The sequence below is a fragment of the Ceratotherium simum genome, chromosome 16, assembly GCF_057802395.1.
Source record: "Ceratotherium simum simum isolate JZ-2026a chromosome 16, ASM5780239v1, whole genome shotgun sequence".
Classification (NCBI taxonomy): Eukaryota; Metazoa; Chordata; class Mammalia; order Perissodactyla; family Rhinocerotidae; genus Ceratotherium; species Ceratotherium simum.
Genome location: NC_141915.1, coordinates 49132893 through 49709608, shown reverse-complemented (window position 1 = coordinate 49709608; position 576716 = coordinate 49132893). Strand labels below are relative to the sequence as shown.

General features: G+C 39.2%; 3 protein-coding genes across 11 annotated transcripts; all 3 read right to left on the bottom strand.

Annotated features, from left to right (window-relative positions):
• Positions 1-19384: 19384 nt before the first annotated feature.
• Positions 19385-51069, bottom strand: AXIN2 (axin 2). Of its 6 annotated transcripts, none has more exons than XM_004432683.2 (11): positions 50954-51069; positions 47298-48228; positions 38744-38884; positions 30725-30827; positions 28224-28364; positions 27582-28093; positions 27140-27334; positions 26597-26830; positions 25920-26015; positions 24464-24631; positions 19385-20876 (listed from the first exon to the last, which is right to left on the bottom strand). In XM_004432683.2, exons 2-11 carry the CDS (start codon positions 48110-48112, stop codon positions 20750-20752), a joined length of 2532 nt encoding a protein of 843 aa, XP_004432740.1. In that variant the 5' UTR covers positions 48113-48228; positions 50954-51069; the 3' UTR covers positions 19385-20749. The 6 variants fall into 6 exon arrangements, with proteins under 6 accessions (XP_004432740.1, XP_014644674.1, XP_014644675.1 ...); XM_014789188.2 differs by lacking the exon at positions 50954-51069 and adding an exon at positions 50295-50549; XM_014789189.2 differs by lacking the exon at positions 50954-51069 and adding an exon at positions 49438-49795.
• A 49282-nt stretch (positions 51070-100351) lies between these two features.
• On the bottom strand, positions 100352-550040 carry CEP112 (centrosomal protein 112). 4 transcript variants are annotated; one of them, XM_087441468.1, is made up of 27 exons: positions 549973-550040; positions 543001-543114; positions 539149-539339; positions 537223-537395; positions 511415-511508; positions 509517-509591; positions 497742-497789; positions 497402-497479; positions 473854-473940; positions 471291-471390; positions 467756-467874; positions 461897-462040; positions 434887-435041; positions 434439-434568; positions 433266-433358; positions 432476-432535; positions 423843-423922; positions 371011-371146; positions 352809-352916; positions 318697-318879; positions 265241-265471; positions 192740-192802; positions 186109-186258; positions 141390-141479; positions 104605-104706; positions 101636-101700; positions 100352-100808 (listed from the first exon to the last, which is right to left on the bottom strand). In XM_087441468.1, exons 2-27 carry the CDS (start codon positions 543104-543106, stop codon positions 100805-100807), a joined length of 2865 nt encoding a protein of 954 aa, XP_087297594.1. In that variant the 5' UTR covers positions 543107-543114; positions 549973-550040; the 3' UTR covers positions 100352-100804. The 4 variants fall into 4 exon arrangements, with proteins under 4 accessions (XP_087297594.1, XP_087297595.1, XP_087297596.1 ...); XM_087441469.1 differs by lacking the exon at positions 549973-550040 and adding an exon at positions 549617-549775; XM_087441470.1 differs by lacking the exon at positions 549973-550040 and having other exon boundaries at positions 543044-543114.
• Positions 550041-564818: 14778 nt separating this feature from the next.
• APOH (apolipoprotein H) lies at positions 564819-576589 on the bottom strand. Its single transcript, XM_087440228.1, has 8 exons — positions 576526-576589; positions 575947-576123; positions 574590-574686; positions 573424-573500; positions 571420-571608; positions 568142-568321; positions 566246-566443; positions 564819-564874 (listed from the first exon to the last, which is right to left on the bottom strand). The coding sequence occupies exons 1-8, from the start codon at positions 576587-576589 to the stop codon at positions 564819-564821; spliced, it is 1038 nt and encodes a 345-aa protein (XP_087296354.1).
• Positions 576590-576716: the final 127 nt, after the last annotated feature.

Below are 576716 nucleotides of genomic sequence, written 5' to 3'. Positions count from 1 at the left end.
TGACAAAATAAGAGACATGCTTGGCGTCTGGCATGTTGTCACTGTGACCTGGACAGACTGACATCCCTTCTCATATCTGTCAGTTCCCAAGGGCTGTTGTCATAAAGTACCATAAACTTGGTGGCTTAAAACAATGGAATTTTGTTTTCTCCCAGTTCTAGAGGCCAGAAGTCCAAAATCAAGGTGTCAGAGGACCATGATCCTCCCTCCAAAGGTTCTAGGGGAAGATCTGTCCTCACCTCTTCCAGCCTGTGGTGGCTCCTGGCATTCCCTGGCTCGTGGCAGCATCACTCCAGTCTCTGCCCCTGTCATCACATGGTGTTTTTCTGTGTATCTCAGTGTATCCAAATCTCTCTCCCTTTTCTCTTTTGAAGGCACCAGTCATTGGATTTAGGGCCCACCATAAATCCAGGATGATTTCGTCTTGAGATCCTTCACTGATTACACCTGTAAAGACCCTATTTCCAAATTAGAACACATACTGAGATTCTGGGTGGTTATAAATTTTGGGGGGACATGATGCAACCAACCATACCATGGTTGTTGATGTTGGCTTCAGTCCCTTTAAAAATGGTGATCAGGGGGCCGGCCCAGTGGTGCAAGCGGTTGGGTGCACGCGCTCCACTGTGGCAGCCCAGGGTTCGCCAGTTTGGATCCCAGGCGCACACCGACGCACCGTTTGTCAAGCCATGCTGTGGTGGCGTCCCATATAAAGTGGACGAAGACGGGCACGGATGTTAGCCCAGGGCCAGTCTTCCTCAACAAAAAAAGAGGAGGATTGGCAGATGTTAGCTCAGGGCTGATCTTCCTCACACACACACACAAAAAAAATTGTGGTCAGAACGATGCACTTGATCAGCTGGGGATAAAAAACCCACTAGTCCATTTGGATAATCCTTGTCCCTGCTCCCCGGGATGAAGGGTTTTCTGGGTTATCCCTATCTTCCTTAGAGCAATGCCTTCCTCTAGCAAGATTCTCTCTGCCCAGAATGAATCCTGTGGCCAAACATTTCAGCCCAAACCTCTCCAGCCAGAATCTCCATCACCTCAGACTTTCCAGCAGGTTCTCCCTGCAACCCCAGCTCTCATGTTGGCATTGCCCTCACTGCCATCTAGCCTTGCCCATTTCTGGAGAAAGGGGCACATCCAGGGTCTCTGTGGACCACTTTCCATGATGCTGAGCTGCACTGGGCCTCAGCAAAGCATTTTCCCCTCGCTGCTCTCTCATGGCATCTGCTAAGGCTCTCCAAGTCCTGTCGTTTCTTTTTCAATCCCCCTTCTCCTCTTCTTTCCAGCTTGAAGTGTCTGCAGTAACAATTGTTAATGTCTATTGGGCCCTTTCGGAGTGTGGGGAACTTTATTATCTCATTTACTAGCCCCATTACCAGAGGAGGCAGGTTCTATTATGATCCTTTTTTTTGGCAGCTGAGCAAACTGAGACATAAAGGAGTTAATAGCTTGCTGGAGGTCACACAGTAAAGGGCGGAGATAGAGTTTGAATCCGGAGTTAGATGCCAGACTCTAAAAGCTTAAGCACTACCCTCTACAGTCTGGGCTTCTGCTACCCAAAGTGTGGCCCGGGGACCAGAAGCATCAGCATCACAAATTCCCACACATCACAGGTTCATATGTACATTCAAGAAGCACTGGGGATCTTGTTAAACTGCAGACCCTGATTTAGTAGGTCTGGGGCGGGGCCTGAGATTCTGCATTTCTAAGCAGATCCCAGATGATGCTGATGCTGCTGGTCCATGGAGCACAATTGCGGAAAGAAGGGTCTACCGCGTATGCTCTACCTCCCCTGACTCTGATGCAGGAGCGTGATGCAGTATGCCACCTTCCCTTTCACCTTGGGGAGCAGGGCTCAGTCTCTCTCTCCTGTGCTCCACAGCCTCCCACCTGCTCCACTAGCTGGCTCCATCAATGAGCCCCTTGCCTCTCTCCAAGCTTGGATCCTCTCCACTGGACCCCCAGCATCCACCTTCCCTGACAGATTCTCATGACAGTTGCTACTTCTTTTTCCTCACCATTTCCCCCACAAACAAGCCTAGCAATTAGGTTTGCCTCAGAGCTCTCTTTCTCTGCTGACCAGATTTTCAAAAGTTACCAATAACCTCCTAACAATTCTGTTTATTGATTTTTTCTTAGTCTTCTCTCTCCTTGACCTGCCCCATTAAATGCTGTTGACCAAACCCCACACAGCTTAGCGTGAAATTTTTTCTCTGGCTCATCCTGATTGCTTCCCACCTCTCAGGCCTATCTCCTTCACTCCCGTTCTTCATTCTGCTCCCCACATTGTATGTCTACTTCCAAGTTCAGATGACATGCAAAACTAAGTCTTCAGCCCTGACTTCTTTCTAAATTTTCAGCCATGCATTTCTGATTCTTGAAACCCAAAGTCTCAAAAGAAACTCATTATTTTTCCACTTAATTCAGTGAAACTCAACAAACAAGTGTTGCCAGGCATTGTGCTGTGAAAACAAAATGACAGAGCCCTATTCATGAGGGGTTCCCAGGAGCAAGCCCTCTTGATCCCATTGGTGTGCTGGTGAACCAGCTTTCTAAAAAGAAAGCCCTGATTTGTAGCATTTGCCCATCTCCATGGTGTGACTATTCTACCACGGCTGATTTCATGCTTCTCACATGACGTTACTGAAGATGGAGTTGGGAAGAGATGCATAGAATCAGCTCTCCTGAACCACTACAAGCCAAGTCCAACACACCACTGCATGACCTCCACATATCTGTCAGCTATTCTATCAGTCTGTCAGCATATCTATCAGTCGCCTACTCTCAAATCTCAGAAGCATCCTTGACACTCTCCTCTCCCATTCACCCTCATATCTAGTAAATCAGCAAACGTGGTGATTTTAAAATAAGACCCTAAGATTCTTTGAAGGTAGATGTGATAAGTTAAAGAGGAAAAAGAATAAATAGCACGGAGAAAAAAATAGCAAGATGGTATAGACTTAAACCCAATTATGTTGATAATTATGTGAAACACAAATGATCTAAACACTCCAATTAAAAGGCAGAGATTATCATCAAAATGGATAAAAAAAGAAAAACCCAACTATTTTTTGTCTATAAGAAACACACTTTAAATATAAAGACATAGGTAGATTAAAGGTAAAAGGATGGAAAAAGATACACATGCATAAGAATGCTGGCTCTATTAGTATCAGACAAAATTAAGTTCAGGACAAGGGATATTATCAGGGATAAAGAGGGACATTTCTTAATGATTTATGGGTCAATTTATCCAAAAGATATATCAATCAAAATGTATATGTACCTAATAATAGAACTTCAAAATACATAAAGCATAAACTGACAGAATTAAAGGAGAAATAAAAGAAATCCACAATTATACTGAGATATTTTAAACCTCTTTTCTCAGAATTGATAGAGCAAATAGATTAAAATCAGTAAAGATATAGAAGGCTTGAATAATACTGTCAACCAAATTGACCTAATTGACACTAATAGAACACTCTATCCAGCATCAGTAAATACTTGTTTTCAAATACACATGGAGCATTCATCAAGACAGACCATTTGCTATACCATAAGACAACTTTCAATACATGTAAAAGGGTTGAAACCATAGATTCTATTTGCTGACAACAACAGAATTAAAAAATAATAACAAGAAAATGTATCTGGAAAATCCTGAAATATTGGGAAACTAAACAACATACTTCTAAATAGCACATGAATCAAAAAAGAAGTCAAAAGATAAATTAGAAAATATTTTGAACTAAATGATAATGAAAACATGACATACCAAAATTTGGAAGATGCACCTAAAGCAGTGCTTAAATGCAAACTTATACAGCTTTAAATACTTATAACAAGAGAGAAGAAAAATCTAAAACAATTATTTAAGCTTTCAGCTTAAGAAACTAGTAAAAGAAGAGCAAATTAAGCCAAAGGAAGGAAATAGTGAAAATAAGAGCAGAAATCAAAGAAATAGAAAATAAAATTATAGTCGAAAAACTCAATGAAGCCAAAAACTAATTCTCAGAAAATATCAATACAACTATAAACCTCCAACTAGACGAATCAAGGGACAAAAAGAGAGAACACACAAATTATCATTGTCAGGAATGAAAGAGGGACATCATTACAAATCCTATAGATAATGAAAAGATAATAAGGAAATATCATGAACAACTTTTTGTTGACAAATTCAACAATTTAGATAAAATGAACAAATTACTTGAAGGACAAACATTACCAAAACTGACCCAAGAAGACATAGGAAATCAGAAACATCCCTAATCTATTAACAAAATTGAATTTATAATTAAAAATCTTCTCCAAAGGAAAACTCCAGGCCAAATGGCTGCACTGGTAAATTCAATCAAACACTGAAGGAAGATATATGCCAATCTTACATGAATTCTTCCAGAAAACAGAGAAGGGACTACTCAACTTATTCTATGAGGCCAGCCATAACCTGATACCAAAACCAGGCAAAGAGATTACAAGAAAAGAAATCTATAGACCAATATTTCTCATGGATATGGATGTAAAATTCTTAACAAAACATTAGCAATTCAAGGTCAGTAATAATTAAAGTGGATAATACATCATGACTGAGTGGGGTTCATCCCAGGAATACTCGGATGGCTTAACATTTAAAAACCAACCAATGTAAATCATTATATTAACACAATAAAGGGGGAAAAAATCATACGATAAATCTATGGATGTAGAAAAAGTATTTGACAAAGTAAAACTTGCATTCATGATAAAAACTCTAAGGAAATAGAAATAGAATGGAACATCTTCAACCTGATATAGAGTATTACAACAAACCTACCACTAGCATCAAACTTAATGATGAACAACTGAACTCTTTCCACTAGGACTGGAAATGAGCAAGGATATCCAAACTCATAACCTTTATATTTAACACTTTACAGCAGGTCCTAGTCAGTGCATAAAATGATTGTGTACATAGAAAATCTTTATGAAACTATTTTTAAAAAACTTATAGAAATAAATGAATTCAGCAAGGGCACATGATACAGGGTCAAAATTTAAAAATCAATTATATATCTATATACTACCAAAGAATAATTAGAAAATGACATTTAAAAATGCCATTTATAATAGCATAAAAAAAAACATGAAATACTTAAGAATAAATTTAACAAAATATATCCAAAATATGTACACTGAAAATGACAAAACATTACTGGGAGAAATTAAAGAAGACCCAAATAAATGGTAAGATATGCTGTGTTCATGGGCTGGAAGACTCAGTGTTGTTAAGATGTTAGTTTTACTCAAACTGATCTATGGATTCGACTGAGTCCCAATCAAAATCCCAGAGTTCTTTTGATAGAAATTGACAAGCTGATTATAAAATTTGTATAGAAATGCAAACAACCTAAACTAGCCAAAAACATTTTTTTAAAGAATTGGGAAGACTTATACTATCTGATTCCAAACTTATTATAAATCTACAGTAATCAAGACAGTATGGTACTGGCATAAAGATAAGTTTATCAATGGAACAGACTAGAGAGTCCAGAAATAGACCCACACATACGTGGCTGATTGATTTTTAATGAGGGTGCTGAAATAATTCAGCAAGGAAAGGATAGCCCTCTCAAAAACGGGGCTGCAAAAACTGGATATCCATATGAGAAAAAGATGAACCTTAAATCTTACCTTACACCATAGACAAAATTTAACCCAACATCAATCATGGAACTAAACTTTACAGAACCTAAAACTATCAAAAATTTTGGAGGAAAAATAAAAAAAAATCATTCTGACCTTGGCGTAGGCAATGATTTTTTTAGAAAAAACACAAAACACACTCCCAAAAAAGAAAAAATGGATAAATTGGATTTCATCAAAATTAAAAATATCTTCAAAGACACCATTAAAGAATTGAAAAAGAAAGCCACAGGCTGATAGAAAACATTTGAAATACAAACATCTGACAAAAAATTTGTATCCAGAATATATGAAGAACTCTTATAACTCAATAATAAGAAAACAAAAGACCTAATTTTAAAAATAGTAAAAGATGTGATCAGATGTTTCCCAAAAGAAGATAATAAAAAGACTTAATGATCAATAAGTACACAAAAAGACAATCAATGTCACTAGTCGTCAGAGAAATGCGATAAGCTATACTACACAGGCACTAGCAGGTTTAGAATTAAAAATACTAATCATTCCAAATGTTAGAGAGGATGTGGAGCAACTGGAACTCTCATACATTTTCATACATTGTTAGAGGAAATATAAAATGATAAAACCACTTTGATAGACAGTTTGGCAGTTTCTTATAAAATTAAAAATATACTTACATACAACCCAATGATTTCACTCCTTACTTAAGAAAAGTGAAAATATATGTTCACACAGACTTGTAAATGGATGTTCATAGTAGACTTATTTATAATGTCCCCCCGTTGAAAACAATCCAAATGTCCATCAACAGGCGAATGGATAAACAATTATGGTACGTCCATACAATGGACTTAATACTCAGCGATGAAAAGGAACACATTATTTAGACACACAACAACAGGGATGAATCCCCAAAGCTATACTGAGCAAAAGAAGCCAGACACGAAAGAGTATGTGCTGTGTGATTCATTTATATAAAATTCTGGAATTCTCAACTGTGGATGATTTTGCCCTCCACAGGACATTTGGAAATATCTGGAAACGTTTTTGGTTTGTCACAAGTCGATGTATGCCACTGGCATCTAGTGAGCAGAGGCTGGGGATGCTGCTAAACATCCTACAATTCTCAGGTCATCCCCCACAGCAAAGAATTATCTGACCCAAAATGTCCATAGTGCCAAGGTTGAGAAGCCCGAGCTAAACTAACCTATAGTGACAGAAAGGGGATTGGTGATTGCTACTGGCTGGGAGAAGGAAAGTGAGGGTCGACTGCAAAGAAGCATAAGAGTGAAAAAAAATGTTTCGTATCTTGATTGTGGTAAAAGGAAGCATTTTATTTTATGCTTCAATCAATCAAATTAAATCAAATTGATTTTTAAAAAAATGACTCTGAACACTACCTTGAATTTTTGCTGTTCCCATGCATCAGGTAACTAAAAGTGCACGGTTCTAACTGTGAATTACCCTGAGCAAATCTCTCAGGACTGAAGATATTTTTTTACTGGACGGGACCTGAGATAACAGCAGTTGGGAAATCTCTCACATCCTACAAAATTGAATCCATGTTTACTGATTAGAATCTGTGGAGGGTAGAATCAGGAGGGGAGCAAGAACAAAGAAGTCTCCTGGTCAATCAATAGTATTATAGTACTATGCAACTACATACGTACATATATGTGGACATGGACGCATACACACAGCTATGTGCACAGATGCCATTTGCATGGTGCCTGACCCAAAGGAAGTATTATAAGTGTGTTCATAGCCTTTGCCCTAACCCCGTGTTATTATGCTTTTATCTCTCCATCCATTGATGTTTATTTAATAAAGTCAGAAGACTCTAACCTTGTAGCTAGGGTGCAGTCTTCTGGAAGGAGGCATTGTGGAGAAGAAGGCAGCTCCTATGGGGATCATCTCAGAAACTCTACAATTTTGGAGCCCTTTTCAGTGGTGCCCTGGAGTTAGCTCACACCGGCTTATGAGAGCTGACCTCAGGTTTCAGTGAAATCGACCATGGTGGGAGCATTTACACCATGGAAATTGGCAAACACCACAAATCAGGGCTTGTTCCCTAGAGTGCTGGTTGTTAAACATTTGCCAGCACACCACTGCCTCTGACTCAGAAAGAAATGAAATTCATACCAAAAGAGAACGCGGATGGGTGTGAACGTGGACCTTGTGGTTTGGAATTCATGAATTTTCCTCTTATGTCATAAAGACAATTGCAACTGCCCTGAGGATCCGTCTTCTCATGAAACGAGTCGGGGAGGGCAGAGCTTGGATACATTCCGTATAGTGATTTAAGAGAAAATCGTAACTGGTAGCATAGGGGGCTTCTGGTTAAGCAAAACAAAATGTTTATTTAAAAATCCGTCCTTTGTATTGGATTAAAACTGAAGGAGAGTATAGGGTTGCTTGAGATCTTAGCCGTGTCCTCAAAGGAAGGGCAGAGAAGCCCTAATTTAGGGAGGGTCCAGCCACAGCCACTGTTCGACATGCTTTCTGATGGTTCATGATCCTGCAATGAGCCTGAGCAGACAGAAACGGTCGAGGGCCCCAGAGTGAGCTCCAGGCAGAGCTGAAGCATCCTGCAGGGCTTCTGGCTCCTTACTCACTGGCTGCTTTTCCAAGTGAGTACGGCCAGGGCAGAAGGAAGGAAAGAAACCCCAGACCAGAGACCAGAGTTCCTGGTGAGTTCTAGTTCTGCCCTGAGCTGTCTCTAGCTTTCTGGGTGCCAGCCTGGCCCAGGAGGTAAAGTTCATTTCCTCCTGGCGTGGGGAACAATGAGACAGACTAGGTCCCCCAAGTGCAGCTCAGTCAATATCAGCAAAACTGAGGCCCTGGAGGTGGGAGCCGTAGAGAGTCCTACGGCTTAAGGGATCTCCTAGAATTTATTTAAATCATCTTTAAAATGTGATATTTTTTTTCCTTATCAAGGAAGTGTGGGGTCACTAGTAGACACTGGCCCATGTCCCTGGGCTCGGAGATCAGACCCGGAAAGCTGAAAGCCTTCTCTGAGCCCCTTCTGAGGGCAGCTGCTGGCAACAGTCCCCCTCCATTACCCTGGGAAACAAGACAGAGCAGAGAGAGATGGAGAACTCCACTTCCAGAGCCAGCCAGGGCCAGAGTTGGGCCCAGAATCTAGGCTGCCTCCCTCACCTCCGAAAGAGCCCTCAGCTCCTAGGGCTTCCATGGGAACCTTGAGGGTGTGGGGTCAGGGGCCCCCCAGCCTCCCAGCAGAACAGGAGGCAGGGCAACCTGCTCTCCTGGGTGGAACGCGGGGAGGAGACCTCTCTCTCCCTCTGCTGCCATTTCCCTCTGATGGTGGGATTTTAAAAACTTGATCAAAAAAATAAAGGAAAAAAAGAAAGCCAGCACAAAAGAGCGGGACCCTAGGTAGAAATCAATGAAGCCTTTAAATCTTCCGCACTGAAAAAGTCTGCCTTTCTCTGTTGTCTTTGGGAACCCGCTGAATGGCTGGGAAACTGTTTTTAATAAACAAGAGTTCAAACGCTGAGGCTCCATAGCCAACAGTCACGCCTTAAACTCTCAACTTTACATGAAAACTCTCCGAGTCCCTTTGAACTTGCCTTCCCTCTCCGGCGGAGCATTCCAGTGTTTATGCATTTTTCGAGATTGCTGGCAGGACCGAGGCGCTTTGAATACTTTCCCTCTCTTTAGCAATCTCCTGCCTTCAGAACCCATTAATGCCCCACTCAGCAACATCAAGGTATTGCTTTGAAGTCCCTTCTGGCTACAGGCCTCTCACACTCTTTGGTTACTGTGCAATCAAATAATTAAATGGATTCTCAGGGAAAAAAAAATCATTCTTTTCCTTGGTAATTAAACACTCCAGGTTGGACAGGAGGGCTGGGTTGCCAAGGGAGTGAGGATCTATAAAGACTCCAAGCCCAGAAGTCTTTGCACATGGCCCCCAGGGGAGAAAAATAATAACAAGAGTCAGCTTAGCCCTCATTTCCCTTATGTACCGGCAGCTTCCCTGGGCCCCGGGCTCTCCAGTCTCAGGACCTCCCTTCTGAAGGGTGGGGGCTAGGGCAACCCGCCATGAAGGCCCCTTTCTGGGGTGGGGGATGGCCGGAGTTGTGGGAGGGCCATATATTGGCCAAAATAAGCTTGTGAGAGATGGCTGCTGGAGGGCGGGGACCAGGGCTCCCCCCAGTTTCAGTGTGATTAAGACCATAATTCAGTTGGGAGGGGGAGACAGGAAGAGGAGGGCAAGCAGGTGTGGGGGGCCTGGAGAAAGGGGAGGGAGAGGAGTAGGAGGAAGGAGAAAGAAGGGGAAAAGAGGGGCAAGGAAGAGGAGGAAGAGATTGAAAGAGGCAAGGGGAGATGGACAAAGGGGGAGGGGAGAGAAAGGGGGAGGAAATGGGGTAGGAGGGGCAGAGGATTGCTTAGGGTTCCGTCTTCCATGTGCATCTTCCTTCTTCCATGCCTGCACCAGGGTTAGCTTCTCCCAGGACAACTGACTCCCACCCACAGTTGGGGCACAGCCCCAATCTGGAAGAGGCCAAGGCACCCTTCACCACGTGCCCCATCATTTCAGCCTCCACTCTCCCCTCTTTCCTATCTTCTTGCCTTGGCCAAAGCAGTTCCCTTTCCCAAGATTGCCGTTCCCCTATTCTCCTGATCAATTCCTGGCACCCCTTACGTCTCAGCCCAGAAGTGACGTTCCTCTGGGGAGCCCAAGCAGAGGGGTCCCTCCTCTGGGTCTCCAAACAAGCTTTATTCGGGCAACTTCTGACACTGAATTATTATCTCTCAACTGTTGCACTTCTAGGGTGGGGACCACGTCTCCATGGTCTGTGTCTCCCACCCCCACCCCCCAGTACATGGTAGCACACTAGTAGCTCTTAGTAGGTGTTGCTGATGCTGGTGATGAGGATGTTCAGCAGAGAAGAACGAAGGTGGGCTTAGGTCCCAAGAGTCACTTTAAATAAAGGCTATTATATACCCTAGGCCTTTGGTTTCAAGCATCTAAACATGGCATCCTCCATAACTTGAACTTGCAGTATCCCTTCATCACTCCATCCTGTTTTTCAAGCAGCCAGTTCCCCTTCTTGAACCTCCCTCTCCCCATTTTGGACCATGTGATGTGTGTACCTGAACCTCCTGGAACTTAGGCTTTCTGACGTCCAAACTGGTCTTGAGAACAGATCCCCTCACCCCCAGGACAGGAGCTGTATTTTCAGTCAGAATTCTCTTGGTCGAGTATGAAAAAACCCAAGTCAAATTGGCTGAAGGAAAAAAGAGAGGATTTATTGACTCACAAGGCTGGACTTTGGGGCAGTTGAATCTAAGTATCCAAGTGATGGCATCAGAACTTGGTCGATCTTTCTCTCTGCCCCCACCCCTCCATCTTGTGGCTCTGAATCCCTCCTTGTTGGCTGAAACCCCAGGTGGGCACGCTCCACACCATGGCCCCCAAAAGCGCCAGGATTTTGTCCTATTATTTTAGAAGCTCCAATAGAAAGAGAGCACCTCATTCTCTAAATTCCTGGCACAAGTCCCACACCTGACTCTCATTGGACCAGCTTAAGTCACATGTCCATCCCTGAACCAATCATCGTAGCCAAAGTGATAGAGTACATTAGTTGGCCAGAGCATGTGCAATTTTTGTAGCTGAGAGGTGTTCCCCAAAGGAAAACCAAACTCCTGTTATCAGGAGATGAAGACACGGATGGCATGGTGGGCCAGCTAAAATTACAGATGCCCACTGTAAGAACAAACCTCACTAGTGTCATTTATGGAGATTCTTAGAGGGATGTGGCTGGGAAGACACTGTGTGTTGGGGACGAAAGAGTGGAGAGAAACCAAGACAAGAAACAAGACCTCATCAGATGTTGTTGAGACCTCCACCCTCATCAGGGTGGGAGGCGGGGAGCAAAGGAACTAGGCAAGCAGCAGACAAATCAAGCAGATGTGATTAAGGAGCAGGACCTCCCAATGGGTAGGGGGCGGGGGGGTGGGGGGGAAGGAACTCCAAACTATTCCTTCGTAGTCCAGAAGTACATTCCTAGGGAGTCAGGAGCCTACCCTGGGCCTAGCCTGCCTCCTGACTCCAAGTAGGAGAGGCTGTGCTATGCTGCCTGTTGGAAAAGGAGGTACAGGTTGGGGAATCAAGGCAGTTCTGCACAATGACCAGGGTAGTTTGCAGAAATGGCCACAAAGTCTGCTTGAAACAATGGAAGTCTTCACACACGTAGGGATTTATCCTAAAAAATTATGAGATGCTCAGGACACTTCACTGATCAAAAGAGAATGCCGTATATTAGAAGAAAATATGCCAAAATACTACCCATTGGTATCTCTGTGTAGTGGGATTATAGGTGGGTTTCTTTGTCTTTTGCATAATTCTGTGTATTTTTCAATTTTTTTTACTGTGGTTATTTATTTGTGTGGTCAGGGAAAAAATCCAAATTAAAGAGAAAAGTCTCTAAGCTGCTCATGTCAAACACTCTACAAGCCAACCTTTTACTATCATAATCCACTCTTCTATTTAATTCATTTTCTCACCACTGCTCTGTCCCTCACCCTGGGGACCTGGCTATCCCTCAGTCTGGATAATTGGCCTCTGGCCGACTGCGGAGCAGGTGGCCCAAGCAGCCCTGCCCCCTAAAGCGAGGTTGGGAGGGGTCTCTGCTTTTTCAGGCGGGGGCTGGGTCTGGAGCCCCACGGAGCCTGGCGCTGCTGAGGGAAGAGGGCTCAGATGGACAGCAGCTGTGACCCTCCTCCAGCCCCCCCCCCACCCCCCTCCCCACCCTCGGGCTTTTTCGGGCAGGATGAATGAACAACAAAGGCCTGTGGCCATCCCAGGCATGCCAAGAAGTGGGTGTCATCTGGAGGACGCTTCAGCCCAAACCTTTTATGTTGACAAACCATGCTGATCAGAAGACTAATTGCTTCTTGCTGTCTTCAGCCCGCCAAGTGCTCGACAAGGATTCACAAATCATTTATACAATTGATGATCACAAAAGGCTTTACCCTCGTGGAAATAGACACCCAGGCACCCACTGCCTGGTTGGGGATGAGAGCCGAGGCTCAGTTTACCAATGAAGGTCCCTGCCAAGACAGAACTCCTCCCCTAAAAGTCAGTAAGACCCCCCAGCGACCAGGTAGCTGACCTCTTCCCTTGGAAAAATATGGCAGAATTACCCTCCCAGGCCCATGCGAAACTCAGAATGGCAGAGAGGAAGAGCTTTGGACAGCTCGTCTAGCCTAGAATGCAGCCTCCAGGCCAGAGGAGGTCTAAAAGCTACAGGAGGTCATGTTGCCTTTACATTCTCGACCTGGAGATCTTTGGAGACAGAAATCCCACAGTTTCTCTCAATGACCTGTTTCAGGGTTTTATATCCTGGTAGCCAAGATAGTTTTGGGAGAGACAATTGCATCTCCAGCTTTTCATCCTGTTTTGCCATGAGCGTAGAGGGAAAAGTCTCCGATCTTGCCTTCAGCTTCAGCTGGGCAAAGACTTGGGCAACCTGGATTTTCAGTTTGACCCAGGCTGGGTAGAAATGAAAACCAGAGGTGCGTGTAATAGTCAGGATAGAGTGTGCCCAAGAAAAGCTGGCTTAGTTCGCTCGGGTCTATGAAGGGAGGCCAGCAGGGAGGATGTAGTTACTGAAGTGATTGGCGGGCCAGGGGAGTATGGAGGTTTTGCACGTGGTCAGAGTAAGTTTCTCCTTGAGATGATGCTCAAAGTTTTTCTGTTTGAAAGATTTGTGCTTTTTGTTTTTTGTTAGGACGACAAAATGATAGGTGTCCCAATTTTTTCAGTCAGGAGACAGACAACACTTTAAGTATTTGTCATGGGTTGAATTGTGTGCCCCTCAAAAGTTATGGTAAAGTCCTAACACCCAGTACCTCAGAATGTGACCTTATTTGGAAACAGAGTCTTTGCAGCTGTAATCAAGTTAAGACAAGGTCATTAGAGTGGGCCCTAATCCAGTATGACTGGTGTCCTTATAAAAAGGGGAAATTTGGGCAGTCACAGACATGAACAGAGGAAGGACTGTGTGAAAAGACACAGTGAAAAGAACATCCTGTGAAGATTAGAGCGATGCAGCCACAAGCCAAGGAACCCCTGGGGCTACCAGAAGCCAGAAGAGACAAGGAAGTCTCCTTCCCCTACAGGTTTCAGAGGGAGCACCGCCCTGCTGACATCTTGATTTCGGACTTCCAGCCTCCAGAACTGTGACACAATAAATTTCTGTTGTTCTAAGCTACCCAGTTTGTGGTGCTTAGTTACAATAGCCCCAAACCAATACACCATTGTAACAGAAAGTAAATTAATATGGGATATGAGGTGCTTAGCAATTTGTTTAAGGATTTAACAAACAGACTAGATTGAGCCTCTGGTCATGACTTTCAAAACCCTGTAGAGCTCACCTGCCCAGGGAGTGTTGATGGATCTGCTGCCATAGGCACAACCCTGTTGTCAGAAAGCAGCCCCAGCCACTGCATCTCCAGGAGCTAGTGGCTTGACATCGAAGTGGGGAGTCTGGCCATCTCTCCTAGCTCCACGCCCCTCGGCACCCAGGGACCTGGGAGCAGATGCCCATATGGCTGCAATAAAGCCCTAGGTCTCCATGACTTTGCTTGTTGTTAGACAAGGACCAAAGGAAGACACCTCTGCCTCCCAATGAGCAAACCTAAATGGTGGAACCCACTTTGTATCTAGACACAAAGCAGTCTGGAAAATGTAGTGTTTGGCTTTCCAATCTCTGCAGAATAAGAAAGCACTTTAGATGGTAAAGAGGAAGGAAGGTTGAGCAGGCAATTCACAGCATCCACTAGAACTAGAGTTGCCAGATTAAATGCCAGATGCCCAGGTAAGTTTGAATTCCAGATAAACAACAGATATGTTTCTAGTTTAAGTATGCCACTACTATTGCATGGGACATACTTATACTAAAAAATTATTCATTGTTTATATGAAATACAAATTTCACTTGGGCATCCTGTATTTTAATTTGCTAAATCTGGCAACCCTAACCACAACACTGTACATTGCTTATTTCCAGTTTTTTCTTGTTGAGATCACTGGGAGAGGGAAGGAGAGGAGCCAATCCCCAACCCTCGTGACCCTTGGATCATCCCCCGATCCTCTCCATGTACCATGTCTGATACAAATGGCATGAAAGGCTCAGTAGCAGGGACTCCCAACAACATTTGGGAAAATGGAGCGAAGCCAGATGTTGGGTTAAGGAGGATAGTGTGGTCACAGGATGTCTGGATGGATTTTACCTGGCAGTCTCTTTATCACTCAGGGTGACGTTCTACCTGTAAAGCTCTTGTACATCAAGGTCTGAGCCACAGGCCTTGCTCTCAAAGTGGCTCACAATGCAGGGGAGGAAAAAAAAATAGCAGAAATGAGCAAAGGCTGAGCACCTGAGAAATGCCAGAGTCTCAGTGAGTTCTGGGGTTCTGAGCAGGAAGCCTGGGGGAGGACAAGTAGGAGAATGGGGGGCAGTGAGTGGGGCCTGGTATAACACAGGTAAGAGAAAGGAAGGAGGGAGAGGGGCTAGCAAAGTCAGACAAGTCAGATGGTGAGGATCGGCCGGGGGTGATAGCAGCTGACATGTACAAGGTCCTTATCATGGGCCCGACTCTTCTAAGAAGTGTGCGCACCTTGGCAACTTGCATCAGCACTGGGAAGGACGTTTATGACTCTCCTCATTTTACGAAGAGGCAAACCCAGGTAGAGCGAAGTTCTACACAGCTCGCAAGTGGAGATCATACCAGAAAGGCAGAGTTGGCTCAGATTCAGGAGAGCCTTGAATATCCAGATCTGAGATTTAAATTGATGGCGCAGACATGGCTTGAGCATCAACCAGGTGCGAGGTGCTGAGGATTCAAAGACAAGTAAGCTGTTGCCTCAGACAGTCTGACGGGATGTGGCCAAAGTCTTAGAACGGACCTTCGATGCAGAAATTCTACGTGAAAAACCTCCATCCTGATGTTAAGGACTCTTTAGCTATGAATACCAAGGGAGTGTTTAGCTATAAAGATTTCATTCCAATGTGACTTAGAATTGAAGAATTTGAAACTATATAAATGTCCAACCATATGTGATTAAATAAATAATTCATCCATACATTTAAATCATGTTGTAGAAGAATATAGAAAAATATTTATTGATATGGAAATATGCCAATGACATGTTACTGAGTGAAAAATGCAGATTACACAATAGTGTATATTATATGGTCCTATGCAAATATGTGTGTGTATATGTGTATTTTAACCTGGAAAGATACTGTAAAGTGGTACTGGTTATCTTAATCTTAGGTGATACTACTGTAAATAAGTTATATTTTCTTTTTTCCTTCGATTCTATAAATATTAATTGAGTGCCTACTAAGTGCTAAGCACTCTGCCAAGTGCAACATACACAATGGTGAATAAAAGCATATTTACTCCTTACCTCATGGATGAATAAATGGGCAATTAAATAACTATAGTATAGTTACAAATTGGAACGTGCAGTGAAAGAATGAACGAAGTTCTGAGATGGAGAGGATTAGGTGAGGACATATGTGGATCCAATGGTCAGGGAAGACCTCTGACTTATAAGTCAAGACCTGAAGGCTGAAAAGGAGGCAACCTCAGGAAGGGCTGAGGGAGGGGCTGTGCCCAGCAGCGGGAACAGCATATGCAAAGGCCCTGAGTAGCAGAGCACACGAGGGAACCAAAAGTTCAGTGTGGATGGAGCACAGGGAATTTATGTTCTCAGAACTGGGCCTTGTGGAGGTGGAGGAGCCCCAGATCAGGGGACAGTTGTTCTTTCTGTGGCAGATCCCTTCTAAAGCATTGCCCCCCCCACACACACACTCACACACACACTCACACACCTCCTAAGCTGCCAGACCTAAGGTTCTGTGCAAATTCTACCTGTTTGGGCCCAGAGCAGGCTAGGTACTCCCTGGGATAATTCTGGTAACAGCCAATATTTACGAAAATGCCTTAAAATTTTTGTGTGTGTGGTGGTGGTGTTTTTGTGTGTGTGTGGTTTTTTTGTTTGTTTAAACCAACTCACTACTACCCACTTCCTGGGAAAAGTCATAGAATACAGTACTCACTCTCATATCAGATTTTTAGAAAATTGGTTGATAAAGTGAGATGATAATTGCTAAGAAAGACGTAAATCACTCTTTTGAACCGTGTGTGTAATTTGGGAAGTTTCTGTATAACCAAATGATTTACTAAAGGTAAAAAAACAGGAACACTTTTCCTCACCAAAAACAAGAAAAACAACCAATCTTATTTGAATAATCTAATATTCAAATACACTGGAATATTTTCTTTGGGGTAATTGCCAATATCCTTCTTTCTGACAGCATGATTATGGCCCCAACACATTCTAGGGTGGGGCGTGAGTAAAACAGGATGCTTTCTCCATAACCCCATGTTTCAAGCCCCTCTGCACGAACCATCATCCTTGATGAGAGTCCACACGGAATTTCCAAGTATTGTGTAAGATCATAGACTTAATAAAGAAAAATTTAAAGATGCTTTGGGGCCAAAGCTTGGCTCTAGCTGAAAGTCTCTGTTTCCAAATTGAGCAGCCTGCCAGCCCATTTGCCCACCATCTTCTTGGTTCTGTGCCAGCGCAAGAGAAGCAGGATGCCAGGGCCCAGACGTTGCAGCAGGAAGAGGAGAGGATGGAGTGTCCACATGAGGAGCTAATAACAATACAGGTACTGAGGGTGAAGCTGTAAGTACTCCTGAGACCCTGGGAGAGACCCTAAGCCATGTCACCTCCATCACAGCAACCCTGGAAGGTGAGCACGTGTATTATCCCCACTTAACAGGTGAGGAAACCGTGGCTCCCCAGTGTGACAGCCTGCAGTGGACTCAGACCACAGGCTGTGCTTCATCTCCGATTAGCTGGTTAACAATTAATCAGAGAAATGAGGCCAGAGCACGTGGAAGCGCCTCTGAAATGAGGACCAAGTAGGTGAATCCGGTTTGAAGGTGGGGTCTGGAAAGGGGAAGGTCTAAGCGGATTAGGGCAGTGCTACTCCACTGTGCACAGGGACCACCAGGGGAGGTCCAAACAAACACGCAGGGCCCGCCCAGGCAGGGGGTCCAGGGTGGGCGCTGCGTCTCACCAGCTCCCAGGTGAGACTCAAGGGCTGGAGGAGGGAAGGGGGTTTCTGGAAGAGCTGGGTCTTCAATGATTTGGAGAAAGGGAACAAAGCGGCTGACAGCCCAAGCCATGAGTTTTAGCTCTTTCCTTTGAGGCATTGATCCCTTTAAGAATCTAATAAAACTACAGCCCCTCTGCTCAGAGGAAGGCACAGGTGATTCCACAAACAGTGGCAAGGGTTCACAGACCCCAGAAGCCCATCCATGCCAGGTGAAGAGCACCTGATTGTTAAAATAAGAGCAGCAGAGAAACGGGACCCCTTTGAAGACGTGCAAACATGGGTGGTTGCCTAGTCCGGCTTTCTCTCGCACAGATGCCCATGGTCCCCAAGAAGGTGGTGGCACTGGGACTTGAGCCCAGGTTTGTCTGAGCCCCAAGCCTGTGTTATATCTCATTATTCTCACTCAACGAATCAAAAGGCCTTAAGATTAAAAGCCATAACCCCCCACCCCACCATGCACAACAGGTTACATTGTTTCATCCTTTTAGATTGGAAAGAACCTGACAATTCTGGAAGTGGGTTCGGGATACCCCTGCTGTGAGCCCCCATTCCAGCCAGGAGGGGAAGGGTGCAGCAAGCTGCAGCATTAGGACCAAGATTAAAGAGTCCTGCAGCCCAGTGTCGGACTCCCTCGTACCCTTGCCTCCTCCCCCCAGCAGCCGCCCCAGACGCCTCATGACACCGCCACCAGATCGGGGCAGCTCAGCCCAAGCCAGCCCCTAGCCCCACAGCCAGGACCCTGGCCTTACTCTACCCTGTCAGCCTCACGCCAGTATGCAGCCGACAAAAAGCCAGACAGACCCACTGCAGACCCCACTCATGAAAACTCAGCACACGCAAGTCCAACTGCCATCGCAGACTATTTCTAAAAAGGGTTCATCATCGATCTCCTTTAAATAGACCTGCTCTCCCAGATCTGAAATACAGCCCAGCACCCCGAGTGTTCCAGCACACAGAGAGAACATGTTTATTGAGCGAACCGCCCACTGACTTCCACAGCCACACGAGCAAACCGTCCAATTTTCTTACTGAACCACCTGCTGTTTTTTCCCGCCACCTTTCTAGCCCAGCCCCTCAATGAAGTCATCAGTTGGGGTCATTGGGAGGGTGGCTGGTGAGCACTGAGCGCAGGGTTCATCGGCCCCACTGGACATTCCAGATCCACACACCGTCTGAGAGGTTTTTCACCTCTGAGACGCCTACTGAAATGCAAGTACTCTTGGGAGAGCCATCTCAGCCCCTCATCACCTGCACCTACCTGGCCAGGTTGGAAATACCTGCCTGGGAGGAAGAGGCTTAATATAGATGGTAGAGGGAGGCGGACATCAGAGGAAATGTTGTCCATAGCCCACTCCATGCCAAGAAAATCCTCAGCCAGTAACCAGGTGATTTTGAAGAAAGAGCTTTTCAAAACCCCAGGCAGGCCCAAACAGGGTGAGAAGAGCTCACGGTCGGTTAGAGGTGGGCTGAGCAAGCTGGGAAATCAAGTAGAGACGTTCACACACAAACATGCCTCTGCCCTGCTCCCACCCGGGATTCAAAAGACGAGGCCAACGTTTTGAAAAATATAAAATTTTAATAAAGGCTACATCTCTTAATTACAATAATTATTGTACCAAGTAATTTTCCTTAAATGAACTCTTTATAATGCATAATTTACAGTATAAGTAGAACAAAATGCCATGGCAAAAGTCATTGAGTACAAGACTTGTAATAAAAAGGCATAAAATATATTTATACATAAACCCCTTTCAAAAAACAAGGGAAAGCTTGAGCCCTCAATATAGGGCGACACACGGTGTGGGACACCGTGCAGGTACAGGTACTGTACTGATTTAAAGTCAAGCACTAGAGATAGTGGATTAATACTCTTTTGCCGTACAATATATACAGACGTATAGTACAAGGAACAATGGCAAACAGAAGGTACAGATTAACTTAACACAAAAACCCGAACGTCAAAATGAAGGTGTCTAGAGGAAAGGGTGCTGCTAGGTCTCCCCACAAGTGTTCACTCCATTGCAGGGCGGGAGTGGGGGGTAGTTTCCAGAATGGCTGTGGTCCAAACACTAATTTAAACAAACTCCAAGGAGTTGTTATCGCAATAAAAGCACAGGTTGAACGGTAAAGTTCTAGCAGGCCCCAGCCATTGGGCGCTGGCCTTGCTGGGGAGCTACAAGAGGTTACCGGGTGAATCTGGGACCCGAGCGAGGCTCCTCCCTCCTCCACAATGGATCGCCCCAACCAACGTGAGGACCCCAAAATGGCGGTGATCTTGCAACGTAAGTCAAACCTCAAGACCTTTATGACAAAATAGAGCAGCATAAAAAATGCACCAATTTCTGTGTGTCAATGGTAGGGCACCATTTAAAAAGTCTATCTTCACTTGGAGAAACGCAGGGCAGAGCTTAATTCCTCTTTTAATGAAGAAATCATTAATGTGCTCCTAGCTCAACTCCTAAGTTTAGATAGAACAATTAAAACTTCCTCTCTCCCCCTTCCGTGTTTAAAGCAGCATATCCATAAACTGGGGATGGGGGAATTAATTGTTCAATAAATATCAGTAAGGATTCCTGTTCAGGTAAGCTATACACAGTTTCTTACTTTATGGATTTCAGATCCCTAGGAAGTCATATATTATGTATGGCAGTCTCTCAAATACAGTCAGCATCTTCAATAGCCAAGAGTGGTCATGTTTTTAATAAATAGTTCAGGTTTTTCTTATCTCAGTACCCAGCTCGTGAATAATGAAAACCGACCTCCCCCCACCCTCCCGAAGGCCCAGTGGCCAATTCTTCCCTTGACTTTGTCTTCTTCATTGGTTTAATTTTCCTTCAAAATGTTTCCTCGTGGTCGCTCACGTCCAGGACCAGTCGCGCGGGCCTAGGCCCCACAGTTTTCCAAAGCCAGACCCGAAAGGCTCAGTCGATCCTCTCGACCTTCCCCAGAATCCTGCCTTCATACATGGGGAGCACCGTCTCATCGTCCCAGATTTCCTCAAACACTGCTCCACAGGCAAACTCATCGCTTGCTTTTTTGAAGTAATACCTTGAAAGGAAAACCCAAAAAGCGTCTTGGTAAAATTGCATTTTCTCCTTTGTTTAAAAGAAAAGTATATCAACAGTGAGGACTGAGGTGTCTTGAGAATTCTGTGACAGCAGGTGTGCATATAAACGTCTGCCCACATTGGATTTAGACGGCAACCGGGACTGGCCAAGTGCACAAACGGGCAGGTCTTATGTCGCTGGGGAGGAAAGCTAGGCAGGCACCCTGTGAGCAGCAGCCTGGGCGGCCTCCCTCTGCCAACAGCTCTGAGGCTGCAGTCTTCAGCCCAGAACGGCTGCTGTCACCCAACACACACACGGGGAAGAGTACACTCTGCAGAGTAGGGCTGCTGCTTTCTCCCTTTTTTTATTGGCGGGGGGATTGGAAGGCCAAAGAACGCCTAGAGTTCATTTGCAGCATCAGCCAAGGGGGGTCCCTCAAACAGACTCAAGACTCAGCCACCCTGAACCTGTAGAAGTCTGTGCAAGGCGGCCACCTCTTGTCCTTCCCACCCTCCAGCGCCCATGTGCCAACTCTGCCGGCCAGTCTCGGGCACAGCCATGGGACAGGCTGCTTCCTCTGTGACCACTGCAGGAGGCAGGCCGGCAGGATCTTGCTTCCCAGGGTTGCAGACAGCTCAGCCCACGCTACAGCTACCCTCCCCTCTTCTCCCTCCCTCTACCCCACCCCACCCCTCCAGGGTCAAACAGGAAAGGCCCTTCTATTATGCCCCTTGATTAAAGGTTGCTTTTATCCCACCCAGCCTTCTTTCTTCTAAGGCTATTTAATTGTATGTGCAAATGACTGGCCTCTCGCAGCAGTCACATTCGGAAACAACTGCTGTCCGTCCTCCGTCCTCCGGGCCAGGCCCACTCCCAGGCTCCTTCTGAGGAACTTAAGTGAAAGCCTCTTCCTTCCCCTTCCCCAGCAAGGGAGACCCCTCAGACAGATTAAACTCACCCCTGCAAGCATCATCTTTGGCCAATCAAGGCCACTCACAGGAGGGAGTCACAGTCCCCTGGGGGGTGGGGGATAGCCTCTCTGAAAAATTTAATTGTGTCTCAGGGTTACGGTTGTTTTTTTGTTTTTGTCTTTTCTCTTAAAAAAATTAATTCCCCTTGGTTAGAGCTAAATTTCTTTCCTCTTTAATGAAGGCAAGCCAAATACTTTCATAGGAGATAAGGCGAAGTAAAGTGAAACAGCTGGGTTTGGTCAAGGCTCTTTGTTTTTCGCATTCCCAGCTGAGCTAGAGTGGAGCATCGGGGTGAACAGCTTGCCCAGCTCTAACGGGTGAGAACGCTTCATGGCGCGGGGGTCAGAATCTTGGGGGGGCCTGAGGAGAGGGTGAGAAAACGGGGAGGGGAACTGTGCACGGGAGACCCCGACAGCGGGGGAGAAAGTCACTTTTCCAAACAAGAGGCTCACATTCCGACGCCCCCTCAGTCATGCCCCTCAGCCCCCAGCTCCAGGCCCACTTGGGTTTACCAAGCTGGGCTTTCATGGCATCTCTGAGCAAACACTCGATGACCTTTTACATAATTGCAACCTCTTCCAGGGAGGAGAGAGGCAACATTCCCTCAGCCCCACCCCCAAGACTTCAAACGTGCTGCGCTGCCCTCATTTTCTCCAAGAAACGGGCTTTTCCACTGCAACATGCTTTATGTGGCAAACTTTGCTTTCTTCTGACATCTGGCACCAATAGCGTCTGGCACGTCTGGAGGGACTGTTCCCCTTCTGAACCCCTGCCATGGTGAGATTACTCAACACAGCCCAGGTCCCGCACTCCACAGCCCCATCCTCACTGGGATTTTTATTGGGGGGCAAGGGGGTGCGAAGTGAACGCTGGAGCACCACCCCCCACCATGCCTGCTGGGAGGGCGAGGCATGGCACCCTGCGCCCCCAGGACCCAGGAGCGCCCGGAGAGCAAGTGGAGAGAGATAAGGCGGCTGGGAAGGGCCTGGCCACAGCCTGATCCAATCAGTAAAGAATTTGAGAGTGGACTATTTGTGCACGTCTTTGTGCATTAAAGGGGAGGCCGGGGCTTCAAAGCCAGGCTTATTAAGTGTGCCTTAGGAAAAAAATCAGAGCCAGATGTGGCCAGAGCGGCTGAGTGCGGAGCCTCCCCTGCAGCCCCTCTGCTCAGCGCTCCGTGGCCCTTCTCCCCCAAAGGTCACCTGCAGTTCCACTCCAGCCGAGTCAAAGCTGAGATCAAAATAAATCCCTGGAGGCGCACACTTGTGTAATTAGTTTCACCTTGTGTCTGTTCAAGATTGCAAAAAAAAAGAAGCCAGGCCTGTCCCCCAATCCCTTTGTTACATTTTCAGAATCGTCTCTGCCCAGGTGTAAAAGGGAAAGCTCTAAACCCAGCTCCATACCCTGCTCGTCAGTCACCTACAGGGTCCCAGCCCCTGAGCCCCAGCCCTTTCCCCAAGAAGGAATCACTTTGGACCCCTTCCCTAATCAGCTCCCAGGTAGAGGTGGCTGGTAGAGCTACACAGGGCCTGTTCTGGAAGGGACGGGGTCCCAGGGCCCTGGAGGTGGACTTGCCTGGGTCCAGGAGCCAGTGCCCAGCTGGCAGGTTGCTAAGTGCTATTAGAGTTCTCTGCTCCCATCCCAGCTGGAGGTAGGACTGCATTGGCACCTTCTGTGCTCCTCCTTAAACTATGTGCTGGGGGCCTTGCTTGCCTCTCCCTTGTGCCGGCCCTGCACCTGAGATAAGTGGAGAACTCACATATTCCCTTGGGATGAAGGCCATCGAGAAGGGACAGGTAGGACTCTGGATGAACTAAAGTACAGTCATCACCTGCCTGGCATTAAGGGGAAAGTGACTGAGCAATGGCCCAGGACTGGCTCCTTAATCCTCTCCAGGGCTCTGGAAGGCCAGGGTGGGCGTCTCCACTGTGCAGATGGAGAAAGGAAGCCCAGGGTGGAGGCAGTTCCCTTCCCAAGGCCCCAGCAGGGAGGGGACGCAGTGAAGCCCCAGCCTTGTCCACCTGGTGCCCACCCATAGGTCCTACCCTTCTTGGTTATGGACGAAAGAGCATTCCTGCTTCACATGACCCGTAAAACAGTGAAGTGGTCCTTCAGGCAGAAAAACTGAGTAAGGAGAATGCTACCTACATTTCCAGGCCTGCAGTGTGGACAGTCTCTCCCAGACCCAAGCCAGGAGACCAGTCTTTCGGTCTCCTAATCCGCCTGTCCGTCTGTCTGTCTCTTTCTCCCCTTCACACACCTCTTTCCCTGTCAGGAAGAGTCTCCACATGACAGCCCAAGCCCAGCTCTCCTGACAAAGCAAACTGCCCCCTTTCTCCTCAGAGTCTTATTCACCTGCTAGGAAAAGCCCATCCAGGTCCCAAGAGAGCCGTCCCAGCAGCCTCCCTGCTACTGTGTTATTTCTGTTAGTGGTGAGGGGAGAGAGGAAATGAGGAAGAACTGAAGCGCCAGGCAGCCCACTCCAATGGCCTCCCGGAGTGCTTCCTAAACCCGGCCCTCCCACCCCTCCCAGGTCTGGCCAGGCCAGGGAAGCGACTCTGGCTCTTGGTTCTGAGCAAACAAACTCTGGAGCAGAAAGAAGCCACAGGACTCTTACCTATAATTTCCCTTTTTGCTGAGCTGCTCTTTAAAGTGGCCCAGGGTCAGGCTCTGAGCCTTCAGCATCCTCCTGTATGGAATTTCTTCTCCACAGAAAAAGTAAGTGACGACCAACTCGCTGGCCTGGAGCGCATGGACCCCTGCCACTTTCTTTGGCTCTTTGTGACTGAAAATAAGACGGAACGCAACAAGTTCAGCCTTTGAAGGCAGTGAGCAAACACGCAAACGCAAACACACAGACACAGACACACACACACATACACACACACGCACGCACGCACGCAGGCTCTCCAAACACTGTCTCCAGAGATGAAGTGAGGCTGCGGCTGTAAGCTCGAAGGGGGCCTGAGTGTGGGGCCCCCACATCACAGAGGCAGCCACCTCTGGTGGACACAGTCAACTCTGGGTCATCTGTGCGGGGCACACAGGAAGGGACAATTTCCTTTGGGTTGTACAAGTTGCTATTATTTCCCTCACTGCCACCAAATGGGGGGACAGAGCAGTCTCAGGCTGGCACAAACGGGGTGCTTGCCAATGAAGACAAGAGAGGAGCAACTATCACGGGAACACACAGTCCAACCAGTGTATGCTGAGGAGACGAACCCAGAGCACCTATGGGATGGCGCGGACCCAATGCCAGAGCCCACCGGGGCGTTAGCCCACAGTCATTTCAACTTCCCCATTTATTCCAAGTTTTTGTAGAGTGGCTTAAAAAAAAAAAAAAGCTACAGGCCCGGTCTACAGCTGGTAGACTTAAGGTCAACCAATTAAAACAAAAGGGTCCAGGGCGGTGGCTTATTCAGGAATTTAAACATTGCTCATTGCTGAAGATGAAGAACTAAGAAAGAAAACTTTAATTATTTAGACCATTTCAGATCTCTGCAGCAGATTTCTGCTTAAACACACCAGCCTGTAATTAAACGAAGCCAGACTTCTCTGTCCACTTTCCAAGAGTGTAAATTTATGAAAAGAATCATGGCACAAGTGAGGAAGATGTTCTCTTTTCCCCAAGCAAAACAACAAAGACCATCCTCTCTCCATCTCTACAACGATGGAGAATCATCTTCCTGATCAGCGTAAAGATGTTTCCAACTTGCTAACTTGCAAGCTGAATGGGGGTAACTTTTCCATCCTGGTTTGGGGTCCCTTTTATCCATCTGCTAATGGCTTCATGTCTCAGCTTTGATTAGTGTGTGCCAGGAACCCTGGGCCATCCATCGCTTCAGGAAGGAACACCTGTGCACAGGTCACAATGCATTTCTCAGTACAGCTAGGGTTTTCAAGATCCTAATTTATGGCAACATCTTTGTTTACTGTTCTTTGTTGCTAACATGAAAAATCAAGGTGATTTTATATACTAAAAAAAGGTTTCAAAAATCACAACTCCTGATAGTGAATACCCTGAGAGTAAATTGCCGGGCGGATCTCAGCAATGCCAGGTAAAGAAAACTCACTCTTCGGAAGCCAGGCTTGGGTTGGAGAAGGGCGTGGCTCCTGTCTGACCAGTGGCCAAGTGGTTCCTGTCCCTCTGCTGACTGGCCGTGCAGCACCTGAGGACACAGCCAGAGTGGAGGACTCAGAGGTAAGCCTGATGTCCCCAGGGCAAATGGGGTGACCTCCTAAAGACACACAGACGTGACTTCCATCTATGGGGAGACCTAGCAAGGCCTTGTGTTAACAGTGGCTCTAGAGGCCTGGAAGATGTCTTGGGAACAGCCATCCCAAGCCCCCCGGGAGCCCAGAACTGAACACTGCCAGCCCAGCCAAGGGCTGAAGACTCTACATTCCCCATCAGTCACGGCTTCTTATATGCTCACCTAACCAGCCTTCAATGATGGGGACATTTGTCAGGAATGGGATTTGTAAGGAATGACTGAAATTCATCCTCCTCCTTCTAGACATGACTTGCCTAACACACAGATCCTGGCTAGCTCTTCAGAACCAATGGAACTAAAGGGAACAATTTCTAGAGGTTGGAAAGGAGACTCTTAAGCGGTCAGAAGCAATTCCTCCTCCCTGAGAAAGGATCGAGACCCGGGCAGAAAAGAAGGCTGTTCCCTTCAGCGACAGGCCAGGTTCTCACCTCCAAACCCCACCCCTGCCCTTCACCTCCGAGGCCTCTTCCACTCACCGCTGCTTTGGGGGCTTTGACACCTCAGCCAGCCTACGGCAGGCCTCCTCCAGCTGCGCCAGGGTGTTGGGTGGGGTCAGGGGAGGCATCGCAGGGTCCTGGGTGAATGGATGGGCTCGGGGGGTGGCGCGGGGGTGCCCGCTGCTGCCCCCCCACAGGTGGTGCCGGCCGGCTCGCTCGGCTGGGGACGGGCGGGCAGACTCCAAAGGGTAGGCCTTTTTTGTGCTTTGGGCACTGAACAAGAAGGAATGAGGAGCGAGAACGCAGGAGGAAAGAAATTGGGTTAGAAAAACTGGAAAATGTGACTTCAATAGAAACTTCTCTATTCTGCCTTCAGAGAGAGAGAAAAAAATAACTCTACCATAACACGAACAGGGGGCGTTGCCAAAACATGGCATTTTTGTGGTCTGCTCAGTCCAACATTTAATATTAAGATGGCAAGAGCAAACAGTCCCATTTGTTTTCAGCAGACTGCAAAAACAGCCATCCCCACAATACCTCCGTGTGCCTGCCGGTGACCCTCGCGGCGGCGGCGGTGTTTACCTATGGGGCTTGGCCTTGCTCTGCCGCTCGCTCTCCAGCATCCACTGCCAGACATCCTGCGACCTGTCTCCTTCCTCCCCGGGAAGCTGCGGCGCCCCAGCTCCGCCTGGGGGCCCTCCTTCCCTGGCGGGCAGGGCCGGGCCCGGCTCCGTGCCTCTCCCACTCCGTTTGGGCAGGGTACTGCCTCTGCTGCCGCTGTGGGGAACCAAGAACCACACCCGTCCCAGAGACCCCGTCACATCTCCGGGACTCCTCCCATAGGACAGTTGGGCGAGTGGTGGGGCGACACGGAAGACCCAGGCACCTGCTCCCCTGCCCCGCCCCACCCTGTGCCTCCCGCCTGGAAGCTGAACGCCCGTGACTGCCAACGCCCCTCACAGCTGCCCAGGGCTCCAGTTGGGAGAGAAGCCCCCCAGGACACTCCAGTCTGCATGACACTCACCCAAACTGCTCCAGCGGCACGGGCTCCAGAGCCTTGGGGTGGCTCTTGCACTTGGAGTAGCAGTAATACTCGGGGCCCCCCGGGCAGAAGCAGCGCACCCTCTGCGCGGCCTCCGCCTCAATCTCCTCCTTGGTCTTAGGGGCGGCGTGGTGGTGGATGTAGTGGTGGTGGACGTGCTTCGTGGTCTGCTTGGTCACGAAGCCCTTGGCCCCGAGGAGGGGGCAGCCGGCTGGCGAGGCTGCCGCGGGGGGCAGCTTGCCCCCGGGCGGGAGGAGGGGGTGGTACTGCTGGTGGTGGTGGTGGTGGTGGTCGGGGGAGCGGGAGCGGGGGCTGTAGCGGCCCACGCCCGGGGACTGGCAGCCAGGGGTCTTGAGGACCCTGGACAGGTGGTCGTCCAGAATCGTCTGCGGGTCCTCCTCATAGCTGCCAGAGGGCAGGAGGGAGAGGGGGTGCTGGGTGGGCCCCCCCTCCCGCGAGCTCAGCGCTAGCTCGGAGCCCTCCTTCTCTTCATCCTGGAAGGGATGCAGAAGAGAGGGGCGACGGGGTAAGCAGGAGGGACCCCTCGCAGGTCGGTGGGTCAAGGGAAGGGGAGATGGTGCCTCCCCAGACACAGCCCAGGGAGCGGGCAGAGGCCAGCACTACCTCTCGGATCTGCTGCAGTCGCTCCTCCAGGCTGTGGCGGCTCTCCAGCTCCAGTTTCAGCCTCTCCAGCCTGGAGATGAGCTCGGCGGCAAAGGTGGCGGGCTCCACGGGGGTCATCTCCTTGGGCAGGCGGTGGGTTCTCTACAGGACACGGAGAGGAAAGGGACGAAGCACGTTTAGCAGGCCAGCAAGAGGGGACAGCGAAGGCCCGGCCGGAGCTTCCCGGGCCCAGCGATGGGCACGGTGGCTCCGCGTTGGCGCAGAGAGCGGACGGCGCAGAGGCCCGGGCTGCTCGAGAGCTTTATGTGCCAGCGCCGCGGCCTCATGGAGAGCCATGGTCCCCACCAGCGTTTGCCTTGGGCAGGAGCAGTTGGTCGCACTCCGAGAGGCCCCGCTTGTTCTCTCTGTACTACAACCAGCCCATCAGTAGCTACTCTGAAGTAGAAAATCTTCAAAGACTGTTGTCAAACATCAAAAAAAAAAAAAAAAAAAGGCAGCCCTCTGAGGTGGGGAGGGGAGAGAGACCAACTCAAGGAATAGAAAGTAGAGTCTAAACAGAAAGGGAGTTGGAAATTTAAAAAAATAAGATTGGAAGGGAGGTGGGGGGAGGAAAAGGGAAAAAAAAAAAAAAGAGTCACACGGCCGGATCAGAAGAAGTGGTAATTTATTTCCTGGCCGCACACTGTGCACCTTTGAGGTGGTGTTGTCTCCACACTGTCCTAGATCTCCCTCGCTTTCCTCCTCCCCGCCTCCCCATCTCTTTGTACAGAAAATGAAGAAAGCTGCTGCAGGCTAGTAGCAGAACACTGCTGAGTTTGGCTGCCTGAAGCTGATCTGTCAAGGGAAAAGGGAACATCTCCAAACCAAGTACAGAATATAAAAGGCACCGGGCGCGCCTGCCGAAAGCAGCAGACAGAGAGAACCCCCACCGCCGGCTTTCTATCCTCCTCCTGTCATCTCGCCCCCCGCCTCCTCGGTTGTTCTGCCTCCTTCTTCCTCATGCCCCTCTTGCTTTGCCCTTTTCTTTGGGGCGGGGGCAGCCGAAAGACGACCTGTGAAGGCCAGCATCCCCCCAGCGCAAGAGCCAGGCCTCGCCACGGCAATCACTTAGCTGCAGAAGCAAGGGGAGAGAAAGGCCCCTCACACAGGCCGGCTCCACACAGCCCCCATCAAAGTGCTGCCTCATGGAGCAAGTCAATCTGCACACTCCAGGACAAAATCATGTAAGTTACAAGCTTGGGTGGTAGGACTTTTCTTTATTAACACACATACCGCCCCTGCCCCGCCAAAAAAAATGTGTATCATCAATACCGTTGTATTTGGGGGGATCGTTATTGAGGAGGGGGAGGCTGGAGGCTCCCAGGAAAGCAATCTTAATGTGCTAATTTTAGGACAAGGTTAAGCCTGTCCTGGACTGTGTGGGGAGCCTGCAGAGAGGAGGGGCTCCAGCAAAAATCTGTGCACTAAGGCAACACGGGATTAGCAATTCTATGTGTTAATTTTCTAAACGCAACATAAGCGATGGACCAATCGGATTCTCTGAAGCTGGCAGGAAGGATTCATAAACAGAGACGGCGCTCTAAGCTGGGCACTCTCTTCCTCTCCCTAAGGAACAGCTTCCTTGCAACCTGGATCTCAGGAATTTGCAAGAAGCAGAGCTCCTGAAATGTAAAGGGGAGGCTCTCTGGAGCCCAGGGGCCACGTGCTGGCTGCCCTCCAGTACTTGGAAATAGAAGGGGAGGTTCCAGAAAAGTCCCTCACACCATGCTGGCCTCTCATCTCAATCACAGGAAGAAGTTGCTCATGGGATCCTCACTTCCAAACACTTCATTCATTCAGCATTTTACTAGGTGCAAATTCAATAGCAGGTACTAAGCCAAGTTCTGGGGTTTGAAACAGATGAGATGGAACAGCTGCCCTCCAGGGCTTCAGAAGTCAGCAGGAAAAAGGGCCAAGTGAATAGATAAATGGACGACGGAAATGGCCAAGCTGTGCAGTCAACACAAGGAGATGTCCCAGGGATGAAATTTTCCTTCCACAGGATGCAGAGGTTCCTCTAGCCTCCTCATGCATTCATTCAATGAACAAGTGCTTATTAGGCACCTATTATGTGCCAGGCACTGTTCTAGTCTCTGTGGATATGGAAGTTAACAGAATAGACAAAATTTCCTGCCCTCAGTGGGCTTCCATTCTAGTGGGAACCCAATGAGAAGCTTGGATTATCTCCTACCATTTCTTGCTTCCCGGGAAAGAACTGCTTTGGTTTCTTTCTCATTGAGAATTTTCTTTTTTTGAATTGAGAGAATGTAAAGGTTCAGGTAGGTCACCCTGAGCTTCACTCCCCAACGAACCATGTGATACCTCTTGCCCGTTCTTTCCTTCCCTCCCCCCTAGTAGTCCCCAGGCACCACTTCTCCTAACTTCACTACACCTCCCGTCGCTTTTCTTCAGGGCTCAACAATGCTGAAGACAGCCGCCTCCTCCCTTCAGACTATACTCACCGGGAAATGAGGTAGAGACACTTGGCCATTGGCCTTCACACTGCGATGCATTTCTCTCTGGAGCTGTTTCTTACTCCCCACACGATAAGGAGGGATTCCATCTCTAAGGGAAGGGAAAAGACAGAACCCAGAGGCTCGTGAGGATGCTTTCAGCACGTGGGCTGACTCACAAGTCATCCTGAGATCCCGCTAATGGACAGGGCCCGTCACCTCCATGGGAGTGCACCACCCATCCCGGGCACCATGGCTGTTTCCACGGGGAAAGATTAATCCAAGATCAAACTGCCAAACTTCCTGCCCATCAGTCATCTCTGGAAACTTGGCTCCTCTCGGATTCAGGATCATCGACTTGGAAAGAGCTTGGTAAGCTCATCTCTCGGGCTACTGTCTGAGAACTGGGTTACACTCCAGCTGGCCCAGTCAGAGGGAAGGCACCCCTATTTTACAGGTGCCCCAGAAGGAGATTTAAGCCCCTTTGGTCCTCCCAACAGTCTGTTACCACGGCAACGTACTACCCCAAATCAGGAAACTAGGACCTGACGGAGCGCACCAGCACGAGGTCCTGCAGGGATAGGGACCCAACCACAGAGGGCTCAGCCAGGCATTAGCGAAGGTCTGTCATTCTCCAGCAATCAACCTCCCAGTTATTTTCAGATTCTTTCCTTTTATAAATCACCCCAAGGGTATCTTTAGGCTCATTCCCTCAGCTCCAAACCCTACTACCCCAACCAACGAATTCTCAAAGGCACATGACCAATGTGGGCATACAGAGAAAGCCCCTACTACGTGGCATTCTGTGCAATTCATTCAAGTATCTGAGTACCTACTATATGTCAGACTTTGTTGTAGGCACTGGGCAAGAGGGCAAGGAAGGAGGGGGATAAAAATGCAGATGACTGCCCTGATGAAGCATATATTTAATGGGGTGGCACAGGCAATAAGCAAAAATAAAAAAGTAAAATCTATGGTACGTTAGAAGGTGGTAAATACTATGATGAAATACACGGCAGGAGGTGGGGAGAGAGGACTGCCAGGTGGGGGGGCACAAGGGAGCTGCAATTTTAAACAGAGAAGGGTGGGTCAATGCAGTCCTTGCTGCAAAGGTGACTTTTGAGCAAAGACCTGAAGGCAATAGGGGCCCCTATATCCTTCATCATTATATTAAAAAAAAAAAAAAAAAAGCAAGAGGAAGAGGTAAGAAAAGCCTCCACTCCAGCCTGTCTTCACTAGAAACATGACGAAGTTGCTATAATTTTTTTAAAAAGAATTTTGTTCTTGAAAGCAGTCGAATGGTCAAGGTGTGAGTATTTTCCATCGCTGTCCCTTCTGGAGGCCACTTACTTACAAAAGCCCCAGGATTCAGACATTTCCATACTGAATCATACTTGAAGGCTGTAAATATTGAAATTAGGCATTTGGTTATTTTCCTTTCCCTGGTGTTTTGTTCCTCATAGGATGGAAGGAAGAAAAACATCTTTGGCTCATCAGCAGTGGGGGAAATGGGGTTGACCTCGAGCTCCTTATCTGGAATGCTCTAGAATTCTAAGGCATTTTCCGGAAGTCTGCTGACCTACGCCAGAGAACAGGGCCACTGTGGAATGATGCATATCATGGTAGATCAATAGTCCAATGATCTGTTAGCTAAACCTTGGCTAAGAAGCATAAAGGATAATCGTATTGAGGGTGCAGGGGGAGGAGAGAGATCAATATAAGGCAAAGACCTACACGCAACGCAAGTCCTGTCCCAGAGAAAGGCCGAGAAGGCGCAGAGACAGTGAGCACTGTGGGGAGGGTTAGCCAGACGACCAGTGCAAGTCAAGTCTCCCAGACAGCCTCCAACTCACTGAGGCCTAGGACTCAACTCAGCCCTCGAAGGCCAAGTAGGATAAAAAGTTCTAAGTCTAGAAACTTACTGAACCACCTGGAACTTATTTACCAAAACTCAACGTTTTCACCCTGGGATTGTTTACAAGACATGGGAGAAAACTGCATTCTCATGAGCATGCCTGGCTTGACCAGTAACCAAATTCCATACCAGGTGATTGATTCCAACCCAAGGCTGCCAGGCCCCATGTTCTACTGTGGGTCAGACATGTCTGACATATAATCCAACTTCATTCTCATAAAAACCCTAGTTCACCACATCTTACAGAGGTCCAGAGATGCTCCATAACTCGCCTAGAGTTGCAGTCAGTAGCGATTAGATGTAGAATCCAAAATCCATGCCGCTGTTGGACTCCAGAACAGACATCCTCAACTCAACAACCTACACTCCCAGCCCCGACTGGAGGAGCCAAGCTTCCTGATTGTCTGAGCATGGGGGGGGCGCCATTTCCTAACCCCATGAAGTCATCTGATGTTCTGAAGGGGTGAATGGGAGATTTGGGGAACATTCTGGAAAGTCCTCCCCTACTACTTAGTACTCACTGGCTATGGGGCGTGCCAGGTGGTTCCCAAAGCATGATGAATATCCACCTAAAATCCCTTGTGGGGTGGGGATGACAGTGGGGGTTCCACAGATTGGGTCTCATGGTGGTCCAACCAACTTCTGCTACCCCAGGGTTGCAAGACAATCTCTCTGCCCTTCTCCTGACAAGCAGCTCTTCCAGGGGCTTCCTAAGAGTGGATGGCTCTGCTCCAGGCCTCTTCCTGACAGCCTTGGGGGGGTAGGAGCCAAGCACCCCATGGTCCCCACTGTGACACACGCAGGCTTTAGGTGTCCCAGAGGAGGCCCCCTTCCATCCCCTCCAAGACTCTGTCCTTGAGTCTTGCAATCTTTTCTCCTTTCCTCCCAGACGGAAATCAGTGATGAGGCTTTCATACCTCTTTTTCTTTTTCCACGTAAGGTAAAAGAAAAAAAGATAAATGGGGGAAGTAGGTATGGAAGGGGTGCAGGGTAAGCACGTCACTTGCCGATTGAAGGCAAGAGGAACAAATGATTTTTAAGCACCCCCCACCCAACACACACCCCCTATTCACCCAGGGCAGGTGAAGGATCCAACCACAGGCAAGGAAACTTGTGACCAGGGCACAAAAAGGGAGATTTCAACTTGCCCAGGCTCAAAGAGGCTTAACAAGCACCTTCAAGGACATGTGGCTTGAACTCCCCCCCCAGGCCAAGAATCTTCTTCCAAAACAGCCCCTCATTCCAGAAGGGGCCTCTCTTTTTTTGATTCGGGCTCTAAAAGTCTATGATCAGCTTCCTGGATGCTCAGAACTGTGAGCTGAAGAGCACCAAGTTTTGGTCCCTATACAGTCTACTTGAATCATAAACATTTTAGCTAATGAGCCTGCTGCCAGGCCCAGCTGTTTCTGGGGAGCACTGGTTTTGAAGTGTGGACTCCACTTAGCTGCCATTTAAGCTGAGCCAATTAGCTTAGCCTTTTGACTCCCCCGTGCCTGGCCTAACCTGAAGGTCAGTTTTCCGGCGGCTTTGAAAGAGCAGACTCGGGCGCACATGCGTCCACTGCATTTTCATTTGGCAACCACTCGGAAGGCAGCCTCTGATCACAGCCAACATCAAAAGCCTGGTTTGTAAGATAAGGTAATATTTGAAGTTCACTCAGATGCCTTCCCTGGCATCCAAAGTAAACCCATAAATAAGATATAAGGGAATGAAAATAAATAAATAAAACGACCTGTGTCACCCTCTGCGTGACACGCGAGGAGAGCATCTTGCGCTGATATTGTGACACTCAGCAGCAGCAACCTACAGATCAGGCTGATCCTGATTATAAGAGCAGCTCTGGACAAAAATAAAAGCTGGAGACGCCTCCACGCCATTGACGTAGCTCTCACAATTCCTGGCAACTCCTAACAGCAGCCACACTTGGGGGCATAGAACCTGCTGCTTCTGATGTTTTCAGCCCCTGGGCTCCATCCTCCTAGGCCTGATGCCCTGGAACGGCCCTGCAATCCTTCCGCCCCCAGTGTTCCAAGGATTGGGGTTTAGAACTTTGCTGGGAGTCTGGCACCTAACTTTCAAAAAAAAAAAAAAAAACTAAAAAGCCATTTCTTCTGAGAATGCAGGTTTCAGAGTAACAGGCTGGTAAAACAGCCTTCTCAGAGGCCTATTCTGAAGACCCAAATCCCCAGCCATCTTTAACAGGGCTTTTTACTTTGCGGGAAAACAAGGCAGCAGTGGGCTTTGGGAGAAGGCAATGTTTTCTTTAAAGCCCCTGCCCGCTCTGTACCTCCAGGCCCCGGTGCAGGGCTCCCTGGAACAACCAAGGGGGGCCGGCCCTGCCCAACTTCTACCCAGGCCTTTTGCAAAGGCCCCCGGGACATAATTGGTTCTGTCGCAAATGAGCCGATTGCCTCCCCGGGCTTGTGTCTAATGAACTCCAACCTTCTGGAGTCTATTGAAGGCCGCCTGTGACCCCCTCTCCCCTCTCCCCAGCCGCATCCCCTCCCCAACTCCCAGCAGGGCAGGCAGCCCCGCACCCCAGCCCCTCGCAGCCTGGCCGGCCATTGTGACCAGGAGAAACAGCCAGGGCCCTTTTCATGCTTTATGGGGCGCTCCTATTCACTTGTTCAAGGAAATTTCAAAGGGGCTGCTACCCTCTTATCCCCTCTAAGCTTCCCCGGATGAACAATGGGCTGAAAGCGATTCAGTTCAGCTTTTCATCCCCCACACACTTTATTTCTCGCTCGGCACTCTCATCTGCGCGAGGCCCACAATTGGCAGAGCTCTGAAGAGGGGTCTAATCCCAGCCCTGGGAATCCCGGGCGACCCGCCCGACACTGGGCAGATCACACACACCAGGGCCAGCCAGCCAGAAAGTGCCTCGCACAGCCCGGCTTTCAGTGTACGCCAAGTCTGTCGGGCAGGAGAGCGGGGAGGCCCCGGGGACCCCCAGGGCCTGGCAGCTCGAGACCCACAGGAACCTCTAAGCCCGATGGGCTTTGTCCCCCACCATGCAGCATGAGGCAAACCGCCCTGGACAAACGACTCCCGAGAGATGGGAAATGCACTCTGGTTGGTATAAACACGCCCAAGTGGGTACAGCTGCAAGGGCCACATCTGATAACCTCCCACTTGGTGGGGAGAAGGCTCAGAGCACCCAACGCTGACATCAGAAGATCAGATCCAATGCAGCGAGGCCCCAGGTCTCCGAGCCTCCAGGTACTTCTCTTGGCGTTGGCGTCCTGGTTTACTTACCACCAATCCAAGGGAGATACGCTGCAGGAGGGGCTTACAACACGCTGAGGTCCTGCCATTGGGACCCAAGGGTATCAACTGTACCCCAAAGAGAAAGCTGCTAAGTGAGGGATGTGCTCTCTCATCTCTGTACCAAACCCCTGTGCTACCTAGAACAGAGGATTCCCAAAGGTAACTTCTCTGATCCCTGAAAGTGGCTTCAAGTCCACAAGTGCTTTAGCTGAAGGGGGGAAGGGGAGAGCTTTAAAGTCACATGTAAATAAAAGTGAGGAAGTTTTTCTTCTGGAAAGGAAACCAAAGAAGAGTGAAGAGGGAGGGTGTAGGGGAGAAGCCAGAACTTGCTCCCTCCTACCCTCCCCCAACCCATTAAAAAAGCAAGCAGTGTGGTCACTAATAAATAAAAAAGAAACTCAAAGTGGCTCAAAAGTCTCCTTATCAACTGGTCCTAATAACACAGCTTATGTGGGAGATTTTCAAGCTTGGGGGAGGGGAGTAACAGGCAAAGGCCAGGGGCTGGGGCTGCCCTGGACTGAGTTCTGTCTCTGACATGAGTGGCTATATGGCACCATTGGGCCTTTCTTCCTCATCTGTAGTCACACAGGTGACTTTCTGATTGGGTCTTGTGAGGCTTAGACAGCTTTGGGGACGACAGCCAATTATCTCCTCGTGAAGCCAGAATAACACCTCAATGATGGGGACTGAAATGCAGGCAAGGACCAGGAAGCAAGCCAAAATAGTCTCGACAGAACTCAACCAAAGCCTTATAGTCTTAAGGAAACTACATCTGACTTAGGAGATTCACTCAATGCCCTCATTCAAATCCAGCTTACTCTTACCTTACACATAACACTAAGATGCCCACACAATCCACAAATTAATAAAAGCTGAAGGAGGAATGCTGCTGGAAGCAAGTACACAGACAGTGGCAAAAAATGACAGCAGGCAGAATGACAGAAAAAAAGAAAAACCATTTTTAAAAGGGGGGGGTGCTAATATTTATAGAGGCAGATAGCTTTATACAACCTTGTATTCTATGAGAAAATACTACAACATACTATGAAAACAGATCTCGATATTAATTATTTGGATCAAGTAATAAACTATGCCTTGTATAATACTATTCAATAAAGACAGAGCAAAAACTATTATTTTAAGAACTATGTCCATCAAAGGATAATTTTTTTCAAGTATAGATACTTAAAGAGTTCAGTCAATATGGAAAACTTACTTCTGTGCAATCTTTCCTTTCTCCACGTTGGATGAAAGATGTGTATCCTTACTCTATTTGTACTCATGCCAAAATGCTGTTCTTTTACTAACAGGGAAGCTTTCACCTTAAGGATCTCTCTCCCTTTACTAACAGGGGAATCTGAGGTGACACAATAAAAGTGACCAGGAAAATCAATAGTAGAGTCCCAAACCAGCCTCATCGACTTTCCTTCCAACTGGTTCCATGACACAGGCCAACCAACAAGACGCTGGCCAACAGAAATCAGATAATTCCAAACAAACTAGAAGAATAGATGGTACAGTTTTAGGAAGCTAAAAGGAACAAACTCTAAGTAAGTATGCCAGAACTTACAACAGCTCAGTGGGTTTGCCTTTCAAAACTGTTTCCTTAGTAGGAGAAATTCCTACTCCAAAACTTTGTGGAAAAGCCTTCAAAGACCATTTCTAGAACAGTGGTTCTCAACTGCGTGTTGGGTGACAAGCTCTTGGGGAGTTTCGCCCAGGCCCAGGCTCCATCTCCCTCAGGTCTCCGGAATAAGAATCTCAAAGGATGACAGGAGATGGGGATACCCAGTCCACCACACTCACATACACAAATACCTCTATGAGACTCACAGAGAACTGCTGTCCTCCAGCCACAGAGATCACCATTGCATGACCTCAAACGACCTAAAACTCAAAGCGTGACCCTGCCTGATGGCCTGCTGACCTCATCAGACCACCCTGATGACTTGGGTTGCTTTCAGAAATCAAAGCCATCCATCTGCAAAAGATCCAAGATCAGGGGCTGGCCTGGCGGCGTAGCAGTTAAGTTTGCGTGCTCCACTTCCGGGGCCCGGGGTTCACAGGTTCAGATCCCGGGCGCAGACCAACACACCGCTTGTCAAGCCATGCTGCGGCCATGTCCCCGATAAAGTAGAGGAAGATGGGCATGGATGTTAGCTCCGGGGCAATCTTCCTCAGCACAAAGAGGAGGACTGGCAATGGATGTTAGCTCAGGGCTAGTCTTCCTTACAAAAAAGAAGATCCAAGATCAGACACGACTTTGGGTAGAACTCCTACAGGACAGAGTAGGTATGCCACCAACACTTACTGAATTGAACGATGTCCATGTGAACACATCCATGATAGAACATTACACACAGTGGCCCTTTAGAGAGCTCTGGCTTTCTGACTCCCTCCTTCAAAAACAGTGAACACCTAAACACAAACACTTCTAATGCCACCCTGTCTCCCACCTGTTGGTTCTGCAAATGGGATACACCTGGGTTTCCAGACCAGCCAAGCACTTCTGCCCACAGGGAAGGCAGGCAAATGACAACCAGAAGATGGGTTTTTAAACTCAAGGAATTTATAGATATTCATCTTAATCTTCTATCTTACTTTAGTTTTCTTCTGTTAAAGTCCCATCCAACTTTCCTTTCAAGGCTCTAAGCTTAACACTCCCCAGACTACCATGTCACCCTCCTAAACCAGCACTGCACCACCGGTACACTCCCCTCCCACCAAACAAAAGTCCACACACACAGATGGGATTTGCAAAACCAGGTGAGAATGGCTGAGAACTCCGCCCAGCTGGTGGGTCACACTGCCCACCATGTACATGATGGGGATACCAGAATACTTACACACTACTGTCCGTCATGGACATGGAATCATCAGTCAGTGCGTCACTGGATATCTCACTATCATTGGCGCTGGTGGCTGGCGCAAAGACATAGCCAGAACCTACATGGTATGGATTCACAGGCTCACTCCTCTTGAAGGACCTGCAGAAAAGTACAATAGCAGTGCATCACTGATTCTCTCCAGAAACCCAGGTAACCAGGTGACAACAGAGCGCACAATCCCGCAATGTGTTCGATGCCGACTTGCTGCTCAGGGCCAGTCGCTCATCTGGGCTGAAAACAGGCTGGGTTCCTCTGCCCCCAAAGGCACGTCTGCCAGGGGACAGGGGACCCCAGAGGCAGCCCAGGGGATCCTACAAAGTTCTAAATACACACTTACAAAGACAGAGGAACAGGACTCTGCTCTAGGAGGGGAGGCTATGGTGTGAAAGAGGGGAATAAGTCAGTGGAGATGGAGTGCCTTCCCCTCCCCACCCCCATATCCAAGCCTGCACCAGAAGAATATAATCTGGGGGCCCCAAGACATCTTAAGCTTCCAAACTCCCCACCTGGGGTCTGTCAGCATAGTTCAGAGATGCAGACACCTAGATGTCTGTCATAGCCTTCTCATTTCAACCCTGGGCCCAGTGAGCTAGACAGATGGGACAGAAAAGTTCAAGCCAATGTTGAGGGCTTCCACCCCACCCTGAGCTAGGCCTCTGCCGTGCCCTTCCCCCACGCAGGCCTTCCTTCTCTCAGGGCTGCCTAAGGCCAGCAGGATTAAAATGAGCAGCACAGCTGTTTCAAAGGCAGGTCCAGGCCCCTCCTCCGGTGTCTCCCACTCTTTTGTTTCAGTGGCCTCTGCCTCCTCATTTTGCCCTCTTGATCTCCTCCCAGAACAACCAGTGTGCCTGGCCCCTGCTGGGCCGCATTCCTCTTGTGTCACCAGTGAGGAACTGAAGCAGGGGGAGCGGGGAGAAGGAGGAAGGGGCCACTCTGGTTGGCGGGCTGCAGGAAGGGGCCTGTAAAGCCTGAAGTGGCAAGACAGCTCGTACACAAAGACCCTGGCATACTCCACTGGGCCCACCAAGTCTAAGCCAACAGCAGAGAAATCGATTGGAGGAGCAGGGAAAGGCTAGAAAAGAGAACATATTCTTTCAGGCCACTGCAGCCGGTCTACACAGACAGCCGTGGAGTTGGCAGATGAAAGGGACCCATGAGAGGTCAAAGCAGCCTTCTGCATGTGTTCACCGAGCTCCTAGTCTCTTACTACGTGTCCAGCACTGCACTGGACTCTGGGTGTACCCAGCCCCGGTCTCTGGTCTCCTGACACCCATGGCCTGGAAGGGGTGTGTCACCATAACATGAAGGGGCACCAAGAGGGAGGCAGACACAGTGTTATCACAGGCCCACGAAGAGGGGCTAGCCTTCATACACATCATCTCATTTAATCCTCGCCTCCACCTAGGGGAGAAGCAGCACTGTGCCCGTTTCACAGATGTGCCCTTGATGGTTCCACAAGAACAGCAGCGTGCCCCAGATCACAGAGCTGGAACTGCTGGGTGGGGGACTGATTTGTTGGGTTCTCTCTCAACCTCTCTTTCTGCCTCCTAATACAAAGACTAGCCTCAACATTTTGAAAAGTTCTAGAATAAGAGGCAGGATGAGTGACCTGGGAGAGGTAATCCTGGTGTAACTAACGATGGAGATGATGTTTCTAGCTGGGATGGCCGGGGATGGCTCCCTAGGACGGCTCCCTGGGACAGGTGGGAGCAAGGTGAACCTTTATGGGCGAGCAGGAATTCCAGATGACACCCAGGACGGGGGAAGGCAAAAGCTGTTAAAAGCCCTCCAGACTGGGGAGGAAGGGGGTGGGGCTAGTTGGGGCAGGAAGGGGCAGGGAGGGGAGGGGGCCTGAGGTTTTCCCAGCAGCACCTGTGATCCCGAGGGTGTGCCACCAGGTTGGACTGGAAGGCGGGGTGGGGGTGGACAGAGAGTTGTTGCCCCAGTTTGGTGTGAGGGCCTCAACAGGGGGCAGTGGGGAGGGAAAAGGTAGAAGAGACCATCTCTGTCTTTAAGGAGTCTGCACTCTAGTGGCTGGAGTGACAAGAAATGTTACTTACAGAGTCATAACATTTTAGAGACAGAATGAACCTTAGAAAGGATCTAACCCAACCCTCTCAGTTTAGAAATGTTAATAAAACCCAAGAGCTACCATTGATTGAGCCCTTTGTATGGGCGGGGTCTTTGTTTCTGTCACTGCTGTACCCCAAGCACACAGGTGCTCAATGAACGTCTGCCCAATCATCTTTCATCCTCACTACCAGCCAAGGAGGTAATAGAACCCAAGGGGGTGGGGGGGAGCAGTCAAAAGTCTTGTTGGAGGGCCACCTGGCTAGAGACTCAGCCACATGGAACCCATATCCAGACTTCCAGAGGAGCTCGACATTAGCAGGGACCTTGATTCTGTTCCACTGAGCTAGGCTGGAACATAAACGTTACGTAGGTGTGGAATTAACTAGAAAGTGCAAATGAGGAATGTTGCACCTGAACCCATCAAATATCTTGGATTAAGTGACCTTGAACTGTCACTTGGACACTCTAGCCCTGTTCTTTTATCTGTATAGGGCAAGAAGTCTCACTACCTCCCAGGATATTTGATGGTGACTAAATAAGGATAGAAGGATCTTCCACGCCTTAGAACTGGTCCCCATGTCCTCAATCTGGGATTTCCAGATTCCAAATCTAGAGAAAGGAGGAAAGGCATTTGGTTTTTCTGGAGAAGAGATGGGATGAGGGATGATTCAGTAAAAATAGACTCCTAGTTGATAAGGAAACTCAAGAGGAAGAAGAGGACGGTTCTATTTGGCTTCGAAAGAGGAAATGGACTTTCTTATAGGTCAGAAAGAAGAAAGCACTTCTTTTATTTATTTATTTATTTTATTGTTTTTGTCAGGAAGATCAGCCCTGAGCTAACATCCATGCTAATCCTCCTCTTTTTGCTGAGGAAGACCAGCTCTGAGCTAACATCTATTGCCAATCCTCCTCTTTTTTTTTTTTTTCTCCTTTTTCCCCCAAAGCCCCAGTAGATAGTTGTATGTCATAGCTGCACATCCTTCTAGTTGCTGTATATGGGACGCGGCCTCAGCATGGCCGGAGAAGTGGTGCGTCGGTGCGCGCCCGGGATCCGAACCCGGGCCGCCAGTAGCGGAGCGCGCGCACTTAACCGCTAAGCCACGGGGCCAGCCCGAAAGCACTTCTTAATGGCCAGAGTGGACCCATGGAGTGGATGGGGGCAGGTTATGGAATCACCGAAGTCTTTAATATAGCCCAAAACTCCCAGGTATCTGGGGTGCTTGGATGGGGCTACTGCCTCAAAGCAGGATGGACCAGATAACTCCTCAGGGTCCCATCCTGTCTTCAGGACCCCATGATAAATAAGTTCCGTAAGCCCTTGATTGGGTCCAGAAATCAAGAGGCCGAGAGCTAGTGCTGGCTTAGCTCCCAGCCAGCTGGGTGACCAAAGGTGACTCACAGCCTCCATGGAGGACGTGGGGCCTCTACCTAAAAACCAGGCAGTTCAAACATGGCCATCTGCATGAAGTTCTTGCATCCTCTGAAAGGCCCAACAAGGGCACGGTAATTTGGGAGGACCACAGTTTAATTCTCCAAAAAACCAACTGCCTGGGGCCAGCCTGGTGGCGTAGTGGTTAAGTTCACGAGCTCCACTTCGGTGGCGCAGGGTTTGCAGGTTCGGATCCCAGGCATGGACCCACACACTGCTCATCAGGCCGTGCTGTGGCAGCATCCCACATACAAAGTAGAGGAAGACTGGAACAGATGTCAGCTCAGGGCCAATCTTCCTCACCAAAAAAAAACACAACCGCCAACAGAAACAGTGCTCCAGTAGCTCTTCTTTCTTCCGGGGTATTCATCGTGACTTAGGATTACAGAGCGCAGGTGTGTTTACACGCTGAATGCCTGTCCTGAGCAACTTGACTAGAAGCCCTATGAGGAGAGGGACCAGATCTGTCTTCTTCACATGTGTTTCCCCAAAACTGCCAGCAGTTTGTGGCACGTGGCAGAAGCTCGAAACCTTGTTGAACCTCCTTAAAAGACTCAGGACCATCAAATGGGTTGCTGAAAAGTTTTTTAGTCTAAGAGACATAGTAGAAGATCAAAAAAGCCAAAATAGCCTTAAATAGCATTCAAACTCTCTTTCCACTCCTCCAGTGTTGCTATCTTGGTGGTATTAACACATTGACAATGTCCCAAATGTAAGGGTTATAATTCAGCCTCTACAGGGAGAAAATGACTCAATAGACATTCCTCCCTCCCCAACAAAGGCACCTAACTCAAACCCATGTGTGCTCACAGCTTTGCGCTCCTTGTTGAACACATGGATCCCAAAATAAACTCGTCTCCCTTCACTTCCAAAATAGAGGGCTACTGTGTGACCCATAATTAAAAATGGAATATACTGCTCTGAGCTCAGTTGACTGCAATAAAGTATTTGGGTTTTCCTACAATCATAACAAGACGAGGAGGAGGAAGGAGGCAGGGTCGTGGGGAGAGACAGAAACTCAATTTTTCAGAACCCCGAACTTTGTCAAAATCGCCACATAATGTGAAGAAAAGGGACTAGAGCTGTTTTCTTGTGATTACTTAAAAAAAAAAAACGGAAAGAAACTCAACCATGCTACAGTAATTGTACCCAGATGCTTTGATTATTTCTTCAAGACTGTTGTGTTCCCAGTTGCTGCAAAGATTTTAAATTCCTACAGAGAGTGGAGGCCTATGGTACAGATTTTGCACCGGGCTGTGGCCACAGACCTAGTTTGCAACTTCAACATGCAAAGGGCTTTCAGCTGTCAGGTAGCTGAGCCTCCTGGGACCTGAAGGAAAGAAATGTTTGCTGCTTTCCTTTTCTCTTAGCCTATTCTTATCTCTTATCTTGATGAGATGCTGTGGTCCCTGCCCCCTCCCCATACACCAGGGCAGAGCCTCCCTACAGAGAGCACAATAGAACTGAACTTCGGGGCCTCTTTCTGGGTCCCCTCTCAAAACAAGGCAACTTAAAAAGTATTTGCTTATAAGGCTGTAAGTTTAGGGCTTTCCAAAAGCCCTCTGACAATTTACTCACAAAGTCACTGCCCAAAAGGCAACCCTCTCCTCCCCAAGCATTTTCTAAGGCAAGAATGGGCCTTTTGAAAACAGGCAAACTTTTACAAGTGTATCTTAGCAAACTGCCTTCATCAGAGCTTCCATCCTCTAATTGTGGACTACTGCTTCCAGAATATCTTTCCTATGGCATCATTTTCTTTCATAATTGAAGCCAAGCTTGATTCCAACGGCTTTGCACAAAAACGGGCCTCATCAGTGAGTCCTTTCAGAGAATAGGAAGCACTTGGAGCCAGCAGAGGGCCATCTGCTAGGCCCGGCTTATTTTAAGTGAGGCCAGAGGACAGGGTCCAATGAGACAGATGAGTCCTGCCTTGGGTAGGAACACTCAAGAGCCAGTGCAGAAAGGGAAGGACACAGGGAGCACTCTGTGCACCCAGCACTGTCTTCTCCTTCCCAAAATAAATGCTGGGGTGAGCTCCTAATCCCACAGCCCCCTTCACACACACCTCGACACTGTGCGTGTGTTTGTGTGCCCGGCTTTTTACACGTTCTTCTACTAACAGGTCACTCCTGCCCTCGGTTATTTATAGCCCATCAAAAGCCCAGGCATCCCACTCAACCACTCGCAAACCAGAGTCCTTCCCTCCGAGGATAATTCCTGCTCTTCCGTTCCAACTATTTATATTAAACCTGACACCAAATCAGTAAGGACACAAACAAGTCATTAAAAACGAGGCTCCTTTGAGTGCCCAAGGTAAACACAGGGCCTGGAAGACTAGCCAGTGCTCTGGGCAGCCAGCTGCCAAGACTGCTCCTCAACAGCTGATGAAGAGAGACCCCCAGCAGGACTCGTGTTCTCCATTTCATTCATTTTACTAAGTTATGAAGCCCATCCCCTATGCCCGGTATCTGGCTTGATGAGTGAGTGTACTGGGAGGAGGAGGTGAACTTAAAGAGTTAGATAGGATCCCTACATCCCAAGAACTAGCTGGAAAGACAGACAAGTTCAACAAGTAGAGAAAGTTGAGGCATGGGGAGGGGGAACCCTCTCAAACTTTTCAATGAATATGGACTAGAACCCAAGAGTCACTCTTTGAAAGTGGTATCCTAACCTGGCTGCCCTTTTCATATACCCAATTATTATCATTATTAAATTATACTAATCATAACGCTTTACATCTGTTCAAAACATTTCCCTTTACAAAGGGCTTTCATGTTTATTATTTTGATCCTAATAGCAGCCTATGACATAAGCAGAAGGAATGGTGCCCACTCATTTTACAGATGGGCACATGGAGTTCAGAAAGGCTTCAATGCAGGGAGCAGGCGGTGGACAGGGCTGGAACCCAGGCCTCTGACACCATTCAGGACACCTCCCAATACACCATACGTACACTTGAATATCTTGCATGTTACAATGAAATTAGATGTCTTAAATTCTCTTTGACAATGCCCAGTTAAGACATATGGGCTTCATGTAGCCCAAGTAAAATACTTCATTTCAACCCAACAGTGGAAGAAAGCACACACAATTAGTATGCAAACTCAAGAGGCTGAGGAAAAGCTGTCATCTATATATTAATGATGCCCACAGTTCACAACCAAGAAGGCAAGCACTGGAAACACAAAAGGATCTTTGGCCCCTGGCCCAGAATCTCAAAAGCTTCATCTCCAAAATGTTTAATCCTGGTAATAACCCAGCTGAGGCCTTTGGAAGTAGGAGGGGCGCACCAAGGCTGGGTCTCTATTGCACACCCACAAAGGGGAGGGGTCACAGCAGGGTCCTGCCTGGGAATGCTTTCTCACTAATAACATCCAAAACCACACACGGTGCTACTGTGTTTACAAAGGGGATACTCTGGGTCTCCACACAGGGAGGCACAGAAGCCCCACTGTCAGCAGGCCCCTGGAGAAGCAGCCTTCCCACAGGCCTTAAGTAGTCTGAGCTATGGCTGCCAAACTGGAGAGCAAGGAGGCCAGTAGGTTTACCCAACTGTTCACATAATGGAACAGAGCAGCAATGGCAGGTGCCCAGTGACCTCCCAGCCACAGAAGCCAGACCCACTATCTTCCTCCAAAACAACCTAAAACCATAAGCTTAAAGATGCTGAACCAACTCGTTTCACGTGATCCTTTGCTGCCTTGCAAAAGCCAATCCATTTCCACTTAGGTGTAGACCAGATGTCTGAATGTGGGTAAACTGGCTCCCAAGAGCGCCCCCTGGTGGTGGGAGAACAAGCCCTTCCCTCCCTGTGAAGTATCAACTCTCTTCGCCACCCCTAAATTACGGCTCCTAGGCTTAACCCTGGCTATCCTGCCCCTCCTCCTGCTGCCAGACGCTGGAGGCCCCACCCTACAGAAACAGAGCAATCTCCACAGAGGCAGCCACCAGGTCGCATCCCGGGTCCCTAACACATGGAGAAATACACAATGGATAGCAAGATAAGCCATTCAGACAGCCCACCACTCTCCCTTCCCCTGCATGCCATAAACAGCAACCTAGAATTAAGAGGCTCCTTCTCTTTTTGGATATTTGGAAGGAGACGGAGAGAGAGAGAGAAAAAACTCGTTCTAACAGAAGGTCTGAAGTTGCCTCCAAAGGTCAAGAATCTTAAGACTTGGCCATTCTGTAAAGGACTGTTTGTCTTTGAGCCTCAAAAAGAGAAAGTACTCCAGGGCCCCAGTCCTTTCTGGCCAAGACATCTTCTCCATTAGCGCTAAGCCACAAAATAATCAACCAAGATCTGACCCTCAGACTGCAAGCATTTCAAACCTAGATTAATATACCAGCAGACTAAAGCTAGAGGTCCTTCCTTAGGGAAAGTCACCAAGCCTTCCCTAGTTAGGTGAGTTTCTTGCTGGGTAAATACCTAATTCTACAAAAAGACCCACAAGTTCAGTTGTTAAGCCAATTGCTGGCTCTTATCTTAACATAAGTTCAAAAGATCCCACTTACCCCCACGTCCAATGGGTGCACACGTTATTTCCTGTGCCTCCACCACAACCCAGCTGCCTCCCCAGCCACATTAATTCCACTCTCTACTGATGAGTGGTGAATGATCCCTTCCAAAACTGGTGCTTAGTGTATTTGGTGACTCAGAGGCATCAAAAGCTGCTGTCCCCTCTCTCTCTCTCTCTACCCCTTCTAAGACTGGCCTAGGATAATAAGTAACCCGCACTAATGAATACTGCTTGCCACTGTTTGAAGTGAGCACTGGAAGACTGCAGGTATTTAGCTGCGTGTGCATCACTTCCCCCCCCCTTTAAAGAACAAAAAGCAAGATCAAAGAGCTCATGGCCAGTGGTCCTAGCTCTCAAGAGTCCTTTGTCAGCCTCAGCAGCACATCCATCCAACCATCCACCCTCCTTAACTCAAAACATCTGCAAAGTCCGTATCATCCTCCAACACCCCCACCCCACCCCCAGGCCCCCCCGCCCGGGCAAGTCTTACCTGTATCCATTTTCAACAGTTTCTGTGGACCTCACATTCGCTGTAGCCCTCAGAGTTTTGCTGGACAAGCCAACAACAGTGGGTGCGAGTTTGCACTTGAAGTCGGCACAAGTCCACTCCTCTTCTTCATTCAAGGTGGGGAGATAGCCACACACGACCTTTAGGCTCCCCAGTCCCCCGTTACTCATGTAAGCTGTGTTTTCTCCCCCACTCCTCACATATTCGAGGTATATATCAGAAGTCAAAAACATCTGGTAGGCGTTTTCCTCCATCACCGACTGGATCTCGGTCTGTGCCTGGTCAAACATGATGGAATCGATCTGCTGCTTCTTGATGCCATCTCTTATGTAGGTCTTGGTGGCAGGTTTCAGCTGCTTGGAGACAATGCTGTTGTTCTCGATGTACCTTTTGTAGATTGCTTTGGCTACTCGTAAAGTTTTGGTATCCTTCAGGTTCATCTGCCTGAATCCATTGCAGGCAAACCAAAAGTCTAGGGTATCCACACATTTCTCCCTCTCCAGGAAAGTCCGGAAGAGATAAGCACCATCTTGATCACCCAACAAGGAGTGCAGCGACTTGGTCCACCTGGTCAGAGGGGAATCTGGAGATGCCCGTCCCTCCGGCTCCCCCAACCCATCCTCGTTCCGCCTGGCGTTGGAGGAGACAGGCATGGGTTTGGGGACCTGGCCCTTTCCCACCCCGGCCTGGCACGGTGGGGTCTCCCCTTCTTCCCCGGGAACCGGGGGTCGGGGCGCATCCTCGCGGAAGCTGCTGCTGGGGTCTGGGAGGCGAGTCACCAACACAGCGCTACTCATGGTGAGGGAGTTCTCACTGAGTTTGGGAATTTTTTTTCTTCTTCCAGTTCCTCTCAGCAATCAGCGTGGTCTCTCTTTCTCTCTCAAGTCAGCAGGGGCTCATCTGAGCCTCCTTTCTGCAAAGAAAAGGAAGGGGGAGGTAGGAAGAGAGAAAAGGGTATTGATCTAATCAAAACCAGATCTACCCAACATCAAAGCAAGAAAGTAAACAGGCTTTTCAACTCCTCAAATTCAAATCAAGCAACCCAGCTATCTGCGAGGTGCTCATCTAAAGTATCAGACGCCGCGTTTTCAAAGGCGAAATCTGAGCTCCCTACACACACGGGGGTGGGGGCGGGAAAGGTGAGAGGGGAGCCCCGAGGGTGGGAGGCGGGAACGGATGGGCATGGGAGATGTAAGACATAACCTCCCCAAAACCCACTCGGCCCCGGCGCACGCAGGGTAGTCCCGCCCGCCCCTCCCCGCTCCGCACCCCTCCTCTCCCTTCCCCCGACAGCATCAACTCCAAAGACGCGCACTCCAGCCGCTGGGCTGTGTGCAGGTGAAACCAATTTCGGTACATTTCCCTACTCGGCTCTCCGCACAGATAACTCGAGCTCCAAACGTGCCCTTCCTCGGCATCTGGTTCCCATTCCCCCCACCCCACCCCTTCCCTTTGCACTCCCCCTTCCCACTCCTTCAAAATTCGGAAGATCCTCGACCGAGAAAGAAGCCCGCCCAGCACAGGGCTGAACGAGCTCGCGGACTCCCAGCTGGAAAACGCCCCCCTCCCCAACCCAGATGTACACGTTCGCTGCGCCCCCGCCTCCCACCAAGAATCCGACTCAGTCTACACTTGTCTTCCCCGCTCCCTCAAGCCAGAAACCAACTTACTAAGACGAGACTTTGATCTTCCAACTTTGCAAGAGAGCAGAGAAGCCTCAGGACCCGCCGCCTCCGTCCCCCCGCCCGCCACCTCCCGGAGCCGCGAACCCTACAAAACCGGATCAGAAACCGTCTCACGCTACCACTGCCTGTGCCAAGAATCCCAGACTCTACTGATCTCAAGCCTGTCTCTTTTTTCCAAAAGCAAAAAGTCTTATCTAACCAATAAACAAGCCGCTTTCCCCAGAACGGGAAGGATCAAACTAAGGAGGGCAGGGGCGGGCCGGGCGGATGGGGCGCGACCCCGAACGAGGGACCGGGACGCCGGGCCTGGGGTGGGTGCGCGCGGTCCCCGCCTGGGGCCTCAGGGCGCTAGGCTGGGCAACTCAGCAGGCGGAGTGGCGGGGCCGCCGGTAGCGCCGCGTTACCCAGGCGGAGGGGAGGTGGGGCGGCCCCGTTACCTGGAAGACGAAGGCGGCGCGAGGCCGGGCTCTCATCTCCGCCGCGCCCCCCCGGCCCGCCCCACCCCCCGGCCCAAATCCAACCGAACGCGTCCAGAGCCCCGGCGAGCGGGCCGCCAGGCGCGGGGCCGGAGCTCCGGGAGGCGCTCGCGGCACCCCGAGCCCGGGCGCGGCTCGGTCCCCGGCGCCTCCGCTCGCAGAGGCGCCCACAGAAAAGCACGGAAAGCAGCAGCCTAGTCCAGAAATGGCGACGCGCGGAGTCTGTGCCTCTCCGCAAAAGGGGCCGGGGGCGCGAGGCCCGGGCGGGGAGGAGGGACGCGGGGGACGCGGGCGCCCCGGGCTCGGGCCGCTCCTGCGCTCAGACTGAGCCTCGGCCAGCGCTCGGGGCCCCTAAGCGCGGACCAGTAGCTGGGAGGGGAGGGGGGGTGAGAGAGGCAGGAGGGGAGGAGGGGGCGGAGGGGAGGGGGCGGAGGGGAGGGCCAGCGGGGGGCGCCGCCACCCTTTCATCCCACCTTCCAAAAGCACTCCCGCGCACACTCACACCCCGACTCTCATCCATAACAACGACAGCGATGCGCGCCCCGGGGGGAATCTGGCCCCTCTCGGCCCCCGCCGCAGCCGCCACTTGCAGAAGTCTCTCCGCCGGGGCCCCCCGCCACCCCGCAGAGGAGGGGGCTCGAGCGCCGGACGCGCAGGGCTGCCCGGCCAAGCACCCCGGAGCGCTGGGCGCCGGGCCCGCCGCTCCCCTCCGCGCCCTCCCGGAGCGCGCCCCGAAATAGCCGGCCTGCCAACTTCAAAGGGCTGCCCGGCACATCAAAGCGCGCGGGCCGCCCGGCCGCCGCGGCCTCGGCACTCACCATTGATCAGCGCGCGCGCTCCGCAGCGAGACCTCGCAGGCGCCCCGGGCAGGGCCCTGGCCCCGGCCCCCGGATAGGCTCGCAGCGGCAGCCCCGGGCCCCCCCGGGCCGGTCCCGGCGTCGGGGAACATGGGGAGTCGCGCGGCAGGGGAGGGGGTGCGGGGAAACAACAATCCCGGGATTAGAGCGAGATCCACCGGCCAGGGAGGGGGAAACGGCGCTCCCCGCCGCCCCTTTTATGCAAAAGATCCGAGTGGGCCTCCACCCCCGCCGCGGCCGCCCCCGGCCCCTCCGGCCCCCGCCCGGCCGGGCTTTCAACACAGGTCCTGTTTCCAGCAGTCACTCCGCGCACCAAATGTCCTCCGGGCGCTTCCAACAAAAACTGCGCTGTGGATTTAACTGTGCACTTCAAAGGCGCGAGCCGAGCGCACGGTCCTGAAAGGGAGGTACGCACCAGCCGCGCCCCGGGCCGCCCCCCGTGCCCCCGCGGCCCCTCCTCGGGGCCCTCCGGCTCGCACCGCCCCTCCTGGCCCAGTCTTGGCCGGGCCGGACCCCCTCTCGCCCCCGGCGCCCGCGACGCGACTCGGCGCGACCTCGCCCCGGGTCCAAGGGGGGCTCTCTTTGAAGCAGCTCTGCTGAGGCCGCGCCTCCACCCCCACCTTTTACAGCAGGGCTTTCGGCGGGGGAGACGGGCGCCTCGGACGCCGGGCGGCCCCGAGATCCATTGCTACGAGTGGTTATTTTTATTCCCCGGCTCTCGGGTTGTTACTGAGTTGCCAGGACCTTATCAAAGCGCAGCCGGCTCCAGCCGACTCCCCCGGGCCGGGCTTGGGGAGCCAGTGATCCCGCCGCGCCAATCACAGCCGCGCTCGGCCGGCCCGCGCCGCCCGCCTTAAAGGGACAGCGCCCCGCGCCCTCCCGGGCCCGCCCGGCCCGCCCCCGCCGCACGCTCGGCTCCCGCGTTAACCCTTCCCCGGCCCTCCTCCGCCCCCTGCCTGGCCCCCGCGGCCCCAGAGGCTCTCTCAGCCTGAGTTCTGATTCCGTGTTTCAGGTTCTCCGGTCTCTGCTCTGACTTCCTCCCGCTGCCTGCCCTCGCCCTCCCCAGCTCTGGAAAGCAACAGTTTATTGTAGCATTCTGGCCATCGCAAGAACTGCAAGCAAGCAGAATTTTTTTTTTTTTTCTGTCATCAAACACTTTTCTACCTCTCTTCAAGTTTCCCTGGGAATTTGGGCTTGGAGGATCTTTTAAACGGGGTTCTGGTCCTGAGATCGACTGACCAAGTGTCATAGGGTGAACGGGGGCCTGGATGCAGAAGGCATGTGCGTGCGTGTCTCTGAGTGTGGGTTAGAACCACTGTATGTGGTTGAAGTGTGAAGATGGGGGTGTGAATCTGCCAGCACAGGCCTGAGTGCTGGAGATGGGCTCTGACACCTCGTTAAGAAGCATCCCTCAGGCGGGCCCCTGGCTTAGCGGTTAAGTGCGCAGCTCTGCTTCTGGCGGCCTGGGTTCGGATCCTGGGCGGGCACCTATGCACTGCTTCTCCGGCCATGCTGAGGCCGTGTCCCACATACAGCAGCTAGAAGGATGTGCAGCTATGACCTACAACTATCTACTGGGGCTTTGGGGGAATAAAATAAATAAATAAATAATATAAAAAAAATAAGAAGCATCCCTCAATTCCCTGAAGATTTAACCCCAACTTCCCAACCTGGCGGTCAGAACCCTCCTTGCACACATGGACCATCTTTCTCTAACAACTGCATACCCAACACTCTCTCGCAAGCATCCCCCATCCTCCGATATGCTACATATTAAACAGACACGGAATGTCTTTTTTCCCCTCACCCTCATTTTTAATGTATTGAAAACTCCTCCCCACATTCCCCCAATAATATTATGAGGCATAACCTCACTTAACGAGAAAATATGCCATAAACCTAGAACATTATTTATTTACTCATCTATTGCTATAAAATGATGCCTCATATGATAAGCTAATAATTAACTTTTCCTCCTCTTAAAAAACATAAAGGTATAAGCCAGATTCGTTCAAGAAGGGAACGGGAGAGCCCAGCATTATTGGAGCTGTGCGAGGCCCTCCAACTCAACTCCCTTTTCCTTTGTTTACTTTCTTGTTGAGCTTAAAGGATGACAAACCCTCTTCAAGGCAGAGGTGCCTCTAACCTGTCATGAGGGCGTCAGAACTTTGAAACATGCAAGAAACATATCTGTCTGTTTGGGATTCCATAGGAAAAAAAGGAGGAAGATACACCACCCATGATCTGCCGGAAAAGGGCAGGCAGCAAGGACCCTGCACTATGGCCCCCAGCCTATGGGGCTGTGACAAGTGACTAGAGTCCTTGCAGCCCAGGCTGCCAGACTTTTCAGCTCCTGGGTGCCAAGGCGGGTGGCATTGCCCTCCCCAATACCTGCCTCTTTGTGTCCATGGTCTGCCCCTCTGGGCTCACCTCCCCAGGCAGCCAGGCTGGCATAAAGCCAGCAGTCCAGGCTATGAAATACAGCCACCTCAGGGCATGCTAGGAAGGCCAGTGAAAGAGTGTGGCTGGATGACTCATCTTTGCCTTGGGACAACTGCTGGGTGTGAGGAAACTGGAAGCCAGTCCACTTCAGGTCGGCTCCTCTAACAGCCTTGCCTTCCGGAATGCTGGTATGTGGGATCCATGGCCAAGGGCACGCCCACCCCCTCCGGCGACCCCAGGAGAGCCAGGAGCAAAGCTGTCCCTGTGGTTCCGGGGAGTCTTTAGGCCACAGAGGGTGTTATTACAGGAACAAAAGTGTATACAGAGGGGAATGAATTGCCATAGAAGCGTCTACAATATAAACAACAGCAGCGCGCGTGTGTATGTGCGTGCGCGAGCACACACATACACACACACACACACACACACACACACACAATGTGGGGGAGGGGAGATAGAAAAATCAAAACATCCCAAATCAAAATAAACAATGATCAGAAAGAGGAGCCCTTAAAAAAGGAAGTGGAAACTTGGTCTTCATGGGTGGTTTTCCCCCCATCCCAGCTGTCCCCCCTGACCCTTCACTGCCCCCCAGCCGGCCCTAATCATCATGGGCTCCGCTTTAAGCAAAGGACTCTCCTGCTCCCTCATTATCCCAGGGCCACAGCAGCAGGAAGGAGGGACTGGGGATGGGGATGTAGGAGCACAGCCTAGCTGGGTTTGGATCCTCTCAGTAACAACCCCTCTGAGAGCCTGGTTTCCAGAACAGGTGCTAGTTCACCTTGGGCCAATGACTTCCCCTTCATCTCACCCCTACTCCCCTCCCCCCCCTTCATAGCTGGTGGTACATTTCCCATCCCACAGAAAGCTGGGCCAAGTGCTGAGAAGCCAGGGGCCCTAGAGCCTCTAGGTCTTGGACTACTTGTTGATAATATTTCTGGAGGAGAATCCAAAGTCCTTTGCTTATACCCTTTCTCAAGATAGCACAGTTTTCCATTTTCCCCTTCTCCCTGGCAGCAGTGATATCATGTGACTGGTTGTAATCCCGCACGGTTGCCTGGAAACTGGAAAGCAAGGTGATGGATTTCTGCACATGCTCACTCTCCCCGCTCCTTTAAAGAAAAACCCTACAGAGGATAAACAGCCCACTTGGCCTAAGTGCAGACAAGTTTAATAAAGCAGAGAGTAATTCTTTTCTGGAATTATGTACGAGGCTGAAATCCTAGAATCCCAGAAAATGAGGATTCAGGGCTCCCTGAGAGGCATCTGGCCAGATCTCCGACCTTTAGTCAGCCCCACAAAATCCCTCTGGAGGGGAAGTCACACCACCTGTGACTGCAGAGGAGCTCAGACTCAGGACATTGCTCTCTAAGATTCAGTGACTTTGTCTTTTATTTCTTTGAAAAAGTACCACCTTGGACAGTGTACCTTTGTTTAGGGAGGGAGGTAGAGACAGACACAGGTAACTTTTCGTAAGACTGCAGGTCACTTAACCACTCTGAGTCCCCGTGTGTTCACCTGCAGAGTGGAGGAAACACCCCTCGAAAGGCTGTTGTGAGGATAAGCAATAAGGTAAATGCTCAGCACGATGCTTGACACACAGTAGGTGCTCAAAACATGGTGGCTATTTCTGCAGAGTCACCCTGTTCCCTCAACATCTGTTCCCTGTTCTGGGAAGAAACTCCCCAACTCCAAAGCAAAGATGCCCCTTCAATTAGGAGCCTGGGGGTGGGGACCTGGAAGTGGACCAAGGAGGTCCTGCAGAGGTGAGCCAGTCCGTCCGTTCCTCGCCCCGCCAACCTCGGCTGGCTTCCCTGCAGCGAGGAGCAAGGATTGGAAAGCAAAGTGGCCCGTGCCTTTCTGCCATCTCTCAAAGGCAGTCCTATCCAGTCCCCCAAAAGAAATATCAGAATTTTCTAGCCAGGGCACCCTTCAAGTATCATCTAATCCAACCCATCATTTAAGAAATGAAGAAAATTAAGGAAAGAGGAGGTGAAGAGATTTTCCCAAGACCACTTTGCCCATGTCAGAGCTGAGCTAGAACCTCCTAGGGGTCCTGACTCCCGGCTCACCCTCTTGTCTTCCATACCGTGGTAAGGAGACCCAAGGTAGGGCCGGCTTCCCCACAGGGCTGATAAATGTGATTTCGGATGCTTTCCTAAAAGAATCACCACAGGGCTTCAGCCTGAAATTCCCCTGAAGCTCAACTTCATTCAGCCCCTACTTATGTACAGACTTGACCCCCAGAACAGAGCTACTCTCCGCCGGATTCTGGGTGGTTCTACCAAATCTTTTATGGTGGTAGACGTTTCCATGGGCACCTCAGTGGGGTTGGTCCACCTGAGGGAGAATTGACTTGAACAGAGCCTGAGAGGAGGAGAGAAGGAAAAGGCGGACTTAACTTCCTGCCACTCACTCTCCCTACTTCTGCCCTCTGCAGAGGGGGGCCTGAGACTGTGAAGGTGGAGATTTCAAAGCCACAAGCAAAAAAGTAAGGTTTTCCTGAGAAATCCTATTCATAGGAGTGTTAGGGAAACATATTTGTTAATAAAATTATCATCTTTGGTATGTTAAATTTAAAACACAGTTAAGTGAAACAATAATTTAAAACTTCCTAATCTGATTTACTTTCAAGTGCTTTTAATATTTATTTTAAATGGAGCTACAAACTGCTGGGTGTTCAGCATCTCACCATTCATCATTGTCCTGGAGTTTGGCTTTTAGGAGCTGGACTGAGCTTGTAACCAGAAGAGACCATCAATATTAAAGCACATCCAGAAAGAGGTTCTGATTTTTAAAGTTATCTTCTCCATAGTGTCAAACGGACATACACATAAAAGGTTGTTTTCAGAAAAGGATGTGAAAAATAGATAGAAAAAAGAATCCCTAAAGTCAGTCATCCAACTGGCAACATGTGAAACTTTCCTAATAAATAGGCTCTCTCCACAGACATTTTTTCTGCCCCTGATGTTTCATCCTGCTCATTTAAAACAACTTCTGGAAACTAAAGTTTCACCAAGTTTGAAATCAGTTCCTTTACTCTCTCACGTCAGTGTTTCTTGATTTGCCCTGGGCGTTTCCAGAAGCTGACTGAGTAGTTTCCTGGGCTCTAAAAGACTTGCACCGTGGGCCAGGATACTTGGCAGGGTCACAGCCTGCCCCAGAGCACCTGGAGAGATTCTGGCTTTTGCTCCCCGTTGAAGAACCTTCCCTACATCAAGTCCTCAACGTGCGTTATCATGTAACCTGCCAATGCTGCAGCTATGTCCTCCTCCCTTGCCTCATTGGCTTCAGGGCACTCAGGTAGTAGAAGATAGCTGGCAAACTTCTTTCAAGAGGAGTCTACACTTGCTGTCTACACTTTCCTCCCCTCTCATTGTCTCCTCAACCCATGATAACTGCTCCTCCTCAAACACCATCTTCAGCCAGGTAAAAGACACCCTAATTGTTAAGTCATGAGGGCCCATTTTGACCTGTTAGTGGCCTGGCTTATCTGCAGCCCTCTCTCCTTCTCAAGCCCCTCTCACTTATCTGACAGGACTTGCTAACAATGACCACCTCCCTCTCCTGCTGCTCTTCAGGACACCTTTTCCTCCTCCCGACTCCCCCACAGGTTGCTCTTTCTCTGGGGTCCTTCCCTCTAAAATGTTTTCTGGACAATCTCCTGTTCCCACCCATTGTTATAAGCTCCACTCTGTAGAAATCAGGGCCTCTCAGACCTACAGCCCTGGCCTATTTCAGTACCTTCCTTCATCACTCCCTCTTTGGATAGGCCAGCCACAAGCCTCTCAAATTTAACACTCTTAAAATGGAGCCTACTTTGTCCCTCATTGAAACCAGCCATCCTCCTGTTAGGCAGTGACCTCACCACCTCCAGCTGCCTCAGTGAGAAACCTGGGCCATGTCTAGACTCCTTCCTCTCCCTCATACTTCCCCATTCAGTCCCCCAACCCTGTCGATTCTGCCTCCTAAAAATCTAAAATCACTGCCTTCTCCCCATATCCACGCCACCACTACGGCTCTGGCTCTTCTCATCTCTTGCCAGGAACAGCAAAATGTTCTGTTCTCCCTGCCTGTAGTTTACAGCCCCCTGCTCCTGGGCCCCCTGATGTGTTGCTACCATAGAGAGCGGTCTGCAATCCAAAATCACCATTTCATTATCAGCTTCAAATCCTCTCCTGGCTGCACAGAACCTTCAGGATAAGGCCCCAAGCCCTTAGCATGGCACACAAAGTGGTTGGTGCAGGCTGATCTCTAGCTCTATCTCCTGCTGTTACCCCCATGCCCCTGCCAAGGGCAGTCCCACATGGTGGCTCCCGTCTTCCATTCTTCTGTGCATTTATACTCGAGATTCCCCTGGCTGGTTGGCCACCGTCTTTGGCTGCTTCACTCCTACCCTGCCTCATCCCCCTGCACTGGGAGAGGCACCCCTCCTCTGTACTCTCCCGGCACCTGGGCCTCACCTCTAGCAGAACACTATGGTTGATCTACTTCTCAGTCCCACCCACTCAACCATGAACTCTCTGAGGAAGGGGCCATGTTTTATGATCCTTGCATCCCTCAGCCCGGTCCCTGGCATGAGGTGAGAACTCACTAAATGGTTGACCTGCTTTGTGGACAGGGGTGATATGTGAAATATTTAACAACTGCTGAAACAGGAGCATGGGCCAATCAGCACAGATGCCAGCCTGGATCCTGGAGCTGGGTCTCAGAAGCCCCCCCACCGCTCGCCAGAGTCAAGCCTTTAGTCGCTGTGTCATGGGGAGATGTGGTTGGCATCCTCTAAGTTGGCCCCCAATGATCCCTGCATCTTGGCATTTGTACCCTGTGTAACTCCCTCCCCTTGAGTGTGGGTGGGACTTACTGACTCGCTTCTAACAACTAGAAAATGGCGGACATGAAAGGATGTCCCTTCTGAGATTAAGTTATAAAAGGACTATGACTTCTATCTTAGGTGCCTTTTTAGGATCATGAGGCAGCCCTGTGGAGCCGAGAGGCCCGTGTGGCAAGGGACGAGGCCTACCAGCAACCAAGTGAGTGATCTTAGAAGCTGATTCCTACCCAGCCAAGCCGTGAGATGCCCACAGGCCCAGCTGATAGCTTGCCTGCAACTTTATGGGGGACCTTGGGCCAGAGGCACCCAGCTAAGCCATGCCCAGATTCTGAACCCCCAGATTAAGATGCATCCTTTGGGAAGGGGAATGGCAAAAACATACCTGTTGATAAGACTTTTGCCCTGTCAACTAATATTGCTAATGCTAAGAATCAAGTTGCAATACGTGCGGATTACATGAATCTTTTCTGCACTTTATTAGATAACAGCACATTGATGGGGAATGGCAACAAGCATAAACTGGCAATAATTATAACATGTTTGAAGTTCTTCAAAGGTTACTGGAAGTTTCTACAAAAATATATCAAATTTCTCCAAATTGGTTATGAAACGAAAACCAAAATCATTTCGAGATTTTACTGAGTTACAGGATAGAGACATTAGATCACACTCAAAACATTTACTTTGCTGTCACCTTTTCCCAAAATTTTTTCTTCCCTAAATGGAGAGATAGAACTTGTTTGTCTAGAAGGTAAATATGAATACTATTTGTTAGTTATTACATTCAACTTTAGAAGAGGGAGATGAATCTTCCCTTTGGTGTGATAGGGATCCTGGAGGAAAGATGCTAATGAGAGTATCTTTGGGATTAAAATGTGGTGCCAAAAGTAGCAGGGGCTTGGGGCTAATTCCTTGAATGATGATGATGTTTGTAAAGCAATTCCTCAGGATTTCCTGTCAATGAATTTAGATGGGTGGGTGGGGGGATAGGGATGGAGGTGGGGGGGGGGTGGACGGGGTGGGGGGGGGTGATTCCTGAATGGGATGGTCCAGAAAGACTTTGGAGAAGTCTTTTTTTCCCTTGATGACTATTTTAATGATGGGTACAGTGAGAGTGCGTCCCCTGAACAGACAAGGAGAAATTGTCTGCACGTGAGATATGGCTGAACATACTTAATGGTTTTCTTAGCAAAAATATTAATATCCCAAATGTGAATTAAAACGTGTGGATTGAGCCTGCCTCCTGGTACTAACGTTCTCTTGATAAATACTTTCCCCAATAACTTTTGAGCATAGAAAAATTATTGAAACTGCAAAATCTGTCTTGATAATCTCAATGAATCACCCCAGCACTTAAATGGAATAAACAAGTCTTGAACTAGCCCAGCTCTTCAGATAAAGAAGCCTGGAGCAAGACGCCACCAACTTCAACAGATGAGGGGGCAAAATAGCCAATCTTTTAGCTGATAATATCATTTCCCCTCCCCCTGAACTATTTCTTGTTTGCAGAATTGAATTTTTTTTAATAAGATCAATTTGTTCAATGCGTTTAGTCTGTCAACCTTTGTAAAACTTTTCACATGAATCCATTAGTTCACAAATCAGAAAGTGATCAAGACCTGGTGGCCTGACTTTGGGGTCAAAAAATACGGTCACAAAAAGTGAGTGAGTAAAGGGCTTCCTCCCCTTCCCTTTCTCCATTCCCAGGTCGGAGAAGCCCGGAGAACAGTGGGCAAGGTGTGACGGGCAGGTGTGAGACGGCTGCCTGCTGAGTAGAGAGGGGGTCAGTGTCTTCCTGGTGGATGCTCGGGGGTGGGGCGGCCTGGTGAAGCCCCCAGCTGCAAGACGGCTTCCAGAGGCCGAGATCAAGAAACATGCCAGAGCAAGCTCTGCCACCCAGGCAGGGGGCGCTGGGCGTGGGATGGCCCTGAGAGCTGTCTCCCATTTCGGCTTTCTCAGGCGGCCACCCACTTCGTGTTTGTCGAGCAGCTGCTTCACCCGAGCTTGGCTCTTCTGCAACTGACATGACCCTCCCCAGCCCCCACCTGGAGCTTTGACCTTTTCTACCCCTACAAAGGCCGCCTTCCTTTCCCCTCTCCAGCCATCCCCAGGGCGTCCCTGCTCTGAATTTCCCAGTGAAAAGGTGTCAACCTTAAACTCTACAAGACAATGGAGGGTCCTGCGTGCCTTGAGGACAGCAGCTTGACCAAGAAGAAGGCGCCTTTTCCCAGGGAGCTGGGATGGGAAGAGGAAGGCGGTCACCCAGTGCAGTGGGCACTGGGCCCCCGAAGTAGAACAGAAGGCCAGAGCGCCTGCCCTCAGCAGCCTGCGTCTAGTGGGGGCTGGGGAGGAAGGCATCAATAACCTGCTGGCTATCTTGACATTTTTTTGTGCCAGGCGCTGGGCAGGTGAAGTCAGACAAACAGACTAGGAGGGCATAAGATGGGGGCTCTAATCACCTGGGGCAGGGAAGCCTGGCAGTTGCTGTGGGCAGCTGGGAACAGGACCTGCACGGGCCCCAGGCAGGAGGAAGCAGTGCCTTTTCCAGAAACTCACAGAAACTGAGAGCCAGGGAGAAAGGCAAGGAGGGGCAGACTGGCCTAGGCGGGCTTGGCAGGGCCTTGTGGGCCAGGGAAGAAGGTGTTTTCTTTATCCTCAAGTATAATTATGAGCCAGGGGAGTGTAGCTCAGTGGTTAAACATGGAGGCTCCAAAAACAGACAGTCCCCTATGGAGAGTCTGTCACTTCTCTGCACCTCAGTTTCCCCAAGGGTAAAACGAGGGGAACGAAAGTACCACAGGGGTTGTTGTGAGTATCAAATGAGGTGATCAAGTGGCTAGAACTCTGCCTGGTGACAGGTGAGCACTTGGTAAGGAGTAGCCATTTTGGGGAAAAAACTAAGGAGAACAGCCTGGGCTGGGGCCCGGCTCCCTGCTAAGGGCAGGTCTTTTGGGCTGTTTGAGACCCTCTTCCCTTAACTATAACATGGGGATAAAATAGTGGCATATTTAAGGTGGAGTTTGAGTGGAAACGTTCTAGCCAGTAAATTTAGTTTCTGAGGGATGTAAGCGCTCAGCTTTCTGGCACCAACAGTCTCCCGAGACGAGCAGAGGCCTTGGCACGCATCTCATCTTCTCGATGCTCACTACCAGACTTCAGCTACGGGCACCGGCTGCAGCCAGCTGACTCCATTGTGTGTCTCCCTCAGAATGCACCCCCACCCCCAAGCCTTACTTCGATGGCAGTGAGACTTCTAGGTGCTTGCAAATGGCCAACTGTTCAGGACCATGAACACTTGTATAGCATCGGTCCCCCCAGCCTGCTGGCTCCCCATCACTACCACCTCCCACCCTCCAGGCCTTTCCCCGGGCTCCGAAGTGAACAGCATTGATATGTCTTATAATTCTTGCTGCTCCTCCCAAGAGCTGTAACATGGGTCCCAGGGGGTGAGGTCAAGAGAGCCAGGTGCCTATCCCCGGCCCCACTTATCCTCAAACCTGCCAGCAGGGCCCTCTTTCTCAGAGCATTCCACAGAGCTTTGCATAATTGGCAACAGGTAGACACCACAGCGTGCTGGTTCTCTTTCTGTTTTAACAATTTTTTAATGATCAAGGTGTGACGACTGAGTTTATGATGTCTTCCTCCTGCACATTTGTGCCTTTCTTTGTAAACCCTGCAAGATGCTGTGTTTCATCGATTCTTTGTGGTATAGATTCCATTTCTTATTCATATTCTGAGGCGGAAAAAGGCTTGTACAAAGAGAATCCTCGGGGCAAGTGTTATGATGGCCACAGACATGGCAAGCCTTCCTGCCAGGGTGCATTTTCGGTGGCTGGCCAGGGGTTCCTAAAGAAGAGACACCGTGTGAGATATGGGCGGGTCTCACCCACCAACGAGGCTTCTGTGCGTCTTTGAGATCTGGCTGGCTGTAATGTCTTGGTGTTGCAGTGATGTTGGGGTGAGCCCCAGCGGGGGATGTTTGGAGGATGACAACAGAGTCCAGGATGGAGCCTCTCCCCCCATCTCTGGCCCTCCGGCACTCTGCACACTGGACTCAACGCTCCTTCAACATGCTATGCTTTGCCCTCTGCCCAGGCGTGGGCTGTCCTCTTGCTGTGCGTGCCTGGCGTGGGTCTGCATATCCTGGAGGCTACTTGCCCTGGGTTCTCACAGCCCTCTTGGCAGAGCTTCATCAAAAGACACTAAAGGGGCATGCAAGCCCACCTGTGTCTTCCAGGGACTTTGAAGCCAGCACAGCTCCCTGCATAGTGGGCATGTAGTGCTGAAAGGCAGGAGGAAGGGAGGCAGAGAGGGAGAAGTGAGTTTGGTCATTCTGGAAGTACTTGACACTGCCGTTGGCTGTATTGCATTGTATCAGTTTTCAGATGTCATTTCCCCCCTGATGGGGGCTGGTGGCAGGTGAGGTAGGCTGGATGACCTCACTAGGTGCACTGGACCCAGCACAGGGATTCTGGGCCCTGTTTTCCTGACACTGGATGAATGTGCAGAGGCAAAAGAGAGCAAGGGGAACTCTGGGACTTCCCAGCTGGACCTTCTGTGCTTGGCCTTGCCCACTTCCGTAAAGTGAACAGAGCCTCCCAGGGCTTTGGGGATGGAGGGCACTGGACATGTCTCTTCATTGACCGTATCTGCTGACCACCCTTCCTGGACATAGACCTGTTCCATCCTTTGCTGGTCATCCTTTGCAGGGCCAGCAGCTAAGGGCTGTGTCCTTACCCACTGGCCCTGCATGGGAGCATGCTTGCTCTCCACTCCTTTAGCTTCCGTGTTGGGGAGGGACCCCTGGCCCCAGAAGAGGAGGGGATGAACCAAGTGTACATAACTCTGCCCATCCCTCTTAGGGGTTGGCCTGCAGAGTCTCCCCCTTTCCCTCTGCCCCTCTAAGCCGTAAGTCTCATAGGGCAGGCCCCACAGGAAGATCCGAGGTTGTCCCTCCAAACCAGTGTCAAGCAGTAAGCATGCCTCATTTGGGATCCAGCTCTAGGAAGCCATTTATTGCTGATTATTGCCATGTGCTTAGTTGACCAGCAACAAACTAGATGTTTCATCTCCATCTGCCTGACTCCTGTGTCTGCTCTCAATTCACTCTGCACCTGCGCAGGGAAAAGGGGTGCTATTTATTAGCCCCCCTGGAACCCCAACACCCAGTTTAGAAGTTGTTTCCTCTATAAATGAACTCTCTGAGGTGGGCCTTACTCGGGGCACCCAAGGCTGGGAGGAGAAGAGACAAAGGAGGGACACACAGAGGCAGGAAGTCACAGTCACCCCCATCCCAGAAGCATTTTTTCCCCACCCCTCTGCATGCAGCCTGGGCTGGGCTGTTAGTCTTACATATAGAAAGTGCTGGATTCATCCAGTGATGCTTGTCCAGACAACTTGAACCCACAGAGCTGTCAAAGTTGTCGGGACCAAGCCTTCCACTTCTTCTATATACAGCACAGTGCAATGAAGAAAGGAGCAGAGGAATTAATGAATGAGAAGACACACCGTGCTTTGGACTTTGGAGTCAGAGAGATAAATTCACTAGCTATGACCTTCACTAAGTCATGCATCCTTTTTAAGCCTTAATTTCCCCATCCACACAGTGGAGCTAAGGATAAATAACCACCTTTCAGGGTTGTTTATGACTGAAATGATTTTCAAGCCCTCCGTTTTACATGTTCCCCACATACCAGTCCTGGGTACCTAACAGGCCCAGGATGCTGTGAGTATCAAGATAATGTCTGGGAAGTGCCTCCTGGAGTCACTGGCATGGAGAAAGCAGAATGGCTGCTATTGCTATTAGGACTATTTTCCTATTCAGGGATACACCAGGTCCCGGAAGCCGACTAGGTGACTGGGTAGGGTGAACACACGCAGTCCTATAAGTGTGGCCAAGGCGGGCATTCCCATAGACCCCCTCCAGGGTGACCCTGCCCTGCCACAGGGAATCCAAGGCCTGTCTCCAGAGGCAAGGTGGGTCTGTGGCTCAACGGCCACAACCACCAGCGATGGCTCCCTCCCTGGCGCCATCTTCCCTCACAAAGAGCGGCCCTGTCTGAACCCCCAGGGCCAGAGGCAGTTAAAGAGCCATAAAGAGAGTGGAGCTGCCATAAACCAGAGACAGTCGTTAGCAGTTTCCTTTCTGATAAGGGCTTCAAGGGTTCCGAGGAGACTGCTGTGATTTCCATGTCTGGGTCCTTGTGCCTTAGATATTTGAATCCTTGGTTCAGAGTCCATGGAGAGAAAGAAGATGGAGGAGGAGAAACCCTCCAGGGGACAGGAAGGAACAGGAGGGTGCATCTGGCCAAGGGCAAGAGGCAGGCTGCAAAGGGTTTCAGGTAATAAAGAGACACTTCCTGTGGGCCAGGCCCTCTGCAAAGGAGATGGCCTCATTTACTTCCCTGCCCAATCACTCCTTGAGGTAGACACCAGTGTTATCAACCCACTTTACAGGAAATGCAGGCCTGGAGGCAGGACCTGCCATATAATTTGCAGGGCACACTGCAAAACGGGAATGCAGGCCCCGTTGCTCAACAATTATTAGGAATTTGAAGATGGAAACAGCAGAACACTAAACCCAGCATGAGGCCCTCTGAACTCGAGTGACTGTGTGACTGTACTGACACATGTCCATGAAGCCAGCCCATCCAAAGAGCTCAAGACCCTTGATGAAAGTGACACGGTAGTAAGGGGTGGTGGGGCACAGGGTAGTAGGAAAGAACAAGGCTTTGGCTTCATCTCTTGAGTCCTCTCAGCCCTTCTACAACATGCAGAGTGCTGCCACCAGCCATAGGCGAAGGCTCAGAGAGGGTAAGCAAACAGTTCAAGGTCATCCAGCTCTCTGAGAGGTGGGTTCTCCTGATAAGGCAGGGAATTCAAGGTGGGCCATTGCCTTGGAAGATGTCAACCTCCACTTGCTTAGACATGCTGCTGGGGCAGTGGAAGCAGCCCAGCTAGAAGGAACTGCTGAGTAAACATCCCCCTGGGATGGATACGTGGGCTCTGCCACCAGGAACTTGCCTCCCTCAGAGCCCAGGGCTCAGGCCTGGCTCTTTAGCAGACGAGAGTTTTCGTAAAAACCTTGGTCCAGTGGTAGCTTCCCATTCGCTGAACAATACGAGTCAGTCTCCCTAGGCCTAAATACCTGAAGGCAACTAGTCTGAACTGCTAGTTTTAAGGATGAGAGCCATCAAACTGAAGAGGTGTTTTATTAATTTTCCATTGGCTACGTGTTCTTACCAACTGAATGCATAATGAGGGAGGGTTAGTGGCGAGTGCCCAGGCCTACATCCGAGTCCAGGCTCTGGCTCCAACTCACTCTGTGACCCAGGCCACTCTGGGCTGCCCAGGGTCCTCACCTGCACAAGGAGGTGCCTGGACACCAGCGTCTCTGACTCTTACATTCATGGCTCTTCTAGTCCATTCTCTTTCCTCATCCACGGGAGGCAGCTCGGCCTCACCATGGATGTGGCCAGACTCTTCAGGTAAGAGGAATGAAGATTCAAGAGACAGCAGGCTGTCACCCACTCGCTCCTCTCCCCTTTGCACAGCCTGGGCTGGAGCACATACTTCTGAGCCCTCGTGGAAGGAGCAGAGAGGTGCCAGTCTCTGGCCTTTGTTCTAGACCACAGGTCCAGCATTCAACAACAATAACATGGATACAGGCAGATGCTGAGAGGTTAGGACCCACTTCTTCCTTCTGTCCCTGGGGCCTCCTCCAAAGAGCCATCATACCTCTGCCTCATGAGAAAGGGCCAGGTTTCCCAAATACTCCTAGAATTAACAATGAGTTTAGGGCGTCATCTTGTGCATTCTTAATACTATTCCCAGCATTCAGGATTATGTATAATCTTAGGAATTTGGAAATAACATTCATGCCTGTGGAGGGTTAAGTAAATTATATACAGTACAGGGGCAGAACTCAGGAACATTATATAATGATTTAAAAGGTAACAGAGTTGTAATGATATTGGAAATGCTTATGATATGAAGTTAACTCCCAAAAGCAAGATGCAAAAATTGTATAGAATATGTATTCAATCAGGTAAAACGTATAGAAAAAAGATTTGATTAGTAGATGGTGGGATTATGGATCATTTTTCTCTTGCTTTTTATGCTTGTGTCAGCAGGCTTGGCTTGCTGGCCACCTCCAGCCCCTTCCTAAGGGGCAGGACTGGATGGTGACATTTTGTACCATGTGACCCCATCCCCTTCCCGGGTACAGTGGATTGGACTGTGTTTGGCCATGTCACTCATGCCAGCCAATCACAGGCTGGCTGGCGCCACATGATTTGAGTAGCTGGGCCTGGAAAGCTGAGCTGGGTTGTTCAGCTTTTCTCTTAAGCTCAGAAATTTGAACTGAGAAACAAAGAAAAAGTTGTGCTCCATGGGAGCCAAAGCTGTAGAAGGCAGCCAGAGGGAGGCTGGGGAATGGCTGCCGTGGGCCAGGGACTTATGGAAGTTATGAGGAAGCAAGGACCAGAGGGAGGGGCCGTGCCCTAGGGAGAGAGAAGCCCCCAAGCCCCTTGTATTCTTGCAACAACACCCTCATTTTCCCTTGGGGTCAACTGAGTAGGTCTCTGGTCCTTGCAAGTGAACAATATTATCTTGCATTTTCCAAAATTTCTACAATGACTTGATATTACTTTTAATAAAATAATTAGCCGCTAAAAGGGGGTTTCATAGCATCCTTGGGTGACCCTGTCATTTTGGAATGCCTTTTTATATGGGGACAAATATTTTATGTAAGCTTGGTCCTGCATCATTTCACCAGGGTTACAGAAGAGCTGCAGGTCAAAGCCGTTTGGATGGCGTGCAATCCAGGAGCTCCATTTGGGGGCTTTGGCATCAGACATTTCCAGGCAGGGCCTGTTGGGGACAACGTGTCAGGCCAAAAAGCCTTGTCCCTCTCAGAAGTGTCATCTTTGAAAGGCTGTTTGGCATGGTTTGTTTCACGCTGACCACATTCTTAGATTGCGTATGGGTCTCTATGCTGTCTTCCACACATTCACAGACACTCAAGCCAGAAAACGCATAGCCTGGAAATACCAGGCAAGAAAATATGTTATTAGTCCTACAGAATTTGAAGTCTGTCTCCTCAGCGGGGGACTTCTGTTTGTGAGTCTGAACAGGTAAGGGTGCTGCAGTTCCTGGCCTCTAACCCCGGGAGAATTTCCTTTCCCCTCACAGGCTTCTCCCCTCAAAGGTTTTGCTCCCCACACTTCCAGACTCTTGGCCAGACCTGCGGACTTGAAAGGGGCAGCAGAGCGGCCTCAAACATTCTCTGCTCCTGGATAGAATGTACACAACCACACTGGCCTATCTATTAGCTTTGTGAACTTTCTTCCTTCCTACCTGCTTGAAATGCGGATTACTGGGCAGAAAAGCCCCAGGGTTTTCAGAGAAGGGGAGGAGAGGGAGGTGTATGGACTCTTCTAAAAGCAGCCAGGCAGGCGGTAGGGTATCGCACCCCCACCCCTACCTGGGCTGCCAGGAAGAGGACAGGTATGATGGAGCCGTGAGAAAACTGCTTGGGAGACCTCAGCCTGGGCTTGTATCTCAATTCACCTCTTAAAAGCTAGGTGGCTTGGGCACATTTTTTTGCCCTTCCTGAGCCTCAATTTTCTCAACTGGGAAATGGGAATAAACCACTCTGTTACAGAGTGAAATGAGAAAATGGACATAAAGGTCCATGTATACAGTAAGTGCCCTGTGAATATTCGCCTCCTTTCATCTTAGGGAGCCAGGCTGTGGCTGCCCTCTCTCTCCCTCCCCCCGGCCTCCCCATAGGAAAATGTCCAAGATCCTCTGGAGAGCCTGGTGGGGGCTGGCATGCTGAGCACAGGGCAGTCACCCCAGGCCAGGCAGGCGGCCACCCTTCAGATTCTTCCCTGAGCAGACCAATTGCTCGCACTGCAGACTGTGTCAACAGGCGGTGCTGTCCCAGCCCAGGGAAGGGTGAGCGGCTGCAACCAGGTTTAGAAACACGTGTCAAGCCCGATTCCAATCTGATGAGGCTGGCCTGTTTCCAATGGCCGCTTTCCATCTGAGTCCTGGCCAGAGGGAGACCTGTCCAGATCCCACCCCCGGGCAGCCAAGTCTGTTTGTTCCCCAGAGCACTTGGATCCAGGCTGACCTCTGTTCTGGAGTCTCCATTTAGAAGGTCCGAGCCATGAGTCCTGGAGCAGAAGGACGCAGGAACCTCCAGGAGAGCCCATCTGCCCATCCTGTAGTTAAGCAGACCTTCCTCTCCCTGATGGGCAGAGGAGGCAGCTGTGCAAAGGAAGAGGCTAGGAGATGCTGTTCAACCACCACCACAAGGGGTTGATGAGCCATTGCCCCCCTGCCCCGCACCCAAGTGAAATAGCCCATAGGTTGCATTTGGGCCTGAGGCACTTGGCAAGGAAGCCACCCGCCTCTCTCTGCTGGGTTAAAAATGGTGGCTGAAAAAAATACGCCAGCACCACTAAAACACCAGCCCACCAGAGAATGCAGCATACCAGCAAAGAGTCAAGAAGGAAAGGAAATCCAAATGTTTTGAGTTTAGCTATTAAGCATAGTTTCCAGTGAGTGTACTCATGTCTTGAAATGAAACAGATGAAAGCAACATGTGTCAATGGTTGTAGGAAGGCAATAATGTCATCAACAGGAAATAAAGAAATTGAACACTGAAGCCTCAGCCCAGAACTTAACTCTTCTCCTGCCCTCGTCCCAAAGGCTTTCCGCATGGAAGGCTGAGGAAGTTTCCTGCTCGACTGGGTCTCTGCCCCTGGGGGCCCTACAGGAACCTTCTGCAAGGATAGTGAGCAGCAGAGGACTTGCTGTGTTTCTTAAGGGCTGATGGCCTTGGAAGGGAGGAGGCCCAGGGGCCCGGATCAGCTGAAGAGGACGCTGCACAGCCTCTCTCTCCACAAGGAGCTATAAAGCTTTGGCTGTGGGACCACAGTTAAGAGTTGCTGGCAAGGGCAATGCTGGCTGCTGGCAAAGGCGGCAAAGCCAAGGCCAGTGTGCTGGCACCGAAAGGGCAGGCGGCACCACCCAGGAGTCCCGCAGGCCCCAGGAGGCGCTGAGTGCTGCTCAGGGGCCAGGGGTGCAGATGGAGCAGGCTGGGATCTAGGAGATCCCTTCTCACCCAGTCCCTGCACCCAAGACAGAATACAGGAAGTGCACACCCACCCCTCTGGCCAACCCTCAGAGAACAGGAAGAACGGTGACTTTGGGCCTAGGAAGGTGAAGCTAATGTCCACATGCCTTGAGAGTAGTCAGACAGCTCCTCCAGGCCAGTCTCCCTGCCTTCATCTCTGACGGATCAACACAACTCGGCTTTAGGGATACCTGCTTCGCTGTTGACCCTGTATATCACATGCAAACAATACATAAAATTTAAAAATAAAACAGAAAAAGTGGGATAAAATAGACAAAGTGGGATCATGGAATGAGAGCATCTATCAGTTCGGGTTGAGACCTGGCCTTAGCTCGTGGCCCAGGGGGCCAGATAGCACTGCACCTGTCACCTCCATCGGAATCCCTGGGGAGGTCCAGGGCTTGGCTTTGGAGAACCTGGAGGCCAGATCTAGGGGTCAGTGAGCTAGTCCACTGATTTTCAGACTAGCCTGGGCCAAGATGGTCTAAAACAAACGGATGGTAACATTGTCGTTACATGCAGATAACGGACAGAAATGCCTTAATTCCTTCTCCCATCATTAAAAAAAACTTGTAGCAGGCCTTGACACTGGATTCCAGCATAGGTGCTCTGGTATTCACTCAGAAATGTACATATTTGGGTTTACTGTGCCTGTGTGTATTAGCTCTGGCCCCCATAACGAAAATCCAAAGACTGGTTGGCTTAAACAAGAGAAATCTGTTTCTTTGGAGGCTGGAAGCCCAAGATTAAAGTGCCAGCCAATTCAGTTCCTAGTAAGAACTCTCTTCCTGGTTTGTGGAGGGCCACCTTCTCACTACGGCCTCACATAGCAGAGAGAGAGCTCTGGTCTCTCTTCTTCTTATAAGGGCACTAATCCCATTATGGAGACCCCACCCTCATGACTCCATCTAACCCTAATTACCTCCTGAAGGCCCCATCTCCAAATACCATCACCGTGGAAGTTAGGACTTCAACATATGAACTTGAGGGGAACACAATTCAGTCCACAGCACCATGTTTCGAGGAGTGTCACCAGGTCAATCTGAACCACATCTGTAGGTGCCTGCCATATGCCAGGCACTGTCCTAGGCTCAGGGCAGCATCAGCGACGGTCAGACAGCGGCTTTGTCCTCTCAGAGCCCTCACTGTGTGAGAGAGAACCACAGAAGCAGAAGACATAACACTGACAGGGTAAAGGTCCAAGCAGAGATGCACACAGGGTGCTGGGGGGTGAGGGGGGTACTGAGCCCCCCAAGATGAGATGACAAAGGGCAGAGTCAGTCCAAGGAAGCTGAGAAAGGCAGCCCAGGAAGGTGGAACAGCATGAGCAAAGGCTCAGAAGCTAGACACAGCCTTGGGAGTGGGGACAGCTCCCACAGGATCCTACCATACTAGCACGTAACAAGCGAGGCAGGTGGCTGTCCAGAGAGGTGCTGCCGTGGCCAGATGAAGGAGAAATCTAATGCTCTGCTACAGAGTGTGGCCTCAAATTTGTAGAAAAACTGCTTCAAACCAGCTAGTGGGGGAGCTATGTAATCGAGCCATGTTTTAGGAAGCTCCTTCTTATGGGAGTGTTGAGGGGCTGGATTTAATGAGGGGTGGGACTCAGGAAGCAGTGACCCCAATGGGAGTCCACTATAATCTAAGAGATCGTATTTGATTAGATATTTACATTTTATTTCAGCAACTGTTCTGGGTTGGGCTCCTTGATATGGGAATTCACGTGAATTCTTAGGAAACAGTCTCAGGGAACCCTGTAAGGGAGTGAGGAAGTGCCCGGGAAGGGAAGGAAGCCAGCAAAGGCGTGATGTCCACAGTGTCCCACAGACGGCAACTTTGGTTCATCCCACAGGCAATCCCATGGCAGTGTAGGCCACCCCTCACCATCGCCCTGGCGTGGGGACAAGGGAGCTGGAGTATTTATACCCCAGCATCTGTCAGTCACTGGTTAAGGGCTAGGGAGAGGTGACAGAGGATGCAGACACTTCCTGCTCTCCAAGCTTGCGGGCAAAGTGGGTTCTAGCAGCTTCCACCAGAGATGCAGGAGAGAAAGCAGGAAGAAGCTGGTGCCCGAGGGAGTGAGGGGGTCAGAGAGCAGAGCACTGAGTTCGTTATCTGCCAGTTATCAGACTGCCCAAGGACTCCCAGTGTATCCCAGAGCATCCGTCTCAGCCAGGCTTGGCAGGGAATTAGTGCTTGGGAAGAACTTATGTGGTTCAAATCCAGAAGGTCAAGAAAAGTCCAAAACAGGATTGCAGCATCAGCTCCGTTTCCAGGATTATGTGGACCTTGTGGCTCTAAAAGATTCCTCCCAGCTGTGAAAGGGGCAAGGAGCATGTCAGAGACAGGAATGCTGACCCTACACTGAGCTCAGAGCCACTGAGGCCACAACAGGGCTTCACAGCAAGAATCGGGGCTGGGCTTCTGGAGCCTGGAGCCTGTCCACAGGCTGCCACTGACTGGTCATCTGAATGTGGGGCAAGAGTGAGTCCCCATCCATTGGTGACTCAGTGCCCTTTATCCCCACAACCAGGATGGCTCTACCTGCCCTATCCCTCTCTAAGATTGTTACAGGGATAAAAACGGGATTCCAGCCTGGGAAGTTCTCCAAGAAAGTTCAAGTATACTCCACTTGAGTAATGGTGAGTAATGTCAGACATGAGCAGACAGAGGACAGTGCCATTTACTGAACATCCCCTACAGGCCAACGGCTGCCCTTACAGGCTTCATGCAAATGATGAGAAGGCACATAGGGTAGAACTTCGACCCTCAGGCGGGATACTGACAGAGATCTTGATCTGTCCCTACAAGCCACAGATACCACTAAGGCATGTGATCTCCACCCAAACACAATTAATCACTGAGCATCTGAGTTACCTCTTCAGACTCTAGGATCAAGATCAAAGCCAGCCAGTCAATGAGACTTTGATAAGCCTTGAACCAGGCCCAGAGCCAGCACCCCGCCCTCCCTCCAGGTCCAGCCAGACACAATCAGCCAGCTGCATGTCAACCCTGAGTCCTGTCCCCAGGGCCAGGCCAGCCTTCCACGGTGCTCCAGAGCCATTTAACCCCCAAGTTAACCTCTTACCCCTATAATGAGGCGAGGAAGCCATTGCTGTTCCTCTGGAAAATCAGCATCGTGGACGAAGTGGCTAAAAGGACCGCATCCTCTCCCCTTGCCCTGTCCCCTTGGCAGCCCCTCCGCATCCTCTCCCTGGTAGACCCACAAGCCTCTAACATTAAAATCTGTGCTCCAGGCCCATTTTCAAAGCCTACTTGTCTTGGATCCTCCAGGTTGCAAGAAAAAAATCAAAACTATGACGGTAACATCTGAACTGTCAGGGCACACCTGTATAACTGGAGAGCTCCTTCCTCAGGGTTTGTGCCCCGTCTCACTGTGGGAACGCTGGTGCTCCAGAGATGGGCATGAGCGTGAGGGGCAGAGAGTCTATGGTTTGCTCCAGGGTGGCCAGGGTCTCCTAGGACCCCTGTGTCTACGTCCAAGTCCCCATTCCACTGGACGGCACGGGAGCCTCTACCCAGAGCTCTGGACCCTAAGCTCTTTAAGGGCGAGGACGAGATTCATTCACTTTTACATTCCCAGAACCACACACAAGGCAGGTGCCCAGCTTGGGTAGGTGGCCTTGATGCCCGACTAACAAGTGACCATACTTCATCACATGCCACCAGAGAAACCAAGGACTGAGAGGCTATGGGGCTGTTCCCAGCTAAGCTGGTCGGTAAACGGCAGAATCTGAACTTGAACACGTGTCTGTCTGACTTCAAAGTCTGGGCTCATTCCAATACAGCACACGTGTGTCTAAACTAAGACATCTGGGTTACAGCATCATAAAAATCAAAGGTTGGTGGTACTCACATTCCCAGCATCCAGCTTCACACATGGACTCATTCTGTCCCAGAGCCCAGGACTTGTGACCCTGACCTCGGGCACGTCTTTGCTGACAAGGGGTTCTGGGTAAGAGAATGCAGAAGGTGTCCGTGCAGCTCCCAGGGCAGGAAGGACCGGCCATGCTAGGGATGTTTCCAGTTACCTGCAAGTTCTCTCTTCTACAGGAGTTTGTGGGCTGCAGTGTATAATATCTAAATTAGCAGATGAGTTTTAAAAAATTTTGGATTGGATTTTGGAACAAATCATAGATATCATATTCCCCTATCAGGCTACACTGAAAATTCATCATAATTTTCCAAGAACAAATCAAATGCAAAGAACTGACTGAGCAATCCTCATTGGCATAATTCGGAGGGTGCACAAACTGTATGTGATCAAGGAGAGTCTATCGTGGACCACGTGATTAGATCACAGGTGTTAAAAGATGCTGAAACCAAGGCGCTGGCTATCTCCCTTCCCTGGTCCCATTCGCTGACCCATCTCCCCAAGGCAGTCATTCTGCAAGTGGCAAGTAGACCGCTGCACAAGAGGTGTGACTAGAGAGGTGCCTGGAGGGCTCCCCAGCTCCTTCTGCCCTCCCCTGTGCCTTCCACCTGATGCCCAAGTATGCAATTCCATCCAGGACTTTGGTTGCAGCTTGAGATGTTGCAAACCCTTTCGCTAGGGTAGCAGTCATGTATACCTTTCGAGAGGTTTTTGCATGGACTGGAGTGAGTGTTGCAGATGGATGGGACCGCATCAGGTGGTGTTCTCAGGCCAGCTGGTGATCCATGCCCCCAGGAGCCGGGCAGAGCCCTTCGTGCTCTGCACACACTCAGAGAACATCTACGGAGTACGCTCGGTGGCCCAGGGTGCATTTTCTGGCCCTTTGGGGACACAGGTGGCTCTCTGTAGAAGCCTGGGTGGAGAGGGGTTTGCAGGCTGAGGCGTGCTAGCAGGGTGAAGGTATTCTAGTAACCTCCCCAACTCCCAGCCCCCAACAGGATGGCCCAGGAATGCGGTCGCTCGGAGACCTGCCCCACAGTCTGCAGAGAGGCTATAGCTGCCCTGGCAGCTGTTCAAGTGTTGATCCATTTCAAAGGCCTTTTGTTAAACTTCTAACGGCCAAAAGGACAGCCTGAAGCCATGCACAGGGAAGGGCCTCGCAACTTCAGTGACCTGGAAGGCTATCAAGCTCCCCTCCAACCCAGGAGAATGGAGACGGGAGCTGGACAATCAGTGCAATAAATCAGGGGCTGGGGCTGAAGGGGTCAGAGCCACCAAGAGGAGGCCCCCTCTCGCCTTTGGGATTTACTGAAAGGCACATGCAGGTGTGCAGAGCAGGACGGCGACCTGGAGGTTTTGGAGAGATGCTGCAGAGGGATGTTGCAAGTGTCTATACTAGATGTTGAGCCTCCCTTGAGCGATTTCCTAGTTTATTTTCTCCAGGTCTTGTCTGCTCGCCCATCGTTTAGCTGTGGGAGCCAGACCTCTGCCTCTGGTCTTGGTTCTGCTACCACCAATTAGCTGGTGATTTCTGGGCAACTCACCTCACCTTCTGAGACGCTATTTTCTCATTCATAAAATAGATGTTGGCCTGCTTGCCAGGCCTGAGTCTCTCCACAACTGCTGGGGGCATCTCAGAGAATGCAAGGAAGGTCAAGAGAGGCTGAGGCTGGGAGGGGAGGTTGGGAGCTCAGAGGGGTCCCCACCCCACCCCTAGAGGCCCCTGAGGGTCAAGCCCTCCTCCCACCTACTGCTTGCCCCCCAGAGTGGCACAGAGCAGATTTGGGCTCCAAGGAAACTGGGCTCCCCAGCCTCTGTAAAGCCTGCCCCAGAAAGACCAGGAGGGCTTTCCTTCCCAACAATAACCCTGCGCTTTTCCCGTGTCTTTATTTGATTTGAATTCTTGATTGCCATCATGAAGAGGTGGGGGCCAAGGGGGACCTTTGATCTTCTTGTACCACCCCCCACCTCGAGTTTCTGGGGTGTGTGGTTTGCCAGAGAAGTTTGGGGTTAGCAGCAATGGCTGCCATCCTGTGAGGAGAGCGTTCAGGCCCAAATTGATGTCAGGTTCCCGGCCGGGTGGAGTGTTACCTGGAGCTTTGAAGCTCGTAATGACTCCAGACCGTCTTCTCAAGTCAGCGGCTACAAATGTTAATAAAATTAAAGCCACCTGAGAGTTCAGCCTGGCAATCCTTTGAAAGCAAGTCTGTGATGGGTTATTACCCTCAATTATCTAGTTGTCCACTCTCTTAGCTTGGGGTTAAACTCTTAACTCTTCCCTTTGAAGTCATTATCCTTTTATCTATGACTGGACCAAGGAATTTCAAGACAATAATCAATGGAAACTTCATAAGAATAGAGGAGCCAGGAGGAGAAAAGGTGTGAATATCCCTTTAACTGTCGGGGAGGATGGGGGATGGGGGGGAAGGGACTGGGTCCCCAACTTGAAGAAGAAGAAAAAAGGAAAGGGGGAAAACACCCCGATAACAACAACCCAGTGAGCAATTTTCAGATCCTCTGGAAAATAAAGAGAAAGGGATGGTTTGGGGGCGACCAGAGAGGTACAGCCCTCATCAAAGGGGAGAGAAAGTAATGAAGCAAAAAGACACAATTAAAGAATGGGTTTAATTAGGGCTTTGATGTCTGACATGGTGCACGACACTGTTCAAGGGGGAAGGGGACCAACTATTCATGCGCCAGGAAATGGCTTGTTAAAAAGATCTGTCCCCCAAAGAGGCTGTCACAGAGAGGGGACCTTTCATCCTGGCTCTCCCACCAAAGAGGAGAGTCAGGCTCACACAGGTCCTCACCATCAGGAGGAGAAAACATCACAACTCGCTTTTTTTTTTTTTGCAGAAGTCTTTCCAGGCTCCCGGAGGCAGCAGCTCTTTCAGCATCATTACGCTGCCTGTCTCTCCCTGTCTAAAAAGAGAGAGAGAGAGAGGAAAAAAGAAAGAAACAAAAATAGGAGGAGGGTTGCTAACTGACGTTGGAAATGTGTGTTTCATTTCTCCTTTTCATTTAATCCCATTTGGAATGCTTGTCTACACAGAAAAGATGAAAACACACAGGGGAAGAGCCTGTTTCTGCAGTTTCCCAGTCTTGCTGAGCGGGGAGAGGGCCCTGGTAACGAGGAGCAGCCCTGCCCCGGTTTTGAATGTGACATTTCCCGTGTCTGCCTTTCCACCGCGCAGCGCACACCTCTCCTTCTGCCTGACACACAGGCACACACACCACCAACTGAGCATTTGAAAGCTCACGTTTTGCCCTCGTTACAACTCCCCCTCTCCTCATTAAAAAAAGAAATAATAAAATAAAAACTCGCTTTATTGTGTGCAACATCTGGAAAGCTCCCTTCTCCATCTGCTAGGCCCTGACAGTGTTTTCAACCACAGAGCCAACCTCACCTCCTGCCATGTGTCATGGAGCTGGGGGGTGGGAAGCCTGGACTGAGGAAGGCCTGGCAGGGGGAGGGTCAGAGAAACAGGTCTGCCCTTTGCCTTCGAGATGTCAGGGCCCTCTGAACCCAGGGCCAGCTCTGGCCCCCCTGGCCTGGGTTCTGGGGCCTGGGCTTCATGGTGCTCCGAGTTTAAGGGAGGCAGCTGGTGGCCCCCTGGGTCTGTTCAGACAGGAAGCAATGGCTGCACATTGTCACGTTCCTGGGAATAACTTGAGTCAGGCCCTCCCGCCAGAGCTGGGAAGAAAGACGAACTGCTCTGAGACCCTGACGTTTGTGCTTATGATTCGATCTGAAATGAGCCTGTCTTGGGTTTTGATTTCAAAACACCTCTGTCTTGGGTTTTTAGTTCTTCTATCTTATTTATACACACACTTCAGCTAGCACTCTGGAAAAAAAAAGCAGCAGGTTTTGAAAAGTAGAGTGGTTTATGTGAAAAGATCAAAATGTTTCTCATGCTTGCTCTGAAGGCCTAGGGCTCTTCTCTCCCAGGGGCTGAACTTTTTCTCTGAACGAGTAATCCTTTAAAGTCTCAGCCCTCATTTCTTTTAGGTCACTCTTCCATTTCTTGGATTTAAAGGTACCAGCGGGGTCACCAATGTGGGCATGTCACTGAAAAAGAGCCACTGGGCTTGGGCTATTCTGCTTTTGGAGATGAGGGTGTAGACTGTGAGCCTGGGTAGTGACTTCCCGGTTGAGAAGGGCAGGTGACCCCGGCCCAGCCAATGAGAAGACCCTGAAATTTGGGGTCACTTGAGCAATTGTAAGGGGGTGGTGGTGGATGTCCTAGGCTGTGATTATCTCTGACGTGTTACCTGAATGTAAACACATATTTACACGTGAGCACAAGGCGCTGCCTGGTCTGGGATGCTCCAAGCCATCTGCTCCCGATTAGAATCGATGCTCAAGTTAGCCTAACAAAAAACAAACTTCTTCAAATCAACTGTAATTATTCTAGATCCATAAAAGCTGCTTTATAATATGATTTGTGCAGACCCTGGAAGAACTTCTGCTTGAATCAGAGGGTTTCATTGGCATTTTTGCCAGAACTACAACTGCTCAAACATTTCTACTGTGAAGAAATAAAGTATCTGAAAAGCACTGTAAGCCTAAATTGGCCCACATTAGGAATAATCGTAATCTCTCCTCCCTACTGTGGGATTTTCCATTTTATAGTGGTTTTCTGATCTTTGCACATTGGAAAGTAAGATGCTTGGGGATGTTCATAATAGGAGAGGAAAAAAAACTTACGGAGGGCCTGAATCTTTTTTAAGGGCTTTAAAATGCTCTGGGTTATTCTAACATACTTTTTTTTTTTTTTAATAACTTTATTTATTTATTTTTTCCCCCAAAGCCCCAGTAGATAGTTGTATGTCATAGCTGCACATCCTTCTGGTTGCTGTATGTGGGACGTGGCTTCAGCATGGCCGGAGAAGCAGTGCATCCGTGCACGCCTGGGATCCGAACCCGGGCCGCCAGCAGCGGAGTGCGCGCACCCAACCGCTAAGCCACGGGGCCGGCCCTCTAACATACTTTTGAAAAGGTTTCTTTTAGTGTTCTTTCCCCACAAAAGGAAGATACGGTATGAAGTGTATTTTTAATAATTGGTTTTGGGAAAGTCTATTCCTGGCTTCTGACATGTAATTCTGCTGGATGGGGCTGGGCAGTAAGGAGTGTGGGGAGAGGCTCTGGGCTGGCACAGAGGCCCTGGGAGTCCAGCATGGTGACCCCAAATGCTTTGGGGGAAGTGGGGTCAGAGGTTGGCTTGATTCTTCAGCACCCCGATCCCTATTTCACTTTGGGGTATGCCAATATTTCCCCTTTACACCTTGCAAATTTTTTTTAATGTGACAAACATTTCTGCAGCAAGAGAAAATGGATGTTCATTACCAAGTGCAGCTAAACCCGAATTCACCAAGAGGCCTCTCCAAAACAGGCTGCAGGCCACAGACAGAAGTCTTACTTAGGAACTGAGTAAAAGGCCTTCCTTTCATGTTGCTTTCAGAGAGGAAGGCTTTGTGTGTGATGAGAGTAGGTGTCAGGAACAGGCTCTATTAAAGGTGGCTTTGCTGGAGGCTTGAGAGGGCCCAAAGGCAGGGACATTCTTTTTAATAAGCTTCTACCAGGCTCTGGCCTCAAAGCAGAAACAGGCCCCAGGTCAGCACTCAAAGGATGAATGGCTTCTCCTCCTCGGCTCCCAGTCACCCACTGGAGAGGAGGTAGTGTGTGTGTGTGTGTGTGTGTGTGTGAGCGCGCGCGTGCGCGCGCACATGGCAGGGGGACACACTCCAGAAGCTTTTCACTCTTTGGAAGTAAAGTATGAACTTAAGACCCACAGACCCCACAGTAAGGTACCCCCAACACCCCAGTAACCTGGCTTTGCAGAGTCTTATCTACCATTTAGCCTGAGTCTACACCTTGCTCTGCCATGTATTGGCTGAGGACAAGTTTTTGGGACAAGTTACCCAACCTCTCTATGCCTCAGTTTCCTAGCCTGTAAGATGGGGGGAGAATCCCAGTCTCATAGAACTGCTGTGATCATCAGAGGCCGCGTAGTGTCTTTGGCACATTGTAGCGGAAGCCCAGTACACTCATCATTATTTTTCCAGTAATTGTTCTGCGTGCACAAAACCATACAAGAATGAATGGATTTCATTTAGCCCCCAAGACCATAAGCACCCTGAGAATAGGAACTGCATCTCCCTTTGTATCCTCAGGTCCTAGCACACTGCCAGGAACATGATGGGCACCAATACACGGTCATGGTTGCTGTCTCAGACTTGCTGTTGGTCAGGAGAAGGCGGGAGAACAAGGAGAACTACAGGAGGCTTTGCTTTACAAACACATAATCTTATAGGGTTGTCAAAACCAGACATTGATTAGTTTTATCGACCGGAAGTGGCAAACTTCAGGTACAAGTTGAAGTCCATCATGTATTAAACAGGGGCACCTACTGGTAAAGCATGAAAATGCACCCCTATTCTATTAGACATTGTCAGCAATTAGCCGAAAGGAAGAGGAAGAGGAGAATGAAGTTCAGGGTTGGGGGACCCTTGGCTCTAGAAGCAACAGAAGAGATGAAGGTGAAGGAGACATTCTTAAGGTAGGAAGAGTCAAAACGCTACCAAGTTCTCAAATTGCTGGCAATACGGCACACCTGGAGACTAGCACATCCAATACACCACAGACCTTCCTTCCCAGTGGAATCTGATCCTACGGAGTAGCTCTGCTCGTCCAGCGGGTGTGACGAATCTGCCTCCATCCACCCTAGTTATCTTGTCTGGGCTCCACGGCCCATCACAAACACATGAAATGACTGACTAGGGCATAATCTCCAACGCTGGCACAAGGAAAATGGGATGGGCCAAGAGGGGTCAAAACCATGGGCTTGATGTATGCTCTAATAGATTGAACTCATTGGAGAGGTTCCCCTGCCCCACCAGGAGACAGTAACTCTGGTCTTGCAATAGAAGTCAACAGGAAAATAGGATTCACTTTATAGTGATCTTTGCTGGAACCCATTCATTTCATGCACTTGCCTTAGCCTTTGCTCTTGGGAGGATGTGTGGATAATCTGATGAGGTTGTCCACTCACTTGTTTCCACTAACATTCATTGAGCACCCACTGTGTGTTGGGCACTGTGCTAAGACTGAAGCCCTACTAGGGCAGAGTGAAGGGAATATTCCAGGTGACGCTCCATTATGGTGCCCACCTTGTATCACGGCCGTTTGAGCAGTTCAGTCACACTTATCACTGGCTAGCCATGTGGCCTTGGCCAAGTCATTTAAATTCTCTTTCTCTTAGTTTCTTCTGTAAAGTGAGGGGGTTGGATTTGATCATCTCCAAAGTCTCTTTCAGCAAAAATATTCTAAGCATCATGACCCATGTGGAAAAGAACAGGTAATTGCCATCATTCTGTATAAATGCAGCGTTGCTAAAGAGTAGTAATCAATTTTCTCACTGTCTGTCACAATCATGCTCTACCACATCACCTCCCTTCACACAGAGATGTTTTTTCCCCTATCAAAAGCTTGCTCCCTCCCTTCAGAGTGCCTCACCGCTGTTGGTGCCATCCACTTCTGGCAGGCTCCTTATTAGAACTGCCAGAGCACAAGGCCTTGATGCCAGGCCTGTCCCTCGACATGAAGGGAAACAAGTCAGATACATGACAGCCCATCCACTCTGCTCTGAGCACCTCCTGAAGAGAAGAGGAGGAGGAAGTCAGGCCAGTTGAGGTGAAGAAGAAAGAGAAGCAGCGTTCTTTTTCTAGAACAGCTGTGTTGATGGCACAGTGGCAACTCTTCCCTGAAGAGTTCCAACAGTGAAGTTCCAACAGTCACTCAATTGCTTGCCTCACATCTGGGGAGTTTTCTGGGGCTCGCTGAATGACAGACGTTTCCATATCTTCTGAGAAGATTATCAGGCATGGGCCTTAGTGTCTTACTATTTTTGTAATTATTATTTCTCCATTGAAATGGAAATGTCTTCCCTCCTACCCTGTTTTACTGGAACGTCGTGTAGGGTAGGTCTTCTGTTGTTCAAAAATAAAAGAGACTGTTTGGAACAGTTTGAAATATCTTTAAAGGAACAGTCAAATCATCCATTCAACTAAATAGGAGTCAACTCCCCTAGAAATAACTCACAGAAACTTCTTTGCAGTATGACATTTTCAAAGTAAAATTCTTTTCTTTTTTCAAAATACCACAAGCAATGCATTGAGTTCAGGGAATACTGCCTGCCAAACTTCAATTTTTACATTTAACCTTTCTTCTTCTTTTTTAACGTCTTGCAAAAACATGCTTGAAACTCTTCAAAAATCTTTTCAAGCTTGAAAGTTTGGGAAAGAGTCTTAACTGACGAAATCCTCAGTTCTTAGCTTCCTTGTATCGTCCCTTCCCCCTTCCCCAGTTAAGGAGAAAACTTATTACTGCCTGTTCAGCAAACAAGGTTATCTCTCATCAGGCTGGAAAGGGCCAGACACAGTGCTGGCTGCTGACCTCAAATGCCCACACCACCTAAATGACTCCGAATTAACTCATCGGTTCTTGGGTTAAAAGTGAGAACCCCCCAAATTGTGGTTATGGTAGAGACACGACATCAAACATGTCCCACTATCCCCGTGTCAGGGCAAATGAGCATTGTATATTGAAGTTCTGCCAAAGAAATGGAAAATACATCTATAGATTGGAACTAGTGGCTAGTCAGTATGAGAACTGAACTTTTAAAAAGGTGTTGATAAAATACCTGTTGGAACAGGAAAATTGGATTAGTGGTGGTGTTCTGGGCATGACGTCCTTTGGGCTGAAAAAAAAAATAATCATCTTGTTCTATTTTTCCCGGAGCCCAGAAAAGCACTCTCAGCCCAAACATCAGTCCCCTAATCTTATTTTCTTTTTCTCTAGCATGTATTTTATTAACCCATTTTCTCGTTTACCCACTCTGAATAGCTCAGTGGGTAGCATCCTTCTTAGAACGTGAAAGCCTCCTTGGAGATGCTATGTTGTAGCAGAAATGCACACAAACTCCCAGGCATAGTGCAGCAAAGAAAAGCCCCTTCTGTAATCCTGTCTGGTGAATCCACACATTGTATTCCAGCCTGCCAGGAGTGCTCAGGCCTTATTAAAACATGGGCCGTCAAGGAATGCAGCTGGCAACAGGCTGGCAGTGTGCAAAGTGATATCTAGGTGGGGATGAAAAGCAGTTGCTCCAACCCAGGGCCCAAGGCAAAGGCAGCTGCTTTCCACGTATCTGCCACCTGGCAACAGGCTACTGTCCTAGAACACGACAGTCCTCGAGTGACGGTCTCTTGGAGCCATCAGGTGCAGCTTGCCTTGCACCTGTATCTCAGGAGATCAGCCATGAGTGTAGATTCAGGCAGGTGACCTGCATTCTCACCTTAGCTGTGCAACCATCTTGATATAATGACCTTGGACACCACTTTCCTTCTCATAGCCAATTCATAGGGGGAGTCCCAAGCGATCACATTATACAGGGAAGTTGTGAAGAGTTCTAGGACAACGCCCTAGTCTACATCCCTTGGAAGAGACATAGGGATATATTGTTCCTATTTCAAAAGCAGAGCCTTCAGGAAGGGGATAGTTATGTTCCCCCCCCCCCCAATTTTCCATTCTGACTCCCTGAAAAGTCTGTCCCATGGTATCTCTGCAAAGTTGAGATAGGGTGGAGGTGGGTGAAGAGCTGCACAGGAAATGAGCTGGCTCAAGTTAATCCAACAAACACTGAGCACCTACTCTATGGCCCAGTCCATGCTAGGTGCTGGGATGACACAACATGTACAACAACATCACTCATCGGGGAAATGCAAATTAAAACCACAACGAGCTAACATTACACAGCCGCCAGAATGACATGAATTAAAAAGACTGACAATACCATGTGTTGGTGAGCATGTGAAGCAATGGGAACTCTCATACATTGTTGGTAGGAGTGTAAATTGGTTCAACCACTTTGGAAAATTGTTAGCAATATCTACTAAAGCTAAATATATGTTTGTCCTATGGCCCAGTAATTCTACTTCTGGTACATATCTAGGAGAAATGATTGCATATGTCCACCAAAAGACATGTACAATAATATTCATAGCAGTTATATCCATAATAGCCCCAAACTGGAAGAAAACCAAATATCTATCAATAGGTGAAGTGATAAATAAATTAAGGGATATTTATACAATGGAATACCACACAGCAATAAAAAGAAATTAACTACAAATACAAACAATAACATAGCTAAAACTCACAGATGTTTTGTTGAAGAAAAGAAACCAGGCACAAGAGGACATAGTATATGATTCCATTTATATGAAGTATGAAGCAGGCAAAATTAACTTTAGGGATAGAAGTCAGACTAGTGGTTACCTCTGGTGGGGGGCACTGACTGGGAAGGGGCAAGAGAGAACCTTCTGGGGTGATGGAAATGTTTTACATCTTAATCCAGGTGATGGTTATCTAGGTGATGATTACATCATCTAGGTGATGATCTATGTGTACACTGATGTACACATATATAAAAATCAATCAAGTGGTACACTAAAAATTTGTGTCCTTTACGGCATGTAAATTATACCTCAATAAAAAAGCTAAATTAAATGAAACAAAAACATTCCCTAAACATATATTTTAATTTTTCTTTATGTTTCCTTGGTCTTCTTAACCAGACTATCAATTCTTCAGCACAAAACCATGTCTTATACTAACTATCTATTAGGGAAAAAAACCCAAAATGAAATGAAATAGACACATGTATGATAAAATTGCATAGAACTAAACACACACACACACATATCAGTGTTCTTCACGCCAAGCTGCAGAAGCAATCAGGCAGATACCGAGGGAGTAGGGATTAAAAGATAGTTTCTGAAACAATCTGAAAGAATGTGACATTTTTTCTTTTCAGGACTTTATAGATGATCCATTGTCTTCTGCCCTTCCCCCCCCGCCATGTTTCTGATGAGAAGCATTCATTTTTAACACTGTTCCCTGGTTAAAATGTCTTTTTTCTCTAGTGGCTCTCAAGATTTTCTCTTTATATCTGGTTTTCAACAGTCTATGATATACCTAGGTGTGGTTTCTTTGTAGCATTTATTCTGCTTGGGATTTGCTGAACTTCTTTGATCTGTAAATTGATGCTTTTCACCAAACTGACTAAATTTTCAGCCATTACTTCTTGAAATATTTTTCCTTCCTCATTCTCTCTCCTGTGCTTCTAATTATACATATGTTAGACCTCATGTTATTGCTCCAAAAATCACAGAGCCTTGTTCATTTTTTGCAATATACTTTCTCTTTCCTTCAAATTGGATGCTTTCTATACATCTATTTTTAAGTTTATTAACCTTTCTTCACTATCTCCAGTCTGCTGTCAAGCCCATCTAGTAAAATTTTCATTTCAGATACAATTTTCAGTTCTAGAATTTCTGATTTTTTAAAAAAATTTTTATTTCTCATCTCAGATTCTCCATTTCTTAATTGATTATGACTGTCTTTTCCTTTAAGTCCTTGAACATATTTATAAATTTGCCTTAAAGTCATTGTCAGCTAATTCCAACATCTGAGTCATATTGGAGTCAGTTTCTTTTGATTGCTTTTTCTTCTGACCAAGATAATATTTTCTGTTTTCTTTCATGTCCAGTGAGTTTTTACTATATATTAGACATTGTGCTTTAAATGCTAAAGGGATTGGATTTCACCTTCCTTTGAAGATTATAGTGATTTTTTTTGTTTAAAGAAGGCAGCTAACTTGATGAGACTCAAACTCTAAACCGTATTTCTTCTGTGGTGGCAGTGCTGAAATACTTGCTCTGCTCTTTCCTCCTTCCAGCTACTGCTTTCTGTGGCTACCTGGGGTGTGTCTCCACACTGACAGTTCAGAGGTCAGCCAAGAATTTGAGAGAAATGCATATGTGGATTTTGAGGCTCCCCATCTTTGGATCCTTCTTTTCCTGGATTTCTCCTCAATTTCTAGCCATTCTGGCAGCCCCCAGTGTGTCTTCTGATACCTCAAAGAAATAAGACTGACTTTTGCTTGACGTCTAGTCTCCGCACGTCATGAAGACTGGAGATTGTCCTCAGGGGAAAAACTACGTAAATGTGGCTTTCAGTATTATTCCCTTATTTCAAAGGTTGAATACCCTCCAGTTTATGCCTGATTTTGGCCACTCTCCAGTGCCCCCAAATAGGCTTCTTAAAATTTTTTTTAATGATGTTTTTCAAGAGTTTATCATTGTTTTCTTCCAGAGAGTTAGTTCAATACAAGCCGCTCCACCATTACTGAAACTGGAAGTTGACACAATCTTTATGTCTTTTTCTCCAAAAGAATAGGAAAAACTGTGACGTAAAGGTGGTTCTTATGCCTTGGATCATCTGGGGTATATGTATGTTTCTGTGTGTGTATGGGGAGGTGGTGGTGGCAAGGAGAATGGCATCTAACAAGATGGCTGGGTGTACTCTCATCTGAGATTTTCCTAAGCGTCTGTAGGGGCAGAGTGTCGAGGTAAACACTGGGGATCCTTCAGGACAGAGACCACATCACCTATACTTCTGAGGCACCGTGCCAAGAAAACACTTACACAAAATCAAAGGTCAGCAAATATTGACCTGAACTGAATTCCTGCTCTCCAAGAACTTATAACATGCTTTTAAAACAGCAACAACAAAAAAGCCCATTTCACCCAGAAACATAGCAACCTATGGAAAATGATTCAGCCCCATTTGAAAATAGCTATATGGTGGACTGAGATTAAAAACTTTACATCTAATCTTATGTGCACCACGAACTGGCTATGCAATATTGGGTAAGTCCCTTCCCGTAATTTGGTCTTAGCTTCCTTATCTTCAAATGGATGAGAGCCCTGCCCTACAACCCAGATCCCTTTCTGCGGCCATAAGCTCCTGCTCTGTGAAGAACAAGAATGTGTTTTGGTTCACAGAGAGTAAAGCAGTCCTTGCTGACACTTCGGCCTGGTGCCCTAGATTGCAGCTCAAAGCTGCAGTGTGACCTTGGCCTGAGTCAGCTCCCTCTCACTCAAGGCCCTGACATAAGGAAACTGCTGCTCAGCCCGGGCTTGAGATCCCCTCAGAAGGGAGCCTAGTGCCTTCTCTGGTGCATATGCATGAGGAGAAATAGCCAATCACCCTGGCAAGAATGATGAGGGGGTCAGTGCAATCTGACCTTTTCTCAGGTTCTAATCACGGCAGGATTCGAGGTGGAGAAGCAGCGGTAGTGGTTAACAGTGACAATGAAAACAGCAGCAATTACTCACTGAGTTCCTTCTGTGCTGTGCTGGGCACTTTACAAATGTGACAGGTTTGGTAAAAGCTGAACAGACATCGCAGAATTATCTTGATCAAAATTGAGCTCCTGAATGTTCCCTTCAACCTGCACCACCTGCAGTCTCCCCATCTCATTTAACGGCAACTACACGCTGTGGTTGCTCAGGCCAAACATTTTAGAGCCATCCTGCATTTTCTTCCTTACACCCCACATCTACTCCATCCAGAAATCCCATCCCATCTGAGTTGATCTCCAGGGCCTGTGCTTGCTCTGCACTTCCAGTGCCTAAGTCAGCCCCTCATAATAATAGTGGTATATTAATTTCCTTTTATTTTTATTTTTTATTTATTTATTTTTTTGTGAGGAAGACAGGTCCTGAGCTAACATCCACTGCCAATCCTCCTCTTTTTGCTGAGGAAGACTGGCCCTGGGCTAATATCCGTGCCCATCTTCCTCTACTTTATATTGGACGCTGTCAACAGCATGGCTTGACAAGTGGTGCGTCGGTCCGTGCCTGTGATCTGAACCTGTGAACCCCAGGCCGCCAAAGCAGAGCGTGCGAACTTAACTGCTATGCCACCGGGCTGGCCTCTAATTTTTAACAAAAGAAAAGGCATTGTAATTGTCCACTAATTCAATTGACCCAATGAATCCCCAAGATCATGGCTTGGGATTCTGGAGATGTAAGTATTTTGTCTGAGTTGGGGCAACGTGTCACCTTGGTGGGGTAATATATCAGGGGGATGGGGTGGGGCTAAGGCTTGGGACAACCCTGTGCAAGGTAGGTGTTTCATCCCCATTATGCAAGAGAAGGGGCTAAATTCAGGGGGACCAACTCTTCTCTCAAGGTCACAGAGCTAGCAAATGCTGGGACCAGGATCCGAAGCCAACTCAGGCATCAGAGTAAGGCTACTATCCCTTCATCATGCTCTGCCCTAGCCAGGTGCGCTGTTGAGAGGAGCAGATTCCTCAGTATCCACTGTCCCCTGGCCAGGAATGGGCCAGTCCTAAGATGAGCTTTGAGTAGAAGGGAGTGATCAGGAAAAGTCAGGGCTGCAGGATGCTGTCAATAGGTAGTGGATACTTCCTTTCCCATAGTGGGAAGGGCCCTGGACTCGGTGTATTCCTAAGAACATGGCACTGGGGTTGGCAGGAAGGGTAGGGAACCAAAGCAGAGAAGAAAACCAGGGAAGTAAATGGCTTCCTCCTCCTCCTTGTCACCATCACTTCCATCACCATTTATGAGTGCTTTGCCAGGGCCAGGCCCCAGCTCAGCATAGTACTTGCATTACTGTCTATAATCCTACAGCTACCCTATGAGGCAGGTTTTCTGTCTCTGTAAGTGAGACTATTGGAGGAGGGATGGGGAATCTGAGGACAGTGCCTTTGTTTCTTTCCTGGTACCAAGGGCTGGCAGATGCAACCACACAGGTTCTTGTGAGAGGGGGACATAAGGGGAAGCCTCAGCTCAGGCTGGGAGAGGTGGATGGGTGGGCATGTTCGATTCATTCCCAATGCAAGGGGTGATGAGAGCAATAAAAGTGTCTGCAGGAAAGACGACACCTGGCAGCTCCAGGTTCACACTGGTTGGCATCTGGACTTTGAAGCAGTCCAGGCTCCCCTACTCATCCCTCACCCACAGGCAGCCAAATGGCCAAGCTGCGCAGAGGGGGCCTCCTACCTTCACAGATTTATTTCCCCAATATCAACAGCTGAGACAGAGACACACCTCTTCCACAGTTCATAGGAAACCTCATTCCTCGGTGCAGTGGGTCTGCCTCATCCAACAGAGAATGCTTCAAAGCACCAATGAAGCCTCTGTCCAGTGGCCTGATTGGGCACATGTAGGGTGGAATCCCTGCTCCCAGGGGAGGAAGTCCCAGGGGAATTCCTTCTCCCTTCTTTATAGGGGATTCTTGTAAATCTCTATGTCTGGGATTGGAAGGTCTTCTAGCAGTGGTTCTTGCCCCAGCTGCAGGTTAGAATAATCCAGGAGCTTTTAAAACATTCGCAGGCCCCAGCTGTAAGCTTTTTCTTTAATTGGCCTGGGGTGGGTAATGGGCCTGGGTACATCTTAAAATCTTCTCAAATGATTCTAATGTGGAGCCTGGGTGAGGACCGCTGTCCACTCTAGCCGGGTTAGTGGAAAGTTCTTCATCAGGCAGACCTGGGTTCCAGTTCCCGTTCCACCACCAGGACTGTTTCTCCTTGGCAATAAGCCCTCAACCACCAGGACTGTTTCTCCTTGGCAATAAGCCCTCAGCCTCATTTCTTCATCCGTAAAGAAGAGCCGAAATAGCCCATCACCACGGTAATACCTACTTCTCAGAGTGGTTGTGAAGATTCAGGGAGAAAAGCCTGTAAAAGTGGCTTGCCCTCAGAAAATAGATTATTTCCAATTAGAATTGATCAACATGTGAATGTTTTTAGTTCAAAGTTGGCATGTTTTAAGTTGTCCAAGAGTAAATGCAGCCAGCGATGAAGGTCGGGCTCTCTTAAGAAATTATTTGCACCCCTTTTTTCAACCTATGTGCAAACTACAGAACAGATGGGAACTCTAGGCTTATTCTAAAGTAATCCTGCCTCCTGATGACTTGTGAGGGGTCCAGAAGCTGCCAGCCCCTGAGATGTGATTCACATATTATGCTATCTTGGAGCATTTTATTTCAAGCAAAAAATGAGATGTAACATTTTGAATCTGTCTTCAGCAACAGGGAGACTCAGCTTGGAAAACAGGAGGCTCTGCCTCTTTCCTTCTCGAGTGACATCTTGGACTGCCCCAGGAACCAGTGACATTCCATTCATGTCCCTCAGCTGTGTTTCCATCATCTCCAAACGGAAAATCAGAGACGTCAGCAATGGAAAAGCCAAAACCTTATGTATTTTGAGTCTTTTTGAAGGCATTCGGTTTTAATAATGTCCCCATGTGAGGATATCTGGCTGGATATCAAGGATCTCTCAGGTTGCTTCACATTTTTCTCTCCCATTGCCCAAAAATAGCTACTTATCTGCATCCTAAGATTTTGTCATAGAATCTTGGAGTTACAAAGGACCCGTGAGATACAGATCAAGGGCTTGCACAATGCAATCTCTCATTCACCCTACTGCTTCCCTGACACCACTGCTTGAAGACTTGCAGGATTGAGGACCAACTAGCTCCAAAGGGAAGGGAAGGTCTACCTTGATTGGTTACTGTAATCTTGCAAATAATGGAAAAGAAATGAAATTCCAAAGAGAAAGAATTTCCTTATTTGGTTCCAGCAATGGCTGACATTGGAAGGAAGCAGCTTCCTAACAGACCCTTTTCCCACTGCCCAGAAGAGTATCTCTCTAGAGAATAGAGAGGAAACCGAGGGCCCAGGCACGGAAGGGGAATTGCTGAGACCAGAGAGCATTGCCAGGACTCCTCTTGCAATTCTCACTCCATTTCTCACACTCTTGCCCAAGAGCAGACTCTTGCACATACCACTCGTTGGGACTCTGGCAAGTGTTGTCCTCTTATAAAATGTCTTATCAGATGGTTTATGAAATTAAGCTTTGATGCCTTATAGCACATTTCCAAACAGACACTGTTCCCAGGGCCACCAAGGGCTAGACCTTTTGGCCTCCCTAGATCACAAGACTCACAAAGTACTGAAAAAACTAGTAAATGGACATTGGCCAAGCATGACCATTGTGGAAAAAAGGGCTTGGCTCATATTACCACAAAGTTAAATTAATGTGTCTAATATATTACAGCACAGGGGGTGGGGAGAACAAGCAACAGGGGAAGAGTATGGACTTTGAAACCAAAAACTTGGGTTCTAGACCTAGTGTGGCCACTTGGTAGTTGATCTTTGATCTCAGAAAAATCGCTTTACCTTTGATCTCAGAAAAATTAAACAGAAGATCACAAATATTCCTTTTCGAAGGCTTTTCTTCATGGGCTGGGTTGGATGAGTTGTCTTAAAATATGAGTTCGATATTGGACAGAAGATGGTATCTTTGTATCAGCCTTTTCCATTGCTCCAAGGGCCTTGGAACTATGTTCAAAATTAGGGTCATCTCTAGAAAATAGTTACTGTGGACACCATGTGCATGAATGCTCTAGAAATCCATTGAGTGGTAACCGCCAGGGCAGAGAAGATTCCATTGTTCCCTTCGTTAACTCTTCTGTGGAATTCTTTGATGCTTCTAAATAGGTTCTTAAAGTTTTCTCCTGTATTTTGATATCAAACCAACAAGTTCATTTCCAGAAGTGATGAAGCACTGCTTTGGTGGTGTTGAAAATGCTTTCCTGTTCTTCTGTGTTTAGAAGAGAAGAGGTTCTTTTGCCCAAACTACTGCTTGATTCTGAGGCACGAGGATTCATTGCATCTGATTAGGTTGCTACTACATCACCACATTTTTTATACCTTATAAATGAACCTATCACATTCTCTTATAATCAAGGAATTGGCTCTATACAGGATTCAAATATTTTTCGTGTTCTTTGAAATTGTGCTCACAACCAAATAAGATTTTTCCTTTTGATTAAATGCTTTATTTCCAAAACTATGGCCTTTATCCTTTTGTTGATTGAAGAATCCACACATCACATTTGCTTTTCTTAGATATAGTGAAGCGTGAAAACATTTTAATATTTGATGAATTTTTTTAAATGAAGTGTTGCAAGAAAGATCTATTTTTTTTTTCTTAGCTGCAGATGGAGTTAGATGCATCAGTACCAACCTTGACCTTGAATGGGCAGACTGTATATCCAACTCATTTAGGCCATATGTGTAAATATATAGTAAATATGTGTTTTGGTGATTAGCAGTGGTCTTAATCAGGTTAAGAGAAGACCTTAAAGCAGGGATGGGTACCAAGACAAGGTGCTGAATGTGAAGAGTTGTCTATAGCAGCTGCAGGTGGCTTTCCCTCTCAAGATGGCTTAAGTGATTTCTTTTACATTGTTACTTCTATGTCTTAAACACATCACTAATTTGATAATCCTATACTCATTTTTTCTTATCTATTTATCTGGACGGTGAACCTAAGGCATACAGAGTTTAAGTAGCTAGCCCAAAGGCCAATTTAACCAGTGTTAGAAATTGAACTTGTCTATCAATACAAGCTCTTGCCTTAAAGTATCGTGAACTATACTTGCACAATAAAATATTTAATAACTTGCCTGAAGACACAGTAGAATTATACTTTCTCTTCTCTATGGTCAGAAGGCATAATGTAAAATTCAACTATGCTTAAGGGCATAATCATAGGCTAAACCATTATGGCCAAGTAGGAATTATAGTATAAAATCCAAGTATATAAAATGGAATTATTTAGATGCTATTACAGTGAAGCTAATCTGAAATAAGACTCTACTTATTTTTGGCCCAAAGATGCCTTTCAGATGAAGATAAACGCTACTCTCAGTTTTACATCCATTTCTAGGAACAAAATCAAGACTTCTCCACAACACTGTTGGGATCCTCTCCACTTGTTCCTGAAGTGCCTGGGTGAAAAGCACATTCTGGCCAGCAGTAGAGTGGCAAGTATTTGAAAATCAAGCTCATAATTACCTACGGCACTTCTCAGTTTGCTTTTAGCTGATGCCATCTGGCAGAAGAGCAGCAACACCTTAGGATACCAGCAGCAGAAAAACTCCAAGTCAACGTCTACAAACCTCCCTCTCACTGTCTACACTGCTGACCTCTGCAAAGGACAAGCTAAATACTGACGTGCTTTCAAGTTGCGACTAGGATCCAACTTCTCTTCTTTGTAGCTGGGAGGGCCATATTCTATTACTGAAAAAGCAATCCAGGGCTGGATTAGTGGTGGCGCTTTTAGGCACCATAGTCATCTCCAGACTTTCCCAGTGGGGGACCCTACCCTGAGACACTGGGGAAGCCATGGTCGGGCCAGCTTGAGTTGACTGGATTCTCCCAACAGCTCAAGGGCACCGGGCAAAGTTGGGTTCCCTTTGTTACTTCTTTGGAGGACAGGCAGAAAATCTAAAGCATTTATACCCTCCCACCTCCCACTGGGGATTACATGGTGACCAAATGTCCCTATTCTCAATTTTTCTTAGTAGAAAAAAGCCATTTTTTTCCTCCTTCCCTTAGATTATGAGACCATAATCTAAGCTATTTTGACAGAATTATAATGTCTTGCTTTATTTTCTTTACAAGTCCCTATTAGTAACTTTTGGTGTTGGCATGAAGGAAACTTTGGTGCCAAACTATAAAAAAAAAAAGAAAGAAACATAGACATTTATGGCTTCTAGACACTGTGGTAAACATTTACAAAACTTCCTAAAAAAATTTAGGGTATCAAAATGCTTTTATGTAGTATGAAAGTTTGACCTACATTTCCAGAATTTTAATAAGTTTAATTTCCTTTTTTAAAAAGTTGTTTCATCTCTTGGTGTGCAATACTAAAGCCTGTATAGTACTGTCCTTACACTGCTCTGTTTTCAATGCAATCTTTTTTACCTCCAAAATATATTCACAATCATTCACCTGGTTTTCTTAACTAGTGTTTGTTTTTTTTTGCGGGAGGAGGGTGGGCTAGGAATTAAAAAGTATAATTTTGTGATCAAGTATACTAATTAAAGGTTAAGTTCTACCTAAATATCAAGTTCAAGCTGACTTTTGTTGTAAAAATAAAAATGCCTGAAAACCAACAATAATTCCATATCAGTAAGGATCAGAAACAAAAATATTTGAATGTAGAGGAAAGTCCCTTGAGGATGATCAATTTTATTATCATGATTTATCCCAAGGGCTAGTTTGCAAAATGGCTAACTTCATTTAACGACTCCATAAATTTTACAAATTGGTGCAAATTGTATGATGAGACAAGAGTTGAACTTTCAAAAAAATTTCCCTAAACTTTCATAAATAACCCCGAATACCCATTCACATGGCCGGGCCTGCACAAGCTCCAGTGTTTTTGTGGGGTTAGTGCCATTGCCAACTGCAAACTGTTATCTAGAATCCAAGGAGGAAACCCTGCCTCCAATCCCAAAGGAGCTCTCAGAACTCTGTACCCTGCTGCCACCACTTAGCTCAGGACTGTAGGTGTCTGGGAGCCACCATGCCCTTCAGTTTGGACCCTCAAGGAATTCAGACCGTCTCCTCTGATCCATTGCACCTCCTGACTTCTTCCTCAAGGGCAAATTCAATGGATTTTCTTAGTCCTCCTAGAGGCACGGTAGGTCTGACCCTGCAACCAGCCCTCTCCTTAGCTCTACTTCTCTTTTATAAACTCTTATCTTCAGCTTCCCGAATGGTGCACTCCCTCCTGGTCCCCTCCCATCCCTCTCCTCTCCTCTTCTGTCTCCTCCAAACCTTTCCCCTTCTTGGTGAAACCATCAGCTCTCTCAGCATCAACTCTCACCCAGATGTTCCTGATTGACAAATCTCTGGGCCTTGACCCAGGTTTCTAGTTACCTGATGAAGCTCAGAATGTCTAAACCCAAACTCATCATTCTTCCTCCCACTCAAATCTGTGCCCCGCATCTTTTTAGGCTAGAAACTTTGGCCCACATTTGTTTCTTTCTCTTTCACAATCACCTCATTCATTCAGGTGCCACTGTAGCTACTGATTCTTTGACCTACTTTCCATTCACAGAGAGATGCTTCTCTCACTGGGGATTTGGTCCAACATATGGGACTCCTGCACACATTTCCTAACTTTTTCTCTGCCTGCAGCCTCTTGCCTTTTCTAACGCAATATAGTGGAAGGAGCAAAAATGAGTGAATTATAGAGACATGAGTTCCAATTTCTGCTTTCATCACATATTAGAAATGTGACCCTGGGCATATTTCCAAACTTCTTTCTTCAGTTTCCTGAAGTATAAACAATACTTATCTCATGAATTTATTGAAGGTTGTCAGAAAATAAAAATAGCCTTCATATATTGAATGTTTATTGTATGTTAGACTTTTTAATGCATTATCTCATTTAATCTTCATAACCATGTTCTACTATTTATTCCATTTTCTAACACAAAGAAACTGAGACAGAGAAGCTAAGCAACTTGCCCAGTTCCAGGTCCCTCTGACTCCAAAGCTCTCAACCACACGTGCTGAGGCCAGCCCAGGACTGGAGGTGGTCACTAAATGCAGTTCTCTTTGTCTCCCGTAATCTGACTCCAACACACCTTTGAAAGCTTCTCTCATACTGCTTTCTCCCAGCACATTATGATCTAGATCATCTGAACAACTTCACTGGCTATCACTCCATCTGGAACGCCCCTCCCCACATTTCTACCTATGGAAATCCTACTCTTGTTCCAATGTCCAGCTTAAATGTCACCTCCTCCTGTAAAACTTCATTTCAAAATGTTACTACTGCCTTGGAATTCCCATAATATTTAGCATTTCTCTTATACAAAGATCATGTTGTCTCCTGCATTATCGGGCTGCTTTTCTTTTCTATATGTGTGTATCTTCCCTCATGGATCACAAGCCCTTCACAGGCCAGGAGCAGGTCTGGAAGCATCTTGGTATGTCTCACAGGCCCAGGCTCAGTGCTCGGGAGAGACGAGGTGCTCAGCAAAGGTCTGCAGGATATTTAATTTTGGCGCAAATTTATTCAAGGTTGGAAGAGCTGAGCTCAATTCACAGTTTGCATGAGGTGAAAATGCTCCTCATATGTTAGATGTAATATCACAGAGAGAACAATAATTACCATGTGAGACAGAGATGAGGCCAATTAATCTTTCTCTTCTACCAATAAAAAGGCAGAGAGAATGAACATTACATGGTTCTAAGTGAAGTCCCTAATAGCAGGGGCCAGCAGTAGGAGGTCTACTTAGATTTGCTATCTTAATTAGCCTATTTTAAATAAATTCGGTACTACAAGAAAAAATGTATAGATGTGGCTTTGAAAGTGAATGGATTTACTATTACACACACACACACGCTTCAAATAAGGCTGTAGGTTGTAAATAAGGATTTAAAAGAAAAAATAATTCTCTTAATCCACCAATTTGTATTCTAGCAGCTTCCAAATTCACATGCCCAAATGCATAAATAAAAATACTGAAGAAAATCAGATAACACAAGTGGGAACTCAATCAGAGAAAGGTTCCCTAACGTTGTAAGAAATATCACTCTAGGCAGAAAACTGCTACCAGATCCTTAACTCTGAGAAGGAGCAGGTGGAGACACGATGAGGCAATCCTGCCTTGGCTTCACGCAGTAACCACTATGCCCAGCTTGGATAAATATTTTTATTACAAACACAATGATATGTAATGGGCCAAATTATCAGTTTTAAAAAGGATTTCACACAGGATTGTGACTCAGTGGTAGCTAGGGAACACGAAAGTGTTCAAGGGAGGTTACATATGACTTGAAGAGCAACATCAGGGTTGATATCAGGTAAATGACAGCTGCAGTCAACTCGCATGAAGCAAAACTGGGAAATGCAAACTCGCTTTCGAGGCGTCGCAGTCGATGTCAAGATAATTCTGCAAAAAGTGCAAGATTCTCAGGACTCTCCACCACCCTGTTAGGAAAATATTTCCTCTTCCTCAGGAAACGATGTCTTTTCTATTTTCCTTTTACCCTTAAACCATCAGGCTTTGCTTGCTGAACAGAGCCGAACTCCAGTCAAACCAACCGTTTTAATGTTTTCATGACGCACATTGATCACCAGGCTGGATCAATTGTCCAGCAAGACTCAGAGAGTTAGATGGCGGAATGGTAGCCTAGCTCTTGTACTTACATACTTGGCACCATTTACATACTGACATCCCCCCACTCAGGTTCAGGCTAAGAATAGTGAGATATAGTGGAACAAGTGCCGTAAACACAGATAACTCAGGAGTGGTGAGAAAGCTAACGGAGCAATTAGGATTCATTTGTTTATCTGGATGATTGTGCTCTACTTAGTTGAGTAGTTTTTAAGTGTTCTGTGGTTCAGGAAATTTTCCCTTGCAGGCTCATGAAGTCCACATCCTTCCATGTGCCTGATATTTCCACGAAAGAAAGAAAAACCATGCTAAGCACATGGTATGTGTTTTGGTGGACTGTTATAATAATACACTTGCTAAGATAATTACGATAAACAATGCATACCAAGCCCCAAACAGAGAAGAGTTGAAAGAAACATTCAACTGTGGTTGCTACCATCTTTCAAAAGAATCAGACAGGAAGACATGGCCTAACTGAATACTCCTGACTCAGGGCTTCCCAGGCAGTGTTTCCAACTCCCTCATTTAACCTGTGATTGTAGAAATATAACATAGATTAACAGAATTTTTGAAGAGGCAGGAACTTTTTAGCAATTACCTAGATTTGGGTTTCTCTAATCAAGATTTCGCTGAACTCTGTACAATAAAATATGTGGACCAAAGAAAAACCTAAAAAATGATTTCATAGATCAAGTTATTTTAGGAGATTCCAGATTAAAGAAAGTTGGATAAGTTTCTTTACCAAAGGGTGTGGCAGATTAGAGATGGCAACAGATTCTTTGACATTGCTGGAGTCTGTGTCCTCTACCCTGGACTCCGGGTGGGCTCTGTCTTTGCCAGAATTCAGTAGAAGTGACGCTGTGCCATTTCTCTGCCCAGGCCTTATGTGGCTGGTGGCTTCTGTGTCTAGTTTCTTTCTGGGCTTGCTCTTGAGGGCTCCTCACAGCCCTTTGTGGGCTTAAAGTCATTGAGCCTCCCATGACTGCAGCCCAGACAACATCTGACTGCCCCTGCATGAAACCCAAGTGACAACAACCCAGCTGAGCCTGGTCAACCCTCAGCACCAAGAGAGATGATAATAAATTATTGTTTTAAGCCACTGGGTTTGAGAGTGGTTAATATGCTGCCTAGCACATGGTAGGCAATCAATAACTGTTTATTAAATGAATCAATGACTAAGCAAGTGATGTAAATGTGAATCTTCAAGACGGGGATATAGCATGACACACTTCCTAAATGTGACATCTGAATACCTCAAGACAAATCATACAGAACAGGCTTGATGGAATACTAGTTTGAAAAACACTGAATTAGAGGATTGAAATGGTACAGTTTGGGAAATATTGGCCTAGTATAGACAGATTAGAAAAGTGAGGCCCAGACAGGTGACAAGAATTGCCTAAGGAAACAAAGCTAATTGGTAGACTCCACCCGTGAGCTAACTCCCCTTTCTCGCTGAAGCAAAGGAGTATGGACACGTTGGTTTCACTCATGTGACCACATTTTAGCTAATTAAATGGATCAGCCTTCTCACTAGGCAGCCCTCTCCTTCTGCTCCATGATCAATTTGTGTCCAACTAGCTGTTTTCCATAAGACCTCTCTTAAAGGGGAGACTCCCAAAGAGGATATAAGAGTATTTATTAGCCTGATGTCTAGACTAAGCTCAGTTCTAAAAACAGCAGAATCTACAGCAACATCTTGGGCCTTTGGTTTTAAAGCATTTGCCTGATGGAAATCCTTGCTTAAAACTGAAACTTCTAGAAGAACTAATTTTCAATGAACTAAATATTGGTGAGGGATCCAGATTTTAAAATTCCTTCAGTCTTATGTTACAAATTCCATTTCTCTTCCTCCACATGAGAGGTAAATAATACAATCTGAAGTTTGATTCAGTTCTTAAAACAATATAGTGAGGGATGTTAATACGGGTTAAAATATGGGATATTCAATTTTACTTTTCAAATACATTATAGCCTATGCCACAGCTTCCTAATCAAGTCTCCAAATCCAAGAACCACTTCAATAGTTGAAAAAAGTTTTATCTAATTATCTTCTTTTCCTACTTTGAATTGACCAACCCTGCATCTTTTTCTGGTGTTATCAAAGGGGCTGCCAGGACAAAAGCACATCCAATTTTAAGTAAGCTTTAGTTAGCAGACTTAAAATTGATCATGCATTTTAGTTTCAGTAACTTGCAATTTCTATACCCTTTGATAATTCACTTTAAAGAGCAAACCGTCTTTAATGACAAGGCTTAAAAGAGACAACCTTTCTGAACAAAATATGAAAGCTGAGAAGAGAGAGTTCTTTTAAGGAAACTATGAATTAAAATGACCTTGTGTTCTGAAACTTTTCTCCCACCATTTTTGATGTTTTACCTTTCCTTTTTACTCTTAGAAGGAAAGCTAAACCACTGCCTTCTGTGGATGGTGATGCACTTTAATAAGAGAGCTGTTAATTGTTAATTCAAACTCACAGTTTCTTCTTTCTCCACTTTCTCTGCAGATTCCTTTAGTGAGGTTGCTCACCACCATAAGCATATGCCCATTTCTGAGGAAATCACTATTGATATGTGACATTACAGGATAACGTTTGAATCTGAACTACTTCCCTTGAGCCAGTCAATTCTTTTGTACAAACTATGAAGCAGGTCCATCCATTCTGTTCCCTCTCGCTTAGTCCTTTTTCCTCCATTGTGCCCCTGGATGGCTGCCCTCTGAGGAGTTGATTGTTGAGTGGGGAGGTTGCAAAATCAGGGATCAGACCCCTAAAATGGCTCACTGCTTGGTGATGCAGAAATAGTGGAGTCAAACAAAACGAGGACGTGTGCCTGTGACTGACAGCTGACTTCCATGTTAACCCTTCTCCTGCCCGATCCCATAACTGGATAAGAACACACCCCGAGAACACTGTGATCCCACAGCTTTCTTTCTGCTCAGCTTGTTCCAAATGCTTTACCAACCACTACCTGTTGACAGTTACGAGCTGAACTGAAAAAAGCACAGGTGTTTGACTCAGGTGCAGCAGCCAGGAATAATAACTTGAAATGTGACTAAATTAGGTACTTGTGATGAACAATTGATCTTCCACCAGATAAAAGAAAGGATGAAATCTTAGATGATTTTATAATAAGGCACAGTGTTTATAATTTATTTCCTGAGCACTTGCTTTTTCTCCCAGTAGCCATTTATATACTCAGTGCTCAATTCAGTAAGGAATTTTAAACATGCCAAGTGCAATCTTTCTTTCTCTTCCTTTATCAGAGAACGTTCACAAAAACATTAGTGTCAGCCACCTATTCCTATCACACACAATCAAACTGACCTAAAGCTTCAGTACGTTTACTCCCAGACGTATATGACATGCTTCAGAAGGGAAACAGGATCTGGGTAATGTCAAAGGTTCACCAGTGTTTGTAATTTCATAACCCTTGAAATAAGGAAAAGAAAGAATAGCAGGCAGCTTTATAAAACACCTACTGATATTTACTCATGGAGAACAAATACTCTTGAGTGGGAGTTCCAATTCCAGCACACAATACAATTCACAAAGTATTTTCACTTCAAGCAACTAATAACCTTACTAATGAAATCTGCTGAGCTTCAACCTGTTTTTCACGGCCTGTACAGAAGTACTTAAAATTAATCATGTAGTCTTAATCTTTCCCTTCCGAGTACTAAATCATAGTCTGAGTACCAATTGTCCTCATTTGTTAGGTGGTTTTAACAGCATCTGCTACAATTTTGCTTTTTCCTGAATCCTCTTTAAGCTAGTTCTATAATTTATTGTATGTGCAAGAAAAATCTGATCTTTCAAAGTACAGAGACTTATATTCCTGGAGGAGGTGTCAAGTCAGGGGGAATATTACCAGGCAGAGTGGTGACCAGACAGCGACGATTTAGTGCAAGAATTCGAGGCCTCCTACTGCTGCCAGCACAAGGCAGTGTTTGTGCTGATCCTGGCCCTGGCTTTGGAAGTGGCTGTAAAACCTGTTACTTCCTTATCATCTCCATGTCTCAGTTATAGTACAAAAAAGGGTAATTAATCCTTGGGCAGCAAACAACAGAGATGGGCGTGGGAAACAGAAAAGAATTTTGGAAAAGTGTAAATAAACGTTCTGCCCTGTCCTTTTACAGTAAACCAGATGATTACAGCCCCGCCCACGGTCCAGATTTTTAGTGTCTCAAAGGGCCTATGGCACGTACCACAACACAGTCAAAAGAATATGGAGCATCCAACCACTGCAATTCAAAATTTCCTTGGCAAATCATAGAACTGCTTATTGGCATTCAGGTGGGGACTTAAACACCCATTCACAGGAGCAACACCATATTCTCTCAACGAGGAAACGGGACCACTCAAAGCTCATTCTGCCATCACTTGCCAGTGTGCTGAGTGTCCTCCCAACACTTCCCTACATTTTAGGCATTTTAAGGAGTGTCAAATGATATAATTAAAACAACAACCATAAAAAGAGAGATCAAGAAAGCAACAACAAAACCATAGCTGCTACATAAAATTCTTATGCTCTTCTGCCTCTGGAGTCCCAGGATGAGACCGGAGTGACGACATGACAAGTACTTGGACTGATGTCAGATGACCTGGCGATTTTTATTCTAAATAAGCGTGCTGCTTATGGACTTGATCTTTGACATGACATAAGGTATTTTTCCCCAAAGTACAATTTGAGACTGCTAGTGTTTTCTAGGGAAAAATACCATGTATATGTCATACTTATTTTAGCAAATGAGGTGCAATAAAAAGTAGAAATAAAACTGATAAGTACAAAATAATATTTTAATAATATATGAACATGAACATGAAAACAACATAAACGTGAAAATTTTGATATGATACTACAAACGTGATTTTGATCATACGTGACCGGTAAAATTCTATGCAAGAGTATTAACAAGGCATATCATGAGAAATCATTTCTTTTCCCAATATAAGCCATTCTCCGTACACACTCAAATGCACACAAATATGGAAATCAGAAATAAAGGAATGTTAAAAAAATAACTTAGGCAGACACAAATAAAACCACCCCATTAGTGTATGAGTCATGTATGTTTTTATGATCTTAATTACATTTATGTATTAAAAGATGCCACTGATCTCACAGTTTACTTTACAATATCCAAATCTGCAAACCTGCTGGAAGAGGTCCACAGAGCAGGCCAGACAGTCGAATCCATTGCACTCTCTTGTGTTACTTAGCTAAGTCTTCAGGCAGTTACCTGAAAATCAAAAATCAAAAAGTTATGACTTCCTCTAGGTTTAATGGGCAGATCAATTATAAAATATGTTCCAATTCAGGAGGAGTTGGATAAAGGTTAAAAGGATATTTGATATCAAAATTTCATCATTTACACCTATAAGTTGTCAAATTCTATCTATACCAAGCAACAGAATCTTTGGAAAAGTGAATGATTCACAAGGTTTTTACTTGAACTGAACGCCAAATAAGTGGTTCAGTCTTTCACTACACTAAAGGGAAGGCTGTTTGACTGAATTAGAGCAGGTGAATGTAACCTCTGTCAGTGAGTCACTGGGAACCTTTGCTAAAAAGGTCTCGTGCATCCCTGAGAAGTACACACCCGGAGCAGTGAAGTCGCGGTTAGCGTTGTGACGTCACTGAGCCGGTTATCTATTTTGGTCTGGAGAATGTCTGCAACAGCGCCAAACCTCCAGGGGCCTGGGGGCTCTGAGGATGTGGACTACCATATTAAGAACTGCATCATCTCACTATCTTAAAAGGAAGACAGTGTCTCCTTAATCCTGCAACCGGGCTTCAGGACAATGTCTTGTCGTGACTCTGCAGGTGAAACCTGGACTTGACAGGCACCTGCGGATTCTCTCATCTCGTCCTGATAGTACTGACTAAGCACTGTGATTACTAGAAGTGGGTGCCTTCTCAAAGACACGCTGTTCACTAAAAAAAGTCTTTTTTTCAAAATTGATATTACGTTTAAGCATTTCAATAAAGACTTTAACATCAAACCATAAGACTATCAGGTGCAAACAATGCAAACAAATCAGCAAACATTCTGATCATGGGCTGTACCTTCTGCCTTGGTATGCAGTCAGTTCTTCCTGAAGGATGGATGCTCTCTTTTGCAGAAAGTTAACCTAGAAAAGACACCTTGTATGAGAAGAGGTGAATGTGGCTTAAACAGCAATATTGTGCAAATACTACAGTAGGATTTTATGTAAATTCAGACAATTCCCTAGATAAAACTCAGAGGATTTGTCGAAAGTCAATGTTGTACTTTTTACATTCGATTACATTGCATCCCTACTGAAAATCCATCAGAGACCACAGAATCAAGTTCAAATTCCTTATTGCAGAGCCATTTTGATCCGGCCCCAGCCTGTATTCGAGGCTGTACCTCTCCTCACGGCCCTCCCACCATCACCACCTTATATACCGAGTCCCTCATACGCTGCCATCAGGCACAGGCCATTTCCTCTCTTTGGAACGCTTGGCTATCACCTATACATCCTCCACTGTTGGTTCAGGTGTCTCCTCTCCTACTGAATTCTTGGACTCCTCCCGCACTGCTCACCGCCTCCTGCCCCAGGCAGACTCCGTGCACTTCTCGCATTGCCTGCTGGTTGTTTTCATATCTCCCCAAACCTGAGAGCTCTTCTGGGGCAGGGATGACGTTCACTCATCCCTCTGTCCCCAGTTTCTTTTACAGAACTGGGCATGTAGCTGGTATTCTCTAGCTGTTTAACGAATGAATGAGTGAGTGGAAAGAAAATTACTGCCTTCTGCTAACCTCAAGCCATCCTGGGGATTCCCTGAGGTTAGAGAGACAATATTTTGTCATGGAAAGACCCTGAGCTTTGTCTGGAGTTAGGCCAACTTGGGTTCAATTCCTGGCTTGGCCTCTACGGCTCTAGGAAAGTTACTTAAGCTCTTGATGCCTCATCTGTAAAATGGGGTTAATGACAGCTACTTCCCACGGTTATGAGGATGACATGAAATGACTAACAGAAACTGCCCAGTGCAGAGCTCATGGCAGGTTCCACCCCATGACCCCACTCTTGAGGGGCTGGGGGATGGAGGAAACTGAGTTGCTTAGCATATTCTCTTAAATGAGACCTTTACAACATGATTTGGTTATTTTGAAGAATAAATTTCTATACTATTAAAGATACCTATATCAGGTATAAATTCAAAAACACCTTACACAACCAAATAAAAATGGTTTTGGGATAACGTACTATGGCTTAACGTAATCAAGAGTCAATGGTATTTGATCACTTCAGAATTGTTTACTCTTGCCTCTTTGGTCTGAACTGAAACCATGGCAACGGTTGATTCTGAAACATAGTTATGCAAGAGAGTACAGCTGGCAGAATAGAAAACACGCTTGTAAGAGAGGAAAGCAGTCTTTCTAAATGGGTACATATCAAAGTGGTCCCCTCGGTTTTGCTTATTTGTAATATCACCCTGGTCTTAATGTTATCCAATTGCTCCAATGACCCATAGGACAATAGATAATTTTGACAGATGCAAGGATCACACTGATTCAACTTCCCTTCCTCCACTGAGCTTTGCAATCGGAATTCCAACAATTTTCAAAAAACACAGGCACCTGTGCTTTCAAACTAAATTTGCTCACTATATGGCCTGTGACTCCTCCATGCAGCTGCCAGTTCTGAGGCCCCAATGCAGCTGGCAGCACTCTCTTTCTGGGTCAACATCCAGTCTTAGGAGGCTGAAGTGGCTTTTATTACAGGGAAATGATACGAATGATAACAGAAACCCCGCAGGTGGATATCAGATTTCTTTCTTTCTTTCTTTTTTCCTAGGAAAAAACTCCTCTGAAGGTGGCAGGTCCTCCACAGCTGACCCTATGGAAGCTCTCCTACAAAGTTAATGGGTAAACCACACCCCGAGGAGAGCTTTTCATGTAAATAAAGATTACTTAACCCTTTCTATGTTAACATTCTCCTGTAGTACTTATTTTTATATATAGGAGAGAGCACAGCAAAACTTCTTAGCCTCCAGAAGCCATAGCCAATAGCAGCATAAGGATTGAAATAATGAACATTTCATTTTCAGATGAGAGACTTTTTACTGAGGGAATATGAAAGGAACGGCTAAAATTCGCTCCACATTTCATCCTACACATTATAAATAGCTAACGTGAATATCATCAAACTACATCATTTGTTTTATTTGCAAATAAACTTATTGAGCATCTACTATGTGACAGGCAGCGTTTTTGGCAGAGAGAGCAAAGAAATCTTTCCCTCATGGAGATTTTCCAGAAAAAAGTACGTTTTAAATTTCTAGTGTATTAAAAACAGGAATATGGGACCTCTTTCTCATGTTAGAGTTAAAACACTCATTAGTTTTTTAAAAAACTAGCAATATATAAAACTAAACAATATATAAAATATATACAGCAATATATAAAACGTGTTTACAGAAATATATAGCGAAAACTTATGTTGGAAGTTTTTAATAAGTATCTCAATTTTAATCAATTTTATCTCTCATATTATATTTTATGAACTATACCAAGAACTACACATTTCAGCAAGAAATATTTAACCTAATTGAATACCTTGTCATTATTCTGCCTTGAACTTAAAATGAATCTTGTTATCTCTAATAAACATATAAAATCCTTCTAACTTGACCATGTTTTTGATTTCTCTGCACATTCACACAGTGAGGAATCAGCAATGTGCTAAGGATGGCATTTTGGGCTTTGTACCAGGAAGAAAAGGGTGAGGCTGTATTGGAATGTGGGCTGTAAATGAATCAAAGTAACCGTAACTGAACTTCTCAATTTCAAAGGTGCTTTTAAGAAAATCTTATTGATACAATGAGTTCTTCAACGAGTAAGAAAAAAATTCTTAAAAAAACCTCCAAAACAAAAAACAATTCATCCTGGGTATTAGGTTATGCTATGATATCACATTGATTTCTGGCATTAATTCAGAATCAAAATTATTGATTAAGATATGCATATCACCTAAACCCTTGGAAAATACCTTGATTCTAGTAATTACCTGTGACTTTAGGGAGGAAATGGTGTCTTCAAGTTCTTGTCTTAGAGATGCTGGCATCAACCCTTTGAATTTTGTTTCATATTCCTGTCGTATGTAAGTTATCTAAAGTGGAAAAAAAAATGAAAGCTTATCTTTCTTATCACAGAAATGATTGTTTTGAATTTAAGAAATCTCAGAATAACATCTATCCATCACAAAGGTAAGTTTGTTACACGTGGTCAGAAACCAGACAATAGAGATGAAGTACGAGGAAACACAGTTACAAACTGAAAAAGGTACTCAGTCTGTCCTTGTGAGTCTGGGAAAGACAGCCCCTGTAACAACACTTTAAAATCCTTGTTAACACAATTTTTAGCATCGGATAAGTAAAATACCTGCTTTCTCCTTTTCACTCATGCTGTACACACTATGCTAACCCTGTATTCTTTTCTTGATTGGGATGTGGACTATGATCATACTAAACTGTGATTTGAGGACAATTCATGGCATGTCGTTGGTTTGATTAAGACACTCCCCCAAACTGGCTAGGTACCGGGGTGCTTGATATAATCCATATGATTCTGAAGATATGAATGAAGGAAAATCTACACAGCTGTGTCTCCAAGTCTCCCCAGCACAGGTAGACCAGAGTAAGAGAGCCCTTGTCATTGTGAGCTTCTCTGATTTATGGGTTTCCCTCTGCCTCCAGAACACAATCAGGTCTGTGTTCTAGTAACCGATGGTCACTGGCCTGGTAAAAGAAAGGTTGGTGGCTCATCTCATTCATCTCTCTGAACGCTAAAGACAGAAACAAGTGAGGAAAGTGGAAGAGAAGTCTTTGGAAGAATATGCCTGAGCAGTATGAAGAGGTGCATGAGTGTGAGCATGAATGTGAGTGTGTATGTCTTGGTGTCTTTCTCCAGCTATGTTTCTTGATTTCTCTCTCCCTCCTAATCTGAGATGGGATGGAATTAAAAAATCTGTTGCACATGCTGTGTGTGACAACTGATTACTAAAGATGAATTGCAGTGTATCCCACAAATACTTCATCGGACACAAAGTAAACTATGAAAATATGTGCAACTGAGTTCAGTTAGACAAGTCTATAAATTTACTGAGGATAATTTAAAATTACTAGCCTTTAACTCCCAACTTTTCTTATACTAAGCTGAATTAAGGAAGAAATGTGTTCTAATAGTCCACTTTGTTACCTGCTAAAATCCCATGGCAAATGTTCTAAAATATAATTTTTCAATTTTTGGCAAAGTGTTTTTTTGAGATATACTATAATCTTGTGATTTATACCTAAAGGAAAAACAGAAATAATGAAGAATGATCTCTCCCACTGATGCAATATTTGATTTTTCCCACCTTCTTTTCTTGGACTTAAGTCCAAGAGTTACACCTGTCAACTGACTCAAATGAAAGGCAAATGCAAAGCAAAATACATGCTTTATAACTCAGATTTCAAGGGCAACATTTATCGAGGGTTCACAGGATACTATATTGACTATTTTTTCCTATCACTCAACATTGCCTCTGAAATTTTGAGCTACTATTCTTTTAAAAAGGACTCATGTTTGCTTTATTTTTTGTTTGTTTAGAATGTCTTCTGCCCACTGCCTGTACATTTGAGAGACAACTTGGCTAGGTATAAAAATGCTTCAATCCCACTTTGTCCCAGAACTTTGCAGACATTCCCTCAACATCTTCTGGCATTACACACAGCTATGGTGAAATGTGAAACCAGGTTAGTTTTTTTTCCATATTGAATGTGACTTTCTCTCTCTGCTGGGATGCCCATATGATTTTCTTTTTCCTTGATTTAGTAACTTCACAGGGCTATGTTTTGGTATTAATAACTCTATATCAATTTTTCTGAGACATTGTGTGTGCCCTTTCTATCTTTAAATTCAATTCTTGGAAGAAAAGTTTCTTCTTTTAGAAGAATTATTTCTATTCTATTATTGTTACATATGTTCATATTATATATGAATTTTTTTCTATCTGTTCTCTTCTTTAGGAACATAGACTATGCATGTGTTGGCTCTTCTTTGACTATCTTCCATAATTACAATTTTCTCTATTATTTTACTTTCTTGTCATTTTATATCTATTTTATATTTTCATTTCATTTTTGTGTGATTTCCTCTAGTATGATCACCATATTTCCTTAGATGTTTTCAGTTATGATTTTTCTATTTTTGTTTCTTCTAATATAGTTTCAATCTCTGTAATCTTTTGATTTTGTCACCACTTTTCCTAAGCTCTGAGAGATCACTTACATCTCTGTCTGTTGACTTATATCATCTTTAAACACATATCTCTTCTTTTATCTTCTTCTCTATCTCCCTCCACCTCTTTCCTCGACAGAGAGATATATCAATGTGTTTTGTAAATGCTGTGACATTGTGAACAACTGTTTGTTATAAAAACTGTAATTTGTCTGAACCTTTCCCCTGTTTCTTGGGAAATTTCCCATTTGATCTCTGTTCTTTATTTGCTTTTTGCTTACATTGCTTCTTTCCCTCTCTCAATCTAGCGAGGATCTTATGCTAGTTCTTTTTATTTAAAAAAATTAAACCTCAGAGTTGAATGGAACCAACTATTTCCTGAGTGTTGAGGGAGGGGGAGTAAGCTGGGGGGGGTAGCCCACAGCTATAATTTGGTTTTGTTGTTTTCAACACCCTTTGACCAAATCTATTATTTCATTTGCTCTTGGTGCCTATCTCCTCTCAGTTTTCAAGTATTTTCGAGGTCATGGCCAAGCACTTAAGCCCTTTGGTTAATGCTCCTAGTTTCTCTTGACTCTTTTGCCCCCACTTCACTTTTCACATCTGATAGTCTCCCTCTATGGGAGGCTAGGCCATAGACAGCAGAAAACTGTGTGTTAGCAATGGTGCTCTTTGAGCACCACTATCCCTTTGAGTACCACTATCCCATACTTTTTAAATTCAGTATGCTATATTTTCCAACTTTTATTGAGGATCCAGGCATTTCTACTTCCTGTCTACTCCTTTCTTCTTCGTTTTTATGATTTCAGCGAATCAGAGTGAACTTAAAATGAGCCCTTGGAAAATCTGAAATTATCTCACCTATGAGTGAGACTATCAATCAGGAAAATATAACTACCCCTGAATTCTTAAACCCAAATCCTGAATTTGAAAATCATTATACCAAGCAGAATCCTGTTACTTTAATAAAGTCATGGAAAACTTTAACCAGTGTGTTTTACTTTATTTATGAGGTTAATAATGTTACTTCTAGCAAACATTTATTAAGTACTTTCCACGTGCCAGATACAATTCTAAGTGTTTTAATAAGTGTTTAATCCTTCTGACAACCCAATGAGGTAAGCACAGAAAAGTAAGCCATGATTTGAATTCAAATAGTCTGACTCTTAAGCACATATTCTTAGCCACTATGCTCTGCAGTTTCTCAAATAATCTTTCCAAATGTCGAAATGCGCCCCCCTCCCCCCAAAGGAAAAGAATCTTAGAGACCAACCAGTTAGAGCAGTTTCATCCACTACACACTGATGCTCTCCTAGCATAACAGGGGCTGGGGGAAGGGGGTGGGATGTACTGTCCTTCCAGACATCCATCTAGTCTTTGCTCTATTTTTCTTTTAATGACAACAATAACAACAATTGGTTCCAACATGGTATGGTTCCCCACACCTTACCATTGATTTAAAATGTTAATGTATTAAATATTTAGCTGTTTGATTAATTTAAAAAATCTGTACAAATACAAAGAATATATAAACCTAAAATAAAAGTTCCACAAATCTCCCACATAAGCACATATTTTAAAGTCCAACCAGTGAAGGATATATCTAAGTCTGTCACATGGCAAAATGAGAAAGAGGAATGAAAGAATTAGCTTATATTCCTTCACACCACTTTTGACTTCTGCTACTATTTTTTATATCCCCACCTCTGACACAGGACATGTTTGAGGGGAAATAATGAGGGAGTAATGACATTTATCTACAGACTAATCATAAACTATTAACTGCTAAATATACCAGTCTCTTCTCTTCCTGTCTTCCCATATTTCCTCATGGTATTTATCTGGCCTTACAACAGATCAAGAAAGAAGAGGAAGCTGAATTGATTTAAGCAAAGGGTTTGGTGGACATACAATTCCTTTTACTAAGGGAGATCAAAATTTTTACATACAAATCTATTTTATTATTAGATTTGAATATTAAATTCATTAGCATATAGTGCCTGGTTATACTAGTGAATGATGTTTATTAAATGCAGAAAAATTCAAAGACTGTTCTTGCTTGAGTACTTCTGGAAAGGAATTTCCAGGACTGTTGTGGCTCATTTCCATCCCACCTCACCACTCCCACTGCCCTCAAAAAGTACTGTGTATAATTATCCGCTTTTCCACATTCCTCAACCACATCACACCAAACAGACATAAGCTTCTCTCTCTCCACAATGGTTACTTCTCTCTCCAATCTCCTTTGTCTTCTTTCCTTTAGCAAAGGAAAATTAGGAAACCCAGGACATCATGACAAACGATGACATTCCTGTAATGTAATAAGACCCCTGTAAGCTGAGTGGAAAGGGTGTATGCATAACATGGCACCCATGTGACCAAAGATAGCTGTGCTCTGCTGCAGTGCAACAGACTGTTCACCTTTCCCTCGAAGGCATAGCACTGACAACATTTCCTTTAATTTTTAAAATGAACTATGAAGACCGAGAACATCTACAACTGGAGTTTAGCATTACAATTAAGTAAAACTTATATTCTCTTTAATCAGACAAATACTCATTTGTATAAATGAGAATCTATGAAGTATATAGAATATGTAGTTGACTTGAGCCAAGAGGGTCTCTGGAGATAAAAATTCAAAGTGATGTTGAAAAAAGCAAACCTTGGAAATCTATAATTTCATTAAAAATAGAGAAGGGAGAAATAAAACATATTTAGTGGTGTTTTTATTTGAAAAACACTATATCAATTAGTCATGTCAATACGTCAAAACTATGTTAAATATGTCAACCTTCTGTTGCACAATAAAACAGGTAAGATGCAAGTATGCAGCTTTGTACAAACAACCTAGGGGTGGTGCCTCAAACAAAAGTTATTTTATTGTAAGCTTCAATGCATCCAGTACTGAATTCACTTTTGAAGAGGTGAGAAAAGGGGAGGCCCCTTATTGAGTTGTCACTGGTAAATATTGTCGTCGTTTTTTTACATGTCTCCGCATAGTCACTTGTATTTTAAGGTAAAAGAGAAGCAGTCCTGGAAAGTGACTGTGCCTAATATTACTTTACAAAGTCCAACCAAGCATTTTTGGGGTTGATTCAGCAGAGAAAAAAGGGAACTAAGTAAGAATTCCATTGATGTTATCTCCTAAATATCTCTCCACTTCTCTACATTGCCACCAGGACCACCCCAGTCCAGGCTACTTTCATCCTGTACCCGAACTCCTGCAATATTAGTATGTTGGTTTTGTTTTTCAAATCAAATTTGCTTAACCTTTAAAATCAAAATCAAAATCAAAATCCTTTGTGTGGCCACAAGGTCCTGCACAGGTCTGGCCCCTATCCGCCTCTCACGCTCCTGTCACCCCAGAGAGTTCCCCTCACTTTCGGAACACCAGATATGTTAGCTTTCTTTCAGTTCATTCACCAAATGCCCAAATGCTTTTTCTCACACAAGTCTTTTCTCTGATTATTCTTTCTTGTCCTGTGGAGTTTTGGCACTGCCTCCATCTGGACCTCTGGGTATTGAAGAGTCCTGCTCTGTGGTGGTACCAGGGATGTTGTAGATCCAGGCACCCAGCTGGGGGGAGCTTGTCAAGACCAGTGATGAGGCTGTGTCTGGGGCAACCACCTTCCAACTTCAGATAAGCCACAGCCCCTAGTTATGGCAGGCAACAGCTTTCATCAGTTAAGAATGGGGGCCCACACCAGCCCTTGCTTTCAGGCTGCAACCCACTCTCTTGTCATTTACCTGGCAAGGAGCCCTTTCAGCAATTTTAGTCCCTGTTACCCCCAGGTCTTTCCGTCCAGCTGCCTCTGCCTGCTGTGGGACTCAGGATCCTGTACCTGTGGCTTCAGCCTCACTCACCACACTGGGGTTTTGTTCTGTTTCTAGGCCACACAGATGTTCATCTTGCTTTTGATACCAAATACATCCTTTTACTTTTCCCTTTTTATGTTTTATCAATCATTGTTGAGTGTTTGGAGCAGAGGGGGTGCCTCATAATGTGACGTGACAGAGCCATCTTGTACAAAAGGACAGAATGTTTTATAACCTGCCTTTCAACTTAATAATGTGGAGGGTTTAAGAGCCCAGGCTCTGGAGCAGGAATGTCTGAAGCTGAATCTGGGTTGTGCCCCTAAACTGTGTGTCCTAGGAAGGCTAGCTTCTCTATGCCTCAGTTTCCTTACCAGGAAAATGGGAATTATAACTTCTCAAGGCTGTTGTAAGGATTAGATAATTTAATACACGTAGAATTTTTACAAGAGTGGCATTTAGTAATGTTCAATAAATGTTAGTTATCATTGCATCATACAATGGGGATTATACATATATTATATATTTCATTATATTATTATGTATATATATTATGAATTATATGTATATTTCATTTAACCAATCTTCTTTCATTAGACTCTTTGCTTTCTAATTATTTGCAATACTCTAAATATTTATAGCAAATTATTTGTATATATTCATAATTAATTTGAGGACCCCATTTAAACCTCTTTTTGTATTTTTTAGTATCCAGTGATTGAGAGAGTACATAATGACAAAAAGCTTCTCTGAATTCAGAATCAACTTTAAATGAATTTGTACTTCATAATTAAAATAATCTACATACATTTGAAAAGCAGCAGTACCTGTTTTTGAGCCATATGATGTATCCGGGCCACGAATAACGACTCGTGTACATATGGATTTTCACAGACCCTTGCCAATAGCTCTGGCCCACAGGTGGAGAAGCAACGCTCCATGCTGAATGATTTAAGGGAAGGATCTCAGCTCAAAACTCTTTCCATCCAGCCTGGATTTCTACCAATTAGGAATATATAGGAGGGTAAAGGGAATTATCAGATGCTCCTATTCATTGTGGATTAGTTTATTCAGAACCTGTCCTTCTAACACCTAGCTTAGCTGAATCCCATAAAGCAAACTGAGTTTGATTGGTGGGTAGATTGTAGGGGCTAGGAAATGGGAGGAAAGAAGAAGAGGTAACTTTGGAGCATAATATATACTCTGAGAGAGGGTGAACATGGGTGGGCACTGCAGTAGGGGGTTTGGGGTAAGTAGAGAGCATCAAAAAGACCTTGGGCTTGTGAAGGGCAGTGAAAGATGGGTAAGAAGTGGGCAGGAGAGGGGCACAGGGAGGAAGGGTACTGGGAGGGATGGGACATAATGCAAACGGAAACGTGGAGGACATTTCTGAGTGATGGGCCTTTATGCAGCAAAAAGGTTTTGCAAGGCCTTTTTAGGGCAGTAAGTCTATAGAACCTGTAAGTTTGATACTGTATTCCAACGTGGTTTGAAGAATAAGAATGAAAGAAATAGTAGCAAAAGATGATGCAAAAGAAATGCTCTAGTGCAGCTGAGAAAAAATGCACTGCCTTCTAAGAAATTTCATTTTTATTGGGGTTAGGGTATTATGCGTTGCCACAGCAACTGCCAAGAGAGATCCATTTTAAGAAAGGTGCTCTGTAGCATAGCTTGTGTACTTTTGAGTCTAAAATATAAAGAGAAAACGTAAAAGGAACGGTAATTCTCTTAACAACCTTCAAAACATTCATTTTCCCCTCTTTCTTCAATGTGGTTTTATCTTATGCTTCTTTATTCCAACTGGTGTTCCTCAGACTGAGGCTAGGGCTCATAGGAGTCCTTCGTTCCCTGTTCAGAGGGACCAGTTTCCACCCCAAGGGAGTGAAGCCTGCTGCTTAATGGGCCTGGGCCTCCCGGGAGAGCAGGTGGCTGATGAATGAAGCAGCTGCCGACCCCCAGAGTGGAAGGGTAGCATGAACTGGTTTCTGGGAAGGGTTATGGTTTTAGGAGGAAGGAACAGTTTTCTGGAACTGTGGAGAAAGTGGTGTCCTGAGAATGAAGAGGATGGTTTGAACCTAGCACTGTAATTAGGGTTAGATGCTCTAAACCCAGGTCTGGGTAGTTGAAAAGATTCCTGACACCAAAAAGCAATGTGGGTCTGGTAAATCTACTCAGAAGGATTAATGCACACAGAAAAGGTGGAAATGGGTTAAGACAGTCAAAGGATAGAAAATTACCAATAAACTGCCCAAATCTGTCATGAATAAAGGACTTAAATATCTAATAAGAAGATTGAGGTTGTGACATGAAATAAACATCTGTGAATAATAACATTTTGGATATTTTGTATATAAGTTTTATGCTTTAATTCTTGATGGAGATGAGAAAGCTGAAACCATATTATAGAGCTCCTATAAACAAATGTGGCCTTCAGAGGAACTCATTTAGAATTTCATAAGGTATATGTCGCAATTAATTGTGAGTTTTGCCCACTAGCATTCACTCAGGAGTCTTCTGGTAAGTTGAGTCTACTCCTCCCCCAAACCATCCCACCCAAGGTCACAGGGGTGGTGTATGTGACGGGGCATAGCCAATCATCACATCACATTTCCTCTGTGCCGTGACTGACTGGGGCTTGGGTACATGACCCAAGTCCAGGTAGCCAGAGTCACCAACAGTCATGGGACACAGACTCTCTCTCATCCACTGGACTTTACCTGGGAGATGTCATTCTGGGGTTGTGACAGCTATCTTGCTACACAGAATGAGAGCTGGACTGAGAGTGGAGCCAATCCTGAGGAAGGAGAGCTGAGAACTGGAAAGAGAGAAACTGGGCCCTTTATAAAGCTCCATCTGACGTCAGCCCTGTCCTTAGATTTTTTACTTTGGGTTGGATTTTCTGTCATTTGGAACCAAAATAGTACTAACTGAAACAATGCAGAATATGTAAAATACTAACTTGCATTTATGTGTTGCATCTCTTAGACCAGGGGTCAGCAAATCTTAGCCTGCAGACCAAATCTGGCCCACTGCCTGTTTTCGTAAATAAAGTTTTATTGGAACACAGCCATGCTCATTTTATTTCCATATTATCTATGGCTCCTTTCACATGATGATGGCAGAGCTGAGGGGTCTTGACAGAGACCCTATGGCCCGCAAAGCCTAAAACATTTGCTATGTAGCCCTTTACAGAAAGCTGGCTGATGCCTGCACTAGACTATGAGCTTCACAAGGTAGGCACAGTGTTCGTTTTGCTGATGCTGCAGCCCCAGCATTTAGCTCACTGCCTGGCATTTGGTTAGCAACTCAATAAATATTTGCTGAGTGAATGAATGAATCAAAACCTTAGAGCACACAACTGCTAGTGTTAAGTCAGTCTTTGTCTTAAGATGACAGGATCTTCAGAACGTCTAGAGTAAACGAATCACAAAACCTTTCCCTAAATACAAAGAGCAGATTCTGTCATCACGGCATTGCAGTTCTTAATCAGCACAGTGGCTATTAATAAGCAGGCCAGCTTCAAAGCTGAGAAAATTGGAGGCAAACACCAGAGCCTACAGGGCTGCTGAGATCAAAAGTGATCTTAGAGATTCACCTTGAAGGTGGGAGCTTGTGTCATCCCCGCTCTGCCCCCTCCTCTGCATTTCTTCCCCTTTACTCACTGGCAGCCTTTTCATAGGGTTGTGACATTAAATGACTCATGCTTCTCCTTCTTTCTGAAATTAAATCCCGGCTCCTTTCTCACTAGAATATATACTTTTAGTTTCTATTTCTAATCTTTTTCTTCCTAATAATAGCATTCCTAATATTTTCTTTATATATACTATGAATACTCCCTTCTTTCAAAGAAAGGCTAGGATAAGTCTTAAAGGATTATGGTCTGTGCAGCAAGTCTAGAGGCAGGGAATGAGACAGGCTGAACAGAGAGTCTGGGGAGGTACATGTTGAAGAACATGGGCATGAGGTGGGCCAAGCTTGAATTAGAGGAGAGCAAACTGTCCACTTTGCTTTGTAAGGGGCATCTCTGAGATGGTTTGAGAAAACACCTGGGCGAGGAACAGAGTGATTTTCACCTTTGTTTACAGCGCCTGGCCTTCCTTTCAGATAGAGAGTGGATCAGCCCTTTTGGGTTGGGGCTAGACTTCCTGCAAAGCTAGTTTCCCTTAACAGAGGACCAAAATCAAAACCAAGGGGGAAAAAAAGGACTCCTGAGACTTTTAACTAACTGTTAATAAAGACCCAAGAAGACTTATGGAGTGAGACTGATATTCAGTAAGGCCAACAGTGGGTTTTGGAGTCCATTTGTCATTTACTCTTTGTACACTGACGTAAGATTGGAACACTTGCCACAGAGTAAATGCTCAGTGAATATTGCCTGAATGAGTTAATGATTGAATAAATCTATGGTTGAGTAGGTAGGTGGGACCTTGAAATGATAGAGGGCTGACAAGTTTAGATTGAATGTAGTAGAAAATAGAGAAAGTAAAGAGAAAGTAACACATATGATCATCTGATACATGCCAGGCACTGTATTAAGTAATTGATATATAATCTTCCACATACTGGGAGGATTCTGTTTAATCCTTAGATAAAACTTGGGAGATGGCATCATACCCATTTCATAGATGAGGATACAGGCTCACAGTGAGTAACTGCTAGAGCCGGGACTGAAACCTGACACCTAAACCCGCACTGTGCCCACTTATGACGGGGAGGGGAAGCAGAGGAGGATTAACGTGGAAACACTGAAAAGCAGTCTCAGGAGAGGAGACAGCCTGGGATTCAGGGGACAGCGGGAGTGGCTGGACCGATCTAGGAGAGTGAGGAGCTCTTGCTCTAAGGCAACGGCTATGGGAAGGTCATATAATGGAAGCTGCCAACTAACTGGCTTGTAAAAAACTGAAAGCGAGAGATGAGTTAAAGGAGAATGTATGCCTTCAGCGATGTGCCTAGAAGAAAAGTGATGTTACTGTAGAGACGGCAGTAGGTACAGGGAGCTGGTCTGTGTGTCGATGGGAGAAAAGACATGATTTTGGTTTGCATTTACTTAGCTTGAGGTGTCAGGAAGACACTCATGTGGAAATGTAGGAGTGGAGCTCATGAGAAAAGCCAGGATCGAGTACCTGCAAATCATGTGCCAGAGGAAGAAGCTGAAGCCTTGGGAATGGAAGGGCTCGCTGAGGGGGCAGGAGGGCCTAGGAATTTCCCAGGAGCAGAGACTCACCCACAAGTGGCTCCAACATTTAGGATGCAGGAGAAGAAGTAGAACCAGAGAAAGATCAGGAACGGCCAGAGAAGTGGGATGAAAGTCAAGAGAGTGGGGGAGCACAGCTTTGGGTTTCACAGAGAAGGGGAGCAGTTAGGTGTCAGATGCCGCAGAGAAGCCAAGGACGATGAGACCACCTCTATTGTTTGCCTGGCACGGCGTCACCACATATGAAATAGAGCCATCTACATAGCTATCGGTCATGAGATTTTGGTGAGCAGCAATGCTACAAATGAAGAGAGTTTAAGACGGAACTAGTTCGTTGATAAATATGTTGTTTCCTATTTTAAAGCAAAAATTACATAGGAGTGTCCATGTCTAACCTTCAGTTAAATATCATTCAAATACCTGATTTAGTCAAAGATTTTTTTACCTTGTTTGAAGGCATTTTTCAAAAGAGGCAAGCGATGACTGCTCTTTCTTTTCTGCATATTTAAGCTCTTGACAATTATAAATAAGTTAAATCTCTCCCTCAAAGTACCAATTATCTCCTTATGTTTGAGAAGGCATTTCTTGCCAGATATGGCATTCTATACAAAACACAAAATAGGAATACAAAGGCGGTCATTGTCCTCCTGCTGCACCCGGGGTTTACTTAGGCAGTTCCAATTAACACTAATGAGGATTTTGTGCATGAATCTCCTTACCTCCCAACTAATGGGAACAGAGACCCCACAACCTCATAGCAGAACATTTCAAAACACTATTGTAAACAGTCACTGACTAAATTCATGAGTTGTTCACCTTTACACAGCAGAGATAAAAGGAATTTTCATTCAATTACAAGTTAGGGAACGTGAAGTTATCAAAAGACTTCATTTAGCGTCTGAATGACAACCGTCAGGATCTGTATCCAGCCAACGTTTACGGGTGATTACTCCGCGTGGCTCTGTCGGGAGGAGCAAAGTGAGTGTGAAATGGTTTTTGTCCTCGAGAAGCTTACAGTTTTTACACGGACGTGTAAAAAGGAGCTACATAAATACATAATTGAAGTGTAATAGGCCCAGGAAGGGAATAGGAGAGATTGATTACTTCTAAGTGGGAAAATGGAAGTCTTTACAGAGGTGGTGAGATTCGATTTGGATGTTGCAGAATGAGTAGGAACTTTCTACATAGATGAGATGGAAAACAAACCGCTAGCTGAGGGCAGAGCAGGGAGCACGGAGGCAAATGTGTGTGGCATGCTCAAGGACCAGCAAGCAGTGGGGTGTGGATAGAGGGCGTGTGGCGGGCAGAGGATGAGTGAAACAGGTGGGGACCATGCGGTTAGGACTTTGAAGGCCATGCTTTATTCTGGTTTCTGACTGGAGACTAACACATGCTGACTTCTATTACAGCAAAAGAAAACTATTGTAGCTGTCCTGCTTCTAGTTTTCTCTTCTTCAACTGATTCTCTACACTGCTGCCCATTTCTCTAAAATGCAGATCTGATCATCTTGCCCCCCACACCCTATCATAAAAACACTTCAATGATTTTTTTTAACCTATAGATTAAAGGCAATCTCTTTGGCACAGATCATCTAAGAACTTTCTTATCTATCTTAGCCTAACTTCCCAGGACACCTTGTGCTCCAGTAATGACTTACATTTCCCCCCAAAATCCCATGCCATTTTGTGCCTCATGCCTTTGCATATACTGTTCTGTGCCCCTTCTATGCCCTTCCCTCTGCCTGACTAGCTGGAGGACTACTCCCTGTTCTCATGGAGTATCTTCTCCAGGACACCTTTCCTCAGCCTCCCAGTCAAGGTAAACATTCCCTCCTCCAAGATGCCTCGAAATCTTGTGCATCTAACAGTTATTATTGCTATGATGATGATGATGATCACCATCAACAACTGACATTTACTAAGTGTTTTCTATGTATTAGGCACCATATTGCACTCTTCTGCATATATTATATTTCATTTAATCTTCCCACCAACTCCATGTGGTACTCTTATGGCTATTTACACATGCTGAAATAGGCCTAGAGAGGTTCTTATCTCAACCACAGTCACACAGCTAATTAGCAGCTGAGCTAGGACCCATATCTCCGCTTCCTTACCCCAAAGCCTCTGCTTTTACTTCATTATCACATAATATTATAATTATTGATTTACACACTGCTTTCTTTTATTAGACTGTGGGTTCCTGAGGGTAGTTCTATGCTTTACTGGAGAACAATGCTATTTAAATAGTAAACAAAATTACATTATTATTTATTTGAAGTTTGCAAACATTATATGGATTGTTTTTGCCAACCTCTTACATAGGCTGGAATTTGCGTGAACATATCCGACCACAGAAATCGGGGCTCACTTCACCAGGGCTATACCTGCTCTGGGTGAAATGGAGAAATGGGCCAGGGAGCCGTTCACTTCCAGCCTTTTAAGACTGGGGTTTCTATTTTTACAAGTCAGATAAACTGGTAATAAATTAACTTGGCTTGGTCCACTTGGACATATGTGAAAGTAAAATTTCTGTTAGAAACGGTTACATTAAAGTATCTTTAAAAAAACGTGAGTACGTTGTTTCTGACTTAGATAAAACCAACAACCTTAAGACACTGTGTGGAGAGCATAGTTATGTTAGATTGAGCAAGAGGTTCCTCTTCTAATCTTTTTTTCATTATTATTTTCGTGTTCTTCCAGGAACGTCGCGGTGCATTCTTTATAAAACTGTTGCCCAGATCTTTCTTAAAACACATCAAACCAACAGAGGTCAAATAAAGAGCAGGAAGATTTTGTTCTTCCAGTTGAAGACATTTCTTTAATATTAAAAATGTACTGAAATCTAGAAACATATTCTGATGATGTCTGAAAAGAATTCATGGTAGAGAGTAAAAAGACAAGGAAAAAAGCTCTCCACAGTCACTGGTGGCTGTGGGCTGTGGGATCCTCATCGGGACAGCTTTTTTCTTCACTTCAATGACACAGAAAATTCACTATTTAAAATTAGAAAAAAATATCCTAAACATTGTGTACTGGTATTACGACTAATGTCATTCTTTGTGTTTATTGGCCCACAAGGTAAAACACATTATGGTGAAAATTTCAACTACCTCATTTATAAATGAAAACAAACAGAAAAGGTGTCTTTTCTTATTCAGACAGAATTCTAGAGAGTTTGTTTTTGCTTTATTTCCAACCATTGGAGGCTGCTATAAGAAGGATCTTTCTGTGCAGCTCGAGTGCCTGAGTGGGTAACTCAGGACTCCATAGCAATTTCATTCCCTCTCTTTATCTTGCACATATATTTAAAACCAATGTTGGCAGCAGAAAGTCTAAGATTTTGGGGATAAGTGTAATTTTGCATTATGCTAACATTTTCTTCCAGCTTTAAGAAAAATCTTTTTCTCAAAGATTTGCTTTGAGAAAATTAATCTTGCTTCCTCCTGGCCTTAGGAAGATTTGAAATACTCAGACAAGTGAGCCCACGTTCCTGTACTAAAAGTGGCTTATGTGACCTTTGTTATGTCCAGTGATCTTGGAAATATAAGGGTTGTTGTACTGTGAACTTAGGTCAATATATACTTTAAATGTCCCTTATGGCAAAGTAAACTTTTGATGGAATGGGAACCTTCAGAAGATTCATCTCAGATTTTAATTGAATCTACCCATAGTGTAGCTCAACTGTGTTTCTGGATCACATGTGGTAACCATAAGAAGTCTGGGAGAAAGGGGGGTGGCCAGTGTGATTGTTGAAGGATTTGGTGCAAGGTATCAAAGGGTGGCTAGTCTTAGGCATAGAGGCCTTTAAACTTCTATCTCAGGATTTCTGGAGCAATCCTTTACTTCTTAATTTAAACTGTTCCAAGTGAATGAGAAGGTAGAGCCTAGTGGGTGGTTAGGTGGGAAATTGCTAGGATTGATGGAGCTGCCTCAAGGAAGCCCAGCCCACAGCATGCGCAGAACTGGACACATGCATTTAGTACCAGCGCTTCCCTCTTTACCTCTCCCAGTCAAAGCTGAACCCCCAATACTCTACCAGTACTGCTCTATGCTCTGTGGGGAACCCAAAGGAGGTATTAAACCCAGTCTTCAAGGAGTTTACAATATTGTTGGGAAGCAAAATTAGCCCACGAACATTATACATCCAGCTATGGGGAAACTGAGTATAATTGAAATTGGGGGAAGAAAAAGATCTCCGTGGCATGGAATTGTTTGGGAAGGTCTGACGGAGAAAGTGAGTGTTGAGCTGTGCTCCCAAAGGTTAACAGCAGTTGGATGGGCAGAAATTTGGTGAAAGGAAATTCCAGGTTCAGGGAAAAAAACATGAGCCAAGGCAAAAATGAGAGTGGCTGGTATGGAAGCTGAGAGCCTGCCTCAGCGGAGGGCCCGATGGGAGATGCGGGGGAAGGCTTCGAAATGCTATGGGACAGTCAGCTAATCCAGACTGCAGAGAACCTTAGACATCTGGCGGAGAAGTCGAATAAGTGAGTGGGAGCCAGTTGTTTCTTCAAGCAGGGAAACCACGATGACAGTGATAGTTAAGGCAGATTCCTCAGAGATGCGAGGCAGGGAGACCAGCAAGGAAGAGGCTCTTTAATCCAAACACGAGGTGATTAGGATTCAAAGAGGACAGTGGGATGACAGATGGAGAAAATGAATAGAACTGAGGTGACATTTTGGAGGTAGAAATAACACGACTTGGTGATGAAACGGTTATAAAGTGTGACTGATGGAGACGGCAGAGTCCAGAACAACGCCAAGGCTTCCAGCACAGTCTTCCTCTCAATCCTGCTAACACTGTGAGGGCTCAATGTCCTCACAGATGAACTATCCTGATACCTTTGGCTTCTTGGTTCCCACCTGTCTTAGTCAGCTTGGACTCCTATAACAAAATACCATAGACTGGGTGACTTAAACAACAGACATTTATTTCTCACAGTTCTGGAGGCTGGGAAGTCCAAGACCAGGGTGCCAGCATGGTCGGGTTCTGGTGAGAGCTCTCTTCCTGACTCGAAGACAGCCACCTTATTGCTGTATCCTCACGTGGTGATGAGAGAGCAAGATCTCTCTCATGTCTTTTTGTATAAGGGCAGTAATCCCATCACGAGGGCTCTACCCCATGACTTAATTACCTCCCAAAGTCCCCATCTCCAAATACCATCACACTGGGGCTTAGGGCTTCAACATATGAATTTTGGGGGCACACAAACATTCAGCCCACAACACCACCTCAATTTTAATGACTTCTATTTCCACACTAGAAGTTTTTCACCCCCACGCTGCTCGTGCCACTCGGCTTTCTTTTCATTTCTAAACCTAGCCCTAACAAGCTGCTGAGACAATGCAGGGAAGGACAGGAGGTACATTAGTAGACTAGGCCCAGCAGCTGGAGATAGCTGGAATTCTCTTACCATGCAGACCCAGGTTCTAGTGGCTCAGGACCCAGGCAATGGTTTGTTTCATTAACCCAGTTCATACGCATAAACTGCCTTCTCCCCCTGCCTAATGCTCTACGCCCCTGCTAAAATTAGAGCTCGGGGCCAATGAAATAGGAGCCCAGGACTTCTGCAAGAGCTGTTGGTGAAAGGGAACTTTCTCTTTTCTGCTTATCTGAGCCTGGAAACACAGGCCCAGGAACTGCTAGCAGTCATCTTGCAACCACGAGGGGGATAACTGGCAGAGAATGGAGCCAACAATAAGGAAACAGAGCTAAAAAATGGAGAGAGAACAACTGGTTTTTGGTCACATAATTTGAGTAATTGGTTTAAGCCTCCCTTGAAGTGAATACTACTTCTCAGTTACATGAACCAAAAAATTCTTAGATTTTTGAGATTTTCTGCGAGGGCCTTGACTTTGCACCCGGCGAGCTGGCCCAATCAATCAGCTGGTGACATAATGATGGGCACTATTTAAACTGCCACATCCTACTAACTGGACTGGATTGTTGGGCACTGACATCTGCCCCAACCCCCAAACCAACTTCTGCATCTCCAACGACCTTGCCTACCTTCTCACTGTTATCTGTATTACAGCTCTGGTCACTCACAGCCTCCCTACTTTCCAAAGTAATGGCTTAGTCTCCTTGTGAACTCACATGCCGACTTAACCTAGACTTTCTACACTAACATCTTATATTGCTGGGTCCTCTGGGCCAAACGCCAGCCCTAGTGACTCCCTGCCACCTGCTTTCTTCATCCCAAGGCTATCTTTTGCTGCTGCAGAAAGTAAACAACAACAATAAAACACACACACACTATTTTGATAGAGTCAACTGCAAATTCATGCTATTTAACTTCAGTGGACCTTCTGCACTGCTGGCAAACCTTTCATTGGCCTCTGTTTAACATCGTGTGCGGGCCTTTTTCAATACAACTTCCATCTTACAAGACATCCACACACCTAGCAGCCAGGATTGCTGAGGATCTGCCAATGACGAGCCCTGTGTAATTCAGGACCAATGGCGCCTGTGCTTGGTGAAACTTTTGGTCATACCTAGGAAGCACCACAGAAAATAACCTTATACAAAGACAAGGGGTTTAGTTACTTGCTGTGTGTCTTAACTGATGCAGGCCATCAAAGCAATGATCTCAGAGAACAAGGTATAAATCAATAAAATACGTAAATGGAAGTGATTAAAGGACAGAGCCACTTTAAAGCAAGTGTTGCCCAATCTCCTGAAAACACAACCAAACTGCTTTGCAAGAGAAATTACAATGGTTTGCCTTTGTTTTTACTAAAAAGCACTAATAACAAATAATGGGAAGTTCAATTGATAATTAAAGAACAAGAACACTTCACTTCTGGGCTTTCATAAGTGAGGCAACATTCTTTTCAAATTATTATAGTCCTGGCAAGGCAAATTCAAGGTACTTTGGTTTCTTTGTACTTTTCTCCCCTTTATTTCAAATTTTATATGAATGAAACACGATGAGTAATTCCTTCAATTTGGATCCTTCAGGATATTATTTAAACACTGGCATCTGGTCTAAGGGAAATTTAATGCTAAGTCAGAGGAGTATTTGAAAAATAGTTTACATCTGGTTTTGTACCACCCATCCCTGGAAGTACACAGTGAGAGTGGAGGAAATGAGCACATTGCTGGCTCTCTGGGTCCTGGTGCTGGTGGGGCTGGTGCCTTTGGCGTAATGCATACCACAGCATTCTCTTTTATAAAGTGAGGGATTAGTGCCACCTTCTTTGTAGCAATGTCGTGACCTCTATAATGCTTCTTAAATTGAGGACAATGATGGACCCACCAAGCCTTAACACATGATTTAAATCTGATCTGACAGTACTTAAACCCAGAAGTCCAGAAGGCTAATGGTTGAACAAGCTTGGGAAAATGTCCAGGGAACCAAATGTAGAAGCCCAGTGAATTACAGAGAGAATCACAACTTCAGGGCAATGGGGTGGGGGGAATAAAGTGATATTTTCTGATTTGGTATCTATTATAGGATAAACTGTGGTCCCACTCTGATGTATTAGAAAGCAAAAAACAAACAAACCAAAAAACCCCAACCAAACCAAACAACAACAACAACAAAAAACGCCCAAATCCCCAAACTCTCAAATCCTATATTCCTTTCTCTTGTACCTCTATAATGTATTTTATTAAGGATATGCATTTTAAACTCTCATTTAAAAAAAGCCTGCTGAGAGGAGTACAAGAGAGGCTCAAAATTAGCAGTGGGACTTAAGCTGGTAATTTTAGGAACAAGCATATTTTAAATTTCATACATTTAGTTAGACAACAATGGAAACAAGATTAAGATCAATTTTGTAATATTTGCATACTGAGGATAAACTTGTAGAACCACGAAGAACAAAGTACACAACAAGGTAACCATCATAGAATCCGTCCTAGCCCAAAGGTCAGCATCTCCAGTGTCTCCACCATCTGGGAAGGTTTGTCACAGCAGCTATTCCTGCCCTTCAGAGCGGAGCCTGAGGCCTGGGACACATTTCAATAAACTAAAAGTTAGTGAAAAGACTAGTTTTTATTTTTTATCTTGTTTTTAGTTTGTAAACAATTCAGACATCAAAAACTTCTATGCCTTGTTCTTTGACTAATGCCCAGGGCCCTCCAGGTACACTGAGCTGTTCAGTATACACGGTAAGCCTTCGGCTCTAAGTCAGGAACTTTCTACCCACATCCAAGAGACTTTATTACCCCAGCGACTTGTATTTCAGCATTTTTCTTTTCATAACTCCGATCCCCCACTTGGAAAATCCTCTGTTTGTAGTTAAGGACTAAAAGTCTATATAATTCATAATCACAAGGGCAGGGAAAACTCTAAAACCACCTGACTACATGTGGCTTCTGGGGAGCAACATTCCTGGAATTACACAAGCTGAAAAGGAATCAAAGTACTCTCTGACAACAACACAGAGTCAGACCTACTTTCCCTCCTTTCCTGGGATGGAATAAGAAGGGTTTCCTTCCTCTCCAGTTTCAATAAAATCTGAGCGGTTTCCCTTCTCTCCGTTCAGCACTACTGATTCATGGTAAGAGCTGGTACCTCCCTTCTAGCCAAGGACAGGTTTGGACTGGCTCCGTTTGACTCCCAGGCCAGCACTGAGCAAAACTGCCGAGTGGTGGCTTTCTCCTGGTCTCTCCTTTCTCTGGCCTTCCCGCCTCCTCACTCTGTTCTGGTACCCACTATTTTCCTACTTTCTCACCACTTTCTTCTAGCAGAACTGTCTCTTGGTAAAGGCTCTGATGGGTGACCATTACGATGGATAACTTGCACTAATAAGTTTCTCATCAAAAAATAAAGTTTTAGTCCCTGATACCTGAAATTTTGCCCCTGTAATTCCAGTTTTCAGCAAGTTGGATCCCCTCCTTTTGAGGGGGCAACTGACCCTTCTCTCTGCACTGAAATCACACTACCAGTTTGACTTTGCCGGGTATTAAGACGAACTCCATTACTACGGCCTATTATTAGTGACTCATTTCTCTTTCCTTTTGAAGATGTTATGACATTGAGTCCCAACTGTTAGATCAACCATAAAACCTAGATTTAGTAGCAAGGAGTTTTTTCTAAAGATGAGTTTTAGACTCTAGAGTCTGATAAGCCAGATTGAGAGGCACGTGTCACCACAGACACAAACGCAGGACTTGAGTCTGAGAAAGAAGTGTGCCCTCGGAACAGAAATTTGGGAATCATCGCAACAGATGAATGCTGAAGCCAATGGGGATAAATTACATCCCTGAGGAAGGGAGAATGTATAGCTGGAAGAAGTAAGAAATAGAGACCAGGAAACAGGGGTTACCTATGATAAATGTCAATGCCAAAGACCAGAGTCAAGGGGAGAGACTGTGAAGGTGGGGTCAACAAGCCAATATAAGTAACTTGAAGAATCTCTTCTAGGCTGTGAGCTCCTTCAGGGAAAGGTCCTCTCACTCATCTTACACCCCAGGGCGAATGGCACCTGGCACCCAGTAGGTGTTCGATAAACGTTTGCTGAGTGAATGAAAGCCTTCTCCTGTGAAAAATAACTTGCTTCTCCCTTCAGTGAGGCAGATCTTATTTGAGGTTTATCAATGTTTAAAAGAGGGTCTAAAACCTCCGTGTTGTGTCATTTTCAAAACATACCCTATTTATACTCTAATACAGGTGCATAGATATCATAGCTAGACTTTCCTAACAGGCAGGTCCACTTACTGTTTGGGTTGTGTTACTTTCTGTATATTGTTATAACTCAGCTGAAATTTTTAAAAAACTCATAATTTGAATTCTTAGGAAGTTTTCTATTTGCTGTTAACATCTTTTTACACACAAATGCACTTTTATCATTATTTGTCACCTGTTTAAAAACCAAATACCAAAAAGTGTCAACTTTAAAACACATCATGCATTGTTCAAGCTTCAACCTAACCTCACCTTCCCCAAGACTTAGATGCTCCTAAATGCCACACCTCACAAAGAAGGGGAACCAGCAACAATTAACCAACATAATTTTTCCATATGCTACAATCAATTTTTGGCAAGCTTCACTAAAAAGTTCAGCATATGCATAAGCAAAAATGTAGCAGATTTAAAGATTAATGAAAACTAAGTAGAAACTAATTCAGAATAATAAATCTGATTGTCAGCCAACTCAGTCCAAAAACTTATGGAATGTATTATTTTCATATATTCACCAACCGAGCAGTCAACTGCCCACTCTGTGCAAAGCACTGTGTGGATGCTATGGGCGGCGGAGAGGAACCAAGATTCAGGTCAATGTAAATGACTGAAGAATTAACTCATATTATTGTCCTCAAAACAATATAATAGAGAAATATAATAGATATATTAACATATAAATATATAAAGAAATGTCTACTACTATTTCTAAAAGGAAATGCATTTCTCAGATGTCTTTTGAGGTTGTTTGGCTATGTAGGGGGTAGGTAAAACAAAGAGTACGCAGCTGGTTGAAAGGGAAATACTATAAGCAGGTGGCAAAAGGGAAAACAGTAGTCAGTGGGCCAGGAATCTGAAGGTCAGACCACAAGGTGACATCATAGCAGAGAGGCCCCCTGACTACAGTCTAAGAGCTCCAGAAGGGGGAATTGGGAGAGAGTGTGCATATGCAGTGAGGGGAGAAGTCCCCTATGACCCAAAATAGGATTCTACACCTTGGAGATAAGGATTCTGCACAGTGTCTAAGAGATTCCATGATGATGTAATCAGAGGGCCAAGAAGTCACTCCGTGACGGATGAAAGGACAAGTTGGAAGGGAGTGAGGTATCTATCTTGCATGTGCAAGAGGACTCTGAGGCTTTCTGTGTGTCTATCTAATTGGTACAAGTTCCCTATACCAACCAGAGATTAACTCGATCTTCTCCGTGGTGAAACTTGACTATGAGGCACATATACGTATGATACACACATCCACACAACATATGTGTATCCTCTGACCTCAAAGGAGTTTTAGTTTAGTGGGAATGACCAAACAGGTACATGAGTAATTATAATGAAGGTGGTGTGTCGAAACTCAACAAAGAGTAGCTAACAGAAAGCCTCAGCAACCAGAACCCTTGAGTGAAGCATAGGAAGCTTAACAAGTAAAGATGAGTAAAAGACAAGACACATTCTATCACAGCCACTTCTCAGTACTGAACTAGAGGTGCAGCTTGTGCAATAACACAAGAAATATGAATGAAAGACGGAGAGGAAGACACAAGGACTGTCTCTATTAAGGAACGATATAATTGCCTACTTAGATAAATTTAAGAAATCAACTGAAAATTTACTGAGAAAATTTAAGAAGTCAAATGAAAAATCATTAGAATTAATGTCGATAATAGTTCTGGTTGGCTGGATTATGTAAACAAAAAATATGAATACTTTTCTAAAGATCAACAATTACTGTTTAGAGACTATAAGGGGAAAATCCACAAAAGGAAAAAAATGCCATAATACACTTGGGAATAAATTTAATAAGAAGCGTATACCATCCATAAAACGATAAATTTCAGTTGTGCTGAAAGACAAAAAAAGACTTACTGAAATGCAAAGAGATGCAAAGTTCCTGAATGGGCAGGCTCAATATTGTAAAGGTGCTCATTTTTCCCAGACTAATTCATAACTTCAATGCAATTCCAGCCAAACAATCATTGAGATTTTAAAAAGTAGAAGTCAGCAAGATCATTTTAAGATTCATAAAAGAGTGCAAGTGCTTAAGAATAACTAAGATAATTCTAAAAAAGATGATGAGGGGAGGCTTTCCCCCACAGATAGTATTTATTATGTGCTAGTATGCTTCTAAAGGTGTTACTTGTAATAACTGACAATCCTCACAGCAATTTTACAAGGTGGGTACTGTTATTAACCCATTTCCAAGACAGGGTAACTGAGGCAAAAAAGTAAAGTAACTTGCTTGAAGTCCCATAGGCAAGTAAGTGGAAGTGGCAGAGCTGGGATTTGAACCCAGGCATCGCAGATCCAGAGTTCACACCCCTAAGCACCATAATATGTGATTCATACTGGCACAGGAAATGGACGAATAGGAAAGAATACAAAGTCCCAAACAGATTTATGTATACATGGAAAATCTGATTTTTGACAAAGCTAACATTTCAAATAAATGGGGGAAGAACATCTCAGTCAATAAATGGTATCAACAGCTGGCTATCTATTTGGAAATAAAATAAGGTAAGATCCCTGTATTAGCTTTCTATTTTTGCTGTAACAAATTACCATAAATTTAGCAGGTCGAAACAACACAGATTCATAGCTCATAGTTCAATGGGTCAGAAGTCTGAGGGGGCTCAGCTGGTTCCTCTGCTCTGGTATCACAAGGCCAAAATCAAGGTGTTGGCTGACCTAGACTCTTATCTGGAGGCTCTGAGGGAGCATTTGGTTCTGAGCTCATTCAGGCTGTGGGCAGAATTCAGTTCCTTGCAGCTGTAGGGCTGACACCCTCATTGCCTTGCTGGCTGTCACCTGAAGGCCACCTGCAATCCTCCTCGTATTGCCCCCTCCAACTTTAATCAGCACTGGAGCACTGGATCCCTCTTACACTTAGAATCTCTCTGACCTCCCTTTCTGCTACATCTCTTCTGCCACCAGCCAGAGCAAGTTCTCTGCCCTTAAGTGGCCATGTGTTTAGATTGGGCCCACTATCGGATAATCTGAGATAACCTCCCTACTTTAAGGTCACTGATTAGTAACTTTAATTACATCTGCAAAGGCTCTTTTGCCATGTGATGTACATATTCACAGATTCCAGGTGTTAGACAATGGACCTCATTGGGGAACATTCTCTCTAGAGGTATAACTAGAAGAAAATAAAATAGAATATATTTCATAATCTTGGGGTGGGGGGGATCTTCCTAAGCAAGCTTAGAAACCAGAAAGAAAAAATGGAAGATAATGTTCTCAAAAAATTAAAATACTAAATAAAAAATGTAAAAGATAAGCAACTGAAAAAAGTATTTGCAACCTATTTGACAAGCTGTTAATATGTAAGAAATGTAAGAAAATAATTAAGAAAATAAGTAAGAAAATAATAATATGTGCTAGAAAAGTAATACAGAAAAAGTAATACAGAAAAAATACAGAAAAGTAAGAAAATAAATTTCTATAATCAAATCAGAAAAACAAATCAATAGAACAAATTAGCCGTGAATGTGATCAAGCAAGTCACAAAAAATGCAAATACTAGATTTCCACTTCTAGTAATGGAAGCTTACATAATTCTCTCCCAAGTCTGCTTCAAAGTATTAGGGAAGTAACAAGGCAGGGAAGAATTATGAGGCCAAGATCCTGGAGGGTATAAAAATCAAGAGAGCTTGTAAATCTGGCATTTGGGGACATTTTTACATAGTGGCCTTTGCCAATTCTAGAGTGGCTGGTGAGAGGCTGAGAAGCTGAACAGATCTTTTAACAGCCTCACAAAAAAAAGCCATGGAGACACAAATTGCAGTCCAGGACTCACTAAAGGGGAGTGCCTGGTGAAACCCCATGCTTTGGGTGGATCCTAAAGGGCTACACCCTAGGAGTAGGAGTGAACTGGAAATAGACCAGCCCTGTCCAAAACTGAAATCTAGCTTCAAATCATCTCAATCCCTGAAAATGGATTAAGGTTATTCAAGGGGGTAAGTGCCACTACCTGCCTATCTGGTAATGTAAGCAAATGTAAATTCTCTCTAGAGGAAATTATCATCATCCTACATCTCAAATTATTTCCATAAAGTTCTACATAAAACATTTGGCACTCAATCAAAAATAGCCAGGCTTAGGGCCGGTCTAGTGGTGCAAGCGGTTAAGTACGCGCTCCACTGCAGCGGCCCGGGGTTCACTGGTTCAGATCCTGGGCATACACTGACGCACCACTTGTCAAGCCATGCTGTGGCGGTGTCCCATATAAAGTGGAGGAGGATGGGCATGGATGTTAGTCCAGGGCCAGTCTTCCTCAGCAAAAAGAGGAAGATTGGCAGATGTTAGCTCAGGGCTGATCTTCCTCACAAAAAAGAAAAAAAAAATAGCCAGGCTTGGGGCTGGCCCAGTGGCGTAGTGGTTAAGTTCATGTGCTCTGCTTCGGCGGCCTGGGGTTCGCAGGTTTGGATCCCAGGCGCAGACCTACACACTGCTTATCAAGCCATGCTGTGGCGGGCATCCCACACACAAAGTAGAGGAAGACGGGCACAGATGTTAGCCCAGGGCTAACCTTAGCCAAAAAAAAAAAAAGAAAGAAAATTATAGGCCAATCTCACTTATAAACACAGACGTAAAAATCCTAAACAAAATACTAGCAAACCAAAATCAAGCAAAGGTAAAAAGGGATAAGTCATCATGATGAAATTGGGCTTATTCCAGAAATGCAACATTGATTTAATGTTAGAAAATCCATCTATGAAGTTCACTGCAAAATAAAGGACAAAATTCATACGATTATCTCAAAAGATGGAAAAAAGGCATTTAAGAAACATCCATTTATGATAGAAAAAAAAACTCTTGGTAAGAATAGAAAGAAAGTTCCTTAATGTGAAAAACAGAATCTATAAAAAAGTCTATTATATTTCTATATATCAGCAAGAAACTGATAAAATAAAATTTTAATAATAATACAATTTAAAACAGTATCATATCAAATACATAGGAATAAATCTAATGTAAACTGTGCAAGAATCTTTACATAAAATGATAAAAATATAACAAAAATTAAAGAATGCTCGAATAAAGCAGAAGGATATACTATGTTCATGGACTGGAAGACTTATTAGAAATTGACAAATGGAGTCTAAAATTATACAGAACTGCAAAAGGCTATGAAGAACCTAAAGTGTAAGCTTCACAAGAGCAAGGATTTTTGTTTTGTTTGTTCATCTATGTATATCAGGGCCAATAAAGGGCCTGATACATAGTAGGCGCTCAGTGAATATTTGTTGATTTGAATTGAAATGTTGAAAGTATCACTTAGGAGTTTAGAAAAAGAGTTCACTCTGAGGTGTCATTTAGTTACCGTGGCACATTCTGATTTACCATCTCATTTACCTTCCTGTTTATCAAGTCAAAAAAACCTCAAAATTTTATGTACTGAATGAAGTATTTGGGATCACTCAGTCTAGTTTTTCAAGTTTTCCCCATTCTTTCTCCAGGAGCATTCATTCAAATAAAATCTTAAAGCTGAAGGGTAGAAAAACAACATAAATTGCTGCTCTGGTTCTACAGAGGGTGCCGAGCCTGACATACCACCTGTCAGATCATTGACTCCTTTCTGCTGCTGCTGCTACAGGAACCAGCACAAGTGCCTGAGCCCCACATCTGTGCCCTTTCTTTCCCACCATGCCTTGCTGCCTACCTGAGCAGGGAAGAGCCCCCCACAAAAGATTGTCGGGGCCAACACCAACACGTTGCAAATTCCTCCCTTACTTCTTAATCAAAAATAAAAAAGTCTAGGGGCCAGCCCAGTGGTGCAAGCTGTTAAGTGCACGCGCTCCACTGTGGCGGTGGCCCAGGGTTCGTCGGTTCCGATCCCGGGCGTGCACCGACACACTGCTTGTCAAGCCATGCTGTGGCGGCGTCCCATATAAAGTGGAGGAAGATGGGCATGGATGTTAGCTCAGGGCCAATCTTCCTCAGCGAAAAAGAGGAGGATTGGCAGATGTTAGCCCAGGGCCGATCTTCCTCAAAAAAATAAATAAAAAAAAATAAAAAAGTCTCCCATCAGAGTGCCCTCTACTCCTACTTCTCTCCTCACCCTTTCTGAATAAAGCTGAGTATAAATCTCACACACAAAACCAAAAATGCATCTTTAAACGATGTTTTCCTTTATCATAATAACAGAAGCTCCCAGAGGACAAGTTTTCCGTTGTGTCTACACTGAGAGCTGAGTAGGTATTAAGTTGTCTGATTCAAAATAGGCCTCATATCTCACAAAATTTTAATAATGCCAATGATGCTATATTCTTTACTAGTTCTAATTTTTCCATTTGACGCAATAAGTCATTCTTTGCGCATGAACATTTTATAATAATATTTTTTTCCAGCTGGAACTATGTCCTCTAATTCTGTATAAAAATCCAAAAGATTATCTAAATGGAAAGTATATTCAAATGGCCCTTTAAACTTCTGAATTTTCCTTTGTATATAAAAAAATCACCTTTCTTTCCATATTTTTAATTTAAACTGATACACATATAATGCCTCTAAAACACCTCTGGTCTTGTCATTCATTTGACAAGAAACAATTTCAATTGCTTCTATCTTAAAACAGCCCTTTCTCATTAGGAAAAGGAGATCTTTCCTGGCTGGACTATAGTAGAAAAGGGATTGCAATAAGTGGCATCTTAGAATATTTGATACTCTTCTCTGAACGTGATAAGCACAATAAATAGTCATCAAACATTTCTCCCTTGTAACCACGCTGACTCACCCCCGCCCTCTTTTACCATCTCCATGTTTATCTCCTCTTTTACTTTTTCCAGCTGTTCACTCAATTCCATGAATTCAGTGCTTAGTAGCTGCCAGAAAACTAAGACTTGATGGGACACTGCTCAGGGATATATTCTCCTTTTTATCTTCCTGGGAGACTATATTCGATTACCCAGGTTAATGCTTCATAATTCTTCTTGTCCACCAATTTTAAAAGGTGGTATAGAACACAACTTGGTTTTAAGCTTTTCTTCCTGCTTTTTTCTTTAAGTGCCTCCATAATTTAGTGATTTGGAGTAAATCATCTGGACTAAATCATTTTTGGATTAAAAAAATAATTTTAAAAAGCTAAAATTAAAGCCAAAACTATCTTAAAAAATTCAATCAAAAGAAGTGAGACTGGATTATGACATTACATCATTGCAGGAGTGAAAGAGGAGATCCAGCCCTAGGCAGGCAGAGCCAGGCTTTGAACCTGGCAGCCCCCGGTCAGAGCCCTGCACAATCCTGTGGCCCTCACCCCCATCTTCATCGTCCCCCAGTGTTCACTGCATGGATGAAGAGCCACTTCAACAATGCAGAAAATGCTTCATGGGAAAACAGCTGCGATGATGCAGTGGGTGCTTTGCTGACACTTGGATTTGATATGTCAGCAAAGCACAGGATTAAAAACATGCAGCAGGCACATCAGGGACCCGCCTCCTCTCTCCCCCAGCAGCACAAGCCCAGGGAAGTTAAAAACAAAGGGAATCGCAAGAAAATAACAATGAAACGCAGAGCACATTCACCCCAGAAGAGCTGCTTTAAGTTAGCCTTTAAACATGGAGCTGTAATCATCATGTATACTTTTTAGTGGTGGTTTTGGGTATAAGTGTTTGACTTGCTTTGCCACTAAAATCTACTAGCATAACTGATTTATCAGGAATATTTTGATGAGATGTATATTTTAATGAAAATACTCATGTCCCTGACACTGTGCCTCAAGTGTTTTTCAGGAAACAGAGGCAAGTATTCAAACTCTCACTGAGAATAAGATGTGGCCAAAATTAAATGTGGTGCTATCCCTCATAACAACGCAAATTGTAGAATGATGCATCATACCAGCTGTCTGGGAACAAATGTATTTTGTTGGCAGGGGAACAAAAGAATTAGCCTGAATTTTGTAAATAAACTGTGGTTATTAAAATTACTTGAAACAAGCCAGAATAATAACCATTAAACATGAAAAGTCAATAAAAGTCTTTGAATTATATTTCTGTCGCAATTATTATTCCTGTTTTCACAATGTGCTTTGGGATAAAACATAGTTTTGAGCTGTTAGTACTTTTAAATAGATTTCACTGCACAGATGAGTCAGCCAACAGCAGCTAAGACTGTGAAGTTTTAAAATTCATTATGCAAAATGGAAATTAAAGGCTTGGAAATCTGTAAAAGACCAATTCTTCCTTTTAACAATTGTCACGATTATTGCTTAATTGATTTTCTGTCTATGTAGCATCTTCCTCTGTAAGGCTGCCTGTGACTCTATAGATCTGTTGGTTCCCCTTGGTGATGACTGAGGTGGTTTAAAGATAAGCAGTGCTATCCAATGGAAGCTTTAAATATATTGATGTTGGTTCTCCTAAGATCCACGTTACTTCCCGATAGATCTCTGGGCATCGTGGGAGGCAAATAAATTCTTTGGAAAGACAAATGATAGCAGTTGTAATGGTATAACAGGAAGAAGGAGCTAATGCCTAACGTTACCCAAAAGCTAATGATACTATCGGGACCAAATTTTATTCTTAAACCCAGGAACCTGGGAAGGAAGGATCAGAATGCTAAGGGTAGCACGTAGAGAAAATAAAGGACTTTGCTGGTGTCCTCTCTGCTTTGGCCTTCTGAGGGAATCTTATGGAAGAGACCTGGAAGGACAATCTGCCCCGTTTTAGAGAAGAGCAGAAAGATAAGGGCATTTGTGACAACATAGATGAACCTGGAGGACATTGTGCTAAGAGAAATAAACCAGACAGAGAAAGAGGATCTTACTCATATGTGGAATCCAAAAAAAAAAAAAAAATTGAACTCATAGAAACAGAGTAGAATGGTAGTTGCCAGGGGCTGGAGGGTAGGGGAAATGAGGAGATGTTGGTCAAAGGGTACAAACTTTCAGTTATAAGATGAATAAGTTCTGAGGATCTAATGTACAGCCTGATGACTATAATTAACAATACTGGATTGTATACTTGAATTTTGCAAAGAGAGTAGATTTTAAGGGTTCTTACCACACACAAAAAAGTAATTATCTGAGGTGATGGATGTGATAATTAACTTAACTGTGGCAATTATTTCACAATATATATCAAATCATCATGTTGTATATCTTAAATATATGCAATTTTATGTTAATTATACCTCAATAAAGCTGGAAAAAAATTACTGAGAAAAAAAAAGAGAAAAGGTAGGCTCACGGGCAGGGAGCTGGCATTGTGGTTTCTCTTGGTTCTCCTGGCCTACCAACCCCTTTGGTGCTATAAATGTCTGGGGCATAGCCGAGGGCCACAGAGAAACCATGAGAAGGCTCAATGATCCTACTCACCTCAGCTGAAAATTATAAAAGAATATCTATAACATTTATTTTAACAAAAGTCTAGACAAGAATATGTTTAGAAAAACCCTGCTTAGAATATATTTAGGAGGCCGAATACCAAGGATCTGTAATCACTACCCGAGTTTGGTGACTTCTGGAACGCTTCATCCTTAAATTCCCTTAGCATGTGATAGGGTTAATCCTCCCTCCCTCCTTACTCCTCTTCCTCTCTCCTTCCTTCCCTCCCTCCCTCCTTCCTTTCTTCCTTCCATGAATTCACTGAGACTCACATGCACCAGGCACTAGGCTAAATGCTGATGTATAAGGATAAGTATGACACAGCTCAGAAGCCCACCCTCAAAGAGCAAACATCTATTGAGGGAGTCTGATGGGAAAATCTTTAAATGGAGGTTCACAGAAAGTGTTACCAGAGCACAGACGAAAGACGGACATGCGGTGGGCAAGGTCATTTTGAGGATGAGACTCAGGGCAGCAAAGGCTTTATGCAGTAGTTCAGTTCAACAAGTGCTGTTGGATGCCACGAAGATGACAGATAGGGTCCAGGGTCCTTACCCTTAAGGAGCTTAAAGTCTAGTAGGCAACTCTTTCTTTGGTTTTCATGACATTAAATTCTTCTGGCTCTGCCCTTGTCTCTCTGACCATTCATTCCTATTAAATCCTCTTCGTATCCTCCCCTGCTTTCTCTGGTCCCTTCAACGTGGTCCTGCCCATGGGTCTGTCCATGGCTCTCTTATTTCTCTCTCTGCTCTTCCTTGTCAATGTCATCCACACTCTGTGGGCTTTTGCTATACCCCTCATCAAGATGATTCAGACATGTTTACGTTTCTAGGGCTCTTTCTTGAGTTCTAGATTCAGATTTTCAACTACATGTCTCCAAAGGAATGTCCTGCCACTAGCATCTGAGACTCAACATCTAAAAAATGATACAATCATTGTCCACTATGCACTAGCTTATCAACTCAAAAATTTGGTATTATTTTTGACATATTCCTTTCTTTTTCCCTCTAAATCTTTGTGTTCTATGAATTTTAAGTGAGTCTTCACATCTACTCTTTTCTTTCTACTCCTTTGGACAATATCCAGCTCAAGCTCTCCTGATTTCTCTTGTAGCAAGTGATGTGAATTTTAGTGCTATAACCTCTGAATTGGTCCTTTTTCATTTCTCATTCATCTTATCTTCTACTGGCAGATTAATCTTTCTAAAGTATAAACACAATCATGTAACACTACCCAGTTACAGAAAAAAAATCCTCAATGGCTGACAACTGCTTTCTGACCAATGACTGAATTCCCTAGCATTGCATCCAAGATCGGCCACCAATGGTCCTAACACACAGCACAGTGCTTGGTAAAGACCAGGGACTCAATAACAAAGGGTTTGTTCTTTTCTTTCTTTTAATGGACAAAATTAATGAAGCTGACTTTCTGGTTTTATTTTCCTCTTCACTGACCAAGATGTTATTCACTATTCCCTGAACACTCTGAGGCTGTTCTGCTCCATGTCTTCCCTCATTCTGTTCCAATGTCCTTCCTTTCTCGTGATGCTTAGCTCACATGTCCCCTTCTCCTCTGTGAATAAGTATAACCACGCACATTGCATCTGCATTATGTTTATAGTTTTTGAAGTATTTTACACATATTATCTGGTTTCGATGTTCATATCAGCCACGTGGGAAGGTATTATTACTGACACTTTAGGAACCTGATATTGGGAGAGGTTAAATGACTTGCCCCAAATCGCATGACTAGTAGTGACAAAGGTAGACTTAGAACCAGCAGTGCTTCCCTGCTGGATCACACTGGTTCTTGAAGCCTCTACTGTTTCCCCTCCCTGTGTCTTGGTAGGGGTCCCTGGAAAAACCTCTGTCCCCTCTCCAAACACACACAATTACTACTGAGACTGTCTTTGGTTACTAGATTCTCTCTTAAATTAATTGACGTGTCTAGGACTTAAATACAAAGTTCGTCGCTGTAAAGCTGCGACTGAAATGTTAAGTGTGACTGGCTTTTAGCTACATATTTTAAAACAATGTATGGGTTACTTGTGCCTACACAGTCCAGACCTTTAATGCCTGGACACACCAGATAAGACTCACAACTAAACTAGCTGGCTGCAAAAGGCGGTGGCCATACAACCAGAAAGGCCCTCCAAGGGCAGCCCCAGGCAACAAGATAAAGTAGAAGCCCAGTGTTCTGGGAGAAGGCTGACAGAAGCACTGCCCCTCCTCTGACCAGCCCTGCAAGGACCCAGTTCCCTCAAGGGCCTCAGGCTCTTGAAACAACTCCATGCCAGCAAGCGCCAAGCCCTGCCTGGGGTGGCGGGACCCTAACCTTTTACTGGCTAAAGATCCTCCCCTTCCTTCCTCATGGGGTCAGGCAAGATGGATGGCAGTACCAATGCTATGTTCTTTCCACATGTGGTGATTCTGAGCCTCCAAGCCATTTAGCAGAAAAAGAACCTCCTTTAAATTCCATGCCTGGAGCCGACATTATATACATATCTCCTCTGTTCTACTAGACTGTAAACTCCTTGAGGGCAGGAACTATAACTTATTCATCTTTGTTTCTCCTCAGTACCTACTACTGTCTAGCAATAATACCTGTCAAAAGAATGACAATATGCCTGTCAAAATAACGAAATGTTGAGTAAAAATTATGCCTCTCCTGTGAAATGCACAGCATTATAGTTAACTTATTAGATCTCCGAAGGATTATTTGTTCTCACTAATGTATTTAAAATAATCTTCTGGGAAACTGAATGACCAATGTAATCAAAGCTATTAATACTTTCAAAACCTAAGATACCCAGTTCAATGCAGTTTTGTTACATGTATATTAATATCTACATTATATTAGGTGAAAATCTGACATTGTTTAGCACCTTTGTGATAAATATACGCTTTGTACAGGGTTAAGACTACCAAGTAAATTTCTAGACTATTTCTTTCCTTCTCTCTCTTTTCTATAATTTATCAGATTGAATTATTTTGGCGAAGGTTAGCCAATTACTTAGCTTCACTGTGAATAATGAAACGTTGCTCCTGAGTGTTTTAGTTTTACACATACCTGAACCCAAGTGATATGCGGCATACACCCATTTTAGACCGTGTTCAATAGGAAAGAAAATAATACCCTGGGGTGCACAGCTGTACCACGTGGGTAGGAGCGGTCCCACCCGGGGTCTGCCACGACTGTGTAGGAAAGTTACTTCCTTTCCTGATGACTCAGTTTCCTTGCACAAGAAGGAAGTTTGATCAGAGCCCTGATCTCCCCTTCTTTGCTGCAACTATGGGATTCTTGTTTGGATCTTATCTGGAATTAGAAATTATTAACTCCTGGTATGGATAAAAATAATAATGATTTTTAATTACTTCACTGTTTATGGATTATAGGAAAGATCATGTTTCTATAAGGCTGACTTAGAAAATTAGTATTTTCTAATTTTATTTGTGTTATCTTGAATCTGCACAAGGAGCAAATAAGTCTTTGTAAGTCTGGATGAACAAGCCTTCTCTGGGTACTCTGTTGACGGATCCGCCAAGGGTGAGGAGATAGAGGAGAGAGTTGATGGCGCAGAGGCAAGTGGTGGGCAGCAAGGATACCACCCATCAAGACCTGATGAGAAGCAGATTTTTGTTTTTAATTAAAAACAAAACTCTTAAAATGCCTCATTCATTTTTTGTTTTTATAGAATCAAAACACAGGAATTTTTCTTAAATGAAAAACAGAAATAGTTTAAACTTTTTTTAAGCAGGCAAGTTAAAAAAAGCAGCCCAGGAAATTGTTCTCTGTAATTCTGCCAATTTCAATTCTGATTCTTTATGCAGCTAGTATTAGGATATTAATATTTGGTTGAAAAGAAAGAGAAGAAAGTTCCAAGAAGCTGTTTTGCACACATTTCAGTTCTTTGATTGGCTGACGTCAGGCTAGCTACTGTTGTTGCAATTGCTTTGACAGATGGCAAAGGAGGAAATCATATACAATAATTTCAACATTTTAAATATCCTAAGTAAGCTCAGATATAAGCAGTCCCTAAAAAATATACATGACAATACTTCTAATTACTTTTGACTACTTCTATTAGTGTCACAGATTCAAAGAGTGGCATAGGTCAAATTTAGATTAAAAAAAAGTTAAATAAATTAAATACAGATGAACAGTATCTATTAAGTGCCCATTAGCTGCTCTTTAGTTTTGTTGAAACAATTGGCACTTTTTTTCTCTAGCTACACCCTAGGACCTTGTGGAAAGAACTCAACATTTCACAGTTGCAAAGATTATGAAATATTCAGCTTTACCCATGGGTATTTCCTGACATTTCTTTGGTATACTGTAGCCTAATAGAAGATATCAGGAATTAGAGTAAGAAATATTCTAAAAAGCTATTGTCACTACAAAGATAAAAGCAACTTTGATGATCAAAAAGAAGTCAATAAAAAAAGACTGAAAGTGGTTCTTGAATCCTTCCCTATTGTTCATTTGGGATTTCTTAATTTCCCTTCTCTCAATATATTATGGAATTTTCTGTGTGAAGTTTTGCCATGAATTAGAGTGATGTCAACAAAGTTTTACCTTAAGTCATATTTTATCACAAACTGGAGAAGCCCCAGTCCTCCAGGGAGCACCGCTTCCTGCTTTCAAGAAGCTTGTCTTCTTTTAGCTACAAGTGTCGCGGCCACAGGACGGAGCTCAGCTGACCCTCAGTGACAGCTAAACTGAGGCCAATTCCTTTGGAGCCCCACGCTGCCATCCAGGCAGGCATTTTCATCTACTCCATCGTGGCCAAATCTGCTCTGCTTTTGCCTCCTCTGCTCTTTGCTATTCTCTGCCCACGGAGGGTTAACGGCACTCGTGACGGTACCAGGCGTCAGCAACACCAGGCTTGTTTTCCTGCCCTCCTTAATGAACTTAATTCCCCTGTCACTGCTACGCAGCTTTTTCATTAACTAGAAATGTTGTGACCTAGAAATTGTCACGAAAGGAGCAAAGGTTTGGAATTCAGATAAATCTCCTATTTACTGGCAGTGTAATCTTGGACAAGTTAGTCAGTCTCTCTGGGTTTTAGTGTGCCATCTGTGAAATGGGGATGGTAATACTGGCCTTATATGGTTATTATCAGGATAAATGAGCTAATACGTGCAATGTTTCTTGTACAGTGTCTGTCATCTCATAGGCCTTTGATAAAGTGTAATTATTATTAATTTTTTCATCCTAGTATTATCCTATTATTGACTGTATGACATAGACCCTGTACAGTACATATATATACATATACATGTATATATACTATATATGTATTTATGCATATCATATATATACATGATATACACATATATACATGACATGTATATTACACAGGGCATACATTAGAGAGTAGGAAGGAATTATAGGAAGTCAAGTCAATTCAGTAATATTAACACTCAGCATCTATTAGGTGCTTACTTCTGACATTTTGTGCAATCCCCTACCATGGGATCCTGTTTGTAAACAACTCCAGAGATGAAAAAAGCTTCCCTATTAGCCTTACATCAGTGTTTATGCTTCCCACAAGGTCAAAATGACCTAATTGAGTATTTCTGTACTGAATTTACTATGAGACAACCAAAGTATAAACATCTGTCAGTACCAATGGCAGGTTGCATGCATAAAGTTTGGTGACACTTAAGAGAATGTCAGCAATTCTATACCCAATGGGAACAATGCATTTATAAAAGATTTCATTAAGACTTGTGATCTTTATTGATACATTGTTGACTTTTTACATTAAATTGTCAAAATTACCACAAAGAATAATTCATTATAACCAGAAGAGTTGGATGAAAATAATCCTGTCAATTGAAAATAAAGCAGGTCATTAGCTATCGTCATAGCCAGATTAGTCTGGTTATATTACATTTATTTTATTAACATAATGAAAAGAGGAGAAAATTAAAAATCAAAAGAAAACACACTTTACGTCTCTATGTATAAGAATGCTCATTTATTTTAACATGATGACATGGCAGATTGTTGGCTGCATACCCAACAACCATTTCCCCTCTTCTTTGTCCAGGTTATCTTTCCTCTCCTAATTCCACCCCCAGCAGGTGAATCCTGATTGGTCAAGGCTAGTTTTGATACCTTTGGTCCTCTTACCAGGGACTGGACATGCCAGGCTGAGCATGTGACCTATTCTGTCCAATGAGATGTGAAGGGAGGTGTCTGTGGGGGGGTGGTTCTGGGAAAGGTCTCTTTACTCTTCAGAAGGGGACCCGAGAAACAGACAGTCCCTTTCTGACTCTGGATATTGCTAAACCTGCAAGGGATGTCTGGAACTGCTGTAGCCGTCTTGGAATTGCTTTGAGGCTGAAGCCAACACAGGAGGTAGAGCCACGAGAATGTTAGAGAAGCAGAGCCAGGGCCCCGAGGCTCTCTGCCCAGAGCCTGCCCTACCTACAGACTTCTGGGTTTGTGAGGTAATAAATCCCTTTGTTGTTTATGCCAACTAGGGGTGGAGGATTCTGTTACCTGCAGCCAAAGTATCCCAATGGAAACAGAAAATACATAAGCTCCCTGACCTGGAGAAAGTCAACAAGCAAACCAGCCAAGTGAGAGAGGGAGAGTACCTGTTCCTGTGACTCCAGCTCCTTGTGCTGTAGTTTTCTCTCTGCACATCGCACTTGATTAGAGCGGTTTTCTAGTTCATCTTGTAAAGCCTGAAACAGTGTAAGATAAACACACAAACGTTAAAAATTAGCACCCTTGAGAAAAAGTTTGACCACATGAACTGGCATTAAAAAGGCCTCAGATCTCTAGTCTATTACTGTTGTTCCAAAGAGTTCAGGCAAACAAAACCAGACTTTTAATGTCAGACCCAGAGGTTTTCTACTTTAGGAATAACTAGCATAAAGAATTCCAAACTTATAAAACAGACACATTAGCAGGTGTCAATTCATTTTATAAAAATTTCCCTATATTCCCAGCATAGAACCACAAGCATGCAATAAAGCGTAAAGCTACTGTAATTAAAATTGTTCTATTGGTACACCTGCAAGGTACCCTTGACGAGGTACACTCTGAAAAGTGTTGTGACAGCTAGGAATTGTAGTATTGGACCAACATGACATTTTTCAAAAGTAGACTACGGTAATTTGAGTAAATTATAGTAACCTTAAAGGAATTTCTTTATTAAATCATGACGATGGTATGGAATTTGAGGAACCTGTAAGAAGTGGACAGAGATGAACTCTTTCAGTTGCCAAATAGCTGTTGGAAATATAATTCAGGTTAATATGAGGAACTTAGAAACCACAAAGATTAATAATTATCATTGCATCAATTACTATTTTAAGTAAATAGGTGAACTAGAAAAGAAACAGGATCCATTCAAATAATCCGACTTAATTATAGATATAATACATAGAAAGTCACAGGGAATAGAACACACGGGGTAGTAACTGCAAAGTTGCCAAGTACATTCTCAAAATAAAACTCATTCAGTCAAGACTTTTGAGTTTCCACTGTAAGTCAAGAACTGTGATAGGTACTCTAGATAGAGCAGTGAAAGAAAACAAAAACCATTCCTTACTCTCATGAAGCTTACATTCTATTGGGGGGCAGACAATAAGCAAACAGTAAGTATAATACATGTCAGTGATAAGTACAGAAGAAAAATAAAACAGGGAAAGAGAATATTATGGAGTGGGATGGGGGAGAGGGGCATTGCAATTTTAAACAAATGGCCCAAGGAAACCTAACTGAGCAAAGACCTGAAAGAGAAGAGAGAGCAGTCACACAGATATCCATAGGAAGAAATTTCCAAGCAGGCGACACTGTACGTGCAAAGACCCTGAGGCAGCATGTTTGGGGAAGCCACAAAGGCTAGTGTGGAGAGTGAGCATGGGGGACCAAGACTGTCAAGGACACAGCAGGAGTCAAAGTCACATCAGGTCATGTGAAGCCTCAGAGGGCAGTTAAGAACTTTAGATTTTATTCAGAGGTGGATGGGAAGCTAGCAGAGGGCTGTGGGCAGGTGTTGCTTTGGTTGCTGTGAAGAGCAGACTGAAGAGAGATGAGGGCAGAAGCAGAGAGGCAGGAGAGGGAAAGGATGATGGAGGACTGGACCAGGGTGGTAGTAGTTGGGGGTGAGGGAAGTGTCAGATTCCCAAGATATTCAAAGATAGAGATGACAGCCCTCAGGAGTGGATGCAGAGCATGAAACAAAACATCCCAAGGGTTTTGGCTGAGCAGGTAGAAGAATGCAGTTGGGGAAGGTGAAGGGAGCGGCAGGTGTAGGGGAGAAGATTTGGAGCTCAGCCTGGGATACGTTAAATTTGGAATGCCGATTACACATCCAAGAGGAGATGTTGGGTAGGAGCTCGGTGTAAGAGTCTGGAGTGCAGATAAAAGGTCCAAGTTAGTGTCCATTAAAAACTCTTCCAACACAATGCCAGTCTTTTCTATGTACAAATATAGACAGTGGTTCTTAACCTTTTCTGGGGTTCCAGATCCATTTGAGCATCTGAGAATGATATGTGGTCACACCCCACAGGGAAAAAAGTGTGCTTATAATTTTGCCTCTGATTTCAGGGAGTCCATGGATTGCCTGAAGCCCATTCATGGATGGACCCCAGGCTAAGAACCTCTAATTTAAAAAGTAAAACGGTTTGAGAAAGAGGTTAAATCTTTAGAGGCTCTTTGATACCATACTCGATTATAATCCACAATTCAACCCAGTCTGAGAATAAGCTTGAAACTCTCTAGCTTGAAACTTGTTTATAATTCTGCTATTGTGGTCTGTTTCCAAAATGATGAATGCAATTGTTCCTATGCTTGTTGATCAAGTGGCATTTTTTTCCTTTTGATAGTGACCAGTAGATAGGATCGTATCAGCTTCCCTTATGGCATAATGGGGGCGGGGGGCGAGTAATGATTACTGCGTTGGGAGGAATATTTGACTGTGTTTTTCTGCTCCCACTCTTTCCTGCTCTCCAATCCATTCTCATCCTGCTGTCAGAGTGATCTTCTTAAATCTAAATCTAATTATGTCATTCCCCTGTGAAATGCTTAAACAACGCTCCAGTATCCTTGAGATACAGCTCAAACTCCCGGGCATGGCATTCAGGGACCTTCATACCTGGCTCTGGCCAAGCTGAGCCAGCCATATGAAGCCTCGGTGTCATGCTGATGTTGCTGCTGTCAATAACAGAAGCTACCACGGAGCGGATTTTATTTTTAACCCTCACTGCAATCCTGTGCAGCAGGTTTTATTTCACCTGTGTTAGAGAGGACATGACTGAGGCTCAGCAAGGTGAAAGAGCTGCTCAGGTCCATGTGGCCAGCAGCAAGGCACCGGACTGCAATTTTAACACACCGACTTCAAATTCACTATGTTTGTGCTGCTCCATGCTGCCTCTTTCTCCCTCTCTACTTATTTTCTCTTTTCTTTGCCTGGAAGCTGCCCCACCTGATGGTGTAATCTCCCTGACCTGTCCCCAGACCTAAGTATGGACTCTTCCGGGCTTTTATGCATCTAGTGTTTAAGGGAATCAATTTCTGTGTCTGTGTGAGACTCAGAGCACCTGAGGCTCAGGGCTCTCTCTTCTTCCTGTCTGCAAGCCCAGTGCCACACCAGCTCAACGCCTGGGACACACGACACTGAACTCATGTCTGTGGAAGGAACTAATGAATATCTGAACTATACTCCCTGAGGAAAATTAACTTCAATCATCAGGACTTCCAACTGTCCTTAATAAGACACATTAAACTAAAGGTTATTATGTTTGTTGGAATAAAGAATATACAACTATATCTTTCAAATATCTATATCTATACACATATATATGTGTTTATACGATATTATTATTTGTAATAATGTATTGTCTGGTTTCTGCCACAATTGAAAAAACAACATTCCCTTGATTTTTTTTCCTTTGGTGAGGAAGATTGGCTCTGAGCTAACACCTGTGTCAATCTTTCTCTATTTTGCATGTGGGTCGCTGCCACAGCATGGCTTGATGAGTGGCGCATAGGTCCACGCCCCGGATCTCAACCCGCAAACCCCAGGCCACTGAAGTGGAGTGCGTGAACTTAACCACTACACCACCGGGCTGGCTCCTCCCTGGATTTTTTTTAGCTTTTATTTTTATTTCACAGAAAAAAATAAAGGAGACATGCATCTCCCTTGTTCCTACCTCCTGCCTCGTCTCCCTCCTCCCGCACACCAGCAGACTTTTGGGAGCGGCCCACTTTCAGTGTCCCCTGTCCTCTGGTCCCATCCTCTCAGCACCCATCGTCCCTGCCTCCTGCCTCCTCTACTCTCCAGAGTCAGTTTTCCCCACAGTCACTTGTTACCTCCCAAATGCCAAAGCCAGAAGCCAATTTTCTTCCTCATTCCATGGCAGCATCTGGCCCTGTCCGTGCTTTGATCATTTGTTTCCCTTGAATTTTGAGGAAATAATTCTGCAGAGGGAAGTCAGGGGGTTAAGTAAGGAGGCTGTTGCAAAAGTGAAGGCCAGACACAATGAGGGCTTGAAGGAGGGCAGCGGGTGTGGAGGAGGGGACGGCTGTGGGAGAATCATCAGTGGGGCATCAGGGAAGAGAGGGACTCAAAGAGACCACAAGGCTTTGACCCTGAATGACCAGAGAACAGTGACACCGTGAACCGATGAAAGGACAAGGAGCAAGTCAGAGCAGGGGGCGCAGTACGGTTTCTGACAAGTGGAGTTTAAGGTGCTGGTGGGATTTCTAAAGGGACCAGTTCCCCTGGGAAGGTGGGTCTGAGCAGTGGAGAGGGGTCTCAGACAGAGGTGCAGATGGGGACACTTCCTTGGGGAAGTAAGTAAAAGGAGAAGAGGTTCTAAAACCTGACCCTTGGGTGATCCCGCACTTAAGAGCAGGCAGAGGAGGCGGCGGCCAGGGGGCTGGTGAGAACTCTGAGGGGCAGGAGGCGACTGAGGAGAAGTCAACTACATGGGAATCTGGCTAAAAGAGTTTCTAAGAGGACAGGGAACAGAATTAGACCTGATCCTTTTTCCATACTTCACATGGTGAAGAGACCAATAACTCTTCCATATGTTATCAATTTTATCAAAACAGAAGTGAAATTACATTTGCTTTTCAAAAAGGTACCACTTTTCAAATTTGCTCATAGTTAAAGATGTAAAATATGTGATCTTTCTAAGGTTAATCAGAGAAAGCAGCATATCTAGAAATTACTTTTATTATCTATTAAAAAATAAGATTAAAAAATTGAAGAGGAACTAAATAATATTCCACTTTCAAAAAAGTTAAAATGTACTAGATGAAAGGAAAATGACAGTTTATACTGGCAGCTGTTCCTGGTCTCATATTCTAAAAACTGATTAGGGCATTAGAATTCCAGTCTCAGAATTTGACATAAGGACTATGTGAAAATGACCACAATTGCTCACTAAGTACAAGCAGGAAATTTCTTTTAAGTTGTGGCTTCTTTATTCAAAAACCTTCAAATTTGACATCTGACACACAAAACAAATCACAGCTTTTAGTTTATTCCCGAGAAAAGCTCAAGATAATTAAAGAATGGAATGTCCAACATTGGGTCAAAAATATTAAAAAAAACCCAACTTGAACAGTAAATCTGTTTATTCTGCAAAATTATTCCTCATCTCTTAGCTCTGCTGTGTTAACTTGCATCATTACTGAAAAGGCAGCTCTTCCCCCTCAATTAAACTTGCTTTTCAATGCCACGTAAGGTCAGTGTGCTGCAGGAAGCTACACCGTGCCCGCTTTCAGAGTGCTTTGTGTTGGTTGGGAACAAGGAATGACACTTTCCAGAAGAAAAATGTAAATGACATAATAAGCTTTACAAGAACAATGAAGGTATATCACACTCTTTAAAAAGGAGCAGGTTATAGGATAACTTGACTTATTTGTTTAAAATATGAAAATAATTAGAGCAAATTAAAGAGTAAAAGATTTTACATGTCAGTGGACTTTCCAGGGTGAGGAGAAGCCCTGGTAGCTGAGGTGCCCACTGAATGGCCCCTGTGACGGTACTAGAGATTTTCTGTTGGTTTAAGGAAAAAAGAGAGTATTATAGTCAATCCTATTTTCATAAAATTTATAAAGATGATTCAAAGCAAGCCACTCAACTTATAAAACCATGCATTAAGGAATTATGTGTAGTCTTATTAAAAACCAGTTTCTCTTGTAGTTTTGAGTCAATTAAACAAACATGCAATGATGGTAGATACATGGCTTTCAATAATGAATAAATGAAACAAAATTTCATTTCAATTACAAAGTGGTTGAAAGTTATTTAACAAAGGAAACCTGCATCAGAAGGGAGAAATACTGTTATAATGATAAAAAAGATATAATCAAAGTATTCTCATGTACAAGGCATATGACAGAGAGAAGCTTTCAGACTTAGTATTTCAGTTGATCAGAAGTCTTTCTAGAGATTTCTGACCTTGTCTTTGGCCAGCCTCTCAGCCAGCTCCACATATGGGGGTGGGCGGTGGGCGTCCATTCTGGCACGTGAGATCTGTGACCCTACTGCCCTTTCCCAGTTGGCTGTCTGAGCACACAAATTTGTCTTCAGCTCATAACCCAGAATGTCTATACTCCAGGTTCTCACCAGAGAGTACAATCTCAAACCCTACTTTCCCATCTTTACCAAAACCTCAGTTGTGAGAAACGTGGAAAAATCCACTTGTACGTCAAAGCAAAATCAACAGTATAAATGTCACCCTTCTCCTGAATCACTTGTTCTGGAAATATTGTCAGCAGAGTTAACTCCAGAGGCACATTCTCTTACACATTTTATGTTACATAGACTGTAGAATCGTGCCCTCTCACTTTTTAAGAGTTTTCAAGCCAGTTCTCACCAACTTGAAATTTAATGTGTTTTATACTTATATTCTGCCTCATTCTGTGTTGCCAAGTCCTGGTAAAATACTTGTGTCTGGCCCTTTCACAAATCTTCGTGAAGCCTATGGGCACATTTTTCTGGGCCTGCTGTACACTGAGGGGCAAAGCGCAAATGGATCCTTTCCTTGGTTCTGTCCTATAGGACATGTTCCACATGTTCTCTGGGAAGTGGGAACCTTGAATATTATAGTGTTCTTTTATTTAAAGGGACTGGATTAAAGCATATGTAAGCAAAAAGATTGTGGATTAAGTTTTGCCCTATATACATAGAAAATTAGGGTCTTCAAAGTAGTTGATTTTGAAGACTTTAGGTTAAGTCTGTGGTCATGAAACAAGGAAGCAGATAAGCCTCTGCTGGTGAAGTGCAGAAGGGGCCTCCTTAGCAGCAAGCTTTGCATAGCTGAGGAGTTTAACAAGAAAAAAAAAGGAGAGCATTTATACTAAAGATGTTGCCAAAAAGAAGTCAGCCTGGAAAACTGTTGAAAATTGGTGAACCTGGGTGATGGGTAGATGGGTGTTCTGCATACCATTCTCCCTACTTTTGCGTATGTTTGAAAGTTTCCATAATAAAAAATAAAAGAAAAATTTTTCAAAGCTTTTCTTACTTAAAAAACATGAAGTCACCATATCCTTCCTTTCATGAGGTTTGAATTTACTATCTTACTTCAGAGAAACCAGATGATTCATTCATCATTCAATGGGTAGGAGGGATGTAGAAGGATTTCCCCATGTCTATTTTGGACATAAAGTAAAGGAAGCAGGGAGTGCGATATTCATATTTTGAACCAAGAAGAAGATAACTGGAAAGGGAAGGCTTATTTATATTTTTATTGAGATATTTAGGCAAAGATGTTTACAGTGAAACTACCTAGAACTGTAATTTACATAGGGTAAAATTCCAGGTTTATTTTTTTAATGGTAGTGGTCTGTTTTCCATTTAAAACGTGTAATATGATTTAAAAGTTCATGTCATAAAATATGTGTTAAGATTATAAAATCTTGATGTAAACCATCTTCCACTGATTGATTTATCCTTCAAACAGAACTGACACCTGGCCTGTGACTACACTGAAGAGACACTAATTACAAAGGGGGAATAAGAATGACTCTCATTTAAACCTTAACTGCCTTTTTAATAATGTCCACATTTAAGTGGCATTACTTCAATTCAGTTTACAAATGGTACTGACAATATTTCTCATGAGCAGGCTTTCTTTGACATGTAAATTGACAAAGAAACAGCAAATATTTTTCTTTCTACTACTGCTAACTGAAAGTTAAGGGAAAATTAAATAAAAGCAATAAAATCTCACTGTATTTATGTCAAGTTTACAGACTTTTTTTTTTAAATCACATCTTAAACAACTGGGATACAGCAAGAAAACCAAGCCCTGTCTGCCAGAGAGGAGATATAAAACTGGGGATAGGAAAGATGACACAAAGGCAGAGAGTGACATTTTTACTGGGTGGTCTCACTGGCTATTTACAGAGGCCACTACAGCTCCTGTTTTATTTTATTTTTTTTTAAATAGGCTAAATCTACTAACAAAAAGAACAAGTCTTCTTCAACTGAAACGCCAGTCAAGATTTCTTTTAAAGTGATTTCTTCATTCAGACCTACCCAGGATGAATAACTAACCGTAAAAAAAGTTTTATTAGTGATTCTACAGTAATGGAGAATGGATTCATACTACAGATCTAAAGAAAACCAGAACCACAGTTACTGCAGAGGCCACTAATGCATTCAAAACACAATAGTATCATTTTCTTTTTCTTTATGGCTTACATTTCATGTTTTTAATTTTTTTCTTCACATTCCAAGCAAGCACGTTTTTTCTTTTTTTAACCCTCCTAATTCAGTCTCTTGTGATATTGTATGAAGAAATGGAGATCTTGGGGGGTTTTAACCTAATGCATATGTTACTCCTCACATATGGCAAAATTCCTTGCAGGTGGAAACTTCTTAGTTGTTGTAACAAACCACAGGGATGAGATACTGCACTTGGCTATGAACTACTGGCTGTTGAATCAGGCTACCGAGTCAACATAAAAAGGCACACGTATTGTGGCCAAAATAAAATAGAACAGTAGTGTTTTCACCAAAGAATAAAAAAGTTTCCACTTTTTCTCTCTTTTGTTCTCTTGCTCACCGATTTTCAGTCCTTTAAAATTCCTGAATAACTTCCTTTAAAAGTCCTAAAAATGCACTTTTTAAAACGTTAGTGTTTCCCGGTCTTTTTTTTTTTTTTGGTGAGGAAGATCAGCCCTGAGCTAACATCCATGCTAATCCTCCTCTGTTTGCTGAGGAAAACCGGCTCTGAGCTAACATCTATTGCCAATCCTCCTCCTTTTTTTTTCCCCCCAAAGCCCCAGTAGATAGCTGTATGTCATAGTTGCACATCCTTCTAGTTGCTGTATGTGGGACGCGGCCTCAGCATGGCCGGAGAAGCGGTGCGTCAGTGCGCGCCCGGGATCCGAACCCGGGCCGCCAGTAGCGGAGCATGTGCATTTAACCACTAAGCCATGGGGCCGGCCCTTCCCGGTCTTAACAGAGGTTCCAGGAAAAGAAATCATGTCATTCCAAGACTTTGATGATCTAAGGAAGCTGGAATCTCCTAACACACCTCATTAATGTTTCCCTGGTCACACACAAGACCTTCTGACATTACCGACATCTTCTCTTAAAGTAGCCAGTATATTTCTACTCAGGAAATTCAAAGCACATTTTCCCTCCTCTATCATTCCAGACAGCTTCACTTGTGAGCAAGTTCTTATCTCGGGTGGTAGAAATCTAGGATCAAGTTCAAGAACCACAGCTAGGGTTTTTTGGGATCATAGAGGAATTTCCTCATTTGGCCAGTGTGATAAAGACTTAAACTTTAGTTAGGTCTCTGCGGAACAGAGTGTAACCTGTTAAAGCCTCACAGACCACCCGTCTTCTGCGCAAGCCCAGGGAAGAGACGGCACCTATAACTCATTCATTTAAATTTCGATTTTCTTACAACAGCTAATCACTCACACATGCGATGCCCTGAGCCTGCAGCATCATTCCCATTCCCCTCCAACAAACCGTGAATGTCTCCTCTATCAAAACTAAAGTCAAGATTCATTTCTTCCAGGAAACACTTCAAATCTAGATTGCAGAAAACTCCTATTTCTCAGTCAGTCATTATGTCCCCTATATGATAACATATTCACACTTCTTTTTACTATGAATTTATCTGACTTTTTTTTTCTCATTTTAGACCATGAGCTTCATAAAGGTAACAACATTTTTCCCTCATATATTTTTTTTTTTTGGTGAGGAGATCAGCCCTGTGCTAACATCTGCCAATCCTCTTCTTTTTTTGCTGAGGAAGACTGGTCCTGGGCTAACATCCGTGCCCATCTTCCTCCACTTTATATGGGACTCTGCCACAGCATGGCTTGCCAAGCAGTGTGTCGGTGCACGCCCGGGATCCCAAGTGGCGAACCCCGGGCTGCCGCAGCGGAGCGCGTGCACTTAACCGCTTGCGCCACCGGGCCGGCCCCTCCCTCATATTTTAAGTGATCTCTGAACTGCTTAGTCAAGTGTTGACACGATGGCAATAGTATTTCCTGGTAACATTAACCAATTATATAAAGATTAAGTTACCTTTCATTTAAAACAGTCGAGGTATTCCCACTAGAATTTCTCCAGATTTCTTTTTTCCTTCCTCAAACTACGTAACTACATTTCCTGTTACTCTGTCTCTAGATAAAAATATCTGAGTTTTACCCAGTCTGCTCCCTCAAATGTCAGATGATGTTTCCTTCTTGTTTTCTCAAGATAATGCATCTATCAGTGTCCTTGTTTCTATCTCTTCTCAAATCCTAAGGGCTCCATCACAACTGTCCATCTCTCCCCTTCTGGTGAGCCTCTCCCACTGTCTAAACCAGCATGCTTGACTTTCCCCTGCTGCCCCTCTGGAAACTCATCTTGCTTTTTGTAAGTTGTGTGGCAGAATGTATGTTGAATGGGAAGACCCCCCTTTGGTTCCTTTAACCCTGATATTCTTTTACTCAATGATGGACACATTTCCCAGGCGTTTTACTACATTACCCAGATTTCTCCGCCCCGCCCCCCGACCCCGCCCCAGCTAACTCCTTCCTCATCTGTAACCCGAGTTGGTCTCCAACTTTATTAAACTTGCTTTCTGCGAGGTCGGCCATGATCCTTTTATTGCCGATCCAATGGCCTTTTCCACATCTTTATTCTCCTTGACCTCTCTGTTGTGTTGAGCACTGTTAAACCCTTTCCTTCCAGAAATCTTTTCCTTTGACACCACAAAATCCTGGTTGTCCTCCTCCTTCTTCCAGCAGACTTTTTGCTCCTCCTCCTCCTCTTCTTCCCTTCCAGTTGTGGATATTTCCCAAACTAGGTTCTTATCTCTCCACTCTTCTCTCTAAACACTGTCTCCTCTGGATAATTACTTAATCAATTTCATAAATTAATAAAAGCATTTCTATAATCTGAGCATATGCCAGGTGCCAGGCACTGTGCCAAAGATTACCCTCAAAAAGCACTGAATTTAATACGTATGACAAACTTATAAAGAAGTAATTATAATACCACATAAACAGTGCTAAAGGGAAGTCTTACCAAGCATTGAGCGTGAACACAAGAGGAAAGAAACACGTACATGCTGGGGAAGGGCTGGAGAGAGAAGACTTCACTGAGGAGGCAATGTGTGACTGGGGAGAGAAGAGGGGTCTCCACAGATTCAATCCAGAGGAAAAGGCATGGCCACATGGACCAGCAGGGGTGCTGGCTGTACAGGAGGCATGGCAAGCTGATGATGGGCACTGAACCAGGAAAGGCTGCCTGGGGTTACTCGGAAGGGCCTTGTGGGCCAGGAGGACTACAGATTTTATCCTATAGCAATGGAATGCTATTTTATCCTACAGCAATGAAGAGATAGAAACAAGGACACTGATAGATGCATTACCTTGAGAAAACAAGAAGGGAAACATCACCTGACATTGTTATAGGATATAGCAATGGAGAACCACAAAAGGCCCTAAGGTGACCAGATTGACAACAGTGGAAGAACATTCAGGTGGCAATGTGGAAAGTGGTGGCAGTAAGGCCTGCTGGAGGCTATTAAAGAGTCTTGGCAGGACTCTCACCCACTCTTGGTGGGTGAATCTATGGGACAGAACAGAGGAAAGGATCTGTTTATACTCTGCCCTCTCAATGTATGGTAGAAAACCTGGCCCAGCAAAATGTGCCCACAAGCTTCATGATCATTTGTGTTAAGACTGGGCACAAGCATTCTGGCAAGGCCTGGGAATACAGAATGAGGCAAAACACATTAAATTTCAAGTCAATGAGAGATGGTTTGGAAACTCTAAAAAATAAAACCAAAATAAAAAAGCACAATTTTACAGCCTGCATAACATAAAACATGTAGAAGAATCCACCTTACGAGTTCACTTTGTCACAGCAGGGAGACGAGTAGGAGGCCACTGCAATATAATGTGGGAGATGAGCCGGCTTGGACTAGAAATGGCAAGAAGTGACGGGCCCAGGAGGGGGGTGGGTTTACATGCAGGGATGGCAAGAGAGCCAGAAGGCAGAACTACGGGGCTTGGTAACAGAACGAATGTGCCAGGTATGAGAGAAGGTGGTTTAAAGAACGACTATGAGGCTCCCAGCATAGGTGGCTGGTTGCTCTCATTACCTAAGGCAGGGAACACAGTAGAATTAAAATGCATAGAAATTAAGAGAAAAAATAAGTTTCTGAGTGATACAGATTCAACAGTAACATAATGCAAATGACTTGACCATTAGAGTATGGTGCCAAAAAAGAAACAGTGGAAGAAAGAGTTTTGGGGCAGTAAGATCATGAGTTCAGTTTTAGAGCCAGAGTTTGGATGTGTATCATGACACCCAGCTTTCCCTGTCCAACGGGCAATGGAAACACCAGTTCTAATGAGGGCTTTCATGCTGATGATCCCTAAAGCTCATCTCCACACCCAATATCTCACAAGTCCTCTAACCAGACAGCTCCAACTGTCTCTCTCATGTGTGCACATAGTTGCCTCACTGTCATCTCAAACTTATCAAGTTCAAGACCAAACTCATGATTTCCCTCCTCAACCAGCTTCTTCCCCACTGTCCTGCTGATCAGTGGCAGAGCCATTCTTGCAGTCACCTGGGTTTAAATCTCATGGCCATCTGTGAGTCCTCTCTCAGTTCTCACTTCTAGTTAGTTGCTCGAGTTTCTTCAATTTCTATTTGAAATGACTCTTATTTAGGTCTTCATTTTTACACACCAAGTTTCCATATTCTTCCCAGTTGTGTCATCCTGAATACCACTGGAAGACAAATTTTTCTCAAAGACTATCTCTTTATGTCTCCAAAAACATAAACGCCTGATCATCTCTTACCCCATCAAGGTTAAAATTCCTCTATCTAGTTCTGAATCCCTTCATAATCTTGCTTAATGGACTCAACCTACTAACCCAAAGCTAACACGTTCCTATGTCTCAGGGTCTGTGCTAGGGACTCTAAATATTCCACTTCCTTTCACAATAACTCTCCGAGGTAGCAGCCCCACTTTACAGGAAGCAGCTAAGGCTCCTAGAGGTTGCCCAGGCTGCCCACTGGAAAGTCATGAAGAGAGGAAACAGCCCCAGGCCAGCTTGGCCCCAGAGGAGGGAGCAGTGCTGCCTGCCACCTGCATCTTCTGCCTTTCATCCTCCAGGAAGCCCAGCTCCGCACTGCCCTGGGGGCTCTTGTTGCTTTCTTCATCTTATCTAGAATGTGTTCTTCTGCCTATGCTAATACTAACTTCCTTCAAAAGCCTCCAGTGACCCAAAATCATCTGGGTTTGGTTTTAAGATATTTAGTCCTTAATTTAATGAATTAAAATGCATGAAAAGCAGGAGGAAAAATAAGTTTCTGTGTCACCGATTCAATAATAATGATGCCAATGGCTTGCCTATTAGAGTGTGATGTCAAAAAATAAGAGTATTACACAGTGTTACTGGTTGAATTACATCCCCCCAAAAGATATGTCGAAGTCCTAATCTTCAGAACCTCAAAATGTGACCTTATTTGGAAATAGGGTTGTTGCAGGTGTAATTTGTTAAGGTGAGGTGACACTGGAGTAAAGTGAGGCCTAATCTAATATGATAGGCGTTCTTACAAGAAGAGAAGAGACATACGGGAAGAGGCTGGCCACATGACAATGGAGGCAGAGATTGGAGACTGACAAATCGACAAGCTAAGGAACACCAAAGATTGCTGGGAAACACCAGAAGGCAAAAGAAGCAGAGAAGATTCTTCCCCAGAGACTTCAGGTAGAGCATGGCCCTGCTGACACTTGATTTCAGACTTCTGGCCTCCAGAACTATGGCTCAACAACATTCTGTTGTTTTAAGCCACCCAGTTTTTGGTACTTTGTTATGGCAGCCCCAGGAAACTAATGCACATGGGAAGAATCTTCCCTTGATTTACACATTCTCCCTCTGAAACCCTACAACACACACACGTATGCACACACACGTGTGCACATGGTCACACAGGCTCACATGCATGTTTCCTTTAGTACTACCCTGTTCTAGACCTCATTTCATCCATGTAAGGACCAACAGTATTCTCATTATGAGACAGTCTGGAAAATGGCCTTAGGGGAGTATTACTCCTATTATATCTATCATTTGTATTTCTGTAATTTTATGTCCATGGTCCTATCGGGTTATAAAGGAAGTCAGTCCAATAAAATGCTGGCACATTCCTAGACGATGAAAGAGAAAATGCCCGAGATGTGGAGGTAGAGATCCTTAGGTGAGCCTGTTTCCGGCACTCCCATATTCACATAGGGGATGGAAATTCTATATGCCAGATAAAGTGTTTTTCTTTTTTTTTTTTTTTTTTAACCTTAGGATACTGTGCTATCTGAAGCCAATACTTATGAAGGAAGAAGTTTAAAACTTCCCGTTTAAACCCCATAGACGGAGAGGATTTACAAAGATTCTGTTCAATGTTCTGCTGACACATTGTCAGAAACATTTCTCATGCGACCTTTTGAAGTTTCTTCCACTCCCTTTTAGTTACTAAAGCTTGGAGTGCAGTTAGTTATCAACAACAAAGCATACACGTGATAGTGTTTTTATAGTCAGTCTTTCAGTCTGATTTCTGAACTACTGAGCAACATTAAATTCTCCTGATCAGAAAAATGATTAGTGACCTAGTTTTCACGCAGAATGCACAACACAGTTGATTTCTAAAATCACTTCTGTATGGACTAGAGACGAGGTGGGGGACTTGGAAATTTCACTTACGTGTTTTATAATGCTCCAAATTGTAAGAGTCTTCGGATAGAACAATGTGCCACTTTAAGGGAGGCTGTAATTCTTTCGGTGCAAATTAGGAAATAGTGACCTACATTATGGAGATTCCTCTGGCAACTTAATTCCTAATGTAAATTTCTTCACATTGCAGATGCCTCCAGTTCACATTTTCTCAAGAGGAATCAAAACTCTTTCTAGATAATTCAACCGAATAATATTTTTAAGTACATACAATGTGTTAGACTTCATATAGAAAGCAAAAAGTTGGTAAGACACAGTGTCGCCTTGTAAGGAGCTTACACTCTCATGGAGGGTATGCAATAAGGACAAAAAGCAAGAGCGCACAGTCAGCGTCTAACTGAGAGAACAAAAGGGAAAGTGGGGGACACAGAAAGAATTTCAATGACACCACAGAGAAGCAAGCAGATAAATGCAGAATGTGGGACATTCTACACGACAGCTGACTTGGATTCTGCAAGAAGTCACTAGCATAGAACAAAAAGTAAGGAAGGGTCTGCTTTAGATCGAAAAAGACATGAGATTTATAACAACCAAATGTAATGTTTGGGTCTTGTTTGGATCCTGATTCAGACAACTGTAAAATGGCATTTTTAAGTCAACTGGGGATATCTAATTATGAAGCAGGTATTAGATGATACTAAAAGATAATTGTTAATTTTTTTAGGTATGACATTGTCACTGTGTGAGATAATGTCCACGTTTTTTGAGAGGCATTCTGGAATACATAGAATAAAATGACATGATGTCTGGAATTTCCTTTAAAATACTTTAGCAAAGAAAAAAATAGAGAAAACATAAAGTAAATATGTCCAAATCCTGATAATTGTTGAAGCCGTGTGATGGGCACATGGGAGTTCACGGTACTACACTCTTTATTTTGAGGTATGTTTGCAAATTTTCATAATTAAACTAAAAAAAATCCATATACAATAAAATGACATGGGAGAAAAAACACAAGGAAATCAGGAAAGTCTTCAGGTAGGAAGTAGCATTTGGGAAAAACCCTGAATAACAGCTACATTTTTGATAGGCAGAAGGTGGGCAAGGGAGAAGTATTGTCTGCCAAAGAAAGACAAAACTAAGGGTGTCCTTAGCAAAGGACATGCAGTCCAAAGGAGGAGCCCCTGGAATACGTAAAGGGGAGGCAGTCCTAAAAAGGGAGGTGAGGTCAGAGCACCGAGGCCTCGAATGCCAGGCTGAGTTTGCACTTAATTTGGTGAAGAGGAGAGAGACTTTCGTGCAATGCCTAAACTCAAGAAAGGATACACAATTATTTCCTTGGTATCAATAACGCATGTCTCAGGCTTGGCAGGTACAAAATTAGATACATTACCAGTTCTCCTCCTTTCTTCCTTTATCCTTTCACCCACCCCTTTGCCTAAATCTGTTTATCTTCCTGTGTATTCAGATCTAGATTAATGGAACCCATGTCCACCTAGTCATTCAAATCAGGAACTTCGAGGACACCTCTGAATTTTCCCTACTCTTAACCTCTCATTCAATCATTCACCTGCCTTCTAAAGGCTTCTCTTCTCCAGCCCTACTGTTGCTGCTCTTGTCGATTCTCATCTGGACAATGACCACACTCAAGATCTCTTCTTTCCAATTAACTGTTGCTAGTGTAATATTCCTGATGATCAAGTTTTCTCTCTCTCAGTGAAAAGCACCACCATCACCCACACAATCCATCAAATTATCCAAGGCAAAAACTCAGGAGATATCCTTGATAATTTGCTTTTATTCCACTTAGTCTCTCCCATAGAGTCCTGTTTTTCACCACTAAGCCCTGTGCATTCAATCTCTTAAATACATTTTGATTTGGTCCACTTCAAGCCATCTCTACTGACATTCTTGGATTATATTGTCAGAGGCTCCTATCTGGTCTCCACTCATTCCTTGTGGCTCCCGTTAGTCTATTCTTCATAGAGCAGCCAGTTATCATTTCAAAAGGCATTGTCGAATCCTTTCTTTCTCTCACTTCCCCTGCCACATACAATTCATCAGTAAGTTCTGTTGATTCTATCTTAAAATATGCATAATCCACCCACTTCTTTCCTTCTCTAGTTTTACCACCATAGTACAAGCCATGGCCATCTTTCATCTAAAGATTACTGCAATAGCCTATAGTCTCCCTTTATCTCCCTCTTATACATTCTGCGCATAGTAGTCAGCTCAATCCATTTGAAGTAAAATGCCTCTCACTTGCTCAAAATTCTCCAGTGGCTTACTATTACACTTAGAATAATATCCAATCTACTCCATGGCCAATAAGGCCCTACAAGACCTGGTTTCCACTCATCTCTTAGGCCTCTTCTTGTACTAGTCTCTCTTTTGTACTGTCTGGTCCAGCCACATATTGCCTTCCTTGTGTTCTTTGAACGTGCTAAATTCATCACCACTTTAGAGACTTGTACCAGCTCTTCCCTTCTTTCAGGAATCTTTTCTCCATGATCTTCACATGGTCAACTCCTTCTTGTAGGTAGTCTCAGATGGTATATCACTTCCTCAGGGAGGCCTTTCCTGACCATGCAACCGAAATTGGCCACCTGGTTATACTTTATGATATCCCATCTTATTCTTCACAGAACACTTACCATCATCTGATACTTTTCTTCTTTATTCCTGCTCTTTTATTACGAGACTCTTTGAAAGCCAGGAATGGATCCTGTTCACCACTGAATTTCAGGGATCTAGAATAGAGCTTGGCACATTAGAAAGTGCTCAACAAATACTTGCTGAATAATATCTGATCATGTCCTCCACTATTTAAAGTATTCCAAAGGTTTCTACACGGTCTTCAAGGCACTGCCTGATCTGACCCCTGCCTTCCCTTCCATCTTCATCTTGCACCACCCTCGCCCATTGCTCATGCTGGCCACGTTGGCTCTCTTAGTTTGTCATATGTGCCATTTCTCTCCAACCACATGACTTTGCACATTTTATTCTATCTGGAGCATGATTTGGCACTTAACACTTCATTATCTCTCTCCACACATCCTTGAGATCTCAGCTTAAACATCACTCTTGTAGAGAAATCTCTCCAATCAGGCCTGCTATAATGTATTCCATAGCACCATGTGCCTCTCCTTTGTAGCCCCGTTAGGGTCATACTTTTACATTTATTTCTGTGATCATTTTATTTGACTAGCATCTATATCTTCTTCTAGCTATAACTTCCATGAGGGCAGGGGCTGTTCTTGGCATTGAAGGACTTCAAAGACCACTGTGTTAAAAAGGTCATTCTCCTGGGAAATAAAACTTACTGATAGTAGGGGTAGAGAAAATTTGTATTATTTCTGAATTCCAATTTTAATATACAATGATGAACATAAACATTTATGGTCCTAAATACATAGCAAGAATTATATTAATATGAAATTATGAGTCATCTAATTTGATTATTTTGCTACTTTTTTTAAGGTGAAAGTTTCAGAAGTGTCTAACTGGATTTTTTTTTAAGATTGTGGTTTCTCATGTGAGTTAAGAGAATGTAAAAGATTAAAAATTTTTTGAATTACTGGATTAACAATTACTGTTGTCAGGAATGTAAGCATTTTCCCCCTAATCACTAGGAGTAGTACATGATAAACACAAAGAAAAGCCTTTATAATGTTTTAAAACACCTTTCAAAGTAACTCTAATAAAAGATAATAATGTGTAAGGTAAATCATGACTTCATGAACTGTACAAGAACTAGCTCCAATCAAAAGACCCAGCACACCTAAGGTAGGGATGCAAATAGTCAAAAAAAATATTTAATAAAAAACCAAGGCTGGTTCTTGGCAGAGTGTAGCCAAAACATATTTGGTCAATTTTAACCCTTCATCAGAGGCTTTCCTTTACTAATGAATTAGGCCTGTAACTAAAACTGTAAGGCTAGCATGGCTTCTTCGAAAGAAATGGTCGTGAACCAAACATGTAAAGCTTAAGATGAGTGTTGTTTCTCTTCAAAACTGACAAAACTCATTTTACTGCATTACATGTGATTGGTATCCTTGAAAAAGATGATTGTAAAATAATACACGGTAATTGAAGAAAAATAGAAAAGCATATAGAGGAAAATAAAATTCCCATAATTCTTGCACTCAGATATAACCACTACTAGCATAATGTCTTTTTCTCTATGCATATGAAACTAGCATGTTGAACCCGTATGACTCACTGAGTATAATTATAAAAGCCCCTCTCTCTCTGTCTCCCACTGTTCCGTTAATCTTAGTGGAGGCAGCTCTTCTTCTGTCCCTTGGTGAAAACTCAGAAAGGGGCCTTCATTTTTCAGGTCACTCTAGTTCCTACAGTCACTCTGAACTGCACACATCATCTTAATCCACTTGGATCATTCTCAACAAATTTAAATTGTTCCTAAAAGCAATTTAATCTAAGGCAAGACATATTTAAGGGACTCCAGAGCACCATCCTATGACTTATTATCAAGGTACTTTTACTTCCTGTTAATCTTTGACCCAGGTACCTGAACCAGCTGGGGGGTCCTGGTGGGGCCCCTACACACCAACATCCCTGATGATGGCTGAGATTGGACTGGATGCCTGGATGTCTCCTTGCCTCACCCTCCTGGTTATATTTTATTTTCCTCTGAGAACATCCCTCAACATTTGTTTTCACCCTGCTTCCTGGGCTTCAGCTCTTTGTTGCAGTTCTCTTTGTACATTGCTCTTGGCCTGCTCGATGGAGTGGTCTTCTTTACTCCCTTCTGCAGAGAGTTGGCACACTGAACAGGAGTCTCACTATTACTCTGTGTTCATTTATGTATCAAAAGCCCACCGTGCTCAACAGAGTAATTCCTGAGATGCTGTAAGTGAGGGAAATCAGGGCATGAAATTAATGGTTCTTGCCCTCACAAGGTAACTGTGCTATTTTTCCCCACAACTCATGGATAAGACATAAAGAGGATGAATAGTAGGACAAAAAATAAACACCTCTTTATCCACTTCTTTTAGATCTCTGAGGAGACTGAAGTATTCTGTATTTATATGTCAGGTGGAAAGTAGCCTGGAGAAAATGATGTCTAATATTGCTTATATCTCAGGCAGGAATAGCTCCAAAGACTTTTGAAATATGGCATATTAAAAATGCTTGCAAAAATAACATAAAACAGGACAGGGTTATCCGCATCATCATCCTCATTGTGTAGTTACCGCCCTCTTCCATCCGACTGGCAAAGCCCAGACAAACGTGTAATTTCTGCTGTGCTGTAGGGCTTCAAAAGGGTTTGGAGCAACAAAAAAAGCCTTCTGCTTTCTCACCAGCAAATGTAAATAGCGACCAAAATAGTACTAGAAAGTAAGCTGAGTTAGAGCTGTCTGGGCCCTGCTCTAATTTTCACTTTTGATGAGAAGATGTGAGCAAGTCTGTCCTCTGTGTAGGTGGGTGTTGTGGATGACATTCAAAAGCAAGGACTGGATGCGGCTCAGAGCTGTGCCACCAGCAGCACAGAACTATAATGAAGCTTGCATTCATGCCAAAAATCACCTGTGCCAAACTGAATTAGCTAAAGCTGGGTCAGGAAGGAGGTGAAAACTGGGCATAAAAACCATGAAAGGCAGACTTGAGGCACAAAATAAATGGGAAACACATTCAAAGTATTCAAAGTATAGTACACTGACAACCCAGACCACACTATAATCTCCATACATCAATCATTCTCACTTTTCCTGTGTATTTTTCTGGTTTCTGAGCTTTATAGTAAGGTAGGTAGATGATATATGGCAATTGAGTATTCTGGTAGCTTTACGGAAATGCATAATATAAGATGTGAGTAGAGTATGGCTTTCCAGCTAGTGGTCTAGGGTGTAACCAGGTATGCAGACAATTAGAACCTGCTAATATAATTAAAATTATTACATAGCCTTCTGAAATTGCTGTTTTTATTTTGGAGAACTACAAGCCCAAATCTGCAAAGGATACAAATTATATTAACTTTAGAAACAAAAACATAAGAAAATCTAAATATAGCCATTTAAGGAAAACCTATACTGTCTAAAGAACAATTTAGAAGTTATTTTAAGAGCTATACCAAATTGATGTGCTACACATTGGTTCCTACAAAACACACTCAGGTGATGGCAAAATTCACAAATATAGTCCATTTCTATCCCTCAAATTCTTTAATAACTATTATTTCCTTCCATGTCAAGTCAATTTACTTTCCTTCTTCTGTAAGTTCCTCTCCAAGGAGCTGAAGAACACTAAACTCCCTCCTCTCTCTCATTGTGGCCCCTTCATTTGTGCAGACCAGCTCCCCGGCCACCTTTCTAAAGGAGTCTTTGAACGTCAGTTCTCTAAACCTTGAATATGCTCCTCGCCTAAATTATGCAAGCATCCTCTACCTCTCCCTCTTCAAAAAGGATTTGATATTTTCCAAGAGAATATGTCCCTTTGAGCTCCAAACATAATCTCTCTCTCAGTCTCTCTCTCGCTCTCCGCCCTAGATTCCCGTCCACAATGTAAACGTAACATTTTTAGGGAACTCTATTTGTTACATCTAATTTACTTTGGGTTGTGATAACCCAACTGATCAAACTGTGAAAAAGTCAAGAAACCAGATATTTTACCATATTCTTCTTCTTCTTTTTTTGGTCTATATAACGTCAAAATTTTTACCACTGACTTGATAATTATTGACCATTTACATGAAGATGAACATTACCCAACAATATATACATCTGTCAGTTTATTCTTGTCCCTTTATCTGTGGATTCAGAATGTGACCCAGTTCTAACCTCCCCTTCCCAAGTCCCACAATTATATGACCTCAGTGTCTTCATTAATCAGCCATCTGTGTCCCTAGTCATCCTCCTAGTTCCTTCATTTCCTCTCCTCTGAAAACCTTGACTTCACTTCCATTTTGGCAACTCATTCTACTGCTATATCATAGGTATTCTCTTCTTATTTAGGATTGGTACATGTCTGAAATCTTAAATTAAGCAACCCAATAGTCTGGCCTGGTGAAAGGAACAACACCATCAAAGATTTATATACAAGGAAACAGTGGGTATATTTAGGCAATAAAAATAGTCCCCTCTGGCTGATGCTTAGGGTACCCGTAGGGAACAGTGGAAGATGAGGGAGACAGGCTGGTTGAGCTGTTTGTTTTATGTTTCACTGGACAGAGGGGATAACTGAAAGCTTTTGAGTAGCGGAGTGACATGGTTGGTGTGTTTAGATATTTGGCTGATTTATCTGCTTTGGTAATACACGAAAGCGTTGAACAAGAGGCAGCAAGGAGACTCAGGAAGAGTCCAGGAGAGAAGTAATAAGCATAAATTGGATTGAGGTAATGGTAACAGGAAGAAAAGGGTTAATTTAAGGCACAGAAACAACTGACTCTGTGTAGGAAGCAAAGAAGCAAGGAAGGGAAAAAGTCAGCTGAGGACTCAGTATAATTTAAGTCATGAGTAGTAACAGTGGGGAGGAAATATGTTGAGTTCTAGATGCCAAGAGATCACGCACACAGAGGTATCTACTCGGTCTAGAACTTGAGGGGAAACCGGGGTCAGGAGTTCAAAGCTGTCATTCTTCTGCAGAATAATTAGCGTTGAAATTGTAAGAGTGAATGAGTTGGCTGTGGAAGAAAGAATACAGAAAAAAATCATAGAGTGTCGGTGCAGAATTTATATTTAGGGTTCCTGAAGAGAAAAGAAGAGCCGGTGAACAGAACCATAGAAGGCATTTTAAGTGTAGTGTGGAATCTGGGGAGTCAAAGAAGGGGAGAATTTCAAGGAGGTGGTTAACAGAACTGATGCTGTTCAGGGGAGTTGGGGGAGATTCATTATTGATATCACCCTGACCACCATCATCAACATAATCACCACCACAACAACAACAGCCACTACTACTACTATTGCTAATACTAAAAATGAGGAGGAAGTTGATCATTTCTAAGAATGTGATTTTATTAGTTGGTAGATGTAAATGCTGAATTCATTTCTTCCTTCAACCAAAATTTACTGAGTGCTTACTATTTACCAAATACTGCACTGGGCACTGGGTAAAAGCAAAGAATAAGAAATGAATGCATGGTGAGAAGGCAGAGGGAATAGGCTTGGCCCCACTCTGGTAAGAAATTGGTGGGTAAGAGATTGAGAAGGGAAAGTAATCTAAGGGAAGGGGACTAGGCCGAGTCAAGTCGGAGCTTATCTCTAGGGGAAGAACTGAATGTGAATGTGCCGGAGATATTATATTGTGCTAATTGTACTGTGAGACCCATCCACCATTTAGAACAATGTCTCTGCTGGAAAGTGTGTTTAGGGTTTCCATTTGGGATGCAAGACACACGTTTTTCCCTACAATAGTCTTGGTAGTGCAACTGATTCAAAATTTGGGGGTTAATGATGGAAATGAGAGAGGGGATTATGAGAATACGAGAAAAACAAGTAGAGAACGTGATGCCATAAAGGGGCATTTCAGGGGATAATGTGATTCTGAGGGCCTTGCTGGGAATGTGATGGGGCAAGAAAGTTACAGGAAATGGGAGACTGGAGTCATGCTATGATCGCAGGTCTGGATTCTAGAAATTATTTATTATTGCCATAACCTTTAAACAAAAAACTGCATGTTATACCTACAGAATCCAGGAGTCTCTCAACAGTGGTGCAAATAATTCAACCCCGAAGACATTCTCAGCTGCAGTAAATTTATATTTACATGTTCCATTTTATGTAATTTCTAGAAAAATGTTACTAACCTTTATGACTCAGCTCTCAGTGGGAAATATAATTTCCTCAGTGAAATAAATATGTATATTTTAGGACTTCTTACTACATCACACTTAAAAGCCTTTACTATGAATTTAGAAACTTGCCTTGCCCCTGGAAACAGCCTTTGAAAGAGTGTCATGTGCCTCAGGCAAGTGGCTGGATGGGCAGTATACAGCTCACTCCTACTCTCTTTAAACTATAATGATCCCACAGATATGAAAACAGGTTAGTCCCAGAAGAGAGTGAAGAATGCCAAAAAGACGCTAGAAATAGAACAAAAATAAGGTTTTGAAACTTATTTGATGATTTTCAGAAATGCCATATTATGACCACTGTACTTAATTTTTATCTTTTCTTTTGATTAGCAGTTTTTCCTCTCTGGCTGTTGAGTCCTGGCTCTTCCTCTCGGCTCCAGGGCTTAACCTAAAGGCAGATATTTGAAAGTACACATTCTCCTTCAGTGTCCTCCAGCATAGTAGGTATACTTTATAGCTGCTATATGATAAATACAAAGCACTGCTTTGAAAAACTTTTTTTTCTGAAATCCTTTTTCCAGACTCTCCTGGCTTTCAAGTTTTAATTTTGCTGCACATTATTTCTTGGAAAACTAGCAGCTAGAGAATTTGTGCCCCAGTGGAGGCATGGGTGGCTGAAGGTGAAAATGTTTCAAAGGGCCCCTGACTTCTTGGTCAGGAAGAAATAAGAGAAATAAAAGCAGGGAAGCCGATTGTTCAGTCTGTCCACTGGCAGTCATTTAGGTTGGCAGACCTTATAAGCATTTGTAGCAATATCACTCTAAAATTCAAAGGGAGCAAAAAATTAATTTTTTTTGCCTTTAAATATTTTTTTCTGACAATTTTTCTCTATTTTTATAAAATTTGATTCATCTCTAATTCTCCATCCTTGACTAAGAGAATGTGCTGTAACATAAAGGTGATATTTTGCTATATCTTGACTGGAAGTTGCATTGACTATTTTAATTTCAGTTAAATATTTGCTATTTTTTCCATAGAATATAACCAACAACTAAAGTTTTGCAAAGTGCCTCCTTCAGCTCATCCCATGAGGAAGACGGCCTCTTTCCATGGGCCCCTTAATTTTAATGTCTATTTTCCTAGTAGTTAAATATTTACTTGTAGTAAATTCTACTGATTTTTTTTTCAGGAGGATTTAGTTTAACTTTCTTTTTTTTGGACATATTTGTTTACGTTTATTGATAAAATGAAAGGAATTTTTATGTCATGAAATAATCTAGCCTCAATATGATGAAACAAAAACTTGGATCATAAGGAGAAAGGAAAGGGAAATCCAACTTTTCAGAGCTTCTAGATAGTTTAGGGACTGACAATTGAGAGAGGACAGACCAGAAAATGTTCCTATCGTGGGGTAAAGCCTATAAGTATGATTGTTCTCTTAGCCCTAGAAATTTTGTCAAGTGTTTCCACATGAAAAATTCAGAGACATGCTATTAATGATTTGCCTCAGCGACACGTAGAAAGAAGAGGGAAGAAAGCAGGAGTGAGGAGGGAAGTCTGAGGACTCACCCCAAAACACGGATGGAGAGGATAGGATTTTTGGATGCTTAAGAAGTTAAATTGCTTTTCTCTGCATGTGTTGCCATATCATTTTCAAAAGAGAGAGCTTTCTAAAAGGATTTGTATTTTTATTGCTCTATACAGTCCACACAAAAGTGGACACTAGCCCTAGGTTTATTTGGCAGTGAACATCCAGTGAGCCGACAAATGAACGCTGAGTGACCACGGCCTCTCAGGCACTGGACTCAGCTCTGGGCTCGCGGTGAGTGGCTCTGTTCACAGAGCTTAGACACCAGTGGGAGGTGTGGAGAAGCAACAGCAATCACTCTGTTATGTGGGCCCACGCTACAGTGGGAGAGTCAGAGGGCACAAGAGGAGCATGAAGGATGGAATATAAGCCAGTCATGGTAGCCTGGGATGGCCAAGGAAGTATGTCTAGGGGTAGAGACATCTAAGATGAGACCTGTAGGATGAACGGGAGTTGGACGGGGAAGGGGCAAAGGCTGAAGATGAGAACAAGCTTGTCATATTTGAAGAGTTACAGGTGAGTAACAGCAGGAGTGTGGGGTGCAAGGAGGCGAGAGGTGAGAGATGGCTGGGACAGGCTGGCGGTCATGGAGTCTTGTAGGCCCCGTTAGCACATCTGGGCTGCCCACAGGGACCCAGTGAAGTAAAGATCACTCTAGGTGTGGTGCAGAGAAGGGACTGGAGGGGGGCAAGTCTGGGGGTGGGAGCAAGGGAGACAAAGAGGGGACCATAAATGTGACCTGGAGGGACCTGCTTTCCACTGCATCAGATGCTGCAGGGAATCAAGCAGATAAAGGCTGAGCATCCAGTGGATTTAGCAACAAGGATGCCATTGGCAACCCAAAGAGCAGCTTCTTTGTGGAGGGATGGGGACAGAAGTCAGACTGTAAAGTAATAAGAAATGAGTAGGGATGGAGTATACACAGTGGCTAGAAGGAGAATGGGGTCAAGAGGTTTATTTAATACGGGCTACATTTGAACATATCTCAACTCTTATTGGATATGGTGTTTTTGAAAAATAATTTAACAATTATGTATATGTTAAGTAGAAGATATTATTAAGTAGATATTATTAAGTAGAAGATACTATTCTAAATGCTTTTCAAACATTAATTCATTTAATTCTCACAGCAATGCCCCTAAGTTTTATTATTATTTCCATTTTTTGAAATGAGGAGGCTGATGCACAGAGAGGTTAAGTAACTTGTGTGAGGTTCTCAATGGTGGAGCGGTCTGGCAGTCTGGCTCCAGAATCCATATTATCAAGCCCTATACTTGTCTCTAACACAACACACGCAAGATAATCTAAGAGGATACTTTGAGCCTCAGAAAAATGAAACAGTGGTAACATTAAAAAGATCGAGTTTCATGTAACACTTCATAGTTTGGCAAAGGCTGAAAAATTACTCAAAGTAATACAGAGCCTGCCATCTTCATTCCCCTGTGCTAGTGTCCTTCCAAAAGTCAAGAATGCTGCTGTATTGACCCCTTTTATTTATTCATTGATCATCTGACATCATAGAAATGAAGTCACTTGAACTAAAGGGTTCTCAAAATAATTGGCTTCCTCTTGGAAAACAAATTCCTCAGCCTTCTCACAAATCAATGTTGGCATAAGTGTCTTTGCTGAACCTCCATATCTATGAGGCTGCAAGAGATGGTTATTCATCAACAACACTTGGTTGTTGGTCCTTTGGAAGGCTCTTTAAATTAGCTAAAATGTTAAGAAAGTTGCTTTTCAAATCATGACCTCTTTTCTAAATTGGCTTTGAACATTTTGTTTCCAAGGACAACTAGCGATAATTTAAAAAAAAAATCACAGCAAGCAACAAAGCCAGCTCCCGAAGGAAACATTTCCTAAACAGTCCAAGGGAGAAATGGCCTTGCTGAGCCCCACTCCAAGGCCAAGGGGAAGTTCTGCTGGAGTCACAAGGAACCACACAAGACTGTGGGGAAGATGCTTCATACATTTTGGCACCTCACATACATTTTAAAGTAAAAACAGTATTTCCATTTTCATGTGTATTTGAATACATGGAGTATGAGGGAAAGACCAAAGACTTGGAAGACTTGGGTTCAAGGCTTGGTGCTGCCAATAGCTACGTGAAAAAGACCAGGCACTTCCCTCAGGTGGGCTCAAGATTTTTATCTGTGAAATGGGGGACGAGGATGGGAAGAATGGGAGGTCAGTGGGGCCAATTCTCTAAGATTCTTTCCAGTTTTAAGATTCTATTAATTAATGAAATAACAGGGAACTATGATTTTAGCTGGTATAAAAGGAAAAAGTTTCACATGAATCCACTATATTTAATACTCTGCTTATTAAACTTTGTTAAGAATAAAGGAAGGATGGGGCCGGCCCGGTGGCACAAGCGGTTAAGTGTGCGCGCTCCGCTGCAGCCGCCCAGGGTTCGCCAGTTTGGATCCCCAGCGCGCACCGACGCACCGCTTGGCAAGCCATGCTGTGGTGGCGTCCCATATAAAGTAGAGGAAGATGGGCATGGATGTTAGCCCAGGGCCAGTCTTCCTCAGCAAAAAGAGGAGGATTGGCAGATGTTAGCTCAGGGCCGATCTTCCTCACAGAAAAAAAAAGAAAGAAAAAAGAATAAAGGAAGGATGGATAAGAATATGATGTTTGAGAACAGAGAACAGGTGAGCTTGAATGGAAAACTGCCATCAAGAAGAAAAGACGAGAAATCAGAATAAAAACTCAGCTAGAGGAAATGTGACACAGGATCTGATAGACAAGACTATTATTTGAAGTGATCAGAGCTCAGGATCAGTTTCAATGAAAAAGCACCAGGCCAAGAAGTGAAATGGTAGATATGTTAACAAGGCTGAAGCAGGGGCCACGGCAAAGTTGATCCCATGGATGAATATCCATTGTCTATGTTGGGAAGGACTTTAGGTCAAGCACACATACATCTTTGGCCTCTCCAAATAAGCACATCTACCTAGTATTTGATTTTACACTACCCAGTGTGTTCAAAGAATAATTCACATGCAGTCAGATGCAGAACACAACCCACCTTGTGATGTTAATAATGAATTTGTTCTATATTCCAACAGGAGCCCAAACTGTTTCTGTATCCTTCCCATGAGACATGAACTTACAACGAGGTGCTATTTGTTAACTATACCAAAGAAAAAATTAGGCCAAACTCAGAATTTGTAAACAAGGATTGGCAGATACTATTGAAAAATAAAACAAAACTAGATAAGCCAGCTTGGAAAATAGAGAGAAAAGTCAGTCTCTCTCTCTGCGGAACACCAGTACGTGCTAAAATTTGAAATAATTAGTTTTTTAAGCAACAATGAAATACTACTGACAAAAATGATTCACTGTACAAAAACTAGCAGTGCAGCTGAGGTCTGGTCAGAGCTGTATAGGAAGATAAGCATATTGGGAGGAATCTGAGAAGAACCCAGTTCTCTGGATGAGGAAATGCTGGCTAGCATCACTTTTGAATGTGGAATGAATCTGCCACTACGAATGGCAAAAATATAAAAGATAGAAAAAAGCAATTGGGAAGAAAAGAAAAAATAATGCTTGTTTCTAAGAATGCTGCTGCTTTGTTTTATGAGCTCGTCTATTTGTTTTGGCTCCAACTAAACTCAAGAATGTTTTCTGCATATTTTACAGTGTAGTTTATAGACATCAAAGGAACAATCTCTCCTTTCATCATTATTTACACGTAAAAATAATGCAATTTGTGGTGCATGTAAGACGTTACTTCTTAAAAAGCTCTCGAGTCTAATTTATTAATTGCTTGAGATTTAAAGCTAAACAAGGGTGAGATGCAAATCATATGTTACCCTGAAATATTTTACCACCAAATCTTGTTTTATTAATGAGATGTTGAGCAGCCATATGAATATTTATTTAGGTGGTTAGAGGGCTTTATGAAGAATCCTGGAGCAAGTGACAGAGACATAAAAGCAAAAGGGTTCTGCCTCTCTTGAAAAAAATGGGGGCTGTTTCTTTGTTTTTAATTCCACTTTTTCCTCTGTGCTTCCAACATTAAAGCATTCCTGTAACCCACCAACCACACCAGACCTCTTTCGATCCAAATCTTTAGTTTTAGCTGCTACTAGTGCTGCTGTGACAGCAATAGCCTCCTATTGACAACCCTGGAAACAACATTTTGGGCTTTTGCGATGGCATGACAGCATCACATTTTTTTCCCAGTTATATACATTTGGAAAACACAATACATGTGCAAAATGAGGTTTATTTTTATTAATTTATTGATTTTGATTTAGTTCCTTAGAAATTGTGTAAAGCTGTACAGATTAACTCTTTCATTACATATTTCCTTATGCAACAAATCCCCCAAAAATAACACTATGTAAATGTAAAGCAGAATGAGCTAGGCCCATCCTAAAACTTTTCCATGATTTATAAGGCACATTTATGCAGAATCAGTTATGATAATATAACTGTTTATTCATAGCTTCACTTTTTTCTTACTATGAATGTACAATAACTGTTGGAAAATATATATGCACGTATACACATATACATATAGATATGTATATGCATTCTATCTTTTTTGAAAAGTCTATACACACAAGCACACATACATACACAAATACACACATATATACATATATATACATGTATTCCGTTTCCTTTTTTAAAAATGTACCTATATCTCAGCCTATACATGTAAACATAGGATCATGTAAAATAGAGTCAGAAATACTTATGAAGTCAAGCATTAAACTTCTGTAGCAACAAAGATGATCCGAAACAAAGTCTACCAAGAGGCCGTCCTGCTCCTCCTCTCATCCCAGTCTAGCCCCTTCCCTTTTCCTCTGTAGCCTCTCCGGCTGCCCTCAAGGCAGCTTGCCTCACCTCTCCTCAGGCTCCCAAATTACCCTCTAGCTCTCTTTTCTCGCTTTCCCCCTCCAGATACCACTTCCTAAGCCTTCACGTGGATGATCTCATCTGATTGTTAGGAAGAAAGTCTCTGATTAAACAATTTCACATTAGAGCGTGAATTACTTCAAGCAGTTCGATATGTTAACATATTAAGGACGTCTGTATCTTAAAAGAAGAGTTTGCTAACCGAAAGCCTTAAATATTTAACTGTAGATTTTTTTATTTTTTTGCTGTGTGTATGGGGATCCCTACTTCTTCAAACTGCAAAATTGGTGCTGATGTGTTTAAAGCTGCCTTAAATAAAACAATAACAGACATAAAATTTAGCATTTAATGACTGAAGATTATATTCTTTAAACCAACTGACTCTTAATTTTTAAGGTGCCCAGTCTGTGGGTGCTATGCAGAATCCAGAAGTATGAGACATGAAACAAGAAGAGAATCACTAAGCATTAATAATAGGACTTAAAGTATGAGGTCCCCAGAGACTGGGGCAGTCAGATAATCTTTATGAAGGAGATAGGTAGGACCTCGAGATGGCCTTGCTAATACCCGACAATCAGAGGGGTGAAGGAGAGGCTGTAGTGAGGAGGAAGGGACACACCATGAGTGAAGGCAGGATGTAGGCACCAACATGTACTGTGGACAGTGAGAAGACCAGCTGGACTAGAACAGAACGTGCATGTTGAGGAATACTGAGAAATCTGGGTGGGCTTTTTGAGAGCCAGGCAGAAGAATCTGCCTGGTTATAAGCAGGCCTTGTAAGCAATCCTCTAAATTCAATTTAGTAATATGACACTGTAAGAAATTAAATCATCAAAAGATACAAAATGAAAAAGAAAAAGTTCTATTCCCCCAAGATAACCAGTTACCCATTTTTGAGATCCATTTTTTTTTTTTTTTTTTTTAAGAAAGGCAGACTGCCACATGCGGCGCCTCATTTGGATGTGTCTGGAGTCTTGGCAGCTTGACTACCCAATGTTCTCCTACAAATGGACCCTGAGAGCTTGTCTGGAGGTTCTAGCAGGGGAGTGAAGCTACTTGTATACCTCTGGCCAAAGAATGGTCCTCCTCTGTCGGGGAAGGTCGTCCTTTTCAGCGGAGTGTGCAGCTCTGGGAGGGACGCACATGGAGCAGTGAGGGAGGACGGGGACATCTGCCTAGCCAGCCAGATCAGCCGAATCAACCTGGCAATCAGTGGGGTGAGAGATTTCGCAGCCAGATCACTCTCATATCCAAGACCCAATTTTAAACGTATATGACATTCTGCATTCTTTTCACTTACTCCATATTGGCAAGCTTGTCTCATTTTCACATAGAACTATTTCATTCCTTTAAAATGGCCTCATAATATTCCATTGTATGGATGACCCATAATTTACTTTTTCCCTAGCTTTTTCCTCAGATAATGCTAAAAGTTTGTATATCCTTGCAAGTATATCCATGGGATAAATTCCTATCAGTGGAACTGCTGAGCCAAAGGTTATGTGCATTTAAAGTGGGAGTGGATACTCCCACGATGCCCTCCAAAGAGGCTGCACTGACTTATACTCCTAGCAATAGTGCATCAGTGGGTATATATATTTTTTTTTGGTGAGGAAGATTAGCCCTGAGCTAACGTCTGTTGCCAATCCTCCTCTTTGCTGAGGAAGATTGGCACTGAACTAACATCTGTGCCCAACTTCCTCCATTTTATGTGGGATGCTGCCACAGCATGGCTTCATAAGTGGTGCATAGGTCCGCGCCCGGGATCTGAACCTGCGAACCCTGAGCCGCCAAAGCGGAGCACGTGAACTTAACCACTATGCCACCAGGCTGGCCCCTCAGTGGGTATTTTTTCAAATTCAAAGTTCATGCCCATTGAGTGGCAGCCAGGCCTTTTGAAACTTTGTAGTTTTGATTCACATTTCTTTAATTATGAATGAGAATAAGCATATTTTTCACATGTATGCTGAATATTACTTTTTGTCTGTGAATTCTGTGTTCATATCCTTTGCTCTTTTTGTCCACTGGCTTGTTAGTCTTTTCTTATTGATTTCTAAGCACTCTTTGTAAGGCAGGGAAATCAGTGATTTAAGATTTCTCTGGCAGAGTTCTTCATACTGGACTGGAGCTGCGAGATTCTGGCAGGAACATCAGTTGAGAGGAGGCTGTTTTAAATCAATCGCAAGTTGAGAAGGGCTCTGAAGAGGGTCATATCGGAGGAATAAGAAATACATTCTAGGACGCTGGTGATAGACTTGAGATAAACTGGGATGAAGGAGACAAAGGACACAGATGAACCCAAAGAGTCTAGCAGGAAACAGAAAGACTAGGGGTAACCCTGATAGACTGGAAAGAAGAGCCAATTTGGAAGGGAAGATGATAATTCAATGTTGTAGTGACTGAGTTTTAAATAGTAGTGCATCCTCCAAAGAAGATGATTTACAGGCAGTGGGAGATATAGGGCTCAACCAGGAATCAGGCCGAGGCTTCTGGGAACCATCTCTGCAGAAGTGACAGCTGAAGTCACAGAGGAGATGAGCTCACCGTGGAAGGGAAAAGGAGAAGCAAAGCCCAGGACACAGACTTGAGGAACACCCACTAGGAGGAGGAGAGACCAACAGAGGAGACAAGTAAAACAAGTATCATATAAACCAAGAGAAGAGTGAGTTTTTAGAGCAGGGGTTAGCAAACTGTGCCCAGCAGGCCAAATCTGGCAGCCCGCCTGTTTTTGTAAATAAAGTTTTATCGGAACATGGCCATGCCCAGTTGTTGACAGATTCTCTATGGCTGCTTTCATATACCACAACAGCAAGAACTGAGTAATTGCGACAGAGACCGTATGGCCCAGGAAGACTGAAATATTTACTATCTGGCCCTTTACAGAAAAAGTTTGCCAAACTCCATTCTAGAAGGAAACTTGTTGGTCAATATAGTCAAATGCTGCATGAAGTCAGAGAAGGATTAGAAGTGGGAAAACACCACTGAAGTGAGACAGAGGTATCAGGTTACTCTGTAAACTTTCTGTATTATGTTGGGATTAGAAAAGGGACTTGAAGGGAACATTTTGGAGAGCGGAATCATACAAATATCAGAAAAAGCAGAGCAAGTGGTTGGTCGGTAGCTGGAAAGAATAGCAGGAGCGATAGTGGAATGCTGTCTATCCACCTGTCCATCCACACACCCCTGTGTTGAGAAGGTTGAGCATCACCATGATCATGGAGATTAGAGCTGGAAGTCAGTTTCATCAAGAAAGTGGGGGAAAGGGAACTGTTGTGGCAGCACTACGCTGGTCAATGTTTAATAATTGGCTCTCAAAAAATATTTGTAGCAGTGCGCACTGACTTCCATGGTGCACACACTCCAGCTGGCAGGATTCCCGACAATTTAACAATCAGCTCACTCAAGCTAGTACAAGCCGATGCCGGCACACCAGCTGGGTGTTGCTGTCACCAATGCTGAAGCTGGGGGCTGGGGCACAGGAAGACAAGAGCAACGTGTTGAATTTTTTAGGAATAAATCCTGGAAGCAAGGGGGAAGCAAGAGATAACATCATGATAGCTAAAAGGAAGAGGCATCAACTTCAATATCGATAAATGGTGAAAGAGAGGTTGGTCGAAAGTCATCAGAGATTGAACAGAAACCCAGCTTCTGCTAGAGAGAATAGGCAAACAGCCAACTCAATCAAAACATCACAAAATCATTTAATATAATTATTATATGAAATAATTATCAAGTCTTCTAACAATTAGGACTCTATGTAACCCAGTGCTTCTGAATACACGTGTGTGAATATATATAATTCTGTGTATATGCACATTTGTATATACATACTAATCATTCAGTAATTTTGGTTTTTGAGGCTTACAATTACTTCAGCTCATTATGTTCACCATACTGACTTTGAAATAGTTTCTGATATAGTTCAGAATTATTAAAGACTGAAGTATTTCCAAATAGTTATTTGTTAATTTCTTTAAATATTAAAAACACTAAATGATGCATATATATGTTCCAATATTTGATTAACCAAAGCAGTTCCTATTTTGGACCATTCAATAATAAAATTAACCACATATAGTCACTTAGTGACTTCTCAAGAGTAAAATTTACCTACCATTGGTGAAGGAGAATCTGTTTTCACCTGTACTCACTCCTTCAATCACTCTGTCATTTGTGCATTCACTCATCAAACCCTAACTGATTCCTTAGTATATATAAGGCAGTTCCAGGGGCTAAAAATATTTTTCCTAGTGCTTGAAGGATTTTGTCCACTGAACAAATAATCTTCAACTAGTCTTTAAATAAAATAAAAATTTGCCAGTGACTAGAACTGGAGGAAGGATATGGGGTAAAATACTTTGGGGGGGAGAACTGTTCATTTCTCCTCTGCTCATTTATTGTTATTGCTTCTCCTTACTCTAGGAAGCAAAGTCATAATTCACTGTCACACTCTATCCGAGCTTATCTTCCAGAGCATTCTTCCTGGAAAATGGCACTTTTGCTTTATGCTACTATGACTAAATGGCTCTGTCTTCCTTTCTGAGTGAGCAGGCAAGCCTTCTTGGGTGGGATGGAAAATACATTTCTATTCTTAGCATTAATAATTCTAATTCAGGAGGGCACAAAGAAAATGCCACTTCCCTCTGTGTCTTTAGTACATGTGTGCAGGGGAGACAAGAATTAAATAATGAACAGGTCCCAAACAAAGCCATTTGATGCTAGGCACTGAAATTTCTTTCTGTTTCCCAATGCTACTAAAACCCCACAATGAGCTTTGTAATTTTATTCTTTGGGAAATGGATTCCTGTAAGCTTTTAGCACAGTGAGTATTGCCCAATCTTATGAAATATTCTTTCTCCCTCCCTCAAGCCCTTCTGGTAACACAGACCAGATTTCTAGATGTCCTACTGGCAGCCGACCTTTTCTCGTGAACTCCAGTCAGTGGCCAAGGGAGAGAAGCATCAATGCTTTAAAATCTCTTTTCTGTGCCTGCAAGCAAAAATTTTACAACATATCTCCTTGATATGAAATCTCTGCTTGGACATCTGGCTTCACAGTGAGGAACTTTCAATACACTAGCTTCAAAGAAAGGGTTTAGCCCTGGTGGTGCAGTGATGCCAGAAGAATGTTCCACACTCTTTCTGCAGAACTATTTCTAACAAATTCCCCCAGTGAACTTCTGTGAGTTCAGTGGATATTGCTAATGAACATTTAGATAACTTGGCTTTGGTGTACAGCCTTTTGCGGGCCTCTCCCTGGTCCCCAACTTATGCTCTCAGATAATATATACAAAGTGCAGGGTATTTTATCATAACAAGCCTAATAAGGTAAAATATATCACTGTTACCAAAGATCTCAGTTATTTTCACATATCTGCTATACCATCACAAAATATTTACAATCTTGCTGCCATCAATAAAATGACATGAGAATAAAGTGACATTGTTAGTTTTCAGAGCCTTGATTTATGAGGCAACAGCATTCATTTATTCAGCATATGTTTTAGCACTTCCGTTGAACCAAACATTGTGGTAAGCGCTTGCTCTCAAGAAGCTTAGAGTCTAGTTGGTGAGAAAGAGAATTAATGAAAATACAGGTTCACAACCTCTTATCTGCAATCCTGAAATCTAAAAGTCGTCTGAAAACCACAAATTATTTTTAAAAGTCTGCAGTTAACTTGTGAGGCAACAAAACCTGACCGACGTTGCGAGGATGTTTATAGTCTCTATTTGTCCCATTTTTTGGGGATATGCACACCTTTCACTGTGCATTTGTGTGTCTGGGTACAGTGTGCTGTCCCAGACCCCACTGGGGATACAGTACAAGCACTGTATCACCTTCCTGGAATCTGCAGATTTTGATTTGCAAAACGCATCCAACCTCAAGGTTTCGGATGAGGGATGACAGACAGCATCACAGTGCAGCGAAACCTGCACTAGAGGAATGACAAAGTTGGTATAAGCTTCTCGCTCTGACACTTCACAGAAAAGACGACATTTGAGTCTTAAAGGCAAAGGACTTTACACAGAGTTCACGGGATCACAGAGAGCATGGCATGAATGCTGAGGACTGGCCGTTGATGAGGTGGAGAGAAGGGCAACATCTAGACAAGTGGTTCTCAAAGGTTTTGGTCTCTGGACCCTTTACACTCTTAAAAATTAAGAACCTCAAAGAGGTTTTGTTTATTGGGTTATATCTATTGATATTTACCATATTATAAATTAAAACTAAGAAATATTAAAACATTTGCTAATTCATTTTAAAATAATAGTAATAAACTCAGTATGTGTGAACGTAAACATCATATTTTTTAATAACAAATAACTATTTTCCGGGGCTGGCCCGGTGGCATAGTGGTTAAATTCACGCGCTCCACTTCGGTGGCCCAGGGTTCGCAGGTTCAGATCCCGGGCGTGGATCTATGCACTGCTTATCAAGCCATGCTGTGGCAGGTGTCCCACATATAAAGTAGAGGAAGATGGGCACAGATGTTAGCCCAGGGCCAATCTTCCTCAGCAAAAAGAGGAGGATTGGCAACAGAAGTTAGCACAGGGCTAGTCTTCCTCACAAAAAAAATAAATAAATAACTATTTTCCAAAGCAAAAAAAAATTAGTGAGAAGAGTGGCTATGTTTTATATTTTTGCAAATCTTTTTAATGTCTGCCTTAATAGAAGGCAGCTGAATTCTCAAATCTGCGTCTGCACTCAATCTCTTGCAATGTGTTGCTTTGGTTGAAGTACAGGAAGACAACCTCACAGGGATAAGGAATTGGAAAAGGGAGGTGTATTTTAATAGCCTTTTCAGATGATTGTGGATATTCCTGTGACTATATCAAAATTGGACAAGTGGTAATCTCTTAACAGTTGGTTGCAGTTTGGAATTTGAAACTCTATCAGTGAACTTGGTGTACTGTTACATTAAAATCCATTGGTCTCTTGTACTCTGAATGGATCTTTTACCCATGCGTGATTTTGTAACATCAGGTACTGGTCATTTGGAAAACACTGGTTCAGTGAGTTATATAAATCTTCCAAATGTTGATATGCTTCACTATATTCTTCCCCCTTTCTTCCCATCACATCCTTAGTAATACCACTGCTCTCATCAAAAAGTTTTTAAGTTTTGGGACGCTGTCAAGCTTACCACCATGGCACAAGTTTTCCAAATTTCTAACTTTTGCTTGAAAGCTCAAATTTTATCATTAGCAACAATACAGTCAGTTGTTGTCCTTGAAGCATCAGGCTCATTTTCTTCATTTTCAAGAAAACCTCTGCCAGATACTCAAACCTGAAGACACACAGTTTGCCTGTCAATTGTTCTTCCCAAGTGACTAGAGTTCAGCTCACACTCAAATAAATGCAGAACTGCTCTTCCTTGAGACAACCATCCTACTTCAGGATGCAACAGAAGTGCTTTATGTGTACCTCCTATTAACATTAAAAAGATGTGTTGTCAAGGGTTGAGATTTAACAAAATTAACATACTTTATTGCTTCAGTTTTGTTTTAAAGCACAAGTATGTGGTTGTGAAGAAAATAATGACTACCAGGTACATTAGTATCAATGCTTTGTTATGTGCTAAGATACAGCAGTTTTACCCACCAATGCTTTTATATCATCAGTGCAAATGTGAACACAGTGAAAAAGGCAAGCAACGTCTCAGTGTTATTATGAAAATAGTTTTGATCCCTGAAAAGGTCTCAGAGACTCACAGTGGTCTAAGGACAACACCTTGAGAACTGCTGGTTTAGATCATGAAGTGTTCCATATGCCACGCTGACAAATATAGGCTTTATCCTGTAGGCAGTGGAAAGCCACTGATGGATTGTAAGTAGCAAACCACATGCTCCTATTTGTGTTCTAGAAAGGTCACCTTATCAACAGTGCAAGGGATAGATTTGAGAGGTTCAAGCTATTGGCAGTGATTCTGCATAGGAGGGATTGTAAAAGGCAAGACCAAAGATGATGAAGATCTGACTGAGAAGGTAGGAACTAACCGCTGGGGAATGGGGTATGAGCCTGGATATATTTAGGCATTATTTCTAGGAATTGACCTAAGCAAGGTGAAGGAGGGGAAGATTTTGTTCAAGGGGACTTTCAGAGTCTCACTTGAGTGACTGGGTGGATGACGGTGGTACTTTAATTCAGATAATCAATACAAGAAGAACAGGTTGGCGGGAAGGGAAGAGTGGAAGAAAGATAAATTCAGTTTATGACCTGTCTAGTTTGAGCAGCCTATGGGTCATCTAAGTGAAAATGTGCAACGGTAGTTAGAAATGCAGATGGAGAGCTCAGAAAAAAAGTCTGGGTGGAGGTGAAAATTCAGAATTCGTTTGCATGGAAGTTTACATGAAGCGATGAGATTGTCCACGCACAGTACACATAGAGAATACAGAAGAGGTCTTGAGTAATACCAACATTTGAGTGGCTAAAAAGAGGAAAAGGAGACAGGGAATGGGAAAGAGGGTTTCAGAATGGTAGATGAACTGGGAAAGTACTGCCATGGAGCGAAGGGAGTTCTAAAAACTCTAAAAGACCATTTACGAGGCAGATTAAATCATTGTTCACAGATGTTCACGGCCTCTTACTAGAGTGGATCTATAATTTCCCTGCCCATTGATTGGACGGAAATGAGGCTGAGGCTGCAGGGATTGTTTTTCTGCTCACCTTTTTGCACCCCTGTACTCCATGAGGAGGATACCCCAGCCTAGTCCAAGGAGACTGTGCAGACATGTAGAGCAGGCCTGAAGCCAATCTAAAGCCTGGGGTCAAAGCCCACCAATCCACAGCCTAAATATGAGCCACACCAGTGATCTGCACTGGTATTGAAAGAAACATAAATGTTTATTATTATAAGTCACTGAGTTTGGGGGATTGTTTGTTATGTAGCATTATCGTGGCAATAGCTGACTAACACAGGTTCCTTGTTAAATGTTATTAAGGATTCAAACAGGCTTCTAAGATCAGATGGTAGACTGATTTTCCCTCTCCCAACATCAAATAAAGTAAGTAAATAACAGTAAAAACCAGCAAAAATGCACTAACAGCACTGAAATAGAGAAGTGAGGTAGACATAATACAAAAAACCCTCAAAAGCCTGTGGTCAAGGAAGAAACTTGCTTCTGGAGCACACTAGAGAGTTGCATGATAACTCAACTTCAAAATCTGCCAGTGTTTCCTCAATCATTATTTTGCTATGGGTTAACAAAATCCTGAGAATTCTCATTAACATCACCAGATCTGGAGAGAAGAAAACTGTCTGAGTAGCCTCATCTTTTTCCTCTTCTGACTGAGAGAAGTGGAGACAGATGTAGCGGAAAAACAGGTAACTATCCAGCTGTCTATCTCTGAGGGAAGTGAAGGTGTCAGGACTTCAGGGATGTACACCAAATGGGGATAATTCAAACCCCAGAGGGATAGCAGACTCCCTCTCCCATTGGGGTGGTGTGAATCTTGAAACAAAGAGAGCAATCAGCCCAACCAGACTGTAGCAGCCTCTACTCCAGCCCTTCCTTCCCCTTCCCTCAGGTCAGAGAAAATGCAGACACTACAGATAAGATTTACTTACAGAGAGGGAGAATCACCATGCTTCAGAAACATTTGATATTGAATGTTTAACATTTAGAGGTATCCTGGTTAATTAATGAATTTATCCTGGTTAATTTATTAAACTTACACGATCAAGAAAGACTTCTTCAGGAATCCCTCCAAAAACGCAAACCATTTACATGGGGGAAAACTCAGTCTTGCCCAGCCTTCTCCATGGTGATATTAAATGCTAGATGAGCAGTGTTTACAGTTCTCAGGGGAAAAAATGTGAACAGGAATATTGTGCCCATCTAACATGTCATTCAAACATAAAGGTTAATCAGTAGACATTCTTAAACATGAAAAAACTCAGGGAAGATAGTACCATGAGTCTTGAAGAAGCTACTTGACCATGAAGTCCAGCCAATTAAGAACCAAATCAAAGGAAAAACTTTGGCAATGGAGTTGCTGTGGTAAAAGGCCTAGTGGTAAGCACCACATCCATTAAAGCTAGCTTGAGTATAAACTAAAGGTTATGATTAAAGACAAATGGTGAATATCATAAACCCAGACAGAGTAAAAATAATAATACCACCCCATGAAGGAGGTGATAAGGAGGGGTGAGGGGAGAAGTAAGAGCGTACTAATGTACTCACTTTTCAGCCCCAAATCAAATTCTGTCCAAAAGTTCAACAATTCCTTGTTTTACTCTAGTTTCTTTCATCTGTTAAATTTAAGTGATTTTTCTAAAACAAACAAAAATATAGAATCTAGAGTATTATCCCATTTTATAAGTCTTTCTTTCTCTTCTTTCCTTATATGTAGCAGGATATCTGAAATAACGTTCACTTTAATGCTATGATGGTTATTTCTGGGTGACGGGATTTGGGATGACTTTAAATATTTTTACGTTTTTTCCTCTCTGAATTTTGAATTATTTATGAACATTTACCATTATCCATTTTTACAAAAACAACAGAGTAGATTTTCTTAAAAAAAAAAAAAGATGGATACAAATATGCCACCATGTTATTTAACAATGTTGATTCTGGGTGGTAGGAATACAGATATAGATATTTTCTTCTTTGTACTGTTTTGTACAGATGAGGAATGAATGGGAGATGGAAACTGGATGTTTAGCACAGACTACCGTGGCGGATTTAAGATGGCCTCATGATCTCTCCCCTTCCTCCCATTAGAGGAGGGGGTTATTTCCCCTCCCCTCGATTCTGGGTTGGACCTCGGACCTGTCTTGACCAACAGAATGTGGTGGAAGTGCTACTGTGAATCTTCCTATGGCAGCCTTGAGAGAAGTGCAGGTCTGCCTTCACCTCTTTGAGCACTTCCTCTTGGACACCAGCTACCATGTAAAAAGTCTGACTACCCAGAGAGCAAGGCCATATGGAGAGTGCCTGAAACCATCTTGGACGTTGCAGCCCCAGCCAAGCTTCCTGCTGAATGTAACCCCACGAGGGGCCCCAGCCAATGCTACACACTGAGCGTAAGAACCACCCCTGCCCGAATTTCTGATCCAAAGAATTACAGGCACATAACATAGTTGTTGCTTTAAACCACCATGTTTTGGAGTGGTTTGTTATGCAGCAGAGATGGCTCTTTTTAGAAGCTTGACTTTGAAGGTAAGGAGTGAGCCAAAGCAGTAAAGAAGTGATAAAGAAGATTTTTTCAATCTCGGCTGTTTTGGTGTGTGTGAGGAAGGTTCGCCTTGAGCTAACACCCGATGCCAACCCTCCTCTTCTGGCCAAGGAAGATTGGCCCTGGGCTAACATCCATGCCCATCTTCCTCTACTTTATATGGGACACTTGACTCAGCATGGCTTGATAAACAGTGTGTAAGTCTGTGCCTGTGAACCCTGGGCCGCCGAAGCGGAGCCTGTGAACTTAACTGCTATGCCACCAGGCTGGCCCCTCAATCTTGACTTTTTAAGATGGGGTATACTACAGCACAAAAGATCTACTCATCTAAACGTGTTTGTCTCTATAACTCTTCATACTCCAAGAATTCTGTTTTGTGAAAGACTTCACTTCATCTGTTGTGTCTTAGACGGCAAGGATCATGCCTACCATTAGTCTCAGCTACTATGATTCCCTTAATGTCCACTGGATTCCTTTTAGGCTGGTGGCTCCTCCTTTTTTTACCAAACTATTTTTGTTGTTTCTTATTGTAAAAGTGATGCTATAACTTAAAATATAGAGCTAAGATAAAAGAAGAAAATTACCACAAATTCCACGACTCAGAGATCTACACCAGTAAAATTTTGATGATTCCAATCTTTTTTCTCTTTATACGCACTTTTCTTTGCAAAAATTACCTCATACGTACATAATGTTTTGTAAACTGTATTTTCATTGAAAACTATCTTGTGAACATTTTCAAAATCTTTAAGCACCCTTCTCCAACATCATTTTCAATATTGCATAGTTTTCCATTTATGTGCTATGGTGAAAAATAAACTATAGAAAGGAGAGAGAATGCGGGTATTGTGGGTGGCTAGTATATAATAGGAGCTCAATAAATAGTTATTGGATAACTGAGTGAATGCCAGAATGAGTATCTTTTTGGCTAGCTAAGGCTTAGTGAAACTCTTTAATTGCCATCTTAGGGCAAATTCTGGAAAGGGGTCAAAGGCTAGGCACGTCTCTCAGGCAATTTAATAATGATAGGTATCGCCAAATTATCCTGCAGAAATGTTTTATCAGGTTATACTGCAGCAGAACGGTGGCCCTTTAAGTGGATTTTAGTAGACTACTTTATACCTCCAGTTTTCTCTGAAGAATTTAAAGAAAGATCTATTTATTCACAGAAACATTATTGTAGCTCTGGCAGAGTGAGTACTAGGTTTACTCTCCATCTCCAAGCTCCATTCTCAGCTTGAGAGCTCAGCTCATCATCAACCCAGAAATGAGGTCAAGTACATTTCACAGTTAGCATGCACACTGTTTTTACAGCACTATTTAATACGAATATTTAAATACAGTAATATTTAATGTTACAAAATATTATGTACATATGAGCTTATTTTAATATATATGCAGACAAATGTATTTGGTTTCAGAAAACCAAATACAAGCCTCATGGTGACTAGGCCTCTCTCTGAGTGTCTCTATCTATCCATCTATGTATTTATATGTATAAAACGCTCAAATATAATTGGAATGTCCAAACCAAATAACTGTTGCAAAAGTGCTATTATCATTCAGGCAGGCAGAAACTAGAATGAGGATATCTGGGTTCATTTATGCACTTGGCCATTGACTCTCTTTCATAGACAGAATGTAGAGACTGAGATTTGGTGTAATGGTTAATAGCGGAGACTTTCACATCAGAAAGACTGTAACTTGAACTTGGCTCTGCCAGTTGTTTAGTAGTATGACCTTGGGCTGGTTATTCAACCGCAGAGCCTCAGTTTTCCCATTTGTAAGATGAGGATGACAGAAATACCTTCCTCATAAAGATTCCTGTAAGGCTTAAGTGAGATAATGGAACATGAGATGAATGAAACTGTTTGGCAGAGAGCCTGGTACATAGTCCATGTTGAATAAATCTCAGCTATTATTCCTATTATTTTGGGTAACATAGCCTGAAAAAAAAGAACCAAGGCAATAAGTGCTAATGAATTAATTATCCTATGTATGTTAATTTAAAAAATGTCATTCACTTTACACATAATCTAAGTGAATGAACCAAAACTGAACTATATCTTAGCTACATTGTAATTTTAATTATTTTCAAGTACCTATGGTATCTATGTTAGGAGGTCATAAATATATATATATTTATATATACACACTGCCATCTTTTAAATTCAGTCTTTATGATTTGACACTTTGTTAGAAATTAGAATCAGAACGTTTTTCCCTCTTAACAAGTAAATGGATTAAATTTGCAAAAACAAATAATTAAAACTAGGCAGTTATATTAATTACATTTCTTTCAAGATTTTTTTTAATCTTTAAGAAACATTACTAGAAACTATATTGTTATGGAGTAACTTAATTTATGTTTTCCCTTTTTGCTTATATTGGGATTCAATTATTTACTTAAAATTTGGAAATTAACTACCACTTGGTATTTGGACACTAAGTGGAAAAGAAATTCACTTAAAATGAAATTTTTACATAATTAAAACAATTTAAACAAAGTATGTGGCTCAGTTCATGTAAAGAAAAACAGTCATACAGATCAATGAGCACTTCCTGTGCATTTGTAAATGAAAAAAGGCTTCTAAGATTTTTTTAAATTACCAGACTATGGAAAAGAAACATCTTTTTTGTCTCATATCACATGTGCGGGAGAAAAAAGCTCACAGATGGAAATACACAGGGAAAATCTCATTAATAACACAATAAAATAAGTCGTCACCTCTAAAGTGAGAGGCCTCCAAAGTTTTGTCCATATCTTAAGATTTTTATTCTATTCAGTGTTGTCCAGGCTTAAAAACGGTATATATAAAAAAGCGACTTACATTAACACTAACTTTTCCCTAAATTACTCAGATAGCTACAATAGGCTATAGAAAAGAAAGATGGGAGGATTAGGCAGAAAAGGGCAGAGATAAAACCCAAATGTTTCTTTTATTTTTCTTTGCTTTGTATGATTACTCTACATGCTTTAAGTATTGTTATAACAAAGTAAAATCACTGAAAAATAATCTTTTGCTGGGAATTCTTGAAAAAATTTTTGTTCTCTTTTGAATCTTATTTATAAAGGTTTCCAGATGCTTATCCTCACAGATTAAACACAGCATGATGTAGACACTTATAATAATATTCACTGCTATGAAGCCAAGAAAAAACTTCTTTGAGATCTAACCGCCTATCACCTAAAGAATCAGGGTCCACGGAATTTTCTGTTGCTATTAAAGGTGTGATTCTCTGAAGCCATTTGGAAACAACCTCGGTTCTCAGCAGCAACGCATCTACCCTGTACTATGTCAAAGCACATCAAATTGTTGGCATTCCAAACCTCAAACAGGTTATTTCTCATTATGTGAATACATAATAAAAGGATGTGGGCAAAGAATAGAATGTAAATTGGAAGCTGACTTCTGAATTTATTAGCCAGCAGTCCTGGGCTAAAACAGTCATTCTAATTTCAAGAGACAGTTCCAAAGTGGTTCTCAAGAAAAAGGACAGGGTATTTTTCAAATATTTGTTCAATGTGAATGGACTGGGCTTGCCAAAAATGACTTTTTATGCTGGCATGTGATCTCTTAGAGGGAAGTCAGCCTGAGTCACTGGATACATCAAAGGTAGAGTCCAGTGAATGGAATTACTGCAGGCTGTGTGAACAAGCCAGATACCTGCATTCATCTGCCCAGTGCCGGGATTTCAGCCCTCCTTTTAATTACATTAAAGCAGCTGGTACCACTGGTTACTGAAGTCTTCAGATTACCTTGATTGCTCGGTCATTATCTCTAATCAGCTGCTTCTTCTCATCTTCAAACTTCTGTATAACATCCTGGAGCCGCCTTTCTGCAGCAAGCTGCTGCCGGCTGTTCTCCTCTTTCAGAGAGGAAATGGTTGTCTGAAGCTCTGCTATGATCTAAAATGAAAACAGCATGCTATAACTTCAAATTCTTCAGTGAGAGGCATCTATTTCATATGTATTTATGCTTAACAAAAGAATGGATTTGGCAAAACTCTAGTCCACAAACTAAATATTTTCAATTAACATATCACACACTATAATGCATGAAATTCCACAGAATAAAGACTATAATAAAACTGTGAATGGTGAACAACTGCTGAACCAAATATATTTGGAAGACATTTCCACTATAACATTCCACAATATTTACTCATCAGAAGAAAGAACATCTGTGATCTCAAAAATATGAAAAGTGTCAGATTTTATTTTCCTGAGAAATATACTTATCAGAATGAAAAAAGCTATTTTGCCTTTCATAATACTTTGAACTGTAGTAACCAAAGAAAGTAATGAACAGAGTTCATTCTTCATAGTTACCTCACTCTACACAATAATTTTTGAGTATTCACTAACATTTGTGCATTGTGCCAAGCACTTTCAGTTTCTACGTCGTTTACTACTGTGAGACAAGCAACACTATCGCCCATCTTCTATAAATGGAGAAACAGAGGCATAGAAAGAAGTCACATGTTTTACATTGTTGAAGATGACATCCAACCAAGGAGACAGGCAGGATCTGAACCATGCAGTCAGATCAATCACTGTACTGACTGGTTCCTCTAACTAGCCTACTTTGTTTTTCTTTTAAACAAGGTTTTGGTATTGAAGAGAAGTTTATTATACATAGTTCCAAATAGGTTGTTTTCTTCCTAACTGATCTATATCCATGAAAGTTTATTTTGGTTCAAAGAGTGTCATTTCCGAGACTCATGTAGTATTCTCTACATTTGAGAATTGGTTCTCTCCATGACTGACCTCCCTCCAAGTTCTCAAAGTAATCGTCTGATGAGGGATCTTTTAATTTAAAGAGCTTACTGAGAGCATCGCCCCTCCTTTGGTTTGGATGTATGCACTTCCTTTCAAATTCAATACTGATGACTTTTTAAAAGCAGGAAATGGTTGTTTCTTCTAATAAAAGAAAGAACCTTAGTCCTGAATATAATTCTGTTGGTTCTATGGGAGGAGGGCTAGTTGGTGAGAAAGATTGGACAAGTTAGTTATCTTCCTTGAAGCTCAGTTTTTCCAACTACTATTTGATGACAAAACGAGATTTCAGCATTATAAGCCAATAAATAGAAACTGGCGTTCCCCAGAAGCCAAGTCCTATAGCAATATTAGTTGTTACTAATGACATAAATAATAGCATATTTACAATAAAATATGGAGTATTTATGCTTTTAGAAGTGAGCAAACTCACTGTAACAAGGTTTAACATTTAGAATTTGTAAATAATCAAATATTAAGACAATTGTGAAATAAATGACAAAATATATGATAGCAGTATGTTAATATTTTAAATATTTCTGCTATGAGTGGAGGAATTCATTTACTGAGAATGAAGATGCTTTCATCTGTTTTCTGAATTTTGATTAAATGTCGTTTCCATTCTGGCATAAATTCAATCAATTCTCATAGCACTTCTATGAAACAGGGAAGGTTACATTCTTATAGTAAATGTCAAAAACTGAGGCACAGAATAATCAACTCACTCAGCCACAGAGCAAGAGGAGCCAGAGATAAGAAAGAGCCAGATTTCCTTGGCCCAACATGAAACTTAAGATTGATATTTTATAAGAACACGGGGCCAAACAGTAAAAATAACTTACTATTTCAACGACTATTGCAGTGTTTCAAGTTGAGTAAACTACAACTAAGTAGAAGTGATGAGTTTAACTCTGTAATGTGTTCATTGTGTGTTCAATGTGTGTGTGTATGTATGTGTGTGTTTAGTTCTACGCAATTTTATCACAGGTATAAATTCATATATCCACCACCACAATCATGCAATATGTTTTTAAAGTACAAAGTAATTTCATTTCTTTAAAAAGTAGTATGATTTAGATTCACCTTTAATTGACCAAGACTGAAGATAAAAATATTTTGGAGTTCTCCAAATGACCACAAGGGCATGAAACAGGGATCTCTCATTTTCAGAAGATTTATGACAAGAGTACATCAAAAAGAAATAAATGCAGGTTTTGGAAGGAACTACAAGAGAAGTCCAGGATGTTCTGAGGACAGCATGCTTGCTTTTGTCTGGAAAATAAAACCTTACATTCTTTGGGGGAATGATGAGATTCCTTTGGGGAAATAATTAGATTATCTTTGGAAAGTTACTTTAAAAATTTATGAAGATCATATAGGGAGAGTGTCAAAAAACTTCAGGTGAAACATCTTGGATAGATAAATAAATTGATTGATAGACTGATAGATAAGATGGATATAGACAGGTGGCTTATACATGGATAATTTTTAAAAACGGATTTGAGATTTACTTTCAGACTGAGAAATAATCATATTAACTAGATTAATTGCTTTAGATAAGGAACAAAACTCACTTGGTTGTAGACCCAGAATGTAAGACAATAGACTATGTTCACCTTAGCTCAGTGCACATAACTGGCACTCAATGATTATTTAAGTAGTGGAACTATAGTCATAGTAAAGAAGAAAATATAATTACCTGGCAAATTATATTGAGATAATCTAGCCTTTTCATAGAATAATAATGTAAAAAGTTTCTGAGAAAAATGAAAACTAATCTACGCAATCATAATCAAACCCCATCAGTTCTGACTGAATCATAATTAAAAACCATGAAAGAAAACACCACCACTCAACTAAATGTTTACCCTGTATTAGCTTCAGAGAAAGAAGTGGATTAGAAAAATTAAAATTTTGGGAAGCAAAAGGAGAGCTATTTTGGGCTGATGTTCTAAGCAACCTAACCCATGAGAGCTATAATAGTTAATAATTATTGTTAAGTGATTAATACTTTGCCTAAATGTTAATGGTCTTATTAGGTCTTAAAAATAACAGGATTCTAAAGAGAGGTTGAGATTTCATCTTTAACTCTATGGTTTTTCAGATCGTAGTATAGTTTGAGATTTTTATAAAGCTCTTCTTTAAAATACAATAGATGAGACAAGGCATACTTGAGAAGGTTCGGGGAACACTGAAGATCCTCATAGAATCAGTTGGAAGAGTGGCTCCTGGGCACCTTTTGCACTCTGGGCTGCTCCCCTGGAGAGTGACACAAAGGTTGGGGGTGTGTGGACACGTGGCATATGCCAGGCACTCATCTGCATCAAGTGTGTGGGAGCTAGGGTGGGACAGTGGGGAAGCTGTCCCCTGGCAGTGGGGGGCTCCACTGGCATTCTAGCTGTATCTTTTCCACAACTACCTCAACTCCTGTAAAACAGCAATATCTTTCTATGAAAATGGCTACCAGGTGAGTCAGTTGAGTGGGGAAAACTGCACTAAACTTGAAAAGCCAAGGTTAATATCTAATATTAAGATAAAAAGAATAAGTATGTGATTCTGATGTAAATGATATTTGAGAGTGTACCCAGAGATGACGCAAACATTCCCATCATGGTGAACACTGAGAATCTCAGAAGGAGCACAGTCCTGGGTGTGCCAAGAATGAGTGTACATGGTCTATTAGGTCCTAAAAGCCTGATAAAAATCTTAAAGATTAAGTAACTTCCTTTAAGGGAGGAAAATATTCAAAATATTTTCCAAATTTAACCTGCTGATCTCCTGGGTACCAATGCATTCATCTTATTACTTTTTTTTTTTGGAGAGAGGAATTTTTAAAAACCTGATAAACAGTTAAGCAACTTTGCTTCTGGCATTCTCATCAGCTCAGATATGACTTAGAGATTCCAGCAAACTATTACTGGAAAACAGAAAAAGTCCATCCATAGTTCTGTTTTATAATTTCATTTTCAAATAATCTGTTTCTCTAAACTGACTGGAATGCAGACTAATGTTTCTCAAATGCCAGTTCACAGATACAAATATACACATATATTTATACACATATAAATATTTATATGTACTTACATGTGCACAAACAAAATACTGTCAATGTAAGGTTGTCATTCTACCTTTTATGAGAAGGATGGACTATCTTTTATTATGCTATTACAGCCTAAGATTTTTTTTCTTTTTTGGTGTTGCAGTGTCCTTTCATTTATGAAATGATGGCTATAGTACGTGATGGTCGTTTCTAGTTGGTTTTTCCTCCTCCTCCTCCTCCTTCTTCTTCATGTCTTTACTTGGGAAAATATTTAGTAATCCGATGCCTCTCCAAATTTTAGGGGGAGATTTTCTCAATTCTTGAACACCCAAAAATAAATTAAAAATAAATAATTTCTTGCTCCTTCCATACCTTTTTCATTCTTTGTTCCTTCCTTTCCTTTCTTCACTGTAATTTTAATACTGCTACCATAAGAGCTAACAGTTATTAAACACTTTACTACGAGGCTCTGTACTAAGCACTTTTTTGGCACTGTGTTACTTAATGCTTAAAACTCTCCTATGAGGTAAGTACTACTCCCCCGTTTTACAAATGAGGAAATTGCATTCCAGAGAGGGCAAGTAACTCGCTCAAGGTCATGTAAGTGGTAGGGCCGGTATTCAAATTCAAATCCAGGTCTGTTGGACACCAAAGCTCAGGCTTTCTTCCACACTAACTTACATTTAATTTGCTTTAATATGAACTCATCAGGCTTCTTCATACATTCCTTTAGATAAACTTAAATACTCCTATTTACACTCTCATTATTTAAGCATTTTTATTAGCTATCTTACATCTCACTTTCGGTCTGCCTCCCCCATTTAACATAAAGCAAAATAAGCAGGATGTGAGGGTATGCCAGCTGCGGAGTTTTCATGTTTTAGTTTAAACTTTAACTTTTGGAGTAATAAGATTTCTTTTGATTATAAGAATCTTTTTCAGGGGGCCAGCCCCGTGGTGTAGCGGTTAAGTGCATGTGCTCTGCTGCTGGCAGCCCGGGTTCGGATCCCGGGCGTGCACGGATGCACCACTTGTCAGGCTATGCTGTGGCAGCGTCTCGTATAAAGTGGAGGAAGATGGGAACAGATGTTAGCCCAGGGCCAGTCTTCCTCAGCAAAAAGAGGAGGATTGGGATGGATGTTAGCTAAGGGCTGATCCTCTTCATAAAAAAAAATAAATTAAATTAAATTTTAAAAAAAAGAATCTTTTTCAGTGGATTAAAAATGGTATTTCTTCATATTCCTTCCTCAAGGAAGGTCTGGAATAATGATGATCAAGACATAATCATCATCACTTAAATAAACACATGTGACTCTTCACTTAAAGACTTTTTGCTGTCCTAATGGGATGTGAATTATATAACATATATACATTTTAGAAATAATTGTAGAATCTAATAAATTTCATGATAATTATCACCAAAGTTTTGCCATACTAAAAACAGGAGGGAATGGGCCAGGCTGGTGGCATCAAGGTTAAGAGCTTCCGTTCCAAAGTCAGATCCAGGTCGGATCCTAGCTCAGCTACTTGCTAACTCGTGTGCCCTCACCTCTCTGAGTCGCAGTCTTCTCAACTGGAAAAATGGGGCTGATAATAGTTCCTAAGCCCGGAGTTATTGTGAATGAAGACTGAAAGAGTCAGTATGGTTACTGCCCATAAACATTCTTTGATTTTATTATCACTTTGTTGTTGTGTTGTTGTTACTACTACTATGTGGTAACTCATAAAATGGTACGTAAATTTCAGTTTACTACCACATATCACTGTATACATGCAAAAGCACTAGGAAAAGCTGATTTTAAAAATCATTGGATATGATGCCCACAAAATTAAATGGCTTAATCTATCCACCTGTGAAATGACAATTACTATTTATATTTATTCTAGAATTACTTATACAACTAAGAAATGCTTGGGATTCTCTAAATGATATTATAGGATATCATTATAATAACTTATGCAGAAAAAGTACTCTAAACATCATATGTCAAGTGTAGACAAGCATTCAATTATTGGCTTTTCTTATACTACAATTAACGTAGCAACAACATAGAGCAAGATATGGATGTAGGTACTTAAAATTCTTTTTCCCAAAAGGAGGCAGCAGTTGAGCTGCTAATTTAACCCAAAATATTTGTCATTTTGAATTTTTTTGTTAAGCAGTCTTTAGGCACAGCAAAATCGAATATTGCAAAAAAGCACAGATGGTATCAAACTGCTTACATCACAAATGAAGGTGTGTATCTCCTGCTCTTGTGAAATATGCTTCAGCCTGGGCTTGTTCACGCGCACACGCTGGTTTTACAATATCTGAGTGTGTGTGCACGTGTGTGTGTGTGTGTATGTGTGTGTGTTGGTTCAAACGGTTCAATATTCCTAATTCAAAAAATTTTTAAATGAGACTGAAATATTAAAAGCATATTTTATTTATCCATATACCTATCAAAAATATGATACTAATCCATGAAAAACTGAAAAGAATTAAGTGTAACTCTAAACCAGAAATGCTTTTATGTGCAGGTTTCTTTTTTGTTTGTTTTGGTTTTGCTTTTTTTCTTTTAACGTTCTTACCTGAGAAGATTTGGCAAGCTTCTGAGTATATTCCTTCTCAATCTGCTTCAGCCTGCTGTTGGCCTGAAAAACACACGTACACGAACACACACACACAGTGACCTGTGAGCTTGGTATCTGTTCCACATGCCTATCACCAGGCAGCTGGGACGGCTGCCAGCTGCACCGCCCTTCTGGGGCAGCCAGAAAACCACAGGGCTTGTCTTTGATCTAACGCCAACTATTCATCACTTAAAAAGCAAAAAGCAAAAGCAAAAAAAAAGATCTCTCCTGCCAATTATTACACAAACACAGACTTCTGTAGAGAGAGAGAGAAAGAGAGAAGGAGAGACAGAAATAGACACAGCAAAAGTGTGAAGGCTCAGGAGGCGCAGTAAGGGAAAGGGAGAAGGAACAAAGGAAAGAGAGAAAGAAGAGAGGGCAGAGGGAATTGGAGGAGGAGGAAAAGAAGAAGGTAAATTTAGTTCTCTTTCCCTTAGTTTAAAGATAAAAGAAACAGATGCTCCTGGACAGAGGCAGATATGAGAATTTTAGATTCGCCAAGCAGAGTTGAGCCCCCATTCTGCCTAACACACGACAACTAGTTTTTGAAGTGACAAAGATATCTAAATCAAACAATTTTTATGTCCTGGAAGTAGGATGGCCTTTCCAGATTAAGTCCACGTTACTCAGAACTCGATGATCTCCTTTGCCACTTGAGTTCCGATCCTTTGTATGTGACCTGTTTTTCTGCTCTGGAAGCCTTTGGGATCTTCACTTCATCCTTCGTGTTGGGAAATGTCACAGTGACACGCTCTAGACCGGCCCTTGTTTTCATCCATTGTGCGGGCACTAAGTAGGCCCTTTCAGTCTGAGCTTGTACCCTTCACTTCTAGAAAAGGTTTTGGTCATTACTCTCATCTTTCCTCTCTTTTTTCCCTGATCTCTCTCTGTCTTGTCTCTGTCTGTCTCTCTCTGCAGCTCTGATTGTTGGACCCGTCAGATTTATCATATTTTTTTGTATTGTTTCTATTTTCCATTTCTTTGTCTTTTTAATCTTTTGTAAAGATTTCTCAACTTTTCATTTTAAACTTTCTATTGGATTTTAAAAAAATTCTGCCATACTATTCGTAATTTCCAAGAGGTTTTTTGTTCTCTGAACAGCATCCTCACTCCCCTTTTTACAGGTGAGGAAACTGAGCCACAGAGAGGTTAAGTAACACAGTTGGGCAGTGATGCAGCCAAGACTCAGTTCCATGCAGTACAGCATGGGTGCTTCACCAGCTAAAGCATATAGCTTAGTGCCTCTCAATATAGTTGCTACTTTTCCTGAGGTTATTAATTTCATATATACCTATACATATGTGTATGTTTATATCTCTAGATACACACAAACATATATATATATATATATATATATATATATATATATATATATTTACATTTTTTCCTGCTCTCTAGAGCATCTGTGGGTTTTTTTTCTGAGTTCCTTCTATTTATTTGCTTTGCCTGCCTGTTTTAGTGTCTGTTTTTCCCTTTAGTTTCCTCAATTATCTGGTGATCTTTGGTGTTCTTTCGTATTTAAAGTGAGGCCCTCTTCAATGGGCAGGCCGGAGGACAGCTGGATGTCATCACAGGGTGTCACAAAGGGGCCTGGACTCTGTCATGCCAGTATATGACTGGACATTCTTCTTGGACCATTTTGCCCAGAGCTGCACCCTCCAGCTGACTGCCTGCAGCATAGATCTGGCTGCCAACATTTTCAGAAGGGTGCCTATGTATTCTGGATGTCAACTCTTGCACAATCCCGTTTTCATTTTTGCTCTCAGCAAAATGAAATGGGTCCCTTCTCTCAATCCATCTCTCCGGAGAGCAAAGCAGGAGTGGGGACAGGGGAGGACATGGAATAAATTCATATGTTGAAACCCTAATCCCAATGTGATGGTATGTGGAGGTGAGAACTTCGGGAGGTAATTAGGTCACGGGGTGGAGCCCTCACAAATGGGATTAGTGCCCTTATAAGAAGAGGTCAGAGAGTTAGCTCTCTTTCTGCTGTGTGAGGATACAACAAGAGCATGGCAGTCCGCAACCTGGAAGAGGCTCCTCACCAGAACTCGACCATGGTGGCAGCCTGATCTTGGACTTCCAGCTTCCAGAGCTGTCAGAAACAAACTTCTGTTCTTGATAAGCCACCTAGTTTATGGTGTTTTGTTATAGCAACCCGAGCTGACTAAGACAACAGCCATGTGTTTTAGGGACATAAGTTCACAATCAATTCTTCAGTTTACACCATAAATTGCATGTATAATCTCATTGAGTACACTCAGTATTTTTTTTTCCCCCAGAGTAGAGAGGGCATGTGACTATTGCTATTTTTCCTAGTAAGACATCAGACTCTATTCTAGCTCTATAATTAATAAAGTCACTCTCCATTATAGAATTAAGGCCACTTTGAAGCTCCTGAGGTTTATTTGTCTTGGTTCACATTCTGCCAATATTTTTTTTTACCATGAAATGCTTGATAAAGTATTTGTTGCTTATTTAATAAACACTTATAGAGCTCTTACCATGTTCCAGGCACTGTTCTAAGTGCTTTAAAAATATTTACTCACTAGAAAATATAAAAATTATAGTGTCATAAAGATTAAGTTACTTTTCCCTAAAAACGTTGGAGTAGGAGACGCTGGTTAGCACAGGACAGCCTGTGTCTCAGCTGCAGTTACTTTCCATGGGTCTGTGACCAGCCAGCCCCAGAACCCCACGAACTCAGATAAGTTCCTATACAACTAACTATCCAATTCATTCATCCATTCCATGCAAATGGGACTCGAGCAGTGAACTAAACAGACCAAAATCCCTCCCTACCTTTATGGAACTTCTGTCCTAGAAAGTAAACAAAATAACTTATATAAGTAATAATATTTTAGATGTTGCAAGTGCTATGGAGAAGGATAAAGCAGGAGAGAGAGATGAGAAGTGATGCAAGGTAGGAGGTAGTTCACAATTTTAAAAATATGGAAGTTAGGGAAAGCCTCATTGAAAGGATATTATATGAGCAAAGACCTACAGGAGATAACAGAGTCATAGTATAACTCTAGGGAAAGAGCACTCCAGGCAGAGGGAGAGCCAGTGCAAAGGCCCTGTGGTAGAGGCGTGCACAGCATGTTCAAGGCAAAGTGAGGTGGCCAGTGTGGTTGGATTAGAGAGCAAAGTCTCCCTTGGACAAGATGAGGTCTGAGAGAGAACGAGAGGCCAGATCCTGCATGGTGTTGTAGGCAATTGTAAGGAATGTGGTTTTTAATATGAGTGATATGGAGAGTCACTGAAGAGTTTTCAGTACAGGAGTGACACAATTTAAGTAAGTATTCATAAGATCACTCTAGCTCTTGTTTGGTGCAAGAATCAAGCAGAGAAGCCAGTTGGGAGACCATTGCAAACAATCCAGGAGGCGGTGAGAAGTGGCCAGATTCTGAGAAAGATTTCAAAGTAGAACCAATTGGATATGCATTATGATAAAAAGAGATGAATCAAGGATGACTTCAAGATTTTTGTCCCAGGCAACTAGAAGAATGGGGTTGTCATTACCTTACATCAGAAAAACTATGTGTGGAACAGGCTTTTGGGGGAAGATCAAGAGATCAGCTTTGGACACATTAAGCTTGGAGATGCCTATTGGACATCTAGCCTTGAAGTGAATATGTGGATATTTGAGTCTGGAGTTCAGGGGAGAGGTCTAGGTTAGAAGTATAAATCCACACATCACCAGTATATGAATGGCATATAGAACTATGCTACTGGATGAGATCTCAAGGCATCGAGTGTATTCAGAAAGAGAGGTCTAAGTATACTGAGCCTTGACCTGCAAATGTCAGGAGACTAGAGATGAGGAGGAAAGCAAACAGAAGAAATGGCCAGAGAGATAAGAAATCAGAATACGGAATCCTGAAGCCAAGTAAAGTGTTTCAAGGACTATTCAACTGTGTCAAATGCTACAGAGAGGTCATGTAAAGTGAGGACTGAGAAGTGACCACACGGCTTCAGCAATGTGGAGGACATCGGTGACTTGGATAACAGCAATTTTGGGTGTAGGGGCAAGAATGTAAGCTGGATTAGAGAGAGCTCAAGAGAGGACAGGAATTGGAGCAGATACAGATAATCTGTTCAGTTTTGTTACAACGGGAAGGAGAGAAATGGGCTAGAAGCTGCAGGGAAAGTGGGCAAAGAAAGGGCTGATTTGTTTGCTTTGTTTTTTGTAAGATGACAGAACTAACAGCTGATGGGAAAGATCTGGCAGTAGAGAGGGAAAAGTAGATGATGCCAGAGATTTACTGGAGATGTGTCCTTGAGTAAAGGAGAGGGGTGGGATCTAGAGCACAAGGGGAGGAGATGGCCTTTGCTGGAGTGCAGGTAAACTGCCCCTAGTAATAGTGGTGGGAACTTCGGATTAATTCCATCTTCTCAGTGAAGGAGGAGGAAAGATTTATCAGCTAAGCATGAGGATGGTAGAAGAGACTGGTGGGAGCCTTGAGGTGTGAGGGAGGGGTAGGAATAGTCATCTAGGAAAGTGGGAAAGGGACAGGACTGAGGAATACAGTATGAGTCCCAAGACTCCAGGAAGCATTAGGGCCCACTTGAATTCACCAATGTTGAATTTAAAATGAGACCAGTTGGTAATATATGAATACCTCTAGAACTTGCTAATAGCAAAATGGAGCAGAATCAATACTTTGGAGAATAATGAGAGTAACTGAAGAAATAAAATTAATTTATCCACCTTCAAGGTTTTTACTATTTATTTGAACCTAAATCACAGCTGCCTAGATTTCTGAGCTCCTCTTTTTGTGTGTGTGTGTGTGAGGAAGATCAGCCCTGAACTAACATCCTTGCTAATCCTCCTCTTTTTTTTTGCTGAGGAAGACCGGCTCTGAGCTAACATCTATTGCCAATCCTCCTCCTTTTTGTCCCCCAAAGCCCCAGTAGATAGTTGTATGTCACAGTTGCACATCCTTCTAGTTGCTGCAGCCTCAGCGTGGCCGGAGATGCGGTGCGTCGGTGCGCGCCCGGGATCCGAACCCGGACCGCCAGTAGCGGAGCACACGCACTCAACCGCTAAGCCACGGGGCCGGCCCATGAGCTCCTCTTAAATAAATCTGAAAAGCTCTGGTTTAGCATGGTTGAAAATTTATAGCTAATTTATCATGCAAACTGTCCCTAAAACATTTTTTGAATAATTTTATTCTCAGGATGGTACTGACTGTACATTTCATTTCCATACATAAAATTAAGTTGGGCTTAGTTATTTTAATCCAAGTCTTATTTTCATAGCTATCATTACTATATAGAAATACAGTTTTCAAACAATTGTCTGAAGCATGACCTGAACAGATGTAGAAGAACAGATGAGAAGAAAATCATAATTTTGAAGTGAGCAAAGTTGTTCTGTTTTGTTGTTGCTGTTGTTTTAATCTCTAGCTCCTTCTCACTGCTCCCATTTATGCTTGGTCATGCCCTCCACCCTCCACCAGTACTCAGTTGCCATCTGCTTTTCTGGGGCTTCTTCCTTGGGTCATTCTTCCTTGTTAAGAGCCCAACGTGTTGGTCTACTTTCTCTATGCAATTCCTATCAAAATCTTGGGTTAAAACCCCACTGGAAAGTAACAAACCAACCAATTTTCACAAAGGTGTCAATGGTTGTTAATCATCTTAATATGCTACCCTTTTCTTGTAGGAAACTTTGCATTATATCTTAATTTTAAAAAGTCCTTCATTCCTTTATTTTCCATTTCGTATCATTAAGGGTGAAAGTTCAGCCTTCATGATTTCCAGGGAAAGTGATTTGGAGGGAAGAAAATGATGAGACTCTTCTAGAATACTCATATTTAAGGCAAGCCCAGGTCTATAAAGATATATTTCTTTAAAATATAATAGCATATGTTTTTGAATAAAATATTTGCTTTTAGGATTAAAAAGAAAAGATGCTTCCTAGATTCTTGAAACATAGCATAAAGCTCAGATTATTATGCAATATTTTCTACTCAAAGGCCTTATAGGCATCCATTTGAAGCCTCTTCAAACACTGTAAATACAGTTATGACCAGGTGATGCCAGATGTTAATATATAACTGTGCATACCCTATCAACAAAAACATTCAGAGAATTCACAACAAATATTTATATTGAATTTAATTTAAAATATTTACAGAACTTTCAAACTTGAAAATCTTCATATTTGACCTCAAAATAAAAGTACAAATTTGTGAAGCATCAACGAAATTCATGATTTCCATTCAGGCCCTGATGGAGTAACAGGGACCATACTTAACTTGCCACAGTAAACAGACAGAAAACTGAAAAAATAAGCAGCACAGGATTGTGGCCCTGTGAGGAGAAGGGAAACAAATGAAGCAAGCCCTACAATCACTCCTGCTTTCTTCCTGGAGGCACGTTCTGGGCCTAGACACATGGAAAGGGAATCCAAGCAAAGCACATTGTGAACTGAGGAGACAAAGACTAGGGTTTGGGAAGGCTGAGGCAGCTGGAATTTCTGGAGGCAGAGCACTAGAGAGCAGCGAGTTTTGCAGAGAAAGAGCTCCAGACATCTACATGGGTTCCTCTTGAGTCTGTTGCTGATACTTAGCTGTGAATGCGTAGGGTCAAGTTCTATAAGGCCAAGTAAAAAGTGACTGGTGAGCTTTAGGATAAACAATTCCCAAAGCTCACACAAAGCTGAGAGATGTTTGAGTTCTGACCAGTCAGAATGGAGAGTCCTCACAGAACATCCAGGAAGGTCACACTTTAGTCATGGTGCTAAACCAGCCTTAGAATAAAATAAACTTGAAATATGCTCTAATAAGGTTTAAAAACAAGCCTCAAAAGGATCAAAGTGGTCATCCACAAGTAACTGCTTCCTAAACAGAGTCTAATATTTTTTAAAAGAAGTCAAGAAAATCCAGCATTCAACAACATAAATTTTACAATGTTCAGCATTCAATAAGAGATAACCAGACATGAGAAGAAGCAGGAATATGTGACCCACAAACAGAAGAAAAATCAGTCAATAGAGTTAGATCTAGAAATGACAGAGTGGTGGAATTAGCAGACATAGTCTTTAAAATAGCTATTAAAAACACTCAAGTATTTAAACAAAAAAATGTACATAATGAGGAGAGAAATGGAAGATATAAAAAAGAACTAAATAGATAGAGCACAGTAATATATTATCTGAAGGGAAGATTTCACTGGATGGGATTAACAACAGATTTGGCGCTATAGAAGAAAAGATCAGTGAATGTGAAGAAACAACATTTTCAATATCCAAATGATTGTCAGAAAGACAAAAGACTGAATTTAGCGAATAGTCTCAGTAATCTATGAGACTATATCACATCATCTAACATATGTGTAATTGTATACCAGAAGAAGAAAGGTTTGGGGAAATATTTGAAGACATTATGGCTGAAAATTTTCCAATATGAAGAAAATGATAATCCCACAAGTCAAAGAAAGTCAATGAACAAAAAAGATAAACACAAAGAAAACCACATCAAGATACATCATAATCAAATGGCCGGAACAGAAATAAAGATAAAATCTTAAAAGCAGCCAGAGAAAACAGATACATTAAAAAGATAAAAATGGGGGCCGGCCCGGTGGTGCAAGCGGTTAAGTGCGCGCGCTCCACTGCGGCGGCCCGGGGTTCGCCAGTTTGGATCCCAGGCGCGCACCGACACACTGCTTGTCAGGCCATGCTGTGGCGGCGTCCCATATAAAGTGGAGGAAGATGGGCATGGATGTTAGCCCAGGGCCAGTCTTCCTCAGCAAAAAGAGGAGGATTGGCAGATGTTAGCTCAGGGCCGATCTTCCTCACAGAAAGAAAAAAAGATAAAAATGACTAAGGATTTCTCATCTGAAACTATGCTAGTCAGAAGATAACATAATGAACCTTTAAAGTGCTGAAAGAAAAAATCTGTCAATCTAGAATTGCATATTTAGTGAAAATATCCTTTCAAACTAAAGATGAAATATAGATATCTTCAAACAAAAATCTGAGAGAATTTGTCACCAGCAGACATGCACTACATACAAGGTTAAAGGAAGTTGTTCAGGCAGATGGAAAATGCTGCCAAGTGGAAACCAGGACCAACTCAAAGGATAAAGAGCACTGGACATAGAAAATATGTGTGTACATACAAATTACCTTTTCTCTTATTTTAAAATCTCTTTGAAAGATAATTTACTGTTAAAAGCAAAAATAACAAAAGTATATTGTGGGGTTTATAATACATGTAGAAAGAGGACAGGAATAGGGAAATGGAGGAATATTGCTTTTAAGGTACTCACATTTTATGTAAACTGGTATAACAGTATCTGAAGGCAGACTATGTAAAGGCAGTAATAAATTAGATGCATATCATAAAAAAATAATGAAGAGGCATATCTAATAAGCAATAGTAGAAATAAAATGGAATATTAAGAAGTACTCAATGAAGCCAATAAAGGTATCAAAAGAGGAAAAAAGTAACAAAGAAAAGATGGAAAATAGAAAACAAATACTATAATAGTAGATTAAAACCCAACAATACCAATAATTATATTAAATATAAATGGTTTAAAAATTCCATCTAAATGACAAAGATTGTCAGACTATTTAAAAGAAAGTATGATGACATGGTATTTTCAAGATAAACACTTATAAATGCTAAAAATAATTAAAATTAAAAGGATGAAGAAAGATACACCACGCAAACCGTAATCATAAGAAAAGTGGAATGACTATGCTAATATCAAAGCAGATTTGAGAACAAAGAAGCTTAGCTGAAAAAAAAAGGAATATTTCATGATAAAAAATTTAATTCAGGAGCTGGCCCGGTGGTGCAGTGGTTAAGTGCACACGCTCCACGTCAGCAGCCCGGGGTTCACAGGTTCAGATCCCGGGCATGCACTGACACACCGCTTGTCAAGCCATGCTGTGGTGGGGTCCCATATAAAGTAAAGGAAGATGGGCATGGATGTTAGCTCAGGGCCAACATTCCTCAGCAAAAAAAGAGGAGGATTGGCATCAGATGTTAGCTCAGGGCTGATCTTCCTCACAGACAAAAAAAAATTAAATTCATAAAAATTATATAACAATCCTAATGTGTATGTACCTAATTTCAAGAGCTTCAAAACACATGAGACTGACAGAACTGAAAGGAGAAATAGGCAAATCCACAAGCTATAATTGAGATTTCAACCTTCCTCTCTCAGGAATTTACAGAAAAAGCAGACAGAAAAATAGTGAGGACACAGATGATCTGAAAAATGCTGTCAACCAACTTGACTATTAATGAAGAGAGACCATATTCTGGGCTATACAACAAATTTCAATAAATTTTAAAAGGATTGAAATCACAGAGAGTATATTCTCTGACCACAACAAAATGAAATTAGGAATCTATCACAGAAATGTATCTGATAGTCCAAAAATATTTGGAAAATAAAAAATATACACCTAATTTCTATGAGTCAAAGAAGAAATTACAAGAACAATTAGAAATATTTTGAAATTAATGAAATGGAAGCATAGTATTTGTGGAATGAAGCTAAATCAGTGCTTAGAGGAAATTTTTAGCTTTGAATTATTTTATTAGCAAAGAAGGGAGATCTAAAATAAGTGATACAAGCTTCCCATGAAGAAGTTTGAAAAAGAATAGCAAATTAAAGACAAAGCAAGCAGAAGAAAGAAAATAATAAATAAAAGAGTAGAAATCAATGAAATAGAAAACAGAAAAACAATAGAGAAAAAACAATGAAACCAAAAGCTGGTTCTTTGAAAAGAGACCCGTGAAATTGATAAACCTCTAGATAGACTGATCACAATCAACAGAGAGAAGATATAAATTACCAGTATCAGGAATGAGAGAGAGGGGACATCACTACCAGATTCTACAAGCATTAGTAGGGCAATAATGAAATATTATGAACAAGATATTCCCCCAAACTTTTGATAATTTAGACAAAATGCATAAACTTCTTAAATGATACAAATTACCAAAAGTAATTGAAGAAGAAATAGAAAACTCAGAATCCTATATTCCTATATGTATTACACACACACACACACACACACCCTATATTCAGGCCCAAGTCACTTCACTAGTGAATTCTATCAAACATCTAAGGAAGAAGTAATATCAACTCCACATAAACTTTTCCAGAAAATAAAATAGGCAGAAATTACATTATGATAACTGGTGAAAGGAACAATGTTCCTCCACTAAAACAGGGATGCTACCTCTTCCCACCATCAAAAGCCTTACACCATTAGTTCTCCCCAGTCTCCCTTCCTTTCACATCACCAATATTTTCTTCTACATTGACTCATTCCATGTGATTATAAAAAGGCTAGTTTTTCACACACACACACACACAGCCCTCCCTGAAATCCTGATATATCCCTGTGATGGTTTCACAAACATTTACTCTGAGTACCTCCTCTGTGCTGGGCACTGTATGTTTACAGACGTAAAAGATTTAACGCAGTTGGGGAGGAGACAGATAAGTGAGTAAATAAAACACAGCATAAGTGTCATGAAAGAACTATGCACAGGTGTTGTTAGGGAAAAACTACGAGATACCTCACATCAGAGGAGGCTTGTGTAAGGAGATGAGTATTAAAGGATGATGATGAGGAGGATAATGATGATGATAGCAACGACTAACATTTACTTTGCTCTTACTCTACTGACACATATTGTTTAAACGTTTTACACATATTAGCAGATCTAACTCGCTCAAAAACTCTGTGAGGTAGGCACGATTATTATCGTCAATAATAGACAGTGAAACTGAGAGACAGAAAGGTTAAAAACTTGCTCAAAGTTATCAGCCAGGAATGAATAGGAATCAACCAATTGAAAAAGAAAGAGAAGAAAATTCCAGGTGAAAGGAGTAACGTACAAAATCTTGAAGGAGTGTGGTATTTTTGAGGCACCATGCTTTCTTTTCTTCCTTCATAGCCACATTTCTTGGAAAGGTAATCTCTACCCTCTGTCTGCATTTTCATTTATTCATTATTCAGGAAATATTTACTGAACAGCTTGGTGACTGCTCATTCTTTACTTATGGCCTGAGTTTGACCCCTGTCCCCTCCTTTCAACTCATCAATGACCTTATTATTGCTGTAATAAGAGGCCATTTTTATAACATTCAATTTTTTTTTATTAAAAAAGTAAATACAGAGTGTGGTGCTGGTTGTACAATTCTGTAAACTAATTAAAAATTATTAAACTGTAATCTTAAACAGAAGGATTTTATGGTATGTAAATTATACCTCAATAAAGCTATTTTTAAAAAGTATATACACACTCAGTGTAGAAAATCAGAAATGTAGAAAATCAGATATATATATATTCACACACACACTATATATATAATTTCCTGTAATCTATCATCCAGAGTAACAATGTTGACATTTTAGTGATTTTTATGTGCAATATATTTGCATGTACCGGGACATTTTTGAAGTCTTAAACCTGGTATTTCCCTCCACTCCTCAACCCTTCCCAGCTTGGCATTCTACCCTCACTACCTCACAGACAGGATGACACAGCAGAAGCACAGAGAAAACAAAGGGGGGCGGTTTGCATTTGACTCTCTATGACCTCGGCTGATGGGACTCAGGACATAAAAGTATACCAGTCAGGGCCGGCCCCGTGGCTTAGCGGTTAAGTGCGTGCACTCCACTGCTGGCGGCCCGGGGTTCGGATCCCGGGCACGCACCGACGCACCACTTCTCCGGCCATGCTGAGGCCGCATCCCACATACAGCAACTAGAAGGATGTGCAACTATGACATACAGCTATCTACGGGGGCTTTGGGGGGGGGCGGAATAAATGAATAAAATTATAAAAAAAAAAAAAAGTATACCAGTCAGAGTGGGTTTTACTCTGCCTGCTTCCCCCACCTCCTCCCCACCCCCAGACTAGAAACAATTCTCTAGGTTAGGGGAATGGGACATAGTTTGAAGTGAAGGGGAAAATGTTTATCTGCGAGACTGTTCCTGAGAAAAGGCCCCGTTTCTTGCCCCACTCTCTGGGCCAAGCCTGAGAGATGGGGAAGCCTAGAACCCCATCTAGGTAGGGCAACTGAGAGCAGAGGGGCCTGTGCTCACATACCAGAGAGAGGCAAGGGGCTGTGTGATCTCGAGTTCTTAGCCATCCTGGCATGGATATTGGAGCCACAGCAGACATGGGCTGTGTGGTGCGTGTCACAAGGCCAGCAAGACTGCTGTACCCAGTTCCCTGTGTGCTCACACCTCTCCCTGACAATGAGAAGGAAGAATATAAAACTTCCTGGGTGTCTGAGAGCAGCATGGATGTAGCAAAGAGGATGCAAGGTCTGAGGGGCTTCCAAAGAGGAAGGAGGAATTACAGAGAAGTGAGACTTGTATCAACCGACTACCAAAAATCACTGGGGACAACAAACGTCTCGGTGGATGCCGACGTGGATAGGTGACACCCAGGACCACAGGACCCCATGCCTCATCCACTACACCACGGCATGATAGAGCCCCTGGGCTTATATGCTGTCCTGGGGAAGGGGGAGAGTGACTGAAGTCTGAGGTGACAAGACAAGTATCAAGTTTTTGCCAGGCAGCAAAACGGTGACTCAAAACAGAAATTGAGATTATAGTAAAATAAGCACATCTGAGTTTGTGGCCTGAGATTTACCCTTTTATATCACTATTAAGGGTTAAGGTGAGACTTTGGTGGTATCTGGCTCAGATCCTGGCTTGCCACCATGCCTCCTCTCCAAGAAAAAGATGTTCATGAAATGAATGGTAGCAATGAAGAGACAAAATGCCACTTCATTATAGGCTGGTTCTGTGCCCAATGCTGTTGATGTAGTGAGCAGGCTAGGGTCTCCAAGCCTCATGAGGTCTAGACTCCCTCCTTCCGAGCTTGAATTAACATCTGACCATCCCTTGGCCGAGCATAGGGTATAAGAACCCGAAGCAATAACCAGCTCGCTTTGACCTAAGGAGAGATGACCAGGCCTCCCTGGAGTAGGCTCCAGTCCTCTCATCTCTGCACAGCATGGAGGAGGGAACAGAAGAAGACAGAGCCACGCAAGAGTGACTGGGACCCTGCTCACCAGCAAACACGGCGAGAAATGTGCTCGTTCACATCAGTGCAGCCTCTGCATGTGAAGTATGGGAGCAGGAAAAGAGGGAGGGATAGGAGGATAAAAGCATTTTTACCAGTTTTTCCCACTTCGCATTACATCATAAACATTTTTCCATGCAATTAACATGATTTCAAAACATAATTCTTAAAAGCTTAATATTTCATCATATGAGTCGAGAATAAAACATGTTCCCACAAATTTAGGAAAAGACATTGTTCTGTAGCCACGGTAACAAGCAGCCATCAGAACAGGTTTTAAACCCATTCAACTAATCAATGACAACTCACTTTGGTGAACACCCTTTTGCAGCCAACCAAGAGGTGTCAACCCTTCACTTCTGAAAGCTAGCCAATCAGAGACAGACTCAGTCCAACAAACACACCTCTGAGGGTCAGCCAATCGGCGAGTCTCATACAAGTCACCATGCTTCTACTGATGCTGTCAAGCCAGGGCTCTGAAAGTCCCTCACTTCCCCATCCCTGAATTCCAATCCACCCAAACACCCTCTACAAGACCAGCAGTCTGCTTTGCTCAGAGAGCCTGTGCCTGACCAGCACAGCTGTCCCTTATTATAGTAAGCACCAAATTCAGCTTTCTCTTTTTATTTCAGATACTGACAGGATACAGCATGACTTACTGAACCATTCCTCTATTACTGGATATTTAGATTGTTTCTAATACTTTATCATTATAAATAACACTGTGGTCTATATCTGCACACATAAATCTTTCATTGCAGCACTGATTATATTTTTAAGAGAAATTCCAAGAAGTGGAATTACTGTCAATGTAAGGAAACATTTTTAAAGCTCTTTATAAATATTGTCAAAGTGCCTTCCAGAAAGGTTGTATCAATTTACCATCATACATCAGTGTCTGAGATGCTCATTACACTTTATACTTGTAAGGATTAAGTATTTTAAATTTAAAACGATTCTTGCCAATGTAATAGGAAGAATAGCTTTTTATTTTAATTTGTATTTCTTGATTTGTGGAAAAGAATATGCTAGTTCTTTCCATAATATCTAGTCTCCCCTTCTTCTGTGGGAATAAAATTTTTGGTTGGCTATGTGCTGCACAGAATGAAGACCACATTTTCCAGACTCCTTTGCAGCTGGGTGTGGCCATGTGACCAAGTCCTGTGCACGTAAGTGGACGTGTTGCATGGCAGCTTCTGGAAACCTCCTTAAGAGGCAGTACATATGTGACTGTTGATTCTTCTTTGTCCAATTTCCAAGCCTAGGCCTTGGATGCCACCTTGGACCACAAAGATGAGAGCCACACCATAGGGATGGCCCAGCAGTAAGGCAGACCCTGATCTGAATGGCCTGGCTGGTCTTCTTTGTGAGAGACAAATAAACCATCTGGTTTAAACTACTATTATTTGGGGTTTTCTGTCACTCACTGATGATTCTAACAGCCATCAACATCCACTGATAATCCTAACAAATACACCTCTATTTATCATCCATATTTCCTGAGTTTCTGTTTTGATTTCCAACTGCCTACTAGCCACTCAATCTAAGGTGTCTCTCTGGCAACATCAAAATTCAACATCTCTACAATTCTCCATACTTTGAGGGTAGGAGCTGTGCTATAGTCATTTATCGTCCCTTCCCCCATCCCACCCCACATCAAGGCCAACGTTAAATGCCTTTTAAATAGTAGGTGCTCAATAAGTGTTTGGTGATGGAAGTTCTCCTCCTCCTTATGAAGATTCTTAATCTGGGGTCCATGGATAGGCTTTAAGAGTCTACAGACCGCCCCCTAAAATTTTATGCAAAGTTTTAGATACATTTTATATTTTTGGAAGAGGATCTAAATATTTCAACAGATTTTCAAAGGAGTACATGACCCAAAGAAGATTAAAAAGCACTGTCCCTATGGCTTCATTATGTTTACAGTGAGACCACATTCTGCCACTCCATGGATTTACAACTACTACTTTTTCTTCAGTTTATTGGTCTTAACATTTCCCCTGCTTTACCCAGAGTTCAGTTCTTTCTCAACCTCATGCGAACAATATTTTCCTGACTTGTCTCCCTGCTTCCACATTCAGCCAACCTCTAGTCTACCCTGAATCCCTGTTGATAATTCCCCTGCTGAAGAATCTTGCTTACTAAGTCCAAACTCCATGGTGTGGTGCTCAAGGTCCTCAATGATATGGCGCCCTCATCTCTTTTCTGCTTCAACATCCCCAAACACTGACTTTATCCTGTTAGGATAACTCCTCAAAGACAGGAATCTTTGTCTATTCTATTAACTAATGTATCCCAAGACCAATAATACAACCAGTAACTGTTGAGTGAATGAATAAACATTTTCTAATATGGATTAATGGGGTTTTCCAGACTACTTTATTGCTTTGCAGTCTTGATCCCTCTGCCATCATGTTTTTATCTAAACTACCAGCGTACAAACAAAGACCAGCTCAAATGCTAATGCTTTCTTTGCTCTTATCCTTTAGAAGTGATTTGTTTTTCTTCCTTTTGTATTTACAGTCCTGGTAATATGCATGACTGTTCTATGGCCTTTTGAAAACGTGTCTTATCTTTCCTGATAGATTTGGAATAGAGCTTGTGGCTTTGGCATCATTGCTTTGCCCTTAGTAGTTGCTTGGAAAATACTGTTTAATGAATTAATGGAAAAAAACCTCATGTATGGGCTGAATTGGTAGGACTTTCTGATAGTTTTCAGAGAAAAAGATAGCTTTCTATTTCTTCATCTCCACAAGCATATGAAAGGTAAGGTGGAGGACGGAGGTAGAGTGGAAAAGTTTATGAGTATTTTTAAATTATGATTTACCATATTTATTATCTCTTCTAAGAAGAGATGAAAGATATTTTGGGGCAAAATAGAAATTGAGCATAAATGTTTGAGAGAAGGCATCCACACTATTTTTTGCCTTGGTAAATACAATTTATTTTATATGTCATAAATATTTTAAGACATTTTAAGATAATTCAAATATTTTAAGAAAGTTGATTATAAAAAACTTTTTAAAGATATAATTTTCTCATTTCAGAGAAAAATATTACTTTCCTCACATTGCATTTAGAGTGACAAGTTTTTCTAATCATACTAAACGATAAAGTTTTACTTAGTTAAAAACATGAAAGATAAATTAGAGATTATATATAATTATGCTTTGCAGATTACTATGCTTGCTCACACAGAATATCAATGTTTTTAAGAAACTGTCTTTACTTTCACTTCCATATCCTTCAACTTTCAGAATGGATTAAAAATTAATATAATAAAGTTTCTATTTGTTGTTTATTTAGTGAAATATTTATAGTGCTTTGCATTCATTGGGCACTTAATGTTTACTGCATTGAATGTTGAAAAGGGTTTAATCTGTCCACGACTTGATCACACTAATTCTCTTGATCATATGACATTCTCCAAGATCAACTACTTAATTGACGATTAGTGTGTAGACAGCCATTTACAAGACTTCTGATGATCACATTTCTATTTTCAAAGCCCCTTCTTGCAACAAATAATTGGGACCAGAAGTGAACAAACATTTCTTGAATGTGCCAGGCGAGGATACAGACATGAATAAGATAAAGTTCCTGATGTTGCACCCTAAAACTTTTGAATCTTATTTTGAGTCAAGGATAAGTTCTCAGTTTGATACAATCATTACAGGAAAGGGTATGTAATTAAATAATTCTTTTTCTTTTCCATGATTACATATGAATCCCAAATTGAGAAAATGGCAAACTGCTCTAAATAGCAAAACATCGGCAAATGTCAGTGCTCCATATTTAGTGACTCTTGAGTTTTATTTCAAGAAAATTGGTTGAGTCATTTTATGTAGTTATACTCAGAACCAGAATCTAATAATTAGGAATTCCAAGTGTTTTGGTTTTTGTCAGTGACTATTTATTTTGTAAGAGTCCCATGGAGAAGCCACATCCTTTATTAGAGAAGGGAGAAACTGGATAGTTTTGGAAAAAGGCTGTGGTATCATTATTATCACTATTTACTGAGTGTCTACTCAGTAAATATTGGTGGATCCATTCTCAGAAAAAGTGCTCATATTTCTGAATTTGGCCTTATTTCTGAATACGCCAAATTAGTTATTGGATACATTTTCTGACTGTACAGATTTAATAACTGTGGTCGATACTGTGGACAAAAATAATGTGTATTTAATGACAGAAAATCTAAAGAATAACATAAGAGAGTTGATTTTCTGCCCTCACTGTAATTCAGAAGGACTAATTTTCTCACCATTGCAACATACATATTTACGTGGCTAACACCCATAAATGATCACACAAGATTTACATGAATTTCCACCCTACTCACTGAATAAGAAAGCACACTGTGAAACAAGCTTATGGAAATAGTTAAAGAATTAAGATCTAATCATATTTCAAAAGCTCACCCTAAGAGAAGCTCTCTGAAGCAGAGGCCACAGAAACTGAAACTCATTTATTACTTGGGCAGAAATACAAACTTTAAGAGAATGAGGGAGAAAAAAAAACTTAACTTTGCTCTAGGGAAGAAGCAACTATTCTCTGATGTGCAAAAAAGAATTTATCATCAAAGACCAAATGTAAATGGGGCCAATTAATTTTTTTAACAATCTCTACCTTCTATAATATTTTTATGTCTTTGCTACTGTTATGCTTTAAACCGAAATCTAATGCTGCACGATTTGACAAATGTTAAAGGCAAATAACTATTGTATTTAACAAATTTTAACATACATAATATACATTTTAAATATACTTAATATATTTACATATGAGTGGCACATTTGTTGGTGTAGCACTTTTAGGAAGCAGATAGAAGATCTGTTTCAGGTATATGTAATAAAGTAATAAATTATTTCAAATAAGCTTTGAATCTAGGAGTTAGATGTCCTCATTTAGCATACTCATAAATCCCATTAATATTTTACTTATTGTTTTGGAAATTTTTCTACTTTTTGGCTCACTTACATAAGAAAAAAGAATGTAATGAATATTAATTCGAAAGTTTATGAAACTATGTATTTACAGGAAGTTGCTCTGTTAGATTTGTAGGCAGTTAAATAAAGCAGTCATCTTAACACTTAACAAAAGCTCTATTTCTTCTACTGGATAATTTGGAAGTTTGAAATAGGTGCTGAGAGGACATTCTTGAGATTTAGTCATTAGAGTTTCCTAATTAAAAATGACCTAGAGCTTATCTAGTTTTCCAGGATCATCTATATTGAGTTAGAATTAACACACCAATTCATTTAAAAATAACATTCGAAACAATGTTAGACAACAGTGAGCACAATGCCTATATCAAACACGCCCTATCACCCCTCCAGTCTGCCAGCACAAGATCTTCAGTTAGTTTTGTTGCTATGTGGGTGAATTTCCCATCACCCAGACCCTCAAAGCTACTCCAATCACCTTTTCATCAACTCAAGTTGCTTTGATTGACTGTTCCAATTGTTGCCAAATGGTAAGCAGTATAGCTCGGTGGTTTAAAGCATGAGCTTTGAAGTTAAACCAATCTGAGTGGTGTGACCATGGGCAAGTTATTTAACTTTCCTGGGCATTATTTTATAATGTGCAGATAAAGTGGACAATAAACATTAAATAGGACTGCGGTTTAGCAATGTAGGAATAGTGGAAGCTCAAGATGGCAAGGGATCAGAGAGTGGTTGAGTAAGCACTGGAATGAGGACAAAGACCAGGTTCTTTATGCGTGAGGCAACGGAAAAAATAAAAGGTAAGGCAAGAGTGATCAAAAGGAGAACTTGATAGACTGAGATCTTAGAGGTGAACTAGCTGAGTAATGTTGAGGCTTAGGGCATGGCTGCATTTTTTGATGGATAAACTGGAAACCAAACAGAAGTTACTTTACTACAGCTGAGCTTACAAAACTGTAGGGTCAGGAGATTAGAACTAAAGTCAGCTATCAAAATCAGTGTTTTCCAGTCAATTCTAGTTACTCTGTCTTGTTCATTCTTCCACTTTGAATCCATGAAAATAACTATTTGCCTCGGATTCTTTACTGGGGAAGCAATTTTCTTCCTGACATGTCCCCAAGACTGAGGTGCTCTGCTGCTTTTGACATTGGTAATAATTTTTATTTGTATATGTTTAAGCTACATAATAATTGACACATACAAAAGAACATAATATTTTGTATGTTTATGAAACATGATAAAGAACACTCCTAAAATGGCCATACAACTTAATATCTAGCATTGCAAATGCCAGTGCTTCCTCCCTACCCTACTCCATCCCCTAACTCCTCCTGAGAATCAACCACTATCCTGAATTTCATTTACTGCCTCGCTTTAAAAAATTATCATATGTGTAAGTATCTCTAACATATTATTTAGTTTTACTATTTTTTTAGCTTTATACAAACATAATCATGCTCTATGTAATTTCCTGAAACTTGCTATTTCTCACACAACATCATTTCTAAGATTCATTCATGTTTCATTTGAAGCTGTATTTTCCTTCATTTTCACTGCTTTTAATTGTGTAAACAGATCAAAATCATTCGTTCTTCTGTTACTGGGCACTTGAACTTTGCTGCTGCTATATTCCTGTACATGTCTTCTGATGCATATTTGTGAGTTTCTAGGGCATATGCTAAGGAGTTGAATTAATGGTTCATAAATCAAATGTTCAACTTTACAGGACAATGCTGCTAACATTTTATATTCTCACCACAGTATATGAGTTCTTTTTGTTCTACACTTTCAATCATACTTAGCATTGTCAGACTTCCTATTTTTAATAACAGCTTTAGTAAGATTAAATTCACATATTATAAAGTTCATACTTTTAACCTGTACAATTCAGTGGTTTTTAGTATATTCATGGAGCTGTATATCTATCACCACTATCAAATTCCAGAACATTATCATCACCTCAAAAAGAAACCCCACACTCATTAGCAGTCACTTCCCATTTTCCTTTCTCCTAAGCCACTGGCAACCACTTTCTGTCTCTATGGATTTTCCTATTTTGGACATTTCATATAAATGGAGTCATATGACATGTGGCCTTTTGTGATTGGCTTCTTTCACTTAGCACATTTTCAAGGCTCATCTATTTGTGGTATGCATTTGTACTTCATTCCTTTTCACTGTCAAATAATATTCCATGGTATGGATATACCACATATCATTTATCCATTCATCAGCTGATGAACATTGGGGTGATTTCCACTTTTTGGCCATTATAAATAATGCTGCTTTAAACATTCTTGTACAAGTGTTTTGGGAGAAATATTTTTTCAGTTTTCATGGGTATATACTTAGGAGTAATTGCTAGGTCATATGGTAACTCTAGCTAAACTTTTTGAGGAACTGCCAAACTACTTTCCAAAGTGGCTGCACCATTTTTCATTCCCACAAGCAAAGTATGAGGGTTTTAATTTCTCCACATCCCTGCTAGAATTTGTTATTTCCCCTCTTTTTGATTATAGCTATCCTAGTGGATATGAAGTGGTATCTCATTGTTTTTTTGATTTGATTTCCTTAATAACTAATGATCTTCAGCATCTTTTCATGTGCTTATCGGCCATTTGTATATCTTCTTTGGAGAAATACATATTCAAATCCTTTGCCCATTTTTAAAAATTGGGTTATTTATCTTTTAATTGTTGAGTTCTAGAGTTCTTTACACAGTATGGATATTAGACTCTTACCAGATAAATGATTTGCAATTATTTCCTTCTATTCTACGGGTTGTTCTTGTACTTTCTTGAGTGTCCTTTACAGCACAAGTTTTACATTTTGATGAAGTCCAATTTCTCTAGTTTTTCTTTTGTCATTTGTGCTTTTGGTGTCATATTTAAGAGTCCTTTGCCTAATCCAGTGTCATGAAGATTTACTCAAATGTTTTCTTCTAAGAGTTTTACCTTTTATATTTAGGTCTATGATTCATTTGACTTAATTTTTGTGTATGTTGTGAAGTAGGGGTCCAATTTCATTCTTTTGTACGTGGATATCCAGTTGTCCAACACTATTTGTTGAATTTCCATATGAATTTTAGGACTAGCTTGTCAATTTATACAAAAAAGGCTACTGGGATTTTGGCAGGGAATGTGTTCAATCTGTAGATCAATTTGGGAAGTGCTACCACCTTAACAAAATTAAGCCTTCCAATCCATGAAAATGGATGTCTTAAGATTTATTAGGTATTCTTTAATTTTTTTCAGTGATATATTGTAGTTTTCAATGTACAAGTTTTCTACTTTAATTAAATTTTATTTCTAAGTATTTACTTTATGCTATTTTAAATGAATGTTTTCTTAATTTCATTATCAGATTTTTCATTGTAAGTAGATCAAAATACCAATGATTTTTGTATATTGATCTGTATTCTGCAACTTTGAACCCATTAATTTTTTTAAAAGTATTTTTTATGGTGTGGATTCCTTAGAATTTTGCTGCATATAAGATTTTTTCATCTGTGAAGAGAGAGAGTTTTATTTCTTCCTTTCTAATCTGTATGTCTTTTATTTTTGTCAATCAATTAGGTATAAAATGGTATCACATTAGGGTCTTAGTTTTCATTTCCTTTATTACCAAACAAAGAGCAGTTCTTCATATCTTTATGGGCTACTTATATTTCCACTTCTGCGAAATGCCCTTGTATCTTCAGCCAATTCTTTTATTGGCCATTTCTGACATAATATCAGAATAACATTAGCTTTGCTTCTCCATTTCTAATTTGTATCCTATTTATTTCTTTTTCTTGTCTTATGATTACTGGCATCTCTATTACAAGGTTGAACAGCAGTGATGGTGGGCATGCTTCTCTTTTCCTGATTTTAAAGGGAATCCCTCTAATGTTTCACTATAACAATAATGTTTGCTCTAAGTTTTTAATTGACATTCTTTATCAGGTTAAGGACGTTCCCTCATATTCCAAGCTCATTAAGGTTATTTATCACAGGTAGGGGTGGAATTTTACCAAATGCTTTTTCTTCATCTGAGATGATCACACAGATTCTCTCCTTTCACCTGGCAATGCAATAGATTATATTAATGGGTTTCTAACATTAAATCACCCTGAATTCCTGCATTAGATCCAGTTTTGTCACAATCATTTTTATATACTGCTAGATTCTGTTGCTAATTTTTTGTTAGGAATTTTACACTTAAGATTAAATGTTTAGAGATTGGTATGTAATTTTATTTTTACTGTCCCCAGTTGATTTTTTTTTTCTGGTTGATTTTTATATCAAGATTACACTGGCCTTTAATGGACTGGGGAATATCCTCTCTTTTTCTTTCCGTTGATAGAGTTAGTATATCCTTGAAATTATCTGCCCCAGGAAAGTTTGATAAGAATTTGAGAATAAAATCATTTGGGCCTGATGTTTTCTTTGATGAAATACTTAAAACTAAATGCTCTAATATCTATAGAACTATGTGAGTTTTCTATTTCTTCTTTATTCAATCACATTTTCTAGAAAATTTTCCATTTTATTCAGATTTTCAATTTTATTGGCATAAAGTTATTCATTATATTGTCTTATCATCCTTTCTGGATCAGTAGTCATTTTTCCCATTTCCTCCCTTGTCTATTTGTGCCTTCTCTCTATTTTTCTGATTAGTCTTCCAGGAAGTTTGTATTATACTAGTCTTTTTTTGCTGAATTACTCATTTTTTATTAAAACTTCCTGCTTCCTTGGCATGCATACCATTATTCCCTCTCCCAGTTCTCCAGGCACCTCTCTGACAATTGCTTATTGATCTCTAGGTGATTTTAAATAAAAATTGCCCCATGCCATCTGCTCTTCCCTATCTATATCGTCTCTTTTTAAACCCACTCTCATAGTTTTAAATCACCTTTTTGTTGATGTGACTTCCAACTCCTTATCTCTAGCTTCTACGTCCCTTGCACCCAGATCCAGACTCATGTCCAGCCACAGGATGAACAGGAACTCGCTGAGATGTTTCACAGGCACCCAACTAAATGTCCCAAACTGAACTCAATCATTTTCCTCCTCATCTTAGTTAATGGAACTTTCATTTAGTCATCCAAATCAGAAACTTAGAAGAATTTCTTAGCATCTTTCTCTCTCACCCTTGACAGTCTTGCCAGTTTTTACTCAAGTCCTCACCTTTTCTATCCTGAATTTTTACAATGACCTTCTAACTATTCTTGTCCTGTTCTTTCCTATTTTTTCTAGCTACTTTTTTTTGGTCTGATACATATCCACCCACCACTTGTCAACTGGTATCCTATCTAAAATATAAATATGATCATATCAATTGGCCATTTAAAAGCCTTCATTGCTTCTCGGCAAATACTAAATAAAGTTCAAGTTCCTTATTAGGGCATAGAATGTCATTTAGGGCCAGGCCTCTACCTCTCTAGCTTCATGTTTCTCTACTTCCCACTCTACCTTTCATGCTTCTGCTAACACTAGACTGTAATCCCTGAATATGCTGTTTCACAGTCTGCGTTTTTGTTCAGTGTGCTGTTTTCATGAACCTCCTTCCTTTCCTTGGTGGGAACTTATTCATTTCTCAAGGCTTATTTGAGCATCATCTCCTCCAGGAAGTCTTCTATAAAACATCAAGAAACCTCAGTTTGGACCAAGTCACACTTCTCTGTCAGTCTATACACACAACCAGTTTATTGCTTGTTAAATTATATGAAGCCATCTATTTATCTGCAAGTAGACTGACAACTCCTTGAGGGAAGGGGCAATTCATTATATATCTTAACTCCCAGCACCTAGCACATAACAGGATGCAAGTTTAGCCTTCCAGAAAGCACTGGGTTGCAGTCCACCCTTCTGCTCCAATCCATGTCGTAACTGTTGCCCACAGGCTCCGTGCACCTCATTGGAGGGGAGCAGCAGCTGAAAATGGCCAAAGGGGCCAAAGAAAATAAGATTCCCTCTTCCCTGCCTATAGAAAAAACTAGTAGCTTAAATCCCAGGAATCCCAAGCAGGAGTGGTTGAGAAAGTTAGCTATCTAGAGAGGCTAATTTGAGAATGGAACATGGAACGTGGGAGGCAGGGCTTCTAGACAGAAGTAGTTTGTGTCCTAAAGCAGAGAGCCATTTTCAACTTTCCACTTTTTCAACTTCTTCTAAGAAGAATCAGAAGCAGGGACTTAGTGAGGGATCAGGGCTTCCAACAAACCAGGCTGGGATTTAGTGCCTGATTCAAATCCCAGCATGAATCTATGATGGGAACTGGGAGCCAGTGACCCAGGTGGAAGCCTGGGGAATAGGTACACATGGTGAGAATTAACTAAGGAAGATGCAGACCATGACTACAAGGGCCCCCAGGGGCCAGTCCAGTCCAGGCCCAGCAGCTGCTGAATGTGCACGCATGCATTTCCACACTCCTGGGGAAGTAGTCCTCATAAACTGCCAGCCTGGGCCCACCTAGCTTCAGTGACTAGGCCCAGTCTAAGTGCCCTGAGTGAGGTTGGAGCGGCAAGGACAGAATCCTGAACCGTCCTCTCTGCAGTCTTAACCTCTCCAGTCCTCAGTCCTTTGATCTCTTGCACAGAAGTAGTAGCAAACATATGGGCTCAGGTCATTCTCTGAAAGCTCTACTTGCTTTTGGTTTTTCATGGTGATGCTCTAAAATAGTAGCTCCAATCTGGGAGCTTTTGACTTAAGAGGCATCACAAGAAAAACAACATGAGAAAAAGCCTGTTAGAAGAGCTTGGGGCCTGCAAATAGAATCTGCGTGATCGTCTGTTGAAGGGTGCCCCCTACCCCATTACAGATGCTGAGTTCTTCAAACTGTTCAGTTTCTTCTAGCTAGGCCTTTGCAGCATCACTGCTAAACCTTCCACCTTAGTTGAACACTCTCCCTTGGGAATATACCTGACATGCACACTCACCAACTGGCCTTTTATTTCCTTTCAGACCAAAATCAGCACCGCAGGCCATCGTATCTATATCCCAAATAGACTTTATTCTGATCCCATTTGAAATGAAAACGTCTTAATCTTCATATAATTTTGGAGGGTGATTTGCTTATGTCTAACGTCAGATTGATTTATTATAGCATTAGTGTAAATCTTCTAGACTTCACAAAAGGAAAAATCAATAAAAAGATGACTATAGGAGACTAAAAATAAAGTAGGGAACTGAAATCTTGAGAAATAATTTTGCAAAGCTTAAATATCTTTTAATAGGCTATAGCACTGAAAAATATTTCCCCCAACAGGATTACAACAAAGGAATAAAGTAGGAGAAATGACACCAGAGTGAATGGAGAAAAATGTTATTTGAGATTCTAAACCTATTATGGCCCAGGAATCTGTATCAAAAACTCTCCCGTTGCTTCTGATAATGAGTCAAGTTTGGGAACCACTGCTCTAGCTAATTGAGGATATGACTGAGGGCACTTTTCTAAATAAAAAACAATAATTTACATAATTTCTGCTTACACTTCTGCTATATTATCTCATTTCTACTGTGATTTTTCTGTGAAAAGAGCTCAACAAGTTGAGATTGGTTGTTTTAAATAAATGAATATCATCAACTGTGATAACCCTGAAAGAGTTGCTACGGTAACACAGAACAAAGATAATAACCATCAAGATCTAAATAATCAAGGTTGCTTAGCGATCTTAAGCTGGCTTACTTTTAATGGTTTTAAATGCAGTAAAAAGCAGTCAGCTCCAAGGAGTCAGACAGTATTACTACAAGTGTATTTAACTAATTATGTGGTCCCCCAAAACCCCAAATAAAAATAGAATGGAATATATTGTTTAATCATGAAAGCAATTAAAATACATAAACACAATTTTCACTGAGTTCACCACTCTCAGCATGTAATTATTTATCTAATTCAAGTCATACATCTAATTCAAGGTGTTAGAATTAACTTTTCTAAACTAAATACAAAAATTGAAAGTCATTTTGCGATTTGATCCTCATTCATTTTCAACCAAATATCCAAATTCATTTCAAATTCACACAAGAACTGCACCAGCTTCACCTAAATCGGTTTTCTACAAGTTAAACATCCCTCCTACACTCAGATGTGATTGTGGAACTACTTTGATCTTTATTCCCAAATTTATTGCTCCGTGTAATCCATGACAAAATATAATGTGATTTACTGTATCTCTATATGACAGCCCAGCAGCTGAAAGAACTTAATAATTTAGCATAAGAAAAAAACCTTCTGGCACCAAAATATACAGCTCATAATGGGAGCTCTTTAGTATCAGTTTACAATGAAGCTTATACAAGCTGATCATAAGAACTTCAAAACAATTCTTTTTCTTCTCATGCATCTAATGAAGGAGATTTTTATTCCTTAAATGTGCTTTGTAGCTGTAAGCAAGTAATTTTGGAACATTTTGCTTTTGTTCTCATTAAAACAATGCAGGACTAGTAATATACTGATGTTCCTTTCTCAAAGAAAAGGACGAAATTTCTCCATTTAATTTGAAATAAGTGAAGAAATACGAACATGGGAATCTAGGAGACCCCAAAAAAGTAAATTTACATTTGGTTATGATATAGAAAAAGCATAGATTAGATAATTAAGCACTGTATATATAATTATCAAAACCAGGTGAAATCGAGACTTGTCTTTGGAATTGCTGTTTCTCTGAAATTCCCTCTTCCTGAACGTGAATCTACATCCAGGGCAGGAAATGTCAGACCAGACGGCCCTGAGGTCGCTTTCAACTCAAAATTTCCAGGATCCTTGAGCTTGCTTTTTAGAGGGTCATGGCAATTCTGGTGGTGGGCTGCTGATGGGTCCGAGGGTCTCTTACACTCTTGGCCAAAGTGGGAGATAGTGGGAGATGCTCACAGCTCACTCGTCTGGCACCCTGGAGACGACTGGGTGGTGTGTGAATGAGGAGCCTCAGCAATGTAGTCTGGCTGGGTTTGCAGAGCTCCCAGTTCTCTCGAATCTCGCTGGTTTTCCAGCACTGTGGTTCTCAATAAAATGTCCCCAGACCACTACCCCTTGGATCTTGAGGTATTTGTCAGCCTACGACCCAATCAATGGGGAGTCACCTCCTTACTGCCTCTCTAATATATCTGGTTATAAAAGATAAATTATATCTTCATAACTTCAATTCAAAAATTTGAAACTTAACATCTTCCTAAGATTCTTATCTAGGTTAGTGTATTGTTGGGAAAGGGTGGCTGCCCAGCTGACTTCCAAGGGTATTCAAGCGCTTCTGGTGATGTCATTCATGAAGTGCAGCTAACTTATGGAACCCACCATGGATCACAATCTGATCCCCGACTTTGCAGATCCAGAAACTCAATGTTGCCAGTGCCCCTGTGTGGGTTATTTGACTCACACAGACTAAATCCATAGCAAACCTAGGTTCTGAAGGGCATTTTCTATTATTCTATGTTCTATTCATTGTTAAATTTCATTTAGATTTGCACACAACCTTGCTCCCATTCTAAACCAGCCTCTTGACATCCTTAACACCTGTCATTTGTCACAAGCACTCATCTCTAGTACTGTAATCTCAGAACAGAACTTGGAAAAATTCCAAGAATTTTTACTGTCTCTTGTTTAGAAAGGTTATAGTTAATTGCTTCAGAATCTAAAGCTACTAAAATCCTTGAAGTGCTTTTCTGATGAACTACATGGCTATGGTTTTCAATTTACCCAAAAATAAAGACCAAATAAAACTCCACATATGCAAATGTATCATGAAGCAGACTTTGTTCTGGAGTGCTTTAGTGAACTCAATCTTTTAAAATGGCCACAAGACTTCAGAATATTTAAATGCAAAAAAAACCGAAGACGTGAACTAAATAATTTACTAGCCAAACAGGTAGAAACTAAATTTTAAGGTTCCTTGATTGGTCAAGGGTATAATGCAAATGTTTTAACCCAAAATAGAGTCAAAAGCTGTTCCCCTCCACTTGGTTTACAAATATAAGAATGGTTTAATTATAAGAATGTAGTATTTAATTGTCTACTATTTCTTCTTTTATTTTGAGGTGAAATAAAAAGAAAATGTTTTCTATGCACAATTTCCTAAAAAAATGGTTTGTTTTCTTTTTTCCCCATGTTTGAAATAAAATCTGTGGCTGCCACAGCGATCCTTAGGAATATCTCCCAAGAGGAAACACTTTGTCCTTGACAGCGAGACAAAAAGCTCCTAATACTCCCCATATAATTCCCAAATACCCCAATCCCTCCACTTCACCCAGGCTTACCTCATTATTGGTTATATCTACTCTCTTGTTTGTCTCCCACTCAACTCTGACTTCAGAGCCAAAAATTCTGGGTTTTGGCCAAATCAAAGAGTCTCAGGCCAAGGAATTTGGATTTTATTCTGGACACAGTGGGATGCATCAGAAGTTTGTGAGCAGGGAGCAAAATGAGTAGAGCTATCACTGGGAAGATGACTCCCCTGGGGCCGTGGAGAATGCACAGAAGAGCAGAGCAGATAACTGTGGCAACATTCAAAGAGAACTGCTGCCAGTGGGTAAGGGCTTTTGTTTCAAGTCCTAATGCAACTACAATAATTGAGGAGACAAAGGAAGTGAAATGGGGCTATCCTAGCCTTGTGCCTCTTTCTGAAGGAGAAAGCTGCATTAGGGAAAATCAGAAAACTAAACAAAAAGAAATAACACCATTTTCAACTCTACCCATTATCGACCTTTCTAGCATCTATTTCACAAACACATGGGCACCCAAATACTGACACGTTCACAAATGGATTTTCCTATAATAATTCTTTGTTTAAAGATGTTTAGTTTTGGTATATTTTTCAAAGTGCAACTGGAACAAATGAAAGATGTATTGAGAGATCTAACTATGGGTGAATCATAACTAATTCCTCAGAAATTGAGAATAAGAAACATGTCCTAGTGTGGATGTGAAATCAATCTCTCACAAATTCTCCCACCTCTTGCTACACTGCTTTCTCAGTATTATTGTCTTTTCCTCCATAACCCACGCTCTCTTTTTTAAAAATTGAGATATAATTCACTTACCATCTTATTCACCTTTCTAAAGTGTAGAATTCTGCAGTTTTTAGTACATTCACAAAGTTGTGCAGCCATCCATCTAATTTCAGAATATTTTCATTCCCCCAAAGGAAACCCTGTACCATTAGCTGTCATTCTCCATGGGAACCTCCCCATAGCCCCTGGAAACCTCTAATCTGCTTTCTGTCTCTATGTATTGGTCTATTCTGAACATTTCACATACATGGAATACAACAATATGTGGCTTTTTGTGTCTGACTTTTTTCACTTGTGTAATATCTTCAAGGTTTATCCATGCTGTAGCATGTAATCAGCAATTCATTCCTTTTTGTGGCTAAATAACATTCCATTGTATGGATATACCACTTCTATTTATTTATCATCATTGGATGGGCATTTGAGTTATTTCCACTTTGACTACTATGAATAATGCTGCTATGAACATTTGTGTACAATTTTTGCATGGACACATGTTTTTAATTCTCTTGGCACATACCTAGGAGTGGAATTGCTGGGTCCTATGGTAATTCTATGTTTAACTTTTTGAAGAACTGCCAAATGGTTTTCCAAAGTGGCTGCCACTTTACATTCCCACTAGCAAAGTATGAGGGTTCTCATTTGTCCATATCTTTGACACTGCTTATTGTCTGTCTTTTTTATTATAGCCATCCTAGTGGGTGTGAAGTGGTATCTCATTGTGGTTTTGATTTGCATTTCCGTAATGACAGATGACGTTGAGCATCTTTTTGACATGCTTATTGGCCATTTGTACATCTTTTTTGGAGAAATGTCTATTGAAATCCTTTGCTCATTTTTAAATTGGATTATCTGCCTTTTTATTATTGAGTTATAAAAGTTCTTTATATAGGCTTCTAGATCCATATCAGATAGATAATTTGAAAATATTTTCTCCCATTCTGTGGGTTGTCTTTTTACTTTCTTGGTGGTTATGTTCTTGGAAGCACAAAGGTTTTTACTTTTGATGAAATCCAATTTATCTATTTTCTCTTTTGTTGCTTCTGCTTTTGTTGTCATATCTAAGAAACCATTGGTTAATCCAAGGTCACAAAGATTTACTGGTATGTTTTCCTTTAAGATTTTTATAACTTTAGCTCCTACAAGGTCTAGCAAGGCTTTTACCAGCAAATTCTCTCAGTTTTTGTTTATCTGTGAATTTGTTTCTCCTTTGTTTTTGAAGGATGATTATACCAGATGGAGAATTCCACATTTTTTTTTGGTGAGGAAGATTAGCCCTGAACTAATATCTGTTGTCAATCCTCCTCTTTTTGCTGAGGAAGACTGGCGCTGAGCTAACATATGTGCCCATCTTCCTCTATTTCATGTGGGACGCCTGCCACAGCATGGCTTAATGAGCATTGTGCAGGTCCGCACCCAGGATCCAAACCTGCGACCCCCAAGCCGCTGAAGCGTAGCATGAGAACTTAACCACTACACCACCAGGCTGGCCACCAGATGGGGAATTCTTAATTGATAGTCTTTTTCTTATAGGACTTTGAATATTTTATTCCACTGCCTTCTGCTTCATGGTTTCTATGAGAAATCAGCTGTTAATCTTTCCATTAGTTCTTTAGACATAGTTTCCTCAGTTTTTTTTAACATATTTGAAATAGCTGATTTAAAATCTTTATCTAGTAAGTCCAACATCTGGGCTTCCTCAGGGACAGTTTCGATTGATTTCATTTTTCCCAGCCCATAGGCCATACTTTCTTGTTTTTTTGCATGTCTTATAATTCTTTTGTTGAAAAACTGGAGATTTTGAATATCACAATGTGGCAATTCTGGAAATCAGATTCTCCTCCTTCTCCAGGGTTTGTTGTTGTTGTTGCTGAGGATTTTTGTTGTTGTTGTTTTTAAGTGACTTTTCTGAACTAATGTTGTATATACCATGTATTCTTCGTCATATACAGTCACTGAAATCTCTGTTCAGCTAGTGACCTGCTAATGATTAGGCAGCGATTTCCTTAAACGCCTGGAACTAAAAAGCCCTCTAGTTTTCAGGAAGTGGCTCTGTGTGCATGTTGGTGTGCACCTTCAACACTCATGGCAGATTACAACTCTGCCTTAGTTTTCTCTTCCTACTTGTGCAGAGCCTCAAGGTCAGCCAGAGGTGAGAGCTTAGAACCTTCTCAGATCTTTCCTGAGTATGCACACAGCCCTGGGTGTGCACCCAACCCTATGCATGTATATGGCATTCTAGATTCCAAGGAATATACTGGCAATCACCAAAGCCCCTATGGACAGCTCATTCCCAGCTTTACATTCTAAGCTTTTGGGTTAGCTTACTGTTTGCCCCAACTGTTATATACTACCTCAGGCAGCCATGATGTTAAACAATTATCTCTAATTGTTTTTGAAAAATGCTACCAGAGAAAAGCGTTTTCACACTGGGTGAGCTCCAAGTCAGGATAAATAAACACAGCCTTGTGAGTGGGGTTTTCCTGGGAACCATCAGATAGGTCAACTAATAAGAGTTCTTAGGAAATGGAGCTTTGAAGGAGCTGCCCCTGTTCTGCCCCCACTAGTGGCTTCCAGGCTACTGATTTTCTCCATGATTGCTGGCTGTTGGTTTTTAACTCTACTGCAGAGCTAGGGAGAAAGGTAGGATGGGAAAAGGGTAAGCAAAAAAGTCACAAAGCTTGCTTGGTTTCTTACCAAGATTCAGCTGTTTGTTTGTTTGTTTTTAAATGAATGCTCCCTAGATTACTGTAAGCTTTTGGCTAATTTCCATAGTTTTGAAAAGACTGATTACAATAATTTTTGCCTGTTTTCTCATTGATTTTATGGAGGAGAGAATTTTTGGAGGTCCATACTCTGCCATTTTCCGACATACTCGCCAGCACATTCATTAAGTGTTGTTTTCTACAGGGTTACATCTTTTCCTGTTTTCTCCTCTTATTCCACAAAATTTCTTTGGAAATCTCATCCATGTCTAGGCTTTCAAAGTTTACCCAAAAGTCAGTGACTCTCAAAAATACATCTTCAAAACAAACTTTCCCTAGAAGCCCTATTGATGACCAGTGGCCATTTCTATGTGGATATTTTACAGGTGTCTCCAGCCCAACATGTCTTAAACCACTCATCCACTTGGTTATCCAAACTAGAAAACTGGGAGGCATCCTAGATTACTCCCTTTCTCTTATCTTCAAGTCTTCACTAAAACACCTCCTCTCTCAATCTTCCAACATCCCACCTTCCACAAAGCTGATGGTTCCCTTATCTTATCACACTTATCCCCCTTGTATAATATTTGTCTTCATGGATGTTCCTCTTACTAGACTACAGGCATCTTGCAAGTAGGAATTTTATACTATTCATCTTCCTTATTCCCAGGACTCACCACAGTGCCTAGCACATTATAGTCAGTCGTATGTTTTATCAGTGTAGCAGATGGCATTTTACAAAGATGGCCACACCAATATACACCCCATTCCCACATGTTCTTCTCACAATATAGTGTCGACATTCCTCCATCAAGACATGAGGTCTATGTTCTCTCTCTAGACCTGCGCAGAACTTTGTAACTGCCTTGACCAAAAGAATGTGGTGGAAATGACACTGCTAGATGTCTAAGGTCAAAAAGGTGATATGGATCCCACCTGGTTCTCTGTCTCACAACATGAGCCTTGGGAGTCCTGAGCCAACATGTGAGAAGCCTAGCTACCCTGAGCTGCCACATGGAGAGATCACATAGAGAGAGAGATGCCAGAGCAGCGCCAGCTCTTCGAATCTTCCCTGTACAAAAACCAGAAATGTGAGTGAAGAAGCCTTCAAATGGCCTCAGCGCTGGTTACTGTCTGACTGCAACCATGTGACAGACCCCAAACCAGAACCACTCAGTTAAATAGCTCCCAAATTCCTGACCCACAGAAACAGTTAGGAGATAGTAAGTGTTGTTCTTTGAAGCCACTACATTTCCGGGTGATCTGTTTTACAACATAGATAAGTGAAAAAAATAATAAATGAAGGAATGGAGATGACAGCAGAGAAGTATCTTGGTATATGCATAATATACCTCTGTTTTCTCTACCACGCATCATTTTTAAATGGAAAAAAGTGGTAAATATGTGATTTTAAAAAAAGTATCTCATATTTGTGTCAAAAAATTTCAAAATTCAGGGGTCGGCCCAGTGGCGCAGGCAGTTAAGAGCACATGCTCTGCTGTGGCAGCCCGGGGTTCGCCGGTTTGGATCCCGGGTACGCACCGACACACTGCTTGGCAAAACCATGCTGTGGCAGCGTCCCATATAAAGTGGAGGAAGATGGGCAGGGATGTTAGCCCGGGGACAGGTTTCCTCAGCAAAAGAAAAAAAAAAAAAAAAGAGGAGGATTGGCAGATGTTAGCACAGGGCTGATCTCCTCACAAAAAAAAAAAAAAAATTTCAAAATGCAATTAATGTGGATGCACATTGAACTTGTATCTAGCAAGGAAGTCTTTTCCCCAAATACTTAGGGGTTGAATTACTGTCTCAAAATATATTTGATTGCAATTATTTAATCACCTCTGCATGGTATCCTGAAAGGTAAAAACTCTATTCTCCACTCTCTCCAAATAGATAATTTCATAAAGATAACTTCTGGATCATTCACATTACAAGTTTCTAGCACTGTAATATCTAAGTGTATCATGTTTCATGCGTTGACTGTTCTTAAGTAAATTTTTGCTGAATTAAATGCATTAATGTGTTTTTGTAGTTTTCTAATCAAAAGAGTCCTTTTATGAATCATTGAGCACTTTGTTAATTCTGATTTTTCACAAATATGGTGATACTTAATAAATTTTAAAATAGTTTATATTTATGGGTTAGTTTTTTTGTTCTGGTTATTTTTTTCCAATTTATTTAAACCAAAAAAACCCCCAAACTTCACCCATTTTTCCCTCACCCCATCCCCCACTTCTGGCAATCACCATATATTAAATATGGATTATTTAATATATCCTAGATGTAGACAAATCCACAATGACAGAAATGATGATTCTGTTTGTAACACGTTTAACTTCAAGCTAATAGCTGTTAATATCTTCAGATTATATTTCTTTAGAAGAGATGCTTACTTAACACAGATAAAAGAAATTAAACATTAAATGAAGTCTCATCCAAAAGAATTTGCCACCTTTCAATAACCTTTCAGCATGTTTTAAAAGAGTTGGGATTAATTACCTATAATTTCTAAAAATGTGTTTTGTCTGGATTATCTAAGCCAAAAGAAATGTTACTTGAAGTAAACACAAGAAAAGCTTTTTATTTTGATTTACAAATATAAAAGAAATTTTCTCTGTATTTTAAAATTAGATGTACAATCTATTCTCATAACATTGTTTTGTATTCTAAGTCTACAAAGCTTTTTTTAAAAAACAAATTTTAGATAATTTTCCATTTCAAATGTAGGTCAATAAATCTAATTATTCACTCAACACATGTGTTTGGAATACTACATAAACTGCCAAAATTTCCGCTAGAAGAAATATACAGTTTACAGTAAAATACCAGGAAAAATTTCCCCAACTCACATTTTATTTCTTTTTGCTTAATACACTGAGTCTGATTTTTCATTAAGTATATTTCTGATGCCATCATTTAAAAAATCCCTTATCTGAGTTTTATTTCCCAATTTCAAGCAGCTACATTCTGGGCTGAATGAAAAAAATTAATAGTACTTTATGAATTATTTAAAATGCATTATGGGGGTCGGCCCGGTGGTGCAGTGGTTAGATTTGTGCGTTCTGCTTTGGCAGCCCAGGGTTCGCTGGTTCGGATTCCAGGCACGGACTGAAGCACTGCTTGTCAAGCCATGCTGTGGCGGCGTGCCATGTAAGGTAGAGGCAGATGGGCGCGGATGTTGGCCCAGGGCCGGTCTTCTCAGCAAAAGGAGGAGTACTGGCAATGGATGTTAGCTCAAGGCTAACCTTCCTCACAAAAAATAAATAAATAAATAAATAAAAATGCATTATGGATAAGGGTGAATGTATAATTTATTGTCCATATTGAGTAACTTTTGAGAGTGAACGGAGTGTTAAGAATCACACTGAGAAAACAGGCATTGAAACCGGTAGCTACGGTCATCCTAAATGTGAATTACATCTTCAACACACTATTAACAGAATAATATTAAATACCACCATGCCAGGTCATGTCCACTGTCCATGTAACCAAGGACAGACACTGTATAAGCAATCTTTATAGTGGCAGGAAGAATCATAAAGGTCCTCATCAACACCATCATTTTAATGTATTTTATGTTATTTTACAATTTCTACTACCACCACAATACCTCACTTGCCCAGAGGTCAGAGTTCTAGCGACAATTGTGTATATTATTTAGGAGCTGCCCTGAGGCCCCTGCACATGTTATTGGGTGTAGAAAATCAGGCAACAAACTAAAAGAAGTTGCCATCAGAAGAAAGTGACAACTGAAAGAAGAGGGAGGCCTCAGGAGAACTACAAAAAGGAGAGAGAACTAGAATGACAATGTGGAGCACATTTATTGTAGGGAATCTTTCATGTAGCACCAAAATGTTCACAGTGATGACCAAGTTGTCAGGAAGAGTTGTCGATGTCTTCAGCATTTTTTGTTTAAAAGAGTAGGGGAGTATGTTAGAGAAACAGCCCTCAAAATCTAAGTTTTGGCACATACGTAGGGATTACATTTTAGTTATTTGGAAACTGACACGTGGAACATTTTATTTCTGGACAGTATCTGATAAATGAGGCATTCCTGTACTTCCTTTTATTTGTCTTGAAGCTATCTCTTTCAAATTCTTCTAAATAGTACTTTGTTGAAAAAATAATCTGAATTAACCTGTTCACGGTACTAGAGAATCGGATCATAGAATCTCTCCATCTTCTGTCTAAAATGAAAACCTTTAAAAATCTTTGTATGGAAGCTGCTTCACTCCCTTTATCACTTTAGTTATCCTGTTTCAAATGTTTACCAGTTTTGTATTATTTTCATAATTTTAAGCTGCATTATGGATACATTCAAATCATATTTGATGCAAAAGCAGAAAATATGTTTGTTTTGCTCTATTCTGTTTCCAGAGAGCTACAAGTGTCTGTATCAATTTTACTGGTTGGTGAAATCAAAGCCCAAGAATTATTCTTTACGAAATCCTTTCAGTCTAATTGGGGTGTTATAGTGGAAAAAACAATAAAGATCCATCCATCCATCTAACAACTCAACAAATTTTTATCAGATGCCTACTAGGTACTAGGCACTGTTCTCCACACAGGAGAAACAATAGTGAATAATAAATAAGTAAATGAATAACAATAAATCATAAGCAAGAAGTAGAGGAGAGAAAAAGGCAGAATAAAATGATGGAACGTGATAGGGGACTCTAACATTCCAGCAGGGACCAGCTGGTCACTGGGAGATAGAGATCTGTGGCGGAAATCCAGACAAAGGGGAGAAGTAAGCGTAAAGGCCTTAGGTAGGAACAAGCTTGGCATATTTATAAATGGTAAGAAAGCCACACGCCAGTCTGTGTACTTCAGGGGGAGAGGAGCAGGAGATAAGTTGGAGAGGTGGGCAGAAGCCAGATCACACAGCATCTTGAGGACAAAGTTATAGGGTTTCCATTTTGTTCTAATAGTAATGAGAAGCGATTGGAGGGTCTTTAGCAGGGGAATATGTGTGGAGAATAGACCGTTAGAGAGAGTAAGTGTGAAAATAGGGAGACCAGGTGGGAGCTACTGTGACAGTCCAGTCAAGAGCTGATGATGCTTTAGACTAGGGTGGTAATGGCAGAAGTAATGAAAAGTGGTCTGATGTGGGATATATTTTGAAGACAGAATCAGTGGGACTTTCTGATAGGAAAAATGTGAGTGTAAAAGAAAGAAATGAGTCAAGAATGACTCTGAGTCCTATTTACTGATTTGGAAAAGACTAGGGAAGAATCAAGAGTTCTGTTTCAGAAATGTTAAGTGTGACAGGCCTGTTAGAATTTCAGGGCAGATGTCTAGGAAGAGGTTGGATATGCAGGTCTGGGGCTGAGGGCAGAGACTAGGACAAGAGATACAAACTGGAAGAAGTCACCATGCAGATAGCACTTAAAGCTGTAGGACTGGGCAAGATCAGTTAGGGACTGAGCAAAGAAACATGAAGACGTGTGAAGACAAGGAGAAACCAGCCAAGGAGGCGGAGGAGGAGCAGCTAGCCACCTGTGAGAAACCCCTGGAGCGCGTGACGTTCCCCCTAACCGATAATGTGAGCAAAGTCTATCAAAGAGGGAGGGATCAAGGGTGTGGAAACTGATGAGAGGTCAATTGAGATGAAGACGGTGGAGTCTCACTGCCAACCAATATCGGACTTACAAGCTGGGAAAGTATGAGTAAATCACATGAAATTATTGAAAATTGACTAGTTTAGACCTACAAAATAGCACTTACATATGGTTTAACTTAACAATAAACCTTTGGTAAGCCACTGAGATTTTGGGGTCAATTTGTTACCAGCGTATAACTCAGCATAATTTGGCATGGGTGATCAATGAATTCTTCAAAATATTATAGCATGTTTTTATGATCTGAAAATAATACAGTAGAGAGAAAAATGTTGATAGAAAGGATGGATAATTAAGAAAGAAAAGTCCTGGGGACGGCCCAGTGGCGCAAGCGGTTAAGTGCGCACACTCCGCTGCGGCGGACCGGGGTTCGCCGGTTGGGATCCCGGGCACGCACCGACACACTGCTTGCCAGGCCATGCTGTGGCGGCGTCCCATATAAAGTGGAGGAAGATGGGCATGAATGTTAGCCCAGGGCCAGTCTTCCTCAGCAAAAAGAGGAGGATTGGCAGATGTTAGCTCAGGGCTGATCTTCCTCATAAAAAAAAGAAAGAAAGAAAAGTCCTTCAGTAGAGGTGAGGAGTGCAGTGCACTGGCAAAGGCCTTGGATAGAGGCACACATTTCCCTAAGTAAAGTATCCATGCACTCTAAAGGAGGGGAGGTGGAATATATGGATACAGATGCAGTTGGAGGGTAGATATGGGATGGGCTGATGAGGGGTTTTCTTCTGTTGCTTCTACTTTTCCAGTGAAATAGAGGTCATCAGTTTAGAGTGAGGAATGAAAAGCAGTGTTGGAGGCTTGAAAAGGAAAGAGAGCTATGAAATTTTCTTAGTGGGAAAATGAACTGACCATTCCAGTGCTGAGGGCCACTTAAGCTTTTTGGCCCTAAGTTTAAGTGAAACCAGTTAGCATAAGTGTCTCTTCTCTTGACCCATGTTCAATTGTTTAGATACAAGAGTAGGGCACACAAGTATTTGGTTTAACCAGGGTTGGAGATTTGCCAGTAAGGAGGGCAGAGGAAAAGAGGGGCAAAGAAGTTGCGAGTAGTTCAAGGGAGTGATTACACTGATGGACTATGAAATCTAAGCTGGGAAGTAAAGACATAAGGAAGTTGACAGAAACTGAAAAATGGTGAGATTAATGGATTGGAAGTCCCCATGGGCCAAAAATCTCTTGGAGTGAGAAAGCTAAATTAAGTGATGCGGGTGGGGATAGGTAGAGAGAGTGGACTGCCTGAAACCAAGATTTTGAAGGTGGTACAGTTACTAGTACTGGCAAGGACTCTAGGACATAACCATGAGCAGGTGGCGGATGAGAAGAGTGATGAGCTCACGTAACTGAGAGGCCAGTGGGTTGTATGATTCTCATCAATGGGTCCATCCATTCAATGTCATCTTGGCTATGGACAATTATGATTTGGGTTAGGACACGCTTTGTTCCTTCTGTACCAGTTTAATCATGTACAAGTTACAGCCATAAAAGTCAACCCCTATGAATGAGATAGTGTTTGAAGCAATACCTAAATTTCATAAGAAAAGTGTTATTTAATTAAATGAAAGTTTTAAAAATTTTGCTCTGCTTAACTTTATTAATCTCCTATTTAGAACTTAAAGCTAAATGAAGAGCCATGTATTTCTACAATAACAGAATGCCTCATTTTTGGTCTACCACTCTAAATTGAAGTGGCACTTTATTACTAAAATATACATAAAATCATTCTTGTTTTTTTCCATTAATATATTTTCATTGCTGTTTTCCAATCACAATCATATGTATTAAAAGCACTTTTTCCTTATTGAAAAATATCTTACTCTCTCTTGATTTCCATTTTCTTGCTTTCTTGGATATTTACATGGAAAAATGGCTTTTTCCCCTTATAGACGATTCACAGTTAAGAAAGGAAGAGAATTGTTTTATACTTCATTGCTCTAACACAGACCCTAAGAGCCCAGAGAAAATTCCTCCGCATCTATCAAAAGCAGCAGTCTAATGCAGCTCACAAGGACACCTAAAGCCATCAAACCAACAGTCAACCAATCTATAAGTGAAGGTTTTTTATTCAATTATTTTTGTTCCTGTTATATATTATCTCCACCAGAAATCAACCAGATTAAAATGAAATACCACAATGGAACAACAAAACTTCAGTTTTATTTAGAAAAAAAGCAACCTTCCAAACAAGCATCCCTAATCTCTCAAAGACAATGATGCAAGATTTGAAAGGAGAATTAACCCTTTTTTAAATGAATGTATAAAACTTTAGAATGTATACAGGATAAAAGCTTGTTTTTAACATTTTTTAAGATTAAAAGCAGACACTGCTTTTCTGAAGCTATTATTGAACAAAAAAACTTATTCATATAAAAGTAAAAATCTATAGTGCAAATTAAAGCACAAAGCAAAAATCCATAACATAAATTTCAAATAATAAGATAGTGCATGGGTGAACATTTCCTCTGATACTATAGAACCCAGATGCTGAGCAGGACATTATAGGAGGATTACGCTTCTGGTCATCCTATACAGAAACACCAGGAAAAGGTCTGGTGTTTGTCTAGGGAGCTGGACCAATAATTCTGCTAGAAAAGGTACATTAAGAGGATTCCATTAAGTTGAGTGGATCTGAGATCAAGTCCAAAGCCATCAAATAAGAGCTGAAAGATCAGTCAGGTACCAAATATTCAAGAACATCAACCAAGGTAAAAACAAGAAACACAGGTAAGGAGCCTCGTGAACAAAAGATGTGGGTAATGAGGAGTTAGGAACCCAAATCAGAGTCTAACTGGGAATGAGGAATGTGGCAATAGGCACAAATTGGTTCATAAAACCAATTATCTTGTGAAGCAATAGCTTCTGTCTTTTGCTCACGGTGACCTATCTGAGCCAACAGATGGCTGGATTAGCTGGTAATGGCATTGGAAGCAAACAGTTCCTAGCATAGGTCTTGGAGAAAGATACACCGGAATTAGAATCTCGGTTCTGCAACTTGTAGCTGTGTATCTCTGAGCAAGCTGCTTAATTCCTCTGAGGCTTAGTATCTCCAACTATTCGAAGGGAATAACTTCGAAGTGCTGTGAGAATTAAAGTAAATAGTGTTTGCGAAAGTTCCTGGCACAAGGTAGGCACACAATAAATATCTTTTTCCATTAGGCCAATACATACTGTACACGCTTATCAGTAGTTTTAACTTACATCAATTATTTTCAAGAATTTATTTCAGCACAAAGAAGTACAAAACAGGGGACCTGTGTTGTCTGACCTTAAAAAAATACAGAGAAGATAGTTAATTCGTTTCATGACATTGACAATGTCAACTTTTAATAAGAACAATTCTATTAAAAAAAAAATCTTGTATTTCCTGATCAAATTGTTGGGGTGGAAATGAAAAGGGAAAAGGAGGTAGTAAACAAAGTAATTATTTGCAAACATAGTTAAGGTCAGATAATAAATATCTTTATCCACTAAGATGCCCATTTCTCATAATAGAAAAGTGAAAGCATGAAATGTTGAGGCTTGAAAAGACAGTTGCCATGTAAATGAAGGACAGAATCGTGTTCAGAGAGGTCACTGGTCGGGGGGCTGCTTACCTAGTTATTGGCAGAGGCCTGGATAGATCCCACGTCTCTCCCTGCATGTGTGTCTAATGTTCACTCTTATCAAAGAAGTGTAAGCATTATTTCCTCAGGGAAGTCTTTCTTAGTTCCAAGACCAAGTTGTCCACTCTGGCATGTTCTCATAGCTCCCTGTATTTCCCTTCTCAGCACAGTCATCATACGTGTTGTTACCACGTGTATAACAGAGTAGCTAACAGCACAGGTTCTGGAGTCAAACTAAGTTTGAATCTCATCTCTCCCAATTACTGGACTTATCTAAGCCTCCACAAAGAGAACAGCAGCACGCACTTTGCTGTTGAGACAAGACAATAAGATAAGCCTTTACAACACTGCTTGACACTTGGCCATTTTTATTACTGGTCAGTAAGGGTAATTAGGGCAAGAAGTGTTTAATACCAGACGTCTAACACACTCATGGTGTGGTGTTCCCCGCAAAATAACATAGCACGTGTCCCTTGTCAGACACTTAACCACCTGTCGGACATGAATCAATTCTCAGACACTTAACCAGTCAATGCAACTGAAAACCCATAAAATTAATGGGTTTTAATTTTTTAATTAATTTTGTAATTAATTTCTTAAATATTGGTAGTCCTTGCTGTGCATAGTTCCGATTTGCATGGATTTCAGTTTTCACGGTTTAGTAAGATAAACCCAGTGCTTCAACAACACAGTTAAAATTTCAGTTACTATGGTACATCTTGTGTGGTGAAGAGTCCGTTAAATGATTTTCTGATTTTTTAAAAGTGTATTGTCTTATTAAGTTATAAGAATTCTTTATATGTGCTAGATAAAAATCCTTGATATAAGATACAAATTTTGCAAATATTTTCTCCTAGTCTGTAGCTTGCCTTTTTATTTTCAAAGAACAAAAGTTTTGATTTTGATTAAGACCAATTTATCAATTTTTCTTTTCATGGCTCATATTTTTTGAATCCAATCAAAGAAAAATTTTGCTTGAACCAACATCACTAAGGTTCTCTCCTAGGGTTTTATATTGTTAGCATTTATGTTTAGGTCCATGATTCATTTCATGTTACTTTTGTATAAGCGTGAAGTAGGAGTTGAGGTTCTTTTTCTCCCTTGTGGATATCCAATTGTTCCAGAACTATTTGTGAAAAGACTATCCTTTCCATATTCACTATCTTAGCACATTTTTTGTCAAATCAAAATCAATTGATTACAAATGTGTAGGTCTACTTCAGGACTCTTTATATTGTTTCATTGATTGATGTGTTTGTCCTTACACCAATACCATACTTTTGATTACTGTGGCTTTATAGTTAACCATGAAATCAGGTGGTGTAAATTCTCCAACTTCGTTCTTTTTCGAAATTTAGAGTCAGCTTGTCAATTTCAACACAAAGAAAACACCGGGATTTTGATTCAGACTGCACTTAATCTAAGGATCAACTGGGGAGAAATGACATTCTAATGATGTTGCATCTTCTCACCCATGAATTTGGTATTTATCTTCAATTATTTAGGTCGTCTTCAATTTATATCACCAATGTTTTGTAGTTGTCAGTGTACAGATCTTGCACATATTTTGTTAAACTTTTAAGTATTTCATATTTGTGTTGCCATTGTAAATAGCATTGATTTTTAAAATTTCAATTTCCAATTGTTCATTGCTAGGACATAGAAATACAACTGGTTTTGCATATTGACCTGGTACTTTGTGACCTCGCTAAATTTACTTATTAGTTCTAGTAGAGTGTTTTTTTTTTTTTTTTTTGTAGATTCCTTTTGGTTATTTCATGTAGAGGACACGTTATCTACAAACAAAGACAGTTTTACTTCTTCCTTTCCGATTTGTATGCTTTTTATTTGTTTTGTTTTTTTTTTAGCATTTTGCACTGACTAGGACCTCCAGTATAAAGTGGAGTAGAAATGGTGAGAGTGTACATTTTTGCCTTGTTCCCAATCTCAAGGAAAAATCACGTAGTCTCATCACATTAAGTATACTTTTAGCTGTAAATTTTTCTTTTTCTGGTATCTGCTCTTTATCCTAGTTTTCTGAGAGTTACTATCATGGATGAGTGTTAAACTTGTCAAATGCTTTTTCTGCATCTACTGTGATGATATCATGATTTTCCTTTTATAGTCTTTTAATATGGTGAATTACTTTGACTGATTTTTGAATGTTGAACCAACTCTGCATTCTGGGATAAATCCTACTGGTCCATGATGTGCTATCCTTTTTCTATATCGCTGGATTTGATTGGTTTATATTTTGTTAAGGATTTTTTGTGTGTCTGTACTCTGTAGTTTTCTTTCTATAACTTTGTCCAGTTTTGGCATCAGGGTAGTGCTGAGTTCATGAGATAAGCTGGGAAGTGTTTCTCTTCTATTTTCTGAAAGAGTTTGTGTTGAATTGGTATTATTTCTTCCTTAAATATTTGATAGCATTCACCAGTGTAGTCATCTGGTTTAAAATGTACTTGTTTATCCATTCACTCATTGTTCCCAGGCTAATTCTATAAAGACATTGTGGAAGCAGTTGTTTAGAATTCTTTCTTTCAGAGAATGCTAGCATAGTTACTTGTATACAAAGATTGCCAAATAAATATTTGTGAAAGCAAAAAATAAAATGTTACCTGGCTTATGTTTTTTTCCTACCTCACTTAAAAACATTTTGTGCATGAACCTACAATATAAGTGGTAATTTATAAATGTGTGAACCTACAATATAAGTGGTAATTTATAAATGTATATGTAATATATAAATAATTTTGGATACAATATAAAATTAAAGGCTATTTTACAAATATTATAAAGGAGATTCTTACATATTAATTAACAATTAAAAACAAATATGAATATTCAGTATATTAAATAATGCTCTTCATTTAATTAGGTGGTTAATAAAACCACCTAAGCTACGAGAACAAAACCAAAATATTAGCTAATTAAAAATATCACAGAATAGTAGCTGAAATACTTGATGTAAAGATGTGTGAGGCTGAAATAACCAACAGCTATTTAACTGAAAAATATTACAAAAAGGTTTCCTAAATAATTTTCTCCTCTACTTTAAAGATTGGTTCAAAGCAAAAATCAGATTCCTTTTATGCTCATATAAGTCCCTGCTCACGTGATTTTTAAAAATCTAACATTTCCCCAAGAATTGTCTATCAAAAACTGTGCTATTTCTAGCTTCTGAATAGTGAAGAGTGGGTCTATGACACTGCACAATTTTGACTTGGTTCTATTCCTGAGGTCTCACAGAGTATTTAAAAAACAAACATCAATCTTCACATCTGGATTTTTAATTAACATGCTATCTAATTCCTTGGCCATACAAGGCATATTTTAAAAAGATGGTACAGAGCAGTTAAAAGTCATGCCAAAACATCACTCTGACTGGAAACTTTTACAGTATTTTATTTTCAGCTTATAATCTAATAAATGCAGATAATATGGAAATTCTATAGACCCTGCCAAATGTAGTGCACTTACCAAAGGTAGAGGTGAGTTCTTACCTAATTTGAGCTGATACACTGTTGGGCTGTTTTATTCTCAGCTATATTTTATGAGAAATAAACTAATTTGTAATTTAAAAAAAATCTATGTTAAAATATATTTTGATCCTTTATGTTCTGAACAATAATGATAACTTTTCTTCTCTGTATCTTCCATGCTTAACACATTCCCTAGCTCACATTGTAGGTACTCAATAAATGCTTAACTTGAATATGAAATTCAACTGAATTAAACCAGTGATGTAGCAATTTGCAAAATAATTCAGAGCTTCAGACACTAATGTGATATACAATGAAAGAAGTAACTACACATTTAGTTTTCCTTCACTAAAAGTTGTTCTAAATGTACAAATACACTTACTTTGCATACCTCAGGTAGATAGCAATTCATTTAAATATTGTGAAAAGGTTTTTCAAGCTTTTTGTTAAAAATAGCAAAGCCTTCGTTGCACATCAAAAGTCACATATTTTAAGATAATTTCAAAATCTTAAATGTTTTTAGCTCTTTATAAATAGAAAATTGACAGGAAATAATCTAAGCAGCAAATGAATATCTTTCTCTTCCTTACCACTTCTCTAATATCCTTTCTCAGTATTCTGTTCCAGTGGATTAAATTATCATCAGAAGCAAAACTTGAAGTAAAAAAATATCTCAAGAATTACAACAAATAAGGCAAATGCTTGGCAAATCTCAATTTTGTTTCTCCTCAAACAGGAGAAACTTTCTCCTCAAAGTTAATATTGCAGGACTATCTTATAACAAGGTTATTTTGGGACATCCCTATTTAATCCTCTTTACATGGTTTGAGGCCAAATAATTTCTACTCCAGAGAAAATACTACTATAATAAGGTTTTGGTTATTTAGCACAGTAGCATTCGCACAGCAGGGATTCAATTTTTGTTAAAGTAAATATTATCTGGTCAGTAATTTGTTCGATCCCAAAATAATTTCACAAACCTTATAACATTTTGTGAGTTCTCAAAGACTTCTGGAGCTCAGACTGACTTCTAATACTTCTAGAAGTTCCTTTATGCTTCTAATACATTACATCTCACTCTAATAGTCACTCTCTTTTTAGAAAAGTTAAAGTCAAAAACTACACCTCCATTCTAACAAAATACCCTATAGAAATGTTATGGTCCATGAGAATGTTGTTGAGGATGTTAACCACATCACATACTGCCTTCTTCATGAGAACCGCTAATAAATTATTCTCTAAAGACTTCAATTCCAGCAATTTGAACTCATGACTTTTAAAATTTTATTGCACTGAATCTTGTTCTAATTGGGATGCTCTCTTTACATTTGCTCCTGAAAAATGTAGAGTCAAATTGAAGTCCCTCTCTAGGAGGTACAAACCCTCACACCATGGCATGTTTTTTCCTAAACCTTACCTCTAGTTTCATCTTATGTTTTCCCCTAGATTTGATTCCTTACTCTAAAAAAATTTGCACTTAAAAGGTCACCTTTGACTTCCAGTATTTTCTTCCTAAAGATAACAAAACAAAAACAATAACAACAAAAAACACATCCTCAGCACAAGTTAAAGCCAGAAAATACAAAAACTTCAAAGCAACTGTGAGTAAAAATAATAATAATGTTGCAGGTGAAATTCACCAACGGGTGGTAAAATTAGTGCATGAAAGTCTAAGGAGAAACGGGATATTGGCCTAGTCTCAAAGCACCTCCTCGAGATATTTTACATATTACAGAGGGAAAAAAATAACTTTACAGTAGAGAAACCTGGTAGATACCACCTTAACAAAGTGATCAATGTTAATGTCACCAGTAATAAGTTATTTCCATGTTATGTACCCCTCGATATAATGCACTTCAGAAAGGCACAATATCACTTCTGTAGTATTCTTGCTGAAAATGCATAACCTCAATCTAATTATGAAAAAACATTAGAGAAACCCAAAGTAAGAAACATTCTACAAAATAACTAGTACCTTTCAAAAGTGTCAAGGTTGAAGGATAAGGAAAGACTGAGGAACTGTCACAGATTGGAGGAGATTAAAAAGATATGACAGGGGCCGGCCCAGTGGCACAAATGGTTAAGTGCGCGCCCTCTGCTGTGGCGGGCCGGGGTTCGCCGGTTCGGATCCCAGGCGCACACTGACGCACCACTTGTCAAGCCACGCTGTGGCGGCGTCCCATATAAAGTGGAGGAAGATGGGCATGGATGTTAGCCCAGGGCCAGTCTTTCTCAGCAGAAAAAGAGGAGGATTGGCAGATGTTAGCTCAGGGCTGATCTCCTCACAAAAAAAAAAAAAAAAAAAGATATGACAACTAAAGGCAACATGAGATCCTGGATTGGATCCTGGAACAAGAGAAAAAGAACAGTAGTGGGAAAACTGGTGAAATTCAAATAAGGTCTGCAGTTATTTACCAATGTTAAGTATTTTACCAATGTTAATTTCCTGGTTTCAACGATTCTACAACGGATAAGATGTTGACATGAGGGGAAGCTGGGTGAAGGATGTACGGAAATTCTCTGCACTATTTTTGCAACTTTTCAGTATGTGTAAAGAAAAAGTTTAAAAATAAAAAATTTAAAAAGTCAACTTCTATCTTTTTTATAAGTAGAGTTTTCATTATTACTGTTTGACATTCTCCCAATTTGTCCTAAGCTCTTAGCTTCCCATTTTATCCCCTTGGACTGCCTCAGAAAATTCTTTATATCTAGTGCCAATTCAAATATTGTACTTCAAGGACCACCTCCACCACAAAGCAGCCTCTGATTACTACAGACCTTGTCAGATTTCCCAGCATTGTACGCTAATCTAAAATTTTATTATGCATAGTTCAATAGTTTTTGAAGTTCCTTTATGCTTGTATTTCTCATTATCACCACAATAATAAAAGCTCCCAGAAAGCAGGGACAAAGTTACATTCCTTTTTGTGATCAGCCCCGAGCTAAGTACACAGTAAATCCTTGTTAAATATATGTTGACTCATTCACCCGCAAATTATTAAGGAAACTAGAGATCTGGAAGTTCACAGCACTCATTTATTCCCTCTTTGTGCTATTAGACACCAAATATAGGACTAAACGGACCATTAGATATGATCTAAGTATGGCAATTCTAATAATTTCTTGTTCTCAGGAAGTCTCTAAAATGTATGATACTTCCTTCAATTTAATAAAGTAGTCTGGGTTGAATAAACACTATAATCCATATTAGAATTGCAATATAACAGAAATATAGGCCTAAATTATAAATCTTTAAAAGCTCATTTAAAAATCTGTTCAATTCCTCATTCAATAACAATAGGAAATGTGTAACAACATAAGCAACTCTCACAAATAAGATTCAAAGATACCGACGTTTTATGAGATATTTTCCACGACCCAGGGTTGCTTCCTTAGAGTATTCCTAGGATGTCTACTGATCTGTTACATTCATGCAGTGGGAACAAATGTCCATTTTCTTTGCCAAGAAAATACCATAGATGAATATTAAAAACAGTTCTGTTAGCCAAAATTCACATCTGCACACACTTAAAAATGAAGCTTTTCTTTCCTTCAATAATAATTTGCAATATATTCTAAAAAATACAAAAAATATTATACAATACTCTACACCTGGCTGGTTAACTAGTGTTTTAGCCATAAGTGCAATAAAACAGTCCACACTATCATTGAAATTGATTAGTATATTCTAAATTGCAACTATATGTATGTGTATATGTATACATATTAGTAACTTTTTTGGGTGCATATATATATATATATATAGAGAGAGAGAGATGGTTATGAATCAACTATAAAGTTCAAAATATAGTCTAATGATGGAATAAATAATTAAAAGAAATAAAATATTTTTAAGGAAAATATCATTTAAAACATGGGAGTTAAAGAGATTTTTCTATACAATTTGGGAATCCCAATACTTTAAAAAAACTTCTCAACTATCAAAGTAATATTCTTTTTAAAAAACGTCATTCATTCACTGAGAATGACATATCACAAACAATCGTTCCTTTTTTTACCAATTATTTAATATATGTGTAGGAGAAATACATTTTGGGCCTGATTTCAATATTGTTGTAGTTGCAAAAATTTTGTAATATTTAAGTAGTAGAGGCTTTCAATCCAATGCAATATTTAGAATATATGCATAAATTATATTATTTTAAAATATTTTTAAATCACTTTGATTTTTAAAAAGAATGATTAATACGGCGAGTCTATGGGGGCTGCCCGGTAGTGTAGTGGTTAAGTGAGCGCACTCCACTGCGGTGGCCTGGGGTTCACAGGTTCGGATCCCGGGCACGCACCAATGCACCACTTGTCAGGCTGTGCTGTGGCAGCGTCCCATATAAAGTAGAGAAAGATGGGCACGGATGTTAGCCCAGGGCCAGTCTTCCTCAGCAAAAACAGGAGGATTGGCAACAGATGTTAGCTCAGGGCTAATCTTTCTCACACACACAAAAATCTACCACTTTGCCTATCATATGTTTGTGTATATTACTGTTATTTTTAAAAATTATATATGTCATAGGAAACAACAAAATCAACTGGAAAATTAAAAATGCTCCTGCTTCCATATCCTATACGCATTTTCTCTGACTGGTGTGATCTCATTTGATTCTTCATATATTAGGTTTGTTTTGAGAAGTCATTTTCCAAAATTCACCAGTCTAGTAATAAAACACACTAGTGTGAGAAATAAAATATGTTGATATATGCTGCTTAATTAAAATAAAATTAATCTCTCATTAGGAAAACTGTTAAATAACAGGTATTTATCTGCAACTATGTAGAAATCCCAAAGAATCTACAAAAAAAATGAATAGAACTAACAACAAGTGAATTTAGAAAGGTGACAGGATACAAGATCAATATCAAAAAATCTATTGTATTTCTATACTATTAGCAACAAACAATTGGGAAGTGAAGTTAAAAAAATGGAATGATTAGGTACAAATCTAACAAAATAAACGCGACATCTATATGCTAAGAACTATAAACACTGATGAAAGAAATTAAAGAAAGCCTAAATAAATGGTAAGATAGTCTATAGTCGTGAATTGGAAGACTCAGTATCATTAAGATTTCAATTCTCTCAAAACTGAGAAGTAGATTCAAAGCATTTCAAAATAATAACCCAGCAGGATTTTGCGTAGACTTCATTATGCTGATTCTAGGAAAAGCAAAAGAACTACTATAGGCAAAACAATTTTGAAGAAGAACAAAGTTGGACACCTCATACCACCTGTCTCCAAGACTATAAAAGTTACAGTAATCAAGACAGCGTAGGATTGGAAAAGGAGAGACATACAGTCGTGTGCTGCTTAACAGTGGGGACACGTTCTGGGAAATATGTCATTAGGTGATTTCATTGTCGTGCGAACATTGTAGAGTATACTGAACAGAAACAAAGTTTGCCAGCCCAAAATGTATGTCTTTACCATGAGGATTATTTTAGGATGATTATTTTTAAGAAACAAAAGCCTCAGAAAGTTTTTCTTGTTACCACCCCATAAACTGCCTGAAAGAATTCATATAAAAAAACCTGTCTCAGGAAGTGAGCTCTCACCTTAGCATCACATGAACTGGGTGGTAGACAGGGAGGAGCCTAGAAAAGCCTGTTTGTTTCTCTGTGTTCTTCTGTTTCTGTGTGGCCAAACGAACACTTGTTTTCCAAATGTTGGCTCCTTTTCACCTACCTGTAAATTGCCTTCCTTCCCTTTGGAGTCCCTGGCTCTCCCCACTTCCAACATCTTTTGTTTTTAGCTGAGGATGATATTTAGCCTGAGAGCTGTGGCCATTTTAGCGAGTTACTTGGTTTCCTGGGTTTCTCCCATGTATATATGTTATCAAACTCTTGTTTGTTTTTCTCCTGTTAATCTGTCTCATGTCAATTTAATTCTTAGACCAGCCAGAAAAATCTAGAAGGGCAGAGGAAAATTTCTTCCTTCCCTACAGTACTTACACAAATCTAGATGGTATAGCCTACTACACACCTAGGCTATATGGTACTAATCTTATGGGACCACCATTGTATATGTGGTCTGTCATTGACAAAAACATCATCATGTGGCATGACTGTATTTATCTATGGAACAAAATTAGAGTTCAGTAGTACACCACACACATATGGTCAATTAATTTGCAACAAAGCTGCAAAAGCAATTAAACGGAGAAAGGACAGACTTTTCAAGATATAGTGCTAAAACAACTGAATCTTAATCATCTATACCTTGTACCAGTCACAAAAATTGACTCAAAATGGACCACAGACCTAAAAATAAAACTTAAAACTATAAAACTTCTAGAAGAAAACAGGAGAAAATCTTTGTGACCTTACGTTAGGCAAATATGTCTTAGACATGATAGCAAAAGCAAGATCTATAAAAGAACATATTGGTAAGCTGAATTTCATAAAAATTAAGAACCTTTGCTCTTTGAAAGACACTGTTAAAAGAATGAAAAGTTAAGCCATTGACTGTGAAAAGTCATCATATATGTCATCATATAGCCATAGAGTCATCATATCATATATGATATTAAATCACATATCTTATAAAGAACTTGTATCCAGAATATATAAAGAACACTCAAAATTCAATAATAAAATAAACAACTGAAGATAAAATGGAAAAACATTTAAATAGACACTTTACCAAGGGAGATATTCACATGACAATACATACATGAAAAGATGCTCAACATTATTAGTTATTAGGGAAATACACATGCAATAAGATACACCTACTAGGATGGCTAAAATAATATTACCAACTCAACAATATCAAGTGCTGGTGAGGATGCAGAGCAACTGAAACTCACACACATTGCTGATGGTCATACAAAATTATTCAGCCACTTAAGAAAGCAGTTTGACGGTTTCTAATAAAGGTAAAAAATATATTTAACACATGACTCAGCAATCCCACTCCTTGCTATTTGACTAAGTGAAATAAAAAATATCTGTTCACACAAAAACCTTTATGTGAATGTTTAATAATTCAAATATTTTGCAACTAACTGGAGAATGGGTAAACCAAGTTTAGTACATCTATGCAATGAAATATTATTAGCAACAAAAAATGTTGAACTACTGCTGCATACACAACATGGATGAATCTCAAATGCATTATGCTAAGGGAAAGAAACCAGACTCAAAAGGCTGTACAGCGAATGATTCATTTATATGACATTCCAGAAAAGACAAATCTATAGTCACAGAAAACAGATGCGTAGTCACCAGGAGTTGGGGCAAGGGGAAGGAAATGGGGTTGACAACAAATGGTGTGGAGGAATATTTGAGGTGATGCAACAGTTCTTTATCTTGATTGTGGTGATGGTTTGTCAAAATGTGCAAGATTATACATAATCTGTATGTAAATTCTCTCTCAATAAAATGTTTTAAAAAGACAGAAATGAATGAAGAGTTACAGAAGTACAGGAAAGAACACAATTTATTCTGAGTTGGTGTGGGAAGGAGGAAGATAGGGACAGGTAACACCTTTGAATGTGGATGGTGAGTTCACCAGGTCTTCCAGGCAGAGGGAACAACATGTGTGAAGCCATGAAGGGAGAATGTTTGTAGCCTACTTGCGGAAAGGGAGTCATCTCAGGAAAGCACAGCGCAGACTGCATCTGTGGTGGGGGAGATGGTTAAGAAAGGTAGAAGAAGATACCACTTCATACTTATTTTAACAGCTATTATAAAAACAAAACAAACAAACTGAAAACAACAAGTGGTGGAGATGGTATAGAGAAATTGGAACCCTTGTGCACTGCTGGTAGGAATGTAGGTAGGAATGTAAAATGGTGCAGCTGAAATGGAAAACAGTATGGCAGGTTGCTGAAAAAAGTAAAAACAGAATTAACATACGATCCAGCAATTCCACTTCTGGGTATATACCCAAAATAACTGAAAGCAGGAACTCTAACAGATATTTGTACATCCATGTTCACAGCAGCATTATTCACAATAGCCAAAAGGTGGAAGCAACTCAAGCGTCCATTGATGGGATGAATGGATAAACAAAATGTGGTATATACATAAAATGGAATATTATTCAGCCTTTTAAGAAAAAGAAAATCCTGACATGCTACAACATTGATAAACCCTGAAGACATTATGCTAAGTGAAATAAGCCAGTCACAAAAGGACAAACACTGTCTGATTCCACTCATAGGAGATCCCTAGAGTAGTCAAATACACAGAGACAGAAAGTAGAATGGTGGTTGGCAGGAGCTGGGAGGTAAGGGGAAATAGGGAGTTGGTGTTTAATGGGTGGAGTTTTGGCTTTCCCAAGATGAAAAAAAGTTCTGGAGATGTATAGTGGTGATGGTTGCACAATTTAAATGTACTTAACGCCACTGAACTGTACACTAAAAAATTAAAGTAATTAAAATAAATAAAAAGGAAAGTTAGACGAGGAGAAATGGGATTATACAAATCCTTGGCCAGAACGCTAAGAAGCTGTGGCAATCTCTTTGTTGTAGGCAATGGCGCTTTGTAAGATTTTAAGAGAGAAGGAAATGCCATTACCTCACAATCTACCTTGTCCAGAAGGTTCTGCCTGATTCTACCCCTCTCACACAGACCTCCAGACACCTTCCTGGGTGTTTCCCAGAGCCTGCCATCCAACAGACCTATACAATGTCTCTGATTTCAGTTAAACGTTAATCACAGTTTTGCTTGTTCCATTATTCCTGTCCCATTAAAATAAGTCTCTTTGAGGGGAGCGGTTGTTTTTACATTGCCAGTGCCTAATCCAACCCAGCAATGAGATTTGCTCTTTAGAAAGATCCCTGTTTCAGGAACACAGAAGGTGTCTCAGTCTTACCTTCTTCTCTTGGAGGCCAGATGGTCCTGTGTCCCTCAGGGGCCTCAGACTACCAGTATGCTCTTTCTTGGGGGCTTTACCATTTTCTCCTTTCATCCCTATCAGACCCAAGGCTTGGCTTTCCTGGGGAGATGAGTAGTCTATAGTCAGAGAAGACCACATTTCCTTTGGCCCCCATTAAGATCGCAGCAGCAAAGATGCGAGCCCTGTGAGCAGGCTGCTGGACAGGCCAAGCTTATGCTTTTCTTTAATGCTAGTGTAGGCACAGCCTCTCTGCCCAGACAAAAAGATCTAGTGACATCACAATTACACTGCTCAGTTTCTGATGTCAGCTAACATAATGCCAGGGCTGAAGAACCAGCACATCGTTTTCTTTGTGACTCCAGTCTCCTAGGGGCAGAAAGAGGAAGCAGGTTGAAGATGTCCTAGGGCACAGGGGCAGGGCAACAATATAGCTAGGTAGTGACTTTTGTAAGTCACTGTTCAGCTTACAAAGTGGTTATAATATAGAACATTTAGAAAAAACAGATAATACAATTTAAAAATCCCATCCTACAGAGAAATGAACTAGCATAGTTCCATTTTTTCTCCCTGTGTGTAAGCTTACCTATGGCTTACTTTTTCTTGGTCTCACATCCCATATCAAATCCCTCAGAGAGTTCTATTGGCTCCAACTTTAAAATATATCCAGAAGCTTACCACCTCCACTGGTGCCCTCTGGTCTAGGTCCCCATCATCTTTTACTTAGATTACTGCAGTGCCCTCCTAATTGGTTTCCCACTTTTGTTCTCACACAACTAGAATGATCTTTTCAAGCCAAAGTCAGCCAACACTCCTTGGCACAATACCCTAATGTTCTCCCATTACTCAGAGTTAAAGTCAAAGTCCTTACAGCAGCCTCAAAAGCCCTACATGATCAGGACCCTTGGGATCCCTCAAACTTCATCTCCTACTCTCTCTCCCCTGTGTCCACTCTGCTCTCTCCACACTGGCTTCCCTGCTGCTCCTTAACCATGACAGCCATGCTCTTGCCTTGGGGTCTTTGCATTGGCTGTTCACTCTATCAGAAATTTCTTCCTCTAAATATCCACACAGCTAATTCAACTCCTTTGTTGACCTTCTCAGTGAGGCCAACTCCAACCATGCTATTTAAATGACCCCAACTCTTGTACTCTAGAGATTCAATAGCACCCAGAAACTTTTAAAAATTCTATATAAGTTACTTCTGTACCATGTTCACTGCTTGTGGTCTGTCTCTCCTGCTAGAATGTGAGCTCTGAGGAGACAGGAATATCTGCCTGCTTTCTCCACTGATATATCAGGTGTCTAGGACTGCAATACACAAAATAGGCACCAAATGCTGAAAGCATTAAGAGTGTGCCATTGCCACTAATTGTCCCTCAGCATCCATTCTTCTTCTAAATAATAATCTCCCCCCAGCTTTTAGTGTTGCGCATGCTAACAAGACCCTGCTTCTCCAGGTGTGGACCTAGGACTAAGATTTCTCTGGTGGAATGTGAGTGAGAATGATGTGTACAACTGCCATAGCACTTCCTGAAAAGGAAATTACTTGTCCTCCTCATCTTCTTTTTCCCCTTCTTGCTGGTTGGAAAATGGTAACAACTAGAACAGCAGCCTTTAATGCAGAGATGGAAGCTCCATGTTGAAGATGACAGAGCCAGCCCACCAGCCAGCCTGGGTTCCTAAATGACCTAGTGGAAGGGAATCATTTGCTCCCACCCCTGCGCCACCCTAATACCTATTATGCAAGAGAAAAATAAACTCCATATCTCATTTATCCACTGTGTTTTGGGGTTCTTTTCTATAGCATCCTAGGCTCACCCTGATGAACATGGAGAAGACCACACACAATAATAATATAATCATAGCATTCCTAACATCAAACCATCTTTGCATTCCTGGAATAAAGCCCATGTGGTCATGGTGTATGATGTTTCGAATGTGCTAGTAGATTATTTTGCATAATATTTATGAATTTTTTACAATATTCATAAGTGAGATTAATCTGTTTTTGGAGGTATATCTTTTTTGGTTTTGGTATCGATGTTATACTAACCAAGGAATAGATTACTAAGTCAAAAGAAATGAATATTTTAAAAGTCTATAATATAGACTGCCAAAGGCTTTCAGGAAAGTGGTACCAATTTACATTCCCACCAATAGCATTTTAGAGTATTTATTCACTGCATCTTTGGCATTTGGTATTATTAATTAAAAATGATACTTAGTATTATTTAAAATAATTTGCTTACTCAGTACATGAAAAATAGTATCTTGTCTTAATTATTATTTCCTTGATTACTTGTGAGAATGAAGAGGTTTATTTAAGCCAACTGCATTTTTTCTGGTCATGTACTTTATTTTTTTTTTTTTTTACTGTGTCCCATAATGCATTCAATTTAGTTAAATTAATTGATAACTTTCAATTATTAATTTATTTAATCCTCACGATATTGAATCAGGAAACCACGTTCCACAGGGAATAACTGCTTTCTTTCCAATATGAACACTGATTAGAACAAGACTTGATTCTCAGCCCAGGGCTCTTCCACTGCACTCTGACATCTGACCCCTTTGCAACCTCAGCCACTCAGTACCCAACACCTAATGCCCATTGTTCACCCTCTGCCCTCCTCTCACAGACAGACTCTAAACAAAGGAAGCAAGAATGTGGACAGGGAGGCTCTGCCCCTTCACTCCAACTTCCTTGAGCCTCCTAATAAACAGAAAATACCTTTGTTTAAGAGCATTAAATGCTACTGAAATGTTAGTGTGGTGTAGAAAAAGCATCAGTAAGGTTAGTTGGAATATTAAAATAATTAGAGTGTAGTTATCTATAACCTAAGTTCAATATTACTGTCAAAAATGCACTCATTTAAAATGTATGTAGTCAGTATTATAATATTCAATAATTAAGTCATAGGACATATAGGAGAAAAGATGCTTTCTACACATTAAGAGTACCCTCATAGTCAGGTTAGTCATATAACAGCATGCAAGCTTGGACATCTTTAAGAGTGAAAGCAGTGGGAAAAATGCTGAATCATATAGGATACTGGGACAACAGGTGCAAACTGGGACTTTCCTGGGCAAACTGGGATGTACAGGCATCCTATTTATGGTAAATTATCATGATAGTGCCATAAATTATTTCTGTTGTTATTTGTAATCATTTTATCATTAATAATATATTAATGAAATATATATATACATATATATATATATATATATTTTTTTTTTTGGTGAGGAAGATTAGTCCTGAGTTAACATCTGTTGCCAATCCTCCTCTTTTCACTGAGGAAGATTGGCCCTGGGCGAACATCTGTGCCCATCTTCCTCTACTTATGAGACGCCTGCCACAGCATGGCTTGATAAGCAGTGTGTAGGTCCGCACCCAGGATCCAAACCTGCAAACCCTGAGCCACGGAAGCAGAGCACGTGAACTTAACCACTATGTCACCGGGCCAGCCCCGAAATATATATTTTTTCATTTTATTTTTTTTCAGTGTTATGAAAAAAAGATGCACTGTCCAATAAGACTCCTGTAGGTTTGGCCATGAAGCTAAGGATTAAAAGGATTGTACAATTATTAGTAGTAATCTTAAACACACACATACACACCAAAAACACCCACAGAAAACAAAATGAACACACGCGTAAATGCCTTTGGGCACAAATACCTGCCTACTTTACTTGCTCCTAATTCTCTCAGTTTGGATATCAATCTCTGAAGACAGAAAATAAACTGTTCTATTTTCAATAATTTCTAAAGTCAAATTATCATCATTTGTTGCACTGACCTAAGAGATTTTTCCTTTATTCTAGGTAGAAATGTTTTTACTTAAGAAAGTCCAAAAGGATACAACCAACAACTTCTGGTGAATGGCAGAACTTCCATTTATAATGGTGTGATTAGAATATTAGAAAGTTAGGCTAGAGAACGACAAGAGAGGATTAATCTTGTAAATTTTAAATGTTTACTTTAATAAAAACAATGATTCATTTATAATTCTAGATTTTATTTTCAAATAATCTTAACATAAAATATACTGCCTTTTAATTTTCTCCAAGTAAAACATAGTTCTCTAGCCCAGGAAAACTAGACTTTGAAGTTAAGCTATTGATTTGCTCTCTCAGATCGTTAGAAAATAAGAGTGCTCTTTAACATGCAGCAGAAGCAGAGGGAGAAACAGCAAAGAAACAGAGGAAGCCTTTCAGCAGGGAGCAGCCCATTTCCATCTATATCCCTGACTCCACATTGGCATTAAGCTTTGCAGTCTCACTCAGGTAGGGATGGTAAAATCTTGACAGTGTAAATATTCAAGCATGAATGATGACAGATACTCTGCTATTTTTGTTTAATAAGTAAACACCCCAGACATTATTCCAGTATTTATTTAGTGGAATCACTGCAAAACAGGTGCCTCATCTTAGAACCAGAAAAAGTAGGAGAGAGCTGGGGACTGGTGTAAAACAGAGACTAAGGAACAAACAATTCCTCTTGTTATACAACGAGACACACAAACCGATTTAAGCAAAATATTTGGTTTGGATTGATTTGTATACATTGCCAAAATGACAAAAAAAGAAGTCTTCGTTTTTATATAAGACATAGCCCCTTTCTCCATTCAAAGAAGGTTTACAATTGAGTTTCTTTGAAGATACTTTAAAATTCTAAACCTTAATATAAATGAACACCAATTCATCACATTCCAATTATGTACACACTCAAAGTTTTCCAAGTTGCCATTTATGCATGTTTTTCCTTTTGTAAATTAATTTATTTTCATGTTTAGAGGTATCATTATAGTCCATTACATTAAGCTGTGGCTTATACACCCAGAGGAAAATGCCAACTTGAAATTCATCAACATCGTGGAATACAGCAAAAATTACACTGGATGTTGTTTGTCAATCAATTTTTATAAGTCTGAACTGTTTGAGGATAATATTTAAGATTTTAAGGATATAAAACTTCATATTTTTAGCAAAGGAAAACGTCAGAAAAAAGATCAAAGTAAAAAGAACAGAATTGAGATTAGAAATCCATTTTAAGCCAAAATGACAACGTCTTCATAAGTTAATATTAATCCTTTAATTATAAATTTCAAAGGTTTAAGTAGTGTCCATGACCTTAGCTTTGAATAATTATGCCATATGGAGCTTTGCTTAAATTTGAAAAAGATGCCGAATTGTTGCTCAAAGCCTTTTAATGACTTCAGGCTGGCAGAATTCCAGTATAATCCTTCAGATACCATTACAATTATAGACCAGGAACCCAAGCTGGTAAATGTTATGTCAATTTCATAAGAGCTTTTTACTTAGTAGAGTAAAGTGTGGAAAATGTTTGATGTATATTTTTAAATATCAAATCGTGAAGCTTAAAACAACTACTCATACTGGAGAATTCATAAAGGAAAAGATGGACAGATTACATTAAATATAAATAAATTTTTTGTATGTGAGAAAATTAAAAGGCAAATACCAAAAATATTTGCCACAAAGACATGAGTTTTATCATCCTAAATATAAAATAAATTTATGTCAGGTGATGAGAAAAACATTGGGACACTAATGGAAGAGAAGCTGACAAAGGATATGAACAGGCAATTCTCAGAAAATGAATTATGAATAACAAATCCATCATAAACGTTCAATCTCACTGTTAAAAATGCAAATTAAAAACAAATGTTTTTCACCAAACAATTACCAAAAATTAAAGAGAAAGTATTAATTATCCTAAGGACTAGTTAGATAAAACAGATATTCTGTTCAGGAAAATATAAATTAGTACAACCCATCTGAAAAGTAATTTGATCCTGTAATTGTACTAGGATCTTAACCTAAGGGAAAAAAAATGGAAATGCTGACAAAAATTTACATATGAAAATGTTAATCTCTGCATCAAGTTAGACAATTTTTTAAAATTTTATTTTACTTTTTTGGTGAGTAAGATTAGCCCTGAGCTAACATCTGTTGCCAATCCTCCTCTTTTTGCTGAGGAAGATTGGCCCTGGGCTAACATCTGTGCCCATCTTCCTCCATTTTATATGTGGGACGCTGCCACAGCATGGCTTGATAAGCGGTGTGTAGGTCTGCACCTAGATCCAAACCTGTGAACCCCGGGCTACCAAAGCAGAGTGTGTGAACTTAACCACTACGCCACCAGATCGGCCCCTAGACAATTTTTTTTAAAAAGCTAAATGTTTAAAAATAAAGGAATACTACAATAAATTATGCTACATCCATAAAAATGGAATATCTTGAAACAATGAAAACTGTATTTTCAAATGACTTTGGAATAATCTTAGCATAACTTTTAAAAAAGCAAGACAACTATTTATTTAGTATGATCTCAATGAGCTAAGTTAATATAGCTATTTTACATACACATTAAATTATTACCATTGGTTATATCTGGGTGTTAGTAACAGGAAATTTTATACTTCTCTATTTTCCATATTTTCTAAAATACCTTCTATTTCAATAAAATTTATTTTTAAAATAGCTGAACAGATTTCTGAAACAATGGTAAATTTTAAAGATAAAAGTTTTAATCGAACTTCTGAAAATTACCCACTACCATCGCTTAGTAATGTTCTTCAATTTTTCAAAGGTTCATATTTTATGGACTTTGTTTCAATTTGGTTTGAAAAGACCTTAAAAGGCTAGAAAAGCAGCTTTCACTTTGCAAATGTCAATCACTGACTCTCTTGGATTCTCTATTTCAAGTATTTTGACCTTGTGGAGGTATTTCATGTTTCTCTTAACTCAAAGCCATTGACGATATCATCTAGGTCTAAATTGCTGCTGACAGAAACTCAGGTAGGATCTAGACTTAGGAATTCTTTTATAACCTTAACCTTGTAAGTGCTACTGAAACAACCCAGACCACAGGGAATGTTACATGTAGATTATTTATTATTCTGGTGGTATTTTCCTCTCCTCTTTGAACCTCCATTTTATACTTAATGATAGAAAATTATTTCTAAACCCCTTGATCCTGACTAGATTGTGAACTGCTAGCAAATATTTTAACTTTCGGATTTATTTAAACATGATAAAACATTAAAGATACAGTGAGAAGAATTCAAGTAACATGCACAATGACACAACATTCTAGCAGCAGAATTACCTACTGGCTTATTAGTGTTAATTCAAAATTTTATAGTAGTCTACCACTACTATATGTCTACCAATTTGTGTACAAAAAAATAAAACCATATCTGAAAAAATATTTATGCTATATGTTTAACTTATTAAGTAATATGGAGGAAATTACAGCACTAAAAAACAAATTAATACTTGAATATAAAGATATATCTTGTCCTACCCAAAGTATTTATAATGGGTTGAAATCAAATTTGGATGAATCAATAATCATTTTTTATTTATTCACGTTACCATTCACAGTGGCTATACTCAATTTCTCGGTTCATCATCATTCTTTTATTCGCTCACTTAACATTTACGAATGTCTACTTTGTACAAGGCATCACACATGATCCTGGAGCTTTAGAAATGATTATTTCACAAGGACTGCTTTCAGGGAACCCACAGTTCAGGTCCTCACTGCATTTGGAAATGCTAAACTCCTTTTACTAGTTAAGTAAAAACATTTATCAATTGGAAATACAAATTACTCTTCATATCAAGGTCCCAGCACTTGTATTATATCATACAGACTTTGGGGTTGACTATTTCCACCAACTCGGCAAAAACCAAACTCATGGTACTAAACACTAGCCCACATAATTCACTCGTCCTTTCCCAGACTCTCCCTCTGCCAAGTCCCTGCGTTCTGATTAACCTTCTCGGCACCTGTATCTATGTCAGCTAAAATTACCATGCTAAAATTCCATTTCTATCTTCTTGTATTACTTGTGTTCTCAGTTCAATTCAGGAGCATTCCTTCCACTCATGCTGCCATGCTCCCTCCTCTGCCTTCAGAACTCCAATTCTACCTCAGCAAATTCATTTACATCCTCTTCCTTTCAGCCCCATTCCAGCTATCTGCTCAGCCTGAAGCCTGGCTGTTTCATTCTTCTTGAAACTCCTCACTCTGAGCAGACTATTGTGACTCTTTACTAAGAATATAGATGACGGCCAATAAAAGTTCTTCTCAAGTCTTGTCAAAGAACTTCTTTATATCTTTACCAACCCTCTTCTTCCTTCCTTGCTCCTTGAAAGTCATGGCTCTTGTCATTCATTCACTTATGTAATACTAGGTAAGCACCTACCATGTGCTGAGTTTTCTAGGCACTAGCAGTATAGAAACAAACAAGATAGACAAAGTCCTGCTAATGGAGCTTAGGTCCTAGTGGGGGAAAAAGAAAAGAAACAAGTGAAAAAATAAAATGATAATTTCAGATAGTGAGATGATCTATGAAGACAAAGGGACAATGTAAGGTGGTGGAGGTAGGCAAGACTTTAGATAGAGAGCTCAGGGAAGGAACTCTGAGGAGTGCAGAGTGGTGAGGAGGAGGATGGCCATAAGAAAATCATGGGGAAGAACATTCTAGGCAGAGGGGTGGCAAGTGTAAAGACCTGGAGGCAGGAGAGAGAGAGGCATGTTCCAGGAACAGACCAATGTCTTACTTGGCTATAAGGATAGCCAAGGCATGAGGGTGGGCCAGTGCTGGTAACTTTCACTCACACCTTCATCTCTCAGATCATAAGCCATCAGTTATCTAGGGTTCTTTGCATCTTTAAGGCTCTTCCTCTCCATTAGTCCCTTCTCATGTATTTCAAGGCATTTTCAGCCTAAAAATATACTCTCCTTAACTCCTGTTGCTCTTAGGAAGTACACCTTCCTTTTAATATCAGATTTTCCAAAACAATAGAGTAGTCACTAATCTCCACTTCTTCACTACTCTCTCACTTATCTCATGCAACCAGGTTTCTGCCCACACTATCACTTTCAGTGCTCTGTCCAAGATCAATGACTTCTCAGTTTCAAATCCTGTGACCTTTCCTCCACCCTCATCCTTCCTGATTTTGTCACATTCTTGACAATCCTCCTTTCCAAATAGTCTCTTCCTTTATTTCCATGAAAATACATTCTTCTCACATTCCTCTTACCTTGATGACCCTTCTTTGAGTGTTTCCTCCCTGACCGCTTGAATGAAGTTCTTCCTTCATAGGTATTTGCTTGTTTTCCTTCTGTATTTCTCTCTTGAACAGGCCCTCACTGTGGGGGTTCCTATAGCTATCTTTTCCATTCCTCCCTTCTCTTATGATTATCTACAAATGACCCTCAATAACAAGTGAACACCACAGCTGGGTGCAGCAATGGCACTTCAAACTCAAAATGTTTATAACTGGGAGTGACATCAGCAACATGGTGAGCTGTTTCCTTTGTCTCTCCTCCTTTGAACTACAACTAAAAGGACATTCATTGATCAGCAGAGGATACCCCCACAGCACACCAGGATGCCTGAGAGACCCGCGCAGCCATACATCTGAAGGTGGATGGACTAGCCCCTGAGGAGGTGGTGGAGATAGGTGAGCACCCTCTGGCCCTCAGGCAGCCCAGCACACATGTGCGACTGCTTTCCCAGCTAGAGAATCATAGCACCAATCATAGCACCGCTGTGGCCCTGAGGGTGGGAGCGTGCCTTGGCGTAACTGCAGAAACAGGTGACAGCATCCCTGAACCCCCATGTGATCACTTTCCTGTCTGGTGGGAGAGTCCTCAGGGCCGTGCGGCCCACAGAGAGCAGCACAGGCTTGGACCCAGTGGGGAAGCCCTGCCCATCAAGCACAACAGCTGGTATGACCTAGGAGCAGACAGTGGCTGAGCTCCGAGTCCAGGCGAACCAAACGAGCTCCCAGCTTGTGTGAACGCCCATAGTACTGCTGTGGCCTGAAGAGGGGAGAGAGATTCTGCAGGACTGTGGGAGCAGGCAGCAGTAGCCCTGATACCCCATGTGATCATTCTCTCGTCTGGTGGGAGAGTCCACAATCCCACCGCGGTCCCAGGGAGCGGCTTTGGCTCAGTCCTAGAGGGGAGGTCCTGCCCACCAAGCACAACGGCTGGTGCGACATAGGAGCAGAGGGTGGCTGAGCTGTGAGCCAGGGTGAACAAGCTCCCAGCTGCCATGAACACCCATGGTACCAGTGTGGCCCTGCAGGGGGGAGCACAACTTCACAGGACTGTGGGAGCAGGCAGCAATAGCCCTGAGTCCCCATGTGATCACTCTCTCATCCAGTTGGAGAGGGCACAATCCCACCACAGTCCCAGGGAGTGGCGCTGGCTAGTCCCAGAGGGGAGGTCCAGCCCACCAAGCACAATGGCTGGTACAACCTAGGAGCAGACAGCGGTGTGAATCGAACAAGCTCCCGGCTGCCATGAACGCCCGTGGTACCACTGTGGCCCTGAAGTGGGGAGCACAACTCCATGGGTCTGTGGGAGCAAGGAGCAACAGCCCTGAGCCCCCTGCATGACTGCTTCCCCATTTGGTGGGAGAACCCACAGGGCCGCTGCGATACCAAGGAGTGGTCCAGACTTGCATAGGCACAGCTGACAGGGATCGTGCCAGTGGGCTCAGATCACACAGCTCCTGCCAACCCCCCCAAGTGGTGCAGGTGCAACATGCATCCAGATACTATCACTATGCACCAGCACAAATCCACTCCATCAAACGGTATAAAGAAATATATTAATACTCCAGACCAGAAGGAAAAAGACAAACACCCAGAAATCAATCCCGAAGGCACGGAAATCTACAATCTAAATGACAAAGAATTCAAGACAGCCATCATAAGAAAACTCAATGAGTTACAAGAGAATTCTGAAAGAGTTCAATGAAATCAGGAACCAAATTACTGAACAGAGGGAATTCTTCACAAAAGAGATCGAAACTATAAAGAAAAACCAATCAGAACTGTTGGAGATGAAAAACACAATGGATGAGATAAAGAAAAATCTGGAGTTCTTAAACAACAGAGCTGACAATATGGAGGATAGAATGAACAACCTAGAGGAAAGGAACACAGAAATGCTTCAGATGGGGGTGGAGAGACAACTTAGACTAAAAAGAAATGAAGAAATTCTCCGAGAAATCTCCGACTCAATTAGGAAATGCAACATAAGGATTATAGGTATTACAGTGGGAGAAGAGAGGGAAAAAGGAGCAGAGAGCTTGTTCAAAGAAATAATAACTGAGAGCTTCCTAAACCTGGAGAAGAAGCTGGAATTACATGTAAAAGAAGCCAACAGAACTCCTAATTACATCAATGTAAAAAGACCTTCTCCAAGGCACATATTAGTAAAATATTAGTAAAGCTGGCAAAAGTCAATGACAAAGAAAAAATACTAAGGGCAGCAAGACAAAAGAAAATAACCTACAAAGGAACTCCTATCAGGCTTTCAGTGGATTTCTCAGCAGAAACCTTACAGGCTAGGAGAGAGTGGAATGATATAGTCAAAGTTTTGAAAGACAAAAAATTTCAGCCAAGAATACTATATCCAGTGAAAATATCCTTCAGATATGATGGAGAAATAACAACTTTCCCAGATAAACAAAAGCTGACGGAGTTCACTGCCACAAGATCGCTCCTACAACATTTGAACAAGAAGGCCCTCATAAAAAAAGAAGAAAAAAAAAAGAAGTAAGGGTTTACAAAGCCTTGAGCAAGGAGAAAAATAGGTAGACAAAACCAGAAAATTTCAACTCTCTATCAGAACAGATTAGCAAACACTTAACTATAAGTATAAAGATAAAGGGAAGGAAAACATCGAAAATAAATATTATCACCTCATTTTAACCACAAATTCACAACACATAACAGAATAAGTTGTGACAACAACAACTTAGAAGGGGAAGAGGAAAGTGATGAAACCTGCTTAGACTAGGGGAACAAGAGGCTATCAGGGAATGGACTATCTCATCTACGAGATCTTTTATACAAACCTCACAGTAACCACTAAATGAAAAATCAGAACAAAGACGCAAATGATAAACAAAGAGACAACCGAGAAACTCATCACAGCAAGCCACGAAACTGAATTGGCAGTCCAAAATACAAGGGACGAGAAACAAGGGAAATAAAGAACAACTGAAAAACAAGCCATAAAATGGCAGCATTAAGCCTTCATCTATCAATAATCACTCTAAATGTAAACGGATTGAATTCTCCAATCAAAAGACACAGAGTGGCTGGATGAATTAAAAAACAAGACCCAACAATATGCTGCCTCCAGGAAACACGTCTCACTTCTAAAGACAAACATAGGCTTAGAGTGAAGGGATGGAAGATGATACTCCAAGCTAATAGCAAACAAAAGAAAGCAGGTGTTGTCAAACTTATATCAGATAAAGTTGACTTCAAGATAAAAAAAAAAATGAGAGACAAATATGGGCAGTATATAATGATAAAAAGGACACTCCACCAAGAGGACATAACACTTGTAAATATATATGCACCCAACACAGGAGCACCAAAGTACACAAGGCAACTATTAACAAACCTAAAAGGACATATTAACAACAACACAATAATAGTAGGGGACCTTAACACCCATTTACATCAATGGATAGATCATCCAGACAGAAAGTCAATAAGGAAATAGTAGACTTAAACAAAAAACTAGACCAGATGGACTTAATAGATATATACAGAGAGCACTCTATCCAAACACACCAGAATACACATTCTTCTCAAGCGCATATGGAACATTCTCAAGGATAGACCACATGCTGGGAGACAAGGCAAGCTTCTATAAGTTTAAGAAGACTGAAATAATAACAAGCATCTTTTCCGACCTTAATGCTATGAAACTAGGAATCAACTACAAGAAAAAAACTGGGAATGTGAGAAATATGTGGAGACTAAACAACATGCTACTGAACAACCAATGGATCACTGAAGAAATTAAAGGAGAAATCAAAAAATACCTGGAGACAAATGAAAATGAAAATACACCATACCAATTCACATGGGATGCAGCAAAAGTGGTCCTGAGAGGGAAATTCATAGCAATACAGGCCCACATTAACAAACAAGAACAATTTCAAATATGCAATCTTAAACCACACCTAAAAGAATTAGAAAAAGAAGAACAAGCAAGCCCAAAGTCAGAAGAAGGAGGGAAATAATAAAAATTAGAGCAGAAATAAATGAATTTGAAACCAAAAAAAAAACAGTAGAAAGGATCAATGAAACAAAGAGTTGGTTCTTTTAGAAGATAAACAAAATTGACAAACCCTTAGCCAGACTCACTAAGAAAAAAAGACAGAAGACTCAAACAAATAAAATTAGAAATGAAAGAGGAGAAATTACAATGGATACCACAGAAATACAAAGGATTATAAGAGAATACTATGAAAAACTATATGCTAACAAATTGGACAATCTAGAAGAAATGGATAAATTCTGAGACTCATACAACCTCACAAAACTGAATCAAGAAGAAATAGAGAATCTGAATAGACCAATCACAAGTAAAGAGATTGAAACAGTAATCAAAAACCTCCCAAAAAAATAAAGGTCCAGGACTTCTCTGGAGAATTCTACCAAACATTCAAAGAAGATTTTTTTTTTTTTTTGTGAGGAAGATCAGCCCTGAGCTAACATCCATGCTAATCCTCCTCTTTTTGCTGAGGAAGACCGGCTCTGAGCTAACATCTATTGCCAATCCTCCTCCTTTTTTTTCCCCAAAGCCCCAGTAGAATGTTGTATGTCATAGTTGCACGTCCTTCTACTTGCTGTATGTGGGACGCGGCCTCAGCATGGCCAGAGAAGAGGTGCCTTGGTGTGCGCCTGGGATCCGAACCCAGGCTGCCAGTAGCGGAGTGTGCACACTTAACCGCTAAGCCACGGGGCCAGCCCATCAAAGAAGATTTAATACCTATCCTTCTCAAATTATTCCTTAAGATAAAGTAAGATGGAACACTTCCTAACACATATTACGAGGCCATGATCACCCTGACACTAAAGCCAGACAAGGAAAATACAAAGAAGGAAAATTACAGGCCAATATTGCTGAGGAACATAGATGCAAAAATCCTCAACAAAATATTGGCAAACTGAATATAGCAATACATTAAAAAGATCATACACCATTATCAAGTGGGATTTATACTAGGGACACAGGGATGGTTCAACATCCGCAAATCAATCAATGTGATACACCACATTAAAAAATGAGGAATAAAAACAACATGATCATCTCAATATACGCAGAGAAAGCATTTGACAAGATCCAACATCCACTAATGATAAAAACTCTCAATAAAATGGGTATAGAAGGAAATTACCTCAACATAATAAAGGCCATACATGACAAACACAGCCAACATCATACTCAACGGGGAAAAACTGAAAGCCATCCCTCTGAAAACAGGAACAAGATAAGGGTGCCCACTCTTGCCACTCTTATTCAACATAGTACTGTTGGTTTTGGCCAGAGCAATTAGGCAAGAAAAAGGAACAAAAGGAATCCAAATTGGCAATGAAGAAGTGAAACTCTTGCTGTTCGCAGACATGATTTTATATACAGAAAACCCTCAAGAATCCATTGGAAAACTATTAGAAATAATCGACAACTAGAGCAAAGTTGCAGGGTACAAAAGCAACTTACAAAAATCAGTTTCATTTCTATACTCTAATAACAAACAAACAGAAAGAGAATACAATCCCATTTACAACCACAACAAAAAGAATAAACTATCTAGGAATAAATTTAACCAAGGAGGTGAAAGATGTATACAATTAAAATTATAAAACATTACTGAAAGAAATCAATGATCACATAAAGAAATGGAAAGATATTGCATGAACATGGATTGGAAGAATAAACATAGTTAAAATCCATACCACCTACAGCAATCTACAGATTCAATGCAATCCCAATCAGAATCCCAATGACATTCTCCATAGAAATAGAACAAAGAATCTTAAAACTCATACCGGGCAACAAAAGACCCTGAACAGTTAAAGCAATTCTGAAAAAAAAGAACAAAGCTGGAGGCATCACAATCCCTGACTTCAAAATACACTACAAAGCGATAGTAATCAAAACAGCATGGTACAGGTACAAAAACAGACACACAGATAAATGGAACAGAATTAAAAGCCCAGAAATAAAACCAAACATCTACAGACAGCTAATCTTCAACAAAGGAGCTAAGAACATACAATGGAGAAAGGAAAGCCTCTTTGATAAATGGTGCTGGGAAAACTGGACAGCCACATGCAAAAGAATGAAAAGTAGACCATTATCTTTCACCATACACAAAAATCAACTCAAAATGGATCAAAGACTTGAAGGTAAGACCTGAAACCATAAAAATCCTAGAAGAAAATATAGGCAGTAGACTCTTTGATATCGGTCTTAGAGGGACCTTTTTGAATTCCATATCTACTCCGACAATGGAAACAAAAGAAAAAAGAAACAAGCGGGACTTCATCAGACTAAAGAGCTTCTGCAAGGCAAAGGAAACCAGGACCAAAATGAAAAGACAAACCACCAGCTGGAGAAAATATCTGCAAATCATATATCTGACAAGCAGTTAATCTCCATAATATATAAAGAACTCACACCACTGAAAACCAAAAAAACAAAAAACTCAATCAAAAAATGGGCAGAGGATATGAATAGACATTTTTCCAAGGAAGATATACAGATGGCCAATAGGCACATGAAAAGATGTTCAACATCACTAATCATCAGGGAAATGCAAATCAAAACTACACTAAATCACCTTACACTCGTTAGAATGGCTATTATCACCAAGACAAAAAATAAAAAATGTGGAGGAAAGGGAACCCTCATTCACTGCTGGTGGGAATGCAAACTGGTGCAGCCTCAATGGAAAACTGTATGGAGATTCCTCAAAAATTAAAAATAGAAATACTATATGACCCAGCTATCCCACTACTGGGTATGTATTCAAAGAACTTGAAATTAACAATCAAAAGAGACCCATGCACCCGTATGTTCACTGCAGCATTATTCACTATAGCCAAGAAGTGGAAGCAACCGAAGTGTCCATAAACTGATGATTGGATAAAGAAGGTGTGGCATATATATACAGTGGAATACTACTCAGCCATAAAAAAAGACAAAATCATCCCATTTGCAACAACATGAATGGACCTGGAGAGTATTATGCTAAGTGAAATAAGCCAGACAGAGAAAGACAAACACTGTATGATTTCACTCATATGTGGAAGAACAACTAACACACCAACAGAGAGAACAGTTTGGTGGTAACCAGGGGGAAGTGGGTTAGGGGGTGGGCACAAGGGGTGAAGGGGCTCATTTATATGGTGACTGACAAATAATAACGTACAACTGAAATTTCACAATGTTATAAACTATTATGACATCAATAAAAAAATGCTCATAACTGAATTCATCTTCTTCCTCCCCAAAACCAGAAACTTCTCCTACAGTCCCAATTAATTAAGGGTTGAATTCATACTTAACAAGTCTAATCAATGCCCTCTCTTCTCAAACATGTCTCTCCTGGCCCATTGTTACTGGGCCATCTCACCACCTTCATGCAACTCCAATGCACCCTCAGGGACCTCTCGCCTGGATCAATCCAGTCCCACCAACTGCTTCTACTGCTATGGCATCTTGCCAACACTGATAGAAAGATTTTCCTAATAATCACTTGAATCTTGACACTTCATTGCTTAAAAATCTTCAATAGCTTCTCACTGTTTACCCAATGGAGCTAAAATACTTATCACAGCTTTGGAGCCTTGAGTGATCCCTAGCTATCTTTTAGCCCGATCACTAACCACTCCCTTTGATTAACCTCTATGCCATGTAAAAGGGTTTGTTTGCTCTTGCTGCTATTATTCCTCTGGCATAGAATGCCATCTTACATATCTACTAGTCAGCATCCTACATATTGCTTATGTCTACTTCAAGTGACATTTCCAGTTAATTTTCCCTGATTTCTCTAACAGAATATAATTTTCCTCAATTCAAACTCTACCTTGCATTACACTTATCTGTGTGTATGTGCCTTGCAGTCACTATTATTTTATAATCTCTTTGAGGACAGTGCCTTTTTTTTTTCTTTCTTTCTTCTTTGTATCCCCACAGTGCCTGGGATAATGCCTTTCTGGGATATAGAAAATCTTCCAGACATGTTAGCTAAATGAAGTACCAATGGTTTCCAATACTGTTTTTTTTTAATTATCTGTAACCTGTCAAATAGTTAGTAACACAAATAAATCTATACTTCAAAAAGCTCATCTCCTACTAAAAGGAAATATTTGAAATGTGAATACATAATGCAAGAAAATTAAGGCCTAAATTCTATGCTGTATAAGTCTGGCTTTGGTATGTCTACTTTTATCAAATTGAGGTGCACTGATATCTGTGCCATTTAAGAACATTTACTCAGAAATACTTTGAACTGTTGGCAGACATGACTGAAGCTAAGGTGAGGGACGTGAGAGTTACCTGAAAAGATAAGTGCAACACCACTTTCACTCTCCATTAGTCTCCTTTTATCTGCTACTGTCAGAGGGCTAAACTATCCCGTATAAGGAAATTTCTCTAAGTCTTGACACTTTGACTATTTTAGCATCAAAACATTATTACTCTGTACTGCTTTGATGGAATTATCACTAACATCCTCACTTGGATGTGTAAAAGGCATCTCAACTGGAACGTGTCCCAAATGGCCCAACCTGCTGCTCTTGTCCTCTTGCAGCAAAGGGGAACTCCAACTGTTTACCGGCTCCAGCTCCTCACCTTGGAATCACTCTTGACTGCTGGCTCCCGTGCTCTCTCTCTCTTTTTCTCTCTTTCTCTCTCCCTCTCCACATCTGAACCAACAGCAAATCTTGTCAGCTCTACCTTCAGAACATAACCCAAATCTGATCAGTCTTTACTACCTTCACTGCTGCTGCCCAGGCCCAAGCCTCTTATATCTTCTCTAAATTACTGCAATAGCCTTTTAACTAGTGTCCCTACTTCCTTCTTTCCCCTCAACGCAGTCTATTCTCAGCATGCACAGTCAGAGAGATCCTACGCAAATGTGAGCCAGGTCATGTCACTCCTCTGCTCAAAACCCACCGAGCCTCTTCCACTCATGGAGAGTCAAAGTGAAGCCCTTTCAACAGCCACACAGACCCATGGGACCTGTGTCCATCCCCCGAGCTTTCTTCCCCGACCTCATCACCTCCTCCTGCTCCTCCTCGGCTATCATCTCCAGCCACACTGGCCACGCTGCTGTTCCTCCAAGAGGCAAGGCTCACTCCTGCCTCTTTAGAGCCTTCTCCCTATTTATTTCTGGGTTCAGAGCTACACTGCCAAGGGCAAAGTCTGCTGAAATCTGACTCTCAGATAAATTAAGGTACTATAAAGTAAGCACCTTAGGATCATGATCCATGCAAAATCAGTGGAGTAGCGCCTAGAATGGTGTTGTATCCTCTATGAAGGCTTAGCGTTTAAAGGAGAGGTAGAAAAATTAAACAGAATTAGAAGATCCTTAAATCACCCTTTTCAAGTTTCTTGATCCCAAGATATAGACTGGTCTTAAGGAACTCAAGGGGCAACTTACAGTTGTTATGATGAATAGCAATTCACATTTACTACCTGATTAAAATATTTACATTTTTCCAGAACATCAAAAGGATTAATATTTGCAATTGTACCTGGAATATAAGTCAACCCAAAATGTGGGTTGACACATTATTGGATTAACACTATATTAACATTTATTTCAAAAGTATATAATTCTAAAGAAACTTTTCTTAATCTGAAATATCGATCTGGGAAAATATGTCACCATTTACGTTACACTGTTATAAAAAACTGTAAAATCTAGAAATGACTATTAGACAACCTAGGAAAGACCTGAAACCTGGTCTTAACCTAAGAAAACTTAGGGTGACAGCCCAAGTATTCCTAATCAGTATAATATTTCACAACATTATAACACTGTTTTATCACGAAGTGTATTTATTACTATCGAATGGGATATTCCATACAACGCCTTCCATGAAAGTCAAGGGAAAAGTTAGGAAACCTAACTCTCTAGATTATTTTAGTGGTATTTAGATATACACCAAGATACTTACACTGCTCATTTGAATAGTTTATAAATTTGAAGAGTAATTCTAGGTCTACCACCTTTTAAAGATTAAACATAAGGCAGCAGTGGATTTCAAGCATGGGTTCAACTGTCTGCAAAAAGTCCAGTTAGATAGCTTACCTTTTCCAATGCTAACTCTGTCTCAGCAGCATGAGTCTTTTTCAGCTCTGTTTTCATCTTTTCTGATTCAGCCTTCAGTTTGTTGACAGCAGCCTCATGGTCCCTTGCAGCCCTTTGTTTCTCCTCTTCACGAAGAAGACCGAGCTCTACCAGCTGCTGCTTCCTCTGTGAGTTCACATTAACCAGCTCTTCTCTCAACTTGTGCACTTGGGCCTCCATGTCAGCAATAACCTTGTTTTTAAAAATGGAAAAATGGGCAGAGGACATGAATAAGAAAGTCATAAAAGAAGAACTGCAAAAGGCTAACAAACTTACAACAACAGTTCACTCCTTTCTTCCCTCTTTCCTTCCTTCTTTCTTTCTTTCCTACCTTCCTTCCCTCACTTTCCAATCCCACGCATTCCCTCCTAGCTCAGACGTAAGCATTACCTAGAACATTTTACCATATACAACATATTTAGTTTTTCTTACTTCAAATATGTACGTAAATGGAATATTACACGTATTCTTCTGCAACTTGCTTTTTTCAAAATATTCAACACTATGTTCCTGAGATTTATCTAGTACTTGCTATTGTATTTTTGTTTTATTTCATTGATTTCTGTTCTTATTTTTATGTCCTTCATTCTACAGTTTGGGTTTATTTTATATTCCTTCTTATAATTTCTTATTTTGGATATTTAACTCATTTATTTTTATCCTTTCTTCTTCTCTGATTTATAAACTTAAGACTATAAATACCCCTCTAAGTATTGCTTAAGTTTAATCTCTTAGGTTTACATATATGGTATCTTCATTATCATTTAGTTCAAAACATTTTTTAACTTCCATTATTATTTTTCTCTTTGGCTTATGAACTATTTAGAAGTATGTGTCTTAATTCTTGGGGTATACTAGATTCCTAGGGCTGCCATAACAAAGTACCACAAACTGGGTGGCTTAAGACAACAGACATTCATATTCTTACAGTTCTAGAAGCTAGAAGTCTGAAATCAAGGTGTTGGCAGGGTTGGTTCCTTCTGAAGGCTCTGAGAGAGATCTGATCCATGCCTCTCTCCCAGCTTCTGGTGTTTGCTGGCAATCCTCGGCATTCCTTGGTCTATAGACACATCACTCCAATCTCTGCCTCCATCTTTATGTGGCTTTCTTTGTATGTCTGCTGTCTCTGTGTCGAAATTTCCCTCTTCTTATAAGGACACTGTTCACCTCGGATAGAGGGCCCACCCAAATCAAGCATGATCTAATTTTAACTTTATTACACCTTCAAAGACCCTACTTCCAAGTTCACATTCACAGGTTCTGGGTGGATATGAAATTTTGAGGGGGACACCAATTTACGACATGGAGTTTAATGGTTGTCTTTTTGTTATTCACTTCTTATAGCCAGAGAATGTAGTCCATATTACATTAATTCTCTGAAAATTGTGTGATTGCTTGATGGCCAGTTACACAGTCAATTTTTAAAAAGCTTCATGAACGATTGCTAAGAAATATGTATTCTATAATTTCTGCAGTTGTTGGGTGCTGTGTTCCATACAAATCCACTAGATCAAACTTGTTTATTATGTTGTTGAAATCTTCTATATCTTACTGATTTTCTTCTTTACTTGAGCTATTGATTACTTAAAGACGTGTGTTAAAATCTCCCACTATAATGGTAGGTTTGTCTAATTCTCTTTGTAGTCCTGCTAAATTTTCCTTTACATATTTTGAGGTTTTAAGGTCCATTAAGTTCTTTTTTTTTTTTTTTTTGTGAGGAAGATCAGCTCTGAGCTAACATCCGTGCTAATCCTCCTCATTTTGCTGAGGAAGACCGGCTCTGAGCTAACGTCTATTGCCAATCCTCCTCCTTTTATTCCCCCCAAAGCCCCAGTCATAGTTGTATGTCATAGTCGCACATCCTTCTAGTTGCTGTATGTGGGACATGGCCTCAGCATGGCCGGAGAAGCGATGCATCAGTGTGCGCCTGGGATCCAAACGCAGGCCGCCAGTAGCGGAGCGCGTGCACTTAACCGCTAAGCCACAAGGGCGGCCCCCATTAAGTTCCATATCTTACTGTCATCTGGCTTTTTGTTTCCAAATAGTGATCCTCATCCTCTTTTTCTCTAGTCTTGATTTTGCCTTAAAGTCACTTTTGTCTGAGATTAACAGATATTAGTAGCTGCTTTTCGGGGGGGAGATAGCATTTTGTTCGGTATATTTTTACCCATTTTTTTACTTTAAACTTTTTGCATTCTCATGTTGTAGATATCTATCTTATAAATAGCACATATATTTTGAGTTTTCTTTTAAAAATCTAATCAACCTTTGTCTTTTAAATGGAGCCTTTAGTCCAATTTAGTCCACTAATTTGTATATGTTAACATATTTGCCTTTATCTTTTCTCTTATTTTGTGCTATTTGCCCTACCTTTTGTAAATTTTGTTTTTCTCCCTTTTTTTGCCTTCTCTTTTATTTTAAATGAATAAATTTCTTCCTCCTTCAACTTCCTTCTCTTCCTGGTTTGGAAGTGACACACTATATTTTCTCTTAGTGGTAACAGTAAAAGGCCTTAACACCCATGCTTCACTTATCAAAATTTAAAGGTAATTATTTTGATATTCTCCTAAACAATAAAAGAAACTTAGAACATTTTAAGTCCTGTTGCAGTCTTCCATATTTATATGCTACACTTGTTATTTTCAATTTATTTTGTTTTTCTCAACTCAATACTGCTAATTATTTTATTCGGTGAGGAGGTGCTTAAAACTATCCATTTATTTCCCTCTCTTGTTTGGTTACTTCTTCTCACAACTCTGACCTCCCAATACAACCATTTTCCTTTAGCCCCAAGTTCATCCTTTAAGTTCTTTTAAAGAAGTTTAGCAGCAAGCACTCTCAGTTTTTACTAATCTGAAAATATTTTTATGGGTGTTGTTGAGAAGTCAGCTGTTACTCATTTGAAGATCATTTGTTTTTAGCTCTCTGGCTGCTTTTAAGATCTTCTCCGTGTCTTTTGTGTTCTTCAGAGTTTTTTGATTTCTGTAAGTGTAGACATGTTTTTATTTACTCTGACTGGGACATGTCACTCCTCCAAATCTGTCTGATAAGTACTGCAGAATTCTCAGGCATAACCTATTCATGTAATGTCTCTGTTCCATTCTCTCTCCACTCTTCATGGAACTCATTTAGATGTATGTTAAATTTTTCCATTCTTTCATTTCATTTAACCTCTTATATTTTTCATCTCCTTTCCTCTCTCCTACATTCTTCATATTTTCTTCTGTGTCTAATCTGCTCTCAAATCCATCCAAATTCTTAATCTCAATTGTTTTGTTTTTATTTTTAGAAATTTTATTCTTTTTCAAATATGTTTGGTAATTTTTAAACTCTCTTGCTATTTTACTATTTTAAATTCCTCTAAAATCTTTAAATATACATATTAAATATGACTATTTCTATTCTGTGGCTGATAATTCCAGTATCTCACATCTTTGCAGGTCTCGTTTTGCTATGAAAATTTCTGAAGGCTCTGGTTCATGGCACTTTGCTTTTTCTAACGTTGTTTTCTATTGTTCTTTTTTAATGTGAGCTCATATTTCTGAACGTTATCTGTTGAATGTGAAAGTGGGTTATCTAGCAATCATGTGACTCTGATAGACACCTGAAGATATCAGCATCTCTGGAGAACTTTAAAATAAGTTCCCCACCTCAAGTTTTTCAGAATACTCTAATAGAGGATAAGACATCAGATCCTCATGAGAACTGGCTCTTAGTTATGAATTTTCAGGGGCAACCGCCCACTCAATGCTAAGATTTGAAACAGGTCATTTTCCCGTTTCTAGTTCACTGGTTTTTAATTCACCCATACACTGTGGGTATGGCCCTTTGGTGTCCTAGCTTTATGCATGGTGCTATTCTAATAGATTACTCACCTAGAGCAGGCCATAAACTTTGTTTTTTTTCCCCCGGGGCTCCATAAGAGCCAAAAACCTGAAGTTCAAGTCCACTCAGTTTTAGAAAAGGTCCCTCAAGGTGAGAGCTGCCTTCAGTGCTCTGCTTACATCCTGGGTTTCTGTTTTCATTTAGATTTTGATCTCTGAGTATCCTAACCAACTTAAAAGCTCACAAATACACTCAAAAAGATGTTCTTTAAAAAAAAATTTTAGGGGCCGGCCCAGTGGCGTAGCAGTTAAGTTTGCGTGCTCCACTTCGGCAGCCCAGGGTTTGCAGGTTCAGATCCCGGGCGTGGAGCGACGCGTCGCTTGTCAAGCCATGCTATGGCAGCGTCCCATACAGAGTAGAAGAAGATGGGCACAGATGTTAGCCCAGGGCCAATCTTTCTCAGCAAAAAAGAGGATTGGCAACAGATGGTAGCTCAGGGCTAATCTTTCTCACAAACACAAAAAATTTTATCTAACCTTTTCAGTTGTTTTCAGATGGAAAGTTGATCAGATAACCTAGTCGGCCATGCTACCAGATGAATAGCTAGTTCCGGCTAAAGGAACCTCTTACTATTATTATCAATGCATTAGCTATGAATGAAACATTGTCTAAAACACAATGGTAACTATTTAATGCATGATGTACTTTCAACAAGCACTGCATAAACCAACATTTCCGTGATTGGAAACCAGAAAATCCAAAAGTGACAATAATGGTTAGTGGCAATAAACTAACATTAGGATACTAGGAACAGGGCTACAAAGCTAGATGATGAAAAGCTGCTTTAATAATCAAAATACCTACAATAAGTAATTACCTCATTTTCAATAAAAATCCTGTACCCATTCTATTTTAATTGTTAACAATTTTATTATAATTTCTACATGATAAATAATAATTGCTAGCATTTTGACTATTTACTTTGCACCAGGCATCTCATGTAGATTATCTTCTTTAATGTTTGCAACAACCCAATATTATTAATATACAAAGTTTTCCCTTATTTTGGATTATGGTCAGTACATACTGGTTCAACTATTGACCCTGCTCCCTCCCTACACTAGAATGGAAGAGACATATTACAGATGGTTGGTCAAACACATTTACATTGGAAGAGGAGAAAGGGCTTGATAATAACAAATCTGAGCCCCAGGGGCTAGAGTATCATGATAAGAGTGCTCCATTTTTATCCTGCCTCTCTATGAAACCTGACTTGAAATAGATAGCCCCAGAGGACTATATAAGAGAAATGTGTAATAAATATACTTTATAGAAAAGGTCAATTCTCATAAATCTGTAGTAGAAAAGATCAGTCTTTTTCCTCAATAAAGGTATGCAATGTTTTAAAGTTTATTTGCTTCTCTGCTTCATACATGTATTGGTATCTGTTTACTGATAAAGAGTTGTAAACCAATTATCCTGAAAACAAAGTCTTTTGCCTTCTGCTCCTTGTTTTATAATGATTTCTCCCCGTTGAACTTGATACTTCAGCATAGTAAGAGGAGATGGTCAATATAATCATGTTCTGAAATAGATGAGAAATCTTCTAAGAGTGGAGAGACTTAGGCAGTGACAACAGTTATGTTTCTAGGCAGCAAAACATTCTTTTAAAAAAAGCTCAGTGAGGAGCCAGCCTGGTAGCGTAGTGGTTAAGTTCATGTGCTCCGCTTTGGTGGCCCGCGGTCCACAGGTTCAGATCCCGGACGCAGACCTATGTGCCACTCATCAAACCATGCTGTGGTAGCGTCCCATGTACAAAATAGAGGAAGATGGGCACGGATGTTAGCTCAGGGCCAATCTTCCTCAGGAAAAAAAAAGCTCAGAGATATCAAGATGGCAGAGTAGGATGGGCTGCTGACTCTATTTCCCAAAATCAGCCACAGAGAAACCACAGGAAGCAGGAATCTGAGCTATCAATGATGACGACAACAACAACAATAAAAACGATAAGACACAATCAGAGGAGCTCCTGGGCAGAACAAAGGCTCTCCTGAACCAGAGACTATGTGTGGGGTGGGCAAGGGGTTACAGCCTAGGACACAACCAGGAAACTGTTGTAAGAAGAGGAGACAGAAGAATGCTTTACTTTCTGCTCTTGCTTCTCTCTTTTGCTGCCATGAGACAATCTCACCTGTCCTATTGCCATGCTGGAAACAAGAACCCAACACGGTGTTGCTATGAGTCAGGTCATACCAAGGCAAGTGAAAGCCTTGCTGGGGTGAGGCGCTGAAGAGGACAGGTACCGACTCATCAGAACTTCTGGGGCATTCACTCTTCCACACTCCCCCTCCAAACTTCCAGGACTAATGACGTTTAACCTTAGAAGACTGCCTCCTCCCGTTGCCATTTGTCTCCAAGAGGTTCGATAAGTTCCTGACGGAGAAGCTGTGAGAGGGACTGGTGCAGCGATGGAGCGCTCTGTCTCGGGGTTCAGAACCTCCTCCTTTCATAAGCTCATCCAGTAGGTCAAGGACTAAGGCCTGGCTTTTGCTTTTCCCAGTAGATGTTACCACTTAAGACTATCTGATAGTCCCAGGGGAATACCAGCTCACTAGCCAAACTAATTATACCTGACAACTAAACGACAAATGTTATCCGAAGCAGTATAACTGGGACAGATAGATCAATAATTTTTTAAAAGAATAATAAGTATATACATAATAAATATACTGAAAAGGGTAAGCAAAGAAATCAGAGACATGAAGCAAGAATCAGAAATCATAAAAGAAGGAAAAAGTGGAAATGATGGGAGAAAGAGCAGGGTAGGGTCGCTACAGTCAAAGAACAGAATTGTAAACTGTAAAGGATGGTCAGAATGAAGAACTCTCCCAGAAGGCAGCAAGAAAAGATAATAAGATAGGAAATATAAGAGAAAAATTGCGAGTTGTGGACAGAAGAAATGACAATATGGAGAAAATGGAGTGCTATGGTCTGAATGTTTGTGTCCCCTCAAAATCCATATGTTGAAACCTTACGCCCAAGGTGATGGTATTAGGAGATGGGACCTTTAGGGGGTGATTAATGTCTGTATCAAATGGAATTAGTGCCTTTATAAAAGAGACCCAGAGAGCTCCCTTGCCCCTTCCACCATGTGAGGACACAGGGAGAAGGTGACAGCTATGAACCAGGAAGAGGGCTCTCATCAGAATGCAACCATGCTGGTGCCTTGATCTTGGACTTTCAGCCTCCAGAACTGGGACAGACAAATTTCTGTTGTTTATAATCCACCCAGTCTGTGGTATTCTGTTACAGCAACCTGAACAGACTAAGACATGGAATCTGAGAAAAACAGATAAGGAAAGATTTTATCCAAGTTCAATCTGATCTGAAAGCCTTTGCTTTTTATCACATACTATACTGTGTCAAAGCAGTAAGAATTTCTCATAAAGAATGATATTTATTGTGTTTTATTAATTTATTCTTATTGTGTACCTGTAACCCCTAATTTTCACTATGATTAGTACAAAGTTAACATCCAAAAGTCACAAGGTCACAGTGTCTTTATAAAAAATAAAAGATGAACAAAAAAATGTTAGTTTTCCAAAAACACTGATACCACTCCAAACTGAATTTCAATCTTTGTCAATGTACATAAAAATATTTTTAAATGGTATAATCACTGTGTAGATACTTTTATACCTTTTTGCACACCTAATTTTACATCTTCATTCCCATTTATTAGTGTATTTGTCACTTTTAGTGGCTCTTTGGTATTTCATCATCACAGTATATCATAATTTACTTAATCATATATGATATTTGTCTTATTTCCAATTATTCATTACTATATACAAGACATTTGTGAATAAATTACAATGATATTTTGCTTTTAGGTTATGTTATCAAAATTATTTGATCAAAAGATAAGAATAACTTTTTAACTTTTTTTTCCAAATTGCCCTGCAGGAACACCGAATCTATTTCCAGGGTGAACAATGTATACATGTACCTGTTTCTCCACACCCTTGCCAGTGCTGCACTTCACCATTTTGTGTATTTTATTAGTAGACTAGGTATATGATGGTAACTTAGGGGAAGGCATTTTAAATTGCTAGCAACATTGATATGCACTGGCTTTATTCCAATGGTGATTTTCAAATAGAAAAACTATACAGACAAATGTATCAACTAATTAGGGAAGAAATAAACATTAAATGAAAGACCTAAATGCTGAAGGCTTCACTTCAGTATTTAATATTTTAATCATTAGCATGTCCTGATAACTACAGTGATGAAAATGCCAAGGTCAATCTGGAATAGATGTGTTCATTTTTCTTTAATATTATAAATAGTGAGCTATAAAACTTCATCTATGTGACCAATATAAAAGAGCAGAATTACAAAAAAATTCACAAATTAATAAAGGTTGTGTCTATTAGAGATATACTATAAGGACAACTTTTAATCAAGTTGACTTTCAATTAACAGTTAAAAACATATAGACCAGAAAATGTGAAAGCAACCTAAATGTCCATTGATGGATAAATAGATAAGCAAAATGTGGTTTATATGTACAATGGAATATTATTTAGCCTTAAAAAGGAAGGAAATTCTGCAATATGCTACAACATGGATGAATCTTGAGGACATTATGCTAAGTGAAATAAACCAGTCACCAAAAGACAAATACTGTATGATTTCACTTATATGTGGTATTTAGAGTAGTCAAAATGATTTAGACAAAAAGTATAATGGTGGTTGCCAGAGGACGGGGGAGAGGAGAATGGGAGTTATTGTTTAATGGATAAAGAGTTTCAGTTTAACAAGGTGAAAAGAGATAGGCGGATGGGTGGTGGTAATGGTTGCACAACAATGTGAATGTATTTGAATGTGAACATACCACTGAGCTCTACACTCAAAAGTGGTTAAGATGGTAAATTTTATGTTATATATATTTTACCACAATAAAAGAATAAACTACAAAAAAACTCCACAACAACATATAGACCAGTTTCCTTAGAAAGCTATGACTCTTGAAGCCATTCTGAATCTGAAAAATTCTGGCAAAAGTAGTGGAGCTTAAAACACGTTATAAATGATAAGAGATTGCCAGGATTATCATCAAAGTAGTCCCAAACAAAATTTTAAAATGCACTTTATGAAACTAATATGTATCTAAGTTGAGGACACATTAAGAAACAATCATTTGGATTATTTTCAAAATTGAAAAATTATTCTATAGGCACTCTTGGAATAAAGATACATTAACAACTTATTGATATATAAGGTTACCTTTGTACACTCGTAGCGAGTCTATGAGGAATCACTACCACAAGCTGAAATATTTACCTTGTGCAACTCTTTAATTTATAATTATGAATAATTCACTACTTATTAGGATCTATGATGTGGAAGTCACCATGATAAGTGACTTCCAGAAAAAAATTTCCCTAAAGAGTTTAGACTATAATACATGAGCTACACATCCATGTACACACACACACACACAAGCCATAAGAGCCATAAGAGAAGACAAAGTGCCATAAGAGTTCAGAAGAGGGAGGAGATACTTTGAGCCAGGAAGGATTCTGGAAAACTGAATAAAACTGAATGCATCTGAGATAGACCTTAAGAGGTAAATTAGCACCATTTGGGAACAGGGATAGATATAGGACATTTCAGGCAGAAAGAATGAACTGCATGGAAGAAGAAAAGCAGAGCATTAAAGAGGAATAGAGAAAACTCAGAAAAGAGAGATTTGATATGGATATTGAAGGATTTTGAATGTTAAGCTACAGGAGTTGGATTTCAAGGCACTGGAGGACCAATGAAGATGCCTAAATTGGATGCTGGAGCAGGGTACGTGGAGATAGTGAGCTAAGTAATACTACTGGATTTGTACTAAGAAAGACTACTCTGGAGGCATTTATATAACAGACTAGACACACTCGAGATGGGAAGGCCAGCGTTGGAGGAAAGAATGGAATGAATGGGAATACAATTTTAGAAGTAGAATTGAAAGAACTAAACAACTAAATGTATGTTGAAGGCAAGGAAGAGTGAGGAATATTGGTGCTTTAGGACATTTACTTCAAGCGGTTTCACAGATTAGATATTCTGAAAGGCCCTCATAGGATGAAACAACTAGATTCCAAATAAAATACAATTTTTTCTATTTCTTTGCTCATAGGCAGTAAGAGAAACATCCAAAGGGAAAAAGAAAACATAACAAAAACCACACACATGTAAAACTGCAGGTCCCAAAAATAGGATAATAAGCAGTAAACACACTCCAAAGGCAAGGTATCTTTGAAGGCAAATGTCCTTATCAGCATTGCAGCTTCAGGGGAAGGGAATAAGGGAGCTGAACATGATACCACCAGATTAAGTCAGAGAGGCTAGAATAGGACTAAAGCAGTTCTAGGTCAGTAGTGTCATCTACTCCCACTTGAAGCTAAAACAAATTCCCTCTGGAGAAAAGTTTATTCAGTTTAATGTCTCCAAGTTCCCCATAAATTAAGATAAACCAAAAATGAGCTCAAAGTAGAAAATTACTAAGTCCAGAAAAAAAAAAAACACCATTGGTAAGAATCCGCAGAAACAGATTCCCACTGGCAAGCACTTCAGAATGGGAAATACCAGAAAAAGAATATAAAATAAATATGCATTAAATATTTAAAGAAACAAAGTATGAATTCACAAAATGAATAAACCAAAAGAGATTAAGCAAATACTACCAGATTTGAGAAAGAACCAAACGTAATTTCCAAAAATAAAGTTTTTGTATAAAAGATAGGATGGATGAGTTAAGGCAGTTTAAACATAGCAGAAGTGAGAAGCAGTAAAACAGAAGAGAGATCTTAATAAATTACTTAGAATGTAGCACAGTAATATCAGAAGATAAAAACTGTAAGTGAGATGTTTAAGGCTAAGGAAGGTAATAAGAAGATCTAATACATGTCTAGGGTTCCACAAAGATAGAAGAGGGAAGAAAAGATCAGGAAAATATGAAAATATGATGTCTGAGAATTTTCCAGAACTGAAGAAAAGCAAGAATCCACAGAAATAGTAAGCAGAATAAATATCAAAAGGATGGAAAAAAAGAAAGAAAAGAAAGAAAAGATATCTACATCTAGATACTAGGTAATGACATGACAGAATACACAAGACAAAAACTTAAAAGCAGACAAGGTGGGGGCCGGCCCAGTGGCGCAAGTGGTTAAGTGCGCACGCTCCGCTTCAGTGGCCCGGGGTTCGCAGGTTCGGATCTCGGGCGTGCACCCACGCACCGCTTGTTAAGCCATGCTGTGGTGGCATCCCATGTAAAGTAGAGGAAGATGAGCGTGGATGTTAGCCCAGGGCCAATCTTCCTCAAGAAAAAAGGGGAGGATTGGCAACAGATGTTAGCTGAGGGTAGTCCTCCTCACACACACAGAAAAGCAGACAAGGTAGAGGAAAACAGACTACATTAGGTAAATGACATCCAGTAGCAACAAGCACACCAAGCATCCAGATTTTGGTTTCTAGTACCATTCTCCAATAAAAGGAACCAATGGTCCTTGGACAAATGACTGATTCTAGGAATGGGCAAAAAATACATAAGATGAGCTTACAGCATCTTGTTGCACTAGAAGTAAAGAAGTGCTCATTGATGAAAGAATACCAAAGAGACAAGGGGCCAACTGAAAGAGCTCTTAATGGCCAAAGCTGGAACACTCTGAGACACAGTACTGGATTATACCCCAAAGAATAAAATAAATATCCATGAGTACATACTGATATAAAAGATTTAATAAATTAATAAATGGAGGAGAAGAAACAAATTTTCCTTGCAAAAGAATTCCAAAGTATAATAAAAGGGCATTTTACAAATTCCTAATGGGTACTCCTCAAAACTGTCAAGGTCATCAAAAATAACGAAAATCAGACAACCTATCACAGCAAAGAGGAGACGAAGGAGACATGACAACTAAATGTAATATGATATTCTGGATGGGATCTTGGAACAGAAAAAGGACATTAGGTTAAAACTAAGGAAATCTGAATAAGATATGGATTTTAGTCAATGATGATGTATCAATATTGGTACATAATTGTAAGTAATGTATTATACTAACGTAAGATGTTAATAGGGGAAACCAGATATGAGATATATGGGAGCTCTCTATACTATCTTCTCAATTTCTCTGTAAATCTAAAACTATTTTAAAAATAAAGTCTATTTTAAAAAATAAGAGCAAGAAAAAAGTGGGAAGTGGGAAAGATGAAAAAAAGTAAGATGGTCTATCAATAATCACAATTTACATTTATGTAAATGGCCCAAAATTACTGGCTAAAACAGTGTGATAGTTTAGATTTTTTTAACAAATCAAAATTCATCTATGTTTTTTATGAGACACACTGAAGACATGAAGAGATTGAAACCAAAGAGATGGAAAAAGTTACACTAGTAAAATATTAACTAAAGGCACCCTCAAAACAGAGTATCACTAAATAACGATTTTAAAAAATTTCATTCACCAAGGAGATACATCTAAACTTGCACACGTGATAAAACAATCTCAAAATATATACAACAAATTTAATCGAACTACTGAGGAAAATGGATAAATCCACCATTCTAGAAGATTTCTTCATTCACACACACACACACACACACACACACACAAACAGACATGAAACGCAAGTGCCAACACACTGCAAGAAATTGGTGGTATTGAAGAGACATTCTTTGACAAGATTGCAATTAAATTAGGAACCATGACCAAAATAGCAACAACAAAACCAAAATAATTCCCCATATACTTTGAAATTAAAAATATACACCTTAAATAACTCATGGTTCAAAATGAAATTAAGATAAAAATTAAAAGTACTTGGAACTGATCTCCGGAAGAAGAAACAAGGCACTTTTTCTGTTTGTGTTGTTTTAGACAGGAATGTTAATACTGACAGAGGTGCGCGGGAGATATTTTACTGTATCTTTTTTTGTGACTCTTAAATTCTGATTGATGTTACCACATTTCCTAATCAAAGATAAATTCATAAAATTTCAATAAAAATTCTTATAAATGATTAATAATGAAAATATTACTTATCAAATCATGAAGGATGAAGCTAAAGTGAAGGAAATATGTAACCTTAACATGTTATTTATTTATTTATTTATTTTATTTTATTTTTTTGTGAGGAGGACCAGCCCTGAGCTAACATTTGATGCCAATCCTCCCCTTTTTTCTTGAGGAAGATTGGCCCTGGGCTAACATCTGTGCCCATATTCCTCTACTTTACATGGGACGCCACCACAGCATGGCCTAACAAGCGGTGCACGGGTGCATGCCCGGGATCCGAACCTGCGAACCCTGGGCCATGAAAGTGGAGCGCACACACCCAACCACTTGTACCACCGGGCCAGCCCCAACATGTGATTTATTTTTAAAAGGCTAATTATTAATGAAGTAGGCAGCCAATTTAAGAAATTAGCAAGATAGAACAATTCCTAGCTTAAATTTAGATAGAACAGTCTAGCTAATGGCAAGACTAAGGAAGGAAACAACAAGAAGGCACAGATAAACAATATTAGGGATAAAAACAAAGCTATGGCAATATTATCTAGAAAAAAGAGATAACTAATACTAAAATTTTAAAAGGACATACTACAGATCCATCAGAGATTAAAAAGATAACAAGTGGGGGCCAGCCTGGTGGCGCAGCCGTTAAGTGTGCATGCTCAGCTGCGGCAGCCTGGGGTTCACTGGTTCGGATCCCGGGCACGCACCAATGCACTGCTTGGCAAGCCATGCTGTGGTGGCGTCCCATATAAAGTGGAGGAAGATGGGCATGGATGTTAGCCCAGGGCCAGTCTTCCTCGGCAAAAAAAAAGAGGAGAATTGGCAGATGTTAGCACAGGACTGATCTCCTCACAAAAAAATAAAAATAAAAAGATAATACCATAAAATGTTATGCCAATATTTGGAGAACCTAGGTGAAATAGATTCCTAGGAAAATACAAAATGCAAAAGAAGAAATAGAACAACTAAACAGTCTAATTAAAGAAACTGAAAAAATAGTTAAAAAAGAAAACATTAAGCTCAGATAATTTTACAGGTAAGTTCTATAATCTCCCAAGAGAGATCATTCTACACTTTTACAAACTCTTCCAGAGAACAGACAAAGAGAAATATCCTCTGAAACTATTTCAGAAGTCCTAATATTGATACCAAAGGATGACAGGAACAGGAAGAGAATAAAAATTATAGGCCAACTCACTCAGGAACACAGACATAAAAATCCTAAATTAATTATTAGCAAACCAAGTCCAGTAATGTATGAAAATAAAATATGTAATCACCAAGATACAGAGAATATAAGAACAGTTTAACATTTATAAAAATTTATAAATGTCAATTAATATCAAAATTTAGATGAAAAGGAAAAATTCCTAAACTATAAAAATTTACCAAAACTGACTAGAAAAAAAACTGAAAAATGTGAACCATCCTATAACCATTAGAAAAATTTAAATAGTAGTCAAAAATCTTTCCAGAAATGAAATATCAAGCCCAGATGGCTTTATTGGCCAGTTCCAACAAATATTTAAGAAACAAATTACTCACTCTTACACTAATTCTTTCAGAGAATAGAAAAGGAAGGATTATTCAGCGACTCAATTTATGAGGTTGGCATAACATCAATTAAAAAAACATGTCCAAAAAAGAAAAATCTCAGGTCAGTCTCTCTGAACAATTATTAGCAAAATTGAATCCTGTGGTAATACAGCATGAAAAAATTGGATGAGACATAATGTTGGTATAATGCTAGAAAACAACCTATAATATGATTTACTCCATTAAGGTATTAAAAGAAAGAAAGCTTATATCAGCATACAGAAAAATATTTGATAAAATTCCACGACACAAACTCTCAGCAAAATGGGAATAGAAGAGACCATTCTTAACCAGATAAAAGGCATTTATGAAAAACTAAGCAAATTTTATTCATTCTTTATTGTGAGGTTTTAAAATAGCCCTTTTAAAATCAGAAAGAAGAAAAGAATGCTTACAACCACAACTTGTATTCATAAGTGTATGACAAAAATAAAAATAAAAACAAAACTGTCTTTAATCATGGATGTTTTGATTGTCTATAGAAAAAATGCAGAATGAATGTACAAATTATTAGAAATAATAAGAGAATTTAGAAAGGAGTTTAAATAAAAGATCAATGTTTAAAAATGATTTGTAATTTTTATACACTAGCAAAAAAATTATGAAACACCATTTACGACCATAACAAACATAAGATTCTCAGAAATAAGTCTACCAAAAGATGTGTAACTCTAAAGAAAACATTAGTAGCCTTTTTGAAAGACATTAAAGAAGATCTAATAAGTGAGAGATATATCTCGGTGATGGACGGTCTCTCCATCAGTTCTCCTCAAATTGATCTACAGCATCAATGCAAGTCCAATTAAAATTTCAACAACAGCTTTCAAACTTGACAAGCTAAGTCAAAATATACAGGGATGAACACAGTACCATGACACTCCTAAAGAATAACAGGTGGTGTGACATTCCATACCAGATATCAGCACCTAAAATTATTGAAATTAACACAGTGTTGTATTATCATAGGGAAGAGAAAACCTTGACTAAGGGAACATAATGGAGAACCTAGGAACAGCCTCACATTGGACAGAGCTGGCAATGAAAATTAGTGGGGAAATGATGAACCACTCTAAAAATTGTGCTAAGACAATAAGTTATTCATATGGGAAAAAATGAAATTGGATCCCTATCTTATACCATAGACAAAAATCAATTCTCTCCATTCCTAGGTATATATCTAAGGGAAATAAAACATATCTCCACACAAGAACTTGCATATGAATGTTCACAGCAGCATTATTCATAATAGCCAAAAAGTAGAAACAATCAAAATGTCCATCAACTGATGAATGGACAAATAAAATATAGTTTACACAAACAATGGCCTATTACTCAGCAATAAGAAGGAATGGAGAACTAATACATGGTACAACATGAACAAACCTTGAAAACATACTGAATGAAAGAAACTAGTCACAAAGGACCACATACTGTACGACTGCACTCATCAGAAATAGCCAAAACAGGCAAATCTAGAGAGACAGAATTTAGATTAGTGGTTGCCTAGAGCTGGAGTGCTGGGGGGCAATGGAAAGTGGCTGTTAACGGTTATGAGTTTTTTGAGAGGAGGTGATAAAATGTTCTAAAATTGACTGGGGTGATGGTTGCACAACTCTGAATATACTAAAATCCACTGAACTGTACACTTTAAATAGGTGACTTGTATGGTATGGAAATCATATCTCAATAAAGCATTATTTTAAAAAATCAATGCTTAGTGGATTGGAGACCAAATGTGAAAGAAAATTTTTAAAAATATGAGGGATGGCCTTTCCACTTCAAGGTAAGGAAGGATTTCTTAAACATAAAGGCCGCTAATATGAAAAGATTAATAAATTAGATTACAATATAATTAAGAATCTTCATTCATCAAAAGACACCACAAAGATAATGAAAAAAGTAAGTCAAAACCTGGAAGAGGAGATTTACAACATACGCAATTAACAATAGTATTCAGAATTTGTAAAGTGTGCCAAAAAAATAAAGATAAATGATCCAAAAGAAAATGAGGAAGACGCGACCAGGAACTTCATAAAAGGCAAATTTAATGGTAAACATATGAAAAGGTGCCCAACCTAATTAGTCATCAGAAAATGCAATATCATTTCACAATCACTACGTTTGCAAACATTAAGAAGTCTGACAGTACCAAATGTTGGCCAGGATGTGTATCTTTGGCACTGTTACACACTAGTGATGTGAGTGTAAAATGGTAAACCCCACTGTAAATTAATTTGGCACTACCTAGAAAAGTTGATCATTTTCATAAGCTATGTCCCTACATTTTGTAGCTAAACTCTTATACATGTACACCCGGGACATGTCCAAGAGTGCACACAGCAGCATTTATTAAACTACACAGCTAGAGATGGCCCAAATGTCCATCACAATTAACTGACTTCTCATCATACAATGGGATCTTATATCCAGAGAAATGAATAAACTAGATCTGCACACAAGACAAAGGATAAATCTTAAAATATTGAGGGAAAAATTCAAATCACAGATTACCTACAATATGCAATCATTTTTATGAAGTTCAAAAACAAGCAAAAGTAAACAATATAATGTTTAGAGAACATATATGTGATAAAGCTATACTGAAAAAAATGTTAGGACAATGGTAGCCTCTGGGGCAGGGATGCCAGGAGTATGGGAAAGGAAGGAGCACACGGGGAGAGGCAACAGTTTTAGTAACGTTCTTATTCTTAACTTGGGTAGTCAGTTTATGATGTTCATTTTGTTGGCGTGCATTAGTACTTAAATACTATTTATGACATACATTCTTTGTATGTATTAGACACAACATAATTTTTTAAAAGACGATACAGATGTTTTATGCCCGGATGGCAAAGAGAAATCTCCTAACAAGGAATAATTTATTAAATTTTAATAAAATAATTGTTTTTAATATAGTCTTTCTATTTATTATGGAAATGCACAATCCTATGACAATTGTTCTTTCTGTTGTGGATTTTTCCATAGGGGACCCTTGATTTCAACTATGTCTTCAAATATCACATCGCTTCATTATTCTTTACTTTTGAATATCATGTAAAAAAGTTAATTTAAATTCACATATTTTCTTTATAACAACATATTAATAGTTCTAGAATACACTTTAGTTCTTTATGGTTAATATTAAGGCAACCAAACTTATTATTTTAATCAAATTATCAAAATCAAATTTAATCATTTTGATCAAAATAATTTCTCTATTTCCATTATGCTGGACATGATAAATATGTATTTGGATTTAAGCTTACTGATTCAAAGAAAATACATTATTTTAGTTTACTGTCTTCTAATTTTCTAACATTGTTTTATAAATATCATATGCAATAGAATTTTCCCTTCTGTTGTAAACTCCCATAGGAAACTTAGCATAAAAGAGAATATAACCTTGTAAGAAAACATGGCTTTTGCCTCTCAAAGAAAAAAGTACCAGAAATAATGATAGATGATTAGTACGTTTCTAACAAATTAAATACGATAAGCACCAATCAGCTCTGTGTGATGAACACCCTGGTTCAGGCAGTAGTAGGGTCAGACAACATAGATAGGCAGGATTAAAAAGAAACAAAATGGTAAAAAGGCAGGATCAGGAGGTTTCACTTCAGAATGGTCTGAGGCAGAGGTGTTCATAGAACGGTGAGTACTTCCAGGTGAACTCTTGCTTTGACATAGGTCTTAGGTCTTTCAAGACTCCTGGTCCTTAGGTGGCTCACAGCTATGTCAGTCATTGGCTTGTCTGTCCATCATGTGTCCATCCACCTAAACATCCATTACCTCATCAAATCTTATTTTAAGGTGCTGGATGGTCTATATCTATTAATGAGCCTTCCGTGTCTATTTCTGAAGAGTTGTGTTCTCATTTTTACACGAGGTTTATTCAAGGAGGCCGAATCCTCAGAGGAAATGGTTTGGGATTGCATTTCAAGAGAAGCAGTCCAAGCTCCTGACCTCCTCCTCATTGGAAATTTCCTACCTCAGTGAAAGGACATGGAACCGAAGAACAGGGGCCCTGACACCATTCTGCTGCCTTCTTTAGAAGTTCTTGGCTGGTCACAGAGGTTAGAGCTAGGAAGGAGAATAGTATGGCAGTGGATAACTTTTGATCAGATATTATAACTGCTTCATACAGGCTTCAAGAGCAAGATGTCACAGAATTTAAACACACCTGTGTTTCTTATAAATGAATTATGGGTTAGTGCAGAGTAGAAGGTTGAGGTATGCCTGCTAATCTCTGTTGGGTATACGGAAGGGCAGTAAAAGTGCATCTTCATCATTTCAAGGAAGTTACAATTAAATGCCACAGGAATGAAAACCTCACAGATGGGTAAAGCTTTGAAGACATGATCATCTAATTTCTTGACTAGTTATGTCATGTAGAAAAGGTCAAAGTACACCTATTTACACCCCTGCAGTTAAGGGGCCTCCCTAGGTATTTGTTTTCACCTTTTATTCACTTGATCCCTTCATTTTACCACATACAGGAAGAGCTAGGGCAGTTGGTCTGCATGGTTTGCATATAAGTGAGATGACTAATTCATTGTAAGTATCACACAAATAGCAAGAAATGAGTGTACGGTACTGAGGAAGGCAAGTTGCTGCATATACACTTATAATACTTTAATCTTTCTTTGAAGATTTTGAAAATATTCCAGGACTATAAAATAATTCAAGGTCATTATTATAAACATAAATTATCATTGTAACTTAATACAAATGTATAAGGTTTAAGGGATTGGGGTTAATCTATGGTGACCAGATGGATATCCCACAAGTAAGTGTGGAAAAAAAAAAATTCTTGCTATCTACTATTTCCTTTTATGGAGCATGTACCTTTAAATTCTCCTTACCTCTTTCTTTTGCTTTAGATTCTAAATAAGTAGAAGTTTGTTGTAGAGTAACATAGCTTTATTTATTTCTGTATGTTATATTTCCCATTTTACATGTGTTTGTATGTAAATCATCTAAAATTTGTTCTCAGTTATACGTCTCTAAAACTTCAGGGAGATCTTTGTCAAGGGAAAATATTGGGAGATTATTTTCAGTGTTGGCAGCTCCAGCTTATGAAGGAAAAGGGAAAAACTTAACCCATGGCTATTTTCTTAAATAATTTTGAGGGGAAAAAACCCTGATGAGTGGGTTTGAAGATGATAGATTTCTGTTAGTTATGATATATAATCTAAGTATATAATACATTTGTTATTAGTTTATATTATTATACATTTTTGGTATTAACTAATATTTTTTTAAAAACTAAAATATAGATAAAAGATATTCTTTCTGTTATATTTGGTTGTTGATCACTCCTTATGTCTAAGCTATTCATGAAGCAAAACTTCAGACTCTTATTCTAGAACTTACACTCCACTCGAATAAAATGTCTCATTTTATTTTTTAAGGATAGGAATATATTGAATGAAATATGAACTTTTGAGATTTTATTAAATATATAGAATTGATGTGAAAGTAGATATTCAGACTTCAAGGAATGACAGCATATATATTAAAAAGTCAATAGTAGAATATATTAGGAAAATACTGTTGGATCAATAAAAAATAATATTTTGGAAAGGTTTAACATGTCAATTTATTTTATAGAGATTAAAGTTATACCATGCATAAAACTATATCTTACATGAGATCCTACGTTTATTATAATTTAAAGATGGAAATTCATCTAAATAGTTAAAATAAAAAGCATATTTTACTGTATACTTATGTCCTATGACATACAAAATGCCTTTTAACAGTTTTTGGAAATTAATGATTTCAAATTAAGCCAATTGTTATAAAATTAACTTATATGTGAGGTAATTTTTTGGAATAAAATTTTATATTTTTATAGTATTTTTATAAGGCTAAAGCTTTTAAAGTGTGTTTCCATATGCCAGAGGAAAGACAGGTAGTCAATAAAAGTGGAAAAGCGAAATATCAAGGGATGCAGGTAAAGTCACATAAAAGTCTGGGTAAGAAATCAGGTCTTCTGGGGCGGGGCCGGTGGCGCAAGTGGTTAAGTGTGCGCGCTCCGCTGCGGCGGCCCGGGGTTCGCCGGTTCCGGATCCTGGGCGTGCACCGACGCACTGCTTGTGGGAACCATGCTGTGGCCGCGTCCCATATAAAGTGGAGGAAGATGGGCATGGATGTTAGCCCAGGGCCAATCTTCCTCAGAAAAAAAAGAGGAGGATTGGCATCAGATGTTAGCTGAGGGCTGATCTTCTCACAAAAAAAAAAGAAAGAAAGAAATCAGGTCTTCAGATTCCTAGGGCAGCATATTCATATTTTCTACTTTTAATCTGCTACATCTAAGCTGCAAATAGAACTTTCTTGACTCATAATGCCTGTTTTCTATCAAAAGGAAAATATTTTTAAAATCCTTTAAATAACTGAGAGATATTTAGAACTAAGAGCCAACAGATTTATCTTTAAAGTGATTCAAAAATTTCTGAGATCCAATATGCATGTTTGGTATATTTAAAGTGCATCAGTGTTTTTAGACTCTTGTTGTATAGTTATTAGACCTAGTAATAAAGAATAAAATCATTAGCCCACCTCGTGGCTCAGTGAAAATATTTCCTCTGCAACTTGTAAAGATGAGAAAGAGGCTTAAATTCCTCCAAATTCCAAAAGAATAGCTTAGCTCTGGAAGGAATTCTATACACAAAATTAAAATGTGGTATTGTTGTTCACGACGACACTACTAAATCACGTGATGAAAGAGAGGATGGGGACTAACATATAGGAAAGGCAAGAAAAACTTTAATATGGTTAAAAATTTTAGGACAATTAATACTCAGTTTTAGAACATGCTACAAAGGGCTTACATCAAGAAATAAAATATATTTTTACCTGCAAAAGAAGAGAGTACTCTAGGTAGAGAATGAAAACAAAAAGAAAAAGAAATAGGGTGAAAGTACAAAAGAAAAGCACTCATTAATTTCCATGCCTATCTGGAGAAAAAAAACTTCAAAAGAAGAGCTAGAACATGTAATGAGTCACATGAACTGGCAAACATTATGGCTGCACTTGTTTTTTGTGAGTAATGACGATACTACTAAAAATTCATAACTGATGTTGAAATTTCTAGTTTTATTCTAAAAGAACCACGCAAATCATCATATTGAAAATAGGTCTTGAAAAACGGGAGTAAAAACCCACAGCGACTTGCTTTTAGGTTCAATTACAATTAAAAGGGAAAAAAGAAGGTTCATTAACATATTGGCTCATTTTGGAAATTTGCAAATGAAATGTCTACTACACTTAAAATGACTATGTATGAGCATTTATTTTATAGATTAAACTATATAAGTCATTAACAGAAACAAAATATTAACAGATATAAATTTTCTAGACTCAAATGGAATTATAAAAGTAGAAATAATCCACTTGAGAATGATGACATTAAAAAGGCACTATCTTCAAATAGCACTTTTAAGAATCTCATCTTGAGAATGCAAAATATAAGTATTAAAAAGCCAAGATGGACACACTACCCACAACTCACTTTGATGCAACATTAGGGCTAACGAACAGGAGAACTACATGTTGGGAAAACGTTATTTGCAGCATCTAGAAACACTTAAAGCTATTTTCTTGACAGACTGTTTCCAGGAGTGACAGGTAACCTATTTGGCCTTGGAAGAAGAATATGATTCAGGCTGAATTCTTCTTCGCTAGAAACCTTCTTCTATAAAGAATGACATTCAAGTAATTGGAAAGCAGATTTTCAACACTCTCTCCACTTACCATACTTTCCCTTTCCAGGAAAGCAAAGTTTTGACCTAGGTTTTCTGCCAGATCTGTATTCACAACTCTATCCAAACATTCTGTACACACGAAGGTCACAAAGGCTCACGCGTTATACTAGTGCCATTCAGAAAACACTAATTACTGTGCTAACAACCATATGACTTTATATGACTAAAGCAAAGTATTTAGAAGTTTTGGCTGCTTAATTAAATATAAGAAAATCTAGAACACCTTGAAGCACAAATAGCTGAATTTTTAACAATGAGCTGGTGAAAGGAAAGAGCCCTGCCTCCTATGAAGGCTGAAGCTGACACAAGGACGGCCTCCATCAGAACGGCCATGGTGCGTCCTCCCTTATCATCATGGCTTCTAACAGCATTTCTTTTCCATTAAGTGTACTTTTTTTGTGCATTGTGTGCACTTAGTCCTACTAATTCTTTAAATATATGCAGAAACTAATGCAGAAAAATCACATGACATGTTTAAAATCAGTACCACGTAAAAACCAGAAACACACATAATTTAAGCATGCAATAGAAAACATATAAATAAGTCAATAATTTTACCAACAGAATAAATCTGAAAAATAAATATTATTATTTCAGCCCTTTTTTCCCCAAGCACCAGATTACAAGTGAGGATATCTAGTTTAATATTCCTCTCCTTTCACTAATTGCATAAAATAAATAGTGTAATTCTTGGGAGATCTACTTCTAGGAATTTGGAAAGAAGCTCCAGACATGTATCCAGACTAAAGGAAATTCACTCTAAAGCCATTAAGGCATCAGTGGTGAATATCTCCAGCACAGCAGCACAGTATCTTCCCCAGTCAACTTGACCTTAAAAGACAGCTTTACTGTCCACATGGGCCTGCCCAAGATACCTCAGGTGTCAGAATACCTTGTATTATGTTTAGTGTATAGCATCAGAAGAGGGAGGGAGGTTACCTCACTCTTAATCCACCCCGTCTATGAAAGCATCCTGGATGGTTTTAACACCAACACAGCAACCCCATGAGACTCTGCAACAATAATTTAATTTACTATAATAGTTTGCACTTTTGTACATGGTCTGTTACTCGTTGCTTTTATTTCTCTATTTGTAAAATGAATTCATCTAATATAAAAAGAAATTGTGTAGGCAAAGCCAATGCAAATAACTAGGGAAAAATGCACTAAATAAATCCATGGTGATATTATTTGCCTGTGCTTATAAATATAAAATACATAATTGTCAGTTTTTTAATAATTTAGCCTTTTCACTTTAAAATTGATTTCAATTCCATTAACACTTTTGTGGGGGTTTTTTAGCTGAGGCTCTCTAAGAGTTAGCATAAAAAAGGTTGTTCTTAAATATATTCAAGTGTACATTCAAAAGGTATAAACAGTTCTATAATAACTAGCATATAGACATTAGAAACATGATTCATAACAATGATATAAACATAAAGGTTTTAAATTAATTTATAAAAGGCTTTAGACCAAAATTTTAAGGATTCATCTTACTAAATATAAGGCTAAATTCTTTTCAACACTATATGCTCACATCTGGAAAAACTAGACAGTTATGAAATCTAAGTAAAGTTATGCATCTTAGATATTCAAACACGTAGCTGCAGGTACACTGATCCTAATTATAACACTTTTAAAACAAACTAATCAACAAATGCTACCTAGATCAAGATGATCATGGATAACAAAAGATTTTCAAACCCATAGAAAAATGCTGTTAAGTAAATTTAGAGATGAACAAAAAAAATTAAATATGTTTCAATTACCTTAACATTTTTGATAAATATGTGAATGGATATTTTTCACTAAATACTAATAAACATCAAATGTATTTTAAGGTTGACGGTTTTGTTAACAAAAATGGTCCACACGATTTTATACAGAGCTCTTCTAAAGCCATCCTGTGATTAAAAAGCTCTGTCCATGGAACCACCCATAATTCCACTCGCCAGTATTCACCAAGTTTCCAACGCCTGTTAAACTACTGGTAGCCTCCTAGTTCCCTGTTGTACTTACTCAGTATACAGAACAAAGTCACCTGACAGTACAGGAGACAGATGATTTACAAGATTTTCCTTTTTATTAACCTAAAAGGTTCAGAAACTCCTTTCATCCTCTCTCTCCCATTTAACCTCAAGCACAAGCTTGCACTTGCCCATCCACTCACTGGATCATTTCCTGCTAAGGAAGGACACACCCAAGAGAGCTCTCGCCAAAATAGTTCTTGTCTCCAAGATAGGCTCACTGCCATGAATTCTGGTTGCGGCCTGTCACGCTCACCTGCCAGACTAAACCTTTTTGTTACCTTCAATCTCTGGCTCTTCTTTGCTTCATAATTTTGGATTTGGATTCCTGACCTTATGCATGTTCCAAAATTAAGGTTACTACCTGCTCCCCAAATCTGTCGTTGCAATTAGATTCTAGACTTTAGATAATTACATCCTTTTTATCCCTTGTTTTAATGACCTGGACTCTCGAAGTCCTTTTCCTGACCTCTTGACCTGACTTCATTATCCTAAAACTGACCTACTTGAATTTCTGACCCTCCTAACAACTTAACAGTCCATATTAATGCCTAGCTACCTAGTTTTCCAGTCTCCTGCCTCTGCCATGTCCTAGAGTACTGAGATCACTACATTTATTCTCATGCCATTTATTGAGCCCTCTATGCCCCAAGCCAACCAGCAAACCATAAGAAAGTATGAAAATGAAAATAAATACCTGCGACGTATTGAAACAGACATACATGTTGCTATGGATACAGAACTCTATTTATGACCTTAATTTTTTCTATGCAGTTCCTAAGCAAAGTAGCCAATAAGGGGGCAGAAACTTCACTAAGAATGTGACCAAAGAAATCAGAAAGTACATATTACTTTTATTAGCAGAAAACTATATAAAGGGATTTTTGTTTTTATAGTAAGAGATGCCTTGAATGTGGGTATATACCATATAACAATTACCTAAGTCATAAGGAAAAAAATTTTTTTCCCAGTTCTTTATGATTTCAATTGAATGTATATAATAAAGTGGATGTTGTTAATTAAAATATTATGCATAATACAAACCACATCACTTAAATAATCCTCCACATTTCAATTCTACATTTTAGAAAACCATTATGTTTGTGTGTGTACTCTATACACTTCAAAATTTTACAAGCAGCTTCACAGACTTATTTGGAATCCTTCTAATAAATATGTACGTATTATCATTTCCATTAAAAATGATAAAATGGGTGCTGCAAAAGATTGGGTTAAGGTATTTGTTTTAGTTCATAAACCTTGCAAGTAGCAGTCAGGATTGGCTCCCAGGCACTACAACTTTCCTCATCTGCTCTATGAGACAGCACTGTGCTTTAGTTAATTAAAGCTTCTTGCACTAGAACTCATAGAAATTTTCCACAGAGTTGAGACTCAAGTGACTTGGGCACTTCCTTAAAGTTTTAATTTAAATAATGACCATTATTCATTTTATTTTATTTTACAAACAGTTGCCAGCTGGATCAACAAATATGATTCAACTAACATGTCAATGCTAAAGAAATCTAAAATAACATTAGCGGGGAAAAAAGCACATGTTAGATTCTTCCACATGGAGTGATTTCCCATGTTACCTATCTGAAATAACAATAATAATAATAATCGTTTTATTAAAGTCTGATATTTTGCTTTTCACCTCAAATTTTATTGCATCATGAAATTGCATTTTAATAGGATACTCAAGATTTATTAAGAAAGTCTTGCTTCAATCAGTCTTCTATTTATTTCCACTAATATTTCAGTTTTTCATACAGTTTCTATTTCTCAGATCATTCTTCTAAGTCCTTCTTCTACTTAGATTTTATACCTTCAACTCACTACAACACTGAATAGTGTATCATGGGGACTGTCTAATGTGCTCTCTATGTTGATGAAACTAAGCCTGGGTTATGTTCTTCACCTTGGCATCAGAAAAACGTGTCGCTCTTATTTAAAGCTTCTATGACCACCACTATGGAGCATGTATAAGGTTTCCCTATGCTATCTTAAGTTCTTCATCCCAATAATTACTCCAATTGATAATGTCAACTTAAAAAGCAAATTTACCCATTATTTTACACTCAAAATGAGTTTATTTGAGAATAGCCAAAAAGAATTGCAATCCAGGATGTGCACGCTATGGAGAACTATAGGCAAACCCAGAAAACAAAGGAGAGGAGCTGCTGTTATAGAGAAGAAGGGGGAGTAGGGAGGGGTTGTTCCAAAGGAAAGTCCATCAGGGGAAAGTAACAGTTGAGGGAGGCAACAGCTTCTCATTGGCTGGGCTGTTGCCGGGTGGAGAAAGAAATCTTCCTTCAGTAGTAAAGTAGTTTTACTTCCTGTTGAGGATGCAAGTGTCCATCTCTTCCTGTTTGGTAACTGAAGATGTAATGATAGGGCATGAGAACTCCCCTACAGGCCTTCCCAACTCCAGTTTAGTTGAGGTGTCTCTTCTTCACTTCACAATACTTATCTTTGCCTTCCTAATCCTAAAATGTATACACCTTTGTTGCACCAATGATAGAAATACCTTACTGACCATTCTTACAAAAACATAGTAAATGACAGTACCATAAGATGTTTTACAGGATGCAAGATAACTGCCTTCCAAAATACCAGAAACAAGTTGCAAATGTCTTCTGAATATCTCCAAATTTCTCTGAAAAAGTGCATTATGAATTAACTACTCAGGAATTTGTCCAAACCGTATGTGAATCAATTTCTATGGAACACCTTAGAAAACAAAGATTAGATGAAAATAGAAAAAGAAAAATTAGGCCATTGCATTGACAAAAGTTTTCTTCATAAAATTTTTCCACTCAAGTGTTTTTAAAAAAAAATTTAAATACACATAATCAAAGAAACCAAATAGTACAGAAGGGATCTTAATGAAAACAGTACTTTACTGCTTATGATTTCCTATCTCCAATTCACCACTCCCCAAGGCAGACACATTTAACTATTTCAGTTGTGTTTTTAACTCTGCTGATAATGACCTTCACACTTTTACATATTTCATGAATTATTAATTCCTCCATTTTACTTTCTGTTTCTTGAACATCAGTTAAATATTGAGCATCCTGGAATAGAATCGAAAGCCCAGAAATAAACCCACACATCTATGGATAGCTAATCTTTGACAAAGGAGCCAAGAACATACAATGGGGAAAAGAAAGTCTCTTCAACAAATGGTGTTGGGAAAACTGGATAGCCACGTGCAAAAAAATGAAAGTAGACCCTTACCTTACACCATACACAAAAATTAACTCCAAATGGATTAAAGACTTGAATGTAAGACCTGAAACTGTGAAACTTCTAGACAAAAACATAGGCAGTACGCTCTTCGACATCGGTCTTAGCAACATATTTTCAAACACCATGTCTGACCGGGCAAGAGAAACAATAGAAAAAATAAACAAATGGGACTACATCAAACTAAAAAGCTTCTGCACAGCAAAGGAAACCATCAACAAAACGAAAAGACAACCTAAAATTGGGAGAAGATATTTGCAAACCATACATCTGATAAGGGCTTAATCTCCAAAATATATAAAGAACTCATGCATCTCACCAACAAAAAAACTACCAACCCAATTAAAAAATGGGCAAAAGACCTGAACAGACATTTCTCCAAAGAAGATATACAGATGGCCAACAGACACATGAAAAGATGTTCAAAATCACTAACTATCAGGGAAATGCAAATCAAAACTACAATGAGATATCACCTCACGCCCGTCAGAATGGCTATAATTAACAAGACAGGAAACAACATGTGTTGGAGAGGATGTGGAGAGAAGGGAACTCTCATACACTGCTGGTGGGAGTGCAAACTGGTGCAGCCACTATGGAAAACAGTATGGAGATTCCTCAAAAAATCAAGGATAGAACTACCATATGATCCAGCTATTCCACTGTTGGGTATTTATCCAAAGAACTTGAAAACACCAATTTGTAAAGGTACATGCACCCCTGTGTTCACTGCAGTGTTATTCACAATAGCCAAGACTTGGAAGCAACCTAAGTGCCCATCAAGGGACGAATGGATAAAGAAGCTGTGGTATATATACACAATGGAATACTACTCAGCCATAAGAAACGATGAAATCCAGCCATTTGTGACAACGTGGATGGACATTGAGGGTATAATGCAAAGTGAAATAAGTCAGAAGGAGAAGGTCAAATTAAGTAGTAGATAATAACAACAATAAACAAACACATAGGGACAGAGATTGGATTGGTGGTTACCAGAGGGGAAGGGGGAAGGGAGGAGGGCGAAAGGGATAATTCGGCACATGTGTGTGGTGATGGGTTGTAATTAGTATTTTGGTGGTGAACATGATGTAATCTATGCAGAAATAGAAGTATAATGATGTACACCTGAAATTTTTACAATGTTATAAACCAATGTTACTGCAATAAACAAAAAATTAAAAAAAAAATATTGAGCATCCTGGATTAATCATTTATGTCCTAACCTTTTAAAAATATATTTTTATACTCATATTTTTGGTCTCTGCTTTTTTGTTCTCTTTTGTGGGAGATGTTCTCGACATTAGTTTTGGCGAACATTTAAGACAATTTTTAATTTTCAGAGCCCTTTCTTATTCCTTTGATTTTTTTCTTTTTCTTTTTTTTTTCGTTTGGTGAGGAAGATTGGTCCTGAGCTAACATCTATCGCCAATCTTCCTCTTTTTGCTTGAGGAAGATTGTCCCTGAGCTAACATCTGTGCCAGTCTTCCTCTATTTTGTATGTGGCATGCTGCCACAGCATGGCTTGATGAGCGGCGTGTAGGCCTGCACCCGGGATCCCAACCCGTGAACCCTGGGCCATCAAAGCACAGCACGTGAACTTAACCACTACGCTACCAGGCCGGCCCCCTTATTCCTTTGATTGTTACATTTTCATAGCAGCCTGTTCTTCTTTTATGACTATAATCCCATATTTGGTATTTCAGTTTTGCTTTCCTTAAATTTATTTTTTGCTCCCTAAAGTTCCTTGTTTTCTGTTTGTTTAGTCTTTCTTTTTCATGCCTCTGAGACATGCCTCAAATGTCAGATGATCCAGGGTTATTTGTTCATATTTAAGATTGAGGCAGTAAAATGCACATTGGAAGCACATATGTGTATGGGGCTGAAGTCTATATGTAAGGGGGTCACTGCGCTTTAGGGTGAGCAAGAGGAGAGGAAGCTGCAATGGCGCAGATTCCTAAAATGCTATAAAGCAGAAGACTTTGCTCCAAGGCGCCTTTTTCCACACTAGCTTTCCAGACACTTCATTCACTTCCTCCAGCCCAGGAATAAATGCCTAGCTGCTGGCCATTCTGGGTTCATGGTAGAGATAAATCGCCTATTCTACATGCTGATTTTCAATATATCCTGTTTTTAACTTCACATCTCTCTTCTGCTACCCTTTCTTCCTGGCATTTCTGAGTCCTGGGCCTCTGTTAGGTTTTATGAGGAAGACAGGCTCTTTCCTAGGCTGTAATCTTCTCCATGTGTAGCTAGATGCTCACTATCTCAGCACTGCTTCCAGAAATGTGTCTAAGTCTCTTTTCTGTTGATGGCTACCCTTGTGTTTTCTTTGTTGTGGTAGTTTTATGCCTTTGGTATTCCATTATTATCATTTTAAGAGAGCCTTGCAAGGGACAGAAAATAAACTCTTGTGGTCTGATTATTTGGGGCTTCAATGGGTATGTTTTAAATAAACATGATTCAAATCTCTGAAAGTTGTTTTAATGCAATTATGTAAGGAAGACTCTATTGTGTAAAGAAAGATGCATCTATATGTCTGTTCCATTTTCAATGTTTCCATTTAATTCTAGACGCTTTGGGTATCCTGGGCCACATCTCTTCGACCTGTCTAATTGCAGCCCAGCTGAAGCAGACAACTCATACCTGATTCCACCTCAAGCAGACTGTAGTGTGACTCAGTTCTTCTACCTTGAGCTCTCTCCAAGGCCAGGAAAGACCACTCAGCCCAAGGGCAGGTGCATCCAGGAAATGCAGGAGCAGCAGGAAGTACAGGTGCAGCCAGGAAGTGCAGGAGCAGGCAGGAAGTCAGGTGCATCCAGGAAATGCAAGTTTGGCCAGGAAATGCAGGAGCGGATGCCCTTTAGGAGCAACCTCAATCAAAAGGAGCTGGAATTCCATGGATAAATGCTCTAGATTCCCATTCTTTAGTGAGATAATTCCGTGGTGTGTTCTCAAAGATTATCCAGGGTTCTCAGTGGAATGGAGTACTCTTTGCTCTCAGTACTAACTTGATTGATAAGGCACTCTTTATTGGCTTTTCCCTCCCCTCATTCTCCCCATTCCCTCAGTTTCGATTCCTAGAATTGCCTCCCCAAAATTCAGAATAACCCAAACCACAACAATACCACGCACAATTAAGCTCCTAATAATGTGCTTTGTAATTACATTACTTCGTAATGTAAAATTGCAAGGGAAGTGGCAAGCTGGATTTCTATTAATATGTCTAGTTATCCTTCATTCTAGTCAATTTCAATGGCCATTAGCTTAAAAATATGCATCAAATTATTTTATGTGATACAAATAATTAAATTTGTATCACAATTTATTTGCTAATAAATTAGCAAAGAGTTTTAACCAATATTCATTCCTTGAATGCAGGATTTTTGTCATTATACGCACAAATATTTTCACATCTTTAAGTGAATATGATTATGGATTAAGAATTCTACTTTTAGTGACCTTTAACCAATTTAGTGAACTGCTAAAAGTAACCTTGAGGAAAATAAAACTATATATGTATAAAATGAAACCAGCCATAGAAACAAAGAGAATGGGAATAGGCATGTTTGGGGGACATTCACCAAAGAGCTCTCAGTAAATTTCTGGAAAATAGAAAGTAGAAAGGACTACACTGAGACGGTGAGGGATGAAACAGGCTGTGAAAGCCAGAGCTAACGGGGAGGTATCAGCAGAGCTGGGATCCCATCTGTCTATTACAACCCTCTAGAGAGGCTCTGGGCTCACGTACTACAAAGATGGTGAAGACACCAGCGAGAACTGAAAACAAAAACAAGCTCCTGAAGGTCTGTGTACAGGGGAGGGGCCCCACCTGAATCTGCAGACTATAGGGAACCCAAGGGAAAAACAGAAGGCTCTTCCCTAAAAAACCAAAAAATTGAATGAACAATCCAGGGAAACCTATGGCTTCTAGTGTGGATTCTGCAATCCCAGAATAAAGCTCTCCTCATTCTAGCATTTAAGGGGCCTGGATTTAACACATCTTTCAGTCTAAACGTTACCCCCCCATCCCAGAACTTACTCTGATTTCTCACTCAGGGAGAGACATGTTAGGAGGTAAGTGGGAAAGAAACTCTATTTACACCACACATCAGCTATCCTGCAATCCTGTCTGTGCTAGGTTGAATAACGCCCCCCTCTACCCAAAGATGTCCACATCCCAATCCTTAGAACCTGTGAATATGTTACCTTAAATGGTAAAAGGGACTTTGCAGCTGTGACTAAGGATCCTGAGATGGGAGATTATGCTGGAGTAAGCATGTGGCCCAATGCAATCACAAGGTCTTAGAAGAGGCAGGGAGGAGGGTCAGGGTCAGAGTGAGGGCACCGTGAGAAGGGAAGCAGCAAGAGGAAAGCTGATGTGGTGCAGGGTCACCAGCAGGAACGCAGGCGGCCTCTGGAAGCCGGAAAAGGCCAGGACACATATTCTTCCCTGGAACCTCCAGAAGGAACCATCTCTGGCCACCAACTTAATTTTAGTTTTGTAAGACTAATTTTGGATTTCTCACCTTCAGAACGGTAAGATGATATATTTCTGCTGTTTTAAGCCACAAAGTTTATGGTAATTTGCTACAACACCAAGAGGCAACTAATACACCATTCACCTTTTGTAAAAACAAACAGAAACCAGGAATCATCAACCATATAAGAAAATCCAAGAGAAATAAATATGAAAGAGAAATACAAAGATAAACAAAAAAATCAATCCCGAAGGAAAGAGATAATTCAGGGAATGGTACTGAAAAAACATTCTAATTCACAAACTCGAAGAGAGGAAAATTTATTCCATCTATAAAATGAAAACAAGATGCTCTGAAAAATAAATAGAAAAGGTACAAAATGATCTCTTAGAGCTTAAAAATATGATTCTTGAACATAAAGGGAAAGAAATCTGCAAAAACGTTGAGTGAAAAGACAAAACAGAAAATTTTGAGAAAAAAATAAGTCACGAAGGCTTTCTGAGGTCTTTGATTTAGAGTCAGAACAAGCTTGATAGAGGCAACTACCCACCTGTAATTCTGAGGCGTGAAAATGTATTGAGGGCGGGACTGCGTCACACCTCTGACCACAGTCTGAGACGTGGCCAGTGCGCAATACCAGTTCACTGTCTTAACTCTTCACATTCAAGAGATAAAATATCCTCATTGTTCAAACTTTGGAACAATATTTATTAATTCCATACTCATAATCTTAATACTCTTAATCTCAGGTGAGAAAGTTTATGATTATAGTAAAAACAAAAATTAGGAATTGGAAGTCAAGGCCCTCTGGAGCACAGAGCAATGCCACTTTATTATAAGTGACCTATTTTTTCCCCTTGTGTCATTTTTATGAGAACACACGCAGCCAACTTCATACATTAACTTCAGAGGCAGAGCAGAAAAAAGACTGTGTGTGTGTATGTGCACGCACACATGCTTGTGTGTATGTTTTCCCCTTGGCCATCAGACATAGCTTCAAACAAGCCTCTTATTATTCTACCCCTTAAAAGTTAATTTATTGCCTGAAAAAGAGCTAAAGAAGTTGCTCAAGATGATCTCAGACTATGATCTCTCTGCCAACTAACTATCCTTAATTATAAGATCATACTCATTGGACATGGATAAAAAGAACAAGCGATGGCTCTGTGGTACTGCAGTTTCCACATTTGTCCTCATAATGGCGACACTTCAGTGGTATGAAAGCAGGATTTCTACACGCTGAATTCAGTTTCTGTACCAGAGACGCACCTAGAAAGTCTCTAAGATAAAACCACACCAATCTCAATGATCACTACCAGAAGACAAGAAAATTACAGTCATTCTTTATACTGACTCCCCCCTTTTGAAGATTATAATATAAATTATGGAGAGGAACATTAAACTATTTAGGAATATTGTTCTAACACCACAGAATCAGTAGCATAATTCACTCATTGCCTGATCGTGTTGGCTTTCAACAAAGAACTAAAAAAGGAACTTTTGTTGATTATGTTCCTGCTTCTTATGGATACAGCAGCCTCTAAGGGAGAAACTATATGGATATAAAATAATTTTGTATTTACCAAAAAACATTAAAGAAATAATAAAGAAGGAAAATTATACTCTTTTCAATTGGGAGAAAACAACACAAGAGCAGTGCCCAAGGAGCACGCACTGTTGAAAGATGGAGATACCACCCCCGCCCACTGCCCTTCAAGAATGGCTTAGGGCTCCTCCTTCACAGCTCACAGTGCCTCATTATGTCTCTAACACTGCACTTAGCACATTATTTCATATTTATGTTTCTTTGCCTTTTGCCCCTTATGATTAAGTGTATCTTATTCATTTTTGCATCTTCAGCAGCTAGCAACATGCCTGAAATTAAGGAGGCCCTCAGTACATGCTGAATGAATATTCTATAATTTTAATTATATTACCAAACTGGTAACCAGTTCTCTGAAGTCATTATTATTGGGAGATTTAATAAACATCCTCTGTATATTTTCAAAATGTGAAGGTTAAAAAATATGGTATGGGGGGGCCAGCCCAGTGGCATAGCAGTTGGGTGTGCGCGCTCCGCTGTGGTGGCCTGGGGTTTGGATCCCTCCCAGGCGCGCACCGACACACGGCTTGTCAAGCCATGCTATGGTGGCATCCCATATAAAGTAGAGGAAGATGGGCACAGATGTTAGCCCAGGGCCAGTCTGCCTCAGCAAAAAGAGGAGGATTGGCAACAGATGTTAGCTCAGGGCTGATCTTCCTCACAAAAAAAAATAAAATAAAATAAAAAAAGAATATATATATGGTATGGGAACAAGCAAAGCCCAGACCTAGACCAATCCCTGCAAAATAAATTTATTGATTTCTGCTCATTCATTCACTGACTAAGCATCAGCACTTGGGCCAGGCCCTCTGGTAGGTTCTTGGGATGCAAAGACAGATAAGGTATAGACTCTCCTCTGGAAAACACAAACATACAAATAACGACACTAGAGTAACTATGGGCTTATCCTGTACATATATTTTTGTCATTGTACAATGGAAATTTTGTGAGAACTCAAAGAGATGGGAATGATAAGTACGCTGACAATGCCATCCACCAAAGATCAAACAAACAAAACTAAAAAACTAAAATGAATTGATAGCTTCTCTGAGGACATGGCAACCGTTAGTCTCTTCCCCAATGACCTACCCCAACTCTGAAGCCACTACTGGCTCCTCGGAGGGAGCCCCGCTCAGCTTTCCTGTGGCTCTTAGTGATCAGTAAACCTGCCCTTGTTAATACAGATGTTTGCAAATGTTTGCTGAGGCCACAGTCTGTACCAGGAATCTTTTAGGTATAGGGTATACAGAACTGAGGAAAACGTGTAAGTCCCCTTTTTTCAGTCTATTTGAGGGTATAGACAAAAAGTTAATAAATATGTAATATAAACTGAGAAAAGTGCTAGGAAGTTCACAAACAAGGTGCTCTGAAAGAACTAGCAGGGGAAGCCCTTTTCAGATAGAGTCATTAGGGAAGGCCTATTGGAGGAGTTAACAATTAGGCTAAGATTTAATGAGACGGAACTGATCTTAAAAAGGGCTACAGTGAAAGCATTCCAGTTCCAATGAACAGTATGGGCCAAAGTTTGAAGGCAGGCAAGAGGATGGTATATTTTTAGCAACTAAAAAGAGGCCAGTGAAGCTCAAATATAGGTAGCAGGGGGAGAACAGCTGGAGAAGATGTTGGGAAGGAACAACAGGACCAGGTCATGCACGGTATTGTAGGCCATGCTAAGAAGTTTGGATTTTATTCTAACTACAAGCTATTGAAGGATTTTAAGCAGGGAGTTCTCTAATCCAATATACATTTGAAAAAGGTTATTATGGCAATGGAGAAGAACAAGAGAGAAAGCAAGACTATCAGTGAGGAGACTACTGTGGAGGTCGGGTGAAAGATGGTGGTGACCTGGACTAGGGCAGTAGATGAAAGTGAAAGAAGTAAATGGATTAGAGATCTATTTGGGGGGTTGAATCTATAGCATTTATCTAAGGATTAAGAGAAAAAGAAGTCATTCAAGAATGACTTCCAAGTTCTGGTGTGGGAACTGAGTGTATAGGAATGCCACTTGTAGACACAGAGAAGATGAGAGGTGGAGGTTTCAGTTCTGGGCATGAGAAGTTTGAAGTGCTTGTGAACTAGCTAAGAGAAGATACCAAGTGGCAGCTAGATGTTTGAATCCCACTCTCAGATGAGGAGCTAGTGGAGAAACAGAAACTAAGATGGAGCAGTGGGAGAAGCAGGAGGAAAGCTAGGACTCACTGGGAGATACAGACATCATTCAGTAGGAGAGAGTGACAGGGACGTCTTCAGGGACGAAACCTCACTAACATGGTTAAAGCAGCGAAGACTGGCCGGTCACAGTATAATAGAGAGGGGAGCTAAAATAGGGCTCCAGAGTGAAAAACAATGATGATACTAAGAGAAATCCAACTCTTTCCAAGTAACTCATTAAACTCTATGAATCTCAGAAAATATGTAAGGACAAGGTAAAATGTATTTCCTGGTAAATCCTACATGCAAGTGTTTTTATTCCATGTTCTCATCTAAGGAGAAGAGAGAGAAAAAAGAGAATGAAACATTCTAGAATATGAGGTAGACCACAGACTGTAGTGAAAGAAAAATTAAAGTATCGCTCCTCTTACTGACATCCGTTTTGCTAGTTTAAAACTATACGTATTCAGAACTTCTTCAAATCATGGTTGGGATATTAATTTACAGTATAAATAGAAATTCTATTTGAAGAGGATGAAAACAAGTGGTGCAGAATGATCAAATCTGTACAACGGTATCAAATCTTCTAAGTAAATGGAAGAACCATTTTTTATTCTGAGAAATAGACAGAAAATTTCTAATGTAAAGCAAGTGCACATTATCTTAAGAAAATTTCCTAATGAATTGAAACTATTTCTCCTGAATTACTCCAGGAGTAATTAGCAAATTTAAAAATAATCACGTTTTACCTTAAAGTGGACTTAGATCTATGCTCTAGGTTTGTAATTATCCCAAACTACTTATCTATATATTTGGCTCAAGATAATATTTATCATTCAATAGTATACTGAGCAAAGAGAAGGTTCAAGTCTGCTTCATAAGTAATTTTTTTCGAGATCAATAATCGGATGAGGGGAAACGTTTTAATGCAAAATAAGTAACTGTTTTAAAATAATGTTGTTTTCCTTTTTTAAAAAAGTGTTTTGAGTTAATGATTACACTTCATTACCCTGCAATGCACGTGAACACATTAGCACTGCAAGAATATGTAATAAAGGATGCATCTTCGAATCCCTCTCGTCAAAGTTTGAGAGATACCAATCAACCAAACACCTCGCTAAGAGTCATGAGACTGCTGTTTTAATTAGCTGGTGATATTTTTGACTAAGAATCTCAGATGATGAAACTGTTTTTCCTTGTACTGAACCAGCTTGGCCCAGACTAGCCTGTCCCGCAGTGACATGTATATTGAATACAAATCAGACAGCACAGCTTTAAATCTGTGTTGCAGCTCTCATTTCCAATTCGAGAACTGTACTATAATCATAAGCTTCTGGTGGATGAAAGGAAATCAGCTCTCTGAATATTAGCTAATGCCACATTTGCAAGTCCTGAAGAGATCTGTGCTGTTAAAAAAAAATAGATCATTTCGCGTGAACCTATATATATGAATTGCTTTGTACTGCTCAACTGATAGAAGCAATGCCTGTGCTGGGATTAAACCCTTTTCATCATAAAACCTCATCTGGTTCAGAGTCCAAGTCCATCAAACCTTGTTCCTTTAAAGTCCCGCCTTTGATTCTACATCAATTTATTCAAACCGCAGCTGGGTGGCTGAAAACGAAAGGACAGCATCATTTAAACCAACCACGTTCCCAACTTGAAAGAAGGGCTATAATTAAAAAAATGGGCATAAAAGAATGGAAATGGGATAATATTTTTTAATGGTAGTTCAAAGGCCGACAGATGTCAGAGCCTTTGAAGATGTCAGTATACTGAGCAAGAAGTTGCCATAAAAGAGCTTGCCTGAGAGGTGAAGCAGCTTTTTAATGGCTGAAAAAACCCTTGCAGACACATCCTTGTGTTTTTAATTTGTCAGAGTTGCTGCAGTATTTTCTGATTAATGACACATGATTATAACTGCATAGCAGACATATTTTTATACTTGCTTAAATGAATAGTTTATTCCACATTCTTTTAGAACTAGATAAGAATAGGGACACTTTCCTAGGAAGTCCAAAGCTGTTCCAATTGCTTCACATATTTATGCTAATTTTGTGGGACTGGCCAAATTCAGAGTTACTATACGTTGCCAGCTTTTGTCCTTTACTAGTCTGATTGCTGGTAACATTACAATTCACATGTGGTAGTTAGAATGCGACTCACTACAGTTTCCTTCTTTTCATGTACGTGGAACAATATGTGCCTGAATAATTAATTAGTGCACCAAGTCATGTCAAACCAAATTAATGTTTAAAAACATTCCTGAGCTCAATCTAAACAATCATGGGCTGTCAGTGGGGTTCAGAAGAGAAAGAGTTGCTTAGGGGAAAAAAATTGCAGCCATAACTACAGTATAATATTAATGCCTACTCAAAAAGAAAGAGCTGTAATATCATGTGTAAAATGCTGGGGGACACTTTGCTAGGATTTGGGGAAGGGACTCAGAATGGCCCCAAAGTACTCACCCTTCTAAATACTTCTGACATGTCAATTTGATTTGTTCTGTGAAATTACCCTCACAACATTCATGAATGTTAGCCACAAGTCACTAGTGCGTAGCGGCAAAAAAAAGGCTTTCCCACCACTGGTGTGCCTGTAATTTATATCATGACGACATGCAGAAGAGAGAGAGTTCAGAGGTTTTGAAGTCAGACAGATTTGGGTTCAAATCCTAGATCTTTCACTTAAGGGCTGCACAGCTTGGATCTGTCTTCCCTTCTGCAAAAACTGAGATAATACCTAGCTCCTCCCAGAGAGCATGTGAAAGTGTCTAGCACATAACATTGTGCTCAAATCCCTTTCTCAAACGATACACAGAAAAATTAAAACTAGGTAATTTCTAGTTGAAAATGTTTATATTTCTATATACAACAAAACCACCTTTTAATGAAAATGATCATCTTTTAAAAGTGGATGCTGAAATTTCCCACTGTTCCAGGCCTATAGCTCATAAGTATTGCCCCCCTCCTTACATTGTAATCTTACACGGCCACGACTGGTCTAACCCTAAGCACACGCCTGTTTGCTTCTGACAGCTAACCTTTAGCCCCATCCTGCAAAGACACCCATGGAGGCAGCTCAGCAGATGGGGTACTAGGGCAGGGAGTGGGGTGCAGGAGAGGGAATAACATTCTCAAGCAGGATCAGGTAACAGACCTGGGAAGTAGAGAGGAGGAGTAAGCAGTGCCCGCCAACCCAGAGAGAGCATCTCTCAAAGGCGGAAGGCCTACAACCTGACCCTACAGAAGCTGACCTGCAATCCCCTCACCTACCCCTTAGGTTTTCCATGAGGACAGGGGTATCTTGGGGCTTATTTTCCTAAGGAAGGGGCTGTTGCCTCTTTTCTCTCTGGGTGACTATAGTTTGGGCATTACTAACCCTAGACACAACTTCAAAGCAGTTGCCTTAAGCATCTTCCTACCTCCTTGTCTGCACTTACTAAATCTTCTTGCCCCCTCTCCCACCTCCAAACGCCCGAGTCTTCTGACTACACTTCCCCTATGGCATCCCACCAGGAAATTATCTTCCTGCAATATTCCTCTTCCTTCTCCTTTTCCACTCTTTCCATCCATCAAAACTCCCATTTCTTCAGTGTAATAGATTTCAGCTTGATGAGAGCAATTTAATTAGAAACAATTTCACAATATGGCGGCTATGACAGTTACTTTCCTCCTCACCTCCACGTTGCTCAGATCTTCCCTTCTGTGAAGACTTCCTCGGTCCCTTAAGGCACACACAGTCTTCTGACTGGAGATGCAGGGCAGAGAACCAGCTAACAGCGATGACCTTACGTACAATGATTTGTGTACTTGCTAAATCACCTGGCAAGATTGAGAACACTTCCAGGGGAAGGCTTTGTCTTTGTTTTCGTATACCTCCTCTTAGCACAGTAACTGGTACATGAAGGTATTCAATAAATGAGGAATGAACAGAGATCAATGAAGGAGTCCTTGGAGATATCTTTGCATTTTAAAAGAAATCATTTATTCTTTTTACCATATATCTTTCTTCATTTAAATTTTAGAAGTGTTCACAAATTACCTATTCAAGAACTCATTTTACTGTATATATTTATCCATTTTGAATTTTTAAATGCATGCATGAGTTACCTAGTCAAGGCAAATGCACTAAGTAAAGGGCAAGCAAGAGAGAGAACATTAGTTGGCCCAGACAAATTCTACCTAGAGATAGTTCAAGCAATGAAACTGACGGATCCCAGGCATGGTGGTAGACCATTCTGGAGTGAGAGCTTTCTCACAACCGGACGACTCAGTCTGCGAAGCTGGGCATTTCAGAGGAGCTTCAGAACAGCTTGTGATCTCCTTTTCTCCTGTTGGCTGATGCTAGACATGTCCTCCCTCTGATCTCAGAGCCTCACACTCTTGGCTCTTATGTAGGTCCAGGCAAAACTTGTTCCTTTTTGCCTCATTGGGTGATCCTGACAATTGATCCCTGCTTCTCTAGGTGAGCTGTGAAACTCCTCTCTGTACCCCCAGGAGCGGCAGTGGGACTGGAGGTCCTGGTCTGGGCATGTAGTTGATCCTCCCCACACCACTACGGAAGCCTGGTTTAGTACTGTCTGCAAGTCATGCCTACTCTGCCACTAATTGCCCGAGTTGCTTCACTCGTCTGGGTCTCATGTTTTCTGTCTCTGAAATGGATCCCCTGACCTCAAAGTCCATGTCCAGCTGCAGGATTATGTGATGTGGAGTCAGTCCCCACAGACTGCTGTTCACTTAGTGCAGTAGTCCCTTTATGTTGTATGGCCACAGTTCACAACTTGAAAAAAGTAAACTAGCATTTATAGGGTTATTCAAAAGTATTTTCGTTAAAAAAAGTGTCTACGATCTGTAATCAATTATTACTATGTAAAAAAAAAAAAAAAGTATTTTCCCATTTCAAATTCTCACAACAATCCAGGAGTTCAGTATTACTGTTTTTTTTCTTTTCCTGGCTCCTGCAATACCACTTTCTCTTGGTTCCCTTCCTATCATCCTTGACCCACTTTCTCAGTCTTCTTTGTCCAGTTCTATTTCCTCCATCTTCCCTTAGGCAATGAGTGTCATCTATTCTCATTCCTTCCCCTCCTTAGGAGATCACATCTTCACGTTGGTATCCATTACCGTCCATCCTGCTGACTCCTAAATCTTTACTTCCAAAGGAGAGCTCTCTTTTAAACTCCACTTGTATATTTCCACTTGCCTAAGTGACACTGACACCTAAACGGCCTGCGACCCATCAAACCACAACTCTGGGTCTCCTCTCTCTCCCTCACTGCCATGTCAACTTTCCCCACTGCCAATGCTTTAGCTAAGGCCTTCATCATCTCACTGGGATGACTCCAAACTAGTTACCGAGCCTCCCCTCTCACTGCCTTCCAATTCTGAATTCTCTGCTTAAAACTCTTCACTGACTTCTGATTGTTGACAGCTGTGATCCGTAAACTTTTACTGGACACCCCTATCGTAAAAAATTGGGGCATGCAACCCAGTGTGTATATGTATAAATATGTAACAGTACTATATTAATACATTATATACATTACAAAAATTTGCACAGAATAGGTATTTTTAAAAGATGAAATACAAACACATATAAACAGAAGTTCTCTTTTGTTTTCTTCCCATATCCTAATGGAACCTACTTGGAGAACACTGTTCTAAATAATTACCAGAAGGGGTAATAAGCATTATACGGAAGGGGTAATAAGACACTGAAGTGAAGAAATGGAAGAGACATTGCAGAGACAGAAATGGCAGCATAGATGGACAATATAAACCCCAAATTGGAGCCCAGTGGTCAAAGGGATCCAGTCCAGACTTCTCAACATGGTATGAAGTGTTCTCCAGGTATTGATCAGGCTACTTCTTCCATTTAGAATGCTCTTCCTATTCTAATTTGCACAGTATATTTCTCCTCATTTTTAAAACTCAACACATATGATATCTCCTTTAATGCAACCTTTTCTCATCACCTCCCCTGACCCTATGCCCCCACACCCCATGACTGTCATATCTTCCTTTACTTGAGATCAAAGCACTTTTATCATTTTATTGCACTTTGCTATATATATCTGTCTGTTACCCCGGAAGGTCTGAAGGCCAGGCCTGCTAGAGGAGGCCACAGAATATAACTGTCCATTTCCATGCTGGTATTGTTACCAGCTTCTTACACACCTGGTGGGTAGGCAGGCATGTAGGCAAAGTTTCCAGACAGTAGACAGGGGCCTGGAGGGTATTAGTCTCCTTCACCCCATAGAATGGTGAAGGAAGTATCTTCAAGGGCCTAATTAAATCATCACCCAATCAGGGGGTGTCATCGGCAAAAGGGTGCCGTCCTGGGGACTTGTGGGCCAGGGAAGCTTTTCCTGCTGATGAGGGGTGTTACTTTGTCTCCTATCCTACGCAGCCTTTGATGTTTGGTAGGATGTATCCTTTGTCTATGTTAAAGGAAGGTATTCTTTGCTCCTATCTATTGGTATGAATCATATTACCCTCCTTTTATGACAGATGCACATGCCTGTTTCCTCATTGAATATAAGCTGGAGGGCAGGTATCTTCCTTTTTTTAATATTCCAAGGCCCTAGTATAGCGCCTGGCACATAGCAGGAGCTCAACAGATGACACTAAATGAATGAATGAATATTGGAGATGCAGAAAATGATGCTCAGAGTTATGAAGTGTGTTACTCAGGTTTGTAGAGCCAGTAAGTAGTAGAGACTGGCCGTGAACCAGCATCTCTGTCTTCACATTTGATAAGAAATTGGCAATTGCATTCAGGCCCATGCTTTCATTATCATCTACATGCCAATGATGTCCACATTCATATTTCCGGAATCTCAATCTGCATATCCAGCTCCCTGACACATTTCCATCTGGACGTTTAAGACGTAGCTCAAACTTACCTTGGCAATAGCAGAACTTTTGTTTTTCCTTTTATTCCCTCCCAATCATCCTCATATTTGACACCACCATCTATCTAGCTGCTTAAACGAAAACTCTAAAGAATTCTTCTTTCCTTCACTCCTTATATCTAACCCATCAGTAAGTCCTATTGACTATAACACATATGTCCTACAGACATCCAGGACTGTACACAACAGCCACAAAGGCCTTTTAAAAACACGAAGTGGATCATGTTACCTTACTGCCTAAAAGCCTCTAATTACCTTTCAATCACATTTAAAATCAAATCCAAACTCCTCACCAGCCCTGCCCTTCCCTCCACCTGCTGTGCTCATGTCACACAGGTCTCCTTTTTCATTTCTTGAACACCAAGTTTATTACCCTACAGGGTCTCTGCACCAGTTGTTCCCTCAGTCTAGCTGGCTTCTCATCAATCAGATCTTAGCTTAAATAGCTCTTCCTTGGAGAAGGCTTCTCTGATGGCCAGCTAACACAATCACTCAGTCACTGTATCATATCTCTCCATTTTAATTCTCCACCTACCACTTATTGCCATGTGATGCTCTCCTTGTAAATTTGTTTTTTGTGTTATCATCTGTCTTTCCCCATTCAAGTTTAAGTTCCTTCAGAGCAGAGTACTGGTCTATCTTGTTCTTTGCTGAACCCAGTGCAGCAACCCCCTAGGGGGTTATATAGGTCATGCCCTATACAACTCTGGGGCAATATTCACATATACCAGGAAGTGAAAGGCACTTCCTAAAGGTATGTACCTCCACACCAGGGCCTGCCACAGAGTAGTACTCAAGAAATCTTTATTGAGTAAATGAATCAAATTCAATACAGTCTATGTCATAAGGAATTTCCATATACATAATTTTGCCTAATTTTTACAGATAGGAAAATTTACATGGAAATAAATTTGGTTTATATACTATTCTAAGAGTCACAAATATAAAATTTTCAAGTCACAGAGTTCCATTTTGTCAATATCAATCTGGAACTATGAGATTTCAAAGAGCAATCAGAATAGTTAACAATAATTATGATTTTCATGAGAAGATTTACTCTACTACTCTTATTTCTGAATTGAATGATTTTTTTTAAAGAAACATCAACTTTATGGCAATAGATTGGGATGTTTACTGCATGTCACTAGAAATGGTTAAAGAGATGAAAGTACAAGAGTGCATATTCACATGTCTCCCAAAGTCTGAACCAGCATATGCACAGCCAGGATTGACTTTAATAGGGGAGCCAGGAACACAGTGCACCTCTTGAACTCATGGCTTTTGTCTAATGACAGCTTTGGCAGTAATTTTTGAATAACTGAAGAACAAAAAGTTTTCAGCCTTCACACTCCACTTCTCTTGTTGCACATGCCAACATCACTATATCTGGAACCATCATACAATTTGCCCAACCAGTGAGGAAAACATTTACATTACCAGAAATTAGCTTTTCAGGAAACATTTGGTGAACACATGCATTTTGTACATTAAATGACATCTTTGCAAATAACAAAATAAATAAGGTCCAACTTGACCCTAGGGATCTGGGGTTTGTTTCATTAATAAATACTGACTTAAGGAGCAAACTTAAGATGAATGAATCATCAGTTTAATTTTAATCTTTTTAAAGACCTTTCAAGTCTTTACACTGGAAAATTCCCTCTTTTTGAGATGCGGGGCCTAGCTGGACTGTTGGTTCCATGTTCACTGAAAGCTCTTCTGTACCACAGAGCGACGGATCAGTGGGAGACACACACACACCCCACGAGACTAATGTTGCATTGCAATTGCCCCCACGAACAAGGAAAGAGACCCCAGATCCAGGCCACATACTTCGGCAAACTTCACTCACTCATTTTCACCATTCACTCATTTTCAGGCCTTAACTTCACATGGAAGCAACACAAATCAAAATTAACCAGAAAAATACACATTTTCAAATCCTGTAACTCTAGTTGTGTATTGTGTCTTTCTGATTTCTTGTGATCTTTCCCCAACCTCCCAGTATACAAATATGCGAAAGTACTCGAGAGGTCAAGTAACAATTTAAAATAATTGTTAAAGCAAGTGAAGAAAAATAATTTTTACTGAATTTTAGTATTTGTTTCAACTGAAAAACAGTTCAAGTTTCACATTCATCTACCAATTTCAATGCGTTGGGGTTCAATTAGGCCAATTTTTATTATCTAAAAAGTTTCCTCCTAATGACAATATTTTTCAAACATTTTCTATAGACAAATATTAAAGTAGTTTGAAAATAGACTATTATTTTCCTGTAATGCCTTGCTCTCCTCCTCAAATAGGAGTTTAAGGTCTCCCTGACATCAATTTCTGTCATTTTTCTCATGAAAAAATACTCAGGTGTTAAATATCTTTCATATCATGCAACTAGGCATGATTCCAATTAGTCCTGAATGGAGCACGAAATGACAGGTTAATAAGCTTCAATTTGCCAGCTCTTTGAACACTTGATGATATCATCATTTTGCCAATCATTTCTTGCACCTTGGCTTCAACCTCTCTGTCACAAAAAATTACCTAAAATATACAAATAGAGACATCATCTCTGAGAGAACTGACTGAGTCAGACATCCAAACACGACTTCTCCAAGACATCAAGGAAGAAGAGTTTTCCATCCAACATTTCCTCGAAGATGATTTCTGCCCATGTTCTCAGTAATTTCAGTGAGGCAGAGGCGAGGGAGGAAGAGCAACGTGCTAACAGGAACGAAGCATGTTCCCTTATGTCCTGGGAATGACATTCAGCATGTGGAATAACTATTTATCTCTGCGGTATTTCATGTTAAAAAAGAATTCATCTGAAAACTTTTCATTTTGACCAAAATAACTCTAGAATTAAGCCAAGAGTGCATCACTATAAATTGTTTCTGAGGATTCTAGAAGAAACACATTTTCTAATTATTCTTTGTTATTTCTATGGAGAAAGTCTCCAGGTTTAAACTTACTAAACCACCTTGACCTCACTTCTAAAGGGTTTTGAATAGCTGTTGTCATGCAATAGGATCCTTATATGGGTTCCATTAGGAAATAAATACGAACACTGAAGTCTTTGAGATTTAAAAATACATTCCATAAAATAAATGGATGATACGTAATATTCCAAATTAGTATGTGAATATAACAGACATCCACCTACAATAAACCATTCAGAACAAACCATACTTAACCAGCACTAAATGCACATTCCTAAGCAATTCTTATAGAGATCGGTAGGCCCCATTCACCTAAAAGCTTACTGGATTCTTACTTTGGACATATCTTCTTATTTCAGTAATAATGTGAAAACCAAAAGTGAATCCATTTCAAAAATATATTCATTTTTCCGTTCTACAAATTCGGAAATTTGTGGGAAGGAATTCTATTCCAAATAAAATATTAAGAAATGCATATCTCTTCAGAGTTTAATTTGTCTCAGAAGCCATCCACAGTTTGTGGCTCTGGAGAAAGACTGGAACTACTGGCTAAAACTTGATTTGGATTTACATATTCTGAGTTATGGGTATCAGTATTTTAAATCTAGAAACGTATTAACAATCCAAAATTGAAAATATAATGGCATTTATGCAGAATAAGTGAAATTTAGAGACAACAAGTTTATAAACAAGCAGGCATACGGGGCGGGGAACTTGCCATGAGTCTCCACTACGCTAACAACTGGTTATGTAACCTGGGGCAATTTCCTATGCTTTCTGGATCTTTTCTCATCAGTAATATGGAAATACATCCCGTCGTCTTCTGACCCAGGTAAGAAGGTCAAAACAGAGTTTCCAAATAGGAAATTTAATCCTTACAGGGTATTGAAAGGATCGAATGAGATAATACAATGTAAAGGACATAGTAGAGAGCTTGGCGCATAGGAAGCATACAATAAATATTTGTTGCTGCTGCTGCTGTTAAACATAAACAAGCATAGAAATTCAGCGTTGTTCTAGGAGGTACTACTTCCTAAAACTGGAACTCAAGCAGCACGATTCAATTATGACTTTGCAGCAACACTGAGTATGGCAAATCACTGCAAGAAATACAAATTGCGATGAGAATCTCAGCAGGGGGAACAAAGAGTACCAGTGTCTCTCTCCCGTGCCAGGCAAAGATTCACATATAACCCTGCTCTTTTTTTGCCATGTCCAAATCGCTCCAAAAATCTAAAATCTTTCTTGGATGAGGCTGTGAGATAAAGAAAGAACACTGAATTAAGATTAAGATGCCATGGTTTGCTTGTTCTGTGACCTTGGGCAAGATAATGTCCTTGAACCACAGATTCCTTAGCTATAAACTGAAAATAATTGGATGCGGTCATCTCTTTAGATTACTTAATCTGACTATATTATTGCTGGATACTTAGACACTTGATATGACTACAAGCTTCTTTTGTCTGGCAGAACATACTGTATACACAGACTTGTGTTTCCTTGCGATCTCCCCAATTTTCACCATTGCAGAGTGATCACATTGTACCCCCCATTTGAAATATCTCCAGCATTTAATTACTAATTCTTAAGAACAATTTTAATATTTCTAAAAAATCTATTAAGTATGAGAACAAAAGGCAGATTTTTTAAGCAATCATTATTAATTGACACGAAGTTGTTAATTCAAAGGAAGTACTTTACATGTTATTACTTGGAAGGTTTGTCTTTAAAAGGAATATTCTTTATCTAAAAGTGGACCACATGCCAGAGAATGTGGTCTCCATGGTAACTGCCACATTTAAAAAATATGCACAGGACTAAAGATACGCTGTGTAATACTTCTACAAATGGATCATTCTTAGAGAAATCAATTTCTTTGTCTCAGCCTGTTTCTGTTTTTTAAACTTAAAATAATTTTCTCCACAATGAGGACCAAGTTGAATTATATATAATGGTTTAATTATAGGTATATATGCTACTTTTGTGCTTAGAAGATGAAAATAATTAAAGAATTTTAGAATTATAATGGAAAAATAAAGCTGGTGACCAGCAAAAAATGTAAACTTTACTTGAAAGGGTATCATCTTCCTATATTTTCTCCTAATTAAGTACCTAGGAAATAGTATTCTTATACAAAGTTATATATATATATAAATATATAAATACAATATATTATTAAATTCATTAAATACTATTAGACACACAATCATTGGATACTAACAAAATGAGATCTTTGCATCAATGCATCTACATTAAAATATGAGAAGGACTTTGGTCCTATTTGAAAACTTCTGTATAATCTACGCTTTTGGTGTCAGAAAAACAATATTTCCCCCACAGGCTTTTAAAAATGGCTTAGTTAGGAAAACCTCTATTTACATTTTAAATGTATATAGAAAATTCTTGGTCTATCTTAAATATAGCGCTTAGATAATACTATAAAACTTCACATAAAGAAAATAAATTGAAAATTTTAAGTGGTGGTTTTATCACAAGTCCACTGAAAAAGTCTTATTTTCTTTTTGCAAAATAAAGTGAATTATTAGAAAACATTTTCCCAGCAGCTCTTCTAATGTTTGACATTAAACATTCTGTACATTGCAGCAAAACCCACTAATACTTAAAACACACTTAATTCCACTCCTCTTTCTCTCTACTACAAATAGCTCAGTGCATCAGGGGATAAGTATCAAAGTGTGGTGTGTACACAGCTGGGACACCAGGCACCTACTCTGATGTGACTGTGTGTGTCACTAGGGAGAAGAGGGGAACAAAAAGCAGGGCTACATTAACAGCAACAGCCTCATTACATTGGGGGAAAATATGGTTTATGTAGTTTGGTTTATCCAAGCAATTAGTAGAGTTTGACCCATACTCCCTCAAAACCAAGAAAATGATACTGATGAATAAATAATGATGAAATGCAATTTTGGTTATTAGGTAGGATGTGAACCATTTTAGGACAGGTACAAATATCCTACACTCCTGGACCAAATTACCATTTGATTTTATCATTTCTTACAGTTTCCACAGTATAAATTAAGAGAAGAGAAGCAGATATACGAAAGAGAGAACACGCTTCAAAATTCACACTAAGGCATTAACTTTTAAACTACTTCTAACCTCAGCCATGTTTCTAATTTTGACTTCCTAAAGACATTTTGTAAGGTTTCTGGAACAGTCATATAGTGATAGTACTAGAATTTGGTAGGATCATGACTTAAAATAAGCTTTATTTTGATTCATAATATGTACAAAATTGGATCTCTCAAAACAACTATTTTTTGACGTTGAGAATAATGGTATTCTCCATAAATTAAAACCAAATTTTGGCACATTAAAACAAAATCTGCTGATCACATTTTGTGAAAGTACATAAAGAATCTAAGGTTTTCCCACCAGATTTTATTTCCAAATGTTTTAATATAGAGAGAGAACATCATCAGCTATATTGGTCAGTGTCCTTTATATTAAGTCTCATGTCATAAATTTCTCTTAGAATTGAGAGCTAGGAAAAAAAATGAATTGGTATGCTTTCTTTCATTAGATAATCAGAATTACACAATTCATCATGTTTCCCTCTTCACTGTGGCTTCCAGGCAAGCTCAGAGCTAAAACTTATACTTAACTGAAGCATTTTTTTCCTGAAGCATTTTTGAAGTATAGATTTTTTAATGTGGTTAATATCATTTACTGCTTAATTATTATTTTCAGTTATATTTTACCTGCTTCAGTGTATGTTTATTATAAAATGCTGCCTCAAATCCAATTTGAAAGTAGTTGGCATATAAAGAAATCAAAATCAAGTGTTTTCAACAGAAAAATGTTACTCAAAAACAGCACAAAGACCATGTACAGGTTTAACAATTACATTCAGAACATACATACTGTTATTCATCCTTAAGTAATCTTTGAAGAATGACAGCCAGTGCTTAATTCACTGCACACATGCACACACCCAGTTTACAAATGGAGATTTTTATCTTGTGCCCAGATTCCCAAAGTCATGGAAAATAAAGTAATGTTATTAAGACATAATTTTAAAAATTAAAATTGTCATCATAAATATCTTTTCCGGAAAATTTTTTGTTAAATAGAAGCGAGAAAGATGAGGATTTCGGAAAACCCCATATTTTAGAATCAGTGATAGGTACAGCCTCTTACTGTGTATCAATATGGCAAAATCAAGATGGTCTGTCCATTTATTATGCAAAAATTGTTCATATTAGAATCATAATTCTCAGTTTAGGGAAGCAAGAAAGGCATCAAGATGCCCATGTTAGGCAACACCCATTTTACTAAATACAAATTCTAGGTTTAATATATTTTCAGCTATGGCTGATAACCTTCTCCAAGTCTGCTGTATCTAATTCGCATGATTCTGATGGTGGTTCACAGTGGCTGCTGTGGTTACCCTGACTCCTTGATTTGTCTGTACCTCAACAGGTCACATAGCTGTCCTAAGATGGTGACACCACCTCTGGGGCAGATCACAAAGGTTCTCTGTAACAGCCTCTACAGTATTCATACACATCACTCACTTTGGCAACAAACATAAAAAAATCAAGCAATCTCTAAGTGGTTCAGGGTCCTGAAAGAACAATAAAGGAATCAAGTAACCTATGTTCTATTTTTCTTGTAATTCAAATGGATAGACTGCAGAAATTTTTCCACTACATTGCAGTTCAAAAGCAAAACAAGAATTACATGTAGAACTATCATGTTAGAAGCTTTCCTAAGACGATCATAACTAAACTAAATTTTCTTTATATTAAAAAACACGATTGAATCAATAAAATCATTCTCCAAATTAATTTCAATAAGAGGGATCTGGAAAATGAGAAATATTTGACAATGAGGTTGGGAATTTCTATATGTCTTGATATATACTGATCTGGATGCTTTCTCTTAAACATTATGACCTTAGCTAAATACCAGACTGAAAATTTTGTATGAGGGTGGTAAAATTTAATATGCATTTTAGCAAATGTAAGTATCACAAGGTAAAATATTCTACCATTGAAAATCAAGGTATTATGACAAAAATATAATATATGCATAGAATAACTATCTATATGCACCAAATAAAATGAGGGAAATGGTTAACTGTCTGTAGTTGCATTACCATATCTTACCACTTCTCTATAAAACAGAAATTACTTGAACAACAACTAACCTGTAATAATTATATAGCATATTCACCAAAAGGGAGTTCCTGGTTGACATATGATTCATCTTATGGTAGGTAACTATACTTTGTAATAATGATTTTCTTATCAGTATACAATATATTACATATTTGGAAGAAGCCAAAAGTAGATTTTTAGTATATTGTCTGCATTGAAGAATCTGATGTAAGAAAAAGCAGCAAACAAAGCTACAGCATCCAAAACAGATATTTCCCTAGTTCTCCTTTGGTTAAGTATTTCAAACAGTCCTTTTTACAAAATGGCCTCCATTGCTAAACGGGAGCAGCCAAACATGAACTGAAAATCAAATGTCACTCTGGAGCTAAAGTTAAAAATTATACAATCCAATATTTGCTGCATCAAGCCACAAAACAGTGATTTGAAAAAAGATCTTCTATTTTAAAAAATATATGCCCACTTCGTTATTTTGAAATTTGTGAATGGAATTCAGGACTTAAAAGCTATTACATTAGATTATTTAGACCACAGTCATGAAAAGATATTTTTGGAAAATTTAGGACTTACCCGAAGGAAGCTTTGAATTAATATCCTCAATGAATAACCAAAAATAAATACAAATTATTAGCATTTTGGTATATTTGATAAGATTTTTAAAAATATAACTTATTGATGATAGTTTTTAAAAATACATTCTCTAAAAACAACTAAGTATAGCTTAGAAAATCATTTTCATTTTGATCAAGAATGCATTTAGCCTAAGTTTCCATTGCTTACTAGCATACCCATGACAGCAATTCCAATTGTTGCAAGAAAGACACAAAATATGAGAAATATAATCCTATCAACAGCATTTGAAGAAGTCATATGATCCTCATACTTAATATTCCAATTAGAAGAAATTCAATTAATAACCTTATTATACTCTCCCTGTGGCTTAAGTATATGTAATAATTCTAAAATTCTCTTTTGTTATTTGTCATTGGAAGAACCGCACCCTATATATGGCAGATAACGACATACACAAAATCACAAAGATTTCCTCTAAATTTGGCCTCCACTTGGGTTGGCTTTCCACAACAGCACCAAAATAGTAGAAAGATATATAAATTAATGTATTTTATTGTATTAATTATTCAATTTTGCTAAGCAAACAGACCCTACACTGACTCAGAACCCAAATATCTTATAGAAGACAATGGTAAGGCTTAGCATCATCTTTGAAGGAGAATGTAAGTTTGAAAATATTCTTAATAAATTGTATGGTTAACAATCAAAAGACCAGCATATATTTTATAAAGGCTCTAATGAGGTTGGTGGCAAATACACAATACACAGTGATTTAACAGGAACCACCTGACTATTCTGGTACCATGGCTACTACAATGACTACCTTTTTAGTTAGCAAACCTCTATAAAATAAACTGAAAATAATTTTCCCATAAATGTATATTATTGACATAAAACCTGTGCTGAATATATTTATATTGCCTCAGTCATTCTCTGAAAGTAAAAGACAACTCAAGGTCAAATGAAAAATAACCAATAACTCCTATTCTTTGCCTTACCGCCTCCCGCCCTCCACTCAAGAAATTAACATCTTATTTAATCAGTAGTATTTTTATGTTTAGATAATTATAAAATAGTTTAAACACGTATCATAACAAATAGAAGGTTTATTTCATTGCCTAAAAATTATATTATTTGGGGAGGAAGGATAACTAGGAAGAAGCTTATGTGTGGTGTGGATAATACGGTTAGATTTCAATGGGAAAAGAGGTATTTAGACCTAGCATATGGCATGGTGTTATTAGAAAAGAAAATTATCTTTTTATTGTTATCAATTGCTCTTCAATTTTTCTTTAATAAAATTTCACAGCAATCTCCTCAAGAAGATACACTAAAGGCCTTTGATTATATATACCCTAAAGAATGTATTGTACCACAAAGATACACACCCAATAAGATTTTGTTCATCTGAAATTTATAAAGATAATTTTCCATGCTGACAGTGCACATTTCATCCATAAGTTTGAAGAGTCAAATGCTACCACAGCTGGGGGTTATTCTGCCAAATGGCTTCCAACAGGGCTTACAGAGATGGAGGCTAGGAGGCATGTGTATGTGCATGTAGGAAAAAGCAACAGACCTGATGGGAAATAGCCCTTCTCTGGAGTCATTTATCAATTACCATCTGAGTGATCTAATCAAATATAGAGTCTCATGAAAAAAAGCAACACTAGGAAGGAAAAGCAAATATTAAAACAGCTGCTTGATTACCTACAGAGATTAAAACAAAAAGCAAGGAGTGAGGCTGATATATTTCATAGGGATTTGCTAAGGCTAAGGGGAGGAGTAAGGGGCAGATACCTTAAAAAAATCCATCATGAAAGGAACTGAGACAAGATTATAAAAAAGGGGCCAAGTTATAGCGCGCCATGGGATTTTTAATCTGGCTACCTGTGGTTTCTGCAGTTAAAGCCTTATTCATCCTCAAAACGGGGTGGGGGGAGAAAACAAAAAAATCACATTTATATGTCAGTTTTGCAAATGATCAAACAGCGTGCATCAACAAGAATAATAAGAAAACATTAAACGCTGATGACTTTTTAAAAATAGATAACCGTTTTATAAAATATTATTGATAATTACCTGTGAATCTCGTTTCTTGAACTCTTGAATTTGATTTTCGTGCTCCATATTGGCAGCGCGAAGCTGTTTTTCCAGGTTTTCAATTTCCCGTTCATGGTCTCGGACTAGGCTATCCTTCTCTGCGTTACGCTGCTGTAATAGGTGCGTCTTCTCCTGTTCATGCTCCAGCTTCAGCTCTACTATCTGATTGGACAATGAGGAGGACAGTTCATCAACAGAACATCCTTGTCGTCATGACAACTCATGGACAGCTTAATTTTTCTCTAATTTGTCCAAGTTGAAAATTTTATTTTTGCGTCATTATTACCTCACCCTTGAAATACTCTCATTTTGGGGGGGATTTTATCCAAACCTCCTAATATTCAAGACAGTTGGGCATATTCAGTAAATCGTTCTGCAATCTGTTGACACAAATGCCTGAACATTGAAAAAAATTATGTTGAATGCTAGGTATTTCCTCCCCAAGAATTCGGGTATTACTGATCAGCAATGGTTATAAACAGTTAATAGACAGTATGCTTTGCTTTTTGCTTAAATATGTACACATCAAAAGCGCAACTGAATCGGTCAGTTTTATGATTTTCAAATAAAAGATCAGAGCTAAATACGCATCTGGATTATTGTATATACAGTTGTCTTTTTAAAAATAAAATGATAAATTTCAAAGCTCTATTATCTCGTTGTCAGCTACGGTATACCAACATAAACAGATGTTATGTGTTCCAGAAGGGCACCTGCTGTGCTGCAAGCTTGCGCCATGATTTCATAAAAAGCATTCTATTCTCAGGATGCTTTCCCAGTCCACTCCACACTGGAGACTGTGACCTTGGCCAGTCTTAGCCTCTCCCCGCTAGACTGAATGGCAGCCCGAGACCAAGGGCCTGGTTGCCGCAGCTTTGATACTAATCCTCCCAGACTGTGCACAATGGCACCCTACCTGGCCTGCAAACTATAGCCAGCCAGGCTGTCTTTGAAGCAGGTGATGAATAGGGGACTGCAGGAAGCCAGCTTCCCCAGTGAACTCCAGGCCACACAGCTGCTAAGAACAGTCACTTGGATTTTTCTTCAGTTTTGGTGGATTTCAGGGGAAAAAACTGCTGTTATCTAGAATATGTTGTGTTATTTTCGGCATGAGAATCCATCTTCAAAAAAGCTAACAGTAGGAGCCTGCTCCAAATCGATCTTGTTTCGTGCAATGAATCACCAGGCTACCTTATCTTAAAGCTATAGCATTCATTTCTCTAGGCGTGCATGCTGCGCTAAATTTCAGAAGTTATTTTCTTTTGAGATTTGAAATTCTCATCCTCTAATTGCAACTTAAGAACGAAAACACAAATTAAATTTGCTTTTAAACACAGGTTTCAAAATTTTTTCTTATTGTGATTTTTCTTAGAGAGTTGTAAAATGAACAAGAAATTTCTGATCACTCATAAATTTATTATACAATTTAGAAGAAAAAAAGTATACTAACTCTTGAATATATACACTTATCAGAACAAAATAATGTATAAAATAATATAGAAAAATTTATTTTGCATCTGAGAACAAAGATGCATTCTAGGGATTTTATGTCTTTTTAAAACTTAGGGATCTTTCTTCCATATTATTCTACTGTTGGTAACACACAGAAAAAAATAATATAAAAATTTTCTCCTTATATTCTATACCACGTAGTAAAGAAAAGTTTTCCTTATTTAAAATGTGCATATTTTACTTGTGATTCACATAACTACAATGTTAATCCCAACAAAAGAGAAAATTTAAAATTTTATTGATATTACTGCATTTTTTTCAGGCAGCCAAGGATATGAATTATTTTTAGTTCTTGGACACATTATTATTTCTAGTCAGTGTTACATTATCAAACATTATTATAATAAAATTATAAATTTTAGTTAAAAATCATTCAATTACATAACACACTGAAAGGAAATAGAAGGAAGTGGAAAATTCTCCTGAGATCTGGTTTACAAAAGCCTCAGAAAAATTGGGATAATGGGTGTGATTTAAAATTGATAGAGAGAAAAATATTTCACAGTACTGTAGGGAAAAGTAACCAATTGACCTATAAATAAGGCACAAGAATTATAGAATTTTTCCCCCAAGAAAAGACACATGGCCATAAGTTGGTATGACATTGTTAGCAATGGAGCTGCCTCATCCTAGGCTCTAGGAATGATGCACTTCCATAGGAACTTTCTCTGAGTTATTTGAAGAGTTCTGATAGACTGATCAATGACCCTGCCCATGTTCAAATTTCAGTTTATTCATTTTTAAAAATCAGGAACAAATGAAATAGAGATAATGGAATTTCAAGTCTAAAGACAGATGTTCATAAATTATTAGTTATTTTGTCAGGGTCTGTTGCTCAAGGATGTTAGTTAATGAACAAATCTCAAGGTTGCTGGAGCCTTTTAAAGTGAAATAGCTTAGGTTTGTCTATTCGATCCAACAGTGCTTGGCCCACTTCTAGATGTCATGAGCCCTTTCTGTCTTTGTCTAGGTTTCTTCACTGTCAGCATCTTCTGGCAAGCGTCTCTTCTGATAAATGGTAGAGTCCAGGAGAAAAACCCTAATGCTCTGGGAACATCTTAACAATGGTATTCATAACCACAAAGACCTTTGTCAAGGTGGATCTGTGTTTAAATTCAAGGTTTTACTGGTTCCTAGCCCCTTCCACGTAAGCAAATGTCAAAAAAAGTTCTTTGGATTTTCCAGTTCAGTCCTTTACTTGTAGGCACATCTCAAAGGTAAACATGAAGTAGCACATCTTCTTTACACTGGACCACTAGATACTTGGGTTGACCAAGAATAATACCTAATGGAGTTAATGTTGACCAGGAGGTGGTAAATCATGGAAAATGTGGAGAAGGTAAAAGCAGACAGCAACCACAAAGATGAATGCTGAGTGGTCAATGAGGTCTCTAAGCCTAGGTGGTCCAGAATCCGCAATACATGCTACAAGGGGATTAGGATGCACCATGATCAAGGAACTTGCTTAATTAAGGCTGGCTAAAGAGCGCCTTATAATATAAGAGGAAAAGATTCAAGTCCCCTAAACCAAAAGCATTGAGCTATGGTCCAGATAACTGTACTGGGTATGTGCCCACTCTACATGTATTAAAGCAGACTGGCATGTCTTCCAGGGACAAGGGAAGTGATTGGCCCTCACATGCAAGCATCTGGTAGCATCTGGAAGTCCACTGAGATGCTTGGCTTGCTGGCTTGTTGGTTGTGGTTTAGGTGAGAAAATGGCTTTATTAAATGCCTAGGAACTACTAGGTTGACTTACATGAAATTGTCATTTTTGTAGGTCAAAACAGAAGATGAATAGGGTTCCTACTCCATCCACTAGGCTATCCCCAACAAACACTGAACATGAAGTTCAAGAGTGAAGTTTTGAAGTTCTGAAGTCCCTGAAAGCACAGCCCTCCATCACAGACTAAATCATTTTGCAGTCTGATGATGATATCCTCATTCTAACTGAGGTTTCATGTAAGTGCCCAAGGGAAGGAGCACATTCCAGGCTTTGAGAAAGACCAAGATGGAACCACTAGATAGCCAAGTCTCTGGGGGTGTTGGAATACATATTTTAAGTACTGGTAACCACTTTACAGTGAAATTAGTGCTAGGAAACACGGCCTGAACACCTTTTGATAATCTTTAGACAAAAGAAATGGAAGAAGTCATTACTTCTCAATACACAACACACAGAAGACCAACACATCTCAGTAACATACCTCAACATCAGAAATTGCAAAATCAGGAATATAAATTATAGGTTGATAGAATGCATCCAACATGTTAAAAAGGAGGATTTATGGTGTAAAATACTAAAGAAAATTACCTCAAATGTAACCAAATTACAAAATCTATATTCTACAAGCCTTGGTACAAGAATGGGTTAAAGCTATAGGAAGTAGGGAGAAAGGCCCTCCCTATTCTCTGGCTGGGGAAGGAGGAAAAGGAGGAGTCTCCAGTTAGGAGCCCTAGGGGTAGATCCGTCCTACGACTCAATGGTAACTGCTCTAATTTCAAGTAAATAGAAGTAAGGATGTTGAAGAGTTTGGAGAGATATAGAGGCTACCTAGTATAATGTTAATCTTAACCCATGAATCTTTCCTTAACACCCTGATAGTCGGTCACTAAGCTGGTGCTGGAATGGTTTTAGCAATAAAGCAATAACTGTATTCCAACCTATGCCTCATACACACCTGGCACTGGAACTTCTGGATAAAGATAGCCCAAAATTGTGAAAAGAACAAAACAAATGTTAAAAGCAAAAGAACCTTCACTGGCAGCAACCAAACAAGGAAACAGGGATATCATCTTGGCCATAAATTTCAAATGGTGGTAGTCAAGGAAAGAAAGAGAAGATTCTAACATGGTTTGGTGAGACATACTATTCTGTCCCCCTCCCTCAGAGGTAGAACTGCTGAGATGAAATAATGCTGAGGGATATCTTCTAATACCTCAATTTTCGAGAGAAATAGACCGAAGAGCAATCATTCCCTTTTCCCTATCCTGCCCAGTGGCGGATAAGGAGGGTAACTGTAAGGAGTAGAAATGGCTGCTGGAAAGAGACGAATAAAACTGGCAAAGTGAAAAATTGAGGCTAATCCTTTCTAATAGAAGCATAGGCTTCAAAGGTCCCATAGAAAAAGAAAAACCCTCCAATACAGAAAGCAAGCCCTGGTGTTGGACATTAATAAAATGTTAAAAGACATAGCAGATATCAGTTACTCTACCAAAAAGTTGCTCAGAGCCCCAGCTAAGCTTTCCTTCTCCATCTTTATCCTAATCTCAAGCTACAGAAAAGGAATGCAACAAAATACCTATGCCCTCAAACTGAAACGCACAGGAAGACAGGCAGGCTGAAAACAAGGGCAGAAAAGGAGTCCAAGAGAATTCATGCATATTATATCAAAACAAATAGTAGATGTGGACAGAAGTGCCCACTTTATGCCCAAGTAAAATAAAGGAAAAAAGTATCTGGATAACTATAAAAATATTATATCAAGTAAAAAACTAACTTAGCAAAAAAGGTGGGGTGAGGGAAGGAAGGAAGAAAAGAGGGAAGGGCCATCATTCTGGAGGGGAGGAAAACATACCTTAAAAATCAGAAACAATTAGAGCGATAGGAGAACTTACTAATAACCTAATTGCAATGAAAGAAAGACTCCAAGACAAGAAGATAAAACCACAGAATTAACCAAGGATCAACATAACTCCATCACAAAATTAATTCTGAATTAGAAACAGCAACGAGTTGAGTAATCACGGCTAGAAATCGAATCACTGACACACACAAAAGATTTGAAATAATCATAGTAAACGCCCATGATGGAGACAGAAGATAATGTAGTGAGAAAATAGGAAAAAAAATCCACGTATACCGAATATGATAACAGAACATTTCACTGAAATGAATGAAGAGTTGAATGTGTATATTGAAAAAGCACGCTGTATACCAAGAAAAACTGATTTAGAGTGTGGAAAAGAATGGCTCGGGGATATTATGATTAAACTCCAACAGGGGAAAACTCAAGGACAATAGAACCCGCACCACTCTTGAAAAAAAAAATACTTGAGGATGACATTCAGGCACCCAGGAGACGACTCAGCTGTTTTAAGAGCAATGCTGGTGTCAAAGACAGGGAACAATATGTACAAAGCTTTAGGGAAAGAAAGGATGGCCAGAGAATTGTATGCCCAGCCAAGCTGTCCCTCAAAAATAAGGGAACAGGGGCCAGCCCAGTGGCGTAGTGGTTAAGTTCAGGTGCTCCACTTCGGCGGCCCGGGGTTCACAGGTTCAGATCCCAGCTGTGGACCTACACACCACTTGTCAAGCCATGCTGTGGCGGCATCCCACATATAAAGTAGAGGAAGATGGACACGGATGTTAGCCCAGGGCCAATCTTCCTCAGCAACAAGAGGAGGATTGGCAATGGATGTTAGCTCAGGGCTGATCTTCCTCACCAAAAAAAAAAAAAGAAAAAGAAGGGAACATATAGTGATTCTCAAGCATGCAAAAGTGCAGTGAACAAAACTATATGCCTTTCTTGAAAAGAACTACGTGATGAAATCTCAGCAGTCAATAGATGAATCAAAATAAAAGACTCAGATATGGAGAACTTGTGCTAAAATCCTGGTGGTGAGCATATAACTGATTTACATGAAACCTAACTCTATATAACCATGAGAATTATGGTAATAGAATAGAATATAAATATTATAAATCTCAACTATGTATCAGTGATACTCTAATTGACAAAATAGTGGTAGGGGTGGGTGGAAGGAAGTATAAGCATGTTAATTCTATTTTTTTTTAGTAGGGAGCAAACTAATACTCTTAAAATTGAACCAAAAAACTAAAAATGACTCTAACCTCAATGTATTTTTAATCTTTAGTTTTTAATGTTCTAAGTAATCATATCTCACATGGTAAAGAAACGTTTTTCTAAACTTTAGAAATTCCTTAAGTTTCCCTTGTTTCTTTACTTCAACTGAGTTCATATAAAATTAAATATTTTAATAAGAGTGGCAAATATAGCATGGCCCCATTTCTAAAAAATTGTTTTTGTCTATATATCTACTTATCCTTCTATTTATCTACCTCTGATAGAAATTTCTGGAATGATACTCATAGAAGATTAACAATAGTCACTTCTGGAAGATAAGATCTTGGTAGAATTCTTGCTTTTTTCATTGTGTGCAGTTACCAAGTCAAATGGCAACAGCTCCCTTTGGGGGAGTATTTACTTGTCATAGCATCACAACAGCCTTTATCAAGGGACATGGTCTCCCTTCAAACACATGGGTTCTGGGTCTGTGAACTGTGAACTTAGATCTGGAAACTTGATGAAGGACCATCCACGTTTTTCCACTGAAGTAGAGAATTGTCTCAAGTTTACTTGCTAGCTCTTCACTTTTTTCTTGATGTTGTACAAATAGTACTCATTGGTCTCTGTCTATCTTATCAGTCAGTACAACATGCTCTATTCACTGTTGCGAAAGATGCCTGCAGGGCAAGACACCCTGATTGCCACTCTAGCCTTGCTGCCCATTACAGGAATCACTTCTACCTTCCATCTAACATTTCAGTGCCCCATCTGGTGTCTGCCATTTTGGAACTCTACCGTCCTAGTGAAAGGAAGCAGCCCAGTTCCATAGCAGTGTCTTCTACTGTTGGCCCTGGCATAGAGAGGAAGCCCCCAGAGCTGTTCAGTGACATTGGTGCCCCCACCATCAGTGCTTTCCTCAGCACCTTAGTGAAGGCAGTATCTTCTAGGTTCTTCCATGCGGTAGGTTATCTGGTCTAAAGTAACAAACTCACTCTAATATTCTCATTTTCCTGAGACTTTTGACCTCTTCCTCAATACTATGCCAGGCAGTTCTGGCATCTCCACGTCAGAGCAGCGTGGGGGAGAAGTGGGGAAGAGCACTACCTAGCAAAATCCATCTATTGTAAAGGTGCAACATTTTTTAAAAAGAGAGAGGGTCAATTCAAATATTGTGAACAATTATATACATCAGACTAATAATAGTTCAAGGGGCATTTTGCTTTAAAGTGTTAGCCATAAAAGACAAGGACTTTTCTATACAGCTTGCCAGGTAACATTTCGACATCATCCCACATCCTACTCAAGGGCTCCCTGTGGAAAACTTTTGCTTCTTGGTTGTGAAATTTAGTACTACTTTTATATAGTTGGTAAGACTTATGGCATTAAGATCCACACTAAAAGACAGGTCCGTCATGCCCTGGTTTTTTCCATTTAATGAGATATAGACTTAACATCATCAGGTTATGTCTCCGAGCAGTTCCCCATCTGCATTTGCAAAATAACACATTTGAAATGTCAAAATAAGTTACCAAATTCTCTTGAGTTCCAGAAATTTAGCTCCAATGGGACAGAATCCATTGCAAAGTTAGCACCATTTCACTAGACTGATTTTATGTCCTTACTGAAAGATGTTGGAATCTTTTATTTTAAATTGTAGTTATATGATGTAAAATGTGCTACTGGACATTCCATTACATGAAAGATAAAGACTCCCTTAAAAATAAATTTAAGGACATACACAATCTGCTCCAATCCTTTGGAGTCAGAGTAAAAAATACACTTTTTTAGCACAGAAAATACAACTGTATGGTCTGACATTCTGAAAACATCTTAATAGAAACAGGCACCCAAAAAACAGAAAATATTCGGCAGTGTGTCAAGAGCAGAAATAGAATTTGTCATCTGTGGGTGACCATGTGGCTCCGGATTAGATATTTGCTAGAACAAAAAGAGCTGTCCATGAAATCTGTCTATCAACAGTTCAGTTTAGTCACGCAAGTTCTCTTTATTTAAAAGTTTAATAGTACTGCGCTAACTGCTTTAGAGACCTAAGGGGCGGACCAGCATATATGCATCTTCATTCATTTTCCTCTCCAGTCAACCATCGATAGCCAGGGACAAATGACTGCTGAAGCTCCCAAAGCTGGGGATCTAACGAGGGCTGAAGGCTGGAAGCACAACAGTGATTATGAAAGAAAGCTGATCAGTGATGCAGGTCTGGAAGCAAGGACCAGTCTCTGCAGTTTTCTCTCCCTTTTAACACTTCAAAATACTTACCCGGCACCTGCAGGCAATGAGTACAATTACCCTGAGCTGTTAAAACTTTTTGAAAAATTAGCTACTATTTTCTGTGTTTTTATCTACCAGACCTCAATTAAAACCCAGGAAGGATTCAGAGAGTCAAATGCTTCAAGAAGATTTTTCTTGATGGTTTAATGATGGTCAACTCAAGCCACTCAAAGTGAGAAAATTCATTAACTGAGAATACATTCCCTTAGAGTTTAACATTTTGGGGAAAAACATGTCTTAACTATATATTTTAATTTTAATTTATTTTACCTTATATCTGTTTTTCTAAAATACATTCAGTTCATTGAAATCTAGTACATCACTGCTGTTGAATGAATATGAAATATAAAAATCAAAGTTTTCCAACTAGTATGAAATTTAGAAGAATAAACAGATCTACCAGGTTATAAACTCCTCCAATATATGGACTATGTCTTTACTTTCTTTTTACTTTCCTCACATCACCTACTGCAATGCTTCACGACTATTCATAATTGTGAATGGAACATGTGGCATTCTGGAGCAATAAAAAAATAGAATCAGAAGTAGGCAGAAGAGAACTACTTCGTCTTCCTCATCACCAAACTGACTTGCCTACTTGCACAGTCTCTGCCTTTCCTATGGCTTGAAAGGATGGCTGGCCTTGCTGCTATCTCAGGTGAGTCCTTCCATCTGTGCACTGCATTCCATCCCCTCTTGCCAAATTGAGCATGTTGCTCTCACAATTATCCCATCACTCTCTGCTTCATCAACGTTTTCTTCTCCATTGGATCATTCTCATCAATACACAAACATGTTTTTACTGTATCACGTTCTATAAAAACTTTCCCTTGACTCTACATACCCCTCTCGCTACCACCCCATTTCTCTGCTCTCCTTTCTTTCAAAATTCCTCAAAAGGGTTGCTCACATTCCATTCTCTCTCCACCCATATCATTCAGGCTTTTGTTCCCACACTGTACTGAAACTGGCCCTGTCAAGGTGGCTACAGACCTTCTTGCCAAACCCAATGGTCACTTCTCAGTCTCCACCTAACTTCCCCTCTTGGCAACACCTGAAACAACTGGTTACTCATTTCCTCCTTCCTGAAACACTTACTGCACATGGTTTATGGGAAATCACACCTTCTTGGTTCTTCCTTCTACCCCTCTGGCTGCTCCTTCTCAGTCTCCTTTGCTATTTCCTCTACCTCTTCCCCATCTAATTGCTGGTGTGCCCCTGGGCTCAGTCATGGGACTTCCTTTCTTTTCTCTCTCTACTGTGTGTCAGTGTCTGTCACCACCTTTCACCTGGCTGCTCAGCTGGAAGACTTATGAGTCACATTGGAGTTTCCTCGTTCCCTCACACTCCATTTCATGTCCATTAACAAGTTCTGCCTGCAAAATACATCCCAAATCTGACCACTTGCCCTCACCCCTCCACTCCCACCCTGGTCCAAGCCATGGTAATCTCTTGCCAGACTACTGCAATCACCTCCTAACAAGCCTCCCTGCTTCCTCTCCTGCCCCCACCACAACCAGCAGCTAGAGAAATCTTAAAACGCAAACCAGATCTTGCTCAAACGCTCCAATGGCTTCCCATCACACTCAGAATAAAATCTAAACTACTGATCACAGTCTCTAGAACTTGATAAAATCTGCCCACTGCTCAATCTTGCTCCTGCCACTCTCTCCCTAGCTCACTCCATTCCAGCCACATACCAACCCGTTCCCTCTGCCTGAAATGTTCTTTCCTCATCTCAGGTTTTTGTATGGTTTCCTCCTTCCCTTCATTCAGGTTTTAATTTGAGTATCATTTCTGTAGAGTCCTCATTGACCTTCTCTAAAACAATACCTTATATGAAACATCAACCTTATGTAAAATAGCCCCTTCACTCACAAAGACCTTATACCGCTTTATTTCACAGCAATCATCATTACCTTACCTTACATTGTATTTTCAGAGAAAGAGTGTGTGGGTGTGGGTGTGGTTGTGGGTGTGGATGTGGTGGTGGTGTCGTCTCCTCTACCATAAGGACAGAGACTCTATTTTGTTCACTGCCATATCCTAAGCACCTGGAACAGTGTTTAGCACAAAGCAATTGCTCAATAAATATGTGGTAAATAACGAATGATTGGAAAGACATTATTTCTATTTTAGATTGTTAAGGTATCCAGAGAATGAGAATCATCACTTAGCCATATCACTATCTAAGAAACATGTCTAAAATGAAGAATGCCTAAAACAAAACATATACACTTCATATTACAGTTATTGAAAAGAACTGCGTTCACCTTTGCCCTCTGAATTCCCAGTCAAGATAAAGGTGCCATTTGTTTTAACCCACATGAAAAAACTTCAAGCCAAAAAAAAAAAAAAAAAAGGAAGAGGAGGCCCTGCCTTGAGTACCTTTCACCAACTATCAAAGCCCATTCTATGAACCCAGGCTCCCACTGCCTGGCCTGGACCCAAGGGCCCCGGCTCCGTAACTTTATAGCCTGGGTCTCTGACCTGGCAGCCTAATGGCCAGGAATCGGGCACTATGCCTGTTGCCTGTGGGAGCAATCTGTGCCTTGTGGCATCGCTGCATTCCCTGGAGTAGGTGGTTACGGAAAGAAATCATTTGAAAGACTTGGAGCATCACTGGATCAGGGATTGCATTGTCTTGATCAGCACTGAGAAGCAGAGTGGCTGGTATGTAGTTGAGGCAAAAAAATTATTTATTACAAACTGAAAAGGGAAAGCCAAGCCAAAAGACTTTTAAAAAGAGTACAAGGTGAGCAAGAAGAACAAGACAAAGAGGATAACGGGAGCATACTAGACGTACAATGAAGTATACTCACATTCAGAAATCAATAAATCATATGAAAATCCATTTTGAAGAGTCATGGTCATTAACCTCATCTGGGACTTCAATACCAAAAAGAAATTTTACCAAGTCTTTCCAGTCAGATCAGCCATGCCATCACCAAAATAATTTCAAACAATTCCCACTTCCATCAGTTCTCCTGTCCATGTAATTCCTCCAGTCTCAGCAAACAATCTCACCTCCTATCTCATGAAGAAAAACCACCAGTAAGCAAAACATCCTCATTTTCCTACTGCAGATCTACAAACCTCTGTGTACCTGTCCTCCAGTCGTCTTCCCCCTGGTTACAGTAGATGCCTGCCCCTCCCCTCTGAGGCCAGCACCTGCTGGGGGTCCCACCCATGCATCTCCAACTTCCTGGGAACCTGTCCTAGTGAATATCTTCCCTCTGCTTCCTCTGTCTCTTGCTATCTACTGTATCCTTTTCCAGTTTAGACTAAATAGTCTAATTTTTAAAAGGCCTGCTTTTAGGCTACATTACCTAAAAAATCCAGATAACTAAAAACTAAAATACTTACAAAGGAAAAATTGGGAATTGCAAGCTATCTGCTTTTTACATAGTTCAACTGATCTTAAAATTTCCCAATTGCTTATCTTGTATATTTCTGTCTTTTCTTCACTATTGTCTTTGCTAGCAAAACATTTTAAGTTTCAAATAACGGGACCGTGTAATGGGTTGGCCCTTCAGTGTTTTTTATAATCACCAACAATAAGTACTTATTCTTTCTGGAGAATTTGACCACTTGTTTATCTTTTGAACTACATTTCCCTTTAGAGACTTTGTAGTAAAAAGAGAAGATATAAAATATAAGATTAAAGAATGATGTGATGGGATTGCCAAAAAAATCTCCATGGTTCAGGAAATCCTAGCATGCCTGGTTTGTTGTTTGTTTCCAGCTTGAATGAGGTTTGTGAAAAGACAATTAGAATTGTCTTTTTGTTCCAGCGGGTTATACAGGAAAGAAACAGGAAATCTTGATGAAAGCTTGGGCTTTACAGGATATTTGTGTGAGGGTTTATCCCATGTGTTTGATGTTTTTCTCTCTGCATCTGCACACTTTATGCCTGCATTTTGGCTAAAATATTTTAAAATACCACTTGGCTTTTTTCACTTCATTACAGTTCTTGGAGGACGCTTTCTATGTGGGAGGGGCTCAAAAAGTAAAACTGGATAAGGAAACTGAGGCCCAGAGGCACAAGTCATTCATCTCCTCTGGACGTGAATTTCCTCATTATAAAATGTGAGGATTAGACTAGATAAGTGCTTCTAAAACTTTTCCACCAAAGTACCCCCAGCAGCAGTGAAAAAGAATAGTACTCCCCTGGGGGATCTGAGGGCATAGCCTGAAGCAGCCTCTGCAAACTGGAAGTCTCTTTGAAATGTCCTATTTTATCTTAAAAATTCATGAGAACTTTGCATTTTACAAAACAGGAAAGTCTATGTTTGTTTTAATATAAATGTTACTTCAATACTAAAACTACTTTGCTTTCCCACAAAATAATCACATGAATCCAACACTCCAGGAAACATGTATGTAGCTTCACATATACCCTGGAACCTGTCCTCTAGCACAGGGTCCACCTACCCCAGTTTGAGAAGCAAGCACCTGGGCGATCAGCATCGAAATCCCCTTCCAGTGTGAAATGCTATAACCATAACATTTAAGATTTTACATTTTAGAGAAAAGTAAGGCAAAATAATAGGAGAGTTGTCACATCTGCACTTGAATGGCAACTGAGAAGGTAGGTGGAAGCCCTGAAACAAGGCAGCCCAGCTAGACAGGTATGTAAGTAAAGGAGTCAGTGGTGGAATCAGAGATGTCTACATAGGAGACACACAGAGGAGCTGAGGGTCTAATCAGGCAAAGGAACAGAGAGTTAGATCTGGAAGGGACCTGAGCGGTAGGACAGTCCCTCAAATGCACAGCACGCTCCACAACGCTCCTGATAGCTGCTTCAACACACTCAGGTTGGGAACTTACTTTCTCATAAGACAAACCTTTACACATTTGAATAATTCTTCAGGAAAGACCTGCTTTGAAATGACTCAGAATATTCCCCACAGTGCCATCCACACACGGGTTCAATTTCTGGCCCTGGAACTCCACGGGGAGTCATTTAGAGTGGAGGTGAAGAGCGTGGCTCAGGCTCAGGTTCTGATCCTGCCACCTAGCCTGTGTGGGACCCTGGACCAGCTACTTAACTGGAAGTGCTTCAGTGTCTACAAGCAGAAGACGGGAATAATAAATAATGGTAACTGCCTCACAGATTATTGTGAAGATGGGAAGTGGCTGAAGTCATGTAAAGCGGGTAGAAACGGTACCTGGTCCAAAGTAGATCCTACTCACTGTTGGCTATTATGACTATTATCACACAGACCAATCGTAACATTTCCTGTACTACAGACCTTGAATTTAAAAATACATAGATACGCGGTTCTCCTCAGTCTTGTCTTCTCTTGGCAAAATATCCTTATTCTTTTAAATATTCTCTCTGTCATAGCTCTGAACTGTTCTATATTCTGGAAACTCTCCTTTGAACATGTTCAAGTTTGTCAGTGTCCTACTTAAAATGTGACCAGAATTGACTTTTATTCCTTATGTGACCTGATATGTAAACAACATACCAGGACCCCGTCTTTTACCTCTGTTGCCCCACTGTCCCTGGCGTTTCTTGCTCTCTTCCTTGCCACCCCACTCCTTACACTCCTCTTCCCTGCCTCATACTTTTTGCACATAATTTTCTAAACTGAAGCATGGAAGTTGATATTCAACCCCAATAAATTTAATCTTCTTAATTTCAGCTGTTTAAAGCTTCAGAAAACAGATTTTCACATCCTACTTGTTAACTACTCCTCTGAACTATAAGCAAGCAAGAAACTTTACTTCTATATCATCATCCAGTGACTACACACTTAGAAACCTCACCAGCTGACACTAGCCGTTCAGAGATGGCCCTTTGAACTACCACTTAACCACATAAAGGTACCAATATCTAAACCATATTTTCCCATACTGCCTTCATGAAGGACCTTGTCAGATGGCTCAGTGAAGTCCAGATATATTACATCTGCTTTTCCTTCCTTATCTACCAGCTGGCCACCCTGTTCAAAGAAGGAAATGAGCTTAGTTTAATCGGCTTCATTTCTAGCGCACTCGTGCTGGCTTGCAGGGACCACTACTGTATGCCTATCTTTTCTCAGGATAAACTTTCACCGTAAAAACCTTAACAATTCGGAGTGGTTAGGAGGAATACTGTTCCAGTTAATAGAATTTTCTGCTGAAAAAAGGTTTAAAAAAGTTTGTATATTATCACATTGATAAATATTCTCTTAAAATCTACTAGCGCATATTCCTGCCTTTATCTTTCCTTAGTTACCACCTGGGATCTTCATTCTCAACATCGATTCTATTGAACAGGCCTATAGACACAGGAAGAATAAAAATGGGTGAAATCTGCACCAACCAGAGAGATCCTTGTATGAGTTTTTTTAAAATTTCTGTTATACATTTGTATAACATTTATACCACTTATCTCTTCTTCATGAAAATGAAATACAAAAGAATTAATGCAATAGTGTATGGTTTCTATTAATAGCATCAATTCTTTAAAGAACTAATCAATTTTCCTTATTAAGTATTTTTGACTAAGACTATAAAAGACAAAAATTTGGTAGATTCCTAAATCTGTCATTCTGAGAAAAGCCTTTGAATCTTAATATTCTTTCAAATGAGTTTATATGAATGTATTTTTACACTAAAAAAGTGACTGTCACATTAATAAACACACTGTCATAATGTGGAAAGTCAGGGTGTAAACAAAGAATCAACCATGATTCCATCATCTAAAAAGTAACTAACATCATTGTTTGAATATTTCTGTGGATTTTCAAGGTTAAGGATAATTGGGCCAGAGGGTGTAAACATTTTTTATGACTCTTGGTAGATACTACCAAAATCCTTTCCAAAAAGGTTGCATTAATTTATAATGCCACTAACAAAATATGAAAGCACCAATTTTGCTAAACTTTTGCCAAGTTTAGATGGCGCATCATGGTTAATTCTAAATTGCATTTTTATTAACACCAAGGCTGAAGATGTTTCTACATGGTCATTTACTCAACTCATTTCTTATATGTTTCTTTCCTCTGCCAGGTCATTTATTAGGACATTAATGATTTTCTTATGATTTGTGATAATTACTTTATATATATGCAAATTATTTTATTTGTTATAAATTTATTAATTTAGTAACATCACTCTTTGCCTATCATATTTGCTGCAAATATTATTTCTTTGTTTTTTTAACTGAAAATAATTTTTATTTAATCAAATGTTAATTTTCTTCAGTGAATTTTCTAATGTGTTCAACTTTAAACAGCCAGAGTTGTGCCAAAACAATCACAAAATAAATGCAAATCAGGCACTGAAATCACTTGGCTGCACTTGGTTATAAATGTGTCATCCACACGATTATCATCAAAATGAAAATATAATTTTAAAAACTCGCAAAGAGAACTCTTCAACCCATTATACTCACCCCGTAATACAATAACTTCTGATTAGTGTTTGTGTCACAGACAGAGTTTTAAACTTGTTGGCTTTCCTCTCTCCCCGTTCCTTCCTCAGTTTACATGTAGGAACTGACATTTTTCTTGTTTTTATTAGTGCTTCCAAGATTGCTTTTAACCCAAAAATCACCTCAATTATACCTTGTAACTACAGCATGTTAACAAGCAACACTTCTGGAGAGGGAGTCAAGATGGCGGCGTAGGCAGACTCTGAACTCACCTCCTTCCGTGGACACAGCCAATTTACAACTACTCGTGGAAAAATTACCCCTGAGACAGAGCTGAAAACTGGATGAGAGGAACTCCTGCAACAACGGACAATCCTAACTGGGGTGGAAGAGGCAGAGACTCCCTTCCGGAGAGGAAAAACGCCGCCTTCACAAGCCGCCAGCTTCACGGCCGCCGGGAGCAGCTCACAGGTACGCAGCCTCCCTGGAGACGCGGGGCCCTGAGCCGGGGAGCGCCCCTGCTGTGGGCATTGTGTGGACCCAGCACAATCGAGACCAGCGGCATAATATCTGACTTTGCTGCTACTAAAGCATTGGGTAGCATCCCCAGAAAACCCGGCTCACAAAGAAACTAAAACTGGCTCTTAAAGGACCCGCGCACAAACTCACCCGTTCCAGAAAGCATCCTAAAATCACCAGAAAGAAAGGTGCACACTGCTTTGGTGACAAGAGACTCACCTAATAGGCCCTGAGTGCATCTCGGTGAGGGGTGAGACCTCTCCAGGGACTGGGACATTGGTGGCGGCCATTGTTGTGGCCTGGTGTGAGCGTGCTGACACAGACGCCATTGGAGTTTTCCCTGAGACCTGCTAGCCCAGGGTCTGCTCCACCCGCTAGAGCACCGATTTAATCCAGCTCAGCCAGGGCAGGCAGCCCACCCTAGAGACTGGCCCCACCTAACAACAAACCCTCAGGCAACGTGTGGGCCTGCATAGATTGGTGACTGGATTTTCTGCAGCCTGGCAACTGAGCTGACTTGAGTGGGGCAGGGTGTGCACAAGGAGCGGGTGGAGAGTGTGGGGTGGTGGCGGAGTGTGTGGGGCTCCCGCCGTGGAGAGACTGGGTCCGCTTGGGGAGGTCGGGGCGCTCACACGGGGCAGGACTGTGTTGACTGTGTGTGTGGACCTGTGGGCGGCAGGGCTTGTCAGCTGCAGAAGACTTGTGCTTCTCAAAGACCCACATAGGAGGTTTGCCCCACCTTCCAAAGCCTGAAACAATTGGGTGCTCCTGTGCCTGAGGCCAGCCCCACCCAGCTGCAATCCTCAGAGAGCTGACAAGAGACCTAATAGGCTAGAGGTTTACAGCAATTCTAAGGCCCTGAGCCTAACAACCTGCCACGCTGGGGGCCTACTCACTTAAAAGAAATACTGCAACACAGATGTGGTATTAGAACTTGCAGCCAACTGTGCTGGGGCTCCTCACACCTGATAAAGAGACTGAAGGGCCCACAACAACTACAAGCAGCTGAGCATTACAACAGCTGGCCAGGAGCATAACTCAGCCTCCCTGGGCGCCTATAGGGAGAGCTAACAGGCCACAATAGAAGGACACACGTAGCCCACATAGGGGCCACCCCTGGAACATTGAGAACTGAGGGAAGCACACTGGAAGCCTCCTAAGCCATCACTTACATAAGGTCACCTATCCAAGAGCAGGAGACGAAGCTGACCTACCTAATACATAGACACAAGCACAGGGAAAGAGGCAAAATGAGGAGGCAAAAGAATACATTCCAAGTAAGGGAACAGGACAAAACCCCAGAAAAGGAACTAAGTGAAACAGAAATGAGCAACCTACCCGACAGAGAGTTCAAACTAAGAGTGTTAAGGATGCTAACTGATCTGGGGAGAAGAATAGATGAACTCAGTGAGAATGTCAACAAAGAAATGGAAGATATAAAAAAGAACCAATCAGAAATGAAGAATACAATACTGGAAATGAAAAATTCATTAGAGGGACTCAAAAGCAGAGTAGAGGATACAGAAGAACGGATCTGTGAGCTGGAAGAAAGACTAGAAGAAATTACCCAAGGTGAACAGGTAAAAGAGAAAAGAATTAAAAAGAGTGAGGACAGTCTAAGGGACCTCTGGGACAACATCAAGCGCACTAACATCCGTGTTATAGGTGTCCCGGAAGGAGAAGAGCGAGACAAGGGGGCAGAGAATCTATTTCAAGAAATAATAGATGAAAACTTCCCTAACCTAAGGAAGGAAACAGACATCCAGGTACAGGAGGCACAGAGAGCCCCAAACAAGATAAACCCAAAGAGGCCCACACCAAGACACATCATAATCAAAATGTCCAGAATTAAAGATAAAGAGAGAATACTAAAAGCCGCAAGAGAATGTCAAGTTGCATACAAAGGAAACCCCATAAGGCTATCAGCTGACTTCTCAGCAGAAACCTTACAGGCTAGAAGAGAATGGCATGATATATTTAAAGTGCTAAAAGGAAAAAACTTACAGCCAAGAATACTCTACCCAGCAAGGTTATCGTTCAAAATGGAAGGAGAGATCAAAAATTTCCCAGACAAGCAAAAATTAAAGGAGTTTGTCACCAAGAAACCAGTGTTACAAGAAATGTTAAAGGGACTGATTTAAGGGGAAAAGAGAAGACCACAAATAGGAAAAATTATCTATTTCCACGATTAGAACGTAATGGATACAAATGCACAAAAAGAAGTTGGATATGATATCAAAAACATAAAAGGAGGGAGGAGGGTAGTTAAAGAGTACAGCTTTCAGACAGAGGTCAAACTAAAGTGACCATCAATTCTGTATAGAAGAAGTAAGGAACAGAGAAGGACTACTAAAACACTGAGGGAAAAAAAAAAAAAGTTAAAAAATGGCAGTAAGTACATACTTATCAATAGCTACTTTAAACGTCAATGGACTAAATGCTCCAATTAAAAGGCATAGGGTGGCTGACTGGATAAAAAAACAAGACCCATATATATGCTGCATACAAGAGACACACTTCAGACCTAAAGACACTCACAAACTGAAAGTGAAGGGATGGAAAAAGATACTCCACGCAAATGGCAATGAAAAGAAAGCAGGGGTAGCAGTACTCATATCAGACAAAATAGACTTTAAAACAAAAACTGTAAAACGAGACAAAGAAGGGCATTACATAATGATCAAGGGAACAATCCAACAAGAGGATATAACACTTGTAAAAATCTACGCACTCCAATGTAGGTGCACCTAAATATATAAAGCAATTATTAACAGACATAAAAACAGAAATAGACAGTAACACAATAATAGTAGGGGACTTTAACACTCCACTTACACCAACGGATAGATCATCCAAACAGAAGATCAATAAGGATACATTGGCCTTAAACGACACACTAGAACAGATGGACCTAGTAGATATATACAGAGCATTCCATCCAAAAACCGAAGAATACACGTTCTTTTCAAATGCACATGGAACATTCTCCAGGATTGATCACATATTAGGCCACAAAACAAGTCTCCATAAATTTAAGAAGATTGAAATAATACCAACCATCTTTTCTGACCACAACAGTATGAAACTAGAAATCAACTATAGGAAGAAAATCAGAAAAGCCACAAATACATGGAGATTAAACAAAATGCTACTGAACAACGATTGGGTTAATGAAGAAATCAAAGAAGAAATCAAAAAATACCTGGAGACAAATGAAAATGAAAATACGACATGCCAGAATTTATGGGATACAGCAAAAGCGGTTCTAAGAGGGAAGTTTATAGCAATACAGGCCTATCTCAACAAACAAGAAAAATCTCAAATAAACAATCTAACAATGCACCTAAAGGAACTGGAAAAAGAAGAACAAACAAAGCCCAAAATCAGTAGAAGAAGGGAAATAATAAAAATCAGAGCAGAAATAAATGAAATAGAGACCAAAAAAACAATAGAAAAATTAATAAAACCAAGAGCTGGTTCTTTGAAAAGATCAACAAAATTGACAAACCTTTAGCTAGACTCACCAAGAAAAAAAGAGAGAAGGCACAAATAAGTAAAATCAGAAATGAAAGAGGAGAGGTTACAACAGACACCTCAGAAATACAAAAGATTATAAGAGAATACTATGAAAAACTATATGCCAACCAATTCGACAATCTGGAAGAAATGGATAAATTCTTAGAATCATACAACCTTCCAAAACTGGATCAAGAAGAAGTAGAGAATTTGAATAGACCAATCACCAGTAAGGAGATCGAAACAGTAATCAAAAACCTCCCCAAAAATAAAAGTCCAGGACCAGATGGCTTCCCTGGTGAATTCTACCAAACATTCAAAGAAGAGTTAATACCTATCCTTCTCAAACTCTTCCAAACAATTGAGGAGGGGGAAGCTCCTAACTCATTCTACGAAGCTGACATTACCCTGATACCAAAACCAGACAAGGACAACACAAAAAAGAAAATTACAGGCCAATATCACTGATGAACATCGATCGAAAATCCTCAACAAAATACTAGCAAATCGCATACAACAATATGTTAAAAGATTATACACCATGATCAAGTGGGATTTATTCCAGGTATGCAGGGATGGTTTAACATTCGCAAATCAATCAACGTAATACACCACATTAATAAAATGAAGAATAAAAATCACATGATCATCTCAATAGATGCAGAGAAAGCATTTGACAAGATACAGCATCCATTTATGATAAAAACTCTGAATAAAATGGGTATAGAAGGAAAGTACCTCAACATAATAAAGACCATATATGACAAACCCACAGCTAATATCATCCTCAATGGTGAAAAACTGAAAGCTATCCCTCTAAGAACAGGAACCAGACAAGGATGCCCACTGTCACCACTCCTATTTAACATAGTATTGGAAGTCCTAGCCAGAGCAATCAGGCAAGAGAAAGAAATAAAAGGGATCCAAATTGGAAAGGAAGAAGTGAAACTGTCACTATTTGCAGATGACATGATTTTATATATAGAAAACCCTAAAGAATCCACCAGAAAACTTTTAGAAGTAATAAACGACTATGGTAAAGTTGCAGGATACAAAATCAACATACAAAAATCAGTTGCATTTCTGTACACTAACAACGAAGTAGCAGAAAGAGAAATTAAGAATACCATCCCATTTACAATTGCAACAAAAAGAATAAAATACCTAGGAATAAACTTAACCAAAGAGGTGAAAGATCTGTACACGAAAACTATAAAACATTGCTGAAAGAAATTGAAGAGGACACAAAGAAATGGAAAGATATTCCGTGCTCTTGGATTGGAAGAATTAACATAGTTAAGATGTCCATACTTCCTAAAGCCATCTATAGATTCAATGCAATCCCTATCAAAGTTCCAACAACATTTTTCACAGAAATAGAACAAAGAATCCTAAAATTTATATGGAACAACAAAAGACCCGAATAGCTAAAGGAATCCTGAGAAAAAGAACAAAGCTGGAGGTATCACACTCCCTGATTTCAAAATATACTACAAAGCTATAGTAACCAAAACAGCATGGTACTGGCACAAAAACAGACACACAGATCAATGGAATAGAATCGAAAGCCCAGAAATAAACCCACACATCTATGGACAGCTAATCTTCGACAAAGGAGCCAAGAACATACAATGGGGAAAAGAAAGTCTCTTCAACAAATGGTGTTGGGAAAACTGGATAGCCACATGCAAAAAAATGAAAGTAGACCCTTACCTTACACCATACACAAAAATTAACTCCAAATGGATTAAAGACTTGAATGTAAGACCTGAAACTGTGAAACTTCTAGAAGAAAACATAGGCAGTACGCTCTTCCACATCAGTCTTAGCAACATCTTTTTCAAACACCACATCTGACCAGGCAAGAGAAACAATAGAAAAAATAAACAAATGGGACTACATCAAACTAAAAAGCTTCTGCACAGCAAAGGAAACCATCAACAAAACGAAAAGACAACCTAACAATTGGGAGAAGATATTTGCAAACCATACATCTGATAAGGGCTTAATCTCCAAAATATATAAAGAACTCATGCATCTCAACAACAAAACTACCAACCCAATTAAAAAATGGGCAAAAGACCTGAACAGACATTTCTCCAAAGAAGATATACAGATGGCCAACAGACACATGAAAAGATGTTCAAAATCACTAACTATCAGGGAAATGCAAATCAAAACTACAATGAGATATCACCTCACGCCTGTCAGAATGGCTATAATTAACAAGACAGGAAACAACATGTGTTGGAGAGGTTGTGGAGAGAAGGGAACTCTCATACACTGCTGGTGGGAGTGCAAACTGGTGCAGCCACTATGGAAAACAGTATGGAGATTCCTCAAAAGATCAACGATAGAACTACCATATGATCCAGCTATTCCACTGTTGGGTATTTATCCAAAGAACTTGAAAACACCAATTTGCAAAGGTACATGCACCCCTGTGTTCATTGCAGCCTTATTCACGATAGCCAAGACTTGGAAGCAACCTAAGTGCCCATCAAGGGACGAATGGATAAAGAAGCTGTGGTATATATACACAATGGAATACTACTCAGCCATAAGAAATCTTAAATCCAGCCATTTGTGACAACATGGATGGACATTGAGGGTATAATGCAAAGTGAAATAAGTCAGAGGGAGAAGGTCAAATACCGTATGATTTCCTTCATTAAGTAGTAGATAATAACAACAATAAACAAACACATAGGGACAGAGATTGGATTGGTGGTTACCAGAGGGGAAGAGGGGAGGGAGGAGGGTGAAAGGGATAATTCGGTACATGTGTGTGGTGATGGGTTGTAATTAGTATTTTGGTGGTGAACATGATGTAGTCCATGCAGAAATAGAAGTACAATGATGTACACCTGAAATTTTTACAATGTTATAAACCAATGTTACTGCAATAAACAAAAAATTAAAAAAAAAACAAGCAACACTTCTTGTCTTTCCTTAATATTCTCATTTATATTTGATGAATTATTACCTCAGTTTTCCTCCTATACCCACTCGCCAATTGCCGGCTGCATTTCTTGATATAAGTTTCTACAACCTAGTTTCTAAAGCTGGTTTCCCAAGCAACCTCCATTCCAGCATTCAAGTTCTGGAAAACATCTTCCATGGCTCTTTAGAGAAAGTGTGCTTCAGTGGAAATATATGCTTTTAAGTTGGCATACGTCAGAATGACTTTCAGTTGCCATCACCTATTAATCAGAAGTTAGGTACTTCATTCTTAAATTACACCATTTTTTTTAAAAATTCTGACAAAATAATTCTATTGCATTGGCTTTTGCAGTTGGGAAACCTGGCACCTTTGAAATAATCTGCTAATGCTCTTTCTTCTATGTCTTTTCTTATCTTTCAGGCTTTTCCTCTCAGGTAATTTTGTACTGCATAGAAATTGTCTGAATTGATTTTGTATTTCATTAATCCAAATTTATTACCCACTTAAAATGCTATAGAATATAATATAAATGTTCTTTTTTTTTGGGTTTTTTTTTTGTTTTGTGAGGAAGATCAGCCCTGAGCTAACATCCATGCCAATCTTCCTCTTTTTGCTGAGGAAGACCGGCTCTGAGCTAACATCTATTGCCAATCTTCCTCCTTTTTTTCCCCAAAGCCCCAGTAGATAGTTGTATGTCATAGTTGCACATCCTTCTAGTTGCTGTATGTGGGATGCCGCCTCAGCATGGCTGGACAAGCAGTGCATCGGTGCGCACCCAGGATCCGAACCCGAGCCACCAGCAGAGGAGTGCACGCACTTAGCCGCTAAGCCATGGGGCCGGCCCCATAAATGTTCTATATTTATTCTACTCTATTGTTTCTTAGCATTCATAACGTTAATGTTTTAATTATGCAAGTAATGCAACACACAAGCTCTTGGTGGAATTTTAAGTAAAAACAGTTTATTTAAAGCATACAATGAAATTCTCAATTTATTATAACTTTAACCCATAATTCCATGCCCATTCTATAGACGTGTGTTAACTTGTAGAATTTTTAAACTAAATTTACATATGACACATATGTTATAATTTTACATAAATGAGAGCATAATAGAAAAATTGTTCTGTGATGTGCTTTATTCCCCCCTTAAAATTAAGCCTTAGAAATCTGTGTATGTCTGCTCCTACAAATTTATATCAATGTTTTTAATAAGTACATAGTATTCCATAGTATAGATTTTGAATAATTTATTTAATCATTGGCTTTATTTATAACCTTTTTTCATTATTCCAAATAATCATCCATGAACGTATATCTTTTTGCACATGCAAATATTTCTATAGGATAGGTTCCAAGAAATGAAATTTTTGCATTAAGGACTATATGAATTAAATTTTTTAATCAATAGACTACAGATAGATGATTTTAAAAACTAAAATTGTGACGATAATTCTTCTCAGTTCCTCCACTGGTCAACCCTGTAACTTTAAAGACTATACTAAAATCTCCACGTCTTGTTTCATCACTGGGGCAGCACCTTAAAACTCTACTTCATAATGTTGACGCCTCGGTACTTTCACCCTTCCCCCTTCCTCTCCTTCTGTCCCTTTCTCCCAATTCCATACCTATGCCACCTCTACCTTTACTGTTACAATAGCAAGGATGACAATATTTATGCTGTTCTGTAACCATAAATTAGATCTGAAAGTGGAACACCAATAAATGACATCTAATTATTATGACTATGTACATATTGTTCACAGAAAAGCCTTATTTTGCTAAGACTACATTTCTTTCCTTACTGGTCCAATGTCATAGCACCTGTGCTGCTCGATGGAGACTATTTCTAGAATTAAGTTCCAGTGTTTTCTCCTTTTTTACATACTCTACATTTCATAAGCATAACACGTGTGGCAAGTGGTTTCATGCTTATCCCTATTTGATGCTCTTCCCTGTGACGCCCCTTCCCACAGGAGGACTGCACAGGCAGGTCTTGTGACTTGCTTTGGCCAATGCGATGTGAGTGGAACTACCACTGTACTTACTTCTGAGCAAGCTTTAAGAGCCAGCATCTGTTCAACCATTTCCCATGGCAATGTTCCAAATAGTTCATTTTGGAAACTAGACTCAAGATGACATGACATAAATCAGACTGTAGCCAACCCTCAAAGGACATGTGGCATGAGCAAGAAATAAACCTTTGTTGTTCCAAGCCACTGAGATTTCGGATCATGTTTACCAAAGCAAAACCAAGACAGCCATATATCCTGCATTCCACTTTCCTGATTCCAAATGCACTCACTGCCCTGATGGCCTCTGAACAGCGCTCATCCTACCACGTCCCCACACTGTTCTTCCAATTGCTGGATCCCACATCCTCATTTTCCTCAGTTTATTCTCTTGTTTTTCTAGAAAACATCTCTAAGTAACTTCCTAAGAAAGAGCACATGGAAAGTAAACTTTGTGAGTCCAAGTCTAGGAGTTTCTTTGTGCTGCCCACATGACTGATAATTTGACTGGATAAATCAATTGACTTTAGAATTTTGAAGGCATTCTCTTTGAGGATCCAGTTTTGCTGATTAAAAGTCTGAAGTCAGTTTGATTCTTATTCCTTTGTAGGTGGTCTCTTTTTTCTCTGAAAATTTTAGAGGGATTCAATTCACATGGCTACAGAGAAAAGGCCTATAACACAACTGTGTGAAGCAGTGTCTATAAAACACACGGAGAATAAAAGGATATAGTGAATTGACAAGGACCAGCCCCACAGAAAAGAGGTAACTGTCTCTCCACTCCAGCTGATTGCCGCTATGGGAAAATGTGGGCCTATAGTTGCCAGATTTACTAGTGTTGCAAGATAAGCCTGAAATCTGTATTTTTGTATAAAATCATGTGTATTTTATTTTTTTTATTGAGGTCATAATAGTTTACAACATTGTGAAATTTCAGTTGTACATTATTATTTGTCAGTCACCATATAAAAGAGCCCCTTCACCCCTTGTGCCTACCCGCCAACAGCCTTCCCCTCTGGTAACCACTAAACTATTCACTTTGTCTGTGTGTTAGTTTATCTCCCACATATGAGTTTTCACTCATGAAACACTCAGACGTATGGTGTCTCACTTCACTCAAACGGTGTTTGTCTTTCTCTGTCTGGCTTATTTTGCTTAACACAATACCCTCGAGATCCATCCATGTTGTTTTGAATGGGATAATTTTGCCTTTTTTTATGGCTGAGTAGTATTCCATTGTGTGTGTGTGTGTGTATATATATATGTGTGTGTGTGTGTGTGTATATATATATATACCACCTCTTCTTTATCCAATCATCAGTCGATGGGCACTTGGGTTGCTTCCACTTCTTGGCTATAGTGAATAATGCTGCAATGAACAGAGGGATGCATAAGTCTCTTTGAATTGTTGATTCGAGTTCTTTGCACAAATACCCAGTAGTGGGATATCTGGGTCATATGGTATTTCTATTTTTAACTTCTTGAGAAATCTCCATACTGTTTCCCATAGTGGCTGCACCAGTTTGCATTCCCACCCAGCATGTATGAGGATTTCCTTTTCTCCACATTGTCTCCAACATCTGTTATTTTTTGCCTTGGTGATTATAGCCATTCTAACTGGTGTAAGGTGATATCTTGGTGTAGTTTTGATTTGCATTTCCCTGATGATTAGTGATGTTGAACATCTTTTCTTGTGCCTACTGACCATCTGTGTATCTTCATTGGAAAAACATCTATGCATATCCTCTGCCCACTTTTTGAGCAGGTTGTTTGTTTTTGTTGTTGTTGAGTTGCATGAGTTCTTTATATATTTTGGAGATTAACCTCTTGTCAGATATATGATTTGCAAATACTTTCTCCCAGTTGCTGGGTTTTCTTTTCATTTTGTTCCTGTTTTTTTTTGCCTTGCAGAAGCTCTTTAGTCAGAAGAAGTCCCACTTGTTTATTATTTCTTTTGTTTCCCTTGCCCGAGTAGACATGGTATTCGAAAAGATCCTTCTGAGACCGATGTCCAAGAGTGTACTACATATATTCTTTTCTAGGAGTTTTATGGTTTCAGGTCTTGCCTTCAAGTCTTTGATCCATTTTGAGTTAATTTTTGTGAATGGCAAAAGATAATGGTCTACTTTCATTCTTTTCCATGTGGCTGTCCAGTTTTCCTAACACCATTTATTGAAGAGACTTTCCTTTCTCTATTGTATGTTCTTAGCTCCTTTGTTGAAGATTAGCTGTCTGTAGACGTGTGGTTTTATTTCTGGGCTTTCAATTCTGTTCCATTGACTGTGTGTCTGTTTTTGTACCAGAACCATGCTGTTTTGATTACTATAGCTTTGTAGTATATTTTGAAGTCAGGGATTGTGAGGCCTCCAGTTTTGTTCTTTTTTCTCGGGATTGCTTTAACCATTTGGAGTCTTTGTTGCTGCATACCAATTTTAGGATTCTTTGTTCTATTTCTGTGAAGAATGTCATTGGAATTCTGACTGGGATTGCACTGAATCAGCAGATTGCTTTAAGTAATATGGACATTTCAGCTATGTTTATTCTTTCAATCCATGTGCATGGAATATCTTTCCAATTCTTTATGTCATATTCTCTATTTCATCTTCCTTCAGTTTTGGGTGGTTGTATGAGTCTAAGAATTTATCTGTTTCTTCTAGATTGTCCAATTTTTTGGCATATAGTTTTTCATAGTATTCTCTTATAATCCTTTGTATTTCTGTGGTATCTGTTGTAATTTCTCCTCTTTAATTTCTAATTTAATTTATTTGAGACTTCTCTCTTTTTTTCTTGAGTCTGGCTAAGGGTTTGTTAATTTTGTTTATCTTCTCAAAGAACCAGCTCTTTATTTCATTGACCCCTTCTACTTTTTTTTGTTTCAATTTCATTTATTTCTCCTCTAATTTTTATTATTTCCCTCTTTCTGCTGACTGTGGGTTTTGTTTGTTCTTCTTTTTATAATTCTATTAGGTGTAGTTTAAGATTGCTTATTTGAGATTTTTCTTGTTTATTAAGGTGGGCCTGTATTACTATGAATTTCCCTCTTACAACCGCTTTTGCTCCCTCCCATATGAGCTGGTATGGTGTGCTTTCATTCTCATATGTCTCTAGATATTATTTTGCTTCTCCTTTAATTTTTTCCATGACCCATTGATTGTTCAGTAGCATGTTGTTTAGTCTCCACATATTTGTCACTTTCCCAGTTTTTTTCTTGTAGTTGATTTCTAGTTTCATAGTATTATGGTCAGAAAAGATAATTGTTATGATTTCAATCTTCTTAAATTTATTAAGGCTTGCCTGTTTCCCAACATATGGTCTATCCTTGAGAATGTAACATGTGCACTTGAGAAGAACATGTATTCTGCTGTTTTGGGATGGAGTGTTCTACATATATCTATTAAGTCTAACTGGTCTAGTTTTTCATTTAAATCCACTACTTCCTTGTTGACTTTGTCTGGATGATCTATTCACTGATGTAAGTGGGGTGTTAAGGTCCCCTACTATTATTGTGTTGTTGTTAATATCTCCTTTTAGGTTTGTTAATAGTAACTTCATGTACTTTGGTGCTCCTGTGTTGGGTGCATATATATTTATAAGTGTTATGTCTTCTTGGTGGAGTGTCCCTTTTATCACTATATACTGCCCTCTTTGTCTCTCATTACCTGTTTTGTCTTGAAGTCTTCTTTGTCTGATATAAGTACGGCAACATCTGCCTTCTTTTGTTTGCCATTAGCTTGGAGTATCGTCTTCCATCCCTTCACTCTGAGCCTTCAAAGCTGAGATGTGTTTCCTGGAGGCAGCATATTGTTGGGTCTTGCTTTTTAATCCATCCTGCCACTCTGTGTCTTTTGGTTGGAGAATTCAATCCATTTACATTTAGAGTGATTATTGATATATGAGGGTTTAATGTTGCCATTTTATGGCTCGTTTTCCGCTTCTTCTGCATTTCCCTTGTTTGTTGTCCCATATATTTTGGACTACCAATTCAGTTTGGTTGTTCTCTATGACAGTTTTCTTAGTTTTGTCTTTATTTATCATTTGTATCTCTATTCTGATTATTTGTTTAGTGGCTACCATGAGGTTTCTATAAAAAAATCTCATAGATGAGATAGTCCATTTTCTGATGTCCTCTTATTTCCTTAGACTCAGCCAATTCCATCGTTTTCCTCTTCCCCTTCTAAGTTATTATTGTCACAACTTATTCCATCTTGTGTTGTGAGTTTGTAGTTAAAATAATGAGATTATATTTATTTTTGATGTTTTCCTTGCATCTTTAATGTTATAATTGTTTGCTAACCTGTTCTGATAGAAAGCTGCAATTTTCAGATTTTGACTACCTATTTATCTCCTTGGTCAAGGCTTTGTAATGCCTTTCTTTTTTTCCTCAGCTATGAGGGCCTTCTTGAGTACTTTTGTAGGCGGGGATCTTGTGGTGATGAACTCCCTTAGCTTTTGTTTATCTGGGAAAGTTTTAATTTCTCCATCATATCTGAAGGATATTTTCACTGGATGGAGTATTCTTGGCTAAAAGTATTTGTGTTTCAGAATTTTGAATATATCATTCCACTCTCCTACCCTGTAAGGTTTCTGCTGAGAAAGCTGCTGAAAGCCTGATATGGGTTCTTTTGTAAGATATTGTCTTCTGCCTTGCTGCCCTTAATATTTTTTCTTTGCCATTGACTTTTGCCAACTTTACTACTATATGCCTTGGAGAAGGTCTTTCTACATTGAGATAGTTAGGAGTTCTATTAGCTTCTTTCACTTGTATGTCCAGCTCATTTCCCAGGTTTGTGAAGTTCTCTGCTGTTATTTCTTTGAAAAAGATTTCTGCTCTATTCTCCTTCTCTTCTTCCTCTGGAATACCTGTAATCCTTAAGTTGCATTTCCTAACTGAGTTGGATATTTCTTGGAGAATTTCTTCATTTTGTTTTAGTCTTAGTTCTCTCTCTGCCTCCATCTGAAGCCTTTCTATATTTCTGTCCTCCAGACTGCTGATTCTCTCCTCCATAATATCAGCTCTGTTATTCAGGGAATCCAGATTTTTACATCATCCATTGTGTTTTTCATCTCCTACATTTCTGATTGGTTTTTCTTTATACTTTGAATCTCTTTTGTGAACAAGCTCCTGATTTCATTGAACTGTCTATCTGTACTTTCTTGTAACTCATTGAGTTTTTTTTTATGACAGCTATTTTGAATTCTCTATCAGTTAGATTATAAATTTCTGTGCCTTCAGGATTGATTTCTGGGTGCTTATCATTTCCCTTCTGGTCTGGAGTATAATATATTTCTTCATACTGTTTGACAGTGTGGATTTGTGCCACCACATAGTGACAGTATCTGGTCACAGCTCCCACCTGCCACCACTGAGTGGGAGTCAAGAGCTGTGTATTCTGAGCCAGCTACGATCCCAGGCTCACTCACTCACAGCTGCTGCTGTTCTATCGTATGTGCGGGAGCTCTGGCTGACCAGCTGAGACGGAGAGCCAGGCAAAGGGAAGGGAACTTTCTTTCACCTGCGCAATCCCAGGGGCATTCTTGCTCTGTCCTCACTATCTTCTCTCCTGGGGTGCTGCCTCGACGAAGACACCCCCACAATAGCTTAGTCACTTCTGTGTGGGGCTTTCCCATGGGCTGTGAGGAAACTTGGAGAGAAAAAGTGTTCCTGCAGAGGGCAGCCCCTCCCCTCTCTCCTCTCAGAGCCACATGCAGTCCCGTGCTCTGGGTCACTGCCACTGGGGGAAGGAGAGGAGATCCCCTTACCTCCTTCCACTTCCTCCGGGGAACTGAGCAACTCTACCATCAGATGTATGGCTGTGTGGGTCTCGCACATGTCTTTTGTGTTGTGTGAATGTCCTCCATTGGTATGTGAAGGTCCTTTTTGTTGTATCTTAGTGGGGAGAGTCTAAGGGAAGAGCTCATTCTGCCAGATACTGACATCACTCTGAACAAATCATGTGTATTTTATTCTTTTTTTTTTTAATGAGGAAGATAAGCCCTGAGCTAACATCTGTTGACAATCCTCCTCTTTTTGCTGAGGAAGATTGGCCCTGGGCTAACATCCGTGCCCATCTTCCTCTATTTTATATGTGGGACGCCTGCCACAGCATGGCTTGATAAGCAGTCCATAGGTCTGCACCTGGGATCCAAACCTGCGAACCCCAGGCCGCTGAAGTGGAGCACGAGAACTTAACCACTATGCCACCAGGTCGGCCCCAAATCGTGTATATTTTAAATGGTAAGAACTCATTTAAAAATTAATTTTAGAAACCCAGGGCTGGCCAAACAAAAACAAGTTTGAGGGCCTGAAATCAGCCAGTTTGTCACCTCTGGTTCAGGATTTCCCTTTGTCCTTAGTGCCATAGAATGCCGCAGAGGTATATTCATTCAACCCTTCCACCTCTAGCTCTGTGAAAATCTCCTGTGTTATTTCCTTAAGAATTTCCCTTCCCCTTATTTCCCTGTTCTCACTCTTGGACTCCTAACAAGACAGCAATGTTCATCCTCTCTGAATGATTTGCTCAGCTTCTCACCTATTCTATCTCTTGGCATTTTGTACCGTTTTCTGGGAGATTTCCTCAAATTTGTCTGTGGTGAGTGTAGCAGGACAGTTATGAGCAAGGGCTTAGATCCAGAAAGCCTGGGTTCAAATCATGGCTCTGTGACTAAGAGTATGACTCTGGGCAAGGTACTTATGTTCTCTGTGCCTCAGTTTCCTCAACTGTTAAATGGACATAATAATAGTACCTATCTCTATTGCTCTGTTTTCTGCTCATTGATTTTTGCTGTTATGTTATTTTCTTCCTTCTTGTTGTTTTGGGCTTAATTTGATCATCTTTTTCTAGCTTTGTAAGGTAGAAGCTTAAGTCATTGATTTGAGACCTTTCTTTTTTTCTAATATAAGCATATAATGCTATAAATTTCCCTAAAAGCACTACTTTTCAACATCCCATGAGCTTTGGCGTTGTGTTTTCATTTTTATTCAATTCAAACATTTTCTTATTTCTTTGTGGTATGCAATCTTCATACTTACTACATAATAAAGTAATTTTAAAGTGGTATCAAGCAAGAGTTATGAAAATTGGATATATCTTTTATATTTATGACTATTAAAAACCTTTCAATCAAAAGTATCTAAATCTTTCTAAAGGTATCAGAGAAAGATCATATAGATAGCTTGGCAAAACGGAAAGAATCCCAGAGAAATTAGGAACTTGGACTATCCTTAAGACTGTGGACTATTTAGCTTGTGACCTTGAGCAAGTCATTTCACTACCTAGTATTAATAACATATAGTCATATAAGCCCAATTTTGGGGGGAAATAAAATACGCACACACACAAAACCAAACAGGTGATAATGCGTGATGTTTTCACTGGTGATCACATTAAGGACGCTGAAATTCCTACCTTCTTATGTAGAGATAGTAGACCGATGTATATTGATCAAAATTCAAATCAATTCAACAATAATGAATTGTATGTCCATTAACAACTCAATCACAGAAACATAATGTAATAGAGGTTGAAAGAAATACAGGAGAAAGTTTCTGTTGTCTTGTAGACTGTACTTTGTTCTGAATAAAAACAGCTTTATATACAAGAACTTATAATACAAGAACTGATTTAAGTGTATAGAACAGTGAGAAGATTAATGCTGTAATTTCAGAGAAAGAAGAAATGGGTGTGGGCTGAAACGTCATGTAACATTTGATGGAAGTGTTGAAGTGAGTCTTGAAAGATGGACATGATTTTCTTGGACATAACAGAGCAAGACAGTCCAGCTACTGAAAACAACAAAGAAGGGCCAATTTGCAAACTTTTGTCTTTATAACTATTTTGGCTTTACACCATTCCTATGAAGTGACTCAGGTATTTTTACCAACATTTAAGATTAAAACAACAACCACACAACAATCATAAGGTCACATGTCAGATCTGACTTCCTTTCCATGGAACTCAAGTGATTCACTAACTGCTATCACTTAGGAGAGGGGATACAATTCAGTAATCACAAGGGATTAATGAGTTTTTGATGTACTACCCACTTAATAAGGGATTAAAAATATAATAACGAGAAAAAATTATTCAGGTTTCCAGAATAAAAAGATTCAAATATCGTCTTTAGAAAAATTTTTCTTAACTAAGTGATTAAGCTAATTAACATTTTTCTAGATGCTAAGAAAACAAAGCAAGCAAATTAGACAAACAACTAAAAATTAAGAGCCACTTTAAATATTCCAAGAATCAGCCAGAATATGTTTTTAAAAAGACAAAAATAAAACCTTTCTTGATTAATAAATACGAGGCAGGGCACTGAGAAGAAAATCTAAACCCCTTATGCTGTCCTGCACGTCCTGGTCCTAGCCTAACTCTCCCCCATCATCCCCACAGCTGGAACCTTCCTCTCTGTACTCCTGTTAAACCAGTCTTTATTGTCCTTCTTGTTCCTTGAACACTCCCAGCTTGCACTCATCTCAGGATCTTTGAACTTGCTGTTCTCCTAGTCTAGAATACTATTTCTCCCAAGACTTCACGGCTAGCTCGTCCCTAGTTTTCAGGATTCACAGCACAAATGTCCACGGCTGTGGACAAATGACCCCCTATCAATGCTGGTAATCCCCTTCCCACCCACCACCCAGCAAGGTCTATGTACACACCCTCTTTCCTTCTTCGCAAGCCATATTTTGAAATCATTTCATTTTTTATTTATGGGCTGACTGTCCACCAAAATGTAAGCTTTGTGCAAAAAGGAACCTTGATGGTCCTGCTTACTACCCTGCCCAGTGTGGACAAAGTACTTGGTACATAGTAGGGACCTAAAACTATTTCTTAAATAAATCAAACTGATACTCTAACAGGAATAGAAGAACTCAAGAATCACAATAAATGTTTCAATTAAACATTCAGATTAACAAACTGTCAGAACAGACTTCAGTGGAAAGTTAAAATTCTCTGTTTCTGGATTTTATCGAAACAAATATTATTTTAAATATCTCAAATATATTGGTAATAACGTTCTTAGTAATATTTTCATCATGGAGAGATTTTGGAATATAGATATATTTAAAGAGAGGTTATACATGCATTAAAAAATTAAATGGCATCATAAAAATGAAAGACCAACCTGCTGTTCGTATCGTTGCTTGACATCTTCCAGCTGCCATAAAAACTCCTTTGATTGTTTCTCACGAAGAGACTTGGATCTAGTTAGATCTGCTTCCACTTTTTCCATCTATAAAATTTAAAAATCAAATATGAAATTTTTTAAAGAAAAAATTATATTCCATGTTTTTGTAATTTGTCCATTCATTAAAATGACAGATTTTAAACACCTCACCAATCATAATGGTGAATTTAATAATGACAAAATAATGAAAGATACATTTTAATAGTTTTAAGTCAGGGAAATTAAAATTGGTATATAATTGACTAAATTCTAATGTTATAATAATATTGTAATGGAAACATAATATTGAACGTTCAAATACTTATTCAACAAGATTTTATTAAGGCCTTGGTATGTGCTGAATGGGAGAAAATATCTGCAAACCATATATCTGATAAGGGACTTGTACCTAGAATATATCAAGAACTCTTATAACTCAACAATAAATGGGCGATTAAATTCAATTTTAAAATGGGCACTATTTGCAGATGACATGATTTTATATATAGAAAACCCTAAAGAATCCATTAAAAAAACTATTAGAAATAATAAATGAATACAGTAAAGTTGCAGGATACAAAATCAACATACAAAAATCAGTTGCGTTTCTATACACTAACAATGAAATAGCAGAAGAAGAAATAATACAATTCCATTTACAACTGCAACAAAATAATAAAATACCTAGGAATAAATTTAACCAAAGAGATGAAAGACTTGTACACTGAAAACTATAAAACGTTGTTGAAAGAAACTGAAGAAGACATAAAGAAGTGGAAAGATATTCCATGCTCTTGGATTGGAAGAATTAACATAGTTAAAATGACCATACTTCCCAAAGAGATCTACAGATTCAATGCAATCTCTATCAAAGTTCCAACAACATTTTTCACAGAAATAGAGCAAAGAATCCTAAAATTTATATGGAACAACAATAGACCCTAAATAGCCAAAGGAATCCTGAGAGAAAGAAAGCTGGAGGTATCACACTCCCTAATTTCAAAATATACTACAAAGCTATAAGAATCAAAACAGCATGGTACTGGCAAAAAAAAAACAGACACAAAGATCGATGAAACAGTATTGAAAGCCAAGAAATAAAATCACACATCTATGGACAGCTAATTTTCAACAAAGGAGCCAAGAACATACAATGGGGAAAGGAAAGTCTCTTTAATAAATGGTACGGGGAAAACTGGAGAGTCACAAGCAAAAGAATGAAAGTAGACCATTATCTTACATCACACACAAAAATTAACTCAAAATGGATTAAAGACTTGAATGTGAGACCTGAAACCATAAAACTTCTAGAAGAAAACATAGGCAGTACGCTCTTTGATATCAGTCTTAGCAGCATATTTTCAAATACCATGTCTGACTAGGCAAGAGAAACAAAAGAAAAAATAAACAAATGGGAGTACATCAAACTAAAAAGCTTCTGCATGGCAAAGGAGACCATCAACAAAATGAAAAGACAACCTAACAATTCGGAGAAGATATTTTCAAACCACATATCTGATAAGAGGTTTATATCCAAAATATATAAAGAACTCATATATCTCAACAACAAAGAAACAAACAACCCGATTAAAAAATAGGCAAAGGATCTGAACAGACATTTTTCCAAAGAAGATATACAGATGGTCAACAGGCACATGAAAAGATGTTAAACATCACTCATTATTAGGGAAATGCAAATCAAAACTATAATGAAATATCACCTCACACCCATGAGAATGGCTATAATTAACAAAACAAGAAATAACAAGTGTTGGAGAGGACGTGGAGAAAAGGGAACTCTCATACACTGCTGGTGGGAATGAAAACACCAGGTGCAGACACTATGGAAAACAGTATGGATATTCCTCACAAAAGTAAGAATAGAACTACCATATGATCCAGCTATTCCACTGCTGGGTATTTATCCAAAGAACATGAAAACACCAATTTGTAAAGATATATGCACTCCTATGTTCATTGCAGCATTATTCACAATAGCCAAGACTTAGCAACAACCTAAGTGCCCATCAAGGGATGAACGGATAAAGAAGATGTGGTATATATATACACAATGCAATACTACCCAGCTATAAACAAGGATGAAATCTTGCCATTTGCAAAAACATGGATGGACCTTGAGGGTAATATGCTAAGTGAAATAAGTCAGACGGAGAAAGTCAAATAACATATGATCTCACTCATAAGTAGAAGATAAAAACAACAACAACAACAATGAACAAACACAGAGATACAGAGATTAGATTGCTGGTTACCAGAGAGGAAGTGGGGAGGGAGTAGGGGTGAAAGGGGTGACAGGGCACATGTGTACGGCAATGCGTGGTAATTAGTCTTTGGGTGGTGAACACGATGCAGTCTACACAGAAATTGAAATATAATGATGTACACCTGAAATTTATATAATGTTATAAACCAATGTTACCTAAACAAAAAAATACATACATAAAGGACATCAGCTGATGAGTGGATAAACAAAATGCTGCATTTCAATATGATGGAATACTATGCAATCTTAAAAAGGAATAAGTACTGATACATGACAACATGGATGAACCTTGAAAACATTATGCTAAGTACAAGAAGCCAGACAAAAAAGGCCACATATTGTATGATTCCATTCATATGAAATATCCAAAATAGGCAAATCCATAGAGGCAGAAAGCAGATTAGCGGTTGCCAGTGGCTGGAGGGAGGGAGAAATGGAGAGTGACTACTCAGTGGGTACAGGGTTTCCTTTTGAGGTGATGGAAATGTTCAGGAACTAAACAGTGGTCATGGTTGCACAACATTGTGAATGTACCAAATGCCACTGAACTGTACACTTTAAAATGGTAATTTTGATGTAACATGTATTTTATCACAACTTTTTAAAATTTAAACACAATATAAATGATTAAAAAAATAAAATGGGCAAAGAAACTGAAGAGACATTTCTCTAAAGAAGACATAAGGATGGCCAAAAAGCACATGAAAAGATGCTAAAGATCATTGTCATTAGGCAATTTCAAATTAAACCAACTATGCCATACCACTTCACACCCACCAAGATGACTATAATCAAAAAGACAAATAATAACAAGTGTTGGTGAAGATGTGAAGAAATCAGAACCCTCATACACTGCTGGTCGAAATGTAAAATGGTGAAGCCATTCTGGAAGTGAGTTTGGCAGTTCCTTAAAAGGTTAAACATAGAGTTACCATATGAACCAGGAATTCCACTCCTAGGTGAGAAATGAAAACATACATCCACACAAAAACTTATATACAAATGCTCATAGCAGTATTATTCATAATTGCCAAAAAAGAGCAAACAACCCAAATATCCATCAATTAAAAAATGTATAAACAAAATGTGGAACATCCATACAATGGAACGTTATTCAGCCATAAAAAGGAATGAAGCACTAACACGTTACAACATGGATGAACCTTGAAAACACTATAGAAGGCAGTCAGAAAAGACCATGTATTTTATGGTTCCATTTATACTAAATTTCCAGAATAGGCAAATCCACAGAAACAGAAAGTAGAGTAGTGGTTGCCTAGGGTGAGAGGCGGTTAAGGGGGTGACTGCTAAAGGGTATGAGGTTTCTTTTTGGGGTGAAATCTTCTAAAACTGATTGTGACAATGGTTGTACAACTCTGTGAATATATTAAAAACCACTGGATTGTACACTTACAATGAGTGAATTGTTGGTATGTGAATTATATCTCAATAAAGCTGTTATAAAAAGTGAAAGTCAACGGCTCTACCACATTCTATGAGGCCTCACATGATCCAGTCTCAGTTACCTTTTTCAGTTATCTCTACTACCCTATACCTCCACCACCACCACCACTCCAGCCCACCTGCCTTCTTGCTAGGCCTAAAACATGCCAGAAATGCTCTCACCTTGGGGGTCTACAATCCTCCCCCCCAGATATTCACACGGCTTCTTTTCCCAAGTCTTAAAGTTTTGTTTAAATGTCACCTTTGATCTGAGGCCTCCTTGACCACCCTATTTTAAACTGCAGCCTAGCCCCCAGTCCTCCCAGTCTCCTTTTCCTTGCTTTGCTGTTCCGTTTTACCATAGGACACATCACCTTCAGGTGCACTGTATAACTTATTTATTCATTAGGGCTGGTTTTTTGGGGGTTTCTTTGCTGAAGAAGAGTCACCCTGCACTAACATCTGTTGCCAATCTTCCCCTTTTTTAGCTTGAGGAAGATTAGCCCTGAGCTAATATCCATACCAATCTCCCTCTATTTTGTATGTGGTTCACTGCTACAGCACGGCTGACGAATGGTGTAGGTCCGTGCCCAGGATCCAAACCCGCGAACCTGGGCTGCCAAACAGAGCATGCCGAACCCAACCACTATGCCACAGGGCTGGCCCCTCATTAAGGCTGTTTTTAATGTCTGTCTCCCTCGTCGGAATGTAACCCCACATTCACTCATGTATCCCAAGCATTTAGCACACTCCCTGGCACATACAGGGACTCAATAAATACTAATGAAATGAAAAAAAAGACAGAGTGTACCCAAATTAGTTTTAAATTTGCTGAATGAACAACTTTCAACATTTAATAGTGCCAAATTCTTTATAAAACATACAAAATAAATAAAATACTGTTGAATCTAATGTTTTCTATCACTTAGAAAATTAGATAAATGATATATTATTGTCCTTGCTCTTATCAGATGCTCTTTTATATGTGACAGGAAAGAGATATTCTTACATACATTAATGAAAAAAGCTCTCTATATTGGTAACATGAAAATGGTACCTTTTGTTCAAAGTAGCGCACTATTTCATTTGTCTTCTATTCCTGGTTTAAGTTTGGAAAATATTTTTTCTGAGGTGATTGTCAGTTAACGTGACAATCATTCTATCCCTGGCTATATTATATTACTTATTATTCTGTTTCATTGATATTTTGAGATATCTCTTTGTTTCAACTTGTATACAATGCCCTCTTTCAGGTTACCTTTTGGTAAGTGCTAAGATTAGATAAAACATGAATATGAGGGGAAATGAACCATGAAAATGCTTCCTTCACAGTTCTTCACATTACATTTGGGGGGAAAAAAAACATTCAAATGCATTTACTCAGACATGATTAAACTTTAAGTTTCTAAGAGTGAAGGTGTTCAATGAAAAGCAGCCAATTTCACCGGATCAGAACAAAACACGTGTTGCCACCCACTACTGCGATGTAACACCTTTCACTCTGCTTCTTGTGCTGACGTTTGGAGTATCTGGATTATGCATGATATTCAGCACCTAAGTATTTCCTCATAAATACCAGAGATCACAACCCTGATAATACTAAGCCATCGGCTTCCAAATTCAATGGTCAGAGTTCTAAGATTATTGATCCATAGGTAATCAGTACTGTGGCTGAGAATAAATTTGCTAAGGAATTATTGAAGGAAGCATAGCTAAGCCCAGTTTGTCTTGTCTCAAGATGCAGGTTTTAGGGCTCTCTCTCCTTCAATGCTTTTCACACCAGACCTCAAGGAGAAGGCTCCTTAACTTGTCCTCAGTAGTCTCCCCTCCCTCTACTCCAATAGCCTTGGCATTTCCCAAACAAGCCCTGGCTGTTCTTGATTCTTCAGCCTTTTGCTCTTCACACTTTCTGGAAAGCCTTTTCATTTTTTTCCTCATCCAAATGGTCAATCTTCAAGGTGACTTAAGTCTCCTCTCCCGTCTGAAGGGTTCTTTAATCCCACCAACTGATGTAAATGTCTTCCTTCTCTCCATGCTCTTGGACTTAACATCTTTATGTTCCTAGCATATTTTGTTTTTCTCTATAGTAAGAAAGTGTTTCAAATGTGTTAGCTTTGTTTATTCATCTAGAACATGAGCTCCCAAATAAAAGGAACTATGATATAATTCTTTCTTTAGTATCTTAACTATTAACTAATTGCCATGGTAGGCAGAATAAATACGTATTAAATTCTTAAGGATGAATGGAAAGGTAGGCAAAAGCAGAAGGGGAAGAAAAAAGATAAGTCAAGGAGGGAAGACCTGGTTTATTTAGTATTTTTAAGACAGATCTTCATATGAAATTGATTTTTGGTTCTTATTTTACCTCAGCACAGATCGAATATTAAAAATAAATAATGATATTAAAATATTTAAAATATTAAGAATTTTATGTATTCAAAGTTTATAAAAATAGATATCTTCTATCAAAAAAACAGAATTATCTTCTATAATCAAAATAGAAAACAATTTAAAGCACATGAAAAGATCTTTCATATTAAACATTAAGAAAAATTCAAAGTAGATAATAACTGATATTATAAGAAAACAAAATACATATGTTATTTTAGATTATACTGACCGAAAATGCAAGACCCCACTCCATTCTCCTTCCACAACTTAACAAAAAAAAATCAAAAAACAGGTCTTGTAAAATACTTAGTCTGTACAGAAACACCGGGTTCTCGGTTGCCATAGATACAGAAGATTCTCATTCAACATACATCATTCCATATTCCATTCAACTTCAAGTATAAAAAAAAAAAACCCTCCTTTATTGTGTAACTCTGGCTTCCAAAATACCTAAGAGTAAAACTTGGTGTCAAATTCAGGGCAGAAAAGGGCTTGGTTGTACTTCTGTGAATGTTTAGTGTTTAAAGAAAGTGAGAAAGAGAGAGAAAAAAAGGGTACTGATTTTTCCTTATATGGTACCTCAGGCATTTATTTAGCTACATGTAAGAGAAAACCCCAGTGTCCACAGCTTAAACAACATAGGCCCTTTATATTTTCCTTGTGTAACAAAAAGTTCAGAAATAGGCTGTCACATCAGCAGTTCAAAAATGTCAGGGTTAAGGTCTCTGCAATTCAACCTTCCCATAATGGTTGCGAAATGGCTTCTGCAGCTCTGAACATCTGGGCAGGGAAGGGCAAAGAGTGAAGGGTAAAGACAGAAGGGCAAAGGGTCCGTATTAGGTGGGTCAAATACCCTTTCAAGGGGCTCTCCTCCAAGTTCCTGTCAATAGCAAATTAATTACGCTGTTCGCATCTCATTCACTAGAACTACATTAAAAGGCAAGCTCCATCTGCAAAGTAAGAGACTGCAGCTTTAAAACTGTGTCTTACGCTGCCCTAAATAAAATCAGGGCTCTATTAGTAAGAAAGTAGGAATGGACATTGGGCCGACATCTGGCAGTCTCCATCAAATATGGTCATAATAAGTTATTGTTCTTTCTCTACTAAAATACGCTTGTGTTATTATATTCTGAGTAATCTGACATGTACAATTCATATTATACAACTGTATAGAAATATACAATTCAAAATATATTTTGTTGTAATTAATACATATTTAGATTAACTAAAAGAAACTGTCCTTCAAATATTTTCAGAAATATGTAGAGAGAGAGAGACAGAACATAACGTTTGTCTTAGAGTACCAAAGAAACATACAGATAGATGATAGATACATAGATAGATACATAGAGATAGGCAGGCAGGCAGATAGATATAAACGGCAGAAAGACAGATAAACAATTATTTCTGTGCTTGGCTAAAGACTCAGTAGGAACTAATAACCTAACAGAGAAAAACAATTAACACATTAACTGATTATATCTATAGTTCTTTTGTGGGAGATAATCATTAAGTGATATAAGACAGACAATATGTCTGGTATCCTTTTCTTATTGATTTGTAGGATTTCCTTATTTTGGATATGAATTCTTTGTTCAATATCTGAATTGCAAATATCTCCTCCCACTCTGAAGTTGCCTTTTCATTTTCTATTGGTCTCTTGATGAAGTTTTTTATTTTAATGAAGTTAAATTTAACAACATTTTGTTTTTTATGCCTGTTTCCTATTTAGAAAATCTTTGCCTAGTTCCAACTATCAAAAATGTTCCAGGGGCTGGCCCCATGGTGTAATGGTAAAGTTTGGCACGCTCTGCTTTTGTGGCCTGGGTTCACAGGTTTGGATCCCAGGCACGGAGCTACACCACTCATCAGCCATGCTATGGTGGCAACCCACATACAAAATAGAGGAAGATTGGCACAGACATTAGCTCAGGGCTAATCTTCCTCAAGCAAAAAAAGGAGAACACGGGCAACAGATGTTAACTCAGGGTGACTCTTCCTTAGCAAAAAAAACAAAAACAAAAACAAATTAAATTTAAAAAAATGTTCCTACATTTTCTTCTGAAAGTTTTATTGTTTTGCCTATTATTTGTATATCTATAATCCTCAAATTAATTTTGTGAATGGGGTAAAATAAAGAGCAAGATTCTTTTTTTTCCACATGGTTATCCAATTGACACAGCAGGATTTATTGAAACGGTCATTTTTCCTTGCTGCACTGCAATACTTCCTTTGACATGAATCAGATTGATCATATACATGTGAGTCTGTTTTTAGCCTCTTTCTTCTATAACAATGGTCATTCTTGTGCCAAAATCACACTATATTAATTACTATAGCTTAATATTAGTCTTGATATCTGGTAGTGTAAGTTCTCCAGTTGTGTTCTTCCTGATTGCCATAGCTACTTTCTTAGCCCGTTGCATTTTCATATACATTTTAGAATCAGCTTGTCAGTCACTCTCCCACCAAAAAAGCACTGCTAACATTTTGATTTGTAGAACTGTGTTGATCCTATAGATTAATTTGGGGAGAACTGACATTTTTATAACGTCGAGTTTTCAAATCCATACACATGATACACCCCTCAATTTATTTAGGTCTTCTTTGATTTCTGTCAATAATGTTTTCTAGTTTTCAAAACAGAGGTCTTGCACATCTTTTGTGAGATGTATGCTTAGGTAACTGAAGCTTTTTGGCATAAAATAAACTTTTTCAAAGTTTATTTTCTATTTGTCGGTTGCTGGTATATAGAAATAAAACTGATTTGTATATCTGACTTTATTTTTAGTGACCTTGCCAAATTCATTACCAATAACATTTTAACAAATAAACATTTGAGAAATTCATAGTTACACAAAGATGCCATAATTGCAGATAAATGCATAACTCACTCGGCTACCTTAGATGTCCCTCCTCTGTGTTCTCTTAATGACCTATTTGTTCCACCAGTTATACCATCTATTATAATCACACAATTTTATGCATTGGTCTATCACACATGCCACAAATATGTCTTAATAATCTCTGAATTCCCAGAATCTACAACAATGGCTGGTACAGAGCAAGTATTCATAAATTTTTTATAAATGAATGAAAGAAGAAATAAGTCTGTTGAATCCCTGGCCTGTAAGTCAATAAAATAGTTGAGGTATTAAAAAATAATAACATTACTATTTTCACAATTAATAACCCTGCAAATCAGCCAAATATGGAAAGAATGACATATTTTCTGGTCCAATGTTCTCAGTATATATATTTTTTGGCTTCTTCTTCTTCTGCAAAAGATATCAGTCATTGATAAATATTATTAGGAGAAAGTTTCACTTACTACTCCATTAAGTATTTAAGGATAAAAGTTAAGATTTCTTTTAATTATTTGTTTTGTTTGATTTTTTGTTTAATTTTGTTTTTCAAAGACAAATATATATAGTCTTTGGAATATGTTATCATTTGAAATTGATTAATTATCACAATAGCCTCTATTGAAACATTTAAATATAATTCTAGAATTTTACCTCTGCTACCTCATCTCATTTAAAGACAAATTCCAAATGTTAAAAGGGTAGAGAGATTTCTCCATTGTCATCAAAAAGTAACTGAGAGAAAATGCTTCTATTTATGTTGGATCTTTTATTATTTTAAAACTGGTCTAAAAAAACATTTAAAATTTCATGAGCCAGCATGACCTTTAAAGGACAAAAGGACAAAGGTATAAGTCACAATGAATGATTTGTATGATGATTTTTCCTTTCTTTAAGTCTGCTTGTTATCCATTTACACTTAAAGGCACAAATATATCCAGATGGCATTCTTCCTTCCTTGTAACTTGAAATTTTTTTTCATTAATTCAACAGCAATAATAGGATGATGAACTAAACTTATAATCTCTAAGAATGTAAGAAACTGCTAACCAGTTTCGAACATACTAGGAGCCAGAAGCAATCTCACTGGTCAACAGCAGTGTTTCAGAATTTTGTTTTCATGGTAAACCAGTGGGTTTTCCAAGCATAAAGCTAATATCGGGTAGCTCATGACTGCAAAGAAAAAGGAATAGAATTTAAAGTCAGACATTTAGCAGCAAATACCACTTAATGAGGATGTAACTTCAAGAGAAGAAAAATTAACTAGAAAAGTCAAGTGGTTAGTGGAAGCCCCCAGGAGGAACAAGTTAGCTGACATTCACGCAGTCAGTTTATAAGATTACAAAATTTCACTTTAGAATTGCTGCCAATACTTCAAAAAACATAGCTGTCTTTTTCAGTCATTTATTTGTTTCACAGAGAATAGGTAAATATAAAACACTATTTCTTTAAAAAATACAATTATATACATATATACAGAAATAATTCTGAGTAATACATTTTCACAATTAAAATATGCATATTTTACACAACTAATTGCTCACAGCTAACACTTACAATGGACTTCACCATTGGAGTAAAAATTAGGTTATTTAAGCAATCTTAAATGAGATAAAAAGTTCTTCAAAGTGAAAGAAACAGTATGAAGCAATTGTTTTAAAAAGTCTAAGTCTGTTCCATTTTTTCTCATGGGTCTCATTTTTAAAACAGCAATTCCCTTTGAAAAACAAACTCAAAGCTTTTATTTTTTAACTCAAATTCTCATTGTCTGCTACCTGCAGCAGCTTCCAAATGGAAAAAGATGCCCTACAGTTCTTCTGGCTTTTACATAAAAGATTTTAGTAAGAAGAGAAAGGAGTACTTCAAAACAACAGAAAAAGAAGACTGTTAAAAATATGGACTACGGAAAAATCTGAAAACATTATGATTCTCCAAATAATGAATCTATTGATTGATTTTCTTTTAGACTTGGAGCTACATCAGACTCACACATTCAATCAACTGATAATCTGGAATTGAGGACTTCTAATTTACCATGTTTTGATATATATTTTTTATTTAACATCTGTTAAAATTTGCCATGTCAGAATTTTTTGATTTGTAAATGAGCCCAGCTATAAGGATTCCATTATAAATGGGGTTCTTTATTATTATAATCACACCAAAGGTGCTTTTTTCATTTCAAAAACTCAATTGCATTTGGCAAATCTATGACTGAAATCACTGAAGAACATTTCTTCAACAGAAAACAAAAGAATTTCCTGCTCTTTGGTTGCCATCACTATTACTTTTCAAGGAGTCTGAATCTAGCACCACCGCACAGATCAGATCTGGTGAGGACTGCTCACAGGACACAGGTGTAGGGTACATGGGGGAAGAAAGGGGATGCCAGAGGCATGCACCAAATAGGGTCCTTCATCAGATCATTTAACCAGTCAACAGAGATGTGATATCTAGAAGGCAGGAACACATGAACTCTTAAGGTCAAGAAGTGGGAGAGTCAAGTAGGTCTGGCAGGACTGGTGAAGTAAGATAGAAGACAGACATGAACCAGGCACAGAACAGAACAGTCAGAGACACGTGGACCAGTTGAAAGGGTGGTTCCAGAATCAATTCCACAAATACTTTCATCCCTGCCTTTCCTTAAGTTATGGCAGTCTCATTTTGCGGCTGGGTAGGGTTCTTAATTTAATGGTTCCTGAGATGACATTATCTCCAGGGCTTTCAGTTCTGTCACACAACTCAGACTTCTTTCTTACCTTAAAAATTTTTATCAATTTCTACATTCTCTCCAACCTGTTTTGACATATATTTTCTAATTTTTCATCATTAATAAATAACATCACAATAAACATCCTTGAACACACATCTGGCACACGCTGTATTCCTGAAAAATAAAGTCCTAGAAGTAGGACTACCAGGTAAATGACAAGCCCAGTGTCAAATCAGTCCTCCAGAAAGGTTACATCACTTTACATTCCCACCAGAAATGTATGTCGCTGCCTGTTTCCTCTGGCCTTCTCGGATTTCTACCTGTGTTAGTCGGAAAACAGCCCACTGCTATTTTAATTTACTTTTTAAAAAATTTACTAGTGAAAATAAACATTTCTTATTGTCAATTTCTACAAAAAAAGTGTAATTGGGATTTTGACAGTGATTGTATTGAATTTATATGTACATTTGTGGAAAACTGCCATCTTGACAACTGAGTTTTCCAACCTATGAACATAGAATAGCTAGCTCTCCATTTATTTAGATCTTTAAAAATTTCTCTCAACACTATTTTATAGTTTTCAACGTGTAAGTCCTCATATTGTTTCATTAATTTGTAAATACTCTTTTTGTGCTATTGTGAATTAAATGGTTTTTTAAATCTCATTTTTAGATATTTCATTGCTAGTATATAGAAGTATGACTGAGTTTTGTATATTGATCTTGTATCCTGCAAACTTTAATCATTTATTAGTTCTAGCACTTCTTTTGTGGATTTTCACCATACAGGATCATGTCATCTGAAGACATTTGTACTTCTTCCTTTCCAATCTGTATGTGTTTTCTTTTCTTTTTATTTTTTTAATTTTTTTTTTTTGGTCTAGTGTACTAGCTAGAATCTCCAATACAATGTTGAGGGGAGGTGACAAAAGCAGGCATCTTTTCCTTGTTCTTAGGAGGAAAAGCGTTATGTCTTTCAACATTAAGTATATTAGCCGTAGGTTTTTCATAGATGTCCTTTATTAACCTAAGTTCGCTTATAGTCCTAATTTGCCAAGAATTTTTTTTAATCATGAATGGTGTTGAACTTTTTCAAATGCTTTTTCTGCTTCTGTTGAGATGATCATGTGGTTTGTCCTTTATTCTATTAATACACTGTATGATATTAAGTGATTTTAAAATGTTAAAACAACCTTGGATTCCTGGGATAAATCCCACGTGGTCGTGGTGTATAATCATTTTTATGTCTCTAGACTCAGTTTACTAAAATATTATTCAGGGGTTTTGTGTCTACACTCAGGACAGATATCACTCTGTAGTTTTCTTGTGGTGTCTTTGGCTTTGATAGTAGAGTAATACTGGCCTTACAGAATGAACTGGGAAGTGTTCCTTCCACCTCAATTTTCTAAAAGAGCTTTCAAAGACCTAAAATTATTTTTTGTTTAATATTTGATGGAATTCACCAGTGAAGCCATCTGGTCCTGGGCTTTTCTTTGTGAGAAGATTTTTAATTGTTAGTAATCTGCATCTTTCTAGGAATTTGTCCATTTCACTTAATTTGTGTAATTTCTTGGCATAAAGTTTTTAAAATATCATCTTATAATTCTTTCATTTTCTATAGGATCAACAGTGGTGTCCTCTCCTTTTTAATTCCTAACTTTGGTAATTTTTTTCTCCTCACTATTTTTTTCCATCAGTCAAGCTAAAGATTAGTTAACTTTGTCGATCCTTTCAAAGAACCAACTTTTGGCTTCACTTATTTTCTCTATTTTTCTGTTTTCTACTTCTTTGCTTTCTGCAAATATATAAAAATATTTGTTATTTCCCGTCTTCTGTTTCCTTGGGCAGAAGCTTGCTTTTCTTTTTCTGGTTTCTTAAGATGAAGTTTAGGTTACCGATTTGAGAACTTTCGCTCTGGATATAGATGCTTAAAGACATAAACTTTTCTCTAAATACTGCTATAGCTGCATTATATAAATTTTGATATGCCATATTTTTGTTTTAATTCAGTTCAAAATATTTTCTAATTTTCCTTGTAATATCTTCTTTGACCCACAAGTTATTTATAAGTGTTATTTAATTTCCAAATACGTGGGGATTTCCCAGATTTCTTACTGTTGTTTATTTCTAATGTATTATCATTAGGGTCAAAGAACACATTTCATATGATTTTAATCCTTTTAAAATTTATTGAGAATTGTTTTGTGGCAAAGCACATGGTCTATCCTGGAGAATGTTCCAGGAGTGCCTGCAGTCATCAGGTGGAGTGATTTAGACACCACCCAAGTCTCAGACTCACTCCTGAGTGGCACAGTCCAAACAGACCCAAAGCAGCAGGGCAAAGGCTTCGGAACTTAACTGAAACTGAAACCTGCCCACAGAAGATGAGATGTTCTGAAAAGAACTGGGTCGATAATCTGCTAAAACAAAAAACTCGACCTTATCTAGGGAATTCTAACGTTACCCAGACAGTACACAACATGCAGCGTGTACTCTTCTGCTTTCAGCTTCTTTCATTCAGCAGGATTTTGAGACTCATCCTGTTGTTGCGGGTATCAGTAGTTCGTTCCTTTTTATTGTTGAGTAGTATGCCATTGTTCATACTGTATTTTGATTGCCCTTTCAACTTTTGAGGAATATTTGGGTTGTTGGAGTTTTGGGCTTTTGGGAATAAAGCTGCTGTCGACATTTGCATACAAGTCTTTGTCTTCCTTTCTCTTGGTTAAACCCGTAGGAATGGAATGTCTGACATATGGTCACTGTACGTTTAACTTTTTAAGAAACTGGCAGTTTGCCCACTCGCAGTGTCTAAGAGCTCCATTTGACCACGTCTTCACCAACACTTGGCATTGTCAACCAATCTTTATAATTTTAACCATTCTAAGGAGCATGTAGTGGCATTTCATTTTGGTTTTAATTTTCATTTCCCTGATGAATGATGATATTGGACATCTTTTCATGTGCTTATTAGTCATTTGTTTAGTATCTTCTTCTGTGAGGTGTCCAAATATTTTGCCTATTTTTAACTGAGTTGTTTTTCTTCTTCTTACTAAGTTGTGAGATTTCTTTTATATTTTAGGTACAAGTTCTTGGAAATATTTGTCAATCTTTTCTCCCATTCTCTGGCTGCCTTACTTCTTTTTGTTGTTTTTGTTAACGGTGTCTTTCAAAGAGCAAAAGTTTTTAATTTTGGTGAAGTCCAATGTGGCAATTTTAATTGAAATTTAATTTCTGGTTTTACTGCATTGTGGTAAAAAATATGTGCTTTCTGTCATGCCAAGTTTTAGAAATATATTCAGTGTTTCTTTATGGTCTACTGAGTTTTATGACTGTTCCATGGGAGTAGAAATTCAATGTGTCATATTTAAAAGGTAGAAAGTAGAAATATAGCTATCCTATAAACTGTTATTTAGACTTCCTATTTGTTTGGTTTTTGCCCCCCCGATCCGTCAAAGATGGAGAAAAATAGATTAAAGCACCTCATGACTACTGATGCCAATTTCTCCGTTTTCCTAACACCTTTTCATATTTGATTAAGTACACTTGCCTTTAGCATGCCAAAATATATTCCTTTGTCCAGTTTAATGACTTGTAGTGATGCTAACTTCTATGATAGTATTATACTCTTACTTTTTTTCTAAAAATAAGTGATATATTTTCATCTCCTTAATATAATTTTTGTGTAACTTTTAGTTGTGTCCTTTATAAATAGCACATACGTGGATTTAAGTCAGCTAATCAATACCTTTTATTTTATAGAAAAATTTAACCTATTAATATTTAATATTACAATTATATACTCTGTTGTATTTTGGACATTTTGTTCTGCTTGTGCTTCTGTTCCTTTGGTAATATCTCCTCTCAGGTTTTGCTTTTATCTTCTCAAGATTTTATGAGAATGTTAACATCTTGTTAATTTTATTAATGTCTATGTTTATATATTTCAAAATTATTCTAACCTACATTTCCCTAGTGTTAAGAATCTGTTGAGTCCCACATATTCACGGCAGAGTTTTAGCATACTGTGCTCCTCTTAGCCTCTCACCATCCACCTACCTCTTGATTTTTGTTAATGTAATATAAGGATTTAGATTTAAGTTATTGTTATTAAATTTGTATTTTCTACTTCATACATCTTTTTAAAGAATCAATAAACATTAGCATTCCATCTTATAAGCAGATTTGTAACAATTAGTTAAGTTGATTATGTATAAAATTGGATCACACTCTTTCTCCTTCAAAACTCTTGAAGCATTACTCCATTATTTTTCTATTTTCTTTGCCATTTTCATCCTGCCTAGAAATTGGTAGGATTTCATTTTACTCTTGAGATTCAATTATTTTTCCAGAATGTATCCAAGTTTTACTGCATTAATTTTACTTGATATGTGTGGCCTCTTTCGTATAGAACATGTCTTCTTATAAAGGTACTACTTTTCTGAATTTTTTTCTGAATTCTACAGTAGCTTGTTTTCAGAAGTATGCTTTTATTCTGTAACTGCTAAATACAAATGTCTTTTTTCTTGTTCTATAGCATGTTTCATACATTGTTTTCTTGTTTTATCACTTACTTATCCATGAATTCTGTGATCTGTTAATACATCATCAGCCCCAAGAGGTCATTTATTGAGCCAAAGGTGCCTGTCATAGTCTCAGCTTTTGTCAGAAAGTTGCACTGTCAGCCTTAGCACTTTCCAGCCCCTCATTTTTAGCCTTCTTAACTGTATACTTAAAACTTTTTGCCATGGATCCCCTCCTTCAATATTTTCTGTATTCCTTTAAATGTTAAGCAATCAGAGAGTTTCCGAGCAGCAACACTGCATATTTGGACCAGATACACATCCTAGGGCCTGGGCTCTGATCAGAGCAGGGAGCTGGGAAGAGAGCACATTCATGTAGTAGGGACTGAAAGTCTCCACTTTCCAGCACAAACTCTCAGCAGAAATCTAGCTTTTGCCGTTGGCAGTGAGTGGAGAAACACAGAGAATGGGATCTCAGACCCCACTCTCAGGACCCAAATTCACACAACTCAATATGAGCGGAAATCTGAATCAAGAAAATAACAATAAGAAAACAGTTCCAAACTAGTAAATCCTACAGGGCTCAGTCATAAAATCTTCCATAGGAATGTTTCTACCATCCAGTGTGTGTATGGGACTCCTAAGGAAGATAACTCCAGCTGAAAATGAAATCAAAAACAAAGATTGCAACATTCTTTATAATCAAGAAAACTTGAAAATAAACTAAATACCTTTGAATAGTGGAGCTGATAAATAAAATATGGCATATTCATATGATAAAATATACTCAGTGTTAAAAGGACTGCACTAAATTAACATAAATAGGGCACAGACATAAAATTAAATATAAAAGAGCAAACAAGACTAATACATATAATCTGTAGTACTTATCTAACTTTTTAAAAATAGAAGCACAAAAATTATATATGCAAATAAAATATAGGCATATATAACATACACATATAGCATACATGAACATTATGTATGCATATAAAAGTATAAAATAGACTGAAATAATACACACTAAATTAATTACAGTGTTTTTCTCAGAGGCAGAGAGGAGAGAGTAATGTTATTAGACATGAATAACAAAGCAAACTAAGACTTCATCTGTAATGTTTTAGCTTAAATAAACAGAAAGTTAATAGTTGTTGACTCTTCATGATGGGTACCTGGGTGTTTGTTCTCTTTATTCTTTTACAAACTTTTTATTTTCTCTCAAAACTAAAAAACATACCACTTAACTTGTACAAGAACTGGAGAGAGCTTCTGTCCTCTTGAAATGCCAGTTGAAAATAATTTGCTGTAACTGATCAATAAAACACTATTTATGGAACATGAACAAACACAGACATGGTTAACTTGAGCCCTGGCTCTACAGAAGCTGATTGGTCATGGGATTTTACCTGTAGGCTGATCCATGCTCCAAGAGTGAGATACACTTTTGCCATTACCACATTTGTAGATAGGACTTTAAAATGGTTATACTGGCATTGCTTTAAGGATGAATCAATGGATCCTAAAGGAGGAAGAAGGACTCATCTCCTTGTCTGCACAGTTCCAGGTGGTTCTCCACCCCTCTCCCCACTGCCACCAAAGAGCTGCTGATGAGTACCCACCCAGTGGCCTAGGAGCAGCACAGGGCAGGCACTCCAGAGACAGACACCATAGCCTTTCCTTCACATGCTCTGCCAGGAACAAGGTGAGCCTGTCAGCTGAGCCCTCTCCATCAGGGCTCTCTTTCTTTTGAGGCTCTAGTGGAGGTGGGTGATCTCCTCTGCCAGGCCTATTATCCCTTTCTCATTCTGAATCCCTGACCCAAGTGTATGGCTAATTTTGATAAGCTTTTTTAAAAAGGAAATATGTGTCTGTCATATTTAAGATCAGAATGTACCTTCCTTCTGAGAAAGAGACTTTCAAAAAAGATGGTGTGGTGGCCTCCTCACCTGCTCTTTCATTTCGGCGTAGACTTTCTCTGAGTTCAGTTCCACCTGCCGCTTAAACTCTTCTAGAGCAGCATCTGCCTGCTGGGCCTGCAACCTCTGAACTTCAGTCACACGGGTTAGCTGCTCCTCTTTTTCCCTAGAAAAGTTCAGAAAAACTTCAGAGTTAAAATATAAAGTAAAAGAATTGGACCTGAATGAAAGAACAATATTTAACCTTTTCTAAAATAAAATTCAGATTTCAATTTTTTGATCCAAATTCTATAAAATTCCCTTTAAAAAGGTGACAATAACATAATTTGTTTCAGGAGAAAAAGGGTATAAACATATAATATATGTTCTGATGAAGGCATAACTACTTTCAAAGATTTTTCTAAAAACAAAACTGTTTAAAACCATGTATCTCCATTAACATAAATGGATAAGCAAAATGTTGTATATCCATACAATAGAATACTATTCAGCCCTAAGAAGGAATGAAGTTCTGATACATGCTACCACCTGGATGAATCTCAAAAACATTACGCTAAGTGAAAGAAGCCAGTCACAAAAATTCACATATTGTATGATTCTATTTATGTGAAATATATAGAATAGATAAATCTATAGAGACAGAAAGTAGATTAGTGGTTGCTAAGGGACGGGGGGACAAGGGGAACAGGGAGTTATTGCTAATGCATACGGGATTTCTTTTTTGATGATGAAAATGTTCTGGTATTAGATAGTGGTGATGGTTGCACATCCTTGTGAATATACTAAAATCTGCCAAATTGTACACTTTAAAAGCATGAATTTTACAGTATGTGAATTATTTCTCAATCTGTTAAAAAACCAATGTACCAATAGAAATATCTTTAATATGCATGTCTAGCAGAAGTTCACCTGTAGAGTGATGGGTGCAACAGAGCAACATGATGACCTGAAATTATTCTACTGCCCTCTAGCAGACTTGCCTAAAAGAACTGATAACCATCTCATTTCTTTATACCTTGAATTAAAATTATATAGTCAAAAGGGTCCTACAAAACAAAAGAAATCTTTGCATGTTGATAGAAGAAAAAAAATAAAAGCTTTAGGTTATAAATACACGAAAGTCAATAATTGTCCACCCATACCCCTTGATTGTTGACATTGATTGTTGACATTGAATAATTGTTGACATTGAGTTCTGACTAGGTACTGGGCACTGTGCAAAATATTGTTATGTCTTCTCTTGTTTATTCTCACAGTAAACTTGTATAAGAATATTATTATATCCCCTAGTTTAACAGAACAGGACATGGGGCTTAAAGAATATTTCCAAGGCTATACATCTAGTAATAGGTCAAGCCAGGATTCCAGTCCTGGCAGTCTGCTTCTAGAGCTCATGCTGTTGGCTACTACACTATGCTGCTTCCCTGATTTTCCAGACTCCATATTCTGTGGTCTGAATGTCCAAAATGAGATTAGTGTCCTTATAAAACAGGCTCCAGAGAGATCCCTTGCCCCTCCCACCATGTGAGGATACAGTGAGAAGGCACTGGCTATGAACAAGGGACAGGGCTCTGACCAAAACGTGATCTTGGACTTCCCAGCCTCCAAAACTGTGAGAAATAAATTTATGTTGTTTATAAGCCACCCAGCCTGCGGCATTTTGGTATAGCAGCCCAAATGGACTGGGATATCCTAAGGAAGAATAACTTGGCTCTCTGTCCCTAAATGGGAAAGTTTACACATATATAAAACATTATTTTATTATTAACTACAATACTGAAGAATGTTGAGGGATGGGGTAATTTAAATCACAAAAATCAAATTTTAGAGAAACATCGTAATGGGGGGAAAAGACATTTCCCAACAATGATGCCACTATCTTTCAAGATGTGGGCAAAAAGTAATTGAGCTTTTTGGAGTTAGTCAGATCTAAGTTTAAAATCCTCTCTAACACAGTTAATTTCTAGGCTTTCCAATAAGAACATATATGTCATATAAAATATTAAAATACCAAACTTTCTGCAAAAAAAAGTAAAACTTTTTTCGAAGCTTAAATGGCAACAAGACTGATAGAAAAAGTGTCACCTACTTTCCATTTCAGCAGAACTCTCCTGTCCCTTTGTAAAGTAATGTAGCAATGCGTATGTAGAGTTCCCCCACTATGTTAGGACATGGCATATCTGCAAATAGGCAGCTCTCCGTATATGGGCTGAAAGAACATACTCTGTATCCATCTTTCCTTTATTTTTCATTTTAAGTACCACTTTACTTATCTCTTCATATCCAGCCACACATCCTTCTATGTGAACATGACAATAATCAATACATCCCCATGATAAACAAAGCAGTTTTTCCACTGAAAGCCTTTTTCTTCTACGTGTCTAATTCACAGGCATAGCCCCCATTTTAATGGGCTCCAGAGTGTAATATTCTGCCCCAAGGTGTGTAGTGCTCTGTATGAGAAAGAAGCCATCCCAGGTCACGCTGCATGCCAGATGTAGCCCCTAGCTATTGCATTTTACAGCAATGTGATACAGACTTCTGGAACTTTTTTAAAGCTTTTCTTTAAGTTGTCAACTTTAGTTAACTATTTAACAGGAAGCTGAATCTCTTGTTGTCCTCCATTTTTCTTACATGTTGTTAAAATGTCTTTAATGTTAACTTGTTGCCAAATTCCAAGGCCTTAATATTATTGATGCTTTTTTGCCACTTAATGTTAATATTAGCTCATAGACAATGGTGATTAATAACTGGATGTCATACTGAAGACTGATTCAAGGGACATCACTACATAAAAGACTCAGCACTCTAAAGGCAATAGAGAATTTTAATTTGGTCCGGTGCATTTTCATCCTTCTTACATTATTCTGTCCAGGAAGCAGGAAGCCATGAGTTGTGTGTAGGGTTTCCCTGATACAAACACTGAATATTCAAACAGCATATGAGAACTTACAAACTTATAAAGTGATATAAGTTATACTGGGTACCAGGGCCTAGACCTAGGTTGGCAAATGTGATGGACATTTGCCACAAACACTTTGTCACAAATGTTTGATGGACATTTGCTTTGGTGAATGGACCCAGTTGACTGGAAGGCATTGCCTAGAATGCTCTATTAAAAGGATCCTGAGACCAGGCTCAGGGGAAAAGGTGCTGTGGTTGATGACCAATGTCCACATTGCAGAGGGCTGGGTTAGGTGGTGAAGGAGCTAATTCTCTGCCATACAGGGACTACAGTGACTGGTTCATCCTATGATACTCTTATCTTTGAGGTCCTCCTAAAAGCACTTGGGAAGACTATTTCACAATTAGGATTACAATTTTTCAAAGGTTTACCTTTGCTTGGTCAGTCTGTCTATAAATAGAAAAGAAAGCATATTGGACAATATTTGAAAACTTTAAAAATTTACATATCATATAATTTAAAATTTTGCTAACACATTTTATAAACATACATGACTTCTGGTTAAAATATCCACTTTGTTCTATGAATGTTGAAAGTCAGTTGTTTTACAATTTTTGTCCAATAATTCACATGAACTATTTAAATACTTTCAATTTAATAGAACAAATATTTCTTTTACCTACCATTCTTACCTACCAAATTTAGTTAATTTACTTTATAACTAACTTATGACCACAAAAATCAGTCATAAACTTTAGCTATAATCACTTATTAGAGACCATATTAAAAATATTGTGCAGGGCCAGCCCAGTGGCGCAAGCGGTTGGGCGCGCGCGCTCCGCTGCGGCGGCGCGAGGTTCGCCGGTTCAAATCCCAGGCACACACCAACGCACCACTTGTCAACCCATGCTGTGACGGCATCTCATATAAAGTGGAGGAAGATGGGCACGGATGTTAGCCCAGGGCCCGTCTTCCTCAGCAAAAAGAGGAGGATTGGCAGATGTTAGCACAGGGCTGATCTCTTCACAAAAAAATATATATATATATTGTGCAATAAAACACATTGCTTTTAATTAATAATTTCTATCCTGATTTACAAATAGCAAATATTGTTTTATATTAAATAGCAAGCCTGGGGAAACGTGTGAAATCTTCCAGTTTCCAGTCCCATCACACCTGCTGTGCTAATTTAGCAGTAAAGTTAAAAATCAATGAAGGCCTCATTCACTGTAAACCAGTGTTCTTGTGCAGTTAAACATGACATATACATTGAGCTCCACTAATATTTAGGAATCATCTATCTTAATTTAAACAAAGAGGTGATAATCATTTTAATGAGCGATCCATTTTAATTTCGATAAAATGATGAAGTAGAAGTGAAAATTTTGCGAGTTTGAAAAAGAGAAAGGTCTGCTCCTCACTAACATAAGAACAGTATTCCTTTTTAAGCATGATTCTGAATACTATGTCCTATAAGTAGTGAAAAAAAAAATGTGACTTTGAAGTTTATTTTTTTCAGTAGAACTAGTTGTGGGGCCAAGTATAAATGCATCATTTACATATCTTAAAGCTGGGCCTCCATGGAGATAAAAAGGTGAGAAGAAAATTTGCTTTTCAGCTCTGATTTATTTATAAAATGCAGTAAATCTTCTTCATCTGAGCATATAAAGGACAAAGAAAAAAGAAGCTGCATTCTTATACAACCACAACCCAGCTCAGATTAAAGGATGTTCTTAAGTACATGATTATTCCAAAAAGGCAATAAAATGTAGGGGACTAATGGACTACAATTTAGTATTTCTTGAGCTTTACAAGCTAACATTTATATGTACAGGCCAACCTTAACTTGAAAATCTTCCCCTTGCACATTTCTGTACCAGCACTTTTGATAATGATGGCAGTGATCCACATATATTTATAAGGCTTCACGTTACAGTATACTTCATTTGCTGCCAGCTTGGCATCTCCACTGGAAACTCCAAGAAAAACAAAACAAAACAAAAAACTTCAAACAAGTCTGAAAAACAGCTAGAAGAGTCTCCATTCCTTTTCCAGCTGGGCTGGAAAACAAAGCTTCCAAGCAGCTCCATCACCTACGTTCATGGCTGCTTTTTGGTACTTAAATTGATCAAAGTTAGTCAGCCAAAAACATTAAGATACAACTATGACTTAAAAGGTATTAAAAATAATACCTTTCACTAAGCATGATAAATGAATAAATTTCTTTGGCCTCTTCTTCACATGACTGCTAAGACTAGTAGTCTCTGCTAAATTCTCGTAAAAAATGGTAAACACTGTGGACATCTAAACATTCGATACTTCAAGAGTCAGAAAGGAATATCCAGTAAAATGGAAATTAGTTTTTGCCTTAATAGTGGAAAAATGCCAATACTTCCCAAATTGATCTACAGATTCAATACAATCCCCATGAAAATCCCTGGTGGAATTTTGCAGAAATTGACACGCTGACCCTAAAATTCATATGGAAATGCAAGGGACCCAGACTACCCAAAAAGAAGAACAAAGTCGGAGGACTCACATTTGCTGATTTCAAAACTTATTACAAAGCTAGAGTAATCAAAACAGTGTGCTACTGGCATAAGGAGAGACATATAAATCAACGGAATAGGATTAAGATTCCAAAAATAGACCCTTACATTGATGATCAGTTGATTTTCCACAAGGGTGCCAAGAAAACTCAGTGGAAAAGGAAAGCCTTTATAATAAATGTGCTGGGACAACTGGATATCAATATGCAAAAGAATAAGATTGGATTCCTTTCTTACACAATATACAAAAATTAACTCGAGATGGGCCACAGACCTAAATATAAGAGCTAAAACTATAAAACTCTTAGAAGAAAACACAGAAGTAAATCTTTGTGCCTTGAGCTAAGCAAAGCCTTCTCAGATGTAACACCAAAAGTATCAACAAAAAAAGGAACCACAGATAAACTGGACTTCATCAAATTTAAAATGTGCTGCTAGGTATATCATCAAAAAGTAAAAAGACAATTCACAGCAAGGGAGAAAATATTTGTAATTCATACATCTGAAAAGAGACTTGTATCAAGAATATATAAAGAACTCTTACAAACCAATAATAAAAAGACAAAGAACACAAGTTAAAAATGGGTGAAGAATCGGAATAGACATTTCTCCAAAGAAAATATACAAATGGCCAATAAGCATATGAAAAGAAGCTTAATATCATTAGTCATCAGGAAAATGCACATCAAAACCACAAAGAGATACCACTACACAACCTCTAATATGGCTAGAATCAAAAGACACATAATAACAAGTATTGCTTGCTTTGTTTTGTTTTGTTTTCCATTTATCCCGCTTGGGCTTTGCTGAGCTTCTTAAATCAGTATAAACTATCTTTCATGAAAACTGGATAATTCGGGGCTATTATTTATTCAAATATTTTTCTGCTCTATTACTCTCTTCCCTCTACTTCTGTGACTCAAATTAAACATTCTATTTTACACAAATAAAATTGTATTTTCCCACAAGTCTCTGCAGCTCTTTTTTTTTCAGTACGTTTTTCTTTGTCCTCAAATTGGCTAACTTCTATTGATTTATCTTCAAGTTCATTGAATCTTGTCATCTCTATTCTATTGTTATATTCCCCCACATTTTAAATTTCAAATGCTATATTTTTCACTGTTTTTCTGTTGAGATTTCCTAGCTTTTCACTCATTAACACCAATTTTTCTTAATGTCCTTGAGCATAATTATTATGGCTACTTTAAAATTTTTATCTGCTAATTCCAGCATCTAATTCATCCTGGGGTAATCTCCATTGATTGCATTATCTATTGAGAATAAATAGGTCATGTTTTCCTGTTTCTTCATATGTCAAGTAATTTTGGCTTGTATCATTATGAATGATACACTGTAGAGAGTCTGGATTCTGTTATTTTCCTCTGAATAGTATTGATTGATAATTTTAATTGTTTTTAGCAGGCAGTTAACTTGGCTGAATTCAAACTATAAATTCTGTCTCCCCCTGCGGTAGACAAGAAGGTCATATATAAATTTAGGTCTTTTAGCCTCATTTGGGCTGTTTGGAGTTTTCTCCAAGCACGCATGTTTCAGGGGTCAGTCGGAAATAGTAACGGAGATTATATGAAGTATTTGGGCTCCCCCTCTCTGGCTCATTTCTTTCCTGGGTGTCTCTCCATCTTAGTTTGCCAGTGGCTGTGGTTGCCACATTCTTTCATCTGGTTCTTCAAGCACCAAGACCACAAGTATCTACCCAAATTCTAGCTGTCCTACATGGCACCAATGTGGCTGGACAAATGCTATAAAAATGGGAAACCCAGGGCCTGCCCAGTGGCGTAGTGGCTAAGTGCACGCACTCTGCTTTGGCGGCCCAGGGTTTGCCAGTTCAGATCCCGGGCGAGCACTGACGTACCGCTTGTCAAGCCACACTGTGGCGGCGTCCCACATAAAGTAGAGGAAGATGGGCACGAATGTTAGCTCAGGGCTGATCTTCCTCACAAAAAAAAATTAAAAAAAAAAAAAATGGGAAACCCATCTTCCCTTTTTCCAACTGTGCATTCCTTTCCACTCTCTTTGTGCTTATTCATTCTCCAGGGCCTTCAGGTAGTTGTATTTTATATTTTGTACAGAATTTATATTTGTGGGAGAACTAATCTGATAGGAGCTTATTCAGCCATAATATAAACTGGAACTTCCCTTCTTGGTCATTTTGACTGCAAGATTACTATTCATCCTTTAGGGGCTAAAACGTCAACTCCTCAGAGTTGCTAGCTACTTCTTTGTCCTTGTCAGCCCTTTGTATATACTGCTACTATAGCATTTAATATACACTACTGCAGTTGTTAACTTATATATTTATCTTTTCCAGAATAATCAAGTCTTTTTGAGGCCAGGGGAATGTATGGGGACAGAACAGTGTCTTCTTTATATTTATATTATATACTATTAGCATACTACATGTATAGAGTTATTCAATATTATTATATCATCTAGTTGGAACCAGAGCAAAACCATGGAACAGAACAAATTTATCAACCTCAGAACTTCTGACATTTTGGGCCAGATAATTCTTTGCCACAGGAACCTGTCCTATGCATTGTGATATATTTATCAGCATCCCTGGCCTCTACTCACTTGATCCCAGTGACAATGTCCCTACCCGAATTCTGACAACCCAAAAATGTCTCTAGACATGCCAAACGTCCCCTAGAGGGACAAAATCATGCCTGATTGAGAACTACTAGGCCGGAATGCATGGTTCTTTAGCAAATTACATGAAGTGAAAGAAGGCTTATTATTTGGTTTGAGGGTGTGAATTTGATTTTTGAACAGTGTTTAGGATACTGGTAATGGAGAATGACCTGAGAAAGCAATTGTCATCTAACTTCTTAAAGAACTCAATGTCATACAATGCTTATAGATGATTATAATGGCTCCACCACCAGGAATCTACTTGTTCTTACAGCATGTGTCTTAGAGGTGCTTTTGACCTAGAGGAAGCAGACTCAGAGATAACTCTAAGTTGATGATGATGATGATGATGATGTTGTTGATGATGATATGCCTGTATAGCTCTTTATAGCTTATGAATTTTTGCATGCATTTTCCCAACCAAGTAATTCTTTCTAATGGAAAATGTTAAAGAGAAAGTAAAAGCTAGTAAGGGGCAAAACTGATAACTATTATTAAGCGAGCATACTCTGCATAGGCATTGTACTTAATATGTATAGTTTTTCAGTGTCAAGGAAGAAATGTTTTGAAATTATTTAGTTGGATTGATAGACAATACAATTTGTTTCTTCAGTTTGTCAACTGACCTTCTAAAGGTGGCAGGAGGAAGTGAATTCAGATACAGAAGGAAGAGAAGTAGTTAAGTCTTGAGAAGGCAAACTATGAAAGGCAAACAGAATCATATCCAAAATATCAAGTGGAGGAATAGCTCATATATGAACAAGAGAATGTTGGTAGCTAAAAGTTCTTGTTGCACAGAAGGAAGGGGCAATTGTTGAGATTACTCAGCAGTATGAACATGATGAAGGGAAGAGATAGAGGGAATTCAGTAATGACGTCCATGGCACTGTATGTGAGGGTAGCTTGGCATATTAATTTCCTGCAGCTGCTGTAACAAATTACCACAAACTGAGTAATTTAAAACAACAGGAATTTATTGTCTCAGAGTTCTGGAGGCCAGAAGTCTAAAATCAAGGTGTCAGCAGGGCTTTACTCCCTCTGGAGACTCTAGGGGAGAATCCGTTTCTTGCCACTTCCAGCTTCTGGAGGCTGCTGGCATTCCTTGGCTTGTGGCTGCATCTCTCTCTGCCCCATCTTCACATCACCTTCTCTTTGTTTCTTCTCCACTGTCTCTCTCTTATAATGATACTTGTGATCGGTTTTAGGATCCACTTGGATATTCCAGGAGGATCTCCTCATCTCAAGATTCTTAATTTAGTTACATCTGCAAAGATTCTCTTTCCAAATAAAGTAACATTCACAGGTCCTGGGGATTAGGACACAGACATATCTTTTGGGGGTACCAAGCAGCCCACTACCCATGGGTTGATAAGGTACAGTCTGCTCTCTGTTTTAGAGTGCTGGTTCTCAGCTCTAGGAGATTAACCATCTTTTCATCTCTGGAATACAAAAGCCTTCACTTTAAACATGCTTATATCAAAGAGCCTATTTGGACTGATGTCATCAAGATGGCAACATAGGTCATTCCCAACTTCAGTCCCCCTCACCAAAAGACCAACTAGGAACTATCCATAGACAAGACACCATTGTGAAGAATCCCAGAACCCAAGAGTGAGGCTGAGGTACCATCTTGGACCACAGAGACTGAGAAGGAGCACATTAAAAGGGTAAGAGGAACAGTTACACTCTGGCTGCATCGCCCCTCCCCCACGGCCAGCACAGCGCCACAACAAGAGGGCCACCCTGGTCTCTCCAGTGGAAAAAAGAGAGCCTGAGGTGGACATCCAGCTCCCCCAGTGTTGCAGGATGCTTCTTGGGAAGACTCCTTGGGATTCATCTCATGGGGATCACTGGGGGAATCTGTGGGACTCAATCACTGGGGATTAGATAAAGACTGAGAAGGGCAATGAAGCTTACAGCAAGGAGTGCTCACATCTTGGCAGACCACATTCCCGCTTGCAGTGGCACCCACACAGAGATCCAGCCAGCAGCTCTGCCCATCGGCAGAGCCAAACTGGTAGTCCCATCTAGCCAAGGAGCTTGGTAGGCAGTTCTTCCTGATTTGGGTGAGCCAACAAGCCTTACCAGCCGGGGAAACCATTTCATGGCCCCTCCTGGGAAGGGAAGCAAATTCACAGCCCCACCCAACTATAGAGTCTAGTCTCCAATTCCACCCCGCCAGGAAGCCTGGCCAAAGAACCCCAGCAGCTGCACAGCCCATTCCACAGTCCCACTTGGGCAGGGAGCCAGGTTAGCAGCCCTGCCCAACTGTTAAGTATAGCATCAGACCCCACATAACCAGCGAGCCTGAACAGTGACCCTTGGCAGCCTTGCAGCCCAGCCTAAAGCCTGGTCCCATAACAGAGCCCAATTTATGGCCCTGCCCAACTGCTGAACACAACCTGCAGCCTCACCTAGGCAAGGAGCCCAGCCAGCAACATGAAAAGGTGCTGAGCATCACTAATCATCAGGGAAATGCAAATCAAAACCACAATGAGATATCACCTTACACCCCATTAGAAGGGCTATTATCAAAAAAGACAAGAGATAGCAAGTGTCGGTGAGGATGTGGAGAAAAGGGAACCCTTTACAGTGTTGGTGGGAATGTAAATTGGTAAAACCACTACGGAAAACAGTATGAAGCTTCCTCAAAAAATTAAAAACATAACTACCGTATGATCCAGCAATTCCATTTCTGGGCATATATCTGAAGGTGATGAAATCACTATCTCAAAGAGATATCTGCACCCCCATGTTCCTTGCAGCATTATTTATAATAGCCAAGACATAGAAAAAAACGTTAAGTGCTCAATCGACAGAAGAACAGATAAAGATAATGTGGTATATATATATACAATGGAATATTATTCAGCCATAAAAAAAGAAATTCTGCCATTTGCAACAACATGGATGGACCTTGATGGCATTATGCTAAATGAAATAAGTAAGACAGAGAAAGACAAATACTGTATATATTTGTGGAATCTAAAAACCCAACTCATAGAAACAGAGAGCAGACTGATGGTTGTCAGTGTGGGATGGCGGGGGGGGCGGTGAAAGAAACGGGTAAAGGAGTTAGAGGGATACAAAGTTCCAGTTATAAGATGAATAAGTCCTGGGGATATAATGTGCAGTATGGTGACTACACTTAACAATACTGCACTGTATATCTGAAAGGTGCTAACAGAATAAATCTTAAAAATTCTCATCACACAAAAAAATTTAACTATGTGAGGTGATGGATGTGTCAACTAATCTTATTGTGGTAATCACTCTGCAATATATACATATGTCAAATCATTCTGTTGTACATCTTAAACTTACACAAGTTATATGTCAATCATATCTCAATAAGGCTGGGGAGAAAAGAGCCCATTTAAGAGGAAACATTACTCCATTACTCCTTGATTAAGATGCATCCACATCTTATTATCCCTGGGTAGACTAGCCTACTTGTTCTGACATTCATTAATTAGCTATAAGGGGTATGGGTGGAAAACAATAACAGAGTCATGCGTCACTTAACGACGGGGATATGTTCCGGGAAGTGCATCATTAGATGATTTCATCGTGCAAACATCATAGAGTGCACTTACACAAATCTAGATAGTATACCCTACTACACACCTACATTATATGGTATAGCCTATTGCTCCTAGGCTACAAAACTTGTACAGCATTAACTGAATACTGTAGGCAACTGTAACACAATGGTAAATATTTGTGTATCTAAACATATCTAAACAAAGAAAAGGTACAGTAAAAATATGATATAAAAGATAAAAAATGGTGCACCTGTATAGGGCACTGACCATGAATGGAGCCTGAAGGACTGGAAGCTGCTCTGGGTGAGCCAGTGAGTGGGGACTAACTGTGAAGGCCTAGGACATTGCTGTACACCACTGTGGACTAACACTGTACACTTAGGTTACACTAAACTTATTAAAAAAATTTTTCTTTCTTCAATAATAAATTAACCTTAGCATTCTGTAGCTTTTTTACTTCATTAACTTTTTTTAACTTTTTGACTCTTTTGTAATAATACTTAAAACACAAACAGGTTGTACAGCTGTACAGAAATATTTTCTTTCATTATAACCTAATTCTATAAGCTTTTTTCTATTAAAAAAAATTTTTTTTTTTTACTTTTTAAACTTTTTTGTTGAAAACAAATACACAAACACACACGTTAACCTTGACCTACACAGGGTCAGGATCATCAATATCACTGTCTTCTATCTCGTCCCACTGGAAGGTCTTCAGGGGCAATAACACCCATGGAGCTGTTATCTCCTAGGATAACAATGCCTTCTTCTGAATACCTCCTGAAGCTCCTGCCTGAGGCCCTTCTTGAGGAGGTGTCACCCTTTTCAGAAATATGTCCATGATGGTTTTCTTGGTTTGTTTCTTTTTATCATCATAGATTTGCTTGTAAGCAGATAATGCACCATGAACATTCCTCTCTATTAATGAAAATCTTTCGGTGTTGGGGTTCCTGTTTTTAAACTTTTTAAGGAGCTTGCTGAGGTCTGCTAAACCCTTCACTGTGAATTTTCTTGGGGTTTCTTATATTCTTCTCCTGTAGTTTCCTTTTCTCTTGCCTATTCTTTAGCAATGCATTCCTGTTCCAGTTCCAATAACAACTCATTAGTCAATTCCTCAGGGACCACTTCTAGGAGCTCCTCATCCACACCCAAGTTAAAGTTGTTTCCCACCTCAACCAGAACCTTGTTGATTTTTGCAACTGCCTCATTCTTGGCAAATCCTTTGAAATCATGGATGAACCTCTTGAGTGTCTTCTTGCAGATGCCATTCATAGACTCTTTGGTGACATCACCCCAAGTCCAGGCAAGGTTCTTGATGCAGTCACAGAAGTTGTAATCCTTCCAGAATTGCATCAGTGTCTTCTCAGTGTCTTCCTCAGTTTCAGCAATAGCCTGGGCAAAGGTCCTCCTCGGGTAGTAGGCTTTAAAAGCTGCTGTAACTCCTTGAGCTATTGTTTGGATCAAAGAGGTGGTGTTTGAAGGGAGAAACATAGCTTTGATATTGGGATGAAGATCACCAACAAAAGGAGGGTGTCTGGGAGCATTACAAACAACAAGCAAAATCTTGAAAGGTATGTTATTCTCCAAACAGTACTTCTCCATTTCGCTGGCATAACAATTCACGAGTACATCTTGGAAAAGGAACTGGGTGATCCATGACTTCTTATTGCTCCTGTGGTACACTGGCAGTGTGTGTTTATTGATATGCTTGAAGGCCCTGGGGTTCTCACTGTGCCAGATCTCAAAGGGTTTCAATTTGTAGCCTGCAACACTGCCACTAAGCAAGACTGTTGTCCTGTCCTTAAAAGCCTTGAAACCTGGCATTGACTTGGCCTCCTTAAGCATGAAAGTCCTAAATTTAGGCATCCACTTCCAGAATAGGGAGGTTTCATCCATATTGAATATTTGCTCTGGCAAGTAATTTTCCTCCACAATCAGCTTATCTAGAATTTCCAAAAATTCTTCAGCTGCCTTCACATCAGCACTCACAGACCTACCACTCACTTTCACATTATGTAATGAATAATGATTCTTGAATTGTTTAAACCACCCAGAGCTAGCAGTAAATTCAACATCATAGTCGGATCCAGCCTTTTCTTTCAACATCACGAACAAACTTCATGCTTTGGCCATTATTGTCACGGTGCTAAGAGGGATACGCTTCTGTGTCTGGTCTTCAATCCAGGGCATTAAAAGTTTCTCCACGTCTGCTATAGGCCTTTCTCGAATTTTTGTTAGTCTCATTGCCTTCAAGGAAGCAGACCCTTTAACAGCTTCATCACCTTTTCTTGTTCTTCAAGATCATAGCTATGAAATAGCTATGCCTGATTGACATAGGACATGCCTAAATGGCAAGCAATAACCATCACTGATTTTCCACCTTCGTAGTCCTTAATCACTTCTAATTTCATTTCCAGGTCCACTCAATGTGACCTCTTGCTGGCAACATCAGCAGTGGATTTTGTAAGCTTAGGGGCCACGATGAATAAAACAACATGAGATTACATCAAACACAGCAGAAAATACAACTGGCAGTGCAATAGGTTTGTTTACACCAGCATCACCACAAACATATGAGTAATGCATTGCACTATGACATTATGATGGCTACAACGTCACTAGCCAATGGGAACTTTTCAGCTCCATTATAACCTTATGGGACTACCGGTGTATATGTGGTGTGTCATTGACCAAAATGTCATTATGTGGCACATGACTGTAGATACATTTTTAGGAAGATCAGAGTCATTTCTTCTATCATTGATATGAACTCTAGTATCCTACAGAGTATATCAGCCCATAAGGTTTGAAACAGTACTAATGTGGTAGGCTGAATAATGGCTCTCCAAAGACGTCCGTATCCTTCCTAATCCTTGGAACCTGTAGAAATGCTACCTTATATAGCAAAAGGAACTTTGTAGATGCGATTAAGTTAAAATTTTGAGATGGAGAGATTATCCTAGATTATCTGGGTAAGCCTCATATGTAATCACAAGTTCCTTATAAAAGAGAAACAGAAAGGTCAAAGGAAAGATAAGGAAATACGAGAGAGGAAGTAGAAGGAGAAACGGCAATATGATGCAGGGCCACAAACCAAGGAATGAAGACAGCCTCTAGAAGATGGAAAAGCAAGGAATAGATTGCTCCCTAGAGCCTCCCAAAGGAACCAGTCCTGACGACACCTTGACTTTAGGCCCCTAAGTCCTATTTTGGACTTCTGATCTCCAAAACTGTAAGATAATAAATGTGAATTGTTTTAAGACACAAAGTTTGCAGTATTTTGTTAAAGCAGTGATAGGAAACTAATACAAATAATGATGCTAGTATTTTTTAAAACTTACAATATATCTAGGGTTGTCTAAGGTGCTTAGTATATAACATTTATAATTTCCTTAACAATGCTATGAGAAGAAAAAATAGGAGTTGGGAATAGGGCAAATTTAAAAGTTAAATTACGCAAAGAAAAAATTCATAGGCTAAATTTTGTTGAACACAGCCTTTAAGGATTTAAAGTTTTTGTGTTTGCTCAGTTACTTGACTCCCTTTAAGTAATGTTACCAGGTTTAAAAGACAACCTAAAAAGCCAAATTCGTTCTCCCAAAGGGAATATTTACACTTAACAGTGGCAAGTTTGAATGAGATAAGGCCCAGGGTGAAACTGCCCGAAGACTCTTTAGTTAGCTCCAGACATGCCCCTGACTAAGACGCATCTGTCCAAACAAGCAAACTCAAAGTTTGGTAAAGTACAAAGAATCGTATGGTTATGAACCAAAATTTCTGTAGACCAATGACCACTAAGACTTGTATAAGAAAGAAGTGACCAAAGAAAGTTTCAGTTCTTCCAAGGTAAGTTCAGAAGATTAGAAGCCAACGTAGCAAAGAATTGTGCAATGGATAATGAGGAATGAGTAGCTGTTAAAAACCTCAGGGAGTCCCAGAGATTATCAACTACTGAAGGAGAATGTCAGTTCACAGCTAAGGTGACTTTTTAGGGAAAGTTTTAAAGTCTTACAAAGAAATGATGCTTCCAAACATTTCTGCACTGCTCACATTAAAGACATATCACAATTTTGACACATAGTGTGGGTGTTCAGGGTGCTAGTCCAATTCAAAATACACAGGAACAAAGTGGTATCCTGAGTCACAGAGGAGGCAGCATGTAAGATAATCATATAGCCACTGAAGCCGAAAAACCCTACTATAAATACATCTTTTGTAATACATTGGAAGATAAAAAGAGTGCTTCTAAGGATACATAACAAAACTATGTTTATAATGGCCATAGAAAACCTGAGAAGATTTTCTCCACTCTTCTTCCTCCTAAAAGAACATAATATTTTGAGCTTACAACAGAGTCATTCAACCTTTTATTGACTCATTCATCAAACACTGGTTAAGACCTACACACATTAGCCACTAACTTACACTACAGAACAAAGCTAAATGAGAAACCTGTCTTTCTAAGAGGACCCCATCAAGTAAAAGAAAAAGATAAAGACAAATACTAAGCATTATAACATAAGTTTGAACACAGAAGGAGAGGGTTCAGAGAAATTTCATTCTGCTCCATTTAACGAAAGAGATGGGTCTGTAGGAAGCAGGTCTCTACCGCAGGAATCTCCATCCTACTATGGTGGATCAGAACAACCTTCTCAGAAGCCCCTCTGGGGTAAGTGGACTTACATACAGCAGCAGTAAAGTTAGAACAAAGCAAGCCAGCAGTTCTCAGTGTCAGAAGCAGATGAAGCATAATCCCGGCTCAACCAGAACTGCACTGATACAACCACAGGCAAACACGCAATAAGGCTCAATAAAACTGTGATGATCCAGAACTAAACCAGCTAAGGTTTTTCTCTCACTACCAGGGAAAAAGCTCAAAAATGTATGTAACAGGATAAAGAAGTCTCATGGAACTCTCTTCTGACAAGGACCTTTTATTGTCTATGATTTTGGCTTACCCCGAGAGCATGCTCCCAGGATCCCAGAGACAAACTTCAGTCTTAAAGAATCATCATTGGCTGAAGCATGTTAGTTACGAATAAGAATGAGGAATCTTCCTTAACTACCAAAAATCTCTTAAGAACATATGCATTTCAGCTGAGAGGTCCATAAACCCTTTGAAATCAACTGGATTTGAATCACGATTCAGAAGAACTGATCCTGGCATCAACCTCCCACCCTTCATTCTCAGTAACCTAGTCGTGTTCTAGGGGCTGATGCAGGATCCGGGCAGCAAACTCTGATATCTACTCCATCAAATACTGCAGAAAACTTAGAAGTGCAAGAAATGGTTCTTACCTTGGAGAAAGTACAATCTGATTAAGGGAAAGAGAAAAATGCAAAGAAAAAAATCAAATAGTAGTGTAATATTATATATATTTTGTGACAAATTCTAAATGCTATAGGAATACAAAAAATGGAGAGGCAGTGAGAGTCTGTATAAGAAAATCAATCTCGGAAGATCAGAATATTTCTGTGTAAAGTAAAAAATAAAGGATATAGGTAAATTTAATGAAACAATTAAACAGTTTAAAGTGTTACATAATAATTTTGTGCTAAACTAACTTCTATAGTTAGAAGTTAGTTAGAATAATATGGGTCTATAAATAGATTAACAGAACTCTACCTCAGCAAATAGAAAAGCAATTAATATTTTTATGGCAAAATACGAAAACCTTGAAAAATAATCCTTAAAGATCAAACAGCTACAGTGAATAGTGAAGAAAAATTCCTTTAAAATCTTTAAATTCTTTCAACTTCAAAATAAATCCCAAATCTAATGTTGCTTCCTTTTATGTTTCCTATATTTAAAAAAATTACTAATTAAAAGTTACTTACATAAATTATACATCATATATGCAAAGCTACATACATACCCACCAATACATCTTATTTTAGAGGCAGTACTCTATCAGTAAACAATAAGGAAATACATGTTCATCCGGTACAATGACAAAGCCTAAATATTTTGAAACAGGCACAGGACCACTTCTTGTTACCAGGGAGAGGAAAAAGGCGATGCGAAGTCATCCAAACAGAATGATAAGTAAACTAAAGCCAGATCAAAGGAATAAAGAAGAAAGGTTGAAATATGAAGCTGAAATATTTATTTCCTTCAAAACATCATCCATGCCTTGTCCCTGGGCAGTTCAATATTTCAAAGTGGCTGGAAAATATTCTCACTTACATTCATCACTATGCACAAATAGATCAAATTTTAAGTAGGCAGATTTTCTCTTTATTTACCAAATATAAATGTAATATTTATCACTAAGAGAAGTTTTTAGCCTTACCATAAATGATTTCTAAATTACGTGAAATATATTTTAAAGTCACAACAGATATTTTCCAATACTGTTAGCGAATGGTGCTGCCACAATCTATAACATTTATAGTATAACCATAATTGTTAAATGACTTTGCAAATGATGAAGTATATATGTATATACACACATATACGCACACACATTATTTTTACTAAATTACTGTTTTATATTAATTAATTGAACTTACAACGAGGGCTTTATTGTAATTTATCCTTACATAACATTAATATTTCATACCAAATTACTTGTAGAACATTTGAAAGCTAAAATGTTCACCAAGCATTTACTTAACACCTATTATATGCCAGGATCTGTGCTTGGTGCTAGAAATACAAAAATAATCAAGACATTATCCCTGCTTCCAATATGGAAAAGAAGACAGACTCCATACTGTTTTCAGTGTGATAAAAGCTACACAATGATATAAGCACAATACTATGAGCAAAGAAGGGCCAGAGGAATTCACTGTGCTTAGAGTTACATAGAAAAGCTTCATAAAAGGCATGTCATTTTGGTAAGATCATCACTGAGAATGTTTAAGAGGTATAACATATATATATTATATATATGCTATATATAAGCATATTACATATATAATGTTAACTATACATATATAAAATGTATATGTATTTGTAAAATACATATTTGTATTTGATACTTGTAAAATCTCTTTTATTTTCCTCCTTACTATCATGATTTCCATGAAGAAAGCAAATCTCCACCAGAAAATTTTTATTTATTTCAAGAGGAAGATGAATATGGTAGGGGCAATAGATTTCTAAAGATAGGAGTAAAGTTTTCTTTGAGATATAATAAAATATACAACCATGTTTACTAATTATGAAAAGCATACACTCTATTGGCAAGTGCATAACAGTGTTACTGAGTTTATGTCAGTTGTAAGATACTGATCTTTATTTATAAACATACATCATCCACGTTTCACTGACATTTCTCCCCACCTCACACTAAACTTTTGTAAAGGCTCCAGTGATTACCTTACATGTGCTCAATAATAAGTTCAGCCATCTGTTCATCTGCTACCATGTGGTATTCATTAATTCATTTACCCTTACTGTGTCAAGTACCCATTATTTAAGTCTCTCTAAAAATAACTCACTGTTTAAATAAAAATAATAATGTAGTGTGAGGTTTACAACATGTAAAAGTAGAATGTATGACAGGAATACCATGAGGGTCAGAGGAGTAGAAATGGCAGTAAACAATTGCAAGATTCTTATACATGAACTAGTATAATATCACTTGAGAGTAGACTGTGATAACGTTAAAATGTAAACTCTAAACTCTGAAGTGGTCACTAAAATAACAAAGACATTAGTTACAACTAACAGGCCAATAAAGGAAATAAAAGATAAAAATGTTCAATCAGGGGCTGGCCTGGTGGCGCAGTGGTTAAATTCACGCATTCTGTTTCAGTGGCCCGGGGTTTGCAGGTTCGGATCCAAGGTGTGGATCTATACACTGCTTATCAAGCCATGCTGTGGCAGGTGTCCCACATATAAATTAGAGGAAGATGGGCATGGATGTTAGCCCAGGGCCAATCTTCCTCAGCAAAAAAAAAAAAAAAAAGTTCAATCAATCCAAAAGAAAGCAGAAAAAAATAAAAAGGGAAACAATGGACAGATAGAATAAACAGAAACAAATAGTAAGATGCTGGATTTAAAATTAACCATATCATTAGTCACATTAAATGTAAATAGTCTAAATTTCCAAATAAAAGACAGTGATTGTTTAACTGATGGAAAAGCAAGAGCCAACCACATGCTTCCAATAAGAAATATATTTTAAAGAGGACAATAAGTTAAAAGTATTAAAACAGATATACCATATCAACACTAATCAAAAGAAAGCTGGAGTGGATATATTAATATCAGCCCAAGTAGGTTTCAGAGCAAAGAATATTGCCAACAGGAAAGAAGGTCATTTCACAATAATCAAGTAGTCAATTTATCAACAGGACACAAATCTTCTAAATACAAGAAGTAAAAACTTACAGAACTTCAAGGATGAATAAACATACACACAATGACAATTAGAGATCTCAATATCCCTCTCTATCAATAACTGATAGGAAAAAAAATAAGTGATAGGAGAAGCAGACAGACAAGGATAACAGAACTTGAATAACATTATCAACCAACATGACCTAAATTGACACTTATAGAGCATTCTCCCCTCCACAGCAGAATACATGTTAATTTCAAGAGTGCATGGAACACTTACCAAAACAAACTATATTCTGGAAAATAAAACAATTCTCAATAAATTTTAAAGGATTCAAGTCATGCCATCTATACCCTCTGATCACAGTAGAATTAAGTTAAAAATCTATAAAAGAAATATTTCTGGAAAAACCCCAAATAACTGGAAACTAACACTCTTCTATTTACTTCACAGGTCACTTAAAAAATAAAATGAGAAATTAGAAAGTATTTTGAACTTAATGAAAATGAACATAAAACATCAAAATTAGAGAGATGCTGCTAAAGCTATAGTTGGGGGAGATTTTATAGAACTAAACATCTATGTTTGAAAACAATATACAGGTTTCAAATCAATTGGAAACAGCTTTCACCTTAATCAACTAGAAAAAGACGAGCAAATTAAATACAAAGTAAGTAGAAAAAGGAAATAATAAAAATCAGAACAGAAATAAATAAAATAGGAGCAAAAAACATTAGACAAAAATCAATGAAACCAAAAACAGGTTCTTTCAGAAGATCAATAAAATTGACAAACCTCCAGCCAGACCGATAAGGAAAAAGAGGCAACACAAATTAACAGTATTACAAATGAGAGAGGTTATGTCATTACAGATTTATAGGTATTAAAAAGACAAGCAGGCAATATTATTAAAGAAAGAGAAAAAAGAATTTCAATCCATAATTCCAAGCATATAAAAAATTAACTTAAAAAATGGGTCACAGTCATAAATGTAAAACCCAAAACTATAAAACCTCCCAGAGAAAAATCTTTGTGACCTGGAGCTAGGGAAAGATTTCTTAGACATGACAGCAAAAGCACAATCCATAAAAGAACAAATAAATGAATTGGACTTCATCAAAATTAAAAACACCTGCTCTTTGAAAAAGACCATTAAAAGAATGAAAAGGAAAGCCACACACTGGGAGAAAATATTTGCAAATCATCTATCTGTTAAAGGACTTGTATCCAATATATACAAAGAATTCTCAAAACTCAATAATAAGAAAACAACCAACCCAGTTTAAAAATAGGCTAAAATTTGAACAGACACTTACCAAAGTAGATATACTTATGGCAAAAAAAGACATGGAAAGTTTTTCAAAATTAGTCACTAGGGAAATGCAAATTAAAACCACAACGAAATAGTTGTACATACCTGTTAGAATTGTGAAAATAAAAGCACTGAACATATCAAGTTTTGGCAAGGACGTGGAGGAACTAGAAATCTCATACGCTGCTGGTGGGATTCTAACATAGCACAACCACACTGGAGAACAGTTTGGCAGTTTCTTATTAAACATACACTTACCATATGATCTAGACATTTGACTTTTAGGTTTTTATCCAAGAGAACAAAAAGCAAACGTCCACAGAAAGACTTGGACACTAATTTTCATAGAAACTTTACCTGTAATAGCCCAAAATTGAAAACAGTCCAAATGTCTATCAACAGGTATCTGGATCAACAAATTACGGTATACCCATACAATGGAATATTACTCAAAAATAAAAAGGAATGAATTATTGATATACTATACAACATGATGAATCTCAACATGTGAGATCAAAGTGAGACCAAAAAGTGAGACCAAAAAGTATACATACTATATGCTTCCATTTATTTAAAATTCTAGAAATTAAAATATAGTGACAGAAAGGAGATTTAGTGATTGCCTACATGCAGAGAAGGTAGAAGGGTGGGCAGGAGAGATTACACAAGGGCATGAGGAAACTTTTGGGAATAATCATATGCTCACATGGACATCGTTTTTGTGTTGGTAGTTTCACAAGTGTATACATATGTCAAATTTAAATATGTGAAATTTATTGTATTTCAATTATAACTCAGTAAAGCTGTTAAAATGGCCCTTGAATATATGAAAATATGCTTATTCTCACTTATTATATGAAAAATGAAAATTAAAACTATATTGAGATACTATTTATTACCTATCAGATTTACAAAAATTTTAAAAATATAACAAGCCATTCTACTTGGGAGGCTGTGGGTCAAAGTCATTCTAATATGTAGCCAGAAGAAATTCAATCAGTACAACCTCCATGGAGGGGAATTTGGCAATATATAACAAAACTAAATATATGTTTATTTTTTGACCCAGCATTCCCACTCCTAAAAAGTTACCCTGAATATATATTTTCAACAATATGAAACTACATATCTACTAGGTTATTCATTACAGCATCATTTGTAATTGCAAATACTGGAAACAACCCGCATGCCCAGAGGTAGGACAGCTGTTGCCTGAACTATGATTCATCCACACATTAGCGTACTATGCTGATGTAAAGCAAATGAATGGCCTCCAAGTTTATAATAAATGAAAACAGGAAAGTGTAAAAAAGAAGAGAAAATAATGAGATATACACGTATCTGCTCATTTGAGCCAAATCAAACACCAAAAGTATCAGCCAGAGACTGATGAGATCACATATCTACAGGGGAGGCTGGGAATGGAGAAGAAAGGACAGAAGGAACGGGAGTGGGGCAATACTTCCGTGAATATACCTTTCAGTACAGGTCTGATTTTTTGAAATCATGTTACTGTTCCATTTACTCAAAAAATAAAGAATAAAATAAACAAGGATGGAGGAGGGAAATTCTAACAAAATAACAATAGAAAAAATCTAATAATACTTCAAATGATTAATAACATAATCACACTGAAAGGGGGCCAAGAAATAACCAAATTAACTTTCAAACACAATATTTGGATCATATGCTCTCAGGCTAAAGACAAAAAGAGCTCAAAAAAAGTATTAAATTCTAGTTTTAGGTTTCTTTTTCACAGAGGTATGGTTTATCAATTCAAAAAACCAAAAATTATGGTTTATCAATGGTTTATCAGTCCAGGTTTGAGCAAATAACTAAATATATAATGGAAGTCAAGTTTTTCCCTGTCAGAAAAGAGCACAACAAATAAGGAAACGAGGGAAAAATAGAAAAACAAAAACAAAAGCAAAAAAACTCTGTGGTATTTGATTGGAACTAGAATTAGTGTGAATGCATGATTTTAATATATTTAGCTAGATATAGAAATAAAGATAGGTATGTGTATATGTGTATATGTACATGATATAAAAACACACATGTATACATACATGTATATATGCACACACATATATGCATGTGTGGATGTATACATTCATCTGTTTCCTATCTCTGCTGAGAGGGGCTAAAAGCAATTTCTTTGGAAAGGAAAAAACACCTTGATGTAATTTCTAAGTGTTTAACAAGAAATTATATTGAAAATCATGAATTAGTATACTTGTAACTGAACCACAAGGAAAATACTACATATAAAAATATGTAGGATACAACTTAAGCATTTCTTAAAACAATTTAAAACCTTGGATGTATAAGTTAGAACAAGAAAAGCAATTGAGATCTTTTTTGGAATTATGCTGTTTTACTTAAAATACTATAGTGGGAGTCCTAATTTGGGACTAATCTGTGATTTCAGCTGTGAGATTCATGCATCTCCTGGTCTGTGTGATAAACTGCTCAGTTATGACTATCAAAGGTCTATTTGCATAGGGGACAGACAATTCTCCTTGAAGAGAACTCATCCTAATGAAAATCAGATACCTTTTCAAGGGAGTAACACACCCCTGAAAAGACATGGTAAAAGCATAAAATGTGGACAAGAAAGATATGACTATCTCTGGAGAAGGAGAGAAAAGCCTTACCTATAACATTTTTTTTCCTTTAAACAAAAAGGATCTGAAGTAACAATTACAAAATGCTACCCTTTGTTAAATGCATACTTGCGGGCTGAGTATGTTACGCTCTCCTCCTGCCGTCCCTAACTTGGCCCATTACATAAGCCCTTCAGCTCTTTTGACAAGAAAAGAACGGGCCATTTTCACCCTGCGCTCTACCACACACACTCACAATCACTGGCTTTGGGAGAAGCGATTGTAAATGCACTGATCAGCCCCTTTCTTCTCTGGAAGGAATGTCCTCCTCTGCTGTGCACAGATTCTTGGCTCTGGCGGGACCAGGTGAGTATATTGAATCCAATGCGGGAGGATTCCCGAGCCTCACATTGGCCACACACCTAAGCCACAACTCCAACTATCTGACTCTTCTATTTTTTCAAATTAGTTCTAAATTTGAGAGGGAAGAGAAGTGTTATTTATTGGCCTTTAATCTCTCTCAAAAAATGTTATAAATTTTTCAGATTTTATACAAATTTACATTAAGAATTTATTCCTACTAAATAAACCCTAGGTGTTCCTAATAAAGCAGTATCATTAATTTTATTTTCATGAATAATCTTCCTTAAAATTCCTAAGGAATCTATAAAAGTATACCATTCCCATACTAATTCAGACTTTGTAAGAATTTGTGATAATTTTGACAGAGGGGACATTTAAGTTCACCTTTATTTGTTCTAAGATAAACGTCATTTTGTAATACATACGTTTTGTAATAACATTATACAGGCCACATTTAATCTATTTTTAAAAGTAAACATAACTGTTTAAATAAATTTTTGAAATACTTTCCAACTCCCACTACCTGAATAAAATGGCTGTATACCACAAAGACGCAAGACCTCAGGGAAGTGTCTCTCTTGAGACGGAACTGGAACAGACACAGCTTTTCCACGCAGAGGCTCCGTTCCTCAGAGCTTCTCTGCTTCTCTCTGTGCGTTTGCTCCATTTTCTTCTTGGCATCAACATAACTACTCAAAACTTTAGGTTGCATATGGGCCACGGTGGCTGCCTAGCCAATCTTCCTCATGGTAACATTCCACATTTTCAGCTTCTGCATTGACTGAGTTAGTCTCTAGGGTTTCCAGACTCCCAAGCTCAGGGAGAAGAGCAGCGCGGTAGAGCACCACGGTTAAGAATAGGGGTTTTAGAGTCAAACACACACAATTCCAAATCCTGGCATTTCCACTTAGTTTTGTGACCTTAAGCTCTTTGTACCTCAGAGTAAAATGCATTTACTACCTTTGGATCAGGTGTCCACTCCAGACCAATGAGCACGGCAGAGAAGGGGAAGGAGGCCTACGCAGAGAACACGGTGGGTGGTTGTCAGAAGCTGTGGGTAAGGCGTATTCCCTCATTTGGGAATTACAGAAGAATAAGTAATGATATACCTAGTATATGTTGTCATCTATGAATCATTTGGATCAAGTCATTAAAAAAGCACAAAAAGAAATCTACTGAGTGACACAAAAGGTAAACGTCAGTGTTCTACCAGGAAAACAGCACTGAATTAGGAATCAGAAGACCTAAGTTTAAGTCCAGCTCAGCCACATGTTAGCTATGCCATATCAGTTAAATTGCTTAATCTCTTTGAACCTCAGTTTCTCCTTTTAAAATACAGATAACAACAATCACATAAGATTCCTTTGAGGATAAATTAAGAGAATATATATTAAAATCATTTTAACCATAAAACATTAAAGTATTGCTATCTTTTATTGGTTTATCAACTCCCCACCAAGATTATATTTATTTCACCATACTTCATAGCTAAAGTAAATTTTGATTGTAGTAAAACTCAAGAAGCTAAATATATAAACTGCTAAAGAAGAGTTTTGCAAACTCAATTCCTGAAGAAAGAATCCAATAAATCTAAAAATCTCATGTTACAAATTAAAACTATTATGTGAAATAGTGTCGCAACTTTCGTCAATAAGAGGCCTCTTGACCGTCATATTATACTGACACTCATATAAAGCAGTGTGTTCTTGTGAGAAGAAATGCAAACTTCTATGAAGACATATCTAGAAAGAAATGCTTAATAGAATAGAAATTTCCTTTTCAACTTTAAACAAGGTCACCACATACTTCTGTCCTCTCTTGAAGCTTTCTATCGTGCTTCTTAGAGGGAAGGTTATGTCAGCATGCTCACTGGGGCTAAGGAATGCTTACAGTAAACTGGAAACTTTGACTGCCTTCCATCTAAAATGGTTTCAGATGCTCAAGCAGAGTGCAGAAAAGAGAACAGATGGGTCCCCACCACCGCCACCATTGATACTTAAGAGAGCTATTTTTAAAAAGAAAATTATATACAGAGTTCTCAGGCATTTTCCAAAGTGTAGGGATAACTTTTCTCAAGATGACACAAATGTTTGTATCAATGCAAAACTGAATATTTTTTAGATCACCTAAAAAAAGGAATGTAAATTTTTGGCAGCGCCTTCTAGTAATATATCCATAATTTCCAACTTCAAATATAATGGTACCAGTTGCAAGAAAAACAAACTATTATAGCCTCATTAATTACTTAGAAAATTATGAAAATGAAACATCTTAAAAATATAATAAATAGGGGTCAGCCCGGTGGCGCAAGTGGTTGCGCGCACTCCACTGTGGCGGCCCGGGGTTCACTGGTTCGGATCCCGGGCGCGCACCGACGCACCGCTTGTTAAGCCATGCTGTGGCGGCATCCCATATAAAGTAGAGGAAGATGGACACGGATGTTAGCCCATGGCCAGTCTTCCTCAGCAAAAAAAAAAAAAAAAAGAGGAGGATTGGCATCGGATGTTAGCTCAGGGTGGTCTTCCTCACACACACAAAAAAATAATAATAATAATAATAAATATATGTTCACATCACAGCCATCACCTGCAAAACAAATGACTACACATTATGGTGTGATAAAACTTCCGTGATGGATTGGACTTTCTCCACTAAACAAGGTGAATCTCCTTAGCAATAATTTCAAACCCTACTACCATGCAAAACTACATGATTAGTCATAATAGAGCAAGCTAAGGAACAATTAACTTCCCAAGTAAAGAACTTGAGATGTTTCTAATTATAATCACATAGCACCCTTTAAAAAGAAAAGGCAAAATCAAAGAATCAGACATCAAAAGGCCATTAGGTCTTTCAATATAGACTATTTCCAGACCTAGTTTACTCCACATAAAACGTCCTTTGGGGTGTTTTCATTTTTCACTAAGAATAGAGATATATGGTTCAAATTACTGCAAGTTTCTTCAAAGTTCCTTGACATTTGTGTATGCCACACCTAAAATGAATAAATTTTATATCAAGTAATAAAAAACCAGAGGATTTAAATTTTAACATAGTCACCAATTTTAAAATTCCCTCGTTAAATTTCATCACATCAAACTTCAGGGACCATGATTTAGGGAGGAATAAAAGAAATTCGGTAAGGAAATAAAAGTATGTTTTTCTTAAGGATGGAAATGTTTGACATTTGCTTATCTGTTGTTTATTATAGTCTGACAAAATCTTTCTTCCAGAAAATCAGGTCTGTTTGCTTTGCTCCTAATCTCATGCTTGGACATTAACACGTTACCAGATGCCTGTCCTTGAAACATTTTATTCCTTCTGGCAGGGAAATTCTCTCGTCTCCACCAGCTCATTTTCTGACCTTCCTCCAAAACCTAGTTTATTGCAGAGAAATGTTCAGGAAAGTAAGCCTTCCTCCAATGTCACTTTCATCATATGGCACACCGCTACCAATTCTTCAACCATTCCCTGCCCCCTACGGGAAAAAGTATAATCTTCTTTCTCCATTTTTGGGGGGAGTTAGGGTCCTCCTCAATGTGGACCATCAGTCTCCTGTACTTTCTGTTTCAGCTGGGCTCATCTTCTCAGGTTTCTTCACATACACTCTGCACTCTCTCCATCCCTACATATTAGTTCATACTCCTCCAACTTCCTGAATGACTCTTACTATACATAAGAATAAATATATCAGGTACATAAGCCATTGTGTTCAGAATATACCTTGGGGACACCACTGGAAAGAGATCTACTATTAAAATTAATATCAGACTGAGAGTTAGTTTATACAAATGTATTACTGATGAAACTTATTTTCTGGGGTCTCTTTGAAGAAACCAAAGTATCTGATAGCTAAGAGCCAACATAACTGTGAGAAGTTACCATCACTGACAATGGTTTTCCAGTATTTTAGATGTGTTATTTATTTTTGCTTTCTTCCTTTATAATTAAACACACAGGCTTAAGTTTAATGTGAAATTAATTGAGATTAAAGAAGCATTGTTTTCAACATGGCCAATGATTTCTATCTTGTCTCAATTAATTGTTTTGTTTGTAAGATTTGATTTCTTAGCTCTGGCATTGGAGCTATTTTTCTGATTTGCAAAAATATAATAAAAAAATAAAATGATTATATAAATGAGCTGCTATATCAAAAGGAGACAATATTCACATACTGCCCAATGGCCAGCAGGTGTAACAACCTAACAACTCTATTGTAACTCGCCTGGTATAAGGTGGTGATGTTTTTAATTTACTATTTTTTACGATGATGATTATACATGAATAGATATGGAAGGTAAAAATCTGTCAGAGTACTTTTAGCACTGATTAGCAGAGAAAAATTTTGTTTATGAACCCCAGCAAAGGAGATACAATCAAAATATCCCCAAAGTAGGGAAGGGCAACTTACTCAACTTTACTACTTATCCTAATTTGATAAAAATGCCACTCAAGAACACCCAACTCTCTTAGTTATAATCTTATGGTTATCACACAATACTTTAATCAATGGGTTGAATTCTGGGATAGACTAGTCCACTAGAAAAGAATATTCTTTTTTTTTTTTTTTTTTTGTGAGGAGATCAGCCCTGTGCTAACATCTGCCAATCCTCCTCCTTTTTTTTTTTTTTTTTTGCTGAGGAAGACTGGCCCTGGGCTAACCTCCGTGCCCATCTTCCTCCACTTTATATGGGACGCTGCCACAGCATGGCTTGCCAAGCAGTGCGTCGGTGCACGCCCGGGATCCAAACCAGCGAACACTAGGCTGCCGCAGCGGAGCACACACACTTAACCACTTGCGCCACCAGGCCAGCCCCTAGAAAAGAATATTCTTAACAAATGCCTAGAAGCCTTTACATAATTCTCAGTGACTATTCTCCTTTTGTGGGCTATAGCAGCAGCTGCAAGTAAGGTAAAAGGCAAGTAAGTGTGCACCTGCCAGAGTATCATTTTGAAGACCAATAATAGAAATCAAGTACATGAACAAATAGCTTTCTCAGCAACTCCACTCCTAGGTATACACCCAAAGAACTCAAAATAGGTACTCAAACAAATACTTATACATGAGTGTTCACAGCAGCACTATTCACAATAGCCTAAAGGTGGAAACCCAAATGTCCATCAACAGATGAATGGATAAAAAATCATGGTATATACACACAATGAGATGTTATTCAGCCATAAAAAGGGATGAAATAATGATACATGCTACGACGTGGACGAATCTGGAAAACACTATGCTAAGTGAAATAAGCCAGACACAAAAGGTCACATATATTATGGTTCCATTTATATGAAATATCCAGAATAGGTAAATCCACGGAGGCAGAACGCAGATTGGTGGTTCCGAGGGTCTGGGACGGGGTGAGAATGGGGACTAACTTGCTTAATGAATATCGAGTTTTATTTTGGGGTGATGAAAATGTTTTGGAACTAGATATAGGTGGTGGTTGCACAACCCTCTGAATGTACTAAATGTCACTGAATTGTTCACCTTAAAATGGTTAATTTTACATTAGGTGAATTTCACCTCAATTAAAAAGAAAAAAACAACCAGTAACTAAAACCGTGGAGCAGGCGTCCAAATTAAAATGCCTACAGGGGCCAGGTAACAAAAATGAGAGGAGTGAGCCAAAAACAACATGGTCAGCATGTAGTTATGTTCCTGGTTTGGGGTTTTTTTTTTTCCCTTAACATTGTTTAATTTTTTCCTTTTAGTCTTTTCTCTTCTTTTCTTGACCAGTCTAATAGAAACCTGTATAATTTATTAACTTCTTTTCAAAGCGGTTTTGGTGATACTCTGCATTGTGTGTCCCATTTCACTGATGTCTACGCTTAGCTTTATTTCTTGTATTTTCTTTATATTTACTTTGTTGTGTTTATCTAGGTTCCTGAGGTGAAGGCTTAGCTCATTTCAGTCTAGATACCAGATTAGGGATACTTCACAACATCTGATGAGTAATACTTTCATTATCTTTCCGTTTTAAATGTTCAAAAATTTTTATTATGATTTCCTTTTTAACCCTAAGTTATTTAAAAGTATAATTTTAAGTTTCCAAACATGAGCGTTTAAAAAGAAAACTGGCTGCTTATTATCGATTACTAATTTAATTGCACCAAGACAGAAAACGTGGTCTCAATGACAGTGACTCTTCTGAGAACTGTTGTGACTTCCTTTATGACTCAACCCAAGCCCCATCCAATCAGCCTGAGCTACTTGTTGCCAGCAGAGAAGATGGCTTAGTGCTGCCAGATCTTGTGTGCTTCAAGACAAACTAGAAATCCAAATTTCATGTGACATTTCCTGATGTTATAATGTTCCCAACTAATTCAAAAATTTCAAAGTATTTTGCATGCCAATCTGAACACATGTGCAGAATAACTCCACCTGCAGCCCAGGAATTTGGAACACCTACTGGAAAACACGAACTTGAACAGAAGAACATCAAAATGGACAAGAAAAAAACCACAGAAGCAGCAAAGATAAGAGCACCACGTAGGAGAAAAGATGAAAGGAAAGAAAGGCTTATATGACATCCTGGAACTCTGTAGAAAGTGAACTTAAAAGCGGAAAATAGGGGCTGGCCTGGTGGCGTAGTGTTAAGTTCACGCTCTCCGCTTTGGTGGCCTGCGGTTTGCAGGTTTGAATCCTGGGCGCGGACCAACGTAACGCTCATCAAGCCATGTTCTGGCGGCATCTCACATAAAAAATAGCGGAAGATGGGCACAGACGTTAGCTCAGAGCCAATCCTCCTTAGCAAAAAGAGGAAGACTGGCAACAGATGTTAGCTCAGGGCTAATCTTCCTCACCAAAGGAAAAAAAGTGGAAAATAAATAAAAATATTAAAATGTCATATAGTAATAAGCGCTATAAAGAAAATTAAGGAAGTAAATGGTCTGAGATTAAGATATGCATTTGTAAATCATTGCTATAAGGATGGTATAGAATAATGGTTTCTAAAGCTGTGGTCTTGGATTGAATTATCTAAGGAGAGAATCTAGAGTGAGCAGAGAATAGGATAAACATGGAAAGAAGACTGAGTGCAAGGAAGAAAATTAGGAGAATGTGTGTCAGAAAAACTGAAGAAGAGAATGTTGTAAGGAAGGGGAACTGAACAAAACCCAGATTGGAGATCACTGTAAACTTGGAAAAAGTTTCGGTAACACGAGGAAAGAAGCCAGACCGGATTGGGCTAAAGGATGGAAGTGGAGGATGACGAAATGGAGGCGATAAGTAAAATAACTTTAAAGAAACCTGACTGTAAAAGCAAAGAGGGAGAAAGGGTCACAGATGGCGGCAGGGAGGGCAGCAACTGAGGTTGAGAAAGGGGTTTTTAAGATGGATGCCTACTCTTACGTAAATGTTATAAGGACCAATGCAGTTGAGAGATAACAAGGGGGTCTTGAATTAGGCTGCATAATGGAGAAACATAAAATAATCATGAGAGGAGGCAAAGAATTGATGGAAGGATTGGTCCAGGGACGCACCTTATAAGTTAACAGAATACAAGAAAGTAAGGGTTAAAAACAAGGATGTTAATGAAATTAGAAACAGTATTTTCATTTGGAGTGGCAAGAATAGAAACAGCACCAATTTTACATGTAATTAGTGACAGGAGACTGGAGAGGAGGAGGAGATGATGACAAAGGCTTCCCTACATACTCCATGAACAAATCATGTCAGGAATAAAGAAAATAGGGATAAAAGCTCAGATCGAGTTGACTGTGGTCTATTATATTAATAAAGCATATATCAATGGTGGGAAAATCAAAGAACACTCATGGCAACAGAGAATATGATGACTTTCTGGAGTTAAAAAAAAACATTTGGAAGATCTGAGTCAGCCTTTGATTCACTTATTAATTTTGCAGAAAGCTAACAGCATTACACTGCTCAGGAGGTCATACAGCTCCATATGGCTCACTATCCTCTTGAAAAAGAGGCAAAAGACCACAAAGCAAGCTGAGATCAAGGACTTTTTAAAATCAAGTTTCAAGGTCATGAGAAGGTCACTGTGTATTTAGATTTTAGTCACACAAACTAATCTATAATTGAATCTACAGCAAACCACAATAATTCATTCCAAAAATGATGATGCCAATTTACCATAAATTGTTTTTATTGGGCAATGATAAAAAGGATGGAAGTGTATATATTACATTTCAAAAAGAATTCTTTCAAAAAACAAGTTAAGAATAGTTCTAGTCTTCATACACAAAATGACATCTGTCTAGCATCTCCTGAATAATCTCTCTCAAATGCTCACTAAAATACCTAGAAAGAGAAAGAGAGAAAAAGTGGAAAAAAAATCCCAATAACAACAAGAACTTAGATAAACAAACAACCCAACAAAAGAACCTAGGAGAAATCACTAATAAATACAAAGCAAATGGAAGGGGATTGATAAAAAATATCTCTACAGGTCCACCTGAAAGCAAATGTTGGGCTGGCCCTGTGGCTTAGTGGTTAAGTGCACATGCTCTGCTACTGGCGGCCCGGGTTCAGATCCCCGGCGCGCACTGACGCACTGCTTCTCCGGCCATGCTGAGGCCAGGTCCCACATACAGCAACTAGAAGGATGTGCAACTATGACATACACCTATCTACTGGGGCTTTGGGGAAAAAAAAAAAGGAGGAGGATTGGCAATAGATGTTAGCTCAGAGCCAGTCTTCCTGAGCAAAAAGAGGAAGATTAGCGTGGATGTTAACTCAGGGCTGATCTTCCTCACAAAAAAATAAATAAATAAATAAAATAAAAAAGCAAATGTCAATTGGTTTCAGGAAACGAAACCTGAGAAAAATGAGGTAGGAAGACACGTTCTTCCTCCCTCATGTCAAAGACTCTGTGTCTAAAAAAATCAAAAATTTTGGTAGCTGGGATTCTTCCATATAACAGGGAACATCAGAGTAACATCTGTTGATGTTTTATATACATCCATTCAGAGCCAGTACCCCCCAGAAAACATCTGGGTTGAGAGTAAAGGATGAATAATGGTGTATTGTATGCAGGGAGCTGTAATTTCCACAGCTAAGTAATATAGATGGATACCAAAATAGGAAGAAACCTGAGTTCAAAATAAACTGAGAACTATAGGATTCACAGCTGTTCAGAAAAACAGAGACTCACCATGTAAGTTATGAAAAAGTATCCCATCAGTAAAGCAGAGTTTCTACAGGTGATATTTTCCTAGAAACTTGGAACTTCACTGACAACTGACAAATAATGTTTTTATCCAGCTGGAGATCTTCAAGAGAATATGAACATTATACAAGTCGACATGGAGCACAGACAGGACAATCCATACCCAAAATACATAATACACTAATGTCAGATGGTATCTACAAAAGTGTGCACACAGTAGAAAATCAATAAGTGTTTGTTAAATAAATAAAACATCAAGACAGACAAAATTTACCTTGTTCGAGATTGAGTAACAAGGTAGAAAAATACCAATTGGAGTCTGAAAGCTATTGCAGAACCTAGGAATAAAAACCAGTGAAAAGAAACATTCGAGATACACACAAGAAAAATCTACTGTCGGGGCTGGCCCAGTGGCATAGCGGTTAAGTGCATGTGCTCCGCTTTGGCAGCCCGGGGTTCGCAGGTTCAGATCCCGGGTGCACACCCACACACCGCTTGTCAAGCCATGCTGTGGTGGTGTCCCATATAAAGTAGAGGAGGATGGGCACAGACGTTAGCCCAGGGCCAGTCTTCCTCAACAAAAAGAGGAGGATTGGCAATGGATGTTAGCTCAGGGCTCATCTTCCTCACAGAAAAAAAAAAAGAAAAAGAAAAATCTACTGTCAAAATGATCTAATACAATATCCAGAAGAAAATATCAGGAAAACCGAGAGGTACCTGAATGATAGAAGACAGTCTCTATGAAATAGGGGGTAAAGTTTTAAGAATTATCTAAGATAAAAAGAATACAATAAGATTAAAAATAGGGAATGATTAAGATAAAGAAGTGATAAAAAAGAAAGAAAAAATTAGAGCAGAATAAAAATTCATAATGGAAGTGGAAAAGAACAGAAACACAGGTGCAGAAAATCAAATCAAGGATGTTATAAACTATCTTAAACATATACCCAGAGGACAAAAAAAAAAAAAACCCAGATAAAACATAAGACAGAAAATTAGAAATATGAAGGAATAATAAAAGATCCAAAAATGGATACGGAAAGAAGATGCTAAAAAATAGAAAATAAACAACCCAATAAAGATGTTGAATAAAAGATTCTGGAGTATAACAGACAACTCTGGGCCAGAGATAAAGATACAAGATTTATTAAATATATGGTATTTGAAGCTAGAGGGCTTAATGAGATCATTCAAGAAGTGGGTGCAAACAGAGAAGAAAAGATGGTCAAGGACTGCACCTGGGAAACTAAAATACAGAATCCTGGTGGAAAAGGAGGACTCAGTTCAAAGGAGATTGAAAAGGAGTGCCCAATCAGTTAGGCAGAAAACCATCAGATGCTTCTGGTACCATGAAAGCATAGGAAAGAAAGAATGTCAGGAAGAAAAAGAACTCCAAACTAGAAGGGGTCGACGGGATGCCCCTCCTCCCACAGACACACTGAATGTACAGCTACACATGGAGTAATTAACTCTGAAAGAAGCCCAGAAACTAGTTGAGTAACTCCTACACATTGCCTGGCTCTGGGGGCCGGGGGGCGGGGGTTGCAGGGCAGGAGACTTGCATTTACCAGTCCCACAGGACTGCAGCAAACAAAGAAGCAGTTCTTAATGGGCACAGGAACAACCTGTGGCTATACATCTGGGCTACAATGAATCAGCTAAGAAAGGCCGAGACATACTCTTGCCATAAACACCACCCCTGCTGTACTGCCATATAATTGGGAGGAAACTCCCAACTTCCAGCTTCTCTCTGAGGAGCAAAGGATTTGGACCCCACAGATACACAAAAGATAAGGAGAAAGGAATCAAAGCATACCACTACAGAAAAAAATCATCAAATCACAAAGGAAGAGAGCAAGAGAGAAACAAAGAAATAACAAAACAACCAGAAAACAATGAACAAAACAGCAATAGTAAGTCTACAACTATCAAAAATTACTTTAAATGTAAATGGATTAAATATTCCAACATAAAAACACAGAGTGGCTGAATGGACAATAAAAACCAAGACTCAACCATAAGCTGCCTACAAGACATTCATTTTAGCTTTAAGGACATATAAAGACTGAAAGTGAAGGGATAGAAAAAGATATTCCATGCAAATGGAAACCAAAAGAGAGCAAGGGTAGCTATACTTATATCACACAAAACAGACCTTAAGACAGAGACCATAACAAGAGATAAAGAAGGTCATTATATAATGATAAGGGGGTTAATTCATCAAGAGGATATAACATTAGTAAATATTTATACACCTAACACAAGAGGAAAGAAATACATAAAGCAAATATTAACAGATCTGAAGGGAGAAATACACAACAATACAATAATAGTAGGGATATCAATACCCTACTTTCAACAATGGATAGATCATCCAGAGAGGAAGTCAATAAGGAAACAATGGAATCAAACTGTGTTTTAGATTAGATGGACCTAATAGACATTTACAGAACATTCCATCAAACAGTAGCAGAATACACATTCTTCTCAAGTGCACATGAAACATTCTCCAGGACAGATCAAATGTTAATCCACAAAACAAGTCTTAATAAATTTAAGAAGATTAAAACCATATCAAGCATCTTTGCAACCACAATAATATGAAACTGGAAATCAATTACAAGAAGAAAACTGGAAAATTCATAAATAGGTGGAGATTAATTTGCTACTGAACAACCAATGGCTCAAAGAAGAAATCAAAAGAGAAATCAAAAAATATCTTGAGACAAATGAAAATGGAAACACAACAACAAAAACTACAGGATGCAGCAACAGCAGTTCTAAGAAGAAAATTTAGAGTGATAACCATCTACATTATGTGTGTGGTGATGGGTTGTAATTAGTATTTTGGTGGTGAACATGATGTAGTCCATGCAGAAATAGAAGTACAATGATGTACACCTGAAATTTCTACAATGTTATAAACCAATGTTACTGCAATAAACAAAAAATTAAAAAAAAAATAAAAATAAAAAAAAAAGAAAAAAGAAAGGTCTCAAAAAAACGTGAATTTATATAAAAAGTTGCTCAATACCACTAATGATCAGGGAAATGCAAATCAAAACCACACAGTGAATATCACCACAAATCTGTTAGAATGGTTATTATCAAAAAGATAATAGTTTAAGAAGGATAGGTATTAAATCTTCTTTGAATGTTTGGTAGAATTTTCCAGAGAAGCCCTCTGGTCCTGGAATTTTGGTTTTGGGGAGGGTTTTGATTACTGTTTCAATCTCTTTAGTTGTGATTGGTCTATTCAGATTCTCTAATTCTTCTTGATTCATTTTTGGGAGATTGCATGATTCTAAGAATTTACCCATCCAATTTGTTGGCATATAGCTTTTCACAGTATTCTCTCATAATCCTTTGTATTTCTGTGGTGTCCATTGTAATTTCTCCTCTTTCATTTCTGATTTTATTTATTTGAGCCTTCTCTCTTTTCTTTTTAGTGAGTTTGACGCATCCTAACTCATTTTATGAGGCCAACATTACCCTGATACCAAAACCAGACAAGGACAACACAAAAAAGGAAAATTATAGCCCAATATCACTCATGAACATAGACGCAAAAATCCTCAACAAAATACCAGCAAATCAAATACAACAATACATTAAAAGGATCATACACCACAATCAGGTGGGATTTATTCCAGGGATGAAAGGATGGTTCGACATCCATAAATCAATCAACATGATACACCACATTAACAAAATGAAAAATAAAAATCACATGATCATCTCAATAGATGCAGAGAAAGCATCTGACAAGATCTAACACCCATTTATGATAAAAACTCTCAATAAAATGCATATAGAAGGAAAGTACCTCAACATAATAAAGGCCATATATGACAAACACACAGCCAACATTACACTCAATGGAGAAAAACTCAAAGCCATTCCTCTGAGAACAGGAACAAAACAAAGATGCCCACTCTCACCACTTTTATTCAGCATAGTACTGGAAGTTTTAGCCAGAGCAATTAGGCAAGAAAAAGAAATAAAAGGGATCCACACTGGAAAAGAAGAAGTGAAACTGTCCTATTTGCAGATGACATGATTCTACATATAGAAAATCCTAAAGAATCCACAAAACTAAACTATTAGAAATAATTAACAAATACAGCAAAGTTGTGGAGTACAAAATCAACATATAAAAATCAGTTGCATTTTGGGGCTGGCCCCATGGCGTAGCGGTTAAGTGCACCCACTCCACTGCTGGCAGCCCAGGTTCAGATCCCAGATGTGCACTGATGCACCACAGCACTGATGTTGTGGCGGCATCCCATATAAAGTGGAAGAAGATGAGCACAGAAGTTAGCCAAGGGCCAGTCTTCCTCAGCAAAAAGAGGAGGATTGGCATGGATGTCAGCTCAGGGCTGATCTTCCTCACACACACACACAAAAAAAACCAGTTGCGTTTCTATACAACAATAACGAACTAGCAGAAAGAGAAATCGAGAATACAGTCCAATTTACAATCACAACTCACGAGTAAATTTAACCAAGAAGGTGAAAGACCTATACACTGAAAACTATAAGACATTATTGAAAGAAATCTAAGAAGACATAAGGAAATGGAAAGACGTTTTGTGCTTATGGATTGGAAGAATAAACATAGTTAAAACATCCATATTACCTAAAGCAACCTAGAGATTCAATGCAATCCCAATCAGAATCCCAATGACATTCTTCACGGAAATAGAACAAAGAATCCCAAAATTTATATGGAACAACAAAAGACCCTGAATAGCCCAAGCAATTCTGAGAAAAAAGAACAAAGTTGAAGGTATCACACACTCTGAATTCAAAATATAATACAAAGCCATACTAATCAAAACAGCATGGTAATGACAGAAAAACAGACATACAGATCAACAGAACAGAATTGAGAGCCCAAAAATAAAATAACACATCTATGGACAGCTGATCTTCGACAAAGGATCCAAGAACATACAATGGAGAAACCAAAGTCTCTTCAATAAATGGTGCTGGGAAAACTGGACAGCCACGTGCAAAAGAAAGAAAGTAGACCATAATCTTATACCACACACAAAAATTAACTCAAAATGGATTAAAGACTTGAAGCTAAGACCTGAAACCATAAAACTCCTAGAAGAAAATATAGGCAGTATGCTCTTTGATGTGTTGTCTACTCAGGCAAGGGAAATAAAAGAAAAAATAAACAAATGGGACTACATCAGACTTAAAAGCTTCTGCACAGCAAAGGAAACCATGAACAAAATGAAAAGACAAGCCACCACCTGGGAGAAAATATTTGCAAATCATATATCCGACAAGGGGTTAATTTCCAAAATATATAAAGAACTCATACAACTCAGCAACAAAAAAATGAACAACCCAATCAACAAATGGGCAGAGGATTTGAATAGACATTTTTCTAAAGAAGATATATAGATAGCCAATATGCACATGAAAAGATGTTCAACATCACTAATTATTAGGGAGATGCAAATCAAAACTACAATGAGATATCACTTCACACCTGTCAGAATGGCTATAATTAACAAGACAAGAAATAACAAGTGTTGGAGAGGATGTGGAGAAAAGGGAACTCTCATACACTGTTGGTGGGAAGGCAAACTGGTGCAGCCACTATGGAAAGCAGTACAGAGATTTCTCCAAAAATTAAAAATAGAAATACCATATGATCCAGCTATCTTACTACTGAGTATTTATCCAAAGAATATGAAATCAATAATTCAAAAGGATATGTAGCCCTATGTTCATCGCAGCGTTATTCACAATAGCCAAGACCTGGAAGCAACCCAAGTGCCCATCAACAGATGAATGGAAAAAGAAGATGTGGTATATATATATCTATATACACAATGGAATACTGTTCAACCATAAAAAAAGACAAAATCATGCCATTTGCAACAACATGGATGGACCTTGAGGGTATTATCCTAAGTGAAATAAGTCAGACAGACAAAAACAAATACGATTTGTTTGATTTCAAGTATGATATCAGTCATAAGAGGAAGATAAACAAACCAAAACATACACAGATAAGGAGAAAAGATTGGTGGTTACCAGAGGGGCAGGTATGGGGGGAGGGCAAAAGGGGTGAAGGGGCACATACGTATGATGACAGATGAGAACTAGTCTACTGGTGGCGAACACGACGCAGTCTATACAGAAACAGAAATATAACAATGTACACAATGTTATAAGCCAACATGACCTCAATAAAATAATTTCTTAAAAAAAAGATAAGTGATAACGAGTGTTGACAAGGATGTGGAGAAAAGGGAAACCTTTACACTGCTGGTGGGACTGTCAACTGGTACAGCCACTATGGAAAACAGTATGGAAGTTTCTCAAGAAATTAAAAATAGAACTACAGTCGTCCCTGGGTATCCACAGGGGATTGGTTTCAGGAACCCCAGTGGACACCAGCATCCACAGATGCTCAACTTCCTTATATAAAATGGCGTAGTACCATGAATACTGTCAGCCCTCCATATTCACAGGTTTTGGTTACATTTACATTTGGTTACATCCACAGATTCTGGTTGTATTTTATCCTACTTTGATATAATTAATCTAATTCTAGTTACATAAAATCTAAAATGATTTCATGCACGTTAAATAATTTCTTCTTGCTCCCCGATGCTACACAATATCTAGGTTGTTAAAAGTAACATTATAGGCAGATATGAAAATTTGACATATTTTGATTGAATATAAATTGTATCTGTTAACTTTAGTAATAATAATAATAGAAAAAATATCCTGAAAATTTACAAACTCAACTGGTCTTTAAATTCATATATTCTCAATTAAAACCACATCTTCTTTAATAGTATCATAAGTTACAGGCTATTTTTATATTACAGTGGAACAGTTTTTATAATTAATCTTCCAAGAAAACTTTTTGAAAGTCCAAATTTGTTTTCTAAATGGAATAAAATTTCTTACCAAGGTGACTCTGTAAAGATGTTTTCATTCACTTATTAGGCACAGAAATCTTTAGATTGACGATTCAAGTTTGCAGGCTTCCTTTTAGCTTCTTTCCAGATAGCCCCTTAATTCAAATTTTTTCCATTTTAAAGTATGTATCACCATTAATTCTTTAATATATTTTTTATCAATCTTACAAACAAAATGATCAAGCCACAGTTCCTCACTTCAGCAATGTATAAAACTAAATTTAGAATTATGCTACTCAGCTATACTTTCAAATTCCTACACAAGACTGATTTAACCTAGCTCTCTCTTTCTACCAAAACTCAAAATTCAAGCTCCTGGGTAAACTGGAAAGTTATCTGCTTTTAATGCAACTTCATCCAAATTGTTGCAGTAGGCAATGTTCCACTAAAAACAAACCTAATCAAAATGTAGTCCACTCCCTCTTTGAATAATCACAAGATTGTTTAGTATTCCATTTAAGTCTTCTTTTAAGATTAGTTTCTAGCAAATGAAAGTGCAAAAACACTGTCATTATAACTTTGCAGTTTTATTATCTTTAAGGCATTCCTATTTGAAGATTAATCCCTGTTCCTACTAATATTATAAATGTTGATTTATAACAACAAACTAGCAACCAAAGATAAATGAAGGAGATTTAAAAGAACCTTATAGGAAAGCTTTTCCACTCATGTTTAAAAATATAACTCCTTTAAAAATATAACTTTAGGGGTAAATAATCTGTTTTCCACTGTAATGAGAGATTATAAATACTATGTATATTGAGCAAGAACAGACTGTTTTTTAAAAGCTATATGTCAGTTTCTCAGAAAAATAACACTCCAAAACTATTTCATAAATTTCCTCATTTTAAACAAAACGATAGATAAGGCCAGGAAAAAGAAGTGGTGCTGCTGATTTTTGTATAAATAAATAATTTTATAGAATGACTTTCAATGGTGAACATTTGCTGAATATTACTAGCATTGAGAGTTGGCTTCAAAAGCGGTCAAATAAAAATATAATTCAAGAACATTCTGAATTACTTTAGAAAACATCAAGAATTTTTTTCTAGTAATTCCATGTGCAAGTGAAATTACACTTGTAAAAGCAATGATATATGGAAATATTATTACATATTTTTTAAAAAAACAGCTACCATTAACAGAAACCTTGAAATCTTTATTGGAGGGAGGAATATAAAAAAACATCAAGAATATAGTAAAATAATTCCTTAAGAAATTTTCACATTTTTTTCCATACCTGTAATTCTTGCTCAATTAGCTTATAATCACCCATCTACCAACTAGCAGGTCCATGAATCAGATCACTCATGTCTTAGATCCTCCTAAACAAACAAAGTTGATATAATGACTATGTTTTCAGAATTGGAAGTTCAAAACCACACTAGGGTGAAGTAAAAGTGAGGAAACTCAATAACTTCTTCCGTTTGGTCCCAAACCAACTTGAATCCCCACTAATGTCAACTGGTTCTTTGATAATGCCACTGAATAGTCTAAAGGCCTATCCTCCCCACATACATGTCTTACTTGGCACAAAATAAAAATTAGATGGCGTTTTACATCTAAGATAAATGTGTTTACCAAAAGAAACATAATAAGAATGCTCATAGCAGCACTATTAATAATATCCCCAAACTAGGCACTGCCTAAACACTGACTGAATAGATAAACATATTGTGATATGTTCACTTTGGAATGCTATTCAACAAACAAAAATGAATAAACTACAATGATATGTAACTATAACATATCTTACAAACCTAAATGTTGAACAAAAGCAGCTCATTTCTCTCTCCTCTCATCCAGAGTATTGAATTGTGAGCTGCATGATTGGGGGCAGGAAGTGGCTGGAAGAACAGCAGATGGGACTCTCAGAAGGCATTAAATGCATCATAGACTCCATCAAGAAGCCTGCCTATGAGCTACTGGGAATGCGCTACCCACAGACCCCCAACAGGCCCACAGTCACCCCCACACTCTGTGTGCCTTACCTACACACACCGACACCCTGTGGTCAGTTCCCTGTGCGCGCTCACAATGGTGGCAGCCAGAGCGAGCCTTAGCAGATGGCAAGTGAGAATGCACAGAAAGCCAGTCCCAACCTGAGGGCCAGGGAGAGACCACAAACTTGAGCTTCAGCACCACTTTTGTAAAAACAAAAGAGAAGCTGTCAGCACTTGGCCTGATATGTTGCAGGATCGAGAAAAAGCACACAAGCTTAAGAATTCTGCCACAAGAGGGAGGAAGAAGCGTGGATCAGGTGTACTTATTTTGAGGGCTTCTCAGAATAAGTAGCAGGGCTAAAGAAAGTTATTTCTCTCCTAAAGGCCGTTAATAAAGACTTCTACTAGGTGACTCCTTCTTCAAATGCAAGGACAGCAACACAAAACTTCAAGGAACATGAAAAATCAAGGAAACATGACACTACCAAAGGATCACAATAATCTTCTAGTAACTGATCCAAAGACATGAGGATCTGTAATTTATCTGATAAAGAATACAAAATAACTATTTTAAGGAAACTCAATGAAATACAAGAAAACACAGAAAGACAATTCAATGAAATCAGGAAAACACACAAACAAAATGAGAAATTTAACAAAGAGAAATCATAAAAAAGAACCAAACAGAAATTCTGCACTTGAAGAATACAATGAATGAAATGAAAAGGGCAATAGAGAGCATCAACAACAGAATGGATCAAGCAAAAGAAATAATCTGTGAGACAGAAGATAGGAACTTTGAAATTACCCAGTCAGAAAGAAACAAAAAAAAATGAATGAAAAAGAGTGAAGAAAGCCTACGTGAGCTATGGGATACGGCCAAAAGATCCAACTCGTGAATTATGGGAGTTTCAGAAGGAGGAGACAGGGAGAACAGAGGAGGAAGCTTATTTAAAGAAATAACGGCTAAACTATGGAAAACAGTATGGAGGATTCTCAAAAAATTAAAAATAAAACCACCATTTGATCCAGCAATTCTACTTCTAGGAATATACACAAAGGAAACAAAAACACTAATTCAAAAAGATATCTGCACACCCATGTTCATAGCAGTATTATTTATAACAGCCAGGACATGGAAACAACCTAAGTGTCCATGGACAGATGAACGAATAAAGAAGTTGTGGTATATATATATACAATAGAATATTATTCAGCCATAAAAAATGAGGAAATCCTGCCATTTGTGACAACTTGCATGGACCTTGAGGGCACTGTGCTGGGTGAAATAAGTCAGACAGAGAATACAAACACTGTATGATCTCACTTATGTGGAATCTAAAAAAGAAAAAAAAAAATCCAAACTCATAGAAAAAGAGATCAGATTTGTGGTTACCAGAGGTGGGGGGTGGGGGTAGATGGAATTGGAGGAAGGTGGTCAAAAGGTACAAACTCCCAGTTATAATATAAATAAGTACTACGGATGTAATGTACAACTTGACGACTAGACTTACCACTGCTGTATGACATGTATGAAAGCTGTTAAGACAGTAAATCTTAAGAGTTCTCATTACAATAATTTTTTTTTTGCCCATTTCTTTTTTTTTTTTTTAAAGATTTTATTTATTTATTTTTCCCCACCAAAGCCCCAGTAGATAGTTGTATGTCATAGTTGCACAACCTTCTAGTTGCTGTATGTGGGACGCAGCCTCAGCATGGCCGGACAAGCGGTGCATCGGTGCGCACCCGGGATCCGAACCCGGGCCGCCAGCAGCAGAGCGCGCACACTTAACCGCTAAACCACGGACCGGCCCATGTCCATTTCTTTTTATTGTATCTATGAGATGATGGATGCTAAACAAACTCATTGTAGTAATCATTTCACAATATATATAAGTCAAACCTTTACGCTGTGCTTCTGAAACCCATACAGTGATACACGTCAACTAGGTCTCAATAAAACTAAAAAAAAAAAAAAAAAAATTTAATTAATTAATTAAATTAAATTAAAAAGAAATAATGGCTGAGAACTTCCCAAATCTGGAGGAAGATTTGGATTAAAGACTTAGAAAAACTCCTAGACGGAAACATAGGGAAAAAGCTCCTTGACACTGGATATGACACCAAAAGCCAAAGCAACAAAAGCAAAAATTAATAAATGGAACTACATCAAATTAAAAAGCTTCTGCACAGCAAAAGAAACAATCAATAAAATGAAAAGGCAAACTATGGATAGGGAGAAAATATTTGCCAACCATATATCTGATAAGGGGTTAATATCCAAAATATATGAAGAACTCATACAACTCAATAGCAAAAAAACCAAACAATCTGAATTAAAAACCCACAGAGGAACTGAATAGACATTTTTCCAAAGAAGACATACAAGCGGCCAACAGGTGCATGAAAAGATGCTCAATCATTAGCGAAATGCAAATCAAAAGCACAATGAGATATCACCCCACACCTGTTAGAATAGCTATTATCGAAAAGACAAGAGATAACAAGTGTTGGCGAGGACATGGAGAAAAGGAAACCCTTTATTCTGTTGGTGGGAAACTGGTACAACCACTATGGAAAGGAGTATAGAGGTTCCTCAAGAAATTAAAAATAGAACCACCATATGATCCAGCAATCCCACTTCTGAGTATATATCCAAAAGAAAAGAAATCAGGGCCTTGAAGAAGTATCTGTACTCCCATTGCAGCATTATTCACAATAGTCAAGATAAGGAAACAACCTAAGTGTCCATCAATAGGTGAATGGATAAAGAAGATGTGGTATGTATATATATATACAGTGGAATATTATTCAGCTATAAAAAAGAAGGAATTCCTGCCATTTGCAACATCATGGCTGGATCTTGATGGCATTATGCTAAGTGAAATAAGTCAGAGAAAGACACATACTGTATGATCTCTGCTGAGTGAAATAAGTCACACAGAGAAAGACAAATACTGTATGACATTCCTTATATGTGGAATCCAAAAAGCCCAACTCATGGAAACAGAGTAGAATGGTGGATACCAGGGAACGGGAGGCAAGGGGAATGACATGATGTTTGTAAAAGAGTACAAACTTCCAGTTATAAGATGAATAAGTTCCTGAGATCTAATGTACAGCATGGTGATTACAGTTAACAATACTGTGTTATATACTTGAAAGTTGCTAAGAAAGTAGATCTTAAATGTTCTCACCACAAAAAAGAAATGGTAACTATGTAAGCTGATGGAGGTGTTCACTAACACTAAGGTGGTAATCATTCCGCAATATATAAGTGTATCAAATCAACATGTTGAACACCTTAAATTTACACAATGTTATATATCAATTACACCTCGATAAAGCTGGAAAAAATTTAATAATAAAAGTTAAACATCTTTAAATTTTTATCTTCTGAAATCATGAAATGGTATTTAAAAATTCAATATTTGTACTTCATGTTTCCATTTACTCAACAATCTATGTTGCTCCTACATTGAATAAAAATATAAAACCATGTAACTTTTCTGTCCGCTTATCTCTTGGAAATTATTTGTGGAAGATCATTCTGACTGAATTTTTTAAAAAGGTGCTTAGATGACACTGAATAGTTCCAGAAAAGCTGTTTTTCCTGGACGCTGCATTTATAATCTTCATCACAGACTCATCACCTTCGCAGAGTCACGTCTCTTACATGGACTGTTACTGTAGCCTCATCTTCCCTCTTTTCCTGCCTCCAATTTCTTGTTACTCAAATTTATGATATTCTCACTCTTGCCAGGATAATCTCCTGAAAGTACAGTTCAGGCATGAGATTTACCTACCCTGAAATAGGAGAATATTTAGGCATTGGGAAAGGTAGTCTCGTGCACGCAATCTTTCGGCCCCCACTCAGCCACAGAAGAATGGGCCTTCGGCTTGGAACACTTCCTTACCCAGAGATAAAGAGCCCACAAAGCCTGTGCTGGCTTTATCATCTTGTGTGAGAATATCTTTCCCTGAATGCTTTTTTTTGTGTGTGTGTGAGGAGATCAGCCCTGTGCTAACATCTGCCAATCCTCCTCTTTTTTTGCTGAGGAAAACTGGCCCTGGGCTAACATCCGTGCCCATCTTCCTCCGCTTTATATGGGACGTCGCCACAGCATGGCTTGGCAAGCAATGGCAGTGCGTCATTGCGCGCACCCAGGATCTGAACCAGCGAACCCTGGGCCGCGGCAGTGCAGCGTGTGCACTTAACCGCTTGCGCCACCAGGCTGACCCCTAAATGCTCTTTTGTCTTTGTTTGAAGTGTATGCATCACATGGCCCCTAGCCAACTCCACTGTTATATCTCTGCAGGGAGGGGACGGGATATTTAGACTGCAGCACAGGACAGGTAGGCAAATTGCCCTGTGTCAGCCATCAGGAGAGACCCATTGCTCATGGAGGACCGACGCCCACTACTAAAGCTGATCTTGCTCTGTCTCTTCACGGTGTGAGTAAAGCATTGTTCCATTCAGTGCTTGATTGCATTGTGTTCCCGGTGACTCCGTACTAAGATGCAGTGGGCACAAGTGTTTGGACTTCTATTCCTGGTGGCTGGCATTGTGATGATCTTTGCCATCCTCCATATAGTTTGAGTCCTCCCCAGGGATGGGTAACCAGTGCACAGTGCCTTACACTCTTAAAATTGATAACCAGTGCACGGTAATCTGCTGTGCCATTAGGAATCAAAATGTGTGTGCTACAGTCAGATTCAAGTTTATAAAATAAGATTGATAAACTAAAAGTGGAAAATGAATTTATATATTACTACCTATGTATTGCGAATTCCCACAAGAAGAAAACTTAAAACATCTCTAAAATATACTATAATCATCATGCAGAATATCTTTTATTTTCATTAAAAATACCCCAATTGTACACTTATTAAAAAGCTGTATTTCCTATTCTATATTCCAATGGCCTCCTAACAAACTGTCTTAAAAGGCTGTGGCAGGGTGTCCTTCCATTCTAGATGAGAAAAATTCTCACTTGTTAAAAAAAAGGGATGTTAACCTTATCACCTATCCATTTATTATATGAAATACATAAAAGGTTTTCTCAGCCAAAAACTCAAAATAATTAGACTTCAGATATTTCCAGAGACTGTCTGGGTTTACAGCCGCTCCACCCCGTGCTAGCTAAGTGATCTGGGACAAGCTGAAAGTGTCTCCAGACCCTGAGGAGTTGCAGGACACATTTACTTTAGAATATATAAAGTGCAGAGAAATTTTTTTAAATCCTATACGCTCACTAACTAGGGGTAGCCATTATTAATGTTTTATAATTCTTCCTTCTAAAATCTTTATTGGTTTCTTTTGCCTTTATTATTGTTTTAAGCTACAAAAGTAATAAACAATATTCTTATTGGAAAAGATTCTAACTCTATACAAATACAGAGAGGAAAACACGAATATCTCCCCTTCTCTCACTCCATACACTTTGGCACATATATATATATATATTTCCAGGTCCCTTTCACTGTATTTATACACACACACACACACAGAATCTATTTTTTAAATTCATCCTTGTATCACAGTTAAAATATCGGGAAATTAAATAACCCAGAAGAAACATATTAGGGCTAAATTAGCTTAGGTCACCACAAAATGCCAAAACACCTCTTAATATTAAGACTTCAGCTTTTATTGAGGGTCAAAATAAGAAGTGGTTAGTTAGCATTTTCTACAAAATAACTACTAAGATCTTGTCCCTTATTACTTACTCCTTTTTCCCTTATTACTTATTTATTATTTCAAATAAATGATGTTGAGGTAATTGGGCAACCATTTGACAAAAAACAAAAACAAGAGGTCCATACTTCACAACCTACACTGGATACACTCCAAATAGATCACAGTTTTAAGTGTTAAAATCAAACCATACATGTCCTAGAAGACACATGGAAGAATTTTCATCCTGTGTTCATCAATAGTTGTTGTTAGTGCCATGGAGAGAATTCAGACTCCTAGCGCCCTGTGGACAGCAGAACAGAACCCTGCCTGGTCTTTTTGCACCATCCTCTCACCTTCTGGTGCTATATCAGACAATGCTCCGCTGTATTTCATAGGGTTTTCATGGCCAATTATTTCCCAAGGTGGTGACCAGGTCCTTCTTCCTAGTCTCTCTTAGTCTGGAAGCCCCACTGAAACCTGTCCACCACGGGTGACCCTCCTGGTATTTGAAATACCGGTGGCATAGCTTTCAGCATCACAGCAATACACAGCTGCCACAATATGATAATGACAGACAGGTCGTGTGGTTCCCTGACTGGGATGCGAACCCAGGTCCTGTGGATGACAGTGCCCAATCTTAACCACTAGACCACCAGCGCTGGCATTCATCAATAGAGAACTGGTAAAATAAATTACACCAAATACACAAAATAGAACGAGGAAGCTCTTTATGTCCTTACATGAAACAATCTCCAAGACATATCGATAAGTGAAAAGCAGAAAACAAAACAAAGATCAGGGTGTATGTGGAGTGTAAGGAGAAAAGATGATGGGGAAAGAATAACTGCACATGAAAGGAGACACAAGGAATTGAGACAATGCTTCTTTCAAAGAGGAAAAATGTGCAGCTAGAGGGCTCGTACGGAAGGGGGCTTTCTCCAACATGCTCTTTTCCCATCTTTCAGATTTTTAACCATAGGACTATATTACCTAGCTTTAAAAATTATTAAAAAATTATAAGGGTACAATTAGCCACTGTTTCACCTTTCCTTACAGTATATTTATTTATAGCAAAGTCTAAGCAAGAGCAAACCTAACCGATATTTTTAAATACTTATGTAATTAAATATCTTATATATCCACATTTTATATAGTATATAAATTTACAAAAAGTCAGCTAAACATATGTTTCAGGGTTATAAAGTAATTGTGACAAAAATTCAAAGTAATGATTGAAAAGGAGACTAATGGAATATTCAGTTTCATGACATGCCTCCTTTGAACAAAAATGCATGATGAATTTGTTTTAGTAATGTCAAGGGGCCTCTGGCCTGCGAGGTTATAGCCCAGATTTGAATTTGTTTTCTCTCTCTGTATTTTTTTTAAAAACCAGTAAAAGTTTTATCTGTAGTGTATATATTCACACACAGTCACATATACATACATATGTACATACAGCACCACAATCAAAACAATATGTTTTAGTTAAACAAGGGCTTGCTTCCTCTAGGGTCATTTATAACCATATCATGTAAAGACCAATATTATCATATGTTCTAGTGAAATTACCACTACATATTTTCAATATTAATTGAAAAACAGAAAGCTTACATATATCAGTGTCAGAGGAGAAATATTTATAATGTTTACAATTTGACAATGCAAAAAAGGTAAAACGGATCAGAATAAATCTGTTTCAAGGCAGTTTTGTATTTTACCGCCAAAGAGGAGTTTGAAAAAGGTATCAATTGAAAAGATGACCTTGGAATGTTTCATTGAATACCTTAAAATAGACAATTTACACAACATCTCTGAACAATGCTTTATTATTTTTATAGCAACAAAAACTTAGAAATCAAATCTGGCAAACATATGAATATTGAAAAAGGAATAAACCAAATCTATACTATCTACATCTGTTGATTATAGATTTTAACTCCTCCAAAAACACCATATACTTTTTCAGTGTTAGTCCTTCAAAGAGTTACACCAAATTATTTTGTTATATATGGTCATTTTCCATTCATTAGTCTACTGAGTTTCCTAGATACTTTAATTACTTGTCTTTGAAAAATGAAAAATGAACACATACAATTCATACCATTTACAGTTATAGTTTCAGATAATTTTCAGTTACTGGAAGCTATTAAAATTATTTTCTACAATAAAAATGAAGTAGGAAGCAAATTTAGGATATGTGTGGAATAAAAATTGTAAATAGTAATAGGGCAGTAATATTAGACTAGTTTTATTTCTGAAAAACAATAACAATAGGCAAATTTGCTTTAAGGAGTTAGCATTTAAAATGCTGACTTCAAACCAGTATTCCTCTTAAATAAGGATTGGTTCTGAAGTATCAACTTGAGCCCTAAACCAAAGATTGAGTTGAATAATTTATCATGTATTCATATGTATATGAATTCATATGTATATATTCCTGTTCTCTGATATCATCTACTATACATTCAACATGCACACAAGAAATAACCTTTACTGAGTGAATGAAAGAATGATTAAATGAATGAATACCACCACATTCTAAAAGTGAGATTTTTTACCTTTGTGTATATTTATTAAAGAAAAAATTTTGCTAATAATCAAGGCAAATTTCTATAACAAATGTAGTTATTTGTCTTTTAGAAAAATCGAATTTTCTCTGGACCAACTGAGTTTACCACTATTCTTAGATTCAAAACCAGTAACAGTTGCCTCCCCAGAATATTTTCCTTTAGGGAAAATAGTCAGCTTGTGCTGTTTACTTTGAAGTTCAGACCACAAAATAACTTACTCTGCTACTTTCAGACCAGATTTCTCCTGCTATACGAGGTGCTATCTTGTTGGAATCATCTAGACATGTAGTCAAAATGAAGACATCACCTACATAGGGAATGGAGAAATAGATCTACAGGGGAATTTTACTAAAAAATCTAAACTAGCTTTTTTAACTCCAGGTAAAATTTGGTATTTTGGTAAAGACTTTTAAAGCCTTAAAGAGTGTTTCTCGGCTCAGAAAATGATTATGTTGCATATAGGAAACTACAGAGGTTTCAGGGTTCTTTCATTATCTATCAGTGAACATTAAAAGATACTATACAGTTTTACACATAAACTCCCAACATCTCACTGAAAAAATCTTTCTGAATTCCCACTGCACTTACTGTCAACTCTAAGTACTTCAAATGCCTGACCTGGACTTTAAGATCGATAAGAACAGAGCTGTCTTGAGCTTTATCTTCTAAACCTTCTATTTCTCTTAGTTTGATACTACAATATATAGACATTGTAGGTACTGAACAAATATTTGTTGATTTACTGTTATTTAAAAGAGATTATCTCTTCATTTAGGGATATAAAATACAAGTCAACAAACCAATGAAAAAAGTATAAAGAAATTATAAAAGAACAGAGACAAAGTAGAACAAAAGTGTGGTAAACTGAATAGATGAAGAAAGTTAACCAATATTTTAAGGATAAAATGAATTAATGAGGAATAAAGAGAGGGTATCCCATCCTTAAAGAAAGCAAGGATGCTCCAGTTTTGTCATTATTCAAGCTGGAGTATAAAATACCATTATTTGACTTAACGTTTAATGAGTATTATAGTGCTCTTCTTTTTTTTTTTTTTATAATTTTTATTTATTTTTTCCCCCAAAGCCCCAGTAGATAGTTGTCTGTCATAGCTGCACTTCATTCTAGTTGCTGTATGTGGGACGTGGCCTCAGCATGGCCGGACAAGCGGTGCGTTGGTGCACGCCCGGGATCCGAACCCAGGCCACCAGCAGCGGAGAGCGCGCACTTAACCGCTAAGCCACGGGGCCAGCCCTATAGTTCTCTTCTGATTTCATCTAATTCATATGTTGCCATGCAAACAAAAATAAGCAGTAAGTCCTTCTGTACAAAAAAAAATTGATATCCTGTGATGCCACAGCACATAAATTATTTTAAGATGTTATATTCAGCAACTCAGCCAATACATTTTACTAACAAGCAAAGTGAGGGAGAAGGAATGGTTATGCAATCTTCCCAGGCAGAATTTGATACTACGTTTGTTTGATGTTGGGTGTTCTTTTTGGCCTTTCTGTAAGTTATTCCTGCTTGGAGGTTTGGGGCAGCAAGAAAAATGAAACTGCCTGATTCTCTGGGAGTTAGCTAGATACTCTGCACTCAAGTAAGCTTTCCTTCTTAAATCACTTTCTCGGGTCAGGTACCCTGTTGACCTGTCTCCTATTAAAGTTCTTATCATTCTGTAGTATAATTGCCAAAGTTCTTTCCAACTGGACTATAAGGTCCTCTGGGAAGGGACTACACATTGTCTGACACATGGTGGGAACTCAATATTTATTGAAAAAAATCAATGTTTTCCAACTAAAAACTGCAAGATAAAACTTAGTGATAAGTAGAGTCTAATCAACTTAGTAAATGAATGGAGAAGACAAATAAAATCTAACACTTCAATGTGTATATTTAAGTATTATATCATGAGACAAAACCTTTCCTAAACAATGCCTGTATAGTAGTCCATTAGTCCATTTTCAGATATAACACCTAGACCATTTCATTACCCAAATTTCTCAAAAAAATCTACAGAGGAATTTCCAAATATCCTAAGGCCTAAATGTTGTTTTGGGTTTTTTTTAATCTGTTTTCATTTAAGAGGAAGAAAACATCTGAAATCACTAAGTTCTATTTTCTTACATTCCCATTACTTAAAAACAGCTAAACTGATTGTTTCCTTTTTTAAAAAAATTTCTAGCTAGTAATAAAATTCTGAAAATAGAGATCTGTGATGGAAAACTGACTCAAACTAAACTGTAGCACGCCTATTATAAAAATATGTTTAGGTTCTGGTTACTTAACTTAGCTCACAGTTTAGAACAGGAGTATTTTTTAAATTAAATATATTACAATTTTACTCACTTCAAAGCTTCCTCCAATTTTTGGATTTTCTTTTGAGCATCTTCTTTTTCTTTATCAAGTTCACTCTGCAAGTCATGAACCTGCCATGATGAAGACATGTAAAATTTACCAGAAGACAAGTAAAGTTTACTTAAAGGAGAAATACAAACAATGAAGCAGTAATCTTAAACTTATTTTTAATATAAAATTAGATATTTCAAGACAGAGACTTGGTTAACCATAATCATTTACCATGTAATTATTTCAATACTATACTTCCAATACCAATTTTCTGGTCAAAGTTAATAATTGTTTGAATCTACCTGCATGTGGATTCCCTGTAAAATAAACTGATATGTAAGAAACTCAAAAAGGGAGCAATCACTTTTGAAATTTTTTTAAATTACCTATTAGCCAAAGGAAAGGAATCACACAAGATTTAGGAGAATACAATAAATAATGTGTGTATATTCCCCAAACACATACAGCTTATGATGAAGCAGCCTTCTCTTCCACTGTTAGGAATGATTTGTATAAGCATTTACAGAGTTCGGGAGGAAATCCCCCCACCATAAGTATCTCTTTCCTAAACGTGGCATCCTTTGAGTAGGTGGGATGGCAGCACGAATAATGAGCGCTAAATGAAAATTTCTCTTCACAGAAAGTTCTTCGCATGCAAATGCAGATAAGCATACCCAACATGGACATTATACGGATCTAAAAGTAGGAAAAGGAAACGCTGGTACAGCTGGAGGGAAGGAGGGAGTAAAACAGCAGCCATGGTTCCACATACATGGCAATTGAGGGTACAGAGCCTCGCCAGTAGGTAAGAAAACTCAAGTCACTTAGTGGGGTGAGGATACCGGCTACACATCTGCTGGCAACCCAAATGAGGCTGAAAGGGCAACTGACAGGTACAGGGAATGGGGAAGGAATGACAACAACAAAACCAACAACACATAAACACACACACACACACACAATCACAAACCTTTTCAAACAATGAATCAGTGCTAGCTAAAAATACTTGTATTCAGCTATTTATATTAGTTTGGCTGGAGACCTATTTAACTCAAAAATCCTATATTCTTTGGTCTTTTCCTTTTATAATTCTCTTCTATTTTTTTCTCTTGGTCTTTTAGTAAAATAAATAAAATGCTTGTAAACTGAAAGTAGAGAGGAAATTTTCCATGAGAGCATCAAAAAGTTTCTACTAGCTGCTATGATGGCCATCACCAAGCTGAGAAAAAACTAAGAAATAGAGAGGAACATGCACGGTGGCTGGGAGCGTGGACTACCGGGAGAATTAGGAGATGGGAGGCCCTCTCCTCCATATTTTAAATGGCAAAATCAAAACACTTCACAAATACCTACCTTATTAGGAAGAGAAAGAGCAACTAACTTGCCTTGCAAATTTTTTCCACGACATTTATTTTACTTTACATGGGGGGAGAAAAGTCTATTGTCCAAAATTTTACCAGATTCAAGATCAAAATTACTGTCTTACCTATCTTGGATCCCTAGTATGTACTACAGTGCTTGGCATATAGTAGGCATGAGAAATTGGAGTAAGTACATCAAAGGGGCAACAGAAGCACCATTCCGACACTGATCTGGTCTCTTTAATGTATAGAATTACAGAATCAAAGCTCCAAAATTAAACTCAGAAATGACCTAATGCCGACATTTTGGAAACACATGTTTTTATATCAGTAAAATCCTTTCTTGAAATAAAATCTTCAATGCAAACCAAAACACCAACTTAAAAAACACAAAGAAAAGCAAATCTGTTTGAGTGGAAGGTGGGGAATGACAGTTGGGAACAAAGTTAATGGGAGAGACTAGTATAAGCTCAGTTAATATCTCGACTGTTACTTTCAACGGTGTCACTTATACATATTTACCTATTCTTTTGCTTTATTCTTTCTCTGTTAATCAATTTTAAGTCTCTTGTAAATATCACACAGATTTGGCTTTTAACTCAAATTATACATTTTATTTTTTTAATAAGGGAGATTATTGGATTTGTTGCTATCACTAAAATATTCTTATTTATGGAATTTTTCTTTATGCTTCCTAGTTTTTTATGTTCCTTTTTTATATGGCTTTTTTTGGTTCCAAACTCCTCCATGTTCTGATAGATTGATAGACAGAGACAGACAGGTTTTAATTTCACCAGTGATACTATAAATATTTCATAATTATTTTTAACATATAATTCTCTAATATTCAGCAAGTAAAAAATTAACTTCTGTCCTATCTTTTTAAATAATAGCTTAGCACATGCTTACTTCTCCTTCTCCTGTCCATTTTAGCTTTATTTTAAACAATCTGAGAATGTTGATCTAGATAGCCATTTTAATATTTTTTTAACTTTACATCCCTTCTCTCAAGAATTTTTTGACATTTGCATTGTTTTATATCATGTACACAATAAATATTTAAATTCACCTCTATTTTAGTTAATTTTGGCCTTTACTATTACTCCTTTTGTATTCTTTTCTTTGTTGTATTGTTTTGATTTGCGTTTTTGCTTATCTTTAAGTTGATTAAAGTACATCATCAGTAATTTTATTTTCAAAAAGAATATCTGAGTGATGTATCCCTGAGGCTTTACATATTCAAGAATGTCATTCTGCTGCCTGCACACACAAAGGCAAGCGTGTGCATAAGATTCTTGAGTCACAACATTTGGCCTAAACACAGAGCATATGTCACTCTATTGTTTTATGACATTTAGATTTGCAACATCTCCCTGATACAGGGAGAATCTTCTAAATTTTCATAAACAGACCTTCAGAAAAGTTTTCTCATACCTTTATTTTTATGTTGATTTATTCTTAGCCTCCCTTTGGGAATATCAATTGTTTTACAGCACTCTTTTTTCTATTTTCTGCGTTAATATCCATCTCCTTTCTCAAAATTTTTTATTCTTTGCCCTTTTACTTTGCAGTTTGAAAGTAATGGTATGTCCTTCATATCACTGATTTAATTCTTTACAACATCTGTTCTACCCCTAACCAGCTCCTATGTGGATTTTAAATCTGCTATCATATTTTTAGGGTCTTTACAATCCTTCCCGTGACAGTACCCCCATTTTCACTTCCTCCTTTTCTTTCCTTATGATATCTGTTCCTCTTTCATAGACATCATATCTTCTGGTATTCTACTGATGACTTTCTTGATGTTTTCTTTTGGAGTACTACGTTTTCAGAAGAAACTCCTTTCTCTGAGTCTTCTGTATAATGCTCTCATTCTTTTGCTCTATACTATTTTTCCACAGACCCCATTTTGGCTTTTTCCTCCTACTCATTCATAAACAGAATTATCTGTTCAGATTTGGTGCTTGGCAAAAAATACACAGGGCATAACCTTGCCTCTATTCCATGTCTCCTGGTGTGGTCTCCTTCTTAGAGCTGCAGCTAAAATCCAGTTCCCAGGAAATCCCCAGGAGGGTCTGGAGATTTCTCCTGAGGAGGAGTTTTCTCCACACCCCATAGCCTACTTCCCAGTACTCTGAAACAATACATTACACAGCAAACAGACAAGGAGGTGCTATCAGAGTTACTGATAAGTCAACAGTATTTTACATATTGGGACTGTACCTCCAATATACTGTGCTACCAAGGTTTCCCCTCTATTTCCTGGTCAGTTTTTTTCTGGGACTCAGAACTCCCTGCATGCAAGCATAATTGAGATTTACCCCTTTAAGTGAAAACTTCAAAATATTAACCATTTTTGAGAAAAATATATCTAAAATTACATGGTGAGGATGAGTGCAAGCTCTGGAGTCAGACTGCATGGGTTTGTATCCCTACCCCTTCTCAGGTCACTTAACCCTCTGTACCTCAGTTGCATCCTCTGAAAAATGGGGACAACAGTGAGTATATAAACAAGATTGTGATGAGTTAGTAAGTTACTCCATGTAAAGCTCTTAGAACAATGTCAAGAACATAATAAATGGTCACAATGTTAAAGATTATCATCATTGCCCTCTCAGATTGAACATTCTCTACACAAACAGGTTCTTGAAAACTCAAGGTCACTATGAACACCCAAAGTCACGGTGTGCCACAAAATGGTAATTCCCTTAGATGTACTACTGGCCCTTCCAGAACACGGCCCCCGAACTGCTAGGCATTGAGCTCTTGTACGTGCCTTTTCTCACTTGCTATTCAATCTTAAGCTCTGTCAAGTTTTCAGCTGCCACTTCCCAGTTAGTGTGCTAACTCAAGCACCTTGATCTAATTTATTGCTTCCAAAACCTTTAGAACCATTTCTAAAGCAGGAATGGGACTACCTGGGTGGGAGAATGAGCGCCTTCCCTCTGAGTTAAACACGCATGTGTCAATGTACAGACTTTCGAGTTAGGGGTTTCTAGAAGCTGTTTCTCATTTATTTTTATATCCTCAGCACCTAGCACAATCCCCGGCCCACACCAGAATAGTTGATAAATGCTGTTCTGGGTTTGTTTATTTGTTCTTAATTGAATATATTTGTATTGTATGCTTAAGGGCCTTTTTAGATTATACTTTTAGTTTTTACCTATATTCCAGGTAGTTGAGGGTGATAGAGATAATGTATTGTCAGTTTTTCCTTTTCAGTGTACTAATGGCAGTGAGGAATAAGGCTTGAATCGATTTGCTTGTAATCCTTTCCCCACTATATATTGTTAATACCAAAAATGAATTTCAACAATTTAAATAATGAATTTAAATAATGAAAATACAAACCAGATAGTCAAAGATACAGCATATATTCTCAAACATGAGTTTGTCATAAATAATTGACTTAAGCAGCCATAAGCACATTTACTGAACATTTACTAAATGTATATTTTACTCCCCTGCAGCCCAAGAATTTAAGTAATCAAGAATGGAGTATTTGCATAAATAAGCAAGAGATTTGCTATATATAAGGAAATAGATATACAGTGGTAGACCTCACGGCATAAGAAAGAGCCCTAACTGCTGCTGACCCACCGACCAACCAGCTGGGTAACTCCACCATGTCTCTTAACCATTCTAACCTCTGTTTCCCAATATGAAAAATATGGGGCATTGGGCTGCATGACTTGTATAAATCATTTCACTGCACAATTTCATGTTTTGAAACTTCACTCAAGGCACATGTCCTCAAGAAAATCATGCCAGTAGTAGCTAGAAAATATTACACAATACATTATATGTAAAACTAGAAATTTTAAATTATTTTTAACCTAATTAAAAGTATTACATATGAATGCTAAACACTGGAATAACTCTTTTCAATGGTTTTGAACTCCACCAGACTTTATATCTCATTTGTTACACAGTTACATGAGAATTATTATAAGTACATATTTCAATTCTAGCACATTTTAGAATATACATGCTTGACATCTGTCTCCTGAGTTTCTCTAAAACAGCACCATCTTTCACTCTGGTGGCTGTTTGGAAAACAAGCACTACGCTATTTGTAGGAGGCAGGTGTTTCCTCACTAGTAAAATCATTTAGCCTAACCATTTCCTGATTGAACAGATTAGGACACTTCATCAAACAATGACATTTAGTTTTACTACCTATCATTTGTTTGATGTTCAAAGATCTTAAGAGCAGGCAATAGCCACTAGAGATCAATAAAGAACATTAGATAATGTGTGTGTACTTAAAATAGGGACAGCATCTGATGCTGTTTCTCTTACCTCAAAGATAAGTTAGAATCTCTCATGCTGCTTTCTTATTGGCATGAGGAAATAATGTCATTCAGATGGCATTTCCTCCTCCTGAGGAGATATTCAGAACTAAGTTTTATACCAAAAGTTATTGAATGTGCACACCTGTAACACTGTATAACAAACAAAAGCCCTATACATCCCATTTAGCTATCCAGTTACACAGTCCAGGGCTATGTAAGATTTATGGCAGCTCTTTGAGCAGGCAAAAAGGATATTCCCTGAGGGGGGTACAAGACATCAAATCTTCATGGCCTGAGATCACAGCAGGTTTAATAAAGAAAGAAGAACAGATGTCATTTTAAAAGGGGAAGATTATGGAATTAATTGTAAAACAAAAAGTGACATGCTGAGCAACATTTTCTTCCAATATAAATAAATGTTAGAACATATGCAATATGAACAAATATGCTTATTTTTCTTTTAAAGATTGCTATCATTTTAAACACGTCTTATTTACATTGAAAATAACACACTTTAGTTACATTATTAAAAAGCTAGACCAATTGATACCTCATGGAAAGGCAAAAGCTATAGATATGATTCCTAATAGAAAGGACTGAGGTCTGCTCCCTGAAGTGAAATAGAACAGGAATGGCTGGAAGTTTACTGGATGAGATTGAATTGAGCTCTAAAATTCTGTTTCTTGTGTGTGTTCATCAGGCAGACGGGCTGACCTAAAAAACTTAATTACTTGGTGGAGAAATACCCAAGAAAAGATAGTGGTAGGAGAAAGAGTGTCTTTCCAGCTCTACCTCTCTATCTAACAGTCCTCAGTAGCACTAAAGTTTGAGATAGGAATACATTCTTTTAAAATTAGTCAGTGCGTGCCTTTCTCCTTGCTACCAGCCCTCTCTCTGTCTCACAGGTACACAGACACCACTTCTTAAGAAGAGGGCTCACCACAGACTATAATGGAGCAGAAGGCCAGGAAGGTGTTCCTTAATGGACAGGAAGCCAGATATCTGCCCAAAAAATGAACATTGAACTAACTAAAGTATACCCAGAGGATGCAGACGTCTTGCACATGGGGGAGCGAGGCTTATGATAATGCATAGTCTTCTTTTGGTAAGTAAAATATTTATGAAGCTGCATGGCTCAACAGTAGAAACTGAAAAAAATTCTTTATTTCAATAAAAGCAATATTTCCCTCTCCTGTTCAGGTATCATTTTGTAGACATGAAATATTTTGAGACCTTGCATTGACCTGTATCAAAATGGCAGCAAAAAAAAAAAAAAAAAACTTCAACAATAAGAAAATTTATTATAATTTTAAAGAGCACATATTCAGCTCAATATATGTCAGTAGAAATACTTTTCCAAATGACACATTCTTCTTCCTAGACATTAAGCTCCTGGAGGGCACAGTCTACGTCTAATTCATCTTCAACCCCTCTCCCCCATCCCAGGACCTCGTACAATACCGTGCCCAACAGAAGCATTTAATGAATATCTGCTGAGTGACTATGTGGATAGATAAGATGTGATATTACAAAGAGCCTTGGGAATTTTGTGCTATAAAATTTTTTTAATTTTAATTTTGTATGTATTTTAATTAGTTGAAGGGTTCACCTTTCTCATTTTTTATTATCTGCATACTTTACAAGTGGATTAATTTAGTAAATGTTAGCACAGTAAATAATTATAAAAGCAGCAACAAAATCTTTGCTATTTCAACTACTCTTTTACTTTCTATGTGTTATAGCAAACAACAATTTCAAAGCTGAAGTTTAATAGGCACAAACCTATAGAACACTGCACGTTATTGCCAAAAGTGTTAACAGTGTGTCAAAAAAAACCCAGTTATTACTGGTAACAGGGATACTAGCATATATCAGTAGAAATATTCTCTACTTGAAATGACAAGAAACAATTATTAATCAATTTTTTTTTTTTTTGCTGAGGAAGACCGGCTCTGAGCTAACATCTATTGCCAATCCTCCTCCTTTTTTTCTCCCCAAAGCCCCAGTAGATAGTTGTATGTCATAGCTGCACATCCTTCTAGTTGCTGTATGTGGGATGCGGCCTCAGCATGGCCAGAGAAGCAGTGCATCAGTGCACGCCCAGGATCCGAACCCAGGCTGCCAGTAGCGGAGCGCGCGCACTTAACCACTAAGCCATGGGGCCGGCCCTAATCAATTTTTAAAGTAGTAGACAATTCTTTCATTGTTTTATATTCTTTGGTTAAATATTTAAAGTTCTTATTACACATATGATACAACAGAATACAAAATAACTCCCATCGATTGTATCATATTTTCAAACTGGTAGAAAGAAAATATAATTTCAAAGTGTTATGAGAGGTTAACGTAATAATACTCTTCACTCATTAAATATAACATACAGCTGATGTTTTAATATTGATATAATTAATCAAACCGAAGAAGCTGTTTATAAATACGAAAAATGAAGCAAAATTTGATTACTGGATAGCTGAAATGAACTTAGAAAAATTATTCTTTAAGGGCTAGAATGTATGACTATAAAAACGAGGCCACATTCTTTTTTGTTTTTTAAACATTCTTCTCTTTCTTTTTTGCCTACCAGTAGTTAATGCCTCCTTTATTTATTTGTGTGTGTGTGTGTGTGAGGAAGATCAGCCCTGAGCTATGCCAATCCTCCTCTTTTTTGCTGAGGACGACCAGCCCTGAGCTAACATCTATTGCCAATCCTCCTTCTTTTTTTCCCTTTTTCTCCCCAAAGCCTCAGTAGATAGTTGTATGTCATAGTTGCACATCCTTCTAGTTGGTGTATGTGGGACGCTGCCTCAGCATGGCTGGACAAGTGGTGCACCGGTGTGCGCCCGGGATCCGAACCTGGGCCGCAGGTAGTGGAGCGCAAGCACTTAACCGCTAAGCCACAGGGCGGGCCCCGAGCCCACATTCTTAATTGCCTCATTTGCTATTTAAATGTCTTACAGCTTCTCACAAAACACATTACCTTTTTTTCATAGGTGCATTTTAAATGACTTTTCTCCATCTGAAACTTATTTTCTTGATCCTGTGAATGATAAATGTTTACTTTTATTATACTTAAAATTGTTACTAGAGTCAATAAAATTAGTAATGCAATGAAATAAATCAATCTACTTGATGACAAACGTTATTCGAATTTTCCACATTAGTAAGAAGCTCTACCTGTCCCATTGGCTAAACTACAAACAGAAACATGAGTAGCTTTCGTAGAGGCCATAAAACCTTAGTTATGTGAAGACGTTGCTACTCTCAAAAGTACCTACATTACAGTGGAAGAGATACTTTCTGACCCTTAGGATTGGGGGATTACTTAAAAACGATCAACCGAATCAATATGGAAATAATAAATCTGAAGTTATATCAATATCCCAGTCCCTGGTACTTTTTGACCAGGAGGGAAAAGGAAAGATCTAAAAAGTGTGAAAGAGAGAGAGAGAGAAATTATGAAGATTGGCAAATAATAAAAGGAGGGAAGTATTCTAAAATAATAATATATTTAAATAAGGTTATTTTTAAACTAATCTCAAAAAAGGAGATTATTCAAACTAAAATTATTGTTCTTTATTCTCTATATCCCATTAGCATCTCCTTTTGTTAAAATAAATAAGATGAAAAATGATACAATGAAATAAAAGAATCAGAAATGGCTACTTGCATTTCTGAGTTTTGTTAAATTGACTCTCATTTATACATAAAAATCAAGAGAAGGGAAGGTGAGTTTTAGCCATTGTTCTGTGTAAAAATACAGGACTCACCCTTAGTTGTTGCTTTCTTTGAAGTTCTGATTCCTGTAACTGCTGTTTCAATTGACAGATGTTCTGTTCTAATTCTTGAATCATATCAGATGCCTAGAAGGATTTTAAGAAGAAGAATAAAAAACAGAATATTGATTTTTGTACCATTCTACTTCTGGTTGAATAAATTTACCTTTTTTCCCCCCTTAAGGTTCAATCAGAATTAAAATTATCTATAAATCTGAACAAAAATTGTTTTTAAAAAAAAGTAAAAAAATTAATCTTTTAAAGTTAAAATATAAATTAAATTCTGCATAGTATTTAAAGTTATGAAAATATAATACTGATGTAAAAATAATAAGTTTACAGAAAACTTTTCAAATTTTAATTTTAAAACCAAATCCACTGGAACATTTAATTCATGAAATATCAAGTAATTGACTACCTTAGAATTGTACATATAGGATTCTCTTGCAGAAAGTGTCAATTCCCAGACACAAAAGTGTATGGGTGTTGCTGAGGGTGTCTATGGGCTCAAAAATGGGTATGTGATGAAAGGAAAACTAAAGCTTAACCAAGATTTCCAAATAACAATAATAATGTATATAGTTACTCTAAAAATGTATTATTAACACAACTGAGCATTTCTTCTCAGATTTTTATGTTTCCTCCTTTAAAAACTCTGGTACACCGCCAGCCCAGTGGCGCCGTGGTTAAGTGCTCAGACTCCGCTTCAGCGGCCCAGGGGTTCACAGGTTCAGATCCTGGGCGTGCACCGAAGCACCGCTTGTCAAGCCATGCTGTGGCGGCATCCCATAGAAAGTAGAGCAAGATGGGTACAGATGTTAGCCCAGGGCCAATCTTCCTCAGCGAAAAAGAGGAGGATTGGCATTGGATGTTAGCTCAGGACCGATCTTCCTCAGAAAAAAAAAAAAAAAACCTTTGGTACTTAAAAGGGTTAACTTATTATAGCAGAATTTAGTTTATTAAATATTTATGTCATGCTATATATTAGACATTTAGCATTTTCAGTATCTTAAATACCAATAAAAATTTTTTCAGTGAGTTCAAGAATAAAACAAAGGAGAGATTAATTTCAACAGCCAAATCACTTCTCCATGGCTATCTATGGCTATATGCTGAGTAAAGTAAATAACTACTTTGTATGGCTATATCTACCAGCATATACAATACCTTAGAAGCTGAAATGGCATGTTCCTTTTTCAGAAGGTTTATATCAGCATCATATTTGGTTTGTAATAGTTTCATGTTTTGTTCATAATCATTTACAAGATGATCTTTCTCTTTATGCAGTGTGTTGCGCCTAAAAACAATAAGAGAATAAAAAATACTTCTAATATATTTAGAATCAATCTCTAAAATGGAATTTTTTAGTCAACCAAATCCAAATGCATTATTTCTCAATATATCAATTATCCACATTTTTATCAAGTGTTTTTAAACATTATGCTTCTTATGTTACATTGGACTTAAAAAAAATAAACAAATGGCAGCATTTAGGTTAGAAATCTTCCAAGGTTAAATGCACAAGGTGTGATTAATTTTGGCAGATAATTTATAGAGTTAATATACAGTAGTACTTCACAGCCACACCTGAGAGAGATCTGACTTTAGACAATACCTTGCCTTTACTTCTTGTAATTCACTACATGTTATCTGGTAACATCTCTCAAGTTCCAATTTTTCTTGAATTAATTTCTGCTTCTGTAAATTACTGTTCTCTGCTTCTCCAGTCAGCTGCTGGACACGGGACTCCAGTTCCTTGACCATCTGGTTCTGAAAGAATAGACCATTGTTAAAGAAGCCTCTGACTGACTTCATAACACTTCTGTATCATTAAGTAGCCTGAAGAAAATATATATCCTATTAAAGATAGAAATACAGAAAACAAATGTATCATAAACCATACTAATAAAAATTAAACCAACCTTTAAATTAACCAAGTCTTTAAAAAAAACAAAAACAATGCTTTCTACCATAAAAGACCATCATGTTTATACGCTTTTAGCCATTCATTTATTCATTCATTCAACGAAGATTTACTGAATCTGGTACTATTCCAGGATCTAGTGACATGGCAGTAAATAAGAGAGACAAAGTCCCTACTCTAAGGAACGTTACATTCTCTCTATGCAACTGAAGAAATTTATATTTGTTAGGTTAGTAATCAGCAGTGTTCTTTACTCTTCTTTTGAAGTTTTAGAAACTTTTCCAAATTATGAAAGCAACACAATAATATTTTTAAAATGGAAATTCATAACCCAAATATTTTAATACAGGGGTTATTACATAAGTGATACACGTAACTGTACAGGAATATTTTATTACATAGTCACAATGTTAGTGCACAAAATTTTCATTTGTTGCATTTTTTTATATACTTATCATTTTACCAAAAGCACTTCATTTTTCCACAGTCTTCAAAATTATCACATAATTAAATCATTTCCCTATTATTTGATATTTAAGTTATTTTGAATTTTTCATCTTTATAGAACTAAATAGAGGTGTTTATGACTAGGTACTCTATCTAAAATTAGGGTAAGCAAGCATTAGCTACAGGGACAACTGATTTTCATTTTAACAATTACTTCCAGGAAGTGTGAGTAATTCAAAAAGGTTAGGATGATATTCCAATTAATTAGTATCCTTTTATACTCTTTCTAAGATAAATATTTAAAATAAAGTTTAACAACTAAATAATATTACAGCCCCACCATCCTTTATTCATATCATCCTTTCTTCATTATAATATGGATTAGGTATATAATTTAAATTTTGGTGCAATCACTTCCAAATATGAGAAACGGAAATAATTATATCTAACTTACAAACATGGTATGTAGGTTAACTTTTTAAAATACATAGAATTCCTAGCTCAGAGCCTGACACACAGCAGATGCTCAGATTTCTTCTCTATACAGCTATTCACTTTGCTTCTTTATTAATGATCCCTCTGCTTCAGGAGTTCCTTTCAGATGATAGTTTCAATTTTCCAATACATATTATAAACTCTGCTTGTTTCCTAAATATTAATTGACTGGAAGAAACAAAGAAAAGAATACACCCTTTGCCTTCCAGTTTTAAATCATGGAATAAAGATGATCTATATTCCTTCCTCTCGTGGAAATTATCAAAAAGAGACAAGATGTACCAGAAACAAAAATGAAACTCCATCTTAATAAACTCTAAGAGAGGAACTTCTATTTCCGGTTATGAAGGAGTACCTTGCAGCATATTACACTCTCCCTGAGAACAACTGAAAAACCAAAAAGATACAAAAGAAATCAATTTGAAGGCACTGGAGAACTTCCAAGGCAGCTAAGACTTAAGGGGTGCCAGAGAAAGAAACCTCAGAGAGATGAGTCAACATTCTGTAAGCTGCTTTCCCCTCTGAGGCATTTCCAATCTTGGAGAATGAGGATGCAGCAAGGAAATCAGAGCAGAGGGTGGCCAAGGCAGCTAGGAATGAGGAACCAAGATCCCTGAGAGAAGGGGTGCATAGAGAAGTGAGCTCCACACAAGCAGTTTTCTCCTCAAGGATTTGCCAAATTCTTAACATTCACAGGGCAGGAGGCTAAGAAACCAAGGGCAAATACTCTGAAAAGCAGACTAGAGTTTTCAGCAGTATCACTGGACTTAGGAGCAAATAACTGTATATTTATTATTCAAGGAGGAGGGCCCCTACTAATATCACAGGCTTTCACTGGGGACATGTGTTGAGGGCTACAACTGGGAGTGGAAGGGAGGCAGCGGTAGACCCAAGATTAGAAAGACTGCAACCCAGCCTTGAGCCAGTTCAGTCTCTGAATGGATCAAGGTGGGCTGTCTACACACTAGCCACCTCTCAGAGGTGAGGGCGGAGCCTCTCCGGAGGAAGATAACATTCACACACACAAAAGTCACTTACATGTGACAGAACAACATCAATACCAAATGCATCATAAGCAATAGTTTTTACAATTTGCAAAAAGATGAAATATCCATAAAAAATGTAACAAACCTCACCTCTAAAAAGAAATAGGTCAAAGAAAAACTATAAGATCCCAGGGAAGCTATGGTTGAGATACAAAAAGCAATAAAACATGAACACACAGATCTGAGGAAAAGGGGGAAGGAGAAGAAAACATCATGAAAATGAAAGCTAAAATGAAAATAGCTCTTAAAAAAAGAATGTGTATGGGAGAGACAGTAAGAAACATGAAGGAAAAGCTTGTGGAAAGCAAGCAAAACAAAAACGGGAATGAGCAAAAATTAAACACAAGAGCAAACTATACACAGAGAAAAGAGGAAAAAGCTCACATGTACATAATTGGTGTACCTGAAGAACAGGACTAAATGGTAAAACAGCAAAGTGTAATAAATAAAAGACATACTACAAGAAAACAACAAGAGAAACATATACTGATTAAAAGAGCACACTATAAAACTGACACAGGTGAAGAATGCCAAGATATATGGTAAAGTTATTGAACTTTGAGGAAATGATCTTTTTTAAACGTTATCAAATATGTCATTCTTCTGCTCCAAACCTTCCAATGGCTACCCCTCCTTCTCAGAGAAAAAGTGATTATCACAGCCTCTCTGATCTCATCTCCTGCCACTCTCCCTGCTCATTTACTGCACTCCAGCCATGTTGGCCTTCTTGATGTTTCTCAAAATCGCCAAGCTAGCCCTGTCACTGTTCTCTCTGCCTAGAGCACTCTTCCCCCAGGTGTCTGCAGAGCCCACCGCCCTCCTTCTTTCAGTTCTCTGCCTAAAGGCCACCTTATATAGGAATCCCTCCGTGATCATTCTATTTAAATAACCAGACCTCCAACCCCCATCTCTCTCTGGTCCCTTAGCCTTTATTTTTCTTTTTAGTACTTATCACCAACTGATGTATTTGTTTCTTTGTCGCCTATCCTCCCCAGTAAACTGTAAGCTCAAGACATTGCTTTGTTCATTCTAGGTCTCTTGTTTCTAGAACAGTATTTGGCTTATAGTAAGCACTCAATAAACATTTGTGGACTATCGATATTTTTTAAAAATAAAAACAGAATAATTGTTAAATTTTCAAAATCTTCATCCCATACTCAAAACTGGAGTGATTTCTGGCCACATTATAGAAAAACATTAGCACATCATATAAGGTTATAATTGGATTATAATGAGAAAATTACATTTTGTTCTTCATAGAATATACCAAAAAGGTTCTTTTTGTGTTATAAAAGATAGAGAGAAAATACAAGAAATTCAAAGCAGGGATAAAGATATTCCCCAATATTAAAAGAATTTTTGAAAATCTATTTCTTTTTGTTCTTGTTCTTAATGCAAAATAAATATGTGATCATTATAAAATATCAGAAAATATCTACTTGTTAAAGAAACTGAGGCAAAGAGTGTTGAATGGATACAAATAAGGAAGTCTCCAGACTTTGCTAAGGAAAAAGGGTTTCTATCAGCCAGAAAACCAGACAGCCCTCTTTCTACAATATGAATACTGAATACAGTAGACATGAGAGAAAATGCTCAGATAAAAGTATAAAAGTGTTTATTATAAGAGAAAGACAGGGCAGGCCCCGTGGCTTAGCAGTTAAGTGCGCGTGCTCCGCTGCTGGCGGCCCGGGTTCGGATCCCGGGCGCGCACCGACGCACCGCTTCTCCGGCCATGCTGAGGCCGCGTCCCACATACAGCAACTAGAAGGATGTGCAGCTATGACATACAACTATCTACTGGGGCTTTGGGGGGGGGGAATAAATAAATAAATAAAATCTTTAAAAAAAAAAAAAAGAGAAAGACAGGGGCTGGCCTTGTGGTGTAGTGGTTAAGTTCGTGTGCTCCACTTCAGCAGACCGGGGTTCACATGTTCAAATCCCAGGTGCGGACCCACACCCCATACATCAAGCCATGTGTGGCGGCATCCCACATACAAAATAGAGGGAGATGGACACAGATGTTAGCTCAGGGCTAATCTTCCTCAGCAAAATGAGGAGGATTGGCAACAGATGTTAGCTCAGAGCCAATCTTCCTCAAAAAAAAAAAAAAACAAAGACAAAAAAATATAGGTCACAGGGAAAGGTATCCAACAAGTCAGAGAAGAAAGTGAAGGATGTTGAAGGTCCCTGTGTGGAGGGACCAACAAGCCCCACAAAGACTGGGCTCAGAGGAAGATAACCAAGACAAGGATTTAGGCACAGGGAGACAAAGGAAGGATCAGAAGTTAATTACAAACTAGCAATTTGATCTCAACTATAAATATGAAGCTTGGGTACTAGAACCAGGTTACACAAAAAGATTCTAGTAAAAAAGATAATTTGATTTTGAATCATCTGAATATGGAACTATTGCTAACCACATTTTCTCTGACAAACAGAAGGAACAGTTTCAAAATGTGAGAAAAAACTAGTGCCTATAAGTCAGAAGTAGCTTGTAGAGAGGTGATGGAAGCAGAGAAATAGAGAGGTCCTGCCAGTTGAAAAGACCATACCTAACCACAACCAAGTGAATTATCCTAAAAGCTATACTGAAAATACCTGCCAATAAGATCACTGAACCAGAAGTCATTAAGGAATCATGGATCACCGCAAACGTTCCAATGTCTCAAAACAGACAAATTTTAATTTACAAAAAGAGAAAGAAGGTTGACTTCATCTGACAAAGACTAACCAGTTTGATGAGGATAATTACCATGGTTCTAAAATGAATTGGTAAAGGGATTATTAGAAAGCCTGACCAATTAGAACCACCATTAAGAAAAAGTTATGATGGATTAACCTGATTTATTTTATTTTATTTTGAAAGGGTAAATAAATTGATAGGTAATGAGGATAAGATGAATTTATGTGGATTTCTAAAATTTATAAAAGGCATTTATTTCATAAAGTTTCTCTTGAAACCTCAGTGGACTAAATGGAGAAATCTGAGATGGAAGATCCCATAATTATGGAATTAGTAGCCAAGTCAACAAAAGTATGACAAAGATTAATTCAAGACAGAGCTGGCTAGAGGTTCAGTATGAAATTAAGACAGCCCTATCCTATAAAAATTTTTATTAGTTATATAAATCAGAGAATTAGTATCATCTGACCAAAATTTTAAAAAGGGATTCAAACAAATCAAAGTTATAAAAAAATCTATAACAGAAAATATCTTGAAAGCCAAAAACAATAAATATAATTTAACACATTAAATGAGAATATATGTAAAATTCTTCTGCACTTAAACACGGAAAACTTCATGGACAACCAACATATTTTGATGAAGAAGATACAGCCACCTCTCAGTGTTTATTATAGATAAGGCACTGTGCTAAGCGTTCTACAAGCCTCAGGCCATGCAATCTTCCCCCTAAAACTATGAGTTAAGTATTACTGACATCATTTTAAATATGAGAAAAATGAAATTTAGCAAAATTAATTAACTTGCCCATACTCACCCACTGGTAAGCTGGTAAGCAGCAGAAGAGAATCTGATCCAAGATCACCATGACCCAAAACCTACTTCACTGCATTATACTGCCTCCAAGACTATGATATTCTGCTCATGAGGTTAACATAGCACGAATTTGCAGAAATATCTCAGGCAGACATATTATTTCAAAACATAAGGTAAAAATAAGAAAATCTAAAATGTAATACCGGAATACTTGAAGTCTCTATTCTTTGTCTCCCAAATTATTATTGCTATTGTTAACCATACCCAACATAAGATTTTTTTTTTAATTCTGTAATTTGCAGGTTGTAGTGTTTCTTAGCTAGAATAATTCATGATAATAAAGGGCAGCATATTGAAAGTCTGTTCATTTCTTGGGCCCTTTATTAGGAACACTCATTACAAAAGAAATGAGACACACACACATGGTGTTATAATCTGCTAAGGAAATAGAACTGTAAAAATAACAACCTATTACCAGAAAATGTCTCCTGAACATCCTATTTAAATAAAGATGGCTCATTACTCAGTGATTTCTTAAATATATACTATAATTAGTTTAAATTAAATCAAAAATCATCAGTTTTAAAATATGACAAAAATAATCCTTAAGAAATCAGTTTTAAAATACACAAGTTGAATGCTCTCAAGATAAAATCTCAATCTCTCTCTCTAATAGGTAGTGGCAATGTGACTGAGGTATCATATGATTACCTTCCGGCTCTTGCATTTCAAATGGCATTGAATAACCTTTTCCATGTTTTGTTTTTTATATCCATAAAAGCACTACAATGATGACTAACAATTAAATCATCTCATTTAATAATATTTGTATATAGTCTTTCTCCCATTTGAACAAATCAGGCTATCCATCCTGAATTTTATCACAGGATGATTTTTCTAATTCAATAAGATTATGTTTACCTTTTTATAACAACAATTCTTACTCTAGCACCATACAAGTATGAAGCATATACTCCCAATTACTTCATAAATAGTAGAAATAAAAAGAATAGGCATCCCCCCAGGTATGCAAAGCTGGTTCAACATTCGAAAATCAATTAATGTAATCCAGCACATCAATAGGTTAAAGAAGAAAAATTACATGCATAAAAAGCATTTGACAAAATCCAACACCCATTCATGATAAAAACTCTCAGTAAACTAGGAATACAGGTGAACTTCTTCAACTTGAGAAAAAATATCTACAAAAAGACCTACAGCTAACAGAAAGTAGAAGCTTTCCAACTAAGATCAGGAAGAAGAAACGGACGTTCTCTCCCACTGCTCCTTTTCAACATCATACTCAAAGTCCTGGCTAATGCAATAAAAGGTATACTGATTTGAAAGGAAGACATAAAACTGTCTTTGTTCACAGAAAACACGATCATCTAGGTAGAAAATCTGAAAGCATCTATCAAAAAGTTCTTGGAACTAATAAGACATTAAAGCAATCTAGCAAGATATAAGGTTAATATATAAAAGTCAATCACTTTCCTATATACTAACAATGAATAAGGGGAATTTGACATTGAAACACACAATACTACTTACCTTAGCACCCCAAAAAATGAAATTCTTATGTATAAATCTAACAAAATAAGCACAAAATCTATATGAGGAAAACTATAAAACTCTGATGAAAGAAATCAAATAACTACAATAAATGGAGAGATATTCCATGTTCATGGATAGGAAGACTCAATATTGTCAAGATGTCAGTTTTTCCCAACCTCACCTATAGACTTAATGCAATCCCAATCAAAATCCCAGCAGATTATTTTATAGATATGGACAAACTAATTCTAAAGTTTATATGGAGAGACAAAAGACACAGAATAGCCAACACGATATTCAAAGAGCTGAACAAAGTTGGAGGACTCACATGGCCTACTTTAAGACTTATTATAAAGCTACAGTAATCAAGACAGTGTGGTATCATCAAAAGAACAGACAAACAGATCAATGGAACAGAATAGAGAGACTAGAAATAGGCCCCCATAAATATAGTCAACTGATCTTTGACAAAGGAGAAAAGGCAATAAAATGGAGCAAAGATAGTCTCTTCAACAAATGGTGCTGGAACAAATGGATATCCATATGCAAAAAAAAAAATGAATCTAAACACAGATCTTATACCCTTCATAAAAATTAACTCAAAATAGATCACAAACCTAAATGTAAAATGCAAAACTATAAAACTCTTAGAATACAACATAGGAAAAATCTAGATGAACTTAAGGTTGGCAATGCCTTTTTAGATACAACACCCAAGGCATAATGCATGAAACAAATAATTGATAAGCTGGATTTCATTAAAATTGAAAATTTCTGCTCTGTGAAAGACAATACCAAGAGCAACAGAAGAAAAGCCACAGACTGGGAGGGAATATTTGCAAAAAAAAATCTGATTAAGGACTGTTGTCTAAAATATATAAAGAACTCTTAAAATTCAACAATTAGAAAATAAACAACCCAATTAAAAAATAGACCAAAGACTTTAACAGACATCTCACCAAAATAGATATACAGATGATAAATAAGCATATGAAAAGATGTCTTATCATATCTTATCAGGGAAATACAAATTAAAACAACAATGAGATACCACTTCACACCCACTAGAAGGGCCAAAATCCAGAACACTGACAACATCAAATGCTGACAACTATGTGGAAGAACAGGAACTCTCATTCATTACTGGTAGGAATGCAAAATAGTACAGTCACTTTGGAAGACAGTTTGGAAGTTTCTTACAAAACTAAACATACTCTGGGCCGGCCCCGTGGCTTAGCGGTTGAGTGCACGTGCTCCGCTGCTGGCGGCCCGGGTTCAGATCCCAGGCGCACACCGATGCACTGCTTCTCCGGCCATGCTGAGGCCACGTCCCACGTACAGCAACTGGAAGGATGTGCAGCTATGACATACAACTATCTACTGGGGCTTTGGGGGAAAAATAAATAAAAAAAAAAAAAACACTAAACATACTCTTATTATACAATCCAGCAAACATGCTCCCTGATATTTACCCAAATTGTTAAAAACTTGTGTCCACACAACAACCTGCACACAGATGTTATAGCAGCTTTATATTCATAATTGCCAAAACCTGCAGTCAACTAAGATGTTCTTCAGTAGGTGAATGGATAAATAAACTGTGGTACATCCAGACAACGGAATATTAGACAATACTAAAAAGAAATTAGCTATCAAGCCATGAAAAAACATGGAGGAAACTTAAGTGCCTATTAATAAGTGAAAGAAGGCAATCTGAAAAGTCTACATACTGTATCACTCCAACTATATGATATTCTGGAAAAGGGAAAACAATGGAGACAGTAAAAAGATCAGTGGTTGCCAGGGTTGAGGGGGAAGGGAGGGATGAATAGGCAGAGAACAGAAGTTTTTAGGGCAGTGAAAATACTACATATGACACTATAATGATCAATACATGTCATTATACATTTGTCCAAGTCCATAGAATGTACAACACCAAGAGTGAACTCTAATGTAAACTATGGACTTTGGGTGATGATGTGTCAACATAGGTTCATAAATTGTAACAAATGTAATACTCCAGTAGGGGATGCCAATAATGGGGGAGGCTATGCATGTGTGGGGACAGGGAGTATATGGGAAATCTCTGTACCTTCCTCTCAATTTTGCTGTGAATAAAACCGCTCTAAAAAAAATTAAGTCTAAAAAAAAATGGGCCCCCAAACCATTGATTTTAACACACTACTCAACTCATTTCCTCAGGCTCATACTACTTTTGAAAATAAATTTTACATGACGTCCATGCTAATTCCAACATATTAACATCAAACTTTACCATATTGTCAAAGACTTATTTCTCCTGAGAGTCCTTTAGCAATTAATTCAAAGAATGTACATGTATATCACACTGTATATGTACATATACATATAAATACATGAGGCCCACGAAATGGGCAAAACCAGCCTACTTGGTACCACCTGTGAAGATGGGCACAAGATTAGGAAGTCCTGGGGCTGTGCCAAACAGAAGTCACCAGAGTGAAGACAAAGACTGAAAGTTAAGAAAAGGATTCAAGAGTAGAAAAACCAGATAGCAGTCAATCAAACTGGAAAGACAAGGTAAAAGAGGAGTGAGAGTAACAGCAGAAGAAACAGGGTCAGGGATAAGCAAGTTTAAACCAAAAACAGGATGGTTCTGATACTAAGCCTCAAACACTGAGCGTCTATGTTTAACATCTGTGTTATTAGAAGCTGGCACGGCTTCTTCTGCAAGGACACTATTAAAGGCGGCCCTATTATGCAGATAAGTATATACGAAATGAAAAAGTGGCTTCTGCATTAAGATCTATATTTATTGAACAACTACTTTTATATATACTGATACAAACTTTCTGACTCAAGAAGCAAAATACGTGATGACAGTTATTCATTTTATTATTTATTTTTATTTATTATTATTTTATTTGTATTATTTTTTATTTTTATTTTTTATTTTTTTTAAAGATTTTATTTATTTATTTATTTTCCCCCCAAAGCCCCAGTAGATAGTTGTGTGTCATAGCTGCACATCCTTCTAGTTGCTGTATGTGGGACGTGGCCTCAGCATGGCCGGAGAAGCAGTGTGTCGGTGCGCGCCCGGGATCCGAACCCGGGCTGCCAGCAGCGGAGCACGCGCACTTAACCGCTAAGCCACGGGGCCAGCCCCTGTATTATTTATTTTTAAAGCATTTTCTTAATACTCACTGTGTCTTACACAAAATAAAGTAGGCAGAAATTAAATAAAAGAAATTTAAAACTTATAATGTCATGGGGCCAGCCCAGTGATGTAGTGGTTAAGTTCACGCACTCCACTTTGGCGGCCCAGGGTTTGTGGATTCGGAACCTGGGCGCAGACATGTGCACTGCTCATCAAGCCATGCTGCAGTGGCACCCCATATATAAAGTAGAGGAAGACTGGCACTGTTAGCTAAGTGACAATCTTCCTCAAGCAAAAAGAGGAGGACTGGCAACAGATGTTAGCTCAGGGCCAATCTTCCTCACACACACAAAAAAACTTATAATGTCAAGGAAAATCCTATAGATATATATAAAATACCTTAAGGATAAATATTTAGCCAAAATAATCTTTTTTAAACTTAACACAAAGAACTGAGGAGATATAATATAGTGGAGGCCTCAAAATGGGGCAAAAAGTCATTCAGGAAAAAAGATACTCATGTGGAATCATATTGTATAGGCTGTAAAGGACAGAGTAGAGAGGGAATTCAGGGATATATAACAGCAGGATCAGAGAAGGAACAAGTAACTGCATAGTTAATGACAAACAGATTACCTTGGGTGCCGAGAATAACTTCCCACATTGTGAACTCAAAGGTAGCACTCGGAAGACTGGGTTGGAGTTCTTGAATAAACATGGCTTGTAAGCAGAAGTTATAACAGGCATTAGATTAGTAACTGAGGTTCTTGATCATGGGAAAGTGGGACAAATTGCATTTGTGGGATATGGAACAAGAGGAGACAGGGAGAGCAACTGGCAGCTTACGGGAAGAGTCCCAGAATGAGGCAACAATGGCCTGAATTCAAGTGGTAGCTGTGGAAACAAAAGGAAAGAGAGCAGATCCTAAATAATTTTCAGAGAGGTAAACAGTATTGGGTAAGTAAAATACCAATTGAGGGAGATGAAAAGTGGCAAAAATCAGGAATCTTCCAGATTCAAAATCTAAAACGCCAAGAGAATTGGCACATTGGGAATTAAGAGACAGTTTGAGAAAGGGTATTATTTTGGTAGGAAATGTAGGCATGATTTTCAACAAGTTAAGTATTAGGAAATTATAAAATATCCCATGGACCTTCAGTTATACAACCAACAGACAGAAGAAGAAATCAGGACTGGAGACATAGATGATGGAGTTTTACACACAAACTTAGTTTGAAATCCTATAGGAGTCAAAAATTAAAAAGGGTTATTATTTGGCAACTATTTAGAGTCCAAAGTTCAACTCCTATGGCAAAAAGAGCAACACGTTTTATCTTATATCATAAACTTCTTATGGAAATATGACATACACACAAAAAGATTCACAAATCTAAAGTATATATTTTGATAATTTTTTACAAATTGAAAACTCATGAGCCACTACAAGACATAAACATTAGTAGCTGCTCTGAAGCCTTATTGGCCATCCTCTACACGAAAGTAACCACTATTCTGACTTCCATCACAAAAACTTAACTTTGCCTTTCATTGAACTTTCTATAAATGGAATCATCGAGTATGTACTCTTTTGGGTGAGGCCTCATCATGCATATTACATGTCTGTGAGATTCATCCATGTCACGGGGTATAGCAATAGTTGAAATTTTTTCATTCCTGTTATACAGTTTTCTACCATGTGAATATATCTAAAATAATGCATCCATTTTATTGATGGGTTGTTTCCGTGTTTGGCTATTAAAAACAACATTACTATGGACACTTTCATAGATGTTTTATGGTACATATATGCACATTTCTTTTGGTTATATTTCCTGTGGTGTAATTGCTAAGTCACAATTAATTTGAAAACTATGTCCATGCAAAAACCTGTAAGCAAATGTTTATAACAGCTTTATTCATAATTGCCAAAAGTGGATATAATCAAGATGTCCTTCAAAGGTACATGGATAAACAAACTATGGTACATCCATATAATTGAATATTATTCAGCAATAAAAATAAATGAGCTATCAAGCCACAAAAAGACATGGAAAAATCTTAAATGTATAACTGCCTAATGAAAGAAGCCAGCGTGAGAAGCCTATATACTATATGATTCCAATTATATGACATTTTGGAAAAGACAAAACTATACAGACAGTAAAAAAGATCACTGGCTGTATGGTATCCTAGGAAGAGGGGCAAGGGATGAATAGGGTGAAGCACAGGTGATTTTTAGGACAGAGAAGATATCATGTATGATACGTGGATATGCGACAAAATGCATTTGTCAAGACCCATGGAATTTTAAAGCACAAAGAATGGACCTTATTTTATGCGAATTTTAAAAAATCATTTAGGAGTTTGGGGGATCCCAGGAAGAAATGCAGACTGTGACAAGAGAATCTATTTATATTACAAATACACAAATAAACCTCATTGAAGGGACCAGGGAAAAGGTGATGATCCAAGCAATTTCTAAATGAGTGGAGTCTGTAAGACCAAAGGCAGAAGGAACTACACATAAGCACTGTGCTCTGGTTGACAAAGCTGGTTCCCACGGGCGCATGGATTAATAACTCTGATACTGGTACACACATACAGTCATGCGTCACATAACATTTCAGTCAACCACTGACCGCATATATGACGGTGGACCCATAAGATTAGTACCATATAACCTAGGTGTGTAGTAGGTATACCATCTAGGTTTGTGTAAGTACACTCTATGATGTACGCACAACGACAAAATCTCCTAATGACGTATTTCTCAGCACATATCACCATTGTTAAGCAACGCGTGACTGCATACTGGAACTGAACAATTAAGTAAAGGGATGGAGGATGGTGGAAGCCAAGTTTCCACTGTTGGATTGAGAATTAGGGATATGCAAGGGGAGGAAGCTAGAATAATCCATGTGGTAATGGATTAGAGTTACAGACTTCAGTAAAAAATTATGTTTAGCTTAATATAGATACAGATGGTTACATGTACAAATGTTTATAGATATGCATATATACAAAGTTAGTATATACACATATACTCCCTTGCTCTGTCAGGTAAAAGGGCATAAAAGAAACAACACCCCAGCAGCACACACCTAGAACATAGATTTCGATTTCTAATGCCATTCTCCATGTAATCCATATTGATGGGGGTATGTTAAAGAGGCACAGGAGCCCACTGAGAGATCTGCCAGTGGCCAAAGCTGGACCAATGTGAGCAACAAAATAAAAGAGTACTGGATTATAACCCAGAGTATAAAATAAATAATTTCCATGAGTCCATACTGATATAAATGATTGATTATATTAATAAATGAAGGAAAAGAGACAAATCTCCCATGCAGAAAAACTCCAAATAATTTATATAGCTACTCCGCCTTCAAGTAGGGAGAGCATAACTCCCCACTTCTTAAGCATGGGCTGCATATAGTAACTCCTTCCAAACAGGACAGTACGGAAAGGTGGGGAGTAACTTGAGAGTGGAAAACCTAACAAAAACTACCTCAGCCAGGTGATCAAGGTTAATATCGACAGTGATAAGTCATTAACAGTATGTACCATTGATATGATGTGACGACAGTAGCATTTTACCTCCGTGATCTTACTATCTCAACCCATAACCCCAGTCTAATCACAAGAAAAACATGAGACAAAAATCCAATAGAGAGGCATTCTACAATACTCCTGACCGTATCCTCAAAACTGTCAAGGTCATGAAAAACAAAGAAAGAGGAATCTAAGGAGACATAACAACTAAATGTAATGTGACATCCTGAATGAGATCCTGAAAAAGAAAAAGGACATTAGGTAAAAACTTCAGGAAAAGTGAATAAACTATAGACTTTAGTTAATAATAATGTATTAATATTGATGCATTTATTGTAACAAGTATACCAAAGTAATGTAAGATGTTACTAACACGGGAATTGGGTGTAGGGTATATGGGAACTCTCTGTACTATCTTCTCAAATTTTATTAATATTGATTCATTTATTATAATAAGTGTACCAAAATAATGTAAGATGTTACTAATACGGGAAATTGGATGTAGGATATATGGGAACTCTCTGTACTATCTTCTCAAATTTTCTGTAAATCTAAAACTGTTCTAAAAAAAAAAAAAATATATATATATATATATATATATTTGTGTGTGTGTGTGTGTGAGGGAGATCAGCCCTGAGCTAACATCCGTGCTAATCCTCCTTTTTTGCTGAGGAAGACCGGCTCTGAGCTAACATCTATTGCCAATCCTCCTCCTTTTTTTTCTCCCCAAAGCACCAGCAGATAGTTGTATATCATAGTTGCACATCCTTCTAGTTGCTGTATGTGGGACGCGGCCTCAGCATGGCCAGACAAGCGGTGCATCAGTGTGCGCCTGGGATCCGAACCTGGGCCGCCAGTAGTGGAGCGCGCACACAACCGCTAAGCCACCGGGCCGGCCCAAAAATATATATTTTTTAAATGGTCATCTTATTCAAAATGAACTGGTGCTATTTGGGGGTTTCTTCTTTATAATTGCAAGGCTGGGAGACGAAAGGCTGGTGATGACTATAAAATGACAAATTCTAGCTATCTCAGAGAGTAGGTGAGTTGCTCTATGAATTATTGCATGTCATTGCTAACAGTAATAGTTAATAAAAGTTAGTAACAAAATATTTCTGCTGTCTAAGGCCTTTTCAGGTGGCCAGCCCTAATGATCTAGTGGTTAAGACTGGCGCTCTCACTGCTGCAGCCCAGCTTCATTCCCTGGTCAGAGAACCACACCACTTGCCTATCGGTTGTCATACTGTGGCGGTTGCCGTGACGCAGAAAGTTATGCCACTGGTATTTCAAATACCGGCAGGGTCATCCACGGTGGAAAGGTTTCAGTGGAGCTTCCAGACTAAGACAGAGTAAGAAAAAGGTCCTGGCCACCCCCTTCTGAAAAAATTGGCCTGAAAACCTTATGCATAGCAGGGAAGCATCATCTAATATAACAACAGAAAGTGAGAGGATGGCACAAAAAAACCAGGCAGTGTTCCGCTCTGCTGTACACAGGGTGCTAGGAGTCTGAATCCACTGGGCAGCACAAACAACAACACTAATACAAAGGCCTTTTGATACTCTTTAAGGTTGGGGCCCTTAACCTTGACACAGGTCCACAATAGAATTCAGGGTGTCAGAGAATTTGAATGGAAAAAAAGAGCTCATCTCTATTTTCATTCCCCTAACCAATTTTCAGGGAAACTTCAATTATAAATATAGTCGACAAACCAAGGTAACGTTAGCAACACCTGTGACTAACAGAAATCACAGATATTTTTATAGTTCATTACAGCGTTAGATAATCATTAAATACTGTTTATCCTCACCATTGTTCATAAATTATAAGATTAATAACTATCATAATATAGTTATATAGTATATTATAATAATTACTATATAATATATAGTAATATATATACACTAATATATAGTATAATAGTAATAAGGTCCACGACTAAATCTTGATATTTCTTTTCTTTGTCATCTTATATATTTTATTAAATTCAAAAATATTATTCTGAGAAAGACTGCATAGACTTCACAAGATTGCCAGCGGGATACATGGTACAGAAAAAGGTAAAGAACTCCAGTAATAAAGCCTAAAATCTCAATAAAGCCATCCACAGACTTTCAGTGTGTCTAAACCCTGATATGAACAGAGCCCTATATGTTACACCTGTCACCTCCCCAAGTATCTAATAATTTTGCTATAATTTTCATATTTAAAAGTTCTAATATATGGTTTTAAAAATTCAGTGTTTACATGTTTTAACTATGAGTTTCACACAAGAAAATCTCGGCCAACACCACAAGACGTTAAGTCTAATAATCTATAGCAGCGTCTGCTTACAATAATGGCACTAAAACAAAACAAGACTCAACAAAAAAAGAAAAAAGCCTGAAAGAACAACAAAATAGAGAAGATAATTCTCAGTGACAGTCTTGTCTTTCATCTGAAGCCATGCCTTGAACTCTCCCTTGTTTAATTATTAAATCAGGAGCTGCTCAGCAAGATCTGTCCAGTGTTGATGATTCTTAAATTCAATCCTGCTGACAGACTGTCTGTTTTTCTCCATATTTACTATTACCTAATGACAAGGTCTGAAGGCTAATTTTTAAATTCAACTTTCATTAAGAATAGAATCAAGTTTCTCTGACAGGGACTTCCTGACTCCAAAGTATCACTTTTCTTTACATCCCCAATTTAGAAAAACTAATTCCACTGTGAGAGATACTGCCCTCTTAATACCATTTAATTAATTACATAAAACAATGTAGCAAACATTTTAGGCAATCAATATGTTTCACAAATTTCAATTTTAAAATTACTTAACATATTTAACTCACTTATGTGAAAATTTAGGCTGTTGAGATGACAAAAATGTATTTCAGATATAGATTTGGGTTTTGTCCATGGCTTCGAATATCATCTTTATGCTGATTATCCAGATGATACATTTTTTACTTTTCTCCCCACTAAACCTGATCTACCTTCAGTCTTTTCCATCTCATTGAACAGCAGCATCACTGCCAGTTCTCAGCTCTAGATTGATACCCAAATCCAAGCCACACCCCGCTCTTGCCCGGACTGCTACAACAACAGCCTCTTATTTGGTCTTCCAGCTCCCGTTCCTGGCCCCTACAGTTTGTTCTCTGCATAGAGCCAGAGAGATACTTTTTTTTTAATTAATTAATTAATTAATTTTAATGAGAAGGAGAATTTAATTTTTCTTTTGGCTGGGAAAGATTCACATTGAGCTGACATCTGTTGCCAATCTTCCTCTCTCTCTTTCTTTTTTCCCTCCTCAAAGCCCCAGTACACAGTTGTATATTCTAGCTGTAAGTCCTTCTGTTTTTCTATGTGAGCCGCTGCCACAGAATGGCTACTGACAGACAAGTGGTGTGGTTCTGTGCCTGGGAACTGAACCCAGGCTGCCGAAGCAGAGTACACCGAACTTGAATCACTAAGCCATCGGGGCTGGGTCCAGAGAGATACTTTTAAAATATGTCAGACAGAATCACTTCCATGTGCTCAACCCATTAAAAATTGAATACAAATATACTAAAAATTCACTGAATTGTAGACTTTAAAAAAGTTAAATTTTATGGTCTATAAATTATACCTTAATAAAGCTGCTTTTACAAAAGGATTAAATGCAATGATCTACGTGGCTTTCTCCGATGTGTCCCTGACTACTTTTCCTACCACTCTCCTTCTTGCTCACAGTGTCCACACCGACCCGTTGCTGTTCTCTGAACTTGGCCAACACATCCCTGTTTTGGGATCTTTGCACTGGCTGTTCCTTCTGCCTGAAAGGCTCTTCCCAGCTGATCACGTGGCTTCCTCCCACGCTTCTGCAGGTCTCTATGCTAACGTCCCGTCTGCAAAAGGCTTTTACTGACCACCTCATCTGAAGCAGCACTCTCCTCCACGGCATTCCCTCACCCCAGTATTGCTCGACTTTTGTTTCTACTATTGCTCCCCTAATTAAGGAGCCTTTTTATATATTTCTCTTCTAATTGGCCCCTACCATGAAATTCTAACACCACAGAATTACTTTTCATAAACTCTGCCCACTGTGGGGGTCACAAACCACTGTAATACCTAAGTTCTTTTTTTATCCCAAGAACCAATTTCTGCCTCCTAGAGGACGAAATCACCCCCATTTATAATGCATGTCTAACACTGATTTCCTTTTCCTCATACCACTTAACAGTACTGGACATTTGTGGTGGCTTACTGGCTGTCACGGCCACAGAAACGTGAACATTGTGGACAGGGACTTCTTGCTCACCACTGTGTCTCCAGTACCCAGTGTAACGCCTGCACATGTGAGGTGCTCAGTAAATGTTTGTTGTATAGGAATAAATGTAATTTCTAAATATTGCTAACTTATGTTAGCCAAAAATTACTTAAGCTTTTTCATTTTTGTATAGTATGCTTCATTTTTGTTAACTTATACAATTGTTGTGGACTAAATTGTGTCCCACTTCAAATTCATACATTGAAGTCCTAACTCCCAGTACCTCAAAATGTGACTGTATTTGGAGACAGGGTCTTTAAAGAGGTAATTAGTAAAAATGAAGTCAAAAAGGTGGGCCCAAATCCAATATGACTGGTGTCCTTATAAGAAGAGATTAGGACACAGACACACACAGAGGGAAGACCATGTGATGACACAGGGAGAAGATAGCTATCTACAAGCCAAGGAGAGGCCTCCGAAGAAATCAAATCTTTCAACACCTTAATCTCAAACTTCTAACCTCCAGAATTGTGAGAAAATAAATATCTGTTATCTAAGCCACACAGTCTGTGGTATTTTGTTATGGCAGCCTAGCAAACTAATACAACGATATAGTATAGTAATCAATGAGGACATTGTAAAAAAGGAAAAGTAAGGACAGATAAAACAACCTCAAGGGTAAGACTGATACTTAACAGCACATGCCAACTAATGATAAGCAATCCAAAAAGGAAATTAAGAAAACACTTCCATTTACAAAGCATCAAAAAGAATAATACTTAGGAATAAAATTAACCAAGACAATGAAATACTTTACACTGAAAACTACAAAATGTTGCTGAAAGAAACTAAAGATATCAGTAAGTGGAAAGACGTCCTGTGTTCATGGATTGGAAGATCTAACATTGTCATGTGGTCAATAGTCCCCAGAGTGATCTACAGATTCAGTGCAATTCCTATCAAAATTCCATGGGTGTTTTTTTCAGAAATAGAAAAATCCATCCCAAGACTCATATGGAATCTCAAGAGACCCTGAACAGCCAAAACAATCCTTAAAAAGAACAAAGCTGGAGATCTCACACTTCCTGATTTCAAAACTTACTGCAAAGCCACACTAATCAAAACAATGTGGTACTGGCATAAAGACAGACATATAGACCAACAGAATAGAATAGAGCCCAGAAATAAACCCTCACATATATGGTCAAATGAATTTCAAAAAGGGTGCCAAGACCATTCAATGGAGAAAGGATAGTCTTTTAAACAAATGGTGTTGTCAAAACTGGGTATCCACATGCAAAGTAATAAAGGTGGACCCTTACCTTACACCATACACAAAAATTAACTCAGAATGGATTAAAGACCTAAACGTAAGACCTAACACTATAAAACTCATAAGAGAAAACATAGGTGAAAAGCTTCATGATATTGGATTTGGCGATGAGTTCTTAGATATGACACCAAAAGCATAGGCAACAAAAGAAAAAGACAAATTGGACTACATCAAAATTTAAAACTTCTGTGTATCAAAGGACACCATCAATAGAGTGAAAAACCAACCTGCATAATAGGAGAATACATTTGAAAATCACTTATCTGATAAAAGATTGACATCCAGAATATATAAAGAACTCCTGCAACTCAACAACAAAAAACCAAAAAAACCAAAACAATCCAATCAAAGAACGGGCCAAGGGCTTGAATAGACATTTCTCCAAAGATGATATACAATAATCAATAAGCACAGGAGAAGATGCTAAACATCACTAATCATTAGGGAAATGCAAATCAAAACCACAATGAGCCACCACTTTGTGCCCATTAGGGTGACTATTATCCAAAAAAAGAAAAGAAAATTACAAATGTTGTCGAGGATGTAGAGCAAATGGAACCCATGTGCATTGCTGGTGGGAATATAAAATGGTATAGCCACTGTGAAGAATGGTATGATGATTCCTCAAAAAATTAAATATAAAATTACCACATAACCCAGTAATTCCATCTCTGGATATTTACCCAAAAGCACTGAAAGCAGAGAATTGAACAGATATTTGTAACAGACAGCAGCATTAGTCACAAAACCAAAAGGTGGAAGCAATCCAAGTGTTCGTAAATGGATGAACAGACTAACAAAAGTGGTATATACATACAATGGAATATTATTCAGCCTTAAAAAGGAATGCAATTCTGACACACAATACAACATGGATAAACCTCGAGGCTGTTATGCTAAAATGAAATAAGCCAATCACAAACATACAAATGCTGTATGATTCGACTTACATGAGGTCCCTAGAGTAGTCAAATTCACAGAGACAGAAAGTAGAATGGTAGTTGCCAAGAACTGGGGGAAGGTGGATGGAGGAGTTCTTGTTTAATGTGTAAGGAGTTTCAGTTTTGGTAAATGAAGAAAGTTCTGGAGAAGGATGGTGGTGAAGTTTGTACAACAATGTGAATGTATTTAATGCCACTGAACTATACGCTTAAAATGATTAAAATGGTAAATTTTATGTTATGTATAATTTATCACAATAAAAAAAGTGAGAGCAAAAAAAAACAACCCGACAATGGACTTGAATAATAAATAAATAAAACACTCCTGCAAATCAAGGAAAAAGGTAAATAACCAAATTTCAAAATGGACAAAGGGTATGGACAAGCAACTTACAGTGACTAAGAAACATATAAACTAGCCATCATGGAAATGCAGATTAAAATCTGACATTCCTCAGATTAGAACAAAATTTAAAAGTCTGACAATTATAAGTGTTAGCAGGGATGTGGAGAGATGACTCATACTCTGAGCAGGGGCATAAATGGATATAACCACTTTGGAAAGTGTACTAAGGACACAGAAATTACACTCTTAAATATATACTTCCTATAGTAGTGATTTTCAAACTGTGGATTTCAACACATGAAAATAAGTTGTAAATCACAACTACAAATTTTTTTAATGAAATAAAACAAAATAAAAAGAATAGGATATATCAGAGCACATAGCAAATAATAAAAGTAAGTATCATTTTGTGAAACTTTTGTTTGAGTTATAAATATGAAGGTGGGTGTATGCTTATACGTGTGTTCTGGGCAGAATATAAACAATTTACTTCTTACTGGGAGTCACGGTCAAAAATATTTGAAAGCCAATGGCTTAGAGCAGTAGTCCTCAGAGTGGTCCAGAAACTCCTGAAGGTCCCAAGACTCTTTCAGTGGATCTACAAGGTCAAAATTATCTTTATAATAGTACTGAGACATTATTTGCCTTTTTCATTCTCATTTTTCACAAGTGTACAGTGGAGTATACCTTCCAGAGGCTACATGGCATATGATATCACAATAGAATAAATGCAAAAGCAGCTATGAGAATCCAGCTGCCTCCTATTAAGCCAGACATTAAAGAGATTTACAAAAATATAAAGCAGTGCCACATTTCTCACTAAAGTTTTTTGTAAAACATAATTATTTATAGTATACATATATATTTTTACATATGTATATATGAAAATATATGTGCATATATGTATATACATTTTACATATGTATATATGTATGCGTATATACATTTTACACATGTATATGTGTATATTTTACATATGTATATATATGTATATTTAGTATACATAATATATATTTCACAGTACTATTTTATAGTTATTAAAATATTGTTGTTTATGTTAACACTTAAAGGGTTTGTTATTAATTTTAAATGAATTATAAAGCTTTTTAAAGTATAAAAAAATGTAACTAAAAAAAAAAAAAATGTAAGCCATACTGGTTTAAGTGCTGAAGATAGATCCCAAATTTGACCTTGAGCATCCTAGCTGCTGTAACAAAGTAGAAAACAGGATCATTTAGGGATCTAGTATGTGTATATTAAGCCTTTCTTCTTTTTAATTACAATGATTTAATCTTCAAAATTTTCATTTTAAAAATTGATATATAATTAAAACAAAATGAAATAACCTTTCTTACCTATTATTGTGGGTTGAATTGTGTCCTCCAAGAAGATAACATTGAAGACCTATACGCCAGTACCTGTGAATATGACCTTATTTGTAATACGGTCCTTGCAGATATAATTAGTTAAGAAGGAGTCATACTGGACTAGGGTGGGCCCTAAATCCAATAATCGGTGTCCTTATAAGAAGGCCACGTAAAGACACCAGGACATGGAGACACACAGGGAGAACACCAAGCAACGACAGAGGCAGAGACTGGAGTGCTGTAGATGTCAGCCAGAGTGCCAAGGATTGCCTGCAACTACCAGAAGATAGGAAAAGGCAAGCAAGGATCTTCCTCTAGAGACTTCAGAGAGGGCCGGGCTCTGCTGACACCTTGATTTCAGACTTCTAGCCTCCAGAACTGTGAGACGATAAATTTCTGTTGTTCTGAGACACCGGGTTTGTGGTAATGTGTTACAGCAGCCCTAGAAAACTAACACACCTATAAAATCGGCAAAGTTTTGGTTTGTTTGTTTTTATTTAAAACACCCATTATTGTTCCTGAAATGTAGAAGAATGGGCACTCTCATGCACCTCCAATAAGAGTAATTTTATTATATAACATTAATTTTTTTATTTTTGGCTATATCTATCTCTTTTCTAAATTTTCAATAGACAGAACACATATATTTTTTTTTCAGTAAGAGAAAAATTTTATTTTTAAATCCACTATCATCACCATTATTTAACAATTTCTGCAAGTTCTAGTCAAGGTACAACAAACTGTAATAAAATATTTACTACATACATGTTAAGAGTTAAAATCTATAAGACTTATTCGTTTATTCCTGAGTCTTTTATACAACAAAAGTATAAAACTTTTACATGACAAAAGCATAAAAGACTCAGGAATAAACATCACAAAAGATGTTCAAGAGACTCCAAGATTTTGTTTTCTTTATGATCTTGGTAAGCTAATTCTAAATGTATATATAAAAGGAAAGGACTCAGAGTAACCAAGACTCTTCCGATGGACAAGGAAAGGAAGACTTCCCTCCCAGACATCAAGAGTAATTATGAAGCTATAATAATGATGACAGTATGATACTAGCAGAGCCAGAGAAATTAGCCAACCACCTAGAATAGACACTTTCGTATAAATGGAAGTTTAATACCTGACAGTTGGCATGGCAGATCAATGAACAAAGAAGGAATTACTCAAAAGCAGAACTGGGGGGAAAAGGTCATCCACATAGAAAATAATGAAATTAGATCCTATCTCACACTAATAACAAAAATAACTCCAGCCGGATTAAGGACTCAATGTTAAAAGCAAAACTTTAAAGCTTTTAGTAGAATACATAGGTGAACCTTTCTGCACTTGGACTAGAGGAAGATCTGCCTAACAAGACACAAAAAGCACTAATTACAAAAGATTGATAAAGTTGACTAAGTTAAAAATAAGACCTTCCTTCATCAAAAGATCATCTTTCCCTCCAAATCCTGAGAATTGCTAAATTACAATCTAGGAAGACGCCCTCTCTCCAAAGCTGCATTTCCCTTAGGATTAGTGAGGTTTGGGTGTTATAGATGGGAACCTGCCAGTGGGAGTCCAGCAGTGGTCCTGTGCTTTCTGGGCTCTCTACCCTGAGGCTCACCCCTTCCTCACTATTTAAACTACAATTGATCCACACAAGGATCTGGTCTTCCAGCTTTTCCCCAATACACAGTGGAATAACTGATAAACCCAAAGACATGAGCTCATGGGCCAAAATAACTAGACACCTTCAGAAAACTATGAGAAAAAGCCAGCAATACACGTGTGTATATAAATAATAGTAAAATACACAGCACATTATAATTTGTAATACATGATAATATAATAATATGTAATATATAAGAGTGAAGACAAATTATTAGAACAGATGGACCAAGGGCTTTAAATAAGCCTAATAAATATATTTAAGAAGATAAAGAATATATTAACAATGTAAAACAATAAGAAATTCTTTATTAAAAAAACAATAGAAGAAAAAGAAAAGCCAAATGAAAATACTGGGTATTTTTCTAAAGAAAAATGGAAAACAGATTTAAAGGGCTCAAATACTAAAAAACTCACACCCAGAGACATTAGAGTGACCTTGAACATATATTTATTGATGTTCAAAACTGCCTGTACCCTTTAAACTTGAAAACCACCCTAGGCCATACTTTTTCTCATGTTTATCTTTTAGTGTTGCTGCATTGTCTTCTGCCGTTGAGTATTAAGGTAAAGAAATCTGAGGGCAGCTTAATATTTTTTCCCTTATAAGTGACTTGAGTTTTGTTATTTTTCTTTGGTGAGGGGAAAGGGCTTACAATCTGGTCACTCAAAGGATTCTAAAGGGTCTCAAGGACTCCCCAGGATGTGCTCACCACACTTGAAGAACCGCTGTGGTAAGAAATCTCAACTGTGTCTGACGTTTCCCAATCCAGAGACTGCTTCATTCTCTTCAGAAAATAACCTCATGTCTTCTGCTGAGGTGAATGGGAGACAGCCCCATGCTTCATGAAGTCGAGGATGGATATAAAGATCTGGTTGTTTCTTGTTGTTAATTTTAACCTTAAAAAAAGTTTTATTATGGGGGCCAGCCAGGTGGCATAGTGGTTAAGTTTGCGCGCTCCGCTTCGGCGGCCTGGGGTTCACAGGTTCAGATCCCGGGCACGGACCTACGCGCCCCTTATCAAGCCATGCTGTGGCAGTGTCCCACATATAAAGCAGAGGAAGATGGGCACGGATGTTAGCTCAGGGCCAATCTTCCTCAGCAAAAAGAGAAGGATTGGCAACAGATGTGAGCTCAGGGCTAATCTTCCTCACCAAAAAAAAATAAAGTTTTATTACAGAATATGTCAAACATATACAAAAGTAGAAAAAACAGTATAATAAACCCATTTGTATCCATCACCCAAATTCAACAACTAGCTGCCACTTAGACTATCTAGCAATCCACGTGTTGAAGCACCACTTGCACTCCCTCTTCCAGAGGTGACCAGTGCTAACAAGTCCTGAGCCTCTAGAAGACCCATGTGTAATTCAGTTTGCTTCTTAGATTTTTTTAATGCTAATTTAGGGTTTTGCTTTCTTGAACTGGCCAGGTCAGTTTCAACTCATCCATCACCTTTCCATCTCCAAGAATTTTATTGCTCTCCTGTTCTGTTTGTCCCTCTGGGTTTATGCTTTTTTCTTTATCCCTTACCTCTCATTTTTGTGGGAGGGAATGGAGGCCAACACTGTGTTCAACCTGCCATCTTCAAGGAAATGTAGATTAACTTCTTGAACTGAGTCCTTCTTTTCTCATTTATATGTCTCTGTTGATTATTATTCCTGTATGTTACATTTTCAAATATTACCAATTATCTATTGAGCACTTATTATGTAACTTAATTTATGTATATTCATTTATTTAATATTTCCAACAACATACATAATTTTTTTTTTTGGTGAGGAAGATTGTCACTGAGCTAACATCCGTGCTCATCTTCCTCCACTTTATATATGGGATGCCTCTGCAGCATGGCTTGATGAGTGGCGCACAGGTCCGCACCCTGGATCCAAACCCATGAACCCCAGGCCACTGAAGCAGGGCGCACAAACTTAACTACTACGCCACTGGGCTGGCCCCTCAACAACATATATTAATTACACTATATTACTGCTACCCTATCCGACAGTAGAGGAAAATTAACATTTGAAGAGCTTACATGGCACTCAAGCTGTTAAGGAGCTGGGATTTGAACCCAAGATCCTAAAGTACAGGTTCCAAATCACTGTGGATCCTGCTTCCTGTTTCTTTAACCCTGTGAGATAGGGCCTAGAGCCAGTCTAGTGGTCTCTAAGATACGCCTGAGTAACTACTCTTGTTCAAATTCCACAGCTTTAAATTCAAAGAAATACTTGGACCAAGCCAGGCTGGCCTGGGTGGGCTGAGAGCATTAAATGAGGCCTGGCTTCATAACTGGGATACAGGGCTCTACCATTCTATGAGGTCATATATATTAGGAACCAGATTGATGAAGTGCACTTGTATCAGACGTGAGGAGCCCTGTTCAACATGCCCATTAGCCTACCTATAGAATTGTTCCAGGCTTATGTATTTTAGGAAGTCAGTTGGGCTTCTAAAAATCTGAAGACATTCACTCCCTCAGACCTATCCTCTGCAACTAGGTGCTCACTGAGGAGGCTCTTTAGGGAATCCTCCATTGCTCCTTGGAGAAAGCTACTGGTCTCTCCGCTGTGTAGCTGGACTATGGTGACCTCCTTCTGCATCCTTTCTGGAAGGGACTTTTTGGGTTTACCCATGTGATGTCTGCATGTGGTCCCTCAGTCAAGACAAATCTACTAAGAAAATCTGTCTTAGAGTGGTCATACTATCAATATGTGCACATAAGATTTCCTTCAAAGTAGCATAAAGTATTTCCAGAAAAACAATCAAGTCTTCAGATAAAAAGAATTAAAAAAACAGAAAGAAATAAAAATTACCTCTGTACTGAAAGTCAATGAAAAAAACAAGACAAAAGATTTGTAAAGGCTTCTGGGAGATTAAAAAGAAAGTGGCATCAAACAATTCAGAGTAAAATCCCACAGCAAACTTCAATGGACTGTCCATTGTCACAAATAAATCTATATCAAGTGGGAAAGTAAAATGCTTTCTTGTAATTCCCTAAGACTTATTTATGCACTGCACACGTCACGGAAGCATGGGGACATGGAAAGTAAGAAGACAATTTCTAAAAATGGCAATAAAAGAAAAAGAAAGACTTACTGTGGACTGTGTTTGTGCCAAGTATTCACCCTCCATTTTATTCAGACGTACATTTGTATCCTCAAGCAATTCTTGAATATTTTCAGTGTGCCGCCTTTGAAGATCAAACTTCTCCTTTTCCATTTCTGCTACAGCATTGTGAAGCTACACAGTGAAATCAAGAATTGACTCTTTCACTACTGTGGAATAGACTATTTTGGAATTCAGAAAAAAAATGTTTTCCTATATTTCTCTACTTATTTATATGGTGACCTGAACAACAAAAGATATAAAACTCATAAATAAATATTCAAAGTAAAGATATCACATAAGAGCACGATAAGAAACAATTTTTTTCTTTACTTTCCTGAATTGAAAATTTTAATGGATCAACAAATATTAAAGGCAATTATCTGCCTCGGACAGAACAGTAAATAAATCAGACAGATAATGCAATGCATGCCTCAGCTAAACATCACTAATATTAGCCTGAAATCAAAATCAGAAATATTTATAATATTCATTAGGAATATTATCTCATTGTCTGTATTTTCATCTTATTTTCAGGAAATTTTGCATAAGAGTAATGTTACAAAATGCTTTCTCCTTCACCCTAACCTCCAACAAGAAACTATTTCTATCCATTCCATAATCTATACAAAAGTGGACCAAAGATAGCATTTATAAATCAAATAGACAAAGAGTACTCTAAGGAGAACTGTATACTGTATGTCCTCATTTACACAGGTCTTTCTTTATAAAGATGATGTATACACTGTTTAAATGCATGAAGCTCTAAAATATCTATGTAACTAAGGTAAAGAAAACAAGGCTCAATGGACAGCTTCCAAAAGGAGTTGAAAATCTGTGCTCTCAGCCTTGTGGGCATTCCTTCACTTATCTTAATGGAAGTAGAATTCTGAGTCTAATAGGTGGGGAGGGCAGGAGTCCAAAACAGTCTAAATGATATATTTGATTTTCCATCCACAAACAGGAGTGACAAAGATATGACACAGATGTATAGGCTCTTATTTGACTAGGAAGATATTCGAGGAACAGGGAAAATCCTCAGACATGGTGAAAACTAGAGGCAGAATGCAGGAAATAATTATGCTAATTATTGGTGAGGGTACCAAGAACTTTTCTTCTTCTAGTTTCTAGCTGAACAGAAAGAGTGAGAATAGCTCAATAACAGCCACACAGAAGAACCTCAGGTTTCACAAATTTAACACAGGCAATTTTGACTATCTGTAAGTTGTCCCTAAATCCCTAATATGTTGTATTTATATTTTTGCCAAAGTACACGTTTCAAACTGGTGTTATGTCTGGTATTCAAAAGTCAGTCACACAGAGAAAACTGTACTGTGGTTACCAGGGGCAGTGGGGGTGGGGGTGGGCACAAGGGGTGAAGGGAGTCATATATATGGTGATGGACAAACAAAAATGCACAACCCAAAATTTCACAATGTTAAAAACCATTAAAACATCAATAAATAAATAAATAAATAAAATAAAGATGCAAAAAAAAAAAGTCAGTCACAGCTGGTACAGGAATATAGGCAAGCCCACAGCACCTAAACTTCAGTGCTGCTTCGTAGCTGTCAATAGGCATGCACAGCAATTCTGACAAAGGGATCTAAAGGAGTCACTTAGGATTTCGTAGCTGTACTTATGTTGTAGTGGTTTCCTCATACTTATGTTCTTCCAAAGGTCCTAGGACATACACCTACGGAATGTCAAAAATCTACTATAATTAGTAGCCCATTAATACAAAGTGGTTTTTCAGGTGCATCCCACAATTGCTTTATAAAGGGATGTGTCTGTTGAAGTTGGAAGAGTATCTGTAAGTCAGACAGTCATTTAAAACTCATCCAGGGAATTTACAGTTGAGACTACAAGGGTAAACATGACACTGGCAAAAACAAGTATGCTATAACTTTGCTGATTTGTGTGAGAATCAAATAGGTGATCTGATTGGAGACAACTAATACTTATGTATTCACCCAACCAATTTGATTAGTATTGACCATGTACCAGGCACAACTCATCACTGACAGCTTTCCCAAACCTGGCAATGATTGGAGTCCAGTCACTTGGTCTGGGAGGCTTTAAAGGGCAAACACTCCCTGAGGGATAAAGTGTTTTAGCAGCAAATATTACTAGACATGCTCAAAAGTACAAGCCTTGCTAGGGTTTATTAAACCATAAGGATGCTATCATGGCCCTGATAATGAGAGGATCTATAAATGCCCAAGGAGATTTTTTTAGTCAGGGTTTGGCAATGGGTACAGGAGATGTAAAAGGCCTTCCTAGCATCCTACATATCAGCCTTTAGCCTGAACATTGGACCACTTAGTTGCCTCATGCCAGAGGAGACCCAGAGGAATCAGGAATCTGTCCCAATAGAAAGAAAGTATTGTAAAACCCACAGGTTAATGGTGCAGCCACTTTGGAAAACAGTCTGGCAGTTCCTTGAAACGCGAAACATAGAATTACCATATAACCCAGAAATTCCACTCCTAGGTATACACCTGTGAAATAACAGAAAATATACATATTGGTTTCTGCCCCTAGTTCCTGGCACAGAGCTCCTAAATCTCTTATAATTTCCTAAGTGACAACAGCACTATGAGCATCTTTTGTTCTAATATTTGGTCTTTGATCTTGGTTCCTGGCACAGAGTTCCTAAATTCCTTGGAATTTCCTGGGTGATGGGAGCGTCTTTTGTTCTAATGAAGTGACTCTTGATGGGCTCCTGTTAGCTGCAGGATGGGGGATGGTCACCCGAAAGATCAAGCCATGATTAGAAACGGGGAACTTTCAGCCCCACCCCCCATCCTCTGGGAAGGGGAGAGGGTCTGGAGATTGAGTTTATGATCGATCAAGCCTACATAATGAAGCTTCCACAAAAATCCCAAAAGTACAGCGTTCAGAGAGCTTCGAGGTTGGTGAATACACGGAGGTGCTGGGAGAGTGGTGTGCCTGGACAGGGCATGGAAGTTCCATGCCCCTCCCAACATACCTGGCCCTGTGTATCTCTTTATCTACTGTTCATCTGTATCTTTTATAATGAAACAGTAAACATAAGTACTTCCTTAAGTTCTGTGAGCCACTCTAGCAAAACACAGAACCCAGGGAGGGGTTCGTGGGAACTCCCATTTATAGCTGCTTGGTCAGAAGTACAGTAACAACCTGAGACTTCAGATTGATGTCTGAAGTGGGGGCAGTCTTGTGAGATTGAGCCCTTAACTTGTGGGATCTGATGCCAACTCCAGGTAAAGAGTGTCAAAATTTAATTGAATTATAGGACATCCAGCTGGTGTCAAAGAGAATTGCTTGACGTGTGGAAAACCCACATATCAGGTGTCAGAAGTATTATGAGTGTGTGAATAAAGGAAAACACAGGCAGTGTTTTTCCCTACACAAGAGCCAAGAGAAATGAAAACATATGAACACAAAAACTTGTATGCAAATTTTTATAGCAGCATTATTCATGATATCCAAAAAGTGAAATCAACTCAGACGTCCATCAACTGATGAATGGATAAACAAAATGTGGTATATCAATATAATGGAATATTATTTGGCCATAATACTGATTGAACATGCTACATAATACTGATTGACTCATGCTACAACGTGGATGAAACTTAAACACATGATGGTAAGGGAAAGAAGCCAGTCACAAAACGCAAAGTATTGTATGATTCTATAGGCAAAACTATAGAGACAGAAAGTGGATTAGTGGTTGCAAGCGGCTGAGGGAAGGGGAAATGGGGAGTGACTGCTAATGGGTACAAGGTTTCTTTCTGAGGTGACAGAAATGTCTTGGAAATTATACAGTGGTGATGGTTGCACAACTTTCTGACTATATTGAAAACCACTGAGCAGTACACTTTAAGAGGGTGAATTTTATGGTATATGAATCACAACTCAATTTTTTTAAGGCCCGCAGATTAGAAGCAGCCTGGTAAGTCAGAAAACTGGAAAAAGCTTTGTTCAGCTAGTACAAAAGTATAAGAAGGCGAGTTGGATCGTGAGGCTTGAAAGATCACCAGAACCTCACTCACGCAGAGCCTTCTAAATCTAAGGGCACCTGGAAACCACTGGAGTGATTTAAACGTGGTGAGGTAAACCAGGCTTGTGTTTTAGAAAGACCATCAATGTGGCTGTATTCTGGGGCATGGACTGAAGAGGAGCAGAGAGTCCAGTTACAGTATATGTAGGCAAGAGACGACCGTCTCCTGAACTAGGGAAAGGACAGTGGCGAATCAATTCAAAAGAAGTAGAAAGAACAGAACTTGGCAACTGATTAGATGTGAGAGGTGAGGCCAAAAGAGTCTTTGAGCAGCTGGGTAGATACACTACTACAGGGAATAGGAAATAGAGAATATCCTTACTAAGAGAGTGTTTTAGCAACAAAGCTGAAAAAGACAGAGTTTGGGGAGAATGATGGAACTCAGATGAAGGAGAGATATTACATGGGTAGTTGGATAACTGGGACTTATAGTGAGAGATGTTGGATGGAGATTTTTATAGGGAGTATACATACACAGACATATCCATCACATCACCCTGTCCATACAAATACTTAATAATTTCTGAATGAATGCATAAATCACAAAGTAAATCTATCATCTGCTTGCTAATTTTTGGTACCTATCCTGCTCACACCAGGTTTTCATCTCTGCCCAGATTGTCATGCAGCTGTACTTCACAAAAAGACCTTCAACCATGTTTGCAGTGCTTATACATCCACTAATTATCGTGAATCTGTCAGAAAGATTTACTAATCCAGCGGAAAGTGTAAGAGGTATCCTTGTACATGGTAGAAGGCAGAAAACTTTTCTCTTCAAACACCTGACAATTTACACTGGGAAATAAGGAACTAGGGAATTCAGACAAGGGAGGAAGGGAGCCTGCTATGTACACAATGTCCTGCAGCAAACACAAAAATATGTTATATTTATAGAAAAGATAAAACTAAAATGTGAGAAAGAGAAAAACCACATAAATCAACGATATAAAACTAGAAAAGCGCTAACTCTACCTATCTGCAGTGCACTTCCCAGACTGGTCCTGAAGCTACCATCACCAGGACATATGTCAGACCAACACTACCTGCAGGAAGGCATTTCTACCTTTCAGTAAAATATTTTATACCCAGACTAATTGAGAGAATATCAGCATGAGTTAACTGAAGATCTTTATAACAGAATACTTCAAAGGAAGTAACATGTTTATTTCTCTTTAACACATATTGTAATTTGAACTAATGGCTAAGGGCTCCTAAGTGAAAGTACTATATGACTATGTGAGACTCGTTCATAATGAGTATTTTTATTATATTACTCTCGGCACTGCTAAATTATATGAAAATATTTTTATTAACTAAATTAAATGCTCCTCCAAGAATGACCATCCACTACTGATTTTGTTTACATCAAAAAACAAGCTTATACTATAAATATTGTGTTATCTGAAATTTCAGGAAAGAAATGATCCAACGGCCTAAATCCAAAATTAAAAAGGTTCAATTTCCGACTGCTATTTATCCTACTGCTATTTCCCTACTAAAATTGCTTAAAATATATTTGCTAGGATAGAAAATTCAGAACATTAGTTAAATTCAAGAATTAGTCAAAAGTAAGCTTTCTAAATGAAAACTATTTTTTAAACCATTAGACTTCTGAAGTAAAATATACCAAAACATAAATAGCAGCTATTTCTAGACAGTCTAGAATTTTAACTTATTTTTATTTTCTTTTTTCATACTTTTCTGTATATTCTGTGAACATCCATTATTTTTAGAATTAAATATGTTACTTTGAAGCATAAACCTTAATATTTTCTATTACTATTTTATTTTATGAAGCTTACCTTTTTTTCCCAGTCATTATTCAGAGATTCCGTACTTTGTTCACATATCTTTTTGAGCTCTGCAATCTGGTTTTCTTTAGTCTCTCTGATAACTTGACAGTCTCGTATAAGGGTCTGAACTGTCAAAAATGATGAAAACATAGTTAAACCAGTTCTAGCTACCACATAAGAGTTTGATGATTAAAAATATAGTGTACCAGTTAATAGACAATTCCATTTTTCTCCAAGGCTTCTCATTTCTCTCTTCTAAAATAACTTGTACTCTTTCCTCTATTTTTCTCCATTTCTACCACCACAGCCTTGGCTGAATTCATCTTCACTCACTCCCTAGATAATTTTAAAGGTGTGCTGGCCTCAGCATCATTTCCCTCCAGTGTGTCCCCCATTGCTTTAAAGATTAGGCCTTGCTACAGTGCAAATCCAGTAATGTTACTCCCAGACTTAAAATCATTCTTCAGTTCCCTTCACCTAATAGATAAAGGCCAAAAACCTCTAACATGGAAAACAGCTCCTCAGAATCTGAATGCTTTCTGGCCATATCTTTGCCACTTCCAAATTTTTAAACTTGCAAATACACCAACCTATCTGCACATTCCTGAGGCCATATTCTTTTACATATCACTGTCTAAATACGATCATTTATCTACCTGGAATGCCCCTCCCTCCCTTGTTGAAAAACTCCTACTGTTTTGTTTTTTTTTTTGGTGAGGAAAATCAGCCCTGTGCTAACATCTGCCAATCCTCTTTTTTTTTTTTTTTTTTTGCTGAGGAAGACTGGCCCTGGGCTAACATCTGTGCCCATCTTCCTCCACTTTATATGGGACGCCACCACAGCATGGCTTGCCAAGAGGTGCGTTGGTGCGCGCCCAGGATCCAAACCAGTGAACCTCGGGCCACCGCAGCGGAGCATGTGCACTTAACTGCTTGCACCACTGGCAGGCCCCCTCCTACTCATTCTTAATCTCAATTCAAGTATCACCTTCTTTATGAACCATTCACCAACCAGATTCTTCCTCTTGCAGAGGCAGAAAGAAACTCCGCTTTATTGCCAGGGAACCTCATATATTTCTCCATTAAATCACTTACTACATTATGCGTTATAACGATTTACATGCCTATTTCCCGAGGAGGAAGATATTTCAACTTTTTATATACAGAGTATAACAGTGCCACATAGGCAAGTACTCAAAAAGATGTATGCTGAATAAATAGATAAAGGAACCCATCATTTCAACATATTGTTGCTCCTTGATACATTAAAATTGTTGCCAAGGATTACGTTACTGAAACAAAATATGCTTTAAATTATATAAAACATTTCCCTTATAAATCATTTAAATTTCTATCTTCTTTTTAAAAATGATTTAAACTGTCACTATTTAAGTGAAAATTTATTTAATATATTCATGTCATCTGGATGGTAAAATAAATTCAGTTGTTATGTTTGCTTGAATGTAATATTTTGTTAGCTGACTGAATATGTTCTTATTCACTTAAAGATAGCAGAATTTTCATAAATATTAACACAGAAATTTCTTTCACTCTTATATCCCAACTATGCAAAAAATAAGGGGAGAAGGAGAAGAATCCAAGTTAACCTCATATTAGTCCTTATCATCTACAACATTTTACTTCACAATTCCAAAATCAATTCAAAAAGCCTTAAGAAATGTTTATTTTATTTTATTTTTTTTGGTAAGATTGGTCCTGAGCTAACATCTGTTGCCAATCTTCCTCTTTTTGTTGAGGAAGATTGGCCCTGAGCTAACATCTATACCCATCTTCCTCTATTTTTCTGTATGTGGAACGCCGCCTCAGCATGGCGTGATAAGCAGTGCGTCAGTCCACACCCAGGGTCTGAACCTGCAAACCCCAGGCCACCGAAGCAAAGCGTGCAAACTTAACCACTACACCACCGGGCCACCCCAAGAAATATCATTTTTAAACCTTAGGCTTGTTTAAATTGTCTGCTTTGAATCAGAGGAAGAAATGGAAACCTAGAAATAAATTTAAAATATTTTTGTAGCCACTGATACTTGGAGAAAGAACTCGAACAAATTTCTAATTATTTTCACCAACATTTAAGAACGGAAAAAACCTAAAAATATCTATTTCATTAGCTAACTTATACACGTAATTGCCACCCTAAATTTCAAGGGCATAACCACTCTCTCAAACACACTCAGGTCTGGTGGCTTGGGAGAGAGCCAGTATATTCCATATGGAAACCCTAAATGAAAACCTCTCCTCTGTCCTCTTACTCGTCATTTATATCTTATCATTCACCAAATCCTTCAGAATTTCTTCTTCAGTTCCATTCTCACTACTCCCACTACCACCATTCAGATATTCTAAGTCCTTATTATTTTACACACAAAATTACAGAAGCATGGAAACATAACATCCTTGAGTTGGAAGGGACTTTATATATTATTTATTCCAACCTCATCATTTCATAATGAATAAGCAAAGGCCTAGAGACTTCCTGATGTCATATAGCAGACAATGAATAGCAGGGCTGAGATTAGAGCCCATGTTTTCTAATAAATGTAATGCTCGCTCTCGCTCTCTCTCTCTCTCTCACTCCATTCTGCCTCTGACTATTATAACGGACTGGGAATTGGCCTCACCACTTTTGGCACACCCACCATTACCAGGCTACTCCTCCTAAAACAGGAGGTCCTAAAACCCACCTCTCAAAATTTTCCCTGACTCCATAGCATCTACAGGATAAACTTGAAACTTCTAAATCTGAAATTCAAGGTCATGCTTAAGTCATGCCAACTCACCTATCTTAATTTTTTTCAATCTATCTCTTAATGCATAGGATATCCACTCTAGCTAAATGTTTTTCAGCATCCTTCCCACAACTTACCAGTATCAGCACTCCCATTCCAGTACCTGGAACTCTTCTCTCCAACTAATCAAATCTTACAAAACTTTTCAAGTTCTTTTCTCCAAAAAATATTTTCAACACTCTCTCTAATGACTGCCTGTAGCATTTCAACATTTGGACCTATAATCGTAGTCAATTTAACACTTGATTACATGCTTCCTTTTCCTTCGTAATGAAAGTGTAAATGGGGAATACTATTTAAATGTTTGTTCTGTCAATCACAATACTAGTATACCATAAGGCATAAAGTAGGTACTTAATGTAATGAATTTTATTAGATCAAGAGGAGTAATTTCCCTAGACTTCCCTGTGAAAGCCAGTAAGTTCTAATTCTATGACTGACCTATGGCAGCTCCAGCCCAATAAGGAGGGAGAGAGTTAAGAGGGAGTAACAGTGACAGATTCTTTCAACTTCTTAACAAAGGCAACCACCAATGCCACCACCACCCATACACAAGCACACACACAGAGTTTTCCCGCAGTCATATGGAAGCCCACATAAACACATTCACTGATTGAAACCCACATAAACATTCCCATCTCATACTACAAAAAGTCAGAAATAAAATTTTACTTTATTCAACCACTAAAATAAAATGGAAATGTTATTAAAAGATTTATGTAACAATACAACATCACCTTTCTTTTCAAGTTTTCTAATAGTCTCCTCCATTTCATTTTGTTTCTTTTTGTATAAAGTTTTCAATTCTTCTATTTCATTATTCTTTCTTTCTAAAATCTGCAAATAAATTTAAAATATTTTGGTATACTATATTGTTTTACATATAGAACACACAATTTCTTAAATGAGCACAATATTTTCTGTAAGTCTATCTCAGCTAATCCCATAAATGGTCTCCCAAAAAGATGTAAAAATTACATTTTAGGGCATTGAGAAAATATTAAATATACTAGAATAAGTGATTATTGAAAGAACTATGGTTATCTGCTTTGAATTTTCATGTTTCAATTTTTAAGGAGATTATAAATAATAAATTAGGTGATTCTCTAAAATATAATTCAGAGATTAAACTGTCATAAAGTAGCAGAGAGAAGCTATCAGAAACTTGACATGTTGGTATAGCACGATTCACCTCCCCATTGCATTGGAATAGGACATCGTCAGATGAGCATATCCCTGAACCCTCCCACTAGTGTCCTTCTATCATTTTCATGCACAATAGCAAGAATTCCCAGATATATGGGAAGATGAGATGTAATAGGCCTCCTTTATATATAGCTCTGCTACTGTGAATCAGAAAAATCAGCACAAAATATGTCAGAAATTGCATGAATATTTTATATCATTAATTTATATTGTGTCAATGTCTTAAAATGAATCATTTAATAAAATTTAATCATGATTATATACTCCCAAATACATCTACACTCAAAAAAGCTAAAGAAATAAGCAAAATGTAGAAAAGTTGGCAAGCAAGAAAAAAACTGTGCTAACCAAGGGGAAAAAAGCAAACGAAATTGAGGCAGGAGAACGAATATCCACTTTTCTTATAAGGGTTGAGGTATATTTCCTATATACCCAAATTCAGCTTAAAAAAAGTTATTTACCAATGTCTAACCAACTTTTCTTCAGTGCTTTTATTACCAGCATTTTATTTACCTTTCATTGTTTCAGTCCCACCTCTAAGAATGACTGACAGATAAGAAAAGGAGCTAGTCTGATGATCCTAATGTCCATAAAGAAGTAAAAAAGGAAAAGAATATATGCAAATAGAGAAAAGACTCTAAATTTTATTCCTCCCCAATTCCTGACACTTCAAAAATGTCATATAAGCAACAAGCTGATGAATGTACTTTCCAAATCTGGCATAAGGTCAAGGATTTTATTTATAGTTTACCTGGCATTTCAAACTAGTTGCACTGTTTTCTTTTTTCATGCAGAATTTATTTAAAAAGAGAAATTTCTGGAAAGGATTTTATTATTAAATGTTTTCCTTAGAATAGATCTTTATAACATACCAAGAAGCCTATTCCAAACTCTATTACCATGATTTTTCCAAATATATTTTTATATTCATTTATCTTATACATCAATATCTTATACATTAATAGATTCTATTTCATTTGAATATATATTATGTTATATTGACATTAGATTACTGAATCTCTAACATATTTATGATAGAGAACTGTTTTTATCTAACCAATTTAAGCTAAAGAAAAATTCTAGTAAGAGCAGAAAGTAATATTTGCCTTTAAAGTGTGAACGGGAAAAAGCAAAGGAGAAGGAAAAGGATTCAATATTTTTTCTCTTTCTAACTTTCAATCGGTGGTTTCCATCTTGTCTTTGGAAGAAGATGAGCCAAATATGCACCTGAATAAATATTAATATATGTTCAGCTTTTAAGAAAGCTTAGATATGTGAAGCTGTGGCCTCAACCCCCTGCCATCATCTGTCACTCAGTTTTGTGAGGCAGAATCATAGGCTTAGTTTTGAAACAGTAAATGCCAAGTTTCTATTTGGATCGACCTTTACGTAATATACATCACCAAATTTTTTAAATCAATACTAAAACATAGTATCAATTCAAATTCCGTGTAGGATAACCATAAATTGATGATTTTTGCTTTGCCTATTAAGAAGAAAACTAAATTTTATTTAAAAATACAAATTGAAACATTGGAAGACATAAATCCCAATGAGCTACTAAAAAGAGAAGCCTACAGTGTCAGTGCTAGCATTACAATGCAATGCACTCTACACTAAACAGAACTAAATCCAAGAGTATCTTTTTAAAGTAAAAAGGATAAAGAAGCACACATATTAATATGTCAAAAAAATAAATTAATTAATTAAAAAGGAAATTTTAATTGCCAGAAAATTGAAAGAATATTAGACCAAAACAAACTCTAGTATTTACAGTTGATGTCTTATTTCAGCTTTTATGAAAGGTAATGATAGAATGCAGATAAAGGACTCCAAGATGCCCTATAAAGGACATCAAACAATAGGTGAAGAAGAACCAAAAGGTAATGTAAACTATAAGGATTTACATAAACACATTTGTTTAGCAAATGAAGCTTAAAGATCAACTTTTGCTGGGATATTAATTTAGCAAATTCAATTTATAAATAACATAGACTATCATAAGTACATAAATAAGTGGCTGGATGGATAGGTGATCACAAGCATATTCCAAATATTCAATATTAATAAAAGAATAAAGGGTATACACCCTACCTTCTGAACATCAGCATCATGTTTCTGCTGCAGTTTAAGCTTCTCTTCATGATATTTAGCTTCCATCATTTTTGTTTTCATGTCCAACTTCAAGGAAAATATTTTAAAGGTGTTATTAATTTACTCATCCCTTTGGCAAAAATACATAATTAAAATAACTCCCCATATGAAAGACAGTATCATTTTCCACTTTCACCTTATAGCCACTGGTCTAGCAATCACATTACATATACCAATATGTTGGTTACATTCTTTGATTATTTCCAAGCTAAATAAAAGTCTTTCAAATAAATTTCACTTGATAGGCAAAACTGAGTCGACTAAACACAGATTTATCAGTTATGCCCATCCCATCCCACCCCCTTAAAAAAGTCATTTTAAAGTGATATTTTGCTAAATCCACTCAGTATATAAGCCTTTGTTTATTATTTAAGTCTCTATTCAACCTTTACACTTTTTTCTTTTCTCATATCTACATGCTCACTTAAAAATATTCTTATTTACCTACATACTTAAATATGACAATTTGAGAATGAATGTCCATTAAGTATGGCATATTACTGATAAATGCACATCTCTCTTAACAGATTTTCCAGTTCTCCCTCCTGGAATCATAGACCCCGACTACCTAAAGGTAGTGACTTGACCTTCTTTTGAGCATTCATTAACAACTCCTATCCTCCTCAACCCAATACCTATTCACCAGTGTTCTGAGCAAAGCCAGCAAAAACGTAACCAATACTCGTTGATAATAAAATGAGTGCATCTTAGAATTAAAAGAATAGTAGTGACAGTTTTCAAGAACAACAACATAAAATTGATTATCTCATACGTGAAAGTACTTGACCACCCGATTCCTTACTATATGTACACTAGAGTCTGACAGATCTCATTTCTAACTCTAATTCTAATCCCACTCTATTAACTGTTGTAACTTCAGGCAAGTTACCATTTTGAGATACTATTTCCTCTTCTGCTAATTAAGATTAATTATCCTTACCTCAATGAGTTGTGAAACTTATATTCAATGATATACTTTAAGTAACCATATTCAGTACAACACTTGGCACAAAGTAGGTATGCAAAAATATTAGTCTACAACCTTCAGGAAAACTTTCTTTTAGAATATTAGAAATGTACTATCAAAACTTTTTCTTGAGCACTTTTGAAATATACTTTATTTTTCAACTACTGCTTCAAAAAAATAGGTTTGAACTTATGCATGATCAAATCAACATATCAAAATTAAATTTAAAAGTTTTATAAACAAAAGTTAACACAGATTCATGATTTTTATACGTTATGAGTGGTGGAAACGGAAGCAGGCACCCATTTATTATGCACAAGGGAAAAATTCTGAATGTTTCTAATCTCTGTCTCTAAATCACATGATACTTCTTCCTCATTTTAGAAGAAAGGTTGCTGGGTGATCTAAGTCCATGTGAAGGTCCTTAACAGAAGCATTTTTGAGGTCTATTAAAAAGGAATCAAACTCAAAAGGCAATATAACCAACCTGGGTGGATATATGAGGAAATAGTTCATTGCCATCTTCCCAAAACACCTTTGAGAGAACCTATACCCTCAGCTTCTGAGGGTCAGCCCGAAATACCACGTGACTGTGCTGTTATAACCCAACCCACCACCTCCCACCTGCTCCACCTCAGTCCCAGTCAACCAGATTAGGAACACCTGACACAGGCTTATGCAATCTATTAGCTAGAGAATAACCATTCAGATGCTCTCTCTCAAGAATCTGAACTAAGACAGCAAGTTTGAGGAACAAACCCAAGTCCTAGAGGGGTAGCAGCCAAGAGAAGGCAGATAAATCCAGGGTACAGAAGAGAGCAGAGCAAATACACAAACACAGCAAAGACTAGAAACCACACAGCATCTGAAATATGAAATAAGCGACCTCAGGCTCTAAGAGGCTCCATGACACTAGGCTTACTTGAATTCGACAGGATTTCTGAGTTCCTTGTTATTTTAGGGAGCTTGATGGATCTTTATTCTTCCAACCAAAGAGATTTATCTATCTTTGGTATACCTTTTTTACTTTGGTATAATATTAAACTTAAAGAAAAATTGCAATAAATAGTACAAGGAACTCCCATATACCCTTTACCCAGATTCACCAAGTGTTTATATTTTGCCTCATGTGCTTTATCATTTTATATCTACATCTACACACAGATATACATACAAACTATTTTCTGAACCATTTGTGAGAAAGTTAGAGACATCATGCCTCTTTATCCCTAGAAACTTCAGTATATATTTCCTTAAAACCAAGACACTGTCTTTCATAACCACAGCAGTTATCAAACACAGGAAACGTAAAATTACACAATAATATTATCTAATGCACAGTCTAGCGTCAAGATTTACCAATTATCACAATAATGCCATTTATAGCTATATTTTTCCCAGTCCAGGATCCAATTTAGGATCATGCATTGCCTTTAGCTGTCATATCAACTACATCTCCTTGAATCTGGAACAGGCTTTCTTTGTGTTTCTTGACCTTGACACTTTTGCAGAGTATCGTCAGTTATTGAATGTCCCTAAATTTGGATTTGTCTGATGTTTCCTCATGATTAGACTTACTGGATTTTGGCAAGAATGACACTAAACTAATGTTTTGTCCTTTTTCATTCCATCTTATTAGGAGGAGGTTAGTTTGTCCCAATATTGCCAATGTAAGGTTTGATAACTTGGTTAAGATAGTGAACAGCAAGTTATTATAATAGGGTATCATTAAAAAGAAAGTTTCTCGTTTTGTTTGTCTTGTAGAAGCTCTTTAATCTGATCAAGTCCCACTTGTTTATTTTTTCTTTAGTTTCCCTAGTCTGGGTAGACATGTCATCCAAAAAGATTCCTTTATGACCAATGTCAAATAGTGTGTGGCCTATATTTTCTTCTATGAGTTTTATAGTTTCAGGTCTCACCTTCAGGTCTTTGATCCATTTTGAGTTAAGTTTTGTGAATGGCGATAGCAGATGGTCCACTTTCATTCTTTTGCACGTGGCTGTCCAGTTTTCCCAACATCATTTATTGGAGACTTTCCTTTCACCATCGTATGTTCTTAGCTCCTTTGTCAAAAATTAGCTGTCCATATATGTGTGGTTTTATTTCTGGGCTTTCAATTCTGTTCCATTGATCTGTGTGTCTTTTTTTGTACCAGTACCATGCTGTTTTGATTACTATTGCTTTGTAGTATGTTTTGAAGTCAGGGATTGTGATGCCTCCAGCTTTGTTCTTTTTCTTAGGATTGCTTTAGCTATTTGGGGTCTTTGGTTGCCCCATATGAATTTTAGTATTCTTTTTTCTATTTCCGTGAAGAATGTCATTGGGATTCTGATTAGGATTGCATTGAATCCGTAGACTGCTTTAGGTAATATAGACGTTTTAACTATGTTTATTCTTCCAATCCATGTGCACCAGAATCAAGATGAACAGACAACCCACCAGCTGGGAGAGAATATTTGCAAAACATATATCTGACAAGGGGTTGATCTCCATAATATATAAAGAACTCACATAGCTGAACAACAAAAAGACAAACAACCCGATCAAAAAATGGGCAGAGGAAATGAACAGACACTTCTCCAAAGAAGATATACAGATGGCCAATAGGCACATGAAAAGATGTTTAACATCACTAATCATCAGGGAAATGCAAATCAAAACAACACTAAAATATCACCTCATGCCCGGTAGAATGGCTATAATCACCAAGACAAAAAACAACAAATGTTGGAGAGGATGTGGACAAACAGGAACCCTCATACACAGCTGGTGGGAATGCAAACTGGTGCAGCCTCTATGGACAATGGTATGGAGATGCCTCAAAGAATTAAAAATAGAGATTCCCTATGATCCAGCTATCCCACTACTGGGAATCTATCCAACAAACCTGAAATCAACAATCCAAAGAGGCTTATGCACCCCTATGTTCATTGCAGCATTATTCACTATAGCCAAGAAGTGGAAGCAACCTAAGTGTCCCTTGACTGACGATTGGATCAAGAAGATGTGGTATATGTATATACAATGGAATACTACTTAGCCATAAAAAAAGACAAAATCATCCCATTTGCAACAACATGGATGGGCCTGGAGGGTATTATGTTAAGTGAAGTAAGCCAGAAAGAGAAAAACAAACACTGTATGATCTCACTCATATGTGGAATATAAACCAACACATGGACAGAGAAAACTGTATTGTGGTTACCAGGGTCAATGGGGGTAGGGGGGTGGGCACAAGGGATGAAGGGAGACATATATATGGTGATGGACAAACAAAAATGTACAACCCAAATTTTCACAATGTTATAAACTATTAAAACATCAATTAAAAAAAAAAAGAAAGTTTCTCTATTGCTATCCTTAAAAAAAAAAGGAGTATCTCTTTTCTGGAGACTCTTACCTTGACACCACAGAATAGGTCTATATATCTGCCCTGTACTCTATGGCATGATTCATGATAAATCATCAGGATTAGAATAAAGAAACAATATTACTAGTATAGTATATAAAGACAATATGGGATACAAGAAATAGACATAAATATAAATAAAGATTTGTATACATATGTGTACATCTATATACACATACCCATATGTATATGGAAAAGACAGTAAATAGCCTAACTTAATTTAGTTTAACACAAAAGACTGAAATTGAAAGACTGAATATAATACTTCTAATTCGTTTGACTTCCAAGGAGTTCTGACTCCAAACAACATTTAAGTTTTCTTTAATTGGGCTCAGAATATACCCTATCAATTTCAAACTTAAGAAGCATGGAGATCTACTCCAGGCTATAATGGAGTAACTAGTACTGAACTCATCTCCCACTGCTAATAGCCATAAAACGGGATAAAATATATGAGATAACCATTCTCAGGTGTTAGAAAATAGGCAGTGCAACACTGCCATCTTCATAAACTGAATCCCACTATCGTTCTGGCTCTCTGCATGGGCACAACAACTGGGTTCCAAGTAGAGCCCACAGCCCTACTGAACCAGGAAGGCAGAGGTTAGAGTTCAGGGCACTTGAAGAAGCTGGAATCTTAAGCACAGGGACCTAGGAAAGTGGGAACTGCCTAGCAGGATCCCCTGCCAGTCCTTGACTATGGGCTGAAATGTGTGTGCATTTGGTGCAGTGGGTGAGCACTGGGTACCTTCATTGGGTGAACAAAGCATGGCTGCTACAAAGTAGAAAAAGTAACAGATACTACAGATTAAACAGTGCTGAGAGATACTCAAGGCCCAGCCCAACCAGAGTAGAGACACCTTTCTAACAACTTGGGAACACCTGGGCATCCAGCTGAAACACCATAAAAGCCACAAGTTAGGATGACCCTAAACTTGCCAAACAAGGCCTAAAAGCAAGCCTTTATAAGATCCTCAGAAGACACTGAGTTTGTAGATTGGATCCCACCATGTTGGAGGAGTTGGGAAATATCTTTGGCTTTCCACATATTTGCCCTATTAGAATATAAAACCAAGTCTACACAAGTTAAAAGTAATTTATCAATAATTGGACAGCCTACAAGAACAAAAAAATCACTATTCTATGGAGGAAGATAACAGAATCCAGAGGTCTCTACAATGTATCATCCACAATGTCCTTTATACAGAAATTAACAAACATGCAAAAGGAAAATGTTATCAATAAGCAAGAACAAATAAGTAAAAGGGGTTAATAAGGCCCAAGATGAACCTACTTAGCACACAAGACTTTAAAGTAGTTAATATAAATACTTCAAAGAACTAAAGGAAAATATATTCAAAGAATTAAGGAAAATTTATTTTAATGAGAGAACAGATAAGGAATCTCTGCAGAGAAATGGAAATAATAAAAAGGAAACAAATGTAAATTCCAGAATGGAAAATTATAATAACTGAAAGGAAAAAAAGTCAATAGATAAGCTCAATAGCAGATTCAAGATGGCAGAAGAAAGTGTCCACAAATTTGATGACAGACCAATAGAAATTATCTAATCCAACGACCTGAGAGAAAAATAACCTAGAGAACCAATAAAAAATAAATAAAGCTTTAGGAATCTATGGGACAAAAATCAGAGTCTAATATAATTATAATTGGAGTACCTAAGGGGGGGAGTGAGAATAGGATGAAAAATAATTAAAGAAATAACAGCCAAAAGTTTCCCAAGTTTGATAAAAAATAAAAAACACTAACCTAGAGATCCAAGATGCTCAGTGAACTCTAAGCAGGATAAATACAAACAAAACAACATCCAGACACATTACAGTCCAACTGCTGAAAACCAAAGACAAAGAGAAAATCTTAAAAGCAGCCAGAAGAAAAGAGACATTAAACGCAGGGAAACAATACTAAGAATTACTGCTTGCTCCTCCTCAAACAATGGAGGCCAGAGGACAAAGGAATAATATCTTAGAAATGCTGAAAGAAAAGAAAAAAAGGTGACAGAATTTGTCATCAGTAGAACTGCATCACGAAAAATAATAAAAGATGTTCTTGAGAATGAAAGGAAATGATACCAGATGCAAACTCAGATACAAAGGAAAGAATACCAGAAACAGCAAATAAGTGGATAAATATAAAAGACCATTTTTCCTTTCTCATAAATTCCTCAAAAGACAACTGACTATTTAAAGCAAAAAGAACAACACTGAAAGGTGGGGTTTAATGTACGCAGAACTATGTCAACTGTAGCACAAAGGGTGGGGGTGGGGTTAAACTGAACTAGACTGTTTTAAAGTTATAAGATTTGTGACGTGTAAAGTAAAAAGTATGAAAAGTCCAGTGTGAAACGGTACAAAACTGACACCAAATAGACTTTGATAGGGTAAGGATGCATATTTTTAGCCCTAGAACAACCAATAAAAAATATATAAAAGGAAATATAGCTAGAAATTCAACAGAAAAATTAAAATGAAATAATTTTAAAAATAAATAACTGAAAACAAGGCAGGAAAGGAGCAACAGAGGAATGCGGGAAAAAAAAAAAAGAGGGTACCAGTGGAAACAAATACCAAGAAAGTACATTTATTTATTTATTTTTTAATTTATTTATTTATTTTTTTCCCCCCACAGCTCCAGGAGATAGTTGTATGTCATAGTTGCACATCCTTCTAGTTGCTGTATGTGGGACGCGGCCTCGGCATGGCCGGAGAAGCGGTGCATCAGTGCCCGCCCGGGATCCGAACCCGGGCCGTCAGCAGCGGAGTGCACGCACTTAACCGCTAAGCCACAGGGCCAGCCCCAGAAAGTACATTTAAAGCCAACCGTCCATACCAATAATTACATTTGGGGCCAGCCCGGTGGCATAGTGGTTAAGTTCACATGCTCCACTTCAGCGGCCCAGGTTCGCAGATTAGGATCCGGGGCACGGACCTACACATCGCTCATCAAGCCACGCTGTGGAGGCATCCCACATACAAAATAGAGGAAGACTGGCACAGATGTTAGCTCAGGGACAATCTTCCTCACCAAAAGAAAAAAAAAATTTACCTTTAATTTAAATAGACTAAACACTCCAATTAATAACATAGAGACTGTTGGACTGGATTTTTTAAAAATGATCCCACTACATGCTGTCTAGCAATGATCCATTTTAAATATAAAGGTACAGGGGCTGGCCCGGTGGTGCAAGTGGTTAAGTGAGTGTGCTCTGCTGCGGCAGCCCAGGGTTCCCTCCTTCGGATCCCAGGCACGACCGACGCACTGCTTGACAAGCCATGCTGTGGCAGCATCCCATATAAAGTGGAGGAAGATGGGCACGGATGTTAGCCCAGGGCCAGTCTTCCTCAGCAAATAAAGAGAAGGATTGGCAGATGTTAGCACAGGGCTGATCACCTTACAAAAAAAATAAATAAAATAAAATAAATATAAAGGCACAAATAGGTTGAAAATTAAAGAATACAAAAAGATACGCCACACAAACCAAGAAAAGGAGTACTATAAAAGATAAAGAAGGATATTTTATACTGATAGACAAATTCATCAGAACGACATCCTAATTAAGTATGTACCTAATAACAAAGTTTCCATTTGTATCTAGAAAATAAAATATAATTTGTATCCAGAATACAAAAAGTATCTAGAATATAAAAAATATAATGTGTCCAGAATAAAAAAAGAATTCTTACAAAGTAATAATAAAATGGCAACCTTATTTCTTTTAAAATGTAACAGCATTGAACACTTAGCATAAAAAGATATATAAATAGGCCATAAGCATATGAAAAGATAACATCATTAGTCATCAGGAAATGAAAATTAAAACAACCATGAGGGGCTGGCCTGGTGGCATAGTGGTTAAGTTTGTGCACTCCAATCTGGTGGCCCAGGGTTCATGGGTTCGCATCCCAGGCATGGACCTATGCACTGCTCATCAAGCCATGTTGTGGCAGCATCCCACATACAAAGTGGAGGAAGATTGGCACAGATGTTAGCACAGGGACAATCTTCCTCAAGCAAAAAGAGGAAGATTGACAGTAGATGTTAGCTCAGGGACAATCTTCCTCACAAAAAAAAAAAAAAAAAAAACCCACGAGATCAAGCCACAAAAAGACATAGAGGAACCTTAAGTGCATACTGCTAAATGAAAGAAGCCCTTCTGAAAGGCCAACTCTCTGACATTCCGGAAAGGGCAAAATATAGAGATAGTAAAATGATCAGTGGTTACTAGAGGTGCAGGGGAGGGAGAGGAAGAATGACAAGGTGGAGCACAGGAGATTTTAGAGCAGTGAAACTATCCTGTATGATACTATAATGGTGGATATGTGACATTATACATTTGTTAAAACCCATTGAACTGTACAACACAAAGAGTAGACATTAATATAAACTATGGTCTTGGGTTAAAAATAATGTATCAATATTGGTTCATCAACTATAACAAATGTACTACACTAATGCAATATGTTGATAATAGAGGAAACGGGGGGTGGGTGGGTATATATATATATATGGGAAGTCCCTGTACTTTCTGCTCAATTTTTCTGTAAAACCTAAAACTGCTCTAAAAAAATAAAGTTTAATAATATTTTTTAAAACTACAACGAGATACAACTTCACAACACTATAACGCCTAAAATAATTTTTTTAACTGACAATATCAAGTGTTGATGGGGACATGGCACAACTTGAACTCTCATACATTGCTGATAAGAGTATAAAACAGTACAACTACTTGGAAATCAGTTTGGCAGTTTTATCCAAGAGAAGTGAAAACATAAGTCAACAAAAAAACTTGTACACTAATTTGCATAGTAGCCTTATCCATAACAGCCAAAACTGACAACAAACCAAATGCTGATTAACAGATCAATGGATAAACAAATTACAGCATATTCATACAATGAAATATTACTCCACAATATTAAAAAATATTTTTTAAAAAAGACAAACTGCTGATGCATACGGCATGGAAAAATCTCAAATACATCATGTTGAACAAAAGAAGCCAGACACAAAAAAGAGTAAATAATGTGTTATTTCATTTATATTTTAGTTATCTTTCTTCCAAACAATTTTATAACCTAATTCTCTTTCCCTATCTCTCAATTCTTCAAATCCTGCTTCATTTTTCCCCTGCTTTTCTAATTTTGGTCAATATCTCTAACCAACAACAAATATAGGACATTAAAAATCAACATACATACACAATATAACATATTTAAGCTAACTTTTCTATGGAAGAAAAAAGAACTACAAAATCCATACTATTTGGGGCTAGACAGAGTACATTTAATACAGATAGCCACATGAAGTGGCTGAAAACATCACAGGCAATAAATTACATCTTTATACTCTTAACTTGAAATTTAAAATGATAAAGTCACTGGGATCAATGTAAAAATTAGAGAAAATTTAACATATTACGCCATTATCAGCCATTAACACCAAAAATTAAATTATCTATAAAATTAGCAGGAATTTGATTGGATAAAAGACAAATAAGTTTTGAAAGGGTAAGAGGAAATTGGGTGACACATAGAGTAACAGAAACCTAACACAGACTGAGATAGAGGAACAGACAGAAAGACAGAAAAAACGGTATTAGCCACTTCAAGGCAAAAATTCTTAAACAATTAAGAGATGCTATTACAATAAGGACAAACCATAATATAAACCAGCCTCTGAATGATACAAGAAAGTCACGGTGGCAGCAGCAGTAAGGAGCAGTAGTAGTAAGTGGTGGTGGTGGTGGTGGTGGTGGTGGTGGTAAGCAGTAGTAGTAGTAACAGTTGTAGTAGTAGAGTAGCAACAGCAGCAGCAGTTACTGTTGAAGTGGTAGCAGCATCGGTAGCAACAGCAGCAAGTAGTAGGAAGAAGAAGAAACCGCAGAAGAAAAACAACAAACAGGGCCGGCCTGGTGGCACAAGCGGTTAAGTGCGCACACTCCGCTGCGGCGGCCTGGAGCTCGCCGGTTCTGATCCCGGGCCCGCACCGCTTGGCGCGCTATGCTGTGGCGGCATCCCATATAAAGTGGAGGAAGACAGGCACAGATGTTGGCCCAGGGCCAGTCTTCCTCAGCAAAAAGAGGAGGATTGGCAGATGTTAGCTCAGGGCTGATCTTCCTCACAAAAAAAAAAAAAGAAAAACAACAAACATCTGATTGATTACATACTATGTGCAAAGCACTGCTCCTAGCAGTTCACGTGCATTATTTCATGTAATCCTCACAATAACCTCCAGAAGTGGGTACTTTTACTATCTCCATTTTACAGATACTGAAACTAAAGCAGAAAGAGGCACCTGCTCAGGTCACAGAGTCAGGGAGGGATAAAGCCTGGGTTCATACTCAGGAGTCTGAGTCCAGCCAATAAATGAAACTAAACACTGCTGAGTGACTTTTAAAATACGAGAGTTCACCTCTTTTAACCAGCTTGATACGTAAACAGAACTCAAATGAGGGAAAGAAGATGCTCTCTAAATAAATAATCTATCATTTTAAGAAGGAATGCTTGCCCGAGACAGAAAACCCGACACAGCTGGGGAGTGGAGAAAGAACAGGCACACACCCACAAAGCATTACATTGTTCTAAAACATACTGTGGTTCAACTTTTGCTCCCTAAAGACCTCTTTTAATTGTTTTAATTAATTAAGGGTTCCTACCTTTTTCAGACCCATTAGGACTTCACACATTGTGTGAAGCCACATTTTACCTCAGCAATATTTATTTAATAGACTTTCTTAAATCCCATTTTAAGAGTTACTGGCAGAATTTGCTGTTTAAATATTTGAGTGAAAGCATCATTCATTTGCCCCACAAAGCATCATTCTCGTTTCTTCTTTCTTTTTTTTAACTAATGAACTTTCCAATAAGTATTCCTACTTTCTACTCTCACTTCTCCCCTCCCTTCATAATTTGCCTTTCACCTTTTACTAAAACTGCAATCTCAAAGGTTACAATGTGACATCATTTTCATTTTTCAACCAAAGGTCCTTTGATCACCAAATCTAAGGGCAGACTTCATCCATTTGTCTTCCGCAATTTGCAATATGATCCTCGTCTTTCTTTCCTTGGCTTCTGTGACAGTGTGCTATTCTGGTTCTCCTCTCACTCTAAGGGATGTTTCTCTACCTCCTCTGCATTGTCCAGTTTGTCTCCCAGTCCCTAAAGGTAGCATTAGTCCCACAGTCACCTTCACTGTGCATAAACATTTACCTTTGGTGATTTTATCCGGGTTTAACTCTAATCTCCTACGTAGACAAATCACAATTCTCCATCTCCGGGCCTCATGTCTTTCCTAAGTTCCAACCACCTCCTCCACAGCTCCATGAATGTTCCTCCAGACACTGAATTCAATAATCAGTAAAAAAAAAAAATAGTACCTACTACGTACAAATAAGTCCCTTATCTTTGACTCCTCCTTTTCCCCCACCCTCGCCACCCAATGAGTCGCCAACCACAATGTCTCGTTTCAGCCCCACTGTGACCACTCTAGTAGAGTTTCTCGTTCACCCTCACCTCAAAGGTTAAATGGCCTCTTCACTAGGGACCCCTCACTCCAATCTTCCGCCCTACTAATCCATCTGAGACACTACTGCCCATTCACTTTCCTAAAGCACAGCTGTGAAAATGTCATTCTCTGGTCAAAACTTCAGGAGCTCCCTGGGCCTTGGCTTGGCAGCAACAAACATTTCTGACTTGACCACACTCCCTTCTTTTTCTTCTCCCTATGCAAGAGCCAAGTGGCCTAGGAGCTCCAGCTAAGCACACTCTGGTTTCCTATATCCATGTCTTCTCTATTAAAATTTCACACATGACTCAACCTCTGGCTGAAATGTCACTTCCTCCATGAAGTCTTCCTCAAGCTCCCCAGACAAAAGCAGTTTTTCCTTCCTCAATATACCTCACAACACTTCATATTCAATATTGCCCACAGTTGGTTTGCACTATACTTTCTTTCCTTCTTTCCTAGGAACTGAAATAAGTTTTAGGGGACTTTCTCATAATGTTTGCTGAATAATTTAATTTTGTAGTCACATCCATATTCTCTTTACACTATGCACATATATTAAAATTAAGTTTTAAAATTTAGATAAATGAATAACTGAGCCTAAACTCTAGAACCTTCAACGCCAGACTAAGGCAGAGTGAGTAACTAAGCAGTATGAGCAGAGAAGGCCTTGTTAAAGCAGTGCATTAAAAAAGTGAGTATTCTTATTCCATTTCTAAAATCAGCCAATCATGCGCCTTATTCTCATCTATTAATGCTCTAATGCTAAAGAGGTTTGGTTTGGAACGAAACACAGCTCTAGGCCATCTGCCCTATCAAAAGTATTTTATGGTGAGAATCAGTTGGGATAAATGGAAAAAGGAAAACCCGACTTCATTTGACCAAGCCCCTGGGCAACATGACCAGAAGATCCACTCAGACAATTGCTTAAACCACCCCAGGGCTAAACCACTCCCTTCTAGGAAAAGAAGTAGACAGCCAGCAAGAGACTGAGACAACCCCACAAGAATAAGAGGAGTGGATGACAAGCCATTCTACGGACTGCCTACTGCTGAAGCACAGGAACCGAAATTGGATAGCTTCGCTTTCTAGAGGGCATTCCCACAAGCTATTTTTAAGAGAATATCTGAAATTTCTATTTAGAAAGAGCTTAAGAAATTTTATTTACGAAGTCCGTTGGGCCCCATTTTCTCTGAAGTATTTACGTCAAAGAATAGCTCTGAGGTTGGACATTCCTTCCAAATGAATAAAGCTGATGAATGAGGTCACTCACTTAGTATAACAGTATTTCCTTGGGTTTAAAAATATTCTACTTACAGTGTAACTAGTTAAATTTTAGGACAGTTACCAATGTCATTTTGCTCAACTGAATACTTACGAACTTTGAATTAGGGTTTTTTTTTAAAGGAACGCTTACCAATTGATTCACTCGGGTATTCAACATTCACTCCTACAGAAAAGCAGATTTCTTATTCAAAATGCTACTTTTTACTATTAGCAGATTCGCACGTGCAAGTTGTGTTTAACAGTTGATACCGAAATTAGCAGAATACCAAAACAAAATGAGTTAATGAGTTTGTAAGCAAAAAATGTATTAAAGTTATTTAACAGGCATCATCTACACATTTTAAAATACCAAGGAACTCCTTTTAATGTTATTTCAAAGCTTTAATGTTGATTAATTATTTCAGTCATGTCAAAAGGAACAAATTGTATAAAAAGCAAGATTTATTTTAATGTAGGGAATAACACTAGAACAAGTTTTTGATAAAGTATAAAATGTAGCCATCGTAATATTACTGAAACACTTTTTGTTTGCCTTTATTTACTGTACGTATGTAGAAATTAAATCATAAGGCATAAATGGTTGAAAACATTACTGATGTCAACCATCTGTACTTGGCCCAGAGATTTCCAAAGCAATACAAATGAATGATGTATTTGCTCAGTCACACTTTCTTTCTACATCTCAACGATCATCACAGCAAACTGCAGAAGTGATTTATAAAAATAATCATCACTCTGCTTACCCAGATACCTAATTGTTACAATCATCTTTTTAGAAAATTCTGTTAGTTACCAGTCCAAGAAAACTATCATATGTTAGTAATTAAGATTCTTCCTAATATCTCCAGTGTATTCTATTCTCAAAATGTTAATTCGTAATATTTCATAATGCCAATTGTTATTCATTGTGCTTATTTATAAACACAGCACAAAAAACAAGGCATCCATCTCTTGTTTTCTTATCTCTGGGGCTAAGAGATGTATGGAATTCTCCTAAACAATAATTTCTAATCTCCTCAGAATTAACCACATTAAAGGAAGAAGTGATATTTAAACATACATAGTGCATGCTAGTATTTTTTTCTAATTTTAAATTTTTGTTATACATCATATACAAGCAGAATTTATATGAAAATAAACATAATCACAATCACATTACACACTGAGTTCTGTTTATTCTGTTTAGCTTCTCTGCACTCCTTAGTGTTTGTTTCCTTTTTTATTTGAATCTCTCCCTCTCCTCCCCATTTCTTCCTACATCCAACGTCTGCAGAGGGTATTCCATATTAACAACCTAGTATATTTTCATATCTTCTGCCATGCTCACAGAATCATACAAATATACACGAGCAAAAATGCAAACACCACTATGGGATTTTGTGGCACAGACTGCTAGTGTCCCCAGATATCTCTTTTCCACTTCTTCCTTTGGGGCCCCACTACCACCATCAAATTTGGGCTCGGCTATATCATGTGAGGTTGCATGTGACCAGATGACTAGTTATAGTTAAGGGGGATGACGGGACAGAAATGATACAGGCAACTTTGACTGGACATCTTTAAAAATAAAGTGGCTTTCTCTCCACGCTCTCTTTGTTTCTGAAGGATGGCACTTAAAAGATTAGATACTGGTGAGCAACAGACACCTCAGACCCAGAGGCTGAAGCCATACACTGAGGATGTTCTGCAGAACTTCCCCACTAGCTGGGTCCCTGATGACATCACAGAGCAGAGCACTCCCTACACACCCTGGACTGTTATATGAAAGGTAAATAAATTCTCTTCTTTAAACCACTATACCCTTAGCAATATATTTTTTATGAATGTTTCACACACAAAAAAAACACGTATATTTTCGGTATCTTGCTTTTCTCTCTGAACAACACCTTATGGAAATCCCTCTAAAATCACCTGCTACAGTTTTTATTCATTCTTTTAAATTGGTACCAACTATTCCTTAACAAGGAGAAAAAATTTGTTCAACCTTTTCCCTAAATGCATATTCACTTTATTTTCAGTATTCTTCCACTACAAACAACACCATACAAAAGTGTTCTCATACATGCATCCTACATACTAGAGCTTTAGTTTCTATGGGATGGACTCGCAGAAGACACGCAGATGAGTCAGTGGTGGACATATCTTAATAGATTTTGCCCTCTATTAAAGGTAAATTTACCTTTCCACCAGAAGAGCAGATGCCTCATTACTACTCTAACTTGAATTTCTCCAAAAACTACAGTATCTTACCCCTTTTCACATGTTTCTGGGCCATATGAATTTACTCTTCTGTGAAATGCCGTTTCACAGTTTTGATCCATGTTTCCGTCTATCAGTCAGTAAGACCTCCTGGTGTGCTGTACACATAAACACAGTCTGTCTCAAATATTTTCCTCAAATCTATTATTTTTCTATTGATCTTGTTTGTTGTATTTTTTACCATTCAAAGTCTTTTATTTCACTTGAATCAAAGATTTCTATCATTTCTTTTATACGTTCTGGGTTTGGAAAGGTTTTTGGGTTAGAAAGATCTCTCAATTCCTAAATTTGTTTTTCTTTTGCCTGATTTTTGTTGTTTTGAAATTTTTTGTTTGGGCACTACAGGTTGAGTTTTTAGTACGTTCAGAATTTGTTTTCATTTGTTTCCGTTCTTAGAGGACGAGGACTCGATTTCATTTTCTTCCAGGCAAATGAAAGGTTGTACCAGTATCATTTATTAACTAAAAGTCCTTCTTCCATATATTGATAACAAACTTTGTTATTAAATTTTTATTGTATTGGGATTTAATTTTTTTTGTAATGTCCTTGTTGATTTTGGTGTCAGGGTCTGCCTCATAAAATGAGTTGAGAAGTATTCCCTCCCCCTCTATTATCCCAAAGAATCTGTGTAATATTGGAATTAGTTCTTCCTTAAATTCTTCCTTAAGTAAACATGTAGTTGTAAAGGGAAGGAGTATTTTAGTACCTTTTTGGGATAATTGCAAATATTCTTCTTAAGTAAACCAACACTCACAAATGCTAGGTTTTTAAAGTTACTTGCATTGCAGAATCTGAAACTTTTCATACTCTGTAACAGGAAGTTCTGCTGGTCTGTCTTGAACTTGGAATGGATCTTTTACCCACGCATGATTTTATAACATCATGCATTACTCATTTGGAAAATATCAGTTCAATGAGTTATGTATGTTTCCAAATATTGAAAATTTTATGGTACAGTATCAAAACTTCACATTGGTTAATATCACCACCGACCTCATCAGAAGTCTTAGTACTGGAAAGCTTTCAAGCTCACAGTGACTGATACAAGTTTTCCAAAATTCTGATTTTATCATTAGCAACAAATATTATCAGTTGTTTTTCTTGAAGTGACAGGCTCATTTTGTTTATTTTTGAGAGAATGTCTGCCAAACATCCAAATCTGAATAACCACTGTCCGTCAATCAGTCATTCTTTCAAATAATCCCATTCTTTCAAATGATATTCCACAAAAACAGCAGCTATTGCAGTTCATAACTCAAAGAATCACACAAGTGTTTTCCTCTGGGCAGCCATCGTACTTTGATAAGCAGCATGAATTCTTTATGAATAGTTTCATTTCATCATGCCGATATCAGAAAGATGCATATTTGAGGTAAAATATTGAATAAAATTAATAATTTTACTGCTTGCTTCATCAAGGACATTCTTAAGTAAAACTGGTAATTTTTTTCCCTGTTACCATGTGACAGTGAAGAATATAATGACTACCAGTAAAATTTGGTGCCACTGTCTTGATTTGGACTAAGATATAGTTTTATACAGCATGGTGTTTGCACCATCAATGCAAATGTCAACACAGTAAAAAAAAAAAAAAAAATTTAAATATTATTACAAAAATAATTTTGACGTCACAGACCTCATGAAAAAGTCTTGGGGACCACAGGGTTCATGGACCACACTTTGAGAACCACTACCCTAGAGAAACTTGCATGTGTGTGTCAGGACACACGTATAAGACTGTTCACAGGATTATTGTTTGTAAAAGCCAAAAATTAGAATAGATTCATCAAGAAAATGGCAAGAAACTGTGGCAGATTCATTTAACACAAAGCAATGCAAATGAACCTTCTATAGCTATACAGCACAAGGACGAACGTCACCAACACACTATTGAGCAAAAATAGCAAAACACAAAAGAATATGTAAAGTTTAGTTCTTTTCATATGAAGTTCAAAATCTATTAAAATAAAAATATTTTTGTTTTTCAAGGATGCAGGTATTGATGGTAAAATCAACTTTAAAAACAAAGGAGGAAAACTATCCAAAAAAACCAAGATAATAGTTACTTCTAGGGAAGATGGAAGATAGTATGTTCGGGAAGCATCAGACAGTAGGCTTCTGGGTTATTGGCAATGATCTAATCCTTGCCTGGGTATGGTTTACAATGGTATTCCTTTGTATAATTATTTATTATATTTTATGAGACTGTATGTATCTGAATGCTATATTCATAAGAAATGTTTAAAAATATCAATTCTCTCATTTATTATGTCATTGACTGTGGATTTCATTATTTAAATTCTACATTTAACTAGCAGATTCACAAAGGAAAAAAAATGCCTAATTGACATTACATGCAAGAAAGAAGCAACATCTCTTTCCAGGCAATAGGTGGGAACATTCAATACGGATAGAGGTGAAGTTCAAAGGAAATATTCTATTTTATTTCACAAAAAGAGCAATTTCTACCATCTGTTCTCTGAAAACTGATGGTTGCTCTGAAAATTGATCTTCCCTTGTTATGTTGTCTCTTCTTTCATTTTCAATGACAACGGTTTTCCAAATGACAATCTATGTCAGAAACCTTTTTTAAGAAGACTAAAAAAAAAAACCCACTGCTTGATGATACTCACTGTCACACAATTCTGTGATGTGGATATCACAGGAAATGTGTTAGCAATTACAAAGGCAAACAAGTCCAAGTATGTTTGTGAATGATAGGCTAAAGTTAAAATAAAGGATCTGTCATTGAACATATGTTTTCCCATAATGCCCAAAATACAATGTAAATTTAAAAGAACATCTTAAAATATTTTATAAGTATATTTTTAGCCACCAAAAGAAAACTACTACAATTCTTTAATTCTAATAAAATAATATTGTAAATATTACTCATTTAACACCTATGGTATCTTCTTCACAATTATAAATTTTAAATGGAAGTTGTTAAAATTTATAATTTTAAAATTATAATTATATATTTTAATTTTAAAATTATAAAATTTATAATTTATAAAGTTTGATTTCTAAAGGCTAATTAAATATTTCAGGACTCTAAAATTTCAACAGAACTTATAAATAATAATTTATAAATTTATTTTATAAATAAATCCTTTATTAAATGCTTCATGACACAGATTAACTCTGTAACCTGTATGAAATTTCATACCATTCAATTCTGTCCACATTTACTGAGTTCTTTAACTTAAGCATTTTAACCTCCCAAATTTTTATTTTATAACATTAAAACTGACTAACCTAGATTACATCACTACCCACAGCAAAAACCTCTGAAATGGATTTGAGATTTAAATATAAAAATAAGATTTAAAAAGAGACAAAAATATGAGTTAATTTTTTCACAATCTTAGAATAAGAAAGGCTTTTCTACGGATGACACAAAAACCAGAAGCCATAGAGAAAATATTGATAGATCTAACCATTTAAAAGAAAACTTGTATACATTAAAAAATACCAAAAGTAAATCAAAAGACATATAGAGAAAAATACTTGCAAGATAAATGACAAAGACCAGAATTCCGTAACATATAAACTGCTCTTAGGAATCACAATGAAGACAAAAAATTCAATCAAAATATGGAAAACTGTAAGGAGAGACAGCTCACAAAAATGAAATTAAAAAGACAATAAACAGACACAAAATTCATTCTCACTTATAATAAAAGTTCATTCTCACTTATAATAAAAGAAATGTAAATATCAAAACAACAAGATACTATTTGTCATCTCACAGATAATCAAAAACGCTTATAACTCAGTGTTGATGAAATGGGAAAACAGATATTCTCATATCTATTGGTGCAACAGACATAACCTTTTTTTAATAGCCTTATTGAGATATACATAATTCACATACCATAATATTCACCCATTTAAAGTACACAATTCAATGGTTTTTAATATATCAGAGAATTATGCAACCATCACCACAATCTAATTTTAGAACATTTTCATCACCCCAAAAAGGAACTCTCATACCCATTAGCCGTCACTCCCCATTCTCTCCCATGCCTGCAGCCCTAGGCAGACATAATCTTATTTTAAGGGCAATCTGTCAATGTCAATCAAAAATTTATATGTGCAACCCTGTGAATGAGTAATTCTATTTCACAGAATTTATCATATAAGAATAAAATTACAATACACAAATATATACACAGGGATGTTCTTGAAACACTGTTATAGCAAAATACATAACCTATATCCCTCAATAGGAAACTATATTAATAAAATGTAGTACATCAGTAAATTAAAATATGATGCAATTATTTAAAAGAATGAAGCCATATTTCTGATATAGAAAAATCATCAGAATATATATTTGTTAAAAAAGCAAAATGAAACAGTATACAGAATATGATTTATGATCTCATTTGTATAAAAAAAAATGAGATATCCCTAGAAAATTTTAAAGAGAATACACATTAAAATTTTAGCAATGATTACCTCTGAAGAATCAAGATTAGGTGTTGAGAAAATGAAGATTAAACACAGTATTTAATTTAATATTTAATATTTCATTTAAAAAAGTTAACTCACTTGAAACAATGTTATTTACTATTTTTAAAACACCACCCAGCAACAACAGAAGTGTTTTTAGATGAGAACATGCACAAGACACAACAGGGTTGTCTTATGTGGACACACAAGGCTCTACTGAATTTCAAAACAGGAAAGCATTTATTGTCATGCCCACAAGTAAATCTTTAATAAAAGCGACTTAAGCAAGCAGACATAAGATTATTCTTCTAAAGAATGACTACGAATAACACAATATATATGCATTTAAATTTAGGGAAAAATCCAAGTTAGAAAAATATCTCTGGAAAACAGACAAAAATAATAAAGCAATATGACTGGTATTTTTTATTTCAAAAATGAAAATATGAAAAGATTTTGTCCTGAAACCGAAAATTTTTTTAGGAAAAATACTTGTTCTATATTAAAAATATAACTAGTGTCTTTGTATCTACAAAGGCAATCTAAATGGCTACTTTCCTCTGCCTTCAAATGGCTCCTGATTATCTTTGCTTTTTTATTTTCATTCTCATTTTTGCACATAACAAATTCTTTACTTGTACCTTATAGTAACATACAATTTTCAATAGGCTTCCAAGTATTAATTTTTATTCTAGAAGTTAAATTGTTTATGATACTAAATTTAAAAATCCATCATCTCAATTTTATCACGTAAGATACAATTCATTACCCCAAAGAAATATTTAAAGATGCATATAAAGATAGAGATAAAAGGAATTTCTTCCCAGAATTATTTATATTAGTGAAAACTATAAACAATATCAATACTCACAACAGGGATAAGTTAAATTAACTGAGGATACTTCTATAATATGAAATATAATGCAGCCATTAGAAATAGATGCTTAGGACAACAACAAACACACACATAGTGACAGAGATTGGATTGGTGGTTACCAGAGGGGAAGGGGGGAGGGAGGAGGGTGAAAGGGACAACTAGGCACATGTCTGTGGTGACAGAGTGTAATAGTCTTTGGGTGGTGAACATGATATAATCCATGCAGAAATAGAAGTATAATGATGTACACCTGAAATTTATGCAATGTTATAAAACAATGTTACCGCAATAAAAAATAATAATAAAAAGAAAGAAATAGATGCTTAGGAACAATATTTAATAGCATGAAAAATACTCAAGATATATAAAACAATATGTATAATATCATGTCAGTTTTCTAGGGAAATTATGTGATTACAGGATATATAAAGAAAAGACTAAAAGATAATACAATGATATTTTACCAGTGTTTTTATTTCCAGGTGTTGATTTCATAGTGATTTTATTTCCTTCTTTACATATGTCTATATTTTCCAAAATTTCTTCCATAAAAACCCAGAAATGATTTTATAATCACAAATACCACTTTAAAAGAAAGATAACACTGAAAGAGTTCTCACATTGGGACGACTCAGTATACACTTTTAAATACTTTAGGATGGAGAAAAACTATAATCAAAAAATTTCATCAAAAACAGTCAAAGACAACTATGTAATTGCATAAAGGGTTACTTTAGCCAAAATATACACTGGATGTATTTTAAGATATGGAGTAAGTTGATGTTTACATGCAAAGTTTCAATGATGCCACAAATATTTTTAAAGTACGCCAAAAAGAAAAACAAAAACATAAGGGCGTGGAAAAAAATAAAGCCACACACATTTAAAAATGAATCTCTGACGCAATACATGATAGCTTTAAATGTTTTTTCTTTCAACACATACATGGGTAGCATTGGTATGTTTACCCCTGACCCAAGATGTCATCAGAAAGAATCAAGATATTATTTCATGACAGGCGAAAACATTTTTCAAAAAGCCACCACTTCCTTTCAGTTATTTTATTCTGTGGGAAGCAGCCTCAATGGTAAGAATTAGTAAAAAAAAAAAAAAAAAGGAAAAGGAAAATGGTTGAAGATGACTTGTGAAAACAATTAATGAAAATTTTTAAAAGGAAAGAAAGAAATTCAAAACAAGAGCTCAAAAGAAAGTGCATCTGAATATAAGAAGTATTACCCTCAAAAAGTTTTTTAGAATGTAATTTCTTTTGATTTCAACAGTTTTTTTAAACACTAACACTGCCCTAAGAAACAAAACCTTGCATGCCTTAAATTGGAGCTACAAAATGACAGAGAGAACATTACTAAAATTAGTAATATTTCACCAGATTGAAATTTAAAAGAAAAAATAGCACTTCCTCCTCCATTATCAACAAAAATAAACTTTTATGCTCACAATATTGTTTGCAATATCTAAGAAAAAAAGTAAATCTTTTGTGATATTTTATAAATACAGTGGTAAGAAAAGTCTATCGTGTTGAAAATATCCAAATTGAAATTAAATTTCAGAAATTCTTATAAGCATCATTAAAATGAAAGATAATATTTAAATAAATTTATTAGAAACATTAATCTAAGTCCAATAACATTTTTCACATTTGCACATTTAAATGGTGCATTACAATTTACAAGTTACATACATATTCATTATTCTCATTTGATTTTGGTAGCAATCCTGTGAGATCAATAAGTATCCTCTCTTTAAACAAAAACCAAACTAATAATCTTGACTTCCCTGGGTCAGATGACTAGAGAATGGTGAAGGCAGGTTAAAGACACAGTTTTTCAGGTTCCTAATCTAATAGTCTTCCACCACACCACACAGATGACCAAAGTGTTTCACTAGTATCATAAGCAAAAATAAAAATAATAATAGTGATTTTTAAATTTCCCAGAATAAAAATTTTAAAAAGAAAATAATAAAGCAAATTAACCTTTGTTTAATGACTACTATATGTGAAGCATATAGGTACTTACACACTACAAAATCTTCAAACTAATCCTGTAAAGTAGATATCTCCCAAGTTAGATGAGGAAACTAAGATTCAGAGAGAATAAATACCTGCCCATTTTCACATAGCTAATAAGTAGGATTTAAATCCAGGTATTCTTGACTCCATAGCCTATGCTCTTAACCAATAAACAATTCTGCTTCTTTAATAATTCTATTTTCAAATGACCAAAGAAAGATAGTATATAATGTCCTGTATCAGTTATAACATAGCTTAATTTAGCAGATCAATTTAAACAGTAGAAATAGAAAGAACAGTGAGACTAAAAAGATACATTACAAATAAGACGAGATAAAGGGAGGATGGAGAGATTCACTGAGGTCAAAGACACTGCTTCTAAAAACTGACATTTCTGCTACCCCAGTGATAATCGGGAACTGACAGTCAGGAGAGAGCCCCTCAGCACGCCCTGGCTAGTAGGCAGGAAGCTGGGACACACAAAATGGATGATGGCCATTGAAAACTAGGAAGACAAACCCTGCCCACCACGCATCATTATTTAATATTTGTACCAAAGACAGCCTCTTCCTACCATGCATCATTATTCTAACTAGGACCTGAAAACTTGTATGATATAAAATATAAAAATAGTGTTAATAATTCAATACATCAGAAATATCTCAATCCTACCTCTTTCTCATGCATTCGAGAGAGTAAATGATCATCATGAAGACTGCTGGATTTTCTCAGGCTGAATCTGGGAGTCATCTGTTGAATGAGTAAGAGTTATTCAATACTTTTCAGGCCTGGTTTATCCTTAACCCAAAAGTAAACTTCTAAACTGCCTGAAGTTCATGCCAAAATAATACCAACATTGGAGGAAAAAAGTGATTTATTCACTTCCAAGTGATAGGATTAATAAAACTATTATGCTTCATAAAGTGGATCTGTGTTATTTTCTATAAACTTAGTGATTATTTTATTAAAAAATATCTGTCCATAGGAAAAGTCCAATGAAATTCTCACCTACCAGAGAAACTGGGAGAGGCTTCTGTCTCAGGTACCGAGGATTTTCTATCTGAAAATTTAAAAATAAAATAAAATAAGGACTTATTAATTTTTGAGTTTTAATTATTATTTCATAAAATACAGAATTAAGCTGCTATATGAAAACCTTTTTTTTTTCTTTTTTTGTGAGGAAGACCAGCCCTGAGGTAACATCCAATGCTAATCCTCCTCTTTTTTTTTTTTTTTTTTTTGCTGAGGAAGACTGGCCCTGGGCTAACATCTGTGCCCATCTTCCTCTACTTTATATGGGATGCCACCACAGCATGGCTTAACAAGCGGTGCATCAGTGCGCGCTCGGGATCCGAACCCGCAAACCCCGGGCTGCCGCAGCAGAGCACACGCACTTGACCGCTTGCACCACTGGGCCGGCCCCTGAAAATCTTTTCTATATGCCTTAATATTTAGTTTGTTTTTTAGAATGGGTATTGCCTCGTACATTTTTAGTGGCCCACTAACAAATGAAATATAAAACATAAACTCCTTTGCATACACAAATGCACCTACATGATCCTCTCACAGCCTAACTACCCACCTCATCTCCATTGCTCCTCACTTCACATTTATACACCTAGAACCCTAAATGATTTATATCACCTTCTTCTTGCACCTCTCTACCTCTATGCATTACTCTGTCCACCCCTCCAACTCCTATAAGTCTCAATTTAATCACTACGCTCCCAGGCAGATTTGATGTAAGAACCCTGAAATTTACCTCCATAATTACAACTAGAATTCAGATTTCCCTTTGGGACTCCTCCTATATCTACCTTTCAGGCTCATCCCCCAACATACCCTATATTCCAAGGACACCAAACAACTTGTTTTACCTTGAAAGCACTACACTCTCTCCGAAAGCACTACACTCTCTCCCATATCAACCTTTGAAATCATTCTCCCAACTTCTTCATGTGGTTAACCTACTCAGGACACTCAGCTCAGGAATTATCTTCCCCAGGAAATTTAGGTAAGTTTCTGCTACTCAGGTTACCCTGGAGGCTCATTCCCTTTTATGACATAACATCTATCTTCTGCAAAAGAGTGTGGACTCTGAGAACAGATTATGACTATCTGGTAACCCACCTATCCCTACATCCACCACAGGGCCTGGTAAGTAGTGGGTGCCCAACAAACATTAATAAGAAAAGAAGTCAAGAAGGAAGGAGCAAACTGTACCTGATCCCACCCTCTTATCAGCTCCTAAACTATCCTGTGTGCCTCTCTTGGATCTCATATTATATTTTAAGTGTTTATCAGTAGGTCTCCACATCTGTCTCTAAGCACAGTGAGTGCAAGGATGATGACTTCTCAACTTTGTAATCCTGGTACCCAGCACAATACCTAACACGTAGTAGGCTTTCAGTAAAATATTTATTGAATGAATATACTATATGATAAATTAGAAACACTGTTATCTCAACTATTTCATTCACAAATGAAGTGATAATTAAAAATCATTATCATGGAATTCTAATCTCCTGACATCATAAACTCACAATTTACTACATGGATAATCTCAAAATGTACAAAAATATAAATATAACACTAACCATGACTTCAGCCTAGGATAGTGTTTCTTACCCTGAACTAAACCATTAGCACCAACTGACAAACTTTTTCAAATACATATTATTGGGCTCCACTCCTCCAAAATCCCATTATGTTTTCAAAAAGCTCCTCAAATGATTTCCTATAGTTACTAACCACAAAAGATGAACAATCCATACCCAACTTGACAATAAAGTTAAGGATGAACAAAGAATCAATTAATCAAAGAATATAGAGGCAATGAAATTAAAATCAGAACTTATTCAGGGCCAGCCCCGTGGCATAGTGGTTAAGTCCAGCATGCTCCACTTCCGTGGCCTGGGTTCATGGGTTCAGATCCCAGGCACAGACCTACACCATTTGTCAAGCCATGCTATGGCGGTGACCCGCATACAAAATAGAGAAAGACTTGCACAGATGTTAGCTCAGGACTAATCTTCCTCAAGCAAAAAAAAAAGAGAGAGAGAGGAAGAGTGGCAATAGACATTTGCTTAGAGAGAATCTTCCACACCAAAAAAATAATAAAATTAAAAAAATAGAACTTATTCAAGCTTTTTAAAAAAAAAAGCCTCTATAGCAACAGATAGGATCTGAAGAGCATTTAGATTTTATTTTAGCACCTAGATTAGGAGAAATTTATAAAATAATTTTCTTTAACCTGGAGGCTGGTTCCCATAAAGTAATGCCAACTGTCTAAATTTAAATTTCTCTCCCAATCCTCTAAAAACCCATACAGATCAACAAAGAGAGCAAATAAAAATACCCATCACCCATGCCCACATCATAACAAGGAGAAAGAGATTACTAAAACCCTCAATTAACATGTATGTGGCTAAAGAAAGATCACAAATCAGCAGAATTAGATCCTGAGCCAAGGTCCTGGGGCGGGGGGCGGGGGGGGTGGAATCCAATAGCAACCCGTAGAAGGAGAGAGGCCCACCTTAAGTGGGTCGTACAAAAAAAACTGAGGGATCAGAGTGCTGGAGACGGCAGTCAAAGGAAGAGCGTGGAAAGTGTGAAGAACCAGAGAAGGCAATCTTCAGAAGAAACCACTTCTGCGGTAGAGAGAGGCCCCTTGGGAGGAAGTGTGTCCATAATGAAAGGAAAGAAAAAAGGAGCTGAAGAAAAGGGCCCCAGAGAAATAAGACAGACTCAAAGAATCGAAAGATGACAGGCCAAAACGGCAACCACAAAAGGTGCCATTTATTAAAGAAACTGAACGTCAGTGGAGCAGGAGAAGAGGGCCTTCCTGACCTAAGAAATAAAGAAAACTACCCAAATCACCCCTCCAATATGATCAATGGCTATGGCTTGTTCAGAAAAATCTAACATAAATAATCATGAACAGAAAAAAGAATCCGATATCCATAAAAAATAAAAAATCCCCTGTCCCCAGCACTCTGATTCGTCAGGTTTTTTGTGTAACCCACCTCATGTAGGCCACTCTCCTGCAGGTGAATATTTGATGATATTTATGCTCCACCACCACTAGGTCAATAGGTATTCAAGGATAACTTTTAAATAATTTCAGGGAGTTCATAAAGAACACTATAAAATAAAGACAAAAAATAGAAACATGTTACACAGGAGACCAAATAAGAACTTGGCAAAGTTGCCAGATGCCAAAGCAATATGTAAAAGTCAACTACATTTCTGTAAACTAGCAAAAATCATCTAGAAAAAAAGATGATTTTACAAGATGTCATTTATAATCATAAAACAATCTATAATTCCTAAAAGTAAATCTAAGAAAATATACATAAGCCCTTTATGGAGAAAAAAATTAAGCTTTTTTGAAAGACATTAAGACTGAAATAAATAGAGAGTGAAACCATGTTTTTGGATAGTCTCAATATTGTAAAAATGTTAATTCTCCTTAACTTGATCTAGTAACTAAATTTATCCAAACCAAGATCTCAATAGGGTTTTTGGAAAACTTAATAAGCTCATTATAAAATGTAAATAAATAAATCAATGGACAAGAATAACCAAGACATGCCTGAAGGAAAAAAATGAAGGTGAGGTAACTTACAAAAACATAATAAGACAAACAGTAATAAAGATAAGTCAACGGAACCAACTAGAAAATACTAGAAACTCAAATATATATGAGAATATGATTCATGAAAGAGCTAGCATTGGTAAATTATTAAGAAAATAGGGGCGGGCCCGGTGGCGCAAGCGGTTAAGTGCGCGCGCTCTGCTGCGGCGGCCCGGGTTCGCTGGTTCAGATCCCGGGAGCACACCGACACACCACTTGGCAAGCCATGCTGTGGTGGTGTCCCATATAAAGTGGAGGAAGATGGGCGCAGAGGTTAGCCCAGGGCCAGTATTCCTCAACAAAAAAGAGGAGGATTGGCAGATGTTACCACAGGGCTGATCTTCCCCACAAAAAAAAAAAAAAAAAAACCTTGGGGCCGGCCCCGTGGCGTAGCGGTTAAGTGCACACTCTCCGCTTCTCGCAGCCCCAGTTCGGATGCCAGGCGTGCAGTGACGCACCGATTGTCAGGCCATGCTGTGGCGGCGTCCCATATAAAGTGGAGGAAGATGGGCAGGGATATTAGCCCAGGACCAGTCTTCCTCAGCAAAAAAAGAGGAGGATAGGCATGGATGTTAGCTCAGGGCTGATCTTTCTCACAAAAAAAAAAAAAAAAAGAAAACAAAGATGTATTCAATAAGTGGAAGAAAATAAGATCAGATCTCTTCCTCATACCATATATAATAAGTTCCCAAGGACTAAATACTTATAATTAAAAGCAGAATTATAAAAACTTTCAGAAAACAATCTAGATGAATGACTTTATGGCCTCAGAGTAGAGAAGATTTCTTAAGAATGTATAAACTAAAAAGAAATTAATAATTTGACCACTTTAAGTAAGAACTTCTCTCCAAAAAAGATATCATAAATAAAGTGAAAAGACAAGCCATAAACCGGGAAGAGATGTTTGCACAAATGATTAGTTTCCAAAATGTGTAACAAACATCTTCCAAAATCAATAAAAGAAAGAACAACCCATTAGAAAAAAATGGGAAAAACTTGAGACACATTTCACTGATAAGGAAATCTGAATGACTAATAAACATATGAAAATATGTTCAATCTGATAGGAAATATGACAAATGTAAAGTAACACCACAATGAGATGGTACTTTACAGCCACCAGATTGGCATGCGTTAAAAATTTGACAATAAAGTGTTTCAGATGTGGAACACTACTGGTGAGTGTATGAATTAGTATATTTACCAGGGGAAACATTTACTAAGTAAAGATAATACTAAAATCCACTTAAATATTATACCAGAGAAAGAGGCATATTCTTTAGTAAATAACACTGTACTATATATACACAGTTTTTTGAAAAATAGAGGCAGCAAATTTCCAGCAGGCAGCAAAGTGACCTCAATAAATATTTATTGCCTGAAGGTATATATATGAAAAGTAACCATTCTCTATTTTTGAAATGAAGAAAACCAGCATAGAAAGTAAGTTCTTCAAAGATACACGCAAATCTGCAAACATATAAAACCATAATTCACTAAGCAGAATTAAATATAAGGGGAAAAATAAAGGAAGAGGGAAACAGGGAATTCTCAAAGACGCTCAAGCTCTAATTAAGCTTAAAATTTAAAACCAAAAGCCAAGAAAACCATCTGTGACTTATTTTTACCCAGCTCTACATTTATAAGCAGGGTATAAAATATTGGTTTAGCTAATTACAATGTAGCCTTTCAACTAGGCAGAAGTAACTCCTATTTCATCCTCTTCATCTTTAAAAGCCATTAAATACAGAAGTTAAGGATTCATTTTGCTATCATAAATTTCCTTTCTCAAGTTGATCAAAAAAAAAAACAAAAGAAAAAGTCTATTCTAATATGTGAAAGCAACAATAAACACTGTAAACAAGTATAAATCTGCTGTTGTTCTTCATTTGCAGGACATTCAGCTTGTCTCATAGCCACTTTTAATATGTAATGAGAATTATTCATAGTAAAGCATGTTCTTGAGTCTATTTGGGGGAAATAAGCAATCTATTTTCTGATTTTATAACAGCAGCCAGATGTGCTTTGAAGTTAAATGTTCCCACTTTGTAATCCACAAGTAACATGGACTTGAAGCAATCTGTAAACAATCTTAACATTTACGTTTTTCATGCTCTTTTAGAAAACTTCTTGTTCTCTCACAATACCTCAAGAAAAAAAAAAAAAACCCACAATAAAGAATGTCCAAAATGGAAGACAAAAAGGCCTTATGTGAAACATTAAAGTCTAACAAAATATTATACAGAAAGCAAAGCCAAAAATAATTATGTTCCAATAGCATGAATAAATCACATGACCAAACATTTCTTGTTTAAAAAGCAAACAGAACCACAATAATAAAATATATAATAATTTAAATTAATAAATACAGATATCTGAATGGTCTCTAATGAAAATTGGCTTTTGACATTTTATTTTGTTTAGTTTTTTAGCAGATTTGTTTGTGTGGTTACAAATGGTTCTATCAGTTTGTTTCTTCAAATTATTCAGGAGTTGGTCAGACTGACCAAATACCAGCTTATAGATTAAATGTTGATCAAATAGAGATATTCTAGGGTTCCAAAAAAATAGAAAGACATTTTATCTGATATTTTAGCTGTCTTAGAGGAAAGGACATTATCAAGCAATATATTACTAGGAAAACAACTAAAATAAATGTTTTTAAGTCATAGCATCAGTCAGAAGAACTGCCTAAACTCCTCTATAGCATAAAATAAATTCAGTTCTCAATGTCAAATCAATTATGCTCCATGGGCAGGCCCCGTGGCTTAGCGGTTAAGTGCGCGCGCTCTGCTACTGGCGGCCCGGGTTCGGATCCCGGGCGTGCACTGACGCACCGCTTCTCCGGCCATGCTGAGGCCGCGTCCCACATACAGCAACTAGAAGGATGTGCAGCTATGACATACAACTATCTACTGGGGCTTTGGGGGAAAAAAATAAATAAATAAAATTATTAAAAAAAAATCAATTATGCTCCAAAATAAAGTTTTTAACTTAATATTTTAGAACTCAAAAAACATTTTTCCACAGAAATAATACTACAAATAGAGGCTCATTTATTGGTTTATTCACAACATTTCAACCAACATTTAATGAGCACAAACAAAATACAGATATAAAGACACAGTCCATTGGTACAAGGAAAAGGAAATAAGCCAAAGGAATAGAATGGAAACAGACAAGTACTGGTCACTTAACTTATGAGAGAAATAACACTGCAGTGCAGTAGGAAAAGAATAGTCTTTTCAATAAATAAGTGTCACCTGAATATAAATAAGGGACAAAAACAAATCTTAACTCCCTATCTTACAACATATACCAAAATCACCTCCAGCTCGTATGTAGATCTAAATAGAAAAAAATAAAATAGAGTTGCTAGAAGAAAACATAGGAGAACATCTTTAAGACCTTAATACTGTCAAAGATCTTAAGCAGGTCACAAAATAGCATTAACCATAAAGTGAAAAAGTAAGAAACTGAATTGCATTAAAATTTAAAATTTCTGTTCATCAAAGATACCAGTAAGAGAATGAAGGAAAGCAACAAAAAGGAAGAAAATATTTCTAATACTATATTCCAAAAAGACTCTTAATCAAAATAGATACAAAGCACTTACATATTAATAAGAAAAAGGCAGACAACCCAACAGAAAAACTTGCAAAGCCTTAAGTAGGCACTTCACTGTGAAAGGTTATCCAAACTGTCAATAAACACATTAAAGGCATCTAACTTTATTAGTCACCAGGAAAATACACATAACACAAGGGCCAGCCCCACGGCGCAGTGGTTAAGTTCGGCAGGCTCTGCTTTGGTGGCCCAGGTTTGCGAGTTCAGATCCCAGGCGCGGACCTACACCACTCGAAGCCATGTTGTGGCGGTGACCCACATATAAAGTAGAGGAACACTGGGACAGATGTTAGCTCAGGGCTAATCTTCCTCAATCAAAAAGAGGAAGATTGGCAATGGATGTTAACTCAGGGCAAGTCTTCTTCAACCAAAAAAAAAAAAACACACACACACAATGCAATGTCACTAACCACTCTCAAGAATGGCTGAATTTTTTTTTTTTTTAAAGATTTTATTTATTTAATTTTTCCCCCCAAAGCCCCAGTAGATAGTTGTATGTCATAGCTGCACATCCTTCTAGTTGCTGTATGTGGGACTCGGCCTCAGGATGGACGGAGAAGTGGTGCCTCGATGCGCACCCGGGATCCGAACCCGGGCCACCAGCATTGCAGCGCGCGCACTTAACCACCAAGCCACAGGGCCGGCCCTGAATTTTTTTAATTAAAAGAAAAATTAACTGGGGGCTGGCCCGGTGGCATAATGGTTAAGTTCGTGCACTCTGCCTCAGCAGCCAGGATTCACAGGTTTGGATCCCGGGCGCGGACCTACGCACCACTTATCAAGCCATGCTGTGGCAGGTGTCCCACACATAAAGTAGAGGAAGATGGGCACGGATGTTAGCCCAGGGCCAATCTTCCTTAGCAAAAAGAGGAGGATTGGCAACGAATGTTAGCTCAGGGCTAATCTTCCTCACACACACACAAAAAATTAACTGACAATACCAAGTATTGAAGAGACAGCAGAGGAATAGGAACTGGCACAAACTGCTGATGAGGATGCAAACTGGCACAATCACTTTAGAAAACTGCTTGGCAGTGTCTACTGTATCAACTAGCTTTTGCTGCATAATAAATCACCCCAAACCTTCAGGGCTTCAAACTACAACCATTTTATTTAGCTCAGAATTCTGTGGGTCAGCAACTTGGGCAGCTCATCGGGAACAGCTCATCTCAACTGGACTTCCTCATGTGTCTGCTACACTAGCACGACAGCAGCCCCGGATGACTGAGTAGAACAGTTCTCAACAGGCCACAATGAGGAAGGCCACAGTGAGTTGAAGAGCCAGGCTTCTCATGTGCCTGACAGGGAGAGTAAAGGAGCAGCCCCAGCTGCTAACAGCTGGCAGGTGCCCACTAGCCCTGAACAAGGAAGTTCACCTTTTCCTGATGGGCCCTGACTTCCAGGTGAGGCTGCCTGATTTTGTGGCACTGTCCACCCTCCAGAGCTCCCCACGGGGTCATTCACTGACCCACTGCCTGTCCTCAGAGCTCTCCCTACACAAATCTCACATGCCCGGATCCTGCTCTTGTGCTCTGCTTTCAGGGACCAGATCTAAGGGGTCTACTTAGAGTCCTCACTGTTCCTCTGCTCCTAGTGGGAGTGAGGCTCTGCAGACCCAGGGTGGGAACCGACAGGTGTATAGTGACCGGTGACCGGGATGGAAGGCCGGGTAACATCCTCCTCCCAACTCCCCACTCCGTCCCCAGAAAAAAAGAAAAAAGAAAAAAATTTTATATAAAGACCCTCATGCATGGAATATATATATAACATATTAACAAAACAAGAAAGATTCCCAAAAAGTAAAGGTTAAAAAGAAAAAAAGAATACAAGAGGAAAATTTAATTGCTAGATTTAGTAAATAAATCTCTACTTGAATGACATAGTCCTAGAGAAAATATTAACACATCCCTGCAAAAATAAAGAATATATTTGAAAATATATATATTTTTTAACAAAAACTAGAAAATTCAAATTCTAGAACATCTAATGCATCAGAATGTAGGTGTTGACAGTCATGACAGCAATATAAAAAATGTACCCTTAGTATAGAGCACAAAAATTAACTACCTATTAACTGATCATTCAGAGGAAGAAAGAAAAAAAAGCCCATCGTGCATTCTCATACAAAACTAAAATCAAAGCAAAATCTAAGCTTTTCAATACACTGGATACTTAAATTATTCTACTGTGATCAAGAGACAGTTCAGCTTGATTAATGCATATATGTTATAAATATATAAAAATGCAAGACTTTCATATTTTACACTGTTAGTGCATTCTTTGAACAATGAAAATGTGAAACAAAACCCTAGGCAGGCCTAGTTTTAAGGCATTACTTTGAAATATTTTGGATGTTTTATTTTAATAGAAAAATTTAATCCTCTGAACAGTTAAAAAATCATGAAAAATATTCTACATGCTAAGAAACGTACATCAGAAGTTTCAAATGGCTAAGGACAAAGGCAGTTTAAAAGGATAGCCCATAATTTTATTTTTCACTTTGATACTGCTTTCTGGCAAAGAAAATTTGTCTTTCTGAGGGATTTCCTGGGCTCTTCTCCCACACTGGCAACTTAGGACCTCCCTCCAATGGCAACTTCCCCTCCATCTTCAAACATGAAAACATTTTTCTTTTGACTCACTTTTCCCCTCTTGTTATCAATTCTATTTCTCTCTTCTCACTTACACACTTCCAATGTGACTAGGAGATTCGCATTGCTTTAAATTATTATTCATTTCCCTACCTTCTACTTGTGGCTACTGCACGAGCCAGGCCTCCTCACTCTGCACTCTCCATCCAGCCCTCCTCACTCTGAACTCTCTAAAGACTAGAGCAGTTCCAGTCTCTGGGTGCAAATACCATCTTTAGCAGTCTGACCATGAAATATGACTCCAGCCCTTGAGACTCCTGAAGCTCCAAACCTTGAACTCTCCAATTAATCCTACCATCCCTTCAAACTCCACCAATCTAAAATAAAACTTTCAAACCCCTAAAATGGATTGCCCCATCTGACAAAAAGTCAATGTTCCTACTTCCTAGAACCAAACCTTGAGGTGCCCTTCTGTTCAGCCCACCAGTCACTAAGCATTCTTTACTCTCTTTGAAATATTCTTCCTTTCCACGCTTTCCATCTTCACAGAAATCACACTAATGTGGAGTCCATTACAAACACCTAAACGATGACTGGTTCCCTTTCTCTGTCTCTACTCACACCCAACATAACCTTCATAATGCCACCAAGTCAATTTTCCTAAAGCACTGCTTTCACTAAAGACCATTATTAGTAGGAAGGGTTTTAGGTTTTTTAAAAATAACGATCCTTAATGTCAGTGAAGAAGTGAGAACTAGACAATCCGATGTATTGCTGGTTGAAGAATAAGTTGGTATATACCTTCTGGAGGGCAATGTACCAACACGTAATGTAACCTAAGAAAGTAACCAAATACAAGAAGATTCTTGTAAGTTATTCTATTGCAGTATGACTTATGTCAGCAACAAAGTGGGAGCAACCTAAATGTCCAAAAATAGCAGAATGCTTAAATACGTTATGGAATATCCATCCAAATGAAAAATTAGTGCTACCATTAATATTAATGTTTATAAAACTATTATAAACTTATACCAAATTTAAAACAGCATATAATAAAATAGTATTTATAATATAACCCAAATTTTGTTTAAATTTTAATTTTATAAATACACAGAAGAAAAGGAGAGAAAGATAGATATAATAAAATGTTAACACATCTCCCAGGGTTAAGATTTTAAAGTGTATCTTATTCCTCTGCCTTTCTGTATTTTTCAAATTTTCAAATTACATATTATTTTTATAATAACAAAGTGTGATAAAATTGTTTTAAACCCCTTTTCATTCCCTCAAAGCATTTAAACAAGCTAAATTTCTCAATTTAGCATTCAAAGCTCCAATACAATCCAGCCTGATAAGATGACCCCCAAATCCCCTACATAAATCCCAAAGATCCAGTCATGACAGTTCACTTACACCACCACATCTTTCTTCATGCCTATTTCTGCCTTGAATTCCGAGCTCCCCTCCTCTCCACCTATCCAAACACATTCACGCCCCTCAGCCTTGGTACATGAAAACTGCTGTCCAGGATGGCGGCTCATCCATGAAGTCTCCCTGAGATATTTTTTAACCCAAAAGAACTTGCTTCTCCAAGTTGTCCCACCCCTCTCCTCCACCTCAGTATTCTACTTTCTATATGACTCATTTTGGTATTTTTATCATATACTATCTTAAATTATTATTTAACTATTTTATGTGTATATCTCTTATTTCACACAAAAAAAAGTCCGCTTATAAAGGGCAGGGACTACTTTATGCTTCTTTGGAATGTTCTCTTTCCTGTACTCAAAGTCCTTCTCAGTGCTAACACAGTAATAAATGTCTAACATCCAATAGTATTCACTGAATAGAATTAAACTCATTCAGATGTTTTTCAAATACAATATAATTCTGCCACATCAATATACATACATGAAACAAATACTTTTTTTACCCCAAGATTCCAACTGTTAAGGCGAGCCTCGATGTTGCTGTCATCCAAGGAAAGAGATTTTTTCGGATGAATTTCCTGAAATACAAAGAAGAAAAAGGAAGAAGAGATGGAGGCAAGAAGCAAGGAGGGAAGAAATAAAAGAAGAAGGGAAAGAAGGGAAATAGAGAAGGAGGGAGGAAAAAAAGAAAGAAAACAGGACAAAATATATGTCATTCAGAGTAATAAGATTTTCTGAGCTTTTCAAAAAGTAAGCTAGTGCCCTCAGAGGACAGGATTCTTTACAACTGAGCTAGTTCTCTATTCTAAGTAATAACGGTTTATTATAGCTGCTTAGGGCTATGAGATGCCTTCACAATATATTCACACAGTAACTAGATTTCAAAAAAAAAAACATCAAAAGAATATTTTAAAAATTAATCCAGACTCTTTTGTTTAAGTTCTTTTACAAAAAGTTTTAATTGTGGTATACCACAGTAGTTATAAAGGGGAGTGCAGGAAGACTTGAAAAGATGAATTATTTACTCTCGTTAAAATTAGTTAACAGGGAAGTTTGTGTTGATGCCCAAGAAGCTCTTTGTTCTTAAACTAATTCTCATTCATACACTGAATATAAAGAGAAATAAGCTTTGGATTCACATCATGAAAACACAGTTATGGTGATTCTTTACTTTTTAAAAAAATTAAAATTCCATGCTTTTTTTCCATCCCATATAATTTATTACATTACACATTCATCAAACCAGATTAAAACTATAATTAACTGAGGACAGCCTAAGATCTGTGCCCAGAAATGGACAATGATCTCTGAAAGCTCCAAATCTTAGAAAGATTTGTGGAATATAATAATGAGTATTCTCCAACCAAAAAAATTTATTTTGAAATTAAGTTTGTTGGTATAGCATTTTGGTGCTTTTAGAAAACCTCATTACTAACAAATAAATCTATTTACCTACGGTCATTTAAATTATCTGAAGTGACAAAAAATACAGTAAAACGTTCTTCATATTTCACTGAGACTCCAAATTTCTGTCGAATAAAATGCTGAATTTACTATTTACATACTACATTAAAATTCATTATTGCTTTTACTGTTGGTCCCCTGCTTTCTGTGTTCTTCTTTGTGAACAAGAATGTCTTAAGAAAATCTACCTGCTTTGTCTATTCTGAGTAAATATAATGATTGATAATAAACATATATATATTTAAAATGTGCTGCCCTTCACATTAAAATATCTTTTGAAAGTTCCAAATATCATGGGAGAAAATGTAACAAGTTACATTTAGAGCAATACGTGCTAAAATGGACAAGCATCACACATGATCTCCTTTTAACTAAAGGTCACGTAACCCAAGACAAGCCAGGGTTCGGGAAGAAAGACTGCAGGAGCAGGCCGAGTTCTCTTCACAAAGCTAACTGGAATGCTCAATAGCACCTTGTTCAAACCACATCTGTTAAGCAATGAGACGTAAGAGAGGCACTCGTATTTCAAGATATAAACAGTTCACCTTCATCAGAAGGCAGCACTCCCTATTTCATCACAAGTAAATCCCGATTTCTTAAGTTTATGACCTCTCACTGGGTGTCTAATCATTTTTATACATATATTGAGGAAAAGGAAAAAAATAAACTAAAAAACAAAGCTTTCCAAATTTATTCTTCAATACACAGGAGAAACGATAGACTGATTAACATGACGCCTGAGAGTCACTGAGAAAGCAGGAGGAACACCGTAGAACATCCCAAATACACCACTTTCTTTGACACCATTATGTTCAACAAAATCTTCAGACTTTATTCGCTGTTTTTAAGTAATTGTTGGAACTTTGACAACATGAAACTAAAAATCTGTGGAGTTATTTTAAAACAACAAACAAACAAAAGTAGAATCTGATCTTACACAACTCTCTGGGGTGGTATTTTGTCCATCTTCTCTGTAGGTTGGGCTCATAGAATGGGATCTTGTTTGGAGCTTTGTAGTGTACTGTTCCCTACTAACAGACCAAAACAGTAACAATCAGAATTTGGGGAATTCGGAGGACACAGGGGTATTCAAATCTAGGATTATCAATTTTTTTCTTTTGGAAATGAGATGATTGCGTATATTAAAAATGAAGTTTCAATAGCAAAGAAAAAAATAAATGCAAATAATAACCACTTGTATTTCTCACATTTTATTTCATTTAGATCACACTACAAATGAAATATCACCTAATTGCCACATACTCGCTTACAAATGCTATTTTTAAGTGGGACTATAATAAACTGCATGCATTTAAATCTTTTCTCCTGCTTTCCCCTTTTCCTAAGTGTAGGAAGAGGAAAAATGAAAGCATATCTTCTCAGAGAAGATAACTGTTTATAAGGTTAGCAAGTTTTGTTGGACTCATGTTCCACATCAAGATGAAGCCTTAAAATACATACAATAACAAAACTTATATGTAGCTGAAAGTTTGAATTAATTTGAAACCATGTCAGAAACCACAGATAAATCAAAGTCTTAAATTAAAAAATATGCCATGTTAATTCAAGCAAAATGTGATAAATTCAGCATAAGTAGGATAATAGTTCAAGGTTCCAAACGAATTTGAACAAAAAGACTTTTCTCCAATATAAAATAGAGTAGAAAAATACCATTCTCAATATTCTACTTTGGCTTGGAGTCTTTCATATATTTTTATTCAAGCTACTTCAATAAAGTTCCATGATTATGAATATCTATTCTTTGAACAGTTGCCTCAAGATACATGAAATGGAAACTAACCACTATATAATGAATTAAAGTCACTAATTTTCAACCATAAGCCATATCAGGATTTCCTTCATTCCTTCACAAATTGTGGACCATACTAAGTATTCCCAAAAGACAGAAAAGTAGTTCAAAATGACAAGATTAAAATGAATGTGTTTTTTGGTAGTAACACTAATAGAATAACGTTCCTTAGACTAGTTACTAAGTAATTCAGAATGTCTGAAAAAGCTGTTTTAAAGAGAGCTATTAATTTTTTATACCCCTATTCAATATCCCAGATATCCAAATACTTAGAAACAAATAAGAAAAATAGATAAAGTAATATTTTGAGACTAATTTCATCAGTCAATGTGCTTGAGCTGATATAAGCATTTAAAAGTATGTGGGAAGAGGAAAACTGATAATATCATACTAAGCAGTGGCCTGTTCTTCTTTAAGAATACATTAAATAATCATAAAAAGAGTATACTTAAAAATTGAAAAATGCTTAAATATTAAAAGTAATTTTTTATAGAAAATATTAATAAAAAAGAAGACTAAAACATTTATCTATTTGTTACACAGGGTGCATACATAAAACAACACACCCTTTTAATCCACTTGTAGCTGTCCTTCTGTACCAGTCTCCCTCTCTCCCTTCACAATAAATTTTCAAAATAAGTTATTGGGTCCATGTCCTAATCTCCCATATACTCTTCAATCAACTACAATCTAACTTCCACTCATCCTGGAAGTGCTGTAAGTAAAGTCATCAACAATCTCCTAGTTGCTCAAGCAAATGAGCTGTTATCTGTCCTCACCCTAGTTATCTCACTAAAACATTATGGATGGTATTTTAAAGACGCCACGTTCACTAGCCCGGTAGAACCATTCTTCCCTGGTTCTCCTCCCATCCTTCAGAAATCTCCTTCACAGTCACTTTCACTAACTTTTCTTTCTCTGTCCACCCCATACATGCTATAAGCCCAGGGTTCTGTGTCTAACCTTATTTATTTTTCTTTTACATGCTTTCCCTGGACACTCCAATATACTATTGGTTTCTCAAAAAATAAGAAGCTTTGATTACCAAATCTACATCTCCAGCCCAAATTGCTCTCTTGGCCTTCAGCCCCATTACAAATACAAACTGAATAGCCCTACCTCCAACTCAACATGTTCAAAACTAAATTCATGATATTGTCCCTAAAACATGCTGCAATGCAGGCCAAGTAAAGCAGAGGCCCTGCTGAAGCCGACTTCTTGCGAAGGCAGTTGAGCCAACTAAAGAAGGAGGTCAATATCACTGCTAAAACCTGGCCGGCACAAGGAACATAGTACATGAGGCACAGAAGTTTCATTTCTTGACATTGAGACTGTCTCCAGCTATAAACACAATTAACTGGAACTCTAAGTAGGCACAGAGACAGCTCAAATTCGCAGTGATAGGGCTGAAGGTCAGCGTGAACAGTGAGACAGAGGGTAGGAGGCAAAGCTCAACCCAAAAGCCTCTTTATGAAGGACAGCAGGTGCTGCCTGCCACTCAGAACAGCAAGTCGTGGCGCTCATGAAAACAGCCTACAAATGGTACAGGGGACATGACTATAGTAAGCTCGTGATTACGGTACTTGTGCCAATTAGAGAAGAGGGACTGTGGCTCAATTAATTTCAGGGTGCCAAAACTAACAGAGAAAGAAAAGCTTCAGTACATTGGTAGATTCCCTGACACACAAATGCCTCTTTACTCCTCTTGAGGAGTAAAACTATAGAAATATAAATTTTTTCCTTCCACTTTTTCCTAATGCTAAAACATTTCAACAGGAATCCAGAAACATTCTCTCAGCATCTTTGTTGATTGCAAATACTAGAAAAACATAGACTTGTCTCTGTAAAGAGATAAGCAATAAGACGTATAATAAGATTTAAAAGCCTATAGGAAGACCAACCAAAAGTTCTCCTGCAAAAGCAACTTACTCATTTCTTAAGGTAAAAGGTAATCCAGAGGGAAAAGCCAAGAGCCCAAATGACAGAGCAAAGAGGCATGAAGAACACTCCCAGGAAGCAGCACTAAGCCCTAAGAAGGAAACAAGCTACATATGCCTGGCTAGATTTCAGAATTGCCACAGAATTGTCATTACTGTGTGTCTCATTTTCGCTGTTATTTGAATGCGAGTTCTCCAGTCCCTCTGCCACCACCCTGCATTGGCTGTGTGGGTGGGTGTGGGGAGAAGAAAACTTCCGCCTTTAGTTCACAGGTGTTTAGATTGGAAGAAGCCACACCAAAGAAGCCTCACCTACACCTGGATATGATTTTAATAAGTTTTTTGAGGTATAATTTATGTACAGTGAAACCATACCCATTTAAAATTTACAGTTTGAGGGGTTTTGACAAATGTATATACCTGTGTAACCACCACAAGAAAGACAGATTCTTTCCATCACACCCAGAAGTTCTCTTGAGCTCCTTTGGAATCAATCTACCCCCTCCCACAAGCCTAGGCAATCTGCATTTTGTAGAATCTCACACATATGGAACCAAATAGTATGTACGTTTTTATGTCTGGCTGCCCTCACTGAGGAAAATGTTTTTGAAATTCAGCCACGTTGTTGCATGTATCAAAAGTTCATTTCTTTTTAGTTATTAGCAGTACTCCATTATATGGATGGGCCATAATTTGTTCTTTTACTGATGTGCAGATGGACACTAAGATTGTCTCCACGTGGGACTTGCAGTTTCATCAAATTGTCACCATACTTGGTTTTCTCAGTCTATCATTTTAGCCATTCTAGTGGATGTGTAGTGGTATCACATTGAACTTTATAATTCGTATTTTCCTGATAAAGAACGAAGCTGACCATCTTTTCAATATGTCTATATTAGCCGTTTATATATTTTCTTCTGTGAAGTGTCTGTAAAATCTTTTGCACATTGTTGTCTACTTTTTCTTGAGTTGTAAGAGTTCTTTACTTATTCTAGACACAAGTCCTTTGTCAGATATATGTATTTAGAATATTTTCTCCCATTCTGTGCCTTGTCAGGTAATTTTCCAAATGGTGTCTTTCAAAGAAAAAACTTTTAATTTTGATAGTCCAGTTTACTGTTCTTTTCTTCATTATTTGTGATTTTTTATATCCTGTTTTAGAAATCTTTGCCTACTCCAAGATCACAAAGATTTCTGTTTTCTTCTAAAAGTTCTATAGTTTATAGCATCTCATTTAGGTCTATAATCCATTTCACTTTTTCCCATGTGGATATCCAGTTGTTCCACCATAATTTGATGAAAAGACCTTTCTTTCCTCATTTAATTCCATTGCCATCTTTGTGGAAAATCAATTGACCATATATGTGGAGATCTATTTCTGGCATTTCTATTCTATTCTATGAATCTATCTATCTATCCTTTCACCAATACTACTATCTTTATTATTGTAGCTTTAATTCTAAAAATCAGGAATGTTAGGTCCTTTAACATTTTTTTCCTTTTTTTGTAATTGTTTTATTTTTTCATGGATAATTTAAATCAAGCTGAGGAAGCGCCCTTCTATTCCTAATTTGCTGAGAGTTTTTACCACGGATAGATGTTCCATTTTGTTAAATGCTTTTTCTGCATCCATTGAGATGATCCCACGATTTTTCTTTCTTAAACTATTAAAGCGACAAACAACTTCATATTCCTGTGATAAACCCACTAGTCATGATATAATATCCTTTTTATATTTTCTAGATACTATTTGCTAATTAAGAATTTTTAAATCTATGTTCATGAGGGACTATTGGTATGTAGTTTTATGTTCTTGTAATATCTTTGTCTTCTTTTGGAAACAAAGTAATACTGACTTAACAAAATGAGTTAGGAAGCATTCCCTCTTTATCTACTTCCAAAAACAAATTCATGTAAGATGATATCATTTCTTCCATAAAAGCCTGATAGAATTCACCAAGGAAGCTATCTAGGCTTGGAAATTTCTTTGTGGAAAGGTAGTTAACTTCAAATTAAATGTCTTTGGTAGATATAGGGCTACACAGATTTCCCATTTCTTCTTGAGTATATTGGTTTTTGTGTCTTCCAAGGAACGTGTCTATTTCATCAAAGTTTTCACTGCTATAAAGTTGCTGATAATATTCTCTTGTTATATTCTTAATGTCTAAAGGATCAGCATGGTGCCTCCTCTTTCATTTCTGATAGTACTAATTTGTGTTTTCTCTTTTTTATTTTTAATTATGGCAAGATACACATAAAATTTACTACCTTAACCATTTTTAAGTGCACAGTTCAGTGGTAGTAAGTACATTCATATCATCATGCAACCATTACCACCACCCATCTCTAGAAATTTTTCATCTTCCCAAACTGAAATTCTGTACCCATTAATACTCCTCATTCCCCTTTCCCCCTCACCCCTGGCAAATACAATTCTACTTTCTGCCTCTACAAATTTGACTACTTTAGTACGTCATATAAGTGGAATCCTATAGTACAGTCGGCCCTCCATTTCCACCATTCCACATTTGCAGATTCAATCAACCATAGATCTTGTATTATGTTTATGATTCTTCCTGGGTTGAATCCACAGATGCGGAACCCACTGATATGGAGGGACAACTAAGAGACTTGAGCAACCACAGATTTTGGTATCTGTAGGTGGTCCTGGAACCAATCCCCCACAGATACTGAGGGATAATTCTATTTGTCTTTTTGTGACTGGTTTATTTCTTTCAGCATAATATCTTCAAGTTTCATTCATCTTGTAAAATGTGTCAGACTTTCCTTCTTTTTTAAGGCTCAATAATATTCCATCGTATGTCTATACCACATTTTGTTTACCCATTCATCCATTGATGGACACTTGGGATGCGTTCATCTTTTGGCTATTGCATATAATGACGCTGTGAACACAGGTGTACAAATATTTGTTTGAGTCCGTTTTCAACTCTTTTGGAAACACACTCAGAAGTGGGATTGCTGGATCATATGGTATGGTAATTCTACTTTTAATTTTTTTGAGGAACTGCTACTATTTTCCACAGCAGTTACACCATTTTACTTTCCACCAACAGTGCACAAGGGCTCCAATTTCTTCATATCTTTGCCAACACTTATTTTCTGGGTTTTTTTAATAGCAGCCATCCTAATAGGTGTGGGGTGGTATTTCATTATGGTTATGATTTGCATTTCTAGAATTATTAGTGATGTTAAGCATCTTTTCGTGTGCTTATTGGTCATTTGTATATCTTCTTTGGAGAAATGCCTATTCAAGTCTTTTGCCCATTTTTCAATTGGGTTGTTTTTGTTGTCGTCGAGCTGTAGGAGTTCTTTATATATTCTGGATATTAACCCTTTTTCAGATATATGATTTGCAAATATTTTCTCTCATTCTGTGTGTTGCCTTTTCACTCTGTTGATTGAGTCATTTGATGCACAAAAGTTTTTAATTTTTATGTAGTCCAATTTATCTATTTTTTTCTTTTGTCTGTGTTTTTGGTGTCATATCCAATAAATCATTGCCAAATCCATCGTCATGAAGCTTTTCTCTCTGTTTTCTTCTCGGACTTTTATAGTGGTAGCTCTTATGTTTACATCTTTGATCCATTTTGAGTTAATTTTTGTATATAATGTGAGGTAAGGCTCCAACTTGATTCTTTGTCATGTGGATATCCCGTTCTCCCAACACCATTTGTTGACAAGACTATTCTTTTCCTATTGAATGATCTTGGCACTCTTGTCAAAAATCATTTGATCATGGGGGCCGGCCCAGTGGTGCAAGCAGTTAAGTGCACGCGCTCCACTGTGGCGGCCCGGGGTTCACCGGTTCGGATGCCGGGGGGCGCACCGATGCACCACTTGGCAAGCCATGCAGTGGCGGCATCCCATACAAAGCGGAGGAAGATGGGCACGGATGTTAGCCCAGGGCCAGTCTTCCTGAGTAAAAAAAAGAGGAGGATTGGCAGATGTTAGCACAGGGCTGATCTCCTCACAAAAAGAAAAAAAAAAAATCATGTGACCATGTATGCAAGGGTTTATTTCTGGGCTCTCCATTCTATTCTATTACTCTATATGTCTGTCTCTATGCCAGTACCACACTGTTTTGATTACTGTGGTCTTGCAGTTAAGTTTTGAAATCAGAAAATATGAGAATTCCAGTTTTGTTCTTCTTTTCCAAGACTGTTTTGGCTATTCAGTGTCACTTGATATTCCATATGAATTTTAGGATGGGTTTTTCTATTTCTGGAAAAAAAAAAATTCACTGGAACTTTGATAGGTATTGCATTGAATCTGTGTATCACTTTGGGTAGTATTGACAACCTACCAATATTAAGTCTTCCAACCCATGAACACAGGATGTATTTCCATTTACTGGTGTCTTCTTTAATTTCTTTCAGCAACATTTTATAGTTTTTCAGTGTACGACTCTTTTGCCTCCTTAGTTAAGTTTATTCCTAAGTATTTTATTCTTTTTGATGCTATTGTAAATGGAATTGTTTTCTTAATTTCCTTTTCATGTTGTTCATTGTTAGTGTATAAAAATTCAACTGATTTTTGTGTGTTGGTTTGGTATCCTGCTACTTTGTTGAATTTGTTTATTAGTTCTAATTTTTTGTGTGTGGAATATTTAACATTTTCTATATATAAGATCATGTCATCTGTGAACAAAAATAATTTTACTTCTTCCTTTCCAATTTGGATGCCTTTTACTTCTTTTTCTTGCCTAATTGCTCTAGCTAGGACTTCCAGTACTATGTTGGATAGAAACGATGAGTGGGCCTCTTTGTCTTGTTCCTGATCTTAGAGGAAATGCTTGGTTTTTCACCATTAAGTATGATGTTAGCTGTAGGCTTTTCATATATGGCCCTAATTATTTTGAGGTAGTTTCCTTCTATTCCTAGTTTGTTGAATATTTTTACCATGAAATGATGTTAATTTTGTCAAATGCTTTTTCTGCATCAATTGAGATGATGTTTTTTTCCATCGTTCTCTTAACGTGGTGCATTACATTGATTTTCATATATTGAATTATCCTTGCATTCCAGGAATATGTTCCACTTGGTCATGGTATATAATTCTTTTTATGTGCTGCTGAATTCTGCTTGCTAGTATTTGTTCTTTTTTCTTTTTTTTAGAATTTTTACACCAATATTCATCAGGGATAGTGGCCCATAGTTTTCTTTTTTGAAGTGTCTCTGTCTGCCTTTCATATGCAAGTAATGCTGGCCTCACACCACGACTTTGGAAGTATGCCACCTCTTGAATTTTTAGAAGAGTTTGAGGAGGACTAGTGTTAACTATTCTTTAAATATTTGGTGGAATTCACCATTGAAGCCATCTGGTCCTAGGCTTTTCTTCATTGCGAGGTTTTTGAAATAATGCTTGAATCTTACTAGTTACAGGTCTGCTCATATTTTCTTGGTAGATTGTTTCTAGGAATTTGTTCATTTCATCTAGGTTATCCAATTTGTTGACATATAACTGTTCATCACACTCACTTATAATCCTTTCTATTTCTGTAAAATCAGTTGTAATGTCCCTTCTTTCATTTCTGATTTTAGTTATTTTAGTTACTTGAGTCTTCTTTCTTTTCCAGTCAATTCAGAAAGGTTGGTCAATTTTGTTGATTTTTTTCAAAAAAACACCACTTGGTTTCATTGATTTTCTCTCGTGTTTTTCCATTCTCTATTTTGTTTTATCTCTGCTCTAATTTTCACTATTTCCTTTCTTCTGCTAGCTTGGCATTTGTTCTTCTCTTTCTAGTTCCTTAAGGCGTAAATTTAGGTTGTTGATGTGAGATCTTTCTTCTTTTTTAATGTAAGCATTACAGCTATAAATTTCCCTCACAGCACTACTTTCACCATATCCCATAAGTTTTGGTATGTTGTGTTTCCATTTTCATTTGTCTCAAGATATTTTCTAATTTCCCTTGTGATTTCTTCTTTGATTCATTGCTTAAGAGCATGTAATTTAATTTCCACATAGAAGTGAATTTTCCAGTTTTGCTTCTGCTGTTGATTTCTTAAGTTTACCTATATTTTGATCAGAAAAGATACTCTGTATGATTTCAATCTTTTCAAATTTATTAAAACTTGTTTTGTGGCTTATCATACGGTTTATCCTGGAGAATATGCCATGTGCACTTGAGAAAAAGGTGTATTCTCCTGTTGTTGGGTGGAACACTCTGTATATCATTTGGTCCAACTGGTCTACAGTGTTGTTCAAGTCCTTTATTTCTTTATTGATCTTCTGATTGTTCTATCTATTATTGAATGTAGAGTACTTAAGTTTCCTACTATTACTGTAGAGCTATTTCTCCCTTCAGTTCTGTCTGCCTCATATCTTTAAGATGTTTGCCTCATATATTTAAGATGTTTGGTGCGTATATAAATATTATGTCTTCTTGGTGAATTGACCCTTTTATCATTATATGTCCTTCTTTGTCTCTTATAACAGTTTTTTACTTAAAGTCTATTTTGTATGATGTATAGCTACCCCTGCTCTCTTTTGGTTACTATTTGCATATTTTTGCATACTATTTGAATATTTTTTCCATCCTTTCATTTTCAACCTGTGTGTGCCCTTAGATCGTAAAATTGATAAATTCTCCTGTAGACAGTATATAGTTGAATACCAGCATTTTCTAGCCATTCTGCCAAGTTACATCTTTTGATTATAGAGTTTAACCCATTTACACTTAAAGTGTAATTAATTAGTGATAGGCAAAGACTTACTATTGCCATTTTGTTGTCTTCTGTATGTTTTATAGCGTTTTTGTCCTTCATTTCCTCTCTTACTGCCTGGCTTTGTATTTAGTTGATTTTTTGTACTGACATGTTTTGATTACCTTCTCATTGCCTTTTGTGTATATTCTACATATATTTTTGGGGGGTTACCATGGGGATTACAAAAAATATCCTAAAGTTATAACAATATAAACTTCAATTGCATGCAAAAACTCTACTCCTTTACAGCTCCACACACCCCTGCTTTATGCTATTGATATCGTGTACTCATTAACATATATTTATAATTACTTTATGCATTTCTTTTTAATTGTATAAAAAAATTCAAAGTGGAGTTATAAACCAAAATCACAATTCCACAGGTTTTTACATTTGTCCATGTATTTCTCTCTTTTTGATCAATCTAACTAGAATTTATCAATTTTATTTAACTTTTCTAAAAAAAATCAATGTTTAGTTCCATTGATTTTTCTCTATTCTTTTCTGTTGCATCAATTTCCACTCATATCTATTTTCTTTCTTTCCATTCTACTTACATTGGGTCCACTGAGCTCTTATTTTCCCAGCTTTCAAAGAGAGAAGCTGTGATCATTGATTTTAGATCTTTCTTCTTTTCTGATATAAGGATTAAAAACTCTAAATTTCCCTCTACGCACTGCCTTAGCTACACCTCATAAATTTTGATATGTTATTTGGTTCAAAATATTTTCTAAATTCCCTTGTGATTTCTTTCTTGACCAACGGGTTACTAAGAAGTAACTTATTTAAATTTATAAACATTTGAGGGCTTTTCTGGATGTATTATTATTATTTATTACTAAATTCCAATGAGGTCAGAAAACACTCTGTGATTTGCACCTTTTGAGACCAATTAAGATTTCTTTTGTGACTCAGATATGAGTTATCTGGATGAACATTCCACGTGCACTTGAAGAATGTGTAATCTGCAGTTATTGAATGGGGTATTTTATAGATGTCAATTAGGTTGAGGTAGTTCAGAGTATTATTCAAATCTTCTACATCCTTATTGAATTTTTTTTTTGGTCAAGTTGCTCCCTCAATTCCTAAGAAAGAGGTATTAAAATCTGCAACAACATTTGTGGATTTGTCTATTTCTCTCTTTGGCTCCATTACTTTTTGCTTCATGTATTTCTGAAGCTCTATTACTTGCTACATACATATTTATAATTATTATATCATGCTTATGAACTGACCCTTATAACATTACAACATAATTCTATTAGTCTCTAATAATTCTCCTTGTCTTAGAGTAATTCTCCTTGTCTTAGAGTCTATTTTATCTGACATTTAATATAACCATTCCAACTTTCTTATACTTATTGTTCCCATCGTACATCTCTTTATATCCTTTTACTTTCAACTTACTTGTCTTTCTATTTGAAGTATCTCTCTTATAGACAACATACAGTTTGTTCTTGTTTTTTTATCCAATCTAACAATAACTGCCTTTGGATTGGAGTGTTTAATCCATTTACATTTAATGTAGTTATTAATATGGTTCTATTTAGTCTGCCATTTTGCTACTGGTTTTGTATTTGTCCCATCTCCTCTTTCTTCCTTCTCCGCCTTCTTTGTGTTCATTGACTATTTCATTGTATTTCATTTTAATCCTTATACTTATATTTCTTTCTAGCTATATGTCTATTATATTTTTTAGTACTTGTTCTAGGTATGTGCTAGGCAACATCTAATATAGCTCCCAATGATCCCACCTCCTGGTATTCATGCCCTCGTGTAATCCCCTTTCTTGAGGGTAGACTGAACCTAGTGGCTTATTTCTAATAACCAGAATCTGGCAAAAGTAACTGGCTATCACTTCCAAGATTGGCTTACAAAACAACTCTGGCTTCTGTCTTGCACACTCTCTCTGATGGAAGCCAGCTGCCATGTTGTGGGCTGTCCTATGGAGAAGTCCAAACAGCAAGAAACTAAGGAAGGCCCCTGGACGACAGGCATAAAAGACTGACGCCCTGGGGCCAACAGCCCACAAATAACTGAATCCTATTAACCACATGCGTGAGAAAAGAAGTGGATTCTCCCCCCAGTCAAACCTTCGATTGAGACCACAGCCCTAGCCAATACTTTGTTTGCAGCTTTATAAGAGAAACTTAGCCAGAAAACTCAGCTAAGCCATGTCCCTGAGATAACAAATGTTTATTGTTTTAGGCTGCTAAGATTTGGAGTTATTTGTTATGCAGCAATAGCTAACTAATTCAGATTTTGGTACCTGGAAGTGAGGTGCTGCCTAAAAACATGGAAGTGTCTTTTGAACCAGGTAGTAGTCAGAGGCTAGAAGGATTTTGAGTAGTGTGCTAGAGAAAGACAAAATTAACTCAAACAGGCCGTAAGTAGAAATCTGGAATTTGAAGACATTGCTAGTAATGGCTCAAGAGGAAGTGAGAGACATGTTATTGAAAACTAGAGGAAGAGGAATCCTTTTTACATAGTGGCAGAAAGCCACACCATTACCTTCAGTAACATGTAAACTAGAAAATATGCCTCATGAATTGGGTGGGTGATAATAGCTAAGGAGATTTCCAAGCAAAGCATTTCTTGCTGCACATGGTTAAAATGCAAGAGGAGAGTAATAAATTAAGTGAACGACAGTTAAAGAAAAAAGAATCAGTACTTCCTGGTTTTAAAAATTCTTAGTCTCTCCAGATGGCAAAAGATGCTAAATTAAGAAATGGCATCCAAGCAAAGTTTGGGCACTGCCTAGAGATAAAGCCAAGAGTATAAATGAAAAACCTTTTGTTAAGATCAACAAGATCAAAGATGGTACATCAGAGTACTATACATTCACACATAAAGACCTTTAAAAAGATTAAAGGTGTGCCTTATAGATCCTTTCAGTCAGACAACAGGACCTCTAGAAAGCTTAGGAACACTGTCCTTCAACCTTCTCAGAAGCAACTCAAGGTAAAAAGGACTTATCTTGAAGATAAGTCTAATGGAGCTTTTGTCTGATGGAGTCAACACAAATCAGATGCAAAAGAGGTCTACAAAGTTTTTGAGAAAATTTTATCAGCAAAATCACTGTCCCCTTGGACTGAAAGGGACAGAGTACAAAATGAAAAGGGGCCATTAGACCCCCAAAATTCTTCTGGAAGGAAGCAGGCCAAGAAAACTATTCAACTGTGAACACAAACTATTCAACTGCAAACACATGCTATCTTTCATGAGAAAGGAAGGATAACCCAGAAGACAGAATTAAGACCCTAGTGGGAGGAGCCAAGAGACATGGGGTATTATTTCCAGGTCTTGAGCCTTAATTAAGGAACTTCCAATATTTGCCCAACTGGATTTCAGAATTGCTATGGACCAGTGACTCTTTTGTGCCTCCCATTATTCTCCTTTTTAGAAGTCTATAAGGATTATTACAGAAGATATTCAAATGGCCAATAAGCACATGAAAAGATGTTCTGCATCATTAAGTCATTAGAGAAATGCAAATTAAAACCACAACGAGATACCACTACATTGGCCCATTAAAATGGCCAAAATCAAAAACACTGACAATACCAAGAGTTGAGGATGTGAAGAAACTAGAAAACTCATACATTGCTAATGGGGATGTAAAATGGTATTGGCGCTTTGGAAAATGGTTTGATAATCAAATTTCCTAGAAAAGTTCAAACTGTACTTACCATACTACCCACTACTAGATATCTACTCCAAAGAAATGAAAACACACGTCCAAACAAAAATATGCATATGAATGATGCTAGCAGCATTACGCATAACAGCCAAAAACCAATAACAATCCAAATATCCATTAACTGGTGAATGGATAAACAAAATGTGATATACTCATCAACGAAATACCACTGAGGAATAAAAAGGAATTACTGATACATGCAACATTAACTTCCAAAAAAATATGCTAAGTGAAAGAACCAGATGCATGAGACTACATAGTTTATGATTCCACTCATATGAAATTCTAGAAAGGCAAAACTACAAAGACGAAAAGCAGACCACTGCTTGCCTGGGGCTTGGAATATAATTCCATATTATAAAGAAATTAATTCTTCCCTAATTGATCTATAGACTCAATGCATTCCCAATCAAAATCTCAACAGGGGTGGGTGTGTGTGTGTGTGTGTGTGTGTGCAAAAACTGGCAAGCTAATTCTAAAATTTATATGGGAATGCAAAGGACCAAGAAGAGCCAAGGCAATCTAGAAGAAGAAAACTGGAGGGCATATACTATACTACTAAAAATCAAGATTTATTTTAAAGCTACAGTAACTAAGGCAGTGTAGTAGAAGCACACAGACAGACAAACAGACCAATGGAGGAGACGAGAGTCCAGAAACAAATCCACACAAATAAGATTTCCTGGTTTACAACAATGGTGTCAACTACAGCGGTGGGGAAAGAATGGCTTTTTTTAAGTGATGCTGGATCAAATGGCTATCCACTATCCACAGGGAGGGGGGAAGAATGACCCCTACCACACTTCACACACAGAAATTAATTCCAGATTTAGGACATACCTAAATGAGAAAGGTAAAATAAGAAAGCTTCTAGAAGATAACACAGGCAAGTATCTCCGTGATCTTGGGGTAGGCAAGGCAAGAAATCTTAAACAGGACACATTAAAAATACAAACAGCATCAGAGACAACTGAAAAATAAAACTACAATATAATTAGTAATGTTCAACAGAACAAACCAGTGAAAATGGGAGAAGATATCTGACATACATATATCAACAAAAAATTCGTATTGGAATATTAGATTGTATTGAATATTGTATTGCAATAAAGAAATGCAACAAATCAATAGAGAAAAGACTGACAAACCATTTTTTATTAAAGACTGAACAAAGACAAATAAGAACTTCACAAAAGAGGATACCCAAATGGTCAACCAGCATAGAAAAAGGTGCTTAATATCATTAGCCATGAGGGAAAAGGCAAATTAAAACACACATCCGCCATACTAGACTTGCTAAAACTAAAAGAAACTGACCAATCAGGTGTTGGTAAAGATGGGGAGCCACAGACTTTAACATCCTATTAGTGGAAAGGTAAATTGCTACAACCACTTTGGAAAACTCTTTAGCAGTGTCTACTGTAATTACACTTGCAAGTCAACACAGTATACATATGTGCACTAAAAGACATATAAAAGAATGTTCACAGTAGAATTATTTGTAACAGCCAAAAAGTGGAAACAACCCAAACGTCCAACAACAGTAGAAGGGATATAGACATGTGATATATTCACACAGTAATAAAAAGAATAATCCATTGCTAAGTGCAACAACATGGATCAATCTCACAACATAACACCGAGCAACACAAGCTAGAAAAAAGTGAACATACTTCACGAATTAAAAATAGTTAAAACTAATCTGCGGTGATATAATGCAGAATAGTGGTTACCTTTTGGGGGGATGATAAATGACCGGTAGGGAACAAGAGAGAGGTTTCTGGAGAGCTGGAGATGTTCTCTATCTTGATCTGGAAGATGGTTATATAAATGTATTCATTTTGTAAAACTTCATCAAGCTTTACACTTAAGATTTGTTTGTCTTGATGTATGTATGTTATACATTGATTTTAAAAGTTTGCCAGGGGCCGGCCCCGTGGCTTAGCGGTTAAGTGTGCGTGATCCGCTGCTGGCGGCCCGGGTTCGGATCCCGGGCGCGAACCAACGCACCGCTTCTCCCGCCATGCTGAGGCCACGTCCCACATACAGCAACTAGAAGGATGTGCAGCTATGACATACAACTATCTACTGGGGCTTTGGGGGAAAATAAATAAATAAATCTTTAAAAGTTTGCCACAAAACAAAGAATGAACTACAGCTACATTTATTAACATGGATGAATCTGAAAAATATGAGAGAGAGAAGCAGGCTTCAAAATAATATACATAGTATGATTCCACTTATATAAAGTTCAACAAAAAAAAGAAGCAGCAAAGAAATGGTTAACACAAAATACAGGACAGTAGTCCTCTCGGGAGAAGGAAGAGATGTCAGTGACGGAAGAACACCCAAAGATCTCCTGGAGTAACGTAATATGCTATTTCTTGGCTAGGTTAAAAGTATAGGGATGTTTATTTCATAATATTCCTTAAACTGTACCTGTGCATTTTCATACACTTTTTACAGGTACACTATGTTTCACAGTTGTGAAACATTTAAAGAGGAATACAACTACTTGCATTACAAATGATCAGAAAACTAAAATGAGAACTAACTTTAGATTTCATGTCTTTGCATTCATCTGAGAAGCAGATAATACTGTCATACACCATCTGCAGAATAGCCTTCTTAAGGTATTGCAAAATATCAATGAAACAAAAATAAATAGCAACAATTAATAATGCAGTAAAGTACCAAATAACACTAAAAATAAGAAAATAATAACTTCCAATGATCCACAATATATTTATTTTAATATTTCAAAGGGAACTTTATTAGAAATAAAAACAAAACTAAATGAAAAAAAAAAATGAGAAACTTGACAAAACTAAAGAATGACCAGAGATTCATAAACATTTTAAGACTTCATATTTTTCCCATTTCCTACTTTAAAATAAAACATTTTAAAAAATTAAAAACATTTTACAATGTTATAAACCAATGTTACTGCAATAAACAAAAAATTAAAAACAAAAAAAATTAAAAATAAAAACCATCTTTAAAAGTCACACAATTAATCGTTTATTAATATATCTCTGGTTTAACAATACAACACTCAGAGAGTATTTTAATTTTCTTAAAATTAAGTTTTACCATTCACTTATAAGCTTACTCTCATCCTTTTTTGTTTATTAAAAAGACAATCAGGGCCAGCCCCGTGGCTTAGCAGTTAAATGCGCGCGCTCCGCTACTGGCAGCCTGGGTTCGGATCCCGGGCACACACCAACGCACCGCTTCTCCAGCCATGCTGAGGTCGCGTCCCACATACAGCAACTAGCAAGATGTGCAACTATGACATACAACTGTCTACTGGGGCTTTAGGGGGGGTGGGTGGGAAGGAGGAGGATTGGCAATAGATGTTAGCTCAGAGCTGGTCTTCCTCACCAAAAAGAGGAGGATTGGCATGCATGTTAGCTCAGGGCTGATCCTCCTCACACACACAAAAAAAGACAATCAAACTGTTCAGTATTATGATCTCACAAAAAGAAATATGCTTGTGAAATAAAAAGATACTATTATAAAGCCCCACTCATTAAAAGATTTTAATAAGGAAAAAGTGACTAAACTGTCAAAAATCTGACTCACTGAAAAAATAAAAAGAGCCTAAAAGAAATGGAAGGCCATTATTTGCAAAGCTATTCCATCTCAGTTACAAATTGTTGCCACTTGGCCTTACCTTGGTAAATACCTAAAAATGATATTTAATTAGCACATTAATGGTGAAAATTAATGAGCAACTAACTGGTTTTACGAGTGTGTGAAATGTTATATTTTATTTAGTATCCTAAGAAACAGTTTCCATTCCTCATTTATATAGCAGTCTTATTTCTAGAGCTCATGGTTAAGTGTCTACCCAACAAGAGTCCATTGTATCAAAAAACATCAAATTAATCAGATTTATTCCAAACAAAATGATGAAAAAGATTAATTTTTCTTTCTTTCAAAAAGATTTGTTGGGGAAAACTCCTCTGGAACCTGAGACTGACCAACAGAAGAGCAATTAGTTGTTGGTCATGATCCTGATGATCATGATATGATCATCATCAAAGAAGGGAGATACCCATGAACTGCAGGTAAGCACAGAATAAAGGTCTCCCATGGGGCAGAGGCAGTTTAGGTGCACCAATACTCAACTCCTAGTCCCTAACCCCATCCCAATTCCCCACCTAGACAGCAGCTCTCCACCTAGTAGGCCAGGTTTGCAATGGCCCAGCAGAAGATCCAGGTCTAGAACTCTAAGCCCAATACAGTAGCCACTAACCACATATCGCTATTCAAGTTAATTAAAACTTAAAATTCAGTTCCTTAGTCACACTAGCCACATTTCAAGTGCTCAACAGTCATACATAAATAGTGGCTACTGTACTGGACAGCACAGCTATAGAACATTTCCACCATCACAGAAAGTTCTATCGGACAGTGCTACTGTGGAATATATCTTTATCCAAACAATGGGGCTATACTTAAATAAAATGAATAAACATTTTGTGAATAATATTTAGGGATGTTTTACCATATGTAATCCTAACCATATTTATTTATGTGGATGATGTAAAGAATCCCTAGGAAAGAAAGGTATTGATTGGCTCCCCCATAAATTCATCCAACAATTTAGGAGTAGGAGCTATTTATAGTGTTAACGTCATTTACACATAAAAACAGAATTTAACAAAGTAAAAAGATTCTATAATAGTTTTTTGAGCATGCAGACTAAAAATTAAACAAGTATTTTTAAAGTGAAAAACGTTTTTTCACTTAGATCAACATACTGAATCACAAGTACATTTTCATTATACTTGATCACCATCTGCTGGCCATGTTATTAAATTGCACAAGCCAATGAAATGCTAGCTATATGGGGAGATATTTTTAAAGGACATACACAGTCCTAGCTTTTAGCCACAATGCATTCCTGGAAAACCACACCATAAAGGGGATCATTGTAAAGCAAATCATATTTTCCATAAGGGCAGAACTATAATTAGATTCTTCATTCCAAACTAAAAGCTGGCATCAAATAACCCATGGAAAGATCTCATTAAAGCAAGATGCAAAAATTATAGTCCTCTATAATCATTTAAAATAGGATAATTATTCTCCAAGTGCTTTGTTATACGTATGAACACATTCACTATTTAGAAGACACAACATAAATTAAAAGATAAAACTTTATATAAAGTTAACCTAACTCTAATACAGTAAAAGTAATATATAATAAATAACAATTCTGTTCGCACACTCCTAGAATTTTTAAGTAATCTGGATGGTAGCTCTTTATAAAATGGTATCTAAAGAAATCTAAACTAATGCCTTCTTTTTCATCAATAAAGTCCTCTAAAATAAGCAGAATTAATGTGTTTCTTCCACTGCAAAGCAGTGTTTGAAGGTCGGGGTTGATTCAACATTACTCCTCTTCGTCCTCTCCTAACTTATAATTCTTAACCCAAGTTTCAAATAAAAATAATAAATGGTATTAAATCATTCTTTTTCATCTTTCCCTATCCCAGAACCTAACTGTACTTTGGTGATAAGCTATCAGACCACATCATATTTCACTGAAATGTCATAAAAATAGTTACAAGCCATTAAAAAGCTGCTTAAAAATATTTTTCACACAATTTTAAGACAAGAATACAACCTATTATCTCTGTGTTCTGTCTTTGGGATAATGCACAAAAAATACATACAGATGCGATGAACTGAAGTATAAATATTACTTAGGAGGCTTCTAATACATGATGTAGCAAAATATAAAAAAATGGGGCCAGCCATACTGTGTTCCTTCTATCCTGGAAAAAGGGACTTGCTGAATTATCTAAATAAAGATTCCTTCAAAGCCTCTTTTAAAATACTATTACCACTCTTCATTTTAAGGGTGTGTAGGATTCATACTTACCACAATCAGAATCCTTCTGCATAGCCATTAATTTATTTTCTCAGAAACACAAAATGAATTTTGGTAAGTCAAAATAATTAATGACCAATATATTTTAAGATAATACTCTTTGGAAGGTTTAGATAATTAGAGAAACAAAACAATGGTCAAACAATCTAACAAGCAAGCCCCTGTATGAACTATTAAAATAACAATCACCACACCAATGACGATGGGGGTGGCTAACACTTTCACGCATCCCGTCAAAGGCTCTATGTCTCCATCTCACAAATGATGAAACTGGGGTTTAGAGAAATTAAGTAACTTGCCTGAGGACACATGGTTGCCAAGTGTCAGAGGTGAGATCTGAACAAAGGCAAACTGCCTTATTTCAGCTTAACCTGGAAATAACCAAGAACAAAGGCATAGTTGCCCAGGATTGCTGATGAAGCTCAAGGGGGGAGAAACGGATTAAAATGAAATTTCCCTATTTGCTGTATAAAGTACTCATGCCTACATGGTATACTAGAAAGAACCTGGGGTCTGGAATCATAAAGACTTGGATTCCAATACTAGATCCTTCCCTGGGAAAGTTGCTTGACCTTACTGAAGCTGTTACCTCATCTATAAACACAAAGGGCAATCATGTCAACCTCACAGAACTGTAGAGAGGATGAAGTCAGATAACTTATACAAGATTTCTAGAATAGTATCTAGCATACAGTATGTGCTCCATAAATGGTACAACTTGTCCCACTTGATTTCTGTTTTAACAAATTAAAAATACAAGTGGAATCCACAAATATTTAGAGTACTTAATGGGAAAATTTCATTCTTATGTTTAAATCTGTGTTTGTTATATACAGTTAAATTTATTAATATGCATCACTAATGTTAACGACATGTATACCCAAATATTTTAACAAGCTGGTATTTTGGAGGGCAACTTGACAGTATCTATCAAAAAATAAGCATGTGGGGGCCGGCCCCGTGGCTTGGCGGTTGGGTGCGCGCGCTCTGATGCTGGCGGCCCGGGTTCGGATCCCGGGAGCACCCCGAGGCACCACTTCTCCGTCCAACGCGAGGCCGAGTCCCACGTACAGCAACTAGAAGGATGTGAACCTATGACGTACAACTATCTACTGGGGCTTTGGGGGGAAAAACTGAATAAATAAAATCTTTTTAAAAAAAAAAAAAAAAAAAAAAAAAAAAAAAAAAAAAAAAAAACAAATAAGCATGTGATTATTAAAAATAACATAGACACACGTACAAAAAAGGTTTTTAACTTTCCACATCAGACTAGTCCCACTCCCTAAAGGTAAAACAGTTTTATATGTGGAACCCAGAACTATTCCATGCATGTGTACACATATGTATCCACATATCATCTTTAAAATACACATACACACACACAAATGGAAGCTTATTGTACTTTTATGTACTTCTTTTGAAGTTTATATATCTTAGAGATCTTTCCATACTAGCCCATATAGATTTTTGTTACCATTGCACAAGATGTTGAACCTACCAATAATCCCACCAACAGTCCATCCATTTAGTTTGTTAACGTGCATGGCTATTGAAATAGCAATTCCCTTTCTGGGAATCAATAATAGCCCAAAATACACACAGGTGCATAATGGTATAGGTACTAGGATGTTAACTAAGGCATTCTTTACAACAATAAAGAATTGAAAGCAACAGAGACAGATTAAATTACAGCAAATCCACACCATGAACTATTATCTGCAATTAAAAAGACTACACAGACTACATGACACAGGTTTAAGACACAGTTAAGTGACAAAAGAGCAAGTCTCAGAACAGTACATATAGTATAAGCCAATTTTTAATTTTTAATTACATACGTGTGGGTATGTGTCTGTTGTAGAATGATACACACCAAATTGTTGATGACTATTACCTCTCATGAGGAAAGTGGAATAAGGAGGACATGGAGAGAAGGACTTTGGCTTTTTACTCTACATATTTCTACCTTGAGGTTTTTATAATAAGCATGTATTGTATATAGACTGCATAATTTTCTAAAATGATAAAAACTACATTAGTCATCTATTGCTACATAAAAAATTACCACAACCTTAACAGCTTTAAACCACACACATATACTTTCTCAGTTTCTGTGGGTCAGAAGTGCAGGCACGGCTGAGCTGGGTCCTCTGCTTAGGGCCATACAAGACTGCAATCACGGTTTGACCAGAGCTGGGTTCTCAGCTGGAGGCTCAACTATGGAAGGATCCACTTTCCCCGCTCACATGGTTGTCAGCAGCATTCAGTTCCTTATGGCTGGCTATAGGATTCATGGCAGCTCGCTTCTTCAAAGCCAGCAAGGAAAAGATAGCAAGAGTCTAGAGCCATTCTGCCAGCAGGACAGAGTCTTATATATCGTAATGTAATCATGGAAGTAACATCCCATCACCGTTGCCATATTCTATTAGTTAGAAGCAAGTCACAGGTCCTACTCACACTCAAGAGGAAGGGATTACACAAGACTGTGAGCACCCAGAGGAGGATCACGGGGCCACCTGAAAGTCTGTCTACCACAAAAACAATTAAGGTCTTTACCAGATCTCCATGGCAAGTATCTGAAGGATGACCAAGAAGTAATACATACATGGTTGTAGAACTAAATGAAATTAACCAAACTGTACAGGGATGAGATCTAAGTCTAGGATCTCATCAGTAACATTTTGTAAAACCATGCTCCAAACTCAAATATAACCAAAATGTTTCATTGTCAAGAAAATAAGCAGATATTTGACATAAAAATACAATAACAGATCTATAGTAAAATAGCAAGGCAATTTGGAAAGTGGCTTTTCTAAAAGAAAACATGGGTAATAACATAACCTAAACCAAGAAACATGTAAAAGGAAAGCAAAGAGTAAAACCAAGATGGGACAACAGTAGCTATGTGCTGAAGCTGTTTGACATGAAATGCTAAGTTTACTAGTGTATAATGGTTATTTGGTGGGAAAAAGAAAGCATGATAATAAGCCTGATAGAATATAACCTCGTAATACTTCTAACATGTTTGGAACGAGGCTACATACCATATCCTACAAGAAGAAGAAAGGTAAAGGAAAGGTGCCATCTCCACTGAATAGGGAGTCCTAACAAAGAGGCTTCAAAAGGACTCTGCATCTTTAATAATATAAAAAGGATAGGACACAAACAGCATAATCTAAAATGCCACTAGAAATACTTCACATACAAAAAGGTCTAAGTAAAGCAGGATTTTATAAAGTGATCAAAAAAGAAACACTAAGGGGGAAAATCTTTTAAGATTAAAGAGGTTTTTCAAAGGACAAGTTGAAGTGGTTGTAAAATTTATGAGGCAGCATTAAACTTCAGTTCTAAGTAACAATAAATTATTCACTATAAAAACATACATGTGTCAAATATTATAAGCCTCTTAAACTTTTTACAACAATTTCTTGCAGAACTGATTAGATGTATTAGGTCAATACTAGCAGATACTAACTTTTTCATTAGCACAGTATGACCACTCAGAATAAATGAGCAACATTATAAAAGAAATATGAAGACAGACCATCAAGAGACTCTTCACCACTACTTCTGATCTCATCTCACATATTATGTATTTGGACTTAAAATCAATTTTATTGCCTTTAGCTAAAGTAAATGTTAGTTTCATTTTTTAAATGCCTTCATATATGTAAAATTACAAATATCTGTTAACGTACATGCAGAATAAAATTTTAAATCAAATTAAAACTTTAAAATAAATTGAAATAAATTAAGAGAAACATGTAAGAAAAGATATCCTGAGAAGTTTTGCTTTATAGCCCTAATTGGCCTTTAGCCTCAGTGATATTCTAACACTTGACCAGAAAGATACTTAAGTGTGTCTCTTCCAGCTCCTCCACTGTCTTTATAGTCCTCACGGTGTGTGAAGAGCATGTCTACAGCCTATGTCCATACTTTTCTTAACTTCTAAAATTTATCCTTCCTTCAACTTTTTCTAAAAGTTTTTTTTTTTTAATCCTTATGGGCCATTCTCCCTGCCACAACAGACTTGTCTCAAAGCGTTTCTGTACAGATTAAATTACATATGTGGCAGCACCTAACACATTCATTCAAGCACACACATACCATATACAAACAGTTACGGAGTTCCTAACAGGTTCCCGCCCAGTGCTAGGCACCGGAAATACAGTGCAAATAGGAAAAACTCAGTTCCTGCCTCATGAAATTTGCAATCTAGCACAGAGGGCAAATATGGAACCTTTGCACATTGATGAGAGCAACAAAGAAACACAGAGTACTTTGGTGTAAATAACAGAGTCACCTAAACAGACCTGGGATGTCAGGTAAGGCTGTTTTGAAGTTGTGAGATCTGAAGGACTGAGCAGGACCAAAGGCTTGCTTGCTTTTCCCATTAATTACTCATATAACTGATAACCAATGCCTTATTCTCAAGTAATTTGCATTAAAACGCCTATTTATTATAAGTGAGCAAAAAAGAAAAATAAGTTATTTGTTAAAATTGTGGAGATTTTACTATGGTTTCATTTTCCAGAAAAGTTACTGAGTTAATATTTGAAGAATATTCTCATTATATTTTCTCAAACCTGATCCTCTGTTCTGAGGAAGAAAAAGTCCATTCACCTGGACTCCCCGGAGATCTCAAATCTATTTCCTGTCCTGAACTCTACTCTCATACATACCTCAATCTTCGTGAATACTTCTACACCTACACATAGACAGTATATGAAATTATCCATGCACTTATCTCTCTCCCCTATTCACCTAAAACAACGGTTATAAATCAAACGTCCGTAGGACTTCAACAGGTAAGAAATGAGTGATTATGCTGCCAGATATAAGGATATTCTTCACTTCTACAGAGATACAGTCTCTCTCCTCTTCTTGAATTACATGATCCCTTTTCATCTATCTTTCTTCTTTCCACTTTTGATAGAATACAGAAATGGAAAAACAAATACTCCATTTTCCTCTTAACCCTACTTAAAGGGGGAAAAAAAAAAACCTCAAGCTCAATAATAGATATAAGTGACCTCACACTCAGTGTCAGGAATTAGCAAGAAATAGTGCAGGCATGCTGCATTAGGCAGTAACCAAGTATTGCTCAGCTCCAACCCATGGCTGTCCTCTGGAAAGACTGCTAGGTCTCCACTTTTTAAAATGAGCCAGAAAATTAGGTTTTTATATAAAATTCCCCAATTGTTAATCTTGACAACTGATTAAAAAATCTTTAAAGACACTATGTAAGTCAAACAAAACAAATCTATCCACATGATTCATTCAGTCCAAGAAGATCAGCAGTTTTCACCCTCTGGTCTAAGTTTCAAGACAAAGGAAACTAATTTAGTTCACCTTCCTACTGCAAACTCCATATTCACTGCACCTAGAAAGGAGCCCAGCCTCTAGCAGGACACTCAACAAATGCTTTTTGGCAAACACCTGATAGATTTTGCAGCCAAACCAAGAATTGTATTCTTCTCTGTATACAGACCACAATCTCTTTATACTTCCATTTACTTGCTATAAGACTAACAAAAATTCCACAATTACACCTCCTCTACTTTTAAATCTCCTAAAATGCAAAAATAAGTATTTAACGCTACCTCCTATGGACTCACTATTCATTTCTTTTTACTCTTTTGAACATATCCTTAATTATATCACTTCTTGCTTTCTTGCCTCTCCATTTTAATTTATTTCCCCTTTCTAATAATAAAATTTCATATGGACTGGATCCCTTGCTTTGTGTTCATCTGTTCTTTTCCACCATAATACCTGAGGTCTGAAAAACATAACAGACTACATCAACTATGAAGACATTTCAAATTACTAATAACATTTCCATATCTGATTAAGGAATAAACCAAAAACCTTATACTAGGAAAGAAAGATTACATTGTTAACCAAATCATATTCAAAAATTAAAATTATCAAGAGAATGGTGAGGAGTGAAGCATGAAGTAGGGTAGATGTCAACTGACACTGTTCAACATTTTAACATTTCAGGGAACAATGCCAAAGGTGAAACTCAAAACCTGAAAAAGTCCAGTTTAAATCTATCCCTCCTAAAGGCCAAAAGTTATACTACAACAATAATCATCTTTTTGTGTATTTCAAAAACTTAGACCTTTACTTTTATTTGCACTAAAAATCCTATTTAATCTTAGTACTCTAGTCAGACAGCAGAGTTCAATGAGGTTTACATTCATTATTTTATTAAATCCAAAACAAATATTGTTCAATGAGGGAAAAAGAGAAATTCAAGCATAAGCTTCAAGATAGATACATAGGATGTCATATTTTGTTGAAGTCATTGATAACATTCTTAATTCATGCTTGTCATAAAGGAAAACAGAGAATTGTGTTATTTAAAGATTTCTCAGGCATCACTTTCAAGCAATGGAATATATACATATACTTAACAGATATCCAGAAAGTGGCTAAAATGTAATATAATCTTGAATAAATGGAACAGTAAATGGTAAAGCAACACTGTTATTTTACGTACCCAGCATCCCTTACAGCCCTCAACTTGACCAAAATAAGAAGTAAACCAACTACTTACCACAAAAAAAAAAAAAACAAAGAAAAATGGAACATGTGAACCAGTTTTGAGGACAGGCTAAATGATGAAAGATATTCAAAATCCCATTTTCATAGCATACCTGTGGACATCAGCTGGCAACTGTAACAAAGAGTAATCTTCTCCAGAAGAAAGCTTCCATGATTCATCCAATTTGTGTTCACTTGTCCCCAGCTCACCCATTACCCAGTCTGGTAATCCTTCTGGGCTTGAACCTTTTGCTCGTGCTGGATTTGGTTCATCAAAATAGATGGACTAATTTTTAAAAATTAGAAAAATTATTCTTTCAAAATGTACTATACTGAAATAAAGATTTCCATCAAGTTTCAAGTTTGGTAGCAACCTTTCAAATACTTAACTTAAATTCATTTACATAAAAATATATAAAATCTATCATTCAACGTACAATGAATTGTGAAATATTAAAATAAATAAAATGGATAATATTTTTACATTTTAGTTATGCTCTGATAAATCATAAAATTATATAACAGATAAATCTGATAATAATTATTTGTATTACAAAAGCAATATTAGCTTTATGAAAAGATAAATTGAAAGTTCTTTTTAATCATGTGCTCCCCTCTATTTCTTTCTGTAATCATTAACCACGCTGCACCAAAAAAAAAAATCAGTGGGTAGAGAAACCATAATCAATAAATATCAGAAGTAAAAACTAGGAATCCCTTGATAAGATGGGAACAACGAGTTGAAGACCTGGAATTTAGCTCTGGCCATGCCATAAACTAGGTAGAAAATCCAAGAAAGGTCTCTAGGCCTTCTCATTATTATTATTTATAAAATAAGCCCTTTCCTATGATCCTATGAAACTAGTGTGAATCAGAAAACATAATACAATATACTCGTATCTTAACATATGAATGTGTTTCAGAAAATGTTCTACCTTTAGTCATTAAGAAGAATGACATTAGCCCATTTATTTCTGTTCAAGTGAACTGGGCTTCGTGACACATTTCTGAAGAAAACTCTGCATTAACGGGATACTTCTGCAACAATTCTCCCAATCCCACACAAAAAATCCTTAAGGGGCTGTTCTCTAGGGAGGGGTGACACACAACCCTCTACCCCAAATCAGGCATGCAAAGCAATTTCTTTTAAATGAGAGTCATTCCAATGTTTGATCAAATATCACGTTAAGTAACTACTATCCCAAAGATTACTGATCTTAAGTAAAATGTATGGCTCTACGTTAACATACAATTGGTAATAGCATTAAAACTTTTGGCATTCTGCCATGGATAACAAAAATTATAGTCTAGCGTGCAGCATGTCTCTTGACTGAATCTGGGTTTAAGTTAACTGATAAAAAACAGGAAAACCTTAAAGGACTTATACACAAGAATTTTGCCGTTCATTTTTTAAAAACAGCAACTACTAGTACCTAGTTCTCTAGTCAGATTTCTCAAGTATTCAAACATCACATAAACCAAGGCATATTTCATGGTTACAAGGTCCAAGACACTAATAGTTCATCAACCAAGCTTAATTATAACTGCCTTGTAACAAAGCTGATTTTGATAATGAAATTAAATCAAGTATAGGAAATCACTTCTAAACTCCAACTTACTATTGTCACTTTATCAGAGTAGAAAGGAATTTTAGAAGTCACTCAATCCAACCTCTCATGAATCTTTAAATAATGTATATGAAAGAGCTTAATAAACTAGAATTTACTGACATACATAAATTATTAATATAATCCAGCAAAAATTAGTGGGAAATTAAGGCTCAATATAAAAAAATTAAGTTTTTTAGAAATATTATAGAATACTGCAGAATGACTAAATCAAGTAGGTATAGTCCCCTTACAGGCCAATATCTGATTTCTATGCAGGGTGGAAAAAATTTAATCAGGGAGAAAAAGCAGTTTTAACTAATATATTACCTAGGACTTATAACTTAATAATATTACCATTCCCAAATGGGACAACAAATTGACACTTCTAAAGAAATGAAACTAATACATCTTTTGGTCAGTGACACTTACCATATACGAAGGTAAAGTTTTCAGTGTCCCTGGTTCAGGTTGGTGTGTAAACGGGCCTTCAAGCACTCCTCGCTTAAGCATATGCAGTAACAGTTTTGCATATAGGTTCCGATTCTTCCTGCCCATGATTCCTGCACCTGTTCCTGAAGGCTCACACAGTTTTCTAATCCAAAGTGCACACCTCTGCCGTTCTAGAAATATATAAGAACTATCAGAGACTTGATTTTTCAGAAAATAAAACATTAAATTAAAGACCTATATAAAACATCTGCTTTCGTCCAGAGCAGGCATCAGCAAACTCCTTCTGTAAAGTGCCACACAGTAAATATTTTAGGCTTTGCAGGCCATACGATCTCTGCCACCACTACTCAGCTCTACCACTGCAGCACAGGTAAACAAGTGGGCCTGGCTGTTTTCTAACAAAACTTTACAGAAAAGGCAGCAGGCTGGATTTGGCCCCCAGGGGCTACAGTTTGCCAATCCCTGGTCTAGAGTTTAACTTTATCAGTTAATTAGTGACCAGGCAAGACAAATGCAAAGAAATATTTTCTCAAAAATAAAATCTCTCGGGGCTGGCCCCGTGGTGTAGTGGTTAAGTTCACATGCTCCACTTCAGCGGCCCAGGGTTCGTGGGTTTGGAACCCCGGGGAATGCACCTACGCACCGCTCATCAAACAGTGCTGTGGCAGCGGCGGCCCACATACAAAAAAAACAGAGGAAGACTGGCATGGATTTTAGCTCAGGGACAATCTTTCTCAAGCAAAAAGAGGAAGACTGGCAACAGATATTAGCCCAGGGCCAATATTCCTCACCAAATAAATAAATAAATAAAATTTTAAAAAATAAAAACATTAATTAAATCTCTGGATTACAGTCAAATAAATTTCTGAGATAAAAATTTTGCTATAGGGCCAGCCCAGTGGTGCAGCGGTTAAGTGCACGAGCTCCACTTCGGCAGCCCAGGGTTCGCAGGTTCGGATCCCAGGCGCACACCGACGCACCACTTGTTAAGCCATGCTATGGCGGCATCCCATATAAAGTAAAGGAAGATGACCACGGATGCTAGCCCAGGGCCAATCTTCCTCAACAAAAAGAGGAGGACTGGCATCAGATGTTAGCTCAGGGCTAGTGTTCCTCAAAAAGAAATAATAATAATAAAAAATTTTTAAAAATTTTGGTGTAAAAACATCTCTAAGATAATTTTAGTTGTATTGAACAATCTTTCTATAATTCTAATTATACAAACCGAGAGAGAGAAAACAGATCTTATTTGAGCATTTTAAACAATCTAAAATTAAATCTCAACTGTTTTATTTACTAAAGCTGATAATTTTCAGGGATTTGTAGCTGATTTATTTAGTTTTCTTTTAGCCTCTCTAAAAATAATTGAGGGCTATTTACATGTAATTTTGTAAAATAATTATCCTTTTAAAAACTACCTAAAAAAACACAGCACAGTTTAATCCACATATAATTACCTATTGACTATCTTATCTTGCCATGACACAGAATTGTTTTTAGGTCTCATGAAAACTCTTTCGACATTAATCTTTTTTCAGGCTAACTCAATTTGAGGATTATACATCTAACACAAATCATAAGTCTACTTTAATCTCTTAGTTTCTAAAGGTCATATTCATTTATTGTTTTACTTACAAAAATCGCTGGGCCTGGATTTACCACTTTGCTCATACCAGATTTATCACTATGGGTAGGAGAGCTGGCCTCTAAAGAATGTTTGTATTTTTAGCTTTGAAAATTATACAATCACAAAGCAAACTTCATAAGATGTTAGGCACACTTTATGCAAAAAGAAAGTACAAACGTGAAAGTGATAAACTCAAACAGTTTTTCAAACTATGTATTTTCTTTTTTTTTTTTTTTTTGCAAGGAGGACTAGCCCTGAGCTAACATTCGATGCCAGTCCTCCCCTTTTTTCTTGAGGAAGACTGGCCCTGGGCTAACATCCGTGCCCGTCTTCCTCCACTTTATATGGGACGCCGCCACAGCATGGCTTAGCAAGCGGTGTGTCGGTGCACGCCCGGGATCCAAACCTGCGAACCCTGGGCCGCCGCAGTGGAGCGCACGCACTTAACCACTGCGCCACCGGGCCGGCCCCCAAACTATGTATTTTCTATACACCCCGGCAGCAAACTGAAATCTATATATTTGAATGGCTAGAATTTAGTATAACAACTTGATTAATGAAAAGAATTCACTCGTCTACTTAAAATATTGGAGAAAACCATAATCAAAAGTAAAATTTAGCTGTAAGAAGATGTAAGTTATTATAAATGTTCAAGTTCTTGGGGCCGGCCTGGTGGCGCAACTGGTTAAGTGTTGCGCCCTCCACTGCGGCGGCCTGGGGTTCGCCGGTTCAGATCCCGGCGCGCACCGAGCACTGCTTGTCAGGCCATTCTGTGGTGGCGTCCCATATAAAGTAGAGGAAGATGGGCATGGATGTTAGCTCAGGGCCAGTCTTCCTCAGAAAGAAGAGGAGGATTGGTATCAGATGTTAGCTCAGGGCTGATCTTCCTCACAAAATAAATAAATAAATAAATAAACAAATGTTCAGGTTCTTGATTGGGATGTGAGTTCCCGAACGTTCATTATTAATTATTAAATAAATAAAAGAGGGCCAGATGTACCAATACTGACAATAAGTCATGAACCAAAGATTATAATTAATCCAATTCTATGTACCTAAAATCCACCTTTAAAAGAAGATGAAATATGAGGATAGTTTGATTTGAAATACATTTATAACGGGAGATTTTAACACAAATTTTTTCTAACCAGCAGATTTAAGACAAAAAGAACAAAAATGGTAGTGAATATCAGAAGAGGACAGAGTGTAGAAATATCATTAAATACTAATTCAAATAATTGTGAATGAGCCACAGGACACGTAATATTCATTGTGAAGAATAGCAGAGGAAGAAAGAAGAGGTTACAGCCCAACAAGACAGGAGAAGAGGGTAGAGGAAGAGGCTTGAAGTGACGACTATGTCAAGCCACCTGGACTAGGAAAGGTTGTAGGCCTGGAACAATGGTGACCACAGAACGCATAACTCATACACTACGCTCCCTTGTCCCAACGCAGCTCCCTGGAATAAACATCTAATATTGAGCTGGTTCTTCATTTTGAATATAGAGTTCACTCAGACACCTCAGGGAAATAGAGAACTTCGATAGAACTTGGGGAAAAATCAAAGTTTCTTGGTCCCACTTCAAACCCTCCACTCAAAAGCTACCAAATCAGATTCCTTAACAGCCAGCCTTATGCCTACTATGACTTAAAGAATCTTCCTGGCCCCCTACACTCTCTCCAATTGCTCACTGGTACCTTATAAATTATCTGAAAATTCTCTGACTTCAGACAAAGACTCTCATTCCATAATTAGAGATAACAGGCCAGGAATTGGAGACAAGACAGCAACAAAACTCATTCACACTTGATTTTATTCAGTCAACCAATAAGCACACAAGACCAACAGATTCTTTTCTGCTTTGACAAACAAAAGGGTCAGAGAACATTTTGTTTGTAGACAAACATTTCCATGGTGGGAAGGAAAACATGCAGGAAGAAACAGTTGTAGCTATCTTAGAGATCCATGTGACATATGACAAGTAGTATCACAACAAGATCTTTCCACACTTTAGTAGGACATTATCACTAAATTTCTATTTACCCTTGAACAGCTCAAAGTAAACAATCCTATATCAGGTTAAGAGGAAAACTGTTATTAAAGGGAATTCAGCTTTCTTTTCATTTTATGGTTCATTGTTTTGACTAAATAACACAAAGAAAAAAATTATTCTTAAGAATCTAATTTTCAAACATAATCTTACCTGACCTATGGGTTAATTTTAAAACAAAGGGCTTCATATCTACCACAAAGTGATCAAATTCCGCATCCAGCTTCTCCCATTTTTCTTCTTCACTTTCCATTTCCATAATTCAGTCTATAAAAGATTTAAAATTAAAATATTAAGATCTGTATGCTGGGGCCGGCCCGGTGACGCAAGCGGTTAAGTGCGCGCGCTCCGCTGCGGTGGCCCGGGGTTCGCCAGTTCGGATCCCAGGCGCGCACCAACCCACTGCTTGGCAAGTCATGCTGTGGCGGCGTCCCATATAAAGTGGAGGAAGATGGGCATGGATGTTAGCCCAGGGCCAGTTTTCCTCGGCAAAAAAAGAGGAGGATTGGCAGACGTTAGCACAGGGCTGATCTCCTCACCAAAAAGAAAAAGATCTGTATGGTGAAAACTACAAAACTCTGATGAAAGAGATCAAAGAAAACTCACTAACATTAAATATCCCCAAATTGATCTACAGATTTAATGCAATTCCAATCAAAATCCCAGCAGTACTCTTTGCAGATATATACAAACTGATTCTAAAATTTATATGAAAAGGTAAAGGAACTAGAATAGCAAAAACAATTCTGAAAACGAAACAAAATTGGAGGACTCACATTACCCGATTTTAAGATGCACTAAAAAGCTACAGTAGTCAAGACAATGTGGTATTGGTGAAATGATAAGACAGACAGACTAATGGAACAGACTAGAGAGTCCGTAAATTAACCAATACAAGTACCGACAACTGATATTTGGCAAAGGTGCAACTCACTGAGAAATGATAGTTTTTACAACAAACGATGCTGTAACAACTGGGAATCAATATGCAAAATAAACCTCAACCTAAACCTCACATTATATACAAAAATTAACTTAAAATAAATCACAGACCTAAGTGTAAAATGTAAACTATAAAACTCTTAAAAGAAAACATAGAGCAAATCTTCATGACCTTGGGTTAGCCAAGGATTTCTTAGATAAGACACTAAAAGCACTACCCATAAAAGAAAAAAATTAATGTACTGAACTTTACCAAAATAAAAAACGTTTGCTCTGCAAAGTACTCTGTTAAGGCATTGAAAAGATAAGCTACAGACTGGGAGAAAATATTTGCACATCATATATCTCATAAAGGACTTATATTAACAATCAAGAACTCTCAAAACTCAACCATAAGAAAACAAACAATCCAATAAAAATAATCAGCAAAAAAATTACTCCCTTTACCAAAGAGATACAGATGACAAGCAAGCACATGAAAAGATGTTCAACATGGTTAGTCGTTAGGGAATGAAAATTAAAACCACAATGAGATATCACTACAGACCTATTATGACAGCTAAAATAAAAAACGCAAACAATACCAAATGCTGGTGAGGATGCAGAACAATAGGAACTCGCATGCACTGCCGGCAGAAATGCAAAATGGGGCAAGCACTTTGGAAAACAGTTTAGCAGTTTCTCACGCAGTTAGACATACACTTACCATATGACCCAGAAATCCCACTCTAAGGTATTTATCCAAGTGAAACAAAATCTATATTCACACAAAAATCTACATGTAACGTTTATGTGGTAAATCCACATAAATGTAGTATATCCACACAATGAAACAGTACTCAACAACAGAAAGGAATAAACTACTGGTACACACAACAACACGGATTACTTCACATGTATTATGCTAAATGAAAGAAGTCATTCTCAAAAGGCTACATACTGTATGAATCCGTTTGTACGACATTCTAGGAAGGGCAAAAACTATGGGCATAGAGAACAGATCAGCAGTTCACAGGGGTTAGCAGCAGGGGAGAGTCTTGAATACAAAGCGGTGACACAAGGAAATTATCTGGGGTGTTGGATCTGTTCTACGTACTGTCTGTGTAGGTTTTAAGAACCTATTCTTTTTTGCATGTGTAAAAACTCATAAAACTGTATACCAAAAAAGTGATTTTAACTGTATGTAAATTTAAATTTTTAATTTTCCTCAAAAAACTTAAAATATTGGTCCTTGTAATTCTTAATTAGCTAGAATAACACTGAATATAAAAGAGGTGAAGCCCAGAAATCAGAAACATAGGTTTTGATAAAATTCCTTAAGTTAAAAATATATCCACACTTAAAATGTTCCTTTAAGTTACGTAATGTCTTGGAAGGGATGTGGACTACCTCCACCTTATGCATAGTCCCCAATTTGTCATTTATTCAGTTTACAAACTACATATTTGGGGAAAAGCTCTGTTCTGCCTCATAAGCTGCCTTGCTCCACAGACTGCCCTCCCTCTGCTGAACCAGCTTCTAATATTTACCACAGTACCCTCCGTCTTATTATCAACAGCCTCTTCATAGAAAGTTCTCTCTGCCTTGTCTCTGTAAGTACACCCTAGCTTTCACTGGCCGACTTGACTTCCCTCACAGTCCTTAGAGGCGAACCGAGGTTTCCCATTCTCTCTCACGCACATGGCATGCGCTCTCTGGCGTCTTTCTCCCTCTCCCCCAGCCCTGCCTAGGAAGGAAAAGGGTACTGTGCTGAGATCCACACTGCTACTTTTCATACTCTTCAACCTCAACCCAAAACTCCCCTCTTGGGAGGCTCCCACCTTCTGACTTCACCTCCTACTCTCCATTCTCATCACCGTCACCTCCCCAAAACCCTCCCCTCTGATCACAGCCTCTTATCCTCTTAACCTCTCTCTCCGTATTCCGCTCCATCTGCTCTTTATACTCAGCAAGACTGCTATCCCTGGACACCCTGCCTCGTTCCCTCCCTAAGGGTTTGCTGGAGAAAAATGGCACTGCCTTGTAGTCAGATAGCTTCCGATCTCACCTGAATCCTGAGGCGTCCTGCACTATTTCCTACTCCACAAAGCAGCTTTTACACTTTTACCAGACATCTGAAAGCTTCTTAAACCGTTCCAGCCTCCCCTCACTTTCAATTTAAGAAATCTGACCTCCTGCTTCATGGAAAAAATAACAGTCAGGCAGGAACACCCCAAAATGCTATCCCCTCCACCTCTCAACTTACCTCTTAAAGAACACATCCTTACCTCCTCTGCTTCGGTATCAGAGGCATTAACTCTCCTGTCTAATGACACTTCCTCTATCACCTACCAATTGCCTACCCACTGTTTCAAACTATCCATCCCCACTGCTCCTTCCTCTCCACAGTTCCCACTCTCTAAACCCCCATAAATCAGTATATCAACAAATACTGGAAATCTCTCAAAACCTGCTGTATCTCCATTCTCGTTGCCACTATCTCAGAGAAAGCCCTTCCCTCCACCTCCTTACACGACTGCACCAGCCAGTCTCCCTCCTGCCAGTTTCCCCTCCTTTAGTCCTCACTGGCACTAGAGTAAGTTTCCTGCATACAAAGCTAAGCATGTCATTCCCTATTCAAAAACCTCTCCTGACTGCCTACTATAACAGGATACTATCCAAACCCAAAGTGAGGCCTACCAGTGCCTTTGCATTGTGAGCCTCTCTCTCACCCCTTCTTACACACACACTCTAACTACACCAACCCACCAATGACCACCTCACTACCAAGGAACTCCTTGCCATTCTTCAAACACTCTAAGCCCTTCTAAGATTCCACATCCTTGTCACAGATTGTTCTCTCTGCCTGGACTCAGGTAACCGCAGCTCAAATGTCAATCCTGAATAAAGCTCATCCCACATATCCTATACTCGTTGATCCATTCTCAGTGTGCACTGCTCACATCTGTGTAGCAGCATTTATTACGCTATTTTTTACACATCTGTGTATTATTTACATCTTCCACTGTCTGTGAGATGCTCCTGGAAGACAGAGACCATGACTTAACACATCTTAGTAGGTACCTAGCACATTATGTGGTACATATTAGAAGCTGTAAAATTAACTGGTAAATAAATGCTAACCAAATGATTAATGTCCCACTTTCACATGACTTTTACAGTTGTTTGGTTGGTTTTTTTTTTGTTTGTTTTGTTTTTTTGGTGACTAAGATCGGCCCTGAGCTAACACCCATTGCCAATCCTCCTCTTTTTGCTGAGGAAGATTGGCCTTGGGCTAACATCTGTGCCCGTCTTCCTCTATTTTGTATGTGGTATTTTTGTATTTTGTTTTTTTGTTTTTTTAATTTTAATTATTTATTTATTTTTCCCCCCAAAGCCCCAGTAGATAGTTGTATGTCATAGCTGCACATCCTTCTAGTTGCTGTACGTGGGACGTGGCCTCAGCATGGCCGGAGAAGCAGTGTGTTGGTGCACACCCAGGATCCGTACCTGGGCCGCCAGCAGCAGAGCGCTTGCACTTAACCCCTAAGCCACGGGGCCGGCCCCAGTGTATTTTGTATGATGAGCGGTGTGTAGGTCCATGCCCAGGATCTGAACCTGCAAACCCCAGGCCATCGAAGCGGAATGCACGAACTTAACCACTACACCACCGGGCCAGCCCCTGGCTTTTTTTTTTCCTTTTTCTTTTAAAAGATTCTGTTCTGAGTACCAAATAGGCCTTCTAAAACAGAAATACTATACGCCCTTAATTCTATTTACCAAAATGGGTCATCCTACCCTCTACATTACATAAGAAACATTTTCAATTCAAGACTTGGTGAAGATAAATTTTATTTAAGTACATTTTCTGATTGGTTAGTTGGTTTGGGGTTGTTCGGTTGGTTGGTTTTGTTTTCCATGCCTAGAATAACTAAGTGCATTCCTACATAACTACATCAGTTATGTACTTAGTAACATATGGCTATGATACCACAGCTGGATGTTAGATCATAAAGCTGAAAAGCAACTATTCAAACGGATGAACACATAAATGGAAACTCATAAACCCAGAATTTTAAGCACAGTTCTGGCCTGGAAGTGTACTTCCAGGCTTATACGTGTATCCTGCTCATGTATTCCATCATTAGGCTGAGAGCACCCACAGCTAGGGCTCAAGCAAAAACATTCCTCAATTATTAATCCTCAATAAATCCTATGACACAGGCGGGAGATGTTAGTGTTCAATGTTAGAGGAAACTAACACTCAACAGTTAAAAGACTCACCCAACGTCATGAAATTAAGCACAAAGCTCAGATTAAAATTCTGAAATCCCTAGCTCTCAGATCCATTATACCTGACTATCGCCCATTTACATGTAAGTCAGCAAGATCTCCAACTAATACAGAAGTATTTTGAAAAGTAGAAAGGCAATCTGAATTACTATAATGATATGCAATACTGAAGTATACACTTTTTTAAAAAACACAATAGTCCACGTGGTATTTGGTAAAAGCTAAAAACCTGCTTCTCTTTATCCCTTATTTATTCTCCAACAAAATAAACAAATGCAAAAAGAAAAAAAAATTAAGTTACCATTTTAAACTGTCAAGGTATTCTTGCTACACAAATCATACCTTATATACAAATTATATCTTGTTGCAGCTAATAAAAAAGTCTTATTACTATTTATTAGAATTGCAGATTTAAATTATTAGAATTGAAAAATAAGTAAAGCTGTATCTTTGACTTGGGCTTAAAGTACTTATAGTGTACCTACTTGTCACATAAATTACTGCAAAAGCAAAAAAGAAGTAAATTGGGTGACTCTTGCTTACAGCTATAATCTATATTTGGATCATGTTTTTTATTTAACTCACTAGCATTGTCTTTTTTTAAACCTGTTTCTATGTGGACAGCTACAAAGTGGGCTAAGAACTTCTCAAGGTGCTTAACTGCCACAGGAGTCAGCAAAGCCTAAGCAAGCCACAAATATTAATAGGCCTTGAAAAAAAGCAGCTCCAAGTGCTAAACAAAGAATACACCTCACATACATCATGCCCCTTGGCAAATACAATAAACATATTCCTGAAAGTCGCCTGAAAACAATTTTGTTCAATCAAATCAGATTTTAAATATACCGTGGGTCATGAAACAAACCTAAAATACGTCCTTCAGTAAATCAAAAAGGTTTACAGGTGCATGTTTTACCTGCTTACACATTTGCATGTTTGGACAGTTACCAGGGCGTTGACTGAGCCTTCCCTGACAAACGTATCCCAGTCACCCCCCTTGGAGACAGGCACTATTTCACGGCCATTTCACAGAGGACGAAGCTGAGGCTTAGCGGAGTTAAGTAACTGGTCTAGGGTCCCACGGAGAGCGGCAGCTGGGCCTGAGCACTGGGCGCAGAGGATCCTGCACTCCACTCCGCTACACCCTAACCACTATGGAGAGGCTCGTGTCATTTCATTTGCCCTTTCTATCTTATTTTTACCCATCTTTAAATAGGACAAATAGCAAAAAAAGCCGCACGATGATCAGAATAAAAACTGCTCATATCTACTTATGTTGTTCTCTCGAACATGGAAAAACAAAAATAAACTCAGAAACAGTCCGTGGCTCCCAGGACGCCGTGATGCTGGGGCAGGGCCTTCCCAAGAGCACGGTTATTAGGACTGTTCCTACGAACCAGCACACCGGTTCCGCCCTAAGTCCGGAGTCGCCGATGCTGTTCTGGGAGGAAACGTGACAACTCGAGCGGTGCGTGCCCCCGGCCGGGCTGGGCGGACACCGCACCGGGCACGGGGGCGGCCTCCGAGGCCCGCGGGGCCGAGGCCGCTCTCCTACCTCGTCCAAGACACAGATTTCCTCTCCCAAGCGGCAAACCGTTTGGTCCGATTTCTGGACCCCGTCATGTTGACCAGCTCCGTCCGCTTATCCAACTTTACTCAGAACTTTCCCCGTCCGTGCCGGGACTGGCTTCCACTCCGCCAGTGACATCGCAGCGCTCTGCGCCCAGACCCCCCGGCTGGGCGCGCGCCCCACAGGCCTCGAGAACGGGCCCGGGGCCTGTGGGGCGACGCCCCTCCCCGAACCAGCCCGCAAGGGCGGGGCGACCACCGCCCGCGCAAAATTCCACTCGAGAACCTGGGTGTAGGGGCGGGGGAGGGAAATTCGGAAAAACAAGAACCCGGAGCCCCTACTTGCAAGCTTTCCGACGGGCCGCCGCCGCCGCCGCCGCCGTGAAACGGTTTCAAATCCTTGCGGGCCGCCGCCCAGCAGGCCGGGGGCGGGGACTTCCGCGCTCGCATTCCCCGCCCCCTTCCCTACCCCTCCGGCCCCTGCCAGCGTGAGGCGCCGTTGCCATGGCGACGCTCCGGGCTACGGCTGCCACCGCCCAGCACGCTGGGAGCGGAGACTTCCGCGCTCGCATTCCTCGCCCCCTTCCCCACCCCTCGGGCCCCGGCCGGCGTGAGGCGCCGTTGCCATGGCGACGCTCCGGGATACGTCTGCCACCGCCCAGCACGCTGGGAGCGGAGTCTTCCGCGCTCGCGTTTCCCCGCCCTCCCGGCCGCGGCGTGCGCGCGGCGCCGTTGCCATGGCGACGCCTGGGCCCGCCGCGCAGCCTCCAGGCTCGTCCTCCAGCCTGGCCTCCGCTAGGCGGGCAGACATCACTGAATGAGCCTAAAAAAGTGGGAATTCACTGTCTGTATCTCATAACCCAGAGGTGAATGAGATTGGATTAAACGGGAAAATGAGCATTACCTTTTTTTTTTTTTTGCGTTTAGAACTATCCGAGAAGATCTGAAAAAACTGACCCCAAATTCTGAAGATGCTGCAATAAAATAAAAAGGCCTTGTGTTAGCAAGATCAAGTGGAAAATGTACTTTTTTCTGCTCCTAGGAAGTCTCAACCACCTCAGGCCAGTCTCCACGTCTGCATTGCTATGTTGCAGTGTTCTCTGGCCTTCTGTTACATTTCTGGAAAAGCTCTGAACTATATTTTCTTAAATACTAGGCAGAAACAAAATTTAAATTGTAAAAACACTCACTTAAACGAAATTCATTTTACCACTGTTTTTCATCTAATTTCACAACAGGATTCCTTCTACGGTATCTATGCAATACACTCAGTGTGATGCCAAGTCTAACATAGGCGTGAAGCGTCTTTTCAATTTTCCATAAAGAAAATAGAAGATTCATTCAGTTGTAACTAGTTACTTTGAAGCTTCCAGAGGGAAGTCATATTTTTTCCAAGGTACTTTTCAAACCCATCCCACTGGAAGTAAACAGCAACAGTTCTTCATCGTTGCAGTGACAAATCATGAAGGCTAAGGGAAAGAAAAGGTATGAAATGCTTTTAAGAATGTTTAGTTTTTCAAAGGCGTATTTGAACATGTTTATAGCTAAAGAATGATCAGTAATCCAAATCATTTGCACTGTGAGTCAGGGATGCAAAACCTACGCATGCAATTGCAGGAATCTGACTGCTCAGTGAAGAGGTTCAACACATATAACCACATTGCAGGAAGAACATGAAGTTGACAAATGATGTCTAAATGAACATGAGCAGGAAAATGGAATAAAGGGATCAAGGGGAAAAATGTAATAAAGTCAAGTTCATCTGAGAGGAAATAACTGCAGCAGAAAAAATATGACTGAAAATAAAAAGTAAAAAAAAATTAAGAAAGTAAATTTCTTAAACTATTTTCTCTAATTAGGTGAAAGTACGGAGATGAGAAACTCTTCCTTTCCACTTTCAAGAACTAACAGATTGTCACTTTTCTCATTAAAAAATATATACATATATACCTTTATATGCATATATACATATAATTATGCAAACAAAAATATTAAGATAATGCATGTAGAGTTTTTTTGTTGTTTATGTTACACGTGTGTAGCTGGGATACCAGCTTGAGCCTGAGCTGTGTTCACCTTAGGATTCAAGCCTAAGTGTCATAGTTAGAGGACTGGTAGACAGTGTCTACTTGGAATCTCCTTATGTGAGAACCAAGGAACCTCCTAGGAAGTCACTCATCCTAAGAGATGGTAAACAGAGCTGGTTCGATGACATTTTACAAACATTGAAGGTGAAGGTGATTCTGCATAAAGCACAGTGCTGGCCACGGATTGACTTCCAGCTCTCCTCCTCTTGTTGTAATAGAGTGATTCCTAATCTTTTGAGGTGAGGAACTGCCTTTGAAAATCTTAGAAAGCTATAACTCTCCTCCCTTACTCCATCACCACCAAATGGCCACATGCCCCAAAATGTGCATATAAATCAAAGAGTTTCCAGAATTTCGGAAGTCCAGCCATGGAGACTAAGTTAAGTACTCCTGCTCTGTGGATTTTACATCCATTTAAACATTGAGAACAGAGGCCCTGAGCAGCATTTGTGTCCATAATTTCTGAAGATAGCAAACTCAATACAGATATTATTGCCCTGGACTCTGGGCTCCAGCAACCTCAGGGCAGGCGTGAGGAAAAACGAGCAGCAGCAGGGATGCCTTCATCAAGCACCAGAGGCAAGAAATGAGAATAATAACAATTACATCCTCACAGCTACACACACTTGGAGAAAAATAAATGATACACACCACATGGTAGTTTAATAAGATAAACAGAGAGCACCTGAGACCCACCCTGGGGACCTCCAGAAATATTTGGGAAGAAACTGCTGGAATCAGCATCCATTCAGGGACCTCAAGGCTGAAGCCAGATCAATACTCTTCTGTAACTGTTGCAGTATAGCCCCAAGCTTATGTGGCCTGAAAAATGCAGTTTCACATAAATGTTCTATGGCCAAACATCTATGGCAACCAATTAATACAACTTCTATGTCTAGTTCTTTCATAAAGGATAATAATTTGTCAGCTCAGTATATATTTATTGAATACTGAGTATGTGTAGATATCTTAAGGGAATGTTTCCTCTACCGGGAATGCTCTGACATTCTGCTCTTCACCTCAACTTAAATGTCACTTCCTCAGAGAGGCCTTCACTGATTCTCAAACCATCCCTTATTCTCTTTCGAAGCCCTCTGTTCTTTTCTTCATTGTGTTTGTCAAAATTTATAATCAAATATTAACGATGTTTTTAAAATATCTATAGGCTCCATAAGCACAGGGACCATATCTTCTGGGTTCACCGTTGCAGACCCCAGTGCCTTGTAGAGTACCTAACACACAGAGACAATCCATAAATGTTTGTTGAATCAAAGAATGAATGCAGAGTGATCTTCTGTGCTTTTCTCTGCACCTGGGGTGGAATATGGCCACCCCATAGTGCTCTAGTTTACAAATTTTCCGTTCAAGAGGCCCAGAAGACTAACTTGTCTGAATCCAAATTTCTTTCTAGGAGAGTGCATCTGATTGGTCTAATTTGAATCAGGTGAGCACATTTAGTCCGATGGATCGGGTATGGTGAGGAGATTGGGCATCCCGTTGTACACACAACTTCATTAGCTCACCTTTGTGCTGGGGGACAGGGCTTGGAGTTCCTTTCTCAGAGAAGGGACTGATGAGCCGATTACCTCAAATGGTTCCAACTACAGCAAAGCTTCAAGACTTGTGAAAACAAACATGAGTTTCTGCCCTCCACAAGTTTAAAATACAGTAAGAGGTAATAAGACAAATACCAAATAACCATATTTGGAGTCAGATTATATCACCTGGCTTAAAAGCTATATAAATAATATGTTATGAGAATAGAGGGAATATAAAGAAAACACCATACTGTGATTATAAAGTCAGTATATGAAAATATATCCTGAACCTTGTTTTATCTTTGATTTAAAAAGGTATTGAAATTGAAATATTATTTCCCATCAGCTACAAATGACTTAAATGAAAGTAGCAGGCTTGTTTCAAAAACAAGTAACATTTTACCTCAATTTTTAAAAATCCAATGGTAACATAGTTGATAATGATAGTATAAACATGACCCTAAAAAATAAATTGTTTTTCTTTTTTCTGTGGGACGTTCATTATGCTATAGTTCTCCTGTTGAAAGGGATCTGTTTATTTTCAAAATATAAACTTAAAATTAAGCATTAGTCTAGATAATACTGGACAATGTGAATTCGATTATTCCCTACATAAAACATGGAAAAATGTGACCTTTTACTAATTAGAAAGGTAATGATTAGTCATACACAATGTGAACTAGGTCTGCATTTTGTTATAAGTATTAAATCTGATGATCTCTACATTTTAAACTCCTGCTCTATAAAATTATAGTAACTATAGCAGAGACCCAGAGGTTACCTCCATTTTGTGTAAGCCACTGTTATTTGAGTTTTCGGTTTTATAAAGTCAAACGTAAACCTGATACAGTAACTTACTTCTCTTGACTTTAAATTATATACATATAAAACTTACATATTTCGTAAAGGCTTTTTTTGATACCTTAATTGTCCTGAAGATCAACACCAAAAGTATAAGTCTATACTAATAAATACAGAAAGTGAGTTATAAAATAGTTTATAAACCATTCTACAATTTTATATACTTGCCGAACACACACAGAAAGGAAAAGAACTTGTAAAACTATGAATCAAATGTGGACAATGATTCTCTGAGTGAAGGAATTAAAGGTGGTTTAAGATGTCAATTTTGCTTCCTAAATATCCTTAAATCTCTCCAGAAATAGTGCTATTTTGGAAAACATTGACTTAGACACAAAATTATGAAACTTACTATATTTTTCTCTTCTAAAACATTTTGGAGTCAAAGTTTCAACAACTTCAATGTGAATTTATCTGGTAATTTGAAGGATTGTGAATAATAAACATAAAAAAGTAAATGTAAGACACAAGAACAAATGTTAGTGACCTTGGATCACTGTGGTGGATTATCAGGCAATTCTTTCCACTTACTATCAGGAATAATCAAGAGTTAACTGTAAAGAGAATTGAAACTTTTCTTCCTAGACTGAGATTTTTGAATTGCGTTTTTTTTTTTCAAATTATAAAAGTTTTAATGCCATTGTAGGGAAATTGGAAAACATTGAAAAGTTTAAAGAAGAAAATAAAAATCAAGTGTAATCCTACCATTAAGGAATAACCATAATTAACAATTGTATATATTTTCTCAAATCACATATATATGTATAATCATTTTCACGTCTACTTATTATTCCATCATTTGGATACAACTTAACTTGCTTAATTATTCTCATGTGATTGGATATGTAAGTTATAAGCAATTTTTGGCTCTTATAGATAATACTGCAGTAAATATCTTTTAATATTTACAACTTGATTGAAGTTTCAGCTATCTCCATAAAAGATATTCCTATGGGCGTAAATATAATTAAGGCTTTTGATCAGTACTGCCAAATTGCTTTCTAAAAGTGTTTTGCAAATTTGCAATCCCACTCAACAGTGCCTGAGAGTGGCTGTCTCACGTTAACAATTTTTTCTAATTTGTGCTAATTGTATGTATAAAAATAGAATCTTTTTTTTTTTTTTTGCTGAGGAAGACCGGCTCTGAGCTAACATCTGTTGCCAATCCTCCTCCTTTTTTTTCTCCCAAAGCCCCAGTAGATAGTTGTATGTCATAGTTGCACGTCCTTCTAGTTGCTGTATGTGGGACACGGCCTCAGCATGGCTGGAGAAGCAGTGCATCGGTGTGCGCCCGGGATCTGAACCCGGGCCGCCAGCAGCAGAGCACGCGCACTTAACCACTAAGCCACGGGGCCGGCCCAAAAAATAGTATCTTTTTAATTTGCATTTTCCAATATTAGAAAAGATGAAACATTTAAATATCTCTGTTAGTCCTTTCCTTTTATTCTTCTGCAGAGTATCTCTTTAGCCCTTTGTCCATTTTTCAGGAATTTAACATGATGTACCTATCTTCCATATTTTTGTTAATTGTTTAGGAACAAGCAATAGCTCTGTACACAGTACTTGTGTATAGGCTGATATTCAATTAATCAAATTTCAGTCACTGATTCATCATTTTGTGTTATTAAGATACTCTGTATCATTTGGATGAAATACATGAATGACTCAACTATCTAAATGGAAAGCAATTTATAAATACCAAGAATGATTATTATTATGTAAACAGATTAGAGGTAAATATCAGAATAATCCTGCAGCCAGTAAATTCCTTAAATTGGATAGGAAATGATTCAGAACTTTCTGTTTACAGGTCACAAAATTATAAATTATACCACAAAAAAGATGTAATATAAAAAGAGTAGAAACTGAGAATTTTGAGGCATATTTTCTTTTCTTCACTACTACAAAAAAAAGAGCTACTACCTTTACCACCATGGTTCTGGATTCCTTTCTTATGCCAGAATTAAGCCGCATTCACCACTCCATCCCTCCCTCCATGGCTGACTCTATCCTGCCTTCTTGGGCAATCCAGGCCAGAGGCTAACAGAGGTAAACTAGCTATTCTTCATCCCTCCCCTTCAATACATACGTAGAATTGCCCTAGCCAGTGTCCATACAAACTGGCAACCACCTACTAGGGCACTTCATTGCCTCCCTATACAAAAATCTCTCCACCAACCTGTTTCAGCCACTTGTATGGTACACTCCTCCCTAGGCTGTAAAATTCCACCTTTAGAGTCCAATTATTTCCAAGAAGCCACAGGGAAAATTCATAGCTTAACTACCAGTGTGAGAATGGTAGAAAAGACATAGTTCTGAAGTTTGGATATCGGGTTCTGTCTTTTATTAGCTTTGTGACCCGGGTAAACCAAGTTACATAACCTCCCTGAGGTTTGGTTCCTTGACCTTCCTTATGACATGATTGGGAAGATAGAATTAAGAAAGGTGAGATATATGGAAAATTTTGCCCAGTGCTTGACACAAGGAAACTTCAATATCAAGTCTTTTTTTTAACTCCCAACTGTTTTGTGAACACTTTCAAAAGTAGTAGATGCCACTAGGAGGCAGCATTAGCACACAAAGAACTAGTTATGCCACACACACACACACACACACACACACTCATGTACACGCATACATCACACGCTCACACATATGCATGCACACACACATGCTTACACACACTCAAACAACATACACACTCACAAACACACACACGAGGGATAAACTTGCTCACATATGTCCACACCAACAACACACACTCTCTTATAACACAAACTCACACATATATGCACACACCCCAGGCTATTTTCTTTTCTTTCCTTATTTTATCTTTTAAATCTTTTATTTAGGAATTAACATGGGGAATAATCCTCAGGCTGGGAGATGCGAAATTTCACCGATGAATACTTTATTATTGAGTTTAGGGGCTCAGAAATGAGACCTTACATATTGAAAGATGGTCAATGTCTTAGAAATGAGAGAACTCATTTTCTACATTATAAACTTCTTGAAGAAATATGTTATAGCATGAGAGAAAAGTTAAAACATGAACAGCTTTGCATTTAGAAGCCCATCCTGCCATAATCCAAGAGAAGAAAGGTGGTCATTGGGAAGAACATCCAGGGACCTACCTGTCTCAGAAGAAGGCCTGTTTGGCCATATCCAGTTTACAGAGTTCTTTGGGTCTGCAGTTGCTAGTTAAGCTACATCATGTAAGACGGGAAGACCAAATTCAGCCATGCTAAACTATAGGATGATAATCAGCAACTTGTGGTTATAGTTTCACTCTTTCTTCAGTGGGCTGCCTGGGAGGAGGAGGGAAGTACTACCTGGACCGTCAGCCAGCAGGAGGGATCACCGCACACTGTGGCTAGGGAGGGGACAGCTGAATTTTGATGACAGGCAACCTGGTGATCTAAGCATTTAAGGAGAAGACATTTGGAAAAGAAAGTCTACTTATGGGACTAAATGGACCACATAATCACTAAATAGAGAGGCTGAAATTGGGCCGTTTCTTTTTTTTTTTTTTAAGATTTTATTTATTTATTTTTCCCCCCTAAAGCCCCAGTAGATAGTTGTATGTCATAGCTGCACAACCTTCTAGTTGCTGTGTGTGGGACACAGCCTCAGCATGGCCAGAGAAGCGGTGCGTCTGTGTGCACCCGGGATCCGAATCCGGGCCGCCAGCAGTGGAGCGCACGCACTTAACCGCTAAGCCACGGGGCCGGCCCTGGGCCGTTTCTAATGATGGGCTCCTCTAATCCAAATTCCCTCTTCAGATTGCAAAAATAGCAGATTTTTCTTTCTGTGAAAATATCGTTAAATTAGAGGAATCAGTACTATGGCCTAAGTCTACTCTGATTATATTTTCGGGGATCCAAGCCTATCCAGCAGCCTGAAATGCCTTCCAATGAACAAAATGGTGCAAAAAGCCATCCTCAACAAACTTGCCGTATTCCATAAGCTTCTCTGGGGAATAGGCTATGGGGGTGGGAGGTAGAGGGGTACTATAGGTTTAACGTAGGAGTCCTGGCCTTGGGAGCTTTTGGCATTCTGAACACCTGATGCTACCGAACAACAGACACAAAGCTACGGTCATGAAAGCAATATGGTACTGACAAAAGAATAGACAAATAGATCCATGGAACAGAATAGAGAACACAGAAATAGATTCCCGTAAATATGGTCAACCAATCTTTGATAAAGGAGCAGAGGTAATACAACGGAGCAGAGACAGTCTTTTCAATAAATGGTGTTGGAACAACTGGAATTCCATATGCCAAAAAAAATGAATCTAGACACAGACCTTACACACTTCACAAAAGCTAACTTAAAATGCATCGTAGACCTAAGCATAAAATGCAAAACTATAAAACTCCTAGAAGATAACAGAGAGAAAATCTAGATGATCTCGGGTGTGGCAATGCCTTTTTAGATATAATCCTAAAGACATGATTCATGAAAAAAATCATTGATAAGCTGGACTTCATTAAAATTTAAAATTTCTGCTCTCTGAAAGACAATACCAAAAGAATGAAAAGCAAGCCACAGACCGTGAGAAAATATTTGCAAAAGACATATCTGATAAAGGATTGTTATCAAAAATATACAAAGAACTCCTAAAATTCAACAATAAGAAAGTAAGAAAACTGATTTTTAAAAATGGGCCAAAGGGAGCCAGCCCGGTGGCGCAAGTGGTTGAGTGTGCACACTCCGCTGCAGTGGCCCAGGGATCGCCGGTTCAGATCCCAGGCACGCACCGACACACCGCTTGTCAAGCCATGCTGTGGCAGCATCCCATATAAAGTGGAGGAAGATGGGCATGGATGTTAGCCCAGGGCCAGTCTTCCTCAGCAAAAAGAGGAGGATTGGCAAATGTTAGCTCAGGGCTGATCTTCCTCACACACACAAAAAAAAATTGGACAAAGACCTTGACAGACGCCTCGCCAAAGAAGATATAGGGATGGCAAATAAGCATATGAAAAGAGGTTTCACATCATGTATCATCAGGGAAATGCAAATTAAAACAACAAGATACCACTACACACCTATGAGAATGGCCCAAATCCAGAATGTGGAGCAACAAGGACTCTCAGTCATTGCTGGTGGAAATGCACAATGGTACAGCCACGTTGGAAGACAGTCTGGTGGTTTCTTACAAAACTAAAGATACTTTGTGTGAAATGGGTGAAGGTGGTCAAAAGATACAAACTTCCAGTTATAAAATAAATAAGTCCTGGGGATGTAATGTACAGCATGATAACTATAGTTAATGATACTGTATCGTATATTCGAAAGTTGCTAAGAGAGCAGATCTTAAAAGTTCTCATCACAAGAAAAAAAACTGTAACTATGTGAGGTGATGGATGTTAACTAGACTTATTGTGGTGACTGTTTCACAATATATCCATATCTCAAATCATTATGTTGTACACCTGAAACTAAAATAATGTTATATGTTGATTATATCTCAATAAAAAATAAACAGACAAACAAATCTATTCTTACCATATGATCCAGCAATCATGCTTATTGGTATTTACCCAAAGGAGTTGAAAACTTATGTTCACACAAAAATCTGCACACGGGTGTTTACAGCAGCTTTATTCGTAATTGCCAAAACTTGGAAGCAATCAAAATGTCCTTCAGCGGGTGAATGGATAATCAATAAACTGGTATATCCAGACAGTGGAATATGATTCTAAACTAAGAAGAAATGAGCTATCAAGCCATAAAAAACATGGAGGAAACTTAAATACATGTTACTAAGGAAAGAAGCCAATCTGAACATTTTGGCTACACACTGTATGACTTCAACTATATGACGTTCTGTAAAAGGCAAAACTGTGGAGAAAATTAAAAGATCAGTGGTTGTGGGGACAGGGGGTAGATGAAAAGGCAGAGCACCAAGGATTTTTAGGGCAGTGAAAATACTCTGTATTACATTACAATGATGGATATATGTCATTATACATTTGTCCAAATCCATAGAATGTACAACACCAACAGTGAACCCGAAGGTAAACTATGGACTTTGGGTGATGATGATGCGTCAATGTAGGTTTATCTTTGATAAAAAATGTACCACTCTGGTAAGTGATGTTGATAATGGGGGAGGCTATGCATGTGGGGGGGCAGGGATGGGCAGGGGTTATATGTGAAATCTCTGTGCCTTCATCTCAATTTTGTTGTAAACCTAAACTGCTCTAAAAAAATTGTCTTAAAAAAATAAATGGTATAACAACAAGAAAAAAACAATATCTGTGTGCTTGTTTTGTTGTGTTTTTGGTGTGTGTGGTTTATTTTTATGTTATTTATGTCCTTTTGACAATAAGCTGTCCCAAATCCTTCTAGAAAGCAGGCGTGGCAGGGCATACAGGATGTTAAATATTGAAAAGCTTTTACACCAGTTGGTAAATAGCTGCTGCCCGAGTGCTCTGAGGGCTGGCCAGGAGGCCACCAGCTCGGAAGCGTAATGGGAACATAAGATCCCCTCCCCTGATTTCCCACAGACTAACAGCTAAACAGTAATGCCTGGTACATTAGGGGGCTTCCAGCCCTGATCCCCCACCCCCCAGCCCCTAGTCTAGGACTACCATCCATTCTGTTTGGTCCCATACCCTACTGCTTATATCCCTGAGATGGGTCATAGGTAATAAATGCTTAAATATAAAATCCTCCATCAAGTGTGTTCCTTCACTGGATGTGAGCTGGGCTACAGGACTTCAACAACTCTGGCTTAATACGTCTTAGTTGATCCGAGTGGGTAACGGTATTTGTGAAAGAAGAGGAAAGCCTGGTGGGAGTTTTTATCGAGAAGCCCTCAGAGATTGAGCAAAAGGCCTGGAGCTCGGGTCTGTGTTAGAGAGGCTAACTATCTCTCCAGACACCGATAACCACCTGCTGATGCCAAAGGAAATCTTCATTACTTACCCACACTGCTTCACAGTTCTACCTGTGGCCAGCCCTGTCGATTGACCTCCCAAGTGAACTGAGAAAGAAGGAGCAATTTAAAAACTTGTCTATAGGGCCGGCCCCATGGCTTAGCGGTTAAGTGCGCGCACTCCGCTGCTGGCGGCCCGGGCCCGGATCCCGGGCGCGCACCGACGCACCGCTTCTCCGGCCATGCTGAGGCCGTGTCCCACATACAGCAACTAGAAGGATGTGCAGCTATGACATAAAACTATCTACTGGGGCTTTGGGAAAAAAAATAAATGAATAAATAAAATTATAAAAATAAATAAATAATTAAAAGTTGTCTATATATTTTTAAATTTTGATACCATAAAATTAATTATGAAAGTATTTGCAACAAAAAAGAGGATAATAGAAAAATATATTCTTTCCTTTTCTGGAGCAAAGCCAACAATCATGTATGGGACCAGGGGAGATGCTCTAAAATCTTTACTGCTCTCTTTCCATTCCTAGAGCCATTAGGTGGGATGAGGAGGAGGTCCATTTCAAAATTAATATGTGACAAGTTAAAGAAAACAGTGGTTCTAAAACTTTGTGCTAAGGGAGGAAATCCAGGGTAGATGGCTCTTTTGTTCAGCAAAATCCCCAAATAGGGATTTTTGGTTTAGAAGGGGGAGACATCACAACCTCTTCAAAACCAACCCTGAATACACAGAGCGGGTGGAGGGAGATAAGATCTCAGAGTTCATCCATCATAACAAGATGGAGGGCACTCTGCCTGGTACAGATACTGACAAGATGATGGAGTTGGTGGTGGAAAGATAAAACAGTAGGGATCCTGAGAAAAAAGAACAAAGCTGGAGGTATCACACTCCCTGATTTCAAAATATACTACAAAGCTATAGTAACCAAAACAGCATGGTACAGGCACAAAAACAGACACACAGATCAATGGAATAGAATCAAAAGTCCAGAAGTAAACCCACACATCTATGGACAGCTAATCTTTGACAAAGGAGCCAAGAACATACAATGGAGAAAAGAAAGTCTCTTCAACAAATGGTGTTGGGAAAACTGGAAAGCCACATGCAAAAAAATGAAAGTAGACCCTTACCTTACACCATACACAAAAATTAACTCCAAATGGATTAAAGACTTGAATGTAAGACCTGAAACTATGAAACTTCTAGAAGAAAACATAGGCAGTACGCTCTTCGACATCGGTCTTAGCAACATATTTTCAAGCACCATGTCTGACTGGGCAAGAGAAACAACAGAAAAAATAAACAAATGGGACTATATCAAACTAAAAAGCTTCTGCACAGCAAAGGAAACCATCAACAAAACGAAAAGACAACCTAACAATTGGGAGAAGATATTTGCAAACCATACATCTGATAAGGGGTTAATCTCTAAAATATATAAAGAACTCATGCATCTCAACAACAAAAAAACTACCAACCCAATTAAAAAATGGGCAAAAGACCTGAACAGACATTTCTCCAAAGAAGATATACAGATGTCCAACAGACACATGAAAAGATGTTCAAAATCATTAACTATCAGGGAAATGCAAATCAAAACTACAATGAGATATCACCTCACGCCCGTCAGAATGGCTATAATCAACAAGACAGGAAACAACATGTGTTGGAGAGGATGTGGAGAGAAGGGAACTCTCATACACTGCTGGTGGGAGTGCAAACTGGTGCAGCCACTATGGAAAACAGTATGGAGATTCCTCAAAAAATCAAGGATAGAACTACCATATGATCCAGCTATTCCACTGTTGGGTATTTATCCAAAGAACATGAACACACCAATGCGTAAAGATACATGCACCCCTGTGTTCATTGCAGCATTATTCACAATAGCCAAGACTTGGAAGCAACCTAAGTGCCCATCAGTGGACGAATGGATAAAGAAGATGTGGTATATATACACAATGGAATACTACTCAGCCATAAGAAAAGATGAAATCCAGCCATTTGTGACAACATGGATGGTCATTGAGGGTATTAGGCAAAGTGAAATAAGTCAGAGGGAGAAGGTCAAATACCGTATGATTTCCTTCATTAAGTAGTAGATAATAACAACAATAAACAGGCCGGCCCTGTGGCTTAGCGGTTAAGTGGGTGCGCTCTGCGGCTGGCGGCCCGGGTTCGGATCCCGGGCACGCACCGACGCACCGCATCTCCAGCCATGCTGAGGCTGCGTCCCACATACAGCAACTAGAAGGATGTGCAGCTATGACATACAACTATCTCCTGGGGCTTTGAGGGGAAAAATAAATAAATAAAAATCTTAAAAAAAAAAATAACAACAATAAACAAATACATAGACACAGAGATTGGATTGGTGGTTACCAGAGGGAAATGGGGGAGGGAGGAGGGCGAAAGGGATAATTCGGCACATGTGTGTGGTGATGGGTTGTAATTACTATTTGGGTGGTGAACATGATGTAATCTATGCAGAAATAGAAGTATAATGATGTACACCTGAAATTTATACAATATTATAAACCAATGTTACTGCAATAAACAAAAAATTTAAAAAATAAAATAAAATAAAGAAAAGAAAGATAAAACAGGGTTTTTTGAGGGGCCGGGCCCGTGGCGTAGCAGTTAAATGCATGCACTCCGCTGCTGGTGGCCTGGGTTTGGATCCTGGGCGCACACGGAGGCACCGCTCGTCAAGCCATGCTGTGGCAGCGTCCCATATAAAGTGGAGGAAGGTGGGCACAGATGGTAGGCCAGGGCCAGTCTTCCTCAGCAAAAAGAGAAGGATTAGCATGGATGTTAGCTCAGGGCTGATCTTCCTCACACACAAAAAAGGGGGGCGGTGGGTTCTTTCTATTTTCTTGGTGAAGTTGGAGCAAGGTCATCAGCTGAGAGCAAGGAGAGGGAAGGTGGCTTGAACAGGGCTGAGATGAGAAAGAGCCGCCTTGGAGAGCAGCGCAGTGAACAAGCTAGAGAAATATGGTGGGATTGCCGGGCAGCGCTGAGGGCTTACGTCAAGTTTGTTCATGAATTGAAAGTTATTACACTAATATCACAATATTAGCATGATTGTGAGTGTTTTTTTTTTTTCCAGCAACATTCAGCTGCTCTGGTACAGGCATAGGGAAGGCAGCTGGAGCCTGGGTGGATTTTGCCAGCATGTACTACAGGAGGAGAAAACGGCAAGGGAAATGAATATAAACAAGGGAGCAATGTCATGATGGATCATGGAATTCCAGTGAGTAAGGAAAGATTTTTTAGGCATTATGTAAACCAAACATCAAGGGTTCAAATCCAGTTCTATTGACCTGGAAGTCCATGCTTATTCCTTTTTGACAATGCTTCTCCAACTTGAGACTACAAAGAATAATCTGGGGGTTTTGTCACAAAGGAAGATTTTTGGGCCATCCTCAGAAATTCTGGGACACAGCATTTTTGCTTTGTAATAACTACTAGGCGATACTGATGCAGGGAGTCTGTGGACCATTCTACAAAAAATGCAGAGTTTTAGGAGAAAGCATTGGAGAATAGAATTGGAGAGGGAAACTGGGTTACCCACATGATGGTTTACACTTTTCATTTCACAGCCATGAAATGATGATGCTTCAAATATTTGAGTTTCTTAACCAGATAACACAACTAAAGGTAAGCCACCATGAGGAGTAATGTTGCAATGGCCGAGGCAATGAATTCAGTCACTTTATTTTTCTACTTCCATTAGGTTCCTTGTACAAACCTTGGACATACAGATAAAGTATGATATTTAATTTGGATCCGATACCAGTTTAGCATGGCTTTACATCCCATGCGTCAGTTTTCCAGAAAGCCAAAGAACTGTGTTCTGTTTGGAGAGAAAAAGATAAACATTCTAAGAGAAACAATCATTTCTTAAATTTGTTAAATAGCTAAGCCAAATCAAATACATTTTATAAACGTGTAGAACAAATTAAATTATATGAATGAAACCATTTAGTGTGAGGTTTAAATGATGAGAGAAAACATCAGGAAAATGATAAGGCATTCATTTTCAGAGAGAAAATAAAAGGTTCTCTATAACTCTGCCAGTCAAGATTATAAGAAAAAAAAAATCAGTCCTTTATTTATTCTCCAATGCACTAACAGTGCCCCATCTGTGTGAAGACTGTAAGGGAGAAATACATCAACAAAGCTCTCTTTGGTTTTTTTAAATTATCCTTTTCTAATATGTATTTTTTCTACTGACTTGTACTAGGCTTATTGCGCTTTGTCAATTTTGATATTTACCATCTCATCAGAGCTCTGCTATATTTTGAACAATAACAATTTATTCAGTGCATTTCTAACTATTTGTAACTATATTAACTGCCATTGGTTGAGCACTTACCACATGTCATGTACAGTATTTCTAATAATCAAATCTATGAGGTGGGTATTATTCACTAGTTTTCATTCCCTCTCTCTCCCTAGTTGGCCACATCTCAGATCTCTCTCTTCTTCTCTACATCTGCTCCCAACTCTGTCCTCTCCCAGCCTGCTGTTACAGGGCTGTCAACATTCTTGGAGGATTTCCAAACCTAGAGCCAAACAACAGCTTCAGCCTCTGGCTGGCTCTTCCTTCATAACAACAAAGATATTTAAACCCTAAACCTGAAACTTTAAAAGGTTGGCAGCTCTAAATGCTGGCCGTTATGCACTTCCTTATCTCATACAAACATAATATCATCTTCCTTAAAATATTTTTCCCTAATGAATACTTTGCTCTAATGGGTACTTTTCAAACTCAAGATTGCTGAAGGAAGGAAAAAAATGTTAGAAGATCTATAAACCAATTACCACTGCCATGAGTTACTTTGTAATTTGGGATGAGTTCTTTATCATTTGGGACCAAGAGGTGGTAAATATTATTATTATTCAATATTCCTTTCAATATTATTATTATTATTCAAGCTTAATTTGGAATTATACAAGATGGCATAATTCACCTCAATATTCATTGAATAAAACCACAACCCTGAGTTTTAAGGAGAAGAAATGAAAAGGAGAATGTTTACGTAAGCAGAGAAACTGAATGCAGCTTACTGCTTCATCTCGCTATTTCCTCCTCCCTTCCTATCTTTTTAAAAGTCCAGTGGCCAAACTGACATGGCTTCTTACAGTCATTATGTAATAAAAGTACTGATGATGGTGAGGGGCAAGTGGAAGTCCCAGGTAAAAGTCCCAGTCTTAGACTTACCCTTGAAGCATTTGGGGATTTCAATGGTGCCGTCTATGCACTGAGCATCCTCCGTATAGCTACACTTCTTTTCCTTATTTTTGCAAAAGAAAGAAACTTTTTCACCGTGCAGCATTCCGTTCTTAAATTTTTCTTGGAACTTTACTCTCTCTCCTTGGTATATCACAGTAGCTTTTTTAACAGATAATTTACAAGATGCTGAAAGAGACAATATCTGTAGTCAAGATTTAGGAGTTCAGTTAGTCTTTCTAAAAGAGAACGTAGCATTTGAACCAGTAGATGGGTACACTTGAAATAAATTGCTCAACACAAGAAGATTCCAAGAATGTACACAGTGAGTAACATCAGTATCATTGCTAATAGCAGCTCTTTATCAATTGAACTGTTAGTCATGGCTTTCAAGATGGTCTTTTCTTCCCCTACAGTAGGCACATAAGAGGGTCAGAGCAGAAGCATCAGATTCTAGACTTTGGTGGAAAAAAACTTCTACCAGATACTGCCATTTCATGTAAGCCTACACTGCCTCACTCAAATCCCATTTATTAAGTTAGTGCACCCACCCACCAGTCACATGAGTATTGGCTGATAATAGCTCACAAACACTCCTGTCTCTGAAAAATTGCCTTCAGCCATCAGGGAGCCACCTCTCCCAGGAAGTTATACAAATCAGACCCCAACCCCAGGGTCAGGAAAGAGAGCAACCCATAGCCAATGACTAACTGACAAAGGGATACAAAAAGCAAGTCCCCCTCTTAGTGGGATCAACTCTGGGGTAGAATTCATGGTTGATAGCTCCCAGAGGGATGAATTTGAAGGTAGACTCCAGCTCAGACCACATCCTTGTTCAAAACATAATCCCTGGATCAGCTGCATCAGCATCACCTGGGAACTTGGAAGAAATGCAAATTCTCAGGTCCCATCCCAGATCTATAGAATCAGAAACTGTGTTTAAACAGGCCCTCCAGGTGATTCTGATGCACAGTGAGGTTTGAGAACCAGCAGCCTACTCGATCCCACCTGGCTCACTCTCCGTCCCCTGAGACACTCACTTAATAAATCAATGGCACTTGAAAGCCCTGTCTCAGGCTTTGCTTCTAGGGGACTCCAACCTAAGACATTAGTCATACGTCATTTTGCCTGCTGTGCCTAATTTCCTTTTCTGCTTAAACTGTCCAGCCCACAGCAACCTGAGCAAAATACAGTGCCAGGTTGTAGTTCTTCACATCAGCATGACACTGACTGGATCAAGGGTAGACACCTAACTCAACAAGAACCAGCATCTCAGAGACAAGATGCCAGTTAGTGATGAATCCTATAGTTGAGAGGTCCTGATGTAGAGTCAAGCCAGGTTCAAAGTGAGCAAGCAGAGAAACACGGAGATGAGAGAGGCCGGGAGGCCATTGAGATATGGAAAGAGTAGCAATAGTTCCTGACTTTCAGTTCCAATCCTCAGGAGGACCAATTGTGTTTCATTTCTTTATCTTCAGTGTCCATGAGATGGCCTGTTGCCCTTTTATAATAAGCCCCCTTTTCCTTGAACTAGCTTAAATGTGTGGTTGGTTTTTGCAACAACAGGAAAAGTCTTGACTAGAACAAAGCAAGAAAGGATGGTCATAGGCAAAGACTTAAAGCAATTATAGGAAACCCAAACAATCTTCCACCATATTCTCAATGTTTACAAAGGATCTGTTTATCTCACACAGTTTAATCTCAAACAAGCTTGCTAAGCATGAAGCTTCCCCATACCCATGTGAGTCCTAAAGTCCTACATATGCCAATAGCTGTGAGGCAAGTCTGAGCAACAAATGGAAAATTATTGGAACAAGAAAATGGCAAGTAAAGGTGATCCACTGGATAAATTCAGAGATGTTTTGAGACCTCACGCATACTTCATACCTTTACAACTTGGCTGTGCAGACCAGTTTCCAAATTTGCTGCATTCTACTTCTTCTGGGCCATCTAAGACGTATGTATCATGGCAACCATATGTGGCTTTATCCTTGTAATAAAGTACTTGTTTTGCAGGATAGTTCACAAATCCATTCTCTGGTCTTGATGGGAATGGGCATTTTACTTCTAGAAAGTTTATTCAATAAAACATATTTGTAAAGATAGTAGTGTTGTCCAGTAGTTATAAAATAGTTACATTCTAGTCTCCATTATACCATTGAATCACTAGGTGTTCCTGGAATGTAATTTCTAAGAACCTTGGTGCTTAATCCTCTCCCCCCATCTTATACTTATAGGAATCTGGATATTAAAAAGGAAACAACACTTTGTAAAGTAAATTAATGACACTCTACCAAGTTATTTGGGCTTTCACATAATCATGAGGCATTATTTATTGCAAATTTTGTCTCCACACAGTCTAAGATGGTGGATTTGAAAGAAAAAAAAAAACTCTGTCTCTTTTAATCAACAAACTATGAAATTAAAATACAAAAGACTCCCTCCGTGTACACCAGCATACCATTATTTGGATTTTAAATGTAAAATCTAATTCTTCTGAATGTCTTCAGACTACTATACACGAAGCCAGCACGAAATATGAAGGAGAAAAATGACGCTGCTTCCTGGCCTTCTTAAGATCCTCAACAGCAGAGGCCCAAACCCATATCACTATTTACCCAAGTATAAGAAAGCAAGGCTGGAGCCAGGAGCAAAGGGCTCTTCGGAGGTAGTTTAATGAGATAGTTGAAGAGTACAAACTCCAGACTTTGATTCTTTGGCTCAATTTTGGCTCTTCCACACACTGAATAAAAAGGAATCTATGAGTCTATAATAAGAGTAAAAAAAACAATCCATGGAGCTGGCCCTGTGGCTTAGCAGTTAAGTGCGCGTGCTCCGCTGCTGGCGGCCCGGGTTTGCATCCCGGGCACGCACTGACGCACTGCTTCTCCGGCCATGCTGAGGCCGTGTCCCACATACAGCAACTAGAAGGATGTGCAACTACAACATATAACTATCTACTGGGGCTTTGAGGGAAAAATAAATAAATAAATAAAATTATTAAAAAAAAAAAAAAATCCATGGAAGAAAAACTCTTCTCTATAGAAGAATGCCAGCTAATATATATAGAAGGAAAGACAGAATTAGCAAGTCACCATTTTGCAACCACCAACATCATAATTGACTGAGTCAAGGATCATCAATGGATGCTAAAATGACTGCTAGAGAGTGGATATTCACACGATCTCAATGTATCACCTGCAGGTTTCTTACTAATTCCAAAGAGAAAGAGATGCCTTTACCAAGAGAAGATCTGGTACACTCCACCTGACCAAAGGATCAAACTAAGCATGACCAATGATGGACTGACACCATGTGCCTCCTGAGGTGATGGAATGCATTCTTAACGAAATTATTTAACTTGAATCTAATCACGAGTAAATAACCAAATTCAGACTATGGAACATTCTACAAGGCAACTAACCTGTACTCTTCAAAAATGTCAGTGAAAGACAACTAAAAGGACAAAGGATTATTCTTAATTAAAGGAGACTAAAGAGACATGACAACTAAATAGAATGTGTGATTCTTGATTAGATCTCACATAAAACAAAACACATGTATAAAGGGTACTTCTGTGTCAATTGGAAACATTTGCATATGAAATAAATGTTAATTGTTCATATTATTATAATCACTTAAATTATTATTGTTAATAATTGAAAAAAATGTTAAATGTCTTGGGTACAGTGATAATATAAGAGAATGTCCTTGTTCTTAGGACATTCAGGCTGAAGTATTTATGCGTAGGTGTCATGATGTGTACAACTTATTTTCAGAAGTTTCAGGAAAAAAAAGTGGATGTCTATGGAGAGAGTGAATGTCACAACACATTGACAGTTGATACATCTAGGTGAAGGATTGAAAAAAAGAAAGAAAAAACTTACTGCTTAGGCCTTGGGAGAATTAAATGAGGTGACACATATCTAGCAGGAGGCCAGTGCCTAGCCCAAAGTTAAGTCCCCCAAAAGGTGCTAGGCATTATTAGTAGTAGTGGTTTTCCCATACCAAAAAGCACTTGTGTTTTGAATCATTCAATGGATATCTGTAACATCTACTATAGGAGAAGTTAACAGACTTTATTATAACTCCACATGTGCATGATAAATTCTATAATTTGTGTATTTGTTATGCAGTTGACAAATTCAAAGACAGCAATGATAGGTCAAGTTAAAGGAGGAAGAATTTTCATAATGTTTTTTAAAAAGTCAAATATTTTTTTATTTTTAGGGGGCCATCCCGGTGGCGCAGCAGTTAAGTGTGCACGCTCCACCTTGGTGGCCCGGGGTTCGCAGGTTCTGATCCTGGGCGCGCACTGACGCACCGCTTGTCAAGCCACGCTGTGGTGGCGTCCCATATAAAGTGGGGGAAGATGGGTACAGATGTTAGCTCAGGGCTAATCTTCCTTAGCAAAAAAAGAGGAGGATCGGCATCAGATATGAGCTCAGGGCTGATCTTCCTCACACACAAAAAAATTTTTGTGATTTTTAAATTTGGGTTGAGACTATAAAAGCTTATAACAATCTGACTACAACCCAGTTTTTCACCTTTGTCTCCTAGGCCTCCCCAATTTTAATCCAGGCTTCTCTTCACCAGTCTCACCACAATAGTCAGCTGTCCACGCACACACCCTGTTCTTTCATGCCTCCCTGATTTTCCACATCCTGTGCCCTGTGTGCCTGTCCTCCCCTCATTCTCCATTTCTCCTCCAAGCCCCTCCTCTGGCAAGCTTTCCCAGGCAGCTCCAGAGAGTTTATTGCATTATGCAGTAGAGATTATTCTCCTGAGGTCAGAAACCAGGTCTCATTCATCTGGGATCTTGAATGCCTAGCTCACTACCTTGCACATGGTAGATGCCAATAAACATTTGTTGAGCAAGGTCATTTGAAACACTCCATGATAGTGGATTTTTCAATAACTTTTCAAAAATGGGTTTCTGGGCCACCCCATGGCCTAATGGTTAAGTTCAGCACTCTCCGCTTTGGTGGCCAGGGTTCGGTTCCTGAGTGCAGACCTACACCACTTGTCAGCAGCCATACTGTGGTGGCGACCCACATACAAAACGGAGGAAGACTGGCACAGATGTTAGCTCAGGGCAATCTTCCTCGACAACAAAAATGGGTTTCTACACTACCATGATTACTTTGTCTTATAATTGCACTTACCCCTGCATTCTGGTAATTCAGTCCAATTTCCATGTGCTGTGCAGCTAACTGTATCATTTCCAAACATCGCATATGGGGGCAAACATTCAAAGACTGCCTTGTTTCCATAGAGAGAGTCGTTTCCAGCAAATGGCTTATAAATGCTAAGTTTTGCAAACTTAGGAATGGGTGGTGGAGGACATTTTACAGCTGGAAAAAGAAAGAACTATCATTTTTATGAAAATAGTTGAGTCTTTTAAATATATTCTCTCCAGAAAGGAAAAAATCCAAAGAGTAACTTGAGAAAATGCAAAATTTGATCAAATGCCAGGGTAAAAACAGTCAATTGTAGAAGACAAATAAGAAAATATGATCTGAAAATCAGATGTCTGAACCAGTCAGAAAACTAAAAAATGAAGTAAATTGAAGTCTTGCCACAGCTAATTTGCCTTTTACAATAACACCACGCTTAGGTTTCCATAAGTCTTTGATCCAAACGCTACCTTGGAAGATGTTTCTGGAAGTCAGAATTGGAAGAGGACATTGCTGAGAGACTATCCTGCAATAACTGCTGATGACAGCAACTTGGCTCAAAGTCTTTTGTGACATCTAGGTTCCACTGCTAGTTCAGGCTTGATCCTATTGAATACGTCCTGCCTTTGCACTCTGTGTGTATGGAGCTTACCCAAGTGGCTCCCCATGGAGACATAGTCGTGGATTGTTATTCTGCCCTGACTAAGCCAGAGTTTCAACAAGTCCAGGGAAAGTGATACTAACATAATGGAAGACAGTGCAGAGCAAAGTGTGATTTAACTTGAATTATCCAGATCCTTGTTACTCAAAGTGCGATCCACGGACTAGTAGCATGGGCGCTGCCTGGGAGCCTGTTAGAAATGCAGAAGCTCAGACCCCACCCCAGACCCACAAATCAGAATCTGCACTTTAACAAGATGCTCAGGTGATTCATATGTACATTAAAATGTGAGGAAACACTCATTTAGAATAGATTGAAGCTAAAGTAGCCTTTCTACTTGTAACTCAAAAGAAAAAAAATGACTTTATGAAAAAGATATAAATCTGCTTCAACAGGAAACTATTTATAGGACCGTGGTGAGTCCTATTGCTAAGTAAAAAACTCTACTTGATTCATCCTTACAAAACTTTTTTTTGGCAACTCAGTTTTTCTTAAGCTCTTGTTTATTTGAAATTACTTTACTTTTCCACTTGCTTTTGCTAGGACCGACCTCACTGACATGTTAAAGAATCGTAAGTAATATTGTAATGCCTGGGCCTCCTGGTCGAGGATTGGACTTATATACATCACAAGTTAGGGAACGTAAGAACGGCCCTCCCTAGATAAGCAAAGCCCAGAGCTGATGCTGACTGCTCAGCGGAGCGTCACGTGAATAAACCATCAGTGCCTTTTGGAGGAATCCCAAGCAGCTCCTAGGATGCAAGGCCCCTGGATGGGCTCTAAGCTTACCTGTCTTTCTCATCACTAGACTCACTTCCTGAAGGCAGAACTAAGTCTCCTTCAGCCTCAGTGCTGAGAACAAGATATGACATATATCAGGTCCTCACTACATGTTTATTGAATACATCAATGAGTGGATGAATGAATTAGGATCCAGAGTGGGAGGAAGCTATTTGATCCCACTGTTTCCAGAAGTTCTTCTAGTCAAATGAGGGCAGTCCCTGATAGACCAATGCCACGCATATCCAAGCCCCTGCCAAAACATTGTGGGAGTGTTGGAATTAATAAACCCAGAAATCACTGGCTCCACCAAGGGGAGGTTACAAGTGTGTTCATGAGTAGAATGCTTCCCTTCTGTTGTTCCAAAGTGATTGTTTCATCTTCCACCGTAAGATGATAACAGGATGAACATTCCCCATAAGGGTGACCAACCGTCTCGTTGGGCTGGGACTGAAGGGTTTCCAGAGTATGGAACCTACAGTGTGAAAACCAGGAAAGTCCCAGGCAAACCAGCTGGTCACCTTCCCCATAAGTGGGACCCACAGACTCACGACTACAGACAGGAAGGTCCGGACTCCATTTTCCTTCTTCAGTGCATTTAGCAGAATTAGTACCATTCAGATAAAACCTGCAAACGGAAAATTTAATCCATCAAGCAGTAAAATAATCCAACAACGGCATCTCAAATGTCTTCTCCATTGAGCATTGCTTCAGATTAATACTACTGACTTCTTTCCCTCTTATAATGCTGTTTTCCTGAGCAGCTTAACACTCATCTAAGGCTCACCAAGTCTCTCAGCTTAATGCTGCGCATGAGTCACTGGAGAATAGGAGGGTTCCATAGCTGGCGGGTGTAGAAGCCAAACCCCCAAACCCCTCATCTCCAACCAGCTGGACAAGTTAACTGTTTCTGACATAAAGTAAAGAATCATCTCTTCTTCAGAATCACAAAAGTGAATTAAACTGAGTAATCTCTACTATTCATTTTCTGAGAGCCAACTGACACAAATGTATAAAAACAATGCCGTCTGTTTCCATTAAAAATATAACATTCTGTCCTTGAAGCCAATTTTTTCAAGGTCGTTGTCATCAGACCCACCAGTAAATTGGTTTTTCAGATGAAAGGACTGCAATTCTCTTTCACACATAGTAATTCTTAATCTCCAATTCCAAAAAAGGATCGTCAGTAAAATTTTGCCCTAATGTGCAGCCAACATGCTATTAACAATGTCACCAGCGGTGTCTTTGCTCATAAGGCAGACAAGCTATATGAGCAACCATAAGTGCTTTCTTCCTAGGCATGTTGTACCGCATTAGGTGAGGATTAAGAGAACTATGTTCTACATCATCACACTCCCAAACCTTCTCCATAGACTTCTCTTCTAGAGACTACCAGGTCAGTCAGTCAAATTAGCCTCATAACTAAAGCCCAAGACCAATTCCTATAATATTTTAACCTTCATGCCAAGATTTGGCCCAGAGATTATAAAGAATTATCATCCAGATTCAATAATTTCAACGTGCCTCCTCAGATAAGTAACTAATCAGGAGCAGAAAAGAATTTCACTAGTTATATCCTCCACTCTTACCCCTGTGGATCTGTAATCAGCAAGTCCAGCCTAAAGGCTAGAAATAAAATATGCGGCAGTCTTGATGTTTAGCTTAAGGGCACAGAAAAGTGCTGCATCTGTTAACCTCTCAGTCCGGAAGTCCTTACCCGGTGTTACAAGCAAAACTGATCGTGTTGGGGTATTCAAAAGTTGTGTAGCGTACAGCTCCATTTTCTAAGACTCCAGCAAAAGGACATACTCTGGCTGTGATTTAAAGATAAAAAGGTAAGTTTCTATTTACAGAACTTCCTAATAAAATAAAAATACATAAACGCATTTCTATCCTTTGATCCATTAACTCTACTGGTAACTATTCTAAGAAAATAACTCAAAATAAGTCAAATGATACAAGCACTGATGTATTCATTACACTGTTACCTCTAATAACAAAGAGTGGACAGTCTAAATGTTCACTATCAGGGTATTGTTTTAATTAATGATGGTAAATCAACAGTTGAACTAGGATGGAGCCAACAAAATATGGATTATGAAGACTATAGAGACATAGTCAATGTTTCTGATTTGCTAATGAAGACAAAAACACAAAATGGTATCTACTCTCTGCAACAATGCAAAAATATACACACGGAAAATAATGTGAAAAATGAAATTGTTAGTGTTCCCAAGTTATGGCTGATTTCAATAAAAATTTTCCCTAATAATGTTATTATGGTTTTTCGTTAAAAATTATATTTTGCCTTTTTAAATCAAAAAGCATATTAAAATCACTTGTATGAACATGTATAATTTTCACAAATGGTCATATCCATATGACCAAAATAACCAGAGCTTAGATAGGTCCATATAGTTATGCCTACTGCTTAACTTCTACATAAAATTGCCAGAAATTCTCTCTGGTTCATTGCTCAATATTTGACTGTAAAAAAATAATGCCTGCATGATATCATAGAACCATGTTCTGAGGAATAAATAAAAGCAACCATCTACCATAAAGCAATAGCAATATATATATATAATTTATATTATTAATTTTATATAATATACAATATATTTATATTTTATTATAAACGTAATTTATAATATATACACAATTTAGATAAAATTTATGTTCATTTCAGTAACTATTAAATCTGCTTTCACTCTGAGGCAAAATCCAAAGATGTGATGATTCCTCAAGTTTTATTTTTTCAAGTGTCTCTTTGGCATCTTTTAGATGTCAGAGTATCTCCACGTCTCTCTTCACTTCTATCGTGTTTCCTTCTCCTTTTATCATACCAGGTCTCTTTTTACATCTCCCCTAGGTCCAGGCTATGCTTGTCTCCTGTTCCCTAAATAGTACTTATTGCCCTTAGTCTCCTCTCCCCAGACCCTCTTGTTTCTTCACAGCCCTCTACTCCACAGCTCTGGGGTCTTCTGCACCCTGAGCACGACAAGGTAGATTATCTCCCGAAATGTGCAGAATCCAAATGAGGGGAGAGAATGTGAGAGAAGGCACTGACTTACGTAAACATTTCAGAGTGTTGATGGGCCAAAGTCCTGTGAGAGGGCAGATAAATCGTCTCATCCCTCCCCGGGACACATAGCCCGGCTGGCAGGAGAACACTATTTCCTCCCCTGGGTCATAGAATGTTTTTAATGGAACAACTGTGGCAAATGGCACATTATCTGGCTTGGGACAGGCTGAAATAGAGCACAAAGCAATTGGTTAAGAAATCTCTCTTTGCATTTTTAAGTTCAGCTAGCACGCACAAATGAAAAACATTTGATGCTACTGATAATAAGTGTGCTGAGTTCTGTAGCAAATACTTGATACATGCAATATCTCATCTGATCTCCTCAACAATCCTTTGAAGATTGTTTGAAGGAACTATTGTTATCCCCATTTTACAGGTCAGTACACTGAGGCTTAAACTGGCTAACTATCTTATGGAGGAGCCTTAAGCATGCCTATAGTAAAGAATAAGTGTCAACCCAGCCTCTCCAGCATCCACCGTAAAGAGAATTTTAGCTATCACTATTGATCCCTGGCATATACTAGGGAGTTGGATATATTAATTATTTTTGCAAAAGCAGAGTACTTACTCCGTCCTGCAATAGCAACATGGCAGAGAAAACTTGAGAACAAGATGAGCGCTGGAGAAATCATTGTGGATGATTCACACTGACACCACCAAAGTGGCTTTCCCCTACTAAAAAGAGAGATGCAAATATAAAAGTGCTTAAATATTAACCATTTTTTGTATACTTTTATCTCTGTAACTAGAAGATAAAGC

What these genes read in the sequence shown, in the direction of transcription:
- CEP112 (XM_087441468.1), bottom strand. Translation starts at nt 543,106, where the DNA reads ATGGAAATGGAAAGTGAAGAAGAAAAATGGGAGAAGCTGGATGCGGAA. An exon ending in CTCGAATGCATGAGAAAGAG is followed by an intron (nt 473,941 to 497,401) that starts GTAGGATTGAGA and finishes TTTTCCTTGAAG; the next exon opens with TTGGACATGAAAACAAAAAT. An exon ending in AATGCACCTATGAAAAAAAG is followed by an intron (nt 423,923 to 432,475) that starts GTAATGTGTTTT and finishes TCATCATGGCAG; the next exon opens with GTTCATGACTTGCAGAGTGA.
- AXIN2 (XM_004432683.2), bottom strand. Translation starts at nt 48,112, where the DNA reads ATGAGTAGCGCTGTGTTGGTGACTCGCCTCCCAGACCCCAGCAGCAGC. An exon ending in GACTGCAGCAGATCCGAGAG is followed by an intron (nt 28,094 to 28,223) that starts GTAGTGCTGGCC and finishes CATCCCTTCCAG; the next exon opens with GATGAAGAGAAGGAGGGCTC. An exon ending in GTGCCGCTGGAGCAGTTTGG is followed by an intron (nt 27,335 to 27,581) that starts GTGAGTGTCATG and finishes GGTTCCCCACAG; the next exon opens with CGGCAGCAGAGGCAGTACCC.
- APOH (XM_087440228.1), bottom strand. Translation starts at nt 576,589, where the DNA reads ATGATTTCTCCAGCGCTCATCTTGTTCTCAAGTTTTCTCTGCCATGTT. An exon ending in TGAATTACCAGAATGCAGGG is followed by an intron (nt 568,322 to 571,419) that starts GTAAGTGCAATT and finishes TAAACTTTCTAG; the next exon opens with AAGTAAAATGCCCATTCCCA. An exon ending in TGCACAGCCAAGTTGTAAAG is followed by an intron (nt 566,444 to 568,141) that starts GTATGAAGTATG and finishes TGTCTCTTTCAG; the next exon opens with CATCTTGTAAATTATCTGTT.